Raw genomic sequence first — 576,716 nt, forward strand, 5'->3', positions numbered from 1 at the left:
GTATCGACTGCTGAGAGGGCAGCCCCCACCCCCTAATTCATGGAACAGTGCGAGTATGAGTCACGAGCCGCGCCGGCGCCAGAATATTGCCGCATTGTTGCCAGGCTACAAGGAGGCAGCTGGGCACGGCAGAGTGAGATTTAATACATTGTAGCGCTCTCAGCCACTCCAGGGCTGAGAGCAGATGGTTTAACTGTTTAGGAACTCAGCCCAGCAACTCAGCCCATCTCTCGGGAGCAGCAGAGAGCCGGTGCACAGGCGCCGCTGGTGGTGCGGCTGGCAGGTGACAAATGCGTGACAATGCATTTCAGTGGGTTGATGCGGAACACCGCACTGAAATGCATGAGCGTCACACTTGTTGCGTGACACTTGACAGGACTGCCTATGCATGCGTCATGACTTTTTTTTTGACGATGCAGAACAGCTTCGCCGAAATGCATTCTGCTTGTTATTAATGATTACTGGTAAGTAACGGGGGGATTTTAGCAGCAACACACAACTAAACATACCATGCATCCTTTCTTCCCTGTTGCCACTACCATGGTACCTCAGTGCCAGACAAGGGGGATATACGTTTAAACCTCGTAAAACGCAGATTTACTCGGAGAACGCTGCACTTATACTAGGTAGGTAAGTTAAATTCCGAGAGGTACGTTCCGTTTATATTTCGTAAACCAATCCCTTGTTAATCTTAATCTCCCCGTGGCGTGCCTGCATGTGTAATGTAAATACGGTGCTCATGTAAAGCACTCCAATACCTTCGGGTCGCGTTCGCGCTATATAAAATATGCACAAAAAAAACTGTTTGTCCAGACGACGACCTTAGGCCAGTCAAATGATTAATAATACCCAATAGTCAAAATGTGGGTGGGGCCTAATGCCCGTCCGCCAATCCCTCTTACTTTACTTTGCTACAGGAAACGCCTGGTCCTGGAGGGACATTAATGTAACATAGCAGCGAAGGGACAACAAAATGGAACAGAAAATAGTGGCCATGATAGGATGGGTGTTCCGGTAATGAACGAGTGACACAACTAACGACCAAACAAGGAAGGTAAACGTCTTTTTTTAAGCTTCATGATACACTATTTCCTTTGCAATCAATCTGGGACAGTACCCTGTGATATTCCATTTATTTTATGTAAATAACGCGTGTCACTCTCCAGGCATATTTTTGTAATTTCAGTATGCTCCTCTAAATTTACGAGCGAATTTTTGACATTTGATTTTTTTGTTGATTATACCAAGAAGTACCACAATTGGCATATGTGATGTGACACGAATGCAACATGGCCGCAAGTTTCGTGCTTGCCACCCTAACTGCCTGTTCTTTCTTCTGTTTCTATTTCTGACAGTGCAGAAGGTAGGCGAGCCCATGGTTGAACCGTGCACGTGTAAGTTGCGCATGTGCATTACAGCGAGCAAAGCAGCATGTCTTCTTTTTTCGTGAAGAAGAAACCGGTTCGAGCGCCCGGAACCGGGACCGGAGCTGCAGCCGGGGGAGGGGGTGGAAAGAGACGCAAGAAGGTAAGAAGTATAGTAGAGTCTCTCGCTGCCGCACTTCCACGCTTGCATTTCCTGGAGCTTTTTCACTTTTGTTCGCTCCCGGTGCCGCGCTGTCCTGGACACTGAACGGATGTGACCACTGTCTCCCCTTGGCTTTAGCAAGAAAGTAGTGCGGGGTTATTGCACTTTTAGTGTTTACCAATGATGAGTGTGTTGCATAATGTTGTCCAAGGTTCTATGAGTTTGGTGTTTTGAGAGGTGCCTCTGCAAGTCCTCGGGGCATACATAGGGTCTTCTAGTGAGCGAGCTGTCCTACCTCAATGCATTTCTTAAGAGGGCCCAGGAAACGTTCTTCTATGCTTTTTTTCTTATTTGCGGAGGTTAGTACCTGTCCCATGATGGAATTTCATGGTTGGGAATTACTGCGCATTGAAAAATGCCCCCATTTAACAACTCCAGCCAGTAAGTTCACGTGTGGATAACATCTTGTTGAATTCTGTAAACACAACTTCTACTAAGTGATTGGACATTGCCATGAATCCTTAGACACTGGAGTACAGGCTCGTGATTGCCAGTAGGTGTTCGTTTGACCATGGAACCCAAAACCGATTGTGGTCTCCTCCCATACGCCTTGCAAGTGTCGAGATATCAGTAGGGGTTCCGGTGAGATGTATTTGATCTGAGTTTGGCTGACAAGACGTGCTGAAAATTTCTCTCACTCTTTTGTCCACTAGTGATAACCAGAACATATGTTTCAACAAAAACTGTTTTGCTTGTGTGATTTATTTTGTGGTCTCCATGAGCCACATTGATGACTCGGTTCCTCAGTGTACGAACGCCTGCCTCTTTGTGGCATGTTAACTCTCTATGAACATGCTGATACCCTAACCCCCTCTATATGCTGTATTTGTGTCTCCTTGGTGCAGTCTCGTGTTCTCCGTCACTGAGAGTGACCGAGAGAGTCCCAGTGAACGTGTTTCTCAGCTATCAGTGGTCTCGATGCTGTGTATGGCAGGGGCAATCTCGAAGCAGCTGGCCTGCTGTCTTTCCCCCGGTCTGTGAATGAATGAAACCTGTAGTCTCTAATCACAAGACCAAGACATCTATTGGCTTTTAGGTTCCTAAAGATAGAAATTGGTACTTGTAGCAAAGTAGGTTTCTGTTGCAGTACCCCCCCACCTTCTCACTTTTTGCAAGATTTCTGATGCACTTTGACTGAGTGTGCACTGGGTCCCTGCCAATCAGGTTCCCAGTGCCTGTGTTCTTTCCCAAGACAGTACCTTTGTTTCCATCATTGACACACCTCTGGCCCACATATTGTACATGGTACCACTGGTACCAAGGGTCTCTAAGGGCTGCAGCATGTATTATGCCACCCTCAGCGACCCCTCACCACACACATGCACACTAACATAGCAGACTGTGTGTTTTAGTGCAGACAAAACATGAGTTGACATGGCACACATCCCTGTGTACCATGCCCATAAACCACTTCCTGTGACATAGGCAAGTCACCCCTCTAGCAGACCTCACAGCAGTAAGACAGGATGCACTATACCACAGGTGAGAATCTAGCTACATGAGCAATATGCCCCTACAGTGTCTGTGCCCATTCATAGACACTGTAAGTGCAGTGGAGCCATATTGAGTACATGGGCTGGGAGTTTGTCATTACGAACTCCACAGCTCCATGATGGCTTCACTAAGTGCTAAGGAGTTTTGGTATCAAACTGCTCTGCATAAGAAACCCACACTGATGCCAGTGTTAGGTTTATTGCAAAATGCACTCAGAGGGCATCTTAGAGATGCCACCTGAAAAACATCCAACTCTCTAGTGTGCAGCTGATTGTTCTGCACCAGCCTGCCACACACAGTCATGTTTCTGATCTTCTGAGGTGGGAGCCCCTATTCTCTCGTGAGTCAACACAGCCTGCTTGGAGTGTAAATAATTCTCACCTACCCCCAAGCAAGAACAGCATTCAGGATGGTGAGCCTCAAAGGCTTCCTGCCCTTTGTTATGCTGGCAAGGCCCTCTCCAGCTAGTGGAAATGCCCATCAGTGACTGATCTCTCCTGGACCCCTCAAAGTCGCTTGCAGCCTCAACACGAAGGATACCCCTGACCGCGACTGGCTCTGGTAGCAAAACTTCGACACCAAAAGGCACCCCTGCATCCTCAGCTCTTGACCTTGGGGAGCCCAGCCGACTGTGCCCAGGCCTTGCCCTGCATCCCAACTTACCTGTTAAGCCAGTGGTCACCTTCATCCAGCCTCCTGGTCCGAGCTTGTAGCCTCTTTGTGCGACCGAGATGCTCCATTGTAGAGCATTGGGCGCCCGCCGCTGATTTGCACTGGGCAACCCCTGTGCCGCTGGTGGTGTAGCTTTGGTGCTGCCTTGTGTCCCCCCCCCCTCTGTGCTCACCTTAACTCCTGGGGCCTGTGCCCTAAAACTGCGGGTACTTACCTGCAACCTGCTCCTCTTGTCTAAGTCACGCACTTACCTGTTAATGCATATACCTGTTTTCCACACATTGGATTGCATTTTCTCCAGTTACATTTACGTGTCCATCTTTTGCAATTGCCAAGTTCTACTGTTTCTGATTGACAATACAAACATATTTCTAGAACTGTAAAGCATTCTTACTGCCTTGCAAAACAATTCCTACTGCAGCTTGAACAGTATATTGCTATTCTTGAAACTGTTACCTACCTGTTACTGAGTTCCTCTTGGTTCTAAAATAAAACAACAAAGTTATATATTTTATACTAAACAATTGGTCTCGGATTCAGTCTTTGAGCGTGTGTAATCATTCCTTGCCTGAGTGTGTACAACAAATGCTTAACACAGCCCTTTGATAGGCCTAACATCTCGACTACACTTCCACAAATAGAGCTTTAAGTATTACCTACTTAATCCTCTCTGGATCCACTGGACTCTATGCACATTCATTACTTTGGTATAGTATATACAGAGCCAGCCTCCTACAGTACTTGATTAGCTCATATAACGATGAAGTTCTTATGTCCAAGAAGGTGAAAATGCTCACATGCCCAAACCTCTTCTTGGTGCTCATTTTTAGCTTCAGAGTAAGCTTCTCAGGTGCAGTCACATTCAAGTTACCATATGAAACAAATCACTCAGTAAGTTTGTGGCCTTGTTTGTGCTAGGCCAGCATAGCCCACGGACTGATATTCACATTAAGTTCAGTCTGAAATGTGGGGTTGTGGTGGGCCTTGTGATATGCTTCTGCAATGTAGTGTATGATGGCATCAAGCTGTTTATACTCCAGGCCTTATATATACGTCATTTTTCATGAAGTGTAATTAAAGGGTACTGTGATAGAAAAACTCCTGAATGCAGATAATTCCTATGAGTGAGTGAAAACATGTTGTGTACTGGCGCTTGCACTAGAGTAAAGGCTTCTGTGTTTGCTGGACCTAGTTGCATTTCATTTTCTGAAATTATGTCTCTAGAATTTTATCAATGGTTTGCAGAATGTACGCTTTACTTTGTAAAGAGTAAGATTCACTGTGACCAGTGTACCGCATACCGAAACGTCTTTTGTTCCTGCTGAGACTTCCCATACACCAAGATTATGTCAATGCAGTTAAAAAAGTTTGGATGGAACGTGACTGATTATCTTTTTGATGTCCCTGAGAACAGACCAAAATTCAGACACCCATATCTGTAGTACACTCTACATACATGGTGAAATTTGTGATTTGCTCAAAGAGGAAGCCTTTCGACCTTGCTGGTTACAACCTTTGTTCAGATCATGCATAGAAAATATCTGAGCCCCACTGAGTTGACAAATCATGTCCAGGATGTGGAAAGCAAAGTGGCTGTGCATTGGATTGCCTGGTTGGGCTGTTTCTGCGCGGGATCTAATCTGCCACCAGAAAATATTGTGTGCACAAAAACAATCTGGGACAACCATGGGACGAGTCCAGGCACTAGTGAAAAATATTCTGCTTCAGTTGCCTATTTCTTGCTCCATCACTTGTGAAACTGTGGCCACCCATAATTAAAAAAGAATTCTCAACTTTCATTCTGGTTGGCAAAGCAGTCAGTGAGATCAGGTGTTTACAACAGACAAACCGTATCTTGATGTTAGACTAGACTCTCAGTAAACATTTTGCATGAGTGCCCACTTCAGCAACATAGAGCCTTCCTTCATGCTTCTTGTATGACCGCATCATGTGAAAAGGGTCTATGGAGGGAAATTTGTTAACTCGCCTGTCATTATTTTTAGTGTGATTAGGCTGAGTTTAATGTTCCAAGCCCTTTAGAAAATTCATCTTTAGTCATGGTTGATGGTCGCCTAGTGCACACAAGGATTGGACCAACAACATCATTTGTTTTACTGGCCATAGCTACCTTTGTATTTTTGTTGTTTTTTTTCAGTACACGGTTTTTCCCTGGGAAGACTTGACCTCTTGTCAGCTTGTAGCATCTGGGAAATGGGAGACATTCAACAACACATTGTTATTGGCCAAGCCAGTGCTTTGCTTAATAAAAGGAAAATTAGTTATACACCTGTAGGAAGCTGGCTCTGTATATACTATACCAAAAATGAGGTATAGTGTGCACTGAGTCCAGTGGAACCCCAAAGGTAGGCAGAGGTAAAAGTAGATAGCCCCTTACTCTCTTTTTGTGGTAGTGTGGGCAAGCAGTAAGGTTTTATCAGCGGGTAGTGTTAAGCATACACACTCAATCAGCAAATTATGTCACACACTCCAAGAATGAACCAATTTTATTTGTATAAAAATATTTGGTTATGTTTATTTTCTAGTGTAAATGGTATGTTTGAAGGCAGGTTGAACAATACAAGCAAGCTGAATGAAAATGTCTTTGTTACAGGTTTGTAAATGCTTTCAATACAGTGGAAATTATTGTTAGATTACTTTTGATTACTTTATGGATTACATTTTCTACTCCATGTGATATGCTTACATATCACACTGGAACATTTCTTATAGAAGAGGTAAGTAAAACAGTTTTTAGTCATTTGCAATTTTTCAATGTTTCATACAAAACCAACTCTACACAACTATTTTTAGGAAAAAGCAGTCAATGCAATCCTATGGAAGGAAATTGAGTTATCGATTTACAGATAAGTATAAGTTTGTGGTAGTTGGTATTCTGGGGTTAGAACCAGGGTTAAGGATGCAGTCTCAAAACACCATCGGCGGCACTAGGGTGGCTGGGTGCAGAGTGCTAAGGCCCAGTGTTATCCAATGGGGGATAGGGGACCTCCAGTTGGTGGCTGCTCACAAGCTGGCCACAGGGTTGTGGGAGTAAAGCTCCTGGTGTTGGGCTCAGGGCAAAGAGGGGTCCAAGTTAGAACCCAAAGTACACCCGCACGGGTGGCTGTGTGCAGGGGGCTGTTTTGGCAACTGGTTCCCTGTTTTCAATGGGTATTCTCTGGTTGCAACAAAGACTGCAGGCTCGCGGACGAAGATCTTCTGGAGGTGACCACTGGTTGGAGAGATAAGTTGAGGTGCCTGGGGATGCTGCGTCACTGTCGGTTGGGCCACCCAAGGCTGTGGGGCGTCAGGTGTTGTGGTGTCTTTAGGCGACTGGTTTTCTTACCAGCTCCGGTCACGGTTGGGGGATCCTCCAGAAAGAGCATGCAGGCTTCACTTGGAAATTCGAGGCAGGTCAGTGATCTCTAGATCTCAGGTCAGGATCGTCAGGGAGACCTCCTTGTGGTGTTGGGCCACTCAAACTCGATCCATAGGCGATGGGAGCAGAGTGGTGCAGACTCCAGATTTGGCTGGAGCCAGAGTCTGTGGGTGAGCAAATCCAGTTCTCACGGGAGACAGCCTTTCTTGTGGAAGACAGGGCAGGTCCTCTGGGTTCTTGAGGTTGCTGGCTGCAGGACACACCATGGAGTTTCTCTGGAACAGGTTCGAGGTGAGGACAGGTGGGTAGGGCTGGTGCCAAGTCAGTGGACGTCCTCCATCTTATTTGCAGCACAGCTCTTCGGTCCTTCTTCTTCTCTTCTTCTTGGTCGGCACTTGTCTGAAGAGGCAAGATTCGGGGTTGCCCCTAAATACTAGATTTAAGGGAGTTACATGTAGGTAAAGATTGGGACCAATGGGTCCCTTCCTTGGGGTGGGTACACCCCCTATTATGCCACCCTCCAGTGGGAAGGGGCATATGCCTCACTCTGGTTGGCTGGGTCCCCCCATCTGCAAGATGGCGGGGTCTGAGAGTTTTGCTTCACCTTGCCTCCCCCACCTGAGGGGTGGCTTTGGCAGAGGTGGGCACACCTCCCTTCCTCACTTGATTTTCCCGCCGATTCTCCCTCCCAAAGTGGGGGTCAGAACCGGTGGGGGCCAGTTTCTGGAAGCCGCTGCTGGGGAAGCTCCGAAAGGCAGCAAGCCTTTGAAGCTTAGCCTTCGTGGACCCTGCCCATCCTGGGGAAGGAGGCTTAGCACCTCGTCCCAGGATGTGCATTGTTTCAGTCACCCCACCCCACAGCCGCAGGCTATCGACCCAGGGGTCCATAAAAATGTCTGGTGGTGGCAGTTGGCGAGCAGCCACTCAGGCTTGACACTAGTGTTAGGTCATTTTTTAAGCGCCATCTCTTAAGATGCCCTCTGTGTGCATTTTTCATTAAACCCACCCTGGCAACAGTGTGGGTTTAATGTGCTGATAAGTTTGATACCAAACTTCCCAGTTTTCAGTAAAGCCATTATGGTACTGTGGAGTTCTTAATGACAAACACCCAGCACCATATACTCTTAATGGCATTACTGCACTTACAATGTGTAAGAATTGACTTGGACACTGTAGGGGTACAGGGCTCATGCACCTGTACCCTCACCACTGATATCGTGCTCCCAGCTAGAGGGGTGACTGGCCAGCTAGAGGGGTGGCTGGCCTATGTCAGGGCAGTGGATTGTAGGTATGGCACACAGAGCTGTGTGCCATGTCCACTCTTCACTTGGTTCTGCACCAAAACATGCAGCCTTCAAAGACAGCGTATGTGTGTTAAGGTACAGGACCTCTAATGGTGGCACAATAAGTGCTGCAGCCCTTAGAGGTCTTCCCTGACCACAGTGCCCTTTGGTACCTGTGGTACCATTTACAAGGGACTGACCTGGAGCCAAAGAGTGCCAACTTGGTTTTGTTTTAAATGCAGTTTTAGGGAAAGAACATAGACCCTGGGTACCTGTTTGGCAGGAACCCCGGGCACACTCTAACTCATCAGCAGTTTAGTAAAAAGTTGGGGCAACCATGCAAAAAGAGGGCACTTTCTTACAAAACCACAAACACTCAATACTGCAAACTAACACAAAAAAGTCTCAAATATCTGTTGTGTGTGAGGCTATTGCTCTCAGGTAAGCCTGTCCCTTTCTCACTCTATCCCCTTACACCTTCCTCGCTTTACTGTAGGGTTGCTCTGGTGGGGAAGTAATGCAAATGCAGCATTTTTCCCTCTTTGTCAGTCTTTGGAACTAATAGCTCTCATTCTTCCTCCCTGATTCTTGGGTTGCCGCAGTCCTGACATCGACCTCCCGCTCTTCAGTCCATGCTCCTTCTTCAATGGGGAGTAGGTTTGCTGGCCGCGATCAATCCATGCGGCTGCTTGTTAGCAGGCAGGTGTGGATTGCACGTGGGCTCAACCTTCGAAGTCAGGCTTCCTTCTTCCGGATGGGTGATCTGGGTGCAAGTCATTTGGGCCTCCTTAGAATAAAGTGCTGATTCAGTCCTCTTTTAGGCTCAAGTTTAGGGTTGACAATTGGGTTGCTTTCAGGTGATCTTGAGCAGCCGTGGCTGGATCAATCAATCAATCAATCATGGACATTTATATAGTGCACTACTTACCCGGAGGGTCTCAAGGCGCTTGGGGGGGGTGCTGCTACTGCTCGAAAAGCCAGGTCTTGAGCTTCTTCCTGAAGGAAAGGTGGTCTTGGGTCAGGCGCGGTCGGGAGGGAGTTCCAGGTCTTGGCGGTCAGGTGGGAGAAGGACCTTCCTCCTGTTGTCGATCTTCGGATGCGGGGGACGGCGGCGAGGGCGTGACTGGCTGATCGGAGGTGGCGTTTGGGAGCGTAGAAGTTGATGCGGTTGTTGAGGTAGCTCGGGCCTTGGTCGTGTAGGGCTTTGTGTGCGTGGGTGAGGAGACGGAAGGTGATTCTCTTGTTGACGGGGAGCCAGTGCAGGTCTCTCAGATGTCCGGAGATGTGGCTGCGTCGGGGGATGTCGAGGATGAGTCTGGCTGAGGCGTTCTGGATCCGCTGGAGTCTCTTCTGGAGCTTGGCGGTGGTTCTGGCGTAGAGGGCGTTGCCGTAGTCCAGTCGGCTGGTGACGAGGGCCTGGGTGACCGTCTTCCTGGTCTCGGTGGGGATCCACCGGAAGATCTTTCGTAGCATGCGCAGGATGTTGAAGCATGACGAGGAGACGGCGTTGACTTGTCTGGTCATGGAGAGGGAGGAGTCCAGGATGAAGCCCAGGTTGCGTGCGTGGTCTGTCGGTGTGGGTGCGGAGCCCAGGGCGGGGGGCCACCAGGAGTCGTCCCAGGCGGAGGGCGAGGAGCCCAGGATGAGGACTTCCGTCTTGTCTGAGTTGAGTTTCAAGCGGCTGGTCGTCATCCATTCGGCTACGGCTTTCATCCCTTCGTGAAGGTTGGCTCTGGAAGCGGCGGGGTCGTTGGTCAGTGAGCGGATCAGCTGGGTGTCATCGGCGTAGGAGATGATGTTCAGGTTGTGTTGGCGCGCGATGGGCGCGAGGGGGCTCATGTAGACGTTGAAGAGGGTGGGGCTCAGCGAGGATCCTTGAGGGACGCCGCAGATGACTTCGGTGGCCTCTGACTTGTACGGTGGTAGACGGACTCTCTGTGTTCTTCCGTCGAGGAAGGAGACGATCCATTCCAGTGCCTTCTCTTGAATTCCGACGTTGCTGAGGCGTTGCACTAGGGTGCGGTGGCAGACAGTGTCGAATGCGGCGGAGAGGTCTAGGAGGATGAGGGCCGCTGTTTCTCCGTTGTCCATCAGGGCTCGGATGTCATCGGTGGCAGCGATGAGGGCGGTCTCGGTGCTGTGGTTGGCTCGGAAGCCAGACTGTGACGGGTCGAGGGATCCATTCGTCTCGAGGAAGGCGGCCAGCTGTTTGTTGACGGTCTTCTCGATGACTTTGGCTGGAAACGGGAGGAGCGAGATGGGGCGGTAGTTCTTGAGTTCGGTGGGGTCCGCTGTTGGTTTCTTTAGTAGAGCGCTGAGTTCGGCGTGCTTCCAGCTCTCCGGGAAGGTGGCGGTGTCGAAGTAGGTGTTGATGATGTCCCGCAGGTGGGGTGCGATGACAGTGTCGGCCTTGTTGAAGACGTGGTGAGGGCAGGGGTCGGTCGGCGATCCGGAGTGGATAAAGTTCATCATGCGGACGGTGTCATCGGTGCTGATCGGAGTCCAGGCGCGGAGGGTGGTGGTGGGTGGCGTTGCTGCGGTCGTTGTGTGCGATGGTTGACTGCTGAAGCTGTTGTGTATGTCCGCGGTCTTGTTGTGGAAGTAGGAGGCGAGGGAGTTGCAGAGGTCTTGCGATGGGGTGATGTCGTTGTTTCCTGCGTTGGGGTTGGAGAGCTCTTTCACGATGTTGAAGAGTTCCTTGCAGTTGTGTGCGTTGTTGTCCAGTCTGTCCTTGAATGCAGTGTTCTTGGTGGCGCGGATCAGTTGGTGGTGCTTCCGGGTGGCAAGCTTGAGGGTGGTCATGTTGTCCGGTGTTGGTTCCCTTCTCCAGACTTTCTCGAGGGCTCGGCAGTTCTTCTTGGAGCTCTTGAGTTCGTCGGTGAACCATGGGGCTTTCTTGCTGCCGGGTCTGCTGGGCGGGGTCCTCAGAGGGGCGAGATCGTCCGCGCAGTTGCTGATCCACTTCGTGAGGTTGTCGGCGGCCTGGCTGGGGTTCGCTGAGCTGGCGGGAGGGTGCTGCCTCAGGGAGGCGGCGAGCTGGTCGGCTGTGATCTTGTTCCAGCTTCTTCGGGCAACCTGTTGCAGGTGGTGGTGGGTCGTCGTTCTTCTGAAGGTGAAGTGGACGCAGCTGTGGTCCGTCCAGTGGAGTCCTGTGGCGTGGCTGAAGGCGATGTCTTTGCTTGATGAGAAGACGGCGTCGAGTGTGTGTCCGGCGAGGTGGGTGGGGGTGGTCACCAGTTGCTTGAGTCCCAGGTTTGCCTTGCTATCTCCTTTTGAGATGTTGAGAGGGCGTAAACCCAGTACTAATTTGGTTCCTTGGTGGTTAAAGAACAAGGATAGTAATCGTATTGATTTTGCGGAAATTGATTTTGAAGAAATTCGCAGGAAGGTTCATGTTTATAAGGAAAAAATGAAGAAGGATATGTCAAAAGTGGAAACAAGGAGTTGTGTGCCTATTCGTGTAGGTGATTTTGTGAGATTAAAAAAAGGCAGTTATGTACATAAAGGACTAGTGAAGTGGTCTGATCCTGTTAAAGTTGTTGAAGTATTTAAGAATGCGGTAAGGGTGTTTGATGGAAGTGTTTGGCATTTTAGCCGAGTTTCAAAATATAATATCAGCAAGGAATCCCCTGAAGATGATTCATCCAAAGTGATTTCGGATGATGATGACTCATTCAATGTATTTTTGGATGTTGATGCTAATGATTCAAAGTCATCTGTACCATCTACTGTTTCCATTGGTTGTGATTCCAATTCGCAAGAGTTACTAAGAAGTTCAAGGTATCGCAGAATTCCATCAAGGTTCAATGACTTTGTTCTTGTAAAAAAAAAAAAAAAAAGAGGGAGGTGTGTAGTGTATGGTTATTGTTTGAAATGACGCGCGTGAACGCACGCGCGTCATTCACAAACAATATATAATGTGTATGGTTTGAATGTGTGTGTGTGCCGCGTGTCTGTATGTTGTGGTTTGAATGTTGCGGTTTGCATGCAAGTTTGGATCGCGTGTCCGTGTTGTGGTTTGAAGGTAACGCTGGGGTTAAATAACGTTGCGGGACAGAGAAACGGCATTTAACTGCTGCGCTGAAGTTCACTGGCTGCACAATAAAGGATCTCTTTACCGATACAATTTGGATTCCGTTTTACTTACTTTTATTACAAATCGTGTGGCGGGGGGGCGGGGCCGCAGGCAGGAGGCGCGGGAACGGGACCGGCAGACGGGCGGCCCAGCGGCGGCTGGGGCGCTGCTGGCGGCGTCGGCGAAGAACTCTCAGAAGGTAAGCAGGGCTGCAGTGGCAGGCGCGGAGAGGAGCAGGGGGGCGACCAGGTCAGAGGCGCAGTGGATCAGATCTGGACTTTTGGGGATAGTGACACTGGCTGCCACTCAGTTGCTTTAGCACACTTGCAAGTGTTTCAGAGTAGCAACTTTAATTTCCTGCGCAGTAGTGTGTAAGTACACAATTGTCAAGTACCAAGAGCTAGCCATAGTCTAGGTCACTATAATACAATTGGGTGAGTGCCAAAACGTTTGACATTTATTCTTAGGAGCAACCCCTATGATGCAAGTGGAAAAATCCGCAGCTATGTGAAGAGCCACTCTGGCACAAAAACAAGTGATGTAGGTCCGTTTTTTACTACAACAGCAGCGCAGACCATTCAGGCATACATAGACCAACACCATGGATGCAGTGGGAGGGCCCATGGGTGACTCTTCTTGGGCACTCTTACACTTCAGCAGTGCTGTGAACCCTCCGCTTCAGTGTCCATGTCTAATTCAAGTCGGGAGCTGGCCAGTTAGGCTGTTCACAATCCCCCGGTGTACCTGCAGCACCCATGGCCAACTGCTCTTGTCCACACTAGTATTCAGCTACCCCCTCACCCATCCCCCACCCCCACTTCTTCCTGCAGTACTCTCAATGCTTTCCAGGACAGGGAAGACAGTTTATCTCAAGACCAGTTCCAAGTGATGTATTGGTACCCTCCCTCCAGCCGCTGGAATGTCAGCAATACATTTTCACTGTCTGGGAAGGTGGCCTCACCTCGGCCTTTTGTACATAATCAGGCCAGAGGGTTTCAAAATGGAAACCACAAGCCTGTGCCACTCGGGTTCACTCAGTCGTTCTGTGTCTACCATGCTTACCACACACAACATACACCTTTAAAAGCACTCTAGATCTAGGATTCAGGTTTATTGGTAACCTTGAGGAACAGTACATGAGTTGACCAGAAGGCCTCGACTCTTGTGACAAATAGGTCTGCTCATGCTAATATTGCTCAAAAACACGTTGAGGTGCCACCAACATGCACAAACCCATGATGAGGACTGTAGTCCTCTGCCAAGGTGGAGGGCACGCTTGGTGTTCAGCTCCTGATCCAGAACTGGACTATATCAAATGTAGGCTTAGCCATTCACGCATATACTAGATTGGCTCAAGGCTGGGGCCAAAATTCAAAAACATGGATACCAGGCACTCACAGTTTGGGCACGCACAACAGGGAACTTGAAGTTTCTTGAGAGGAGATGGTGAGGAAGCTCACATCTTGTTTTGATCTGCTATTTAAGTACATTCTCACTGTTTAATTTTTCCCATGTAAAGTTCTTGGCAGCATTCAGATAAATGCTGAAAGCCTCAATGTTTTCACCAGAGGTTTGGTGCATAGAATGGGAAATACTGTATTCACAGTTCAGTTTTCTTAGGCATGAAGTAGAGGTACAGCCCACTCGTTGAGTTTGTCACACAGTTCATCCTCACCCTATGCACATCCAAAGATGGTGTCTCTGGTATCACTGTGAATCATCTGCCCCTGAGATTCCTTAATTCCCACATATTGATCGAAGTGTAGGAGAAAGCCAGGGTATTCTAATCCAATGTGCCAAACCACAAAGAAAATGCAGTTTCCACCAATGAGTGTGCTGTGTATCTGCTGATTGTTAAATGATAACCATTCCATCTTTTAGGGCTAACTTTCACCTTATTATCTAATTCTAACTTAATATGCCATGTAGAGCTGTAGTTGACTGGGTAGACTAATGATGATAATCACACTAGGTAAGAGGCCTAGATTTCGTTTCCATCATCTGTACCCGTTTTTCATAGAGGGCATGTTATTTTGGATACTGTAGTATTCTGTATAGATTATGCTAGTAGCTTGTATTTGGGTACCACGAAAATCTGTTAAATAAATGACGGCACTTTCAAACCATGACTGTGAAAACATTGGTTAAACTGAATAAGCATAACCCTATTGCACTTACAAGCAAAGCAATTCGCTGGCTTTCAATTATAGATGGTTGTATATGTCGAGTCTCTACGACTTGTGCTGTCTAGATTGTTTATTGTCTCTTGCCATGTTTCTGGTATCAATTAGGTATTCCTTTCTGGCACTAAGACCTTTTTGTGGGGTATGTTCCTCTATAAAAAACCATTAACAATAATAAATGGTACAGTTTTCATTAATTCAAAGCACCATAGAAGAGCTGCTAGACATCTGTTAAATTCTTACATTCTTAGTCCAGGAGTCGGCATGCCTTTCTGGCAAATGGTCATCTTAACAGTGGGGTATGCAGCACCAAATCAGAACTATCGCTTAACTGTGCAATTAAAAAAAAAAATTAAGTTATCAAATGTCTGTGCATTAGTAGGAGTGCTATTCTATTATTGCGGTGCTACTTTTTCTTGTTCATATTAAAATTGCTGTCCATCATTTAAAGAACTTAGGGCCAGATGTAGGTAGCTTAATACCGTTTGGTAATGGCCGAAAATCGGTAATTTTCCCGTTACCGACCGGTATTTAGCCCTTTCCAATGTAGGCAGCCCAAAATAAGGATTCGGTCATTTAACAATTCGTTATTATAAGGAATTGGTACATTACCAAATCCTTAAAACCTATGTAGGAAGCACTCGAGTGAGTGCATTTCTGCTTTAAGGATTCGTTATTTACCACCAACTACAAGTTGGTGGTAAATACCGAATACCTTTTAAAAAAGCAATTATTTGCTTTTTTAAAAGTGCCATGTGGCAGACATACATGCCCTTAGGGCATGTATGTGCGTCACATGTGCACACATGCACGATTCAGGGGTGCAACAGGGTGTCAATGTGACACCCTGCCACCCTTGAATATTCTCCCGCTATTACCGATTCGGTATTTACCGAATCGTTAATAGTGAATGGCTTCCAATTCATTCATATGGGCCTCCAGGCCCATAGGAATGAATAGGAAGGTATTCCTCATTACCGAATCGGTATTACCGATTTGGTAATCAGGAATATCACCGAATTGGGAAATTTAACCGATTTATTACCTACATCCCATTTACCAATTCTTAAATACCGAATCGGTAAAATTCGGTATTTAAGAATCGGTAAATTGTGATTACCTACATCTAGCCCTTTATGGTGTAGAAATGCCCACATAATTACCACTAGCTTTCAGAAACATCTCCAGGCCATCACCTGAATCCACCACTGATGCACACATACCCCACAAACCCCACAAACTATCTTCTAAACCTTTTGAACAAGGATAACCACGCCTACAAACACTTTTTTTGTCATGCTACAAATAGCACCATTACAAATAACACACTTCAAAGGACAATACTCTCCCTCCTGTGGAGCAAAATCACATCATATCACATCCAAAACAAATTCTTTAAGCAGCCTACAAATCAATGTCTGATCTATTTCTAAAAACAAGTACGACATCTTTGACATATTGAAAGATACAAAACCCGGCTCTTCATCACCGAATCATGTCTGGGGAAAGATATGGCAGCAGTATTGCACAATCCTGTCTTACCAAACTTTGATTCACATTCGCTTAGGCAAAAGAAGAGGCAGGTTAACCATCACGTTTTTAGGAAAATCAAATCTCTCTAAAGCTGAATAGGTTTCCTTACAAGGTTGTGAGGCCCTCTGTGACATGAAACCCTACTCCAACCTTTTTCCTGTAACTTTCTCCTTCATTACAATCCGCCACCCAGCAATAGAATGTTCCCATGTACCTTTTCTAGACCCTTTCAAACCTTTTTACACTAAATGCAAACCAATGTTTCTTTGGTGATCTGAACATGTGGTTTAACTAACCTTATCTGCCATACCCAGAACGATCATCACTAGCCTAGACACACACCACCTATATCAGGTCATTCTCAAACCTACCCACATTGCAGGACATTTCTTAGAAGCCATTTTCTCCAACCCAGACTTAGTCATGTTCCACAATATTACTTACGTCATGTGGTCAGACCACCACCACCTGGTACCTTCCAACACAAGATACCACAACTCACCCCAGCTAAACCCACCTTACCTCTAACTAAACATCGACCTTAAAACAAACTGAATATTGAGAACCTACAAACCCAACTTACCTAAAGCACAGATCTGGACACAATAAATTCAGTTAACAAAAACTTCAAGGAGCCATATAGTTTATCTTAATACCACTTAAAACATCTAAACATGACAAAAAAAGCAAGCTCGTTGGATGAATGCAAAATTAACCAAAGATAAAACAAAGTGCTAACATTTCAACGCACCTGCCTCAAAACAAACAACCCTATAGATAAAATACACCTACACAGACCTAACCAAATGTACAAATCTGCAATTAAAAAAACTATTCAAGCAAAATCCTCATTGCAAGATGTGCCAATAAAGAATTTAATAATATACCCTTAGAGTTTATTGAGCTAAAATGCATGGAAGGAATCCATCCCATTTCTCAATTTTCAGACAAACTGGCAAACCATTACACAACCAAAGCAGACTCGTCGAAGTCCGAGTGAATCTGGCGTCTCGTCGACAAGACGAGACGCCAGATTCACTCTGACTTCGACGGTGCTTATTAAAATAATAATCGCAGCACCTGTAACTACGAAGGGACGCCAACTGCATTTACCACTTTTCGGATTCGTCTCTGGATCTCCATTGCCCAGCGTCCCCGGGCCTTTAATTTGATTCCTGCCCAAACGCGGATCGTTAAATTTAAATGATCCCCTGTACCCACTAATGAGGTAATCCGTCCACTCCACTATTACAGTGATGATGAGCAACGCCTAATTAGGTTGCCTGCCCCCGCCCTGTCCTGATGAAGACCCCCAGCAAGGGCACAATTAATCCCTGCACAACCTGAGGGTCGAAACGTCGACAACTGTTTTTTCTTCTATCAGCTTCACGCCAAAACTGTAAAATTGATGTATTAGGTGGAGCATGTTTTTGATCAAGTAATGTATTGAATTAATGTTCTTTTGTCTGTTCCAATTGACCTACAAATGCGTCTACATCATTGTCTGATTTTATTGTCACAATTCCCTACCTACACTATCCTCACCGTATCACCTTCCCTTGTTCCTTGGGGCACTGTACAACCTTTGGAATGTTTATTGCTGGATACTATATCCAATTTACATCTACATTGTGAATAATAAACAGTGTAGATTCAGTCATTGTATTATTATTTTTTAATTATACTTTGCTGTAATTGCTAATTTCACACTGGGACCCCTCTTCTCTCAGTTCAACACAGTTGATCATTACACACTTATGAAAAGACTTGACAAAGCAGATATACAGGGTAGCTTAATCACAACCTACTTATAGACTAGACAATTGTCATCCATGTTCCTTCTCTCTCATCTATATGCTACAGCATGAAAGCAGGGGTCCCTCAATGCGCTCTCATCTCATCCATTCTCTTTAAAATGTACATGAAATAATAACCAAATATTATCAATGATTTTCTGTTCACCTGCTAAAAACGGTTGACACACAGCTATGTCTTAAATTGGAAAGCCCCTAAGACATTGGAAACTCCATAATCTTCAGTTGCCTCCAGGCTGTTTGTCAGTGGATGACCTGAAGTCACCTCAAATTGAATGTGCCCAGACCAGAAATGATCACCTGATGGAACTGGAAAACCTATGTCCCACTCTGTGCGTTGTTTAGTGACCTGAGACCACCACTGTAAATATCCAGTGAGTTAAGAAACCTCAGAATTACCATGGGCTCCAGGCTGCCTAAGAATGCCAAAATGGATAAAGTAGCCATATCAGACTTTCTCATAATGAAAAACCTTCTCATCTTCCTACACACAGGATTCCCTCAGAAGGTCGTAGCAACTATCCCTCTTGTCCCATCAAATGTTGATAGGGCAAGAGATAATTGCTTCGGCCTATATCCCGGATATCTTCAGACAACTATGGGGAAATTACAGAGAATTCAGAATTCTGCTGCCTTACTACTTCTACATGTAAAGCTTTAAGCACATATCTCCTCTGCCTTGAGGGCCCCACATTGGCTACCAGTTGCTAGAAGATCCACCTTTAAGCTTCTTTGTATCAGCCACAAAGCAATGCATGGGAAAGAACCACGTTTCATGAGGAAAAAAAATCACATCACGTACGGCATACAACAAAGTACCTTCACCCTTAACCGGGTGAAACATCTTTCTCTAAGTAGCCAAATTATGGAATTCGCTACTCCAAAACATAATATCAAGTGACAGACATCTCATCTTCATAAGGTAAGTCAAGACTTGGGTCTTCTACGTGAACACGAAACTCTGAACAAATGAAACCTATAGCGATAATATGCACAGGATGGAACAACTATAATTTAATACATTATCTAAAAAAATATTAAAGTATTACTCACACAAAATTCAGTATATATGTAACTATATATATATATATATATATATATATATATATATATATATATATATATATATATTTACTACTTTACATGCACATGTATGTGTATGCATAGACCCATCGTTATGAATATGTACTTGGGTGGAGATATTTTGATTTGTACTTTGTATAGTGATTGTGCTGGTCAAGTTACGGGAAGACATGCATAATGTTTATTTCTGAAGAACACACATGAATGTCTAGGCATATAAATATTTCCACATGTATATACATGTGGGTATTTATATAGAAGATTTTGTGCCTTGCACATAATATAGCATAATGTGTTTGTGTCGTATGTATACATATTTCTAAATATTTAGAAGAGTGGGTATGTCGCTATATATCTGTACTTATGGGGAGGGGGAAATAAAAGAAAACATAATAATTTCCTTTTCAACCTCTACCCATACATCTACTTTGACTCATCCTGAACCTCTCAGACTACCATGGACTCCCAAACACCCTTTCCAAACGCTTCCTCCCCTTTCTCCATCGACTCCTTCCAACAGGCGCACATGTCCACAACTCCCAATAACACATTAATTTCTTCACTTTTATTGATCCACTTCAAAAAATCCATCCGTTTCAAAACTATTACAGTAAATGCTTGGGATATCAATGAGCACTTAATCTTAACTCAACTAATCCACAAGGAAGAGGAAAACATCTTTTTTTACTAACTGCTTACCTCTAACCTTGGGTTCCTGGAGTAGCATGCCGCACAGCGCGTCAATGTCTCTTCAATGGTTTTAAGCACTAATAACTAAAATCTACAATTAAAAAAATTAAAGCCTTATAGGGCTTTCAGGAGCACTCCAGAGAGGGACTTTGGCTCTGTCCACATGTTGGTGGACAGAAGTGCACTTTTTGATTGGGCAGAAGGTCTGTGCTTCCACAGAAAACGTGATTAACCTCCAAGAGCAGCAACTATTTATCAAGTTGCAGGAACCAGGGTTCTTTATTAAGTAGAACTATGGTGTTGCAGCAGCGCTTGATCAGTAGGCCAAACACATGCCCCTGCAATACTTTGTGTCTCCTAGATAATTAGAAAATGATGGTGTTTGTCCTTCTCTGGCAGCGGGACCGATGGGAGGAAGGCAGTTGAAAAGAATGGGTTGGTGTATTGCAGTCTAGCCAACACCCCTTCACAATATCAACTTTAGTGATAACCTTATCATGGCGGTCCTTGAGAGAATGGTGTTTTTTTTCTTCTAATTTCTAGTTTTAAGATTTATGGGCTCTAGAGAAACTGTTTTTTGATAGCTCCTAGGCTCTTTTAAAATATTAAATTACTAATATATTTAATTTGCTTCATATTTTTTTTACATTAAAATAATTTAATACACTGCAATTTTAAATGATCATTTCCTGTGTCTTTAAACACCCCTTAATGCTCTTCCAACGCTACCATTCCCTGCACCCTGCAAACTCCATGATGCCTCTTAAAGTTACAGTTCCTCTGAACCCTAAAAACCCCTTACTACCCTATAACCTTACCCATTCCTAAAACTCTCACTATCCCTTAATGCTACTATTTTCTAAACCCTAAACACCCCTTGTGGCATTTGTATCGCTCAACTTTCGGGACATATTAATTGGTGCCAGGGACAAGCAATTTTAATATTTATTTTGTCCAAAGGATAAGAACATTCCCTTTGCCCTCCTGCATCCTATCATCACCGCATAAGAAGTTTATCCACAAACTATTATTGTTCATCCACAAATGCAATAATTTCGGTAGACAGGAGGATGTCTTCACCCTTGTGTCTCACAGCCATCACAGAAGTGAGAACAGATCCTGTGAACACTGGGAAATGTTTGAGCACCTGTATTTAGTGGGACACTTGGAACTGAACCTTAGAATGTTAGTGCCTGCAATAAACCCTCTGCCCTGTTTCTAGAAATGTTTTCACAGGCGTAAATGATGGTGTCTGTTGAATGAAGCTGGGGTTGGCAGGCTGAGGGATATCAGGACGTAGCCTGTCTTCATGATGCTGCGAGACCGCAAACCTTACAGAGGTAAAACTTTCCTTTCTGTGGCATGGATTGGCTGAAGAAGGCTTGGGCGGGGCGGGCTCTGTGATTGGTGCAGTTTCATGCTCACAGAGAAGGGCGATGACAAAAAAAACCCTATTCCTGTCTGCAAGATGGAAAACAACAAAAGTACTGAAGAGCTGCCCTGTGACAGTTCTCGAGATCCACATCACTCTGTTTGACAATCACTGCACTATAGCAATCTAACATCAAGTCATCGCCCTTGTATATTCTTACTTGGTTCAATATGACTACTTGGTGTCTGTAGTCCTTTCTTAGTGTTTCTACCTTCTCTATCTCCCATAGTACCGAAGTGTGTTCTATCTGTGATGTGAAGATTCCAGCCTTGGCAGTTGATGGTCTGGTCAGCTGTGAGGTTTACTGCGCTGCTGTCTTACCTTATCTTGTAACTTAATAAATCCATCTTATTAACTGAAGACGTGTCTTGCTGCCTACCTAATCTATTTACAACATTTTGGCGACATCTGAAGCTGACCAGACCAGAGGAGTAGACCAGAAGGAAGACCAAGAACAGCAGAGCAGCACGAGCGAGGCCTCACAACTAAGAACCCACCTAAAGGCGGCCACAAACGAGAGGAAAAACAACTAAAACCTTTGAAACGCAAGAAAGTAAGAAGAAACTAGCCACAAGAAAAAAACTAGAAAAGAAACGGTTAATCGTAAGAACAGAGGAAAAGAAACGGTCAATGATGCCAGAAACTAATGTAAGGAGAGAAACTTGAGGAAAACGAAACCTATTGACAAGAAACTTGTCACAACTTTCCCAATGTCTATCATCTGTCACTCCAGATGATCTGCCTAATGTGAAACACAGCTGCGGTTGAAAGCACATCCTAAGGTGACAGGTCAGAGAAGTGGTTAGCATGAGTGATATGTGCATGTATATTTAATTGACTCAATTTAAAACAAGCGCATGTTTTATGTGTCATACGTACACGGACGAAGAGTGAAACTGAGCGCTTGCATCATTTGAAAGTCTCATTACTAGACACTGTTTTGTACAATACCATATTGCCAAGTGAGAGCAAAGGGACAAGTGTAGTGCGTGGCACGAACGTATGAGGCATTGGTTATTTTGTCAAATACTTATTTCCCTTGAAGTTATTCACACAGCCTCCTTTACCGTTAGTCAGCCGAGTAATCTTTCTCCGGTGCTGAGTGATCCTTCTCCGGTGCTGACATTTGTGCACTGATGACGTAGTGGAATTTAATTTCCTCCTAGCGAAGAATCAGCCTGTGCCCTGTGAATTGTCCTACGTCCACCATTGGAGTACTTTCAGTGAGTCATTCCGCAACGTTGAGTCGTCATGTTGGCCGTTGCTCTGCACACTCTATCGCTACGGTATTACGCCTTGAAAGAAAAAAAACGAACCTTTTAACGCTGGAGAGCCTGAATGTGCACGATCTGACAGAACAAGCATTTCACAGCTTTGAACACGAATTTCCGGTGCTGTTCAGCTGTAAATTTTTCAGGGAGTTAAGGTGAACGAGTGCATTTATTTATTTGATTGGTACTTTATTCTGAGAGAACTTGTTCCCGTATGCTTCGTGGAATTAAAAAAAAAAAGTCCTTTGAGCACAGAGATCGGGAAAAAAAGTCAAAGCATTCGTAATTGGAAGTACAAACGAGTTGAAATTAAAGCTTTACTTTCTCTTACAAGTCTGCCATCTAGTGGATTTTTGAGGTATTTCATGAATTTTCATTGTCAATGGCTGGCAGTACGAGTGGAGTAGAAGATATATTATAATAAGCTTCTGAAATTAAACACGCTGCTGTTTTACTTGGAATCCATGCTTCAAGAGGCTGAAGTACTTAAAGTTATGAGGCACCAATGGGGAGTACATGATACAGTTATCGGTATCCATACAACCTATGTTTAAGACAGTGACTATGAGCATTGTGTGTTCTATTTTGTTCATGCGTTAAGCTTTTGACACCAAATCATTAATGTTACTGTGCACATATTCAATGTCAGGATCACCATCTTCATAGTGTAAAAAGATTGTGAGTGGCACAACAAAGCAGTAATGAAAGCAGCAATAGGATGGTTACAATTTCACCTGCATTTGGAAACCGGGACAAATTTAAAGCATTTTGTGTAAAAGTGAGAAGGTCCCGGAACAAGGACAGAGAGCCCAGAACCAGGAAAGTCAAAAAACCGGAAGCAGTCCAGAACGGGGGAAAGCCAAGAACCGGGCAAGAGGGCTCAGGACTGTGACAAAGAGCCTAAAACTAGAACAAAGAGCCCTGACTGTCACAGACCCAGAAGTTGGTCAGAGGATCCTGAACAGGGACACACGTCGGGCAAAGAGTCCATTTGGTTGACAGTGAGCCCAGAAGCAGGCCACAGGACTCTTGACAGGGGCAAACATCCCGCATCTAGGAGCGGGCCCTTAACCATGTCAGAGAAGCAAGAAGGTGCAGAAGTAAAAAAAAAAAGTCACAGGACCGAAAGGGGACAAAAGAAGTCCCAAGACTGACATTATCAGGAACAGGGAGAGGACTATACAAGTCCAAGGACCGTCAGAACCAGCAGGGGATAAAGTAAGGTCCCAGAATCGTTACCGGGAGAGGACGAAGAATGTCCCAGGACCGGAAGGGGACAAAGGTCCCAGAATCTAACCGGGAGAGGACAAAGGACGTCCCAGGACCGGAAGGGGACAAAGGTTCCAGATTTAGAACCGGGAGAGGACAAAGGACGTCCCAGGGCCGGAGGAGGACAAAAGTCCCACAATCAGTACTGGGAGTGGACAAAGGGAGTCCCAGAACCGGCGGAGTTCACGACCAAAGTTCGTGAAGGACAAGAGCTCCAGTACCACGACAAAGTTGTGACGAGTTGGTTCTTTGAACCGGGATAAATGTTCCGCGATTTGAACCAGGCTGTATAACCCACAGTACTGAGACAGTTTGTCCACAAAGGAAATACAATTTTTAAGGGAACTTAGTGGCCCGAATTACAACCAGAGGCTCACAACCCGAGGAAAAGATCCAGAACCTAGATTTTGGACTGTAAGGAAACTGGCTCCAAGTTTTTTTCTTCAGGAGCATTCTTCCAGAACTGTTCTATCTTCAACAATTAGCGATAAGCCGCTACGGACAAGCACTGATTGGAGAAAGTGAACTCTCTATTTCCGTTTTTGATGGCCACAATGACTGATTGTAGAGAGTGGACTGGCTCTTCATGTTTTGTCAATCGAAGGGGAGAAGGTGGTCATCATGATCTTCATCATCATTCTCATCTTGATCCTGATTCTCTTCCTTAGTGTTCTGGAAGTTCACGAGGTCGCTGACCTCCTACCTGCTATGTTTTCTTCTTTGTGTTTCTCCATGCTTTAACTCTTACTATGTGTTTGAGTCTTTCATTTGTGTTTTGTCTGTAAGGGGAGAAGATGTGTTGTATATTCTTACTTGGTTCAATATGACTACTTGGTGTCTGTAGTCCTTTCTTAGTGTTTCTACCTTCTCTATCTCCCATAGTACCGAAGTGTGTTCTATCTGTGATGTGAAGATTCCAGCCTTGGCAGTTGGTCTGGTCAGCTGTGAGGTTTACTGCTCTGCTGTCTTATTTTTCTTGTAACATAATAAATCCATCTTAATAACTGAAGACGTGTCCTGCTGCCTACGTAACCTATTTACAACGCACACCTTCTGCACTGGTTAGAATTTGCTATTGGCGGGAATTTTCAGGGCTGCTCGAGGGTGAGGGCGAAAGAGAGAGTGACAAGATCTAAGAATGAATAAATACTTATTTTAAATGTTACATTGCAGTAAGAAAAAAATTAAGAGCAGCAAATGCACTAGAGGTACCGGGTTTGTAAAAAGGTAGGGCCGAATTAGACCAAGAACCCTTCAGTATTTGCCCGGCGTTAGCCGCCTCTCATACCATTCGAGATTACCAAACAAAGAGGCAGGCGCCGGAGACAGGAAGGCCGGAAACAGGAGTTTATTCCGACGGAGCAGAACACGTCAGATCAGACAACAGGGTATCTTCTCGAGGTGCTCTAACAACATCTCTGAGGCCTGGCCTCTTATACACAGGTTTATGACTTTATTGCATACAACACGTTCTTGGCAATGCTTTGATGTACGGAAAGACATCCCCGGAATCCCCACTTCAGGCCCGTTCCCACACATATCTACAGTAGAGGTTCCCACCCCAATCTCAGCGTGATGGCTATCGCACAGCAGGACAATCCGCTGGGAGCGGGAATATGGGCGATCAATCGGATCTTGTGGTGTGAAGGCGTTGATTAATCCCCGCTCCTTTGATGGGGGGACTTCCTGCTGTAGGGGGCAATAAACTGCATCTGCTGGGCTAGGTGATGGCCTGGGATCAGGCCGGACAATCGGGCAGGGAGGAAGAGGTTATCAAAAGGAGTGAGATGAAAGGAGTGTGGGGGTTCAGCGCGGGATGTGGCTCTGAGGAAGGGTCGCGCTGGAGGTGCATTTATGGCCCAGGCAGGAGAGATCGGGGGCCGGCAGGGCGCGGGGGATGCTTGCGAGGCCAGGGAGTGAGGGGGAGAGACGTGCAGGCTATTGGCAGTGGGCAGAGAGGCCAAGGCACACAAAATGGCTTCCACTTACGTGCACGATGGGGCCTAAAAGGGACAAGATGGTGTGGTCACTGGTTCACGATCTTCATTTTACTTTCAATAGCGGCTGAGGTGAACACAAATGAACGCCGCTTATATATACATAATTTTAGTCATTTTCCACAGGTTCATGTAAGGGAGCGCAAAACAGAATTGTTCTACATGCTGAAAAGAATGTCTGTGCGCCAGTAGAAATACCCTCAACGCTCTTAATACTCATTAACACTACCTTTCTCGGAACCTTAACACTTTGTACTACTCTTTAACCCTGCCTTCCCTGAACTGTAAACATTCCTTACTACCCCTTCAAGCTGCCATTTCCTGAACCTTAAATGCCCCTTACTACCCCTTAATAGTACAGTTTCCTGAATCCTCTAAACTTCTTACTACCCCTTAACCCTCATCCAAGGACTCCATCTGCTGAAAACAGGGGGAGTTTAAAGGTGAAATATAGGGAAGAATTGGGAATCAAATTAGTGATTCCCCTTCCAAGTAATTCTTAATTTCTAAGGCGACCCCCAGGGTTGCACTAGAAATCCCTGTTAATTCTATCGCCAACTCCCTCCCAGCAGTTATTAATACCGATTGTATGGGGTAGGAAGGAGTTACAGCTTTTTGCTTGTCCTCTACTAACAGACTGCGCTGAAAACCACTTTCACAGATTTCACCCGATATTTAATTACCCCTAAAGTAGTATGCCCATGAATGAAGATTTAGCGTTGTAATGGCTTATCTAGATAAGTTAAGTTTCTCTTTTTTTTTTTTAAATTTTTTTTTTTTTTTAGATCTGGCTTTACAGCGTCTGTCTGGGTGGCTTATTCTTAGCAATTCTTTAAAACATGCGTAGAATGGGAATTTGCTAGACCCAGAGGAGACTTACTTGCTCACCTCATGCTATCCAGCTGGCAGTGTATCATTCTGCTTTCTAGGAAGTGTTTCTATTAGAATACACAAGGCATTAGTATACATCTAAAAAATAAAGTCCACTATATTTTAGTCACATTTAGCTCTCTTTCTCCTATATGGATTTTACACAGAAAGCAATCTGTTTGCTCCTTTTTTTCCAGCTTTGGGAAAGTCAGTAGCGCAGGCTTTAATGTAATAAATATTTGTGCATTCAATGCTTGCACCCAGCATTTGTGAATGCCTGTTTACATGTGTTCGTACATTATAGCCAGACCTATTGACTTTGCCAATGCTTGTTCCACACTTGAAGGAAGTAAGGCTGAATTCGATCATCAGGATTCAAGTCTGTGATTTGCTGATTGTGCTTACTTTTCTGTATCTGGCACATTAATTGACCGTCTTTAGATTCTAACTTGTGGGGATAAGATTGCTTTCAGAGTTCTGCATAAGGGCCTCAACCACCTGTGAAAACTTGAAGCTAGAAAAGCAATATTCTTTCATTCTCTAGTAGTATTGAACTATAGAAAACCGATTGATTTCAAGACAAATCAATGCCTACGACAAATACAGTGTATCTGTCATGTAACTGCCCCATCTTGACTCATAAATGACTGGCTTGTTGGCAAACCATCTGTTTTCTCTAAGGAGCACTGCTTATATAAAAAGACATGTCCATATGTGTCTCATTGACCGCTTCTAAAACGGATTGCTCTACAGGGAAACCAGTAGACATTAAAATCAACTGGTTTCTAAGAACTACCTGGACTGGCCATGTGTCTGCCACAAAACATTTATTGGACAATAATGTCTTTGACTATTGATTTCTGAAATTCTCCTTAGCAGTTCAAACTTCTAGGTATTGTTGCGTGGCTTTTTAAAACCAGCATTGGCAAAGCCAGTAGGTCTTGCTTTTATGCCCTATTTCCTTTGACAGTTGCTTTTGGCAGTGCTGTACTACGTTGGGATGCTGTGCAGCATCTTAAAAAATAAAAATAAACCGTGATGACGTAAATACGTCATACCACTGACAGGCACGTGTTATGTATATGACTCCATGCGTCAGAACTAATACGCACACCAGCTGAATGACTCCAGTGCCTTTTGTTTATGATTAACTGATCTGAGATAGATAGGTAAACAAAGAAAAAATGACATTGTTGCAAAACTCAATAATTGCCACCTGGTAACTCTGAGCAAGGATACGTACCAACAAATACAAACCGTATAGACTAATTTAACAACGTTTTCCTCCTCCCGATTTTGAGCGATTTCTACATGGTAATACCACTTCTAGAAATTCATGTTTCAGGATTTCCGATGCTTCAGAAAAAATATAGATTAAGACCCAAGGTTCAATCTAACGATTTGGATGGGCCTATGGTGTGTGTATTACTCGGGTATTTAGGGCATGTTATCTCTTTTACTTCTGTTGCCAGTACGGAAAAACAGGCTTTCCACATTTTTCTAAGTGATCATGCTGGCCCTCTATTCCTAGTAGTGTTTTTAAAGTCAAGCATATCCCTTACCCATACATTGAGGTAGGATGTGTTGATGTTTCTTCCCTACACCAAAGGTGTAAGATTGCCTGTTTAGCCGCACACAGTATCAATGAGATTTTCATGCCTCTGTGATCTCTTCAAGGGGTATGGAAGGCGATCTGCCTCTCCAACCATAATATAAGCTGGGAACCTGATCAATTTCACTCCGTACATTTAGTTAGTGTCTTTGAGGATCTGCTTTAAAATCATTTAAGTTTGGGGCATTGACAGAACAAATGAAGAAGAGACCCAGCGTTGCCACACCCTTTCCAGCAGGGGTTTCTCCTGCTAGGGCTCCATTTGTATATTCTGCTCTGGCTATTATGCCAGTATAGAAAAAATTTTGAGCATCTTCCTCATTGCCACACTACCTGTGTTCAGACAGGGTCTTGCCAATCCCCTCTACCCCTGCCCTGAGTGCCCTACTTGCTTGTTGTCTTGATCTCAATATTGACTCTGAAACTACATGCCAAATTTGGCATATATCTATATATAATATAATCTCGCTCCCAGTATTAGACAGCTCTACCATAAAACAAGCGTTGGTAGTGCTAATAAGTGTCTGGTTGTTTATCTAGTCTTTTGGCTTTGTCATTTCTGGTTTTGTTCGGCCACTGTTTTTGCAGAACTTTATTTGGGAAGGTGCTGGGACCTTGTCTATTGTAAAACAAAAAAAATAATATATATATATTTTGTCCAAACGCAAATTTTTTTGGGATTTTGAAGCCTTTACGCCACAGACGTTGCACTGCTTGACCTGCACATTGCAGTCTTTACCGGGCAGGTAAGTACCACCAGTTTTTTTTTTCTTTCTCTTTCATGGACTGCACTGTTCGGGTACTTTAGACCTTTAGAGTTAAACTTAAAAGGACTGGTTCAAAGGGAAGATGCAAGGTTCTCTTTCCCTGCCTGTGTCGGCTACTTTTTTTTATTTTTTTTATTTGGGTACAGCGCTTAGACTGGTGAGTGCTGAACTTGTGAGAAACTGGAGTCAACCGAGTCTACTCTAGTTCAGCTGGGTCTCCCTTGAGGAGCTGGTGTAGTTGCCATTCATGTCATTGTGGTTGCAAAAGGTGTGTTTTTACTTCTCCCATCCACAAAACCTGGAAGTGCTTAGATGCAGGTACGTTACCATTCTCAAGTTCTAGCTGTTTGCAACTTTCAACCGATATATACCTATGCAATTACAGACCTTTTTTCCCAATATTCCTTCATTCTGACTTCTTTGTAGGTTGGAAAAAGAAAACCATCTCTACTGTTCTTGAAGAAGAAATAGTTTATTTCCATTGACTAGCCGCAAATTTTTTGACACAACCCACCCCAAAGCAAATGTTCTGTATAGAGGTTTGATGCATATGACTAGTGAAACTCTTAAATGGGGGGGATCCTCAGTGTACTGGTCCTTTGACTCCAAAACCCACGGTGATGGATTTAGAAACGTAATATAGACCTTAAGGCTGTGCTGTCTCTGTGGAATTTTGGAACCATCTTGAACTTGTGTTAGATACCTAAGAAACAATTTGTTGTTTTTGCTGGACCAACATTCTTAGATCTGTAGCTAAGGAGAAGCATTTTGAAGAGATACCACACAGCACAGTAGCCAAGAATCGGAGTTCAGGGCATGAGTGTGAGGGGGAGCAATTACGACAAATGATTCCCGCATTGTACCAGATTGTAGAAGGAAGCGCATAGTATTGGCCCTTTATTCTCTCTCCCACTAGGCCTATGTCCCCAACTCACTATTTCCAGTTGTATTGTCTTTATTTCAGGTTGAAGGAGGAGCACTTTTTGTGTTCTCTATTTAGTTTAGTTGGTATTATGATTATTGAGCTCCAGACATAGTAGGTATGGGTGTTGTATGTAAGGACATAATTACAGGGCATACAGCCAATACCTTATCCATTACAATTAAAATCAATTTTTCGTTCAATTCAGCTTCTACCCGAACGGTACCTTCAAGATGATAATTTAATGTTTGTCAGTAGCTGATCAGCTTGCTCTCTGTTGTGTAATTATTATTATTTTTTATGAAGCTGTTCCCTAGTTTGCATGAAGCTATACATAAGAGAGGTTACCGGGATATTTTGTTGCATGATGCTTGCATATGATGCTGGAGTGCTACATAGGACTTAAATGATTACATTCAGCTTTTCAGTGTGAGATTGTGATGTTCGAGTCCACCGAATTGCTGAACATGTTAAAAAAAAACCTTGGTGAATTAAGGAAAAGAAAATCCCTCTCCAGACTTTGATGTACGTATTTTGAGCCAGAGTGAGAGGCCTCCAAATGTTCTTACTTGCTGACACATCTAAGAACAGGCAGTCCCTACCGACAACTCGTGCATCCCAGTTAGTCACTGGTCTATTTGGAACCTGATTCTGCAGTAACCCTGCTTTTTGGGACATCTAACTCGACTATTACTGCACAGAAAGAGCCAAGTTCAAATTGCTCCACTTTCACAAGAGTGTTTGAACACATCCGTAGCCAGTGTAACCTAAAACTGAAATATTCTGTAGGGAAATCGTAGCCAATAGCTTCAGCGATCCTGTATCCTTTGGTTAAATGCAATCTAATAATTCCAAATCTGGTTCACAAATTGAAATCCAGTGCGCACCACTCCAGCAGGCCATGTTTCTGACCCATCGTGAACCTCAATGCACTCTATTCATTGAATAGACAATTTTCAACATTTACCGTTTATATTTCTGATCTTCCTTTCTCAATTTAGTTATGATGATGGGTGATTCTGCGAGTTAGACAGCGAAAAATCACTGTTTAAAAAATCTCACTTGATTTTGTTTGTAACGGAGCATGTCAAAATCTCAACATTAAATAGATTAAAATTAAGTACATCTTTTTTGTGTAATGCCTAATTCATTAAGAACCTCTAATTATGAAACCTGCGACTCTGGGCGGTTTTCATTTTATGCTAGACCTGTGCCTAGAACTGTGTGCTTCAAACCTAACAAGCATTTGCAATGCAGTAGGTTTTGCATTTACGAGAGTTTGAGCTATTGATATTGTAAATGACAATGCCTTTTATTTGTGTTGTTTTTAAAACTGATAAATTAAAGACGTCGTCATTTACAATGCCAATAGCTTAAACTCTTGCAAATGCAAGACATATTGCATTGCAAATGTGTTAATGCTATAATTTGTTTTAAAAAGTGTTAGAGGGTGTGTCTGCCTGCAACAGCAGTTGGCAGGTCAAAGCTATTTGAGAAAATAGTGCTTGCAGTCTGTAATTAAAGCCTACTGAGTAACAACACACGTAACGGGTGTCATCATGGGAGGTTACAAAATGAGACCACGCGGTACTAAGGAGGGACTACTAAGCCTATTGACTTATGAACAGGCTCAGTTTACAGCGGACAATGACACGAGCCAATGAAAATATGGGGGAGGCTTCACGTCCCTACCTGAATACAGCATGCCTCGCAGAGCAGCGCATGCGCTGCCCAGGCTAGGCCTCAAAAGTAGGTGTGCACTTGATTAGTATTCCTTGCCACTGGAACTTGTACTCTCAGTATCACTCCTTACTATTTTGTGCATTAGTTCGTTTTTTTTTTATGTTTTTGTAACATTTCCAATTGCTGTAAACGTGTAGTTTCAGACTTGAAAGCTACTTGTTTAAATGTAGCCATATTTATCCAGGCCTGGAAAACCAAAACCAAAGTTCATCCGTGCCATGAAATTAAGTTTAGGTTGCTTCTTGGTTGTATTCCAGAATGCCGTTTTCTTATTGTCACTCATAACTGCTTTACAACTCTCTTAGCCATTTCAGTAGACCTTTCGAATTGTTGTGCAGATAGAACGGGGTTTGAGGCGATACAAAATTGCACCTATCCGTAGTGAATTTTTATCTAAGCAGGCAAGGTGCTAAGGACCGGAGATCCGAAACCCCTAAATCTCCTAAGACACGCCGGGGCAGATTTATGTTGGTAATGCGCCATGTTTGCATCACGCAACTGCGGCGTGAACGTGGCGCATCCCTACGACCCATTTACAACATGACGCATCTAGGCAGATGCGTCACGTTGTAAAGCCCTGCGCCACTTGTGGGCGTTCTGGCGCAGGGTGGGCGTTCTGGGGCAGGTCCGCATCGCAAAAGTGGCTGAGTGAAATCTATAAGATTTCACTCAGTCACTTTCAGGCCAATGCTGCGTCAAAACCCTGCGCCTGCTTGAAGCAGGCGTAGGTCTTGACGCAGCATTGGTCAGATAGGGCACCCCCGAGCCTTGCTGGAGCTGCGTCGCGTTTGCGACGCAACTCCAGCAATGCGCCACCTTTACGGCACAGATGCGTCACGCATCTGTGCCGTTTTTGCCCCATGGTGCGCCGCATTGTAAATGCGGCGCACCATGGGTGGCGGAGCAGCGGCGCAAAATAACTGGCGCATCCCTGGGGATGCACCAGTTATCATAAATCTGCCCCAGAGTGCCTCACTTTACCATAAACAACACACAATGATCCAGTACTCTGATTTCAGTTAAGGTTCACAAGAAATGATTAGTTTTAAATAAACATTTATAAATCATATTTCAGCGAAAGAATGGCAGTTCAGCAGAGTTGTTTCATCTCTTTATTTATGACTTCTTTTTCGGCAAGATAAAAAGACCGTAGCAAACGCGTTACATCCTCTCGGACTTCTTCAGGGCAATAAACACATTTTCCTGCGGTCTGTGCTGAATTCGTTCATAAATCTAGTTTATCCTTCAAAAAATCTGGTATAATCTGATATTTCAAATGCAGTATGTGGTGCTATTCTAAATTTGATTGCCAGATTTGTGCTGTTGGAAGTCCGTCAGTATCAACCGTCCTCTGTTTTATTTCATGACTGGTTTTGATGATCGGTCAGCCGGCAAGGTAGCGCGGCGCAGCACTGCCCAGGCTGGCCTAAAAAGTAGCTGTGCACTTGATTAGTATTTCTTGCCACTGGAGCTTGTACTCTCTGTATCACTCATTACTATTTTGTGCATCAGTTAGTTGTTTTTTTTTAATATGTTTTTGTAACATTTGCAATTGCTGTAAACGTGTAGTCTCAGACTTGAAAGCTACTTGTTTAAGATTAGCCATATTAAGCCAGGCCTGGAAAACCAAAACCAAAGTTCATCCCTGCCATTAAATTAAGCATAGGTTGCTTCTTGGTTATATTCCAGAATGCCGTTTTCTTATTGTCACTCATAATGCACTGGAAAACTGCTTTACAACTCTCTTAGCCATTTCAGTTTAACTTTCGAATTGTTGATGTTTTAATAGCATCTGAATTTGTGAACATGACGGTGTTTTTCCACTTTAGAAGCCTCCTGGTTGCATTAGAAATTTAATTTCACAATGCTGCCATAGGGGCAGCAAGTTCTTTTTGGCATCCTTTAATATACGAAAATAGGACATTGTGATGTAATGGTCCGTAAAATTAAACAATTAACGGTTCAGTGTTCTTTGTTTGTTTTCTTGCTTAATTGGAGATTTACCAAATTAAGACGGGTAAAATCATTTGCTGCCCCTGCGAGTTTTTGATTTTGGCTGGTGTGATCCTTTATTTGGTATGTAGATTTGTTTTAATGAAGCTTTAGTTTTCCAGGCCCATATTGAACTTATTTCTACATTTGGCATATTGTTTTCTGCTTATTTAATTTATTTATTTTCCCTACTGCCCCTGTTTTTCTGCAGTGCTCTTTATATTGAAAACTAATGTTCAACTGAACCCACATACCCATTTGTCTTATGCCTTGTCTCCTCCATTTTTCAGCAGACTGAAGCAGATGGAAAGCCACGAAAGAAGATTGTTTCCCGACATAACGAGGAGATCTCGAGTGATTCAGAAACAGAAGGGTAAAGGAAGCGTTTGTGAGCATGTGTTAGTGCTAAAGGGAGCAGGTCACTTCTCTTATTTTTCAGTACTGCATCTGCTTTGTCTGATATACAGATTTCGAAATAACCAATTTCTACTAGTTAGAGAAATCAGAATTCTTCAGTTATAAGGGGACTTGATAACTTAGTATCCCAACGAGCACATCTGTCCTCGGCTTGTCATTCTAATGTAAAGCTTTTTCCTGAGTCCACATTGTCCTGTCTCTGGTTTTAATAGCCATGGTTATCAAAGCTTGGGAGAAAGCCGTAGGATGTGCCTTCCTCTTGCAGAGTGATTTATTTGCCAGCCCAGTGGGGGTCAATGCAGACGTCTCCCTGGACACACCAACCTTGCTTTCATTTTGGAAGCTAGGGTCCATTTCCTTAAACATTTGTGGGAGATGTGATCAAGTTGTTGTGGTGTTGAGTTTTCCCTGATTGGATAACTACATGGGAATTTGTCAGCAGATCAGTGTGAAAGAAATATGTCATGTGAATTGGTATTATAGCTAGATGATCTGATTGTTTTTGCACTCTAATCTAGGCACTTTTTAGGGTGTGGAATTTTACCCATATTGTCTTAGTTAGTTTTGTGATTTTCAAGCATTGGTCATTGTTAGACCTGACTTCCGTGGCGTAGTATTCCTCCAAACTTTTTTTCTTCACTCCCTTACTTTGCTGAACTCATTTTTGGTGGCATTAGTACTCTATGCACTTTACCCTATTGAACAGTGCCAAAGTGCTTATTCTCGCTCACTAAACTTTTGTCACCTAATTGGCACTTTTACTTGTTAGTCTCTAGTACATGGTAGTACATGTACCCATGGCCTGTAAAGTAAATGCTAATAGTGGGCTGCAGCACTCATTGTGCCACTTATTAAAGTAGCTTTTTAAAACCTGTCTCATGCCTGCTACTGCAAATTGTATTGCAGCTTTAAGCTGCCATTTCGACCAGGAAAATTAAACCTTTTGCCTGAACCTTCCTTTTTAATAGTTATAAGTTAAGCTCCAAAAGCTCATAGGGCAGGGCGCATGGTATTTAGAAAGTTGGTTGTGTTTCTTAGGGCCAGGTCCATTGCATTTAAAAAGGATGGTGTGTGTTTGAACTTTTCACTGCCAGCATATGTAAAACATAGTCTGTGGAAGAGAGAGCCTTTCATCAGTGAAAAATGACTAACACTGGGTTACCTTATTTCAATGAATTTTTTTTTTTTTTTAAATATGTTTATTGCGGAAAGCATAGAAGACATGATCAAACAGATCTATTTACCCACACTGATAAACGTGAGGAACCAAAGCCATCACACAGGGGAGGACACAGCCACGTAGCCTACATCCCGGCTTATTTCAATGAATAGGTATTAATTGTATTTTGGGAGCAGTTAGTGATATGCTGTTCACACTCAAATGAATTGTAATTTAAAATCCTTTTTAATGCGGAAGTTGGATTTTAAGTTACAATTTAGAAAATGCCACTTTTAGAAAGTTGGTATTTTCTTGCCTAAACCTACTGTTTCTTTCTGCCAGTGTCCTGCATCCCATGGCTGTCAATGGCTCTTCTGTTTGGGTTTGGGTTTTGCTTCCAGACAGTGAGATAAAGGGAATCTGGGTGTGAGGATCTTTCCTGCCAGGTTGGCTAGGGAGGAGCTATATTATCCAGTATTATGGGTATCTTTTATAGATTCACATGCCTGAATCATTCCCCGTCGTCGGGGTGGGAGTCCCCGGTAAATAATTATAGTAATGTCATATGGACATATACCTAGTACTAGGCCAGAGGCCTCACATTAGTAGCCTATCTAGGTCCTTATGTAAAAAGGACCAAACTTTGGCCAGTAGCCAATCCGCCACTATCACCCTCCTCACCTTCCTGGAAGGAGCCCTAGTCCCTCAGATTTTCTACCGCACGTCGTGCTACGGGAGTCTCCTCTGAGCTCTGCTCAGGTTTTTTCTTATCTCTTTGGATTTTCCTATCAACTCTTCAAGTTTCAGATAAAAAAGGGAGTTTTGGTAGTTATGTCTACTACTCCTAAAAAAGGGCTGTTTAGACCCTGTGCCTCTTGTAGTAAAATGAGGTTACATATAGAGGACAAACTTGAAGATTGCTTGTATTGCCTCTATCCTCAGCATTCTGCCAAGGAATGTAAGATTTGTCGCACTCTCCCAGTCAAGACATTGAAGGACGGGGAAGGGCGCCTGCTTCTGTGGCTCCAGAGACTGAAGGACAAAGAGCATCTAGTCTCCTCAGGTGAGAGCGAGTGTTCCTTCAGGAGCTTTCACTCCTCTTCTAAAAGGCCTCGACAGACATCTCCAGAACAGTCTGTTGCGCCTCTTCACAAAAAGCCGAAGTCCATGGAGAGTCATCCTAAGGTCAAGCCTCAGAAACCTTCTCTTCAGATGACAGACTTCAAGAAGCCTACTATAGTGTTTTCTGGCATGCCTGTGACGATGTCAACAGTCTCCATCTCGACATCCACGGCGTCTACTTTCTCTATGGCATCGACTTCTACAACATCGTCGACGATGGGTAGGTCAATACCTTCTGTCATTCCTGTCAAAAAACTGTCGACGTCGATGCTGACGGCGCCCCGTCGACGTCTGCTTCATCGTCGACGAAGGCGAAGCTTCCAGCGTCGACGAAAATCCCATCGTCGGCGAGGGATTCCTCGTCGAAGATCCCGTCGTCGACTAAGATACCGCCGTCGACGAAGACTACCTCGTCGGTGAGGACACCGTCGACACCACCGTCGGCGGGCCCGTCGACGACGAAACCGTCGACGCCGTCGTCGTCGACTACTACAGTGTCGACGCCGTCGTCGACGAAGAAGTCGTCGTCGTCGACATCGACGACGACGGTGCAGTCGATGATGAAGATGCCTGATAAATCATCGAAGCTCGTAGATGCTCCACCGTCGACGGACACCACGTCAACGGATCTACACTCTAAGGGCTCTCCCTCATTGAAGTATGCGTATACACAATTTAGAATGTCATCATGTTTGGTGACACCAGAGATGACCTCACCCAGCAAGGTCCAGCAGCTGCTGCCAACGCAGTTTTTAGACACAGAGGATCCTGAGGAACAGACCATGTTTCCTATAGCCTCCAGTCCCTCTCATCTTAACATCAAAATTCATGAGAGTTCGGACTATGAAGATTTGGAAGAGGTTACAGTTCAAGAGACAATCCAACAACATACCACTGTTCAACCTATGGTGTGCCTTCCAGCTTCAATTGTTTCTGACCTCCAATTTCTAATTTCAGATTATAAACAAAGATTTCCATCATCTGCCTCTGCAGTACAGGTGCAACAGGCAACACCAACTCCTCAAAATTTACAACGGCCAACCCCGCTGGTTGTGCATCAGGTGCAAGAGACATTACCTCCTCAAATTTCTTCAGATGAGGATGAATATGAGGAAGAAGTGAGAAATGATGAGGCCCAAGAGGAAGAAGGTGAAATACATGATGATGATGAGTATGAGGATAACGTTTCCCCAGACCAAGTACAGGACGATTCACCTCCTGAAGACTTAGGAGGATTCCATAATATCGTGGGAAGAGTGGCTGCAAGGTTCAACATCCAAATAGCATCGGAAACGCAGGACTGTTTCCTTCATGATTTTAAGGAACCCTTTAAGAGATCAGCTCGCTCCATTCCAGTAATCGATTATATATGGGAGCAAGGACTAAAAATAATGAAAACTCCTTTCTCTCTCATTCCAGTGCCGGCTAGGCCTGAAAAGAAGTACAAAGCCCCGGACACTGCGCCCGCATGTTTAACTGGCCAAACTAAACCGGATTCAGTTATATCTCAGGCCGCTCAGCGTAAATCCAGCAATCCGTCAGCGGCAATGACAGCCCCTCCTGACAAAGAAGGAAGAAAACTTGATGCCATTGGTAAAAGATTTTCCTTCATGTCCGCCCTATCGGTCAGGGCGGCAAATTCTCTGGCATTAATAGGTCGCTACAATCGACAGATATGGGCAGATATAGCCCCATATCTAGGGGCGATCCCAGAAGACCAGAAAGAAGAGGTTAAGAAGATTTTACTTGAGGGTGAACGCTCTGCTTCAGAGATGATCGAAGTGGCCTTGGATATCGCTTCTACAGGTTTTCGACAATTGGCGGGAGCAGCAGTTTTAAGGCGCCAGGGCTGGCTTAAAGCTACCGCATTCCGGCCTGAAGTGCAAGCCAAAGTTCTCGACATGCCATTTGATGGGGAGCTTCTCTTCGGTGAGCATATCGATGACATGCTGCAAGGTATTAAGAAGGATACCGAAACGGCGAAAGCCCTAGGCACCCTACAATACAAACAGAATTCCTTTCGAGGCTCCAGAGGTCGAGGACAACAGACTCGTGGCAACTATCAAGGTTACAAGTCCTCTTATAACTCTTCCCAGCAGTACAAACCTCAATATCAACAGAGGCAACAACAAGGACAATCTTCATACAATAAGTCGTCCTTTCGAGGAAGAGGAGGAAAGAAAGACAATAACAGACGCCAATGACTGCTTTCTCCAGCAAGCCTCCATCTCTTCTCCTCAATTCGAAGTTGGAGGGAAAATTACCAACTTTCTTCACAATTGGAAGCAAATTACGACAGATCGTTGGGTGTTGCAGTTAGTCCGCTTCGGACACACCTTGGAGTTTGTGGAACATCCTCCTTCGAATCCACCATGTCCGGTGCAACACAAGAATCTATCCATACTTCAACAGGAACTCTCACTAATGCTCCAAAAAAGAGCGGTGGAAAGAGTTCCTCGGGATCAGAAGGGGAGAGGATTCTATTCCCGACTTCCTGATCAGAAAAAAGGAGAAGAAGCAGTGGAGACCGATACTGGATCTGAGAAACTTAAACAAATACCTCAAAAAGCAGTCTTTCCGTATGGTTACCCTCCAGGAGGTATTGCACCTACTCAATTCAAAAGACTATATGGTATCCTTAGACCTCCAGGATGCCTATTTTCATATCCTCATTCACAAGAGTCATCGACAATTCTTGAGGTTTGCAGTGGCAGGCAGGCACTACCAGTTCAGAGTATTACCATTCGGCCTTAAGTCAGCTCCACGCATCTTCACAAAGTGTCTGTCTCCAGTAGCGGCTTACCTTCGCCAGCATCATCACCAAGTCTTTCCCTACCTGGACGACTGGCTAGTCAAAGCTCCTACTCGGACAGGCGTGGCCAGGTCCTCTACAGCCTGCCTTCATCTCTTCGAGAACTTAGGCCTAACGCTCAACCGGGAAAAGTCAAATCTACGACCGTCACAACGTCTCAATTTCCTGGAGGCAACGTTGGATACACAACAGGAGAAAGCCTTCCCTTCCAGGGAACGTCAGGTCAAGCTGCAGACCCTGGCTATCCAAATTCAGACAAAAAAGAGAATCAAGGTCCGACTCTTCAAGTCATTGCTAGGAATGATGTCTTCCAACATTTTTCTCATTCCTCACTGTCGCCTCCACATGCGACCTCTACAGGAAGCGTTAACAAATCAGTGGATCCAAAGTGCAGGATCTTTCGACGACTGGATCAAGATCACTCCGATCATGAAGAAGGCTCTGAGATGGTGGCTTCTGGGCGACAACTTGAACAAAGGCCTACCTTTTCTACTCCCAGTCTCTCCTTATGTGATAACCACAGACGCGTCACTGGAAGGATGGGGGGCGTTCCTTCAAGAACTGCAAGTACACGGTCAGTGGTCAGTGGCAGAAAGGCAACTCCACATCAATTTGCTAGAGTTACGAGCAGTGCGCTTAGCACTTCGAGTATTTCTACCCCGCATCAGGAACTTCCCAGTGCTTGTGAGGACGGACAACACCACCACAATGCACTACCTGAACAAGCAGGGAGGTACTCGATCCAGAACGTTGTCTCGCGAATCTCAGCAAATTTGGATTTGGCTGCTCCAACACAACATTTCTCTGCGGGCAGAGTATGTCCCAGGAGTCGACAACACCCTGGCAGACTCGCTAAGCAGGCAGCGCTCAGTTTGCCACGAGTGGGAGCTCGACCAGAAGACGATCGATTCAGTGTTCTCCCGTTGGGGCAAGCCTCCCCTGGATCTCTTTGCGACAGAAACCAACGCGAAATGCCAACATTATGCAAGCTGGTTTCCCCAGAAAAGGTCTCTAGGGAATGCCTTTTCGATGACATGGTGCAAAGTCTTTGCTTACGCTTTTCCACCGTTTCCCCTGATCCCCAGGGTTCTCCGGAAATTGAAAGCAGAGAGTTGTACCCTGATCCTGATAGCCCCAGCGTGGCCGCGCCAGCACTGGTATACAGAACTCCACCTTCTCTCGCTGGAACCTCCAATCCTATTCAGGACATGTCCACATCTCCTCACAATGAACCAGGGACAAGTCCAACATCTCTCAAATTATCGGCTTGGCTCCTGAGTTCAGAGAGTTCCGGAATTTAGATATTCCGCAGGAATGCAGGGTAGTCCTAGCCCGGGCCCGGGCTGAAAGTACTAATAAGACATATTCCCTTAAGTGGAAAAGGTTCTGTTTGTGGTGTAGGGTTCAGAAATTACATCCTTTCACTTCTACTCCAGCACAAATCCTGCCCTACTTGCTCCACCTTGCCAATTCAGGGCTGGCACACGCTTCAATAAAAGTCCACCTGGCGGCCATATCCAGGTTCAGACGTTCTTCGTGTGGAGCTTCACTATGGACTGACAGACTGGTCAAGCAGTTTCTGAAGGGGTTATTCAGAACTTTCCCTCCAGTACGAGCGTCACCACCTACTTGGCAACTAAATGTGGTTCTAGCTCAACTAATGAAACACCCGTTTGAGCCAATCCACAAAACAGATCTTAAATATTTGTCATGGAAAACGGCACTATTACTGGCGCTCACGTCAGCAAGGAGAGTGAGTGAACTGCAGGCCTTTTCTGTGCAAGACCCTTTCATCCAGTTCAAGAACGATAGGGTCATTCTACGGACTAATCCTAAGTTTATACCTAAGGTTCTGTCCTCTTTCCATCTCAATGAACCTATTGTACTGAGATCTTTCTTCCCGAATCCATCATCTGCGGCTGAAAGATCTCTACACTCATTGGACCTCAAGCGATGTCTCCAATTCTACATACACAGGACGGCGCAATTTCGGAAGTCCACCCAATTGTTTGTTGCATTTAGCAGGCCCAGGAAAGGCCTAGCATTGACAAAACAGAGCATTTCCAGATGGATTTCAGCGGCCATCGCATTCTGTCACCAACAGGCGGGCCATCCTCTGCCTTCAAAGGTTCGAGCACACTCCACTAGAGCGGTAGCCACCTCCATGGCGCTCTTTGCTGGGGTACCCATTGTCGACATCTGCAGAGCGGCGACATGGAAGACGCCACATACGTTCACCAAGCACTACTGCTTGGATTCTGAACTTATGAAGGATGCAGCAGTAGGACAGGCGGTCCTACGTCATCTATTTCATTAGAGGTGAGCCTTCTTCCTTTCATCCCACCTTCCAGGTAATTTATCGCACATTTCTTATCAGGTTGTAAGTATCATGTAAACTGTGTAACGACTTATGATAAGATTATTATGTCTTTCAAGATGTATTTGCGAAATGTGCTCATTATTGCTTGCTATTCTGATTCAGGCATGTGAATCTATGAAAGATACCCATAATACTGGATAAGAAATGCGTTACTTACCTGTAACAGCAGTTATCCAGTATTGGTATCTTTCATAGATTCACATGCAACCCACCCGCCTCCCCTGGAAGGGCTCACCTTTGTCTTCTCAGTAGGTACTACTTGGCCCGGTGCTTACGAAAATCTGAGGGACTAGGGCTCCTTCCAGGAAGGTGAGGAGGGTGATAGTGGCTGATTGGCTACTGGCCAAAGTTTGGTCCTTTTTACATAAGGACCTAGATAGGCTACTAATGTGAGGCCTCTGGCCTAGTACTAAGTATATGTCCATATGACATTACTATAATTATTTACCGGGGACTCCCACCCCGACGACGGGGAATGATTCAGGCATGTGAATCTATAAAAGATACCAATACTGGATAACTGCTGTTACAGGTAAGTAACGCATTTCTTCTGCTCTGATTAAATTTCAAAGGAATATGCCTTCAGCACACACAAAGGAATCTGAAACCTGGCCTACCGTGCCTTTTGGCCTAGATCGGTTGGAGCCAGGAACAGATGAAGGGGAACCATTGGCTAGAACCAGTTTGGGGGGTGATCAAGAAATCCTCAAAAGCAAAGTCTGCCACCAGGTATAAAAATGGTACCCTGAGAACCACTCGTCCGAACACTCCTAGACCTGTGGAGGATGCAGAAGGAGTACTGCCCTGCTGCTGGAATGCCTTCCTTGCTGTCTGAAGAAGGAAGATTGGACCCACGTGCATTTGCTACCCAGAGTGACTCCATAGGTCAGTTGGCTAACCTCCAGTGTCTACTGGAGTGAGTCCTGATCCCCAATTGGTGTACCCTAGTATGTCACCCCAGGTCCTGAACTCTTGACTGGCATCAGTAAGAACTCCTTCTGGAGAACATTTTGAAAATCCTAAAGTTTGGACTTTTCATGACTGAACGGGCCAGTACGTACAAAACCTCTGTCGCTTGCTACGACCGCCAACAAAAAGATCCAGCGTGCCTGCTCTTCACGCCGATAGCAGCCGTTTGCTTTGATGGGCAACACCAGACCTGAATTTTAAGTCAACAGCAACTGTCTGCGATGACCAACCAGTGCAATGCCCCAGAGACAACCAGCTTTTTACGCTACAGCAATGACCATCCACGATGCTAGTCTTGCTCTGCACACCAAAAGCCTCATCCTCGTGGCATCCTCCAATCCGAACCAAACTCTTCATTACAGACTTATGAAGGTAGCTCTTCTATGAGACCAACCTGGTCCTTGTGTTCGACCCGTGCTCCTTTATGGTTGACCTGAAAATGCCACTTTCCCCCGTCTATCGTGACCAGAATACCAGGAGAGGCGCCTTCTGCTTCTTGGTGCTATTTTTACCTACAACCTAAAAATTCAATAACCCCGGTTCTAATGATTGGATTTTTGTTGTTCTGGTATTGGTATATTTATTGAAATGTACTCTGTTTCTAAATTGCATTGGGATTATTATATTGTGTTTTTGTGTGCTTCATAAATACTTCACACATTGTCTCAACCTTAAGCTTGAAAGCTTTGTGCCAAGCTACCAGTTTGTTAAGCACTGGTTAATTTAGTGATTCACCCTGACAGGAATTGGGGTTGTTGCCTGAGTCGGGCTTCTGCCCCCCTCAACCTGTAATCCCATGTTTAGTCACTATAGTAACTGGTATCTCAAATTAATATTTTCCCCCTATTTTGCTGCTGCCCCTTTTAGAATTCAATTTGATAACCGACCTACCCACTAGACATTATAGTGGAGTGCACCTATTATATTCTACATTTAAATATTTATTAGTTAATAGTTTGAGTTAGAAGTTGCAACTTCTATTCTCTACCATATACATTAAAGGTGGAGTACAAGTATTCAAGTAAATACTTTTCTCAAATAACAGAAGGTATTTCAGACATTAATGCTTATAGTTTGTACAATTAGTGGTATTTGTTACTTATACCTAGATGTCAGTTAGCAATATACATATAGTAGTGGATCCTTGCACCTGTAGAAAGAGCAGATTCTTGCAAGTGTGAAGATATTTGTGTATGGGTTTATTGTTCTGGTATTTGTTTGAAACCATGTTTTGGCTTTAACTCAATTTCTTAAGTGAGCAGAAGGAATGGATTTGCCCAAGTTGTGCAAACATGTCGTTACCGATAACCAAAAAGAAAGTGAACAAGCTTCTTTTAATTAAAATTTTCAGGTTGGCACATGTTGCATATATTTTGAATATTCTTTCTGTATTTAATCATGAGCACTGAGCTTTTATTCTCATTATCCTGGACTGAACGTGTTTTCTGTTTGCTGTGTTTGTAGAATGTTCTTACATCAATTTGTTAACGTGAAGATGGAATTGAGAGTATGTGAGAGGAGAGGAAAGATTAGAACACTATAGTAACATTTTCTTTTTGCTATCATAGCTTCCCTGAACACGAGAAAAGAAAGAAAGGACGCAATGAGGAAGAAGAAATTGAGGAAACCCCTCAGGAAAAGAAACTCCGACTGGCTAAACAATACCTGGAGCAGCTGCGGGAGCAGGGTAAGATTGAAACTATGCACTTTTTGGAATAAAACAAAATGTAATATATTTCATACATAAAAGTATTTGTCATTTTGGTCCCTAAATGAAGCATTCTTTTCCAACGGCTTAGTTTTACAACCCATACTGTTGTCTCTGAAAAATCCTTTCACAAGACCTCACTTATGTTTTTGTCATCTTATTATCGAGTGTGTTGAGATGACTCCTGCAGCCTCAGCCTGAAGAGATGGTAATAAAACCTGATGCCAGAAGACCCCCCTGCACCTGACCCCCCCCCCCCACGGTTTTGAATGGACCCATCCAACGGAGTCCAGGCATTCCCCAAGAACCCAACTTACTCTTCAGCCTGTGGTCTCCTTCAGGAACTCTCCCTGCCCAAGCCTGCAGCAACTTCGCACAATCGAAGGTCTCCATTGAAATGCAAAGTGTTACCTTTTTGCACCCTGCACCAGGCTGTCGCAGTGCCGCTGGTGGTGCAGCTCCTTTGTTGTCCGTTGGCCCCTGCAGTGCTTACCTTAACCCTTGGAGCTTTGCTCCCACAACCGAGTGGCATGCTCGTCAGCAGTCCCTAATCGAAGACCCCATTGGCTAATATTGGGCCCCTGCACCTGGCCAACCCAGTACCGCTGGTGGTGCAATTCGAGTGCCCATCTAGACCCTAGGAAACCTTTGTCCTAACCTCCAAAACTCCCTCTTGTAAGATGTGTTCTTACCTGAGAAACCGCCAACACTTTTCTCCCATAGGAACCAATGTTAAGAGATTTTTGGTCTAAAATGTTGTTGAACTGATGTTTGTATGGAGAAAATAGAACTAAACAATGAATGTATGAAAAGTATTACTTACCTTGTATTGTGAAATCCTAAGGTGTGGTATCTAGGCATACCACCCCAATACTCCTAGTAATTCAAAAGTAATTACTGTGTTACTTAAACTGTTTCCAAAGCATATACAAACCTGTAACGATTGCAGCTTCAATCACAACTGCATTTCTTTGAACAGTTTTGCATGTGAGAATATATATTTTACTTGCCTGTGCCAAGTCCTCCTTGGTTCTGAAATAAAACCTAAGTATACCTTTTTTATACTTACCTAATTGGTTCGGATTCGTTCTCTGAGTGTGTGTAATCAGTCCTTGATTGAGTGAATACAATAAATGCTTAACTCACCCTCTGGATACAGGGCTCGAAAAATCCACTTGACCGCTTGCATATGCGAGCTAAATTTAACGAGGGTGAGCTGTTTTTAGGTCCTACTCGCCCTTTCTGGCAAGTAGGAAGACAAACTAACTTTTGTCCTCTCTGTGAAAACGGAGCAAATGTGGCAAGATAACCAGATTTAAAGGTATTTTTATTGCCCACAAAGTTAATGAGCAATAAAGATGCCTTTAAATCTTGTTATCTTGTCACATTTGCTCCTCTTTCAGAGATGGAGGTCAAGTAGGTTGCAGTTGGGTTGAGTAGATTTTTCAAGGTGCTAGTCCTGCAGGACTAGTACCATTTTTTTGGATTTTTCGAGCCCTGGGATAGGCCTAACTGCTCGTCCACACTACCACACAGAGCTGTTAATACTTACCTAATTTAGCCTCTGCTATACCTCTAGGGACTCCCTGGACTCACTATCACTCATTTTGTAATAGTAAATACAGAGCCGGCTTCCTACTGTGTGCATGCACATGTGTGAGTGAAATGACATGTTTATTATTGTGATCCCCCATGTTTATTCCTTTTATTGTCATGTGTATGTGCATACCTGTGCATGACTTTCTGCGGAAGCTGGGCACTTGTGTGTGCATGTTTGTCCTCTTATTTGTATTTGAATGCCTGTGCTCTTCTTCCCTATTTTGTGGCTGTGTTCCTGAGCCACCATATTTGCCTGTGCCATTTATTCCTGTATTCTTAACTTTTACACAGAGGAAGAAAAGGCTGAGAATGAGGCGTTTGGCCAAGACCTGGTCGCTGGTCGGCTAGAGGAGGAAGTGGTGAGTGATACCTTCAAGCAGTGTAGGATGGGTATAAGCTGAATGCAAACCTTGACTCGTGTGCATTTGTTATAGGAGAATACATGTAAACCACAATCAGCCAAAGTGATTGCTTTGAGAGTAGGTTCCGGAATTCATATGTCGTACCTCTCGTGTTTGCATGCTAGTGCCATTGCAGACTACAGCTCCTGAGTCCTTTTTTTCTGGGCTTCTGAACTTTAGACTAGTAGTGAACAGTGCAGTCTCAAAACGGTGCAAGGAGCTATGAAACACCATATTAGCTGCTAAAATGAGTCTCACATAAGTTTGGACATTGTGCCTTTCAAACAAGATGTTAAAGCTCTGGAAAGGGTTGAAATATAGGAGCCATCTCTCTTATGTCCCACCTGCCCAGACACCACCCTTCATTCCTGGATCGCTTGAACTCTAACATTCTGCTAGCTGCTTTAAACCTCCAGAGTTTCGAGGTTCTATGACAGACTACACCCTTGTTTTCCACTTTGCGGTTTCCTCCAAGTCCAGCACACGTACCAGATTCTGAACTCCCTGTTTTCAATTTAGCAGTTTCTTTACCTTTCATTTTATTCTACAAGCCTCCTTTTGTACTTAAATTAGGGATACGCATCTTTAAATGTTGAAATTGCAGTTAACTTTTTTGAGTTTGATGCACATATTTTACAATGTACTGGTGATCTTTCAACCAGTATGACAGTTTCTTCTCCAGGTGCATCATATCACAACTACAATGGCTCCAGGTTGCTCTTTTAGGAAAGAGCAAATGATTTTAGGTGCCAGTTAAGCAAACTATACTTGTGCTGGTACCCCAAAAGCATTGTGTGTGGTTGGTGAACCTCTCTCTGCTTTTTACTTGATTGTATTTTCATCTTTTACAGATGGAGCAGAAGGGGAAACTGCAGAGACTTCTCGCCAAAGATGTAAGCACAATGAGTTTGTTAGCTTGATTTGAAGTATTGCACAGGAGAATTCCTTTTTTTTGTATATGTGTAATATGTTTGTATGTGTTGTACAGATGCAGTTGTATTGTTTATATATGTTTTTTTCAAAATAAACACAAGACATATAAAACATATGTTTGGTACAAATTCACAGTTTTATAATGCAAACCAAAATGGCAGAAAAGGATCAAAAAATGTTAATGAGGGGCAAGACTGCGAGGGATTAGGAAGTAGCCTTGTCTTTCTAGTGGTCTTCCCCAAAACTATTATTTCACCAGGTAGCACAGTAGTGCCTTGTTTATAGTGAGCCTTGGTCTTTTGGCTTTATGTGAGGGGAGAAAGTAATGTAAGTAACACGGGCTTGACCTATTTAAAAATCATGCTGTGAACGAAAGTTGTAGAGCCCACCTTTTCAGTGAGACACAATAGAATACAAAATATTTAATTTGCATTAGAAGTCCAACATGTTTGCCAAAGTGAGCAGGCCAAATTCGCACCAAATAAAGGACATATTCATACAAGCAAAATGTGAGCTGATCAAGGTTACCTAAAGTCATACACACAAGATCAGTCAATTTTCAAATTCATATTGACCAACACAAAACCTAAGTTAAACCCAGATAGCTTTTGATCTGCATGCACTTCTAGTTCCTGGAGCCAGGCACATTATAAGTTGCTCTGCTGTATATCATTGGTATTAAACTTTTTTTTTTTTGGTAGCAGGAGCTCCCACACTTGGGTTTTTATGATGAATGACACATACGTAAAGTTTAACTTAGTGAATACTCCTGGCCATCCCGAATTCCTGTCCATGCTAGGCCAGTGCAACTTGGTTTTCACTTCACAGAACCTTTCTTGCCTCTAAAGGGTTGTGGGAACTGGGCATGTTCATCAGAGCTACTGTGAGCCTCTGGTGTGAGACAAATGTACCAGATGTCTCGGCAAGCAGAACTTTTCAAGGCAACCAAAAAGGATTCAGATCGAAGAAATTCTGTGGTCCATTTTACAATACTGAGTCTACCCTGAAATGGACTTATTTGCAAATGCAAGCCACAAAATCTACCCGTTCTACATGCTCAAGCGATGTCAACTGTATCCAAGAGCTAAAGCTGTTTGAGCTATCCTAGAAATTTCCTTGGGTCATTCCACCCATAGTTTTGATAACAAAAGTTCTCAACCAATCTAAGGCATCTATGGTCAACATGATTTTGAATGACCATAGCAGTTGTATTTTTATTTTTCGGATCTCAGAAGTCTGAGATGCCAGACAAGAAACTGCCCATCATGCTGGATCTTTTCCCCACAGAACAAGGAAAGATGTTCCATCTCAGTTTACAGGCAATGAGCTTGAAAGACGGACTTCTGCTGCCTAAAAAAATGGGCATCTTAATTTTTCCCGGATTAGTATCGAGCTACTTCGTGACCGAGGACCCACCTACCAGGGTATCTTATGCTTCCACATTAAAAAGGCTCTGCATCAGGTGTTTCAAGAGATCTATTAACCCCAATGCCTGCCCGGATAAGCAGTATTGCCATATCTCTCATACCTAGTAAAATATGACCTGCAGTTAACATTAGGGTACACCTTACTGTGATTATCAGAAAGAGTGCTCAGATTTCATACCAATCATTAGGAATTTTCAGGAACGTTTATTAAAAGAAAAACAAAAACAACTTCCCTCCTTGTACAGATCTCTGCCTTGTGGGAGCTTTACTGTAGTTATTTCCAAGATATCAAATGGAACCTGTTGGACAGGCCCCACGAAGGGCTCGCTCCCTCCCCGCATGACAGGGCCCAGACATCGGCTCTCCGGGGGCTACCCGCAAAAGCAACCCGCAACCCGTCCCCCTCCGGGACGCCTGCCCCCGGACATCTCTGTGCCACGGGCCCAGGCCCTCGTCAACCCCATTGCCCGGCCCAGCCGCCATCTTGGACACTGCACCACGCGGCCGCGTGGCCTCGGCTCGACCCCAACCCTGGGCCTGGCCGGGCCCCGACATCCCGGCACCACCATCCACCCAGGAGGTGAACGGACCACTTGGCAGGTTAATGGGAGAAAGAAGTGTCGATGGCTCTCCCCCCGCCAGGGGCCGATCGCCCCCAGCCTCCCCGGGTGCTGGCTCCACCCCCCTGCTGGGTGTCTGGACTCCCTCATCCCAGACCTCCCGACCTCCCAGTGCGAGGGTCCGGACATCAAAGGGCGCCAGACCTATAACTGAGGCAGCCCCAGAGCAGGAAGGCAGTTGTATCCTGGAGTCGAGAGACACCGAGAAGAACTCATCCTTGACGGACTGCTGGCGCTGCCGCAGCCCTGCCTTGTGAACTATTGTCCTGCCTGCTGGCGCTGCCGCGGCCTTCTGCAACCTTCATCCTCGTGGGGCCTGCTGGCGCTGCCGCGGCCCGTTGTAACCGTCATCCTCGTTGGGACCTGCTGGCGCTGCCGCGGCCCGTTGCCACCTACGACCTCTTCGGGACCTGCTGGCGCTGCCGCGGTCTGACCCGTCCGAACGCCGAGCTCGAGGATTGTGAGCTACCACCGTTTCACCTCAGTACCTGTAGGTACCAAGACTGTCCCGCTACCCCCTTTCCCTAATAGAGACTAGAATTGAGAGGATCATCGTGTCCTAATCTCCTTGTATCGTACCACCTTACTCAAAGAATTGCCTATAAAAGGTGTTAAGCTGATCTTCGTGTGGCGTCCATCTGTGGGGGGGGAAGTTACTCGTCTGTACGATCGCTGGAGACGGCCCTCCCCGTCTAACATTGGTGGCCAGCGGCGCGATCCGAACCAACGCGTAACCGTACAGAGAGTAACTCACCCTACGACTAATCCACAATGACGACCAGAGAGAGCGGATCTGCAGAGAAATTCCAGATGGAAAAACTGGAAGAGTACAACCACCGAGAGCTAAAACAATTTTGCATAGAACTAGGCATTGCTACCACCGGTCTGAGCACGAAAGAGGACTTCAAACACGCCCTAGAATCCTGGGCAGAGACGAATACCGCCGAAGCCCCGGAACCAAACACCACTCTGACAGAAGAAAGGAGAACGGATCTCTCCCGAGAAGAGATCCGAGAACGAGAGAAAAATAGACTTCACGAGTTAGAGCTGGCACGGCTCAAATTAGACGGAGAATTGAAACTGGCAGAACAAAAAATGAACTTAGAACACTTACGGCTCCAAGAAGAGCGAGAGGAGAAGCAGAGACAGAGAGAACTCGAAGAAAAAAGACTGGCATACGAACACGAGTGCAAGCTAGCGGAGATAGAGATGCGCAAACAGAACAAAGACCTAGGGGTGCCCGAACAACCGCGCCCCCCAGGTACTACCGAACAGAAGGTCCACATCCCCAAAGATGTGGTCCGGGAATATTTTCGGAACGACGACATACAGCAGTGGTTCAAGGCCTACGAGATCGCCATGACTGCCCACCGGATCGCTCGAAGTGACTGGGGAGCCGGTCTATGGGGGAGATTTGTCAATGAAGGCCGTGATGCCCTGCTGCAGCTTCCGGACCATCAAATGACGTCCTATGACCACATGAAGGCCGCCCTCCTCAGTCGATATGGGCTGACGTCCGAGATGTACCGCCAGAGGTTCCGCAACTGCACCCGCATCCCGGGTACAACCTGGATAGAATATGTGAACTATTTCAGCCGAGCCTTCGAGGGATGGATCAAGGGTAGCAACGTAACAACCTACGAACAGCTCTTCAACCTCATTGTGTGGGAGCACCTCTCCAACAACTGCTTCGTCGAGCTCAGGCAGCACCTCCTCGACAGTAAATTGACTGACCCACGGCAGCTCGCCGCCGAGGCTGACCGATGGGAGAGCACCCGAGTGACCCGGAGTGGGCCAAACGAGCATTACAGAACCAACCAAGGTCATCATCGTCCCCGAGGAGGAGGAGGAGGAGGCCCGGGCCGGGGGAGAGACTCCGTCCCAGCCGCTCCCGCAAACTACACCCCGCCCCCGGCCGGCCGGGGCAACCCCCCGATGCGCCCGGGGTTCCGAGCCAACGTTACGTGTCATCGATGCCAGCGAGTCGGCCACTATGCCAGTGACCCGACCTGCCCAAAGAACCAGACCCCCGGGCCCCGCCAGGTGGCTGCCGCCGCCCTAGGAGAAGAGCAAGTCTCCGAAGGACCTGAAGAGTACGAGCAGGAGCAGCCCGAGTGGGAACCTGCCGCCATGACCCTGGCCTGCCTAGGGGGGAGAGACCTGATCCCGCGGGCTCCCCTACCAGCCAACACCAGGAAGTACAGCCAGTGGGTGAACATAAATGGGCGTAAGGCCGAAGCCCTGCGTGACACAGGGGCCAGTGTGACGGCCGTCCGTTGTCACCTGGTGACCCCAGAACAAATCCTGCCAAATGTTCTTTGCCCCGTCCGATCGGCCGACAATTCGGAGAGCCTGTGTCGGATGGCCTGCGTCCCCTTCGAATGGGGAGGAGTGTCCGGGATGCTAAAAGTGACTGTCCGCGACGATGCCCCCGTGGACTGCCTCCTGGGGAACGATCTCGAGAGTTCCCCGTGGGCAGCCGTTGAAAGAAGAGAGCACCTGGGGATGTTAGGCCTCCCGGGCTGGGCGTGCGTAACAACCCGGTCCATGGCCGCCGACACGATCCCTAGATCTGAAGAACCCGCATGGCCAGCACCTCCTCCCCCGATCGCTCCGGAGGGAGACTCCATCCCTACCGACAACCCGGAACAATCCCAAGAAGAGCCCGCTCAGCCCCAAGACCTTCCGGACCTGGCTCAGTGGCGTCAGGAAGGGGGGCCCACCCAAGAACAATTCCGGCAAGAGCAAAAGACATGTCCCTCCCTCGAGGGACTGCGACAGCAAGCGCTCGCCCAGAGCGCAGGAGACACCGCAGGGGCCCACTGGATCTATTGGGACAATGACCTACTGTACAGCGAACAAAGAGTAGCGGAGCTGGGGACCAGTCGAGTGCTGGTGGTGCCCCTCCGCTTCAGAGACTTCCTTTTGAACCTGGCCCATGATGTCCCCCTGGCTGGACACTTGGGGCAAGACAAAACATACAACCGCCTGGTGACTCACTTTTACTGGCCGAGAATGAGAAATGACGTCTCCAACCACTGCCGGTCCTGCCCGACCTGCCAGGCCAGCTGGAAGAGCGGCCGCAAACTCAAGGCACCCCTGCAACCATTCCCCGTTGTGACCACCCCGTTCGAGAGGGTGGGAATAGACATTGTGGGGCCCCTGGACCCCCGAACAGCACAAGGGCATCGCTTCATCCTGGTCCTGGTGGACCACGCCACCCGCTATCCTGAGGCGGTTCCCCTTCGAACTGTAACAGCCCCCGTGGTAGGGCGAGCCTTAATGGGGATCTTCTCTCGAGTGGGCTTCCCCAGGGAGGTCGTCAGTGACAGGGGCACGAACTTTATTTCAAAATATATGAAATCCCTATGGCAACAGTGCGGAGTCACCTACCGATTCACAACCCCCTATCACCCGCAAGGAAACGGACTGGTCGAGCGATTCAACCGCACTCTAAAGGGGATGATCATGGGGCTGGAAGAACCCCTACGCCGCCAGTGGGACGTGCTACTACCGTGCCTCCTCTTCGCCTACCGAGAAGTCCCCCAGAAGTCCCTCGGCTTCAGCCCCTTCTAACTCCTGTACGGACACCCTGTTCGCGGGCCTCTCAGCCTAGTTAAGGAGGAGTGGGAAATGGCCCCCCTGAACACCCCTCCAGACGTCTACAAATACCTCCTGACCCTCCGCAATCAGACCCGGCGATTCAGAGAGCTCGCCAAAGCCAATCTTGAGGCCAGTCAGGAGGACATGAAGAAGTGGTACGATCAACATGCCTCCTCCATCGAATTCGAGCCTGGCCAGCAGGTGTGGGTGATGTCCCCCATCAAACCCTGTGCCTTACAGGACAGGTGGACGGGGCCCTTCAAGGTGATCGAGCGTAAGAGCCCCGTCACCTACCTCATCGACATGGAATCCCCCCGGAACCCCCTCCGGGTCCTCCACGCCAACAGACTCAAACCCCACTTCGTGCGCTCGGAGCTCAGCCTGCTGATGGCCAGACAGTGGAGCTGAAGAGGACTCCGAGCCCCTCCCTGACCTGCTGGGGACCGGGGAAAAAGATGGTTCAGTGGACGGGGTCCAACTCTCCGAGGCCCTGACCCCGGAGCAGCGCCAAGACTGTCGGGCCCTCCTGCTGCAATTTGCACGCCTATTCTCCCACACACCCGGGTCACCCCCTGGTGCCTGCACGACGTGGACACTGGCGACAGTCCTCCTATCCGACACCGGCCGTACCGAGTACCAGATCGGGTACGCACCTGCATCCAAGAAGAAGTCTCCAAGATGCTCGCCCTCGGAGTCATCGAACCCTCGGACAGCCCCTGGGCCAGCCCGGTTGTACTGGTCCCCAAAGCTGCGGCCCGGGCACCACACCCGAGCTCCGGTTCTGCGTCGACTATCGGGGTCTGAATGCTGTCACCCGAACCGACGCTCACCCCATCCCCCGAGCCGACGAACTAGTTGACCGCATTGGGGGCGGCCCGCTACCTCAGCATCTTCGACCTGACGGCGGGCTACTGGCAGATCGGCCTCACCCCCAGGGCACAAGAACGATCCGCTTTCTCCACCCCGGATGGACACTACCATTTCAGAGTGATGCCCTTCGGCATGAAAAACGCTCCAGCCACGTTTCAACGACTTGTGAACCAGGTATTGGCGGGCCTCGAAGAGTTCAGCGCCGCATACCTGGACGACATCGCGGTGTATAGCCGCCACTGGTCTGACCACCTCCGCCACCTCCGAGGGGTCCTGCAGGCCCTCCAACAGGCCGGCCTCACAATCCAGGCCAGCAAGTGCCAAATAGGCCAGGGGTCCGTGACCTACCTCGGACACCAAGTGGGGAGCGGTCTGGTGGCCCCCCTCCAGCTCAAGATCGCTGCCATCCAGTCCTGGCGGCCCCCCGTAACTCAAACCGAGGTCCGAGCCTTCCTGGGGCTCACCGGATACTATCGGCGGTTCGTGAAGGACTATGGCAGCCTTGTTCGGCCCCTCACGGAACTCACATCCAAGACCAACCCAAAAACCGTCAACTGGACCCCCGACTGTCAAGCGGCCTTCGAGAGGCTGAAAGCCGCCATGTGCACCGCCCCTGTGCTCCAGGCCCCCGACTACAACCGTGAGTTCATCGTCCAGACTGATGCCTCAGACCATGGCATCGGGGCCGTCCTCTCCCAACTGAACCCAGAGGGAGTCGACCAACCAGTGGCCTTCCTCAGCAGACGCCTCCTGCCCAGAGAACAGCGCTGAAGTACCATTGAGCGAGAGGCCTTCGCAGTAGTATGGGCCCTCAAGAAGCTCCGGCCTTACCTTTTCGGAACCCACTACCGGGTACAAACAGATCATCGGCCCCTGCAATGGCTAATGCAAATGCGGGGAGAGAACCCCAAACTATTGCGATGGTCCATCTCCCTGCAGGGGATGGACTTCACTGTGGAGCATCGCCCTGGCCAAGACCACGCCAACGCGGATGGCCTGTCCCGCTTTTTCCGCCTCGACGAGGAGAGTCCCCAAGAGGATGGGTGACTCTCCCCGCCTTCAGCTGGGGGGGACGCATGTTGGACAGGCCCCACGAAGGGCTCGCTCCCTCCCCGCATGACAGGGCCCAGACATCGGCTCTCCGGGGGCTACCCGCAAAAGCAACCCGCAACCCGTCCCCCTCCGGGACGCCTGCCCCCGGACATCTCTGTGCCACGGGCCCAGGCCCCCGTCAACCCCATTGCCCGGCCCAGCCGCCATCTTGGACACTGCACCACGCGGCCGCGTGGCCTCGGCTCGACCCCAACCCTGGGCCTGGCCGGGCCCCGACATCCCGGCACCACCATCCACCCAGGAGGTGAACGGACCACTTGGCAGGTTAATGGGAGAAAGAAGTGTCGATGGCTCTCCCCCCGCCAGGGGCCGATCTCCCCCAGCCTCCCCGGGTGCTGGCTCCACCCCCCTGCTGGGTGTCTGGACTCCCTCATCCCGGACCTCCCGACCTCCCAGTGCGAGGGTCCGGACATCAAAGGGCGCCAGACCTATAACTGAGGCAGCCCCAGAGCAGGAAGGCAGTTGTATCCTGGAGTCGAGAGACACCGAGAAGAACTCATCCTTGACGGACTGCTGGCGCTGCCGCAGCCCTGCCTTGTGAACTATTGTCCTGCCTGCTGGCGCTGCCGCGGCCTTCTGCAACCTTCATCCTCGTGGGACCTGCTGGCGCTGCCGCGGCCCGTTGTAACCGTCATCCTCGTTGGGACCTGCTGGCGCTGCCGCGGCCCATTGCCACCTACGACCTCTTCGGGACCTGCTGGCGCTGCCGCGGTCTGACCCGTCCGAACGCCGAGCTCGAGGATTGTGAGCTACCACCGTTTCACCTCAGTACCTGTAGGTACCAAGACTGTCCCGCTACCCCCTTTCCCTAATAGAGACTAGAATTGAGAGGATCATCGTGTCCTAATCTCCTTGTATCGTACCACCTTACTCAAAGAATTGCCTATAAAAGGTGTTAAGCTGATCTTCGTGTGGCGTCCATCTGTGGGGGGGAAGTTACTCGTCTGTACGATCGCTGGAGACGGCCCTCACCGGAGGCCTCTCCCCTTGTGCTCGGCCGACCCTCCAGGTCCCCATCTAACAGAACCCATAGAGAAGCTGCCTTTAGTGGCTGTTACCTTTGCTGATGGAGTAAGCAAGATTCTGGTTTTCAGGTCACAACTCCCCTACACATTCTTTGCACGAAAATGGTGATCAAGGGAGCCCATCTCTTTCTTCCTAAAAGAGGTTCCTTATCTCCAAGAAAAACTCTGCACTTATTTTCCTGCTTTCACCCCTCGCCCAACCCACCAGGTGATAAAGATAGCGTTTTTCCATTACATCTCTCTAGCATACCTGTAGCTTCTAAATAATTCAAAGTTAAATGTGTTGTATGGTGTACCATACTATGCTATCAAAAGAGCTAAGCATTAAACTTTCACTACAGGCTTACTAAGAAATGCTCCCATTTCCCCCAATGCAACACAGCCACCTTTTACTAGCTACTGTTGTCTAGAATCAGACTCGAGAGGATATCCAGGCCTTTTCCGTTATCTGTTTGGCTTAATGAATGTGATCCTACATCAAATGGTCCCTCTAATTTGCAACTGATTCCTTTGAGGGAGATGCAATTCGAATTGTGGTTATCTGGATCAGTAAATATCAAGTCATGGAGATAGGAAAACTTTAAAGTATTTTTAGTTATCCGTCATGGGAATGTTTATTGAAGTCCTAACGCTTCATCATGCCGGGCAACGACAATGGGATTCATGTTGAAATGGGTCCTTTTAAATAAAGAATAAAGTACTATTTGATTCTCAGCACGGATTCCAACCAGAATGTTTATTATTGAGCTTAACTTCTGTAAATTAAATTTTAACGCATCATGTCGGCGAGAGAGATTTAGAGAGTGATAATCAACTAACAGTGGAATAAGCATCATTTTGATTCCTATTCAGTCAGTAAAAAGCTCTGCAATATACCTCTACTCCATGCAGAATGTAACACTAGATTGTGGACTCTGAACAGCTTCCTGGAGCATGTAGTATTATTGCTGGCTATTTTGTACAGTGGGAGTTGCAAAAATCTTTGAACAGTTTCTGACTAAAGATGACTAACGAAAAATAACTTGGAACGGATCTTGATTCAGAGGGCTCCTATGGTCTTCTGTCAATTACTAGTCTTGCCTTTCACACCGTCGCAAGAGGACGTGCTCGGACTAACTTCGAACCGTAGATTCAAATTTGTATTCATTTTTCAGTTTAACTTGAATGGAAGTGATTTTTTTATTTGTTTTTTAAAAGAAGATTGACAATGGTATGTTAGTTACATTGGCACTATTGATCAACAGAGTTATTCTGAATTGTTATGGGGAACCTCTAATTTGGAAATCCTCAAAGGTCACTAGGTGCACACCAAAGGAAAAGAGAATGTGTTGTGAGCATTTCTTGAGGACTCATTTCCCCTACCAACTTTATTTTCCACGAGAACCAACACCCAATCTCAGCCAAGCAAGGCACACCGTATATAAAAACAAGTAATGAAATACTTATGGGGGTGGTATTGAAATGTTATGTACAGATCCCTGCAGAATTAGTTGAATTCCTGTACACTGTTCTATAGACCTCATAGTAATTTATTATGTTATAATAAATGGCTAATTTGGGTTGTTTTGCAGTTGCAGCCTCCGGACCCAGCAGAGATCCGACTGTTACGAGGTCACCAGTTACCTATCACCTGTTTGGTCATATCCCCTGATGATCAGCACATTTTTTCTTCTGCAAAAGATTGTTCTATAATTAAGTGTAAGTATTTTTTTTTAGAATTTAAGAATTTTCTGTAGAGTAGCTGCTCTTAAGGGTATGTATTCTTTAGAATAAACAGTGAGAATTCAATTAACCATCAAGAACTTTGGGTACAAGTTATTATATCGGAAGTTCCTTTTTTCAACATGTTTTAGACAATTCAGAAGGAGGTAGGAGAGATGAGGGATAGTTTTATTGGCTAGTTGCACCGCCCATGGAGGACTGGAGAAGTGCTTACTAGATTTTGGATTTCGAGGATTCAAGTAGGACCGGCTGCTTGTTGCTTGGTCCACATTGTCCACACTATCTGGTGCATAGATTGACTAGATACTGAGGTTATTTAGGTGAATGACTTTCTATTCGTACCTCCTTGGTATTTCTCTTTCCATTCTTGCCCATGAATCTAGGCGGGTCCTGCCTAACCTCACCTATTAGCTTCTTGTCGAGGCTGGCCACCACTTTCATTTATTTATTTTTATTTATTTTTTGGCATTTATAAAGCGCAACATTTACCCGGAGGTGTCTTGGCGCTAATTAGTTTGCCAGCTTGATGTTAGTTAAGCTGCTGTGCTCTGACCTCTATCCCGACCGTGACTTATTTATTGAACAACCAGGTTTTCAATTTTTTGCGAAATTGGAGCAGTGTGGAACATGCTCTGATGTCCTGGGGTAGAGTATTCCAGAGTTTGGAAGCTGCTACCACAAAACGTCGATCTCCCCACATCACTGTCCTGGTGCGAGGTACCGATAGTTGGTTGCTGTTGGTGGAACGCAGCAGACGTGTAGGTTGGTAAGGACGTAGATGGTCTGTAAGGAACTGTGGGCCCTGTTTATTTAGTGCTTTGTAGACAATGCACTGTGATTTAAATCTGACTCTGTTCTGGATCGTCAGCCAGTGTAGTTTTATTATTGCGTTAGATAGAGGAGCAAACTTAGGGATTCCAAGAATAAGGCGAGCTGACGCATTTTGTATGGTTTGGAGTTTTTTTATAACTCTAACTTGTGAGTTAATAAAAAGCCCGTTACAGTAGTCTAGTGATGTCAGGACTAATGAGCTCACCAGTGTTTTAATAGCAGTTGTGGGGAGATAAGGGCTTATTTTCCGAATCATGCGTAATTTATAATGGGCTGTGGAGGCCACTTTGCTGGCATGGTCCATGAAGTTTAAATGGTCATCGAAAATTACTCCTAAATTTTTTACTTTGGTCACCGGTTTGGGAGGGGCACCAAACGTTTGGGGCCACCACGAGGCGGGCCATTCTGGTGAGAGTTGTCCAAAAATCATCACCTCGGTTTTTTCCGAGTTAAGTTTTAGGCAATTAGCTGCCATCCACTCACCTATCTCCATCAATCCTCTCTGAAATCGTTCGGCTACCTCTTCTCCATCACCTCTTATTGCCATGACCAATTGAGTGTCGTCCGCGTATGAGGTTAGGCTCATCCCATATGCCTTGATGACATTGGCCAGGTCCGACACATAGATATTAAAGAGTGTCGGACTAAGGGATGAGCCTTGAGGTACACCACACGGTTGTGACAACTTGACAGATTGGTAGCAGCCAAGAGTGACGGCCTGCGTTCTCTCTGCGTTTCATGCCCTCCAAGGAATATTTAAAGACGTATTCTCAATGCAGAGTCCAGTGCACATCAGTAGAGCCATCGCAGCCGAGGTCAGACCTCATTAACCTACCAAAAACATCCACACACCATTGGATTCCACCACCATGAAGAACCATGTATACTGTTTACCCATATGTGTGGAGTAACCCTTCCCTTAACTGTTTTGATGCCTGCTATAGAAATAGGACCAGATTATGTTAAGAACGTCAATTTTACAAGTGCAGGCCGCTTTTCGGGTAGCTGAAAAGCATTATAAAGTGTGAACTAAAGCCCTTCATGTTTGAGTCTTTTTTCATGGTTTCTAGATTAGGGGTTTTAGTGTGAAAGTTGTGCTTATTTTATGTGGGAAAGAGTGATCCATAATCCGATAATTAGAGGAGGTGGGGGAAATAATTTGGGGATCAGATTGTGTAAAGTATATAAAGTAAACTTCAATGATCAGAGGCCAATCCCAACTGTTGTCTTTTTCGTGTCAGTTGGAAGCTGTAATTAGACCACAATTGTCCTCTGGGCATCTGTCATTTTCCGGGTTCAAGCATCTTGTCAGCTTAAGTTTGTGTGATTAATAATAAAATATCTATAAAATAACAATCTGCCCCATTAAACTTGCATTCAGCCCTTCGTTTTTACTTGACATTTGATTATCATGTATTGAGCATGTGTGACTTATGCTGTGTTTTCACAGGGGATGTCGCAAGTGGAAAAAAGCTACATACTATCCACGGCGGAAAGAAAGGAACAGAGGATCATCATGTTGGTCACACAGCCCATGTCCTGTGCATGTCCATCTCCTCAGATGGAAAATATCTGGTAAGATTAATTACGGATGTGTAAGCACAGTACTACCATAGATTGCCTTACAGAATCCATCTGGCCTAGCTGGAGAGCTGTTGGGGAGAGGTGTATTTCAGACATTTGTCTGAAGTCAAAATATTGATGCATAAAGTCAGTAACTTTTTTTTGTTACGATAAAGGCAATATGCTTGACACAGTTGTGATGGCATATTTTAACGTCCATATACAATTAAGGCTGGATTTTTATTACTCTGTATTAATGCTCTAGTTTTTCCAACACATTTTCTACATATTTGCAAGTTCCCAGTTTATGCATACTTTGGTAGGCCTGTTTTTGCTATAGTTAAAGCAAAATATAAGGGCTGGAGGCTTTATTGGTTCATTGTGAAAAGTTATGTTAAAAAGTTATAAATCCTTCCTGATGTAGAAGTTCTATAATATGTTGGTTTCTACAGTTTTGATCTGTTAATTGCGGAAAGTGATGACCAGTCTGGTACGCTTGACTCACAGTAAAACCTTGGTGTTATAGGTAGTAAGTAGGCTTTTAAGGGAGGGTTGTTATTACATTGGGCTAAAGCCTGTCAACAGGTCATTTTTATATGGAATCACACAGATTACAGAGTAGGCAAAGAATTTGGTTACTCACCTGAGCAAACCATGGAGATATAATGTTGGTACAATGGCAGTTGGTATGATGGCAGTCGCTATTTTCCCTTTTTAGGAGGGATTTTATAGTGTTTTTTTCCCAATGTAATGTTGTACTGATTGTAATTTAGTACTTTACCTTATGGTTGCCTTGCTTCATGCAGCGGGTCTGAGTGGGTTATGGTGAACAGCCATTGATAAAGTCTATACACCTGACTGCTTCAATGGCAAAAGGGTTGTCGGATACCATGGGTCGGATCTGTTATGAAAAGTTCCAACAAAGGTAGAAGGGCTGATTTTTTGTATTTATTATGAAGCACCTGTGTTAGTCAATACGCCTTTGTGGATTGTTATTGCACTCTTTTAAAGCCTGCAGACCTGCATTTTGATGCATGAGACTTCACATATTACCTTTTTAGGCAAGGACTTTGGTGTTGATTAACCCCTTTGACAGACCCTAGGTCAGTGTTTCCCAAACACTGGACCGCTACCCACTAGTAGGTGGCCAGCTAGTTTTTGGTAGGCTGCGAAAGTCCAAGCAATAAATAAAGATGCTTTTACTTTTCTGTGTTTATCTTGTTACATTGGCTTGCTTCAAGATAGAGGTCAAATGTCAGGCTATGTCTTAGACAAATTGCTGCTTTATAACATGGTGATATGTGTTTACAAGCTTCTCTCACTTTGCGTTGAGAGGAACAAAAATAAAGTGAATAATATGATAGTCTTGCACTGGTACATAGAGTTAACGCAAAGGCTGTAGGATGGGTTTTTTTCCAACACCCAACAAATATAAATAACTGTAAATGAACTGTACACATTCAGCAGTTAGGAAAGCAAAAATGAAGTCTTTTTTTTGTACTTCTTAAGTGTAATAGAAACAGATTTATTCGGATCAACACAAATCAAGACTCCTTACTTGGTGGTGCACACATGATAAATATTCACTGAAATCAGATTTCCAAACATTACCATTTGTATGCAGTAAAGTTTTATCAGTAAAACTGTACGTCCGTGCAAATTTAGTGGCCATTTCAATGGAAAATGTTCAGTATGTAAATGACTGTGTGCTACCATATGAAGCTTTAGTTGCATAAAAAAATCGCCTGCAACATGTACATTAAAGCTAGGAGTGTCTCGAATGTTTGTCGTTCTAAAAAGTGGATTGTTCTAAAAAGTTTGGGAACCACCGCCCTAGGTATAGAAGGTTTGCGTCGTAATAATTCTAGCTAGATTCACCTTAGATTGCCAGGCAGGCTTGGTTGTCAACCAACATATTGTAATCAAAAATAAGGAGAAAAAAAATCATGCAGGTGTCTGGCAAAGATGTTCGCCCAAGGGAGACACCTGTTGCATAAGTTCATTGCGAGTTAGGAACCCACGTGCACTCCATCCCTCCAGACATATTGAATGACATATAAGTTACAGGAAAGCTGGTGCAGACTCTTGGCGAGCACAGAGAAACACACCTGCAAGCACCAAATTATGGTAGTTTACTAAACCAAGCAAGGTGCATTCAAAATGGGGGCTGTGCACCTGGAAACCCGATCAGGAAGTATCAACAGAGGGGCGTGTTTGATCTTTATTCAGTGCATGTCCAGATAATGGTGACCGCTTTGCTTCATCTACTGAGAATTCCGAAAGGGCTGATAAGCACTGGTCCTGGGACTACCTCGTCTGTAGTGCAAGTCCGTAGGCTGAAGAGCTCTAGCTGCATCCACTTGTGACCTGTAAGGCACCAAAGTGTAGCTGAAGAGTATAGTTGCAGCTAGCAGTCACAGAAGAAATGGCATTTAAAAACATCTGCTACAGTTGATTTCACCCATTTGAATTCAGTCTTCACCACAAAGAAAGTGCAATCGCCTCATAGGAAGAAGGCTGAGCAATCTTGCATTTGGAAGATGAAGGATGCTAGTCAGATGACTCGAGTATGGTCAAGGTACCTGGTTTTGAAGAGACTGGCAGAGGTAACCAGACACTGACACAACAGGAAACCCTTTTCAAAGAGAGGGAACCTAAGACAAACGTATGACCCACAAACTGTAGCCCCCTGCGGGAACTGCTGATGTAATCATGTTTTCAGCCCAGGGAGTTCAGTGGGAAAAGAGATGGACCTTGGGTGCCCAGCATAAGGTGCCACTGACCATGGTGGGAGGGGGAGAAGAATCACACTATGAAAGAGCCATCACCTAGTTAGTAATTGAAGAAAGGAAGTCAATAGGTGCCTGATTACAAGTTTGGCGTCGCAGCGCTAGGTCTGCCACACTGCCAAACCTGTGGTCAGGCTGCCCGCCAGATTACGTGTATTTCTCATGTCTGGCGGGCTTTTTTTTACGTTCCCACGGCGGTGCCCTGAAAATGGGCACCGCAATCGGAACGGCAAAAACAATTCCTACACAACATAAACCATTGAGTCCATGCTGTGCAGGAACTGGGGTGCATGCATCCACATGGCGTGAGGCAGCAGGGGGGGCCTGTAGGGCCCCCTTTGTTTTCTCTCCGCCACGGTTTTTATGGTGGTGGGCCCACTATGAAAACTTTGGCGGAGAGAAATCTTGTTGTATGCTTGGCGTGACAGCGACTGTCCCTCCAAGGGTATTGCGGCCTCCTGACCGCCACAACACTGCCAGGGAATCACGGTTTCCCCGCGGCTGCGGTGTGGCAATGGCGGTCCAACCTCCCTAGTTGTAACGGGGCAGTCTGGAGACCTCCGCACCCCCACGAGTCTGGTGGTCCATGGACCGCCAGTCTCCTAATTAGACCCTAGGTCTTTACCCATCATAATACTAGTGGTGGGGTGGGTGTTTGAGGCATGCACTAATCACCCAATAGGCAATGAAATGTATTTTGTACCAAAGGGTATGCTGTGGACAGTTGACCTGGTTTCAATAAAAGGTGAGGAAGGAGCGAATAATGGGATAATAGGACAGCAGCACAATTTCTGGGCAGCTTGTCGGAGGATTAGGATACGGCAAACCTTTCTCAGCGTAAATACAAAGTGATATCACTTGACATTAGTGGTTTTAACTCTACCAATCAAAGGAAGACTATGAGGGTGTATTTTGAACCATGATCTAGTTATAGTTTCAATGCAAGAAATGCATTTGTTGAGAAAGGACCAAAGTTGTATAAAACACAAGAAATATTGTCTTTCGATCTAGGCATCAACCCCCTTGTAAACGGCAGGGAAAGCTATTCTATGTAAAGAGGAGGTGGTGGTGGGTAAGGCAAAAGTAAAAAGGTCCTAAATGCCGGTACTTAAGGGGTCAAATGCATTGTGGTGCTAAAATAGAACATTCATTAATGCAGACTAAAATGTTTTTCTTAGAGCTATCCTGGGGAAAGTAATGGCCCGTGAATAAGTAATTGCTCTGGCTTTTGTTAAGACAGTGGGAGGGATGACTGAGGGGCTGTAAAAAAAGTTTACGTACTTAGGCCTGGAGGATACTTGGTGTGCACTCTACCCTGATGAGAAAGATTGTACTTTCTATTCCAATGTCCATGCAAATAGATTATCTTTTGACACTGGTGCAGATAAGGCAAAGATTTCTGAAATATCTATAACCATTTATGCCCACATCGAAATTATTTGAAGGAAGAGGAGAAAACACTATACATTGGTGCAGCGAAATGGGTTCTGCCCATTTATTCTACCTAGATTTTTCGCTTTTTAATCACTTGGTTGGTGGACCTTTTATGTGGGTGAGTCTCACTACCCGAGTCCCTTTCACTGTAATCCCATGATAATTGGACTGCTCATGTGTCTGCCTTTTAAGATACCTTAGCTGCATTGCAGCAGCTTTAAGAGGCACACGTCTGGTTACACTTGACCATATGTCACGCATGTATAAAACACAATACATGGTAGATCTGAAAACTTAACATCCCGTTTAGGCACCCATAAGAAAAGACTATAATAGTGTCAGAAATCACCAACTTCTTTCTGAAAAAAGAAGCAGAACACCTCCGTGTCAGTAGGATTAGATTCATTTAAGGCAACAGTGAGGACTTTCACATTGAGCACAGCTGCCAAAATAAAAAGTACTGATCAGCAAGTTCATCACGGGTTCTGTGTAGACCTTCGGCGTTTTTAAGGGAGCAACTATCTCTAATTACAACAAATTTGCAAATAATCCATCACAGAGATGATAAAATGCATCATATGCCAGCTAGGAGATTCCTTTTCCAGAGGATGAAGGTGCATGTAGGACACTGAGTTCATGTAAATGTTTATTTTTGTAAAGGGCACAAATGCCATGAAGGATCTTGGCGCTGAGGATTCATGGGGCTTATAGTGTTATGAGAATGGAAGGAGAAACTTAACAGGACAGTGTTATAATTGAGTGTTAAAAGCCACGTTTATAGGTCTTTCCTGAACCTAAACAGGGTGGCCTGTGAATTTAGATAGTGGGAGGCGGTGCCGCCAATGAAACTCCTGCTTCCTCAGTTGGCCAGTATAATACAGGAAATCCTCACATTTTTAATGGTAACAGAATACAGCACTTTGGCAAGTGTATACCATTGAAGGTTCTTTCTCAAATTTTCAGGGCCTGAGCCATGTAGGGCCTTGCGGGCGATACAGAGGGCTTTGAAAGTGATACGTTTTTTGGTGGCCATTTATGTAGGGCTTGGAGGCTGACTGGAACTTAGAAGCACCCGAGCGTCTGCATTCTGCAGAGTCTGCAGCTTTCTTAGCAAGCTTTGTTGCATTGTAAGGTAAAGAGCGTTACAGTAATAGTTTTGACTGGACAAGGGTAACAATCACTGTTTTCTGAAGTTCTTGGGGAATTAATGAATTTTTATTTTTACTATTCTTAAAGTGTTTAAAGAGGATGAAGTGAGCGCTTTCGTCTGTGCTCTAAATGTCAGTTTGTCATCTAAAGACACCCAAGTTTCTGACCTTGACAGGGGTCTGAAGTATCCCCATATTCTTTGGTTACCAGGCGGGGGACCAGAATGCAAGGTTGTTGCCAAAAAGAACCTCTGGCTTGTCCAAGTTTAATTTCAGACAGTTTTTTATTTCATCCGTCTCTCCACATCCTCCATGCAGTTGTGAAATCTAACTGCTGTTTCATTCAAATGACTGGAAATTGAAACCATGATTTACGTGTCATCGGCATATGACACCAAGGAATAGCCAAAAGAGCTGATCAAGCTTGCAAGGGGTGTAACGCATATGTTAAAAAATGTTGGGCTTAGTGATGATCCCTGCGGGACAACACAAGGCAAGGAGAAAGCGGTAGAGATCAACCATTTAAAAATACAGATTGTTCTTTGTCTGAGAGGAATGATCGAAGTGTGGCCAATTCGATGGCTTTTATCCCTATTCTGTTTAGGCTATTCAGTAGGACCTTGTAGTTAACTGTATCGAAAGCCGCCAATAGTTCAAAAAGGATCAGTGCTGATTTCCCTCCCTGATCCTTGGAGGCTCAAATTTCTTTTGTGTCAACAATTGGGGCTGTGCCCATGCTATGCCTGCTTCTGAAACCAAACTAGTCCAGGAGAAAGTTGTTCTAAGAAAAAAAGGGAAATTCCATGTTCATTGCCCTTTCCACCACTTCGGCTGGAAATTGAAGGCGATAGCTATTTGTGTGTGTGTGTGTGTGTGTTTCAAGAGTTAAGGTTGATGCTGTTTTCCAGGCTTTAGGGAAATATCTCACATTGAATATCTCATTAAAGATCTTCATAAGGTGGGGAAAACCAGTCTTTGAAGTCATCCGTTTGTTGCTGGGAGCATGGATCAGATGATGATCCAGATTTAGCCTGCTGACTTGTTCTGACATGAGGGGGTAAAAATTGGTTAATGTATTGCTTATTTGAGGTGCCGAAAACACTTCATTAGAATTTCGACTAACATCCTCATATGATACAAACTCATTGTAAAGTTCCACTAATTTGTTGTGAAAAAATTCTGACCGTTCGTTACAGAAGGATTGATTGCCAGTCGACATATTGGTATTGTTGAGATTGGTTAAGGAGATAATTGTTTGGAAAAGAGTTCTAGCTGAATTTTCGTCGTATGTAATTTTACGAGTAAAATAGGAGTATGTTTCTTCTTGAATCTTTTCTTTGTACACATGGACACGTTGTTTGTATTTTTATCTCTTGTTACGATCATACTTTTTGCACCATATCCGTTCTTGTTTGTGACCGTTTTTTTTAGCTGCCTGCCAAGGTGCTGATGGTTTTTCTGTAGCAGGTAAATGATTTTTGGGGCACCAGTTGGTTGACAGAGCACATCCAATTAGTGTGATTAGTGGTAGAGAAAATAGATAAAACATTGATCACAAAACCATGAAAGAATCCCAGTATGTACAACATTTCATACTATACTCCTACCAAAACACCGAATCAGTTATTTCCTAAAGTATCAGCTGTACAGGTGAACATTCTAATGTCCTATATATTGGAGGCAAATGAGGTTGGCTTCTTTAAAAACAGGCAAGGAAGGAATAACCTCAGGAAAGTAAGCCACCTAGTAGAGATGGTGGAACAAAATCCCAGTGATGCTAATATTAATAAATGCTGAAAAACATTTGATCATGTGAGCTGGAACTTTATTTGAAATCCTACCAAAAATAGGTCTTAAGATGATGGGATAGATTACAATGTTCTATAAAGCTCCGCAAGCGAGGGTATAGGTAATTGGTAGTATGTTGGGCAGCTTTGTGCTTGAACCGGGAATGAGAGGATTGTCCGCAGTTCATCCTTGCACTTGTAGTGGTAGCCTTGGCTATCGTAGTATGCACCCATCCTAGCATAGCGGGTAATATACTGCTAACTGTGACTGAGCCTGAAACATCAATTCCAGCACAATTGTCTTTGCTGGAGGACATAGATGAGATTTCAGACCACAAAATCGGAGATAATCAATATCCTCTTCAACTATAGGGAGTACAAAGTCTTAAAGACAGATTGCAATGGTTGCTACCCAAAATTAAATGCCTTCACATCACAGAATAGGAAAATGATATAGGGTAAAGACCTGCGACACTGGCATCGTTAAGTTGTCAATCCAACTCTAGACCACCTCCCAGCGAGATTTCTCAACGCTGGTGGTCGCGAATGGTCACGACAGTGTTTAGGAAGCTGCTGCTAGAGTAGAACATCTACTAGAGTGGCAGAAAGAAGCAGTACCCTCTTGCGCTGCGCATGGTGCAGTTCGCACTGATTTTCCAGTGAGGGACAAACACCCAGCTCTTAAAATCTTGGCGAACAGGACAACCTAATGCACTCCGCTGCTTGCGTAACTCCGTGTAGCGAGGCAGAATTCTTTGGTCACTTCCGCCCAGGCCTACTAATGGCTGTAGCATGCACTTGTCAGGAATATGGTCAGAGGACCCCAGGGCAGGCATGTAGTATAGGGCCATAATTGTAACAACTTGGGGTCTTTTGCCACTGGTGTCTTCGTTCCCTATACTGTGGAATCCTTAACCAGGAACCAAGTACCTTTTTTTGGCACTTGATTCTGAGCATAGTGAGACAAAGAAGTCTAAGAATTACTCGGAGGAGGTGCTGCAGGCTCAGCAGCAAAAAATACTTAATAAATCACTGTGTAATCAGTACATCTATATCTGTACTACTATTATAAAGAGAGAGCTGAAACCTTTGAGGCGGGTAAACTCAAGAAGTACAGCACCAATCACAACACCCAATACAGCATTGTAAAGGGGAGATGCAGCAGATGGACATAGGCCAGTGGTTCCCAAACTTTTTTGACCCACGGCTCCCTTGACCCATTGGCTGTTGGCCGCTGCTCCCCATTATCACTTTTTTATTCGGGTGGGGGAATGTTAGCCCAGCCTCGGCTCAGTACCTAGAAGCAGTTAGCAACAATGCTGGCTTCAAGCAGGAGTATAAAACACTGGCACAAAGAAGTGAGTTATGTGTACCTGGCAGTTTTTCGAAATGGGTGAAGTGTCCAGGGCATCTGAGTGCACTCACCTAGTCGGTAGGTCGCTGGCTCGAGGGGGGTTCACACTTCAGTGGTGCCTCTTCTGTGCTCGGTCCTGCGTTGCAGCCTTCTTTTCTCCTGCACATGCCCTTTGCGCACAGCCTACACAGAGGCACTCCGGGGCATGAGCCGTTCTCTGCAGACAGTTCTAAGTCCTGCAAAGATGAGGCTGATGAACCTCCGTCGATCAGTTTTTAAGTCCCAATTCAAGCCCATTCTCGCCGCAGCACCAGTGGTCCCGCCTAAGTGTGAGTGTATTCAGCCAGTGGGAGAAGGGAGCAGGGTTCCGCACATATGTTGCACTGGTTCTCAGGGCTGCAGATAATTACATAGCTGCCAAGGTTTGATTACTTATGTGTGACATTTTCCTAATTTATGAGTAACATTCAACGACATTGAGTAACACTGTCTCCCCAGCAAAATCAAGCAATAAAGATGTGAAAATGGCCTTGGTCCTTGCCCCTCTCAACCATACACTCCTCTGTATCAGACCTTTAAAGGCTCTAATTTTTACCTGCGCCAGATTTGCAATGTACATATTTTAGTGCTTGCAGTCTCGTAAGGAACATTGGAACAGTGGAATACAAAAGTTGCTATCCACCCTGTGCTAGAAAGGACAAAATGTAGAGATTGTATTGACCAATCGAAAATGTAATGAGATTAATGCAAAGATGCTTTTCTAATTTAGTTTGCCTAATTTGCCAGGTCAGCTATTCAACACTTGAGCTATGTGTTGTTTGGCCTGGCTGGGAAGGAGGGTTACGGGCTGCAGAAGCATGCAGGAATTGAAGTGCGTCTGAGAGCATGCAGGAATTGAAGTGTCTGAGCCATGGTTTTCACTGTTGATTTGCCTGTCATTGAAACAAACATAGCAATGCTCATATGGGCGGGATACCCGTCACCCCCTCCCAACACAAATCCCAAGAATGGGAAGACGGAAACGGTTCTTGAGCTTTTGGAAGGCGGTGAGGGAGTTACCCTCACCGGCCGTATTTATTAAAATATGAAACAAAAATTAAAACATTAAATTAACAGTTTCATATCATGTACAATTTCATTTACACATTACGATGCATTTTCTCAAAATCAAATTGTACATCCTAGCATTACGGGCCAACGGCAAGGTCGTAACCGGTGTCAGATCCCTAATACCATAACTCCCCCCTCACTTGTGAGGGGCGGGTGCACAGAGGACTGTACCTCTGTGCCAACTTCCAATTTCCCTTGTCTTAACGGGGGCCCCATATTTACTCGGCGCCATCTTGGTGGTCGTCCGAGGACTCGTGTGAGGTGTCTAGAAGGTAGCGTAGACCCCCCTCCCACCCCACACTGCTTACCACATCCGCCGTCGCGGATGTCCTGGCCCCGGGAAATTCCCAGGAGGGGCCCGTAGCCCCTCCTCCCCAGGGAGGGGCCGATGACCGCCTTCCCTTTCGGCGTCCCCATCCTTAGAGGGTACCGCCTCCCCGTGTGAGGGGCCAATGGCCGCCTCACCCCGGGCGCTCCCATCCATAATGGGTGGCGCCCCACCTCTAGGGATCTTCCAATTACTGCTCACCGATCATGACCTTACCGCCCGACCAGAAAATAAATACGACAGTTTTTAAACTAAAGAGAATAACAGTTATACTGGGCATTTTAAAACATAAACCTCCAACTATGCCATAACAGTTTTTACACTTAGCTGTGATACCTCGCCAGAAAAGAACAACCATTTTATTGTCATATCACGACCATCCCAACTTTTTCGAAACAACCTGAGAAGAGATAATATCCATGTCAATTGACTTTATTGCAATACAAATCGCTGTCATCAGGGGCTGGTGGGTGGGTCAAAATTGGCTCCTTGTTCCGTCTCGGGCTCACGAGCAACGAGGAGGTGCAGCTTCCAAGCACAGGAACAAGAGGATGCTTCCTTGGCAAGATGCTCCTTTTATCCTTCTTCGGGAGGGCGTGGGCCTTCCCCAACACGCCTACGGGGCGGTTCGAACGGTGTAGGTGTCTAGGACAACCCTTCTTGGGCGGGAAAAGGCGCGCCCCGGCTACGCCACTACGGGCATACCAGCCAAGCCACGCTTCCCGCCCAAAACGGTTTCCCGGGGGGATCGGGGTACTCCACCATACGTTCGGGGGGACCGAGTGGTCGCCCCTTTCCATATGGGCGGGATACCCGTCACCCCCTCCCAACACAAATCCCAAGAATGGGAAGACGGAAACGGTTCTTGAGCTTTTGGAAGGCGGTGAGGGAGTTACCCTCACCGGCCGTATTTATTAAAATATGAAACAAAAATTAAAACATTAAATTAACAGTTTCATATCATGTACGATTTCATTTACACATTACGATGCATTTTCTCAAAATCAAATTGTACATCCTAGCATTACGGGCCAACGGCAAGGTCGTAACCGGTGTCAGATCCCTAATACCATAACTCCCCCCTCACTTGTGAGGGGCGGGTGGACAGAGGACTGTACCTCTGTGCCAACTTCCAATTTCCCTTGTCTTAACGGGGGCCCCATATTTACTCGGCGCCATCTTGGTGGTCATCCGAGGACTCGTGTGAGGTGTCTAGAAGGTAGCGTAGACCCCCCTCCCACCCCACACTGCTTACCACATCCGCCGTCGCGGATGTCCTGGCCCCGGGAAATTCCCAGGAGGGGCCCGTAGCCCCTCCTCCCCAGGGAGGGGCCGATGACCGCCTTTCCTTTCGGCGTCCCCATCCTTAGAGGGTACCGCCTCCCCGTGTGAGGGGCCAATGGCCGCCTCACCCCGGGCGCTCCCATCCATAATGGGTGGCGCCCCACCTCTAGGGATCTTCCAATTACTGCTCACCGATCATGACCTTACTGCCACAGGCCGGATAGTTGACCGGCTATCCGGACCCCCCAAAAAACTCCTACTATAGGTCATGGCTACTCAAACTTTTCAACCAAGCTAGGAAGTCCCCTATGAGTAAGACATTTCCTTCCCGGGACAAATGGACCCCTTCCTCCAGATACATATGTTCCCCCCGGATACATCCATGTGGTACACAATGCAACTTTCCTGTGCGAAACAATCTACCTAATTTGCTATTAACCTTCTTTACCGAGTGATTCAAAGCTGACACAGAGAGGGCCCCCCGCCACACCCTCCGAGGAATCATGTGTGACCATGCGATCGTGCACCCCGGAACCCTCCTTGCCAACCAGCTTACCGAGGCAAAGATTAACTCAAGAAGTACTCGTCGACCAATGGTCACCAAATCATTGCCCCCAAGATGTACTATGATTATAGACGGCGGTGACCTTGTCCGCCCTAACAAACCCTCCATAAAACCTTGAAAATGGTCAATACAGAGCCCGCCCCTTCCGTGGAAGGTCACCCTGTACCCGTATTCCCCCGCAACGTGAATCATGTCACCTGCTTTGAATACATCCGCGGCGCGCCTCACGTATGAGTGGCCAACGACCCACACCACTCTTTCTTCAGCCGGTGAACTTTGACCGCTGGTCCCCAGGTGTCGGGTCAACAGCACTGACCGCCCCGCAAGGCCTGCTCGTGCAACTGAAAATCAAACAGAAAACAAGAAGCGTGAGTGCATGACATAGGCTTCACAACATGTGCAACCGCACATACCTCTTATAGCAATTCGAGGACCAACGCCCCAATTGTTTCACTTTTTCAACACTCAGACCCCTGGCTGTAGCCTCCGTAGCAGCCCCTATCTGGAAGGAATGGGTCCCAAAATCGCTCGGGTCCAAGCCCGCTGACGCGATTGCCATTGTTAACACCTGCTGAAACTGAAACCTCGTCAGTGGGGTGGCATCGGTGTGTCTCAACAAACTCCCCCCCCATGATGCCGCCCTCTGCGCTAAATACTCCTCCACGCATTTTACCGGGCACATGGGAGACTCCGGGATCCGCTGGACTACCACACTGTCCCCGATGGCTTCCTGATCGGTCTTGGAACTGGCTATTGTGACCACCATTGTGTCACCCTTGATCTGAATGTGGTCTCGACACAGACCTCCCCCCGTATCCCACTTATTCCTTGCTACCAGCTCGCTCACCCGCATAGCCCCATGGAATGCTAATGCAAAAGCGGCCCGGAACAGCACCGTCTCTGATTGAGATGAACAAGTCGCAGGGAGTACGGACATTAACAGGGACAACCTAGCCAGATCTATCGGGTGCCTTCCATCCACTCTCCGACCCTCAAGGCGTTGCCACCCACGCAACGCTCTTTTCACGAGAAAGGACGATGTGGGGTCCTGGATGCCATGCGCCTGTGCCATGAAGGCAATGGCGGCCCTGTGCCTGTTGGCTGTTGCCAGTGATCGGCCTGCCTGATGTAGTGCTACCAGAAATTGCAGAACAGACTCCTCCTGTCCCCAATGCTCCCCCCCCGTTGAACCCAAAAATGACCAATATGAACGGAACGCTCCTTCATATGCCTTCCTTGTCCTGGGTGCTAAACTCTCTCCTACGAGGTTTTGTAATCCGGGGCACCGAGAGACCAGAGAGCTTCGGGAAATGGTGCCGCCACCAAGTCCGCTGAGGGCAGAAAACCCCTGACGGCCTGCATATGGGAACGAGAGAGTGCATCAGCTGCCTGGTTCAGTACCCCCGGCACGTGTCTTGCCCTAAAGTGGACATTTAATCTCATACATAGCAGGACAATTTCTTTCAGCAATCTCAAAATCCATTTGCAACGTGCTGCCTGATTATTGATACATTCAACAACAGTCATATTATCAGACCAGAACACCACAGCACGATCATGCAACCCCTCTGGCCATGTTTTCAAGGCCACCAGAATGGGGAACAGCTCGAGGAACCCGATGTTACCTGTGAGCCCACTATCGTGCCACCACGCCGGCCATGTTTGTGCCGACCATTTCTCACCAAATATGGCGCCAAAACCCACACTCCCTGCCGAGTCAGTCCACAACCCCAGCTCCTCGGAGGAAACTGCTGGCTTGTTCCACACGACACGACCGTTGAAATCCACCAGAAATGCCAACCATATGCGCATGTCCTGGCGAACCTCGGCTGACAGTCTTGTGCGGTGGTGTCCTTCCTTGAGACCCACCATGGCTTGTGCGATAGAGCGGGAAAAGGGGCGGGCCATCGGTATTACTCTGAGGGCAAAGTTGAGCTGACCCACAACCTGTTGCAGCTGATGGAGAGTTACTTTTCTCTCGCCGATGCATACTTCCAGTGCGGCCTTAAACTTCATTACCTTCTCCCTGGGCAGACGGAAGCACCCCTCTACTGAATCCAGCTCAATTCCAAGAAACTCGAGAGACGTAGATGGCCCCACTGTCTTGCCCGGTGCCAGTGGCACACCAAAACTTTTCATGAGATTACAGAATTCTATCAAAGCCTGTTCACATTCCGTGCCCCCGGCTGCCCCCAGAAACAGAAAATCATCAAGGTAGTGCATTACCTGTGTGAGGCCCGTGGCTCTAGTGAACGCCCATTGCAAAAAGGTACTGAACTTCTCAAAATATGCACAAGAAATGGAGCAACCCATCGGCATACATTTATCCATGTAATAACGTCCTTGGAACACAAAACCTAAGAGGCGCTGATCCTGTGGGTGTACCGGGAGCAACCGGAACGCTGACTCAATATCTGATTTAGCCATCAGCGCTCCGGGCCCTAGGCGATTCAACATGGCGACGGCCTCATCAAAGGATGCGTACCGCACCGAACACAGTCCCGGGTCAATCGCATCGTTCACCGAAAGACCCCTAGGAGCAGACAAATTATGGATCAACCGAAACTCACCTGGGTCCTTCTTGGGGACTACTCCCAACGGTGAACATACAAAATTAACAACAGGCGGGTGCACATACGGCCCCGCAACCCGACCTCGGGTCACCTCTTTTGCAATTTTTGCCTGCACCACCGTCGTGTTTCGTTGCACAGATAGTTGATTCTTACACTGTGCTTCCCCCCCGTAAACCCCCCGCCGGGATGCGGAAACCATATGAGAAACCGTCTCGCAACACCCCAGCGGAGACATGGTCTGGGTATCGGTTCAGCTAAGGGATCAATGCCATGATGTCAACAGGAGTAGGTAACTGTGCCCCTCGGGCGATGTTAGACCTGTTTGGCCCCCCCTCTACCTCCCGTCTCACCATTCTTTGCTCTGCACGAACTCTCGTGGTGTGAGGACTGTCCACACCCTGCACACTCATGCCTGAACTTGCATGTTCCTTGTGGCCTAGTGCACTTGCCTCTGTTAAAGCTCCAACACACCCCTTTTTTACCTGAGTTCCCATTATTCTTGTTGTGCTGATCCCCATTGGCGCCTGCCCGAAAGGGCGCCGCCAAGTAATGGCGGGGAGGCTCTGCGCCATTCCCGCCAAAAGAAGACGACCTCGCCGTGTTCGGCATAACTTGCTTCTGCCAGGAAATGGAGCCGAAACAATCCCACGTCAGGGATGAGTCGTGCTCCTTGGCCTTACGAAATTTGTTATCATAACCCATCCATTGATTACCTTCATATGCTTCAAAAAATTCCATAATACGTGTCTGATAACAGGCCAATTCTGATAATACTTCAGGCCTACGTTCCCCCATGATTGCAGTAAACATACCGAACGCCCTGGCCCAATTAGCGATTGTTTCCTCCACCCTGAAACCCGCCATTTTTGCACGCCATACACTCGGATGCAACAACTCCTTCTGATTTTTAACGTGTTCTATCTCATAGTGATCGGTCAACAACGAAAACATGTTCACATATTTATCGGCCCAAATCCTCTCTTTCACATCCATCGGGATATGCTGAACAATTTTTTCCCTCCTAGAGGGCAACGATCCCTCCCCTGCTATCGGCAACGGCTGCTTACCAGAACCATGAGCCGTATCTGTTGCAGCTGTTGTTCCAACGACCGGTGCCGGTTTATCCGAGGGAACCTGCGGGGAAACAAGAGGACAAGGTGCCTTCGCAGCATCTCTCGATTGCCGCAACTGCTTCATTATCAACCTGGCCTCTGCCGCCGTGTCTCTTGGTGCCGGAGCACTCTCGTTGTTTTTGCCCAACCATGCCGCCAACTGAGCGGCCAGTTCGGGAGGCATATCCCCCTCACTCACGGGCGTAACTACCACAGGGATTGGCTGTCCCGCGTTCGGGATCGGAACTGGGGCCCCCACTGGACCGACCGGGCTCGCCGGTGGTGACTCAAGAACCGGGGCCTCCCCACCTGCTGCCCTACTCCTGACCCTTTTACCTCTCCCGGCAGGGACTATTCCCGGCAATGCTGGCCCGATGGTCTTCTTCGGTCTACCATTCATTGCCACCATCTGCTTCTTCATGTCCGCCATATCTTTCACCAGCGTGCGAAGCAGTTGTTCAGTCCCAACTTTCTTTCCGACCCTCTTGCCAGGCATCGTATCGCGGGTATTCAAACGAGGTCCTGGATCCAAAGCTTCGGACTCACTGAAAGAGAAACACAAAAAATTACAAGTTCTCAAAATTGGCTCCTTGTTCCGTCTCGGGCTCACGAGCAACGAGGAGGTGCAGCTTCCAAGCACAGGAACAAGAGGATGCATCCTTGGCAAGATGCTCCTTTTATCCTTCTTCGGGAGGGCGTGGGCCTTCCCCAACACGCCTACGGGGCGGTTCGAACGGTGTAGGTGTCTAGGACAACCCTTCTTGGGCGGGAAAAGGCGCGCCCCGGCTACGCCACTACGGGCATACCAGCCAAGCCACGCCTCCCGCCCAAAACGGTTTCCCGGGGGGATCGGGGTACTCCACCATACGTTCGGGGGGACCGAGTGGTCGCCCCTTTCCATTCGTTACGTTTTCTATTTCTTGCAAAACATGTGTACGACGTGTCTGAGTGAAACCTTGTACAATTTGCAAGCATGTCACTTAGTGACTCACTTTTATTTTCGGGCCTGGGCCTAATGTCTTTCTGCCCTTAGCTGACTCTGGTCAAAGTTCATGGAGAGTCCCAGGAAGTGTGATCTCTCCTCGCTGGGAAATGCGGGCCAAGAGACAGACCGTAATTAAGTAGTAACATTCACAGGACCATGCATGCCCCCTCAAAAACACTCATCCACGGCAGCACGACCTCTTTACATAGCAGAATAAACAAGCCACTGTTAAACCCCGACCCTAATAGAAGACACTCAGTTAATTTACACACTTTGCACATTACCTTTTCCACGTTCCCAAGACGTGCGTGGCGCCCCTGGCAAGTTGTAACGGCACACTGGGGCGTCGCAGCGCACAGTTTGGGAACCGCTGACATATGCTATACAGCTGGCCACCATATACATTACAAAGGTCAAACAACCTTAGGGGTAAAGTAGTCCCTTGTGGGCGTTGGTGTGGGCGTGTCAAAGTACACTTGGGAGTTTGCGTGTCAAACTACACTACATTATTCCTTTGTGGCCGTGCAGCATTGACAGAGTGGCGTGGCACCACAGCATTGTCAGAGGGGCGTGCCACAAATTAAACAAAAAATGGCTGCGTACTTCAGTAGCGCGCCTTTCACAAACAATGTGCGTGCCCATTCACGATCCACCTTCGCGTCTCACACGTCGGTCTACAAACACCAAGCTGCACCGCATTCACACACATTGCCATTCCGGCGCCATTAATCAGATATAGTGCGGCGCAACCTTTTTGGGCGTCAGCGTTGTCAGAGGGGGCTGCACCAAAATTAAAATAAAAAGGGCGCGCCTTTCGCCAGCAATGTGCGCACACATTCATGCTCCACCATGGCGTTCTGATGACGCGACATTAATGATATATAGTGCGGCGCAAACTTTGTGGGCGTCAGCGTTGTCAGAGGGGTCTGCACTAAAATGAACAAAAGAAAGGGGGCGCGGCTTTCACCACCAATGTGTGCGCACATTCACGCTCCGCCTTGGCGTTCTGATCACTTCTCACACGGCCGTATCAAAACACCAACGGGCGCCGCATTGACGGACCTTGCCATACTGCCTACAAAATTAAACTAACAAAACAAAACTTTACTCCTTTAGGAACGTAATATTTCTCAGAAGTGGCTGCAGGAAAAAAAAAAAGGAGGGGGGCGCACAAGCGCGCCATTTACTCACCGCCACATTCACGCTCCAACGGCTCCAGCGGACACTGAAGGCAGGCAGCGTACCACACGATCTAAGCCACTTCACAATTAAAATTTCGTCCAGGGCTCAGGCGGGGCCTCAAACCAGCCCTCGCAAACATGGGATCACGCCGGGCACTGTCAGCGTACACACATTAACGTTTACTATTACAAACATTACACACATAACATTTAAGGGCTTGCAATGGCAGATTGGATCCAGATAAGCCATCCAACTATACTTATAGTAAAGGGAACTCGAAATCACTCATTGACTTTATATTAATCTCTATTAATTTGTGGCATTTGTTGCTGACCTTTTCTGTAGTGAACAGACCAGAAAGCGATCACTTTCCTCTTCAGGTAGGGCTGCTTTCTAAACCATTCCGCCCATTAGATAGTGGACGGGAAATAAATAATGATGTGGGAGAGGTCGAGGTTACAAATAATAGGAAAGCCATAAAATGGCCATACATCTTGGCAAAGGAGGACATGCTTATAGGCATTTATAATACTTTCTATAACATCGTTTCCTCACATAAAGATCTGCTCATGGGTTCCCACGAAGTCCTCAATATGCACTATTGCCTAGTAGAGGATTTAATCCCCCTTTTGAGTAAAACTTGCAACACTAGCAAAGGCAACATAAAAAGGCAACTGGAACTGGAGACACCGTGGTACAACAAACAGTGTCGTCTAGCCAAAGGTAACTTAATCCAAGCAGTCAAATTGAAAAACCAGAAGAGGGTGAGAGAGTGTAGAATTGAATATAAAAATCTCCTTTCAAAAGCGAAAAAAGAGTGGGATGACTCAATCTGGGAAGATCTTTTGAATGCTGCTAGGAAACATGATCAATGTACCTTTTGGAGCCTGATATCTAAAAGCAATAAATCGGGGAGCTCCAATAGAGACTTCTTTTTAGATGAAAAAATTTGGTACGATCATTTTTCTAAATTATATGAGGCATCTGAGGTGTTCCCAGATGACACCCTCACTGGTTTTCATCCATCCTATTTCAACTTGGAAAAATTCTCTACTGAAGAGACACTGTGTGCAATAAAGGCAATCAAGGCGGGTAAGGCGCCAGGCCCCGACAAATTACCAGGTGACCTGTTTACCCATGATATTGAAATATGGTGCCCTTACATTAACTTTTTATGCAATTCTATTTTGCTTGGTACTCCAATCCCGGAATCATGGAAGGGGGCGGAAATTGTCACTATTTACAAAAAAGGAGACCGTTATAATCCCGGTAATTACAGACCGATAAGTTTAATAGATATTTTACAAAAAAATTTTGCCAGACATATTTTAAATCGTCTTTTAGATTGGGTAGAGGAAACCAAGATCCTCTCAAAATATCAAGCAGGCTTTAGAATTAAGACAAGTACTGTAGATCAGGTACACAGGTTTATGTGTATCTGTTGGAAATATGTCCAAATAAAGAAGTGCAGTATATATGTAGCATTTATGGATCTACGCTCGGCGTTTGATCTTGTCCCTCGTTCTTTGTTATGGAATACTTTAAGGAACATGGGTGTCCCGGATGAACTGCTGTATAACCTTATAAAACTCCATACTGATAATTTTGCAAAAATAAGATGGGGAAGAAATGGTGAACTTACTCAAGCAATTCCAGTAAGACGGGGGGTAAGGCAAGGGTGTGTGTTGGCCCCGACCCTTTTTTCCTTATTCGTAAATGACACCCCCCCCTATCTGGCACAATGTAACCATGATTCCCCTAAATTATGCAATGAAGTAATTACAGCGCTGCTATTCGCAGACGACACCATTCTAATATCCCAAACACCTAAAGGGCTACAAAATCTAGTAAATCAATTTGACAGTTATTGTAAAAATAAGGGGCTAGAAATAAACTCAACCAAAACTAAATATATGGCTGTTAATCCCCCAAAATCCTTTAGGAAAAATCTGGTTCTAAATAATACTAAACTGGAGTATGTAGAACACTTTGATTATTTAGGTATTAGGTTTGATAATAAATTGTCTTGGCTAAACCAGCTTGAAAAAAGTAGATTGATACTTAAGCACAATTCCCTTCCTATATTAAAAATTCATGGAGGGTGTACCTCAAAAGCAATAACACCTGCGCTTGAAGTGTATAAAGCTAAAGCTCAATCTGCGGCTCTATATGGTGCCGAGATTTGGGGGCCTTACTCAAACCAAACATTTCAATTAGAGGAAAATGTGTTCTGTAGGCGTCTGTTAAGGTTGCCAAAAAGAACACCCCTAATTCCAGTTTTTTTGGACATTAACCTAAAACGCACAGACTATCTGTGTTGGCTGAGACCACTGATTTATTGGGTAAGATTATGGTCTACTCCGGAACTTGCAGACTACAGAATGGGTCTGATGGAAGTTATGGAATTAGATACATATAACGCCATTAAGTGGCTGAGACACATATCTGTATGGCTTACCAAAATAGGCCTTACACACTTCTGGAAAAACCCAACTTCTATACAACCAAACTGTAAAAATCAATTGAAACTTGCGTTCTGGTACTATATGAATACTAATATTTACGAACGTGCCACTGGTTCACTTACAAACAGGTTTTTGGAATTCAAGGATACCCCTATATTTGAGGAATTCATGGATGAGGTAGAACCACCACTGGCTAAAACATTGTTTCTCCAATATAGGTATGGGGTACTACAAATAAATGCTAATACCTGTAGGTGGGGAAATCCTAATTCTAATAGGCACGATTCATATTGTAAGCTATGTGATCTAAATCAAAAGGAGGATGAAGCCCATATCCTTTTTTTTTTTTTTGCCCATTGTACAGATTTCAGCGTACAAAATGGATCAAACCCCTTTGTAAAAACCTGGGCATACGCTCATACAAAGAGGCAGAAAGACTACTCAGATCCTTGTCTACTCGCCTGATAATTTTTGGAGTCAGTAGATTCCTCTATAGTATCTGCTTGTTAAGAAAAAAGTATGGTCTTAAAACATAGATATAAAGTTTATTTTTAAATACTGGCTTTTTAATTATTTATAGATTGTATATAGCTGTTTTTATATTAGGTCTGTATAACTCCTTAAGGTGATAATACTATGCAAAGGTGAAAATGCATTTCGTTGCACTTGAATGTACCTAATTAGTATGAACTATGAACGTCCTGTTTGGTCTGGGGATTGTATATTTGTCCAACCTGTATTTTTAAAATATTTGTAACCTTGGTTTTGTTTTATGAATCATGTTAATATGTATTTTATATGTGTTGGCTTTATGGCAAAAATGTCGAATAAAAGCTTTACAACAACATAACATTTCATACCCGGACAACGTCGGGACGGGCTGCTCGTTTTTTTGTGAAAAGGAAAGCTGTAATGCTCCCCGTATGAGTAACACAATGTAGTGGATACAGGTAAGAAAAGTTGGGCCTACTAATCTTTGTAGGATGTTGCCACAATCGTTAAAGGCAGAATTAGAAGGCCAAAACACAGTGCAATCAATATTAAAACATTTCACAGTTGCACCACCTTCTGTGACATTCAACAATATGTGCAGTGATTCAGTGTTAATACTACAACAGTCAATAAATATTTCAGTGTTCAATACTCTTCAGTCTTAGCAGCTCAACATAGTGGGTACAGTTTGATTCAGCGTTGTCTCTGCCTGTAATCAGCAACCATTATAATACAATCCACCTCAAAATTCTTAGCGAAGGGGGCTACCCTGTTACCTGGGTGTTCCTAGGGAGACATCCCTACTATCGGAAAATCTCTAAAGAGGGGGGGGGAGGGGGAGACTGCGGCTGAGGAAAAAAAAGAAATCCTTCCTTAGTCCGGGACAGAACTGGGCTGAAACCGGTGGTGTAGGGCAGATGTTTCAGCCCTTGGTGCTGTTATCTCTGGCCTCAAGGTACACTGTACACAACTTACCCTGAAAGCTGCATTGGCACCCGCCACCCCTCCCTTCAGGCGGCAGGCGTGCTCCAGACACTCAGAGGGGGGAAGGGAATGATACCTCATTTGGAACGGCCCCTCTGCCTTCGTTTCGGGGAAGCGGGCTTGGCCTTTGTTTCACCCCTCTCCCTGCCTCCCCCTCCCATCAACCCCTCCCAATGCCCCGAACCAGGTAGGATAACCATAATTTAACAAATGAAGTCCCCACGTTCCTCCAACCCCCGTTTTTAGGGCTCGCCTGGCGTTGCAGCGCGAAGGGCTGCAGCTAGCGAGCCTTATTGTCGCTGTGAAGGCCTCCCAAGTGATACAGACCGGTGCACGAACAGACACCGGTCTGTGAATGCGCGAGCCACAGGGAATGCCAACGCAAGCGTGCACGCTCACGGCATCGCGCTCCTGCCCTCCCGCGTCTCTTCCAAGGCGCGCTCCAGGCCGACATGTTGTTCTCCCCACCAGCAGGTCACAGTGAGGCTCTCAAGCAGCGGTGGCATACTGAGCAAATTCAGCAACACCCTCTTTTCCAGCACAGGCAGCGGAAGTATTTTTCTGCTCGTTGCGGTTTTACGTCTGGTCCATCAGCCGGAGCGCAGTTGCGTCGCCATGGTTCATTAGAATAGCTTCGGTCTGTTTCAGGGGAGCCTCGACTTCCATGCCGACGCCCCGTGCACTCAGCCACATGGTGGGGGGGGAACTGTGGGGGGGGGGGGACTGTGTTCCTTTATTTGCTCTGCCGATGCACCTGCACATCTCTGGGCGTTTTTCTATAGGTTTGTGCCGGGTATAGATACTTTGCTTGTCTTGAAACCGGGGCGTCCGGCGGCGCAGCGGGGGCCTGCTGTTTTGTGATGACGATGTTGCTCTCCCGGTACACTCAAATCTCGAGTAGTGGCTGCATATGGGTGTGCCAGTGATATATACTTTGGTGGTTATTAGGCTGCTTGTGCAAAGTATGTAACCGGATGGCCTTCAGCGGCGCAGCGGGGTGCTGCTCTTCGTCAAAGACTGTGTTGTCCTGAGTTGCTCCCCGATACACAAATCTATCTCTGGGCGTTTTGTGTATGATTGTGCTTGGGGGTATGATATGCTGTTTTTTCCGGTTTCATAGGCACAGTATTTAACCGGATGGCTGATGGGGCCTTCGGAGGCGCAGCGGGGGCTGGGGTTTCTTACACGGTAAGACCATCAGATTGGCCAGCCGCCTAAGCGCCTAACGGGGCAACAAGGTTGATTACTGAGCTTTCGTCTTAAGCAGGTAGTAATGCACGTTCCCAAATGATGCCGGATATGGAACAGATGTTAAGGTTCCCTTTTCATGGCGATGTTCGTGTACTTTGGGGTACTACATCAGCATGGTTGAAACTCTGATCCCCAGACAGTCATGCTATTGAGAATTTGTTTACATAGTCTGTGTCGCCATGGCAATGCTTTCCGGCCCTGGCGTGACCCAAAATGGCCAGGCGGCAAAAATTGCTGCTGCCTCCCACGGGATGTGCAATTGTGGGTGGTTGTTTGTAGCGCTTTGTGGTAATGGTCGAAGCATGCAAAAAGATTATTATGGCCAGATAATTCTAAACAGAGGGGAAGAAAGTGGTTACACAGATTTGCATTTCGTTGTATTGCCCTGGTGTGTCCTTTTCAGATGCGGTTGAATTCAAAACTTGGTCTCAAGCATTCAATTACACACCGGATTCTGCTTTCTGATTGGTTGAGTGGGATCTGTTGTGATTAATATGTTGATGTGTTTAAGTTTTGTCTGGGGATGTTGATCGTTGTTTGGTGTGTATAGCCGTAGATTTACCAATGCGAGTAACTGCCTTTTACAGCGTTGGTGTGAGCTAGAAAGCTATGGCAAAAACATGAATACCCACTTGGAAATCTTTTTGGCTGGGGACAGAACTTTTTCAATTGTAGTAGCAACGGCATAGAATTATCTGCAATGTTTGCTTTCTGCTCTGATTCTAGTACACTCTCGTTAAAGAAAGGTCTGGAAACTTGTATACAGGGCTTTAAGTGAGATGAAGAAACTGGGGGGGGAGGTCTCTCGAAGGGGTGTGGCCAATCTAATAAAGGGTGTGGCTTAAACACGTAAGGTAAAAATCTGTGCTTAGCATTGTGCCACACTACTGGTATTTTGCTGCTTCTGTCATAGCATCCACATATGATACAACAAGTAACATCACACCTACAACAAGCCAGGACTATTGGCTTTGTCAATGGCTGTTAGTTGCATATTACTAAGGACAATTGAAAGATGTTCTGTTTCTATTTGCTTGTTTTAATAGCCTCATGGTGTTTGAGGACGCGTAATATCGAAGACTAGATTTTCATAATCGCCCTGAACCAGTTATGGCATTCATTGCCATTCTAAAATATAGAATTTATACTCCTTGTTTTCTTTGTCTGCATAGCTAAAAACTTATTAGGTCCCAAAGGCGAGACCGATTGCATTGCAAATGCTTTATCCTGCTGGGCAAGGACCAAGCACAGGGAGCTACACTGCAGGAAAATATCAACAAATTTGCTATACTGGCACGCCTTAAGGAGAAAGGTATGTAGGCACCTTGATGAGCTTGAATGTCCCACTGGATCAGGCGGTACTACCAGCTATCATTCTGCAAGCCATCAAAGACTTTCACAAGGACTTAGAAGAGCAAATTGGGGGAGAGAGAGTGGACATCGGTGTAAGGCAAGACTTCAGAAACCTATCTGAGCGCACCGGAGCGGTTCAGAACTGCATCTCCTCTGAGGATAAGATGCGCGTCATGGCCAGGGAACTTAAATGTCTGTAGGTTCGAACTGCTCAGTTGGAGATGTACGCGGAGGGGCGATTGAGACTGAACAACATGAAATAGGTGGGCCTTCCTCAAAGTGCATCGAGTCCCTGCACCACGCAATTTGTGCCTGATTTATTCCACTCCTGGACCTGCTTTTTAGGTCTCGGGACCTATAAGCTGCGAAGCAGCTTCCGGTCCGGAGATTTAATGTTAGTTAGTAGGGCAGTTTAGACCCGCCTCTCAGCTCCGTTCGCTTCTATTGGCTGGCTTCCTAAACAGAGGCCAGCCATTGGAAGAGAAGTGAGTCACTCCAAACAAGCCCCGTCTTTTTCGGATTCGGGAGCGTAAGTTTTGCTGTTTTTTAGCTCGTGACGTCGTCCGTCACTCAGAACAGCAAAACACGCCCCCGAATTCGAAAAATTCCGGAAGCTTGAGGCCGCCATTATCCTGCTGGTAAGGTTGAGGTAGGCTGCTCTGCTGCAGCCCAGCCGGTGGCCCCACCACGTGCAGTGGTCCCTAGCCCCCAATAATGCCCGACCGCGGAAAGGTGTCCCCTGCACAGACCGAGCCCCGGTGCGGCAGCCGCAGTGTTTTTTTGGACGCTGCACCGGATCAATCCCAGCTCCGGTAAATGTATATTATAAAAGCGGGGTGCGGGGGGGAGTGCAAACTAGGAAAGAAAACTTGCAGTGGGCTGCCTTTGAGCCGAGCGAGCCTGCCTGCTGTGACAGGGCAGTTGCTAATCGGGAACATTTTCAGCATATGATAATTGCAGCTAAATATACTTATTTCACGAGTGTGGCAAACACTCCTGTGTAATGTTAATCGTTGTCTTGCATTGTCTGAGTTTGGCAACCATTTTGGGCGGCACAGAAATCGAACGAAAAGTCAAGAGAATGTCTCTAATAATCTATCCAACAACCACTCCAGATGGAAGAAGCTTCCAGGAAAGTGAATGCGTGCAGTTTCATTTTTTTTTTGCATACGTCCTCGTGCCACATCACTGACGGGGGCATGATATGTAAATGGGGCATGATATGCCGCCAGGAAAGGCACTGTAGGCTGTTGGCATTTGTCAAGCTCTGTTGTTGTTCTCATCTATGCCCCCCTCATGCCAACTGTGCGACTGGCTACCCCAGTGCATTCTGGTAATTGCAGTCTCGGTGAAGGAGAGCAGGCAATCATTCCTCCCACTGTTCCCAGTTGGTGATTGTATTTAGGGTATAACATGCCTGCGCTGACTAATGTAGGACTGAATTGCTGAGTCATTCATTCTCACGCGTCTTTGGCAGTGACTAATCCGCACGTTGTCTAAAGATCAGGGGGCGAAGCTAGTGCAAAACTGTTTGAAGTCAGGTGAAAATATAAAATTACTTTGAGCAGACAGTAACGGTCATTATCATGATGGAACACGGTACAATGTTCTTCTGTGCGCACACACAGCTGGAAGCGAACTCTCCACTCTGGCCAACTGCAATAAACAATCTCTAGAGATTCATTTTGACTATTTCTTCAAAAGGGGAGACCATTACATTTAGGAAGCATTTTAACTCACAAGCAGGGCAGAAACGTTTTAAATCACTGCAATGGTGAAAAAGTTGCTAATGGGGAACATTTTCAGCATATGGTAATTGCAGCTAAATATACTTATTTCACGAGTGCTGCAAACACTCCTGTGTAATGTTAATCGCTGTCTTGCATTGTCTGAGTTTGACAACCATTTTGGGCGGCACAGAAATCGAAGGAAAAGTCAAAAGAATGTCTCTAACAATCTATCCAACAACCATTCCAAATGGAAGAAGCTTCCACGAAAGTGAATGCGTGCCGTTTCATTTTTTTAAAAATACATACTTTATTGATTTTACAGAGTGCCGCATAAAGTGTGGGCGTGAAAATGATGGATGCATAGGCGGAGCTAGAACTATTGAATACATAGAAAATTCTACGTTCAAATTAGATTAATTAAAGATTTAGGCATTTAGCTATGCAAGACATCAATATTATAACTACATGCAATTGAGGATTTATCGGAGGTTAATTGTCATTCAATGACCGTATGTAAACATTAAAATTCGAAAGAACATTCCTAAGGAACCCACCCCATGCCTTTTATTTGGCTCACCTCGTTATCCTTTAGCTTTTTCCGAGCTCGGGGGGTGGCCGGTCATGGCTGTTTGTCAGGGAAAGGGGGACTTGTGTTTTATTTGCATTGTGGAAAAGGGGGCTCAATTGCCTTAAGGGCTTCAAGCATTCGATCCCATTCTATTGAGATCTGTGTTTTCCATAGGCCCCTATATTCTTCTCTCCTAATGGTTGCACTTTCTGCATTGCACCATCAGACTGCCTCCATGTGCCATGAGTGTTATGTTGGGGGGAGGGCTGACTTCCACCTCACAGTGATGGAGCGCTTCCGTATAATTAGGGCCAAATCAGCAAACCGGAGCTGTACTTTTTGTGACTTGGGGCATCGGTAAAGGCCTGCGTTTTGTTTCATAACAAATAAATTGATGGCAGGAGTTCCCAATATTTTGATAATCTTGAAAATAACTTCATCATTTAGCACCCACAGATGTTCTTCCACATGATGATAGCTGAACTAGGTTTCCTTTGCGTTCTACAGATCTGTGAGATGGACTGCCCTGAGGCTGCTATGCCAAAATGTCATATGGCCTCATTGGAAGGGCTTGAGATCAGTTTATCTCTTGAAGAATGTTGAGGTAATGCATTGAAGTTTGCATTGTGTATGGTGTGCAGAAAAGTGGATTTGGAAGTAAATGTTCGCACATAAGACATTAGGGTCAGGCCGAGCGTCCTAAGTTACATCACAATGGTATGACACCTCAGCTCAAGGTTTAGTTTTCCACTGTAGGCTCCCCATCCCCACTTTGACACATCTGTTACAATGGCCTAAGAGCGTTCTGAAAGGGGACGTCTTGGAGCAACATGTTCGTCTTGGAGCAACATGTTCTTCTTGCATCATCACACTACAAAGTGAACATATGGTTTGTTCATCAAGATTTGTTTGTCCCAATTCCTCGACTTCCAGAAGCTTTCCAAAAGGTTACATATGAAGTTTGACCTTCAGGAAGATGCACAAAACCATTGATCCTTGAACAGAAAAGATGTGTCCTACTGTTCACAGTTTCCCCAGGAACTGACTCTTGCTCTGAATTTATGACCGTCTCTCCTCTAAAGGAAACACTTTTGAGATCTGTGTTTCTCGCATTACCATCTGAGCACTGAACGACAAACTGGTTTGGATTACAGATTTGTTTTCACTGATCTACAAATCTGCATCTTGAAGCAGGCCGACAGCCATCCATAGACCCTGTAGTATGCTATGATCTGCGATGGTCTTGAGAAACAAGTCTACCATTAGCATGCACCCGGACATTGTTTAGGGGTTAATATGCAAGTCAAAAGGGGCGCTTTGTGCAGGTGAAGATTTCCGATGTGCAAGAATTCTTCTGAGCAAACTGGAAACGTTTGACAAATAAAAAATAATCTTTCCCAAGAAACATTAAGTACATTGAACGGAGGCCAGACATTGGAGGAGAGGGGCGTCACTCCCTTTAAGCCCCGTCTTTTCCAGATTTGGGGGCGTGTTTATTAGGTTCTTTCTATCGGTGACGTCATTCGTCACTCAAACTTAAAAAACGCCCCCCAGTCTGAAAAAGGCGGGGCTTATGTGACTCTCTCGAAGGCGCCTATCGGCAGCTGGCCCTGTGAAAGCGCGTCCGTCCTCTGAACTCTGGAGTTCGCCCTGTGACAGATGTCCCGTAAAGCTCCACGGAGGTATTTCCCTTTTGTGATACGCGAAACCCGATACCGTTCAGCATGTCAATTCAATTCAATTATCTTTAGTCGATTCACACAAAGTGTATCATAAAAGAATACATAAGGTTAACATTTCTTTAAAAACATGGGCAAACTTGTAAAATTGGTTCGCATCAAAAGGGACAAAAATGTGTGTGGCTCTGTGTGTGTGTGTGTGGCTCTGTGTGTGGCTCTGTGTGTGTCCCTGTCTGTGTGTGGCTCTGTCTGTGTGTGTGGCTCTGTCTGTGTGTGTGGCTCTGTCTGTGTGTGTGGCTCTGTCTGTGTGTGTGGCTCTGTCTGTGTGTGTGGCTCTGTCTGTGTGTGTGGCTCTGTCTGTGTGTGTGGCTCTGTCTGTGTGTGTGGCTCTGTCTGTGTGTGTGGCTCTGTCTGTGTGTGTGGCTCTGTCTGTGTGTGTGGCTCTGTGTGTGTGTGGCTCTGTGTGTGTGTGGCTCTGTGTGTGTGTGGCTCTGTGTGTGTGTAGCTGTGTGTGTGCCTCCGTGTGTGTGGCTCCGTGTGTGTGTGGCTCTCTGTGTGTGTGTGTGTGTGTGTGTGTGGCTCTGTGTGTATGTGGCTCTGTGTGGATAGCTTTTTTTGTAGGTGGCTCTGTGTGGGTGGCTCTGTGTGGATAGCTTTTTTGTAGGTGGCTCTATGTGTGGGTGGCTCTATGTGTGGGTGGCTCTGTGTGTGGGTGGCTCTGTGTGTGGGTGGTTCTGTGTGAGGGTGACTCTGTGTGAGGGTGACTCTGTGTGAGGGTGACTCTGTGTAGGTGGGTGGCTCTATGTGAATGACTCTGTGTGGGTGGCTCTGTATGTGTGTGTGTGTCACTCTGTGTGGGTGTAAATGTAATAGGGCATGCATATGCGAGCGATTAAGCTATTGGCAATGTAAATGACAATGCTATTTATTTATGATTTTTAAAAAAAAATTCATGAGCAATGCCAATAGCTCTACCTTTAATTATTCCGAGACCATTGCATTGTAAATGCTTGTTGTTAGAGGGGGCTCAGAGGGCGTTAACCACTGAGCTCCTTCCGGGCACCACAGCATGACCTATGCTCCTCAGACTTCTTAACAGTGTAGACTGGGATACCATCCTTCGAACAGCTCGCTAAACCCCCTGACCTCTGCTGTGCCTCCCATAAAGTTATGATTTCCCCTGATTATGCTGCCAAAGTACAACTGCAACGGATGTTGTTCCTTGAAGTAAAACAAACTCTGGGCGATGCAGCTCCAGTACCTGCTGTTCTATCACGCCTGTTTGAAGGTGAGGTTTCAAGGCGAATCCTTCTTTTTTGACCGCTTAGAGATGGCATGCAATTTGGTTAGGGAGAGGAGACCGCAACTCAGTGATGCAGGATTTTCTCTGTCTCCATCGGGAGACCGGCAGAGAAAAGGACCCCAAGCCAAATAAATGCAGCAGCAACAACAAGAGAAACAAAGATACCAGGCTCACATAGGAGATACTGACCGGGCTGGGGGCTCGTCTGTAGTGGGGACAAATGATGAGTAGGTACATAGCATATAAATACCATGTTTTTGTGAAATGTGGGGATAGAATATTTTTGCTCTATTATGCTAATGAATGGAGCTGGACATACCTCGAACACTATCTGCATTTCTATTATCTCACTGTTTTCGTGGGATTTAGGGTTTCAAATTTCAAGCAGTTTTTTTCAGTAATGAGGGTGACTGATGCTTTGTGTTATCAAAGTGTAGTGTGGCAGTTTGGGACAGGGAATTCTTTGGTTAACAGCAGAACGCACCTAGGCTAAACATGGTCGCTGTACTGTGAATACACTGGACATACCCAACATGACACATCGACTATAAAGTTCGAATGAGGGTCGGTGCTGCGATATGTAAAGAGATTATTCCCTAAAATACTCCTCCTTTAGCATACCCACTTACTAGGGACCAATAGTACCTTCCTTGGCCGTTACAACTACACTAGCATCTATCACACAGGTTTGCGCGCGCCTCATGAGGTGTGGCCATATTGCTGAACCTTTCCTTTCCCTTGGTTATTTTAGAAATGGAGGCAGACAGGCTGGGAATATAGTACATATCTAACCCCCGAAACCTTGGGGAGGAGGGTGGTCCTGAGCCTGGACTTTAACTCGGTCATGTACCCTGCCCAAGACTACAGTGCTGCGTCTGACTGGTGATTCATGTCTCGTTCTGGTTGGACTAGTTCCCTTAGACTTAGTGATGGGTGGAGAATGTGGATCCCAGAAGCCCTCAACTTAACTTTCTGCTTGTATGCCTTGCACACAACAAAATTATATAGTATGGCGTGTCAGTGTAGACACTCGTACATTAGAAACAAAGCATATGAATGGACAATAATTCATTAAGTAGTTCTTGAGAATAGAGTATTTTAATGATCTTGAGACATATCCAGCCCACACATGTTACGTCGCATGTGGGATTATCCTCCCGGGACTCCTCAGGGCTATAATGGATGAAGATGTCACTGGGGAGGTCGCTCTGCCGGTGATAATTCCGACCCAGCAGGGCCCAGGACTCTAAAAGACAATGTAGAAATAGCGTGTGGGGAAAATGCATTGTACTGTAAACCGTGGAGTGTGGTCTACGCAGTAGGAGGATCTATGCCAGCACGTGGATAAGGACTTATTTTTTTTTTTAAAGATATTCCTCAAAAAAACATCGAGATGAGTCTGAATGGTTTAGTCAGACCAACTGTAAGCCGGACGTGGTGCAAAGAAGAGAGAGCAGGTAACTCTAGGTGCAGAGGGCGTTTGCTAATTAGGCAGAGATGGGTGCGTCTAACATTTGAGAGATGGGTACTGGTGCGCCGAAAGTTCTGCCATAGAACATGCCCTTTGTTCGAGAGAGACGAGTGCGTCCTCATCAGATCGTGGTTCTGTGTCCCAAATGCGGTCACCATCAGGACTAACCCATCCTTCATAAACTTCAAAAGACCGCTAAAGGATCTCCGCAAACGCCCAGCGCGATGAGGATTCCATACTACCATCATCTCGTCACGATGAAGAACAATTGCCCTGCGCATGTTGGCTTCTACACCCGTTGTGTTTGTTCCTCTCTCTGTTTCCCTCTAGGTCCTCTCCAGTTCTGATTACCAACTTTGATGTTTTATGAACGTATTTTTGTCTGACTTTCGCCGTGACAATGTTGTAAAGCGCTCTGATAACTTTGGGTCTTGCCAGCGCTATATTAAACTCTTAAATAAAAAATAAAATCCATTTTTGACGGGGCTAGACTTGGTGGATGTGAAATTATACTTCTGGGCTGCGCAATTCACTCACAGTAATGATTGGATCTTCCGAAACTGATCCAATCAAGTGATTTGGCTTTAAATAGATACTCTAGGCAGTGGTGGGTTGTGGTCTTTACTGAATGTACCCATGTGTTTTTGCGCATTGGCTCCAGTAACTGCTATCCCCCTGGAATGCTGGTACCTGGCTCGGAGATGGATGGCTGGGAAGGGAAACTGACAAAACTCCTTGATGGTATGGAATGTGGCTTTCGGAGGTCTCTCGGTTTCAGGGATTCCGGGCTTGGGATACCACTGAGACCTCCAAGATTGGGGATGTTTGAGCATCTGATCACATGCCAGCCTATGTGCCTCTGACAGAGGAATTTGGTCTAGGTACATCACAATTTCTTCTTTTTCTACATAAGGTAGGTGTGCATAAAAAAGGCTTGCACCTCTTCGAGATTACAACCCCGCTAGAGTACCATAGAACCCATATTAGGAAAAGGGGTTTCACAGTTCTACCAAGCACCGGTAATAAATATACCTGATCCCTACAGGGTTTTAAGGGAAAAGTTGGAGCGTGACATGCGGGGGTGGTAAAAAGGAACATACAGAGACACTAGTGCTTTGCCAAGTTGGCTGAGGAGTATGGCCTATGGACTAGTGCACTCTTGCGGAAGACTGTTTACAGAGCTGAGTGGTGACCCCACAACATGCAAGGATATGGCAAACTTGATAGTACTATTAGACCAGTGCTGGCCCTATCCAGATAAGAGTGAGCCTTGACTGCCGGTGGATTCCATATAGGTTATTCTCAGACAACAGAAATGTGTGTATGTAATGCTTCCCATGTACTGCTGTTGTGCAGTTATGTTTGGGGCAATATTGGGGATATATATATATATATATATATATATATATATATATATATATATATATATATATATATATATATATATATATATTTATCATCCCCAAACATAACTGCAGTACATGGAAATCATTACATTACATACACACATTTGTTGTCTGAAAATTACCTGTATGGAATCCGCCGGCAGGCAAGGCTCACTCTTGTCTGGGTATATATTATTGAAATACTTTGCATTGTTTAGTCTACTGAGAAACTTGCTGCACAGCAGCCTCAGGGTCTTTAAACAAATTTACCTGTACCCCACAGCCATAAGGCTAAAAGTCCCAGTTTGGGGACCGTTCTCGAAAATGGTTCCCCAGGTCCTAGCTTTGCATAAGGCTCCTGTGCCACCCGCTGCATTCCTGGTCGCCCCTTAGAGCCAACAACTAATTTGCAGGCAGTACTACAGTTTTCTTTTGGCACCATGTAAACTAGACTATGCAAATTACTTACTGGGTGATCGTGGCCACAACTGATTCTGGTTTTTAATGAGCCCTCTTTGTGGTTTTTTTCTTTTTTCCAAGATATACACTCTCAAGGTCTGTTTTACTTTTTAATATTTTTAGGTATCCTGTGCCCTAGCCCCTCCAATGGGCACCTGGATCCTTTGAGTGGTGGCCTTATGTGGTGTGTTGCTCCACTGTACCCCTGTAGAGTAGGGAGCGAGGAATGGTGCATCAAAGTGCCTCTGAGGCGAACGCCGTCCAGAGGAGCCATTGATTATGCTGTGCTGCAGTACATGTGGGGCATTGATTCTCCCTGGGGTCATGAAGGGGTTTCGGGTAGGGAGTTTAAGGTGATCAGTGTCTTCAACACCTGGCCCTTCTCTCCTTGGGTTGGATATTTTGATGCAGGTAGTTGGGGGCTGCTTCTGTAGTTGGTCCACTGAAACAGTGGGCTATTTACTAGATGCATTCGTTGAATTCTTGGTCCGGTGGGCTTGGGGACCCACCAGGCAGCGCAAACGAAGTTTCGGGCTCTGTATGCGGTGTCCCCCTTATCCCACATTTGATTAGGTTAAACTGGTTTTGCTCTTGGTGCCATGCAACAAGAGTGTTCATATTTAGGTGCCTGTGCCTCTAAATTTTTGTCCTATCCAGGAGAGGATTTTTGCACACCGGCCGCTTAGCTTTTCACAGCATGCCGCTTTATGGCACCTCAGTAGCACCCACAACCTGCTCCTTTTTCTGGGCTCCTGGTGCTTATTCTTGGCCTTTGTCTGCCTCAGCACCCCGTCCCGCTGCACTGCTGTCCTCTTGCATAGTGCCTGGATGTTCAACAGGAGTCAGGTGAGTCCTCTTTTGGTTGGTCAACGTACGCTCCAGGGGAATGCATTCCTCCAGGTTCCGAAAAAGACTCCTCTTTAGTGTCCCGCTGAGGGAATAGGGAAGCCAGCACCACTGGTGCTGTATAGACCGGTCCACAGAGTTAGTCAGTACAAGTCCACAAGTCCAGAGTGACCCATCACTTCAGACTGGGTTTATTCATTTAGTGTCTGCCTGTCCTTCGCTCATGCAGATTCCATTCCATCTTTCTCTTTTGTCCTCGAGGTTCTAAATGCCAGAGCTCTTTCCCAAAACTGTACAATTAGTCCCCCAATTGGTAAAACCTTTAGCTCCCCTCTGTTAGTCCCTACGATATCCCTGGTACCTAGGGCATAAGGTACTAAAGAGTGTCCCTAAGGGAAGAAGCACGCATTGTACCACCCTAAGGTACCCCTCACCAAGCACATGCAAGGCTGCCATTGCAGGCTGTGTGTTTTGGTGCAGACAAACATGAAGACACGACATGTCACACCTCCCTATGTGCCATGCCCCCTAAAATTGCATGTGATATTTGTAAGTCACCCCTACAGCAGGGGCGACTGCCCTAAGGCAGGGTGCTAAATATTACATGTGAGGGCATACCTGCATGAGCAGATATGCCCCTGTGCTGGTCAGTCCTATTGCTGTCAGTGCAAGTGTACAGGGAAACCATTTTAAAATGTTCTGGGCACTGGTGAAAATGAGTTCTCCAGCTACATGATGGCTTCACTGAAAATAGTTTTACAGTATTGGGGTGTCTTTAATAGATTCACATGCTTGAATATTCCCCGTCGTCGAAGTGGGAGCCCCACGGTAAATAAATTAGCAATAAAACCCAACAATATATGTATATAGAAACATAATTACATACATTCTAAAACCATAAATACTTATAAGTACCAAGGATAGCAGTAATACATAGGAATACATTAGAAGAAAAAAGCTCTTGCCTAACATATCCAAGTCATTATGTTAGTCCAAACTACAGCCAATCAGGCGCAAGCACCCCTCTAGGACCTTCTCCTCAGAGGCTCAGGCCCTCAGATTTTCTACCGCACGTGGGGTGAAGGGATGTCTCCCTGAGCTCTGCTCAGTTTTCAACTTCCTTGTGGATTTCTTCTGTTTTCTGAGATGTCTTCAAGTAAGAAGTCTTTGTTTCGTCCTTGTGCTTCTTGTGGGAAGATGCGGCTCTTCTCTGAGGACCCTCACAAAAAGTGTATTTATTGCCTCTATCCAGAGCATGAGGTAAACAAATGTAAAATTTGCAGGACTTTCTCCACCAAGACCCTTAAGGACAGGGAGGGGCGTCTCTTCCTTTGGTTGCAGAGGTTGAAGGAGAAGGATTCACCTCTTTCTGATGCAGAAAGCCTTGCGTCAGTTGGGTCTAGAGCCTCCTCAAAGCATAGCAGTGTGCAGAATATGCCATCTCCATTCCTGAAGAAGAAACTTGATTTCCAGAAGGCTCCTGCTGTGTCTTCTCCTCTTCCTGCTACGCCTGCGCCCTCAAGATCTGACTCTCAGGCGTCCACGGCTCCTTCTACGCATGTTTCCCTTAAAAAACGTGCAAAATTGTCGACGGTCGTTTCGATGACGAAATCTGCCGTCTCTACCTCTCTGACGACGACAGTGACGACGACTTGTGTCAACGGGTCATCGATGGCGGCTGCGTCAACGTCATCAGTGTCGACGATGGTGTGTGTAAGCTTCAAGTCTGCCTCGTCGATGATTCCAATCTCCTTGTTGACGTCGAAGAAGCGAGTCTCGTCGACATCAAAATCTTCGACGCCTTCTGTGAAGAGAGCCTTATACGTCGGCGGTTGCTTCATCGACGTCATCGACTAATGGTTTGTCGATGACGGCTCCGTCGACGGCGGTTCCTTCAATGCCGGCTTCGTCGACGGCTGTCGTTTTGCCGTAGTCTGCTTCATCAGCATCTTCAGCAACGGTGGTTGTTCCGTCGACTGTTATCGTCGTAGACATTTTCTTTCACATCACTACCTCTGGTGCCATTTTCATTATCAAGTTCAGGGGCTCCTGCTGTTGACCCTCTGCACCACCGTCGGCATGTACTTTTGGATCAGCTTCCCATTCCGCGTCACTCTCAACCTCCATCACCACTTTTTGCCACTGCTTCGGAGCATGACTGATTCTGAAGAGGCGGTAGATGATAGATTCCGGGTAGCTCGAAGCCCTTCGGAACTGGTTATAAAATGTCAGGACTATGAGGACAATCGGGAAGATGATTACTACCATGAGGAGGGACCTTCTGCTCAGGTTCCCACAGCGCAAATACCACTCTCCCTCATTTCTAATCTCCAATATATGCTGGAGGATTACAATAGGCGATTTCCACCTTCTCACCAGGGGTCTCCACATCCTACAGTTCCTGCAACAGTCTGCGTCTTCTGCACCACCTACTACCTCTGTTTACGTTCATGCAACTGTTTACGAGGATGACGTTCGGCCAGATCGGGAAGACGGTGAAGTTGATGATGATGATGATGATGGGCACATGGCTGATTGGGATGATTATCAAATCCAGACGCCATTGCCGCCACCTTCGGGCCCAGGGGATTCCCCGCCTGTGGATATATAGGGTTTTCATCAACTTATGGAATGAGCGGCACTGCGCTTCAAGCTCCCTATGGTTCTGAAAGATGAGGACTGTTTTCTCTATGACTTCAAGAGTCGACCTTTTAAACAGGTCCGGGCAATGCCTATAATTGACTTCATCTGGAATGAGGGCGTCAAACTTATGCAGATGCCGAATTCTATCCCGGCGCTGCTTCCTCGTTTGGAGAAGAAATATAGGGCACCCCAGGGTTCCCCACCTGCCTGGTAGCGGAACATAAACCTGATTCCGTCATTACCCAGGCCGCGCAACGTCGTTCCAGGAATCCGTCTTCTCCTATTACCGCTCCTCCTGACCGTGAGGGACGTCGTCTTGATGCCATTGGACGAAAATTCTCCACTATGGCTTCTACCACTGTGAAGGCTGCAAATTCTCTAGCCATTCTGGGGCACTATGACCGCCAAATGTGGTTGGATATGTCTTCTTTTATCGACCTCATTCCTGAGCCCTCCAGAGCAGAGGCACTCAAGATTCTTCAGGAGGGGGAGAGAGCGTCATCTAAAATCATCGACTGCTCTGTGGACATTGCGTGCACTGGTTTTCGTCAGCTTGCGGGGGCGGCTGTTTTGCGTCGTCAGGGCTTGCTTCGTTCCACCTCTTTTCGCCAGGAGGTTCAGGCGAAGATCCTCGACATGCCCTATGACGGCGAATCGCTCTTTGGCCAGCATGTGGACGACGCACTTCAGACCATAAAAAAGGACACCTAGGCACTTTGCAGTTCCGCAAACAACCTTTTCGTGGTGGACGCGGCACCTCCTCTACTTTTCGCGGCGGATCCAACCAGTACCGCTCCTACGGCCAAGGAAATCGGAGGTATTCCTCCCAGTCTCAGCAGTCCTATCGACAGCAGTCTTCAAAAACCTACAGAGGAAAATCTTCCTACAGAGGCTCCGCTTCTAAGAAGCAATGACTTGCCTTCCCCGCTCAAAGTTGGAGGTCGAATCTCTCTCATCTTTTCCAATTGGTCTTCAATCGCCTCAGACCGTTGGGTGCTGGGCATTGTATCGAAGGGCCATGCTTTGGAGTTTGTCAAATTCCCTCCAAACACTCCTCCATCTGGTCCACCTCCGGCACACCTCAAGGAGCTTTTCCAACAGATTCGACCCCTGATTCAGAAGGGTGCCATTGAAGTGGTTCCCAAGTCTCAGAAGGGGATGGGATTCTATTCCCGCTTTTTCCTTGTTCTCAAGAAGTCCGGCGAATGGCGTCCGATCCTCGACTTACGAGCCTTAAACAAGTACCTGAAGTGCCAATCCTTCCGCATGCTCACGCTCGTGGAAATTCTCCGCCTTCTCTCGAAGGACAAGTTCATGACCACCATCGATCTCCAGGACGCTTATTTCCACGTGCCGATACTTCCAAGACACTGGAAGTACTTGCGCTTTGGGGTGGGGCGCAGAGACTTTCAATTCAAGGTTCTGCCTTTGGGCCTTCGCTCCGCCCCTCGCGTCTTCACGAAAGTCCTGGCTCCGGTGGTGGCATATCTACGTTTGAAGGGCTTTCAAATCTTTCCCTACCTGGACGACTGTCTCATCAAGTTGCAATCTCGTCACCAGGCGTCTCTGGACACTCCATTCTGCCTGACTCTATTCCACTCTCTCGGTCTATCCATCAACACCGAGAAGTCTCAGGTTGATCCAGCTCCCTGCAGGACTTTTCTAGGCGCCACTCTGAATACTTCGCTGGCGAAGGCATTTGTTTCTCACGAGAATCAGCTGCGGGTTTTACGCCTAGTGGCTCTCATCCGTTCAAAAGAGTCAGTTTCAGTTTGTGTATTGAAATCCTTTCTCGGGATGGCGTCCTCCTGCATCTCCCTGATCCCAAATTGCAGGCTCAAGAGCCGCCCAATTCAGGAGGAATTGGACAAGCAGTGGAATCAGGTCACCGGTTCTTTCAACGATCTGGTTCTGGTGACCGCTCGGATGAGGTCCGCTCTCTTATGGTGGGCCCAACCGTCAAACATCCCTGCCGGTACTTCTTTCCTTACCGTCGCTCCGGAGCTCATCCTTACCACGGATGCATCCCTGGAAGGCTGGGGCGCACATCTTCAGGGGCTATCCATAAAGGGCAAGTGGACCCTGTCTCAACGTTCCTGGCACATCAACAGACTGGAACTCATGGCCATTTTCCTGGCGCTCAAGTCTTTCCATCTTCTGCTCCAGGGACAATCTGTGCTCCTTAAAACAGACAATACCACCAGTATGCACTATGTGAACAAACAGGATGGCACCAGGTCACCGCTCCTTTTTCAGCTGACACAGAGCATCTGGGACTGGGCGCTCAATCACCACATTACCCTGACATCGGTTCACCTCCAACATCCTAGCGGACTCCCTCAGCAGGTCCGCAACCTCGACCCACGAGTGGGAATTGCATCAGCCAACTCTGGACTTCATCTTTCGGTTGTGGGGTCACCCGACCCTGGATCTGTTTTCGAGCCTTATGAACCGGAAATGCCCATCTTATGCAAGTTGGCTTCCCCATCAAGGGTCATGCGGGAATGCCCTTTTGATGGACTGGTGCAATTTATTCGCCTACGCTTTTCCGTTGACTCCGCTGGTTCCTCGTGTGTTGTGGAAAATGCGGAGACAGTCGTGCCACATTCTCCAGATCGCTCCAAGAGGGCCTCGACAAGCGTGGTTCTCGGAACTGCTGCTTCTCTCACAGTGCGAACCCATCCTCCTTCGTCCTCGAGCGGATCTCCTCATAAAGGACAAGGGTCCGATCTGTCATCCGGACCCCTCCTCTCTCAAATTATCGACCTGGAACCTGAGCACCTTGAGTTTGCCCACTTGAATATTTCGCCAGTATGTAGAGACGTTCTTGCCAATGTGAGAACTCCGTCCACAGTAAAGACTTACAAGCTAAAGTGGAAAAAGGTTCTGTCACTGGTGTGCATCTGCCAACATCCATCCCGTGCACTCCTCTCCTGCTCAGCTTCTGCAATTCTTTCTGCAGTTGGCTCAATCAGGACTTTCCCACTCCACTTTGAAGGTCTTCCTAGCGGCAATCTCTAGTTTCCGGCAGGATGGGTCTTCTTCTCTCTACTCTTCCAGAGTCATTTGACAGTTCTTCAAAGGACTATTCAGGATGTTCCCACCCATTCGGCGTCCTCCTCCTACCTGGCATCTTAATGTTGTTTTGGCGCAATTGATGAAGGCACCTTTTGAGCCCATTCACAAAGCGGATTTGATATTTTTGACCAGGAAGGTGGCCCTTCTTCTTGCCTTGACCTCTTCACGTGGCGTGAGAGATATCTATGCCTTTACCTTTCAGCCTCCTTTTCTTCAATTCTAATCGGACTGTCGTACTTCGCAACAACCCGGCATTCATGCCTAAGGTGCCGACTGATTTTCACCTCAATGAACCAATGTTCTTAAAGACTTTCTTCGCTAATCCTCAATCTCCAGCGGAGCAATGTTTGCATTCATTGGACATTAAAAGATGCCTTAAATTCTACAGGACAGCACCTTTTCGTAAGTCTGATCAACTGTTCGTTGCTTACGGACGCATGCGCAAGGGGCGTTTTGTTACCAAGCCAACTATTGCACGTTGGATTTCCTCAGCAATTTCATTTTGTCATCCGAAGGCCGGCAAGCCTCTTCAATCTACAGTTCGGGCTCATTCCACCAGGGTGATGTCTTCCTCTACTGCCCTGTTTGCCGGTGTGCTGATTCACCAAATATGCCGAGCAGCCACGTGGTCCAGCACGTACACTTTCACGAAGCACTACTGCCTTGAGGCGATCAACGAAGCTGATGCTGCAGTGGGCCAAGCGGTGCTTCGCAATCTTTTTAAATAAGGTGAGCCACTTTCCTTCCCTCCGCCTGTATGAGTAATTTATCTGTCTGGCAGCATTATGTGATTTCATTGCATTGTATGCTTATGCACTGCTCTTTTGCCTTGCGGCCAGCTGTTACTGCTCACTATTCTATTCAATTTCAAAAGGGGGGTGGTGATGGACAGAGTATCTGAGTTAATCAGAACACTCCTACCCAGTCAACAGATCAGGGCTTGATCCATCACCGTTTTTTAGCTCACTGCACCATCCCAGTTCAGAACCTGGCTATATGCAAATTAGTCTGTCCCTGGCCCAGTGCATCATGGGAACAGGGCAGACCAAACTTCCAAGCCAATTCTTCACTGGAAAGGAAACAAGCTTCCGGGGACCGGTTTCTGGCATTACAGCCGTCTTCGGCCCGGCTTGCTTGAATCCTGATGGTGCAGTGAGCAAGGTGAGCAAGGACACTCAAGCATCGGCGCGTGGCGCGCCTCGAGGCCTTGCACGCAGCACCGGCACCCGACGACATATTCGACGACCCCGCAGAAGACGGCCAAAGCAGTCATCTTCAGATTTCACCACCATCAACGGAGGTCGAGGCCGATCCTGAAGAATACATCGAAGGACAGAGCCAAGACCTTGAATACGTCGATGAGGTAGGGGACGACGAAGAAGTCTATGGGGCCGCGGAAGATAGCTCAGAGGAAGAGCTATGCCCCGAAAGTTACTCGACTCCGGCTCAGGTCACGGGATCGCCACTCGGCCTTACCCACGACCCTGCACCGATATCCCCAGCCCCGCCTTCGGGCCCGGCCACGGATACACCGGAGGAGCCGTTGTTGTGCGTATCGAAACTGAAACCGCAACCAGTACAGTCGACAACATCTAAGATGGCCGACGTCACGCCTAAACCGAAACCGAAACCTACGGCCTCGACAACATCTAAGATGGCCGAAGACACGTCGAAAACGAAAACGAAACAAACGGCTTCGTCGACATCTAAGACGGCCGACGTCCCGTCCAAACTTACGAAGCCGGCGAAGAAGGCCGTCGAGTCACCGGCGCCACACGCGGTGGCCAAGGACACGTCCACAAAGCAGGTGGTCCATCACGTCTCGACGTATGGGGCGTCAACCTCCAAAAAGACGGTCGAAGCAAAGGCCACTAAGAGCCCAGATCCAAAAGCCGGAGCCGCTACTCCTCGGCACAAAGACACCGGATCTGCGGTGACGCCGTCGGCGTCTAAGACAGCTGCAGGGCAGCGAACCGTTGGAGTCGAGGATTCGTCGGTGCCTTCTTCTGCCACGCCGAAAGCCTCCAAAGCGGACAAACATGAAGCATCGGTCGTCAAACCCTCGGCTTCATTTACAAAACAGGTCACCGAGTCGCTCAAGAGGATTCGGGAGAAAGCCCTGCCGTCGACCAAGTCTGCGCCATCAGATCCGAAACCGATGGAGCCACCTGCCAAGAAGTCGACAAAACTTATCTATACACTACCACCAAAGGTGCCACCAAAGGCGTTTGCACCCCAAACGGTGCCGAAGACCTCGGGGACTTCGGATTCCACGTCCAGTGCTGTTTTGCCTCGACACACAGCATCTGAGGACGACTGTGAGCATTACATCGATGCCCACACAGGGAAGATGACGCTTTATAAGAGAAGGATCAGTTCCCAGCCACTGGAGACTTTTGTAATTCCACTGAAAAAGAAAAGGCAAACACAGGACTTACCTGCCCTTGTTGAACCTCTGAAACCTCCCCCAAGGAGGAGTCCAACCCCTTCCCCCACCCAATCAGGGGGTGAGGATGAAGACCAAGATGAACAATACAACTTCCCTACTGGCAATGACCCTGATGTGCATCAGGACTCATTTGACGACGCTGGGGACCTGGGAAGTCATCAGGTGGTGCAGGACCCACAAGGTTTTGGGGCACGTACTTCACCAACTGAGGATTCAGCAGCTTTCAATACTTTAATTGAGAGGGCAGCTGCAAATCATGATGTGGATATGCATGCTGACCCAGTGGAAGGGAATTCCTGTTTGACACTTTCTCTGTCTCAGAAAGAACAGTCAAAACACTTCCTATGTTGAAAGGTGTCCTTAAACATGCGCCAGAGATCTTTAAAGAACCTACAAGGGCGAGAGTGGTAAACCCACGAATAGAGAAAAAATACAGACCAGCACCTGGGGACCCTGCCTATATTCGAGGACAGTTGCCTCTGGATTCGTTGGTGGTCGCGAATGCCCGCAAGAGGGCAAACTCCCAAACAACTGGTGAAGCTCCTCCCCCAGACAAGGAGTCGAAAGTGCTTGAGGCATCTGGCAAGAGGGTCGCTGCGCAGGCTGCTAATGTATGGCGTATCGCAAACACACAGGCATTGTTAGCGCGTTACGATAGGGCGCATTACGACACCCTAGAACAGCTCCTTCAACATCTGCCTGATGAGTATAAAGAAGCTGGCGAAATGCTCATACAAGAGGGAAAGCTTATATCAAACGCTGCCATAAAATGCGCACTTGATGTAGCGGACACAGCGGCTAGAGGGATTAACACTAGCGTCATGCTAAGGCGCCAAGCCTGGCTTCGTATATCTGGATTTAAGCCTGACATCCAAACTACAATCCTCAAACAGCCCGTCAATCCTGACAGACTGTTTGGCCCAGATGTAGACACCACACTTGAAAAAATTAAGAAGGACAACGAAACTGCTAAGTCCATGGGGGCACTTCAATCACAACAGTTCAGGGGCAACACTTTTCGTCGCTCAGGAGCGCGTAGTGTTACCAGAGGACACATGGGACAACAGTCACAATTCACAAAAGGTGGTGCGCAGTCCTCGTATCCCAAGCAAGGTAGAGGGGGTTACCGAGGTAACAGTGCCAAAGGCAGAGGCAGAGGGAACACCAACTCCCGTTCCTCTGCCGCAAACAAACAGTGACTCCCTGTCACTGCCCCCCGACCATCCAACACCTGTCGGGGGAAGACTCCAGCAGTTCCTGCCAGTCTGGTCGTCCATCACCACGGACAGGTGGGTGAGAAAACTAATCCAGTACGGTTATTGTTTGGAGTTAACATCCACTCCTCCAAACATTCCCCCAAGACACCGTCCTATGTCGGCAGAGCACTTGCACTTATTGCAGCAGGAAGTGCTAGTAATGCTGCAAAAAGGAGCAATCGAACTCGTGCCAGTGGAGGAGGAAGGAACAGGGGTCTATTCCCTGTACTTCCTCATCCCAAAAAAGGACGGATCCCTCAGACCCATTCTGGATCTCCGCCCTCTCAACATGTATATACTGTCGGAACATTTCCACATGCTGACACTGCAACAGATACTTCCCCTTCTAAACCAAGGGGACTTCCTGGCAACCTTAGACCTCAAGGATGCTTACTTCCACATCCCACTCCACCCGTCCCACAGAAAATACCTCAGGTTCACCATTCACAACAAGCACTATCAGTTCAAAGTGCTACCCTTCGGTGTGACTACTGCCCCCCGAGTGTTTACAAAGTGTCTGGCGGCAGTGGCGGCGCACCTCAGGAGACAAAACATACATGTCTACCCGTACCTCGACGACTGGCTCGTTCAAGCAAAGTCGGAAAGACAGTGCGCCTCACACATGTCCCACACTATTCAACTCCTTCACAGCCTGGGGTTCTCGCTAAACTACCCAAAGTCGCACCTTCAACCAGCCCATGTACGGCAGTATCTGGGCGCGACCATAAACACCCTGACTGCTATGGCTCAGCCAAACACAGTCAGAATCAACAGCATTCAGTCGCTGATCCAACGATTCAGACCGCAACTCTCCCTGCCAGCGAGAGTGTTTATGCAGTTGATAGGCATGATGGCCTCCTGCATCTTCATAGTCCCGCACGCAAGGTTGCACATGCGCCCCCTCCAGGAATGCTTGGCAAATCAATGGACACAGGCTCGAGGACAACTGACAGACCTAGTGTTGGTGACCGGTCGGGCATACAACTCTCTGCATTGGTGGAATCCACACAACCTTTGCAAGGGACGACCGTTCCAAGAGCCTGTGCCACAGATTGTCCTAACGACGGACGCATCTCTCCAAGGGTGGGGAGCGCATGTGCTCCACTACACGGTGCAGGGACTGTGGTCAACCCAGCAACAACGATTGCATATCAACTACCTGGAATTGATGGCAATCTTCATGGCGCTCAAGTCCTTCAAAGTACATCTGTGCAACAAGGTCGTGTTGATCCGGACGGACAACATGACAGCCATGTACTACATCCAGAAGCAGGGAGGTACTCACTCGCCACAGCTGTCTCATCTGGCTCAGAGCATGTGAAAGTGGGCCATTCAGAGGAACATCTTCCTCATGGCAGAACACCTCCCGGGCAAGGACAATCAGATGGCGGATCTGCTCAGCAGGTACAGCCATCAAATGCACGAGTGGGAGATACATCCATCAGTACTCCACCCGTACTTCCGGCAGTGGGGTCATCCACAAATAGACCTGTTTGCCACAAAGGAAAACGCAAAATGCCAAAGCTTTGCCGCCAGGTTCCCTCACCCGGAATCGCAGGGGAATGCGATATGGATGAACTGGTCCGGCAAATTTGCGTACGCTTTTCCCCCAGTGCCTCTCATTCCGCTGGTGGCAAGAAAGCTAAAGCAACACTCGATGACTCTCATCCTGGTTGCTCCAACATGGGCACGCCAACCATGGTACACCATGTTTCTAGAACTTTCCGTGGTACCGCATCAAAGGCTGCATCTCACACCCAGCCTCTTGACGCAGAACCATGGCGACATTCAGCATCCAGATCCGCAACAACTCAATCTGGCGATCTGGCTCCTGAGGTCCTAGAGTTTGGCTACCTCAACCTGCCTCTTGAATGCATGGACATTATCAGAGAGGCAAGGAAGCCCACTACCAGAGCTTGCTATGCAGCAAAGTGGAAGCGGTTTGCCATTTACTGTACTAACAACAATATCAACCCGCTAGATGCATCCATTCCTAACATCATCTGCTATTTGTTACATCTTTACAAATGCAATCTAGCGTACGCTTCCATTCGGATACATTTATCCGCCATAGCGGCTTATCTCCAGAATAGACAGCACCTCTCTGTTTTCAGGGTGCCTGCCATTAAAGCCTTCCTAGAGGGGCTGAAACGAGTCATTCCTCCTAGAACTCCACCAGCTCCTGTGTGGAACCTCAATGTGGTCCTCACTAGGCTGATGGGCCCACCTTTCGAGCCACTGCACTCATGCGAACTTCAGTTTCTAACGTGGAAAGTGGCTTTTCTCGTTGCTATCACGTCGCTCAGACGTGTTAGTGAGCTGCAAGCGCTCACTATCCAAGAGCCGTTCATCCAAATACATTCTAACAGGGTGGTGCTCCGCACTAACCCCAAATTCCTTCCAAAGGTGGTGCCACAGTTTCATATCAACCAAACTCTTGACCTGCCTGCATTTTTCCAAAACCCACAAACGGTAGCAGAAAGAATGCTTCATACATTAGACGTTAGGAGGGCGCTAATGTACTACATTGACAGAACACAACCCTTTAGGAAGACACAACAACTTTTTGTTGCCTTCTCCGCACAACACAAAGGCAACCCCATTTCCAAAGCAGGAATAGCCAGATGGATTGTTAAATGCATTCAAATCTGTTATCAAAAGGCTAAACGCACTTTAACAATACCCCCAAGAGCGCACTCCACGCGGAAATTGGGGGCCTCCATGGCTTTCCTGGGGAACATTCCGTTAGAAGACATTTGTAGAGCAGCCACATGGTCTACACCACACACATTTACCAAGCATTACTGCGTAGATGTGCATTCCAAACAGCAAGCAGCTGTGGGACAGGCTGTTCTCAAGACACTTTTTCAAGCTTCTGCAGCTGGCACGGCCAACCGCCCTTAATGGAGGGACTGCTGTGTATTCTATGCACTAGATATGAATTTAGCAGCCCACATGCCTCGAACTGAATATGCTACTTACCAGTATGCATCTGTTCTTGGCATGTAGGGCTGCTAACATTCATATCGCCCGCCCTCCTCCCCGGTGCCCGTAGCGGCTGCAGACACTCTCTTGCATTCATCATTAGCATGGACATCCTTTACACTATTTCACTCCATCTCTGCCACAATGGCTAAAAACAATCTGGGGATGGAGCCGATGCCCATGCGCACTGTAGTCCAGGGGAGGAGCCACCTATCTCGTGATACTTCGAAGACTCTTCCAGGACAGCAATGTGCAATCATCCGGACCCAACACTAGGCGGCGATCTATGCACTAGATATGAATGTTAGCAGCCCTACATGCCAAGAACAGATGCATACTGGTAAGTAGCATATTCATTCTCCCTGCTGGAGGGGGTGTGTGTTGGGGGGGGGGGGGGGGCGTTGGGAGGGGGCAAAGAGGTGTTGCGGGAGAGGGAGGGGGGAGGTTTAGGCACTGGGAACATTGTGAAGGACCTATTTACCAAGGGAAGATAAAATGTGATTAATGTTAAATGGACTTTCAGTTTGCGTAGAAAGACAGGTCGCAGTACTTACAACTGAGACATTGGGGTCTGTGTCTCCGAAACAGAGGCCAAAGCAAGGAAGTTAATCAAATCTGAAACGTGCATCGAGCATTATGAAGGGCTTTAAGGTTAGTGTTCATTATTTGCAAGATACTACATGCTGTTAGACTAGGGAGTAGGTTGCCAGATAGGAGTATATACAAAAGTCAGTTTGAATCACCCCCTATTTACAATCTAGCTCCATAATAATTACCAGTGATGCCTCCCTTCTTGGCGCCAACATAATCTACCCGGATGTCCAAAACATGCCAGAGATACTCTGACGGATTGGGAACGTTAGCATACCTCTGGTGGGAATGCACACACATTCAAACGTTCTGAAAGGAGATCGTAGGCCACCTTAAAGAGGTGGTGATCTTCTGTATTTCACACGACATGTCAGTGACCTGACTGGGAATGAGAAATCAACAATTGGAAGGTTTGAGCTGGGCTACGTTGTCCATGATTTTGAATCTGCTGCAAAATGGTACCTGTGCTTTGAAATCTAGACCGACCCTGAGGTTGTACGATGATTCTAGAAGGTTTAGCAATTTGGTGAGGAGAGACACTGAAATGGAACAGGCTGGGAGGCAAGTAGGAATTAATCCTCCTAATATAGTAGAAATGGGGTAGGGTGATGAGAACTGCCCCAAAGTGTTGAATTGGGACATGTTCATTGATTCCTGTGGTGCTGCAAGGAGAGGGATGTTGGGGAAAGAGGAGTTCATTAATGGTACAATTCATGTGATTGGAATGGTGGGTAGACACTAGAATGACCTATAGAGATGCCCAATTTTTTTTACTTCTTTCTCTACGTTTAACCTTAATAGAATGCTGCTTTCCGTAAGGTGTGTTATGTGACTTCTGTGCTCCATCTAAGCCACAGGTTTTTCTATTTCTCCGCACACTGATATTTTTTACATTTGCGATGTCTAGATGTCCACATCTGAACTCAAGTATGTTGAAATCATGACTTTTAATCTGATCTGCATTGTATTCAGCAGTATATGATCATATCGGTCTACTTTTTGAGTGTCTGCATGCATTTATGCAATTGTGTCGTTCGCATAAGACTGTTCATCCACAAGTTCCTATTTCTGTTCGGTGTTCGTACTGGTGCCTTTCCTTTAACACAAACTGTCTCAATATGTTTGAGTGCAGTTACTGGATTCTGAGTGTTAGTCTGGTTGTCATATTCCAAGCCTAATTGTTGGAACTGTGGTTTGCTGAAGTATTGCACCATTTCTGTTCTGACTAGTATTTCTATTAACATATAGCTGGTCTATGTTACCACTCATTTTGTTGTAATAATTGTTTTCTCCAGGCGACCGGAGATCAAAATAAATTGATCATGATTTGGGATCCTGCATCATGCCAACATCTGCACAAGTTCACAGGTCACCGTGGTCCAGTCTCGGTTAGTAATTGTTCTTTATTAGTGTTTTTTTTCCTTTGTAGTAATTGAGACAGAGATAAATGGTGGGACTTTTGGGCATTACTTGGTACATCCATTACAGCCCTAATAACTTGAACTGTTGTCTTTTTCGGATATACAGGGATTGTCCTTCCGGAAAGGCACACACCAACTGTACAGTGCATCACATGATCGCTCCATAAAAGTCTGGAACGTGGCTGAGAATGCCTATGTTGAAACATTGTAAGTAAATGTCTGATTTCTAATGATTCAGGTGGAATATCTGGGTGATGCTTGGCGGTAAACACAGCTTGGGAAAATGGTGGCTCTAGGTGAAGCATGGCTGTTTTTACCCTTGCCATTCAGATTTTTTTTTCTACTGTTGGCTTTCAAATACTACAGCACTTGCTACATCTCCTGCTTTGCTGCCTTGTGCTGTCGGGGTAACATGCCACACTTTAGTCCTCAGCCCAGTGCTTAATTAGTAAAAGGATAAGTGCCAGGACCCAAAGTTTTCCTCTGAACCCCCCCCCCCCAACTTGAATGAATGTGTTCAGCACAGTATTTAGAGGTTGTTGTGATGTCATTCAATTGCTCTTAACGTCTTTGGTTGTTCACCCTTCATTTTTTTCTTTTCCTGTCTTTTTCACTCCTTTATTTCTTGTTCTGTCTGCAACCCCTCTGCCTCTCCCCCTGTTTTTCTCCAGCCCACCCATATCACTCTGTTCTGTGGAAAAATTGCTGCTGTAATTTTACCTGTCACTAGTAATTTTGTAAATATCCAGTGCTTTTACCATAAGTACTGTAAAATGTTTTTGTTGCAGTTTAGATGCTGTATATAATGTCTTTGTGAGAGTAATGCATTTGCTGTTAGCCGAAAAATAACAAAGTATGTTTCTCAATGGTATATTATTTTTACTGTCTTCCTCTTGCAGATTTGGGCACCAGGATGCGATTACTGGATTGGATAGCCTGAGCCGGGAGCGTTGTGTTACAGCGGGTGGAAGAGATGGCACAGTTCGGGTTTGGAAGATCGCAGAAGAGTCCCAGCTGGTGTTCCATGGCCATGAGTAGGTTTTCGGTGTCCTTTTGATAGTGCAATATTGTAGTATAGATACCAGAGACTTCCACAATATTTAGTGTGGATTGGAGTCAATGGTTTGAGTTGCAGTTTTGTGCAAATATTAAAACAAGTTCTTTTTCCTGGCATATCACATCTTGAGTCTAAATCACATCAAAGAGACTCGCCTTGTTGTTTATCTTCGGATTTATTCATATACCTCCAACAAAAGTAAGGGGCACAGCAGAGGGCATAGGCACAGCGTCAGCAGGCACTCTTGATAGTTGTTTCTGCCTTACTGTAACCAAAGCAGCTAAATATTCCATCTATATGGCATACAAGGATTCTAAGGTGATAAAGGACTGACCGCAACACATCTTCCACCACCATCAAATACACAAAATACATCTTGCAATGTCAAGGCAAGGAAAGACCTGCATCTAGCCATTTACATTGCATAAGGAAAAACAGAACATATTCATCAAAAATAAACATCTAGAAATAGTACACAGTTACCAGAACTTGTAGGGCTGATGGTAATATTTGAATCTGGCAAATAGGTAGGATAATCTATTTTCTAGACAAGTACATAATCATTTCTCCCGATCTGTGAACATTGACTGTTAATTGGTTGGAATTTGGATGCTTGACCATAATCCTGGCCATTGCAGTGTCTGAGGACTTGTGGTGTGTTTTGATTACCATCTGTGCTCAGACTCATTGCCTCCCCATGTCCTATTTGGCCAGCCATGACATACTCCACAACTCACCACTGTCCAGAACCACTATGTTCCTTTTGACCTTAGCTATTTGCACTCCTTTATAGCTAGATCTTCCCCTGGTCACCCATCTGGTTTCCGTACAAAAACCATGCTTCACATCATGGTACAGTTTCTAGCTCTGTTAATAGTCGACCAGACTTTTTAACTCCAGCCTGCCGATCTTTCATTTTTGAGTCCTAAGAGGTCAAGCTTGGCTCCTGCATTCCTTCCCTTCAAGTACTGAAATGGAGAGACATTGACATCATTTGGGGTATAGCGATGGACCAACAAGTTCCATGTAGCACCCCTCTGAGCGGTACTACTGCCATTTGCACCCACGATTTTACCAATCAGTTCATTCGTTTCACAAAACCATTCTCTGGAGGTGCATAAAAAGCAGTCCGACAATGAACAATCGAAAAGCTGTTGGAAAATTCCTTTGTCTTCTGACACAAATTAGACCCATGATGATGGTCCAGGAGATGCCCTCCCACACAAACACATCAGTAGGGAACTCCATCACACTTCTGATTGTGACAGAACCTATGCAATATTCTATCAATTTTGATGAGGTCAACTAGCACTAGGGCGCATCTCTGCCAGTTGTAAGAAATCAGACTGTCCTATTATGCCCAAAACCAGCTTACTCAATGGTTCTTCTGGTACCTCTACAGGAGAAAGTGGAACTACTGTACAGACTTTGGATTTGGAAATAGAATTCTGGGAGTAGAATTTAACTTGTTATGGGACCCTTCTCTAGATTTCACTGCAGCCTCCTTCCAGGTAACCAGTGCCTTGTCCGCTGCTAAGCGTGAAATAACTGACCTGGGATTGGTTTGCCGCTTGGAGCTACCGCCACTCTGACACTAGGGACTTTTCATTATTCTTCCAAGTCGAACAGATCTATTCACGTATTGACTACTACTTCCTCATTCACTCCTTCATATGAGACCTTGACTCCGCCCTCATCTCTGAGATCTCAATCTCTTACCACGCACATGTAGAACTGACTTGGATTAGAATGGGGGATGTACCCCACCCCGCAACTTCTACGGGACCCTGTGAACGTTGTGGCAATCTGGACTGATAACCAGCTATTTCTAGACTACCACTCACCAGGACATTTGAGCACATACACTCTTGGATGGATTAAAACCCACTATTAGGGGTGAGATTACTTCTATCTCCATCGCCAGGGTGAGACAGGCCAGTTTGTTTGAGACTGGTCTCACTGTGTATTTCAAAGACCTGCAACGCCAGGACCATACTGCCCCATCCCAGTGCACTAAATGCCAGCTGGCCCTCCTACAGGGTCAGCTGCTGACGCACCGCAGTAATAAGGCGCAGTGTATGCTCCTTGCACTTAAAAAAAAAAAGGACTATGGGGGGGGGGCAATAAAGTAGGGATCCTCTTGATGAGAAAGCTCTGGCAACAGGTCGCACCCACAGCCTAGATATTATTTTAAATTATAAATACCTGTGGCTTTTTTCTGATAACACTGAGCAGATTCACCTGTCCGACAGAGAATGTGAAAGGAGTTTTTGGTCATTATTTGTGTGTAGTGTCACATCTTTTATGTAGTTGGAGCCTTGCAATTGAGATATTTGTCAACGTTAATGTAAACACGTTGAAAATCAGCATTTTGGTCTAATGCAAAATGCGCCTGGTATTCTATTTCTTTTTCAGATATTCAGAATTTTTGCTAGGCAACATATTTCAGGATTACAGTAGAAGCTTTATTTCTTGGGAGACAAGTGGCAGTTTCACTGACCTGTTTGCTACTATATTTTAGTGACATGTTAAGTTTGACACAATATAATTTGGTTATGGAAACTATAAACACTTGGAGAAAGATTTCTGAAGTTATGTAGTTACTTAGCTTTCTGAAGAGCGAGCAGGGCTCTGGAACTGCTTTCTACCACACCTCCGGAGGAGATTCGAGGTGTGATGACCTCTGGAAGGTGTGCTGTTCAGTGTACTGTCACCTTATTGGCTGGACTTAAGGTATTTTTTTTAGTAAGGAGTGTTCTACTAATGTGCCTCTGGTTAAAACCTTTCAGGCCTATTTTTGTTTCTTATTGCTACTGCTAAGTTAGTCGAACTCCCACCTCGATGACTGGGAATGAGTCACGCTTGTGACTATAATTTAAGCATTTAAATCTATGGAGGATCCAATGCTAGAGAATTGTAATTCAGATTAGTAACTCATTTAATCCTCACAATCCCTTTATTCTACTACATGTGCTCCTGTGGCTCCAAAAACGTCATTGATCATATATGTATTACATGTTTTAAACTGCCACTGCACCCAACTGAGTCTAAACTACATGATATTGATACTCCAATAACACCTCTGACAACTTTTAGCTTTATACATTCAGGTTGACTCAATCTTTGTTTACTCCCAGGGCCATATCAAGCATCAGTATTGTTTCCTTTTTCACCAAGGACTCCATTGCCAAAGTGTTCATAAACACGATTGTTATGTTGATTTTGTTTAATATACGGTGTGTGCCACCTTTAACCCAAAATTATCCTTTTTTTTTTTATTACTTCACCCTCAGCCAAGTGTTGGTTTGAGAATTTTGTGAAAAAGCCAAGAACCTCTTCCTCACGTAACTTTTTATTAGGTGGTTGGCTCTCGTAGAACAAAACCGAAATCAGCTGGCATTGGAGGGCACCTAAAATAGGAACTGTGTCCCCTATGCTGGTATTCCCAACCATGCAGTGACTCATTACCACTTTGTTCCCTGCCCAGCTTTGTCCCTGATTTTTTTTTTCACTCTGTCCAGACTCGCTCCTGAAATGGCCCTTTTTGATCTTTGGTTTTCTTACCTTTTTTTAGTGGCTCCATTGACTGCATCCAGCTGATCAACGAAGAGCACATGGTGTCCGGAGGGGATGATGGGTATGTAGCTACTGCATTTGTCTTATCTCAAAGAGTTTCTGCATTGTCATGACACCCACGATAAAGGTACAGCCACAACACTGTCATTCAGTTGCATCCTGGCATGGCATACGTCAGTAATTCCTAAAACTTATTTACTTCTGAAACCGTGCCACTCCCATGCAATGCCAATACATTCTCGACCAGTGAGTGACGCTCCACATAGGGAAAAGGCACAATTTGCTAATTTATGTCCCCCATGAGTTAACCAGGGGAGTCTATGGTGAAAGTCTTTTGACAGAGCTTCGCAGAAAGGTCTCCATATATTGTTGATTCTGTAAACTCAGGACAGGATTGAGTTATCATTCAGTCCATACCTATTTGCCTACAGATTTAGCAGTTAGTCATTCATCCTCGTGTGTGAGAACCTTTCATAAAAGCTGGGCATCTCTTCGAACCGTGAAATCTGCAATGCCCCCTTCAGCTCGCAAAGGTAGGGGGACAGATCCTCCCTGATTTTCCCACACCCACTCACTCCCCAGTTTAGGAGATTAGATGCACATTACTCTGTTTTCGTTGAACATTTCATTATCTCCCATGGTGAAATCTTTTGCCAGGTGAAGTGATACACTGCTCTAAAAGGGATTTAGGCCTGGACAGGGAGTGCTGGGGTGCATACTCCCTCATTTCTTTACAAGTTTTCAAGGTCCTGTTTAGCAGCAACTGTTTATCCTCCCAGATGTGCAAGAGCTTTTGTTTTGTGGGTGAGAGGATGTACTATCTTCTACAGAATGCACTGCTTGTAGTGAGCTGGTTAGTGGCGCTAGTGAGGTGGGAGTGAGTATGTGGAAATAGGTGTGGAAGGTGAACAGCGTTTACTTCCCATGCGATACTTCGCATGCCGTTGTTAGTTTGCATACCTTTACTACAGAAGTCGGAACAACAACTTCCGTTATGCGGGGGAGAAGGTGTTGGATTTAAAATCCAACACCTTCCCTATTGTCCGCACAGACTGGAGTTGGAATAGTAAATTATACTATTTTAACATCCAGTGCCCCCTAATGCAATTCGTTGTTCCGAATTGCGTAGTAAAGGTATGCAAACTATCAACCCGGTCGTACTAACTACCGCGTTGTAATGGCATGCGTACTAAATGCATGCTAAGTAACGAGTGCTATTCGGTGTGGAATAATTTTTTGTTATCTTCTTCATGGAGAGGACAAACAAGCAGGGAAAGGAGGGCCATCTGTGCTGCTAGTGGAGAGCAATGCTCCTCTATTTATCCCCCCAAGGGAGCAATATGCTCTTGCACACTTTTCTCCACTTAGTGCAAAAATCGTGAGCAGCAGTGAGTCACTGTCCGCTATTGTGGTGACTGCTTCAACATCTGAGCGGTGTTGGTAGCAGAAGGAGATTGATGTCTTAGGATGGTGTGGAGACGTAGCCAAGACGAATATTCTTAACCACTTGGATGCTAATGACAAGGGTAACTCGTCATGGAGTGCCCATTCATTTCAATGGAAATTACATTGAAAATGGTGTTCATGCGTAGCATCCAAGTGGTAACTGCAGCAATAATAACACTAGTTTGACCCCTGCTGCTTCTAACTCGGATTCAGTTTTTTGTTTTGGATTTTCATCATGGGCAAATTGACTTCAGCTTAGAGGCTTACTCATACTGTCTCCAGCTCAATTATATTGAGCTATACTAAACGTTGTATATAAAAGGTTAATTCTGATCGCATGTGAAGGGTACACTTTACCCCACTTAACATTACTGCTTTAAACTGTGCGTGCATTCAAAGCAGACATTGAAATCTATGTAACAGAATGCTGTAAATATATGCTAAATTCTGGACCGCCACCCTCTGCACGGCGAACAATTGCTTTACCAAGTTGCTCTTTTATATACTTTGCTTCCCTAGTGTAGTGACTGTGATCAGACTAGGTTAACTCCAGAGTTGGTGAAAGGGAGACTAGAGAAGCAGTGCCAAAGGTATTGTGTGATATGCTCAAAGCTACTCATTTAATCTGTTTAGAGATGCTAATGAAGAGGAGTGCAATCACCTGTATAAACACTCCACTAAACCAGCAGGGGGCAGGCCAATAAAGCTTTTAAAGCAGCTGGACCTGCAGTTTTAGTTATTGGCTAGCCATGTCCTGCACAGTGAAAGGTACCTTTTACATTTTTTTTTGCTCGCCCTCTTGCTCTTTGTACACAACATAAATGAAGAATCGGTGTGGGCGCCTGAGCACGCACCTTGGTGGGAACAAAGGTGAAGACATGACACCGGCAGACTGGAAGGTCCTGTTAGAGTACAAACATCGAAATTGTCCTGGGGTTTACTAAAAACATCAGGGTTTATTAAAAACTGGTATTTTAATTCCGATCAAATGTTTATTTTTATATAAAACAAAAAAAGGCAAGTGTAAGGTGGATAATAGGAAAGCACAGAAATGTGGTATCCAAAATATAACATTGTTCATCTGTCTCTATATAACCAACAAATGCTGCAAAGGTAGCCAAAAGAATACTTCTACCTAAAAAATAAATAAGTAGATCGCTTCAAGAGCATCAATATATGGTGCATCAGTTATTTATGTTGGAACAGGCTTTGCTTTCCGTAAGTGCTGTAAATCCACACACAGCTGACATTCTTTCCAGATCATAGTTTATGGAAGGTCCTGAATCTTCCCTAGTTCAATTCAGAGCAGAACTCTTCCTATCCGTGGGTGTTCAGAATGCTCCCCAATATTTCTTACCCTTGATAAAGTGAGTCAAGACATACTTGTCATTGTTATAAGGTCATATACACATTTGGGATCTTTCAGGGGATCTATAGGAGCCAGAGTACTGATCTCGAAAGAGAGTACTATTCACATAGAAGTACATCTGGCTATGTTTCAGGAGAAGCGAAGAGAGGAGAGAAACAAAGTCCGAGTGCTATGTAGAAAAAAGGGGGGAGAATTCCCTCAGGACAAGAACCCTCACTCAGTTAGGTGACATTCTTCATCATATGGATATCAGGACATCTCTTCTGAGGAGTCACCAGAGAGCATAGCTGGGCACCACGAGATGGTACCAGAGCTTGGAGAGTGCAAGTGACTATATCGCACATTAGTTTCACGAATCCCTCTGAAAGGAAGAGGTACGTTGAATAACTGTCCACACAGCTCCAGTGGTGGCTTGTATGTTTTAAGTTTCTCGTTTTCACTTTTATCACTTCTTGCAAAGTGACTGGATAATATAGGTCCTGACGAATGCCTTTAGATCCCTCTAGGGGACCCTCGGATGGCAGAAACATGTTGACCTTATGAAATAGGGTATATCTGTTGAATCCCTAATCCTCTTGCTTTTTAACTATGTCACTGTGACCCGCCTAATAAACACTCATTGGACTCCGCTGGACATTTTTAAACCACTCATTCCCTCTTTTCTGCACTCTACCCCTCATTCATCTGTATTTCTTACGCTCATCTTCCCATCTTCCTCCCCTTGTGGAGTCGTATACCCACACTACGGTGTGAGGGGGGAACGCATATGATGAGTGAGGGTTCGTGTCCTGAGAATTCTCCCCCCTCTTTTTCTACATTGCACTCTAACTTAGTTTCTCTCCTCTCTTCACCCGACACATAGCCAGACGTACTTATATGTGAATAGTATTGTTAATAAGGTGCCATGGCTGTATGGAGCTGCCATATTCTCAGCTAAAGTTAACCTCGAGACACTGGGTCATATTAAACATCATGAAGAGTGCTCTTGCCACAGTGATCCTCTACATGATCGCTCTCATGCTTTCTGTTCAGTTTGTGTACCTTATGGCACAGGTATTTGAACTATTAAAGTGGCAGACTAACCAGATTGAAATTCGTCCCTTATTAGAACTGCAACCAGTGAACCATGCTAACATCAGAACTATGCTAACATCCCCATGTACATAGATCATATGTTTTATGGGATTAAGGTTTACCTTGCATGATTGGAACCATGGCGTTGATCCTAGTTCTAGGAAGAGCAGAGTTCAAATTGCTTTCAGCCCAGAAAGCACTGTGCTTGCTCCTCTCTAGTTCCAAGTTCTCTGTGCCGTACAAGAGGTGCGTAGGAGCAAAGGCCTAGGGTGCTTGCAGAAACTAGAGCCCAACTATTTACCATTTTCGAAATTGTGCTTGGCAAATGCATATTAAATTAAACAGTGAGTTTACAGGGCTCAGATTTTGGAATGCACCTTACTTTAAGCCTGTGGGTAAATCTTGGCTTCATGATATTTCAGAAAAAAAGATCTGTTCAAGGTGGCTTCGAAAAGAACATCAGAAGTGTAGCCATGGCGACTGAGTGATATAGCACTGGTGGATAGTAACTTTTTTTTTTTTTTTTAACAGTACTCTGAATTGGCCAAAGAGGTTTTGTAAAACTTTAAAATTAATATATCCTAAACCTTCGTTCGGCTGTATAGACTTAGAAGATTTGTCTGAAGCAGCCTAGTAGGTGGCCATTTCTAGTGGGAAACAACCAGCAGTAGAGCACTAAAATGACAACCCTATGTTGGTGTTTTTACTACTTGCTTTCAAGTGAAGAACAATAAGGGCTACGCTCAGGTCCTATATTCAACAAAGTTTTCTAAACACATTTGATTGGCTCTTTTCATTAGAGGCAGCACCATGTTAGTCGGAAAATGCAAACGCACTGCCGCAGTGGAGAGTAAGACCTAGGGGATACTGATAATTCTCCGAGGAACCCAGTACACTGTGGTGCTGCAACCTTCTGCATAGGTTTCCCATCGTGACCCATCATGTGGCCAGTGTCTCTGCACTGCTTTCTGGAAATGGAGGAAACAAGGCAAATACTAACCTGTGAGTTTCCTCAGTCCTTCCTATTTGTATTCAAGAACTTGAGTCCTTGAAGCGAGTGGAAAAGAGGCAAAGGGATAATTTTTCCTCAGTTACATCATTGCATCTTTACTTGCACTTGACCAGGCTTGGAGGATACAGAAACTGGAAAGTACCTTGAAAATGCATTATGGTCTTTTGCCTCCCACCAACATGTCACATTTAGCAAGCACCAAGGCCCAAGACCTAGAAAATTTCGGCAGTATGCATAATATTAAACATATATGGTGAGTCGTTTTATTTACACTCCTTTATGCTATTACAGTACAAACCCTTCAATAGTTTCTTTTCTCCGTGTTCCCTGAGTGTGGGTAAAAAAAAATTTCAGTGCAAATTTAGGTAGTATCACTTTTTGTTTTCCAATTGCAATCTATGTTTTAGTCCCAGGATTGATGAAAACTGTTGTTGTATTAGTCCTTCCATTCTCCAAGTAGAAACGGATTTAAAAGATGAAGCAAGAAGAGCTTAATTCTTCACCTTTTTTGCACAGATGTTGCCATTTGAGAGAGACGCAGTATTCCACCTTCTGTTGGTGCTAGTCATACTAAGGATATGCAACCTTTCATCGTGGCACCACTTATTTCATCGATCACATTTCACTCCCAGGGGTGGGGTGCTGAAGATTTTAAAGACTGAACAGTGCTGCAGTGCCCAGTTCATGGGGCAGCTTGCTGACTTTGCAGTGCTTTCTTTCATTTCAGATTGACTGGTGATCTAAATGACCTTTATGCATAACTTTGTGCTCAGCATTTTGTAATGTCTTGTTTCAAGATTAGCCTGTGTTTTTGCACAAAATTAATCTGTCCGCCTCCTGAGTGACCTAACATTATGAGAACACTCCTATTTAGAGTGCCTCCTATTTGCACCTTTCCTCCTCTGGCCAGGATAATATCTTTCTTTTGTTGATGCTTCCTTTGCTGTGAGCCAAGTACAGACATAATATAAATTTGAAACTAATATTAGGAATGGTGTTGAGGAGGGCAGTAGCTGGATTGCAGTTTTTTTTCACATGAAAGGTTAGAAATGATGTTCATATTTTCTTGCTTTCAGGTCTGTTGCACTCTGGAGTGTTTCAAAAAAGAAGCCGCTGGCCTTGGCACGAAAGGCCCATGGTGTTCGTGGCGAGGAGGGCCTAGAGCAGCCGTATTGGATTTCTGCAGTGGCAGCCATGCTGAACAGTGATGTTGTTGCAACAGGTGCTTCCACCTGTGAGACTCTTTCTCTCCCATAACATTTGCTGCTTCTCATACTACAACAGTTCTACTGGATTGCTATGAATTCGGAGTTTTGCTATCTCCGAAAGATTTCGCTTTAGGCTCACAGATTGGCTATGACTAGATTCTGTAGTTGGGTTTTCATGTTAATTTGGTCTTATCCTAGCCCTCAATTGCTTGTATATGGTCATGTGTATTAATTTTGAGGGTGAATGAAATTCTAGTCTATTGTAGTTTGGATGTAAATCTTCTTTTCAATTAGAGCAAGAGTGAACAAAATGCCACCCTCTTTTGTGGTATTAAGTATTTTTTTTCTTTTGTATTAAAAGCTTCATTTTGTAGCTGAGGAATGTCTCAAGGTTCAACTTCAGAGACTTAAAACCTATTGAATAAATGAGGTGGGGATGGGCGAAATGTTTTCAGTTTACATTCTCTCACCCTTCTCAAGATTGTGAAGTGTATGTACGGGTTTGTTCTGTTTCCTGTTGATTTTCCATAGCGCGTGTGAAGGGAATGGTTTTCCATATGGTGACCTTTTGTGATTTTTGAATTTTTTTATTTTTATTGGGAGACATTTCTGTGGGCTTATAACTTTTACCTCTTTGTCCCCCCGATAACATCCCCCAAGACTCATCACACTCCCATACGAAAACTTGATTTTATTTCTCCCCTTTTCATAGTGTCCTTTTTTTCCAGGAAAGGGAGAAGTTCTCTCTTTTGGGCTTGTGGTAGATCCCTTCCTTTTTCTAGCACTTTCAGGGTACACTCTTGAATGGCTATAAGCGTCCAAACTCTTCCAACCTATAGCAGTGTTCATGGAACTTCTCACTTTTGGGACAGGGAAGCCTGTCTTCTTTTTTTGGTTTTCTCCTATGGGTGTGGATGAAGGCTTGGTCCCATAGCTCCCCTTCAAATGTCTCTTTTGTTTGATTGAGCAAAGAAATGTCATTGTGTTTCTCTTGTTTCCTAGGTTCACACAGTTCTAGCTTGAGGCTCTGGCGCTGCGGCCTTGGCTTTCGGAGCATACAGACTCTATTTGATATCCCATTGGTAAGAGGCAAATACACAAAGTTGAATTTTTTTTATGTTGTAATGTGGATGAGTGAAGAGGTTTGTGCCATCTGAAGTCTAGGTCTGCAGAGAAGATTCATCCAAAGGGTGTGCACAAATGTATGGTCTTATTATAGCGTAATGTAACGGAGGTTGTTTTACACATTGTGAATGTATTTACTAGTGGACGTTTGGTGGTGTGGTTCCCCACTGTGCTAACTGCACCAGGAATGCATTAGCACACTTCACAGAGAACATGAGGAATAAAGAAATGTGAACGAAAAGCTGTTGGGTGGAAGGCTTGAATTCATCTCAGCCACTGGTAGTTAACGCTTGACCATATTCCAGTTCCTTTTTCTTGCCGACTGGGCCAATCCAGACAAGAACCACCATCATACAAACCAGATTTGGCCATTTATACCTATGAACAATCCAGCCCAAACGGCCAGGCCACTTCCGAGCAACCCCCGACTGGTTTCTGCCTACTGGGCCTCATCCTTAAGTTGCTGCTGGATTTCTAGAGCACAGAAGAGCCCAAACCCCAACTCTGGCCATGTATTGCACTTAAGCTAGTGCACTGACAATTAACCTTGGCTACGAGTAATTACTCTGGGTCACCTTCCGGTCCATTGTGGTTTTTTATTTGTAGGTTATTTTTTTTCTAATACTATTTATTTTGTTTCAAAGAAAAGTTAATAACTAAAATCACATGTCAACGTGATGGAAACCATCTATAAAGATATATTAATTATATTTTTAACCAATGAAGATTGTTTTGAGAACTCAGATTGACAGGTAATGAGGTTTTTTTGTTTTTATGTTGCTGTTCATGTGAATGGTATTTTGCGCCTCTGTCGTTTTAAATCTCATTGTTCTTAGACGAAGAGAGTTCTAATTTCTTATGGCCAGATAGTCCATCTGAGATGGTTAACAATTTGGCAGAGTTTGTTGGTTTATGTAGGTAGATAGTTTTGTGAGGAAGGTAGTACGTTTCGTTCATTTTTTTGCCTCAATTAGAAAGTGATGTGGTTTAGCTGTTTGAGTGGTACGACAATTTTTATCACCAAAGAAATTAATCTTCCCATTCATGGAGGACAACTTTAGGAGAAGAAAAATGTGTGTAGTATCATTTGGGTCTCCATACTCTGTCATAACTGGTGTCTAGAATTTCGAGAGTGAATTATATAATAGAATGTTGATGTGTGGTGGTATGTGGAAATTAGGAAAAGGACAGTGTTAGGGATTCCCTTGCATTGCAGAATGGTTTTTACTATCTGCTTTGTGCATTTGAAAACCTAGTACCATTACTACCTGTGTTTTATTCTGCTATTGATGTGCCTCGTGAAAGGTAGGTGTGTGAGAGATGGAAGGTGGCACAGGTACTGCTTATGCTGTTTATGCAACTCAATCGTATGGTAACTAATGCAGGATACAGTAATTTTGTTCTGTAATTGGGTGCAGACTAAAGTAATTAAAAACTTCTGTAATCCAAAATAGCAATGTAGTCCGCATAGATCTAATTCTGCAATATAATGTGCAAAGTAATCTTTTTATAATTCGGTGACGCTCGATGTATAAGGCAGTGCAAATTAGAATATGCAATTACATTCTGTAGTTTGAAGCGGGGCAAAGCAGTAAAAGTGACTCCTATAATCTATTAATCCTACTGCATCTTCTAACGCAAGGTAAAATAAACAGATAAATATATTGTAATCTCATTCAGAGTACGTAATGGGAATGTTCAGCTTCTGTAATATAACATGTAGTAAAATCATCTAAGTGATATTATGTAATCTTCCAAAAGGAAAGTTAAGCAGAGAAATCTAATACATACTTAAATGTCCACTACTTCTTCCTTTAGTTTATTTAACGTAAAATACCCAGAGGAATATACTTTTAATCTAAAGGATGGTAAAGAAATAACAGTAGTCTTATAATAGAAAAGCCTACACCAAGTGACTGTTAAAAATAGTGGATGTTGCACTGTATAAAAACCTTGTTCTATGTTGAAACAAAATATTTAAGAGCCCACTGGAGAGCAATTTGATCAGCGAATCCTGTCCTCTGTACCTGAGTGCCACTGGTCACACACACTCCTCTCTTATGCTTCTTTAGCTCTTGAAAAGAAAATCAGACCAACAGGTTCTAAAGTTTGAGACTGTGGATCCACAATCCCCATCTGGAAAATATGGTTAGATGTGGGAGCCAAACCACTGCACTTGGTTTCAGTCCCAAGTTCTTCTGGACAAATGAGGGGAGTACTCTGCAGAGTACTGTAATGCTGCTGAACAGCCAGGGCTGGTGTCTGCCTGCCAGCCAGTCTCCTGGCTGAAGGCTGCAGTTTCTGCTGGAGAAGCAGAGGGTCTTCCTTGTGCCCAGAAGCATATGTGCCTTCCTGCTGAGATAGGAAAGGAGAGCGCAGGAAAAGGAACTATCAAAATAAAAGCCCTGGATCTCCCCATCGTAAGGAGCACCCAGAGAAGGCAGGTGATATTTTAGAGTAAGCCTGAGACGCCGTATCTCCAACCTTCCTCTGAGAGCTTGGATCAGCTTTGGAGACTGCAACTGCTGGAGAGGCCTGCCATGCTGCATTCACCCAGGGACATCTTCTCCAAAGAGGAGCGAAGACCAAAAGCGCAGGTTGCTCCCATCTCCTGACCTGCAAGAATTGGTGTGCAGGGATCAAGAGTCAGTGGCAGTATAGCACAGGAGAATAGCCAGCCAGTCTTGTAGTCACTTGATGAATTGACCTCTAGAAGCCACCTTGCCTACAACCCTTGTTCTCCCTGCAGCTTTGTTACCTGTAGGTTAAAGATGTCTTCTACTTGAGACCTCAGGCATATTGTCGACCGGCTCTGTGGAGGTTGGGCACTTCGAAAGAGTTACTTTTTTGGCTTTTGGATTTCCCTTAAAATAGTTTTCAGATATAAAATGTTATTGACCACAGATTTACACTTTATTTTTTTATTTCTTGTGGTTACATCCCTATAATCGTTTGGGGCACCCGGTGGCATGAAGACTTGGAGATGCATTCTTTTAATTTCATCCTCTAGTGCTTTCGATAGCTGTTAACAATTGTCCATCTCTTAGACAGATCTTGAAGTTAAAGTTTGTTGTGTTCTTCAAAGAAGTAACAATCAGGTTTAAACTAGAAATATGGAACAAGTTCAAGATGCCGTTGTGTACTGACTGTTTAAAGATGCTGCTTTGATTCTTCCCTCAAGTGGAGCCTCAAGTCTGGTCTGAGCCAAGTATGGTTTCAGCAAGCTTCTATTCCTGTCCAACTAGTCCGTATTTTGCGAGTGGGTGTTGATTTAAAGGTAGCCTAGTATAATAATCAACAAGATTGACACCATAATTGTTTATCCGCTGAAGAGAGATACAATTTGTTGTAGGTAAAAATATCCATCCTTTCTTAGATGCTTTTACTTTGCATCCGTTCTCGAATTAAATTTTTTTGCAAGATAATGAAGTCTTCCTTCCTCCTGTTCCGGGCCCCATTTTTCTTTCTCCTTGCACTTAAGTTACATAATGCATAAATATGTATATGCATTAATATGAGATGCTACCACCGGTTGACCCTGACATTGACTGGTGCAAGTTTTTGGTTTGGGGTAGTAGGAACCAGGACCAGGCAGGCCACCAAAGAACTGTTGGGCACCACTCACAAAATAAACTGCTGTTGCTGATTTTATATCAATTACACCAATTATAGGAAAACTCTTTTATTGGGTGGGTGGCGCTGTTTGTACTATGCTTGTGGGTGTCTGTGAGTAGCTCTTTTGCATTATATAAATTACTATTAGCAAACTTGTCTTTTTTGGTTGCTTCAATACAAGGCAAATTATGTATTGTGGTGCACTCCTATTCTACTCTAATGCTACTTATGTGCCTTTCTGGAAGATGTAATTTTCATATGTGCTTGATATCTCTGGCAGGTTGGCTTTGTGAATTGCTTGAAGTTTTCCAATGCTGGCGATTTCCTGGTTGCAGGTGTTGGACAAGAGCACAGGTAATTGTTTTGGCCATGCGGTCTTGTGACTCCTTTTGAATGAAGACAGCAGATGCGTCAGTTAAAAAGCCCCCGTTACAAATACGAATGGTAATCGTAATGGATGTTGACTTATAGGGGAACACTGAAAGCACTTGTTTTGAGTGTGTGAGGTATTTTTAAAAGCAGACTAATGCATCACCTAGCTTGCGTAAAGTGCCCCTTTTGTTGTTTCCAAATCAGGTTGGTCTCCTTTAGTTAAAATGCTTTTGACAACTGGTTTGGTCAGTTCTTATATAATCAAAATTCTTAGTTGTGTAACCATTTGTATGGATTTGAGTGCACTGTCTCCATTTGCGTGCGTGGGCTGAATTTAATTTGTATTTTGCAACCCGATGAAGAAGTTAGTACGCTTGGGTTGATGGAGCTAAACAAATAAATTAAGCTAATTAGGGTAAATGCCATTTAGAGTTCACACAAATTGGAAGAAAGTAAACTCGATTTAGTTTTTTTAGTTAGTACAAGAGTCTCAGGAAGACATTTATAATCCATAACAAACTTATTTTTGATCCTGAGAAGAATTTTTAGTTGCTACTTATGTTTTTAACACTCTGCTTTGCTCACAGTTGTCGTGAACCCTGCGTTTAATATATTCCACTTTCGTTGGGTCTGAAAAGGCTCCATTGACCTACATTTAAAATTACATTTCTAACTCTGTTTTTGCACTCTATCGTCTTTGCTCCCAATTATCATGCTGCTCCTCTGACCTCCTTTCAATCTTTTTTAAAAAAATATTGTATAACTTTATTTAGCAGTTGCCACAGAGAATAAAGCCATGTAACGATGGATTCAGAGGTATTTTACAGCAAGACAGCACTGAATATGCAGTCTAGATGAAAAAAATCAATACAATCCTAATCCCATCCGACCCCATCGCTACTACAGTGCAGATTACCTCCTAATATTCTGGTTTATTCGTGTGTTCGTGGTCTGGTCTTCCCTGTTTAGTCCAGCAGATAGTGTGTCTTTGTTTAACAGGAGGTCTAAGTATATACATCTTGCACGTCTCATTCCACCCCCATTGGGGGTATACTCGGGTCACGTGGAGAGGCCGAGTCGTCCTGCTGTGTAGCTAACTATGCTCTAAAGGGACCCCATATATTTCTAGGTCTGGGGGCGGGGGGTCGTGCTCGCGTATAGTTCAATCTTCATAGAACATGATGCTAAACTGTACCTCCTTTCAATCTTTGAGCGACATGTTGACAGTATGCAAAAAATAGAAAGAAAGGAATGTAGAATTTGCTGCACGTGTCCCAGCCAGAAATTCCAGAAGCCTCGCCAATCTCATACTGGCATGAACTCTTCTGTTCATTCTGGGGCCAATTAAATTAAGTCTGGTTGCTTTGCAATTCTTGAGAGCCCCATCCAGTCGCCCATTGTTGCTGGCTATCAAGTTTCTTGATTGGCTTTCACTCTCAATGTGATCCTGTTTGTTGTTTTAATAAAACGATGTTAAGCCTTTCTAAAGAATTTACAAATTTTTGCAAAATAAAGTAATCGAAACCCTCCGATATTGGAGTGTGCCACCTGACCACATTGTGCTTACCTCCTCCTAGCCTTCCTTTTCCATGTCGCACACCTTGGTTAGAAGAGTAAAGCCTTCCATCTGGGTTTCATTCTGTACCATTGGAAGTGATCTTGGTTTATGTTTTGGTATTAAAAATGCTCTAACCACAAGAAGATGCAATTTCAAGGTCCCACTGGACTGATCCTCGTCTAGTTATTCTAGGTTTATCTTGTTGGAAGCTGGCTGTTTATATGATATGTCAAAATTAGATACATTGCGCAAATTCCAGTGGTTCCCTTATGAGTGGGCAGGGGGTTGCTCTAGCAATCTCAAGGTGCTTTTCTAGAGGATAGTGTGGTCGTTCAGCCTTAGGCGTATCAGCGGAGACTGCAAGACTCCTGCAAATACACACAACAGTCAATAAATGATGCACACAACTCAATAAGGAGATCGCACCAATTTATAAAAATAACACAATCATTTATATTTAGGCACCAGAACCAATTTGATCAGGTAAGTAAGTTTTGGAATAGAAATACGTTTGGATAAAAAGTCAACACATTTTTAGAAGCTGCAATGCTATCCTGTGAAAGGAAGAACATGTTCGAGGCATGTGGGCTGCTGAATTCATATCTTGTGCATAGATCGCCGCCTAGTGTTGGGTCCGGATGAATGCACATTGTTGTCCTGGAAGAGTCTTCGAAGTATCACGAGATAGGTGGCTCCTCCCCTGGACTACAGTGCGCATGGGCATAGACTCCATCCTCAGATTGTTTTTTTCCGCCATCGGGTTCGGATGCATATTTGTTAACTCAAGTTCGGAATCGATAGAAAACGTTCTTTTTGGCCAAAAGGCTTTTAGTTATAGTCGGTATTGTCTTGCGATCGGTGCCCTGTTCTTGTTCCAGCTCGGTTTCCGAGCCGAACCTCCAGAGGAGCCGCGTGGCTTTTCGGCACTGAAGGCCCGGTCAACGCCAGAGGCCTTATCACCGAACCATCATAGAACGGAGCCCGTTCAAGAGATGTCCCGTTTGCAACTCAAAATATCCTCATATCGACGTCCACCCGGTGTGCAACAAGTGCCTGTCTCCGGATCACGATGAAGCCAGCTGTATGGCTTGTTCTCGTTTCCGCTCCAAGAAGACGATTCGACTTCGACGCGCAGCGCGCAAGGAGGCCCGGCAGACGGCACCTGACCCGGTGAACATTTTCGATACCGAAGAGGATGTGGGAGTCGAGCAGGAAGTTCGAGAGTCTGATCCTGCATCGGAGATCGACTCCAACTACGACGTAGATGTCGAGATGGTCGATATTGAAGACGTCGTCGACGAGGTAGGAGACGACGATGTGGCCTTTGGGGCCGTAGAAGATAGCTCGGGCGAAGAGCAAGACCCGATCGTTGGTACGGGGCACGAAACCAAAGCACTCAATAAGGCTCAGGTCGAGGGATCGCCACATGGCCTTACCCGAGATCGTACACTTAGTTCTACAGCCTCGCCTCAGGTCCCGGCTACGGACATTTCTAGCGAGCCACTGGTTGACCGATCGAAACCGAAAGAGAAAGCATCGGTGTCTACACAACCAAAAGCACTAGAGGCAAAATCGAAACCAAAAGTGCATATTGCTTTGGTCGGCTCGAAGTCCTCCGAACTATCGGCACCGACGAAGCATAAAAGTGTTATCGACCCGGTGAGGTCGCTGAAGGGTGTCGAGCCGAAGACTGCGACACAGAAAACACTGGTCAAGGACGTCGACCGAAAACAGTCTGCGCCGAAGGCCGTCGACACAGAAAAAGGACTTGGAGCTCAGAAGGTCCTAGATCCTACGAGTCGACCAGATAAGGCTAAAAGCGGTACGAACCTCAAGCACACACCTGGCGGTGCCTCGAAGGAACCCGTCGAGTCGACACAGCCGTCCGCCTCCTTCTCCAAGCAGGTGTCGGAATCGCTGAAACGCATTAAAGAGAAGGCTTCTACTGTCGGACCGAAGGACACTCCAACACCGAAGCCTACCACTACACCTCAAAAATCGTCGGCGCCCATCCAGTTCACACTGCTGCCAAAAGTGGTACCTAAGGCCTTCGCCCCTAAAACGGCCGTCGAGGCGTCCAAGAAGGTGTCCACAGGGCGGAAGCCTACAACTGCGGAACTTGTCACAAAGCATCGACAGCCCCCGCTTGAAGAGCAGTCGAGGCAATTCATCGACGCAGACACGGGTAGACTTTTTATTTATAAACGAAAGATCGCCCATGAACAGCCTATGGAGTCATATAAAATTCCATTGAAAAAGAAGGATTCTACTAAATCACCTCCTTCTTGTTGAGCCTATTTCACCACATGGCCAAGACACTGCTCCTATCTCGCCAACTTACTCAGATGTGGAGACAGGGGAAGGTGACAATGAGGAGTACAGTTATCCTATAGACACTGATCCTGAAGATCACAATGAACCCTGGGCTGACGCTGCTGACCCAGGAGATCCACACACTGCCCCAGAAAGTCAGGTGTATGCTGTAAAAACCTCGACTACTGAAGACTCAGCGGCGTTTAATGCGCTTATTGAAAGGGCAGCCAAAAATCATGATGTCCAGCTCCATGCTGACCCTATTGAAGTGGATTTTTTGTTTGACACCTTCTCCACCTCGGAGAGAACTGTCAAGACTCTACCAATGCTAAAGGGTGTCTTAAAACATGCTGCATACATTTTTAAAGAAAACACGAGAGCAAGGGTAATAAACCCCAGGATTAAGAAAAAGTACAAACCAGCACCTGGGGACCCTACCTATATCAAGGGACAGTTGCCGTTGGACTCTCTGGTTGTTTCAAATGCCCGGAAGAGGGCAAACTCGCAAACAACGGGTGATGCTCCTCCCCCTGACAAAGAATCTAAAGTGCTAGAAACATCAGGGAAAAGGGTGGCAGCTCAAGCGGCCAATATCTGGCGCATTTCCTACCCTCAGGCACTCTTAGCCAGATATGACAGGGCTCATTACGATACACTTGAAACCCTGTTACAACACTTGCCAGATAAATATAAGGAGGCAGCAGAGATGCTCATACAGGAAGGGAAGCTTATATCAAATGCATCTATCAAGTGTGCGCTGGACGCAGCAGACACCGCGGCCAGGGCAATTAACACACGTGTAATGTTGCGCCGACATGCCTGGCTGAGAATCTCCGGTTTCAAGCCCGAGATACAAACCACCATACTAAATCCGCCTGTAAACCCTGATCACTTATTTGGACCAGAGGTGGACACCACCTTTGAAAAGATCAAAAAGGACACTGAGACTGCAAAGTCTATGGGGGCTCTACAGTCCCAGCAGTTCAGGGGTGGTTCTTTTCGTCGCTCAAACAATAGAGGAGTTTCCAGAGGCCAGCTGTCACAGCAGACACAATACAATAAAGGAGGCACGCAAACCGCCTCCACCAAACAAAGTAGAGGTGGCTATCGTGGAAACAGCACCAAGGGCAGAGGTCGTGGAAACAACAGCTCCCGATCCTCCGCCACTAACAAACAGTGACTCCTTGTCACTGCCCCCCAACCATGCCACACCAGTCGGGGGGAGACTGCAACAGTTCCTACCAGTCTGGACATCCATCACTACAGACAGGTGGGTGAGAAAGCTTATCCAGTACGGTTATTGTCTGGAGTTAACATCCACTCCACCCAACATACTCCCAAGACACCGTCCTATGTCCACAGAGCATTTGCACTTATTGCAGCAGGAGGTAGTCGTCATGCTGCAAAAAGGAGCAATAGAGCTCGTGCCTGTGGAGGAAAGAGGTACAGGGGTGTACTCGCTGTACTTCTTAATCCCAAAAAAGGACGGGTCCCTCAGACCCATATTGGACCTCAGGCCCGTAAACCAGTACATCCTATCAGAACACTTTCACATGCTCACATTGCAGCAGGTTCTACCGTTACTCAGTCAGGGAGATTTCCTAGCAACATTAGATCTGAAGGATGCATATTTCCATATTCCGCTACACCCGTCACACAGAAAATACCTCAGATTCACCATTCAACATCAACATTATCAATTCAAGGTCCTCCCTTTCGGAGTGACGACAGCACCCAGGGTGTTTACAAAGTGCCTAGCGACAGTGGCTGCACACCTACGGAGACAGAACGTTCACGTCTACCCTTATCTGGACGACTGGCTTATCCAGGCGAAGTCGGCCAAGCAGTGTGCAGCCCACATGTCCCACACCATTCACCTTCTTCACGATCTGGGGTTTTCACTGAATTATCCAAAGTCCCACATTCAGCTCGCCCACGTACAGCAGTATCTAGGCGCGACAATAGATACTCTGGCAGCCAAAGCACAGCCAAATTCAGTGAGAATCAACAGCATTCAATTGCTGATACAAAAATTCAGACCACAACACTCGCTTCCGGCACGAGTGTTCATGCAGTTGATAGGCATGATGGCCTCCTGCATCTTCATAGTTCCGCACGCGAGACTACATATGCGTCCGCTTCAGGAGTGCTTGGCACGTCAGTGGAACCAGGCTCACGGACAGTTGAAAGACCTAGTGTTGGTGACCGGTCGTGCATGCAACTCTCTGCATTGGTGGAATCCACAAAACCTTTGCAAGGGCCGACCGTTCCAGGAGCCTGTGCCACAGATTATTCTGACAACGGACGCATCTCTCCAGGGATGGGGAGCTCATGTACTCCACTACACAGTGCAGGGACTATGGACAGCGCAGCAAAAGAAGATGCACATCAACCTTCTAGAACTGATGTCTATCTTCTTGGCAATTAAAGCATTCAAAGTACATCTGTGCAACAAGGTTGTGTTGATCCGGACGGACAACATGACGGCCATGTACTACATACAGAAGCAGGGAGGTACACACTCTCCACAATTGTCTCATCTAGCTCCGAGCATGTGGAAGTGGGCCATTCAGAGAAATATCTTCCTCATGGCGGAATACCTCCCGGGCAAGGACAATCAGATGGCGGACCTGCTCAGCAGGCACAGCCACCAAATGCACGAGTGGGAGATACATCCATCTGTACTCCACTAATACCGCTGGTGACTCGCAAGCTAAAGCAACACTCGATGACACTCATCCTGGTTGCTCCAACGTGGGCACGCCAACCATGGTACACCACTTTTCTAGAACGATCCGTGGTACCGCATCAAAGGCTGCACCTCACATCCAGGCTTTTGATGCAGAACCATGGCGACATTCAGCATCCACATCCGCAACAGCTCAACCTGGCGATCTGGCTCCTGAGGTCTTAGAGTTTGGCTACCTCAACTTGCTCCCCGATTGTTTGAGTATCATAAGAGAGGCAAGAAAGCCCACCACCAGAGCATGTTATGCGGCAAAATGGAAGCGGTTTGTCATTTATTGTGCAGACCACAACATCAACCCGCTAGATGCGTCTACTCACAACATCATTTGTTATCTGTTACATCTATACAAATGCAATCTGGCCTATGCTTCCATTCGTATACATTTGTCCGCAATAGGAGCTTATCTCCAAAACAGGCAGCATCTCTCGCTTTTCAGAGTACCTGCCATTAAAGCTTTTCTGGAGGGACTCAAACGAGTTATTCCTCCCCGGAACCCACCAGCTCCTGAATGGAACCTAAATGTGGTCCTCACCAGACTGATGGGTCCACCTTTTGAGCCTCTACACTCATGCGAGATTCAGTTCTTGACGTGGAAAGTGGCTTTCCTGATAGCAATCACATCGCTGCGACGCGTTAGTGAACTCCAGGCACTAACTATCCAGGAGCCATTCATACAGATTCACTCCAACAGGGTGGTACTCCGTACTAACCCTAAGTTTCTTCCTAAGGTGGTTTCACAGTTCCATATCAATCAGACTATAGAACTGCCAGTGTTCTTCCAAAATCTGGAGTCAGTGACGGAGAGAAAGCTCCACACACTAGACTTCAAGAGAGCTCTAATGTACTACATAGATAGTCCCAAAGATTTTCGGAAAACAAAACAACTGTTTGTTGCCTTTTCGCCACAACACAAAGGCAACCCCATTTCCAAAGCAGGTATAGCCAGGTGGATTGTTAAGTGCATTCAAATTTGCTATCAAAAAGCCAAGCGCACATTAACGGTTCCCCCCCACGGGCCCACTCCACGCGAAAGTTGGGGGCCACTAAGGCTTTCCTTGGAAATATTCCTTTAGAAGACATATGTAGAGCAGCCACATGGTCTACCACACACACATTTACAAAACACTACTGTGTAGATGTGCACTCCAAACAGCAGGCAGCTGTAGGGCAGGCTGTTCTAAAAACACTTTTTCAAACTGCTGCAACTGGCACAGGCGGCCGCCGCTAATGGAGGGACAGCTATGTATTCTATGCACAAGATATGAATTCAGCAGCACACATGCCTCGAACCGAATATGCTACTTACCAGTATGCATCTGTTCTTGGCATGTTGGGCTGCTGACATTCATATCGCCCGCCCTCCTCCCCGGCGCCTGTAGCGGCTGCAGCACTTGCAATTACTCTTAGCATGGTCATCACTCACGGTGTTACACTCCATCTTTGCCACAATGTCGAAAAACAATCTGAGGATGGAGTCGATGCCCATGCGCACTGTAGTCCAGGGGAGGAGCCACCTATCTCGTGATACTTCGAAGACTCTTCCAGGACAACAATGTGCAATCATCTGGACCCAACACTAGGAGGTGATCTATGCACAAGATATGAATGTCAGCAGCCCTACATGCCAAGAACAGATGCATACTGGTAAGTAGCATATTCGGTACGGCATTCAGGTACGATACAGCGACTTGTGGTGCCAATTTCCAGAAGGTGAGTGGTGGGCAAGGTCCAAGGCAGCACCAGCAGAACACCACCATTGGCACACTACGGCGGCTGGGCGCAGGTGTGCAAACCGTGTCGGGTGCTCAGTGTTACTCTATGGGGAATGGTCTTTGCGTAAAGAGGCTGCAGGCTTTGACTGGAAGGCCAGTCGGGCTGAACTGGGAGTGGGGGGAATCCGGCCTCATGATGCTCGGGGTCGTAGGGACACCTTTGGTCCTCTACTCCACAGCCCAGGAGCGATGGGTGCAGAGGTGTCTTAAGGCGTTTGGTTTCTTTACCGGGAGTAGTCGCGGTAGAAGGGCCCTGCATGCAGAGGCTGCAGGTGATGTCTGAGTCCCCCCGAGAGCTGAAACCACAGTGGACATGGTCTTTAGAGGGCTGGAGTACCATGCTGGCACCGTTGGCCCTCTTCAACTCTAGCTTGGAGCAACAGGTGCAGTGGTGTCCTTGGGCATCTGGTTTTCACTGTCTTGAAGTCCTCTCTTGTTTGGTTTGAGTTGCCTACAGGGTAGCAGGTCCGCTTTTCCACTGGAGTTCTTGGTTCTTGGGTGAAGCCCTGGCAGGTCTCTCAGGCTTTGGGGACTCAGCAGCTGCAGGACAAGTCGTCATTTGGTGCAATTGTTGAAGTCGGCAGGCCAGTAGGGTTAGTGCCAAGTCATTTGCTGGATCTCCTTTTCTTGCCCTTTGTGACTCTTCACGTCTATCTTCTTTAAAGTCTGCAATATCTGTTTTTCTGGTCCCAGGGACTCCCCTAAACACTGAATTTAGGGGAGTGTAGGGTAATAGCCAATGGGCTACTGAACCTTGTGGTCACTACGGTCCCTACATGATCACTTTCTATGGGAAGTGGGCATAACCCTGTCCCAGAATTCCTAAGTTTGCCAGCACAAAGATGGCTAACCCTGAAAAGTCATGTCCACTTCAGATTGGGCCAAGTTTTAGGGGTGGTACTAGCTTGAGGGTGGACACGCCTACCTGGTTAGCTAATTATCCTGCCCGTCAGGTGCCAAAAGCCTCTGCACAAATGCTTCCTCTCCTGTGAGGGAAACCAGAATCACATTTTAAAGGCAGTATCTTCTTTGAAGCTCCACTGCCTTGGAATGCTAATCCATTTAAATGTAATGGGGTTGCCCAGTGTCCCTCAGAAACTGGGTATATAGTTTTAAAGACTACATAGGGTTCTGTCGGGGCCCACAATTCTCAGCCTAGAATTGTGGAAAAACATTTTGAACAATCAACATCTATCCCAAAGGATCGCTAAATGATACCTTATTAAGAGTAGGCAGTGTCTTAATAATTAAGACTAGTAATTAACATCCCCTGGCCCTGAATGTAGTCACTAAGGTGTTGAATTATTTTGCAAAAATTAGTTAACAGCATAATTAAAGAAAACCCACACGAGACAATTTCTAGTTTGGTGTATTCATTGTTGATTAAACAACATTACTTTCAATCAAGCTATTTCCTTTTACTTATTTGCTTTTCAATATGCTGTCCAGAACACACATATTACATATACAAAACCTACATTTACATAGTGAGAATATACACATCCCAGTGTCCATAAACAAAATACATTAAACAATGAAAACGTATAATATCAAATTTCTGGATTCAAAAGTTCAGAATATCCTTTTATCCTAGTTATCTATTTTAGGATAACTGACACAGGACATTAGACCTTGCCGTTGGTGTTTTGACCCTGTACTTTTGTGTTATTAACTGCACATTAAAGCTGCTCTTCCTCAGTACTACAATAAACAAAACCAGGACAGCCTTCCAATGTTGTTACTAAGACAAAAAAACACTATCCGTTTCCTGAAGAATTGTCATTGACCTCAAACGGGGTTCACTCGATTGTTATTGCAACTTCTTCAGCTGCATGGATTAAACTTCAATAGTTTTCCAGGTACAACTAGAAGCTTGCCCTCACTCTTCCTTTGACAGAACCCTTTGTAGTCTTTAAACTTGGAATGCTAATCAGCAGGTCATCCTGTGGGTGGGTGAGGGTGTCATCATCCTCTTCCTGAACAGTCTTTGTTTCTGACCTCCTGGGAGCAAAGGCTCACACTCTTGGGGGTCAGACACTCCTCTCTGGTGGCAGGCTGGCAGAAACCAGTCTGCCAATGCACCAGGTTTTCAGGGGGCACCTCTCCAGTGCCCTCTGAGTGCATGTATTACTAAACCCACTACTGGAATCAGTGTAAGTTTATTAATATGAGATGTTTGATACCAAACATCCCTATTTTCAGTGAAGCCATTATGTAGCTGGGGGACTCGTTTTCACCAGTGTCCAGCAAGTTTTAAAATGGCTTCCCTGTTCATTTGCACTGGCAGTAATTGAACTAACCCGCGACAGGCATATCTGCTCAAGCAGGTATGCCCTCACATGTGATATAAAGCACCCTGTCTTAGGTTCTGTAAGGCCTGCTGTAGGGGTGACTAACAAATATTCCATGCAGTGTAAAGGGATATGGCACACAGGGTTGTGTCATGTCGTGTTCTCACATTGGTTTGCACCAAGACACGCAACCTGCAATGACAGCCTTGCATGTGTTTGGTGAGGGGTCTCTTAGGGTGGCACAATTCGTGCTGCAGCCCCGAGAGACCCTTCTTTAGTACCTCTTGCCCTAAATATCAAGGATACAAATTACTAGGGACTTACAGAGAGTGATAAAGGTATTGCAAATTGGGGGAAACAATTGTACAGTTTTGGGAAAGAGATCTGCCAATGGGTACCTGGTTAGTAGGATCCCAGTGCACTTCCAGTCGAAAGTGAATCAAGTACCAGGCAAAAAGTGGGGGTGACCATGTCAAAAGGGGACCCTTTACTACATCTGTATTTCCTGCAACATTTTAGTGTTGTCTGGAAGAAACCCAGTGATATCAAAGTATGCAGCTCTAGCTTTTTGATGCGTCATTCGTTGTTGTGTTCTTTTTAGTTTGTTGTTTTGCAGGTTTGTGCTTGTTACATTGCAGAGTATCCTTTTTGTACCCAACAGTATGGATATTCTAATTATAAAGTCCCAGGAGAGTTCTGTGCAAACAGTGTACGTCTGCATATGACCAGTACCTCTGCTTAACATTCTATTTCTATTTCAATAAAAAAAAAAAAACATCCATTAATATTTGATGTCAGCCTTTTGACGTGTTGCTTGAGAACCCCCCCCCCCCCCCCCAACGCCTGAGGTTTATTATGTCAACATCCAACTACACTTTGCCACTGGATTCAAGCAAGCCGCTCTGAACTGGGGTGGCAGAGTGGGCTAAAGAACGGTGATGGATCAAACCCAGATCTTTTGACTGGGTGTGAGTGTTTGATTGGTTCTGATGCTCCGCCCATCACCACCCCCTTTTGTACAACATCCAACTACAGGCCTGAATGGTGATCTACTGCGCTAAGAAGTGAAGTTCCAGTCACTAATCCTACACCGAATTGGGCCCTTTCAAAAGGTCTTCACGTGACTTAGCAGTGTATGCAAGAGCCGTACTATTACACTGCCCGCTGCGTCAGTGATGAAAACTGGCTTTTTTGAGATATTGCTTCCTGAGTGAGCAATCCCGAAAAGCACTTTGACGCCTCATCAGGGCTAGTAAGCGCTATATGCATACAATTTCATCAAATAAAGGCCGAAGATAGGAAAGAAAAGAATTTGGATGTGATCCATCCTCCCCTGGCTAGGAAACTCTATGCTCAATTTAGAATGGGGACACTTCCACTCATGTCGTTCACCAGTAAATGGGACAAAGAGAAGAAGGAAGAATGTCCGGCGTGCAACTATAAGGTAGTCAGAAATACACATGTTCTTCATCTGTCCTGCATATTCTCCTCCTCGCCAACGATGGTTAGCCCAATATGCAGAAACCTAGGGTTTAGGCACTGTCTCCAGGCCTTTAGGATATTAAAACACGATACACATCCTCCCATTGTTTTTTCTGTTTCACGCTTCCTGAATGGAATGTGGTGTAAGCGCAGGGGCTTTCTGAAGTGATCGTGTGATCATGTGGAGAACTATAATCGTGCCCTCTTCTGATAAATCTATGGATGCTTACACAATGAGGACATTTGCTCCATCCATTAGTTTTTTCCTTCTTAACCAGCAATTTTAAATGAATTGTATATTTGTATTTTATCATATTTTAGGATAATCGCCAGCCAATATTTTTATAGTGTATCAAATGTAGAAATAGGATTGTATTGTCTGTCGTTAAATTTTTATTTTTTCGCTGGTGGTTTTATGATTGTAATAATGCACTTTTATGGCCCGAATGGCCGAAATAAAGTTATCTACTGACTGACTGGCATACAATTGCAATCGTCAGCTGTTACCTATGAAACTTGCCATTGCTGTATGTAATTCTTGCCTGTCAGCCCGGTTTGCGTGCCTTTTCTGTCGGCCAGTGAATTAATGGGTCTGTAATAGCTGTTACCGCAGTGTCCTCTTCCGGGTAATTTTGTTTAGCTCTTCTATTTCTCTTATTTTTCATCACTTTGATCCTTGTACTCTCTTCTCTACATATTTTGCATTCCTTTGTTTTTTTTTTTTATTGGGATTTGTATTGTTTTTCCCGCCCTTTTCCCTTATATGTGTGCTACTTACTCCTCTGGCCGTCTAGCTGGCTCCTGATCTTTTCTTCTCAGTCTCTCCTCTCATAAAAGTGCACCCCTATGTGCTCTCTTGTTTCTCCAACACCGCTTTGACAGCTAAATCCCGCCCTACCCTGGCGCTCGTTAAAAAATGTCTCAGTCAAACGAGGCGACCGCGACACTTTTAATTCTCTTGTCCAGACAAATACACCGAGAAGTATGTAAGTCTTCTAACGAAACAGTCCAGTAGAGGTCGCTGTTGGCTGTAGAGTAAAGCAGAGAATGGAGGAGATTCGGCAGATTCCTGGAATACCAGACTAGTGGCCAGACCGCATTTTCTTTGGTTTTTCTCTAACCTAGCTGCAATGTAACGACGACCAGAAACAAACAAGCATTTGCAATGCAATAGGTCTCGTATTAGGAAAGTTTGAGCTATTGGTATTGTAAATGACAAATTTTTAATTTAGGTTTTGTTTTTGAAAATAGCGAAATTAATAGCTTTGTCATTTACCATGCCAATAGTTATAACTTTCGCAAATGTGACACCTATAGCATTTGTAATGCAATATGTGTTGTATTTACGTGACTTACATGTATTGATATTACAAATAACAATGGTTTTTTAATTTTTTAAAATAATTAATACTTAAATAAAAGTCTGATGCCTGACGCTTGTGGATGCCTGACGCTTGTGGATGCCTGACGCTTGTGGATGCCTGACGCTTGTGGATGCCTGACGCTTGTGGATGTCTGACGCCTGATGCTTGCGGATGTCTGACGCTTGCAGATGTCCTGCGGATGCCGGACGCCTGCGGATGTCTGACGCCTGCGGATGTCTGACGCCTGCGGATGTCTGACGCCTGGTGATGTCTGACGCCTGGTGATGTCTGACGCCTGGTGATGTCTGACGCCTGGTGATGTCTGACGCCTGGTGATGTCTGACGCCTGGTGATGTCTGACGCTTGTGGACGTCTGACGCTTGTGGACGTCTGACGCTTGTGGACGTCTGACGCTTGTGGACGTCTGACGCTTGTGGACGTCTGACGCTTGTGGACGTCTGACGCTTGTGGACGTCTGACGCTTGTGGACGTCTGACGCTTGTGGACGTCTGACGCTTGTGGACGTCTGACGCTTGTGGATGCTTGTGGACCTCTGATGCTTCTAGATGCTTGTGCATGCCTGACGCTTGTGCATGCCTGACGCTTGTGGATGTCTGACGCTTGTGGATGTCTGACGCTTGGTGATGTCTGGCGCTTGGTGATGTCTGGCGCTTGGTGATGTCTGACGCTTGGTGATGTCTGACGCTTGGTGATGTCTGGCGCTTGGTGATGTCTGGCGCTTGGTGATGTCTGGCGCTTGGTGATGTCTGGCGCTTGGTGATGTCTGGCGCTTGGTGATGTCTGACGCTTGGTGATGCCTGACGCTTGTGGATGCCTGACGCTTGGTGATGCCTGACGCTTGTGGATGTCTGATGCCTGACGCTTGTGGATGTCTGATGCCTGACGCTTGTGGATGCCTGACGCTTGGTGATGCCTGACGTTTGTGGATGTCTGATGCCTGATGTTTGTGGATGTCTGACGCCTGATGTTTGTGGATGTCTGACGCCTGATGTTTGTGGATGTCTGACGCCTGATGTTTGTGGATGCCTGACGCCTGCGGATGCCTGACGCCTGCGGATGCCTGACGCCTGCGGATGCCTGACGCCTGCGGATGCCTGACGCCTGCGGATGCCTGACGCCTGCGGATGCCTGACGCCTGCGGATGCCTGACGCCTGCGGATGCCTGACGCCTGCGGATGCCTGACGCCTGCGGATGCCTGACGCCTGTGGATGCCTGACGCCTGTGGATGCCTGACGCCTGTGGATGCCTGACGCGTGCGGATGCCTGACGCGTGCGGATGCCTGACGCTTGCGGATGTCTGACGCCTGGTGATGTCTGACGCTTGCGGATGGGCAGGACACTTGTTGAAAGAAATACAGTGAAAAGCGTGCCATAGAAACACGCCAGTATAATATGAGCTCTCCCTCCACCAATCAGCATAGTTGACAATCCGTTGACTTTCCGATGAGGGGGGGAGGAGGGGGGTTAGTCATGAGTATAAGAGAGAGAGATCCCTTTAAGCTGAAAGCAAATGGACAGTTTTAAGAGGGAGATAAAAGGTTCGATAAGAGGGTGACCCATTAATGTCTGTGCCTGTGGATGCATTTTGTCAGGATGGTGAATATGTGATGAAAGAAGATGGCAAAGGCACAAAAAAACTAGCCTAACAGGGGTAGAAAAAACGCGGCCGCGAAATGAAATCCCTTTGAAGTCAAGCTGCTGAATGATAGGGAATCTGAAAGGCCTCTAGGAACCTGTAAAACAAGCTCCTGGCATTGCTGTGGGGAGGGGGGAGGAGAAATGCGAGTCACGGCCGCCAGGCCCTGAAGTGTGAAGCAGTGGGCGGTAAAGAAGATCCCTTTGAAACTGCTGGGCAGAAATGCGAGCTCACGGCCTGGCGGCCGTGAAGTGTGAAGCAGTGGGCGGGGAGGCAGGAGCAAATGGTATGGGGAGCCTTTGAAGAGCAAGCCAGAAACACCAGGGGGGCGGAGAAGCAGATTGCCTAGGAGGCAGGCAGAAGGCTCGAGCTCGTGCATGTGCACATGCACTCGTGGAAAACCTCTTTTTGGTAGACCTTAGTTTAAGTCTTGGTTTCACTGCTATAGACTCGTCCTATTCCATTCCTGCGGAATGGGAATAGGCCGAGACCTAAAAAAGCACATGTACTGGCTCTAGTTACTCTCTTCGGTTCGAACATAGTGGCTGCCAAGCATGTCCCGCATCACATGCATGTACTGTTGCACTGCTTCATATCCACACCGGCTGAAGTTTCTGTAGGGAATGGCGCCAAGTAGGGGTTTCATTACCCAATATTTTCAAAAACCACTCCCACGAGACCACTTCTGATCAACAATGTATCCTGTAGCATTTGATTCCAGCAATGAACTCGTCTTCTGAAAGGCTTTGCATGGGTCACAAGGGGTGGAGAATGCCGGAATCTGCCGAATTTTTCTGGCATAATAGGCCATTGTTCACCACTTCTGCTTTGTTCCAGTTTGACCAGGTGAGAGTTTGCGTCCAGGAGCCCATGCCAAGGTATTAGTAGGAGTCGGGCATTAAGCTATGGGAAATTCACTCAGGGCACACGCATATGGCGTAGCATAGCATCCTCCTGAGCGAGAAAATGGTGGCAGAGTGCGGACCCCTGCATTGTGGCAAAGGCTCTTCCACTAACTGATGTCTCTTAGCTCCACCCATGACCGCACCTGCTGTCTTGGCCAGCTCGTCACTTTTTCCCCTCTTCACCTTTATTTTCATTCCCATCAAGCCCAGAAGCAGGCCAGGCTGAGTTAAATTTGTGTGTGTCATCTTCTCGCAACATGCGTACTGATCTTCCTGCCCACGAAACCTGAAGGATTATTCAACCAGTGTTTGACTGTGGAATTCAAGGGTTTGTGTCCTCATCTCCGGTGGTTATTGGGGCACGTATCCCACTTGCAATATCCACCTTGTCGCCTTCGACCATTGAATTGTTGGGAGCTAGTCTAGCTGTTGCAGCTGGCTCTATACAGCCTCCTGGGCACACAAGTTAGATTGGATCCAGGTTTCACTTGGAAGAAAACAGTTACAACTTCTGATGATGTGTCGACTCAAGCCCATTGTTTCTGTTGGACTGAATGTCTTGCGCATGAAAGCTCTCCAGAGCGAATACCATTTTCAATGCACGTTGTTATTAGACAATGTTTCTCAATTATAGATCTCTCTCTAAGTAAGATGCTGAGTGGTTTCTGCAATCTTGTTTATACTTGATAGTTTTGATGAAAGTGGTAAGATACTGCCCCTTTAAAAACAAGTACGTCAGTGACGTTTGTTTCACAGCACTTGGGAGTGAAGGCTCTCAAAAGCATCTGAAAAAAACGGATGCTATTGAAAATATGGCAAACAGTTTTTTATGTAGCGTGTTTTTATTTATCACAAGCTTTTAACAGTATTTTCGACCCAGTGCTGTCGGGCTGCTCACTGACTGATTTCAGATGTTAAATGGTTTTTCATGCATTCCAGTGAAGGTGGAAGGACAAACGTAAGCAGCCAGTAGAAAAACAATAAGACTAAAATGCTCCCTTTTAGGCAGAACCAAGATGTAATTGACCATTTCTCCACCAAGTGGCTGAATGGTACGGGGAAAAAGAAGCCAATGTCTAAAGGCTGACCCAAAGCCCCTTGTAGTGAGTAACCAATACAGTATGTTCACCATGAATGGCGCAAGCTTGATACCAGTCAAACCTAATTAGACCAATTGAGCTCATACGGTCTAAGCAGCTTACACCCTATTTCAACCTTAGCAATTCCCTCCATTCTGTCAGAAAGATATAGGTACACTGTCGCATCGATTTTTTTTTTTTTGTTGTTTTTTTTTTTGTGATTTTTTTTTTTTTGTACAGCAACATCCATGAGTCCTGCCAGACTGTATCGCCCATTGAAGGGTACCTGGTGTTTGCTCAGTACTGTGATTGATAAACTCTGCTTGATGGTGGATGAAGATGGCGTTCTTCTGGACTTGCTGATTCAGGGAACTGCTCTGCAATCAGTACAACTCTACATTACAGTTTCTCTCCTTTTGACCTACGCCATATATATGAGCCGATGAGCCTTTCGGGGCTCCAGTTGCCTGCTATGTTTTTCACTGCATAGTTTCTGCCAGTGACCAAAGTTTTTGTTCATCCTGGTTGAAGAATTTTAATTAAGCAGCGAATACCTAGATTTGTATGAGTTAACCCAATAGAAGTGCAAAAAACAATTGCCTGACAGCTGGTCTACTGGCCATAAACATATGAAAGCTAATGGTGGTTAAATAGTTTGAAAACTGTGGTGGTGGGATGAGATTCCTCGTCCACTCTACAAATAAAATATTCAGTCTCTTTGTACGGTGCCCGAAAGCTACACTGACTGAAGAGCGCAGGCGTTTTTATAGATCAGTACTTCTCCTTGATCCCTCACTTCCCTCCAATGGAAGAAGCCCATCTTCACCACCTGAAACCAAATATAATCTTGAGTGCGGATAGTCATAGCACTAATACACGTTTAAGTATTAATTATATTAATTTAGATCTGTTATAGTAATTTATTAGGGCTTTTGGGTGGTGTCAAAAGAAAATCCATCTAATCAGAAAACGTGTCCACATTTGGGACTTCTCCTGCATAGCAATAGCTGTGATGTTTGATTATTTTGGAAAGGGCCTTCTTTGTCACCATAATGCCTATAGTAAGTATTATTCAAGTTTGTTCTGATGGTTTGTCGCCAATGTTTTAGCTGAGAGAATAAAATCCCCAAGCATTGGTCTGTTAAATATTGATGTGATTTGCCTACTTGTACCTTCCTGGCTCATGCAAGGTGTCCTGTCTCGGAATTAAATCTACCTTTCCATCTGACCAGTTTTATTTGTTTGTGAGGTCTAACAGTTATTTTTTAGATTACAGCGAATCAGACTACGACAGAGAGTAGTGTTTGTCCAAATGTTTTGTGTACCTCCATTGATACCAGATTAGTATTTTACAAGCCCTGTGAATCTCTGGAAGATCTAAACATTCATGAGACATTAATGACGTAATGTGCCTTTTTTGCTAGTCGCTCTTGCACACTGAACTCCTTTCTAGTTTAGCTAAAATAAACCCCTTTGTGAATTTAAAAACGTGTATCTAGACTTCTATTTAGTATATATGGGTGCACTTAGTTCTGAGAAATGCTAATCGCAAACCAAAGTGGGAATTCTACCGCTTATAGTGGTTTTCCACTGGTGGGGATGGAGCAGATAGCTTTCATTTCAAGAGGCTGTCACCTGGTGTTTGTAGAAGATTATTCTTCAGTGAAATGACCATGCCGCTTGGATATCTACAAAGAAAATGCACTTTTCTTTAGTGTGCGATACATTGATTTCAATGCGGTTGATACTGTTCCTTTTAACATAACGTGCAAGCTGTTGCTTACAAGTTTGCAAGGAAAGTAACACTGGGAATAACTTTACTGATTTCGATATGGATTCACTGCTTGAGAGAGAATCATTACGCTGCCTACCTGCCTACCTGCAACACGCATCACGCTCTGGGACAACGAAGGCTCCTGGGTCACCAACGCTGCAGTCTCGCCGCGCCGCTTTGCTCCATCACGCGGCCAGCGGCTTGAGACTACAGCTCCCAGGGGGCCTAGCGGTGACTTCCGCTTTGGCCGGTACATCTGAGGGAGGCTTCCTCGGTGGAGCGGGGGAGAGAATCATTACGCTGCCTACCTGCCTACCTGCAACACGCATCACGCTCTGGGACAACGAAGGCTCCTGGGTCACCAACGCTGCAGTCTCGCCGCGCCGCTTTGCTCCATCACGCGGCCAGCGGCTTGAGACTACAGCTCCCAGGGGGCCTAGCGGTGACTTCCGCTTTGGCCGGTACATCTGAGGGAGGCTTCCTCCGCGTCGCGCGCGGGCGACGCCGGGCGGAGCCCGGGCAGAGGGCGGGCCGTCTGTGGCCGTCAGGGGACGACACAGGACAGGCCAACCCTCTAACATCCACGGACGAAAAATGGGTAAGAGAAAACTCCAGACTTCACTTACAGGGGGGGCCAGCAATGTTAAAATTGCACGTAAATCGAGTGCTCCAGGAAATATTCTGAATTACCTTACTACAGCTGTAGGGAAGCTCAATAAGGAAATTGCTGCGAAAGAACGGGAACTAGGGCTGGAGGGAGCCTCGACGGATCACAACGAGTCAAGGGTACCCTTAGAACCCAACATTGTTATCAATGGGGCTTGTGACAATCTACCTATTGCCCAGCAGTCGGTGCACTCGGAGCACTCTATAGTGGTTCCTGACCCCCCTGCGTGTACCAAAGTTCAAGGGGGGGGTGCTAAGATACGTACTACCCGGAAAAGAGCTAGATTTTATAAAACCTTACTCCCTCAATACAGAGCCAACACCAAAATATGTAAATCGCTAGCTAAACTTGAAGGCTCTATTAACGAGAGGTTAGAAAGGGTTTTAACAGACACCATAGAAACCATGCTCATTAAGATCTCAAGCGATATAGTCGAAACCCTTAAAGACTGCGTAGCGGGTATTATGACCCGTTGCGAAAGGATGAATTCCTTGTTGCTCCATAAGGTGGCGGAGCATTTAGCTAAAGATTCCCTACATGCCACAGGGCAAAACGGCCAACCCATGGAAGTGACTAACTCTGGCACTACAATGCCCAACACAACACATCTGCCTCTTTCTCCGATAGTGATGGCTGCAAATAACCCTAAACCTGTCGGCAACAATTTGAATCCTAGCAGACAGAATAACTCGGACCCAATCAGAAATAATAGCGAGGCAAATAATGGGGCCACAGAGAACACACTTCAAAGGAGAACGGGGGATGGCCCGCATCGCAAGCCTATGGTTAATTTACCCCCGGAGGCAACCCCTTTTGTGGCAGTTCTGGTTAATGTACCAAGACTTACTACGGGAGAATCAGAATCCCAAAGAACCCTTATGGAAAACGTAAAGAGCTGGTGTGATAAGAACTGCACAGGTGCTAGTGACGTTTCTGATCATGTTAGTCTGGCAAGAAGAGTTACCTGGCTGGGCCCGACAACCAAATGTTTCCCTGAGGATTGTGTTATTATTAATTTTAGGATACCACATGTTTGTTCAAGACTTTTCTGGGATGCAACTGATATTAGCCAAGGGCAAATACGTGCAGTTCCACTGGGTTTTTTCTATCCTCGCCCAACACAACTAACTACCCGGGACTTTGTTCACAGGCAAAATACTCAAAACATTCCAAGACAACAAGTGCCTTTAGCTAACTGGGCTACTCTACCCCTTAGCTCACATTTGTCCTTAGATTGTAACCACCATGTGGCTTCACCTCCTGGCCTGGAGCTAAGTAATCGTTTTGATGCTCTTGGAAACCTGGATACTAACATCTGACTGGGCACCAAGAGGGGGTTGCAGGAACCTTCCGGGTCAAAAGGGGCTTGCAGAAATATGAAGCTAATGACTTGGAACATCTCTGGTCTACAATCCAAAAGAGATGATAAAGAATGGCTGGGAATTATTAAGCAACATGAAGTGATCGCACTCCAAGAAACATGGGACACAGAATGTAACTTTTGGGTAGATGGTTATGTATCCCATTTTAAAGCAGCTCAAAAGTCTAACAGAGGTAGAAGTAAGGGTGGTCTTGCATTGCTAATTTCAGTAAGTCACCTTGGGGCGATGAAAGTCATAGATATTAACTCCCCTAACTGTCTCATCTTAGAGGCCTCGCTGAACACGGGGGAAAAACTCCTATACGTAAATTTTTATAACTCAACAGAAGGGTTACAAGGAGGCGAAAATATCCTAATGTTGACCGAATTTTTAAACAATTATAAGAAGAGTCAAACTACTTTGGTCTATTATATTGTGTTTGGTGATTTTAACACACACCTCTGTCAACATAACTGTTATAATGGTAGTTCCTATGATGATGACTATCTGACACATCCGCATTTTGAACACACTGTAAAGGGGGGTGCTCTAGAAGAGATGCTGATAGATATGGATATGTCTGAACCCGTTTTTGCGAATCCGATAGACAGAGTGGTGACCTATAGCGCGAGAGGTAGTAACACCATCATTGATTATATCTTTGTGTCTCCCAGAATTCTCACAAATGTCATCTCATATAATGCCATCATTACTGCATTTAGTGACCATAACCCGGTCGTTATGGAGCTGATTAACATAAACCCTACCATAATTAATTGCGACCAACAGTTAACCTACCCTACTGTAGTCAAGACCCACGACCAAGGTAGACGGGTCAAATGGTCTAAAATCGATGTTGAGGAATTTTTTACTAAACTTTGCTATGAATTAAGTGATGAATTTAACATATGCAGGAACCCTCTGTCTACAGGAGGAAATGTTATAAAAGCTTTTGGAACCATATGCAAAAATGTTGCAGAGACCCTTACTATTAAATCATCTGTTAAGCCACGGATGGCACAGGGATGGTTCAATGCTGATTGTTCAAAGGCGCATAATAAACTTCTAGAAGCCCTTAAATGTAAGCCTCGTAATTTAACTGTAGTGTCCCAATTGAGGAAAGTATATAGGCGTGCGACCGAGGCTCGCAAAAGAGAATTAAAAAATAAGGCCTGGGAAGCACTTTATGATAACCTTACTTTAAGGGACAGTGCCCATTTCTGGAAAATAGTGAACTCTCCTTTTTTAAGTGGTACTGGGAATGAGATATTAGAGGCCAATATCACTGAGAATCAATGGTTAGATCACTTCGAAAACATCTATGGAAGCAAGACTCCTACTACCCCTTTTATTCCTATAGATTCTTCTCCCACAGACACACCACTAAGGGTTTCGGTAAAAGAAGTACTAAATGCAATTGAAAACACTGCCGGCGGGAAAGCCCCAGGCCCGGATGGGGTCCCCGCCGATATGTATAAAGCACATCCACTTATATGGTCTATAGTACTTGCGAATGTTTTTAATTTAGCATGCATGAACTTGTCTGATCCCCCTACCACTTGGTCACATTCGGTGATCATACCTATTTTTAAGAAGGGGCAAAGGGGCGACCCCAGGTGTTATAGACCTATATCGTTACTTGATTCCTCATTTAAAATACTGGGCAAAGTTATATTAAATAAAATTAACCTGTGGGAAAAGGATAACGCAATTTTATGTGATACACAATATGGATTTAGAACAGGGAGGGGTACCGAGGAGCAGTGTCTGAATTTGTACATGACCGTTTCCAAATATACTGCTGCCTCTAGTGGGTCAATCCACCTAGCTTTTATGGATCTGTCCACAGCGTTCGACCTAGTTAATAGGTCGAAGCTGTGGACAATTCTTTATGAGTTGGGTCTGGACCCTGCTTTGATTAACTTCTTAGCTTTCCTGCATACCGACCTGACGGCTTCGGTCCGTATGACCACAGGAGGCAAGTGCACTACTGGGTTTAGATCAGCAAGAGGGGTGAGACAGGGGTGCATTTTGGCCCCCATGTTATTTTCCCTGTATATTAATTCCCTGTACTCTGTTTTAAAAACTGCTACCCCAGATATACCGAATATGGGTGGGTTACCGCTGCCTGTACTGATGTACGCCGATGACACGGTCCTCATTGCCAGAACCCCTAATGGTCTACAACTGCTCCTTGATTCATTTGGAGCTTTTATGAACAAACTAGACCTGGTTGTAAATATGGGTAAATCGCACGTTATGTCCTTAGGGAAAGGAAAGAACACTACTAAAACCCTGCGATGCAATGGAGCGATTTTAACCAAAGTTAAAACATTTACATACCTCGGAGTCATTTTTGACGACATGGGTACATGGACCCCACAGGTTGTGAACAAAGCAATGGCTATTCGGCGGTCATTCGGAGCAATACAGAGCTTTGCTAAAAGACTGGGGGGCAAACCAACGGAAGCTATTCTCAAGTTGTATAGAGCCAAAACTTTGGCGCTGGCTAGATATGGGGCTGGAATCTGGGGATTCAGGGATCTGGCACTGATACAGAAGGAGGAGAATAGATCCATGCGTTCATTATTGGGCTTACCACAGTCTACACCCATTTTTTCGGTGTTGACAGAACTAGGGCAGGGATTTATTGAAGATACTCTTAACCTGGCCCCCCTACTTCTATGGGTGAAATTGTGGTTGAACCCGAATTTGACGTTAAATCGACAGATTATCATTGATTGCATGGGGAGAGACAGAGCCTACGATATTAAATGGCTGAGCTACATTAAGTTGGTTGCTACTCGTCTGGGCCGTGTTGACTTGTATAGTAGCCCAGAGAGACTGTGCAAAGAAGATGTCGCATGGATTAAGACACAATTTTTAGAGACTAGAAACATGCTGCGTGAAGCCCAGGAATTAGAGAAAACCACTGTTAGGGCTCACTATATTGTAGTATCGACCATGAACATCCAGCCATACTTAAGGGTAGTGAATAGGCCTTATCATCGATGGCTTCTTACCAAATTTCGTTTCAACCAGATGCACCTCCTTCTGGGAGAATACTTGAAATGGAACAAGCCAAGGGACCATGTCCCATGTAAATGCGACTCCTTTTCCGACCAAGACCAGTCCCATTTTATATTTTTCTGTCCCTTTTTTGCGGAGGGGAGGAAAAAATATATCTTACCACTATTGAGAAACAGGGGATTCGTGCAAGTAAAACCGGCATTGTTGTTTTTACAAACTATGGAGACTCCTATTGTGATGTATGGAGTCGCAAGTTTTTTGGTTGCAGCAATGAGAGCAAAACGATCTAGATCATTGTGCCACACAATACCCGATTGAACCATGTAAATATAAGTGTCACATATTACATAATCTATCCCTGTAGACCTGTATAATAATTCTGTCCAATATAGTTTTTAAATAGGATGTATTTTAAACATTTTAACATCATTTTAAACGTATACGACTTCCTTGCACTGCATTTGCTGAAATTTGTATGAAATGTAACCTCAATTTTACCATTCATTTATACACATTTATGTGCTTTTATATGTTTTTTCATGTGTTTGTAGTATACTTTTATGATTTTAACTAATCGAATAAAGTATTTTTGACTCTGCTTGAAATTTAGTATAAAATATTTTTATTGAGCATTTGCAATAAGACAAAATCACATTGAAGCTGAAAGAGGGTCGTGGGTCAGCCCGAGGACCGACCGGAAAGCAGTGGGAGGGGAAGGTACCAAGCAGAGGCCATATCCTGTGGAACCAAGATTATACACAGCAAGCCGCCTACAACCCAGCACGGGCCGGCCGCGTCATAAACAGAGTGAAGCTTGAAAATGACTCCTTTAGTCAACACTAGAGCGTACAGGTATTGAGGCCTAGGTCCTATAGTAGAACGCAGCTGCTAGATTCCAACCCACTGCTTGAAATTTAAATGGTTGTTAGCATTGTCTCTTTGGGTCTTCGGAGGCCATGTCTGACGATTGTTTTCTATTTCAACCTTATTTAAGGAAAGTTAGTTTTGTCTGTGCAGGCAAATTGTAGATTTGAATTAATTATGTTGGTTCATCTGTTGGTATTTAAGGTCAGCCACATGTTTTTTTCTCACCTTTAATTTTGGGATGTGGGTGGGACATATGCTCTTGGCAAGCTAAAAGATAAGATGGCGTGTGACTAGCTGCGGTCCAGTTATGGCATCCTAGTTCTTCTGAGAATTGCCATTCCTTTCTGGATAAATTTACCTCCATAATTTTTCTGCAGGCCCGACTGTCAACTACTTTTCCAGGGTCTTTGATTTTGGAGTGTTTCAAAACTCTCTTGTCTTGTTTTTTTCCTCCTAGAAGGTAGTACCATTTGCATTCAGTAGTAACGTGTGCATCCCTTTGCTTACCATCCAAGCCCATTTCCGATGAAAGCAGTGTACTTTTAGAATATTTTGTGATTCCCTGATAAAAAGCTGGTTAGAAAATTGTCTGACCCAATCCAATGTGCCTGGTTTAGCCCTAATGTAGGGATTTTTGAAGCCTGGTAAAATGGAAATTAGCTATTTGGAGCAAGACTTCAGGTTGAAAAATACCTACTTTGGGCTTACAGTGGGCTTTTTAGTTTATACGTTGCTTTCCGCTTGTTGGCTTTGCCACTCCAATTTGCTTACTTCCCATTTGATGGCTTTCCTTGTTCCTCTGTTTTTGTCTCCCTTGCAGCAAAGGCTCTTTACACCTCTCTTCATTTGTCTGACTTGTGTTCTTCTACTGCTCACTTTTAGGGAGCGACTTTTTTTTTTTATTTAGCCCCTTTAAGCCCACCCCCAGCTGGTTCTGTCTTGTGTACTTCTCACTTCTCCTCATGCTCCTCATGTTGTTGTCACCCTCCTATTTTGCTCGCTCTCGTTCTCCGTCTGCGCTTCATATTTTTCAATCCATCCTTTGCTTCTCTCCCAACCCCCATGCTGCTCTCTTCCTCGTGTGCTGCCTTGCCCTCACCCGCTCCTCCTTTGCCACCGTTCTGCAATACTTTTTAGGTCAAGCCTAAGCAGCGGGCATGGGATGCTCTGTGAGGCATGGTATATTCCATCTGTGCTGTTTGGCCACGTCTAACACTTCTAATTGGTTCTTTGTAGTGCCCCTCGTAAAATCTTGCTTTTGAATGGTCCCTTTGTTGTCTTTGTCCCACCGTTTGGTTGCTTGTTACATGATTCAGTTCACTTTTAACCACTTAGGCACTTTTGGTGCACTACTTTCTGTTTTGCCCTAGCTAGTGCGTTGCCCCTTCACCACCACCGTCCCGTTGCTGCCGTTCATGCTTGTTTTTTAGGTCTCGCCTAGCGACACAGAGTATGCGTTGCTCGCCTTGGTGAGATCTATTGTTAAGGGTTTTGCCTCCGAAGGGGGACAGGGATGTGCACTTGCCCGGACAGCCGATGTGCACGCTCATGGCATGTCTTCTCTGGCAATCTAAGCTTGCGCCCGGACAGCAGATGTGCACGCTCACGCATCTCGCACACTCCCACAGCGCTTTCACTTTCACCCGCTCAAACAATGCCCCTCTGCACTCGTGACAGAGTGCTGCGTGTGTAACCAAGGACGCTTTCAGGCTTGTTTAATCATCCAGGTGATAAGAAGGGTCGGAGAAAGGCAGCTGGTGAGGGGGGGGGGGGGGTAACACGCCCCACTGGCGCGGCCTCCCCAGCAGCCACCCTCATTGTCTCCCTTTCGCGAAGCTTTTCAGGAGCCGCTATCCCTCCTCTGACTGGTCAAGAATTTACAATTCTCCTGCCTCCTCCCATCAGCACCAGCGTGATGTCAGAGGAAGCTCTCTTAAAGAGACGGTCCCATGGAGCTCCCCTCAGCCCGCCTCCTCCGCCTCCTCTCTGCAAATATGCTCTGACTCCCCGCCTCCTCTGGTACAATAAGCGCAGCTGCATGACACAGAGGCGGCACTCGCTGCTTGGGCGGCTGAGGATCGGTAGCCGCTGCACCTACCTCCAGTCCAGAGCACGTTTACTCGGCGCGGGAGACACAATATGCACACCCTGCCTCCTTACTCGCTGGACTATAGTTTCCACGGTGCGGTAGCCTCGTTCATATTTTTGTTTATTTATCTGTCAACTGAGCTACCAGTGACCAGGTATTCCAAAACAACACAAGGGCATTCTAACATACAGTGCTAAATGAATAGATTATCAATAGCCCTGTGTAATGCGTGACACCTGCAGCCTGTCTTGGCTTCCATCCAGCAGCACTTTACATTTTAAGACTTGTAGTTCCAGTCCACCCTTTCCACCATGGCCTACGTGGTCCAGCTTGCACCTGCTATAGGTGATATCCATGAAGTCAGTCAGCTTAGCAGATGTGACGCTGACCCACACGTACCCTTGCTCTGCTTTGAAAGCCAAGTTGTTTGTGGTTTAATATTAGTTTGTGGTTTCAATTCCACATAAGATTCAATTTCTTATGAAAAACTTGCCAGAAAAAAAGTAAGATCATACATGACTTTTGGGGGATTTTTTTTTAATTTTAACGTGACCCTCTACCCCACATTCTTACTTAAAATGTTGGCTCACTTGCTCAGTTTTACCTTAGTGATAAGCTGATAAGCACTACTGCGAATTAGTTTTGTATATACTTGTTAGTGGTTGTGACATCTAATTGTCCAACGCCCCCTTCCCAAAACAATTTTGACCTTCTTTGCAGTATTCTGTATAGTAATTGTGGGAAAACAGGTTTGTCAATTTGGGAGGGACCCAGTTAAATAATTTTACACAAGGTTGGCCTGGCTTCAAAAGTTTTGAAGACCATTGGCCTAAACCAGTATGTGTATATATATGCTCCATAGAGGAAACCAAGAGAGAATTCCACTGCAAACCTGTGCTTAAACTAAACGTTATTGTATATGTATATTATATAACCTACATCTGTTCGAAATGTAACGAAGCACTGCAAAGGATCAAAGGCAAGGAATGCAGTTAATGAGTGATTAGAAGGGAAGGTGGGTTCAGAGAGGGTAGTTAAGTAGTAGTTATAATGTTGTGTTCTTTATAGAGGTGTATCATCAGCTTATTGGTTTGAATTCTAACTGGGCCTTCTCAGCATTTCATACATTTTCACTTTTCTAAATTTAGTACAGTCAATTTAAGATCACATTTTTCAGGTGCCGAAATGATAGGCTTTGTACCATGTAAGTAAAAACAAAATACTGTTCCCACATTCTGGAGATTTGAAAACCATTGTAAATCCTAATTCAAGCAGTTAATTTTTAGGTCGAGCTGGCGTTGGAGCGCGAAGCGCTCCCGCCAGCGAGACTATAGTCACCTTCCTCCCTGTCAAGGGAGTAACAGCTGTGAACGAGCCCGATACAGACCTGGGCACGAGCCGACCCAGGTCTGTGAACGTGCTTCAAGGTTGAGCAGCTTGTGCACGTTTGTTGGACGTCAGGCGCTGCAAGCCCGCCAGACCAATTATCCCAGCATGAAACTCTACTTCCTGAGGCCCACAAGACCAATTATCCCAGCAGGAGTCTCCACTTCCTCAGGCGCCGCAACAATTATCACAGCATGAGACCCACTTATCACAGCATGTCAACAGGCGCCCCAGGCTGCTGGAGCACTCAACTATAATTAATGTGCAGTTGAGTGCTCCAGCAGCGTGGGGCGGCTCTCTGCATGCTGTGATAATTATATCTTTGGGGCCTCATGCTGTGATAATTAGGGCGGCATGCTCTATTTGCAGCACTGAACATTTTCAAAGAAGGCCAAGCAGTGACATTCATTGGAGACACTCACCCTCACGCCCTCACCCCCTCACACACCTCCTCACCCTCACACACCTCCTCACCCTCACACACCACCTCACCCTCACCTTCACACCCCCTCACACACACCCTCACATACCCTTACCAGCACAGCAAAACACAACACAGCACAGCACAGCAAAACACAGCACAGCACAGCAAAACACAGCACAGCACAGCACAGCAAAACACAGCACAGCACAGCAAAACACAGCACAGCACAGCACAGCAAAACACAGCACAGCACAGCACAGCAAAACACAGCAAAACACAGCACAGCACAACACAGCACAGCACAGCAAAACACAGCACAACACAACACAACACAACATAGCACAGCAAAGCACAGGACAGCACAACACAGCAAAGCACAGCACAGCAAAACACAGCACAGCAAAGCACAGCACAGCACAGCAAAACACAGCACAGCAAAACACAGCACAGCACAGCACAACACAGCACAGCACAGCAAAGCACAGCACAGCAAAGCACAGCACAACACTGCAAAACACAGCAAAGCACAGCACAGCAAAACACAGCACAGCACAACACAGCACAGCACAGCAAAACACAGCACAGCACAGCAAAACACAGCACAGCACAGCAAAACACAGCACAGCAAAGCACAGCACAGCGAAGCACAGCAAAACACAGCACAGCAAAACACAGCACAGCACAGCAAAACACAGCACAGCAAAACACAGCACAGCAAAACACAGCACAGCACAGCAAAACACAGCACAGCACAGCAAAACACAGCACAGCACAGCAAAACACAGCACAGCACAGCAAAACACAGCACAGCAAAACACAGCACAGCAAAACACAGCACAGCAAAACACAGCACAGCAAAACACAGCACAGCAAAACACAGCACAGCAAAACACAGCACAGCAAAACACAGCACAGCAAAACACAGCACAGCAAAACACCACAGCACAGCCAAGCACAGCACAGCCAAGCACAGCACAGCCAAGCACAGCACAGCCAAGCACAGCACAACCAAGCACAGCACCTTCACACCCCCTCACACACACCCTCACATACCCTTACCAGCACAGCAAAACACAACACAGCACAGCACAGCAAAACACAGCACAGCACAGCAAAACACAGCACAGCACAGCACAGCAAAACACAGCACAGCACAGCAAAACACAGCACAGCAAAACACAGCACAGCACAGCAAAACACAGCACAGCAAAACACAGCACAGCACAGCACAGCAAAACACAGCAAAACACAGCACAGCACAACACAGCACAGCACAGCAAAACACAGCACAACACAACACAACACAACATAGCACAGCAAAGCACAGGACAGCACAACACAGCAAAGCACAGCACAGCAAAACACAGCACAGCACAGCAAAACACAGCACAGCAAAACACAGCACAGCACAGCACAACACAGCACAGCAAAGCACAGCACAGCAAAGCACAGCACAACACTGCAAAACACAGCAAAGCACAGCACAGCAAAACACAGCACAGCACAACACAGCACAGCACAGCAAAACACAGCACAGCACAGCAAAACACAGCACAGCACAGCAAAACACAGCACAGCAAAACACAGCACAGCACAGCGAAGCACAGCAAAACACAGCACAGCAAAACACAGCACAGCACAGCAAAACACAGCACAGCAAAACACAGCACAGCAAAACACAGCACAGCAAAACACAGCACAGCACAGCAAAACACAGCACAGCACAGCAAAACACAGCACAGCACAGCAAAACACAGCACAGCAAAACACAGCACAGCAAAACACAGCACAGCAAAACACAGCACAGCAAAACACAGCACAGCAAAACACAGCACAGCAAAACACAACACAGCACAGCACAGCAAAACACAGCACAGCAAAACACCACAGCACAGCCAAGCACAGCCAAGCACAGCACAGCCAAGCACAGCACAACCAAGCACAGCACAACCAAGCACAGCACAACCAAGCACAGCACAACCAAGCACAGCACAACCAAGCACAGCACAACCAAGCACAGCACAACCAAGCACAGCATAACCAAGCACAGCGTAATAAAGCACAACAAAACACAACAAAACATAGCATAGCATAACAAAACATAGCATAGCATAACAAAACACAGCATAGCATAACAAAACACAGCATAGCATAACAAAACACAGCATAGCATAGCATAACAAAACATAGCATAGCATAACAAAACACAGCATAACAAAACACAGCATAGCATAACAAAACACAACATAGCATAGCATAGCATAACAAAACACAATATAGCATAGCATAACAAAACACAACATAGCATAGGATAGCAAAACTAAACAGAGCACAGCATAACAAAACAAAGCATAGGATAGCAAAACAAAACATAGCAAAACAAAACATAGCAAAACAAAACATAGCCTAACAAAACATAGCCTAACAAAACATGGCATAACAAAACATGGCATAACAAAACATGGCATAACAAAACATGGCATAACAAAACATGGCATAGCAAAACATATAATAGCATAGCAAAACATAGCATATCAAACACAACAAAACATAGCATAGCAAAACAAAGCATAGCATAGCAAAACATAGCATAGCATAAAGCATAACAAAACATAGTATAGCATAACAAAACATAGCATAACATAGCATAGCATAACATAGCATAGCATAACAAAACATAGCATAGCAAAACACAACATAGCATAGGATAGCAAAACTAAACCGAGCATAGCATAACAAAACAAAGCATAGGATAGCAAAACAAAACATGGCATAACAAAACATGGCATAACAAAACATGGCCTAACAAAACATGGCCTAACAAAACATGGCCTAACAAAACATGGCATAGCAAAACATGGCATAGCAAAACATATAATAGCATAGCAAAATATATAATAGCATAGCAAACACAACAAAACATAGCATAGCAAAACAAAGCATAGCAAAGCATAGCATAGCATAACAAAGCATAGCATAGCATAACAAAACATAACATAGCATAGCAAAGCATAGCATAGCAAAACACAACACAACACAACACAACATAGCATAGCATAACAAAGCATAGCATAACAAACACAACAAAGCATAGCATAGCATAACAAAACAAAGCATAGGATAGCAAAAAAACATAGCATAGCATAACAAAACAAAGCATAGAAAAGCAAAACAATACATTGCATAGCATAACAAAACATAGCATAACATAACAAAACAAAACATATCATAGCCTAGCAAAACATAACATACCAAACACAACAAAACATAGCATAACATAACATAGAAAAACAAAGCATAACACACACAACCACACACACACAACCACACACACACAACCACGCACACATAACCACAACCACACCCACAACCACAACCACACACACAACCACAACCACACACAACCACACACACAACTATCTATCTATCTATCTATCGCCCTCACTCTATCTGTCTATCTATCGCCCTCACTCTATCTATCTATGGGCCTCACTCTATCTAATCGCCCTCACTCTATCTATCTATCGCCTTCACTCTATCTTATCGCCCTCACTCTATCTATCGCCCTCACTCTATCTATCGCCCTCACTCTATCTCTGTCTAGCTATCTATCGCCCTCACTCCTATCTATCTATCTATCCATCTATCTATCTCGCTCACTCAATCTCTCTATCGCCCTCTATCTATCGCCCTCTATCTATCCCACTCACTCTATCTATCGCATCACCACAGCATCACTCAGCACCACCACAGCATCACTAAGGGGCACAACAACATCACTATGCGCTACCACAGGATCATTGAATGCCACAGCATCACTAGTCGCCACCACAACATCTCTCAGCCCCACCACAGCATCAATCTGTGCAACCATTTACCAAGAACTGGGTCAAATATGATCTCTCAATGTTTCAAGCTTTATTACAAATGTCACAAAAAGAGGTTAGTATTTCACTTCTGTTCTTGGATTTTCGTCACAATAAAATACACTGAACATATTCTTCACAAAAGTTATTTACAAAAGTTTAAGCTATTGCCATTATAAATTACAATAACTTTTATTTAAGTATTAATTATTTAAAAAATTCAAAGCCATTGTTATTTGTAATATCAATACATCTAAGTCACGTGAATACAACACATATTGCATTACAAATGCTATAGGTGTCACAAGTTATAACTATTGGCATTGTAAATGACAAAGCTATTATTTTTGCTATTTTCAAAACCAACACATATATAAAAAATGTGTCATTTACAATACCAATAGCTCAAACTTTCCTAATGCGAGACCTTATGCATTGCAAATGCTTGTTATTAGATTGCTACCTTGAGCTGCCCTTGAGCCATCGGGCACATAGGTAAGCTGGATGAATACATCATGCGGTCCAAAGTGCACTCAATCCGACCTTAAATAAATGTAAATAAACACATCTGGGCATAGTTCACTTGTGATCTAGAGAACTCCGCCCTACTGCAAAGCATGTGGACACTTAAACACATTTGTAGTTCTTTAATGTATACACAAGTTTTTTTTATTTTTTATTGAGCTGGTCTTTCCAAAAAGCACATTCAGTTCAGATTATTGCATGATAATAGCTCTGTATTTCGTGTGTAACCTACCTTTGGGGCAGAAATTATTTGCGAGCAAGCATAATTGATGATCTTAAAAAATGAATCACCTATTCACATCCTATCATCGTTCTAAAACAACAAAAATAAGTTTTCGGTGCCCTGCTTGAAAGCTCTATTAAGAGGTCAGATGTATTATTCATTAGTCATCTGCCTACTAGTAATTGTGTTTAGAACAGAACTTATGCCTATATAGCGCAATTTCCTCCTCAGGAAATTTGTTTATCACAAAAAAACAGCATAATCTTACATTTAAACTTTTTTTAAGAGAAATCATGTAGTTTTTTCCATCAAATAAGCTTCTTACACAACACCACATTATTTACATCAACTCCTGTTACTTTGTTATCCGTGTTACATTTATTCCTACAGTAAAGTTTCACAACACTTAATTTCGGGCTAGCGGTGAAGCAAGCTTGTCTCAATGTAACTCTTATGTGCTCGCCCCTTTTACATTTTCTTTGCACAAAGCCATCCCAAGGTGATTAGCCGACACAGACATTCAACCAAATCTATCCTGTGGGTTGTGTCGAGTTGAAAATAATTTGATTTTAAATTGTCTGAATGAATACAGTTGAAAAAATTGCACTTGATGTATTGACACTGTTGCGATCGATTCCATGCATGGTAATGTGCTATGCTTCCTTGCCATCACTAATTACTGCTGGTGTCCTTATGGGAAATATTCAGAGAAGTGATCATTATTTTGACACTTAGAAGTCTTGAATGTGCAAATTAGGTATTCTCAAATATGGGGGTAGTGCCCAATTCTTTTGTACCGAAGCCCAGTTTTTGAAAACGATCACCTACTTCTGATGACTATAAGTAGGGCTTTAAGTGGTCCAGGTCTCAGACCCGGTAGTAATTAAAAGCAGACATTGAAACCGGTTCTTATCATGTCCTTAACTTCACCGGCAAAAACACTGAACAGTGAACGTAACAAACATTAAAGAAATTCATGTCCTTAATTTAGTTCCTTCTTATATTTCACATTTTACTTCATCTCACATTTCCTAAAACTGTTAGTTATTTCCAGATGTTTCTGTATTAACTTTTTTCTGTTGCATATTGCTCATGTATAGTGTATATTTTAAACTGAGCTGCCTCCAGGTGTTTATAAAGGGCCACGATTGGGAGCTGTGGTGTTGAGGCTGAAGGCAGTGAGTTTCTCACAATACTGTCAGTGAATCAGAAAGGTGTTCAGAATACATGGCCATCCAATACTTTGCCTCTGTCGAGCACAAAGAGGAATGGGCACGTATTCCAGTAGCAATTGTGATTCTGTGCAAATGTGTGTGAAGGAGGGACACAGTTATCAATATGTTGATATGGCAATAGAATATTCAGTGTGCACGTGTGAGTTGGTGCCATGTGTTTGGGGGTTGCGACAAATTGCATTCGTAATGTGCAAGGTATGCAGATGCATGAGAGGTGGAGAGTGAAAGGGCGTACAGGTCTAACATAGTGTGAATATAGCTCGAGTGATTGAGACGGTCTGTAGACCACTACTCCTTCCACAGGATTCAGTAAGGTTTTAATTCACTCTTCTCATTTTAGAATTCAGACATTTTTAAATATTAGTTACAACAAAATTAAAGTTCCTTATTTATCTTAAATAGCTAGCTACCATAGATAAAGCGAATACACCTGGCTGGTTTAGGTGTATGTCAGTTATTTGTAGTCTACCTGGATGCAACAACAGAAAGCTTGTAGAGGAACAAAAATACTTGTTGGTGGCACATTAGGGAAATCACATCAATTAAGTTTACACGCCTTTAAATACACAAGTCCATGTCCTTTTTAGGTCTCGCTGGCGTTGCAGGGCGAAGCCCTGCCGCCAACGAGACTTATAGCCGCCTTGCTCCCTGCCAAGGGAGTCAGAGCAGTGAGCGAGCAGCTCCAGGCCTGTGCACGAGCCGACTCAGGTCCGTGAACGCGCGGGAACGTCAACGTGCACGTTCACGCGCGTCACGCTCCTGTCCTCCCGCGTCTCTTCCGAGGCGCGCTCCAGGCCGACTTGTGGTGTGCGTGTTCCAGCGTTAGGTAAGTGAGGGCCGGGGGGATTTGTTTGGTTGTTAATAAGGTATGAAGTATGCTTCCTAATAAATTGGCGTACTGCCCAGTGACACCAGCTCTTCGTTGAGCGTCTCCCCTGCGCAGTGACGTCTCATTTTATTTTAGAGGGTTCCACTGCGCAGTGACGTATCACATAAGGTTCCACTGCTGCTGATGTACCCTTCGCGGTTATGGTGTTCGCAGGCGCTGGTCACGTTGCTCTGCGACGTCTTCCAGCATCCGTAATGCCCCTCGTGGTTGTGTGATAAGGCTGAGCTGCAGCGAGAACTTGTTATAGAGAGAGAAATTGTCCAGAAGTTATCGGAGCGCTGTGCATGAGCACCAGTTGTATTACAACCAACACGGCGCCCTGGAACCAGCTAGTTTGATGTTGAAATAATGATTTATTATAGCCTAGAGACAACAACAAACAAAATAAAATCCTCTCCCCGCTGGTTCCAGTTAAACGTGTCAGGTGTAATACAGCTGATGCTTATGCAAAGCGCTCCGATACCGTCTGGTTGAGTTCACTCCGTATGAAACTACAAACATAAAGCAAGCTTTGTAAGCACACGGCACGCACATAGTGACCTCTAATTCTAGTCTGCTTGCACCCCAGGCAGTGTGAGCCTTGATTTTTCAGTCCACGTCAGATGGGACTAATGTGTGAGCAGCAAACGGGGATGTGTTGAGATGGTTGATGTTTGTCATTGAAGTGTTAACTTTTTATTGCACTTTGCAGTAGATGGATTTTCCAAGTTTTTGTTACTTGTTACAGAAACATAATTTATTTTCAATTTATTGCTCCCCTTGTTTTTCCGCTGTTTATAGTTCATTATAAGTACAACATTCTGGCACTTGAGACATAGTTGAAGGTTTTTACAGTCAGATGTCCTGGTTGCATTTGCATTTTGTAACCGCATAATTCCTGAACAACACGAGTGAGCCTTTCGGTAGCAGGCATTTGATGTTCCACCAGCATTATTCCTGCATGCTTTTAGGCGCTCGTAACCTCGCCCCCTGCTGTGCCCCTGACGTTTCTGTTTGACTGTGTTTGTGCTGGTAGTAATCACACTATAATGTGCTCCCCTCCGTTGCTTTTCACAGGAAGTTCGATGCAAGCGCCGGTATCCGTTGTGCCGCGTTTGCTTTAGAAGAAGTTATCCTAACTCTGAACAAACCTCGGCCCTCTTCACGTCGTCTTATGTGCGGTGTTTGACTGGACTCTGAGATTTGCTGGTGTGTTGGAGTGTAGACAGGGGTGTGGCTTCAATTGGTGCTGCAGGTTCAGTGGCACCGGGGCACAATGCCTGAGGGGCCACTGAACCCTCATTTCCAAGGAACAGTATCCCCCCCACACAACATGAACACACATATTATTTATTACCTGCCTCTCTGAACATGTTGAAATGAAAAATTGCTCACTTGTGTTATTTACTTTTGCACATGCACTGACAGTGCACGTGACTGTATTCTCGCGCTTTTAACCCTACACTCCTCCCATTTCATGTTACTTCACTCCCCCACACCCTCCCCTCAGTCTAGTGTTAGGCACAACCACCCTCCCCCCCGTAGCCCTCCCACAGTAATTTAGCAACTTTAACAAGCATTTGCAATGCAATAGGTCTTGCATTTACACGAGTTTAAGCTATTGGCATTATAAATGACAATGCCTTTTATTTATGTTTTATAAACGAAAACATCAATAAAATGCATTGTCATTTACAAATCCAATAGCTCAAACTCGCTTAAATGCAAGACCTATTGCATTGCAAATGCTTGTTGTAATTGTGTGAGCATGGTTGTGTATAGCGGCGACAAGAACTGCATACCTTGATACTTGCTCATAAAGCACTCATGCCACACAAATGGAATGGTATTGTGCTGGGCAAATTGAAGAGGTTTTTGCAGTTGCAATGGGCTAAGCGTGGTTTATGTGGCTTCATGATGTATTGGAATTATGTTCTAAAGCTTCCCTTATTAACCATGCGGAATACATGCTAAATGTGTGGTAAAGCAATAAAATGTCCACAGTTGATTTACATTTTAACTACATTTGTCTTTCATTAGATTGGCACAGCACCTAAGATAATGTGCTGCATGGCTAAAAACTCATAAGGTCCCAAAGCGAGACCTATTGGCTATGCCATTGCTTGTTAGATACTCTTTCCTGTCCACCTTCCCCCCCCCCCCCCAATACACAAGAGGACATATTTGTGTTACTGTTTTGACATTTAACAGCATAGTTGATTAAATGGTAGTAGAGCAGTACTAACGCCATCAGAACGAGTGGCTCAGTTGCGCAGGATGGAGGTACACCTGCTCATGTGAACAGGGTGGTCTTATGAATGAAAGGAATGTGTACTTGGATATGGAGTGATTCTCCAAGGTTTCTGTTCCATAGGTCTTCATCCTGGTAATGGTGGTACATAAAGCTGTTTGGCATTGTAGTCAATGTACAAGTCTTCCCCCTAAGACACCCTGCTGCACTCCTTTTTAACCGGCTGCATTTTCTTAAACTCATGCTTCATAACCTGTGATCATATGGCCTAATATATTTTCTCTTTCTTCAAAGGTTGGGACGCTGGTGGCGCATTAAGGAGGCCAAAAATGGGTTGTACATAATCCCTCTGAAGAAAGCTTCTGCGAGTGACGCAGAGGAGGAGCCCAGTAAAGATCCATAGAAATCCATCACACCCTTCTATTCCCCTTCCATCAGAGATCCAAAGGCATCAGAGTTTATTTATTGCTGGTTGCATATTTTGTAAAAAGAATGTTTATTAAAGGTTTTTTTTTTTTTACTAAATGATAAAATGAGTGTTCCTTTGCTTGATGGATGGCCATTCCATCGGCCTTAGTTACCTTTGCATAGATAATTTATAAACCTCTGGATTCACATAAGGGGGTACATTTTTTGGTGTTGGAGTTGCTAGCTGCTTCACGCTGATCTGTTAATTCTATCAGTCCTGTTTTGAGTCCTTTCCTGAAATGCTGGAGCGATGAGGCGGTCCTGAGGTGCAGGGGAATGTTGCCCAAGCTTTTGGCACTTTTTTTTTGTCTGTTTATTATTTTTTCAGTCATAGACAAACAGTTACATTAGCATCAACAGTAGGCATGGAACAATATTTGGTACATTGGTGGGATTTTTTAAACCTTCAAGTTACATGGTAGTAGTTTCTTTCTCATGTTGTGTAAGTCCAGCCCCCGAATACTTGCCATTCTAGTGAGCTCCTGTGCACCACAACACATTCTGAAATGAACAGTCAATCAGTTTACAGTTCCATCCTCCCTCTCCCGTGTGACCTATCCCACCATTTCATCTGCAATAGCATTGATTTCAAGTCTCACAGGTACCAAGACTGCAGATCACTCACACTCCATCTCCCCGCGATATACAAAGGCATCTCCCATCCCACCAGAGCAATCTCCCGTGTCTCATATGCAATAATGTAGTCACACCAGTTTATGGGGGGTTGCACGGATGTGCAATCAGGTAGCATGTTAGCGGAGCCCATATATCCCTGGGCCTAGAGGCAACAATTCAGCATATGTTGCAAGCTTCTCCTGGCAGATCATCAAATCATCGATCCAGCTCTTAAATTTGGGTGCCCGCCCCCTCCCCTAACGACAGGCCACTCTTCTCTTAGCCATGAGTAGCGCCAGGGCTACAAATTTGCGGTGCTCAGCTCATAAAGTCTTAACATAACCTAACAGGGCCATCAGTGGGGTAGGGTCAACATGCATATTTATCATCAATGACCGAGCCTAGAAAACCTGTTTACAGTACTCGTATATCCCAGGACATTCCCACGCCAGATGGAGAAAGTTCGCACCTTCGGCCCAACACCCATCACATCTATCCGAGTCCCTTAGACCAAATCTATGCATCTTAGCAGGGGTGTAATACAGTCTGTGTAGGAATTTATAATGAATTATACGGAGCCAACTGCTGGCCGAGACCTGTTCAGTTTGCGAACAACAGAATTCCCAATGATTATCAGTCAGGGAAATGCCCAGCTCCTCCCCCCACCATGTGCGGGACAAAGTGGCTATGTGTGTACTGTACGATATATCAAGGATACCAGACGTCTTGCTGTCGTGCACTGCAGTATCAGCTGTAATGGTGTTAGTGCTTATGGTTCAGCTGGAAAATCCGGGTTCAGCAAGCAGATCCCGTCTAAGCCGGATATACAAAAGTGTCCATCAGGGTCTGCTGTGTATTCTGGAACATCTGTTCCAGAGTTCGGAATAGGCCATTTTGGAATAAGTCCCCCAGGTGTGAATTTTTGTATGTTTTTTAAAGTTGTGGAATATGGTTTCCTGCAAGAGATTCATGTTCGGGTGACAAGTGAGAGGCAGCAACGGAGAGTAGAGCATGGATGTGCCCAGCATACGTCCTATGCATTGCCATGCTGAAATCGTACATGTAAGTGTCGTCTGCATCCGGTCCCCAGCACTCACATTTTCATATATGACGCCATCTACAGGTGTGGGGTGCGCTAGCCAGTGTTCCGCCGCAACTTGTGGCATGTATCTCGGTTGTGTTACCCAAAACCAAGCATAGTGGGCTTGCGCACTCATGTAGTATAATTCAAAGTTTGGTACCCCAAACCCACCCTGTGAGTAGGGCCTAGTCCGCACGCTCCACTGCTGCCTCGGCTGTTTACCTCCCCCACACTAGGCGTATCAGTTCCGTTCTCAGCGTTTTGAAGAAAAAAACATGGGATAGTATGGTATATTGAGAAAGAGATAAAGCAGCTAGGGGAGTATCACCATCTTAATCAAGGATGCTCGGCCCGCCATGGAGAGTGGTAAAGCTATCCATCGGGTAACATATTCCGTTATGCGGGTCGCGGTCGTACCATAGTTCAGTCTTATGAGTTCCCCCCTATCCCTAGTAACTCGTATCCCCAGATATTTCAGTTCCTCGTCACACCATTCTAAAGGGTAGTCTAACGGGAAGCGGGTTGTCGCAATCCTTAGTGGAAAAATATTTGACTTCACCCAATTGATTTGTATTCCCGATAATTTCCCAAATACTATAAATTCCCTAAGCACCGGGTTCAGATTCTGCGGTGGGTCACGAATGTAAAGGGTGATGTCATCCGCATAGAGAGAGACAGGTATTTGACGCAAATTGCATCTAAGGGCCTTATCATTGTGGTGTTGCTGCAGTTTTGCCGCCAGCGGTTCCACTGCGATAGCAAAGAGTAACGGGGTAAGTGGGCATTCTTGGCGGGTGCCTCTAGTGATTTGGAATGTTTGCGAGACATGCCCATTAATCAAAACCTTAGCTCTCGGCAAATGGTATAACAGCTTAATCCACGAGAGGAAGAGGGGTGGGAAGCCCATTCTGAGCATCACACCAAAAATATAGTCCCACTCGATGGAGTCAAAGGCCTTTGTGGCATCTAAAAAAAACTGCAGCCATAGGTAGGTCTTGGGAAACCTTGTTCAAGATGGCGAATAGTGTCCTCAGATTTGGGAGATGGCTCGTCCGGGCACAAACCCCGATTGGTCAGGGAGGATCAAGGTCTCCATCAACAGGTTGCAATAATTTTCGCTAGTATTTTCCCATCACAGTTAAGGAGGGACAACGGCCTATAGGAGTCACATTGTTGTGGCGGTTTACCTTGCTTCAACAATGAAATGAGGGCTTCCCTCATAGAGGCCGGGAGGCTACCCATTTCTAATGATTCCTCATATACCTCACGAAGAATGAAGGCCATTAGGTCAATATATGTTTTGTAGAATTCTACTGGGATGCCATCAGTCCCATTGGCCTTCCCGGATTGCATACTCATGATGGCTTCCTTAACCTCATCTAATTCAAAAGAGGCGCATAGGAATTTCTACTGCTCATCGCTTAGCCAGCCCAGCGCCACGTCCCCCAGAAAATTGCCAGATCCAGAGCATCCACTCTATTCGTGGTGTAAAGCCGATGATAATGGCGCGTAAAGGCGTTAAGAATAGTGGTCGTGTCTCTATAGACTGTCCCGTCTAAATCCTCAATTTGCAGAACATAATTAGCACAGTGAGGTTTTCTAACTAGTTGTGCCAGGACCTTACCTGGTCGTTCACCTTCTCCATAACTCCTGGCTACCCAATATTTGCCCCAAAACTGCACCTCTCTTTGTGCCATGTCCATGTACTCTGAGTGTGTTTCTAAATTTAGCCTGGGCTTCTCCATTTGGGCCCACTGCCAGTTCCTTTTCCAGTGCCTTGAGCTCTAGCTCCAATTTTCGAATGGAGTGGAGTATATCTTTCAGGACCCCAGAACCTTTCGATATGCAGTACCCACGAATCGTGACTTTAAATGCCTCCCCAGAGTGGAGTGGAGTGGAGTGGAGTGGAGTGGTGTGGCTCAATGGTTAGCGGCGGCAGACCTGTAAGCAGAGCACGGCCTGGGACCAGGGTTCAAATCCCGACGCGGCAGGGTCTTGGACCAGGGTCAACGGACTCGATAATTCTCGCCTCAGTGCCTACTCTAACCAGGGAACACACTCGGCAACTCTGGGCATTAAGCTTGCCTCATCTCTACAACGGCCCCCCACAGACGCCGGGGATGCCTGGGTTCGAGGCATGTGGGCTGCTAAATTCATATCTGTTGCATAGATCGCCGCCTAGTGTTGGGTCCGGATGATTGCACATTGTTGTCCTGGAAGAGTCTTCGAAGTATCACGAGATAGGTGGCTCCTCCCCTGGACTACAGTGCGCATGGGCATCGACTCCATCCCCAGATTGTTTTTTTCCGCCATTGGGTTCGGATGTGATTTCGACGTCTCCTTGTCGGAATCGAAAAAACGTACTTCTTAAGGCCAAAAGGCCTTCGTTACCTGCGTCGGTATTGTTAGCGTGCGGTCTCGAGCATCATCCCACTCTTCGAGTCGGAATTCTGCGGAGTCGAGTAACTCTTCGAAAATCGAGGCCCTCTCGTCGCAGCAAGCCCCGACGATCTTACCATGGAACGAAGTCCGTTCAAGTTCTGCCCCGTCTGTGGATCCAAATACCCACATATCGACGTGCATCCAGTCTGTAACAAATGCCTCTCGCCGGACCACAACTAGGACAACTGCATGGCCTGCTCAAAGTTCAGGTCAAAGAAAACGCTCAAGCTTCGGCGAGGGCGCGCCTCGAAGCTCGGCGAGCGGCTCCGGCACCCGACGACATATTCGACGACCCCGCAGAAGAAGGCCGAAGCCATCATCTTCATATTTCACCACCGTCGACGGAGGTCGAGGCCGATCCCGAAGAACACGTCGATGGACAGGGCCAAGACCTTGAATACGTCGAGGAGGTAGGGGACGACGAAGAAGTTTATGGGGCCGCGGAAGATAGCTCGGAGGAAGAGCTATGCCCCGAAAGTTACATGATTCAGGCTCAGGTCACGGGATCGCCACTCGGCCTTACCCACGACCCTGCACCGCTATCCCCGGCCCCGCCTTCTGGCCCGGCCACGGACACAACAGCGGAGACGCCATTGCGCGTATCGAAACCGAAACCTTCGGAATCGACGACACCTAAGATGGCCGACGTTCCATCGAAAACGAAACCGAAACCTACGGCTTCGACAACACCTAAAATGGCCGACGTCCCATCAAAAGTGACGAAGCCTGCTCCCTCATCGACTCCGTCGCCCTCCGGCCCTCCGAAGTCGAAGAAGGCTGTCGAGTCGACAGCGCCGCAGAAGGTGCCCAAGGACCCGTCCTCGAAGACGGTCGTCCATCATGGGTCGGGCACGGTTACGCCGGCAAAATCCACTAAAGCCGTCGACACAAAGTCTGCACAGGCCCACGACCCGGAGTCCGGAGGCACTACGCATCGGCACAAAGACACCAAATCTGAAGCAACGGCATCGGCGCCTAAGCCTATAACGGAGGCACGGACCGTTGCAGCCGAAGAATCGTCGGCGGCCACCGCTTCAACGCAGAAGGCCTCCGATAGTACCGGACATGAGGCATCGGTTACCAAACCCTCCGCTTCCTTCACAAAGCAGGTCGCTGACTCCCTCAAATGTATTCGGGAGAAGACTTCGATGTCGACGACTCACACGCCGTCGGGTCCAAAACCGGTGGACGCACCTGCGAAGACTTCGAGCAAGCTTCTCTACACACTGCCGCCGAAGGTGGCACCGAAGGCATTTGCACCCAAATCGGTGCCGAAGATCACTAAAACGTCAGAACCTTCGACGCAAAGTGGCCGATTGGATCGACATCAAGCCTCAGAAGAACAATCTGAGCATTACATCGATGCCGAAACAGGGAAATTGACCCTCTATAAAAGAAAGATCACTTCCCAACCATTGCAATCCTATGTCATTCCACTGAAAAAGAAAAGGCCAGCACAGGACATTTCTGCCCTTGTGGAACCTATTCAGCCTACACCAAGGAGGAGTCCATCACCTTCACCCAACCAGTCAGGGGGAGAGGATGATGACCAGGATGACCAGTACAATTTCCCGGACAACAATGACCCTGATGTACAACAGGACTCATATGACGACACTGGTGACCAGGGAGGCCATCAGGTGGTACAGGACCCACAGGGTTTTGGTGCACGTACATCCCCAACTGAGGATTCAGCGGCATTCAATGCCTTAATAGAGCGGGCAGCTGCAAATCATGATGTGGACATGCATGCTGACCCAGTGGAAGAAGATTTCTTGTTTGACACTTTCTCTGTCTCAGAAAGAACAGTTAAGACACTTCCTATGCTAAAAGGTGTCCTTAAGCATGCCCCAGAGATCTTTAAAGAACCTACCAGGGCGAGAGTGGTGAACCCACGTATCGAAACAAAATACAGACCAGCACCTGGGGACCCTGCATATATTCGGGGACAGTTGCCTCTGGACTCGTTGGTCGTCGCCAATGCCCGCAAAAGGGAGAACTCCCAAACAACGGGTGAAGCTCCTCCCCCAGACAAGGAGTCGAAAGTGCTTGAGGCATCGGGCAAAAGGGTGGCTGCGCAGGCTGCCAATATCTGGCGTATATCAAACACACAGGCACTATTGGCACGATATGATAGGGCGCATTACGACACCCTAAAACAGCTCCTTCAACACCTACCTGATAAGTTTAAGGAGGGAGCCGAAATGCTCATACAAGAGGGAAAGCTCATCTCAAACGCTGCAATAAAGTGTGCACTTGATGTGGCTGATACAGCGGCTAGGGCGATTAACACTAGCGTCATGTTAAGGCGACAAGCATGGCTTCGCATATCCGGGTTTAAACCTGACATTCAAACAACAATACTCAACCAGCCCGTTAATCCTGACAGACTGTTTGGCCCAGATGTTGACACCACCCTCGAGAAAATTAAAAAGGACAATGAGACAGCTAAGTCCATGGGGGCGCTTCAGTCTCAACAATTCAGGGGGAGCACTTTTCGTCGCTCAGGTGCACGTGGTGTTACCAGAGGACACTTGGGTCAACAGACACAATTCACGAAAGGTGGCGCACAATCCTCGTACCCCAAGCAGGGTAGAGGGGGTTACAGAGGTAATAGTGCCAAGGGCAGAGGCAGAGGAAACCACAACTCCCGTTCCTCTGCCGCCAACAAACAGTGACTCTCTGTCACTGCCCCCCGACCATACAACACCTGTCGGGGGGGAGACTCCAGCAGTTCCTTCCAGTCTGGACATCCATCACCACAGACAGGTGGGTAAGACAGCTTATCCAGTACGGTTATTGTTTGGAGTTGACATCCACTCCACCCAACATTCCCCCAAGACAACGTCCTATGTCGGCAGAGCACTTGCACTTATTGCAGCAGGAAGTAGTGGTGATGCTGCAAAAAGGCGCAATCAAGCTCGTACCAGTGGAGGAGGAAGGCACAGGGGTCTATTCCCTGTACTTCCTTATCCCAAAGAAGGACGGATCCCTCAGACCCACTCTGGATCTACGCCCCCTCAACCTGTATATACTGTCAGAACACTTTCACATGCTTACACTGCAGCAGATTCTTCCCCTGCTGAACCAAGGGCACTTCCTAGCAACCTTGGACCTCAAGGATGCTTATTTTCACATACCACTCCACCCATCCCACAGAAAATACCTCAGGTTCACCATCCAAAACAGGCATTATCAGTTCAAAGTCCTATCCTTCGGAGTGACCACTGCCCCCAGAGTGTTTACAAAGTGTCTGGCGACAGTTGCGGCGCACCTCAGGAGGCAGAACATACATGTCTACCCTTACCTAGACGACTGGCTCGTTCAAGCAAAGTCAGAACAACAGTGCGCCGCAGACATGTCCCACACCATTCGCCTCCTTCACAGTCTGGGGTTCTCGCTAAACTACCCAAAGTCGCACCTTCAACCAGCCCATGTGCGGCAGTATCTGGGCGCGACAATAAATACCCTGACTGCTATGGCTCAGCCAAACCCGGTCAGGATCGACAACATTCAGTCGCTGATCCAGAGGTTCAGACCGCAACACTCACTACCAGCGAGAGTGTTCATGCAGTTGATAGGCATGATGGCCTCCTGCATCTTCATAAACCCGCACGCAAGGTTGCACATGCGCCCGCTCCAAGAATGCTTGGCAAATCAGTGGACACAGGCTCAGGGACAACTGACAGACCTAGTGTTAGTGACCGGTCGGGCATACAACTCTCTGCATTGGTGGACTCCACACAACCTTTGCAAGGGACGACCGTTCCAAGAGCCTGTGCCACAGATTACCCTAACAACGGACGCATCTCTCCAAGGGTGGGGAGCTCATGTGCTCCACTACACGGTGCAGGGACTGTGGTCAACGCAGCAACAGAAGTTGCACATCAACTACCTGGAATTGATGGCAATCTTCATGGCGCTCAAGTCCTTCAAAGTACATCTGTGCAACAAGGTCGTGTTGATCCGGACAGACAACATGACAGCCATGTACTACATCCAGAAGCAGGGAGGTACTCACTCGCCACAGCTGTCTCATCTGGCTCAGAGCATGTGGAAGTGGGCCATTCAGAGGAACATTTTCCTCATGGCAGAACACCTCCCGGGCAAGGACAATCAGATGGCAGATCTGCTCAGCAGATACAGCCATCAAATGCACGAGTGGGAGATACATCCATCAGTACTCCACCCGTACTTCCAACGGTGGGGTCATCCAGAGATAGACCTCTTTGCACAAGGGAAAACGCAAAATGCCAAAGCTTTGCCGCCAGGTTCCCTCACCCGGAATCGCAAGGGAATGCGATATGGATGACCTGGTCAGGCAGATTTGCGTACGCTTTTCCCCCAGCGCCTCTCATTCCGCTGGTGGCAAGAAAGCTAAAGCAACACTCGATGACACTCCTCCTGGTTGCTCCAACGTGGGCACGCCAACCATGGTACACCACGTTTCCAGAACTTTCCGTGGTACCGCATCAAAGGCTGCATCTCTCTCCAAGCCTCTTGATGCAGAACCATGGCGACATTCAGCATCCAGATCCGCAACAGCTCAACCTGGCGATCTGGCTCCTGAGGTCCTAGAGTTTGGCTACCTCAACCTGCCTCCTGAATGCATGGAGATCATACGAGAGGCAAGAAAGCCCACTACCAGAGCTTGCTATGCAGCAAAATGGAAGCGGTTTGTCATTTACTGTACAGAACACAATATCAACCCGCTAGATGCATCCATTCCTAACATCATCTGCTATTTGTTACATCTTTACAAATGCAATCTAGCGTACGCTTCCATTCGGATACACTTATCCGCCATAGCGGCTTATCTCCAGAACAGGCAACATCTCTCTGTTTTCAGAGTGCCTGCCATTAAAGCCTTCCTGGAGGGACTGAAACGAGTCATTCCTCCGAGAACACCACCAGCTCCAGTGTGGAACCTCAATGTGGTCCTCACTAGGCTGATGGGCCCACCTTTTGAGCCACTGCACTCCTGCGAAATTCAGTTCCTGACATGGAAAGTGGCTTTTCTCATTGCTATTACATCGCTCAGGCGTGTTAGTGAGCTGCAAGCGCTCACAATCCAGGAGCCATTCATACAAATTCATTCAAACACCGTAGTACTACGCACTAACCCAAAATTCCTTCCGAAGGTGGTGTCACAGTTTCATATCAACCAAACTATTGACCTGCCGCATTCTTTCAAAACCCACAAACGGTAGCGGAAAGAATGCTCCATACATTGGACGTTAGGAGGGCGTTGATGTACTACATTGACAGAACACAACACTTTAGGAAAACACAACAACTTTTTGTTGCCTTCTCAGCACAGCACAAAGGCAACCCTATTTCCAAAGCAGGACTAGCCAGATGGATTGTTAAGTGCATTCAAATCTGTTATCAAAAAGCTAAACGTACCTTAACAATACCCCCAAGGGCGCACTCCACACGCAAGTTGGGGGCCTCCATGGCTTTCCTGGGGAACATTCCTTTGGAAGACATTTGTAGAGCAGCCACGTGGTCTACACCGCACACATTTACCAAACATTACTGTGTCGATGTGCATTCCAAGCAGCTGTAGGACAGGCTGTTCTCAAGACAATCTTTCAGACTTCTGCAGCTGGCACGGGCAACCGCCGTTAATGGAGGGACTACTATGTATTCTATGCAATAGATATGAATTTAGCAGCCCACATGTCTCGAACTGAATATGCTACTTACCAGTATGCATCTGTTCTTGGCATGTAGGGCTGCTAACATTCATACCCAGAAAAGGGACCATCTCACAGGGAAAACCAGGACGGGTTCCCCAGCGGTCTACAGCGCCAGGACACTCGGGTAGAGTAACAGTGCGCTTTACAAGTATCCCACATTTACATTTACATGATTTCAACACTGTCTACCAAGCCTTTTTTACGTTCAAATAATTCCTGTATTTCTTCTTGCAATTCCTCCTGAAAGGGTCAAGTAGGATCGGTGCATGCACCCAATTCGCGACGTTGCAAGATCCCGGGAAGAAAGCGTGAGCAGAACCGGGGCATGATCTGAGTTCGTTCTAACCCCCCCCCCCCCCCCAGTTATGTGAGTAGAGCCAACTTCTAAAATTTTGGCCCACAGTGATGTAAAATAGCTCGGGTCATCAGTATTTGGCCCGTAACAGCAGGCCAGCATGATGGATTCAGAACCTAGTCTCCCCCACGGTATGCAATAGCGGCCCTGTGGATCACATGCAGTACCCGCTAGGTGGAATGGTACCCGCTTCTTTATGAGGATTGCTGTTCCCCGTGCGTATGTGGAGTAAGAGGAGAATACTCTGTTCCGCCCATCTACTTGCAAAGTTGTTAGATCTCTGTGGTGCGAAATTAGTTTTTTGTATCATAGCTATGTGCACTCGGTGCCTATCTAGATTAGCCAATATGTGCCTCTTTTTTCGTGGGTCCCCCAGGCCTCTAACGTTCCATGTCATAACATTCAGGGCCTGAGAACTTACACTAGGCTCACTCCCAGAGATCTCGCCCTATTTGGTAAAATATAAATTGATTGCTCCCCAAACCACTTGTACCAACATATAACATTCCTGTAAAACGCTTGTAACTCCTACTGAATACTTCAACTGACCACCCCTCCAGCAAGTGACATTCTGATGCCTACATACAATACAACAATCCCACCATTCAACCTCCCCTCCCAACCCCCCCCTCTCTTGTTGCAGTCTGAAACATATCCCCCCAGTACCACCCACTGAAGCAACCCCAACTTGCCAGCATCATTCTCCCTCCCACCCCCCTTATCCCCAACACAAACTGCAACAAGAACACTGCAGAGCCCCTATGTGCCCTGTGGTGGACAAGTCTTGGGGTACACCCATTGGGGGTCATGTCATGGTGGCAACACAATAGCCCCTCTCCCATCGAACCCAATCCAGATGGAATAATCGGGCCCCATGGAAGTCCGGGGTGCCCAGTGTGCAGTAATTGTAGCCTATTGGACCAACATCACATGTATCTTACCGTCTGTTAGTACGAACCCCATTCCGAATCATTTATACCACCAACTCAAAATTGCAGTCTTATCTTGACAATGGTGACGTGCTTCACTGCGAGTCCTCCTCAGCTCCCGTCGATACAGATTGCTGCGATGCAGCTTCAGCACCATCCGCCCGGCTTGTGCGTTTCACAGACTTGAGGAAGTCCTCCACTTGTTGCAGTTTTGTAAAGAATCTTTGTTTGCCTTGATGAGTGACACAGAGTCTCGCCGGATACAGCTGGGCGTAATCTATCTGTGCTTTCCTCAGCTTGTTTTTAACATCCAGAAACTTTCGCCGTTCTTTCTGTACCATGGGCGTAAAATCCGGATAGATGGAGAATGTATTCCCGTCGTACAACAGTCTGCTTACTCCGTGCCACGTCGCGGTCTCAATATAATTCAGAAGTCTCGCTATTATGGGCCGCGGAGCAGCCCCCGGTGGCGGGCACGGTCCAAGTGATCTGTGGGCACGTTCTACAATGAACTGGCTCGAGAAGGATTCAGCTCCTATCGCAGTCAGTAGCATTTTTTCAACGTGTTTGTGGATTCCGGGATTCCAAACACACAAATGTTATTGCACCTGCTGGGCACTTCTAAATCTTCGTTCTTGCCAGCAATCACTCGTAGCAGTTGATCCATGCGAGACAGTTGTGTGGTGTGCCCAGACGCTATATCTTCTGAGTCCGAAATGCGCCTCTCTGTTTCTCTTATCCGTTCTTCGTGCCCTTCCAGCTTGTGTGCTACGGCGTCCATTCGCGACGACATACGGTCCACTTTGTCCACAATGGTGGCAAAGCCTTGCCTGACCTCTTGTAAAATGCTCTGTACATCAGCTGTTTGCGTCGTAGCGCTGCCCTGTGCCTCGTCGCATCCATCTTGAACTTTATCATTTTGCGAGGCGCGGCCAGATCGCTTCGCAGCTTAAAAATTCAGCTTTGGTTGCCGTGTGTCTGGTTTCCCCAATCGCCAACTTGCCTCCTGCACTCACTCCTCCCAGTGTAGAGGTGGCCAAAGGCGGTCCACCCCCTCAGCTTACACAAATATCCGATAGCGCTCAGATGCAGAGACTGCTAGGCACCCCACAGTTCGCGTAGCTCCCCCGAATGTCACAGTGGGCAGAAGAGGGCCCCACAACCAACAGGGACCTCTCACATGCAGCTGAGTCCTGTTGCCGCATTCCCCCAGAATCTCCAGATTTTTTACATTCAGCAGATGCTTAACTCAGTACCCTTGTCAACGGGGCTCCTGCGCTGCCCACCGCGGTCAGGGAGTGGGGCCCCCCCCCATGCCGGTCAACCTCTCTCCAGCAGGGCCTCTCTCAAATACTCAAATGCACTGGTGCCGGCAGGAGACCACGCCACTGGTCATCAAAAAAACTCTCCAGGCTGCCGGGCTTCCTTCCCGCCATTCCTGCTTTGAAAATGGCACCTCCAGCAGCCCCCAGCCTCAGTGGGCTAGTTGTCCACTTCTAACCACTCAGCAATATGAGGGGGTACACCCCACCCAACTTCCGCGCCCCTTCCTCACTGCGGTCTGATTGTGATCCGTACCGTCTCTCTCCACTACAAGTGACTAGTCTTCACGCAGGTCGCGGAGGGGGGAGTGGGTGGGGGGGATTAATGCTGCTGCGCTCGCCGCCTCGCTGGTTCGCGCGGCCACCTCACCTTCAATCCGGCTGTAACCCCAGACTCCCCTTGGGTCAAGTCAGGGCAGCTAAGTGCTAATAATTGCCCTGCACGGGAGTGGAGAAGGCACCCTCACTCACTGCAGCGCGGGCTGCAGACTCCTACAGCGCAACCCCTGCGGCACTTTTAGTATCGCCGACGCATCTCCACCTCACCAGCAGCACAGTTCAGCGAGTGCCGCACGGTCCCCGCGTCAAGCAGTACCCGTCTTCAGGCACATTCCGTTCAGGCACAGGGTAAGAGCGCACCGTTTCCGCTCCCTCGGCGCTTTCTTTTCAGGTAGGTCCTCGGCGCATCTACGGCCTCAGTTAGCCTTTGCGATCCTGCCTGCCCTCCCGGTCCACACGTGTTGTCTCTCGGCCCAGGCTTTAGCATGTCATAGTTCACGCGGGGTGAGGTCTATTTCTTCCAAACTTGTAGCGAGTCTGCGTGGGGTACAGGTCTTTCAGTAGGCAGCAGTTTTAGATGTTTTGGAGGCCAGCAAGCAGGATGAATAAAGGATTAGAATACTGGGCTGCAGGATCCTCACCTCATTGTGGCCATCTTGCTAGTGCGCCACCTAACGCCCCCCAAGCTTTTGGCTCCTTGTGTGTAAAGAAGCACCCTCTGCTGTTGCCACAACAGATCTGGGGGGTGTCTGCGAGGAAGAGTGAGGCGGATCATAGGTGGCTGGTCAGTTGGTGGAAGGTCATTTGTTTGTTGATGTAATCTGGGACTTCATTGTGCAGGGCTTTGTGTGTGTGTGGGTCAGCATCTTGAACTGGCATCTCTTCTGGATCGGGAGCCAGTGTAGCTTCTTGATGTGGGTCCCTCTGGGGAAGTGTAGTATGAGTCTTGCAGTGAGTTTTGTCTTGTAGCTGAGTTTTGTCTTGTCTTTAGTAACTTAAGGAGACTTACAGTGATTCCTACGTAGTGTGTTCCCATAGTCCAGCCTGCTGGTGATGAGGGCCTGCCTGACATTTCCTTCTGGTGTTGTTCTGGAAGCCACCTGAAGATCTTGCAGAGCATGCATAGGGTGTGGAAGCAGGTGGATGAGACTGCACTTACTGGTTTCTTCATAGATAGTTTGCTGTCCTACATGATGACAAGGTTGTGGGAGTGGTTTGTGGGGACGGGGGATGGTCTGAGTTCAGCAGCCCAACATGCATAGTTCATGGCGAGGTGTATTCCCCAAAGATGAGGACTTTAGTCTTGCCCGTGTTGAGCTTGACACAGTCGTCCTTCATCAAGTCGGTGACATTCATCATACATCTGTGGAAGTTGGCTCTGGTGATGCAGGGTTCTTCTGACAGCGGGAGGATGCGCTGTATGTCATCGGTATAGGAGATTATGTTTAGTGTGCGATTTGACTATGTTGGCCGGGGCGTCTTGTACGTGTTGAAAGATGGTGGGGCTGAGGGACAATCTTGGGGAGGGGGGGAGATTATCTTCTTGGGTTATGAGGTGAACTATGGTTTTGCCTGTGATGTCTAGAGAATGTGGTATTACTCAGTGTTATGTAATTTTTTAATGTAGTTTTTTGAGGTTGCCATTGACCAGCTCTGAGACGGTTTACATGAGTTACCCAACTGTGGGTCTTCATGATCCCATTTCGAAAATAATTTACAGAGGAACTTTTTTTCTATTATGGTCATTTATCGGCAAAGCATGAAAGATTCCCAAAAGTTAGCCACTTCCAGTGCAGTGACACCTAGAAACATTTCTGTAAATGGCCATGAAATTATATCCCCATATACTATACCAGGGGCCAAAATGGAGTTTATCTGGTACTATCCGGAATAATGAGATCTGCTGAACCGATGCATAAATTAGATTTTAAGCAATTAACTTTAAAAACCATTTTCCCACAGCAGTAACTACAGTGATGTTTACCTTGAGAATAAGACTCTACAGGTGAGTGATATTGCAGGTCTCTGAACTGGAGAGTCCAGAGTCCTTAATCCAATGATCCCTTGAGTGTGCCACTAACCGTACAGAGGAGTCGGTGGTCAGTTTGGCAGTACAAAAACCAAGAGTAGATTAAATGCCCTTTCTCAAGCTTGGAATTGAAGGTCTGCCAATAAAGACCCTTCGAAACCTGATTGAAAATAGTAAGCTTGGGTTTCTTTTGTCCCCAAATGGTGTTGCACCATATACACCCAAAGTGGAGCCAATGGAGCAGAAAGTCCCCCTGGAAAACTGTCCACCCATCTTCAATGATCCATTCTCCTCCAGAGATGGAATTTTCAGACGTACAGCACATTCTGTTAACTGGATTCCGTCACATGAGACTTTTCCTGGTTTATGATCAATCAGATTCCAGAGTTTCAACATGCAGGACTGGGTCTTGACCATCCAGTCATGTAAATTGGAGTACGGATTAATGGCCTGTGGATAAAGATGGGCAGCCACTGCTGGAAGAAACTTTGTGATCATGCTACGGATAAAATTCAGGCAGTCTTTATTTGAGTTTGTTAATATATGAAATTGATGCTCTATCTTGATAGCGATGTAGACTTTTTTATGAATGGCCACCATCCCCTCCTCTGCATGGCCTCCAAGTACTGAGCTAGCATTACCGTATGAAAATCTGTACTAAAATAAACTGTTCAGGTCCTAAAAATCTGATATTGGCCTAATGCTTACATTCTTCATTGTTGCAAAGGACCTGGACTAACAAGCAAAGCTTTGCTCCTAAAAACGTTTTGAATCTCTTCCAGATGCTCTGGAGATGTGCTCTGCAGTTTTGGAGAACATGAAGATTGAGCGATTGAAGAAAGGGTTAGGGAATAAGTCTTGGATAACGCAGAACAGGTTGGCAGGAAATATCAATCAGTAACAAAAAGACAGTCTTCCACTTCACTGAGATGCATGCTTCTGGAGTTTTAATTTAGCCCTTTGCACCTCAGAGAAGAAAGGAATTGATAGTGGTCTGTGGCAGATTGCTATGTCTTTTATCCTGCTATCAAGCCTTAAAAGCTTCAGTGGGCGGAGAACTTAGCAGTCACATATGTTTCTGTTATGCTGGTACTAAATCAGTCTTTTAGACAACCAGCAAAAGAATTCCTCTTCACACGAGTATTAAAATACTCTGCACATTTCTCTTAATTCTACTAGTTCTGTAGATTTCTAGCTGCTATCCCAGATGTTTGGTAAAAACAGAGCCTGATCTTTGGTATGCATTTTTCCCATGGATTTTCCTATGACCTAGCCTCTTAATCCAGTACTAATCTAGCCTTTTCTTTTCTTATGTTGGACTTGCCATCTCTGCAGAGCCATTGCCATACCGTTTGGCTTCACCCCTCCTATTTTTGTAAAATAAAATGTTTTGCCTTGGGATTCTGAGCACTTAAGCGCTCGTAACTTGTGCTAAAGTGCTTTTGCACATTCCCTAAAACATGGTAAACTAGATTTACACCTGATTGGCATATTTAATTTTCTTTTAAGTCCCTAGTAAAGTGCAATACCACATATCCAGGGCTAGTTAATTAAATGCTACTTGTAGGCCTACTCTACTTATAGTGCCACCCACTAAAGTATCCCCTTAAAACCTGTGCTAGGTCTGCCATTGCAGCATGTTGGCAGTATCTGAAAGAAACAGTTACTTATAGATTCCTTACCTTAGAATATCCTCCAGGCGTCCGACTAGATCCAGAAAGTTTTTCATCAACAGTACCCCTGCGCGTCGGGTGGTATCGGTCGACTCCATCGTCATGGTCGCCGGGATGATATCACAGAAGTTAGACGCCGCCCTCGCGCGTGCTGACTTCCGTTCTTTCTTTTTCCACGCCAGCGAGCGCAGATGTGGAGAGAGCCGTACCCCCAGTCATTTTTTGACTGACTTTTTGTGACTTTTTGTCGACTTCTTTTCGAGTCTTACATTGACTCCTGGTGCACGAGGGATGGCAGGTTTCAAGGCCTGCGGTTCCTGTTCTTAACTGATGTCAGAACGGATCCGCACCACGTGTGCCTCTACTGCCTGGAACGCGACCACGACCCTTAGTCATGCTCCGACTGCCATACCATGGCCCAGAAGTCTTTGCGAGAGTGGTCCCGAAAGCTCCTCGAGGCCCGGCAGTCAGCTCTGCGTTTTTCAAGGTCTCGGTTGCGTGGGAGGTCACAGAACAAACTGCGGAGCCATCGTCCCTCCTCGTCAAAGTCTTTGCACTCAGTCAGGTAAGTTGAAGCATAAGAAGTCGAAGAAGCATAGTCATTCTTTGACCTCCCCTTGTCCGTCGGCCGACGCAACACAGGGTGTGGGTGGTGCCACTCCAGCGGCTCCGCGTGCGGAGCCTTCAGGGTTGACAGTGGCCTTCCGTCCCGGGACGACCCCTGCCCATGTTTGTCAATTTTACGAAGCAATGCATGCCATCTTTGGGCAGCTCGACTCCCGGCAGTGCGCCTTCGGGCCCTACAGACTCTGCTGGGGGCCTTAGGCCTTCGACACCGGCGGCTCCACAGGGCCCCATTGGATCCTGGCCTGGATCCAGATCGATGCCGGTCGACCTCGTAACACCTCCACTGGCACCACGTCCGCAGCCTGGCGCAGTTTGGCAGCCAGAGGAGAGTGAGGAAGACTGGGAGGGGCCGAGGACCCTCTCACAGCCCAGCTAGAATAAATACGGACTGGAGAGAAGAACTGGGGTATGCCAGTGGTCTGGACACCTCACCAGACCATGGCATGTTGTCTCCTCCTACCGTGGCTACGGAGGAGGGAGCTTTTTACGCAGTGGTGTTGCATAGGGCGGCCTAGACCCTAAACCTTGAACTACCTACTGTGGCAGTCAGGACTAACCTCTTGACAGAGGTGCTTCAGCCGGCAGAGAGCTCTTCTGAGCCCCTGCTTCCGTTTAATGAAGCCCTCACGGACATTCTTTTGGGCACCTGGTCCAGGCCCATCGCAGGGGTTCCTGTGGATAGGATGGTTGCCTGATGTCACCGCCCGGCCCCGGGTGACCCCACTTAACTCTCCTAACACCCCTCCCCCGAGAGCCTGGTAGCCCAAGCCTTAGCGTCCAAAAGCGCATTCCGCCTAGACTGCTTGCTACCCTTCCGTAAGGCAATCAAAACCTATCTGTTCCCCACGGTCTAGCCTCTAGCTCTCTACTGACACTGCTACCAGCGCCGGAACACCTCTTCGCTGAGGCAGCTGAGCGCTATACAAGACTACCTAACATAACATTCCATACCGCACCACCGGACAGGGAATCCAAGAAGCTGGAACAGTTTGGGAAGAAGTTGTTTTCTTCCTCCAGCTTAGGGCTGTGGTCTATGAACATTGCATGCCTCTTGGCCGTTATTCCCACTCTGTCTGGGATATGGTGGTGCAAGTGCTGCCTCAGTGACCGTAGGAGGCGTGGGACGTGCTCTCCCATGCTGTTGCCGAGGGGAGGGATGCAGCAAAGTTCGACTCACTGGGTAGGACCATTTCAACATCAGTGGCGCTTCGCAGTCATGCCTGGTTGTGGACAACTGGCTTTTCTGGGGATGTCCAGAACACCTTGATGGACATGCCCTTTGATGGCCGTCGCCTCTTCAGCAACAAAGCAGACAATGTGCTAGAGCACTTCAAGGACTCTTGGGCTATGGCCAAGTCCTTGAACCTCTCCACCATGTTTCTTGTTCGGTCTGCTTTTCACCCCTTTCGTGGCCACGGAATGGGTGCCCCAACACGTTCCTTTCAGAGCCACAGGCCAGCGCAAGCTGTTCAACCTCAGCGCGGTTGGGGACGTGGGAACCACCCACGTGGTTCTGGGGGCCAGCGGGTGGGCCAGTCCACCCCCCTCCTTTGTAGCAGCCTCCAAACCCTCCTAGTCTGACCTTTCAGGCCCATCAAACGACAGTGGGTGGCAGGATTTGCCATCATCTGACCCACTGGCGCACCATCACGTCCCAGGTGGGTTTTGCAGATAGTCCGAAGGGGCTACTCCCTCCACTTCGCGACTATGACTCCAGCCATGCCACCCCAGTACCATCGCATGTCGGGTGATTATCTGGTCCTTCTCCAACAGGAAGTTGCGGCTCTCTTGGCTTATTTTGGTATCCCGCCCTGCCGGCCCACCGGTATTTTCTGCGGTTCACAGTAGGTCAGAGCATTTTGGTTACCGTGCTCCCCTTTGGCCTTAGTTGCGCCCCACAGGTGTTAACGAAAGCGATGGCGGTGGTGGCAGCTCATCTGCGCAGCTCCGGGGTTTTCCAGTCTTTCCCTATCTCGATGACTGGTAGTTGAAGGTGGGATCAACCCAGGCAGTTGTCTCTCACCTCCAGACTGTTGCTGACCTCCTGCATTTGCTGGGGTTCTCCATCAACATGCTGAAGTCCCACCTGATCCTCTGTCAGAAGATCCTCTTCATCGGAGCGGTTCTAGACACGACGCAGCTTCGGGTTTATTCTCCCGAACAGCAAGTTCGGGATATTCGGGCAATGATTCCGATCTTTCAGCCTCTATCCTGGGTTTCGGTCAGGATGACTCTGAGGCTGCTGGGCCTCATGGCCTCCTGCTGATCGATCATGCCAGGTGGCATATGCGGGCTCTGCACTGGGACCTCAAGTTCCAGTGGGCGCAGCATCAGGGGAATCTGTCTGATTGCGCCCAGATCTCGGAGGGCACTGCACGACAAATGCAGTGGTGGCTCACGAACCAGGGTTGGGTCAATTGCAGATCCCTCTCCCTTCTTCATCCAGAACACAGTGGTGACAGGCGCATCCCTTCTGGGATGGGGTGGCCACATGGGAGAGGCAGAGATCAGAGGCATCTGGTCTCCGGCGGAGTCCGAGCTTCACATCAACCTTCTGGAGCTCCGGGCGAACTGTCTTGCACTAAAGGCATTCCTTCCCTCTGTCCGGGGAAGAGAAGTGCAGGTGTTCACGGGCAACACCACCACAATGTGGTACTGCAACAAAGAAGGCAGGGTGGGGTCGTGGACCCTGTCAAGAGGCCCGCCATCTCTGGAGATGGCTGGAACATCAGGGCATATCCCTGGTGGTTCAACACCTGGCAGGCACTGAACGCCAGGCCGGACGAACTCAGCCGCAGGTGCATGATTGATTATGAATGGCGTCTTCACTCAGAGGTGGTGCAATGTCTCTTTCAACAATGGGGAGAGCCTTGGTTAGATCTATTCGCCACCAAAGAGAACGCGCAATGTCAGTAATTCTGCATGTTGGAAATTCCAAGGCTGCACTTGCTAGGCGACGCTTTTCGTCGCAAGTGAAGTTGCGGTCTTCTGTATGCTTTTCCGCCTATACCACTTTTACCGAGAGTGCTGAAGATCAAGCGTGACCGGGTCGAAGTAATTCTTGTGGCTCCGGACTGGGCACGAAGAGTCTAGTATCCTGCGCTACTCAACATGGCCATCGAACCCCGATCCGACTACTTCTTTGGGAGGATCTTGTTTTGCAGCAGCAAGGGACAGTCCTCCACCCAAACCTGTCCAGCCTCCACCTCCTTGCGTGGAGATTGAGCGGTGGCAGTTGACGTCATTTGACTTGCCTCCCAAAATCTGTGATGTAATCTTGGGAGCCAGGCGTCCCTCCACTAAGACGGTATATGCCTTCAGATGCATTACGTTTGTGGCATGGTGCACAGCAAAGGCTGTGGATCCCCTTTCTGCCCCTCTTTGAGGTTCTCTTGTTCCTCCTTTCTTTGGCCCAGCAGAGCTCTGCTCTGGGCACTCTTAAGGGCTACCTCTCTGCCATTTCAGCCTTTCTTAGGCTTCCTGATCAGCCTTCTCTTTTAAAGTCCCCTGTTGTAAATAGATTTCTTAAGGGCATTACTCATCTGTTTCCTCCTGTTCCCTTCGGAATGCCTCAGTGGGACTTCAATTTGGTGCTCACCTATCTTATGTGCGATCCCTTTGAGCCGCTACATAACTGTCCTCTCAGAATCTTAATTCTCAAAACTGCTTTTCTGGTGGCCATCATCTCTGCGCGCAGGGTGAGTGATCTACAAGCTCTGTCTTCCAAGCCTCTCTTTCGGGCTGTTCATCCGGACAAGGAGGTCCTCAGAACTCGACCTTCCTTTCTTCCTAAGGTGGTCACTTCTTTTCATTTTGGCCAAACCATCACTTTGCCCACCTTTCTGCCTCCACATCCTTCAAAAGAGGAAGAGAGGCTCCACCGTCTGGATCCAAAACGTGCGCTCTCCTATTTGGATTGCACCACACATTTCCGGGTGGATGACCAGCTCTTTGTTGGTTATGTGGGCGCTAGGAAAGGTCGGGCAGTGCACAAACAGACCATCTCCAGGTGGATCGTTCTGTGCCTCAAAGTATGTTACTTTTTGGCTAAGAAGGATCTTCAAGTTGGGCTGCATGCCCATTCTACCAGGGCAACGGCAGCTACTACTGCTTTGGGACGGGGAGTCCCCCTGAATGACATCTGCCAGGCAGCTACGTGGGCATCGCTGCACACGTTTACGAGACACTACTGTCTGGACAGCCAAGTCCGTAGAGACTGCTACTTCGGCCGTTCTGTTCTCAAGGACTTTCTGGTGTGATCTTGGTTCGCAGACTCACCTCTGGGGTTGGTATTGCTGGGGTTGGTATTGCTGGGGTATCCATTCTAAGGTAAGGAATCTATAACTGTTTCTTTCAGATGAGCAAGTTACTTTCCTTTGATAACAATATATCTGTAAGAAACAGAAGTTAGTTATAGATTCCTTACCGACCCACCCATCCTCCCCGTTCTGCAAACTGATTTCTAGGGTTTTGAGCAACAGTGGTCAGTGCCTTGCATGGCTCTGCGTTCCTGGCATGGAAGGTCGTGTACAGAACTGACGTCAGCTTGCGAGGGCAGCGTCTAATTAACTTCTGCAATGTCATCCCGGCAACCACAACGGACGTGGAGTCAACCCAAGCACATGGGTGCTACTGACTAAAAACTTTCCGGATCCAGTCTGACTCCTGGGGGATATTCTAAGGTAAGGAATCTATAACTAACCTATGTTTCTTACAGATATATTGTTACCGAAGGTAAGTAACTTGTTCTTTAAACTGCCAATTTGACTTGGCAAAATGAACCACTGCCAGGCCTAAAGCTCCCTTTTTATTACAGATGTCACCCATAAGGCCCTAGACTGTCCATAGAGCAGGATGCATTGTAATTAAAAAGTTGGACATGTACTTTTAAGTTGGACATTTCCTGGTAATGAAAAAAAACTCACAAATGGATGTCACTGCTGTGAGGCCTACCGCTCCCATATTGGATAACACTGGGTTACCTTATATCTTTTAATTGATAACTTGATTGGGAGCAGGTACGAAAGTTTGGTTTGGTGTCTGAAGAATTGTAATTTAAAATGTGCTTTAATGGTAAAGTTGGATATCTGAAAGAGACACGTTGGTGATCGATTCCTTACCATAGAATATCCCCAGGTGTCCGACTTAATCTGGAAAGTTTTGCTTAGCAGTACCCCTGCTCGTCAGTAGGTGGCGTCCTGCGGCTCCGCGTCCGCCACAGGCATCGTCAGCGCCGAGATGACGTCACAGGGAGTACTTAGGCGCCACCCATGCGTGCTGACGTCCGTTCTTTCTTTTTCCGCGCCAGCAAGCGCAGATCTGGTTTGAGCACATACCTTAGTAATTTTTTGACTACTCTTTTGAGACTTTTGTCTCCCTTTTTTCTCTTGGTGCACGTAGGGATGCCCGGCTTCAAGTCTTGCAGGTCGTGCTGCCGTAACATGTTGCTGGCAGACCCCCACGATGTGTGCCTCTACTGCCTGGAGACCAAACACGAGTGCCGAGACTGTCGTGCCCTGGCCCGAAGACCTTGCGGGAGTGGCGTCGTAAATTGCTGGAGGTCCGGCATTCCTCTCACCGCCACTCCAGTTCTAGGGGCCATTCCCGAGACCACTCACGGGACCGGAGCAGTCGCTCCTCGGGCTCCAAGTCTTCGGATTCCAGTAAGCGATGCCATAAAAAGAAGTCGAGGAAGCGTGTTCACTTTCCGATGTTTCCTTGTCGCTCGCCGGAGGCGGACGAGGGGGACAGGGGCTCCTCTGGAACCGGGGAATCCTGCGGCCTACCCACTATACCCGGGTACATCGGCGATTCTCGAACAGTTGTAAGTGTTTCTTGCTGCCATGGACCGCCTTTTTAGGCCCCGGGCTTCCGCTGGCGTGCCTTCCGGCCCCGCGGACCTGTGTCCAGATCCAGCTGGCCCGGCGGCTCTGCCACCGGCCCTGGTGCCACAGGATCCTGCGCCGCTGGCACCGGCCCCGGCATTACCAGGTGCAACGCCGCAGGCTCCGGCCCGGCTCTGCCCTTGGCTCCACCACAGGCGCCGCACTAGGTCCCGTTTATCCCACCCCTGCCCCGGTTCCCAGACCCTTTTGTCCGGCCTGGGACCCGAATTGGGAGGCGGCTCCGACCCCGGCCAGCACCGTTCCCTCCGCAGTTTGTCCCTGCTCCGGCTCTGCCACAGCTACCGGTCCCCTCGACGCCGGAGGCAGACGACGACTGGGACAGGTCGGAGAACTCCCTTGCCCGGCAATGTGACTCCGAGCAAGATTGGGTGGACGACCTGGAAGACACGGGCGAACTTGCTGTTTCTTCTGACCCGGGGTTTGCCTTTCCTCCGCCTACTATGGAGGAGGATGCTTCCTACACCGTGGTGCTGCGTCGGGCTGCGGAGGCTCTTAATCTCGACCTCCCTACGGTGGCCCTCAAGACCAACCTCCTTATGGAGGTGCTCCAGACGGCGTCTGCTCCCTTTCAATGAGGCCCTTACTGGAATCCTCTTGGGCACTTGGTTGCGGCAGGCCACGGGGGCGCTAGTGGATAAAACGTCGCCAAGCCTCATCGCCTGGAGCCTGGTGATCCTGCCTTCCTGAAGACTCACCCTACGCCCGAGAGCCTGGTCATTCATGCCTCGACGTTGCAGAGTGTCTTTCCCGCGGCTCTGCCGGATAAGGACTCTAAACGGCTGTAGCAGTTTGGCAAGAGGTTGTCCCTTCGGCCAGCTTAGGCCTGCGGTCGGTTAACACATTTAACACTGCGGTGGATGGTAGAGTTGGACTTGCAGGACGCTTATTTTCATATTCCCGTCCTGCCGGCCCACCGGCGTTACTTGCGGTTCACAGTAGGCCAAGAACATTTTCAGTTTGCTGTGCTCTCCTTCGGCCTTACCAGTGCCCCTTGGGTGTTCACGAAGGTGAATGGGGGTGGTCGCAACTCATCTGCGCAGGTCAGGGGTGTCAGTCATCCCCTACCTCGAGGACTGGCTGTTGAAGGCGTGCTCGACCCAGGCATTCGTCAATAACCTCCAAACTACGGCCGACGACCTGCATTTGCTGGGGTTCTCCATCAACGTAGTCGTACCTGAGTCCCTCTCAGAAGCTCCCCTTCATTGGAGCGGTTCTGGATTCAACGCTGTTTCGGTTTTATCCTCCCGAGCAGCGAGTCCGGGATATTCAGGCTATGATTCTGATCTTTCAGCCTCTATCCCGGGTTTTGGTCAGGATGACCCTCCGGCTTCTGGGCCTGATGGCCTCCTGCTGGTGACACATGCCAGGTGGGCTCTGCAGTGGGACCTGAAGTTCCAGTGGGCGCAACATCCGGGCAACCTGTCCAACCATGTTCAGATCTAGAAGGGCACTGCACGTCAGTTGCAGTGGTGGCTCACAAATCGCTATTGGGTCAGTGGCAGATTCCTCTCCCTTCCTCAACTGGAGCACACAGTGGTGAAGGATGCGTCCCTCCTGGGATGGGGCGGCCACTTGGGAGAGGCAGAGATCAGAGGCCTTTGGTCTCCGGCGGAGTCCCGGCTCCATATCAACCTTCTGGAGCTGCGGGCGATCCAACTTGCACTGAAGGCATTCCTTCCCTCTGTCCGGGGAAGTGTAGTGCAGGTGTTCACGGACAACACCACCGCCATGTGGTATTGCAACAAACCGGGTGGGGTGGGGTCTTGGACCCTGTGCCAGGAGGCTCTGCACCTCTGGACATGGCTGGAATGTCAAGGCATTACCTTGGTGGTTCAACACCTGGCAGGTTCTCTAAACACCAGGGCGGACAAACTCAGCCATCGGTGCTTCATGGTTTACGAATGGCGTATGAACTCTGAGGTGGCGCACGGTCTCTTTCAGCGATGGTAGGAGCCTTGGTTAGATCTATTCGCCACCAAAGTGAACGCGCAATGTCATCAGTTCTGCACGTTGGAATTTCCAAGGCGGCACTCGCTCAGTGATGCTTTTGTCGCAAGTGGAGTTGTGGTCTGTTGTATGTCTTTCCGCCTATACCACTTCTGCCCAGAGTGCTGAAGATCAGGTGCGACCGGGCCCAAGTCATTCTTGTGGCTCCGGACTGGGCTTGAAGAGTATGGTATCCCGGGCTACTCAGTAAGGGCATCGATCCCCCGATCCGTCTGCCTCTTCGGGAGGATCTTCTGTCGCTGCAGCAGGGGATGGTCCTCCACCCAAACCTGTCCAGCCTCCACCTCCATGCATGGAGATTGAGCAGCGACAGTTGACACCTTTCGATCTTCCTCCCGAAGGCTGTGATGTCATTCTGGCAGCCAGGCGTCCCTCCACCAAAATGGTATACGCCTGCAGGTGGAACAGGTTTGTGGCATGGTGCACAGCGAAGGCTGTGGATCGCCTTTCTGCCCCCTCTTTCTGATGTTCTTCTGTTCCTTCTCTCTTTGGCCCAGCAGGGCTCTGCTCTGGGCATTATTAAAGGTTATCTTTCGGCCATCTGCAGCTTCCAGATCAGCCTTCTCTTTTTAAGTCCCCTGTTGCTTACCGTTTCCTTAAAGGCATTACGCATAAGTTTCTACCCGTGCCCTTCATAATGCCTCAGTAGGACTTGAATCTTGACTTGACTTTTCTGATGTGCGCTCCCTTCGAGCTCCTTCATAACTGTCCTTTACGTCTTCTCACCTTAAAGACTGCTTTGCTGGTTGCTATCACCTCTGCCAGAAGAGTGAGTGAGCGAGCTCCAGGCTCTTTCTTCTAAACCTCCTTTCTTTTCTATTCATCTGGACAAGGTGGTTCTGAGGACCCGTCCTTCTTTGTTGCCAAAGGTTGTCACGACCTTCCACATCGGTCAGACCATCACTTTACCCACCTTCTTTCTGCCTCCGCATCCTTCCAGAGAAAAAGAGGGGCTCCACCGTCTGGACCCAAAACGTGTGCTTGCATTCTATCTGCAGCGTACACAGCAGTTCCGGGTGGATGATCAGCTCTTTGTCGGCAACGTGGGGGCCAAAAAAGGTCGGGCAGTGCACAAACAGACCATCTCCTGGTGGGTCGTTTTGTGCATCAAAGCATGTTCCTCCTAGCCAAGAAGGAGCATCCTGTGGGACTGCGTGCCCATTCGACAAGGACTACTGCGGCTACCACTGCCTTGGGGTGTGGCATCCCCTTGCAGGACATTTGTCAGGCAGCTACGTGGGCCTTGCTGCACACGTTTACCAAGCACTGCTGCCTTGACAGTCAGGTCCGGAGAGACCGCTTCTTTGGCCTGTTCTGTGCTCCGTGACTTTCTAGTGTAATCTTGTTTGCAGACCCACCACCGGGGTTGGTATTGCTGGGGTATCTATTCTAAGGTAAGGAATCTATCACTAACGTGTTTCTTTCAGATGCACAAGTTACTACTTGTGTAATGATATATCTGTAAGAGACATTAGTTAGTGATAGATTCCTTACCGCCCCACCCATCCTCCCCGTTCTGCGAACTGATTACTAGGGTTAAGCTCATCCCCTTTTAGAGCCCTAGTTTTATGCACAAATGGTCAGTATCTTGCATGGCTCTGCGTTCCTGGCGCGTAAAGTCGTGTACAGAACTGACGTCCGCGTGTATGGGTGGCGCCTAAGTACCCTCCGTGACGTCATCTCGGTGCTGACGACACCATTGACTGAAGCGGAGCTGCAGGACGCCGCCTACTGACTCGCAGGGGTACTGTTAAGCAAAACTTTCCAGATCCAGTCTGATGCCTGGGGATATTCTAAGGTAAGGAATCGATCACTAACTAATGTCTCTTATAGATATATTGTTACACAAGTAGTAACTTGTGCTTTAAGTCACAATGCTGAAAATGCTTCTTTAGGAAGTTGACATTATCTTGTCCTGACCATCTGGTACCTGCAGCCTGTTTCTGGGTCACATGACTTGGTGTAGTGGTCCTTTCTGTATTCCGCCCAGACAACCACACAATAGAGGGACTAGATGACCTGGATGGGCTACCTCTGGAGCAGTGGAGCTGTGCAAAAGACTGCCCAGTGTCACACAAAGTACTTTACTCCAGCCTATTGTGCCTGCAGCAGGCTGGGACCAGGGCAAGGAGGCAGGAAATTACAGACACTTCCGTGAGAAGTCTCCAGTAGTTGCTCCCACTTCAAAGGAGTCACCAGTTATAACAACAAAAAAAGGATCTTCAGACCAGGGCCGGACTGGGAACCGAAACCGGCCCTGGCGAACTGACCGGTGGCAGACCGGGGGGTGGCAGCCGAGCTGTTTGCTAGGGCCAGTTTTGGACGATTTTGTTACAGGGGGCCGATATCGCCGGCCCCCGGTAACAAAAACCGCCTCCCATGGGCCTAAAACAGGGGAAATGCCCGTTGCCTGCTACAACCAGTTCGGCCCTTCCTCAGACCCACTCTTCTGTTCACTCCCGGACCTGCGGAAGGACTCTGAGGACTGATGCTGCCTGTGGCCTGCTGTGTACTTCAGAAGACTGTTTTGCTGCGTCAAAGAAGGACTGCTCTGCTACCTCAAGCCAGCACTGAGCCCCCAGAGGTCTGCCCTGCTCTTCTATTTGAACCCAGGACTTCCAGAGTGACTCCAAGAGCCAGTTGGCTGGCCGGATCAGTCTCTCCGGCACGAAAAAGTCTCCAACCATCTTCATCCCATACCTGGACATTGCCCGTGTGAAGCCTGACCCTCTTATTTGTGCCCCTCCAGTCCTGGACCCTTGGAGGTGGTGGTAAAGGTGCCCAAATATATCAAATCTAAAACTTGGAGCTTAAAATGTTTTTGCTCAAAAAGTGCCCTGAAAACCGAGAGGAGACCGGAACTTACCTGCTCGTTTATTCACCCAAGATGCATTGCAGGTCACTCTGACTTTGCAGCAGCTCCGGCTACGATCTTCTCTGCAGCAGTACATCGGTTCATCGGTTCAGCAGCTCATCGAAGAAGGGATATCCAGCCTCGTGGAGCCCTCATTAGCTGCAGTTTTGTACCCTGGAGATTTTTGACTTACAAAAAAGAGACTAAGTCCAAACTAAGGAATCTTCGTCCAGTGACTCTGTGATGATTACTCGGACGACGACTCCGACTCTGCCAGCTGCTGTGTCCCGCTGAACTTTCTTCTCAGACATTTTCTTCACAAAGTTCTCTCAAGTCTGAAGATAAGTGGATACAAGGCCTAATAAACTTCGTGTATTGGACCCGCTCTGCATCGTGATTGGCCAAAAGTTTCGACTTTGCCTCAGTCTTGCTTGACTAGATGTCCATAGATGGTGCTTTGATCTTTTAGGCCATATTTTTTTACTTTAAACTTCAAAAATTCATAACTCAGGTTCTACTGATTGGATTTTTGTCGTTTTGCTGTCAAATAACGTATTAACATTTATTTTATTCGTCTACATTGGTGTGCATTATTTTCTTGTGTTGTGTTTTCACTTTATTGCTGTTTGTGTGCTGCATGTATGCTTTACACATTGCCTCGAAGTTAAGCCTGAGTGCTTTTGTGCCAAGCTACCTGAGGGTTAAGCACAGGTTAGTTTATTGACTGTGGTTCACCGTGACAAGATTGTGACTGTTGTATGAGTAGGGTTTTAACCGCCTCAAGCAGCAACCCAATTTCTCACATCTTCAGCAACCACTGCCTACTAAGATGAAAGGTTAACCTTTGATATTAAAGTCTTGTGCTTTTGAGACTTGCTTTTAGAATCCAGTAATTAAAGTTGACGGTTTTGTTCATGACTTAGAATAATTTACCATAATCATTGTGAGGTGTAATTGCTGATTCAAGCGACTTCCCGTCTGCTGCTTGTACATAGTAGGTACAGGGAAGATCCTGTTAAGGCCTCTGAAAGTGAAACTCTAGCAAAGAATGTATACAGGGCAAGCTCCTATGTGGGCCATCAGTTAATATTCACTTATCAAAACTCAGATTTGTATTCCTGTGTTGATCATCAGTTCTTTTACATTATTAAATGCTCAGTATGCCAGCACTCTCACAGAAATGCATTGTCTAGACTGTTTCAAGCAGTGCAATACCATCTCAAGCAATTCATTAATTCAAAACATCCCAACTGCATATAACTGCCATGTAGTTCACAGGCGTTTAAAATGAAATAAAAATCACCAAGTCTAGCTTTAGTTATTAATTGATGTCACGGGTAGGTATTCCATCTAACACAATTGTCGGAGGTTACATGTGAAGGCTGCCAGTGTTGTCCCTCTGAGGGCAATGGTTATCAGTCCGTGAACTATCATTGAATTAAATAATGTAATGCAAAAGAAATGATCACCCCAAGAATAAAGCCTGAGCGTTTACGCACATTTAAAGGGGTTATTAACTACTGGCCCACTGAGGACCATATATATATATATATATATATATCCTAATATATCCTACTGGCGGTCGCCAGTAGGTAGTTATAGTTGGGACCTAGTTTCCATAGGAAATTCTCAACATTCTATTTGGATTAACTTTGGCCCTGGTGGATGAATCTTTGCGAATTTCTCAAAGAAGATGGCTCGGTCCCCTGCGCTCCTTCCCTGAAAGTTTGGGGGGGATTGGTGAAGTGGGGGCTGAGATAAAAGGGGGGTCCCAAAACGTGTTTTCTCCATGTTATTTTCCATAGGACGTTTAGACACGGCTACAGGTCGAACGGCTGACTGGATTTATAAGAAATTTGGCAAAACTGTAGAGTCCGGCTCGCAGATTACGCTTTTTTTGGAATGGTGTAATTCCGTTCAGTAGTTGCTGAGAAAATTAAAGTTAAAGTCAATTATATATCTATACGCGCGCACGGGTGCGCGCACTCCAGCGGCTGCGCGCGAGCGGAATTATTTTTTGCTGCGTGACGTCTGTTAACGTTCGATTAGAAGGAAATCAGGAAGTGTTGACCGCCATTTTGTCACTGCGAGTAAATATATTGTCATTTCAAAGCGTTGGAACATGGAAAGGGGAGAAGGTAGAGATTGTTTTGCTGCGTTGGTTTTCTCAGGGTGTGCGGTCCTTAAAGGCGAAAATATATATATATATATTTTTGAAAAAAGTTGCGGGGTGCGCGCACACCTATTTACAAGAGTGTGAAAATGGAGATAAATCAGAAGTTTGAGTGCTTTGATATAAGGTGGCTCTGAAAAGAGCCCTTGTGTTAATTGAGTTGTTTCTGCATTTATAAGTAAGTACCGATGCAGAGTCTGATGTTGCAGAGGAAGATTTTGTTTCCCTCATCCGTGAAATGAACACCATCTGTCCTATAGATGTCTTGCATGTGGTAACGCAAGTTGTTGTGGTAAATAGAACCCATGCTATAATCTCTGAGGAAAGCAGAAACAGATTTATTAACATGTCTCCTTGCTTTCTCAATTTGTGCACAATGTTGATTGGACCAATTCCATTTCTGTCTTTGGCATATATTGAAATATACCAAGGCAGTTCGAGGAAAAAGTGTCATCAATTGTCTAAAGGTGTCTTTTAGAAGCATTTCCAGACCTACCCCAGTCAATGTGCCTAGATCGTTCCCACCACAGTGCACAATTATAAGGTCTGGTTCTGGGAGATGCATAAAAGTTTTCACCAATGGTATTAATTGGTGACATCTTAATCCTCTTTGCCCAATCCACGTTATCTGCACATTTGGTAAATCAAGGTTGGAAATTCGTCTGCTTGCTGCATATTTTCCACTCCAGTGAATATAGCTGTGTCCTAAAAGCCAAACCTTCATTTTCAAGGCAGATGCACTCGTGCTCCGATGGGTTCTGGAAGTGGAATGGCAGTTAGAAGCTGAAATTCAGGATAAAAAAATGGATGAGGCTTGGTGTGGTTGAAAAACAAAAGATGATTGGTTGATTCTAATACGTGAAGATTGAAGACTACGTTGCATGTTAATGTTATGTAAAAGAAAAAGTAGTATTGGGTGTGAAAAAAATGACATGTAACAGAGCTGTGGATAGGCAGGTGTTTCTGGAGGGAAAACAGTGTTGTTAGTTTGCTGTAGAACGTTGAGATATGAACTTTTGACCTGTGCCTTCAGCCAGGTGCAGAATGAGGTGTTTCCATGGAAACAGCCAGAGATGGCAGTGGGTGATGGGTGACTTTTATGTGACATTGAAAATATTGTGTGGGACAACCAACTGAAATGTAAATTTGAATACAAAATTTTGCGGGAGGAAATATGATTGGCTGAAGAGACATATATGAGTCTGTATTGACTGGATATCTGTGCCATTGAATTTTGGTTGCAGTGATAGCAGCATAATTGAGACTTCCGTCAATCGAATATCTATTTTGTGACTGTCACTGTTGTACATCGTACAAAGCATTGGTAAAGGTAAGTCTGTAACTGTTTGTTTTTTCATGTACCGTAAAAGAAAGGGTTCACGGGCTGTTATAGGCCTGTGGGTTCTAGTATGAGTAAATCAGGTCGACAAAAGAAAATATTAAGTTAGTACAGCTGAAGTTACGTGGAACACATGAATACTGTTTCAATATACAATCATTTTAGTTGAGATTATGGATTAAAAGAGAGAACGTGTATATTTGAAATGTTTATTCAGAAATGCACTGTTTTCAAGGCAAGTTTCTTATCTAATACGAGTGCAGACATTGCAAAAAACAAAGTAATCGGTATAGCCACTAGTACATAAAATACAAACGGTATAGTTGATGAAAAATGAATATGGTTTAGCAAAATTAATTATACACTCTTATGAGGAAGTATATTGGGGCAGATTTATGAAGGCCTTGCACCGCCGGTGCGTTACTTTTAACATAAATAAGGCTCATTATATGTTAATAAATGGATGAAGGTCTCTGGCCTTTCAGTTTAGGAACGATGCATGAAAATGCTAGTGGTTAGACCAGTGTTTCCCAAACTGTGGTCCGCGGACCCCCAGGGGTCCTTGACCCATTCCCAGGGGGTCCTCAGGCAGCAGTTTTAAAAGCACTTCAAAGTTCCTTGCAGAATTATCAGTTTTGGAGCAACAATAAAAGTGTCAAGATAACACCATTGATTAATGTACCTGCTGGAGAGAGAGAGAGAGAGGAGAGTTTTGTCCAGTGGCAACTTCAACTTATCTAATGTAGCACAGAGGGTTACTGCAAAGAACATGTTCCATGTATTTAATTTTAAAAAATGTTATATGCATAGGTCAGCGGGTTACTTACTGCTTTTGTAAGTAACTTATTTTTCTTCCGAGATTGTCGTATCCTTGTGCATAATAAGGTCTTCATTTACTATTCTTTGAAAGCTAATAAAATTCAATCTGTAATGATAACTGTGTTGTAGACTGCACCATTGTTTCCCAAAAACCTTTGGGGGAGAGCATTCCAAAGCCCCCTCTGTAGTGGTCAGGCTCACTCATTGCACTTGGTATGCACCGTATGGGGACTGGTCTGAAAACATTTTCTAGGGCTGCTTTTGGTTTCCAGACTGGCCTTGCAGGAGCAGGAGCCTCGAACAGCAAAATAAAACCAGCCATGTAAAGGTTTGTCACTGGGATGCAGCACCAATCTTCCCATTAAATTATTTAGTTTTTTGTAAATTCACAGAAGTGGAGGAGCGTGTCGTTCTCCTCCTTGGCTTAATGACACGGTCCACCACTTCGGAAACGAGGGGCTGCGCCATATTTAGAAGAATATGGTGCAGCCCTGTGTTTCCCCCTGAGCTTGCGCTACACTTAGCAGGGTAGCGCCAATGCAGGCACCCTTGCACCATAGTGCAAGTGTGACTGCGTGCAGGGGAAGATTGTTTATGTACAGGAAGATCCTCCTTCCTGAACATAAAAAATCCAAGGCGTTTTGCTTTTTCCATGTGTACTACATAAGGCAGCAAACATGAAAAAAGCAAAATCGAGGAGAAATAAAGCATTTATCCTCGTTTCGTCAAGTTAAGTCCAGGTGTTTCCTGGTTTTAATTATGGCGCAGTCTCCTATTTACGCTGCCCTAGTAAATAGGAGGCAGCGTTAAAAAATCAATGGCTGTTGCAGTGGAACGCCCATCGCAACACCGACTGCCCACCTCTTTCACGGTAAGTATTGCATGAAAGTGGGTCTTATTTGCAAAGCAGCGTTAAGCCACAGTAAGTGGCTCAACGGTGCCTTGTACATAGGGCGAAGCCCATATCGCCACGGGAATATCGCAAAAAGTGACGTTCCCATGGAGATTGGGGCTTGGAAATCTGCCCCAAAAATTGTTAGTAATTCGAGTTTTTCTTTTGTGTACACCTGTGTTTATTTTGTTCGAATTACTTTTTTAATGTTTAAAATTTAAATCCTACAAATTGCTTGCGGGTCCCCGGATTCCGGTGGTGACTCAATGGGGGTCCACAGGAGTGAAAAGTTTGGGAACCACTGGGTTAGACAATATGTCTTTATCAATGAGCTCTCTGCATGCGAAGCACTATCACGTTTCTGTTATGGTATTGTGTAAGGGAAAATAAACGCGCCAAAACCGACAAAATGGCGAGAGGTGCATGTATGTAATGTGTTGGATCGTTCGCAAATCAGTGTTGGGTTCAGAGAGTGAGTCGTTTCTAAGTAAGGGAGTGTTATATCTATGCTTGTTCGTCGTAAACAAAGAGGCACCATGTTCAGACCCCCTCTTTCCCCATTCCATCGGTCGTTCGATCATCACTCAAGTCGTACAAAAACATCTCTTATCGAGTCAACGTGCACAAAAGAAAAAAATACACTTAACAGACTTGGATCATTTACATTTTCACTATTTCTGGGCACTTTGCTTTTTGACCTTTCAGTAACCGACTTGCTTTATTTCGCCTGTATTTTACGTAGATCGGAAACAATGGCTATGTATTCGAACTTACCAATCCAAGAGCTACTATTATATTTGGTTTTCACAAAATCTTTATTCAAAAATGATGACGTACAAATGCAGGCATACAACCACGTAAGTGATGACGCACAAATGCAGGCCTAAAACCACGTGGGCCAGCCACGGAGCAGACTGGGGCTGTACATGAGGGCATATTTATCTGAGGAAAACATAACTGAGTCGGTGGTCATTTTATTTCATCAAGGTACGATAAGTGCAATAGAATCATATCGAAAATTCATTGTGGGCAAGTACCATCAGTGTTGAAAAATCGACCTTTCAATAATACTGTAATTAATGATGCGTCAGAACTTAATATCAATTCATTGTCCGAATGTTCAAGCAATACTCATCCCCTCCCGCCATGTGCTTCAAGAACTGCATCCATATTTCATGATCTCAAGTCTGAGCATCCGGAACACAACGGGGAATTGCGAGTTTCGTTTATACCGGCACCATTTTGGGTGGGGTCAGGCGGGCCCAAGTATAGTCAAAATGTCTCCACCAACTCGGGGTTGGACCAGAATCTCTTTCGGCAGTCCAGAAGTTCCGTTAAGGGGCAACAGAAGGGACCGGTGACATGAACCATCAATCAAAGAAAAGGGAGGGGCAACAATCTTTCCTACCGGGTCATACTGATGTTCCACCGGAACCGATCGAATCCGGATGCTGCAGGATTTTTGGTCATTCAAACTGAGGCTGGCGTCAGCATGAGAGCCCCAACGTCTCGTGGCTACGCTTTGGTCGTTCTGCGGGCAATCATGGCAGTCCTTTCCCATCGGGGGCGGTCGGAGGCCAGCGGAGGCCGAGGGCCCTCCGCAGCTCTCGTAGAATCTTCAAAGTTGAGGAGAACGCCTCTGGACAGGGGCCCATTTTCTGGTTAACAGGCGACCAGGCCAACTTTTCACGCCAGGCCCATTCCTGCAAAGTCGACCGCCATTTTTAGGAGATCTGCAACCACCGGCAGTCACTGGGTTGCAAGAGCAGATGGACTCCAGCCTGTCGGGCGAAGCATCGTTGCACCGCCACAGTGGACGAGACTCTGCTGGGTGAGTGGAGCGTCGCTGCACCGCAAGAGTGGACGAGTCCTTTGCCGGGTGCGTGGAGCGTCCCTATACAGCCACAGTGGACGAGTCCTTTGCCGGGCGCGTGGAGCGTCCCTATACCGCCACAGTGGACGAACCCTTTGCCGGGCGCGTGGAGCGTCCCTATACCGCCACAGTGGACGAACCCTTTGCCGGGTGCGTGGAGCATTGGGGGTGCAGCTGAGGGGCCTCCACCTGGGGAGGCAGGAGAGGCTTGTCCGCGCCGCCTCTCCCTCCCAGTGCACCCCACGGCGTCTTGCTGACATTTGTTATGGCCGGACCAGGCGATGAAGAGAGGGGGGGGGGGTCGGAGGCATATGCAAGACATCCCCCCCTCGTGGCCTGCAAGGCGCCGAAAGAGGAAGGGAATTGAGGTTCTGAAAAACTGGATTTCGTATAATTACTCAAGAATTATAACTTCGTCGAAATATGACGAATTTGGTATCAAAAGACCGAGAATGACGAGTACATCATGTGCATATATTTTCAGCATATTCGAGTGGCGATTTCACCTCGAAATCGCCATTTGCGTTCTGAACCTTGGCTTCATTTATATGTTGCCCTTTACATAGGCCTTAATCCAGTTGATTTCATTTCCACAAGGACACGTACTCCTTAATCGACTTTTCCATGACCTCAGTACAAGTTGGAACCATTGCCCCAGGCCGAACTCGTTAGGTCAGTTCCCTCCCAGTGGCCGAAGCAAGATAGCATCTAGGCTCAACAAACCATAAAACCATTTCAGTGCGCACACCTGCCATATCTCGCTCACATCTATCTTCACTCTTTTCCCTGCACTTACTTTATGATGGGGAGGTGCCCGGTTTTATTAGGGGTCCAGTGATATCTGATGAAATGTTGGGCCTTGCCAAATGATTTGTTGTAGGCAGCACGAAGTGAAATATAGACATGTCATCATGACTCTGCTTTCTCTTTGTACTAAAAATATGTTAACGATTTACTTTACAACCAAGAATGTTTTGCCTGGAGCCCAAAACCGTGTATAAGAAGAGAAGCCTGACTTTGCAAAAGTGTGCAGTCTCCTGAGAATATACCCGTGTTGTACTTCTAGGACACTTGTTACCTTGGTTGCAGCCAATAAACTAATCTTTGACTTCACCTAGAAGACTCCGAGTTTCTGTAGGTCTGGATCAGGAAGAACCCGAGGTCTCTGGGTGTTGATTCCCTGGCACCGCTGGGTTACCGGTTCTTAAAAACCCAGTACCTCAGTTGGCGCCCAACGTTGGGCGATTCCAGTGGTACCAGTCAGCCAGAAGATCGTGAGGAGCTTCGTGTGGAAATTCCGGAGGACGACCAGCCACCTTATCGACCCCTGCATGTCGACGTGGTCCGAAGGTCTTTGCTGCGAGGTTCCCCGCTTCCCGACGGCTACAAGGACTGCTGCCCTGGCTATCGCCCTGATTTGGACCCTTGAAGTTTTTGGTATAGCGAAACACTGAGACGAGTCTTCTGGTGACGTCATCGATATTTCAGTTAAGTATAAGTGGAGCGTCTCCCAATCCTTAGGTGGACTTACTTTGTGGTATCTTTTGGATACAAGGTTTTGTATTGGTACTTGCAAGCACCATAACCGAAGGACTCATGTATTCACGAGAAATATCGTAATCGATAATCCTTTGAAGTTTGGAACTAGACTAGAGAGCGAAGATGCCTAGTCTTAGACTTGGTAATTTGTTTTGTCTTGGTAGTAATAATAGGGACTCCCGATTGGAGGACTCGTGTCCGGTTCCTCCAGTTGGAACTCCGACTTACGAGCTATACGTGAAACATGGGGTAGGCCCCATCACCTACAATGAAGTATGGATTAAATACACCAGGAAAGATGGTGTTCTAAAATGGCCCCAATATGGTAGCTTTGATTCCGAAATCTTAGACAACCTTGAAGTAAAGCTCTTTAAAAGGAAAGCCCGGCCGGCGATGTTTGACTCTTTCCGCCTATGGCGCAAAGAAGCCAAACAAAAAGAAATTAAATTAGCAAAGAAAAATAAAAGAGAAGGGGGACTTTCAGTAATGCAAGCTGCTGTGCAGTTTAAAGACAATGAAGAAGAGCAGATGAATGAGCAGTTGCACAGGCAACGTAAAATGGCAATAGATAAGTGTTATCCAGTTTTGCCGTCTCTTCAGCAAGAGGCAGCAAAAGAGCGTGAAAAAGACCCATTAATGTCGCAGTTACTAAATTCACCACCCCCCTATGCGCAGAATGCCACAGCACCCCAGCAACCTTTAGTTGCACAAACTGCGCCCCCTGCTCCTCCACAGCACCCACCAGCTGTTCTTCAGCTGGCTCCTACTTCTTCGGTGCAGCCTCCTCCAGGCCCACCGACCACCTCTGTTTCACCTGTGTTTTCTACGGTTTTACCTACTGTATTCTTTTCGGCTCATAATGCTCCCTCCACGATTTTGCCTAGTGCCCCCTCTATTTTCCCTGATACCCATTCTACTATTTCTACCCCTGTCTTATCTCACCCCGTTTTTCCATCTGTTTGTCCTTCAGTTTCACCTTCCATTCGGCAGAAAATGGCCAACACTATTACTAACCTTCTTTTACCTCTTTTCGGGTCGCCTACTACGACCCCTAACACTGGAAGAAGACAGTTGCGAAGTCAACTGCCTGATTATCAAGAGAGAGATTCACTGAATAGTTTAGCACGGAAATGGGTCATGGACACTGTAAAATATGATGTACAGTCTGTCATGGAAGTCTTCCACCAATGGGAAACAGCTACACAGAGATATGTTGTCGAACAGATGTGTGTTTTACTTTGCGAGGATTTAGAAGACAATGATCAGGACTGCCTCCCACAAGAGATGTCGTGTACTGTTTAAGTTTGGACAGGGTATGATTGTAGGTCCAGATGTGGAGAAAGCAGTTGAAATGTTGTTATATCGAAGTAAGGGAAGCAGTTCTGGGTCACCGTCTGAATCTAATACATCCAGTAGGAAAAAGGCGCGACAATACCCTATGAGAGAAGTTCCCCCACAATGGAGAGAGGGTGACACGACTGCTGTCCCACCTATTCTGCCACACTTCCAGCGTGTATGAGTTTTAGCACTCAAGCAAACACTACCAGATCCGCGTAAAAATCCTGCAGGGTACTATAAAGAGTTGTCACAAACTGCTGGGTCATGTATAATGAATTTAGCCGATATCGATATGTTATTTGGGAACGTTGTTCCACAGCCTTTATGGGGAAAAATTCGTCATACAGATCATGACCAGGAATTAGGTGACACATGGGCTAATATTACTGCTGTAGATGCCCGACAAGTTGGTGGTGCCAAGCCTGAGCCTTTGATAGCAGAACTCCCTGGTAAAATAATAGATTACATGAAAATGATAATGCCTGCAATACGCGTAAATTGGGATAAGTTGTCTGCATGCAAGCAGAAGAAAGAAGAAACAGTCTCAGATTTCTTCACCAGATTTGAAGAAACATTCGTTGACCACAGCGGTCAAGATATGACCACAGAAGGTGGTCAGAGATTGTTTGTCGATAAATTCGTGCACAACCTGCTTCCAGAATTGTGTAAAAAGTTAAAAGATTCGGCAAGTTCTTGGGCAGTCTCATCTTCAGCCCAGATATTGGCTACCGCACAATATTACGAGAATAGAGACAAAGATGAGAAAGATAAGGTAGAAAAGAAAACTAGAGAATTAAAAACGAAGGTTTTGCTACAGCAAGCCTATCCGCCACGTGGTGGTGGTAATAAAAATAATGGTCAGAATCACTACCAAAATGCTTTTCAGCAGCCTCAACAGTATCAGAGAGACTCGCAAAGATTCGAGTATAATCAACCCCGTGTATTTGTAGGCCCCAACCAGTGTTTATATTGCAAACAAGAGGGTCATTACAAGTATAATTGTCCTGCCTTATCACAACGTGCAAATGGAGTTTCTGGTGTTAGAGGTCGTGCCAGTCAGCAAGCACCTAGAGGTAGAGGGCGTGGAAACGCCCCACAGGACACACGCCCCCTTCCACCACAAAACTCTATGAACAGGTTTGATCAGCAAAATAACGTATCTGACAGGACAGCTCAATACTACGTTGATGATTATTACACAGAAGGTGAGCAGTGGGAGAATAATGATTGCTAGGACAGCCATAGACAAAGAGAGGGAGTTGTTTCAGTTCCAGTAGATCAGAGTGGACCTTACGTTGAGGTGATTGCATCAGGTGTGTCAGAACCTTTTCTGTGGATACTGGTGCTACAAAGAGTTCTATTATGCACTCCAAACTCCCTGGCGCACCTTTGTCTGGCGAAATGAACGTTTCTGTAGGCTTTTCTGGCGCCCCAGTTAGGAATCCAATTTTGTGACCCTTTATCTCTTTCTATTGGTCCTTGTGAATTTGAAGCACCCCTTATTCTGACAACAGGTTGTGGTGAAAATTTGCTAGGATTGGATTTGCTAAAAAGATTGTATGCGACGTTGTACTGTTCTCCTTCAGGAGTACAACTCACTTTAGGTAAAAAAGTGGTTTCTCCAATGTATTTGTCGAGAGATGCACTTCCAGCTGAATTGTCACTCCTCCCAGATATTCTTTGGGCCACTGGACCTAATGATGTAGGTCTTTTAGAAATTCCACCATATGTTGTAACATTGAAGTCCAATGTCAAAATGCCACGAATACCCCAATACAAAATATCTAATGAGGGTGAAAAAGCTTTGCTAGCGATTGTTTACGAATTGATTGCAAAAGATGTGATTGAGGAGACACGAGGTAACGTGTGCAATAGTCCTGTTCTGCCTGTTTTAAAAAGAACTGACCCTTCTCAGCCACCTGTGTACAGATTCGTAATGGATCTTCGAGAAGTGAATAAGATAGTTGTGCCACAATTCCCAGTTGTCCCCGACATTACCACATTATTAACCATGATTCCAGCTTCTGCTTCGTGGTTTTCGGTAATTGACCTGAAGAATGCTTTCTTCAGCATTCCAATTGCTGAGGAGAGCAGGGATATTTTTTCCTTCAGTTTAGGAGGTCGAAGCTTCCGCTTTAAGCGCGCTCCTCAAGGCTACTGTGAAAGCCCCTCAATATACAGTCAAGCTCTGAAAACACAGCTTGACACGATTGTTTTGCCAAAAGGTGCCACTCTTGTACAGTATGTGGACGATTTGCTCATTGCTGCAGATACCAAGGAAATTTGTAAAGAGGCCACATTGACATTACTGCGTCATCTGTGTGATCTGCATCACAAGGTGTCACTTTCCAAGCTCCAATATTGCCGACAAGAAGTGACCTACTTAGGTCACCTCTTATCGAAGGAGGGAAGGAAACTGACCCCAGAAAGAATCCAGGCAATAGCAAAATTGAGTGTGCCAAGAACACAGAGAGAAGTGCGTGCTTTCTTGGGCATTACATCGTACTGTAGACAGTGGATTCCAAATTTTTCGTTATTGGCCAAACCCTTGGTGGCATTAACGTGTAAAAATACACCCAATCCCATTCCTTGGTCTGAAGAGTGTCAGAAGAGTTTTCTCGAATTACGCACAGCATTATGTTCAGCTCCAGTGTTAGGTACCCCCAACTACAGTAAACCTTTCACATTGTATGTCCACGAGAGGGAGGGCTTTGCATTGTCTGAGCTGACTCAATTATTTGGAGGTAGACAGCGGCCATGCGCCTATTTTTCTTCGACTTTGGATCCGGTAGCTAAGGCATTGCCAAGTTGTTTGAGGGCCACAGCAGCAGCAGCTGTTTCTATTCGACAGTCTGCTGGTCTAGTAATGAATAATACACTAATCGTGATGGTTCCCCATGCAGTAGACACATTGTTAACTAGGACCAAGACACAGCACTTAACTAGTGCTCGACTGTCAAGCTACGAATTGACACTGCTAGCGAGCCATGTGCACATAAAAAGGTGCAGTACCTTAAATCTAGCCACATTGTTACCAATTGCAGAGGAATCAGATGCTTTAGAACAGCAGGATTGTTTCATCACAACAGAGGAAGAGACAAAAGGGAGAATAGATTTACTTGACACTCCTCTTACTGAATGTGATGGTACATTATGGGTGGATGGTTCATGCTTCAAGCTCCCAAATGGCAACGTGACCGCAGCATATGCTGTCACGACTTTGCACACAGTTGTTGAAACTGCACGAATACCACATGGTTCAGCTCAAGCTGCAGAACTGATTGCGCTCACGAGAGCATGTGTGTTGTCTAAAGGAATGAAAGTAACTGTCTATACCGACAGCCAGTATGCATTTGGAGTGGCTCATAGTTTTGGGCGATTGTGGAGAGAACGTGGATTCCTGACTTCGCATGGAGCTAAGATTCAGCATGGTCAGTTGGTGAATGAGCTTCTTGAATCACTGACCTTACCCCTGCAAATGGCGATTGTGAAATGTAGTGCTCACAAGAAGGTGACTGATGATGTTGGTCGTGGGAATGCATTTGCTGATGAGACCGCTAAAGAAACGGCAAAGAATGTGATGAGCCGAATGTATGTTGCAGGCCCTGAAAGATGGACTGGTGATGTTGGAATATGTGAGGACACGATAGAAAGTGTGAAGTCCATCCAAGCTGAGGCCACAGAGAAAGAGTTGAACACGTGGAGAGAGAGTACAGGAAGAATGGATGCAAATGGTTGTTGGATTGAATTGGCAGAGCATCAGAGATGGTTGTTACCCGATGCATATGTGCTTGCAGTGGTTACAATGGCTCATGGAATGGCTCATATCAGCGTGAAAGGGATTTGCGAGTTGTTGGCCCCAGTGTGGAAGAATTCAGGGATTCCCAAGTGTGCAGAGAATGTTGTCAAGAATTGCATGGTATGTCTGAAACACAATCCTGGTAGGGGAACCCCAACTCCAGCTGGTCATTTTGCACCTCCTACGTATCCGTTCGAGGTTTTGCAGCTAGATTTCATACACATGGAGAGGTGCAACAACTTAAAATACGTGCTCGTGGTTGTTTGTGCTTTCTCAAGATGGGTTGAAGCCTATCCCCTAAAAGACAATACTGCCTTGTCCACAGCAAAAGCCCATGTGAAAGAGTACTTACCCAGGTTCGGAATGCCAAGAATGGTCTGGTCTGACAACGGAAGTGAATTTGTGGGTCGTGTGATGAAAAGAGTGTGTGAAGGGCTAGGCATTAGGCAGAAGTTCCACGCTGCAAATCACCCCCAATCAGCTGGATTAGTAGAATGTTACAATGGCACACTTAAACTTAAATTGGCCAAAATCCAAGCGAGCACAGGTCTTAAATGGCCTGACGCTCTACCCTTAGCACTCCTATCCACCAGAATGACTGTGCATTCGCGAGTGACACTCAGCCCTTATGAAATTGTCTTTGGCCGGCCAGCCAACATATGGGGAGTGCCTAGGCCCACAAAGTTCAGCGAGCTGCAACACCCTATTTTGCTTGATTACCTGTATGAATTGACGGCTAAATTGCGTGTTTTGCATCAACAGGTTCACAACACCCTGCCTCCGGTCTCTGAGACTCCCGGTCACTCCATTGATCCTGGATCCTGGGTTCTCGTTAAAAACTTCCAAAGAACGACCAGCCCAGGTGGACCGGGCCTCACCTCGTCCTTCTTTCTACAAGATCTGCAGTTCGGGTGGAAGGGAAGGCCAACTGGGTCCACGGGATCCATTGTAAAAAAATAACATTTCCTCAGCCCCATGACCAATGGGTCCAGAAAAGTGTCACTGATCCAGAACCTGACACATTGCCACATGCCACCCCTGTTAAAAATTTGCGCACAAAAAGAACTGACTCTGAACCAGAAAGTGAGAACATTTCGCACAAGGCTGTGCCACCGTCCAAACTATTGAACACTGCAGAACCTGACTTATTGTTTCCGGACCAGACAATACCTGGGAAACAACGGTACGACCTGAGACCGAGAAAAACAAACTAATGAAAGTTTTCTTGCAATTTGAGACCAAAACCTATGGACCAATAAAATATTCCTTTTTTCCTCCCAAGTACTATTTTGGAAAGTGCAGATCTCCCATCTAGGTAACTTGCTTATTTTTGTTTTTCGAACCGCCATCCGGGTTCCGCTGCTAGGGCCGCGGTTGATTAAAGTCTTTTGGGTGCAGCTGACGACGTTAGGTCGGTAGTTCTGGTCAGTCCAAGGGAGTTACCCTAGACTGACGGAAGCATCCCTTAGCAGAGGCAACCTACCACCGTGGGCAGCACCTTAGAGAGGATGGAGTTCCCTGATGTGGAGAGACCTGCCAAACAAACAAACTTTAAGCAGAGACTGTGTAACACGATGACAAAGAAAAGTTTTATAATATTGTGTATTTTCATGCTATCTAGCGTAATGATTTTTTTGATAAGTTATGTTTTATTGTCCTTCCATATAACATTTGTGCCCACTGTATCACCCATACCTCCTCCCACTGTTTCCTCTCATTCTTTCCACCCTCTGCCTGACCACGAATTGAATAGGAGACTAGAGTTCATTAATAACTCCTTTGTTCAGCTATTACACCAACACCAGCTTGTAGTGAACACAATTAACTGTTGGGTGTGCGGTCTCATGCCTCACACAACGGATAAAGGTATCCCCTATTTGGTCCTGCCATTTAGCCACAATGGTTCAGTATGGGCATATAGGATAATGTTCATATATGCACGAGAAATCCAACCCCTACGTTCTGTAAAAGACAACCTCAAAACTAGCGCCCTAGTCAAAGGTATAGTTGACATGATCAAGGAAGTAACTTCTTATGAAGATACTCCAGATGATGAGATACTTGCATATGTAGGTTGGAACGTGACCGGGTATAGCACTACCTTAAGTGAGAAACAGCAAGCCAAAAGATCATCCCCTATCTGGATCGTACCCCATCAGGGTCACCTGTGTCTGCAAGGTATTGGTAAAAATCCCAGGGCTCAGCTAGGGAAGAGTATCTGTACAGAAACGTATGTTTTTGGATCTCAGACTTCCCCTGCGTTTTTAGCCGCTGAGGGTACTTATTTCATCTGCCATGATAGAGCCTAGACATGGTTGCCCCCTGATTTCTCGGGCTCATGTTTTGTTTCATTCCTGTTACCTCCCACCTACACAGCAGCGGCGGATTACCACCGGACAAGGGTAGTTAGAGGTGTCTTGAGTAAAGAAGACACTGCAGGTCAAGAATTTGGGGACTTTGCAAAGGGTTTTCTGCCGTTCTGGGGATCCATGGCTAACAGTAGAAACATAAGGCAATTAACAAGGGTAGTTGAGTCCACCGTGACTGAAACTGCGGGTGCCCTTAGCAACTTGACTGCTGAGCTCCAGTCGGGTCGACTTCTGACCCTTCAGAACCGGGTCGCTTTGGATGTAATACTTGCAGACCGAGGTGGAGTATGCAAATTGATCCAATCTAGTTGTTGCATTTTTATCCCAGATAATGCTCCAACCGTGTACAAGGCCATCTCCAAACTACATAAGATTTCCGAATCTATTCATGTGGATAAAGGAGATTGGTCGTTAATGGGATGGTTCTGGGAACTGATATCTGCCTGGGGATGGAAAATTCTAATGGTCATTGGGATGGTCTTAGCCATTCTTTTCCTGTTCTGTCTGTGCATACAGTGCGCTCCTGCAATATGTGGCCTCTGTGCTACATCATGTGTGAGGAAGCCTGTGTCAAGAGATGAACTTCGCACTAGAATGATGTTACAGCAACATCTCAATGACTTCACGAATAACGATCTGGACTCAGACTAACATGAGGATAGATTAATTGCCTATGTAAGGGCAAAAGGAGGGTTTGAGGTTCTGAAAAACTGGATTTCGTATAATTACGCGAGAATTATAACTTCGTCGAAACATGACGAATTTGGTATCAAAAGACCGAGAATGACGAGTACATCATGTGCATATATTTTCAGCATATTCGAGTGGCGATTTCACCTCGAAATCGCCATTTGCGTTCTGAACCTTGGCTTCATTTATATGTTGCCCTTTACATAGGCCTTAATCCAGTTGATTTCAATTCCACAAGGACACGTACTCCTTAATCGACTTTTCCATGACCTCAGTACAAGTTGGAACCATTGCCCCAGGCCGAACTCGTTAGGTCAGTTCCCTCCCAGTGGCCGAAGCAAGATAGCATCTAGGCTCAACAAACCATAAAAACATTTCAGTGCGCACACCTGCCATATCTCGCTCACATCTATCTTCACTCTTTTCCCTGCACTTACTTTATGATGGGGAGGTGCCCGGTTTTATTAGGGGTCCAGTGATATCTGATGAAATGTTGGGCCTTGCCAAATGATTTGTTGTAGGCAGCACGAAGTGAAATATAGACATGTCATCATGACTCTGCTTTCTCTTTGTACTAAAAATATGTTAACGGTTTACTTTACAACCAAGAATGTTTTGCCTGGAGCCCAAAACCGTGTATAAGAAGAGAAGCCTGACTTTGCAAAAGTGTGTAGTCTCCTGAGAGTATACCCGTGTTGTACTTATAGGACACTTGTTACCTTGGTTGCAGCCAATAAACTAATCTTTGACTTCACCTAGAAGACTCAGAGTTTCTGTAGGTCTGGATCAGGAAGAACCCGAGGTCTCTGGGTGTTGATTCCCTGGCACCGCTGGGTTACCGGTTCTGTGCCGGTTCTTAAAAACCCAGTACCTCAGAATGGGAAGACACTACATCTCGGGTCGGGCCCATGCCTTCTCCGGCCGATGGCGGCCGGCCGCTCTTTGCCACGGCCCCAGGAACGGATCCCTTGGTTCATCCTGGGGAAAGGCCTTGGCACGTGGTGTCGCCTCCGGACTATTCGCGTAATGGTTCTCCACCCCAGGCCGTTGCCGACGGCTTTTGTAGACTTTCTGACGCTCAAAAACCCTACTAGAAAGCAGCCCAAAAGCAGCCCAACATTGCTACTTTGGGGAAGGAGGGACAGGGACGGCGTCAAGTAGACGGCGAAATGCATTGTGGGTTTGTTGCTGCGGCCGTTTGTCATGTAAATAGTTGTTTTAATATATTTTTGTTCAAGAATAAAAACGTTTTAACCTGTTATTTTGCTGTCGTGTGGTATATTTCTAATATTTGTCGCTCTGATGTTGTTTCCCCTCCCAAATGTAACATGTGATTGTAATCTACAGCCGGACATTCCGACAGGACATGAGAGCAAAAGGGGGGGGTCAGATCTGAAGTTGGGCAGGCGATAAGATCACGTTTTGCTATGTGGGGCCGGGGGGGGGGGGGTACATCCACGAGACCTAGGTTTATGACATGGGACTGGGTCGAGAGGCTAGGTGTAGCCGGGGGGGGGGGGGTGTCATCAGAAGAGAGGAAGGATGTTCCTGGGAGGAAAGCAGGGGTGTCGGTCGGATCTAGGGGTGTGAAGGTCTTAATTAATCACCGCTACTCTAGTGTGAGGCGAGGTCCAACTGTAGGGAGCAATAAACTGCATCTGTTGAACTAGGTGATGACCTGGGATCAGGCCGGGCAATCGGGCAGGGAGGAAGAGGTTACCAAAAGGGCCTGCTCTATGAATGAGATGAAAAGGGTGTGGGGGGTTCCGCACGGGATGTGGCTCGGAAGCAGGGCCGCGCTGGAGGTGCGTTTTAGGGCCCAAGTAGGAGAGGCCGGGGGCTGTCGGGGCGCGGGGGGGGGGAGAGAAAAAGAGAGATGTAGGCTATTGGCAGTGATCAGAGAGGAAATGGCACACAGAATGGCTGCTATCTATGTTCGTGATGGGGCCTAAAAGGGGGCAAGATGGCGTGGCCACTGTGCCGTGACTTTCGCTTTAACTCCAACAGTGGTGAGGGTGAACACAAATGAACGCCGCTTATGTACATATACATTTTCATTTTCCACACCACATGAAACCTGCGTCAGGTTTCATATAGGCGTTTTGTTGCAGGGTGGGCATTCATTTGCATGAAAGCCCTGTAAAACTAACACAGTGAAATTTAGAAGATTTCACTGAGTCAGCTTTATAGCATTGCTGAATCAAATCCTTACGCCTGTTTGAAACAGGCATAAGGAGTGATGCACCATGCAATGTGTGGCTTGCTCCTGTGCATTGCAGTAGACATGTCGCGCTTACGACGTGATTCCTGCAATGTGCTGCTTTTGCGGCACGGATGCGTGACGCATCTGTGTTGTTTTTGCTCAATGGTGCTCCACATTGTAAATGCGGCACACCATGGGTGGCAGAGCAGCGGTGCACATTAACTGGTGCATCTCTGGGGATGCGCCAGTTAACATAAATCTGCCCCTTTACATTTAAGTATGAGCAGGGGACACAGAGTTGGTGAGGCTTATCCAAGGTTAAAAAGAGATGAGTCCTGTTCACTGAAAACTTAGACATAGGCCTCACCTCGTCAGCATCGCTGGACATGGCTAAATAATAGCTGCAAAATGTTACTCTTGTTAAACAATTTTACTATTATAGTCTCTGAGATTTGTCTCTTACTCTGCAACATTTCATTGTTGTTCTCTTTCTGTAAAGATAACGACAACATCAACCATGAGTGATAATGAGCAATCCGTTGATCTCGATCTTATCGTTGAACTTGTCATTGAAACGTCAGTGGAAGTAGATCCCTTAGATGATTTAAATCCTGAGGATGATGAAGAACATGATGAGGATGCCGATTTGTCAGAATTGTATGACATAGGGTGGGAAGCTGACGTGCTTCAGCCTATGGAACTATAAACATTTATTTTTAAAATTTACTGGAAATAAAAAGTAAAAATGTAAACCGTTTCATTTAAAATTAAACATAACTTGAAAAACAGGTTATGTGTAGTGTCTTTAATAAAATAGTCAAATATGCTCATAAAAATATTTCTAAACCAATGAAAAGTTTTATTAACAAGTCACATGACCTGTTATGCTTACGTTACGCGCTCCGCGCCCCGCACCGGATTGCTTCCTGGAAGCTGCGCTTCGCGCCTCGGAGCACTTCCGGGTGCGCTAACGCGGCACGTCATATGACGCATTATGCAACAACGCGATACGTCGTTGGGGCTCCACCGGAACTGATTGAATTGGTAGTCTACAGTGTTTCTGGAAGTTTCAGACTGAAGCTGGCGTCAGCATGAGAGCACCCCATGGCTACGTCGTGGCCATTCTGCGAGCAATCATGGCAGAAGCTCCCCACCGGAACTCTGCGGGAGTCGGGGGCCCCGGTGACTCTTGTAGAATCTTCAAGGCTGATGGGACGCTTTTGGGAATGGGTCCCATGCCGTAGCAGTGAAGCGTCCGAGTTCCAGGGTTGTCCAGAGCCATCCTTGCAGGCCAGGCCCAAGTCTGTGGAGCCGACCGCCATTTCCTGAGCTCCGTGGCAGCCTCCTGTCACTGTACCGCAAGAGTGGGTGCAATTCAGCCGGATGGCGGGTGAGACGCTGTAATAGCAAGAGCAGGCGTAAATGAGCTGGCCGAGTAAGGCAATGTGCCGCAGGAGCGGGCGCAACTCATCTTGTCGAGTGAGACGCTGGGGTGCAGCTGAGAAACCTCCACCTGGGGAGGTGGGGGAGGCTCGTTCGCGCCGCCTCTCCCTTCCAGTGCACCCCAAGCCGTCTCCTGGCGCAGGTATATGTGATGGTTGGACCAGGACACCGAAGGACGTGTCTTCAGGTCAAACGGATTGTGGGACAAGGTCCAGAATGGAAGAGTCACCAAAAGGCTAAATGTTCCGCCGGAGCCCGGGAGCCGGCCGCCTATGTCGAGTGAAGCGCTGGGGTGCAGCTGAGAAACCTCCACCTGGGGAGGTAGGGGAGGTTCGTTCGCGCCGCCTCTCCCTTCCAGTGCACCCCACGCCGTCTCCTGGCGCAGGTATATGTGATGGTTGGACCAGGGCACCGCAGGACGTGTCTTTAGGGGTGTAGCTGAGAAACCTCCACCTGGGGAGGTGGGGGAGGCTCGTTCGCGCCGCCTCTCCCTTCCAGTGTACCCCACGCCGTCTCCTGGCGGAGGTATATGTGATGGTTGGACTAGGGCACCGCAGGACGTGTCTTTAGGTCAAACCCTCAAGTATGGCACCGAACATCCAGGACTTATGCCATTTGTGGAAGGCAGTGACATCGAAGAATCTCAGGCACCAAGCATATCCAGAGTCCTCCCCGGGGTATTTGCACAACGGTCCTCCACCCCTAGGCCGCCAGCTATGCTACCCTGACAGGAACAGTGTCATGCATTTGGATCGATGTTGCAGCAGGCTGCCATGTAAATAGTTATTTAATGAAACGTTTTACCCTGTTACTTTGTTGGTGTGTTGTATATATTTATAATATTTGCATAGGGTTTGTCGTTGTTTTGGGTGGGGTGGGCGGCGGAGCAAATTCACTGAAAAAACCATAGGTTATAGACCATATATAGTTAGGAATTAGCATTTAGAAAACCTTGAAAATTCACTGAAAAAACCATAGGTTATAGACCATATATAGTTAAATATCTCAAGTCCATCTGTGCACTCGATGGAGATACAGGTCGTCGATCAGAAAATGTGCTGGCCACCTCTAATGGTAATAGCGTGGCCAGGGCTTTTGTCGATGCCTCTGCAAATTGCACAGGGTGCATTTGTTTGACATGCCACACCATGGTATGTATGGAAAAGGAATATTTTTTTGTTGGATTTCCTCTTGAGAGAAACGAGTCACATATCGTGCAGGTTACTTTTGGTGCATTTACTTTCTTTTGATCTTCAGGATAAGTGAAAAATTGCCAGATGAAAGATTATTTTTTTCTTCTTAAAGGTAGTCGATCATTTTGTTCAGATTCGGAAGATGAATGAGATACGGTAGCCATTTCACCAAAGTCTTCCGAAAAATGTAGGACGTTGTTCTCCCTTGAGAGTAGAAAAGATAATGGGAGAAGTGGGTGGAGTGCTGCGTGTAAATTCCAGAATAGAAACTAGTAAGAACCAATTGGAAGTGTTGTTTTCATGTTGCAGCAGGCTGCCATGTAAGTAGTTATTTAATAAAACGTTTTACCCTGTTACTTTGCTGGTGTGTTGTATTTATTTATAATATTTGCATAGGGTTTGTCGTTATTTTGGGCGGGGTGAGCGGCGGCGCCGAGCTATGTTGCAGCCATCATGGCGTCGAGCTCGGTTTCTCTCACTAGTTTCATATTTCTCATGAGGGGTTGTTCCTAATGTTTCTATTTTAGCGAGGTCAAAAAGAGATCCTATCAGTGGCCTACTGATTTTGCTCGATTCCTTTTGTTTTCTCTAACGATTTTTAAGTTAAAGTTTGCTAGTACGATACAGCGGCTAGTCCGAATTTTATATATATGTCTTTTTTATTAGGGGTGTCCTCCGGTGGAGTCGGACGATCTACCTCTAATAAACGGTAAGTGTTCCTCTGAAGGAATGCGTCTTGAAAGTGGCTGACTGTAATGTATGATATTTCACTCAGTGACTTTCAGGCCCGTGCTGTTTCAAAACTGTGCATGTGTTTGAAGCAGGCGTAGGTATTGACGCAGCATAGAAACTACTAAGAACCAATTGGAAGTGTTGATTTCAAGTCACATGACTTCACATACGCGTCTCAGGACGTGTACGCGGTGAAGTATCTGGTCACATACGCCATTTGGAAGTAGCGGTCTAATTCAGCGAAGTTTCAAAACGTGAAAAGGAGTAAATCCAAACACATCCGGATTTAATATATCTTCTGAGCTCGATTCAAGCATACAATTGTTAAAGTATAAAACCTTTTATAATTTTTTTTAAAAATAACAAGGTGTGTACATTCGGTCACGCACGAAAGTTTATAAAGACATTCGGCTCCATTTAATGAAAATGTTCATAATATTAAAAAAGAAGCCTAGGTTTAGTCTCTTTGACGTATTATAAGTTCTTTGATGGGTCTATGAAGAAGTTCAGATTGCAAAGTTTTCACGAAATATATAGGCGGGTGCGCGCAGTCGGTCGCGCACGAAAGCCTGGAAATGCGCTATCCATTTTATTGAGAACTGTTGCCGAGAGTGCGCACACCGGGTCGTGCACGAAAGTTTAGAAAGGCTATTTTTATTTACAGACAAATTTTAATGCGTTGAAAAAAAGGCAAGGTACAGACTTTCTAATTCTGTATCGATTTACAAGGAGTCTCTATGCAACTTGAACAGTGAAGAAAACGGCTTGTTTCCGAAAAAAATATTGCCAGAACTTTATTGACAAAAGTATAGGTTGCATACACGAGATATTTCTGAATTAGCATTTTAAAAACCAATGAAATTCTCTGAAAAAACCATAGGTTTTACACACGTTATAGTTAGGAAGTAGCATTTACAAAACCTATGAAATTCACTGAAAAAACCATAGGTTTGACACCAGTTATAGTTAGCTGGAAATTTTACTGATATAAAACCAATGAAATTCCACGTTATAGTTAGTTGGACTCACTATAACTTGCGCGTGTAATGCACTGCTGATGATGTCACATATTACATCACTCATGACATCACTGATGACAGCATCCTTGTGACACAGTGACAGACCTCCTTTCACTGTAATCTAACCCTTGAAACGCATATTCAAAAATAGAAACTAAAATGTTCAAAAAAATGGAGATACCCATACCAGTTACAACAACCAATTCAATAATTCCACCATCTATATACACATGCACTAATTCACCAACAGTTCTATATAGTCACTCATACATATATTCACTAATCATATGTAGTGATACACCTACACATCCTGTTACACACTGACAGTCATCCAAAAGTTATTCACACACATACTCACACATGCAAATAAACTATTGAACATCCATTTATTTGCATAAACAGCTATACACACACTACCACTTTACTTCTAAGGAAACTTACACATACTTACTCTCTTAAAAAATCACTTATAGAAACACATACTAATTTAAACAGGAACTCTTACAATCCCTCACTCTCACATATAGTCACTTATATACATCAATATTCACATATACTAGATAAAAACATATGTAGTTACTGATAAAGACACTAATAAGACAGTCATTCACTCACTAACACAGACATATGCACACTAATCCACCCATACAGTCCTGCACATATGCTGTCTTCAAAACACATACAAACAGAGACTCCGTCATTCTTGCATCTATGTACTAAGTAATACTCCCACCAAAGCATGCAAACACTCATACTGATACTAAGAAAAACATCTAATATCCTATATACATACACATGTACCTACTCATCAACCCATGCAGCCACTTATACACAAAGTGAAACACTAATACATATATTTAAATATTTAAGCATTACTCAGTAATATATGTATTCACTAAGATATTCAATAATATATACATATATAACACATTTATTTTTCAGAAAGACACACATTCACTGGATGGTGTCATCAGTGATGTCATGAGTGATGTAATATGTGACGTCATCAGCAGTGCATTACACGCGCAAGTTATAGTGAGTCCAACTAACTATAACGTGGAATTTCATTGGTTTTATATCAGTAAAATTTCCAGCTAACTATAACTGGTGTCAAACCTATGGTTTTTTCAGTGAATTTCATAGGTTTTGTAAATGCTACTTCCTAACTATAACGTGTGTAAAACCTATGGTTTTTTCAGTGAATATATATATATATTGTTATATATATTGATATATTGATAGAACGAATGTTTATATGGTGTTCCTCATTGGGTTTGTACTCTTAAACCGTGCAGGAATTGTAAAAGATCCTTACTGCTTGGAAGCACACTTTTAAATCTAGTATGTTGTTTAGGGAAGCAGGGTGCTGGAGCATGTGAAGCTAAGGACCCAGGGTGATACCCCTGCTGTATAACGACTAACGGGATCACGTGTTTCTGAAAGCATTAGCGACCCAAAAGAGTCTCCTTTTAGATTTTGCAATGCTAAACAATCCTTTGTAGGAAAACAAAACGCGTCACTGTGATAATGTATGCGTGCCTGTCATGATGTGCCGGACGTTTATTTTTTTTCGCTATTTCAAGATTTAGAACTCCTATCTTGCTATGGTAAATTTAATAAGGTAACTAAAAGTTATGTGAAACTACTTTTAGTGAAAAGAGCTGCTCTGTACCAAATTGGATCTACACCCTCTATAAAAAGTAAGAGGAGAAAAAAGCAACGGGAGCACAGGGTTTGGGGGAGCAAGTCCTGATGCTCACAAGCGACTGGGACGAGGGAGGGCCAAAGGCACTGGGGAAGGAAGGGGGGGTGCTATAATTTAAAATATTAAAAGCTGAGAGGGACCGAGATAGGAGGGGTCCTGGTGAGGAGGAAATGCAACACTGATATCGCAGGAGGTGGTGATGTGAAGGGGGGGAAGCAGCACTTAGAAGAGAGAAAAAATGCGAGTGCTGAAGTCTCCCCCCCCCCCCCCCCCCCAAGTTACGTGAATGTAAGCAGAGGAAGGATGCAAGTCATCCAATCAAAAATATAGTAAATAACCAGTGTTTGTGTTCCTTAGAAGGCCGGTGGTGGTGGTGGTACAGGTGGTGGTGGTGGTGGTACAGGTGGTGGTGGTGATACAGGTGGTGGTGGTGGTGGTGGTACAGGTGGTGGTGGTACAGGTGGTGGTGGTGGTAGTGGTACAGGTGGTGGTGGTACAGGTGGTGATGGTAGTGGTACAGGTGGTGGTGGTGGTACAGGTGGTGATGGTGGTACAGGTGGTGGTGGTGGTACAGGTGGTGGTGGTGGTACAGGTGGTGGTGGTGGTACAGGTGGTGGTGGTACAGGTGGTGGTGGTACAGGTGGTACAGGTGGTGGTGGTACAGGTGGTGGTGGTGGTACAGGTGGTGGTAGTACAGGTGGTGGTGATGGTACAGGTGGTGCTACATATACAAGAAGGGGAAGAAAAGTAATTGAATAGGAAGCAAGCAAATGAGATTGACAAGAAAGCCAATCAATAATAAATAATGGGCTGACCTAAAACCCATGGTAAATCTTTTTTTGACTACAGCCTTTAGGCAAGACATAAAATGTAGTGATGTTACGGTAACGTGAGAAATACATGACCTAAAATGTTGGAAATTAGCCCTAAAGAATTCAAAAAGAAAAATCTGCGCGCACTTGTGAAAAAGAAATGGGAACTTTGTATGATGAGCACAGATGTATAGCTACAACTCTTGGATGATGATAAATGAAGTGTTTCAGAGTAATAGAGAGCCACAAATGGTGTTGAAATAGTACTTCTACCATACCTTGACAAGACAATTGCCTCCACTTGAAAGACCACGACCAGATATTGTCATCTCAAACACTGTCATAAATAATGGAGGGCCCCTGAAGAACTGGATACAGAGTGGCCGAACCAGGGAAAAAAAGACTTCCAGTACACAAATCTGCCAACTCTACTTTATATCCGTATAACTCTTCAAATATTGACATCCAAAATATAATCTTGTGGTAAGAATAAAGTATTTAATACAAATATTTGTTTCTCTTTGATATTTCTAATTTTCACATATGCATACACTATTTTCTGCAAAACCATAGATATCCAAAACACACTTTAACTTAACAGAACACAAAATACATCACATATTGGGCATAGACATCATCTCCAAGCTGCACCACCCGCCACCCCACTCATACTAAAACAATATGTACACATATCACTCTTACTTAATTCAGTCTCTCACTCAAACCAGACACCATTAAAACTATTTAATACAAAACACCAGACAAGACCAAAATACTCAGAATGTACATACAAATCTTACTGTGAAAAAATATTTTTTGTTCTGATGCCAGCAACAATATATGGACCTAATTCAGTCCTATTCTCTTTAAATTGCACACTTTCATAGAGACATAGCTGTATCTTTACATTTTGTTTGGAGTAAGGGTTGTGGAAAAAGATCCCTTCAGTTTAACATGTAGATAATTTCATCTTCTGGTTGGCATTCAGTTTCCAATGGTGCTGACGTGCGTTTCGGTGCAAGACCAAGTGCAAACCACCTTTTTCAGGGCGCTAAGTAACAGAGTCTGTATATGAAAACAGAGAGTAATTGAGGGCTGTGGGACAATTAGTAGAAGACTAAAACATCCAAAATAGAGAAATGGATCAAGTTACCAAAAAATAATAGCACTAATATTTAGTAGAGCGTGTAGCCAACAACAATCACATGACGAAGACAGAAAAATTACACTACACAAATGTGAAGAGGGTTACTTACCAGAAAAGTTATTCAGTCTAATGTTGAACCGTGTACCAGTAATGTGCAAACAGGACAAAAAGTATGTATCTATAACGAGAAAATAGATTACTCAAAGTAGATTACAGAGTTTGCACATGAGAAACAAAGACAAAAACAATCTAATGTGAAGAATTGTTTTTGTTTCCACCCACTACCCAGACCAAACACTACACTAAGGTGTCAGTAAATATAGCGACTTCCCGGTCCTACCAAAGGTTGTGCACTTTTGCATGGCCAATGGGGAGTAGGATGAGGTCTCTGGTAATGCAGCCAGATGATCAGAAAGAGCTGGTGAGGGACTGGAAAGGTCCACACCCAAGGGAGCACCCACTAGGATGAAAATGAAAGTCCATTTACAAGAATAAGGGTAATATATAACCAGTGTATAGCTACATCGAGGAACAGTGGCAACTTACCTCCAGGGGGAACTAAAGGGAAAAGATAGGCCCTCCTGTAGAAGTAAGGCTCAATGCCAATCTTGAGATAAATATGAACCATCAAAGTGAATTTCTTGCAGGTAGTGTCACAGCTCTTTAGAGCAGGTGCTTCACAATCTATCGCTTCCCAGTCTTCATCCATCTTTTCAAGGATGCTGCGTAAAAGAAGAGAAGGATGTAAATATCTCTAGTCCAAAGCTGTGATGAAAAAGAACACAAGTACCGGGTGAGCTACCAGATACGGGTTCAGTAGTATCTAGAAGAATAACGATATGTGTAAGGCAGGCACCAGATGTCACTTAACTTCGAGAAGCGGTCCCCAAGTTTAAATGAATACATCCAACTAATCTTAGTCAAAAGCAACTAACACAAGGCAGGGCTCAAGCTACGTTGGAGGACAAGCCACAAACTCAACAGAAAAATAAATAAATAACTACTAAGTAAAAGAAAACCCAATTTCTAAACCTACTGTAGATAAGTCCCACTTCAGTAGCTTTCTAAGGTTCACACATGATGCCCTACATGGGGTCAATTACTAACCAAATCGAAATCAAGCTACAGCAATAAAGAGCCTTCTGACTACATGGTGGCATATCAGGATTATACGGTCTGAATAGGGGGTAAATGCTGGCCTTGCGAAGAACCCTGTGATTGCCCCCACAGCAGGACCAAGCATGGAAAGTAACCTGTAAAATAAGCGGTACTGGACACCATTGTTTAAAAAAGTAACTTCAGGAGCCTCATGCCAAAATATAAAGAGGGCTTTAGGTTGTGTCCAATACCACGAGCCATGAATGTGGTGACAGCGGGATCTCTCCTTACCTGCAATGGACGGTCGGCTGTTGTGCGAGTTCGGACCCAAAGTAGCTTGTACCAGCTGGGTTAACCGGCATAAGTTTAAATATGTGCTGATATTGCAAAACTGGAAGCAATGGAGACGTTGCAGGAATGTGTCCTACCTAGCCGTCTAGACCAAAAAAGAATACTCATTATGGGCGCCATTTTGGGTGAAAATAGGCAACCGTAGAGAAAGTGACTACAGGGCGAAGTAAAATGAGGAAGAAATATGGTTACCACTAACACAAATAAACGTTTGTCTCTAATGTTACTAATGCAGCCTATAAAAATAGGAAGACTCATAAACTACCAGAGTGTATTAGTTCTCGCCTCTATACTTACAGCACTGAAGGCATGTTGCCCTAATTCACCATACAAAAAGAAAAAACAAACTCAGCAGACATTTTGGAAATTGTAGCTTACTGTCAAAACACATTAGTTGGTAATAAGTTGTAATTGACACAAGCCTATGTCTGGGGGTAGTAAAGAAGAGGGGAGTAAGAGAGGCTCTTTTCTCAGAGTGAGCATTCAGGATGAGCTATGATTTGGAGCCATTCAGAAGTATTAGTAACACCATAGTGTTAGTCATACATTTACATGTCAAATAGGATATAGCAGTCGCTGACATGACGGTTTTTCATTTAAAGATCCAAGGTACATGTAATGTTATGTTAATAGGAACTTTTATAGCGCTCGTTCACCAGCAGGTTTCTTGGCGCTGGAGGAGTTACTTTCCAAAAGGAGTTACCGGTACGCATGGTCCAGGTCTAGCTGTAAGCTTGGGTGAAGAGCCATGTCTTCAACATCTTCCTAACTCGAGTCTCAATGGGGGCGGAAGAGCGTTCCAGAATTTGGGTTCTAATTTCGAGAAGCGTGAGCCTTCTGTTCTTTTGCATCTAAAATCTGGAACCTCTAAGTAGTTCCTGTGCATAGATCTTAAAGTACGGCGGGGATGTACTTATGGATTTTTGATGAGATGTACTTAGGGCCAGTCCCGTGCAAGGCTTTAAAAAGAATACAGCCAACTTTAAACTTGGAGTGTTGCTCCAATGGAAGCCAGTACAACTCTTATAGCAGCGGCTTGATGTGACATTGTCTGCCTTGTTGATATGTTATTCTGGCTGCCTGATTTTGTATTAGCTGCAGACAATGTATCTGATTGCGCTGAAGACCTAGGTATATAGAGTTAACATAATCAATTCTTGACAGAATCTAGTAGATGACAATTTGGATACATGCCTCTCTGCTGAAAAATCTCCTGATTCTCCTCAGTTTCCGCAGTTGGAAGAAGCAAGCGGAGGTGACTGCTCCAATCTGCATGTTCATGTTTAGATCTGAGTCAATGTGTATGCCTAGGCTTTTTATCGAGTTTTTTTTAGTGCAGGAACTCGGTGAGCCAGTGGGCGGGTGACCAAACGCTGAAGTTTATTGTTGGGGATAATGATTTGTTTTTTCGGCATTGAGTTTTAGTTGTTTTTTCGTTCGTTCATTTCATGATGAACGACATGGATTTTTTGAGAAATTCCTGAGAATCCGTAGATTCATTTATGAGAAAGACTAGCTGCATATCGTCAGCATAGTTGTAGATTTGCACTCCCATCTGCCATACCGCTACAATAAGAAGGAGGATATATATATATATATTGAAAAGATGTGTGGATAGGGATGAGCCCTGTGGTACTCCACATTTCAAGTTTACTGTGCCCGGTTTGTACGGGGAGAGCCAAACTGTCCACAAGAAATGATTGAAACCATTTCCGGGCCGTGCCACTGAGTCCTGCTGCAGCCAGCCTGTCCACCAAGATGTCGTGGTTGACAGTATCAAAGGCTGCAGACAGGTCCAGGAGGATCAATGCTTGAGTGCTGCCTACATCTGCCCCCCCTTTAGATCATCCATTACAGATAGAATAATGGACTCTGTGGAGTGGGCTGTGCGGAAACCTGCCTGATGTGGTTCCAAGAAGTTTATTTTTTCAATATAGGAGCTGAGAGTCTTTGCTACATGTTTCTCCAACATAGCCGAGGAGGGATATTGGCCTATATTTATCCAGCCTCTGAGGATCAACACCTTGTTTTTTCTGAAGTGGAACAATCACTTCTTCTTTTAAAGCTTCTGGAACTGTCCCTTAAGTTAAGGATACGTTCAGAAGAGAGAGAGTGATCTTTGGAAATGCTTTGAAGATGGATTGTTGTACTTCAGGTGGACAGACATCGTTTGGGGAGCCCGATTTTATTATGTTTAGGTACTCCAAGAGTTGGTCTTGGCCTATGCACGGGAAGGTGGTCAGGATGTCAATGTTATTTACAGACCAATTGTCCACCTCCTGATGTTTGGTATCTATGGATTCCTGAATTTTCTCTATTTTTTTCAATGAAAAAATTGCTTAGGTCATTGTAGAGTTTCTGAGTTGCGGGGATTGGTGGGGTGATGCGATCAGGGTTAGATAATTCCCTTACTGTGTTGAAGATATCTTTGGTTTTATTAATTGAGTTCATCTGCAAGAATCCAGCAGAAGGTGTAGGAAGATGGAATCTCCAGTGACCGATGGCTATAGAAAAGAACATATTGCCATACAGTAAGCATGCAGGAAAAAGAACCCAGTGAAATATCCTACATATCATCACTACCCTGGGTGAACCCAGTGGACTGTTCATAGAGGAATTCCAAATCGGTAGAGGGGAAAACAACTTAATAAATATTGAATACCTGGTCCCAAAAGTCTGGAAAGCAATGAGAAAACATAGTCCTAGGTGTGGTTACTGTACACCAGAGAAGCAGAAGCAGAAAAAAATGAAAGTAAAACTTAGTTAATAAAAAGAAACGTGGCACTGTGACATAGGGAACACATATCTCGGGGACACTCCAGGTTGCAGCTTCAACGTGTACCAGGCAAAAGAAGAGAAAAGAATTGCCTCCAAGGAATACCTTTAGAAATCAGTAAGAGAGTTGAGGCCTGGTTGTGAAAGTTAGCTCATAGCATTTTCCCACGGGATCATTTCATTGAGCTCTCCCTCTTGAGATCTCATGATGAAGATCCAAAATACTCTTTTTCTGCGTTGTTGGTTACCATCCCCCCTTTCACTGATCTTTTTTTCTCCAGAACGATCCAGGTGAGTTCGCTCTCTTTATGGCCCATTTTTGTCTAATGTTCCACTAGCGTTGCTCTACTATTCATGTTACGGATTGCAGACTTGCGTTCAGCATATCTTACTCTGAATTCGCCCCTGGTTTGTTCTGCATAACCCATCTGACAAGGGCATTGAATAAGGTATAATACATTAGATGATCTGCAGTTTGTCATGTTGGACAAGGCAATCTTTTATCAGCTACCATAGCTCCTTTGCATGCGTGGTGTGATAATAATCCAGAACCACGTGTTTAGAGATGGCCAGCATTGATCTGACCCAACCTGGTGAAACATTTGAAAGAACTTTTGTGCAAGTAAACACGCTTGATGAACTGCATCCACCATAATGCTTAGGGGCAAACCCGCTTGGAGGTGAAGCAGTGTGATCCCACATTTGTTTCCTGTTTAAAAGGCTCCCTCAAGCCGCTTTGAGCTGACGAGCTCGTGGAGAGGTACCTGCGTGCCTGGAGAGATACTGTGACCCGAGAAGACTTTGGCAGCCTGCTCAGCAACCCCAAATATTTTTATGCCTAATCTCTACTGATGACGGATAATAATCCAGAAACACGTGTTTAGAGATGGCCAGCATTGATCTGCACCAACCTGGTGAAACACTCGAAAGAACTTTTGTGCAAGTACACACGCTTGATGAACTGCATCCACCATAATGCATAGGGGCGAACCCACTGGGAGGTGAAGCAGTGTGATCCCAAATTTGTTTCTTGATCTACATTTGTGGTTGCCGGCGATTGGATTTTGTCCTGTTATCAACTTTTGACAGAAGTTGTTAGTACTGTCCAAGTTGGCTTAACTAAAATGTTCCTCAGGTTGTGATTCCATTTGAATGCAAAGTTAGGTCTCAGTAGCTGGATCAGTGTTGAGTCTATGCCACTGAGAATTCACTATCTGTCTTATCTTGTGATCAATGTTCGAGTGTCGTCCAAAACATACCAGCTTGTCTCCATTGTCTTTTGTTCTATTTTGGAACATTCTTTCCCTATTATAGTACCTTAGTCATTTAAAAGAATCACGCACAAGGTGTTTTACTCTATCCTCTGGATAGTAACTTCCTTTTTAGTATCCCTGAATTTCTAAGAAAATCCAGAATATCCTTACAGTTTCTGCGCAACCACAGGAGCTGACTAAATGGAATCCCTTACTTCTGGCACCGGTGGTGAAAACTATCAAAGTGAAGAAGAGTATTTCTCGGCGTGGGTTTAGTGTAGAGTGAAACCTGAATTTGTTGATTTTGATGCTGAATCCATATATCCAGGAACTTGACATTTTCCCTACTCATATTGGGAGTAAATTTGAGGTTAGAGTCACAGAGATTGATCCATAGACAGAATTCTTGAAGTTGTTCTTCTCCTCTTCAAATAAAGAAAATGTCATCTATGTATCTAGACCACTGTTGGATGTTCTTGTAAAAAGGGGCTCTTGCGTTCTGTATGTATTTTTCCTGAAATCTCTGCATGTATATTTTTGCCACACTTGGGGCACAGGCCGCCCCAATACTTACTCCTTTGGTCTGCTGGTATAGGGTTGCATCAGACTCAAAAACGTTGTCACTCAAAACTATTTTGGAACATTGCAAGATGAACTTATGTTGGTCATTATCCCCTGATTTGTTCAGTATCTCCCTCACAGCATTGAGAGCCTGTTGCTAGGGGATTTTATTATATAGGAGATCGATCTCCATCGTGACCAATATTTCTGTCTGAACTTCAAGCCCTCCAGTTTGGACATATGTCCTGTATTCTTAATGTACACTGGTAGCGCACTGACCAGCGGTTTAAGGAATACATCCACAGAGTTTGATAGTGCTTTCTGTGGCTGCCCATATGGTGGATACAATGAGGCGTAAAGGTGGGTCTCGGAATCTTCTTATGGGTTTTCGGAACTCCATAGATAAATGGTAATCGGGTGCAGATAATTCCCTTGCTGGCAGCCTCTGCACTAATAGTGATGATCAGGTTGATGCCTTTTTTCTCAGGTTTCCCTTTCAATATCTGGTAGTGTTCAGGCAATGAACCAGTATCCTGGTAATTCACCCAGTATGTGTGTTCTTTTCATCACCGCTTAGGACTAGAGATATTTACTTCCTTCTCTTTTGTGAATTATCCTTGAAAACACCGATTTAGACTGGAAAAATATAGATTGTGTAGCACCTGTTATAAAGACCTTTGAACTACCTGTAAGGAATTCACTTTGAAGGATCATATTTGCCTCAAGATTGGCTTTCAGCCTGACCTCTGTAGGAGGGACCATACTGTCCTTTAGTTCCCCCTTAGAGGTAAGTATCCACTGATCCTCGATCGCCCTCTGCACTGGTTACATATTACCCTTATTCTTGTAACTGAACTTTTTTTTCATCCTGATGGGTGCCTCTTTGGGAGCAAACCTTTCCGGTACCTACGCATCTCTTTCTGATTGTCCGGCTGCATTGCCAGAGACCTTTATCCTCCCCCCCCCATTGGCTACGCTACCAGTGCGCAACTTTTGGTAGGACTGTAAAGTCACTTTATGTATCAACATGTTGGTGTCCTGTTTGGTCTGGGTTGTGATGGAAAAAAATATTATTTAGATTGGTTTTGTCTTTGCTTGTCATGTGCACACTCTGTAATCCATGTTGGGTCATCTATTTTCTCTTTATAGGTTTGTATGTTTTGTCCTGGTTGCACATTGCTGGTATATGGCTCTATATTCGACTGATTAACTTTGCTGGTTAGGAGCCCTCTTCACATTGGTGTAGTGTGCCCTTTTTCTGTCTCTGTTGTGTGTTTCCTGCTTGAGTACACGTTTTCTGCTAAATAGGAGTGTTATTATTTCTTTAGTACCTTGAGCCATTTCTCTATTTCTCTATTAGTCTTCTCCTAGCTGTCTCCTACTCCCTGTTTTCGTATACAAATTCTGTTACTTAGCTCCCTGAACAAGATAGTATTCTTTTTTTAAAATTATTTTTATTTACATTTTAGAACCATTTAAACATATCAAGCATGTCACATAAGATCGTCCACCATACCCTGCCCCACCCCCACCTACCGCCCACCCTCCCCAGAGTTTCACAGAACATAACACTTCTTGTGGATACAGTGATGTACCTCCCAATGCTGTGTCACACATAGTCATCCATATCCCCCTCTCATGTGTCGGAATAGCAGGGCGGGCATTCCCCCTCCCTATCAGAGCCCCCGTCTAGACCATAGTATTGTCTCCATTTCCCCCACACTCTACTAAACTTCTTGGGGCAACCTCTAGCTTTATATGTGACCCTCTCCGCTGCCATGTAGATATCCATACCCCTCTTCCATTTATCTAGGCTCGGGGGGATAGGAGCGCCCCAGGCCCGAGCCACATCCCTCTTGGCCACCACTAACGCCTGCATTAGGAAAATCACATGTGGGCGAGTCAGATCCACATAATTTGTTATGCCCAATAGAAACAGTTTAGGCTCCACCGGGAGGACAGTTTCCAGTATGTCGCTGAGCTCCCCCAGTACCGCGGCCCAGTATTCCTGTATAGCCCGGCATTCCCAGATAGTATGATAAAAGTTTCCCTCCACACAGCCACAGCGCAAACAATTAGGGTCGCTGGCTCTCCCCATCTGGTGTAAGCGATATCTGTCATACTAGACCCTATGGAGAATTTTAAATTGTATGAGTCGAAGTCGGGACTTTATCGCAACATCCCTAGGGTGCATCAGGGCCGTCTCCCAATGGAGTGTGTCCATCTCTCCCAGGTTTGATTCCCACGTATCTTTCAGCTTCTGATCATGCAATTGATCAGAGTTTTATATGTCAAGGAGACTATTTTAGTTGGGACGTGCTCCTGCAACAAATGCCCCTCAAGCGGAGCGTACTCCGGCAACGGCCCTGAGAGCGTCGCCTCCGCCCTCCAGGCATGACGTACCTGCGCATATTTCAGGTACTGAGTGTGGTGTAATCCATATTCCACCCTCAGCGCCTGGAAGGACTTGAGAGCTCCCTGTTTCATCAGGTCACCCAAAACTGAAATACCAATGTCATCCCATCTTTTAAACCCTTTCAGTTTATGTAGCTCCTTTAGCCATGCACAATGCCATAGCGGGGTTTGTCTTGATGGTTTGTGGGCCCAGCCAATCCTCCTTGTCGCCCTTTCCCACAACTCCACAGTCACACGCGTCGCAGAGCGTAGTCTTTCTTTTCCCCTACCGCCATATATGTAGTGCTAACACGTCCGATGCGCCATTGTCACACTCTCCAGTTTGTACGTGGGATGGTCCGCTGGGGCATGAAGCCAGTCGTTTATTGGCGATAAATGTTCCCCCCAATAATATGCCTCAGTGTTAGGTAAGGAGATCCCCCCATTGTATTGGTTCCTCTGTAGAGTCTCTAGGGCTATCCTGGGTTGTTTCCCCAGCCAGGGCAGCACCCGTAGCCCCTCATTTATCTCTTTAAACACCTGTCGGGGGAGGGGGAAATACTCATTCTGCAATGCGTATAAAAACCGCGGCAATGTTACCATCTTATACATTGCCGCACAACCTAGAATCGTGAGGGGGAGGGTCTTCCTTCTAGCCGCGTCGTCAGCGAAGTTTGCAAGGACCTGCTGGATATTTCTCCGATACGAGATTGAGCGGTCCTTCGACATGTAGATCCCCAGGTATGTAAACTCCTCATCCGTTACCCAAAGCACAGCAGGCAGGGCAGGCGCTCCGCTTTCCCCCTTGGGGCTGTATAGTACTGACTTATGCCAATTAACTGTGTAGCCTGAACGAGAGCCATATCGGCTCAACAGGGTGAAGAAGCGCGGGATCGAGACCTCTGGCTGGGTGACGTATAGGAGGATGTCATCCGCGTATAGCGAGATTTTTTCCTCTACTTCATCACTCCGGTCAGTTTTAAACCCTGTTATCCCTCTGTCCTGTCGTATTTCACATGCCGCTATTTCTATGGTAAGGGCAAACAATAGCTGTGACAAAGGGCACCCCTGTCGGGTCCCTCTCCTTATGGGAAAGTCCCTTGATATCACCCCATTGACCTTAACCCTCGCTTGTGGGTCAGTATAGAGAAGGTTCAACCATTTCCTAAACTTCGGGCTGAAGCCAAACTTAATCAGCACTCCGTCCAGGAAGGGCCAGTGTACTGCGTCAAACGCTTTTTCTGCGTCGAGAGATAAAAACACATGGGGCTCCCTACGCTCACACACTTCCATCAATCAGTTGTGGGTACTCCTCAAGTTGTGCCTAGTCGCCCTGTCCGGCAGGAAACCAGTCTGATCCAAATGTACCAGATCTGGAATCACCCTTCTCAGTCACAACGCCAGAATCGTCGCCAGGAGTTTAACCTCTACGTTCAACAGGGAGATGGGGCGATAAGACGCACACTCCCCTGGCGGTTTACCCTGTTTATAGATTGGTACAATTGTATCCATACGAAGATCCGGCGATAATGAGCCCTCCCGCACCGCAACAGTGAACAGGGCCATCAGGTGATTAGTGAGTAGATCCGCCGTTTAAAAAAAATAAATCTGCGGGACCTGAAGAAGGTAGTATTGCATTTGGTCTAACACCTAAGTAAGTGTCGGCGCCCTTGGAAGCTGAATGTGAACCAGTGAAGAACCGGGTTATTTAAGACCCGGCGGCGCCAGGGGCACGCCCAAAGTCTTCGGGTATCACCTGTCTTAGAATACAGAGACACGGAAACTTCTTGGTGGCGTCAAAGATCGAATTTATTGGCTGCAGCCAGTAACAGAAGTCCTAGAAGTCAACACGGTATGAGTTCTCAGGAGACTGCTCAATTTTACACAGCAAGTCATCCCTTTTTATGCCAAAAATCACATTCCAGACAAATAACTTACATTTACAAACTGTCCAATCACATGTATCCACACCAGAGGTATCGCATGATGGTAAAACCCACTTTTCAGTTGCCCAGCCCATAATCAATCATCGGTCAAACTCAACATTCTTCTTCAGACAGGTCCAACGAACCCATAATAAAAAAGGGCACATCCCCATCGTAAATAGACCATAAAGCAGAAACAGGTGAGAGTAGGATAAGGCATATTTGTGTGCAATAAAGTTTTACGATGTCCTGTGCTTTGATCCTCAATCTTGATCAGCTACTGGGAACTGGCCTAACAAGGTTGACTTCAGGCAAGAGGGTCAGTTCGCTCAGGTCATTCAGAAGTCAGCTAAAGTGTACGTGTGCTAAAGACTCATTCTGCCGTAGTCATCGGCCTATGTGAGGGCAACCACAAAATGGCTGCCATACACAAAATGTAACCCAAGGGTTCAGAACGAAATCCCTAAATACGTAGTGAATCCATCGGTCTAATGTGACGAAAACACTCATACTTGTCGTACTAACTAGTTACGGTTCGTTAATATCAAATTCGTAACGAAACCATGACCTTTATGAAACGGGTTCAGAATTCACGGAACCTCACCAGAAGACCACATTACCTACATGTTAAACTGAAGAAGTCTTTTTCCACAACCCTTTCTCCCCAAAAAATGAAAAGATACAGCCATGTCTCTATGAAAGTGTGTAATTTAAAGAGAATAGGATCGAATTATGTCCATAGATATTACGTTTTTTTTGTTATAACAAAAATAACAATATTTTTACAGCAAGATTCATATTTATATGTACATTCTGAGCATTTTGGCCTTGTCTGGTGTTTTGTATTAAATTCTTTTAATGGTGTCTCGATTGAGTGAGACTGAGCGAATGAAGTATGAATGACATGTACGAGTCTGTACATATTGTTTTAGTATGAGTAGGGTGTCTAGTGGTGCAACTTAGAGATGATATATCTATGTTCTGTATTTGATGTATTTTGTGTTCTGTTAAGTTAAAGTGTGTTTTGATATCTATGTTTTTGCAGAAAATAGTGAAGCATATGTGAAAAGTGCAGATATCAAAGAGAAACAAATATATGGAATAAATACTTTTTCTTGTCACTTAGGGCTCAAGCTTATGTTTTGGATGTCAATATTTGAAGAGTTATACGGATGTAAAATAGTTGTTGGCTGAATTGTTTACTCTTGCAGCCGCCTCAAATAAGCACAACATGCTGGTGGCTGGAAATGTCCACAAGTGCCTCAATAAATGCCAAAAGGCAATGTGACTTTGCAGATATATATATATTTTTAGTGGGGCTCCATTTGCTTCTTTAGCATTAGTCCGGTACTGTGTTTAATAAACAGGCAAGTCAACTTCCCACTTGAGTTAATATGGGATTGCTCACCATATGGTTGAATGCTAAAATCTATCTCAGAATGCAGCAAAATTCTCTGAAAAAGAATTGCATGTTACTAACTTTCATAGATAAAAGATCTTGCCATGGTCCTCTTATCTACCATCTGGATCGTAATCTGCTTATCCTCAGTTTGGCAAGAACATGCTGAAACTGGCCTCCTGGACACCCACATGCTAAAGATGGGCACTATATTCTTTGCCAACTTGTGAGAATAGGTGGGTCAAGGTGGCTTGCCTTGAGAGTTCAGGACATCTGCAAACTTGTCAGCTTGGTAGCATTTGCATACTCCTCTTGAAAAGACCTAGAGTAACTCCCCTTTGAGGATGAGAAGGGCAACTAAACCTCTCCAAACTTTCTGTCGGACTGGGTTTTCTCTGCAGGGGGAAATGTTTTCTCTGTGGAAGAAAAAATTAACATTTGCCCAATTGGCTACATTTCCTCAATGTGGAGGAGTACATTCACTTTGGTAAAATATCAGTAGTCACTTGACAGTTCCACTAGTGCATCTTTTGCGATGTACTGCTAGGAATTTTAGTAATTTCCCAAACCCCCTGCATCGATAACTGTTAGCACGTATGTACCAACCGTACTTGTATGGGTGTGATTTTTTTTAATGTTAGTGTGAATCAGATCTTCATTCAACTCAATACATTGTAGTCAGCAAAATTAAATTAGCAGTTGATAACTTACTTTCTGTGGCCTACTTTGAATGCTAACAGGTGTATGCCTTTTTCAGAAAGAAGTTTTGTGCTTCCATTAATCGACTTCCCTACACTATGGCTTATTATACATTACTTGGAAAGATGCTCTGATTGGTCGGTGTACAATTTCTTGTCTGTTTGCTTACCATTTATATTCTTCAGAGAGCCAAGTTGAACACTAGAAACAGATGCACAGGAACTGAGAATATCCGATCTCATTGGTTGCTGTAAAATTCCTTCGGAGCCATAAGTGCAATGACTGCCTATTAGTAGGGGCTTTATCCTGTTTGCAAGACTGCTATATCTATGGATCATTATGAATAATCCATGGCAGGATAGGGTTTAGTGCATGTCCCCTGACATTTAATGATCTCTTGGTATCGTCCCATTAATGTATTCATGCAGTTTTCCTAGCTCTGCCATTTCCCCTGTATTTCAAAGTAAGAGAATTATTGTTCAGATGGACAACATGATTTCTAGGTATTATGTAATCGAGCATTCTTGCTTCATGCTCCAGTTCCCAGATTCCCAAGTCTGATTAAGCCAGTTCTAAGCGTCCAGGTTTCTAAGCATCAGAAATCCTTCTGTTCGTACAGCCACGCCCAGTGTACATAGAGGTCAAGGGTCTCCAACCTTTTCTGTAGTAAGAGCAACTTCTATCAGTAAAAATCCCCACCTGCCCATAAAAGTGACCACATCAGATGAGATTACATTAGTACCCATCACATGCAAAAATACCAGCAGTTGTCACCTAAGTGTATCATGAGTAATACATACCCAGAGCTGCAAAGCCTCTGGCAGCAGGACCTAATATTAGCAATAAGCATCTCCAATGCTGCATGATTTATCGGTCAAATATCCGCTTTAACTATATTTTGCAAATTCAATCATTTTCCTCCGAGCTTCAGCTCAGGAGTTCTGAAAATACACAATTTTTGTCTATTAGCTTCTCAATTTTGGTATATGAATTCAACCAAAACCAAACAAAAGCTTCTGTGTGCAGCCCAGCCTACTAAATTGGAGAGTTACTTACTATAGCTAGCAGATGGACTACCAGTAGCTCACGAGCTACTCGTTGGAGAAGCCTTGTGTAACTCCTCTGACTATACTCAAACTCACCGTTGTTTATGTAAGTAGTACAGTATGATGCTGTGCTTTGAAGCTGACCTGAGGCCTACTGTTGCTGGACGGCCAACTCCACGGTGCTGCAAAGGCTGGGTTCAAGGAGAAATCTCCAAATGCCAGATTTTTTAAAACTTCAGCAGGTACGACAAGGGCTTCTGCATTATGCAGACTGCTAACTGCTAGAGGAGATCTCGAGTCTTCGTGTTGAGTAGCAGTTTTTCTTATGTACTTATGTTTATATGTGGAATTGTATATTGTGAACCTGGCTAAAAATAACAGAGCAGTGTGCAAGGGAGGGAGGGCCGGTACATAGAAGAGTGATGTGCAGCCATTCTGGGGAATGGCTCAGTAGGTGGTCGCTGAGACATTGGGTGGAGTGGAGATGCGCTGAAGGGTGACCAGACGAAAAATAGAGAAGGCACAGCATATTGGATGGCAGGAGCAGCAGGGGTGGGCGTAGTGGATGGTGAATGGAGTAGTGTTTTATGGAGACATGTTGGTAGTGGGATTGAGTGGTGCAGGCTGGTTTGGGGAGAGGGGGGTGACTTCTGTGTTATTCTCCGAGTGTAGTAAGTGGCTTAATTGCTTGCTTATTTTGAATGCATTCTAAGCCGCTTTGTCGCCTGTTCACTCCTCAACAACATAATGGAATTTGACAACAGCACAACACTGTCGAAGAACGGCAGGTGGAACAGGCCGAAGTAAACATTATTACCAGTGGCGGCTCCTCTGAAATGGCGGAGGATCATCGCATCACCTGCCAGCAGTCAAAAGAAATGAAAGATAAAACTATAAAAAAACTCTTGTTTATTATCGTTTTATTTTTTTGCTCTCAGAGCTGAGATTTAAGGGTGGGGCCTTGTCATCACAGGCTGGTGGAGGAGTGGTTGCACGGCCTTCAGTGCGCATGTGGGTTTGGCCAGCCATCTCAGGCCAGCCGTCATGCACACTGAAGCGTTCTCTAACCCAAGCTCGTTGTCGGGTTGGAGAGAGCAGGCACAGGCTCCCAGTCTAACTGCGAGCGCAAATCATCGGTGCTCAAGCCAATCCTGATGCTTTCAGCAGCATCAGGATTGGCTGCATGCACTCTAGGAGCCTGTGCCTGCAGAAGCGAGGGGCACAATGCAGGTAAGTGTTATTTATTTTATTTGTCTTAGCCATCTGTCCCCCTCTGCCCCCCGTCACTCTATCAACACCCCAGCTACTACCGACTATTACAGTATCAGGTCATAGTATGCAATAGAAAATAGAACATTCCTGCTGGAAGGAATGTGTTTTTCCCTCTATAATATGCACCATTCTGTACGTTATCAAGAAAAGTCACCATGATAGAAATAAAAAAATAAAAAAAAAAATCATACCAACACTATTTTTGTTCCTGCATCAGTCTTCAACTTTGCTTGCCCTGGCCACATCCTAAACCATCATTGTCAAAGCCAATAGGCCTGGTGTTGGCTACCAACTATAGCCTTTGCCAATTTGCAAAAAGTTTAGGGCTAAAGACACCAACATTTCAGTGAAAAGGGTTTGTATCACTTGAGTGCCCCAGGTCTATAGCAATTTGTTGTAGTTGTGATGGAGGCGAGGGGAGCATTTTCACACCCGGCAAGAGTTTTTCCATGGAATTTCAGGGGGAAATGGCCTCTGAGTGACTTTGTTGGATGTGCCCCCAACTTGGACTATACTATGGTCAACTTCCTGAATCTGGAAGCTGGGTCAGGAAATGTTTAATGTGACATATAAGTGTTTGCTTGTGTTCGCCCACAATATTTTGAATGAAAATAAATAGAAGGGAGAGAAGCTCATTTCCAAATTACCAGAGCTTTGCACACTTACCTGTAAGGAAAGCACTGACGACAACAGAAGTGGTCCTTTTGTGTCAAGCTTCATAGTGCTCTTGCATCACCTCTGCTGAGCCATAAACAAGATTATGTAAAAAATATCACTTTATTTACAAGAATTGTAAAGATCACAAACTCGTTCACAAATTGAACTACTCTGAAAAACTGTTTTTTTTGTTTGTTTTTACACTCATGACATGAAATAATTTCCAGAAAGAACCTCACGCTGGAACAACGTCATTTTTCTGGTCCAACTGATACAAGTTATACAAAAATGCAATAAGAACACCGATCTCTGCCTCTAGTCGGACTGAGGGCCCTATAATGGGGAGCCACACGTGGGAGGAGAATGAGGTGCCACTGGTTATGGGATGGAGGAAAGGAGGGAGGAAGGAAAGCAGAAAGGTGCAGTAAGATGATGAGGGATTTGTAATGTAGGTGTCTTGTTTGGCCCATCCCCAGGAGCTGTGTATGCTTGGCCTCGGTCTTTCTCTCAATTGAACAGGACATTTTGTGGTTTGACACTTTAATCTGCATTTCTCAGACTCACAATAGAATATCTTACCGGGCTTGGGTTTGGATGCGTGTTTTTTTCCTTCAGTGTTGTGGGACCAAAGATGACCACATTCTGTAAGCACGCCTTGTATCATTTATGTGCTCCAGCTTATAACGATTTGTTGCGGTGGAAACGAGGGGAGCATTTTCACACTCGACAAGAGGCGGTAACTCTTTTATTCGATGGAATTTTGGGGGAAATAGTATCCGAGTGAATGTGTTAGGGTTGGCTGGAACATCCACCTTGTGTTTTCTTACCTTGACTACTTTGCAAATCCTCCTTTGGGGACACTGGGCTTTTACAATATCATGTAAATCTTCATTATTATGGATCCACGGAGAACCTGTTTCTCAGAGCTCTTCCACTTGTCTCGGTCAATCTCAGTTTCTCCCTTTTTGGATTTTGCTTTTGAACAGTAAGGACAACGGTTTGCACCTTGTCCTGGGCAGTCTTTCTGCACACTGGTTTACACTTGGATGGATGTTCTCAGAGTGATCGCGAAGAAGCAGGATCTCACATCTTTTTGGATAATCTCTTACAAGCAAATGTATGAAACTAGTGTACTTTCACAGACATCATCCCACTGCCTTCTCCAATGAGCCTTTTTTTTAATTTGTAACCTTTCTTTCATTGAAGCACTCAAACATTTAAATGTATACCTGCCTTCATTTTCTGACTTCATGCATCAGTTTATTAGCTGTACTGCTGCCAGACATTCTATAGTATTTTAATGACTCAAGAGAATGCCCTTTTCTTTCCCTCTGTGGGATTGTAAACTTTTGCATTCATCTGCAGAGAGTGTTTTGAGACCATGCATTCCTGTCATTTTCCAATACTACAGTTTCCTTATGCATGTCCTCCTATTATTGATCGATCAGACTCCGAAATCCCATTCCAGTTGATTTTTTAGAGACCCAACTTGTTTCTAACATGCCTGGTTTCCTGAAGAAGAACCCAGTCAGCTGTTGCAGAAGCACTGACGATTCTCAATCCCTAGTTTTTGAGCATCGAGGAACAACACAGAATTTTGGTTACTCTCATCCCATATGTACGCTTCAGTGTAAAAATACACCTCGCCTTTAACCTACGGCCATTATTGATGGTGTCCACATTCAGCACATGTTAAGTCTGTTGTGTAAGAGATTTAAGGGGACAGAGCCATCGCCATGTTGGAAGGATGCGTTGGATGTCCTTTTCTCTTGCTTTTCAGAATTAAAGCACAGCTACTGATTACTTCAAATTAGGATAGTGGGCTTGGTTCACATATTTTAGTAACAGAGATGTACCTACGAATCGGGCTATGAGAGTAACTACATATTTAACCGTTTCAGAATTAACCAGACTTCTGAAGGTGATGCTAACCCCTCACTGGAGGATTCTGGACTTAAAGGCCAATACCAAGGAGGAATTCTCTTCCTGTTAGCTAATGTGGGGGGGGGGTGGTGTGTGTGTGTGTGTGTGTGTGTGTGTGTGTGTGTGTGTGTGTGTGTGTGTGTGTGTGTGTGTGTGTGTGTGTGTGTGTGTGTGTGTGTGTGTGTGTGTGTGTGTGTGTGTGTGTGTGTGTGTGTGTGTGTGTGTGTGTGTGTGTGTGTGTGTGTGTGTGTGTGTGTGTGTGTGTGTGTGTGTGTGTGTGTGTGTGTGTGTGTGTGTGTGTGTGTGTGTGTGTGTGTGTGTGTGTGTGTGTGTGTGTGTGTGTGTGTGTGTGTGTGTGTGTGTGTGTGTGTGTGTGTGTGTGTGTGTGTGTGTGTGTGTGTGTGTGTGTGTGTGTGTGTGTGTGTGTGTGTGTGTGTGTGTGTGTGTGTGTGTGTGTGTGTGTGTGTGTGTGTGTGTGTGTGTGTGTGTGTGTGTGTGTGTGTGTGTGTGTGTGTGTGTGTGTGTGTGTGTGTGTGTGTGTGTGTGTGTGTGTGTGTGTGTGTGTGTGTGTGTGTGTGTGTGTGTGTGTGTGTGTGTGTGTGTGTGTGTGTGTGTGTGTGTGTGTGTGTGTGTGTGTGTGTGTGTGTGTGTGTGTGTGTGTATATATATATATATATATATATATATATATATATATATAGATAGATATATAGATAGATATATAGATATATGCCAATTGCATTAGGGGGAGGAGTACCAGGTGCTGGGATGAACATTTAAGCAGGAAGGAACATTGGGTAACATGACATGCTGCAGTGTTGGGCGCTGAGGAAGGCCGCTGTTGCCGAAATGCATCGCCGCCATTGCTGTGATGAGGGAATAAACGAGCTGCTTGTCCTGCACTCCCCTTGGCCTCCGCGTTCTTCTTTTTGGAGGGATGGTTGCTTCATATATATATATCTAGATAGATATAAAACCACACAGTTGAAAATTCTTTAGTCAACCCAAAAACGAGTGCACTCACGGGTATTCAATCAAAGTAAAACTACTCTGCAAGCCTCCAGAAACTGATGGTCAGTTTGGTTTCATGTGTTGCGTCTCACCACCACATGAGTTTTACACCCTGGATGTGAGGTGCGGCGGATCTGAAAGTGTGGAATATATATATATATATATATTCAAGACGTGCCATCCAGGGTCTAAAAGGAAAGCACTCGCGAGCTATCTGATATACAGAATGCTTTACATATCGCTAGATGTGTGAATAAAGCTGTTACAGTCATTGTTTAGTGGTAGTCAGGCAATATGCAAGAACACTCAGCAGCTTGCAAAGTTAAAGGTGAGCTGTCTTATCCATTCCCAAATGTCTAAATTCACAGTTCTGTCCAGTGGTGCCATTTGAGCTGATTTTTCAGCGCAGACCAACACTCAACACTCGGTGGTAAAAATCAGCATGAACAGCACGACTTAACGCACTCTGCAGCTTGCGGAACTCTACGTAGCGTTGCAGAGTTTTTTTTAATCACTAAGCGTCACTCCGCCTAGGCCTAATCGCATCAAGGTGGTGTCTGCTAAGAGGAAGCTGCAGGCAGTACTTTTAATCCACTTTATTTAGACGGGAATACTTCCTAGGTTTGGAAAAAGTACATGTGAACATCAAGCTTTCTGCATGAGGCATTAGTCTGGCCTATATTAATGATATCAATTAGATCATTGTTCTTCTCCACATTTTCTAAGGCGATGTAGGAAGATTATGTTGGCACGCATTGTTTTGTTATGCCATTTTTCGCAAAGATTGTTGGACTTTCCCTAAATCAGGTGGTAATTCCTAATGCAACTTCCCTAGGTCACATAGAATAGAATCCATGGAGACAGAAAAGGTATTTAGTGTCGATCACTCTGTTTCAATTGATCCACATGCTCTTCCGTCTACATTCTCTTATCTAATCTAGCCTCATTTTGAAAGAAAAGCCTAAAGACAGAGTATGGCTCTTATCTTGGGCACAATGTGGAGGCCTTTGATCATCCAAGGAGCAGAGGCGAGCACTACAGCCTTCAACTTAATATTTTGGAAAAATGGACATGAATTCCTCTTGCTGGGAGGCATAATGTTGAGTATCATTTAAGTATCAAAAAATGAAACATTGCATAATTTGATCATGTTTTATCCTGATCTTTACTCTGAAACCATCAGCGCTTGGTTAAGGATGTTTAGGTGAAGCTCCCATCTGACGAATAGGAATCGGCCATTTTTCTGATGGGGCCAATGGAAAGAAAGGAAGAAGAGTGAAGAAGAGGAAGAAAGGAGAGTGATGAAATATTGGGGATGAAGTTTGGTGAAAGAAAGGGGAAACATGCATGGACCAGGACACCAGAACTCTGGACTATATAACTAAGCTTGTCGAAATATAACTCATTCCAAGTCACAGCCTCTAAATGCCACATGACCAGGACTAATTATTTTCTGCAGGCTACGCCCAGTGGAGTAACGGAAGTCCAGTTGGCTCAGTGCTGAGGTTTTAGTTGAAGTGAATCTCCATGTTTTCAGCTGCTGTTAATTGAGGGATAAGATGCAGAGCTTTGCCTGGCCCTCGCCGCTTTATGTACACCTTGGCAACAGCAGGGCTGCTGCCCGAGCGAGGCCCAACTGGTCTTGGAAGGGCATCTTGAGGTGTGATGAGGTGTGAGGGTCAACTGCTGTTTCTGTTTTGATGGGCGTGGAAGAAGGGTAAAATGGGAAGTGCTAAAAGCATTACATGGGGTCTTCAGAGAAAGATTGTGCTAACAGACAATTTTTTTTAAAGAGTAAAGGAGGAGAGCAAACAAACTTTCACCTGCAAGAGATCACCTGTGTAATGTGAGCAGGTTTGACCACAGAAGACCAAATCATTACGGACAGTAGGGATTGCCAGTTCAAAAGCAAGTCCAGTGCCTAATTAGGTTCAGAATGCATATGTCATTTCCTTGTTGAGACTCCAAAGTTGGTGGACAGACATGCCCGGATGGCATTTCTTCATAAGTGCCGGGGCGAACAGACCCTGCTGGTGATTGGATAGGTTCCGTCGTTGAGCAACTCTGCAAGTTGGGTTGATGCACCTGGGAACCAACAGCAAATGTGAACGGTTGACCCAGCTCAGGTTCTCATTACAAACCCTGACTTGCAGTTCGAACTTTTCACCAGTAGAGGCCGCTACTGCATTCTCAATCTGCACCAATGAGATCTCTGCTTTGAACATCTCACAGAAGCGGATATCCTTTGTTGCTTGAGAGTGTGATCAAGCGAAACTTCCCGTTCTTGTGTTGTCTCAGCGATGCTATACATCCATATGCTGTTTGGTGGTCCTTGCTGTATGGGCTACTCTTCCACTCTAGGTGCACATTATTTGTCTCTCTATCCCTCCTTATTTTTGTCTCTTCGCCATCTGTATGCTTGAGTACATACAGGGATCTGTGTTACTGGTTATGTCTTAGTCTTTCTTCAGTGCTATTTGATAATTTTCTCCAATTGCCTCAAACCTTCTCCTGTTTTCCCTCTTTACTAGTCCCGTCCTCTTCTGACCTTTCTTTTCCAATTGCGGGCTTAGCCTCTCCCCTTTCAAGTATTTCCTTGCTTTTTTCTTTCGCCTTCCCTTCAGTTTTTTATCCTCACCGCCCTGCCTCTTTCTTATTTATCTATTCTGAACTCTCTCCTAATCTACCTCCAGTCCTTTTTCTAACCCTATATTCTTTCGTCTCGCAACCCCTTCTATCTGCTCCCCTTTGCCTTCTTTCATACGCTTTCCCATACATTTTTCTCCTGTTCAACCTCTTTGCTCCCTCTTGGCCATTTTTTGCCATATTGTTTGTCAGGAGCTCTCAAGTCTCAGCACGTTCTTTCGATTACCTATCCCCTGCCTCACTCAACTTCTTATAAGTCATGCCTACAAGCCCCCCCTCCCCCATAGCTTTTCTACCCTCACCTTCTCCTCAGTTTTGCTCTGTCCTGTGCACTCTATTCTGACCATAAACTCTCCTGACCTCCCCTTGTGGATCTGTATTTCTTCTAGTTGACTCATTTGAGTTAGCCTTCCTGTTTTCAGGAGAAAGAGAGAATGGAAAAGATGCTGGTTTAAAAAGTAATCTGTGCTGTTAATGCCAGTGATATGTCTGCACACCTGGGTCAGTGACCAAGGACTTGTGCTCTTTGAGGTGATGTGCAGTCCCCCTCATCCCAGTAAACACGGGGTATCACCCAGTAATATGATCTGTCCTTGACCCTGTGGCATAGTAACAGGTCTTGTGCTATGGATGATGACGTGCCCTTAACCACGTGCCATCAGAAATGTCCTTGTTTCCTGTGGGGGGGTTACCTGTCCTCGGACCTAAATCTACACATAAGGTCTGAATGCCTGGTCGAGCTAAGCACACCTGACTCCAGCTAAAGGCCAGCACATGGTCCTTTGTGCTGTAGGTTGGTCCGAAGTCAATGTCAGCACCCACGTCTTTTTGTCATAAGGGTTTATCTGCTCTCTCTTATGTTGCAGCATAAACTTGTGCGTCCTGTGGCTTGATGTGCCATCTTTTCTGTGCCAGTTCACAGACCATTGTGCCCTGGGGCTATATATGCCAATCTCCTGACAGGCTCATGTATTCTACAGTAGTGTCCTGCCATCCCTCATGTTTCAGTTATAAGGTACTTGGTCTGTTTGTGAGTGATCTGTTGTTCCTCTTTGACCAGCCCACAGGTCATTGTGCTGTGTGTGGGGAGGTGTTCGCTGGCTCCAATGTCCTTGTATAAAAAATTGTGTCCCTTCCTTGTTGGGCTCTATTGGGTCATCTGACCCCTCCCTTCCACCTGCACCAGCAAGGGTGCTTTTGCTCTTCGGTATGATCTGTTTTACCACCAGTGCCAGCACATAGGTCGCTGCGGTTGATAGGGTGATCGGGCACCACATGTTATGCAACCAAAAAGCCGCTTGTGCTCTAGGGAGTGATCTTCTCTCCCACCTTTGACGACAGTTTATTGCATGCTGGTTGAGCTGCCATCCCCTTAATGCCAGAACATTGGTCCTTTTGTTTTGTTGCAAGTGCTCAGGCTTCAGTTCATGTTTGCGGTGCTGAAACAATTGTGCAATGGAAGATCTTTGAGAACAAAATGGATTTTGGCAATTTTCTGTCGAGGAATCTAGGACCATGAAGGACATCAGTATCAGCACCAAAAAGTGCAACTTGCTGGAGAGAAGAAACTTAGAATGAAAGGAGCTGAATGGGAACTGAGCAGTCCTCACAGCATAGGGCTGGTGCTGGGTGCCTTCACACGAAGAAATTCATAAAGAGGATGTGGTCGAGTCCACGACTTCACGTCCATTGCACACAGTTGGCACATACTGGGAAGCAGAACCTGTGAGAAGAGCAAGGGGAACTTTGTAAGTAACCTGAAGAACATTCAAACATTCCACAAGCTTGGCATGCATGGGTCACACAATCATTGAAGGTATACCTACGAACAATGACCAGATTGTGTCTTCTAAGTGGCCTTGTATTAGAACTAAAGGAGACCCTGCCTACCCTATAGATGCTAGGATGATTAACACACTTTACGAACATATAATTGAAAACAAAGTCCCAGAGACACATTACAGGCCACAGAGAGAATAATAAATAGTTTTGAAATACACACAAAAAAATAGAAGAAATGTTACAGAAGTACTGTTAAGTGAAACCAGACAAATCCTGGTAAGCAGTTCTAACTTGTCGCCAGTACAGACAGCTGCTTTGTTTCCTGTGCGGACTAATCATATGTCTGTTTTGTTCACAGGATGACGCTTAGAGAGCAGCTAGGGAGTCTGCACACCTGAATAAGTTAGTCTTAAATTGGGTTGGACGAAGTTCAAGTAATTTGTTTTTTGAGCAATTATGATATTTATGAGAAATTATGCAGAATTATCTGTGATTATGCGAAATACAAAACTGGCTTTTTTTCCTCCATATTTTAGCTCAAAATTCATCCTTTCTGAATGCGAGGACGCATTTCACTCTTAAAAAAAGGGCAAAAAACACAAGTGGGTGAAGCAGCAGCCACTTGCTTTATAGACATTTTTGTTCCTGTGCACTGATTACATATTTTTGCCATGAGCGGTGCATGACATGGCGCAATAGCTTAATCTGGGGAATTTTGTGTAGCACAAAAAAAATTTAAAATTGCATGAGATTATGTCTGCATAAACGAATAATCCCTCCGGCCTAATCCCAAAGACATGTCAAAAAGAAAAAATATCTAGGTGGTGCCAATCCAAGAAAGGTTGGAGTGCCATTACCTTGGTGTGCTAGGTGAGAGTCCTTGGTTTCAAAACGTTCATCTCCTGAAATGTGGGTGTGTATATGTAGCACAACCATACTATTAAATTTGTGTTATGTTAAGCACAATTTCTTTAGCTCTGAATTGACATTAGGATCGATTTGCACCACTGTCGGGATCCAACATTTGCACTTCCTAATATTGAGGGTTCTGTTAAAGATCGGAGTTTGTTTTCTGCTTGCATATAACCAATAGTAGTGTGGGTGGGGTGATGAGAAAACCACCAGGAATGTGCAGTTTCTCTACAAGATACTGAGGATATTTCACATTATGGGCTGCAAACCAATCCAAAAGCAGAAAGTCTACTCCCATGAGGGTGGACAGCAGACAATAGTACCCTTTACTGGATCCAGTCACAAGCTACCATGAAATCTTTGAAGGTGGGTAGATCGATTGCACCCTGTTTCACCACCCACATGGACTTGTATACCAATGAATGAGGTGCTGCACCATTCGTGTGGAACCCTGATTAGTAACTGTGGTGCTTTGAAATTAGTATTACAACTTTAAAGAAAATTCCAAAATAACTAAAAGGCATAATGGGTCCCTGGATGGCCTGTCCAAGAATTTGGTTTTTGATAGTGGTAGCACTTCACTACCTTTAAATATAGCTGTGAAGAATGTGCAGGTGTGGAAGAAAGAGACTGACCGAGAGAAAGATGGGAAGAGTTATTTTCAGTGCATGGTATCTCTTCATAGTGGTGTGGCTCACTGGTTAGAGGCGGCAGACCTGTAAGCAGAGAACGGCCCGGGACCAGGGTTCAATTCCCGACGCGGCAGGGTCTTGGACCAGGGTCAACGGACTCGATAATTCTCGCCTCAGTGCCTACTCTAACAAGGGAACACACTCGGCAACTCTGGGCATTAAGCTTGCCTCATCTCTACAACGGCCCCCCACAGACGCCGGGGATGCCTGGTTTCACCCTGGAGATACCCAGAAAGGGACCATCTCACAGGGAAAACCAGGACGGGTTCCCCAGCGGTCTACAGCGCCAGGACACTCGGGTAGAGTAACAGTGCGCTTTACAAGAATCCCACATCCCACATCACATGTATGAGAGGTCTATGAGTTTAAAAGTGTCTTTTGTACTACCAATCTGTAGGCACCAATGTGTAATAAATGCTCTCAAATCTCTTTAAACTGGATGAAGTTCAATTTAGTGATATGCAGAAGGTAAGCCAAGAGTAAAACCCAACTTGGCTCATAGCATCGTTGAAATAATCTCTTGAATTGTAAGATGTCGACATTTGTCTACTGCGAAACATCTGTTGAGTTCCTTTTAGTCTATGCAGAGAAGAATGTCCCTATTGTGTTTTTCACGACCACTACAGGAGCTAGCCACTTCATTGCTCTGACGTACTGAATAACATTAAACTCACACAATTTTCTCAATACCTTATTCACAAAACTCTTCATTCCTTTAGTTAATCTTGCCACATTGATTGTGACCATTATTGAGCCATCTTTCAATTTGATCTTATGAACATAGCCCAACCCCTGCTTAAACACACAGGTAGGTTCTTTTTCAAAACGTTCCTCAATCTTCTCTAACCTGTAAATTTGAATCTGAGGACCAGCATTGGGATTTAACATAAGTTGCAGTAGCTTCTGACAAGACAATTTGGAATGCCATGTGAAATATTTTATACATGCTTTCCTGTCTAGCGTGACTGTACCTACTTCAGCCATATTTTTCTTCTCATGTAACATTGCTCACATGATGTGTCCATTTCTGATGTCGAGGTTTGCTACATCTTAGCACTCGAGACAAGAATATGAGAAAAGCTTGCTTAGGCGAAAACTTTTTTGTTTTTGTAACTCTTGAATGCTGTTTCCCTATTTTTGTAAGGTCAGCTACACACCTTCTTGTATTATTTTTGAGAATCTTATCCTGTGAGCAATACTAAAAACCTGTGTGTTGAAGAGTATAAATTTGAGTCTTGCCTGTACTTGTTCAGTTGATTCTGTGATGTACAAACCGTTGGTTTTGTTTTTTGTCCATAAAAGCTTTCTCACTCAACCTAAACCTGAGGTGAAGATTTCTTTGATAGCTTTTTCCCTTGTACATCTTATATTCTTTTCCACCTATAAATATGTTGTTGTAGTTTATAGGATTAAAATATGCCTCAACAAAGCCCTAAATCATGATCGAGTCTCCCACATATCCTCCAGGCTTAACATCCATGCTTCTCAGCCTCCCACTTACTACATTTATTCTCAAAACCCTCAATAGGAAAAGTATTGAGCCTACAAAATAAATGAAACATCATGTCAAATTCTATATCTTACGTTTTTACTTTCTCAGTGGCAAATACCTTATCCTGCAACACTATTTCATCACAATCCTCTTGAACCTAACGCGCATCTCTGATTCTACCAATACTCCTGCAGCACTTATCATAGTGTCTCCTTTTTCAACACACTCTTGCATAGCTATTAAAATACTGTCCTACGCCTACTCCTTTGAAAGGTATGTCTCCAGGATGAGCCAATAGGAATTTTGAAATAACATTCTGCATTTTGATGAAAATAAAATCTAATTGTGACTCAACTACACATTGTGAGAAAATGACAGTTGTATATTTACGAATGTTGGTGCTTAAGAATCTACTGGAAGTAAGACGTCTGTAACTACAGACTCAACATTTTCCTTAAATACAAATCCAGCTCAGGAACACTTAGCACAACCCATACAGTAAAATAATATTGTATAGTGACATCTATGATACATTGTTCTTTATATGAATTCTTGCTGCACAACATGTATGTATCACTTTCATTATGCCACATGACGCACTGCTCACAAAATTATCAATCTAAATATGCTGAGTTGAACTTCCTTGACGAAGCTCCAAGCTGGTCACATGTATGCATTAAAGCTTGTGGTGTGCGCATCCGATAGAAGCACAAAAATAAGTTTGCATGTTGAGCGTGCAACAATAAAGGAGCAAAAAGCACGTTTACATTTATCCTTTCCCTTCCATTTTAAACCATGTTCATTTACGCGTTCTTCAAACCTGTTTCGCCCTTTATCTTGATAACTCGTCGTGTGAAAAGGTGCTCCTGTATGAAGATTTAACACTGCTGCCTCACCTTTCATATCAAATGGTGGCCTCCCAAAATGGCTATTACGTTCCTTATTTAGTCGCGCTACGCGTTTCGGCTACCATTGTTTGTTTTCGTCTTCTTCAAAATGGTGCTGCTGTTGGTGAACCGCAGTGTGTTCCACAGCTGTCACATTCCTGATGTACTCACGCTATATGTATCTTGAACTTCCAAGTTCCTAATACATCATTCAAAATGGTACTGTACATTTTGGAAAACAATGCGACCAACCACCAGGTTGGTCTCTTTTCTCTCACTCCAGCTTTCCCCTGTTCATCTGCGGAACAGTTCCTACTCCTGATGCGTTTTTTAACTTGTTCACCTCTGCTTCTTTCTTCTGGTATCCTTCGCCTACTTCTGGTCGTGTTGGGCCACTGAATAAGATCCGGAGCTCGTCGCCAGTGTAAAATAATAAACTGCACAAAAAGTAGTTTAGGTGCTGCTTTAATACATTGTGCCCTAGAAGCAAAACAAAGGGGCATATTACCAACAAATAGCGATATTTATCGCTAAGTAGGGTTAGCGGCAATATTTTTATCGCCGCGCATCACCGGTTTTTATCGCTGAGATAACTTGCTATTAGCAAGGTTTATCTCAAAAGCGATAAAAATCAGGCGAAATGCGTGAATATCGCTGAGAATACAGCGATATTCACGCATTGGCGACGAAATGCTCTTAGCCATGTTATCCACCTCCCATTGGATAACATGGCTAAGAACTGGTCTGAGCGGGTGTTGGTTTTTGGCGATAGCGGGAATATTTCCATCGCTACGCCTGCCTTGCTAATAGGCGATAGCGATGTTAGCGACTGCTTTCAGTCGCTAACAGGTTGGGTACGCCCACTTTGAATGTCATTAGCGATAAATATCGCTGACATGCAAAGCGGGCCCAAAACCGCTTGCTATCGCCTAAAAGCTGTCGCTAAGATTAGTTAGCGACAGCTTGCTAATAGAGCGATAGAATTATCGCTGCTTAGCGGCCGAAAACGGCGGCTAAACAGGCGATAATTGCCTATCGCCACCCTTTGTAATATACCCCACAGTTCGGCTGCCATCACCAGAAACCAACACTCTTGAATTCTGACCACATTCCATTTCACATCTTTCAGCTTTCACAAACCATGCCACAGCCATGTTGATACTCCCCAGTTAAGCCCTCTCCTTCGCTCCATCCTTTCCAAGCCATGAATCTTGATTCTAGATGTTTAATTATATCGTGCAGTCCGATGTCTTTGGGATCGGGAATTCAGCTCGATCTCAGATTGGGATCAATTTTTAGCACAGGTCGAAGTGTAAGGGAAGAAATTAGAGGAAATACAATGGCAGTTTGGAGGAAGTAGGTAGTGATGAGGGATAGGAGGGTGGGTGAAGGCAATTTCACTTTCAGATGCCTCCCATCCTGTTAGGTGCACAAGTAAAGCAATTGCCTTTAAAGAGTCTCACGTTTGATGGCTTGATAAAGAGACATGCTTTAGGTGCGAAAAACAAAAGCCCTCAAAGCTTGAAGATGGTTGTCAACAGTAATGGAAATCAATAAACCTACTGGAACTCGGTTCCTTACGACCTGGGCCCATTGGATTTCTGTTGCCATCTTCCTGACAGTAAGGCTATAGGTGCTAACATCCCCACTTTTCTGCTACCAGTCTCTCTGTTTCCCAGTGACTTCATTCTTGTTGTTCTCCCCTTGATCAGACTAATTCTGTGACCCCTCCGGTTTGAAACCATGGGTCTAGGGAGACAGCTTTGGTCTCTTCTCCTTACCCATAGGGGAAACATGAAGTTTAATTTACTAAGTAATTATTTGATATGGATTTGTTTTCTGATTCACTGTACCTCGTTATCGCCCTTCCCACATTCCTTGTGATTTGATGTGTATACCATTCCTAGTGATTTTTGCATGGTTGTTCAATCTTCCCGGGTTCTGACCCTTGCATCCTTCAGTATTCTTCTGTGACTGCTGTGCGCCTATACAAAGTGGCTGCAGAAGAGAGGAGATTGTTGGGCGGCTATAGGTGGGTCAAAGGGACAGCCATGTGAAGATATCGGTTATCTTTTTGATTTCTACTTTTTATAGCAAATTAATAGGTCGATCCAAGCCAATTTCCAGACAGGGAAGTGTCTGCTCAGGCCTCAGAACTACTTGTGTAGCAGAACTGTCACTGGATGACTGCACTACATCATGTTTGACAAAGTTGGGAGGGGGAGTAATTGCTGAATGGGACACAATCCTGTTTGGACATATACCAAATCTGCCTTTTCTGTCCCTATATGGTGTAGAAGTACACCTAGGGAATGTTAGTTAAATACCACCTAGGAACTGCAGCTGCTATGTTGCCATCCACAGAATTGACCTTTAAAACGTTGCTTCAGGCCTACCTTGTGTAGCCTGACATCAGCAACTTAAAAACCTGCACTCAAACCTGTCAAAATTAAGTCTGGGTTGAGTTCGCGCAATTTCGCTATGCGGAATACCACGACGTGACAAAAAACTCAGCCGCGCTGGGCGGAGGTCCGCAATCGGGGGAGTGCATTAGGGGCATGCCTTTCGCTGTGATTTTGAGTGCCGGGTGTTTGTCCTGTGCTGTAAAATAATTGCAAACTGCACCATGTGCAGCGCAAAAGGGCGCAGCTTCCTTTCTGCTGCTCGAGTAGATTTTCTACGTGAGCAGCAGATTCTCAACGCGAACGGAAGTTTTCTCAATGCGAGTGGTCGCAACCTGCCACAACCACTTGCATTGAGAAATCCAAACACCCGCATTGAGAAATCTCGCCAGGAGGTTGATTTTCCTCGCTCACCAGGTAAACCTTGGTGAGAGCTACAAGGCAAAATCACGCCCGGGAGGTGGAATTTCCTTGGGCGCCTACTTGATGTTGACGAGCGCGAGCGAGGAAAAAAAACTCTGCTCGGCTTCCAGAGCAGAGTTTTGGGGAACGCGGCGTGCTCCGCAGAGCGCGGATTGTGGAAAACTCCGTGAATGGAGCAGAGTTCACCGCCCAAGGTTAGTCAAAATGACTTTTATTTAAAGATGAGAAACCCTGAATTTGAAATACAAATAACCCACCCGTAAGTAAACTGAAGTGAGGAGTCGTGGTCCAGGAGCTGGTTTAAGGTGAGTTTATTCAAGAAGCACAGCAGTACAAGTACCAACCATCCTGCCTCAGCAACCGCCAGGATCAGAATGGAGAACATGGAACTATACAGGTAAGAGAACACGGAATACATGCTGGCATAACACTCTAAGCTTAAGGAAACAGTAATAATATTAAGATGAGAGGCACAACATATCTCCTCCCCTTAAAGGGAAAAAAAAACACTAAAAAACAATTGAAAAGAAGAGAGAAAGAACAACAGAAGATGAGAAGAAAGATAACAGAGGCGAGAGCAGAGAAGAAGAAAAATCAATATCTGACAAAATCATTAAATTTCTTAGGAACTCGAGGGGTCCTTCCATAAGAAGTGCGACTCATAGTGGAGGCCACTCCTTGTGAAGACCCAGGAGTGGATGGAAACTCCTTAGAACAGGTGGGTGTAACTGGAAAAGAGTCTGGCAACTGACAAGTTCCCTGAGAAGAACCTGAAGCGACATGAGAATCCCCGAGAAGAGAGTCACTGGAGGATTGCTCAACCACTTTCTCATTAGGAACCTGCTTCTTGGCGTACAAGGCAATCCTGCGGAAATTCCAATTTTGTCCATTCTCTAGCACAACATGCCATTTGTGTACTTCCTTGACTCTCATAGGATCGGAAAACTTATTCATGCCAAACTCCCTACGTCCTAACTTGATTTTGACCAAGTCGCCCACTTCAACTCTACCTACCTTTCCAGGAACTACCTTGGTAGCAACAATACCTTCCCATAGCCACTGTGGGACTAGCTTAGTTCTGGGAGTTCTTCCACGCATGCATTCAAACGGGACCAAATCAGTCACTCCATGGGCTGTGGTATTGTAAGACCACACCATGTCTTCTACTGCTCTACGCACATCTTTCTGTCCTTGCACTGACAACTGTATGGTACCCTTAATCAAACGATTCATTCGTTCCACCAAACCGTTACCCTGGGGGTTATAAAGGGAAGTGCAGATGTGTTGAATTCCATGATTGGCTAAAAAAGAATGCATAGAGGACGAGGTGAGTTGGGTGCCATTGTCCGTAACGAGGATTTTCGGAAAGCTTTCCTTAAGAAAAAGGGACCTTAATTGCTTTATAACAGCGTCAGTGGTAATATTCCTCATAAATTCTACGCATAACCACCTAGAGGCTACATCGACAAGAACTAACGCAAACCTACATTCAGCAGGTAAGGAATCCATGGGACCAATAAAATCTAAACATAACTTATCCCAAGGCAAAACACAAGAGCTGACAATGGAGCCCTGTGGAGGAGAGGATATCTTCAACCTCTTTTCACTCTCTTTACACAGAAGACAAGTCTCAACCCACCTACGCACATCATCGTCAACTCCAGGCCACCAAAAGTTCTTTTTAATCCTCTTGAGAGTCATGTTTTGCCCAAGATGTCCCTCATGAGCTAAACAAAAAACTTTTCTCCTGAGAGAAGATGGTGGTACAAACCTCTCACCGCGCAACACCAAATCATCGGACATACCCAAACTCAATTCTTCTTGTAATTTGACAAAAGGACGCAGAGAAGGTTTAACATTCCCTTCCCTTCTCCATCCTAAACGAATAGCATCAACCAACTCTCCAAAATCAGCATCCTCCAAGACGGCTTGATGTCATTCATCTCTAGAAATAGAGTGAAATTCAGAAGAACAAACATCCTCAAAGGCAGCAATTAAACAGACACTCTCATCCTCCAAATCTTTACCACCATCCTCTGAAACAATATGAAGACGTGACAAGCAGTCTGCTTGTGTATTTCTCCAACCGGAAATGTGCTCTAATTTATAGGTGTAGTCCTGTAACTTGGCAGCAAACTTCATTAGGCGGGGAGAACCATTATTGGCCCCGCCCGGTGACAGAATTTTGAGAAGGGGCTTATGGTCAGTTCTTAGACAAAATACCATACCCCACAGGTAGGTACGAAAGTGCGAAATGCCCCAAACAGCAGCTAGAGCCTCACGCTCGATGACAGCGTAGTTGCGCTCAGAGGAATTGAGGCAGCGAGAAGCAAACGCCACAGTTTTTTCACTTCCTCCCGACCTCTGAGATAACACAGCGCCAATACCGTATGCACTTGCATCAACTGTAACGTAAGTATCCCTACTTGGTTCAAAGGTTGTCAAAATGCCAGCATTAATGATATTACTTTTAATCAGTTCAAAAGCTTGCGACTGTAAAGTTCCCCACTCGAAGTGCACACCTTTCCTAAGTAACATTCGTAACGGTTCAGTCTTATGTGAGAAATTAGGAACAAATTTGGAGTAGTACTCCACTAGACCAAGAAAAGACTTGAGTTGGTCTTTGTCAGTAGGAATGGGAGCATTCTTGATAGCTTTTAAGAGATCTTCCTTTGGCTTAATACCATTCTGAGAAATAGTGTACCCCAGATAGTCGATTTCAGTTAACAAAAACTGACATTTGTCTTTTCTCAAAGTAAGACCAGCAGTAGAAAGAATTTGTAAAACTTTTGACAGATTAGAATTGTGCTCAAGTTCATCTATACCTGTAATCAAGATGTCATCTTGGAAGAAGTGGACATGCTTTAAGTCTTTGAAAAGGGTATGCATCATGCGTTGAAAAACGCTTGCCGCAGAGGCAAGGCCAAAAGGCAACCTTTTAAATTGAAACACCCCTTCAATGGTAACAAAGGCAGTAAACTTTTTGGAGTCAGGGTGTAATACAACTTGATGGTAGGCGGACCTTAGGTCCAGTTTACTAAAGAATTTAACTTTGTCCATAAGTAAGACCATTTCAGAAATGTTAGGCAAAGGAAATTTGTCGACTATAATGTTCTGGTTAAGAGAACGAAGGTCAACACAAAAACGGAGTTTACCGTCCTTTTTCTGTGTGACAACAACTGGCGAAAGTCACTCAGAAGCTTCCACCGGTTCAATTATGTCCTGCTTTTGCATGTCAAGCATTTCCTTTACCTCTTTCCTAACAGCAATGGGAATTCTTCTTAAAGCATGTCTAACTGGGGAAGCATTTTCCTTAACTTTAATTTCATGTAAGTAACCTCTCAATTTGCCCAATGTAGGACGGAAAACATCAGAAAATTTAGAAAGAACATTTTCAACATTGTAAAAATCATCAACTGCAAGTACCACATCGTCAGACCTTGGGTCAAGAATAATATGTAAGTCGTACTGTTGTAACCACCCAAGAATTGCTGGGCCTTCTTCGGAAATGAAAACTTTGCCCGAAGCAGATCTACCTTTAAATTGAAAAGAAGTATCCATGACCCCTTTCAATTTAATTACTTTCCCTGTGTAACCTTTCGGCATGAAATCACTGTGTAGAAGTGGTACAGATGGCCAATGTTCTTTATACATGCTATAAGGTATGATGGAAAACATCGAGCCTGGATCAACCATGAGGGAAACAGAAACATCGTTGAGAATAAAAGAAGCTCTTGGCTTCTGTAATACAAAGTGAGCATTGTCATCATCAGTATCACCATCCACACATAAGAACATTTCTTGAGAAGAAGCATCATCTTCAACAAAACTAACTCTATTATATGCAGGAGATTTGCACACCTTGCTAATGTGACCCCGCTTACCACATTTACGGCAGTTTTTGTCTCTGGCAAAACAACCTTGAAAATCAGCAGCATGAGACATATCTCCACAACGATAACATCCCACAAATTTCACCTTCCCGCCAGGATTATTATAAACAGACCTAGACTTGGGATGAAAAGTTTTAGGTTTAGTGTTAAATTTATCAACATTAGAAGGTGGTTCTTTATCAGCTTTGGAGACAACGTTGACAGTCTCTTCCTTCTTTAACTCAAGAAGACGCATCTCGTCCATGCATTTGTCAGATTCCTCGACGACTTTAGCTATTGTGATGGCTTCCAGTAATGTAGGGTTTTTAGCTGCCCATAGTTTTTGCTGCATGCGCTTATTTTTACATTGCACTATCAGTTGATCCCGAATCATCTGGTCCGCCATAGCTCCAAAGTCACATTTCAAGGATAATTCTCTTAAGCGAGCAACCATTTGATCAACTGTTTCTTTGCCTTTTTGCGGAACAGTATAGAATTTGTGCCTTTGCATGACGATATTAATTTGTTTTCCAAAGTATTTTTCTAATCTCAATTTTGCCTCATTGTAGGGGTTATCTATAGGTTCACCGTCATCATTTAAGAGTTCTGGTAGAAATTTGAAGACATGTTGTCCTGCTTTGCCTAAGGAATTCAATAATATGGCTTTCTTCCTGGTCGCAGGAAATCTAAGACCATCTATGGCCTCGAGGTAATTTTCGAAAAATCCTAGCCATTCTTCCCATTCCGTGGTGGGAATCTCCCCTTCAATAAGAAAAGCTGGTGGTGGAGAAATTGTATGGTTGGCAGTGGTAGCCATGTAATTTGTATTTGTGCAAATTTATTATTTTAAAATTTCGCGGATTAAAGCTGAGGCAGGTGAACAGGAACGTAATGTAAAGTACTTTGCTTGTATTTGCTGTGGCAAACTGTTGTAAAGCAGTATTTATTATAATAAAGTTGTTTTGCCGGTTGAAATTGAACGTGGTTGGCAAAACGGCAATGTTAACGAAGGAGTTCTGAGCGTGGTTGGCAAAAGCTCTTAAAATGGCCGCCAGACGCAGTGCGTGATGACGTCAGCGCGCAAATAGCGTCAGGCGCATGCAGCGTCTCCTAGCAACGAAGAGACGCGTTGAAGAGTTCTCGCGCTATCACAGAAGAATGGCGCTTGAGGACGTTCGAATCGCTTGCGCTGTCTTGCGCTGTGTGCTCGAGCGCACAGCGACGCCAAATCCGCCAAACAACCCAAAATTTGAACAAAACAACAGTACCTTGGGTTGTCGCTGTCCAGAAACAGGAGCGGTAAGCGCCGTAAGAGAACAGTGCCTAGGGAGAGTCCACAGGAAGCGCCAACTAGCGGAGGAGAACGAAGTGTAGGGAAACAGCTCACCAGGATCACATGGAACTCCTCGAAGACGTGGAAGGCCGAAGCGTCGCCAAAATGAAGTGAGGAGTCGTGGTCCAGGAGCTGGTTTAAGGTGAGTTTATTCAAGAAGCACAGCAGTACAAGTACCAACCATCCTGCCTCAGCAACCGCCAGGATCAGAATGGAGAACATGGAACTATACAGGTAAGAGAACACGGAATACATGCTGGCATAACACTCTAAGCTTAAGGAAACAGTAATAATATTAAGATGAGAGGCACAACATAAACCTTATTGCCCACATGGTAGGGTGCCTGATATTAACAAGTGGAACATGCGTAAAATTAAAGTTGGCATGTTCCTCTATTGATTAGACCACAAAAGCTAGTTTCATTGGCGGGGCTGTAGATGGATCCTAGAAAATGTACAGATTAAAATGTAATCTGTCACTTTTGATAGGAAACTGCTTAAATAGTCATTCAAAGACTATTTTTCATATTTATTTAAAGTTCAATTAATTGGTGAAGTTCATTTTTTAATAAGTATTTAGGGAAAGTAACATTTCAAACGTTATCTTTGTCCTGCCTGAAGCCCCTGGGGGTTAATTTGCATTAGCCTGCCATCAGGTGCCTAGCAAGTGATTGACCTTAATGAGGTGTGAAAACTGCACTTAGAGTGGAGGAATGGCTTAGGTCTGGTGACAGGATGGACTAGGCGTGGGGCATTTGATCCCTACCGGCCCAGGAAGAACAGTTGGGGTGGGCCCTGGACCTTCAATAACTTTAAAGGGACAGAAGTGAGGTCAGCCCATTCATAGTTTAGTATAAGGAGATACCTGAAGAAGGGAAAGTCCTTGTACTCAAGATTTACACTAGCCAGGCACATTCCTAACCTAGTGGGATTGAAGCAACACCCCAGAATTGGTTTGGAGGGGACACACGGGAGGGACTGCTCATTTCCCTGGCTGCACCTCTGGGTGGACACACATGCTCTGCACAAGGACGGAAGGGTTCCCCCGTATTCATTTGTAGGAGTGAGGTGCACAGTGGGATTTTTAGCAGTAAGGCAAATAGGATATGCTGCAAAAGTGGGAAGGGCTGCCCCTGGGAACCTTTTCTGCATTGGTGATGGAGTATCCCGTAATCACCCCCACCAACTGCCTAGTTCAACCTATAAAAGTGCATCCCAAAGAACTCTCCTTAGAATCCATTTTGGACCTTCAGAATATCAGAAGGGGCTGGACCTGCCGTCTTTGACCCGAGAGGAGCCCAGTAGGCTAGACTTGTTCCCTCTTGTACCCAGGAAAAATAAGTGGACTCTAAGGGTCAGTTGCCTAACCTCCTGTGTGGCTACAGGGACACAACAAACTGCAAGAAGTCATTTTCTTGAAGTGACCAGATGAATGGAAGTAACTGAACCTGGACTGGACCTTGATAATGGCCTCTGCTGGAGCAAGTCCTAGTCCCTAAGTAGTGTCCCGGAGGTCCTGGGAGCCTTAGAAGTGACCCATAGATGCTAAGGCCTGGAAAGTGGAAGTTGAAAAATGCTTACATTTCTAAGACCTTGTGAGTGGCCACGGAGACCTTGCAGCAATGGTGTCTTATTTCTATGCACCTTCCTCGGATATCGCAATTGTGTCTGATATCTATGCAACTTCCTCAGATACAGCTTGGTATTTTGGCTTTATTACTGTTTTGGAACTGCATAAATACTGTAAACATTGCCCTAAATTAAGCCTGTCTGCTCTGTCTCATAACTACCAGGGGGCTGAGCTCAAGTTAATTTTGTGACTCTGGTGTTCCCCCTGACATGTTAGTGTTATTATTCCTTGGGCGACTGCCCATTCCAATTGTCTCATAATCAACCTACAGCAACAAATATGAGTAGTTTGATATATTGTACTTGCTGACGAGTAGAGTGTTTCCTTCATACTGCACGGAAATTTTGATCATGCACTGATTACATGGCTATAAAATTGCAATATTAAGTTCGTTTTCTTTTCTTTCATTAGCCTGCTTGTTATTAATGAATAATTCTGAACACAAGTGAGTACACGTGATAGAGAAAAATAAGGCAATTGAAAAGATGTTCAAGAAACTATATTATACTAAATCAAATGTAAATGAATACGTATTTGAGTTTTTTTGTTATCATGCTTTACTTCATTTTGGATCTAGTTCATTCTTGATCTTTTTCCAATTAACATGATGCAACTGCCAGTATCCCGATTTACTGCTTATGCAAATACGCCATAGGTTTATGACAACATCCCTTTTTTTAATAATAATCACAATTTTGGTGAGTATTGTGGCACTGGAAGTTAGAATGGTGAACTGTGTTGCTCTTTTCCATAATGCTCAGATTTCCTTTACTTGACTCGAAATGTGTACTAAATGCTATCTTTCTTCCTGATAATTAAATCTGACCAAAAATCAGTGGCTGACGGTGACCCTCAACCCTTGAGGGGCATTGAGGGGACCAAGAGCCAAACTCAGTGGGGGCCAAAAAGATTTGCCAAAAAATGTTTAAATGTACTTAACCGTATTCTGCTCTCCTCTGTCTTCTTCTTTCTCAGTGAGACAGCATCTTGTGGAGCCTCAGGCAACCCATTCTTCAAATCCAAAACTGCTCTCATGCTGTAGATGAGCAGCATGAGAGTAGGGCCAGGATTGGCTGGAGCGGGCTGCCTCGAAGCTTCAGCAGGCACAGGAGGCTTGTGCCTGTTCTCCACCCAGCTGTCTTAGACAGCTAGGTGGCGAGGTGTACGCTCCGCATGTCAGGCAGGCCATCGCAAGACAGCTGGCCAAAGTGACTTGCGCAGTGCAAACTGGTGGAGTGAGCACCACTCTCCTGCTGCCAGTCAGCAGCAGCCCACCCTCAAACACTGCTCGGGCTGGAAGCAGTGAAAAATAAAACGGTTATTCATTTTATTAGCGTTTTATTTTTAGGTCGAGCCTGGCATTGCAGCGCATGCGCTGCAAGCTCTGCGAGGCATATTGTAGTTGGGACAGATGTGGAAGTGCAGTGGAAGCTCCACCCATATTTTTCATTGGCTGGTGTCATCGTCCATGGTAAATGCTTGCTTCCGATTGAGAATGAGGCTTCTTAGTCCCTCCTTGTTACCGCCCTGTCTCCTTTTGGGACAGCCCATCAGGACTAGATCTTTTACTTGCAGCGTCACACTGTCTACTTCATTAGTCGGTAAGCACTATATTTATTTCACAGTGGCGACACTCTGTTCTCTCTTGCATTTGATAAAAGTTGTTCTTGTCTCTGTGAGAGAATTCTGGCACACACTGTGCAACTTTCGTGAGTATTTCAACTTCAAGTGGACTTTAGATGAAAGTGCTCTGCAATTCTACTTTCAGTTTTTCCAATTACCGCTGACACAGACTCACTGAAGCTTGCAGATTAACAGTTGTCTTTCATTCATTTACTCAATGCACTGCAAAACCTTTGTTTTGTCCTGAATTATCATGAACACTCTTGGCTCTGCGGGCCATTATGTAGTGCAGCCAATTGGGACTATGAAACAGTTTCTTCTAAATGGATTTAGCATTAAGTATGAGCTTACTTCATTCTCCCATTTTTGCGTGCAGCGTGTCCCACAAACGCTACCAATAACCATTCCACAACACTACCTGTTTGCACGGATAGTTGCAACGTTGTTCACCAGGGAGCTGCATTCTGATGGCGCAATAACAAGCTTCTAGCACACGCTATAGTGACAACACAAATGATTTTTAAATTGCTAGTGTGCATTGCGAATGCTCAGTCGAATATTAGCTAGCATAAAGAGTGTTTAAGAGTTTGAAATTATGAATGATGGTCTAATTGGAATGAATGTGAGTATTTTTGCATTCACTCAAATTGAAAAATACATTTCTAGGTCTTTGAATTATTCTGGGGTTTCCTGATACTTCTCGTAGTATCTACACAGCTGCACTGACTCCATATAAGCTGCACTTTTGCATATTCAATTGGGTAACTTACTGTATTGATAGTTCTGGGAGTTTAGTGATGGATCATAAAAAGAGAATGGACTACTTACGTACACATTTATTAAGTTAACTACTTTAAAAATGGCAGCAATATTTACTTATTTTTGAGTATTTGGTAAGGCAAACTGAAAGCACAAGGAACAAGCATTGGCAAAGCCAACAGGTCTTGCCTATGCGAGATCTAATGGATGTTTTCTTAACCGGGTTGCAAAGCAGCAAGGCTGAAAGTAAAGAACAGCAGTGGCACAGTCAATAGGTCTCGCCTATGTAAGATACATTGGCTTTGCCATTGTTTCTTGGCCGTGTTGCAGCATGGCTGAAAGTATAGAAAAAAAGCTGTATGGCACAGCAAGCCTTAACCGCATCATTGCGCTTACGTTTCTTGTATTGTTTTTAAAACTTTAAGCCATGCTGCACTGAAGCCAGATTGGTATATAATATAGCTAAAAAACATTGACAAAGCCAATAGATCTTGCATAAGTGCCAATGCTTGTTTACTTTTGTTGCACTGGCAGCAGGGGCGACTCTACTCTGCCCTAATGGGGAGAGGGGGGGGATGTGGCACTCCCAAAAATGGTTCATTGTTGATTTCTAGATGCGGGGGGGGGGTTCTGCTACTAGTTAGGTTTGATTGATGTGTTTTGGTATTCCCATTATAAGCCCTCCTTCCCTGGCAAATACAATCTCTCCATATTGTCAGAGAAGTCATTTTAGGACTCAGGACAAGCTATTGCACACAATCCCCGCTTATAAGCTCTCAGCAGAGGGGTGGAGAGAAAGGGGAAGAGCTTTTTTCCATTATAGTGCCACGGATCGGGAATTCTCTTTTTTCAGCTCTGTGCTCTCCTTATCTTCCTGAGGCGGCCAGAGAAGCCTTAAATAAGTCCCTGACAGCAGGTCAGTGGGAGCCATTTTCTTCAACGCGATTGTAATAGAGCTGTCTTTTTTTTCTGAACACTTTCTGAGCAGTCTTGTGCATACTTTTTGTTAGATTGTCTCTTGCAATAATGGTGCACGATTTCCTGGGCGGCACGTGCTTCTAGTCGCTGTGCACTGCGAAAAAGACATTAAAGATGGAGCTCTCCAGAGAGTGTTCTGGTCCATGGCCCTTTGACAGCATCTCTTGGGGGTCCTTAAAATGGCATTCGACCGTCTGCCTCAGCTGCAGAAGGTGCACACTGGGTCCAGGTTGAACAATGGTGGGCTTGGCACCTGTCACTTGATTAGAAGAGCTGTCGAGAGGAAGAACATGTACGTCGACGTTATATTGGAAACGTCTGGGCCTCTAGGCAAAGCTTGACAGCCGCAGTCCGGTGGGGATTCATCGAGTGGTTTAATCTTCTCTTAGGTGAATTTATTCTTGACTAAAAGGTGACAAGGCACGCTCGATGTCTGCATGGGTAATTACAGAGCAGGGTTTACAAAACCTTACATCCGCCAAGAAAAATACCGGCGGGGCAAATTTACAAGCCCCTTGCGCTGCCAGTACGTCACTTTTTGTGATGCACCGGCAACGCATTTCTCTGCCCCATGTTTACAAGTTTCCTGTCCTTGTACATACGGCCCCTTTACATGCCGCACTTTGCGTGAAAGGGGCGTTCCATGGATGTTGCTGTGGGTGTTCCCACCCATGGAACCAGACTCATTTCCAGATTTACGAGGATTTGTAAACTTGGAAATGCGTCAGTATGCTACGCCACCCTAGGGGTGGCGTAGCGAGGGGCAAGGAGGAGAAATGTTTTCATTTCACCTAGTTTTTTTACCTCTTTCAATGCGTGCTGCACTCTACAGCACGCATTGAAAGAGGAAAATGCATGTGATTGTTTTTGGGCAAGAAGGTGCCCCTTCCTGCACAAAAACAATCTCCCCATGACGCAGGCATACTTGCACCATGGTGCAAGGGTGCCGGCGCATGGCAGCTGTTTGTGCGCCAGTGCAGGGGAGAGCACAGGAATGTGACATATCATTGTAAATATGTTGCATTTCTGTGCTCTGAAAGTGCCGCAGCGTGGCACAGCCGAAGGGCTTGTGGTGCCACGCTATGGCACCTTCTTGTAAATCTGCCCCTCGCTTTTTTGCTTGTATTCTGGAGCAAGGTTAAATTAAAGGTTCGGAGAGAAGTATCCGCCATCTTGTCGCCTTGCAAAAACCCCGTCATCCCGCGCTTCCTGCTAAAAATTTAAAAAATATAATTGAATTGTTTCATAGCCTGATTTTATTTGCCCCACCTGGGCCCTGACTGTTATCTCTTGCCAAGAGAGGCGGCCATTTGCAGAAGAAATGACTTAGCCGCTCAGTTATAACTTATTACAGTTGAGTTGTCTCATAAAGCCTGCTACCGACAGCTAAACGAAAGGTAGGCCACAGAAAATACTCACAGCAGCAGTTTAAACAACAAAAACGAGAACAGGCTTTTCATTCTTCTCATCGTTTTTGTCTACAACGAACAGTGATAAGCAGAAAGTAGACGTTTTTGGTAACCTTTATTTTCCACATCAATACAGGAAAGACAACAATCTCTGCAGGTTTGTACACATTGTTAGCTACAGCATTTTTCACCTAGCTTACACAAGATTCTAATACTTTTTTGTAAGAAATTAAAATTGCTTTTTGGTGTGTTGAATTTCACACTTCAGATTTTACTTTCATTCTTCTTGTCTGCAAACATACTACCTCTTTTGTATGAAAGACCAGGACACCAAGAGGCATGAATGCGCCGTACTTGACAATATATGGCACATTTCTGTCATTTCCCAGCGCTGGTGCACAATGTGCTGCCTAGCGCCAACGAAGGCACCCTTCCATCATGGTGCAAGATTGCCTACGTTGTAAGCAGGATTGTATTTGCACAGGAAGGGACTCCTTCCTGCACAAAAACAATCCTGAGAGGCCTTTTCCTCTTTCTATGTGTGCTGCAGAGCAGCACACATAGAAAGAGGAAATAAAGTGGAGAAATAAAGATATTTCTCCTAATTACACCTCACCTTGGGAGGCGTGGCATTTTGACGCATTCCTAGTCTATCACAGATGGTAAATCTGTGAATTTGCCAAAATACATGGGTGGATGTGTGGGAACACCGATGCTCTACCCATTGAATGCATCCCTGGGGCTGAGTAATGCAACACAGTTATTTGCGTTGCGTTGCTGTACTCTAGATTTATGAAGCCATGCAAGGCCACACAATCGTGGGCTGATAAATCAAACTTAAAAGTTGCGTCGCTTTTGAGCCCCATTGTGTGGCGCAAGGGCGTCACAACTCTTCCATAAATATGCCCTTAAAGATTTTGGCTATTTGTGGGCAGGGTCAGGGCCGGACTGGGAACCAAAACCAGCCCTGGAAAAGTGTTCGCCCCCCCTCCCCCCTCGGTTTGGCCGGGGGGTGCGGCTGAGCTCGTTGCCAGGGCCGGTTTTCAGCCGATTTTGTTCGGCCCTGTAACAAAAACGGCCCCCACGGGCCCCAAACCGGCACCCCACCCATGCGGCGCCCCGGGGATTGCCCGGTGCCCGCAACAGCCAGTCCGGGCCTGGGTAGAGAGATGGCGTGACCATGTGCCACATTGAATAAAATATGCCCTGAGATATGTTAAAAGGATATTGCAAGTGATCTTGGAGTTTCATGACCTTATAAAGGAATGGCCTTTGGCCTCATTCCTCTGCATGGTCATGGAACTCCTTGGTGACTTGCCAAATCCGTATACTGTGTGGCAGGGGGGTGCTTTGTCCTATATCTTATGTGCCTATCTGTTTAATTAATCTGAAATGTAATACAGTTGCTTCTTTCACAGCTATCTGTTTATCAAGCAAATGTTCTATTCTGTCTGCATTTTTCAGTGTTTGCTACAGCTTACTGTTATATAGACCTATAGTTATAATTTTTCTTAACACTGGAAACAGAAATTCTATTCAACGTTAAAATCAAATTATACATGGAACCCGGTGATGGATTGTTACAGAAAACCGGTGTGTGTGAGAAAGTGAAGGAAGAGCTATACCAGGATGATTAAAACAGCTAATATTAACATTATTGAAGGTTGAAAGACATTAGAATCCAGGGTGCAATGTATTCAGTGAATGTGATGTTATTGTGGGGAGTGGTAGAGATAGCACAATGTTAATTGAAGTTGAGTTTGATGAATTTTTTTAAGATACTTAGGGGCATATTACCAACAAGTAGCGATATTTATCGCTAAATAGGCTTAGCGACGATTTTTTTTATCGCTGCCTATCGCTGGATATGTTAGCGGAGAAAACATGCTATTAGCAACGTTTTTCTCCATTGTGCTAAAATATCCAGCGATAGCGGCGAAATGCGTGAATATCGCTGAGAATAAAGCGATATTCAAGCATTAGCGACGAAATGCTCTTAGCCATGTTATCCACCTCCCAATGGATAACATGGCTAAGAACTGGTCTGGGCAGGTGTTAGCATTTGTAGATATTATTTCCATCGCTACTCCTGTCTTGCTAATAGGCGATAGCGACGTTAGCGACTGCTTTCAGTCGCTAACTGGTTGGGTACGCCCACTTTGCATGTCATTAGCGATAAACATCGCTGACATGCAAAGCGGGCCCCAAACCGCTCGCTATCGCCTAAAAGCTGTCGCTAACATCAGTTAGCAACAGCTTGCTAATAGGGCAATAGAATTATCGCTGCTTAGCGGCCGAAAACGGCCGCTAAAGCAGCGATAATTGCCTATCGCCCTGCTTGATAATATGCCCCTTACTGAGGTGGAAGATCTTAGAATAAGGAAGAGTGGTTCCTTTTTGCTAAGGGTGAAATGATTTTAATGTTGAGGAGGTGCATGGGAGTGAGCAGTGATGAGGTGCTGATGCATTTGTGTTGCATGACTGCAGCTAGGTGACTTGATGGAGATGATCTACAAACAGAGTGAGAGGGGGGCATGAGGTCAAGGATTCCTTCGCACACCACGAATTGGAACTTATACTTAGTTTTATGAGATACAGAGAACCAGATTGCTTGGTGCCTTTCGAGTTCAGGTCAGAGAGGGAGAAAGACATGTGAATGTATTTTCAAGACATTGAAAGGAGTAGTGGTTAAAATAAGGAAGAAGATTTCACAGTACACCTGATGCTGAAAACTAGTGCCTTTTAATTTTGAATATAGGTTGTATTGTTGGTGTATCCTGCTAATTAAAAGTAACACACATTTTGGATGTGCGTGTTTGGCATGTTGATTCAGTGTAAATACATGGATGAAGACATTGCTTGATACCATTGGCTTACTTTATCCCTTATTTTTCTCTTTCAGTGTTTCAGAAATGTATATCGTATACCTTTTGCAAAACGTTAAAGCAGCTGAGTCATATCATATTAAAGGTTCGTGTTTCGGCTCTACCACCTTCTCATTCTAGCTTCTTCCACAAATCCTTTTGTGTTGGTTTGATTGCACGTAACCAATACATTGTTTTCCTCTTTTCTTGGTATGATCTTTGAATCAGACTGTCTTTGCCAGCTTCAGTCCATTTATTGGTTTGCTATTCATCCAAATTTCGTTCACCTTCATATTTTTCTTAATATTTTTCTTTATGGTCTCTATAACTTCCTATGGCCTACTAATTCTTATTTAGGGAAACCTGATGTTCAGAATATGCAGTTCTGGTCCTATTGCTTGTGACGCCACCCATCTGGGTACTTTTACTCCCAATGGGTTTATTTAACTTGCCTTCATTATAGTTCAGCCCTCAATTCTGCTTTGTGCCCGTGCAAAAATGTCCTTTTTTCCTCTTCATTTTTGAGCTATACCTATTCGGTCTCATGTTAATTGTTGGTGTTCCAATGAGCTCTGTTTGTTTAGTCCGGTAGATGGTGAAGTCCACCCACCCATCAGCCTCCTTTCTTCTTTTTTCTCTACCTCTCCCTATGTCTGGTTGTGGTTGATTTCCCTCTTTGACAGTGTTTTTCCAAGAGCAATAAAGATGTGTCATTATACTACATGTTGGACCTGGCCCTTTTTGCAGGGTTAGCCCTAAACTTTTTGCCTTCCTCTGCCTGTTTTTCTGATCGTCTTTTTGTTGCCTTTAGGACTCTGGGCACTTTATCACTGCTAATCAGTGCTCAACTGTATATGCTCTCTCCTCTAAAATATAGTATAGTTGGTTTGTCCATGATAGGCAATGAGCCTGTGTGGGCAGTTTTAAACTGACATGTCGACCTGACAAGTTCACCTAATAGCCAGGCCCAAACATTCCCTTTTACTACATGTAAGGCTCACCTAAGGTAAGCCCAAGGTAGCCCCATGGGCAGGGTGCAGTGTATTTAAAAAGTAAGACATGTGCTTTGTTTTATATGTCCTGGTAGTGAAAAACTGCTACATTTGTTTTTCACTACAGTAAGGCCAATCTCTCCCATAGGTTAGAATTGGAGCTGCCATGTAACATTTTACAGGTGTCCCTTCCAATTGTGAGCGGATAGAACACTAGAGTTTCTTGTCTTTGGACTCACAATTTAAAAACACATCTTTTAGTGAAGTTCTTTTTTAAATTGCGGGTCTGAAAATGCCACTTTTATAAAGTTTACATTTTCTTACTTTAACCGTTCTGTGCCTCTTCCTTTCCCTAGAATACACGTCTGGGTCAGTGTGACAGCTGGGATTTGTGAATTCAATCTAGACAGTCACACACAAAGGAAGCTGAGGTATGCCCTGCATATCCTGACAGCCCATCATCAGGCCGATTGGTCCTCTTGAGCTAGAGTGGTGGGAGAAGTTGACACTTGAACCTGAATAGGGCTGTGCCGTGCCCACACAAAGAGCTCCATACCCCCATGTAGTGTATCTGGAGCCAGGGCCACAAAGGACAGAGACTTGTGCACTACAAAGACCTTTTTTTGAAGTCTCTCTACTTCAAAGGCCAATGTGGGTAGAAGTATTGAACCTCTGACATCATATACGCAGGACACCTCTGTACTGAGGGCATTCTGCCAGGAAGAAGAGAGCTATTGTACTGCCTAGAGGGACTACCACTTTGCTGTCTTCTGCTTCTTGCTGGGGAGTTCGAGGACTGGAATTTGTTCTTTGCATTCTGCTGTCTAAAGCTTCGCCAAGGTCTTGAGTTAAGCTTGCCTCCTGTTGGAAGTCCCAGGGCCATCAAAGTTCCTCTGCTGAGAGCCCTTCTCTGCCAAAGGGTGCCAAATTCAGTTCCTGGGCCTTTGGAAGTGAGATTGTGTGCTAAAAAGAAGAAATCAACACATGGACTGCGAGCATGATTTTAGAACCAATGCCACTGCCTGTACCGAAGCCGTGGTCTCAGCTCAGCACAATGACGTGACTTACAACACAAGCTCCACTGCAGCGCCTCTGAAGAACCACCAGCGCGTGAGTCTCAAGTACTGCGTCACCAAAGTTCATGGCACCTGCTCCGCCACAGCATCTATGACCCCACGGTGTGACATCAATGCCGTGCAGTCGATTTTTCACGGCTTGACCCCAGACTCTTCATTGACACCACACCGCAAGTGGAACCGACGCCACAACTGCTGCATCCCCTCCCCTGCGCCTCACATCGCTCCTGGGCACCAGCGGTTTAACGACTGCACCACCTCCAGGAACTGATGCCTCACCTGCTTCAGTGGCGACTCACCTCTGTTGTGCAACGCACCTTCCCAGACCATCGACGTGCCAAACAACCTGCATAGCAGTAAGGAACTGATGCCGCAACTGCCTTTGTTATGCCTCACCTCCATAGCGCCTCAAATCATCTTTGATTCTCAACGTCTCCAAGGTACTGTAACCGGGGTCTGTGCGACTCAGTACCCGACCTGAGCTCCATCGCCATCGGCCTGAACTTGTGGATTCGACTCCTTCAAGCATGTCGAGATAGCTCCAGCTGGAGCTTTGTGTTTTTAAGCGTTATAGCTTTATTTAATCTTGAAAAAATCATATATTGACTTGTATATGTTGGATCTTTGTCGTTTTGGTATTGTTTTACTCAGATACATATTGGCTATTTTTCGAAACTGGTGTGGAGTACTTTTGTGGTGTTTTCACTGTGTTACTGCATGTGTGTGTGTACAAATACTTTAAACATTGCCTCTTTAGTTTAGCCTGATTGCTCTTAGTCAAGCTACCAGAGGGTGAGCACAGATAAACCTGGTGTGTACTACACTTACCCTACTACAGTGTGGCTCCCTACTTGGACAGGGTGCAAATCACTGCCAAATAGAGACCCCATTTCTTACAAAACATTATATAATTGTTGCACAAGTATTGGCTGACAGTGCAGAATATGGCCCAAAGTCCCTGCTGTAGCTTTGTCAAGCATAACATATTCATGAAAACACAAGCAGAGAGACAGAAGGCAATTCTGATAAAGACACAGTAAGAAGCATAGTATAAAAAATTGTACTATATAAAAAAATCATTAATACAGTGGAACTCATAGTGTCTCCTACATGAAATTTGAAACTGCACAGTCACACAATGTATTAGATCTTAGTTATTCTAAACTGGAAGACATTTAGGGCCAGATGTAGGTAGGCATTTACCGGTCGGTAACGGCCGAATTCGGCCGTTACCGACCGGTAAATGCAATTTGAGATGTAGGGCCCTGTATTTTACAGACTCGGTAAATTTACCGATAGGTAAATTTACCGATTATGTAAAATACCGAGTCGGTATTTTTACGGAATAGGGAAAATTGATATGTAGGTGGGACTCTTCTGAGTCCCACAAGCATTAAAAAATCGGTATTTTACCATCAAATACTATTTGATGGTAAAATACCGATTCTGGTGTGCTTGCACATGTGTGCATGCACACCTATGCCATATGACAGGCAGACCTGCCCTTAGGGCAGGTATGTATGTAAATGTAAATGTAGTTGAGCTTATATAGCGCACAGCTACCCGCAGTGGGTTTCCCGGCGCTTGCTTAGGGAACCCTTCCTGATATTCCCCTGTGAGATAGCAGGGTATCCACAAGGTGAAAGTCAGGCATCCCGCCGCGAGGGGCCGTTGTGGAGATTAAGCAAGCTGTTGCCCAGAGTCGCAGAGTGTGAACCCGTGAGTCGAGGAGGCACCAGGGCGAGAATTGTCGAGTCCGTGGAATTTTTAGCCCAAGACCCGCCGGGGCGGGGAATTGAACCCTGGTCCAGGACCGATCTCAGATTCCGGGTCTGCCACCTCTAACCCCTGAGCCACACTTCTCCACGGTATTTTACAGACTCTGTAAATTTACCGATAGGTAAATTTACCGATTATGTAAAATACCGAGTCGGTATTTTTACGGAATAGGGAAAATTGATATGTAGGTGGGACTCTTCTGAGTCCCACAAGCATTAAAAAATCGGTATTTTACCATCAAATACTATTTGATGGTAAAATACCGATTCTGGTGTGCTTGCACATGTGTGCATGCACACCTATGCCATATGACAGGCAGACCTGCCCTTAGGGCAGGTATGCCTGCCACATGGCACCTGAGCCTCTTTTGGGGGTGCCAGAGGGTGTCAAAGTGACACCCCCTGCACCCTTGTGTCAATCGGTATTTACCGATGCGGTAAATACCGACCGGTAAATGCCCAATCATTCCTATGGGCTTCAAAGCCCATAGGAATGCATGGGCATTTACCGGTCGGTATTTACCGCATCGGTAAATACCGATTGTTTCCGAATCGGTAAATGCACATCTGTATTTACCTACATCTCGGTACTTTTATTTTACCACTTCTTAAATACCGAGTCGGTATGATGCGGTATTTAAGAGGTGGTAAAATAAAATTTACCTACATCTGGCCCTTAGTTAGGTATTGGCTCTGGAAGATAAATATCATTTGAACATTAGTGAACGTACATTTCTGAACATTGATCTTGGTCTTGATGCATTGCATTTTTTTGGTATGGTCTGTGCATGTGTTAATGCTCTTGAGTGGCTTCGGCATGTGCTAACTCTACATCAAAACATGTTTGTTTAGAATGGTCATGCTGTGCTCCTGTCTAGAACAGCCAATTACCCTTTTTGTCTAAGCTGTGGAACATGTGCGCTGTAGTGATGTCTCCAGTGGCGGCTCCTCAATTTGAGAGGAGGAGTGTCGCCCCACAAGCCCCAGAGCTGAAAAATAAAATGGAAATAAAGTATATTTACTACCATTTTATTTTACAGCAACCCGCCCGAAATAAATGTCAGGACTGGGTGGGGCCAGTGCTGCCACGTGGCAGCGGCAGGGAGCTGTGTGCTTTAAAATGTGCATGTCTCTTTGGCCCGCTGTCTTGCGCTGGCCAGTTAGACATGCGCATTTTAAACTTCTCTGACCTAGCTGTCTCAGACAGCTGGGTTAGAGAAAGCACAGGCCTCCAGTGCTCCTGAGAGTTCTGAGTGAGGCTGCTCCCTCCAATCCTGGTGCTGCTCTAATGCTATGAGAACAGCACCAGGATTGGGTAGTGCAGTTTCCTGGTTCCGGAGGATACACCCGAGGGAGGAGGATGTACATGCCAGCCACCACTAGATGTCTCCCTTCCAGTATCCTGTAGGAGAATCATAGTCTGAAGTTACAGCTGGTGAATGGTAGAATATTCTGTACTATCCTGTCTGTTTCTATGTTGCTCTCTTTTTAGGGTTAACCAGTTCATCATTATCCTCCTGGTGTCCCCTATGATATCAGGGGCTTTTTCCACACTCTATCAAACAATAATAATACATAAGTAATAATTAGGCTATCCTGTTGTCGGCTTAAACCTATAATAACTGATAAAACCCCAGTGAACAGGAAACAGCCCTCATCAGTGTAAACATATAAACACTGGTAAACATCTGCACAACCACAAACTAAAATCCCATTCAAGAAAAGGAAAGTGAGAGAGAGGAGTAAATGTTATGTCTTTCTGAAGGGGCCAAGACAACAAAACTATGTTACTCGAGGTAGCAGCAAGAAAGACTACGATTATTTTGCCAGAGTTTTGTTGTTTAGGGATGTAACTACAATATTGTTTCCTCTTCCATTTGTTTCCTCCAGTTTTGGGTGCTTGATTTAAAGGTGTAGGGTTTAAAAGCATGTTTTATGTCTGATCTAACTATTTTATACACTGCAGAGAATCTGAGAATATTAAAACCATACTTGATTTTTGGCAATGTTTAATTCTTTCAAGAAATGGCTGGCTCATAAGAATCTTGGCCAGTATGTACAATCCCATTTACCCACAGACACAGAATGGGGAAACCTCCTTTGATACATCAGTACCCTTTGTTAACAAGTCAGTATTGATAGCAAGTCACCTGCCAAACACCCCATGCTTTAAAAGACTCAATGCAAGATAAAGTGACCGGTTCTTGTGAAAGAGTGCTGTCACCATACACATGGGATAGTGGTGAAAATATGATGACTTTCCACATATAACAACATTCATTGCCCCAGGTGTCCCATTGTTATGTGTGATACTTTCAGCTAAGCTTGAATTTTTACCTAAATGCACTGTACAGCTCGGGTTTTTTAACCCATATTTACAATGTTAAAATCAATCCTTCAAACCCCAGAATACAATGTGATGTTGGTTACAAGGCCAGGCCTGACGTAAAGTGAGACATTTTCCATGGGGACACTTAGCAGCTATGAAAGTCCACACAACAGGAGCATCTCCTTAATGTAGTAAGGAAACTGCAGAAAAACAGTAGGAACCATGTTTAAAGCATCAAGTTCCAGGTGCATTAGAATGCAGGGCTAACAAATTAATCAGGTGTCTTTCGAAAGTTTATAGGTTTCACAAGGTACTATGCTGTGGGTAGGGTTGACTACATCTACAATGTCATCATAGTCAGTAAGGGGTAAGTGAATGACCCCCTCACGTCCCCCCCCAGTCATGCCCAGGAATTGGTTTATTAAAACATTTGACTATAGCACTCTTGCTTTTCTAATCCATTAATAGTTCTGTAAACCAAACCAGACAGTGCTGACAGAGTAAGTGTGAGAGGTAACATGACATGAGAGAGGTTCATGAGATGTGAGTGAGAGTACAATGCACAGACTTTCTATGCTGAAAACTGTATAACATCAATCAATTGGATGTGCTGCCAATGAGAAGATGCTTCATACCTTGCATTACTTGCCATTTAAATTAAATATATGCTTTAAACAACCACTTCATAAAAGCAACTTATTTTGGAAACACTGGAAAAACACAGCTGTCTATTTGTCTGTCTTTGGGGTTAGGCAGGTGAATAAACAAGGGTAAGCAATGATTTCAAAAAGTTTGGAAAGCAGTGAGAAAACACCACTGAAATCCACAAACAATAACCACTGAAAACAGAATAGCCTAGTAATAATCTACATTAAACATAGAGTATTATTTTAGTAGGGGTGTAGTAAACATTCAGGGGCATATTATCAAGCTCCAGCAATAATTATCGCTTAGCGCGCTTATTATTATCGCTGGCTATCGCGGGAATATATCGCCAAGCTAGCTCTGTATTATCAACGCTTCGCGCTATGGCGATAAATATTCTAGCGATAGTGGGAAAATGGCCAAACATTACTGAAAAAACAGCGATGTCCCTTTTAAAACGGCGATAAGATTGGTGATAAGGCCCCGTGGCCTTCACTCCACAATTCACCTCCCATGTTAGGTATGCCTTAGTCAGGAATTTAGCAGACGTTAAGTTTCTGTGTTAAGGCAGAGTTAGCGCAATTATGAGTATCGCTACGCCTCGTTAATATCGCAAAGCTGCCCTCGCGATATTTTCCTGTATTGTTTTGACAGCCACGCATACTTTGCATCTCATTATCGATGCAATGCGAGTCGTGACAAAAACGGGAGCTAAATCAAGGAAACATGCGCTAGCGTGTCCTTGTTAATAATGTGATAACATTATCGCTGCTTTTTTACCCAAACGGGCGCTAAAGCAGCGATAATTCTATCGCCAGCCCTTGATGATACACCCCTCAGGATTTAACAGAAGGAACAAGTCAGCACCGCTGTCGGCACATATTGGGTTACAAAGGCAGAAGCTGTGAGCTGATGATAGTAACATGGCCCTTGGGGCTGCAGCAGAACCAATTTTAGTTTAACGTGTTCAGTAAAGAGGAAAACATGCTCAGGGGCCAAAAGAGGAAGGAGGACCAGGACTCTAGCATACTGTAACTGCTCCAGCATTACATCCTGCAACAGAATGTGTCAGGTAGGGACAGAGAGGAAGAATGTTTCAGCAGGACAGTATTAGTTTGAAAACTAGTTGAGGATTCGCAGACTCTGTCCCGGTCAAATGTATGATCAAAAACATGGCTGAACTGCTGTCATTGATGGTTGAATATATGTAAGCTGTGGCCAAACATGGGTTATTCATGGACATAAAACACAGGCTAGGGCCATGGGCTCTCTCTCTCTCATATACTGCAGGACTCACCTTGGGAGCAGGCAGATCCTGCGGCAGTGACGCTGAAGCGACTTGTGGTGCTGCGGTGGCTGGCAGTGTTCTTCTGGGGCTGGAAAAGGATGATGTGCAGTTTGGGGGTAAAAAGACAGCCAAGCACAACAGAGCCGCTCAGACTGATGGAGATGCACATGGTGGTCATCTGGACCTGTGAAGCGAAGAAAAAGAATTTGGTTATGATGCACCACTCTTTTCACTTTACCAGAGAACCACAATACACCCAACCCAAAGAGATAGCTCCAAACAGGATGGAAATAGGTCCAAAATTCAGTAGCAAAACAGGTAAATAATATTGATGGTAATTGATGGTTCTTAGACAAATTCTACAATCAATGAGAAAAGTACATTAAACTGTGCTCTTTGTATTTATTTTCAAAACTCCTGAATGTTTGGAAAACAAACTTGCTAAAACGGGTAGATTCTCATTCCCGTACATGCATCTCTCTTGAGCTACAATTTGTGAGTCCTACTAACTTTGGGGCATATTATCAAGAATGGCATTAAAATTATCGCCGCCTTGGCGGCAGGAAACTGCTGCTAAAGCTTCGATAATGGGCATGATAATATGACCTTGAGAATTCCAATAGAAGCCCATGTTCACACCAGAACATGGGCTTCTAGGTGAATTCACAAGGGCATATTATCAAGCCCATTATCGCTGCTTTAGCGGCGATAATTTTAACGCGACTTCTTGATAATATGCCCCTTTGTGTCTCAGTCACACATCCCTCCACATATCTCCCAACAGCCTTTGTGTGTCTTAAAGTCATGGTATGTTTACACTCTCCCACATGCCCTCTAGCCCTACTTTGGTGTTTGTGCACCCAGCAGCCTTAGTTACAGTGGATAGGAGTCACTGGGTGAGTTGACTGCCCTACAGAGACTGATCTTATGTCTATTGCTTTATACTAACATCTGATGTCACACGTCAGATGTTTACATACATCCACATCAACAGCTGGACTGGGCTTTGCTTGTCCCCAGTGATTTTGTTCTTGGGCGCATTTTGAATCGTACGGCGACTTGGAGACCTGAGGGAACTCTGCCCGGATTACTGGTGACTTCTAACCAACGAAGGTGGGCTGCTTCCAGCGTGAACTGAGGGAGCGGGACTGCGAGTCCCAGGCGGCAGTGCGCGAAGGTGATCCAGCGCACCTGGGACTCTTCCAGCCCCCCTGGCAGCATATCACGGCTCGCGGCCCCCGCTCCGCGGGCGCCGCTCGCAGCCGTTCTTGGGCGCATTTTGAATCGTACGGCGACTTGGAGACCTGAGGGAACTCTGCCCGGATTACTGGTGACTTCTAACCAACGAAGGTGGGCTGCTTCCAGCGTGAACTGAGGGAGCGGAACTGCGAGTCCCAGGCGGCAGTGCGCGAAGGTGATCCAGCGCACCTGGGACTCTTCCCGCCCCCCTCCCCCCTGGCAGCATATCACGGCTTGCGGCCCCCGCTCCGCGGGGGTCGCTCGCAGCCGTTCTTGGGCGCATTTTGAATCGTACGGCAACTTGGAGACCTGAGGAAACTCTGCCCGGATTACTGGTGACTTCTAACCAACGAAGGTGGGCTGCTTCCAGCGTGAACTGAGGGAGCGGGACTGCGAGTCCCAGGCGGCAGTGCGCGAAGGTGATCCAGCGCACCTGGGAATCTTCCCGCTTCCCCTCTACTCCTCCTACTATTTAATTAATCTACCTACGCGCCTCGCGCGATGCGCCCGTGCGAAGCCCGGGCAAAGGGCGGGCCGTTTGAGGCCGTTCGAGAACGGCAGAGACCGGGACCGGGCCACCTCCTTTGCACTTCTTCAAATCATCTTTGCCACTCACCTAACTTTGAAACTATGGCCATGAGAGAGACAAGGAGTAAGAGCACGCTAGCTGCTGGAACCTCAAAAGGTACTTTGGACACCTATTTTGCAAAGGCGGGGTCTCTCCTCATAGATGAAATCACGATTCTGGAAAGGCGAATATCGCAAGAAATATATTGGGTGAGGCGATCATCCATGGGCACAATAGCGCAGGCCAGGACCCCGGAAAAGAGACTGGATCGTATAGAGTCTGACACCGGGGAGATTGGAGCTAGTGGCGTGTTAGATACACCTGACGCAACCATTTCCACCCTATTAACCAACGATATTGACTCTAGTGCCCCTGTATAGTTAAACTTATTACCCCTACCCCAGCCCCCTCCTCCCCCTATTAATGTTATTGTCAGTTTGGCTAACACGGATGACACTACTGACAAAGTTAGCTGCCCTACGCAGGGGGAAAGAGAAGGAGCCAATCCAAAAAGGAAAAGAGGGCCGCAAAACCCAGGGGGACGTAAGGCTAAGGTAGCAAAGCAAAACCCATCAACGGAGGGAAACAAGCCGGGAATTGGTAGCAAGGGACATACACCACTGAGAAGAAAGACGCCTTTACCCCCACCAAATCCCCTCCCTCAAACACCACTTCAGACACCTAGCTGTAATGTAACCTCATGTGACGAAGACATCACCCTCTCTGACATCGGCGCTCTTCTGAAGTCATTATTAAGCCCCTTGGAATCGCGTCTAACTAAGATTGAAGCCAGATTAGTGTCAATTGAAAAAGTTACGATCCTAATAGCAGACACCGCCAAAAAAGATAGTATTGTTGCCAAAGGCGGGGGGCCTAGGAATAAGAAGCCTGTATCCACACCACTAGCAAAGGAGGTGGTGAAGGAGGTGGCTCCGGCCTCCAAGCCCTCACAATCTCAACAGCCCACGCCACATATAGTGTCATCCCAGTTGTCCGACTGTGTCACATCTTCATGTCCCTCTGAAAGGCCAGCTGTAGTTGCACAGGGAGACCAGGGCATTAATATAAAATTCAGGGTAGTAAATTTACCGCCGGAGGCGAGTCCATACACAGTTATCTTAGCGGGGGTTCCAGAGTTAAAACCATCCTCAAAAGAACATGTTATGGCTCTCAAAAATAAGGTGGTCAGTTGGCTTTCCATCAATAGGACCCTCCCCCAGGGAATAACGAGTGATGTCCTTATGGTGAGGAGAGTCCCATGGTTAGGCAACACACGAAAATCGATCAATGGGGATTGTGTCCTAATTAATTTCAGGGACCCCTCGACCGTTGCACATATCTGCAGATGGTCCTACCCTGACTTTGGGACATCTATTCAGTCCCTACCTCTATCTTTCTTCTACTCACCAGCGACCCATGTGAGAGATGAGGAGCGATGGGAGACTATGCATAGGAGGCAGGGAAGCTGAGGTGACAGAGGGAGAGGAGCCACATTTTGTCCTGTTTCCCACTATCCGGTCCACAACCCAACCTTTAATAGGTATAGTACTTTGGATTTAGTCGACTGACAGAGTGGGACCATGAGGGGGGAGGCAGCAGAGCGACCCAGGGGCATTAAGGAAAGGGGAGCCACTACCTCTAAATTTTGCTCTAATATTTCCCGTGGGTCAGCTCATAGCGAGGTGCAACATTCCACCAGTGAGGTTCACACAGATATAGCCGGGACCATCCCCAGTTTGAGTGAAACTATACACGAACAAGGGGAAAGTCTCTCTAGTAACACGCCTGTAACGAACCCCTCAGACATGGTCACTCCTCCCCTTCTGACCCCGAACCCCAGACCGCCCATCCTAAACATACTATCTTGGAATGTGGCTGGCCTGGGGAATAAAATTAATTCTCCGGAGTGGAGCTCATTTATTGAGGGTAGGGACATATGCATGTTCCAAGAAACCTGGGCGAGAGAGGAAGTCTCCCGCACAGGTTTTGCATCATTCAGTCCCCGCAAAGTGGGGGGGGTAGGGGCGCCCTTCAGGCGGCCTTGTGATCTGGGTGGCGGCTGATCTGGGATGCACGGTTGCCGTGCTTTCACTAGGCACAGAGGACATTCTTGGTCTCTTGCTAGAGTGGCCGAATTCGAGTAGACTTGTGGTGTTAAATGTCTATTCTAGGCCGGTTGGCATCACACAGGAGTCACGTACCATCGATGACCTCTCGGTCGCCCTTAGTGATATTTCCCAGGGCACTCCCTTCTTGATTGGAGGGGATCTAAACTGCCACTTTGAACCCCTCCTGGGCTTAGTGGATGGACTTTCCCAAGAGGAGGATGCACTATGGTCCGTACCTCCAACGGCAGCACCTGCTCCCAGAGCCTGGACTCCGTTGGTCTTCCAAATCACTGGTCTGACTCTCAAACACGGTGTGCGGGCCTGTAACAGACGCACCAATTCTGACATCCCTCCCAAATGTACTTACAATAGAATAGGCAGGGAGTCGAGATTAGACTATATTCTAGTTCCAATTTCGTTGTGGTCCCATATCAAAGACTTCCGGGTGATACCTAGGGAGGATAGTGACCACAACGCATTGGAACTGGAATATGCCCATCCAGGCATTGATGATAGAGGGCAGGCGATGGACGTCCCTGGAAATGGGTTAGCACTGACGAATAACAGACGGAGAATTAGGTGGGAGAAGCTTGCCTCCAATCCAGAGAAGGTATCAGGGCTTTATGCCCGGGTTATTCCCACACTTGAAAAGGTTTGTACACTAATGGAGCAACCTAGCATATCGGGTATCAACGAGCAGCTGTGGCTGATGCACGAGGACATGGTTAAGTCTGTGGCTGATGTCTTCTTTTCGACAGGGAAGAGTGGTGGTGGTCACCATACCCGCTCCGCTTGGTATAATGCTGCATGCCATAAGGCTAAATCTGACCTGCTGACCTCGATCAAGGAAGGCAGAGACAGATCCGTGATCAGGGACAGGAGAAGGGCTTATAAGTCCCTGATTTCACATGCTAAAAGTGAATGGGAGCAGGAGAAATGGGAAAATCTCACAATTTCATTATCTTGTAGGGACTCACGTAAATTCTGGCGCATTGTAAATACGGGGTCTGAGGAGCTAGCCTCGGCAATCGAACCCAACATTTCGCCTAAGGTTTGGCAAGATCACTTTCAGTCTCTCTACGGGGTTGACGATGGTGCCCTTACCAAACCCTCACTGATCATTAGCACGGAACTAGAGGGGGACCTCTTTACCGAAAAGGAGGTGCGAATAGCCATCGCAGGGCTGATACCTGGCAAAGTGCCTGGTTTGGATGGCTTACCGGGTGACCTATTCAAACAGGAGCCCGACGTATGGGCACCATACTTAATGACGGTATTTAACGCTGTTTTAAGGGGTATGGATATACCGGGTACTTGGCTGGGCGCAGAGATTGTCCCTATTTACAAGAAGGGGTCACCTCTGCTCCCAGCCAACTACCGGCCTATCAGCCTTATTGATGTAACTCAGAAAATCTTTGGTAGGCTGATACTTGATCGCCTCCAAAACTGGATAGAGGAACTTGCCATTCTAAGTCCCTACCAGGCCGGGTTCAGAAGAGGGGTTTCTACAACGGACCAGATCTTTCGTTTGAACCTTTTGTTCTGGAAGACTGTGACAATCGAGGGCGGCAGCTTGTACACGGTTTTCGTGGACTTGCGAGCAGCCTTCGATTTAGTGCCGAGAGATAGACTGTGGATTGTTCTGGCGGAGTTAGGGATCCCAGCGGATATTTTGCCAATTTTGATGAGACTACATCAGGGGAATTTCGCCCGGGTTAGGTGTGGCAGAAGTGGGGCACTCTCGGGTAGCTTCCCCGTTGGCAGGGGGGTAAGACAGGGCTGTGTGCTAGCTCTGACCCTGTTCTGCCTCTTTGTCAACGGGGTGATCGACCACTTGAATAGGTTGGCTGATATCGACGCTCCCAAGCTTAATGGCAGCAGGGTGCCCGCTATCATGTTTGCGGACGACACCCTGCTGCTATCTAAGTCTCCCATGGGTATACAACGGGTTTTGGACGGGTTTTCGACCTTTAGTGTGGAGCGAGGGTTGGAGATCAATGCCATGAAAACAAAATTTATGATCTTCAACCCTCCCTCCTCAACTCGCCCAAACCCTACCATAGGGCCGTTGAGATTAGAGAGGGTTCTCACCTTTGAATACCTGGGGCTAACCATCAACCAGAATATGACTTGGGACTCACACTGCACCAAGGCCATCGTGAAACTGGTCCAGCTATCGGGTGGCATGTGTAGGATGGCAAGTAGGTCGACTTTTAAGCCATTTGGTCCCCTTATTCACATCTATAAAATGCAGGCAAGAGGGGCCGTTACCTATGGCGGAGAACTGTGGGGCCATGCAATCGCCAAGAAACTACCGATTAGCGAGAACAACTTCATAAGGCAGCTGGCAGCCCTACCACCTGGCACTCCCCTCCTCCCGCTGAGATTAGATTTGGGTCTTAGACCCATTACTGAAGAACTGGGACTGAAACCTTTAACTTTTTGGCGCAGAATTTGGAGCTCCCCTGAACTATCGAGCTACAGGGTTGAGCTCATGGAGATCCTACGCCTACCAAATGCTACCTTGATACCTTGGCTGAGATATATCAGGCAAACATGTGAGTCACTGGGAAGGCCGGAACTATGGCTTGACCCGGGTAATGCTTGTGGCAGGACCCCACGCAAACTTCTCTCGAGAGAATTCTACGATCAAAAGTTGCTTGTCTCGATCGAGAGTACACACGAGGGGTCTTTAACTAATTTGTTCACCATGTCCAAGGACTCATACCTCCTAGAGCCTGTTTTTGATGGAATTAGTCCCGTCCTGACAAGGAAATTATTCATGCAGTGGCGTTACGGCACGCTCCCCCTTGGGGCCTTTACGGATCGTTGGGGCAAGTCCCAGCCCTCCACACAGTGCACAGCTTGCCGACATCCTTATGAAAATGATCTGCACATTTTATTTTTTTGCAAAGCTTATCAAAGACCCAGGAAATACTGGCTTGTTCCCCTCTTAAAAAACCTCGGCTTCAGGCTCTACCTCCCAGCCTACAGAATATTAAAGACAGATCTATCCCCTTCTATTGTGTTTGGAGTGGCGAAATTTTTAACAGCTATGTGGTACACTCGTAACCGTTGTATTAAGCTAAATAATGACAAAAGCATTGTTTGATGATTTTTAAAAAAAAATTTAATGCACTGCAATTGTTCCTTTTTGCCTTTGTAATGTTTTAATCTCTGTTTACCTGTACCGTTTTCACTTATTCCCCAAATTTTTCTTAACTCGACACCTTTTAATCATGCAAAATTGTTGTAATCTTTTATGATCTATATTGATCGAAATAAAGACTCTATGAATGAATAATTGTTTGACCGTGAATGTGTTGGTATGCAGACACAGAGAACGGTCCCCTGGTTGGGAGGGACAGTGGCTCTCACAATAGAGCACTGGTGAACAGGGGAGGATACCTGAGGGCTGCTGTGTTGCTCATCACAAAGACTCAAATCAGGGGGTAAGCAAGGCAGGTTAGATGCCACAGGACTGGTGAGTCCTGGGACATCTGTCGCTGCCGTCTCCTGTTTTTCAGTGACCTGGCAGCATCAATGACTGCTGAAAATTTCTGAAATTATAGAATGAAACCCTGAACAATTTCTTCAAGATGTTATGTGAAGGCTAGGTAATGGTGTCAGATGATCATTGATCCTCTATTATGCAGAAAGGAAATATACAAACTATAAGGCACAAGGGTGAAAATGACTATGAAAAATCTGTGGCAGCCTTGGAAACACTTTAACCCTCAATTTGACCTGGACTAGCTGCAGTTCATCCTACGGCAAGCACAGTAGAAGGAGAGTCTATAACTAAACAACTTTCATGCATGACTGAGAGAGCTGGCCAGCACGTGCACAGATGATGATCAGAATACGGGGGTATGCATGCAAATTACTCAGAGGTGTAAGTGTTCAGTTTGTGACCGACACATAAACGTAGAAGCCATGCCGACACTGAGCCTCTACCATGAACTGTCTGATGAAAATAGAATCATATAGACCCTATTACTCTGAAGTAAAAGAGTGGAAAGGATTGGCAACAGACCATGAGAGTGTGGTGAAATTCAGTATTTAATGAAAGAGTTTGGAAAGTTGTTTTCAGGACTGGCAAAATCATTGCTTCACCAGTCAATCTGGTGAAAATGCTTTGCCACCTGGGAGCAGGTCACAAATGTATTTATATGAAGAATTTTGAACAAAGCCGTGAAAAGAGAAAGACACTTAATACCAACCATTGATGATCTGATGATGGACTTTAATGGGGTAAGATGGTAGTTGAAACAGACCTCATTGGATAAACCTTAATTGGTTCAACAGAGTTTATATATTACCATGTTTTAGATGCATCTAGACTCCAGAAGATACAAACATTTGAATTTCAGAATATTCTTGGCTACCGAAGTTTATCAAAACGTTGTTCGAGACGAACTGGCTGGTCTGCATGACATGATATAATGTACAGATTATATACAGCTCACTAAAGGGGGGTCTTCTCAAGGGGTGAGAGCGGAACGAAGGATGGTACAGGACAGCAAAATGGCAAATACACCACCAGAAAGTGTGACTGACCGGTTTCTGCAGCCTTTTGGGAATAGAACCATTTTTTGAAATTTGAAAATAAAGTGATCAGGTCCCTGTGGACTAAAAGAGTAAAACTGTGAGGAATATACACCAATCACATTTGAGAGGGGGCACCCAAGGGCATAGACAGGAAGTAAACTCAGCTAGCAAAAGAGCCAATGACTAGCGAATCGGGGACATTGTTTCCATGTAGTAACTGATCATAAGCCACTGATCCCGCTGTTTCCAGGCACTGTGCCACCCCAATACCAGGAATTGATAAATGGGCATTACAACTGCAAGTGTATAACATTGAGTTGCAATATTGGGCAAAGTTGAGTCACCTGACTGTCTACTCGTGGCACCAGGATGCCATTAAAACAAAGTCCCAGTTGATGGAAAAGGTATGTTTTCCTGACCTTGATGCAAAGAATCAAACAAGCATTTGCAATGCAGTAGGTTGCGCATTTGCTAGAGTGTGAGCTTTTGTCATTGTACATGACAATGCCTTTTATTTATATGGTTTGAAAACCTGCAAGCAGTGCGTAAACACATACGTTGTACTTATTGTCGTTGCATATGAGAAGCAAGGCTGGCAGTAACTTCGCCTCTTTTCCTACCAGCCATGCGTCTCGTAAGCAAGGACTATAAGAACAAAGTGCATGTTTACTCACTGCTTTCAAGTTTTTAAAACACATACATAAAAGGCATTGCCATTTACAGTGCCAATAGCTCAAACTCTCGCAAATGCAAGACCTATTGCATTGCAAATGCTTGTTCTCTGTTCTCACTTTCGCTTTAAAAACTTAATTGTAACCAAATAGCAGACACTGTGAATAAGGCTCTGAGTGGGGGCTGGTTCTGCTATGACAATTTGTAGCACCAAATAATCAGACTACACAAATGTGTAGTTTGTGCTTTATGGATCTGTATCGATATCAGTGGCCCCGGACTAGCATGCACCACTCCTATCGTGGCAGGGAACATCAGCTAAGCGAGCAGCACAACGCAAATTATGACCGGACAGGTAGTGCTTTTGAGCTTTACTCTCTTGTTCTTCCAATGCCATTCATGTATACATATTTAATGTAAATAGCTCGCTGCTGACTCTCTCTCTTGTGTAGGTGTTGTCCCTATATTTTGCATGCTATTATGCATTCTCCACATGCTTACATCTGTACCCATGTAAACATATGCCCCTCTCTTTCTGAAGATTTTATAATATACCTCTGTTGTAAAGTGCTCTGCCACTTTATCAGTTTCTATCAGTGCCCCTTGCTTTACAACTTAGATCCCTCATATGGGGAAACATCCTTTACAACGCAACTTTTACCACGCAGTGCCTTTACGACGCAACTTTTACAACGCAAACCATTACAACGCATTGCGCTGGGGGGGCGCTCTAGGATAGGGAATACGTTTAATTTACTGTCCAACACCTTCCCTAGTGTCCACGGGGACTGGAGTTGGAATAGTAAATTAAACTATTCACTATCCAGCGCCCCAAAGCACTATGCGTTGTAACGGTATTCGTTGTAAATACCGCTTTGTAAAGGCATGCGATGTAAAAGTATGCGTTGTAACGTCATACATCCCTCATATGTCACCTTTCAAGCTCTCTCCCATATCTAAGACCACTTCCGGTTCTCCTCTTCTTCAGGAAGCTGCAAGCTCTCCTGTAAACAGTGACCCTGATGACGTTGCATATTAAAGAGGTCACAATCCAGGATGTCTACTGTCTCTAGGCCTCAATGTTCATCCCTCACAGTGCCCTGAAGTCACCCACCTGCACTACATGACCAGTATCGTGTCACCTTGCCACTCCAACATCTGTCATACTAAAGAAAAATATTTTTCCTGGTGGTGGAGGCAATGGTGGACATTTATGTCACTGACACGACTGTTGAAGTACTACCAAAGTCTCTAGGAATCTCAAAGGGACTAGGAAGAGAAGAAGCCATCTGCCCTACGCCTGCAGCCTCCCTTGATCTTGTGAAGAATCAGTGAATTTACCCTCCAGAGAATGAGTGAAAGTTGTTCGAAGTTCATCACTGCAGAACCTTTTGTCAGAAATAACAACATCATGTGCAGCACTTTGGGAACATTTGTTGGAAATGCTAGCACTGGAAAGTTTGACTTGCTATTGTGGCAGTTTTGTTTTATCACTGGCTTTCTGGAATCCATGCACTGTTACCAAGCATGGGCATCCTGGCTGTGTTTGTTTCCTTCTTTCTAGGAACAGGGGGCCTCATTTATGAAAAGTGGCAATTAACACCAGTTGCATTCCTGTTGAGAGTGACAGAGGGCAGCAGTGAAGCCCTGGTTGATAATAACCATTATCTAAGCTGTTCTATTTTCGAAGTGCCTGGCCTGCACTTAGCCCTTTACAAAAGACAATCACAAGGCAGTTGCTTTCCACAGTGTAGTGTTTTTTTTTTTTTATATAAACGACAGCCGTGGCCCGTGGCTATTGGTTTGCGTGAAAGAATGTTATTTATCACGTTTATATAAAGTGGAATACGGAAATCTACATCCTCGTACTGCTATCCTATCAGACACCAACCATTAGGTCATTTATGTCTTCCTTCTACAGCATTTTAAAAATATATTAGAACAGGCAGCATACTAAAACCGTGGCTCTTTAAACTTTGGTAACACTTTTCCATGCGCTGCATTCAGTGTTAACATTTTGGGCCATATGTATCAAGATACCCATTTGCGATTCTCAAATAGCGATTTTTAAGAAATCGCTATTTGAGAATCGCAAATGGGTATGTATGTACAAAATCGCATTTTTTTAGCGATTTCTTAAAATTGCTTAATTGCGATTAGCAAATTGCGAATCGCAATTAAGGAATACTTTCCCATTCATTTCTATGGGCCAGGAGGCCCATAGGAATGAATGGGAAATTATTCTCAATTTGCGATTCGCAATTTGCTAATCGCAAATTGAGAATAATTTCAAGGGTGCAGGGGTGTCCAAAGGACACCTTGTTGCACCCCTGAAATATACATGGGTGCACATGTGGCGCACATACATGCCCCAAGGGCATGTATGTGCGTCACATGGCACTTTGAAAAATGCAAAAATGTGCATTTTTCAAGGAATTCGCAACTTACCAGCAACTAGAAGTTGGTGGTAATTTGCGATTCCTTAAGGACATTTTGCTAATTTTTTTTGCTTCATACATTGCATTTAAGGAATCGCAAAATTTGCGATTTCTTAAATGCAATTGCAAAATAAGGAATCGCAAATTTTGCGATTCCTTATTTTTCACCAGATTTTGCTTAATACATACCATGTAGCAAATTCGCATTCGCAAAGGCCGAATTTCGGCCTTTGCGAATGCGAATTTGCTTGATACATATGGCCCTTTCTGAATTAATTTGCTGTATATGTGCCTACTTGGGGGAGTGCGAAGCAGCCTCGCCTTTTATTATGCATTCTTGTTTCCGCAGAAGGTTAAAAAAAAAAATTTTTTCGTTCTTCCGAAGTGGGTAAACAGGTTATTTTGCATTGGGAATGTACTGCGGATAGCACGCTGAAGTTCAATAGGTGTTTGCAAAAATAATGTCCACGAAACTGAGATACATTTTTGAGAGGAAGAAAATTACGCCCCCGCCTTTACAGTGAATCTAAGCGTTTAACAACAGACCTCCCATGACACCCCAAGCAACACAGATGAGCGCAGATGGACAGCAGGGGAACAGATCCTAACAGATGATGATTTATGGTGTTTTCCTCTGCAAGCAGCAGTCCAATATTTGCCAAAGCACAGAAGTGAATAGGGACAACAGGGAACCACAAGCATTTGCAATGCAATCGGTCTCACATTTACTAAACTCTTGAAAATGCGAGACCTATTGCATTGCAAATGGTTGTTTGCTAACGCGCACCATGCCGTGCTTTAACTTTAAGGCAAACAAAGTGGTACAAAAAGGGGGTGGTGATGGACGGAGCATCTGAACCAATCAAACACTCACACCCAGTCAAAAGATCTGGGTTTAATCCTTCACCGTTCTTTAGCCCACTCTGCCACCCCAGTTCAGACATGGCTATATGCAAATCAGTTTGACCCTGTGCCTCATGGGAACAGTCCAGCCCGAACTGCCAAGCCATGCCTTCCCTGGACCGGATTCAAGCTTCCTAGGACCGGTTTCTGGCATTACAGCCGTCTTCAGCCAGGCTTGCTTGAATCCAGTGGCTGAAGACGGCTGGAATGCCAGAAACCGGTCCTCGGAAGCTTCTTTCCGGTCCAGGGAAGGCATGGCTTGGCAGTTCGGGCTGGACTGTTCCCATGAGGCACAGGGTCAGACTGATTTGCATATAGCCATGTCTGAACTGGGGTGGCAGAGTGGGCTACAGAACGGTGATGGATCAAACCCAGATCTTTTGACTGGGTGTGAGTGTTTGATTGGTTCTGATGCTCCGTCCATCACCACCCCCTTTTGTACCGCATCCAGTGGCAAAGTGAGCAAGGGACTCACGTCTGAGCATATCCTGCCAACTTATGGGCTAAAGAACGGTGATGGATTAAACCCAGTTCTGTTGACTGGGTGTGAGTGTTTGATTGGTTCAGATGCTCCGTCCATCACCACCCCTTATTGTACCACTTAACTTTAATGACGGCTGTGCCCCTTTCCTTAAATGCATCTCATCTAAATATTAACGTGGAAGTGTGGCATGGGGCGCTTTTACAAAGAAAAGTAAAAAAATAGAAAACTGTGCCATGCCACGCTATGGAAAAAATAAATGAAGCCTTACAAGAGAGCTTGTCCTGCTCGCTTTGTAGGCAGGCGAAAAGCATTTAGCAAAATCGTGCTCTGAGGCTGTAATTAAAGCCTACCGAGCAACAACACACGTAACGGGGATGTCGCCATGGGAGGTTACAAATGAAGACAAGGCGTTACTAAGAAGGGACTACCAAGCCTATTAATGAATCAGAAGCTAACATTTACCAAGGACAATGACAAAAGCCAATGAAAAATATGGGAGGAGAGTGGGCGGAGCTTCACGTCCTTACTCCGAATACAGCATGCCTTGCAGAGCAGCGCATGAACTGCCCAGCTCAACCTAAAAACTGATCAACAGCTGAAGCTCCAACATCAATAATAATGGTAAAATCATAGACTGAACTATTGTGCTGATGCAGAAAAACCTGTGTATAAGTCCCATGGCTCTCTGGAGAAGCATCAAAAGATTGGGGCGGGTGGGTTGGAAGGTTTATACAGCTGGGTTTACTTTGTGTACATAACATACGCCCTGCCAACCTATGCTCTGTATACGTTAGAAAAGATGTGCATGATATCTGTGCAGCAGGATTTATTCCTATCTTTACGAAAGGTGTTGTGTTTGGCTTTAAATTTTAATAAAAAGTGTTATTAAAAAACAATAATGGTGAAAGGATGTTATATACCATAGATCAAGCACTGAATTGATTTTTGAAAAATTCCAGAGGATCAATATCTGTGATACAATGATAATGAATACTTGCTGTCCCACGGTGGAGAGAATAATGTCAAGAATATAACATACTCATTGATTGCAAAATAATGTGAAAACAGAAAATGATCTACACTTTTAAGGCGCTGAAGTCTATAAGTACTTGAGCAATATGAATATTTGATATAGCAAAATCACTCCCCATGTGCCCTAGGCCAAGGGGAAGCAGAGAAATTGCAGCACACAGATACAAGAACTGTACACATTGGTCTGAAGCTGCAAAATAATTTGAAATAGTCCTTTTATCATTCTCATCACTTACTCGGCATCTTATAAACCTTAAGCGAAAGCGCAAGTTGTGAGCAAAGGATAAAGTAGATCAGAGAAGATGGTTGACCACAAACTTAACTGACATTTTACATTGTTAATACCTATTTCCATATTTGGTTTATTTTACAGTTTTTGACATGTGTTTAATGTAGGTGGAAAGATTAGCTCTGTTTAACACTGGACATTCATGTACGACGTCAAGCATCAGACGTTGACACGCACACACTCCACCCCCAGGGCGGGTCTTGGGAAGGTGGAGAAATGAATGGGGAGTTTTGTTGTGCTGGGCGCTAGTCAACACCAATGATTCGGCTTGACCCTCTGGTAAATTGAACACAGGCACAGAGAAGGTGTTCTCACTGACGCAAGTAGGTCTTGCAACAGAAAACCTCATTAACCCCTTCCACACTGATGACGAGCTGGGCTCGTCATGGCGTAGCCTCCTCGCACGCTGATGACGAGCCCAGCTTGTCACGTAAAGTGCGCTTTAAAAAATCTCAGCGTACGAGCGGAATTCCGCCCGCACGCATGCGGTTAAGCGGGTGCCATTGCTCAGTACTGTCTGCTGCTCAGCTGCGCTGCTACTTGACAAACACAACAAGACGATGGACGGAGTGCTGACACTTTCAACAACTCACCGCCGGTCAAGAGATCTGGGTTTAATCCATCATTATTTTGCTCACTATGCTACCCCATAGCTCGCTGTGCCACTGGATTCAAGCTAGCCTGGCTGATGAGGGATGTTAACCCGAAACCTGTCCCAGGATGCTTGTTTCTGGTCCAAGGAGTACTCAGCTTGGCAGTTCGGGCTGGACTGTTCCCATGAGGACCAGGAACAAGACTGATTTGTATATGGCTGGGTCCAAACTGGGGTGGGGTAGCGAGCAAAAGAACAATGGGTTTAACCCAGATCTCTTGACTGGGGTGAATGTTTGATTCATTCAGCATTCCATCAATCATTTGTTGCCACAGAGCTGCTACTTGAAGCATAGAGTAACACAGCCTGTGCCTGAAATCTAGAAATGCTGGGGCATATTTAGAGGGAGTTGGCACAGGGCAGCACTGCGAAGCACCTTGCTGTTCTGCCCTCCTTCAAAGTGAACGGGTGGGAAAGCACAGTATACATGGCATATGGTGCATTCCTGACCTTTCCTCCTGTGCTGACACCGTTTAGGCAGCCTAGCGCCAATGCAGGCACCCTTACACCATGCAAGGGTGTCTGTATTGCATGCAGGATTGTTTTTTGTGCAGGAAGGGGCACCTTCTTACAAAAAAGCAATCCTTGGGGGCTTTTTCCTCTTTCTGTGTGTGCTGCACACACAGAAAGAGGAAAAAAACAAGGAGAATTAAACATATTTCTCCTTGTTGCTCCTCCTCTGGGGAGGCGTAAGGTTTCGACGTCTCTCCAGGTTTACAAGGTCTTATAAATCTGGAAATGCGTGAAAATCCAGGAGTGCTGCAAGGGAACATCCACCACAATGCCCATAGAGCACCTCCCTTGCGCAAAGTAAGGGAGTGATTTGTGCGGCCTTGCCTTACTCCATTTCTGTGAGGCCATTCAAAGCCATGCAAAGTGGCTTTACGTGGCCTCATAAATATGACTTGGTGGTTTGCGCCACTGTTGCATCACAAAAAGTGATGCAACTACGGCACAAGGGGCTCGTAAATATGCCCCGAATTTTGGATTTCAAGTGGAGAAAGCAAGGGATGAGGAAAAAAAAGAACCTGTGAAAATACCTGAATGTGACATAACATTAGAAAGGAAAATATATTAAGGTATATGTGTGGATGGAAGATAACCCTGCCACATTTATTTTTGTCTGCACATAGCTTAGATTTTCAAAGATGTGTGACTCCCTTTTGGTCACAGAGTATCCAGGGTGGTGGAAGGTTTTTATTGTATATCAAAGTTACTTTGTTCTCTTAGCAGTGGCAAAACGTTGCTGAAGATCATATGGCCGAGTTTTCCTGAAAAATAGAGAGGGCAGACCCTACTAGTTCTGTCTTTTCCTCAGTCAATTGTCTGTTATACACTTACAGCCACATGCATCAAGCTAAAAACCGGTCGCAAAAGGGCAGATTCTGAGAATCTGCCCTTTTGCGACCGGTATTTTTGCATTTGGGATGCATCATCCCAAATGCAAAAATCGCAATTTAAGGAATCTTTAAATTGAGATTCCTTAAATTGCGATTGCATTTAAGGAATCCCAAATTGAGATTCCTTAAATGCAATGCATCAAAGTAAAAAAATTAGCGATTTCGCTAATAGGAGTAGCAAATTACCATGAAGTTCAACTTCATGGTAATTTGCAAAAACTTAGAAAAATGCACTTTTGTGCATTTTTCAAAGTTTCATGTTGCGCACACACATGCCCTGAGGGCATGTGTGTGCGCAACACATGTGCACAGATCAATTTTAGGAGTGCAACAGGGTGTCCTTTGGACACCCCTGCACCCTTGAAATTGCATTCTCAATTTGCGATTCGCTAATTGCGATTCGCATATTGAGAATGTATAATGTAGAATGTTTAACCCCCCCCCCCTAAGCGCCTTGAGACCCTTACGGGTGAGTAGCGCGCTATACAAATTTTTATGATTGAATGTCTTCCCATTCATTCCAATGGGCCTCTAGGCCCATAGGAATGAATGGGGAGGTATTCCTTAATTGCGACTCGTAATTTGTGAGTCGCAATTAAGGAATATTAAGAAATCGCAATTTTTTTTGTGATTTCTTCATGCATAGCCTTTGCTATTCCTTATTAGCGAATTAGCGGAGGGGAAGGGGAGGATTTCGAAGACGACGGCGAGGGAAAATTAATTATTTATTTTGTTTTCCTTCATCATCATCATCAGTCAAAATCCCCCCCACCTCGCCCCACCGCTCTCATACCTGCACGGGCCGCGGCTGTGTGAGTCCAGACCTTTCACATGGCAGCTGCCATGTCTATGTAGCTCTGTCTCTTTCCCTCATTATGCTTTGACTCTCGCCCTGTGATCCTCCAATGACACCTATGTAGCCCTTACCTGCACAACCTGTTCATAATATATAAGAACTTGTTCATTTCCATAGTCCTGACTCTATGCTTGTTTATCTCCTTCGACACAGCCCACTCCCGCCCATTAATTTGACCCTTACAATGTGAACAGCAGTACTGAGTTTAAATTCTCTACGTTTTCGTCCTTTCCAAAGTCTCTGGAAAGGTGTGGTGTGAGGGTGGGGGAGTATTTATGCCACACATTAATGACAGCCTTTATTTAACACTTTGGTGCTAAAAATATTTCCTCTTCTTAAAGGAAAAAGAGGACCATGCACTACATAACTGCTGATTTAAAATGTAGTTGGATGAATCCACATGACTCCACAACATTCCCAAGGTAATGTACCATTCTTGTTGGAGCAGTTGGATTGTAGAGTTGTTTTGCTTTTTGTATTAAGGGAATGTTACCAGGCGCACAACGCCCATTGGACTCAAATGGCATCAGCAACCCCCCCCCCCCCCGTCGTGTGTGGCAGCCCGGGATGAGACAGGTTCCCGGGCACACAGACAGCCGCACCCGAGTACTTCACAGGTCTTTAAAAGACCTTTGGCTTGTTAATGAGGCTTTGATGTTTTTCACCCCTTCTTAGAGGCCTTGTAGCTCCACTCTGTCTTTGCTTGAAAAATCAGCCCCCCCCCAAAAAAATCTTAGCCCCCCCCCCCGAAATTTGACTCTAGTTGCACCTCTGAATGTTACCTTCTTATATTTGTAAAATGCGCACTGTCTATCTATCCCATTGGTTTCTTCAATCAGGGCTGATGAATGTGAACTAATGGAGAAACGAAAACTAAGAAACCACACTGGAGGAACCAAATCATGGGAAACCAATTTTAAGGAAAGACAATTTAAAAGTAATACAAATAATTCAAAAAGTAAATAAAACATTTAAAATGAAAGGTAATATTAAGGAAACATACAAAATCACAAAGTTGAGTAAAGGAAAGGGGTAGTGAAGATTTTTGGGTTCGGTGTGGGCAAGCTTTAGGGACGATGAGGGTTTTTTAGGGTTCAGGGATGGGTGGGGTTTCAGGGTATTGAGGGTTTTTTAGGGTTCACATATGAGCGGAGTTTGGGGGTGGTGAAGGGTGTTTAGGGTTCAGGGATGGGTGGCATGTAGGGTAAGGTGTTGAGGTTTTTAGACTTTACTAATAGGTAGAGTTAAGTGCTGGTGCATGCTTTTAAGGTTCAGTTTTGGGACAGTGAAGGTTTTTAGTGTTCAGAAATGGGTGGGGTGGGGTTTAAAGTGTTCAGGTATATGGAGAGTTTATATGTAGATAGGGTTTTTCAGGTTCTGGGATGGTGTTGTTTAGGGCTGGTGAGGGGTTTTAGGGGTCATGAATGGGTGCTTTTCAGGGGTGGTGAGGTTTTTTTTAGGGTTCGGGGGTGAGTGGAGTTTAGGGTATTAGCTTAAGAGATGGGTAGAGTTTAGAAGTAGAAAGGGTATTAAGGGTTCAGAGTTGGGCGGAGTTTAGGAGCCAGGTATGGGTGGAGTTTAGGGTTGGTGAGGTGTTTTAGGGTTCAGAGAAGGGTGTGGGTGGAGTTTAGCATGAGAAAGGGCTTTAGGATTAAGGGATCAGTGGAGTTTATGGGTTAGGGATGGGTGTTGTTTTTGCATGAGGAGGCATTTTTGGGGAAAATTGACGGATGATCTTTGGAGCTGGTGACGGTTCAGTGAATTAAAAGCATCCAAAGTAATTGTTTGACAATGCAAATTATATAAATCCAAAATACTGTCCTCTCACCTAAAGGATTGAAATAATTTATTTTCACCTTAAAAAATAAGTTTGCAGAATCTAAATTTAGAAAAAAAGACATTCTATTAATTGGTTTCTATGAAATGGTAAATTCCATTCATCCTACAAATTTCCATTAAATAGTTTAGGATGAAAGCGTTTCTCAGTAGTGGTATTCCATTAAATCGTTTTTCTATGAAATCACATACAACCCTTAGGGCAGGAGTCTGGCAGACGCCAGAGCAGAAGATGGCCCACACAAATACAAAGGTGGACCAATACAATGAACTCCTTTATAATTAGTATTTTCAATATTTTATTTATAGAATAGGAAGCCTACAATGCATCGATGAGGTTAAACAAGCAACTTTGGATTGGTTATTAAAAATGTTGTCCATTTGTGTAAACTTTTTCTCCATAAAGAAATTATGGTAAAAGAAAATGCCAGCATTTTTCACAGCTGGTGCCATCAAATCGGATTGTCCATGGGCTCAAGCCTGAGAAATAAATAAAGAGGCTCAAGATCTTTGACTTTGACCCTTTAGCCATTTTAGCAAATTACTCCTCCTCATCTAGCAAGCAGCCGCGGCCGCTGCAGGTAAGAGCGGTGAGGCGGGCTGGGGGGGTAGAGGGGGGGGGGTGGGGGGGGGGATTTCGAAAGATGACCACAGGGGAGAATGAAATGATTAATTCATTTTCCCTTGTAATTGTCTCTCGAAATCCTCCCCCTCCCCAGCCGGCCCACCGCTCTTTCCTGCAGCGGCCCGCGGCTGTCAGCAAGGTATGCTATGTCAAGGAAAAAGTGATGATCTTGGGCAAGACCATCACCTCAGCTCCCCAGCTGAACCACCTATTGGGTGTCACTGTGCACATCAGGAAATGCAGCTGTTCGTCCAACCAGCTTAGGTAGCGGGAAGTGATATACATTTAAGGAGCTGTGAGGATAGTAATGAGTCCCCGTGCATCTTACAATTTAGGGCTCTAGGCTGAGAATAAGAGTCCTTATTTATCCTACTTGGGTCAACCCACTAGGAACATCCTCATTGTGCCTTTAATCCCAAATCCTATACCTGACCTCTCCTGGAGGACTGTATATTCAACCACATAGAAGGCAGCTGATAAGTCCAATGAAATTAGGACTGCCGGACAGTTTCAGAGCCAAAATGTGGATTAATTACTATCCAAAGGAGTATTTCTACAGTCATGTCTGCCTCACTGCTTCTGTAATATTAGCCACAATAGATAAGTACGAGTTAGACCTAGACGTAGCTGCGTGATATGATGACAGGGTAGGTGCGCGACCACAAGATGCTTTATTGTGGCATTTATTCAGTCCTGGCGTGACTGATTTACAAACTTCCACAGATCACGGGCACGTTTTTAAAAGATTTGTGCCGGTCGAGAGCCAATAGATGAGCTATAGTAACCTTGCTTAGCCCGTTCGCTGCGGGTGTCGGCCAACGGCCGTCACAAGCACTACCTCGGTAGTGCTGCTCACGTCCGTTGGCCGATGCGGCCCGCCCGTTTATTAGAACGTTCCGCACTGGTGCGGAATGTTTGAAGCAGTTAAGGCGTTAAATAACCATGCTTCAATTTTCTGTGGCTGGCTGGAGAGTCCTCGCTGCATCCTAATTTCTGGTGATGGATGAAACTTGCATAGGTCAAGATCAAAACATCCCAGCCTAGGATTCTTTAATATTAAGATTTTGATCTTATTAAGAAAGAATTCCCTCATGACCTCTGCAAGTTCTTCAGAGGTGCTCAGCTTTGCCTGTTTCTGAACATGTCACCTTGGTGTTAGTCTCTGCATGAATAATCATCCCTGAAAAATGTGATTCATTTGCTTTCGAACTCAACCTGTACGGTTTCAGCTAATACTTGCTGCAAGCTACTTTATGTGGGTTGCACAACTCTTTGCATCCCCTTTCCAGATGTCTGCAGCTCATTCTAAGGCTTTTACTAGAAGACCAGTTTAGGCTTTTTTTTTTTACTCCGGTCGCTAAGGTTTCCACTCATCATCAAGAGGCCAAGGCAATTTAACATGGATTCCAATAATTGATAAAAGGACTCTAGATTTTCTGCTATTGACACATACGTGTCCCTCAAAACTCCGTTTTAGTCCATTGTTTATGGAAGCTCGCTCCCTCTGCCTTTGCTTGTTTCCTTACTAGCTTAGATTCTCTTGCCCTGCTATTGCCTAGAGAGATTCTCTAATGTAAAATTTTAAATCACATGGTCTGACCAAGTTAGACAGACCATCTCTGCTTCACAGGAGGACACAAATGAGTCACTACTAAATCTAATTGCTCTCAATTATTGTGAAAGGAGCCTTCGGTGTGCTGGGCATACTAAGTAGCTTAACACTGATATGGATGGTTGAGTGAGGGATTGTGAAGAGTTTTCCCCAGATATCAAACTTGCCCTATTGCTACAACTTTAGTTACAAGGCAGTATAGATTCATCAAATAACCAAAAAGCCACCTGCAAAGACCTCGGATGGAGAAGGTGATTTAAAAATCATATCTATTACTACTGAAGCAGAGGTGCTTACGCACACTTAACTGTAATGCGTTGAAGACTGGACAACACCTCCACCATCATCTTTAATGCTTTTAGGTCCCTGGGGTAATCAGATGCAATCTACTGCACCACTTAACTACTCTATTCTTCACTGTGATTACAGTGGGCTGGCACAAGTTGGTGTAGCAGGCCTAATTGGGTCTCATTAAACCACATCTCGCTTGCGAGAAGATGGCGCAAAGCGTGCTCTGTCAGTAGGTTAATGATCTCGGACGCCTCACTAATTGCTGGCCTTGCATTAATTAACCTGCCACTTAAGGTGCTTCAACGAGCAGTCAATTGGTGTAAAACACTGCACAAAGGTTTCTGTTTAGGAAAGAATGGATTTTGCTGGATTTTTATTCCAGATTTTTTATCCTATTCTCTTCTATGAAATATTATACCTGTACTTTATTTCAAAAGCCTGGGTATGCTTTGTTACTTTAAAATTTTTTTTTTTTATTAAGATGCTTACATTTTTATCCAAACGTTTGCTGTAATGATTGCCATAGTTCCCCTAATCAATATAAATTCTTAGGATCTCATTTATGAAAAGTGTCGTATCGCTGGACAAAAACAGTGATGCAACACTTTTCAGTGTGCCCTCCTTGAGACCGCATGGATGCGGCGTATTTAAACTACAGCACACCACGTCACAAGGATTGAACAGATAGATCAGGAATCTGACGTATCTGTTGGCGCAGTAATGCCACATTGAGGAAGTGTGTCACAAATCAGACGCAACTCCAGCAATGTATCTACACATGGACATGTCCCATGTGAAAGGGCCTGCATCACTCCTTTCGCCTGCTGTGCAGCAGGCTTCAGGATTTGATGCAGTGAAGTTGTGCAAATGGCGCAGCAAAATCTCATAGATTTCACTGCGCCACTTCTACAAGCCTTTTTTGCATGGGAACTCCCACCCTACATACATTATATCTGACGCAAGTATAATGTAGTGCAGGGCTTTACAAAGTGATGCATCTGCCTAGATATTCACTTTGTAAATAGGGCGCAGAGTGGCGCATTTGTTACGCTACCGCAGCATCAGGATAAAGTGACGAAACAGCGGCATAAGGCCTCATAAATAAAGCCCTCAGTTTGCTGCTGTGTGCAACCAAGTCATATAACCAAACAAGTAGCAAAACAAAGAACCAACTTGGAGCTATTATGTAAATGTAAATGTAAATGTGTTGTATTTGTAAAGCCACGGCTGCCCACGCGACGGGGCGTCCCGGCGCTGCACTCATACCGCTGTGGAACCCTTCCTGGCTTTTCCATGTGAAATGTCCACTCCTGGGCACCCCCAAGGTGAAGCCAGGCATCCAAGTGCTGCTGGGGCCGTTGTGGAGATTAAGCAAGCTATTGCCCAGAGTCACAGAGTGGGACCCATGATTAGACTAGGCACCGAGGCGAGAATTATCAGGTCCGGGGATTATGTGCAAGGTAGCAATTCACTTTGTTTGCATTAGTGAGGAGTACTGATCCCAAATCATTACTTGAGAGAAGGTATGAAGAAATGTCCACCAAAGTCTAACAGATGAACATATATGCGCCTAGAGGTGGACTTTAGGCACGAGGCGGGCGTCAGTGGGAAGGGGAATTAGCCATAGGGAGGCGTAGAGTGATGTTTGCGAGGGAAGGAGAGGAGAGGGGTAACGGTGGGTGGCAACAATCTGGGTTTGACTTGTGGAGTGTGTAACATGAGCGTCTTATGTTTGGAGTTGGGTTGTTCTGGGAGTGATTCAGAGTGGCCTTTCCTCATGTTTATTGAATAAGTTCAGGATTATTACGTCCCAACTACTAATTGGACCTCGTTTAACTTTCTGCGTTTGCTTATTAGCAATTCCTGGCTTTCTACTTCCACCTATTGGTGCAGCTCCTAGCTCTCTGTTTTCCAGCTCTGCACTATTAAGCTCTTCTCTAGCTTAAACGCCCTGTCTGTCAACTTAGTCTAACATTTTTGTTTCTTTGGTAAGGGCAGGATACCCAATAGGTAGGTTTTTGTTTATTCTTCTAAGCTTATGCTATTTGCTTTGTGTATCGTTTGCATGATTATATTCCAGAAGGTGTGCAGTTTGGTACATACATGACCAGATTATATGGGTGAGATTAATCTTTACTTCTATGGTATATTACTTTATTTTGTGGACTATTGGGTTCTGCTATGTTATTTTTTAAATACATTCACATGACTACTTTGAAACATATTCCCTCCTCTTCAGATTATCATGGGTCTAGACAAAAATGCACACTGCACGGGCAAAAGCGTGTCTACATTTTAGCACAAATTCTAGGCGCACATTCAGACAAAAGTTCTCTCTCTCTCTCTCTCTCTCTCTCTCTCTCACAGGTAAGTGGGGCTGGGAATGGGGTCTGGGGGTTGCTTTCAGAGGTAGGGGGATCAGGGTACTTTTGGGAAGGGGCCAAGTTTTTAGGGCTCAGGCAGGGCGAGGGGGTCAGGATTCTTTTAAGATTAAGAAGGGGGCAGTCTTTAGAGCTCAGGGCGGGGAGAAGGGGTTGGGATAGTTTTAAGGGCTGGGTTTGGAGGGAGTTTTTGTAGGAATGGGGCGGTTTTAGGGCTCAGGGTGAGGGGTAACAGGGTAGTTATTTTAAGTGAGGGCAGGGTTTTAGGCCTCAGGGCAGTGGAAGGGGGTTGGGGTCATTTTATGAACAGCGGGGGGTCAGGGTAGTGTATGTTAAGGGGCAGGGTTTTAGGCCTCAGGGCAGGGGGAGGTAAAGGGGTAGTTTTCAGGGCAGGTTTTGGGCCTCAGGGAGGGGGCAGGTAGGGGGTTCGTAATTAAGGGCTTAGAGCAGGGGGAGTGGGGGTCAGAGTAGTGGTAAAGTTAACCACTCATACCCCCTTACCATTCATGCCTTACCGCAAAATTGTGTGGTAAAGGAATGCATGGTTAAGATGCATTTGCGGCTTGGACTACATGGTAGAGGCACGCATGGTTTAGCCATGCATGCCTCTATCATACAACCAGTACCTACTTTTTATAAGTGGGATATGTAAAAATATAATGTTAGGACAGTCCTATAGAGTCAAGTCCCAAAAGCAATTTTCACTGTGAAATGATCTGGCTTCCCTAAGAGGAAAACTAAAGTGCAGAATGATATAGTCATTTTGCTAAATTGGGTTTGAGAGAAGATAGAGAACTGGTTCAACCACAAATTTTAATATTAAAAATCCAATTCAATGGTGAAATTACATTTTTGATAAATATTTATAAATGGCAGCTTTCAGAAAGTAACTTATTCCCTGCCTAAAACTAGTGAAGGCTAATTTTCCTGTCAGCAGCTACACCTGCCATGTGCTTTCCCTAAATGAGGTGTAAAAACTGCTCCCAGAGCAGAGACAATGGCTTAGGCCTGGTGAAAGGATGGGCTGAGGGTGAGGTATGTGATACCTGTCAGAACAGGAAGAGCAGCTGTGAGAGTTCAACCCAGGAACATTTCCTCATTGGTAAGGGAGTGTATAGGTGTCACCGCCAACCACTGGCTAGTGATACCTTCAAAGTTGGCACCTCACACACAGCTCATGAGAACACATCAAGACCTGAGAAAGAACAAACGAGGACTGGACCTGTTATTTGAGACCTATGTGAAGACCTGAAGGGCTGGGCCTACTCCCACCTAAGTAGTGTACTCCAAGGGTCAGTTGGATGACTCCTGTGGGGATACAGGGACACACAAAACTGCAGGAGGCCAATTTCCTGCAATGCCAGCTGCCCAGTGGAAATGAGACCTGGACTGGACCCTGCTGGTAGCTGCCGCTGCCCTAAAGGCTGTCCCGGATGTCATGGGCACCTTAAAAGTGACCAAGAGGACCTACTCCAGAAACTCTGAAAAGCTGGGATGTAGAAATTTTGGGAATTTTCAAGACCTCCAGAGCGTAAGCAAGACCTTGCGGCAAAGGTGTCTGATTTCAATGCAATTTCATTGGGTACAGCTTCAGGTTTGCCTTGTTGGAGGACTTGGAACTCCAGAAAAAGACTAACTGCCACATGCATCAACAATGCCATTTGCGATTCCCTATTAGCGAAAAATAAGGATTCACTAATAAGGAATAGCAAAAGCCTATGCTTGTAGAAATCGCTTAAAAATAGCGATTCCTAAACATTCCTTAATTGCGACTCGCAAATTGCGAGTCTCAATTAAGGAATATCTCCCCATTCATTCCTTTGGGCCTAGAGGCCCATAGGAATGAATGGGAAGACATTCTCAATTTGCAATTCTCAATTAGAGAATCGCAAATTAAGAATGCAATTTCAAGGGTGCCAGGGTGTCAAAAGGACACCCTGTTGCACCCCTGAAATCTGCATAGGAGTACATCTTGCACACACACATGCCCCAAGGGCATGTGTGTGTGTAAAATGGAACTTTGAAAATGCACTTTAGTTCATTTTTTAAAAGTTTTTGCAAATTACCATGAAGTTGAACTTCATGGTAATTTGCACCCCCTATTAGTGAAATCGCTAGTCTTTTTACTTTAATGCATTGCATTTAAGGAATCTCAATTTGCGATTCCTTAAATGCAATGCCAATTTCAGTAATCGCAATTTAGAGATTACTTAAATTGCGATTTTTGCATTTGGTATGATGCATCCCAAATGCAAAAATACTGGTCGCAAAGGGGCAGATTCTGAGAATCTGCCCGTTTGCGACCGGTTTTTGCTTTGATGCATGTGGGCCTAAGTCTGAAGGTAGATCTTTACAATCAAAGAAGTGAAAAATATTTGCTTGACGTGCTGGCTTCTGCAGCTGCTACATTTTTATTCCTTCCATTCTGAGCTTGTTCTGTCAAAACTAGTGGCTTCAGCAGGACAACTAGTGGCTATCCTGCTTCTAAGGGTTTGGTAGATACAGCCTGGCAGTGCTTAATGTGTGCCAGTGGTTTACGGTGCTTAGCACCTGCACTTATTTAACAGGACTGGGGCTATTTCATTTTTCTCCCCAGTGTGATAGGCCCAGTAATTAATAAAGATAAATGTACCTGCCTGTCCTGTGTCCACCTGCTTCGGTTCAGATGCATGTCTACCTGGTATGTCTTCAGAGGATGGCCCACCCAGGTCCAGGCATGATGACTGCATCACGTTAGTGATGTCAGTAGTGCACACCGGCCTTTCAAGGAGCAAGAAATTTGCACTGGTTAATACTGTTGAGCCAGGCAGGCTGATGAGTGAGCTAGGGGTGAGGCATGCTGGGTCCAGGAAAGATCAGGTATCGACAACAAACAATGCAACGTCCTCAGAGTAATTAAAAAGAAAAGTGCGTAGCTACTTATTGTTAACAGCTTGCAGCCTCACACGCACTGAGCTGAAAATCCAGCTGAAGCAGAAGCAGGCCATAAATGATTCATTTTGACTTAGGGCCCACCAAACCACATTGCAGTCCATGTCAGACCTCGCCTCGGTCATGGTGTGCACAGCCAACTGTCTGGCATGCACCCATCGCTCTGGCACCAGAAACTGCACCCCATTTAACTCGTTTCGTCCCGACAAGGGACTTCCTCAGGTTTAGAGATATCTTCGTGTTTCCTTGTGGGCAAGTGTAAGCCACACAGAAGAAGAGGGGGCTGGATTGTCGTATCACCCAAGGTTAATTAAAAATTCCTTACTGATTCTTCCTCGATAAGTGTAAACCAGAAAATGGAGAAGGCTGAATATCTGTATCCCCAGTGGGGACTGCCAGGTTAAGCAGAAAGATGCAGCATTCCATCCATGCAAAAGGATGGCTCGGCTGCAGTCTGATCTTGTGAGGAATAAAGAAAATCTATTTTGGAATATCATATCATATTATGGCTCCTGCGGTATATTGGATCTATGAGAAAAATTCATATGTTTGAATAATCTGGATTAATATGTGATTTAGTGAACGCTCAGTAACAACATTGGACTTCCTGAGCACTCCCTTTTGCATATTGTTTTTCTTCTTAATCATGTATGGTTCTGATGTTTGAAAAAGGTATCAATGGTTACCCTAAGCGTTACTACAACATTTCTTTGATAGACTCTGTTTTGAAGGATTCTTCCAAAAATGACTCAATCCTAGAGACAATATAGAGCAATCTTGGCAGAGATTCGCTATGATTTTAGACCTGGTTTGGGAACAATTCTACAATACCTCAATCTGCTTTTATTGTTGTACAAGTAAGACGGTCCTTGGGGGAGTCTGCTCTTAGCCTTTTTGGACCGGAGTTCTGCATTCAACCCTGTTACTATAAACGTTGGTCCATTTTGGATAAGATGGGTGTAAGCCATTGTTGATTCTTTAAATCGTTAACATTTATTGTAAGTGGTCAAACTAACTAAAGGTCAGGAGACTATGATTTTATTCAGACCTTGGGGTCAGTTTTTAATTTTGTTGTCTCTCTAGGGAATACACATTTGAAGGACATGTTGGACATATTCTACCATCAAGTGTAAACCTGCAATCACCTTTAGAACAGGAGTTTGTGGATATGCCTTTATCATGTCCTTTCATGTTAAGGAAAATAAATTATCTAGGCATTTGTTAGGCTTATCAACAAAGCAGTGCCAAGTTATGCCACAAATAACTTGTTCTAGACTGTATGGATAATGAAGTTAAGTTGGCCCCTCCCTTGATCTGGTTATCAGTTTCGGGTTAATCCCCCAGCACATCTACATCTACAATAATTCTTGATTTTATAGATTTGGATGTTTTCTATGAATTCATTTTGCTGAAATATATTGAAGATCTATATCATGGGCTGTTCGACCATAGTTGTATAAGACCCAATGGAAGATTGAGAGCTCGGAGAAGTTCGGGGTCAAGGATACTTTTAAAATAAAGGTATTCACAACGGGAGACTACTCAAATTGCTAAGTCTTTGGTGCGGTCATTAATGATTATTAAAATGAACTTAGTCATAGAACCCTTTTTAGATTTGGTTCACTATGTTTGCAAGTGTTATCTATTGACAAGATTTAGAGCATTTAGTTTAGTTTAGTTTTATTATTATGCGTGATTAATTAAAACCATTGCATACAGTACTTTTAGCAATAAAATCAAATCACATTGCGAGATTTAGAGGAAGTATTCCACATCACTGGCTGTTTTTCCCCAAGGTGTTCACAAACTTGAAATCTCCCCTACCCCACTCCAGTGTATATCCCCCACCCCCTGCTCTCTAGATACCAATACCAACATTTATTTTGTGAAAAAATTGACAGATTGAACTCTTTCTGCCACGCAAACGTTATTCTGTTGGAGAATGGAAGAGCCAAACCCGATCTGAGCAGCTGCAGCTGTACAGAGATGAGAATGGGAGGTACATAAACTTATTCTGCAAAATACACTGCTACAAACCGAGGGGCATATTACCAACAACTAGCGATAATTATCGCTATGTTGGCTTAGCGGCAATATTTTTATCGCCGAGCTGCAACGATTTTTATCGCAGATAAACCTTGTAGCAAGGTTTATCTCTGAAACGATAAAAATCGTCCGAAATGCATGAATATCGCTGTAAAGTCAGCGATATTCATGCATTACCGAGCGAATGCTCTTAGCCATGTTATCCACCTCCCATTGGATAACATGGCTAAGAACAGCTCTGGGCAGGCGTTAGCTTTTGGAGATAATCGCGCTTAGCGCGAATATCTCCAAAAGTTGGTAATAGGAGATAGCGATGTTAGCGACTGTTTCCAGTCGCTAACATCTTGGCACGCCCACTTTGCATGTCATTAGTGATAAATTTCACTGACATGCAAAGCGGGGCCCAAGATGGTAGCCATCTCCTACTAGCTGTCGCTAACTGGTGTTAGCAACAGCTAGGTAATAGGGAGATAATTTTATCTCCGCTTTCTTGGCTTTTAAAGCCAAAAAAGCGGAGATAAACCCCCTTGATAATATGCCCCTGAGTTCCCAGACTGCAACTGATACTAGATGAGCCTGTAAAGAGTGGCTACCAGCAGGTGGCAGGAAAGGTGTCTTCTCCCTAGGCTCTCTGATAGGCTGAGCTATGTCTGCAGATACAATCCTGCTCCCCAGTCCTCTATCCATTGAGTCGCCTGAGATTGATGTAAAAAGCACTCTTATGAAATACTTCTAAGGTACAGAGGGGCATATTTACAAGGGAAGTGGCGGAGTGAGGCGTTAGCCTTCCTGGCTTAACGCTCCACTCCGCCACTTCAGAAACGCAGGGATGCAATATATTTACAAGAATATGGTGCAGTCCTGCGTTTCTCCTTGTGGTGGCGCTACACTTAGCAGCCTAGCGCCAACACAGGCATCCTTCCACCATAGTGCTAAAGTGTCTGTGTGCAGGGGAAGATTGTTTATGTGTAGAAAGGTCCCCCTTCCTGCACATAAACAATCTTTAAATGCCTTTTGTAACGTCTATGTGTGCTGCTTTATTCATCACACATAGAAGTTGCAAAACGGCATTTAAAAAAAATTATTCCTGCATATAAACAATCATTGGCCTTTTACTGTTTTCATGTGTGCTGCACAACGCAGCACGCATGAAAACAGCAAAAACTAGGAGAAAAGAAGCATTGCTTCTCGTTGCGCCAGGGTGAGACCAGATTTTCCCTGGTCTTAATTCTGGGACGCTGCCTCCTATTTATTTGTAGATGTGGGCAGCGTCAGAATCAATTGGTGTTGCAGTTGGACGCCCACAGCAACACCCATTGCCCTCCCCTTTCCCACTAAGCATAGCGTGAAAGGGGGCCTTATTTACAAGGCAGCGTTAAGCCACGTTAAGTGGCATACCGCTGCCTTGTAAATAAGGCGAAGCCCCTATCGCCACAGGATTGTCATAAAAAGTAATGTTTCAGTGGTGGTAGGGGCTTGTAAATATGCCCCCGAGATTTCTATTTAGGAATCTCCCTCTGCTCAGGTGGTGTTGGTGTTCTGGACAAATCTGCCAATGCTACAGGTCTCCTGCCATTTTTCATAGTTCTTTCCTTTGAAGCCTACAGAGAATCGTGGCCACTTTCAGGCCAGAACCCCACATAGATGTTCCTCTCAGACTGGGAGCAGTTGACAGGGTTCCATCCCCTGATGACGCTGACCAGAGCTGGAACCGTGCACATGCCTTCCTTCTTTGGATTCTCAAACTAGCACTTAATCCCTTCTCAAAATTGCCATTTTTGAGAAAGAATAGATAACTAGGGTCCATCATTCTGTGGTCCCCCACCTTCCCAGGAAACAAGCTGGACTGTGCTTGCTGGGCGTCTGCCAGACCTCCCGGTTCCACATGAGCACCACTAGAGCTTTACATGGTATTTTACTTTGTGTTCTTAGGTATTATGTGTAATGGTATGTGCACTATTATTGGTGCACATATTATATTCCATACAGACTCTAAGGGGCGTAAGTTCCGCATTTCAGCATCCTCAGTCACCGAGTTCAGAAATTGTCAATAACTACCTGGATCAGCCTGCAGGATTATTTTAGTCTCACATAACTTCTATTGGCTGTTTGTGTGTATCCTTCCGCCTCCATTTGGGATGGATGAGGACCTATTTAAATTGGAAAGGACACTGTTGTCGCACATTGAAATCTATATCTTGGCCATGCATTCATTCGTTTATTTATTTAATACTTTTCTAAATTGTTTTGGGCTGCAGCAGGTCAATGCTCGAATGCGGGTTTCAATTCTAACAGCTATACCAATGTTTGTTTCTAACAAGATATTGTTGAATCCAATTCAGCGAACCAGCTACATTTTGCATGTTTTTTTTGCGTAGAGCTGGCTTTAAAAGACTGATATCCCTATGAATGTAATTCCTGTTGTTGTGATTTTGGGAAACATCCTTTACAACGCAACTTTTACCACGCAGTGCCTTTACGACGCAACTTTTACAATGCAAACCATTACAACGCATTGCGCTGGGGGGCGCTCTAGGATAGGAAATACGTTTAATTTACTGTCCAACACCTTCCCTAGTGTCCACGGGGACTGGAGTTGGAATAGTAAATTAAACTATTCACTATCCAGCGCCCCAAAGCACTATGCGTTGTAAAGGTATTCGTTGTAAATACCGCGTTGTAAAGGCATGCAATGTAAAAGTATGCGTTGTAACGTCATACATCCGTGATTTTACGAGTGCTGGTCTACGTTTTGACACAAATATGGATTTGTCAGTGGTGTGATGTGAACAGGGACGCCCTCCACAGCCAAATGAAGCTAAGCAAAGCAAGAGGCAATCTTTTAACTTACCAGTGAGATTGCCGACTTAGGAGGAAAGGGGTCACAGGAGGGAGGGTAGAGTATGTGGGTTTCTGGTGTGTCTTGCCCTTGTTACTGCAATTCAAGGCACAACTGTTGTTCCTGCCTGCTTTTGAGTGCAGATAATAGACTCAGATCAAGATTCATAGAGCTTATTTATGGGCCCTTGCGACACTTTTACGCTGCCAGTGGGACGCGTTTTGTGACACATCGGCGGCGTAAAAAATGAGCCCCATTGCTCCCTATTTACAAAGTGATGCATATTCCTAGATGCATCACTTTTTAAACCCCTGCACCACGTCATACCTGCGCCAGGGATAATGTATGCAGGGTGGGCGTTCCCCCACATGAAAGCCTTGTAGAAGTGGCACATTGAAATCTATAAGATTTCAGTGCGCCACTTCTAGGACGCCATTGCTTCAAATCCCTATGCCTGCCTCATGGGAGGTGAAAGGGTGACACAGTTCAATAAGGATAGGCCTTGCTTGAGTTGCATCATGCTAGCGACACAACTCCAGCAATATGTGACTTTTACGCCGACAGATACGTCAGGATTCCTGACGTATCTGTCTTTCCTTGTGACAGGGAGCGCTGTACATTAAATACGGCACATCAATCATGTCGCTAGGAGGGCGCCGTGAAAAGTGTTGCATCTCTGTTTTGTCGCAGCAATACAATAGTTTTCATAAATGAGGCCCATAGTTTCCCCCCAGGAATTTTCCTTACCTTCAGATGGTCCAGTGTGGATACTTACAACTGCTTGTTGCTTATCTTTCAATGTTTTAATTTCTCCAGACAGCTCTCATATCAGCACTTAAACTTCACCCACTCGCTAGCACAACTGCTGACCTTTACCAGCCAAGAGTTGAAGTGCCAAGGCCAAAAAGGTTCTTCTTTCCTTTGGGCCTTCAGAAGCACAACATTAGAGAAGTAGTGTAGTAGTGACGTGGCCCTTACCTTTCTGCTAAATGACCATAATTGTAGTGCATCCGATGAGTCACGCGATTGACCTACAACTCTATCACGTCTTTCAGTAACAGACAATGCCATGCCCTCCATGCAGGATGGACATCACCCCTGCTCCTGAGCTGTGAAGTCTTTGCACGCAGCTCATGTCTGACAGCTTTGGACAAATTTGGGGAAACAGCAATAACAACGCGGATTTTACCACGCAATACCATTACATCGCATGTGTTACAACGCATGCGATGTAACAACGCGTAGCCATTAGTACGCATACCATTACATCACATGGTCTTTTACAACGCATGTGATGTAATGGCTATCCACGTCGTGGTGAGGAAACTGAGGCTGTTTCCTCACAACGACGTGCACTGCCCCTCAGACGATGCTGGAAGCAGGAGAGAGGAACCACAAGGCGAGTGAGGTAAGGGGGATTGAGCTTGGGGTGAGGATTACTTTTGTTGTAGTGTTGTAATGTTTGTGTAGTGTTGTGTAGTGTAGTGTTTTAGAGTTTAGGGTAGTATTGGGGGGGTTGTGCACGGTAGTGTTTCAGTGTAGGGTCCGGACTGGGGGTAGGGACAGGGTCGTGCTGGGGGTAGTGTTTTAGGGTAGTGTTGTAGTGTTTGTGTAGTGTAGTGTTTTAGGGTTTAGGGTAGTGTTGTAGTGTTTGTGTAGTGTAGTGTTTTGGGGTAGTGTCGGGGGGGTTGCGCAGGGTAGTGTAGTGTTATTGTAGGGAGAGGACTGGGGGTCGGGGGAGGGTTGTGCAGGGGTACTATATTAGTGTTTAGTGTAGGGTAGGGTAGAGTCTCTTACCTAGCAAACTTTTACCACGAGTATAGCTTTACCACACACGCCTTTGCGTTGTAATGGCATGCATGGTAAAAGCATAGTCGTGGTAGAATTTTGCGATGTAATGGCATGTCGTTGTCATTGACATCGCTTAGTAATACCTGCGTTGTAATGGCACGTGTGGTATTGGTGTGCGATGTAATGACATACATCCCAAATTTGAGGAGATCCTGTCTGATGAAAAGCTTTCTTATGCTAGTTGCTAATATTTCATACCTTGAGGGACAATAGCCACAGTTAGATGCAAATGTTCTCTTTGACGACCACCAAGATCACATTTTGCGTGTATGCAAACTGGACTCGGGTGAAGTTGGATAAAGAGAAACTCAGATGGTGGCTGACATGTATAGTTGAGGCGTTGCAGTACCCCACTCACTACTGTTGCAGGTTGCTGACAAAGATGTATCTAAACATCAGTTGGGACGGTGCAGGTAAGCGCGGGGGCGGGGCGCAGGGGTCGTCAAAAGACGACAGTTTTATATATTTATTTATTTTATTTTCCCTATTCCGCCGTCTGTCGAATCCCCATCCCCACCACCGCCCCACCTCACCACGCTTACCTGCACCGGCCGCAACTGCTAAACATGCCTGCTGAAGTATTCGGCAACTACTATCAGATGCTTTAAATATATGAGTATATAGCAGTTCTTTAGATGATTTCACCTTGATGATGCTCTATAATACTAGTTTTATGAAGGAATGATCCTCAGAGTCTGAGGGTTCAGTGCTATGTGATGATGCATAGATGGTCCAAGGCATCAAAGCCCCGGTCCACTTGTATTTCTTTCCTAGTTAATTAAGTGATGCCCAAAGCCGTGCTGATAAACAGAAGCTGCCTCATCACATATTCAGTGATTTGCACTGGTATGAATCTGAAGATGTCAGAGACATCTTCAAGATACCCTTGATTAGCTATTCATAACCTTCATTTGCATTGAAGCATCTCAATGATGCTACAAGTGTCTGCATGCGAAATATTGTCGATAAACAGTGTTCTGTGTTGGATTGAGTATCTCCTTATTTGCTTCTGAGGAAATCAATGCGAATCAGACCTCGACTTAGACATCCGTGGGAGAAGGTAGTAACCTCTCTCCATCAATGTACTGCCACCTACCCGCCAATTTATAGGACATGTGGGAATTTTACCCATCAGAGAGTGGTCCCCATCACCTCCAACAGTCTGCTAAAACCCTTCCAAGTAAGAATTAGGTGCCAATATTCACCACCAACCTGCATTGCCTGGTAAGGACAGGGTATGGTGGGGGAGGCATGGGGACCCTCCAATCCAGAGCTGGCACTGTTTCTCCCTCCCTATGTCTCATGGAACTCCCAAGGATTCCCTCCATCTGTGATACATGCAGGGTACACCAGAGTAATCACTGGAAATAGCCTAAGGCGGGGAGGAAGAAACAGCTCCCATCACCTACACACAATGAAGCACCTTGGTAATTCCAACACGGCCAGCGTGGAGTGTTGTTCTTGCACTAAGAGATGCTGATATCTGCCATTCTTCTGTCTGTATAATCAGGGGCATTAACCACTGGCTGCTGTGTGTGTGTGTGGTGGTGGTGGTGGGGGGGGGATAGTAGGTTGGTGGTGGGGCTTTGTCTAGGTTTATTTATTTATTTATAACGTTTTAGGCTTAGGTCTAAATGAACACTTCAGACACTAAGGGCCTCATCATAGCTTAGAAGGCCCATTCCATCAAATGATGAGTATGTCACCTGTGTGGTGGGACTTCCCACTTAGTCCCCTGCCTCCTTTTACCCCTCCCCAACAATCCATCCTACAAATCTGCCCCTTGTGTCTCTCCTTTGTTGCAGACCTTTAGATTCTGCCTCCTTTCTGCCGCTATCGCCTGATGTGGGTAATGTAAATAAACCCTCAAAGTAGGGCATCCTTTTCAGGGACCCTTATTCAAAATGTACCTAGTGCGGAAGGAGTATCCCACACCAATGAAGTTTGTGGTTTACACAGAAGGTAAGCCTGCAGCAGTGTCATCTTAAGTTTTTTGGGTGCCCCTGTTTGGAATAACTTAAATGTTTACTACCCTATGTTGCCTAACATTATTGAATTATACTTTAAAAGTTAAGAAACAAAAATACACATAAGTGAACTAGAGAGAAAGTTCACTTTCCCAAGGGGCCCCTTGGACGGTGGGGTCACTGGGCAATTACCCATTTTGCCTATGCTCTGGTCTGCAGAAATGGCTATTTCAACTTTGCCACCAGCATAGTGTTTCCAATGGCAGAGCTGAATGTGGCTCCACCACTTGGAAGGTCAGCAGATACACCACCATCGACCACTGTTAAATTGGGTGGGAATATTCAGAAAAAGGTGAATTAAATTTTCACTTTTAGCAGAAATGATCTTGCCACCTCCTTCTAAATCAAGTCTTAACAGTATAAAGGACTGTATTCTAGCAGGTGCACCCATCCTGAACACAACCCTATTGATATAACTGGGATACAATTGCTAGCAAGAGCAGTGCATTAGGCATCAAAGAGCAGCTTAAACTCATGCTGAATATGGGAACATTTCTAATTTACAGGGAAGAGAGTGGCCATCTATGCTTGGTCAGAAACAAAAAATTGCTTACCCGGTAGTCACTGGAAGTGACGTAGAAGATTGGTAGGAATGCAAGCCAGATTATGCATGTGGTATACATGGTGAAGCCAATAAATTTAGCCTCATTGAAGTTTTCTGGGCATTTTCTTGTCTTGAAGGCATAGACCGTGCATAGCACGATCAGCAGCACATTGTATGTGAGGGAAACCAGCATGCTGGAGTCTTTGTTATTGCACTTGAGCGTCACCACGTAGCGCTTGTCGGGCACCGTCTCCTTCCTTGTTCCAGGGGTCTCCACGAGCAGCCAGATGATGACAATTACCAGCTGGCAGGAGATGAGGGCCATGCAGATGACCACTTGTGAGGCTGGGCTGATGAACCGTGGTCGTTGCACCCCATCTTTCACCCCGCTAAAGATACGAGCGATCCGGTTGGTCTTGGTGAGCAGAGCAGAGTAGCAGACGGCAAATGAGGTGCCCATCCCAAGGCGGCGCAGGGTACAAACTTCAGTAGAGGGCTTGGCGATGAAGATAAAGGTCATACTGTAGCACATCAGAACCCCCGTGAGAAGGGTGTAACTGAGCTCGCGTCCAGACGCCTTCACAATGGGTGTGTCGTTATTCTGGATGAAGACACCAAAGGCAAACAGGGTGGAGATGAAGCCAAGGCAGGAGATAGCGACTGGCCCAATGGCCCAGGCGTCTTTCCAGCGGATGTACTCTTGCGGAAGCTCATAGCATCCGTTGAGTGTCTCGTTGGGCCAGTAGCCCAGGTCGCAGTCCTTGCAGGTGTACTCATCCAGGAGATACTGGAAAGGCTGGCAGGGGATGCAGATCCAGCAGCACATGTCCCCGGGTTGGGTGCTCTTCATCTCGTTCTTCTTGCAGGGGTCACTACACTGTGAGACGGGCACTGAGCTCTTGGCCCAGGGGATGAGACTCGTGTTCAGGGTCAGCTCCTCTGCCCAGTAGCCCACCTTCTCATACTTGTACCGACCGTCCGTCTTTTGATAGTTGAAGATATTGTAACGCCCAATGCCATCTCCATAGCGATCAAAGCGAACCATGTTCTTTGTGTCCGCTGGCCTGAAGGGAGCTGGGGAAGAAACAGAAGAAAGTCAATGTTTTACATTTTTTTTTTAGATTTGTTAAGTTGTAGACCTAATACAATTGGTACGTGAAGTTGGTTAAAGTAAATACACATGATCAATTCTCTGGAACCCAATATAAAAGGAAAATAACTACTGTCTCCTAAATAATGTGTTGTATCCTGCATATTATACTGTAAGGTGTTTTACCAGCCCTGCTCAGCCAGTGCCTGTGCTCTGACTCATTGGAATGTTGGAGTCTGATGATGCCTCGGAATGTTGGGACTGAGAGAGGCAGAGTGAGTTGGTCATGGGCTGAGCAGCTGACAGGCAGCTCCTGGTGGGGCTCTGATCTAACACATAAATACATGATGTCCTGTACCTTACTACATGTTATCTTCATGGAATAAAGCATCTTGAAATACTACCTTCCTGAGTGGACCTTCATCACTATATAATGGTTTTAGTGATGGTCTATTTTAGAATCTCTGTACTGAGCCTGATTTTATGCTGTAATCCTGCCTAATCCATTTAAATTAAGTTCATCAATGTGCCTTGAAAAGAAAAAATACACTTTAGAATTCACAAAACCAAAATTGAGTATCTCCTATTGTCCCATTTGATTGTGTTAGGGTTGAAAGCATTTCTGGGACTGCATCAACAGCTGTGAATGGCCTTCCACAATTCCACCTCTTCCATCTTCCTAGTGAAATTCTTTACTCCAACACTGGGGCCACCACACGCTAACTGAGAAAAATATGTTTCTTTGTGAATCGTTTAGTGATATGATTCTCACTTCTTCCCATTTACGTTTTCTTTAATTAACTCTGCCTGTGGTAATTATAAAAAGAGCCTCGGCCCTCCCTTTCTGAGTTTTTCTAGTTTTTGTAAATGGATGATTGTTGTCAGTGTTCGCTGTGGCATCAGCACTTGTGTTTTTACAGTGAGCTTGGGCAGCATGAGTGGGATCTCCTGGTCTGTCTACTTTCCTGGGCCTGAACTGGGAAAGGGCAGGTTCGCCTCTCCAAAGTTGCAAGCCATAAGCTGATTTGCTTACACAGGTATCCGCTCCACACCTGGAAGGGCTAACAAGTTTGGAAAACTGACTTTGCGTGGGCCCATGTGGTGAGTAGGGCTAAACACACTATTGACCATAGTTAACATGGGGGGGGCTACAACATGAGGATTTACCATGCAATGAGAGATTCAGGGAAATGGTAACATTAGCAGCCTCAGACTTCCAGGATTGGATCCGAAGTGCCGCCGATTTAGTGGCCCCGGAGAAACTCATAAGACCTAATAGAGCATCTCCGTCGGCCGCGTGGTACACTGAAGATCTTAGACTTCACCACCAACATTGCAGGAATTTAGAAAGGCGCTGGAGGAAGTTCTACTGCCCCATAGCTAAACAAATATATAAAGATGCCCTCAGAATATACAAAAATGCGATTATTGCCCGAAAAATTGTTCTCTTTTTGGCACAAATAGAGAATTCCGCCAATTCTGCTAGAGAGCTGTTCTCTGTTGTTACGACTCTATCTGCTCCCTCCACTGGACCTGGGGTCGAACCCTCACAGATTTTTTGCAATCAACTGTCCACTTTCTTTACCACAAAGGTGGCGGACATATATGCATCCTTTGAAGGGGATATCAGAACTAATCATAGAATCTGTACTGAGGATGAAGTAATTCGTGATCACAATCTTGATTGTTTTCCCTGTTTTACACCCACTTCACAGGACAACATTATCAGACTGATTTCCACCATCAAGTCGGGCTCTCCTCTGGACCCCTGCCCCCCGTCTGTGATGGAAAAACTCACAGAAGTGATCTCATGTCCTCCCATGGAAATTAGCAATACTGCTTTCCACACAGGTCAATACCCCAGCCTGTGGAAGAAGGCTGTCATAAAACCCCTTTTAAAAAAACCTTCTTTAGACCTTACAGCTGTGGTCAGTTATAGACCCATTGCGTGTCTACCTTTTCCTGCCAAAGTATGCGAATTCCTGATGAATAGACAACTCTCAGAGTTCGTCGAGGTTCACCAACTCCTCGACGAAACGCAGTTTGGGTTCAGGAAAGGGCATGGAACTGAGACCGCCTTGATAAAGGCCTCTGATGAGATCATGGACCAGGGAGGGGCAGCTGTCCTGATCCTTCTGGATCTATCAGCAGCCTTTGACACGGTCGACCATTCCATCTTGGTCGACCGTGTCACAGCTCTGGGGATAACCGGTTTGGCCAGGGATCTTATTTCATCCTTCCTGGAAAACCGTACCCAGATAGTGAGGCTGGGAGATTTCTATTCCCCTATCACTGCACTCCCTTGTGGAGTCCCACAGGGCTCCTCGCTAAGTCCTTTGCTGTTTAACATTTACATAGCAGACTTGGCGAGGGTAATAAAGGCCCATGGGGTACGGCTCACATCCTACGCAGATGATACTCGGCTGGTTCTGGCTATCCATAGAGACGGCCCTACTGTGGCAGCCAACTTCCAAAGAGCCATGCTCGAGGTCAGCACCTGGATGGCCTCGAATTGTCTAAGGTTTAACTCGGACAAGACCAAGATCATGACCTTCGGCAGGCTCTCCCCTGAATGGTCTTCCATTTGGTGGCCGGAAAAGCTGGGCCCTCCACCTGTCCCAGTGGAAAAGGCTAGAAACCTGGGAGTGACGTTCGACAGTAAGCTGTCCTTTGACCTCCACACTAATAAGGTTGTCTCCTCAGCTTTCTTTATTTTGAAAAAAATTAAGAAAATATTGCCTTACCTCCCTACCTCGGCTGGGAAAACTCTGGTCTCTACCTTAGTCTTCTCAAAAATAGATTACGGGAACGCTCTCCTGTTACATACGCAGAAGCGTGTCCTAATGAAGTTGCAGTCTATCCAGAATGCGGCTGCAAGGATTCTCTTAAATATCCCTCGCCGTAAGCCCACTACTCCTGCCATCCGCCACCTTCACTGGCTGAGAATCGAAAGCCGCATCAAATTTAAAGCCCTCTGTATCGCCTATAAGGCAATACATGGCATAGGACCAAGGTTCCTTACTGAAGCTTTTCAGCTTTATACTCCCAAGAGGCAATTAAGATCGGCCAATACATGCCTCCTCTCTGTACCGCGTACAAGAACCGCCACTTGGGGAGACAGACGTTTTTTGGTGGCCACCCCAAAACTTTGGAATCTTCTGCCACTGGCCATTAAGACCGCCCCGAACCTGATGAGTTTTCGCAGGCTCTTAAAAACATGGCTGTTCAACCAGTAAGATGATCGTTGATGCTAGTAGCTCCACAGCGCCGAGACACCCCAGGGTATTTGTTGCGCTATAAAAATTTCAAAAATAAAATAAATAAATAAATAAATTTTGTAACTGTTCTCTAACTATTGAGGTGTATACAAGGGGCCTCCTTTATGAGGTTTTTACCATAGGACATCGCCGCAGGCCTTCCTGCGGCGCTGCCCTAGGGTAAAAGAAAAGGGCAGTAATGCGCCGTATCTATAAGATATGGTGCATTCCTGTACTTTTTCCCTGCACCGGTGCACAATGAGCTGCCATGCACCATGGTGTAAGGGTGCCTGCGTTGTGGGAATGATTATTTTTGTGCAGGAAGGGAAAACTTCCTTCACAAAAACAATCAGCCGGTTTTCATTCAGACGGCTTGGTTTTCATTCAGACGGGAGTACTCTCCAAGCAGCGATACATGCTTATACATTTTACTGTTCTGCCTGGAATACAAGTTACATTGAGATATATGCTTATACTTCTTATCGTACCGCCTGGGATACAAGTTACACTAAGACCCATGCATTAAGGGATTATTTACAGGCTTAGCCTGGATTCTAGCGGACATGTTCCGAAATTAACAACTGCCCATAGAAAGTCGATGGGCGATATACCCAATGACGAAACACGTGCTGGCTACATCTGGCTACATCAGCTACGCCCATTTGTTGATATGAACCCTCTGTAAAATACCTATGGCCTTTGAACAAGATGAGAAAATAAAGAACAATACTAAATTACAGGATTTGGACTGATACTATATTGACGGATTTTCTGATGTGATAATATTGGGGCATATTACCAACTATTAGCGATATTTATCGCTAGCGATGCTTAGCAACAAATATTTTAACGCTAAGCATCGCCGGAAATTATCTCAGAGATAACTTGCTATTAGCAAGGTTTATCTCAGAAGTGATAAAAATCCTCGCGCTAACTGCCAAATGAGAGATTATTGCTGGAAAACCAACGATAATCTCTCGAAGTTTGGCGTTAGCTTGATGATAGGGGCTCACAAACTTAGCCATGATATCCACCTTCTACAGGATATCATGACTAAGTCAGGAAAATACCAGGTGTAAAAAAAGCAGTGCTAACCGCGGTTAGCGCTGCTTTTTTTTATCACTAACAGGGTTAGCGAAATCCTTGATAATAGGAGAAATGTCGCTTAACAACATTTCTCCTATTATTTTTCTCTGGAACGCCCCCTCTGCATCTCATTAGAGATGCAAGGGAAAGCGTAGAGAAAAAGGGTGCTAACATGCGAATTTGCGTGTTAGCACCCTGTTGCTGATAGGGAGATCATTTTATCTCCACTTTCTTGGCTTTTAAAGCCAAAAAAGCGGAGATAAATCCCTTGATAATATGCCCCATTGTTCTTTGCTTGGGAACAGTATCTAGTTTTGCAATTTGCTCTCTGTGAACCCTTGTCCACAGAGAACATTTGGATACGTTGGTGTCCGTTTTCCATTTGTTCCCTTGAGCATCCTTTAGACGACATTGGTATCTTGGTTATAGCAATGGCATTGCGCAAAGTCTGACATAGCCACATTTCGAAGCTACAACATACTTTGGTATCCAGCTTTCTATTCTTCTAAATATTGGGAATGGGTAAACAATCAATTCTGAACAGTGGCATCGTGAACTCCCCCGCTTTTGCAACTTAAGCGGGGGTGGTGTGACACTCACAGTTATTTATGAGCCTTACAGGGCCGGACTGGCTGTAGCGGGCACCGGGCAATCCCCCGGTGCGCCGCACAGGTGGAGGCCGTTTTTTGTTACAGGGCCGTTTTTGCAGCTATGCACTTTGCCAGGGCCGGTTTTGGTTCCCAGTCCGGCCCTGGAGCCTTACCTGTCTGCAGCTCTGTAGACAAAAGCTCTAAAAAACATATGAGACACCGGTAACAGAGGTCAAGTAAGGAACGTTAATTACAACAAAGAAATGAAGAGGAAAAGAGAGGGAAAGAAAGAGAGAGAGAGAGGGAGAGAGAGATGGCTGGAAGGAAGGATGAAATGAAGGGCATATGAAAAAAAGGAAGAAACTTTGATGAGAAGGAAGTGTAAATAGGATGAAAGTATGAATGCAAGGGCAAATGGGCTGATGGATGTAAGGATTAAACATATGTGCATGAGTGAAAGGTGGCTGAAATGATAAAAGTCGGGATGAATGGATGAATGTTTGCAAGAATGGACGTGTGGCAGGCTGGACTGATAAAATGAGGGTGATTTGGTGGATGGATGAAAAAGAATGGATGGATGAATGGATGGGTAATAGGATTCATGAATGTTTGGAAGTGTGAGCGAAAGGATGGATAGATGGAAAACTAATAATGAAAGGGTGGATGGATGAAATGGTGAAAGGATGGATGAATGTATGAAAATATGGATAGATGGATGTATACATGAAAGTCTTAAAGATGAACGGAAGGGGTTAATAAGGGACCTCATCTGGATTCGGTAGGGCTTACTCGCTTCGCTCACCCAAGATAAATGGTGGGGTATTTTAATTTGCTGGCTACTCCCTTGCTTCTGAACTCTCGTGCATCAGAATTCTGCACGACGCCAACTAATGATATTAGTTGTCACGTGGTACCTAAATGCTGCAGAAGCAGATTGTAACTTATTTAAGGTGATCAATATACTACAGCATGACCTAACTTCGCATCTCTTCGATAATTATACTTGTTTACCACTAGATGTCAGCATACCGCCAAAAACTAGGCTGAAATAAAACGTTTCCAAAAATTACTGAAGTTGTTTTGCTATTTCAATCAGTCTCACAGAGCTCCTCTCGCCCTACTTACTGTCCGGCGTGTAAACACCAACCTCTCGAATCCCTTTGAGTGTGACTCTGCCTTGGGGATTTATAGGCCATTCAATTAGGAGTTCACCTCAATTTACTTTATGCCAATGTTGAATTTGTGCAGGTGGTCGCATTTGGCACTAGCGCTTATTTTTTACAATAGGGCCTTATTTGTCCTCTTCAGACTTAGACTCGGAGCAAAGGCAAGAAAGATACAAAACGGGCAAAGACGTAGAAGAGAAAGATTGGAAAACTTGCGCAAAGGAAGCGGGCAGGGATGAAATTAACCTGCAATCAGTGAGGGTAAGTGCAGGGAGCTGGAAGAACGGGACATGCATACATGCCAACATTTAAGAAGAGGAAAGTGGGAGATTTTTTAACATATATTCGGGAAAATGTATTTCTCCCATTGACTTCTATCGAAGCAGAGGCAATTTCAAGCGGGAGAACAGCCAAATAAAGCCATTTTTGGCTTTAAAAATTCACGAGACACATTTACTAAATCTATTATTAAATGTTCATAACTCATCAATGTCATAATTGTCTGCACATCAATATACAGAAAACGAAAAAATTGGTCCAGGTTTTTAACTAGATACGTCGACGTTTCGACTCGTCTTTACGGCCTGTCGGTCATTTAAATCTGAGCCATGCGAGTCTTCTTCCGGACGGACAAGTGGGGGTAACCAGGGATCATAGATGACCCCTTGCAGGTGATTCTTCACGGAGTAATTCTTCGCTTCTGATGAATTGGAAGAAAGAATAAGTCCTGGGAACGTGGGAATAAACACCACCCCCCATCACCTGCAAGGGGTCATATATGATCCCTGATTACCCCCACTTGTCCGTCCTGAAGAAGACTCGCATGGCTCAGGTTTAAATGACCGACAGGCCGTAAAGACGAGTCGAAACGTCGACGTATCTAGTTAAAAACCTGGACCAATTTTTTCGTTTTCTGTATATTGATGTGCAGACAATTATGACATTGATGAGTTATGAACATTTAATAATAGATTTAGTAAATGTGTCTTATCTTGGCCAGGTTGAACAGTACGGTCAATTGATTTATCGTCTGTTGTTTAATTAACTATTGCGAATATTTTATGTCACAATATTTTTCTGTAAATTCCTTTCCTCTTTGAATTGCACACACTTTTTTACCTATACCTTTTCTATCTGCACGCTCCAATTGGGGTAACTTTTGTAATATAATTCAAATCTAATTTTGCAATGATGAACATGTTGACCGTGAGACATTAAATAATTCTCCAGGTTGGATATGAGGTTTGCTGTTGCCTTTTTTGCATTTTCTGTTATGAAGAACGGGAATACATTTATTTGAATAGAGCTGATCTTGAGTGACTTGCTCCTGAAATTTGTTGATTCAAAAAAATTTACTGATCAATTCAGCTACTATAAATATAGAGGTCCTGGACCATTTTTCTATATCGCAAGAAACCCAGGTCCAGTACCTTTTTGGGTCACCCCATTACTTTAATGGATTACCAATAGATTGGGAAGCATGGAAACAGGTGCACCAAGTTATAGGTTCCAGCCCTGACGAACCACAAGGCAGCAGAACATATTCTCACCTGCTTCTCTTATCACCCCCATACCACCCATTCCAGCTTATTCTAATTTCGTAGTTCAAAATGCACCCTCGCAACCAAAAATGGACGTGAGGATACATTTTGCACTCAGAAAATAGTGCGAAATGCAACAGAACATAAATAGCAGCTCAAGCAGCCGCTCATGCTCGCCGCGTGTAATCCCACGGTAGGATTTGGCCCCCAAATGATATAACGCAGAATTACCAAAATTACTGTGATTACCCCAGCGTAATTAAAATTATTCCCAGAACTAATAAAAACCATGGCTGCAATCTGAGCCTGGTTCTCAAATCTAATCCAAACACGTCTGCGCCTGCAGAGAAACTGAATGGGTGAACCACTCACTCATTATATCAGTCACTGCTCCCAAGCCCAGTGCTTCGCTTGCTGTGTGAGATCTCCCCAAATCCTAACTGTCCGCATGTGCCATCTTCCCTTGATATATGCCAGGGTACTCTTTACCACTCTTCAGGTTTACTCGGGGTTCCATATAAAAACAGATAGGAAAAAATAGTCAGGGGCATAGATTATCAACATATTAATTTCACATAAATATTTCTCTACAAAAACATCTACCTATTTTGCATTACTTATGTTAGCTGAACTCATTTGCCACCTACTCCAGAACCATGTTATTTTTCTATTCTAACTCCAGCCATTGCCTGTTTTGGAAAATACAACAGGTTATGGACAGAATGCAGAACAATGTCTTACATTCACCCCAGTACAGAGATCTGGGCCTAAATCCATCGTTTTTTTGCTCACCATGCCATTCCAGTTTGAACCCAGCCATATGCAAATCAGTCTTGACCCTGTGCCCCATGGGAACAGTCCAGCCCGAACTGCCAAGCCAGGTCTTCCCTGGACTGGAAACAAGCATTCAAGGACCGGTTTTGGGCTTTCAGCCCTCATCAGCCTGGATAGCATACCCGTCTCACTCGGGGTGACAAATGCAAAAAATAACAGGTGATGGACAGAATGCAGAACAATGTCATGCATTCACCCCAGTACAGAGATCTGGGCCTAAATCAGTTTTGGGACATGTGCTTTTATGCTATTGTCAGAATTTCGGTATGGGGGTATTTCTATATGGTCATTTTACCTGGACCGCGAACACCATGGCTCCTAAACTAAAATTCTAGGTTTACACCCAACCACATTACAGATTGTAGAAAGAAGAGCAACGCTGTGATGGAAGGAGTGTGACTGCACTCTGGGGGTTTTCTTGTATCCCTCATGTAGCTTACACTGCTCTTCATCCTTACCATAGTAAGGCCATATGTTGGGCTCTGTATGATATAGAGGAAGCCTTTACGTCACCCTCAACAATGCGACAAGGATGGTTGCCCTTCCGGAACCTGAGCCAGGCCTCTCTTATTGACCATATTCACTGGTGGAACAAAAAGATGGAAGCAACCATGCTCAAAACACTTGTTATGGTCCTTAAATCCATTCACTACTGGGTTCACCCTACCCCATAGAATGACAGATGAGGCAAGTCTTTTCTTCTGCAAAATAAAATAGTGTTCAGAATCATGGGCAGGGCAGTCATATAGGGAGAGAGTGTGCACGTGAGGCAATATCTTCACTGCAGAAGGGTCATGCCAATTAAAAACACCTCCAGGGGGCTCTGCTTCTGTTCTTTCAAGTATTACCAGACCGATTTCCACCTTCCTCTGCTATGGTGCCTACAGAGGTCTCTGCCTTTCGCCAGTTATGTTTGTATGTAGCCTCTGTATAACCATGGGGTCTATTCACAAAGGTATTCTGGAGTATGTAAAGTGCTCTTGAGGTGCTCTTTTCCGTACTCTTACATGCTTTTGCAAATTGGCTCTAAAATACCTCAAATGGGGACTAAATGGGAATATTAAGTGACCATTCATATAAAATTAGTATATATAGAAAGACTGTGCCATCTTTGGACTTTTACTACTAATAGGGAGTAGGCCTTTTTGGGGCTCTTTCACATAGGCATGTAAGAGTAATACAAGAGTACTCCTGTGGTAATACTTCCTGTACTCAATAATGCTCTTATGATTTCACCCCAGTATATTTAAAACTGCAGTGGCTGTCTTACAATGATTTATGTTGCTGTCAAACTTAACTCTGAAACAGGGTATCCAGGCCGGATGTACGTTGTTACAACGCATGCTTTTACCACGCACGCTGTAACAACGCAAGTTTTAAAGCGCATTCCATTACAAAGCATTACACTGGGGGGTGTTGGATAGTGAATAGTTTAATTTACTATTCCAACACCAGTCCCCGTGGACACTAGGGAAGGTGTTGGATAGTAAATTAAAACTATTCCCTATCCTAGAGCGCCCCCCAGTGTAATGCGTTGTAATGGTTTTCGTTTTAAAGTCTGCGTTGTAATAGCGCTGCGTGCTAAAAGTTGCGTAGTAAAGGTTGTTCCCCATCCAGGCTTTGCCTGTTTGTGCAATGAAGTGTAAATAGATATAGAGTAAGTACCATACATAAAAAGATATTGGATGAATAGATTGGTGGATAGATGGATGGGCAGGGTAAAAAGCGGGGTACAATATATAGATGGATGGATAAATGCATGGACGAGATTATTGGAGTGGACTGGTGTATATAATGGGTGAGAGAATGAAAAGCAGACTGTTGGATGGGTAAATTGATATTAAATAGGCCAATGGAGTGTTCATTGATGAAAGCTTTGGCTAGAAAATGAGTGGATGTGCATAGAATTTGTGGATAGACACAGAATGAGTTCAAGGTTGGATCGATGAATAAATGGCAGATGGGTGGTTGAGTGGAGAATCCGTTGATGGATCATGGGTGGATATAGAATGTGGCCTAGATGGGATGGGTGGAAACTTGATAGAGTGAAAGCCGATGGAGACTGGGTGGATGAACGAAGACAAGATGCATTGATGAGGGTTCGGGGCCTGAAGGAGTTCGTGAGCTGATAAAGGGAGGATTATCTAGGTGTAGAACAATAATTAGAAAGCGAGATAGAAGAATGCATCAATAATCAAGATATCATTAAGAGGTTAGCTGCTTCAGGGATTTCCAATCATTTCTGTAAAAAGAGCTGCTTCTGTTCAATGGAAATCATGCAGAGCTACTCATTTTATTAGTGTTGTAATAGTGACCACATCAGACAAGATTACATTAGTGGCTACCAAGTGTAAGATTACCAGCAGTAATCACCTCAGAGCATCAGGCATAGTTGACAACAGTAATTTAGAAAATAATTTGCCAATTTAGAATGCATTTCCGTGGGTAATACATAACAGCCATAGCTGCAATGCCAGTGGCACCAAGATATTAACATTAGTAATAAGTCTCCTACAGCGCCACATGATTTATCACTCAAATATAGGCTTTAAATATATTTTTCAAAAGCAATCTTTTTTGCTCCAAATATTAGCTTAGAAATTCGGGGGGAAAACACATTTCCATCTTAACTACACACTTTTCAATTCTTGTAGCTATATATTTATTTAGTCAAGCAAAAGTATCTAATTTAGTAGACTTGTTTGCACACAGGAGAGCAACTTGTGACTACCAGTACTCAAATCTGGAAAGGAGAAAATTGTTGAGGGATGACCTCGTAAATCTAATGGAAAGATACATGTTCCCTTATTCATTCAAAACAGGAATTATAGTCTTAGGTAGGCAAATACCGGTCGGTAACGGCCGAAATTCAGTAATTTCGGCCGTTACCGGCTGGTATTTGGAAAATGCGATGTAGGTGGGCATTTTACTGATTCGGTAATTTACCGAATCGGTATTTTAAGGAATCGGTAAATTACCAATTCCTTAAAATGCCAAATCAGTAAATTACCGATTTTGCTATGTAGGGAGCACTCACATGAGTGCTTTTCCCCTTTTAGGATTCGTTATTTACCACCAACTACAAGTTGGGGGTAAATAATGAAAACATTGGAAAAAGCATTTTTTTTGCTTTTCCAACAGTGCCATGTTCAAGGTCAAAAATTTGTATAGCGCGCTACTCACCCAGAGGGTCTCAAGGCGCTTGAGGGAGGGGGGGTACTTTACTTATCGAATATCCAAGTTTTTAGTTGCTTTCTGAAGGAGAGGTGGTTCTGTGTAAGGCGGAGGTGGGGGGGGGGAGGGAATTCCAGGTTTTGGCCGCTAAGTAGGAGAAGGATCTTCCCCCATAGTGGATCTATGGATGCGCGGAATTGCGGCGAGGGCTTGATTGGACGATCGTAGTTGGCGGGTGGGGGTGTAAAAGGACAGGCGCGTGTTGAGGCATTCGGGTCCTAGGTCGTAAAGGGCTATGTGTGCGTGGGTGAGGAGACGGAACGTTATTCTCTTGTTGACGGGGAGCCATTCGAGGTCTTTCAGGATCCAGAAATGTGAGCTTGGCGGGGGATGTCCAGTATGAGTCTGGCTGAAGCGTTTTGGATGCGTTGGAGTTTTTTCAGTAGTTTGGCTGTGGTTCCGGCGTAAAGGGTGTTTCCGTAATCCAGTCTGCTTGTGACCAGTGCGTGGGTGACCATTTTTCTTGTTTCGGTGGGGATCCAGCGGAAGATTTTTTTGAGCATGCGTAGGATGTTGAAGCATGATGAAGATACGGCGTTGACTTGTCTGGTCATCGAGAGGGAGGAGTCCAGGATGAAGCCTAGATTACGTGCGTGGTCCGTTGGTATGGGTGCGGTTCCCAGGGCCGGTGGCCACCATGAGTCGTCCCAAGCAGAGGGGGATGAGCCTAAGATGAGGACTTACGTTTTGTCCGAGTTCAGTTTTAAACGGCTGGTTTTCATCCACTCGGCTACATCTTTCATTCCTTCGTGTAAGTTGGTTTTGGCGGTGTTTGGGTCTTTAGTGAGGGAGAGGATCAGCTGGGTGTCGTCGGCGTAGGAGATGATGTTGAGGTTGTGTTGGCGCGCGATGGATGCGAGGGGACTCATGTAAACGTTGAAGAGGGTGGGACTGAGTGATGATCCTTGTGGTACGCCGCAGATGACTTCGGTGGCCTCTGATCTAAAAGGGGGAGGCGGACTCTCTGGGTTCTTCCGGCGAGGAATGAGGTGATCCAGTCCAATGCTTTTCCTTGTATTCTGACGTTGCTGAGGCGTTGCATGAGGGTGCTATGGCAGACTGTGTCGAAGGCTGCAGAGAGGTCAAGTAGGATAAGGGCAACTGTTTCTCCGTTGTCCAGTAATGTTCGAATGTCGTCTGTTGCTGCGATGAGGGCGGTCTCGGTGCTGTGTTTGGCTCGGAAGCCGGACTGTGATGGGTCGAGGGATTTGTTGGATTCGATGAAGGCGGCGAGCTGACTGTTGAAGGCTTTCTCAATGACTTTGGCAGGAAATGGGAGGAGCGAGATGGGGCGGTAGTTCTTAAGTTCAGTGGGGTCTGCTGTGGGTTTCTTCAGAAGGGCGCTGAGTTCGGCATGTTTCCAGCTTTCTGGGAAGGTAGCGGAGTTGAGGGAGCAGTTGATGACGTCTCGGAGATGGGGTGCGATAATGGAGTCTGCTTTGTTGAAAATGTGGTGGGGCATGGGTCGGTTGGCGATCCTGACTGGATGGAGTTCATCAGGCGGATGGTGTCTTCAGTGGTGATTGTGTTCCAGGCGCAGAGGTTGTTGGAGGGGGGTTTTGGTTCGGAGGTGGGTGGAGTGGACTGGTCTCCGGGATGGTTTTCAAAGCTGTTATGTATGTCGGCGATTTTGTTGTGGAAGAATGAGGCTAGGGATTCGCAGAGGTCTTGGGAGGGAGTGATGTCGTTGGTGCCGGCGGTGGGGTTGGTAAATTCCTTGACGATGTTGAATAGTTCCTTGCTGTTGTGGGCGTTGTTGTCGAGTCGATCCTTGAATGCTGATTTCTTGGTGGATCGGATCAGTTGGTGGTGTTTGCGGGTGGCGTTCTTGAAGGTGGACAGGTTGTCAGTGGTAGGGTTTTTTCTCCAGGTTTTCTCTTTTTGGATTTCTTAAGGTCATCATTGAACCAGGGGGCTTTTTTGCTATTTTGCTTGATTTGATGTTTTTTCAAGGGTGCTAATTCGTCAGTGCTGTGGGTGATCCATTGTGTGAGGTTAGTGGCTGCTTGGTTTGGGTCAGATGATTTGGCAGGAGGGTTTTGGTGAAGTGATGTGAAGAGCTGGTCGGTGGTAATTTTGTTCCAGTTTCTGCGGGGGATTGGTTGTGGGTGGTTGTGGGTCGTAGTCTTTTTGTAGTTGAAGTGAACGCAGCTGTGGTCTGTCCAATGGAGAGCTGTGGTGTGATTGAAGGAGATGTGCTTGCTGGAGGTGAAGATTGGGTCGAGCGTGTGCCCGGCATAGTGTGTGGGGGTGTCCACAAGTTGTTTGAGTCCGAGATTGGCGAGGTTGTCCAGAAGGGTGATGGTGTTGCTGTCGTTGTTCTTTTCCAGGTGGAAGTTGAGGTCTCCCAGTAGAATGTAGTCCTCGGAGGGGAGGGCGTGTGGGCTGATGAAGTCAGTGATGTCTTCACTGAATTGTGTGCGGGGTCCTGGTGGTCTGTAGATGAGGGTACCTCTGAGTGTGGTCTTGGGGTCGGTGTGGATCTGGAAGTGAAGGTGTTCGGCGGCTGCAAGGTTGTCGTCGGAACTCGTCGTGATGCGGATGGTGTTCTTATGAATGATGGCGATGCCTCCTCCTGTTTGGTTGGTGCGGTCCTTTCGGATGATCTTGTAGCCGTCCGGAATGGCAATAGTGATGTCCGGAGCTGATGAGGTGTTCATCCAGGTTTCCGTAAGGAAGGCGACGTCCGGCGATGTAGTGTCGAGTAGGTTCCAAAGGTCAATGGCGTGTCTGTGGACCGAACGGGTGTTGAGCAGGATGCATTTCAGGTGGTTAGTGTCGGAGCTCTGATTGGAGTTAGTGGATTTGGTGTGGGTCCTGATGCAGTCGAACTTGCAGGAGCGGCAGGTGAAGGGTCCATGGGTGTGACCTGGGTCGGCTTGGTAGTAGGTTGGGGGTAGGCCGGGGTTAAGTGCTGAGAGGGTACCTGCGTCGTATGTTAGGTGGGCGGAGTGGGTCTTGCGGCGGCCAGGGTGTCTGGCACTGGGCGCGGTCCAGGCGCGGACGGGCATAGACGGGCTTACCTTTGGCGCACCTTCGGCGCGCATAGGGCGTGTACGCTGCGCGCAAAAGCATCTGTCATAAGTGGATAGTGGAAGGGGCGAGGGAGGAGCAGCTGGGAGGCGGGAGCGGGGTGGAGAGCTGGGCTGGGAGGCACAACAACAAACAACAAAATGGCAGCAAGCCAAAAGCCTAACACGACGAGATTGGGGCACAACCTGAATAATGGCTAGGAAATGGGCAATGGCACCAGCACAGTCAGGCACAAATCGATTAAGCAGGCAAAGGCAGCAAAGCGCTATTGATTAATAATTAATGCGCACTTTGGCAGTATAGCGCTATGATAAATTTAATCAGCAATATAGCGCTACGATAAATTTAAACAGCATTCAGGCACAAATAAAAGCAGAAGTAATGCGAGCTATGCGCTATTGATTTCACAAGCAAAGAGCAATCTGGCAGTATAGCACTCCGATACCAGATTCCAGGTCAGAGCAGGGAGCAGCGTGAGGAGCGACCGCTTCTGAGGAGCTCAGGACGGTCACAGCGCTTGAACAGGGCGGTAGAGCCTAACTTTCAGTGGGAGGGAGGAGCAGCTGGGAGGCGGGAGCGGGGTGGAGAGCTGGGCTGGGAGGCACAACAACAAACAACAAAATGGCAGCAAGCCAAAAGCCTAACACAACGAGATTGGGGCACAACCTGAATAATGGCTAGGAAATGGGCAATGGCACCAGCACAATCAGGCACAAATTGATTAAGTAGGCAAAGGCAGCAACGCGCTATTGATTAATAATTAATGCGCACTTTGGCAGTATAGCGCTATGATAAATGTAATCAGCAATATAGCGCTACGATAAATTTAAACAGCAATCAGGCACAAAAAAAGCAGAAGTAATGCGAGCTATGCGCTATTGATTTCACAAGCAAAGAGCAATCTGGCAGTATAACGCTACGATACCAGATTCCAGGTCAGAGCAGGGAGCAGTGTGAGGAGCGACCGCTTCTGAGGAGCTCAGGACGGTCACGTTACGTACACGATCCCCTTAGGGCATGTATGTCTGCAACATGTGCACCCATACACAATTGAGGGGTGCAACAGGGTGTCAAAGTGACACCCTGCCACCCTTCAATGTTTCCCCCTTTTACCGAATCGGTAAATACCGATTCGGTAATTGGCATTCATTCCTATGGGCCTCCAGGCCCATAGGAATGAATGGCAATTACTGAATCGGTATTTACCAATTCGGTAATTACCGAAACTTACCGATTCGGTAATTTTTTCAGTAAAATTACCTACATCCCATTTGCCTGTTCGGTAATCTGGGATTACCTACATCGGGCCCTTAAAGAGGTGTAAGATGGAACAAGGGAAGTGATTACTCTGTAATTCTATGGTGTTAGTGAATTTACTAGCCCACATCAAAAGATGAATCTTTTGATTATTAAGAATTGTAGAGTGGGTGGGCATGGAAATGTCATGTTTACAGCAGGTGAGAATCTACAGCAATCATATAAATTCAGAGTCACCTCAGTAGACTCTACAGATATGACAATTTGAAATGGATCAGAGGGCATCATTTGCAGCTCATGAAGCTACGGAAGTGACAGGTGTTTTGGCATTATGGAGATCAGGTATTCAAAGACAGGACCTTGAAGTCCACAGAAGGAGATCCTGGCACACCTGAATGAGATGCAGCACTGGATTGATGGTTTCATTTAATGATATCGCATACACACTTGGGGCGTTCTCTATCCTTGCTTTGTTTTACTTTTCATCTGCCTTATCCTACCCCTTGGCCTACTGGAAAGGCCCTGTGACTCACCATCAAACTTGACATTCAGCATGAACTCCTTGTAAAATTTCTTGCCATTGACAGGCTTCATGGCATCACAAAGTCGCGTTGAATTGGGGCACAGGGCCTGGTGCATGTTGTGCAGCGCATTTGCCATGGCATAAACAGCATTTACAACGAACATGATCTTAGACTCTTGCTCAAACTTCACTGCCTTGAGGGAGTTCATGCCGCACTCCTGATTCTGAAGACTACAGTGGAACTTGTATCCCCAGAACTCACGGAACCAGGGGTTACGGCTGTTGTTGTACGGGTCCAGGTTTCTAAAGTACACAGAAAACTCTTGGATTGGGTAGGCAGCTAGCTCAATTGTAATAGCGCCATCAGCCACTTCCTCTGATCCAGTGACCACACTCTCAAGGGCACCCCAACCATCACTTGCCACCCAAGTGAAGGATGTGTTGATGCGCTGGGCAGCAGCCAGGAGCTCCCTGGCATCTTCAATCTTGGTGAAAAGGACCACCACTCGGGCGCTGGGTTTCTGCATAAGGGCCCTGATCACACCTTCAAAGGTCTTCTTGTTCATGGATCGCCCCACCTTCTCGGAGGTGGCAATGCAGATGTTGCGGGCACGTGCCTCATGTTCAAAGGCTTCAATGCCAGTCTCACCATAGTCACCCTCAGAGGCAACAGTAGAAACATAGGTCCAGTTAAAGAAGCGAAGAATCTCAGCCATTGCCTTGGCCTGGTAAAAGTCTGGTGGGACAGTGCGGGCAAAGTAGTCATAGCGTGTCTTGTCGCTGAGCTTGGCACTGGTGGAGGCATAGCTGATCTGCGGGATCTGGAAAAGACGGAGCAGGTTGGCCACCTGAGTATGAGAAGAGAGAAAATATGGGTCAGGCAGCTACTCATGTAAACATATGCAACAAATATTCACTGTTCTTTACACAGGCACCATGTTTACTGGGTCCTCTTACACAACTGTACAAGAATCCTCCTTGTTTCTAATTAAACAGGCGCAAGATGATTTCTCATTAATTCTAATTGCATATTTAAGCTGTACCCTTAGTGCTCCTAACCCACACATGAGAGGCCACCTAGATACCCCAATAGGAAAAGCATTGTTTGACTTGGCTATAACTTTGGTGTTGTTTGACCAATCTTCATGAAATTCTCTCAAAAAAGTGTCAAGGCTGTATTGTTATGGAAAGTTTGTAGGTGATCCGTGCAGAGGGAACCGAGAATTTGGGGCGCCAAATCAGGTTGCATTTGTAATGTTCATTCCCATGGGAAACTTTAGCCACGCCTACAGCCCGAACTGCTGAACAGACTTACACTAAATGTGGCAGGGAGGTAGATGTTGGTTCAAGGAAATGCCTTTTACTCATTTGGTGTAAATCTATTGAGTAGTTTTTGAGAAATTTATGTTTACAATTATAGTGATATCTCTGGTGGTGAAGTCTTGGCGAACAAAGAGAGCTCGTCCAGGGAAATGCACTGCTTTGATTGGCTGCTTACACTTCAACCAGGAAGTGTTGGCAGCCATCTTGGGACTCGGCTTCAAGCCGAGTCCCCCCAAAAAAGTGAAAATAAAGAAAAGGGGGCAGAGTAGGAACACCCTTACCCCAAGCCATGGTCTTGGGATCGCTCTGGGACCCTGCCATGGCATAAAACCATTTTTTTAAATTGTCGCTCTTGCTTGTTAATAACCCCTGGGTGGGCCAGGTTCTGGGGGCATATAATGTATGTAGGAGGGGGCACCTGGGGCCCCCCTTCAAGGGCTTATTAAAGCCCCGGCGACTGCCACCCCTCCAGGGCAATTATTTATGCGGGTGGGCCCACTGGAACCGCCCATTGTCCTGGGGACTGCCACCTCCCCGGGGCTAATTTAAAGATTATGGGGGGCCTTGTGTAACCCCCCTGCCCCAGGAACCACCACCTCCGGGGGCTAATTTCAATATTATGGGGGGCCTTGCTGGCCCACCTGCCCCAGGGACTGCCACTTCCCTGGGGCTAACTTAACTAATCTAGGAGGGCCTCGCAGATCCCCCCCCGAGCCAGGGCGCCTCACCTTCCTGGGGCACAGGCATTACAAAATAAATTGGTGGAGGCCCTATGACCTCACCGCAGCCCCGGGGACTGCCACCTTCCCGGGCTAACTGCAGTAATAATGTGTTGGGGGCTCCGCCCACCCCAACCAGGCCCCCGGGACCGCCACCCCCCTGGGGCATACATACACTAATTCAGGGGGTCTGTTGCTGACCCTACCGCCACCTCCCCGAGACGATATACAAGATGGGAGGAGGGACCGTGCAACCCCCCTCCACGAGCCCTGCGTCCCTGGGGAAAGCCACCCCCCTGGTACGACTCCAGCAATGTGCTGGGGTGCCCACCCCGGGACATTGCAGTCTGCTATGGCATGGCTCCCGCCATGCCATAGCAAACACTGCTCTGCTGCTCTCGCTTCCATGAAGTGGAACAGAATTGCTTTTGGACCGCATGTTTGCAGCTCCCTTTGACCAAAAGCTATGCCTACTCCCGCAGGAGCCAGGTAACCAGCAGGGACTGGGTGGGCCTTGAGGCTCCTCTAGTGGTCCCCAACAAGCTGCCCCTGCCCCGTGGGATGGGGTCCCGAGGGAAATATCGGCCCTGGGAGGAAGGGCGCACTGGCCCGCCCCCCCACCCTATTTAAAAAAAAAAACATTGAAGGCCTTTGCCAGGGAAAGGGGTTCCCGGGGGCAAAATCGGCCTTTGGATGTGAGCCCCACAGGGTCCAAAATGGCCCTGGAGTGTGGCCCCTTGGACAGCTCCCTTTGAAATGAAAAATAAATAACAATAAAGGCCGGCACCTGGGAGATGGGGCACTCAGGCCAAAATAAGCCCTGGAAGGGGGCTGTGCTGCCCACTCCCATTTTTAAAATAAAAACATTTTAAAAAGGATCAGGCCCTGGGGGATGGGGTCCTCAGTCCCAAAATGGTCCGGGGAAGGGTGGCCACATGGCACCACCTTCTTAAAAAAAAGCCACAACTCGTGTAGAGTCTCCACTAGTCTGCAAATGCGCCTCCTGGTGTGCTCCTGGTTGGGGGATGAAGTTTCCTTGGCTGCTGAGGGTCCTTAGGGGCCAAGAAGACCTCCTGTTACCTCCAGTAAGCCGCACACAACAGGATTGTTGAGAGGTGGTCAGAGGCCACACCCTTTTCTCCACCACTCTGCAAATGTGCCTCTTGGGGCATTGCTGGTGGGGGGGTTGACGTCCCCTTGCCACCTGAGGGCCTCAGGACTAAAGTGGACTTCTTTTACAAGCAGTAGTGCACCCGGAGGCATGTTTGCAGAGTGGTGGAGAAAGGGTGCATGGCCTCTGCCCACCTCTCAGCAATCCAGCTGTGTGGGCCTTACTGTTGGTAACAGGAGGGCTAGTTGGCTCCCAAGGACCCCCAAGAGCCAAGGGGATTTCATCCACCAAATAGTAGTGCACCAGGATGCGCGTTTGCAGAGTGGTGGAGAAATGGAGCATGGCCTGCTATCAGATCTCAGCAATCCTGCTGTATGGGATTTACTAAAGGAAATAGATGGGGTAGGTGGTCTCCAAGGGTCCTAGGTAGCCAAGGGGACTTCATCCCCCTACTAGCAGTGCGCCAGGAAGCTTGTTTGCAGGGTGGTTAGAAAGGTGGGGCTTGCTATCAGATCTCAGCAATCCTGCTGTATGGGACTTACTGGAGGTAATAGGAGGGGTAGTTGGGCCCCAAGGACCCTCAATAGCCAAGGGGACTTCATCTCCCTACTAGTAATGTGCCAGGAGGTGCGTTTGCAGAGTGGTGGGAAAAGGGGTGTGACCTGCTATCAGATTTCAGCTATCCTGTTGTATGGGACTTATTGGAGGTAATAGGAGGGGTAGTTGGCCCCCAAGGATGTCCTTGGGGGCCAACTACCCCTCCTGTTACCTCCAGTAAGTTCCACACAGTAGGATTGCTGAGAAGCTCTCAGAGGCATGCACCCTTTCTCTACCACTCTGCAAACATGCCACCTGGCACAGTACTAATTGGGGAAAGAAGTCCCCTTGGCTCCAGAGGGACCGTGGAGCCAAGTAGCCCTCATGGTACCTCCTGCAAGTCCTACACAGCAGAATTCCTGTGAACTGGTCATAGGCCCCACCCCCTTTCTCCACTATTCTGCAAACATGACTACTACTTTAAAAAACATAGAAATTCACTGAAAAAAACTAAGGTTACAGGAACGTTATAGTTAGGAATTAGCATTTAAAAAACCATAGAAATTCACACAAAAAAAACAAAGGTTACAGGGGTGTCATAGTTAGGAAATGTAATTTTAAAAAACCTTGGAAATTCACTGCAAAAACTAAAGGTTACAGGGACGTTATAGTTAGTCTGACATTTCACTCTCACAAAACCAGAGAAATTCAGGAGTAATTATTAGCTGAGTGATGTTACTGACCATGTCATGAGTGATGTAATATGTGAGGTCATAAGCAGTGCATTGAGGGGGCGCAAGTTATAGTTAGCTCAGCTAACTATAACTGCTGAATTACTCTGGTGTTGTACGAGTGAAATGACAGCCTAACTGTAACGTCCCTGTAACCTTTGTTTTTTTTTAGTGCGTATATATATATATATATATATATATATATATATATATATATATATATATATATATATATATAGTCACTCCAAGGTTGTCCACCTTTGAATAGCACACGAGCAGCAGCTTGATTTATGTGTAGGTGAGGACGGGGATCCGCTTGTAGATGCCGCTCCGTAATGGATCTGCCCGACGCGTTTCAAAGCTCCATATGCTTCTCTTCAGGGGCTTTAACGGAAGCGGTGTGCGCAACCGCTAACCCACTTCTCCATTTTCCATATGACACACCCACCAATGGGAGGCTCAAATGAGACTGTGCATTATGGGAAGTGTGGTGCGGAAAGCACATAATCAAGTCCTGTATGGACCCCGCAAGTGGGCCCGTCCTCGATCCCGTGTACGGCTGCTGTTTCACTTCCGTGACCCCCAAGGATTTAGTAAAAGACAGAGCAGCTGTTTGAAGCAGTGGCTACGTTACTACAGAGCAGGCAGCATCCAGCATGACTGCACCTGCCTGCAGTGGTTATCTGGGTGGGTCCAAGGAATCCTTTTTCGTCCCTTTCAGAGGGTACCCATGAGGGACGCACAGATTGTGTGCCACCTCTTTGTGGGTCACAGTCTGTGAGCCTCCTGATTGCTTTTTTGCTTCTGTGTCCACTTTAATTACATGGCACATGTGTAGGAGGAATGTATTTCCTTAATTTGCATGGGACTACATCCCCGTGCAAATGCAAATGAGGGTACGCCCTATTAAGATACCACTGGCGCGATCTGTTTTACAGAAGGGGCTGCATAAGCATCTGCAGTCCTTTTCATAAGGTTAAAGTGCCCCACGGGCCCAGAAATTGGGCACACATGCTCGATGCATTGGGTACTTCATGCAATAGGGCCACTTGGTTGATCTAAAGCACATAGCACAGCTGGCAGCATTATGCCATTAATGTGGGCTGCTCCTCTGAAGGTTTTCCCACAGTATATATACAATGTCTGGCTGTTTAATATAGCCTTATAGCCCGCCGTAGCGGGCTATACCGGCTATTAAAGGCCCGCTGAATCGTTAAAGGCCCGAGCCGAAGGCGAGGGACTTTAACAAAACAGCGGGACTTTAATAGCCGTATAGCCCGCTACAAAGGGCTATGAGGCTATTAGAACATTCTGCCACTAGAGGGCAGAATGTTCTAACAAATTAAACAAAGGGTTCTCGAAGATCGAGGGGATATAAATCCCCTCGAACTTCGAGAAGCCTTAGTAGAACATTGGAATGTTGCTCTGCGGGCCTTTACCTGCCCGTAGAAGCAGGGAGCACTCCATTGTCTGCAATGGAGCTCCCAACATTCCAATGTTCTAATTTAAATTCATGCAGGATGCCCTTCTGTCACTCATGTGTGAGCTTTGGGGTTATACAATTGTCAATGAAAGAATATCTCTCCAGGGCACTTCAGACCCAGCTGTCTCTACATGATAGTAAACGAAACTGTACGATAATAAGTAACTGTCATCTCTCGCGTTTGTAGCTGTTTCACACGTCTGTTACAACACTTGCATATGCTCAGCTTCAAGTTTGCAAAACATGAAAACACTTCCCACGTGGGCCACAGTGCATTCACACTCTTTATCTACTTGCTTAATGCTTGAGCGTCCTATCCTCGCTTCTTTTCTCATGTGTCTCATTCCTAAGCACATCAACAAATCATGACAAAACCCAGTGCTGGAAAGTAAAGGGATCTTTCTGGGTCCTGGTTCAAGCAACTATTTCTGGGATGGATCTGTGATCCGGCCACCCCAGGGAAACATGCTAAGTTTATTCTGGTGTCATTTTCCGACATCGGGACACAATTCAGCAGCACCTGCATGTTGTCTACATTCCGTTCTATGCAGAAACCTGCAGGCGTCTAGGGGGTTTCTCATTTTTACCTCTACACTGATTCAAAGGGCAATCGGTCCTTCTTTTCTTCCAGTATCATCCTGGCTGGTAGCCATCTGGAGCCTAACACATAGGGCCTCATTTATGAGAAATGACGCATCGCTGCGTGAAAGCAGCGATGCGTCACTTCTCAGTGCGCACTCCTTGCGACATTCCTGATGCGTCATATTTAATGTATGACGCATCATGTCGCAAGGAGTTACAGATACGTCAGTATTTCTGACGTATCTGTAAGCGCAAAAGTGACGCATTGCTGGAGTGTGTCACAAAAGTGACGCAACTCCAGCAATGCGTCCTTTCACATGGGGCAAGCCCCATTTGAAAGGGCCTGCGTCAGTCTTACGCCTGCTGTGAGGCAGGCGCAAGATTTTGACGCAACGGCGTCCTAAAAGTGACGCAGTAAAATCTCATAGATTTCACTGCGTCACTTTTACAACCCTTCCTTGCGTCAATACGCCCCCCTTGCATACATTATACCTGGCGCAGGTATAATGTAGCGCAGGGGTTTACAAAGTGACGCATCTACCTAAATGCGTCACTTTGTAAATATGGCACAACAAGGAGCATTTTTTACGCCACTGGTGCGTCACAAAAAGTGACGCACCAGCGGCGTAAAAGTGACGCACAGCCTCATTAATGCAATGGAAGGAAACAATAGCACAAAGCGTATGACTTCACAAGTATTTTAGATAAATTATGACTATGACTTGGAGGCAAGTGTTTGACTCTGTTCAACCCCCCCAAGTAAGGGATGTGCATGCACTTGAAGAATGCAAGATATATCTGCGTGTATGAGTCATTACACTAATAATGATTTACATAGCATCTACTGATTTCTTTTTCAGTTCTTTTATAGCACTACCCATACCAGTGCAGGGTGTCAGAGCACTTTACATCACAAACAGAAAGACACAATAAATCATACAAGTGTATAAATCAGTGTACAGAAAATGTTACTTAAAATAATGAGAGGTATAAAGTGTAGGAATATCATCATCATCATCATCATTGATAACTTTATTTTGGTCAGAGACCATACAAGTGCAGATAAAATACATACAAAGCACAGTTGATTAAAACAATAAACAGTTAGCAGCTAATATTGGTCGTAAAAATGGATTAAACTAAGAAGTTATCATGAGCATAGGATTTAAAAAAAATGATCAAAGGTATTAACATTGGTATTAAACAAAGCCTTTCCTTCTACGCCACATACCATGTAAAAAGACGATGGGAGGCGAGGTATCATACATTAGAACTCTACACGCCTGCATGCAATGTCTGAAGCCCAAGTTCCTACATAATGGAATCAACCAGCATTTTCTTATTGTTGCGTACGCTGGGCAAAAGAACATAACATGGGAAACATCTTCTCGCATATGATTACATGCTGGGCAGGTTCCATTTTCTGTTTTAGCCCATTTCAAAGTAAATGCCCTGATTGGCAGGCAGCCATGCCTCAGTTGGGTACATAATTTCCTCGCAAGATGGGGTTGGATTACGTCTAGGAATTCCTCTAATCGTGATTCATATTTTACTAACAGGAACTCTACAGACAGCCTGCCCTGGGTTGTTGATCGCTGTAGGGCAAGTAGATTATGTCGCCTCACCAGGGTTAGCTGCTCCGACCTGGGCATCCTCGGACAGCTCAAATCGGGGGTCTCCCATAGCTGGGGCAAGCCTACCTGGGTGGTAAGGGCCTTGATGTGGAATAACCAAGGGATATTTTTCTTTTTTATTTGTTCCCAAACCTCTAAAAATTCTGCTCTTTAGGGGGCCAGTTCCGGTACTGACCAGAACCTCTTCCAATAGAGATGGGGTCGAGCTGCTACCAATTCCTCTATGGACTCCAGCCCCAGATCCAGTCGCAAGGGGATGAGTGGTGTGCTCTGAGGTAAGCCCACCAGATTCCTCATAAAGGACTGTTCGACCCTCAGGAGGGTGGATGTGTTCTTATGTCCCCAGAGTTCAGCGCCATACATTGCGGCTGTCCTTGCCTGAAGTCCATAGATTTGAAGAACCGGGGCAGCCGGTTTAAAATCTGATGTTCTGTGAAGCTTGCTAATACCCCCTACTATTTGCGATAGTCTAAGAGCAGATTTAGTGATTTGGTGGCCCCAATCAAAATCTTCTGTCAAGGTGATACCAAGATAGACAAACGTTTTGACCCGTTCCAGGGGAATGCTGTTCAGGACGGAATTTGGGCGGGTCTGCCTCGGGGGATTGAAGATCATATACTTGGTTTTATCCAAGTTAACCTCCAATCCACGCGAGGCACAGAATGTTGCAAACCTGTCCAAAGTGCGCTGGATGCCCGATGATGTTTTGGATAACAACAGAGTGTCATCCGCAAACATCCGAGTGGGCACCCGCCCAGTGGCCAGCCAAGGAGCATCATTGTCTTTTACACCATTTAAGACGTCCACAAGGCCATTGATGTAAAGGCAGAATAACGTGGGGGCCAGGACGCACCCCTGTCGCACACCCTTAGAGACAGGGAAACGAGCTGAGAGATCCCCATGTCTCCCACACCTAACTTGAGCATAATTGCCAACATGCAATCTAGTCAAGATGTTCAATAGATAGGGCGGGAGACCGAGATCTGCCAATACTTTCCACAATTTTTCCCTGGGGACAAGATCAAAGGTGGCCCGCAGGTCCACAAAGACAAGGTAGAGGCTGTCACCCTCCACTTTTGCCGTTTTCCAGAATAGCACCTGGAGCCGAAATATTTGATCCAGGGTAGAGACACCTGACCTAAACCCTGCCTGAAGTGTAGTCAATATTTCGTATTCCTCCATCCACCCTTGGATCCTGTCCAGTATGATCCTACCCATTAGTTTTGGTGTTGTATCTATAAGGCTAATGGGCCTATAGTTTGATGGGGTTAGGGGACAACCCTTCTTGTAAATGGGGATGATCTCAGCTCCCAACCAGGTGTCTGGTGGATCAGACCCCATAAGGGCCGCATTAAACAGGATAACCAGGTATGGTGCCCATATTTTAGGTTGGGAACGAAATACGTCCCCAGGAAATTTATCAAGGCCGGGGCTTTATTGGGGAGCAGCCTTGCTATGGCAGACTCTACCTCCTTTAGGATGATGGTCTCTGGCGTTACAGAATGATATGCGTCCCGAACGTCCTGGTGGTCCAACCGCCGCCCCGCGCCCGAGGCCCCCAACAATCGATACTCATGGTGGGGTCTTGGGCGGTGGGCGGACGAGGCACCCTTGCTTTCCCCGGGGACAGATCCAGCACCCCTGCTGTGGCAGACTTTACCTCCCTCAGAGACATAGTCTCTGGGATTGCAGAGTGGCTCTCGTCCAGAACACCCCGGTGATCTAAGCGCTGTCCAATGCCCGAGACCCCCATCAATCGATACTCATGGCGGGGGTTTGGGGCGGTGGACGGAGGAGGCACCATTGCTTCTCCCGGGGACAAATCCATCACCCCTACTGTGGCTGACTCTATCTCCCTCAGGGCGATAGTCACTGGTGTTGCAGAATGGCACTCGTGCGGAACATCCCGGTGAACCAACCACCGTCCCACGGCCGAGGCCCCCACCAGTCGATACTCATGGCGGGGGTCTGGGTCGGTGGACAAAGTGGGCACCACAGCTCCCTCCAGGGGCAAGTCCATCATCCCTGGCGTACTATGCTCGACGGAGGGTTTGGAACCTAAGCAAGGCACATCACCTCGCTCCAAGTTTGCATATAGCGCTCCAAAGTGTGCCTCCCACACTGAAGGCGCAATATTCGGGGAAATGGCCTCACCTCCCCCATTCACACCTGAGCTTACAATGGCCCAGAACAACTTAGCATCCTTACAAAGGAGCGCATATCTCAACTCCTCCCACCTCGTTTCCTCCCAGTCCCTCTTTCCCCTGACAAGTGCCTTTTTATAGAGCAATCGAGATAGCCTAATTCCTACATTATCTTTAGTTTTAATTGCCAAGAGGAGGTTTTTTTTGCTTTCCTGCAGGTGTCATCATACCAGGGGTGTGTCTTAGCCCGATGTGGTTTATTCCCTCCTTCCGGACAAAACACATCCCCTAGTGCAGTGGTTCCCAAACTTTTTTCACTCGTGGCTCCCTTAACCTAATTGGCAGTTGGCCGTGGCTCCCCACCATTTTTTTTTTTTTTTTTTAATCGGTGGACGGGTAGGGGGATGTAAGCACGACATCGGGAATACTTCCTGTTGGCTTCCTAAATTAATTGGGATGGCAGAGCCCACTGGTATTATCATTTTCAAACTATTACTCATGAAAGGCTAGTCTGGCTGCTAGTTGTGACAAATAAATACAATAGCCGAGGGGCATCGGTGGATGCTACAGATGTGGGGTATGAAGGGCGGAACAAAAGAAATACAGTAGTTGTGCAGCAGGAGAGGTCACAAGCAAGATGAACAGACAGTAGAGCCAGGAATTGCCAGAAGAGGGCTGGAGCAAACAAACCAACGGTACAGCTTTAAATCAAATAAAAGGCAAGTTATTAACTGCAGCTGGAGAAGCGGAGTCAAGAATTACAGAACTGCTAGCAGACAAGCTGAAGCAAGAGATGCAAGCAGGAATGCAGCAATAGACCATGCAGCTGGAGGAACTCAACAAAAACAAACTATAGTAGGGTTTCTGCAATGAGTGTAACAGGAACTGAAGCAGAAGAGGAGTGGGAGCTGCAGCACAAATAGCAAAAATAAGAAATATTGCAGGTGTACAGGGAGAGATACTCTCTATGAATTAATGAAAGGGCATTTGTAAGCGATCATCATGGTCATAAAACTGTCAGAGAAGAGAACTGGAACTTCCACCTATAGGTCCAGCATTTATCTCTATTGGGCAAGGCAGACAAAGACTGCAGTATCCATGGTAGATCACAAAATGAAGCTACCTGCACCCCTTGCTCCATTTTTTATGACAAGAAACGAATGAACTTGAAAAAGATTTCCTTATTTTGAATACTGCCGTGAATGCTACCAATGCATTGTGTGCTATTTCTGGATGCACTGCTTGTGCATTGCAGTGCTGGGAAGGAAAGGTTTGATGATGGCAAGGGTTCTGCAGCTAGCAGTAGTGACACAAGGCCCAGTGGGGACAGAGTTTTGAACCTCAACCCAGGAAGCCCGTTCAAAGTTCTACTCAATTCGCGCAAATAGCTGTACCTCTCTGCTGAAAACGGAATTAATTTACTTTTGAACTTATTGTAATTTGGAGCCGTAGCCTTTGTGCATGGGATGAGAGCTGCCTGGCACCCTGAAGTTCATATTAAAAGTCACGGATGAATATCAAAGCAGACTGCAAGCCCGCGTCCTGCTGCTCGTCCCGTCTCCCTCCTCCCCCCACCCGGCAGGCGGCACTTGGAAGAGACCTGTAGCCCGCCGCCCCCTGTTCGCAGGACACCAGGCCTGAGATCACATCTCTGAGAGAATTTATATCCACTTTCCACATCTATAAAAAAATTAGGTTACGTGCCATGTTTTGCCTCCGAAAACATTGTGTACATTATGTTTCTAGCAACAAAAGTTACAGTTCCATAACATCATGGGACCTTTGGGATATAAAGACTACTGTGAAAATATAATATCTGGCCTTCGAGAATTAGTCTTTCGCAACTGCCTTTCAAACTGATGTCCAATGAACCCAAGCGCATAGTCAGTGTGAGTACAGTAGGTAGAATTTCCAATGTATGAAGCTTAGATAGACTGCAGTTCAAAGGAGGTGTTCTGCTGTATATCGTTTTTTTTTATCTAGAATCTTTCTTGCATATCTCTTTTTATTTTGTCAAGTATCCCAAAAACACGCAGTGCACTTTTTTCATTCGCACGCCTGACAATGTGACTTTTGTCTACATTGAAGGACCTTCAAATAAAACCGAATTATACATAATCCTCCTTCTGCTCAGATGAGATGTATTGACTTCAATGATAGCAGCGAGGCGATTCATAATGTTTGTGACACCTGACTGATACCGGTCTCCCCATGTAGGAAAAGAAAGAAAATGGGGCTTGGCTTGATAGAAATGAAAGCCTGTGCGTGACGTTTGTGTGTTTATTCATGCATGAGTGTGCGTGTAATCATGTGTTTTGTTTTTATAGCACACTATCACTCTGGAGTTCTGGCACTCTGCACTTCTGACGTCGCTGCACATTTTTAGTCTAAAAGTCAAAAGCACTTGGCAAGGGCTCTCGGAAAAGAGACATGTCGGAGAAGAAACATGTAGATCGTGAAGGGGGAGGCCGCACGTGCAGCATGTTAGCAGTGGACGATGGCAGAGGTGCCCGGACGGTAAAACCTGATCTCTTTGGCCAGACAGAGGAAGGCTAGCGTAGAGGAATGAACACACATATTAAACTATTTTTTTTCTCTGTCTTGACCGCACATAACTGTTTGTAACTTCTGAAGAGGGTCCCACGAGGCAAGGCAATACCACGGCGGGCGAGCTGCGTCTGCCAGTAATGGCGCAGAGGCTACATCTGCGAAAACACGTACTAAGCTGCAGTATGTTCATCCTGCATTCAGGCCCTGGTAGGGCCTCAAAAAGACGTATGATATTTACTGCCTACACACGGCCAGACGCTTTTATTTCCACGTCGTGCGCGGCGCCCCTGGCAACTGATAACGGCGCACCAGGGCGCCGCGGCGCACAGTTTGGGAACCACTGCCCTAGTGCGAGAGCCAACTGTTTATGGATTTCCACGGCTTGACCGTGGGAGCCCAAATCTCCCATCTCAGTAATCAGAGGTACAGCAATCTGGTATATTTCAGCGAGCCTGCTGGGGAGTCCTGGAAATGAGGCCATTTAACCCTACGCCTATTATTGGCTACCATAAGGGGCAAGATATCTGTGTTAAATTCAGCATCAGGGTTTGTCAACCCGAAGGTCCCTGGATTAAGTGTTAAAACGAGAGCATTATGGTCGCTATCTTGCCTTGGTAAGACCCTAAATTCGATCAATCTATCCCAGTGTTTTGCTTCCATCATTATATAATCAATGATGGAAGTTTTCTCTGCCCTGTTAAACGTGGCTGACCCCGGTCGGTCAGGGTCCAACCTCCCATTGCACGCCTGCAGAGACGTTGCAAGGGAGAATGATTTAATTTGCAGCACCAGCGGGCTCCATGCCCTGACAGAGGGGATCTTAGGGTCGGGGGTGCGCCAAAACAAGTCCTCATCATCCTGTTCGCCCAACTCTAGGCTGACAAGGGGCTCGAACTGACAATTAAAGTCACCACCAAGGACTATAACGATCGAAGGGTCAAGTGCCTGGATGAAGTGTTCTAATACATTGATTGTGTCCGATTCCTGCCCATTCCTAGCTGGCCTAGAGTAAATATTTATTATGGCTACTTGGGGCATGCTTTGAGGGGTCAAGAGCATGCATTGGACATCTGGGGAGTTAGTTGATATTTGGGCTGCCAGGACTCCCAGGTGCATACCCACCCAGCTCGATAACCCACCCAATGGTCTTCCTCTACCCCTAGTTGTTGCCAAGATGTCAAAGGTTGCATAGCCTGGACTTGCACTCTCCTCCAGTGCCCAAGTTTCCTGCATCAGGCAGATGTCATGTAATGCCATAAAGAAACCCCATTCAGGCGTAGGCTATTTATTTTTTAACCCGGCTATGTTCCAAGAGAGGATTTTTATACTACCGTCGACTACCCCAGCTTTGGCTGGTGATTTCCCTTTTCCTAAGGTGGGGCCGCTATCACTAGTGGTGGTCCCTGACTGAATTTTCCCTTCCCATGTCTCCACGCTAGATACGGCCACAGTGGGGGTACGAGCTCCCAACTGATGCACCATTTCCCCCTTTTCTCTCCTACTCTCCCCAATCAAGAGTTGGGGTACTATTGCATATCCGGGGGCAGTGGTTATATCATTTCTCTCCGATGCTATTACAAATGTGGCTAGTCCACTGGCAGTATTTGGTAGGGAGTTCTCATTCTCAGGGCGTCAATCCACCTGTTCCAGCACACTGAACCTGTTTCTTTGGGGAAACAATGAAAGTGGAGGAATATGAGTGTCGGTCCTCCCAAGTTGTTATCCCCTGCTGCATTCTGCATGGATGGCTACTATGGCCCTCACCGTAGTGGACAGTTTTGCTTAGACCAGTCCTCAAGTGAGGGGTAGGATAGAAGTATGGCAAATGGAGGGGAAGGATTTGGGTGTTGGACCAGGTCGAACATATACTACAGATGTGTTCTACGGTGCTGGTGTGCCTAAAGTTTATTACTACACAGTTTCCTGCAATGGTTTTGGGTCCCCTCCCGATCCATTCTATTCTTCTAACAGAAAATTTAATTTTCTTGCTTCTGGGGCGCGGTTTGGTAGCTACATTGATTACGGGGCGAGGGGGGATCTGGGAGCATGGAAACTAACATTTACATCTATAGGAACCTGAGCACAAGGCAACTCAGCAAAGGATGATATAAGGAAGGAACTGGAGTCAGGGGGGTTAATTGTAACTGTTGAGTAGTCCCCCACTTGCTGTAGCGGAGGGACAGCAGGAGTAATTGATAATCTCCTCTCTGTGTTTTCTATAGCAGTTGCCACAACCCCAATAGTTTTCTGAAGTATCTTGTCAATAGCCGTTAGGCTAGGAAGGGGTTGTGTTGTCGCAGCCTGGTGCCTAGTCATGGGGCGAGTAGCAGCCGGCTTTTGGTTTTTACCCGTATTGCTCATTATTTTCACAATGGCGGGTGGGGCTAATCCTTGTATACCCAACGCTCCCTCCCGATGTTAGTAAGAGGAATTAAGTGAAAAGGTGTCCACTAAGTGGTGGTTCCAGATAACAATACCTTTGCGTAATTGTCCACTCTTCGCAGTTGTCCTTGCAAATATTAGGGGGTGGCCCGGCCCGACCTCCTCTGGCCCCTGACGGTCACAGACGGCCCGCCCTTTGCCCGGGCTTAGCCCGGCGCACATCCGCGCGCGTCCAGAGACGCGGGAACTAGAATGCTCTTTTGAGCGCCGCCTAGCGCCAAACCAACGTGTGCTTCTTCCGGCCATTGGGGCACCTGGGAGATATAGTCCCCCCCCTCGGCGGCTGCGCTCTGGAGTGACGGTAGGCAGCGGCAGCGGGGGGGACCGATGTCAGTCAATCCCGTGGCCCAGGAACGTTACAGGTAAGATAGCCCCAAACAGTGCCTCGTATAAAATAATGCTCTGCCCAGAGTTCAACGTGGCTCCCGCTCTGCCGCAACTAGAATGCTCTTTTGAGCGCCGCCAAGCGCCAAACCAACGTGTGCTTCTTCCGGCCGCTGGGGCACCTGGGGGATGCAGTCCCCCCCTCGGCGGCCGCGCTCTGGATTGACGGTAGGCAGCGGCGGCGGGGGGAACGATGTCAGTCAATCCGGTGGCCCAGGAACGTTACAGGTAAGATGGCCCCAAACAGTGCCTCGTATAAAATAATGCTCTGCCCATATCGTCCATACTTGTAGACATTATGGACCTGATTATGGTGGCGCCGAGAGATCCCCTCGGGATGATTCGTTTTGCGCCTAATAAATAATAATATTAATAATTAGGATGTGACTCGGAAAGCCTATGACTGCAGGTAGGAGGCTTTCCGAGTCATATCGTAGGTTCCACTTCTGACCTCCGCATTACAATGCAGGGGGTCGATAGTGAAACCGACCGGCCATTGCGTCTGGATTCCGACTGGCTCAAGGTTCCCGTTGGCTAGTTGGAGGCCTCACTGCAATCCCTAAGGATGGGGTTTCTGCCCGTCGGATTACAATATCAGTTTGCGGCAGGCTTTCCATGTCAGGCTTTCCAAAATGGAAAGTCTGTTGGAAAGTGACTTTGGGGGACCCTAGCAGGGCTCCCTTCTCCCTGCGGCCTCCCGTTGGGGTCCAAGGGGGCACCTGCGGTGCCCCCTTGTTAATCCCTGCACTGTGTGCAAGGATTAACAGAAACTCCCATTTCGTTATGGGAGCTTGTGCTGCGGCCGTAACACCACAAGCTCTCATACAGAAATGGGAGTATGCTACCGCACCATGGGGCATATTCTCAAGGATGTATCGCCGAGTTATCGGCACTTTATCGCGATAAATGTATCGCCCCATTCACAAGCTGGTGCTACCAGCCCATATCACCAGTTTACCCGCGATAGCAGCTGCAAAAAACATCGCCACAGAGGACCCCAGCAACTAACGCTAATGATATGCAGAGTAGGCGTTTCCGTGCAAAAAGCAGCGGCAATGCCACATCACAACATTCTCAGCGACCAGCCAGATCGGCGATAAGACCACAAAACAGTTGATAAGGCACGTTAGCAGCAGGAAATTAAAACCTGCTCTGACCTGGTGTAACGTCGGACTACAACCTGCACCAGAAAAGGGAGCCCAGCCCAGAGCCACACCTGAAAAACAACAGATGCCATGGAGCCAACGATCATGCAGCTCGGATACCCAAGAGGGCCACAACACCCACCGTCACCTCCCGCAGGATCCCCCCACCCCCGTGCCCTACCCTGGGCACCCCCCACCTCCGCCGAACCAAGATATTGCACATCATCGTCAGGACATCATGAGCAAAATCATTCACCTGATGTCGCACTTTTACAATTAACATTCATGTGAGTACAGAAAAGCAGAATTATTCATTCACCATTGAAAGTCCAAACAAAATATCACAATCAGATTTGTCTCCAAACAACTATTTGGAAGAGACATGGCCGGTCATCCCTGGACAATATGTAAGTCACAGTGGAGTAGTGTGGCTCACTGGTTAGAGGCAGCAGACCCGAGAGCAGAAGTCGGCCCGGGACCAGGGTTCAATTCCCGACACGGCAGGGTCGTGGACCTGGGTCAGCGGACTCGATAATTCTCGCTTCGGTGCTTACTCTAATCAGGGGTTCCACTCGGCAACTCTGGGCATTAGCTTGCCTAATCTCCACAACGGCCCCATCAATTCCGGGGATGCCTTGCTCCACCTTGGGGACTCCCAGCAGGGACCATCCCACAGGGAAAGCCAGGACGGGTTCCCCAGAGTTATACAGCGCCAGGAGACCAATGGACAGGTAGCAGTGCGCTTTACAAGCTCAAATACATTTACATTTACAGCCTGCAAGACAATATCCAAGATAAGAAGGTGTGTCAGACACTCATCAAAGGACAGAGAGTGAGAGAAAGAGAGAGAGAGAAAGAAAGAGACTGAACAAGGAGAGCAAGGCCAATCGGGTCCTTGGCTCATACATGTCAACTGCTGCGTGTGTTTCGCAATTGGTGCACCCTAAATCTAAGGCCTGGCATCAATGTCAGCATGAAGGCCACATCACATTTCAGAAATGCAAGCAGTAGTCAAACTAAAATTAGGTATGAAAGCTCCTTTGTCTCAATACACAAGGCGGAAGGACAACTGAACCTCCGGCCTTGGTCTTGAATGCGGCTGGCACCCCCTGAGTGAGATACTATACCAGACTCCGATGACTCCCACACCACGAACTACGCTAATGAAAGACCAACGTGTCCACAACCCACACACACTTGTCCCTGCTCGAGGTACACCTGCATGGGATGCCCTTGACACATTGGTAAAAAAAACACCCATATGTCCAAACGTTGCCCACACATACGACTCATTGCCCAGAGCTGTGGCATATCGTCCACAGAACTGTCGCGGGTCTGAGGATTGCCGGTGCTACAAGACCAACAAATGCAATGGCAGGCAATCCCGGGCACATGCACAACCCCTGTCACGTGGAACTGTACCATGCACGAATGCTGCATCTGTTGGGATCTCTGCCAATGGCAGTGTTGTGAATCAGTTACCGTCTGAGTTTCTGTCTTGCATACGTTACATGCGTCCAGCCCTGGTTCCACTGTCGATCATGCACACTCGAGTGGCCCATGGAGGTCTGCATATCCAACACAACGGTAGCTGAACTGCATTATGACTTGTCTGTGCACCCCCTGTTCTGGAGTTCAACTGGGATGCCTGTGCATGGGATGCCTTGATATGTTGCGTCTGTGCTGGCAGTAGTGGATGGGAGATTCCACAAGTCTTCGTGTGCAGTGACCACATCGAGGCGCTCCCCTATTGGGCTGTGTTGCAGATTGGTGAAACTGCATGGACGGAGCACATCTGACTGGACCAGTTAATGGATTGGCTCTCCCTTGTGTTTGTTGAACTCGAGAACGACTTACTACTGGAACTGATAGCCCATGAAGCTGCGCTCGCATTCATGGACGAGTAACTACGTTCCTGCAGCCACAACTGAATGTCACCCAGAGCACAGGTCCCAACACCTTGTTGCATCTTGGAGGAATGGTCACATATGCCAGAACAACAGTGGACATGTCTGCATTCGCCATGACTCAGAATGCATGTGCGTGCACCTACTCGTGTTGGTACACACCTGTGCAAGGTTATGCAGTCCCATGGGCAGAGCTACACAGCGTCGTTTGGAAACATTCCCAAATCTGACATACTGCTGGAGGGAGAATACACACATGGCAATGTAGCACGACATGTGATCTTGTTGGACCCTTTCACCTGCTTGCTGTCAGCAGAGCACACAGTCAGCGCAGTCGGGTGGTACAGCACTATGCAGATCCCATGGGCTGTGAGTCGTGTCCCCTGACATGGGGCAATGAGCAGACGCCAAACTTCACATGACTCGTCCAGCAAGGCAAGGTGTGCTGAGACCGTTGCCATCCGTAATGATTTGTGTTCATTTTTTAATCCCCATTTCTTGCACCTTGACATGTTCCCATGCTGCGTGTAAGTGTCTTAGGCATTTCTCTACATGTTGTGGCCCTTGCCTTGCCCGTACTGTCACGCACATGCTAATAAAGTCTACGCAACTTCACCAGTGTACAACTGTGATGAGTGTTGATTAGTATGACACATTGTAAATGTAAATGTAAATGTAATTTGCACTTGTATAGCGCCTATCACCCAGGGGTCTCTAAGCGCTGTACGAATACCGCTGTGGAACCCTTCCTGGCCTGTTCCTGTGAGGTGTCCACTCCTGGGCACCCCAATGTGAAGCCAGGCATCCTAGCGTTGTTAGGGCCGGTGTGGAGATTAAGCAAGCTATTGCCCAGAGTTGCAGAGTGGAACCCATGATTAGAGTAGGCACCGAGGCGAGAATTATCAGGTCTGAGGACATTGAGTCCAAGACCCTGCCGCGACGGGGATTGAGCCCTGGTCCCGGGCCAGACCTCTGCCGCTCTAATTGGTGAGCCACACTTCTCCACATTCTCATTGTGTGCCTCAATGAGCATTGTCCGTACACAGGGAGGGACAGACTGCCGCAGGTACATTGGGGGTGAGTCCCTATTGGCAGCTCCACCTCTGTGAGCCAGACATTGTGGTTGGGATAGTTGCAGGTAGACCTGTGCTCTTACGTGTCTTTAGCAATGTGAGTATGGTGTCCAACTTCTTACCATGTGGATTCATGTGATCCATCAAAACAGGCTGTGTCCACACAGATGTGTGTGAGTAGGTCAAGCGAAGAGATGGTCTGTTGCCACATGTGATGGGGATACTACTTCAGGTCTGCTACCGATTTTTTTACATTTCTACACACAGCACTAATAAATACATGGACGTGGGGCAACCTTGAGGGGTTGCGAGATTGTTGTTCATGTGCAAGTTCACACCTTCACAGTCATCTAATTGGCCATGTAGGTCTGGGTCAAACATGGACCTTGATGTCATTTACCAGGGTGTACCTTTTAGTGCAATCAATGTCCCTCCATACAGCCATACTTTTATACTTGATTGAACATAGACATGACACATCTGTGTGATTTCAAATGTTTTATTCATATTCTGTAGGGTGTCGGAGCTGGAGCAGTACATGGCCATGCAAACCCCACATTACATGGTTGCCCCGTATAGGACCAACCAGAGTCCTTGGGGGAATGAAAAGTGAATTGGAAGAGTAAGAGTTCAGTCCGCAACCGGATTGCTGTGTCATTGGTAACCACAGCAGATACGGCAGTCCATGTCAGGGTCCAGGTGAATGTCGCAGAGTGTTTCGGGGGACAGTGGGAGGTGTTTCTCTAGGGCATGATACAGAGGGCTGAACCAGGCAGGGACAGGCCATATGGGAGGGATGGATGCTACAACCTCCTTCCTCACACAGTCATTACCATCTACAGCTTACTCCTCTGATACGTCTTCTGTGTCCAGTGTGTCAGGTGTCTGTGGAGGTGTAATGGCTGCATCACTGTGCCACTGACACATCAGGGGGCGAAGGTGGTAGGGCTGCATCACTGTGTGCCACTGACACATCAGGCTGCGAAGGTGGTAGGGCTGCATCACTGTGTGCCACTGACACATCAGTGGTGAAGGTGGTAGGGCTGTATCACTGTGTGCCACTGACACATCAGGGGGTGAAGGTTGTAGGGCTGCATCACTGTGTGCCAATGACACATCAGGGGGCGGAGATGTGTGTGCCAAAGTTCCTGCAGCAGTTATCTGGTACTGGCTCTGTGGCGCAATTGCAAGATGAGGAACTGCAGGGCATGGAAGATCCCAGCTACATCTCGCTGGTGTTCAGTCGTGGCAGCCATACTTCCAGCCTGCATCGGCTCCATGGTCTCCATTGTCCTTCGCATCTGTGCCACCTCTGTCCAGTCATCACTGGAGCCTGTCTGACTAGACAGTTCTTGTTTTCGAGTAATGGCCCCAGCGATGTCAGCCAAGGATTGTTGGAGAGCATGGAGCGGACAGTGGGTGTCCGTTAGGGAATGTAAGTGGTCCCTGATAGGACTTAGACACCCACGTATGACATCTAGTTTGGCTGCCATGAGGTCGAACCCCACCCGCAGCTGATCAGCCATCCTCTCCTGGCACCCTAACACACTGCGTTGGAAAGCCATGCGTTGGTTGTGGGGGTCCTGTGAGCCAGCCGTGGTGGTGTGTGCTTCCTGCTATGTGGTGTGTGCAGGAGGTGGGGTCACCTCGATGCAGCTGGGCTGCCCTGCTCTTGGTGGTGGGGTGCTGAGGCTGTCTACAATACATTGGAGGGTGTCGGTACAGATGACCAGGGGGTCCTCTTCATCGTCACTGAAAATATGTCTGGTCTCCTGTGCAGGAGGTGTTGATTGTCCCTCTGCAATGTTAATGGGAGATGCAGGTAAACAGTGTATCACATGTATGTTGACGCATTGTACATGTTCCCAGACAGCATGACAATGTACATTGTGACTGTTTTGGAGCAGCTGGCTATTTGATGGGAGACAATGGATATTTCGACTACATGACGGATATGCGGTTGTACTCGTACATTATCATCTCACAGTTTAATGCAATGCCAGATGTGATTGGGAAGTTTCTACGCACAAGTGGCACCAATTGTGTCCAATGTCCTGTGGTGTAAGTGTTGCACTTTGTACCACAATGTCGACAATGTTGATGTGCTGTGATTGCTATGTGTGTGTGCTGTATTGTGGGTGAGTCATCACTGCAGCTCTGATTTAGCGACCCCTTATCCCTTTGAGGCGGGGTGCCTTTGACTTGTGTGCTTTTCGGGTGCTGAGGTGTGGACGACTTGGGTAGGATGACCTGGCGTCCTGGATTTGCCTGGACGGTCCCGGTTTTTCACCTGCTGTCCCGACAGATTTGAGGAAATGTGGCTTCTGTCCCAGTTTTTAGAGAGCGCCGACTAAAAACTGTGGGAGGTGCTTTTTTATATTTTACAAAGCAGGGATAGTTAGCAGTTATTTCAAGTAAGCAATTTAATTAACAGGCAAGCTACTGGGTTTAAAAATGGCATGTTATGTATGTTCTAGCCTGTTCTGTAATTCTCTGCTGAGGAGCACTGTCATTCTGTGCGCTCGCTTGAAGTAAAACTGTAGTCCTTCTTCTATTTTCATGAAATGTCCCAGTTTTTGGCTTTAAAATTCTGGTCACCCTAGACTAGGGTAATTTGTGCTCTTGGACGGTTTTTGTACTCTTGTGCATTGTTTGTCTGCAGATGTGTTGTTGATGTCAGGGGTTGTATGTGCACGTGGATGTGTCAGGGCGTGACCTGCTACTTTGAGGATGTGGTCCACACTGGGCCACCTCAGTGTCATGTTGTGCACCATGTCCTGTATTTTGGCTGCAGCCATGCTATTGGTCATGCAGTGTCACTTGCATCGTCAGTGTGGCTCACAGAGACGCGGCTTTGCTGGATTCAGTAAATGTGCATGGGTAGGTTGTGGGATTGGTGATAGGGAGGGGGCCCCTTTGTGCACATTGTGGACGGGGCCTACTTAGTGCTTCTATGTGTGCTGTAGTGTGCCAAGGGTATCAGGGACATGTTCCACAATCATTGTGGGTGTGCAGTGTGCTACACTTGATTGTGCATGTGTGCCAATGTGCCCATCTCCCTCCGTCCCCCCAGTCACTGGTCGTTACTCACCCTGTTGCTGTTGGGTCAGGTCATGTCGAGCTGTGTCTGGGCTCCCGACTCCTTGCACCGTCTCCACATTGATGACTGTGGCCACGATTTCCTCCAGCTCATCCAGCTCCTCCTGTGGCGCAGGACTCCCACATTCAGTCACCCTTGCTGCCTTCCAGTTGGCAGAGAGTTTCGGTTTGGTTTGGCTTTGCACATCATGCCAGCGCCTCTTGACCTCCTCCATTGACCTCCTCGACACTCCGACTGCATTCACGTTGTTGACGATGGACTGCCATATTTCCGTTTGTGTTGCCAATGTCACAGGGGAGGTGACGAACAGTTGTTGGTAGTGCCCTATCACCTCCGCGACGATGAGCCGGTCTTCCTGCGGACTGAACCCTGTCTTCCTCTTCCTCTGCTCCTTGCCCTTCCCCGAACATGGGGTTCCTTGATGGTACTCCGTGGGGCTTGCGGGGTTCAAGTTGTCTTCTGCACTCGGTCCGGGTGTATCCATGGTGCTACGCAGTTAGATTTGGTTTTGGTGTGTTTTTTTTTTGTTGCTTTTATAGTGCATTTTCCCGCATGATGCATGGGAATTGCAGACCTGTCACTGGTTGCCGCAGATTTTTGTATCGCGATTTCGACTGTTGCAATTTTTTTTGAGTTTGTGTTTCGCATTTTTTTCGGCGTCGCATTGATTTTTACGCTGTCATTTGGCGCATTATCCTGCTACTATCGCATGGTGCCGCTGGGTTGGGAATACAACGTTAAAACTGTGTTTTTTTGTCGTGATAGACTGCAATGTGCAAAGTTGTGTTAAGCTAATTTTGCAATGTTTATCACACGTTCTTGAGAATATCCCCCCATGTGCATTGCATCACAATTTATGCGGTCGGGACCGCCGACCCGGGGTCGGTCGATCCCGAATCCTCAATGATGTCGGTCAGAGGCAACTCCGACTGACATTATAATCAGGCCCTATGTGTTAAGAACGGTCAAGAGAAACCCAAAGTCAGGATATGCATAATTATCAGTCATTAGTCTGTACTAACAAGACTTTATTAATCCCCATAGGAGCCCTTCTTTGCAATGTTAGAATAACAACAGATTGAGAAAAAACACAAAAGGTTCTAAAGTCTAAACCCATGACTTACAGCTTGCATGCAGCTCCCTGATGTTGGGAAATGTATCTGTGTGCTATATGCTTGCGACTTATGAACTGGAAGTAAAAAAATGATACCAGTGTCAAAAAATGGCTGTATTTTTCTATTATAAATATGGCACTGTGTCCACAGGCCACCTGGTGCAAGATGCCTGCTGTTTGTAAATATGACACTTTGCAATGGAAGAAAATGTAAATAGTGAGTTTTATGCAGTCCATATAAACATAAAGTTAATTCTTCATTTTAATGTTCTCCCCTTTAAAAGTGTCGCGTTTACACACGGCTGACATCTTGCTCCCAGAGGCTGGTAGAAATCTAAAGTGCAGAAAATGTTCCAGATTGTGACCATTTGCGCAGAACATATTTCAGCACTTTAAATTTCTCCCATTTAAAAAATGGCTGTCTGCTTGTGTTATACATGTAATGTCTACCAGCCACTGGCATCTTGCACTTGGTGGCCTGGGGAAACAGTGCATATTTATAACAGAAAAATACAGCCATTTGTTTAAATGGGAGGAATTTAAAGTGAAGAAACATGCTTCATAAAATATTAAGATGTAGTTGGCTTAATTGAAAGTGGAGAAAAACATCGACTCAATGTTTAATAGAAATAGTTTTCTTCACTTTAAATTTTGCCCATTAAAAAAAAATATGTATTTTCAGTTATAAATACAGCACAGAGTCTAGTGGCCAATGGGAGCAAGAGGCCTGCTGTTTGTGAATGTGATACTTTGAAATGGGAGAACATTTAAATGTAGAGTTAACTTTAAGTTAACTCTTCATTTTAATGTCCTCCAATTTAAAAGCATTTAGAAACATAATTTGGTTCTATTACTCCGATATTGAGTTAACAAGGACTTTTACTTAAGTTTAAAAACCTCAGTTTTTCACCTCTGTGCATTGGGTCATACATCTGACTCCAGCACTTGTTATATTCAGGCCCTGCTATCTGCAGCCTGAAGATCATGATGTAAAATAAACATAACCTTCCCTTAACTTTAAAAGGAACATGTGACCTCTACTTATTTAAAAATGTACTCAAGGCTGTGAGTCACTTTGAAGGTGCGTGAGAGCTACTGGTAGCTTGTGATTGACTGGTTGGAGACACCTGATCCAGAATAATGCAACGCAGCACAAATCACTGCGTTGCTCTACTTTGCCCCATGGAGGCATTCTACAGGTAGAACATAGGCGCTCCCCTGCATCCAACCATGGATATTGGTGCATTCTCAGATTTACCATTACTCGTAGACCTGGGAATGAGTCAATATACTACGCCTCCCCACATGAGGTGTAACGAGGTGAAATATCTTTATTTGTCCTCGTTTTTCCTCCTTCTAGGTGTGCCGCATTCTGTAGCACACTTAGATAGTAGAAAATGCCTCAGATTTGTTTTTGTGCAGGAAGGTCCCCCTTCCTGCACAAAAATATTCCTGCTAACAATGCAGGCATCCTTGCACCATGGCGCAAGGTTGCCTGCGTTCCCGCTAGGCAGCCTAAAGGGCACCAGCACAAAGAAAGGACAAGAATGCGCTGTATAATGTTAAATATGGTGCATTCCTACCCTTTCCTTTTCATGCAGCACAGCGCAATAAGGTGACTTGCTGCGCTGCGTGAAAGTTTGATAAATCTGCCCCTTGGTTTCTATGAAAGCATGGCAGGAGCCCAACTTCAGTAAACAGTGGTGTTTGTTTAAAAATCCCTGGCTGGGACCTGGGGCAAAAAATGTGCAGACAGGCATCCTGGAAAACTGGTTTCTCCTGAAACCGGAAAGGGTACCTCAGTTAGGTAAAGCAGCTGTGAAACAAATGCAGGAAGATGGATGTAGGAGATGTTGACAAAAACATCAAGGAGCTATTCTTGAGCCCGACATTTAAATTGTATTGATCTCTCAAAGGTGTAAACTAAGACACTCCATCACAGACACACACAGGCAAACACAAACACTGTCTAGTAGTGAAGTGACTTCATGGATTTAGATGGGGTGATGGGGTGGTAGACCTTTGAAAAGAGGATACCCACTTTATCCAATCAGCACTGCTACCAATCGGAGTCACCTATTGGTTGCCAGGGAGGTGACTTATGTTGATGATGAAAGGAATAGCACTTTGGGTTCTCTTCGACCAGACAGAATGTTACCTTAACCCCTTTGGTGCTTATGACGGCCCCCAGCCGTCATGCATCACAGTGCTCGCCCGCCCACTTATTAAAATTGCCGCAAAGGCGCAGAATCGCGGCCGCGCCCAAGGGGTTAAAATATGCAGGCTTTGATTCATAGACACGTATGTGGTCAGTGGACCAGAGCACAACAGGTGAAGATGTAATTGACAGAGGAATATATATTTTCCATACTAAACCATGCTTGCATAATAATTAATACAAAGCACAATAAAATATATGGATCCCGCATCCAACAAGTACCCTTCTATTAATGATGGTGACGGTGGAGGTTTTTGTGACACAAATTTGATGTTTTTTTACACATAATTGTCAAAAACGATTTAAAAAAGGCAATGTGTATTTAACTTTGTGTTGTCTATTTTTTCCCTTCAATTATAGTGATTTTAAAACAGCCTTGAGAAAGCCTCATAGCTCTACTCGGAAAGGTGAAAAATGTGTTAAGTGTAACAATTTCACTAATCGCATTTTCAGAAAGGGGCACTTTCTATTTCATTACCATGGATGAATGAATACATTTTTCTCGAAAGCAGTGAAGACTCTAATTTTCATATGAAAGAGTGCTTCAAGCTTCTTCCACAACAATCTGTCCAAGTGGAGAACCGAGGAGCCCAAAGAAATTTCTTTAATGACAGTTTCTGACTCAAATGGCAGTTCTATCCCATTAGCCCACTGTAAACCCTACAAAGGTCATGTGAAAGACGATGTCACATTTGTATTTTCAAAAAAAATTAAATTGATATATATGAATGTGCTGAACGCATTGAAGATCATTCACAGTTATGTGGCCTATTAAGTTAACTTTCCTAACTACTCTAAGCGTAACATTCTGTGAACAATATTTTTTAATAAATAGTGAATTATGGATCGATTTACAAATCTATTTTGCAAAATCACAGGGTTTAAAATCACAAATAAAGTGTTTTGAAACCTACAAAACCCATTTTATGAGTCAAAAAACTGTTTCCAACTTGTAAAAAGGTTTTTGCTACACACTGCAAATTGTAACTAGGAAGGATGTGAAGGGGGCATTCCCTACTATTTAGAAGTCACAATGGAATATATCAATGTTTTGAGGCTGTAAATCCAGTTTTAACCATTATACTGACATCTAAAGGGGAGGGGGGTTGTATATGATCTGCAAATGGAAAAAGACTCCCATTAAAAATCTTTTCAAGCAGCCTCGGGGTAGCAGGCAGTGATCTAAAGCATGCTTCTTAACCAATGTCCCAGTGATCCCTAGGGGTCCAAAACGCCTACTCAGGAGTCCACAATCGCTTAGAAAATTAAATATTAACAGATTAACAAAGCGTTTAAAAATAAAGAGGCAAAATGTAAAAGTCCACATTTTAAAACGTTGTGTATTTATGAATGAATTTGAAATTGGAGGCTAAAAATGAAGTTGGTTTCCTCAGATGGGTTTGTGGGAGCAGTGCAAATGTATGAAATAGATTATGTGTATGGGTGCCCTCAGTGGAATATAGAAAACGTCCACCCTTTTTGTTAACATTTTAAATTTTCAAAATTTGTTTGATAATTAAATTAATTATTTCACCATTTGTGCGTTTATTTGATGAGCGCTTCTGTCTATGTTTTTGTGTACTACAGTTCAAATCATTGAAAAGGCTAATGCTGGTGTTCCTAACTTCTTGAAATTACTCTGTGGGGGGGTCCCTAGATTCCAATAATGATTCACTTAGGGTCCCCGAGTTCCAGTAATGATTAGGTGGGGTTGCACAGAAGTCAAAAGGTTAAGAGCCACCGAGCTAGAGGATGCTTGTGATTTCCATACTTTATATGATAAGATTGCAAAGTGTTTGGATTTGAACTATACTAGGTGCCCCTTGTATACAAATTTGTTTCTCTGAAGAAATCAAATAAGAGCGGAACACGTGTCAGGAGCTGCTTTTACTCATTTCAGGTTGGCTTGGTCAGTATTAAACAAATTCAGAGATGCATTAATGTGCTTGTCATTGTAAAACTCCTTGTGGCATTTCACAAATCCAAAGATGGAAAAACATTCACAAATCCAATGATGGAAAAAGACACATTAGAGTTGGGCCGATTTGCAATGCTGTTTGGATTGTAGATATGTGAAAATAAATCATTCCCTTGGAATATTATCAAAACCTCTCACTCAAATGCACTCATGCACACTCAACCGCACTATTGTGCTCACAATCAATGCAACGAAAATCCAATGGTTATGAATGCAAGTACATCTTAATGGTAAAATCATACAACAGTGTAATTAGCTCAAATACAAATTTATTTATCATCAATTCATAAAAACAATAAATTCGTTAATTCAATTTCTTCATAAAATCATGTCCTACCCCATAAAAACATGTACAAATTTATACACAAAAAACATTAAAAGAGACAAAAAAACCTGTGTTGTTAACCTGACTCATCAGGATGATAATTCTTAGGAATCTTTACAACTAAGAACGCTACTGAGACAAACAAGGGGTATACATATTAACATGTATGTAGACACCTTCGTGTTCCTACCAGCATGTATATGAGTTCTCCGCCATGCTTCTCTTAACAAAGTCTTAATCCTCGTCCATGATCCTATTAACATGTATGAGGTCTCCTTCATGCTCCTGATAACAAACATATGAGGTTTTCTCCTTTCTCCAATAACTTCTATGAGGCCCCATCCATGTTCCTATCAGCATTTACATTAGGTCTATTGAGTGCCCCCAATATGGGTAGACGAGAGGTTCCCCCGGTGCTTTTTCATATATACAGAAGGTTTCTCTCCAATCCATTCGTTTAGAAGGCGTAAGACCCAGAGATACATGCACATACATTAAAGGCCCCAGTATTGTTCCTATGTGAATATATGATAACACTCATCAACATGCCTATGCGCTTGAACATGGGGTCTTCTCTGTGCATGTCTGTGAATAAATGGATAATGAACAGCCGTTCAACCTCACTGCACATTCACCCATGCACATACAAAGCCATCACTACCCCGGGGTGATTCATTTCGAGTACCGCTTTTTCCATAATTTATTCTAAAATCTGATATTGTTTTGTTCAGGAATTCCTGATCTAATTCACTAACTTTATCCGAAGGAAGAACGCCTCCATACATTTTTCTTTTACTCAAGCTCACTCCCTTCCTTTTTTACCCCTTCCCTTACCCCATCACACCTTAACCCGTACCATTATTCTTACCATTACTACTTATCTGTCTGCTGCCCGGATTTTTTAGGCCTATGTTTTTATCATCCTGATTTTGTCAGCGAGATTGTTACATATTGAGGTCTTTTTAAGCTATTAGCACGTCCCCAACCATAGGGTCAAATGTTTTAGCACAACTTAATATGGCACAGCATGGCATAACAAAACGTATGGCGAGCCACCCTCGATGCTCACAGATGCCACTTTGAGCTCTCCTCAGGCCTTCTAAAAATCTCTTTCATGCGTGTCCTCGGCGCTTCTTCTGGATGTCGTGTACTAAGCGCTCTAAACACGTCACTGGCCCACGCTGCAGCCTGGCAGTGATTCCACGCATACCTTAGGAGTGCCCACTCCAAACCCCCATCAGACACTTACGAGATCATTCCACAATTCATATCCAGTCAGTAAAAGCCCCCCACGGTGTGACAGACACGTGTTGAGGTTAATTTCAAAGGCCAGCCAATGATGGCTTTGTGATGCGCACAATGACGTCAGAACCTGCAGCAGGAGTGTGGAGACCTCGGGGCTAGCTGTGTGATCAACAGCCCCCGGCCGGATAACACCTGAGGAGGCCCGGATGAAGGTTCTGTTTACTTGAGACATGGGAAGCTGCCTTTCCAGACAGCGGGTAAGAACCCTCCCTGTCCATATGCCGCGGCCTACACCACTGCATTCACCCACCGCGGGCTTAGACCCCGTTCTCTAAATATTAGTGTTGGACTGGCCTGTCGGGCATACTGGCACTGCCAGGTGGGCTGGTTTGAAAGGATCCGCCTTCTCTAATTCCCACTGCTAGACTGGTCTGTCTGGCACTTTAGCACTGCCCTATTGGCTGTCCAGAAAGGCCAAGGGCCTCATTTATGAAAAGTGACGCATCGCTGCGTGAAAACAGCGATGCGTCACTTTTCACTTCGCCCTCCTTGCGACACCAATGATGCGTCATATTTACAGTATGACGCATCATGGCGCAAGGAGTTACAGATACATCACTATTTCTGACATATCTGTATGGCGCAAAAGTGACGCATTGCTGGAGTGTGTCACAAAAGTGGCGCAACTCCAGCAATGTGTCCACTCCTTTCACATGGGGCACGCCCCATGTGAAAGGGCCTGCGTCAGTCTTACGCCTGCTGTGAGGCAGGTGTAAGAAATTGACGCATTTGTGTCATAGAAGTGGCGCAGTGAAATCTTATAGATTTCACTGCGTCATTTCTATGACCCTATCTTGCGTCAGAACGCCCCCCCCGCATACATTATACCTGGCGTAGATATAATGTAGCGCAGGGGTTTACAAAGTGACGCATCTACCTAGATGCGTCACTTTGTAAATATGGTGCAACAAGGCACATCTTTTACGCTGCTGGTGCGTCACAAAAAGTGACGCACCTGCGGCGTAAAAGTGACTCACGGCCTCATAAATGAGGCCCCAAGTGTGTGGCAGTCCAGTGGACTTGTTACACGACCAAACACCAGCCCACATACGGGCCCTTTCAAACCGGCCAGTCTTGGAGTGCCACAGTGCCTGATAGGTCAGTCCAATACAGCAATTTCCTACCTCTCTCCTGAAATTAATTACATATAGTAAAAATAATTAATTTGAAAAACAATTGTCAGAGTGAAAACCATAGAATTTAAAATTCTAATAATGACTTCTAAATCTCATTTTCATGTTATGGGATTCCAAAAATACTCACCAAGAATGAATGTAGTGTCACAGTTCACTCACACATGCACTTGTTCTAGAAAACTTTGCAACATCAATATGTGCTAAAAATAATAAGTGGGACATCTGCTAGTGAAAAAGTGACACAGTCAAACTTCCAAAAGATTGTCCCAATCAGCCCGATGAATTGAGGTGTGAGTATTTGGAAGATCTCACGTTTCTGTCTCGGCTATTTCAGAGCTCTTCCTCAAAAGCAAGACTTGCCTTTGGCTCTGAAAAGAGCTGTCTCTTCCCTTCAATGTCTAGAGAGCTAATGGTGTATCAGAAGCTTCTGAGCAGGGGTGTCAGATGAGGGCTCCATTCAGCTTTAGGCAGTAAGAAAAAGCCTCAGTTTGAAGGTGGTGTTCATATGTTAGTAAAAAAGAAAAAAATACAAAAATGACCCATTGCAAAAATAAGTAAAAAACGAAAAGTGGAAGCAGAATTTAAAGGAAAAATTCCCACCCTAAGTCTTGGTGCTGACAGGGCTGGCTTTAGGGTGGTGCGACCGGTGCAGCCGCACTGGGCGCCAACCTGGGTGGGGGCACTGATCCTCACAAGGGGGTGGGGGCGCTGTGTTTAGCAATAATTTACCATTTAAAAGCAGTTGCTGCAGAGTCTCTTGTGCATCCAGCTTTCAGGCTGCAATAAAAATGTCACAATAACTCTTGTAAATAATGTGCTGTCAGAGACATTAGAGTTTTGTCTTGCCATAAACTAGCAGGAAACGGCCTTTAGAACGCGGCCTTAGGCACGCGTTCCATTTCCCCGCAAGCTGAACGCCTCTTGCCTTAACCACACATATGCCATAACCACGCATATGCGTGATGAAGGCAGTTGGCGTTCTAGCTGTCTGAGTGGATGGGCAGGGAGAGGTACCAGAAGGATCATTGCAGGAAGGACCAGGTCGTGGCATGGTAAGTTGGGCTCTGGCCATGGGGAGATGGGGGTAGGTTTTAGTGCTGGGGATGGTTTAGGGTCAGGGTGGGAGGCTGGGGTCAGGGTAGGTTTTAGGGCAGAAAGCCGAGTTTTAGGGCTCATCCTGCCATGAGTAGTTTTTAGGGATCAGGGCAGGGGTGCTGGGGACGGGGTAGTTTTTTTGGGCCGGGGATAGGATTTAGGGCTCAGAGTTAAGGGTTGTGGTAGTTAATAGGGCTGGCACGGGTTGATTACAAAGCTGGAGGGCAGAGTTTTAGGGCTGAGGAGGGGGGGGGGCTGCGGTGGAATCTCTACCACACATTTACCTTCACCAATCATACCTTTACAATGAAATTCATTGTAAAGGCATGCGTGGTAAAGGCATGGCTGGTAAAGATGCGGCCATTGTAAAGACTGCGTGGTTAAGGCATGCGTGGTTGTGTCATACAAGCTAAAGTAGTGCAGAGGGTTATTATGCCTGCTGCAAAGAACATATCTGTATTCTATGTGGATTAGTAAAGCCAGGCTTTACCATTACTTTGAAAAAATTAAATATGAAAGAGTAGTTATGGAGAGATGAGGGGCACTACTTTAGACGGCTGGTAGTGAGGAAATCATGAGAAGGAGGTCATTGGGGCGGGGGAGGGAAAAAAATTGTTGGACCGGGTGCCACCAGAGCTAAAGCCAGCCCTGGGTGCTGAAGTGGACTACTTTAATAATGGAATAATGTGAGAGAGAAAGTTGTGTTCTGATGAGCAGGACACGTTATTGCAGGAATATGCACAAACTGTTTGTGTGTGGTGACGGTGTGATAATGCAAGATGACAGACTGTACCTCTAAAACAGTACGCAAAAAGGTATTTAGATTGGCCCATCAGACACCTAGGTTTGAACATGACAAGCGTGTTAAAAATGTTGGATCTGTTTATTGCTCTTGCATTCAAAGTTATTTTATCTTGTTGGAAAGATAATTCTAAGCTTTCTGTTCATACTTGGTGGAATTTTATTTGTGATGAACACAGGATTGCTATTGCTTCATCCTCTTCTGTTCCCCTTAAAATCAAATCCGATCTACTCTGGACCCCCTTTTCCACTTATCTTTCTTCCAAATCTCCTACTTGATTACCTTTTACTATTCCCACATGTTAAATCTTGTCCTCTTTTTCTTTTTCTTCTTTTCTTTCTTTCCTTCCTTCCTCTTTCTTTTCTTTTCCCCCTATATCTTCCTATTCCCTCCCTCTTTCCCCCTCCCAATATTCACTTCTTTCTTATTACATACGTTTTGTAATCCTTATTAATATGTACTTTCTTCCAATATTTATGACATGTATATTGTTTTCTATTTTAAAAATGATTAATAAAAATCTCTTAAACAAAAAAAAAAAATGTTTCTGATGGTCAGGTCTTTTTGAGCAGGTATCAGCATGGGTAGTGAATTGCATGGTGAGTAAGGAAGGGGAGAAAAGATTGAAGGTGGTTATGATTTACCTCCATTTCATTGGGCCATTTATGAGTCTTCCTGAATCTCAGTGCTTCACTGCTGTTGTCGAGGATGTGAATGCCAAATGGATTGAAATGGTGTTCTTTAGGGAGATAACCTCTAGCAACAAAATCCAAGTTCTGTGAAGGCCCCAGGAATGCATCATCCCGGCATTCACTATAATTCCAAATTCAGTCAATAACTCGGATACCAACCAAATTTAGAATTGCACGGCCCTCACCATTAGTGCTGTTATTGGCATCTGTTATGCAGTTAAACTGTTGCCAGTGAATCAACCTTAAAGGCTGAAATGCTGCGTTAGCCATGCTTGCTATGAAACTTGTACTCTACAGATCACACGACATGCCGTATCACATAAAGTGAGCACTGAGAGTGCATAGTTAAGACACAGGGCCGTATCACGTAAAGTGAGCACTGAGAGTGCATAGTTAAGACACAGGGCCGTATCACGTAAAGTGAGCACCGAGAGTGCTTAATTAAGGCACAGGGCAGTATCACATAAAGTGAGCACTGAGAGTGCTTAGTTAAGTCAGAGGGCAGTATCACATAAAGTGAGCATCGAGAGTGCTTAGTTAAGACAGAGGGCAGTATCACATAAAGTGAGCCCTAAGAGTGCTTAGTTAAGACAAAGGGCCGTATCACATAAAGTGAACACCGAGAGTGCTTAGTTAAGACACAGGGCTGTATCACATAAAGTGAGCACTGAGAATGCTTTTTAAGAGACAAGGCCATATCACATAAATTGAACTCTGAGAGTGCATAGTTAAGTCACAGGGCCGTATCACATAAAGTGAGCACTGAGAGTTCTTAGTTAAGGCATAGGTATTTATCACATAAAGTGAGCACTGAGAATGCATAGTTAAGGCACAGGGTCGCATCACATAAAGTGTGTACAGAGAGTGCATAGTTAAGGCACAGGCTTGTATCACATAAAGTGAGCACTGAGAGTGCTTAGTTAAGACACAGGGCTGTCACATAAAGTGAGCACCGAGAGTGCTTAGTTAAGACACAGGGCCGTACCACATAAAGTGAGCACCGAGAGTGCTTAGTTAAGACACAGGGCTGTATCAGATAAAGTGAGCACCGAGAGGGCTTAGCTAAGAGAAAGGGCAATATCACATAAATTGAGCACCGAGAGTGCTTAGTTAAGACACAGGGCCGTATCACGTAAAGTGAGCACCGAGAGTGCTTAGTTAAGACACAGGGCTGTATCAGATAAAGTGAGCACCGAGAGGGCTTAGCTAAGAGAAAGGGCAATATCACATAAATTGAGCACCAAGAGTGCTTAGTTAAGACACAGGGCCGTATCACGTAAAGTGAGCACCGAGCTTGCTTAGTTAAGACACATGGCTGTCACATAAAGTGAGCACCGAGAGTGCTTAGTTAAGACACAGGGCCGTATCAAATAAAATGAGCACAGAGAGCGCTTAGCTAAGAGACCGGGCCATATCACATAAATTGAGCTCTGAGAGTGCATAGTTAAGACACAGGGTTGTATCACATAGAGTGAGCACTGCGAGTGCTTAGTTAAGGCATAGGTATTCGACACCTAAAGTGAGCAAAAAGAGTGCTTAGTTAAGAGACAGGGCCATATCATATAAAGTGAGCACTGAGAGTCCACAGTTAAGGAACAGGGTCGCATCACATAAAGTGAGCACCGGAGGTGCTTAGTTAGGATACAGGGCTGTGTCACATAAGGTGAGCTCTGAGAGTGCATAGTTAAGACACAGGGCCATATCACATAAAGTGAGCACTGAGAGTCCATAGTTAAGGCACAGGGTCGCATCACATAAAGGGAGCACCTAAGGTGCTTAGTGAAGATACAGGGCCGTGTCACATAAGGTGAGCTCTGAGAGTGCATAGTTAAGACACAGGCCCGTATCACATAACGTGAACATTGAGAGTGCAAAGTCAAAACACATGGCCCTATCACATAACGTAAGCCTGTGAGCCCTAAATTTAGAGACAGTTTCTGCCACAGTTTTTGGGTGACTGATGCCCTAAATAGTATAAGAGCTGGAGCGAACTATTTTGCCACTTTAACCAGTGGTAAATGGTTGATTGAGAAATGCCTCTATTGTTTTTGTCTGGTAATATAGCAGCATTTGTTGATATACCAAAAGTAGCAACATAGCACAATAATATACAAAAAGCAAAATGGCACAAATTATATCAGGGCACGGCACAACAAAACAGTAAAAATAGATTGCAACAAAGCAAATGCAGGAAACACAACAAAATCCCATTGCACCAAAAGAGCACAAAATCACAGCTGCACAAAAAGCAACACTACATATCACTGCCACTACAACATTTCACACAAGTATCCACAAACGTTTTCTTGTGACACATTACCACCTCCAGATTCCTGTTTTCATAATACAGCGGTAAGAGGTGTTTGGAACAAGTACTGCCTTATTTTACCATAAGGACATGAAATAGCACAAGTCAAAAATATTTTGTGATCAGACCCAGATGTCACACTTGAGGGTGACTTCATTGTGCTACATTTATTTTATTTTAACAATGTTTTATCACATACCCTCCAAGTGCCTGAAACATCACCTTATAGTGTGATCTACTTTGCTTTTATACACCCCTCCAACCGCGGACGTTCAGTGGAGGTGTTTGTTTGATAGATGCAGAGGCCACAAGCCCCTTCACCTAATACTTAACCAGTCCCACAAGATGGGGTATTGGAACAGGATGAAGGCCACTTAAATTCTCTCAGAGGAGACTTCACAAGGACATTTAAGAAGGAAATTACAGATTAATCTGGTTTTGGACCCGACTTGCGACAGTCAATATCTTATCCCACATAGGCACCTTAACACCTCCGCTGCGGCGACTATTCCGCCGCAGTGCTAAAGGGGCGGCGTGACCATGCTGGTGACGGAACCGCTCAGTCACCAGCCTCGGTTGAGGTGTGCTCATGACGGAGCAGTTTCGTCATGGCCCCGTCCGCTCAATAGAACGCGCCACGCAGGCGCATCGAGCGGGCCATGACGGAACTGCTCCGTCATCAGCACAGCTCTACCGCGGCTGATGACGGAGCGGTTCCGTCATCAGCGCGGAAGGGGTAAAGATGGCCCTGGTAGACACCTTACATCTATTTGTGGCAGTTTTATATAGAGCGAGCTCGCCCTACTGCATTGGAATGCTTTACATGAGCACCAGAAGCATTACATGAGGTCACATTCTATTTTTTAGGCACAGGGAGATTCTGAGGGTCTGATTCACAAGGGTAAACTTACACGTTTATCTAAGTTTACTTTTTTCAGTATTTACAAGCAAACAATCTAATGGTTACTCTATTGCTGAAGTCCAGGAAGATAACTTTGCACATAAAACGATAGGCCTGTCCTTTTCAGGTGTGGCGTTCTCTGCCCCAACTGTGGCGTTTCTGCAGTCATAAAGTTACTATTAAGTCATTGTTTGTGAATACTGAAAAAGAGTACCTTTGTGAATCAGGCCATAAGTAATTTGTCCAGAATCATATGATGTTCAGCCGACGCCAACATTCAAGCCAGTTCCCCAGTTCCAAAGTCACCAGTTCTGGCCGTAACACCAGATTTCCTCCCCCTACCCAGCCCTTCAGTCATTTTACAGACACAATTGTAAAAATTACTCCATGCCGAGAGAGGTGTTAAGAGTGCATTATAATCACATGTAGTCCACACTCACATATATTCTGTGGGACTAATGTTGAAAATGACTGCAGGGATAATTGCATATTTTAATATCCTCACAAACTAATTAAATACATAAGTGTTTAGATATGTAACTGATAGAATTGTGATGCTTAGATATTAATATTTCATGAGGAATGTTTGCTAATGTGTTCACGGATAATTGGTACAATGAGAAGTTTACTAAATAATAATCATGTTATTACTGTATGAATTACTAAAGTATTTGTTGAAAATTTGAATTATTTATTTGCAGGGACGTGCACATGATGTAACCCGTGCACAAGTTAACTTAGCCTAACCTATGGGCCTAAGATGTATTTGGATTCAAGCTCATGTTTTAGTTTAACATTTGAATTTCTATTTTATTCTTGCAGTAAAAATGTTGCATGTATTTCGTATTCCCACTGCAGGGGGACAAGACTTCATTAGTAAGAGAAAAAGGTCTTTGTTCTTGGTAGGTAGTGATGTAAGAAAATGCGATAACAAGATAAGAGGAGAGTTCTCATGGGAGAAGGAGACGAGACCAAGGACGGCTGAAGTAAAGATTTATGGTATTTGAAAGGTGGTGAAAAGAAGCCAATGTGTGCTGGTAGAATGGAAATTTGCTAAGTACAGTTTGTGGGTCGTTTTTTGGATGCAACTGATGTTATGATGCTACGTAGTGAGGGATAGTTAGCATTCTGACAAAGAAGACCTTGAGGTACAGACCTCCACTTTGGTAGTGTGGCTTTATGCTACTAGACTCATGTTAGAGTTTATTCTATGAAGGGCTCTGACAGCGGAAACCTTTCTATTTTCACCTTTTCTTCGATTTCTGCTTTAGTTTGGGTTGTCACTGTCACTTAAGTATAGTGTAGTGACAGAAGGAGCATCTATGTTAATTTTCAATGACAAATTAATGCAATCTAACACAAAGTTTTGTTTTCTCTTACTTGCCTAGCCATAATCAAATTAGTTGTTTTTCTTTTTGGTAAATAAGGTAAATTGCTTCAGAAGATTTGGTTTCCTGTTGTTTGTATTGTATTTCTATATGATAATGCTTGGACTAGTTTATATTAATCTGTTTTTGAGTCTAGTTTATATTAATCTGTTTTTGAGTCTGAATTTGGAGTAAACTTACTAAATTGAGACTTGGGGGTCGATTCCGATCCGGTAAATTTCCGTCCGTACGATTCGCATCCGGAGCCGTTTCCGTACGACTTGTACACACACCGTACAACTCGCCGAGTACGGTCCGGGCCAGGGTATCAGGACGCGATTCGTACGGTCCACGTCAGGTAAGGGCGATTCATACGGAAAAGCGCACATTCACATACACACCGAACGGTGCGTACCCCTCCATGATCGCAGAGGTACGCACCGTACCCCTGCGATCATTGGGGGATACGCACCGTACACCCAGCGGACATGGGGTACGGTGCGTACAACCCGAGATTGCGGGGTACGGTGCGTACACCCCAAGATCGCGGGATACGGTGCGTAAACCCATTGATCGCAGGGGTACGCACTGTACCCCTGCGATCATGGGGGGTACGCACCGTACCCGGGAGGGGCCGTTCCGTACCTGTTTCGGGGCGAACTCTGCTTTTACGGCTGTTTTCAGCTCCCATAGAAAAAGGGACGTACGGCGCGTACCCAACACGAATCGTACTTGCCGGTTCGGAAAAAGCAGCCGCGAACCGTACAGATGTCGCATACAGCGGGTTCCGAGGGAGAATCGTACGGGGATTTCATTCGTACGGTCCCTGTACGATTCGTACGGAGTCCAGCTCCCGGTACGGATCGTACTTCGTCGTACGTACGGGGGACGTTGCAGGGTACGATTCGTACGGGAAAACTCTACGAACGGCAATTCGGAGCGCTTTTTACCGGATCGGAATCGACCCCTATGTGTTGAATTGAGTTATTGTGCAACTAAATTGCCTACACTGTATTTTGAGATTAAAAAGAAAGTTTTTCCCTTTACCACTCATGTGGCACAAAAAGATAGTCGGCTAAGTGTTACTATGTAATAGGGCCCAGGCTCCATCAGCATCACAGTTGGCTAGGGACGGACTGGCCTACAGGGCAATCAGGCAATACCTGATGGCTGGCCTGACAATTCAGTGTGTGGGCTGGTTTTTAGCAGTTGTCGGACGGTTTTACCGGCAGGTGGGCTGTTTTTTACTGTTGATTTCGCTAATATTACCACTTTATTTTCAGCTATCTGCTTCGCTAATGGGAGCCACTTTTATTTTGGTTCCAGAGCCTATTTTATGTGGCAGTCTGCCCTTGCATGTAGCTGACTTCTCCCCACCCAAACAAACATTTATAGAGGCTTATGCCTCGCATCAATTACAGCACTCCTTGCCTTCCAGTCGTGCATGCCTGGCATGTGATTGAGACTATATGAGTCTGACAAAGTATTTAAAGGCAGAAGCTGTTCAAGGGCTGCTTATTTATGCACACCCCTTTCAGTTAGGTGCACAAAGCGTGTTCTGCTCCCCTTCCTATTGTCGCTATCCTCCAAATAAAGTAAGCAAGCATGCAGGAGATGGTCAAATGAAAAGATGACAATGGCCTCTACTGCTTTACATTTTTGGCAACTATAGCGACTCGTAATCTTCTCATTTACGGATATTAGGATTTGTAGGTCACTTTACCCTGTGTGTTAGAGGTTTCTCGGCCTAGTAGTGTGGATGGAACTGTCTGTATGTGGTGCATTTAAGGTACATTACACCAGTATCATTGGACAAAACTTTGCAAGCTTTGCAGGATTTTAGACTATTAGTCATGTGACTTTAGCTGTACTCACCCACGTTTTTTTAGGGAATGCTGTGGTAAATTGTAAACATATTAGACCATTAGTGCCTTAGCCCAGTAATCTATCTCATTGCCATTGTATGTGACCTGTAGAAATCACATACATCTCCAAGGGTGAGAAACAAAGTTTTCATTCAGTCGCATTGAACCAGCTTGTTATTTTGAGACGAGCAAAGTAGACTGAAGGCTATGCGTTGCATTACATATAGAATTATGTATGGGTAACAGTGAATTACAGTGACGTTTTACTTACAGAATTGGTTATGATTGACATGAAATAGACAACAAGAGTGATGCTCCAGTTGTCTATGATGTCACTCAGAGCCCATGTGTGAAAAAGAATTTGGTTTTTACCCATTTATAATTTTATGTTATGTATCCCCCCACCCAAAACATTTACTCAGTCAAAGAAGCTGTTCTTTTAACATTATAAATAAGGGCTTAACCCCTTCGGGGCGGATGACGAGCTCAGCTCGTCATGGGCGTAACCTGCGCTACGCGGATGACGAGCTGAGCTCGTCACGTAACGCGGGTTTTTTTAAATTGCAGCGCGCAGCGGGAAAACCGCTAGCGCGCATGCAGTTAAAGAAATCTCACTATGCAAACTGCTGTTGATTAAATAAATAGGACTGCTTAAATGTGTCGCACATTACACACACACACAAGCACACACACACACACACACCTACCCACCAAACCCACCCCCACACATATAATTATGTGCTTTTATATCGAAATGATCGAAATTGATGTTTGTCGAGCTCTATGAGTAGTGTAAGTAGTTTATAGCTGCCAGCAAAAAAGATCATTAAACATCTGTTAGAAGTTAAAATGTACTGCTCCAGAATGGAAATCAGCTTTGTCACATTGTCGGTGCCAATACTTCTTGCTTTAAAAGAATATTGGATGGTAATTTGAATCATTACAAATAGCATGGTAATCGATATGTTTTTGTGTGGAAGCAAAGAACTGTAGAATAATATTAATGTAGGTAAAAAGGTCCAGTGACAGTTGAACTGCCAAGCCCGACCTAAAAAACCCTGTTAATGACAGCCGCCCTCCCATCTTTGCAGCTGCCAGAGAAAAACACCATCCATTATTTAGTTATCTAAGAAAAGAAACTTTAATAGCATTACAATGTCATGTGTGTGCCCCTGCAGAGTCAGGCAGCTGGATAGATAAACAAAATGATCATAGCTGTGTGATGAGCAAGCACTTTTTTGTGGAAGCACATGTCTGCCCAATCAAAACATGTACTGCAGGCTCCCAACATGTGGGCGGAGCAAAAGACCCTCTCCTGGTGATTCTCACATAATTGTATGGCGACAGCTGCGCTGTCAAGCCAAACCATAACAACAAATATTTCAGCCTCCCCTAGGTCCGTGTGTGGCAGTGACAGTGATTCTCAGCATGCAGCGTGCGTAAGTGACCTATGCCTCGAAAAAGGCCTGCTGACGTAACTGGCTCTACCCAGCCCTACTTGCTTATCGAGAGCACAAACATGTTGCACGCCAGACACTGTTCCTTCTCAATTGACCTTTCAAAAGACGCAGGTCTCAATTGGCTTGCTCCCTACCACCTCCCAACCTCCCCGGAGACACAAGCCTTGCATGTGGCTGTTTCCGGGCCTAACTGACCTTTAACCCCTTCCATGCTGATGACGGCCACCTGCCGTCATGCATCACGGTGGGCGTGTGCTGATGACGGCTGGGGGCCGTCATGAACCCGCCCACTCTTCAAAACGGGAGCACAGGTGCAGAATCGCGGCCACGCCCAAGGGGTTAAACGCAGGGTTCATAATTGCTAAAGGCTCATTAATTTTTTTTTTATTCTTCTGCTTGAAAACAAAGACATATGCTTTGCACCTCGTATGATGACAAGAGGGTTAATTTGCAATATGTACATAGTGAGCCTTGATAGTTCAGAAGGCAAATCTCTAGTACCCAATCTTGCATGAACTGCTCTTTTATGGCCAATCAAGAACAGTCTACATGTGCCACCCTCACTAGCCCTCCCATCCTGGAGTTCCTCCCCAACATCTAGTCGCCCTCGTCCTCTATACTCACTCCAGACCCCCAACCTTTCTCCCATTTCTTGGGCCAGCCTCGCGCCTTATACACCACTTGTTCCGCCCCCTGGCACCAGTCTAGGTCAGCCTTCCACGCAATCTCTCCCAGCAGGGCCATGGTCCCCCATGCTCTTGCTATATTCGCTTTAGAGACACCTGCAGCCAATCTCAGCCGACCTTTGTGCACCTGGGCCAGTCCTGCTCCACCCTCACCCCCAGGAGTAGCCATTTTGCATCTACAGGCTCATTCATGAATAACACCTCCGGTCCAAAATAGTTTGTATTTTGATACGTTGGTCCTGAATTTATAAAGGCATAAAAAGGACTACTGTGCCAAATAGCAAACAAAAAGCATGGACTGGATAAGCTTCTCGCACATGGACCTGGGAAAGATGAGAGCTCTGTGATTGACCGTCAGTCAAAGGTGGCCTTTCCAAACCACAGGTCTGACATGTGACTGACTCTGCTCCACTTCTACCAGCCTTTGAAAACGCACAGGCATGATTGTGTGAGTCTACTTTAGATACATTCAACGCTCAGACGCAAGAGTTTCCAGACAATCTTACCAGCCTCTAAAATGGACGAATAATTGTTATCCATCTGTACAAGTCTTTGACCCATTAACAGATGTTTTCCCAGAATTACTAGACTTTCAGGGGCACTGGCTTATTCACAAATCCTTCCACACCTTAGGTCACTCCACCTCTACTTTTGGATAGTACTTTGAGTGATTACAAAGTCTCAGAAGATCCTACTGACTAGAAGGGGGATTGGTCCAATTGGTTCAGTCCATAAGAACTAACTCTCATAAAGCATGACGTTACTAAGGAAAGCCCAGGTCTAGACATTTGCAGAGAAATATGTCCATTAAAACAGCATGTCCACCCGAACTCTCAAGTGCCAGGCCCACTCATGATTAGCTTATCCAGTACAGGTTTTTGTCTTTGTTTTTTGGGAGCTGTAGGCCTGTTTATGAAATTATGAAATCAAGACTGCTGGTGTCAGAATACAAACAGTAAACCTGGACTGGATGAGCTGGTCACACATGGACCTGGGGAACCTGAGAGCTGCATTACACATGCTGTTAAAATTCATACATTGAAACAGGTGACGTCATATGTCTGTTTTGAGTATGAGAACTCACTAAACAGGCCTTGATATTTTTGCCCAATGATAGAGTTGTGCCCCCGTTGTTTAATGAATTTTGATAATATGTCCTAAGAAGAAGTACCTTCAGCTCTAAAGTAGCTCTTCCAGCCCAATTCTAAACTTTGCATTCTGGGAACTGTAGTCTTGGTTTTACAATAGCATCTACAGGTACAGTAACAGAAGTCAAAGAAAAAGCTTAGACCGGATGAGCTGCTCAAGAATGGAATCGGGAAGAGGGAGCTCTCTGAGTAACATGAAAATGCACTATTGCACACCATATTTCCAGAGGATTTTTCAGGGGGATCCATCCTACTCTTTTCTATCCTTAACCAGGCAACTGTTCAAAACAAAGTCAACCACTCACAGATTATGGGCAGTTTTACTTCTGCTCTTTAGCTTCATGCCTGAATTTAGTATGGTAAGACAGACAGTCCTGTTCTCTTGGGTTGGAGTAAATATAGGCAAGACCTGCCAAGGCTGAACAAATTCCAGAATGTGATATGTTATTCCTGTAAAACTGACTGTAATTGTGTGAGACCAGGTGAAAGGAAAAGTGCTTTCCTGTATTCTTTTAAAAGTATTATACCATGCATTTTAAATTGATATACGTTCTTGTTTGTAGCTGACTCCTGCCTATAAAACGTTGCTCCAGAACAGCCCTGAAGGTAATGCGGAAAAAAAGAGCAAGAAAATTCAAATAAAACAACAAGAAACGGTAAATGCAAAGCCAATGTCTTCTGAAATAGAGCTACAAAGTAGTTTAAATAATTCATAGCTTCCAAGTTAGCCCATGTCATGTCTTGCACCATTAGCCAGCCCTGATTTTCTAGACAGCAGCTCTTGGCGTGCTTGGGTTTTTGAGTCCTTATTTGAAATTATAAAAGCAAAAAAAGAGGGTCTGATCACAAATGAGCCATAAATTGCAATTCCTGTACAAACAGCGTTTGGTCAACCATGCCGGAATTTAGCAAGGGGAAAATGACGGGTATTTACTGGAACATACATATTTTGGTCCGGTACCCACCAAATCCGTATGTTATTCCACAAAAGGATGGAACAGATGATCATTATGGCACCTGATAAATTCCCAAAACTCATGTCGAATCAGATCCAATAACTATTGGTCTACGCATGGTTGGTTATTATTGGTCTACGCATGGTTGGTTATTTACTAAAGTTTTTCATGGGCGCTTTCAAGGCGCAAAGCATTGCATCAATTTAGCTGACCAGTAGCGGCTTCTACCGGACAGTAGTGGCAGACAATGCTGATGTGGTGGGGCAGAGAAGGATGGGAAGGGGTTAAAATAAAAAATAAAAAATAATCACGTATTTTCCTGGTGACTGCCTTTCCTCAGTCCTTGTCCTCTTCAGTTGATAAAACAGGAATCACGCAGGCTTCCGACTCCCCTGACCAATCACAACGCTGTCTTACAGCAGCATTGTGATTGGTCTGATCACCGTGGTTCTGCTCTCAGAGAGGGACTAGGAGACTGGACATGTTCTCCACCAGGCTGTACAACACAGCCCGGTGGAGAACATGCCAAGTGCCAAGCTGGCTGGCCAAACCCTCATGCATATTTAGGAGAGTGCCACCACTCCTCCCCCTGATCTACGGGTAGCGCAGCCCCGCTCCGTCCGCACCTTTTCATAGGCAGTAATGAAAAATACAATTATAATAACAAGGTTATTATCATTTTATTTTTCATGTGGGGCGCCACTCCTCCACCTTAGAGGAGGAGCAGCCCCTGTATTCAATGGTATAAAATCCCACTAGTGCCGGGCAAAATTGTGTAGTGCCACACGATTGCCTAAGCAAAAATGTAGTAAATAGCCCTCTTAGTCTCACAATGCAACCTGAAAATAAGGGTGTTCTGAAAGGGTCAATAGGTGTACCTATTACACCATACAATACAGTGCATTTACTCATCTATAATTCACAGCAGTATTCTAGTTTTTTTGCTTTTAGTTGCTAAACTATAATTGCCCTACACCAATGATTAGTTTGTGCAAAAAAACACAACGGAAATGCAGCTGCTCAATGCTTTTCTTAGTAACCCACCACATGCACTGTCGATTTCTTGAGCTTGCGACTACCAGGGTTGCTTAGCTCTGATCCCCCCCATGCCTCTTTATTCCACCACTCTACATTTCTGGTCGATATATTCCATTCTTGAGGGTTATTTTTCATCCCTTTGTTCTCCCTTTCTCACAGTTTACCTGTATTTTCTTCCACATTATTTCTCCATTAATACTGCATTGCAGAACTTTTCACATCATTAGTACCACTTTAACACCTGAATACATCAATCAGTAACAGAAAGGTAACCAGTTAACCTTTAGAAAGGGTCTGTCACTGCCAGCACTATATTTGGTGATTTTCGTTTAGTAAATTTTTATCTGTTTGAACTAAAAACTTTGTTGTTGAAATGTAAATTTATGCTGCAAATGGTAGAATATGCTGCATTTGCAGTAAATCCAAAATGTTGCAAAAACACAGTGGCCACAGATTTGCATAAATCCATTGGCCCCTGTATATGACACAGTAATCTGACACCCTGCACCCATTGTCCAATCAGAGCAACATCTTGTAAATAGAATGGATGCTTATTTGGATGAACCGTTTAAAGTGTCCAGGGAATCCAACGCGGTTCCGATTGGCTCAAGGAGCCCGTCGGCCAATCGGAAAGCCCTCCTAATCTCTTAAGGATAGCGTTTCCGCCGTCGGGATTATAATGTCAGTTTCCGACAGCCAATCCATGTCGGCCTTTCGGACATGGATTGGCTGTTAGAAACTGACTTTGGGGACTCCTAGCAGGGCCCCCTTTGGCCCTTGGGGCATCTATGATGCCCCCCTAAACATCTGACGGTGCCTGCCACACCATTCAGAGATGTTTAAAAACGTACATTTTTCAATAGGAGCTTGTGCTGCAGGCGGTTTCAGCCTGCCGCACAAGCTCCCCTTGAATAATGGAAGTTTGCGACCGTACCATGTGCGGTCGCATCCTAATTGCGCTGTTGAAACCTATGGTCGAGCGGTTTCTTCGAGGAAACAGTGTTGGTTGGAGGCAACTCTGACCGATATCGTAATTAGGCCCAAAGTCCCTGAGGTGCAGGAGCCAGGGCTTCTTCCAAGGATGAGGGTAGTCAGAATAGGAATTAACCCCATGAAAGGAACCCCCATCTTGTGCTATGTGCCATCGCAGATCATACCTTTCAAACAGCTCATGCCTTCTGATGTTCCACATGTAAGTTAGAAATAGGTCACACAGGGGAGAAGTAAGGGACCCAGGTTAACACAATGGATTTTACTCAAGGTGGTCAGTAAACTCTTGCCTGGAGGCATTGAATACATTTGTAATCCCTTTATAGATGGGCAGCTGCCACCACATAACAATAGTTTGGTTGCTCTCCAAACCTTGCGTAGCTTTGTGTTTAGCAGCCAAAACAACATGGAAGACCTCCAGTTGACTTGATGATGTTGGGCCTGTTGGGGTGAAAACAGGTCAGCTAGAAACGTTCAGACATGATGACACAGATGTCTGCACAATACAAGAAAAGTTGTCCACACAGCATGCCCTTCACAAAAAAGACACGAGAACTGCTACTCCTTGTCCTTGGATAGGAAAACCCTTTGAATTTCCATCAACATTCCTTTTGCTCCATAGTAAAATCCATCCCTTACAGAGCTGGATGGTTCAGGGGACCAAAATGTTTGCCAATACCTTCCCAAAGAGAACTCCAGTTACTAGCAGTGATGTACGAAATGCCCATGTCTCCTGATTTACTAATCATTTGCGAAGTCAGGTTAGTTTGACCTTTCTGTAGCTAGGGCCATTCCAGAACAATAGAATGCCAGCATTATTTTGTTTTCTTGACTTCCAAGGTGCCCTGCCAGGACAGGCAATCTGGTAGGCCAACTGCAGGGCATACTTTTCTGTGGTACATGGTACTAAGGGCTCCCTATACAGACATCCCACCTTGCCTTAATGCTTGAAGCATTCAAGGGAAGCCAGAATTACTGCTAGCCCTATAAGGGAATCGGACCGACCAGGCCAAAGCAGAGAGAAAGAGAAGATGGCCGACAAAACATAAGCAAAATCCATACGCAGCACCTGCAAGGAACCAGGTTATGAGTCCCAAGAGTTCCGGTTTGCCATGGCTTCTTTAGATAAGTGTTGGCCTCAGGCAATGGCTAACTTATCAATTAAGCTGAGCTGGATTGATGGTAAATCACTGGAGTCAGTTAAGAGGATCTCACATTAGGTACAGGAAGAAGGGTAAATGGACACTAAGTGTCACCGCTAGGGAAAAAGAAAGAGCAATGGGGTGGTGGGTGGAATTGGAGTGGCAGTTGTGAGCTCCAGACCCCTGCCTGAGATTTCACTAATAAACTAATACACTAGTGAGATGTAGAAGGTGACAAGCAGCACCATATAAACCTAAATATTTCCCATAACTGATGCTTGCCTGGAACTTCTCTTCAATGGGTGAATGCTCTGTGAGGTTCCTGAGGCTCCTGGGACAACTGGGAGACATCTTTCATGGAACAGAATACCGTATGGGTGTGCATCATTTAAAAAAGACGTACTTCTCAAAATAAACAGTCTACCCAACCATATTTTCCTTGCGGCAACACTTCTTTCACAACTACAAGTCCACTATATTGTGCTATGTACAACGGGTGTTTTTATCGAAGTTTTCCTGTCCTCTCCTAGCGCTGGTGCACTTTTGGCTGCCAATGCAGGTACGCTTGTGTAATGTTGCAAAGGTGCCTGTGTTGTAGGCAGAATTGTTTTGTGCATAAAGGGCCACCTTCCTACACAAAGACAATCCTGAGAGGCATTTTTCTTTTTCTGTGCGTACTGCACAATACAGGACGTGTAGAAAGGAAAGAAACGAGGTGAAATAAAGATATTTCTCTTAGGTACAACTCACCTGCGAAGGCGTAATCTTTTGATGCATTTCCAGGTCTACTACTAATGTTAAATCTGGCAATGCGCCAAAATCCATGGGGGATGTGTGGGAACACCCACTCTCCACCCATGGAACACTTCCCTGGGGCAAAGTAACGCAACATAGTGATTTGCTCTGCCTTGCGTTACTCCGGATTTATTAAGCTATGCGGGTCCACGCAAGGTGGCCTTGCGTGGCTTGATAAATCTCACTTAGGTTTTGCGTCACCCTTGTTCCCCCTTGCTTGGCGCAACGGCTACACAAAACCTTGGTTAATCTTGCCTTGCATTCATGCCTATGTCCTCAAAACTCCCCAACATAGTTTTCTAATTCATTACCGTCCTCCCCAAAGCTGCCTGCTTACAAACACTCTCAGGAGGAAATAAACGCTTATCAGTTACGGACTTGAAAGGCTCAAAGAGCGCAGTAGCCAACATAAACTGTGCACTGATGCCCAGTGAGCGAAAAGACGTACAGGTATGACGCCATCTTACACCATGGCGGCTCCTCCGCTAAGCCAGAGGAGCATCGCCCCACTGCTTTGCTGCAGTGTAAATAAAGGAAAAATAAAATCATAATAACTTGTTGCTATTATCATTTTATTATTTCATGCTGCGGGGCAGGGCAGGCTTGGCTGTCATCACAGCCAGCAAGGGGAGGAGTGGTATTGTGGAAAATGACAAAATGTATATGTACATAAGCGGCGTTCATTTGTGTTCACCCTCGCCACTGTTGAAGGTAAAGAAAGTCACGAAACAGTGGCCCCGCCATCTTGTTCCCTTTTAGGCTCCATCACGAACCTAGATAGCAGCCATCTTTGTGTCATGACCTCTCTGCCCATTGCCGATAGCCATCATCTCTCTCTCTCTCTCTCTCTCGCTCTCTCTCTCTCTCTCCAGCCTCGCAAACACCCCGCGCCCCGACAGCCCCCGGTCTCTCCTGTTCGGGCCATAAACGCACCGCTAAACACGACCTTGTCACCACTCTGGACCCCTGCCCCCTCGCTCTTTCATCCTACTCATAGAACGGGCCCTTTTGGTAACCTCTTCCTCCCTGCCCGGTTGCCCGGCCTGATCCCGGGCCATCACCTAGCCCAACAGATGCAGTTTATTGCTTCCTACAGTAGGACCTCGCCTCACATCAGAGGAACGGTGATTAATCAAGGCCTTCACACCCCTAGATCTGACCGACACCCCCGCATCCCTCCCAGGAACACCCTTCCTCTCTTCTGATGGACCCCCCCCCCCGGCTACACCTGGCCTCTCGACCCAGTCCCACATCATAAAACTAGGTCTCGTGGATGTACCCCTCCGGCCCCGCATAGCGAAACATGATCTTATCGCCTGCCCAACCTTAGATCTGACCACCCCCTCCTGCCCTCGTGCCCTGTTGGAATGTCCGGCTGCAGATTACAATCACAAGTCACATTTGGGAGGGGAAAACAACATCAGAGCGGTCAGTATGGGAATGGGCCTGGAGCTGGGGTCCCAAACATGCCCTTTTTTGTACTTCAAAGTGTCTTTATTGCAATAAGGAATGTTTGTACATCGTAAACCTGTGTATAAAAGACGGAGCCGTAGAGAAACTTGTTAGAGAAGATACCCTGTTGTCTGATCTGACGTGTTCCGTTCCGTCGGAAATAAACTCCTGTTTCCTGCCTTCCAATCTCCAGCGCCTGCCTCTTTATTTGGTAAATCGTGAGTTGGGTGAGAAGCGGCTAACGCCGGGCAAACCTAGAAAAGGGGTAAAACGACCTGATCTGCCTGAACCCTTTTTCATCAATTGGCGTCCCAAACGTGGGGCCCATCAGCGACACGTGGATCCAGTGAGAGAGGTCCCAACGACAGAGTGAACGACTGCAACGATTGGGAAGAGCTCCTGCCTGATAGACCCTTGTCTGGCAGCCGATCATCCGAACTTCACTGGTTCCGAATAGACCTCTCTCGCGTGATCTACGGTCCTGACTGGGAACCATCAGGAGTGCCACAGCAATTACGGAGAATAGAGGACGATCGGGCGCTGGAAACGGAAGACGAGAAACTGTCCATACGGTCCGGGTAAGGTCGTGTAAACACGACAAATTGCGAATTGATTGTTTGATTGTCATTGGAAAATACTAGTATTACGCATTTTGATTGTTTTGTCCTGAGAGATTCTCTGTCTACAAACGGGGAAGGATAGGAGTATTCTCCCTTTGCAGATAGTGAAGGGTGGGTAGCGCAGGCTTTTGCCCCCGTTGTAACCCGTCGCGCCTACTTCCCTCTCCATTTGATTGATTGTTATCCAAGCATTTATTGTTTTGGAATTGGTTCTCTTTGGATCATTCTCTATTTGCAAACAAGCACAGAGCCGCCATACTCTGTTTAGTCTTTGCAGATAGTGAAGGATAGGTAACGCAGGCTTTTGCCCCCGTTGTAATCCGTCGTGCCTATTTTTATCCCCCACTGATTGATTGTTTGACCGGACCTTGATCGTTCGGAATTGGTTCTTGGAAAGGATCTTCTCTGCCTACAAACAGAGAGGAACAGGAAGATCTCTCTCTTTGCAGATAGTGAAGGGTAGGTAGCGCAGGCTTTTGCCCCCGTTGTAACCCGTCGCGCCTATTTTATTCCTCATTTGATTGATTGATTGTTTGTCCGAACTTGACTGTTTGGAATTGGTTCTCTCTTTGGGTATTCCCTATTTGCGAATACTGTAGAATAGAAATATTCTACCTAGTCTCCGCAAAGTAGTGAAGGATAGGTAGTGCTGACTTTTGTCCCCGTTGTAACCCGTCATGCCTATCTTCTCCCCATTGTTCAGTAGTTGGTTCAGCCCGGACCATTTATTAGAGGTAGACCATCTGGCTCCACCGGAGGACACCCCTAATAAAAAGGACATATATAAAGAAAATGCGGATTAGCCGCTGTATCGTGCTAGCAAATAAAAAGAACATGAAAATCATTAGGAAAAACAAAAAGAATCGAGTAAAATCAGTAGGCCACTGATGAGATCTCTTTTCAACCTCACTGAAATGGAAGCATTAGGAAGAACCCCTCAGGAAGTATGAAACTAGTGAGGAAAGCCGAACTCAACGCCAGGATGACTGCGAGACAGCTCGGCTCCACCGACCACCACCGCCCAATTAACGACAAACCCTAGGCAAATATTAGAAATATACAACACTATAGCAAAGTAACAGGTTAAAACGTTTTTATTTGAACAAAAATATATTAAACAACTATTTACACGGCAAACGGCTGCAACAACAAACCCACAATGCATTTCGCCGTCTGCTTGACGCCGTTCCTGTCCCTCCTTCCCCAAAGTAGCAATGTTGGGCTACTTTGGGCTACTTTCTAGTAGATTTTTTTGGGCATCAGAAAGTCTACAAAAGCCGTCGGCGGCGGCCTGGGGTGGAGAACCATTACGCGAATAGTCCGGAGGCGACACCACGCGCCAAGGCCTGTCCCCAGGATGAACCAAGGGACCCGTTCCTGGGGCCGTGGCAAAGAGCGGCCGGCCGCCATCGGCCGGAGAAGGCATGGGCCCGACCCGGAATGTACTGGTCCTCCCATTCCCTTCTTCTCCCGGCGCCTTGCAGGCCCACGGGGGGGGGATGTCTTGCATATGCCTCCGACCCCCCCCCCTCTTCTTCGTCGCCTGGTCCGGCCATAACAAATGTCAGCGAGACGCCGTGGGGTGCACTGGGAGGGAGAGACGGCGCGGACGAGCCTCTCCCGCCTCCCCAGGTGGAGGCCCCTCAGCTGCACCCCCAACGCTTCACACACCCGGCAAAGGGTTCGTCCACTCTTGCGGTGCAGGGACGCTCCACACACCCGGCAAAGGGTTCGTCCACTCTTGCAGTATAGGGACGCTCCACACACCCAGCAGGGTCTCGTCCACTGTGGCGGTGCTACGACGCCTCACCCAACAGGCTGGAGTCCGTCTGCTCATTTGACCCAGTGACTGCCGGTAGCTGCAGAACTCCTAAAAATGGCGGTCGACCTTGCAGGAACGAACCTGGCGTGCAAGGATGGCCTGGTCGCTGGCCAGCTAGAAAAACGAGTCCTCCGTTCAGAAACGTTCTCCTCAGCTTTGAAGATTCTACGAGAGTTGCGGAGGGCCCTCGACCTCCGCGGGCCCCCGACCGCCCCCCCGATGGAAATTGACTGCCATGATTGCCCGCAGAACGACCCAGACGTAGCCACGAGACGTCGGCGCCAGCCTCAGTTTTGAATGACCCAAGATACTGCAGACTACCGGTTTGATCAGTTCCGGTGGAACATCCGTACGACCCGGTAGGAAAGATTGTTGCCCCTCCCTTTTCTTTGATTGATGGTTCATGTCACCGGTCCCTTCTGTTGCCCCTTAACGAAACTTCTGGACTGCCGAAAAGAGGTTCTGGTCCAACCACGAGTTAATAGAGACATTTTGACTATACTTGGACCCGCCTGACCCCACCCAAAATGGCGCCGGCACAAACGAAACTCGCAATTCCCCGTTGTGTTCCGGATGCTCAGACTTGATATCGTGAGATATGTATGCAGTTTTGAAGCACATGGCGGGAGGGGATGAGTATTGCTTGAACATTCGAACAATGAATTTGATATTAAGTTCTGACGCATCATTGATTACAGTATTATTGAAAGTTCGAATCTTTTTGACACTGATGGTACTCACCCACAATGAATTTTCGATATGATTTTATTGCACTTATCATACCTTGACGAAATAAAACAACCACCGACTCAGTTATGTTTTCCGCAGATAAATATGCCCTCATGTACAGTTCCAGTCTGCTCCGTGGCTGGCCCACGTGGTTGTAGTAAGTTAATCAATAGAGAAACGGACACTAGTTACACCTTATGACCATTGGTACAAGGAATGAATCAGAGTAACCTCAATAAACTCTATGTCTTGGTAGGAAAAAGGTGCGGTATATCTGATTCGTCCGCCCCGCAATAGAGTTGTGGCAGTTATCATTGGTTACTCCGAAGTAGTGATTTTGCCAGCCTCAACCCGAGGCGCCTCTGGTCTAGGGTGCAGCGTCCAGAGAAGATGAGTGAAAAAGTGTGAAAATAAATTGTACAAAAAAAGAAAAAAATAGTTGCCTTAATTATACTGCTAGATCCAGTTACTTGGTCTAAAAAGGAGTATTATCCATTTTTAATAATCTGTGGTTAAGCTACCTATATTAAAAATCCATCGGGTTGTTTACCATTTTAAACTATTTTTTTGTACAATTTATTTTCACACTTTTTCACTCATCTTCTCTGGACGCTGCACCCTAGACCAGAGGCGCCTCGGGTTGAGGCTGGCAAAATCACTACTTCGGAGTAACCAATGATAACTGCCACAACTCTATTGCGGGGCGGACGAATCAGATATACCGCACCTTTTTCCTACCAAGACATAGAGTTTATTGAGGTTACTCTGATTCATTCCTTGTACCAATGGTCATAAGGTGTAACTAGTGTCCGTTTCTCTATTGATTAACTTACTACTTCCTGTGGGGAATGAAACGGAGATTCAGATCCCTTATCCCTCCTTTTGATTAACTACCACGTGGTTGTAGGTCTGCATTTGTACGTCAACATTTTTTTTTTAAATAAAGATTTTGTGACAACAAATACAGTCGTAGCTTTTGGATTGGTAAGTTTTGAATACATAGCCCTTGTTTCCGATCTACGTAAAATATAGGCAAAATAAAGCAAGTCGATTACTGAAAGGTTAAAAAGCAAAGTACCTAGAAATATTGAAAATGTGAACGATCCAAGTTGTTGCGTGTGTTTTTTTAACTTTTGTGCAACCTAAGGCAATTGATAAAGGTCCCGGTGTTCTGTTTTACTTTGTATGCCACATATCTCCGGGAAATTGTTTCAGATGCCCCTAAACCAGACCCGGTACCACTGTAGACCACCCCGACTCCTCGAAGAAGAACACGAGTTCACCCACTTTACCCTGATTGCCCTTTTGTTTCGACCCCCCCCCCACACAAGATCCGCAATACCACACGTGGGCGATCTATGCAATGTGCAGTCCGTAAATGATTATGCCCCCCGCACCACCAGTCCCTCTGGGCTTAAAACGCCGAGATGGAAGGGACTGCATCCCGCGGAGATAGGTCGAAATACGTAGTAAGTAAAAAGCCTTTTGGGTTTATGCGCGCGAATGTGTCTTAAAACGCTGCCCCCACCCCTTCTTTTTCCCCTTCTTTTTGCAGGTCACATCGGAACGTCGACTAAAGTATGGAAAAGACCTAAGCAACACGCCATGGTTCCGCGAGGACAAATGATACATTATCCATGGGGACTGCCCCTGAGGACATGACGATTTTGGGTGATATGAATGCGCGCGTGTATAACCGGTTGTGTATGACTCGACTGGATATACGTTGCACGCGTTGGTCTGATAAGAGAGATGTTTTTGTACGACTTGAGGGATGATCGAACGACCGATGGAATGGGGGAAAAGGGGGGTATGAACCTGGTGCCTATACACGACGAGCAAACATAGATATAACACTCCCTTACTTAGAAACAACCGTCTCTCTCTCTCTCTGAACCCAGCGACTGGAGGGGTGGCCTGAAGCAGAAACTTGGCGGGTTATTGCGGTATGACAAAAATATGACTCCAACTGGCCCCCCGAATAATGCAACCAAGAATGACGTGCACCTACGAGTAGATTCTTACGCCATGAAACTCGAAGTTGCCCATTGTTCCCCAACTAACACCCTCCGTTGCCTCAGCCTGGATACCCGTTCGCTAAAAATGATTCAAAGATCCCACCGTAAGTACTAGCCCGACCAGGATAGTTCCCGAACAATTGACGAAAGTATAAGTATTTGCAACAGAGACGAACAACAAAAGACAGCCAGGCGAATTAAATAGGAAACTAAGGATGCGCAGCATGCAGGAGGAAATGTCTTTGGCCAAGTACTGTTCTATGTTTTGTCTTGAGTTCTGTATGTAAATGCATGTACCCCCCCCCCCTCGCCTGAATTCATGTGTACGTAGTATCTGGATTTGCGTTGTCCCTCAGTCTGTGTTTCTATATAATATGACCCCTACTGTTTTGTGTTTTGTGCGCACCAAAATGGCCTATTATTGTACACGTTTCTCTCTCTCTCGTCCTTTCCCTTCATGTTGTACGTGTGCCGAATAGTTCATTTAAAATGCGAACGACCCCTGCTCCCTCTTCCTCTGTGTGGTAATGTTGTGCCCCGCCAGCACGAGCCTAATTGGTTTTTCGAACACAAAGGTGATCGACAAATTGCCAGAAACTAAAACAATTGTAATTTGCCATGTTACTACCTCTCCTTTTCTGTAAAAATGATAGAACTCGAATTGGCTATAAAGGAAAGGACAGGTAAGACGACTGATGTCCCCCTAATCTGGCCCTTTTTATAGGAGGACTATACGTCAGTGGCCTTCTGCTCTCAGCTCATTAGAAACACAATCTCCTAGGCCCAGATTGCCCCACCCCTCCGCACCCAAGTACGGATGTCCAAAACGTCCCCGTTCCTCCCGCTTGACCCCAGCTCCGTAAACTCGAGGTATAACTGATGACCCTGCTTAACTGTTGCTCCCCGAGAAAAGAGTGTTTAGCCTCTACCCCTCTCTCATGATGATAAAAGACTGCCAGGGCTAGGGTCAGAAAGCCACATGCGACATGAATGAACGCCAAATAGACTTAGTTCAAACTCAGTAGACATGCCTGTATACATACTCCACAGTGATAACTTCTGACCGTGACCGATGAAACGTACCCCCAGCTACCTAGATCTGGGACGGAATTGAAATGTATAAATGCCTTCTCTTGCCAGTTCGCTAAAACCTGTTTTGTACCCATTCAAGGATACACAGTCACCGGAGGAGAGGGGCTGGACGTGACGCATAACCTGGCCACAGATCGTGAGGCGCGTGTGACCTCGACCTAAGATGGAGCCGCAGAGCAACGGGACGCGGGAAGATGCACCACTCTCAAACGCAGAAAACGAAGGAATGGAGGGCTGCCTTGAAGCCCTCTGCTTGTTGACCCACGCGTGCCAGAAGTCCCCGCCCTTTGAGCCTGATTGATGGACCTGCCTGCGCATCACCCTTTTGCTCCCTTGGTCCGTCTCAAAGATCCGGTCCCACTCCGCCCTCTCCTCCCTCGATTATCCGACAAAACCTCTTCTATCCTTTCCACGTGGATTCTGACTCCGAGAAAGAAATACAGGTGCCCAGCATAAGGCACCCTTAAGAGAGATTAGCTAGGAAACAAGACTGTGGCCTAACGGCAAAGGACAGATCACACCCTGCGACGTGTAAAGAAGGACCCGAGCTGGACCTATAGCTCCACCGCCGGTGCTCAACAGCGCCAACGGAAGAAAACGAACTACCAGAACCTACCAGTGATGACTCGCTACTAAAAGGACACTGAGGCGAAGACCCCCCTTTTTCGGAACTTTCTACACCCCTTGACTAATTGCTTGTATTGGACTAAATTCCTCCCTCAACCACTTTTGCCTGTAAAATGTTTCATCGGTCACTTTTAAGTACGACAAATGTAAATTTATATGTATTCCACCTCGTATGTCGCATCAACTACACACGGTTATATGTAAGTCTACCAATATTGACAAACGCTATTTCATTGACTACACACGACTATATGTATGATAAACACGGAAATGATCTATCTTATGTAAAAAGCGGCGACTGTGGAAAATGACAAAATGTATATGTACATAAGCGGCGTTCATTTGTGTTCACCCTCGCCACTGTTGAAGGTAAAGAAAGTCACGAAACAGTGGCCCCGCCATCTTGTTCCCTTTTAGGCTCCATCACAAACCTAGATAGCAGCCATCTTTGTGTCATGACCTCTCTGCCCATTGCCGATAGCCATCATCTCTCTCTCTCTCTCTCGCTCTCTCTCTCTCTCTCCAGCCCCGCAAACACCCCGCGCCCCGACAGCCCCCGGTCTCTCCTGTTCGGGCCATAAACGCACCGCTAAACACGACCTTGTCACCACTCTGGACCCCTGCCCCCTCGCTCTTTCATCCTACTCATAGAACGGGCCCTTTTGGTAACCTCTTCCTCCCTGCCCGGTTGCCCGGCCTGATCCCGGGCCATCACCTAGCCCAACAGATGCAGTTTATTGCTTCCTACAGTAGGACCTCGCCTCACATCAGAGGAACGGTGATTAATCAAGGCCTTCCCACCCCTAGATCTGACCGACACCCCCGCATCCCTCCCAGGAACACCCTTCCTCTCTTCTGATGGACCCCCCCCCCCGGCTACACCTGGCCTCTCGACCCAGTCCCACATCATAAAACTAGGTCTCGTGGATGTACCCCTCCGGCCCCGCATAGCGAAACATGATCTTATCGCCTGCCCAACCTTAGATCTGACCACCCCCTCCTGCCCTCGTGCCCTTTTGGAATGTCCGGCTGCAGATTACAATCACATGTCACATTTGGGAGGGAAAAACAACATCAGAGCGGTCAGTATGGGAATGGGCCTGGAGCTGGGGTCCCAAACATGCCCTTTTTTGTACTTCAAAGTGTCTTTATTGCAATAAGGAATGTTTGTACATCGTAAACCTGTGTATAAAAGACGGAGCCGTAGAGAAACTTGTTAGAGCACCTCGAGAAGATACCCTGTTGTCTGATCTGACGTGTTCCGTTCCGTCGGAAATAAACTCCTGTTTCCTGCCTTCCAATCTCCAGCGCCTGCCTCTTTATTTGGTAAATCGTGAGTTGGGTGAGAAGCGGCTAACGCCGGGCAAACCTAGAAAAGGGGTAAAACGACCTGATCTGCCTGAACCCTTTTTCATCAGTATGTGCACTTAAGTGCGCGTGAATGTTTGGCCGGCAGTCTTGGGCCAAGCAGTCATGCACACTTTGCATGTTCTCCACCCAGGAGCCAGTCTCCGTCTGAGCACTGAACCACGGTGCTCAGACCAATCACAACACTGCATTGCAGTATTGTGTTTGGCTTAGGGTTAGCCTGGGTGTTTCCTGTTCCAGCCAGGAAGAACGACGGAGGTGAGACACAGCGAGGAGGTATGTTTAAAAAAATATATATTTAGCCCCTCTTTTCCTTCCCCCTCCCACCCCCGTTCCGTGTCAGTCGCCACTGATCTTACAGACGCTAGTAAAGTGGTATCTCATGTCAGAATAATAGTTTATTGAATTGGACCTGAACAACTGATAACACCTGGGCCAGGCAGCTAGCACACTAAATAAACCAGCTTAAACTTCTAATGAAGCCAAGTTCTGCCCCTGGTGCAGATATATGCACCATTAAACATGTTAATAAATGCAATAAATAAAATAAGTATCTGTTCTTGGCTGCTTTACTCTTCTAATTTGAAACCATATTTATTTATGTAGTTTTATATAGTGCAAACTAGGCCTCTGGGGGCATAACAGTGTTGTAAATGAGGTGAAAGAGGCAGAATATATATATGGCTGAATTGGTTAACACAATCCAGAGACCTTACAGAAACAAGCATGATAATAATAGAGTGCACCATTTGCCAATACTCCAAAGGTGACTTCAGACCAGGATTCTGGAGGGCATTATCCCATGGAAACTACTTCAAATGAATGCTATGAAAAAAATACAAATTACAGGAAAGGCACCACAACATCACCTGACTAGAGACTCGCTGAGCAGGCATATGACCCTGAACGTCTAGAACCTATATTATGCTGAATCCGACCAATACAGAATGTGTCCTCATCGGTGATGCAAGAAAATGTCACCTAGTCCAGAAATGGGTAGTCTGAATTAACTTAGAAGATGTCACCCCTGGACTTGCAAGCAGCACAAAGCCCATTGACTTCCATAATAACATTGCCCTTTTTTTCAAGATACACATTACAGTCCCTGCTTGGTAGAGTAAAGCAAATCCTTCCAGAAGATGGCTTCTCTATCTCAAAAATTCATCTAACAACATTTCCAGAGCACTACAAACCTGAGGGCAACTAAGCGACTTAGCAAGTAAGCAATATCTGGACAGGCAATATTCATGTCTCAGCTGGAAAAAGGTAATGTCCTGCTCTGACATCCCTGAGACAACCTATCTGCTCTGAAGGACATCCTTCATGTCAGAGAACTCCACGTCACAGGTCTTTCAAAATTTGACATAATAACAACTGCACTATGAAAGCTTATCCGGCTTCCGCTGTTCGCCTGCATCCCCTTCAGGGCCTGCTGCATCATCTGAAAGGCAGCCATTGATAGGGTACCATCTACCTGTCATTCAAAATCAAGACATCAAGAGGCTTCCACGTGTTCTGCAGCAACAGCATCACCAAGCTACAGACCAAGAAATGCAGGAAGGATATAAACAGAAACCAGGCGCTCTAATGTGTCCACCTGTTTGAAGTCCATCTCGGTCATAGAACACAAAGCATCGCCTTTCTTCCACTTTAGAAAACCCTTGAAACCTTGCTGTTCAAGAGGCACCTCCTCAGAGTGTCTTGCTAATCACCAACCTTCTGAATGGCTCCCACCTCTTCTCCCCTTGTCCCCTTTCAATATGAATTCCCCGGCTCTCACCTGTGCCCAGCCCTCTTCCTTCTGACTACCAGAATTAAGTCTCACTTCCAGCGAATTGCACAGGCTTTGCTGCTTTTTAGCTGGTTGCAACCTATTAAAAAGAGATAATACATATATACTATACCTGATAGAAGAATTCACGCTTTCCAGGGCATTTGTCTCTAGTCGTGAATGATATTGCGTGTCACCTACAATGTTTTCATTGCAAAAGGCAACTGCCAAGTGTTCTCAGGTCATGGGAGGCTCCCTCCGCCAGACCTGGATTTTTAAGCAATACCACTTTGCATTCTGGTACTTGTAGTCTTTGCTTTATAAGTGAATGCATGCAAAGCACTGTGTGCTGCAGCGCCAGGTCTGGCTGAAGGCCTAGCCGAAGGAGTCAGACATGGCATGGAACCACTTGGCAGCTGTGCTGAAACGCTGAACTAAGGAAATGCATGTTTTATTGCTCCCCTGAGTGATGGCGCGGGGACTGTGCAAATGTGTTCTTGGAACTAAAGAGGGTGTGATGGAACTGGCAGGAAATCGAACTGCTCTGACAAGCTCCTTGTAAATGCTTGAGGTGTTTGCTTAAGTAGGGAAAGGATTAAGGGTCGGTCATCCACGCTGCACGTGCTAAGTAGCGAAGATGCAATGGGTCAGGCAGCAGCAAGATGTGGAAGCAAGCAGTACTCCTGTGATGTGAGATCCAGGAAAACTGTCCCTTCCTTGAGGACCTGTTTATTTCCAGACAAGTGCCCAGTCAGTCAATTACGTTTATTTTGGGACAAAGCCTAGAAAATATAAAACAATAAAATGCCATGGACTTACTAAAAGCTCAAATATTTAAAAATAACAATTATATTCTTGGGCGAGAATCGCTATGCCATGACGCTTCATTTTTTCCTCATATTTCTTTTATTGGTTTTTGCAAATAAACATACACACGAATTAAAAACAATAAGAGCTCCCCACCCTCCACAGATCCAGAGAGAGAAGGCATCACTTTGCAAACGTATTCGTCTGAGAGCTAGGATGTGATACTCAAAACAGCATTATTAAAACTGTATGCAGTGCACATGGTGGCACTGACGCCCCGCAAACACACCTCCCCGTGATCTTTTCATTGTATTCACTTGCCACTCGTCTCCAGAGTCCGCTCTGCTCTCCACAACCGGTTCCTCTATTTCTTGCTGTAAACGGATCTCCACCATATCCCACTCCATTCTGCCCCCTGATCAGTCCCGTTGTATACCAATCTGTACCTTACTCCACACTACGCTCGCACCAATCGCGCCAGGTCCCACAGCCATTGTTTGTCTGTGGGTGATCTGGTAGACATCCATCTTAGCATTCTACATTTCTTTGCTACGGATAAACCCAGTGTGACTACCTTCTCTGCATATTTATGGGCATATTTACAAGAAACTGACGCTTTTGTAGATATGCATCAGTTTCCCTGCGCCTCCATGCGAAACCCTTGCGCCACCATTGATGCACCGTATTTACAATACGCGCACCATGGCGAAAGGAGTGACAGATGCCTCAGAAATTCTGACACATCCGTTGGCGCAAAAGTCACGCATTGCTCAAGTCACGTCGCAAGCACTATGCAACTCCAGCAATGCATGGGGAGACCTATACTTATTGTGCTGCATCACCGAGCAGGCGTACATTATATTAAAAAAAAAAACTCAAACCCCGCAACTATCAATGAATGTTTTCCATCAGATTTCGAGAAAAGACTCCCCCATTTCTGCAGCAAAGGGAGAAAAAGTTAAATATGATTCACTCCTTAAAACAACTCCCTAGGGGGCATATCACCAACAACCGGCGATAGTTATCGCTAAGCGCACTTAGCGCAAGGATAATTATCGCCGGGTATTGCTTGTTTTTATCGCAGAGATAGCGCGCTATCAGCAACGCTTATCTCCAGAGCGATAAAAACAACAGAGTTAGCTGCCAAATGTGCAATTATCGCTGGGATTCCAGCGATAATCGCACAATGTTTGGCACTACGTTGGTGATAGGACAAGGCATACTTAGCCATGATATCCACCTTCCATTGGATATCATGGCTAAGTCAGATGAAAAGCAGGCGTAAGGAAAGTAGCGATAACCGAGGTTAGCGCTACTTTTCTTATCGCTCTGCAGGTTAGCGTGAGGCATGATAATAGGAGAAATGTCGCTTAGTGACATTTCTCCCGTTATTCTGGGGAGGAACACCCACTTTGCATCTCATATAGCGTGACCTTGCTAATAGGGCGTTACAATTATTGCCGTTTTATGGACAAAAAATGCCGCTAAAACAGCGATAATTGTCTTGCTGATACGCCCCCAGATTCTTAGCTGACAGCAGAAAGCTTGAGAGCGGTAACACAACTAGTCTTGTGTACTCAGTTTTGAATAACATGTAAGCCATGGTAATTGTAAAGATGCCAACTTGCCCTAGGTTAGGTGCGTCACTTTCAGTAGGTTTGACCTGGGACAACAGGTAGAATTCTGGGACTTGTAATTTATTTTTCCCCATTTTACATATAATATTACCAGTCTATACATGAAAGGTGCCAAAGACTAAGAACGTAGAACTATTGTACACGACATGGAAAGCACATGTCGGCTGTGGACCCTGTTACATTCTAGTGTTTCAATAGACTTCAACTTGTCAGGGGCAGCAGCCAATCAGGAAGCAGGTTTATGGTAAGGGAGTCGAGAGGAGCTGGAAGCTGGGTTTCAACATCCAAGTGGAGAAGGCATGTGTATGTAGGGACCAGTCATGACAAAAATAAGCGTTATGAATATTTCTCAGGGTAATAAGCACAAAGAGGGAAATTCACTAATTTATAGCGCACTATAGCACAGCAACCAAAGTTCCTGTATTGCGTGGCGCTAGGAGGAGAGAGCAAAGTAGCGCTGTATCTAGTAAGATATGCACCTGCTACTCTCTTCTCCAGCGCTGGCATAAATTGCGGCATGCTTAGCTCCTCAGACATCTTTGCACCATAATGCAAAGGTATAAGTGTGATGTACAGCATAGGTTTTGTACTGGAAGGGTGCCCTTCCAATATTAACCCCTTCGCAGCGGGGGTATTTCCCCGCTGTGCTGGGGGGGCGGGGGGCGCGCACAGCGCCCCGGTGCTCGTGACAAGCTCAGCTCGTCACGTTTTTGTGTAAGGCTCAGCACAGCGGGGAATAAGCCCCGCGTGCGAGCGATGCGGCCGTTATCACGAGCTCAGGTCATCATGAGCACACAGCCACCGTGCCTCATGACAAGCTGAGCTTGTCATGAGCACCCATGTGGCTAGATCTTAAGAGTAGGCATAGTTTAAAATGGTTCCCACGTTGTGTGTGTGCTGTACAGTGCAACACACATGCATTGAATTGAGTGAAAAGTTTAGAGAAATTAAACATTTTCCCCAAAGCCCTGTCTACCATTGTTAGTAGATAGGGCCTTGCATAAAAAATAATGGTTGGGTAGCATAGGAAAGCCCATGTACCACCCACATAATGCCCCCAAAAGTGCATAAAGCATTATTTGCATTACCTTTAGGCCTACATTCCAGGGCAAAATATGTTTTGTACTACTAAGTAAATACTTTATCAACACTTTTTGCGGGTTTGCATCACTAGAGAGAACTTTTCCTCCTCACCGCCAAACACTCAGGGCCATATGTATCAAGGCCAAATGGGTTCGCAAACGCCGAAATTCGCAGAATTTCGGCATTTGCGAACCCATTTTCGCAAAATGGTATGTTTCAAACAAATTGGGTGCAAAATAAGAAATCGCAAAATTTGCCATTCCTTATTTTGCGATTGCATTTAAGGAATTGCAAATTTTGCGATTCCTTAAATGCAATGTATCGAGGAAAAAATGAAATTCCAAAATGCCCTTAAGGAATCGCAAATTACCACCAACTTATAGTTGGTGGTAAATTGCGAATTCTTTTAAAAAAGCATTTTTTTAAAAATCCAATGGTGCCATGTGACGCTTATACATGCCCTTAGGGCATGTATGTGCGCCATATGCGCACACATGTCATTTTCAGGGGTGCAGCAGGGTGTTCTTGAGACACCCCTGCACCCTTGAAATTATTCTCAATTTGTGATTAGCAAATTGCGAATCGCAAATTGAGAATAATTTCCCATTCATTCCTATGGGCCTCCTGGCCCATAGAAATGAATGGAAAATTATTCCTCAATTGCAATTAGCAATTAGCTAATCGCAAATAAGGAATTTTACGGAATCGCTAAAAAATAGCGATTTTCTTCATACATACCATTTTGCGATTTCTAAATAGCGATTTCTTAGAAATCGCTATTTAGGAATCGCTAAAGGGTATGTTGATACATATGGCCCTCAGTGCTTTAGGGGGCTTTGGTTAGTAGAAAGAACTAGGCAACATTATCATGAAGTTCTGTCCCAGTTTCAAATCACTGAGATTAGAAGTACAAAACGAAATGATGATCTTTCAATCTATCTCAAACATTGATTAGTGAAAAAATAAAAGGGAAGGACAGTCATTCTGGAATGGGTAATTTTTTCACTAGTCATACTTTGCTAGAACATCCAATGATATTGGACTTTAAGCCTTGATCCGTAAACGTAGATAAAGTATAACACACAATCCAAATGTTGTTCTCCATATTCCTCATTCCTGATTTACTGCTTGAAACTTGGTGGTGTACCAAGGGTTGCCATAGTGCTAGCAAAGATAATTGTACCAAAGACTCATTACAGCTCTATTCAGGGTTCAGTGGACCTCTTAAACCCGGTGCTGAGGCAACGAGTGCACCATGGACAGCTGCCCCCTCTTTTAACTCACCTTTGTGCAGTGTTTTTTTAAACTTTTAAGAAGACTGTAATTCTGTACATAATTAAACCTGAGGATTAAGCAGGCACACAAGGGACACCTGGTGTTGCGGTCTCTCTGGGCACTTAGGTATACATTGAGTGCTGTAAGGGAGAAAGATCAAAGGGAGCAAAGAGAGCACCGGGTGGCCACATACATAACATTCTCAGCCTTTTTGGACCTTTACAGTGGACTTAATTCTCACACATTTATAGATTCAAAAAGATTTTGTGGGTTTCAGTAAGCCAGCCCATAGCTCTGGTTACCCCCAAGAGAATATATCAGATTTTCTCAAACTTTTGAAGATCCCGACCACCAATACTCCATTGGACCAAAATTGCCAGTGAACATCACCACCTATGATGGTCGGCTGTGTTCTCCTGTGTCAGTTGTAAGGATGAACCCAGGACAACACTACTGAAGAAGACGTGCCTCCACCGTAAAGCAGCTATGTGTCCTGGATTTATAGGGATAGTCCTAGTTTTTCACCATCTGTCCTGGCAAACTTCAGTAAATTTATCATATGTCCCGGTTTTCAGAGAAAATCAACTGACACAGAGAGAGGTAAGTTTTCATATACTTCAGTGCAGAACGAGTTAGCAGCCCCTTTCGAGAACCAATATAATTCACACTGATGATTATTTTTTTATGTATAAGTTTTTATTGGCGTTTCGTGATTAACATAACAATTGTTGCATATTGAAATAGTACAATGAAGATCACCAAATGGTCCCAACGATAACTCCTCCCTCCCGCCCCTTTAGGCTCTAACATAATCACATTTTGGTGTTAAAAACTCTGTGTAATGAACTGGACGCATCGTGGGAGGATCGCCAGTGGCAAATTTACATACCACTGGATAGTACAATAGTGCTCTCCACTGTTCATTTCTCAAATAGACAACATAATTGTTCCAACCTTTATCATCATTCATACTCAAGGGGGCAGTGCGTCTGGGGATCTAAAAGCTCAGTGAGCATTGTTGCACAGGCCTGTAGGTCGTCTGCAAGTTTATTATCCCTATGTGTTTTATGCATATGGCTCTCCTTGGCATTGGCCCATTCAGCCATATCTCGCAGCCAATCCGCTATCCTCAGCGACACTGATGATTATTTGTGTAAAACTTTCATTTAATTTCCCTCAGTGCCTCATTGTCTGTTTTCTATTCTATGTTGCCCTGTTAAGTAAGTCATTCTGTGCCCCTCAGTATTTGCAAAATTGCAGTCCTACATTTGTGCTTATTAAACCTGCGTTTTTTTGGTTTTTAATATCTGGTAAACCACCTCTATTCTCTCCCTTCACGGGTGGCGTAACGCAAGCCCCGGCAGACCCGCAGTGCGGGGGTACCCAGCTCCAGGGGGGCCCCTAATACAGTACTTTGGCCAGAGAGCTCCTAGATGAGTCCGATGGAGGCACCTTCACGTACCTTGCAGGGTGTCTCCTCAGGTTTTGTTACCCCAGTTGGGTTAGGCACCAGCTCAGACCCACCAGGGTTGCTAATCCACACTCCCAGACTCCAGACAGGACCTGAGGGATGACCTTCCAAGCTCCACGGCCACTATCTGCAGTTAATGGGCAGGTTGATTTCATATCCTACCCTGCACTATAAGCTGTGAGAAAGGAGGAACCAAATAGGGTGAAAAGGCCAGCTTTCCACCAGAAAGAGTTTGGTGGGAGGTGATCCCCAAACACATTGGCCACCGATGTGACATCTCTCCTTATGACCTTCTCGTCTCAAGGCAAATTTTAATATAGGCTATAATGTAGTTCACAGCCAGAGGTCACAAACATTTCAACTCCACCCAGTTTAAGTCAATGGTTTAGTGAAAGTTACGTGCAAAGATATTTTACCCACTTTCATTTATCAAAGAGGGGAGAACATCCCCTCTGCTCTCTTAAGGGGGATTGTTTGATCCTAACACAATCCCACCAGACGTAAGTGAAATATCGGGCTTGCCTTCTAAGTAGCCTGGGCGGTACATTCCATTCCGTTCGCGGCATTTGGGTAATTTTGCGTTCCGCGGAGAACGCGGAATTGCCAAAAATTCTGCGATCCGTGGCTTCGCATGATTTTTTGCTTGTTCGCACTTTCAAAATTCGTGTTCACGAGATCTTTCTCCCCGGGCATGCAAACAGCGTTCGCGAACAGGAAAAAAAACATCCTGAACGGGCAGAACAAGCAATTCTGCGTGTTTGCAGAACTTTTGCGTGCTCGTGGAGATGTTTTACCATTTCGTGGAGCTTTGCATAGCACGAATACGCAAATTACACCCACCATTCCCCTTACAGCAGCAAGTGATGTATTTAGAATAAAACAGGTTTAATACACACCTTGTTAAATATTATCTGTCCCAATTTGGAACCCTGTTTTTCACAATTCGTCTAAATTAAGAGAAGGTGGAGAAACAAGGGTTGTTCTTGCTATAAAGGCAAAATGTAAATATTTTATCGCCATACCTCTAGGTGAAGCAAGCTGGTGCAGCATTGTTTGACTACCATCATGATAGTATTCAAGAAAAATATATGTAGATGGCTTTCATATTGCAACCTAAAGGCATCAACCTAACTAAAAGCAGCATCATGGATTAGACAAAGTTTTTTAACTCAGCAATTACATATAGTGAGTATAAAGCATCCGTAGCTAGAAAAACACCAGGTGAACGTAAAATAGTAGCACATTTTGCTTTCCTCTTAGCATCTTCAAGACCTTTCTAAGATTCATACACTCCATCAAATTGCCAGGTAGAGTTCTTGAGGGGACCCAAGAAATTACTTTGAAGCTGTATTTCACAATTGCATATATTTATCTGTCTTAGGTACAATTGGATGTAAATACCACAAACGCCTTAGCCAATAGGGAGCATGCACTGTTCGATAACTTTTTATGATGTTTAGTTACAACAATAACATTGCTCTTATCTTCTTCAGTATTTCCAAAACTAATAATGGGCAGTCCACGCCAGGTACTGGCAAACCTTTGTGAGTGATGGCATGTGTCTCTTTCAGAAGGACTCATGCGCAAAAAGAAGTGGTTCACTTGTTAGGGAATACTATGGCAAAGTGTGCTTTTTGAGACTCTCAAAAATATTTTCCTTTTTTCCACATTTTTTTTTTGGAAGGTACGCCAACAATGTTTTAAAAAAAGAATGCCAAAATAAAACAATCATTGACAAAGCCAAAAGGCTCACAGCCAACGCGAGACCAATTGGATGTGCCATTGCATAGCGTATTTGATAACAGATTGACAGAAGGTTACTTGGCCTGTAGCTGGTCTGCGTGTTATTTTTGCTTTGGGCAGAGCATGTAGTGAAGCAGAGCTCTTACCGTTTTGCTCACTGGCACCTGTCAGCGTTCATCCTCAGTGTGCTTGCACTCAGGAAACATAGGATCTACCAAAGCTGCAAAAAGTCTATGAGGATTTTATCAATTTTGGGTGCTTTTGCTGACTGTAAAATGTTTGGGCTTTTGTCCACAGTTACAATGCAGTTGATGACAGGAAGGAGCTGTTCACCAGGCCAATGAGAAAGATTTTATTCAGAGTTGGCCTATGGTAACCTTCTGCTTGGAAAAAAAACCTACTAGGGACCCCACACATTTTATTTCATGGGAGGATGTTGAAAAATGTACCCAAATTCAGTAGAGTGAAACCCTTTTGTTGAAGTACCAACTGTGAGGTGAGAGGTAGGCCCTGAGATCACAAATGAACCGCCAGGGTCCTAATTTAAGTGACGGATGAGCCAGGAGACAGAATTCAATGACCGGAGCAAGCTTGTGATGTGAATGTATATTCCCTTATAAAAATATCACGACTGAGTACCGCACAGCATGAATAGTAATATTCTTTAAAAGTTTTAATATACCACTGTCCTAGGGCAAAGATGTGGTCTGCCTCAGTGGGAAGATGGCCACGCAGTTGAAAGCCTCTCCGATGTCCTTTGGAGAGAATAAAGGAACAATGTCAGCCTTGAAAGTATGATGGAGTATATAGGGCCAACAGTTGGAATTAGTTTCACTTGATTCAGGAATATTTTTTAAAGTTTATTAAGCCACCAGGATTAACCCACACTAGGCTGACCACTCTGTGAAGAAGAGTTAACATAGACAAATCATATATCTTTTTTAAGCCAACAAAGACCCTATTAGAAAGTTATAACTAGTTGGCCTAATTTAGACTCATAACTTGGAAAATATGTTTGCTTTACTAAAGTAATTATTGGTATGTCTGCCATTATAGAACCAGAGGATTGTGTTTCGGCGGTGATACAATTTGTAGCACTGAAGAGATTCCCAACTGGCGTCAACTCTGCATATATTGATTGCTTACTGCATGTCATATCAAATGTGTTATTTCCCAAGGGATGAACATTAAAGTAATGCTGTCAGAAATCTCTGAGATGTTTTTTAAACATATCTTATTGAAATTTCGCTTTACAGAAACCTTTCAGATGATATACTGCCCCCCCCCCCATTCAACCTGAGTAAAGTTATACATTCATACAAACAAAATAGGCGTTCATATCCCAGAAAACTCTGAGATAGCGATAGTTAGTCTGACAGAAGAGGTTTGATGAGTAAGACACTTTTAGACTTGATGTGTATACGATAAAGGATAATAAAATCTAGGAGGGTTTGTGTTGACAAATTAAAGCATCTATTCTCTAGCACGTGACAAACAGTATTGTAAGTATGCAGGCTCAGTTATCAAATGAATAGATTGCATGCACCCAATCATATGGAGTGGACAGTATTTTCCAATAGATAAACATATATGTTGTTGCTGAGCTGGGGAATCATCTCTATTGTACCTATGTGGTCTATATGTAATCTAACAGCATGAAGACAGTATGCTTATTATTAGTAGAGGCTCGCTCGGAAAGGGGATGGTGAGGCGGGGGAACTGTTATTCATGCTAATATGAAAAATAATATTGTGTATTTATGGGCACATTGGAACATCACATATCCACTGAGGTCAACTTATCCTTGAGCAATCCAATAGTCTTGAACCTCTCTCCCGTTTCAACAATTAACAGCGTCATACATTTCTACGACATTGGGGAGCTTATTCCATTGAACGTATTATAGGGTGCGAGTTGCAATTAGATTTCACAATTCAAATCAAATGTGAAGGAAAGAGCCACCTGACGTAACAAGAGAGACAGCTGATCCTTACTACTAGTGCAACCCAAATGATAGCTCTGTTGTCTGAGTTTTGAAGGTATAAGATATGGATCCTGAGGAAGTCTGTGAATGTTTGAGACCTGAGTCTGTAAGATTTAGTTATCCCGGGGATAGCTCTGCTGCCTGAATCTGTAAAACGTGTGGAATCATACAGATAAGTCTGCTGTCTGAGGTACATGGTTGCAAGATTGATGTAAGTTAGCCAGACCCACAATATAGTCTTATACCGGGTGAGGATATTTGAAAACGGGTATAGCCAGAGGCAAAAGGCTACTGGAACATTTCACCCACTGAGGGTAGAATGTTCTTAATTAAAAAGAGAGAAACAGAAAGACAAACATTTTGAATGTTTGAGGAGACTTATACCAGCCTTTACAAGCCCGGAGCCACTCCATTCTCTTCAATTGGGCTCTCAACATTCCAATGTTTCAATCAAGGTTTAGATACAGTTAATGTCCCATAAATCTGAAGAACTCCTGACCTATGTATGACATTTCAATAATAATAATTTCAATATAGATTTTGATCTAAATGTATCCATTTAGTGTGCTTTCTGTCATATAGATCCAAAATCAGATTCTTTAGGAATATGTGCATCTTTTTAGTGAAATTCTGAAGCTATTATTTTTAATCAGATTTGCCATTTATATGTTTATTCCGATGTCACTTACTGTTCCGTTAATTTCACTGAAGTTACAACTCGTAACGCCACTATATGTAGAATGGAGGGGAGTCGTGAAAAGTTGTTTTGTAATTGTAATTGAATGTATTAATAAGCTGATTTGCCTAATTTATTTCAAACTTTACTCATAATTTACAGCAATGAAGTTATTCCACAAAGAGAAATAAAAGAATCAAATGTTTAAGTCTGAAGTTATGAGGAAAAAAGAGAGAAATCTAGAGGAATAATGTTGTTCTCTCTCTCTCTCTCTGTTTCTCTTTCGACCTGTCGCCCTTCCCTTTCCACCTGCTTCTCCTGTTCTCCCTATGTGATCCATCCATCTTTGCTAATTACCTTCTTTGAATGACTGCCTCTCTTGCACTGTTTATCCATCTCTCTCTCCTATTTTACCCTTTATATCGCATTGACTCACCTATTTCTGTCACTTCTATCTCTCTCTCTCTCGGTCCTCCCTTCGTCTGTCCATCTTTGTCCCTCTCCTGCACACCGTTGCCTCTCGCTTGGTCTGTCATCTGCCTTTTCCCTTGTATACCTCACTTTTTTCGCTATTATGGTTACTTCTTGCCTGTATCACACCACCTGATTATATATTTTTCCTTTCTTTTTCCTGCCACTGTAACTTCTTCCTTTCATTCCTCCATCTTTGCCCTTCCATGTTTTCCATACTTCCCTTTCAACCAACACTTTTCCCTCTAACTTGGGAATCTCGTCTGCCTTTCGCATTTGTTTCTCGCTATTTATCTCCCCTTTGCTCCTCTTACCTGTGTTTTTGGTTTGGTTCATTTTATTGCTAACTCGCTCTTTTTTCCTTCTCGTTCTTTTTGTTCGCTTTGTCTCCCCCTTTCTCTTCTCTCTGTTCCACGCGGTCTCCCCCTCTCTTGCCTTCCTCCCCCTTCACCCTCACCCCCAGTGCCCTCTCCACGCCTCTCCCAGCTCGCCTCAGCCGCACTGCCAGTCCCGCAAGAAGAACGAGGCGGCGCTGGTGATCCAGAGCTGGTGGCGCCGCGCCCAGTTCCACCGGCGTGAGTGGCGCCGAGTGTGGGTGCTCTCGCACTACATACTGTATGAGAAGGCTGCCGTGCTCCTCCAGAGCTTCTGCCGGATGTGGCTCGCGCGCAGCCGTTTCCGGCGGTGTCAGCACGCCGCCCGCACCATCCAAACCCGCTGGCGAGCCTACACGTGCCAGAGGCAGACCATGCCGGAAGCGGCCACAGACGTGTTGAACCTCAACATTGAGATTGTGGTGGGATGAAAGCAGCGAGGCACGGGAAGAGAGGGGCAAGAGCATGGCCACTGGATTACAAACAAATAGTGTATTAAACCCTGTGAGAACTGTACCATCCGATGCCCCGTACATTAACTCTACAACCTGCATCTATCTTTATTTTTTTTTATTTTTTTATTTAATGCGATTTTATATAGCGCGAACATTACCCGAAGGTGTCAGAGCGCTTTACATAAGAACCAGTTGCGATACATAAGGACTTGGGAGTACATGAGTTACATAAAAGATACAAACAGGAAAAAATTGCAAATGTACAAGTTGTAGAGTCACACAAGGAACAGATACACACAGAAAAAACTGCAAAGGTACAAGTTGCAAGTCACTCAAGGAAGAGATACAAATGGCTATACTCTAAGAGTCACATAGGAATGGTAGAGAGTACAGGTCTACTACATATACTAGTGGTTAGAGTCAGGGCACGAGTCCTAAAAAGAGAAGTGGGGGGACGCTGTCACCGGAAGTGACGTCACGACAGGAAGTGACGTCACGGAAGGTGCGCTCCGATCTCGTCCCAGTGGCCTGAGAGTGAAGTCCAGCGTCCCCCTGGTAAAATAAGTGGGGGGACGCAGTCCACCATGCTTGGAGCCATTTGGTCACCCAGCTCATTTGCACACTGCCCTCTCTGCACTTCAGCTGAGACACTGCTGCTGCTAGGGGGGGGGGGGGGGGCAATGCCTGGGGGTCGGTGGTTCCCTCAGCTGAAACATCATGGGCGCTCGGGACCGAGGACCCAGAGCCGTATATAAGTTGGTACCTATGTCTAAAGAGCTGCTTCGGTGCGCTTTGTCCGGCTGCCTCGGAGTGACAGCAAGTGCCGTGAGGAATCGAAACAAGTAGGTCTTGTGACGCATAAGGGTAAACTCGCGGGCAGAAACGCCTTGCTTCCGAGGAAACGAAACCGGGAGATGGCCCAGGGGAGTGTATTGAGGAAAAGGAGGAGGAGGAGGCGGTATTAAGGATGTGAGGAACGACTGACTTTAACCTTCCTCCTTTGCTGCTGTGTAAAGTGTCTTAAGGAAGGGCGATATTTGGGTTGTAAACTGAGAGGACTTTAGGCTGGAAAGGCATGTTGCAGGTGGGCGGGACTGCCGTTTGTAATGATGGACGCCGTTTTGATTTAGCAGGGTGGACGGCGTCCACCCTGAAAAACCCTCGGAAATAAGTGGGGGGATGCCGTCCACCCGCGTGGTACCCCGACTCGTGCCCTGGTTAGAGTTATCTCTCTCTCTCTCTCTCTCTCTATATATATATATATATATATATATATATATATATATATATATATATATATATATATATATATATATATATATAATATATATATATATATATATATATATATATATATATATATATATATATACATACATACATACACACACGCACACACACACACACACACACACACAAATAGTAGATTTTCTCAGGTCAAGACCCAAAAAACCAGGAGAGCAGAGTTCCATTAAGTGGGGTCGGAGGGGGCACGTAGTCACAGCACCAAGGGAGGGTGGGAGGGATACAAGGGAATGGAGAAAAGGTCAATCAGAGGATCATCAAGGGGGAAACGAGGGAAAAGGGTTAAAGGACGAGGGAATGGACAAGATGGTGGGTCAGGGTCCACAGACTAGCGGCCGAGAACATCAGCAAAATGGCGGGCAGGACAAAAGTAAAGAAGTCCATGGGAGTGACCCAGTGAGTATGAATCAAAGTGTTAGAAGTAGTACGGGGGGTACAAAGTCCAAAAATCAAAGACAGGAAGGGAGAGGAGGCGTGCAGGTTCGGGTCCCCTTGAGCAACGCCGAGGACAGTCAGCCGGTCGTGGCTCCCGCGCCCCCACACCTGGGAAAAGTTCACTGGGGTCTCCAAGGTCGATGAAGAGGCGAGGCAAAATCCAGGAAGATAGCCGGCATGGGGGGGCAACGGTGAAACTGGCAGGCAGCCAGCAGGCATGTAGCACTCTGCAGCTTGTTTTTCCTTTTGACTCAAATTGCCAATTGTCTTATTTCACAGTTACGGCTGAATTAGCAGTCTGGCGAACAGGGTACTCCATTACAAATGCGATGACATACCCTCTGCATGCCTCATTTAGAGTTGGGCCGGCAGGCAGTTTTCCACTGGCGAAGCCAGATGTTACCTCTTGATGGAATGCTTCCTCTGACGCCCGACGAAGTAGGGTCAGTTGGAAGAAGGCCATTACACCGCCCACACTGTTGAAGTTTATGGTGTGATATCTTTTTTTTCTGTCCCTCACAGCCATCCCAGGTGATGATAACGGCCCCACACCACTCCTCCTCACACCCAGGTAAAAACTACCCGAGTGTGGGGGGGTCGCTAGTTATTTATTTTTCAACAACAACCCCCCACTTTGAGAATTTGCTTATGAAAAATAAAAACTTTGTTATAGTTTGGTGAAAGGCTGTCATTCGCGGCTCCTCCACTAAGGGGGAGGAGCGCCGCCTCATTTCTCAACTGGAAAAAGAAAATAATAATAACGCATCGTTATTATCATTAGATTTTTCCTATTGAAGTCAGAGATTATCGGGACGGGGCGGGGTGGGGCGGGCGGGGCTGGCCAGAGCAGGGAGAGGAATGATTTGTACTCCTTAAGTATGCATGACTGCTTGGCCGGCCCTCTCGGCACGGCCACACAGTCCTGCGCACTTTACATCTTCCCCTCCAGGCTTGCTTTACACAGCCTAGTGAGGAACATGCAAAGCCTCCCAGTCCCGGTCTGAGTACCGTTGTTCCACGCTTAGACAAATTACAACGCTGCAATGCAACTTTGTGATTGGCAATGGGGACCTTTCAACAATCATTACAAATTGAGGGTAACCAGGTACAGAATCAGGCGCAAAGCTTAAGTATAGGCAAAAATAAGATAAGATGGATCACAAGGTACACAGGTGCTTCCAAGTGAGAGGGATAGGTTACCAAACTATCCCACAGATCCTAAAGAAACTTCAGGAACATAAGAAAAATGAAATTCTCACGGAGCACTCAATAATAAGTCACAAACAATACTACGTAATGCAATTGTATCAATAAGTCCAAGTAATAGACACTGTTCATAAGTAAGTCCTGATCGGGTTAGAGATCCACTCGATCGGTCTCCAGAAGTAACGTGACACTGGGATACAAAGTTCTGTCCAAATCAAAGTTCCAATTCTGAATTTATTGCAAATCCTCCACTTCAAAAACGATAATAATTCAGCAGCCAACACGTGTTTCGTCAAGCATTGTAAAATGCACAATTGACTTCATCAGGGCTAAAAAGCGATTTCACAGACCGTGAGCCATGGTCTCAGTATAAATAAAAGGGTCAGATTAAAAAGGGAAGGCCATCCTTAATGGAAGAGGATGTCTCACACACATAGTAGTGTCATGCTTCATCATCAGCTTCCTCCCCCCACCCCGATATGATGCTCCTACCAGGGCGGACTCAACCTACGCGAAGACTTGGCGGTAGGAGGGAGTTCTTAAATAAAACTTACTGGTCAAGGCGGGATCCAGACAATCTAAAAATACCTCAGAGTTCCTTGGTTATTTCCTTAATTCGTGAGGACTCTGGGTATGTCTAAAAACACGGGTATAGAGAGCGCAACGGCTCAAACCTGTCTACTAATCACCAACATGTTTTTGCCCTCAATAATTAGCCCATCTGGTCTGGGGCCTTCGTCACGGCTAAAGGATCCCTACAAAAATAGCCAATCTGCTTCATTTATCCTAACTGGTAATGCATGTGATCGCCAAACAACATAATCACCCCGGTGAGTCCTACCTGGGTGTCTTTCCAAAAGATTATTGTAGAAGATCTATTAGAGAAAAATAAAAATGTGTATAAATGGGACGCAGTAGCATTCCTCTTATAGAATCACATTACAGGGAGAGGAAATATCTCAGATGACTTCCCAATGCTCACGGATGGTGAGTGACAACCACCCCACACATGCAGAAGGGCACAATCGTGTCATTATACATTGACTTAGGTCAATAAATGTGAAGGGTGAGAGGAGACAGTGTCTCCACATGCGAAGAATAAGTGTCAGGATCCCTGATCAATTTATTTCTTTAATCAACTCACTCAGTTGTGTCCATTTTCCTTTAACAGTTAACAGTATTAAGTATCAAAATTTGCATTTCAATTTAAAATCCTACACCTTACCCTAGACATTAGGGTATACTGGTAGGCTGGTCAGGGAGGGGGTGGTGTCCTTTGTAGTCACACTCTGATATTCGGTCAAAGACAAAGGAAGAAAAGAAGTTTTTGTGAATGTAGGTAGGGGCTTACACAGTGTTGCTACCAGCTCCTAGATATTTGTACAGATATGGATAAAACCCTTTAGATTCGGTTTTTAGAGATACATCTCCGGCTTGAACAATCAATACTAGGTCACAGTATCACATGTTATCCTAGACATATTCAATCAATTGCTATAGAGATGTCTCATAAGTAAAACATGTCACAGTCATTCCAGTGTAAAAGCCCATCGCCAGCAGGTGTGACAGGTCTCAGCATATTGCATCTATTGCATCAGGTAAGTCACTTATTCAAGGGCAAAAACGGAAAACCTCAAGACAGTGTGAGTAAGAGGTATATGTTCTACTGGCATGATGTGCTATACCATTATAATAGTATCACAAAATACATGGTGTTATGGAAACACACAGGCACCGCCCTAGTAAGTGTGGTTGTCCATAACGTATTGCATCCCTTGCCTAAAGGCACATTGGGCCTGAATACGATGTCGGTCGGAAATTAAACTTCCCGACTCCTTGTCGGAATGGATTACGACCGACTTGCGGTTGGAGGTTCCGGCTGACCGATTATGATGCTTCTGAACACCATTCGGAAAGTCTCCCATTGACTTCAATGGGAGTCTGTGTTCCGACCGACAACACAGGCTCCCATTGAAAAAAGGGGTGGTTGCGGAAAACCTTGCACTCTGTGGCAAGCACCCCATGGGGCCTGTCACACTGTGCATGGTTCTACAGGGGGGTCCCTTGAGTACCCCTACGACCCCCAACCGGAGGCCTCAAGATGAAGGGGGGCCTGACCGAGTCGGAAAGTCTGTCGGAATCCGATCAGTTGGAGACGATGTCCATTGAGCTGTACGAATCGGCTCCGACCTACTCAGAGTTTCCGAGTGCATGTTGGAACCGAGTCGGAATGACCAAACAGTTACTTACCATCATCATCGGTCGGTCAGAATGTTTCTTAGTCGGTCAGAAACATGGGTTCCGACAAGGGTTAGGAAAATCCGAATGCCATCAGGAGCCTATCCGACCGACACCGTAATGATGCCCGTTGTGTTTCTGCAAGGGAACAGGGTTTTTTTTTCTTTCTTCAGACACGAGGTATGTGCTCAACTTATATCATGTGCCTTAATTTTCTAATAGTTTCCATACATACATAGTGTTCAGGGAAGCATTTGAGCAGCTACTTGAGCACACCAAAATACGTACGAGCCCTGTCACTACAGGAATCCACACACACACACATGTCCTTTGTGGGCAGAAAGAAAAGTGCTTTCCCCACGCCACAACCAAGCCTCCTAACTGCATCAAAAGATTCACCACTCCAGTGAACCTAATCGTTCCTGCTCCATCCTCAGGGTATGGCGAGCTAGGAATGAGAGGTGGTTTTTAAGTTGTTCTGGTTGAGAGGAAGTTTTTGTAGGTCCGCTAGACGTCAGACGCGGTCCGGACGTAAGAGCTCTCCGGACATGAGGATTCAGCAGGCTCATATGTGGTGATGGGAAATGTAGTCCCAGTCTACATATCTGTGTGCTTGAAGGGATTCTCCTGATTATTCAATGACACGTTCCCCTCTCCCTGTGTTGATCATAGTGATGAGATCTTTAAACTCATTATTGGAGCCAAAAGGGAAAAAGAAACACACATACCCTGTGCCACAAATATTTTAAATACATAAGTGAGGTCAGGGGCATAGTAAGAACATCTCTTATTGCATCTTTGTCCAAATTTCTGAATATGGTATGGTACTTATGTGGGCAGACATGATAGAGAGTCTGAGATTTCTTATTAAATCTCTTAAATCCTCAGCTGCCTTTTCAAGTTGACAGACTACCCCACGGTATATTGTTGTTAATCCCCAAGCAGTCTGTACTTAATCTATGTACACATCTTTGTTCAAAAATGAGTAAGGCTTTTGTCATATCTCGATGGTGTGGTTTTAGTTTATCCAGGATGAACCACTCCATTTCATCTGCATTGTGGCTTTTCTCAATATAGTGGGCAGTGAGCGTAGTAGCATCCCTTTTGCATCTGATGGTACTGCTGTGCTTGGAGATCCGAACGCACACATTTCTAATCATCATGCCAATGTAAAATAAACCACATGGTTTATTAACTACACAATGTTTGTAGTGTTGCAGGTAGTCAGTTCTTGTAATCTTCAGGGTGTCTGCAAAAAACGGATCTAGGGGCCAGATGTAGGTCGATCGGTAACGGCCGAAAATCTGTATTTTCGGCCGTTACCGACCGGTATTCAAGAATTGACATGTAGGGGCACAATTTTACAGAATCGGTAAATTTACCGATTCGGTAAATTTACCGATTCTGTAAAATACCGAATCGGTATTTTTACAGATTCGGTAAATCCCAGATGTAGGTGGGACTCTTCAGAGTCCCAAAGGCCCTACAAATTCGGTATTTTAACACACAATGCAATTGGGTGTTAAAATACCGAATTCAGGTGTGCATGCACATGTGTGCATGCACACCTAGCCATGTGACAGACAGACATGCCCTTAGGGCATGTCTGTGTGCCACATGGCGCACATGCCTATTTTTGGGGTGCCAGAGGGTGTCAAAGTGACACCCCCTGCACCCTTGCCAAATTCGGTATTTACCGATTCTGTAATTACAGAATCGGTATTGCCCATTGATTCCTATGGGCTTCAAAGCCCATAGGAATCAATGGGCAATACCGATTCGGTATTTACAGAATCGGTAAATACCGAATCTTAAAGATTCGGTATTTACAGAATCTGTAATACCTACATCTCCCCCCTTCATATTTACCGACTCTTAAATACCGAATTGGTAAAATTCGGTATTTAAGAGTCGGTAAATATGAATTACCTACATCTGGCCCTAGTTCCTTTGCTCTTCTGATGTAAGTGCATATGCTGCAACTACTGCAGGGAGAGTGTTCCACTGGGGGTGGGAGGTTCGACAACGTGGGTTGATCATTTACAATTCCCCTCTATCTTGGTCTGGTGTGAACTGCCAGATTTTTGATGTTCCTTGACCTCCTAAATGAGTGCCTGGGCTTGGACAAGTGTAGACCCCGGAAAGGAGAATCCCCTCAGGTCTTGTTGACCATTTTAAAAAATGTGTTAGACAGGGTACCATATTTAGAAACGCGGATCAGTTTTTTGCAGGTCTTTTTTTCTTTGGGCATTAGAAGTTGATCTCTGTTATTTTTCAGTGCTCATTTATTAGCTTTTTTGATGAGCTCTCTTAGATAGTGCTTCGCAGTTAGTTTGTGTGTAAGCTTCTTCACATGTGTACGGTAATCTTTGGTGTCTGAGCAAAGGCGTCTCAGTCACAAAAACGGACCCGCTGGTAGGTTTTCTTGAAGGCTACGTGTGGTAGCTTGCAAATGCAGTAGGGTATTGCAAACAGTAGATTTGTAAAACACTTCACTGGTCAATTCACCATTTATCTACTTGATTAAAAGGTCTAAGCATGACAGTTCATTGCCTCCAATCACGAGGGTGAATTGTGGGAAGGGATTTTGTGCATTCAACCACTCTGCAAACTCTTGGGCATTGTTACAAGTCCCTGTCCAAATAAGTAGGATGTCATTGATATGCCGTTTCCGCAATTTTATTTTCTCACGGTAGGGGTTCTCATCATTCTGAATGACCTCCAACATAAAGGCATGCACATGCAAACAGACTAGGCTGGAGCAAAATTGCTCCTCATAGAAGTGACGAGCACTTGAAGGTAGTATTCCCCTTCAAACTCAAAGAAGTTACGAGGTACTGCTAGATGGACCAGGTTCAGCACAAACTCCTGTACCCTCTAAGACCTTGCTCACTACACACACACATGTCCTTTGTGGGCAGAAAGAAAAGTGCTTTCCCCACGCCACAACCAAGCCTCCTAACTGCATCAAAAGATTCACCACTCCAGTGAACCTAATCGTTCCTGCTCCATCCTCAGGGTATGGCGAGCTAGGAATGAGAGGTGGTTTTTAAGTTGTTCTGGTTGAGAGGAAGTTTTTGTAGGTCCGCTAGACGTCAGACGCGGTCCGGACGTAAGAGCTCTCCGGACATGAGGATTCAGCAGGCTCATATGTGGTGATGGGAAATGTAGTCCCAGTCTACATATCTGTGTGCTTGAAGGGATTCTCCTGATTATTCAATGACACGTTCCCCTCTCCCTGTGTTGATCATAGTGATGAGATCTTTAAACTCATTATTGGAGCCAAAAGGGAAAAAGAAACACACATACCCTGTGCCACAAATATTTTAAATACATAAGTGAGGTCAGGGGCATAGTAAGAACATCTCTTATTGCATCTTTGTCCAAATTTCTGAATATGGTATGGTACTTATGTGGGCAGACATGATAGAGAGTCTGAGATTTCTTATTAAATCTCTTAAATCCTCAGCTGCCTTTTCAAGTTGACAGACTACCCCACGGTATATTGTTGTTAATCCCCAAGCAGTCTGTACTTAATCTATGTACACATCTTTGTTCAAAAATGAGTAAGGCTTTTGTCATATCTCGATGGTGTGGTTTTAGTTTATCCAGGATGAACCACTCCATTTCATCTGCATTGTGGCTTTTCTCAATATAGTGGGCAGTGAGCGTAGTAGCATCCCTTTTGCATCTGATGGTACTGCTGTGCTTGGAGATCCGAACGCACACATTTCTAATCATCATGCCAATGTAAAATAAACCACATGGTTTATTAACTACACAATGTTTGTAGTGTTGCAGGTAGTCAGTTCTTGTAATCTTCAGGGTGTCTGCAAAAAACGGATCTAGGGGCCAGATGTAGGTCGATCGGTAACGGCCGAAAATCTGTATTTTCGGCCGTTACCGACCGGTATTCAAGAATTGACATGTAGGGGCACAATTTTACAGAATCGGTAAATTTACCGATTCGGTAAATTTACCGATTCTGTAAAATACCGAATCGGTATTTTTACAGATTCGGTAAATCCCAGATGTAGGTGGGACTCTTCAGAGTCCCAAAGGCCCTACAAATTCGGTATTTTAACACACAATGCAATTGGGTGTTAAAATACCGAATTCAGGTGTGCATGCACATGTGTGCATGCACACCTAGCCATGTGACAGACAGACATGCCCTTAGGGCATGTCTGTGTGCCACATGGCGCACATGCCTATTTTTGGGGTGCCAGAGGGTGTCAAAGTGACACCCCCTGCACCCTTGCCAAATTCGGTATTTACCGATTCTGTAATTACAGAATCGGTATTGCCCATTGATTCCTATGGGCTTCAAAGCCCATAGGAATCAATGGGCAATACCGATTCGGTATTTACAGAATCGGTAAATACCGAATCTTAAAGATTCGGTATTTACAGAATCTGTAATACCTACATCTCCCCCCTTCATATTTACCGACTCTTAAATACCGAATCGGTAAAATTCGGTATTTAAGAGTCGGTAAATATGAATTACCTACATCTGGCCCTAGTTCCTTTGCTCTTCTGATGTAAGTGCATATGCTGCAACTACTGCAGGGAGAGTGTTCCACTGGGGGTGGGAGGTTCGACAACGTGGGTTGATCATTTACAATTCCCCTCTATCTTGGTCTGGTGTGAACTGCCAGATTTTTGATGTTCCTTGACCTCCTAAATGAGTGCCTGGGCTTGGACAAGTGTAGACCCCGGAAAGGAGAATCCCCTCAGGTCTTGTTGACCATTTTAAAAAATGTGTTAGACAGGGTACCATATTTAGAAACGCGGATCAGTTTTTTGCAGGTCTTTTTTTCTTTGGGCATTAGAAGTTGATCTCTGTTATTTTTCAGTGCTCATTTATTAGCTTTTTTGATGAGCTCTCTTAGATAGTGCTTCGCAGTTAGTTTGTGTGTAAGCTTCTTCACATGTGTACGGTAATCTTTGGTGTCTGAGCAAAGGCGTCTCAGTCACAAAAACGGACCCGCTGGTAGGTTTTCTTGAAGGCTACGTGTGGTAGCTTGCAAATGCAGTAGGGTATTGCAAACAGTAGATTTGTAAAACACTTCACTGGTCAATTCACCATTTATCTACTTGATTAAAAGGTCTAAGCATGACAGTTCATTGCCTCCAATCACGAGGGTGAATTGTGGGAAGGGATTTTGTGCATTCAACCACTCTGCAAACTCTTGGGCATTGTTACAAGTCCCTGTCCAAATAAGTAGGATGTCATTGATATGCCGTTTCCGCAATTTTATTTTCTCACGGTAGGGGTTCTCATCATTCTGAATGACCTCCAACATAAAGGCATGCACATGCAAACAGACTAGGCTGGAGCAAAATTGCTCCTCATAGAAGTGACGAGCACTTGAAGGTAGTATTCCCCTTCAAACTCAAAGAAGTTACGAGGTACTGCTAGATGGACCAGGTTCAGCACAAACTCCTGTACCCTCTAAGACCTTGCTCACTACTTCTAGAGTAGCTTCTTGTGGGATTTTAGTGTAGAGCGATTCAACATTAAGTGACATCAGTAGCTCATTCGTTTTTATTAAAAGGAAGGTCTTTTATCAAGTTGAGTACATTTTGTATCCTGAAGGAAGGTGGGCATATTCTTAACAAGGGGCTGAAAGAATTCATCGCAGAATTGCAACAAAGGTTCAAGGCAAGAACCGATACCTGAAACAATTGGTCGCCCAGGTTGAGGGATTTTGTTCTTGTGTATTTTTGGTAGCTTTTCCATTGTGGACTGTGCGGAATGGGGTTGCCCGCATGGCCATATAGCAAGGCCAGGCAATGAATCTGATGGATATGTGGCTACCCAGTTTTGCAATGAAGTATGAGAGGCACCTCACATTCACCAATAACGACATTCTGACCTTAAAGGAGACATGATATTCTGCTTGGCCAACATGCTGGGTATCACCAAGCGAACTGCATGAAGCCTCACGTGAACTCCCTGCTTTCTTGACTCACATTGCTTTGAGATTGTATAAGCAGTGGCGGCTGCCACCGAACAGCTCGGGTACAGAGGGGGAGGGGGGATATAAAAATAAATAAAGAAGTTATTTACCTTGCTCATGGACTGCCCCCTCACCTTGCCTCGTGTCCATCTTCTTCTGTTCCTGCTTGAAGCAGGAAGCACACACAAGTTCCCCAAAGCCAATCACAATGCTGCAATGCAGAGTCGTGATTAGACTGAGCACTGTGGTTCAGCGCTCAGATGGGGACTATGAGCCTGTGGATGTTCCTCACTAGGCCTGGTGGGGAACATCCAAAGTGCGCATGACTGTTTGGCTGGCCCAAGATGGCTGGCCAAACCGGATCTCCGCTGGATATTATGCCTGCTCATAAATTTGCCTGCTCAATTTGCTCTCCTTGCCCCTCTCTTGGCCGTCCCCATTTGCTGAGATCCTGAACACATCTTTAAGTGAAGGGAACTTACCCTTGGATTGGAAGGTTGCCCAAGTGCTTCCTATCAAAAAGAAAGATCAGCTGCCGGCCGATGTACTTTCCAATTATCGACCCATCTCGCTCCTTCCACTCTTGAGCAAGATGGTGGAGAGGTATGTTAACATTCAATTAATTATCTTGATGGCAACGGCATCCTTGATCCCTCACAGTCTGGGTTCGGACCAAGCCACTCCACAGAGGTAACTCTCATCGGGGTGTCTGATTTTATCAAATTGGCCTTGGATGATAATAAAGCAGTGTTGTTGGATCTGAAAGCAGCTTTTGAAATGGTCTTTCATCAGAAACTGACATTGCGTCTGAGAGAGGCCGGTCTGCAGGGACAAGTCCTTGACTGGTTTGTGAGCTTTTGAGATCAGCGCTCTCAGACCATCAATTTAGGCCCTTTCCGTTCCCAAACTCTGAAGCTCACCAAGGGGGTGCCGAGTACTCTTGTTTGAGCCCCACCCTGTTTAACATCTATGTAGCCCCCTTGCCAAAATCATCCGAGAGCATGGCTTCAATCCTTTTTCCTATGCGGACGATACACAGCTACTCCTGTCCTTTGATAAGGACATCGAGTAAGCTGATCAGCACTTCACTAGGGGTATGCTAGCCATATCAGAGTGGATGACGGGTCATTGTTTACAGTTAAATGCAACAAAAACTTACATTTTGCTGTTTGGCACTGCACAAACCGCCTGGACCCCGGAGTGGTGGCCAACAGAAATGGGCTCTGCCCCTTCTCCAACCTTAGTGGCAAAAAACGTAGGGGTCCGGCTGGATGCACAACATTCTATGAAGGACCAAATTCTTACTACCGTAGGAACCTGTTATCATACGCTGAACCTGCTACGTAGAGTGTTGCAATGGCTGCCCCTTTTGGTACGCAGAACTTTAATTCAGGGGAGGTAGAACTGTGGCTCATCTGGCTCCGAAATATTGGAATACTCTACCAGAGGACCTACGTAAATGTCCCAGCCACATCCACTTCAGAAAACTTCTGAAGACAAAATTATTTAAAATCTAGCCGTGGTTAGTTTTTGCCTGTTTGCGCGGTAGCGCGGAGATACCCCTTCGGGACTGATTCCTGCGCTTTATAAATCAGCTACATACATACATGCACACTTAAGTGCCCCAACCACCCCGCCCTTGCTGGCTGTGACGCTAGGCGAGCTCCGCCCCGCCCATTAAACCTGCCTGACAATGGAAAAACAAAATGATAATAACATCGTGTTATTATCATTTTCTTTTTCCACTGCTCAAAATGCAGTGGGGCGGCGCTCCTCCACCTTAGTGGAAGAGCCGTCGCTGGATATAAGAAGAATTAGGAGTATCTAAGGTGGCTCAGGTCTTCCAGATGCCAGTCATTAACGTGGTGTTGGTTGACCTCTAATGATGTTCATTGTCAGCATTGACACCCTGATATATCCATCTATAGCTCAGAAACACCTTTAGACTAATGTGTCACTCTTGAGTGCTTTAATGTATACGGAATTACTCTCCACAGGAAGTGTGAATCCCTCAATAGTGCTGGATTCACATGCCCCATGCGGCAGAGCTCTGAGATGCCAGATTGGGCACCCCAGGCCTTGGAAATGGGTTCATCCCTCAAGGGGCAGAAGTCTACATCCAGTAGTGCGTTTGAGCACTTCTCTAGTTGCTGCTCTTATTTGTCCAGTATGCACTGCCTGTCAGACCCCACACTACTCATCAGTTTCTATAACTTCTCTCTTTCTCCTTCTCCCTATGACCCATTACCACTTGCTGCCCTGTACACTTCCAGTTTGTCTTATTCCCTGTGACTTTTCTTTCCGTAGTACCATTTTTACGCCTGTATATTAGTTTGTGGTGACTAGTTGTTGTCTCTCGACTGTTGAATGTCTCCAGGTGAGATACTGGTGTACCGAGAGCCTTCAAGGAGACAGTTTGGCCTCTAAAGGCTGCACCTTGCGGAGGCCAAACTGGATTGAATAGTAGCAACATTGCTGTGCTGCACTGCATCACTGGGAAAGGGCAGGAATGTACTGTATTTAAGGCATACGGCAAATTCCTGACTTTTCCACCTGCACTGATGCACGATGCGCTGCCTAGCACCAACGCAGGCACCCTTGTATCATGGAGCAGGTCGACTGCGTTGCAGGCAGGATTGTTTTTGAGCAGGAAGGGGCACAAAAACAATCCTGGGAGTACACAAAAAAAGAGTAAGTACCAAGGAGAAATAAAGATATTTCTCCACTTCACGCCTCCACTGGGGAGCTGTATCTTTTTGGTGCATTCCCAGGTCTATTTTACATGGTCTTGTAAATATGGGAATGCATCAAAAACCATGGGAGTTGCATGGGAAAACCCACGCAACTCCCATGGAACGTCCTCCCAGGGCAGTGTAACGCAACGCAGCAATTAGCGCTGCACTGCACTACTCCAGATTTTTGGAGCCATTTAAAGCCATGCAAAGTGGCTTCAAAAATCTGAATTTGAGGTTTGAGTCACGTATGTACCTGCGTTGCGTGGTGCAAGTGTGATACAATCCTCTCGTAAATATGCCCCATAAAGTTAATAAAAGTTTATATCTTATTATGTACAATTCCGAGAGAATGCTAGACCAATGCAAAGGACAAGCGCCAGAGACTATAGACTGTTTTATGTTATTAGATTACCCTCTAGCTAACATAGGCTAACACCACCGAGAACCTGAGCCCGATAATATTCTGGGACTCTTAAAATTGCTAGTTTAACTCCAAATCTAGAATATTTAGCAAAACATGCATGACCATAGCTCCAGAGGGGAGAAAGGCAGAGACACCCAGGGCCGTAGCTTCAAGGGGAGTGTTAGGGGTGTTACACCCCCCTAATAAATGTATTATTTAATAATTAGTTGGGGATCAGAGCTTTCTGTCAGGTATGGTAAGGCATCTGGCAGATTTCACCTGGAATTTGTATATACTCAGACAAAAACAAATATGCACACTCTTGTCTCTATTTTGAAAGTCTTAAAACATGGTTATTTTACAAAATACTGCCTTTCCACTGGTCATTAAGCCCTCTCCCCATTCACTGTTTCACAAATAATGATTAACATGATAAGTCAGCGTGATTGTCGGAAAAGCTGAAGCTCACACCCCCCCAGTCTTACTGACCAAGCTACGCCCCTGGAGACACCAATGCATGTATGAATTCGATTTATATGCACAAATCCACCTGCAAGTGTCAGAAGAGGGCTGGGCAAGAGCAATACTGTAAATAGATAACCAGGGTGCAACAAGAAGCTTGGACGGGGGTGATGGGGAATACAGTGTGGGGGGGGGGGGGGGGGGAATGAAGAATGGGGCCACAGAAAAAAAGAATGGATAGGGCTGTATGGTTGGGGAGTGATGATTTTCTACTGAGGGCAGATGTGTGGGGTAACTGAGCAGTCACTGTGTGATGATGTATTGCTGGTGGAACTGGCGCTTACACTCTTTGGAAGTGGAAGTGGATGGTGCCTGCTGGATCTAGATAGGGATGGAGTTCAAGCTCCTCAGTGCATAGCAGGAGCAATGACATCCTGTTCTCTCCTTCTGAGCTTTCTGTTTCTAGCCTGCTAAAAGGGTGTGGCCTCAGAAACATAACTAAGTGGCATATTATCAAGGACGGCGTTAAAATTATCGCAGGGTTAGCGGCAAAATACTGCTGATAAAATGGGTTTGATAATATGCCCTGGAGAATTCCAATAGAAGCCATGTTCACACTAGAACATTCACTTCTATTGGAATTCTCAAGGGCATATTATCAAGCCCATTATCGCCGTTTTAGCTGAAGTTTTCTGCCGCTAAACCGGCGATAATTTTTAACGCCGTTCTTGATAATATGCCCCTAAGTTACCTGTATAAGAGGCGTGTCATATGTAGCTATGGGCATTGCATAACACACGTGGAATTTAGTTTTTCGTGGAGATTGTATCTTTTCATACCATTAATAGAAAATGGCATAAGGGCAGAAGCAAGGGACCAGCAGATGCTATCTTATGACCATTTTATTTATCTTTGTCTCTGCTGGGCACCAGCATGACTCATCACACTTACTGCCCTCATGTATGCTGTTGTATAAGGAAAATAAAAATAGATAAAATATTCCTTCATAGAGTGGTTTCAGAGGAAACTATGTTGACAAAGCAACTACGACAGGCTTGCATTTGAGCCCTGACTAAAACATTAAATGAAACCTGCTCCTGTGAAAAAACAAAACATAAAAAATAGAGAATGAGGGGACAGGGGAGAGGGGGTCTGGGGCAGTAACAGAGGGCAGTGGCAGCACAGGGGCAGTGGATGCACAATGCACCAAGTAGGCGGGTGCAGGGGCAGGGGCATGCCCACAGAGAATAGGGTGGAGGGTGGAGGAGACAAGGGCGGTGGCACCACAATGAACAATGGGGGGGAGAAAGGCTGGGGCAGAAAACGGAGAACAGTGGCAGCACAACCTACCAGTGAGCAAGGGGGCAATGTCATGCACACAGAGAATGCGAGGGTGCAGGGGCAGCAATAGTGGGCAGTGACAGCACAGGGACAGTGGCAGCACAATAGATGATGGAGGAAGGAGGCAGGGGCATGCACATGGAAAACAATTGAGGAGGGGGCATGGACAGTAACGGAGAGTAGTGGGAGCAAAATGGACTAGGGAGAGAGGGGCAGGGACACGCACATGGAGAACTGATGTGGACGGGTGGTGTGGAGAGTTGCAAGGGCCTAAACAGGGGACAGTGGCAGCACAAGGACAGTTGTAGCACAACAAACAAGGGAGGGATGTTGCAGTGGCACAGAGAACAGGTGGACAGAGAGGAGGGGTGGGGTGGCAGCAACAGAGGGCAGTGGCGGCACAGGGGCAGTGGCAGTATAACAGACCAATGAGGGAAGGTGAGGTGGTTTACACACCAAGAATGGGGAGAAGGAGCAGTGGCTGCAACAGAGGGTAGCGGCAGCACAGGGGCAGTGGCTGCACAAGGGAACAGACATGGAGTGGGCAGCAGTATGTACCTTGGACAACCGGGGCAGGGGCAGCAACAGTGGGCAGTGGCAGTAAAATGAACCAGTGAGTGCAAGGGCAGGGACACACACACAGGGACTGGGGCTAGAGGGAGAGGACTGGGGCAGAGGCAGCAACGGTGGGCAGCGGCAGTACAATGGACCAGGGAGAAATGGGCAGAGGCGGGAACGCACACGCGCATACACACACACACACACACACACACAGGGGGCAGGAGGAGTGGGGCAAGGGAAGAAATAGAGGTCAGTGGCAGCACAATGACCAAGGGAAGGAGGCGGCCGGGACACACAGAAAACAAGCATTTGCAATGCATAAGGTCTCGCATTAGGAAGGTTTGAGCTATTGGTATTGTAAATGACAAATTTTTTATATATGTGTTGGTTTTGAAAATAGCAAAAATAATAGCTTTGTCATTTACAATGCCAATAGTTATAACTTGTGACACCTATAGCATTTGTAATGCAATATGTGTTGTATTCACGTGACTTAGATGTATTGATATTACAAATAACAATGGCTTTGAGTTTTTTTATAATTAATACTTAAATAAAAGTTATTGTAATTTATAATGGCAATAGCTTAAACTTTTGTAAATAACTTTTGTGAAGAATATGTTCAGTGTATTTTATTGTGACGAAAATCCAAGAACAGAAGTGAAATACTAACCTCTTTTTGTGACATTTGTAATAAAGCTTGAAACATTGAGAGATCATATTTGACCCAGTTGTTGTTGAATGGTTGCACAGATTGATGCTGTGGTGGCGCTGAGTGATGTTGTGGTGGCGACTAGTGATGCTGTTTTTTTATAGAGATTGAGGATGCACACCTTCTCTTATAATAATTGATTAAGCATTTGTCGTCCTGTAGTGCGTGCGATCAGAACCTGTGGTCCGTCCCAGTCCACAGCATACTTGAAAGTGAAAATCAGAGCACTCATCGCGCGCCCTTCTGTCGCACTGCGAGATAGGGATCTTTTCCCTCATTAATCCATGAATTACTCGTAGACTTTGTTTTATCATTAGAAACCCAAATGTATCCATACTTCTTTGCAAGCTTAATGAATCACTGCAGAGACAACATCATGCCACTTCTTGAATTTTATTTTCAAAACTCCAAATGAATACTGCGTGCCCGTCCAGGCTTTTCACAGCAACACGTTATCCAAACAGTGGAATGTACATCAAAATAGGCTCATAACTTCATTTCCCAATGCATTTCGAGTTCAATATAGCTCTTCGTCAGGGGTCACTGCAATAATTTGGAGTTTTGAAAATAAAATTCAAGAAGTGGCATGATGTTGTCTCTGCAGTGATTCATTAAGCTTGCAAAGAAGTATGGATACATTTGGGTTTCTAATGATAAAACAAAGTCTACGAGTAATTCATGGATTAATGAGGGAAAAGATCCCTATCTCGCAGTGCGACAGAAGGGCGCGCGACTAGTGATGCTGTGGCATTCCATGATCCTGTGGTAGCGCATAGTGATGTTGTGGTGCCCCTTAGTGATGCTGTGGTGGTGCCGAGTGATGCTGTGGTGATGCGATAGATAGAGTGAGTGGGATAGATAGATAGAGTGAGGGCGATAGATAGACAGAGTGAGGGCGATAGATAGCTAGACAGATAGATAGATAGAGTGATGGCGATCAGTATCTAAATAAATAGATAGAATGAGGGCGATAGATAGGTAGATAGAGTGAGGGCGATAGGTAGATAGAGTGAGAGCGGTAGATAGAGTGAGGGCGATAGATAGAGTGAGGGCGATAGATAGAGTGAGGATGTTAGATAGATCGATAGATATATAGATAGAGGGCGATAGATAGAGTGAGGGCGATAGATAGAGTGAGGGCGATAGATAGAGTGAGGGCGATAGATAGATAGAGTTAGGGCGATAGATAGATAGAGTTAGGGCGATAGATAGATAGAGTTAGGGCGATAGATAGATAGAGTTAGGGCGATAGATAGATAGATAGAGTTAGGGCGATAGATAGATAGAGTTAGGGCGATAGATAGAGTTAGGGCGATAGATAGATAGAGTGAGGGCGATAGATAGAGTGAGGGCGATAGGTAGATAGAGTGAGAGCGGTAGATAGAGTGAGGGCGATAGATAGAGTGAGGGCGATAGATAGAGTGAGGATGTTAGATAGATCGATAGATATATAGATAGAGGGCGATAGATAGAGTGAGGGCGATAGATAGAGTGAGGGCGATAGATAGAGTGAGGGCGATAGATAGATAGAGTTAGGGCGATAGATAGATAGAGTTAGGGCGATAGATAGATAGAGTTAGGGCGATAGATAGATAGAGTTAGGGCGATAGATAGATAGATAGAGTTAGGGCGATAGATAGATAGAGTTAGGGCGATAGATAGAGTTAGGGCGATAGATAGATAGAGTGAGGGCGATAGATAGAGTGAGGGCGATAGATAGAGTGAGGGCGATAGATAGAGTGAGGGCGATAGATAGAGTGAGGGCGATAGATAGAGTGAGGGCGATAGATAGAGTGAGGGCGATAGATAGAGTGAGGGCGATAGATAGATAGAGTTAGGGCGATAGATAGAGTTAGGGCGATAGATAGAGTGAGGGCGATAGATAGATAGAGTTAGGGCGATAGATAGATAGAGTGAGGGCGATAGATAGATAGAGTGAGGGCGATAGATAGATAGAATGAGGGCGATAGATAGATAGAGTTAGGCCGATAGAGTGAGGGCGATAGATAGAGTGAGGGCGCTGGATAGATAGAGTTAGGGCGATAGAGTTAGGGCGATAGATAGAGTGAGGGCGATAGATAGATAGAGTGAGGGCGATAGATAGATAGAGTGAGGGCGATAGATAGATAGAGTGAGGGCGATAGATAGATAGAGTGAGGGCGATAGATAGATAGAATGAGGGCGATAGATAGATAGAGTTAGGGCGATAGATAGAGTGAGGGCGATAGATAGAGTGAGGGCGATAGATAGATAGAGTGAGGGCGATAGATAGAGTGAGGGCGATAGATAGATAGAGTGAGGGCGATAGATAGATAGAGTGAGGGCGATAGATAGATAGAGTGAGGGCGATAGATAGATAGAGTGAGGGCGATAGATAGATAGAGTGAGGGCGATAGATCGATAGAGTGAGGGCGATAGATAGATAGAGTGAGGGCGATAGATAGATAGAGTGAGGGCGATAGATAGATAGAGTGAGGGCGACAGATAGATAGAGTGAGGGCGATAGATAGATAGAGTTAGGGCGATAGATAGATAGAGTTAGGGCGATAGATAGATAGAGTGAGGGCGATAGATAGATAGAATGAGGGCGATAGATAGATAGAGTTAGGGCGATAGATAGAGTGAGGGCGATAGATAGAGTGAGGGCGATAGAGTGAGGGCGCTGGATAGATAGAGTTAGGGCGATAGAGTTAGGGCAATAGATAGAGTGAGGGCGATAGATAGATAGAGTGAGGGCGATAGATAGAGTGAGGGCGATAGATAGAGTGAGGGCGATAGATAGATAGAGTGAGGGCGATAGATAGAGTGAGGGCGATAGATAGAGTGAGGGCAATAGATAGAGTGAGGGCGATAGATAGATAGAGTGAGGGCGATAGATAGAGTGAGGGCGATAGATAGAGTGAGGGCGATAGATAGAGTGAGGCCGATAGATAGAGTGAGGCCGATAGATTGATAGATTGATAGATAGAGTGAGGGCGATAGATAGAGTGAGGGCGATAGATAGAGTGAGGCCGATAGATTGATAGATTGATAGATAGAGTGAGGGCGATTAGATAGATAGAGTGAGGGCGATAGACAGATAGAGTTAGGGCGATAGATAGATAGAGTTAGGGCGATAGATAGATAGAGTTAGGGCGATAGATAGATAGAGTGAGGGCGATAGATAGATAGAGTGAGGGCGATAGATAGATAGAGTGAGGGTGATAGATAGATAGAGTGAGGGCGATAGATAGATAGAGTGAGGGCGATAGATAGATAGAGTGAGGGCGATAGATAGAGTGAGGGCGATAGATAGAGTGAGGGCGATAGATAGAGTGAGGGCGATAGATAGAGTGAGGGCGATAGATAGAGTGAGGGCGATAGATAGAGTGAGGGCGATAGATAGAGTGAGGGCGATAGATAGAGTGAAGGCGATAGATAGAGTGAAGGCGATTAGATAGATAGAGTGAGGCCGATAGATAGAGTGAGGGCGATAGATAGACAGATAGAGTGAGGGCGATAGATAGACAGACAGATAGAGTGAGGGCGATAGATAGATAGATAGTTGTGTGTGGTTGTGTGTGGTTGTGTGTGCGTGGTTGTGTGTGTGTGGTGTGTGTTATGCTTTGTTTTGCTATGTTTTGTTATGCTATGCTATGTTTTGTTGTGTTTGGTATGCTATGCTATGTTTTGCTAGGCTATGATATGTTTTGTTTTGTTATGCTATGTTTTGTTTTGTTTTGTTATGCTATGTTTTGTTGTGTTTTGTTAAGCTATGCTATGTTTTGTTGTGTTTTGTTAAGCTATGCTATGCTTGGTTAGGCTATGCTATGCTTGGTTAGGCTATGCTATGCTTGGTTAGGCTATGCTATGCTTGGTTAGGCTATGCTCTATGCTTGGTTAGGCTATGCTCTATGCTTGGTTAGGCTATGCTCTATGCTTGGTTAGGCTATGCTCTATGCTTGGTTAGGCTATGCTCTATGCTTGGTTAGGTTATGCTTGGTTAGGTTATGCGCTATGCTTGGTTAGGTTAGGTTATGCGCTATGCTTGGTTAGGTTAGGTTATGCGCTATGCTTGGTTAGGTTAGGTTGTGCGCTATGCTTGGTTAGGTTAGGTTATGCGCTATGCTTGGTTAGGTTAGGTTATGCGCTATGCTTGGTTAGGTTGTGCGCTATGCTTGGTTAGGGTAGGTTGTGCGCTATGCTTGGTTAGGTTAGGTTATGCGCTATGCTTGGTTAGGTTAGGTTATGCGCTATGTTATGCGCTATGCGCTATGTTATGCGCTATGTTATGCGCTTTGTTATGCGCTATGTTATACGCTATGTTATGCGCTATGTTATGCGCTATGTTATGTGCTATGCTGCGCTATGTTATGCGCTATGTTATGCGCTATGTTGCGCTATGTTATGCGCTATGCGCTATGTTATGCGCTATGCGCTATGTTATGCGCTATGCTATGCGCTATGCTATGCGCTATGTTGTGCGCTATGCGTTATGTTATGCGCTATGTTATGCGCTATGCGTTATGTTATGCGTTATGTTATGTGCTATGTTATGCGCTATGTTGTGCGCTATGCTATGCGCTATGTTATGCGCTATGCTATGCGCTATGTTATGCGCTATGTTATGCGCTATGCTCTATGCACTATGTTATGCGCTATGCTATGCGCTATGTTATGCGCTATGTTATGCGCTATGTTATGCGCTATGTTATGCGCTATGTTATGCGCTATGTTATGCGCTATGTTGCGCTATGTTATGCGCTATGCGCTATGTTATGCGCTATGCGCTATGTTATGCGCTATGCTATGCGCTATGTTATGCGCTATGCGTTATGTTATGAGCTATGTTATGCGCTATGCGTTATGTTATGCGTTATGTTATGTGCTATGTTATGCGCTATGTTGTGCGCTATGTTATGCGCTATGTTATGCGCTATGCTCTATGCGCTATGTTATGCGCTATGCGCTATGTTATGCGCTATGCTATGCGCTATGTTATGTGATATGCGCTATGTTATGCGCTATGCTCTATGCACTATGTTATGCGCTATGTTATGCGCTATGCTCTATGCACTATGTTATGCGCTATGCTATGCGCTATGTTATGCGCTATGCTATGCGCTATGTTATGCGCTATGTTATGCGCTATGTTATGCGCTATGTTATGCGCTATGCTATGCGCTATGCTATGCGCTATGCGCTATGTTATGTGTTATGCGCTATGTTATGCGCTATGTTATGCGCTATGTTATGCGCTATGTTATGCGTTATGCGCTATGTTATGCGCTATGTGCTATGTTATGCGCTATACGCTATGTTATGCGCTATGTTATGCGCTATGCGCTATGCTATGCGCTATGCTATGCGCTATGTTATGCGCTATGTTATGCGCTATGTTATGCGCTATGCTATGCGCTATGCTATGCGCTATGCTATGCTATGCGCTATGTTATGCGCTAAGTTATGCGCTATGCTATGCGCTATGTTATGCGATATGCGCTATGTTATGCGCTATACGCTATGTTATGCGATATGCGCTATGTTATGCGCTATGTTATGCGCTATGCTATGCGCTATGTTATGCGCTATGCTATGCGCTATGTTATGCGCTATGCTATGCGCTATGCGCTATGCTATGCGCTATGTTATGCGCTATGCGCTATGTTATGCGCTATGCGCTATGTTATGCGCTATGCGCTATGTTATGCGCTATGTTATGCGCTATGTTATGCGCTATGCTATGCGCTATGCGCTATGTTATGCGCTATACGCTATGTTATGCGATATGCGCTATGTTATGCGCTATGCTATGCGCTATGTTATGCGCTATGCTATGCGCTATGTTATGCGCTATGCTATGCGCTATGTTATGCGCTATGCGCTATGTTATGCGCTATGCGCTATGTTATGCGCTTTGCTATGCGCTATGCGCTATGTTATGCGCTATGCTATGTGCTATGCACTATGCTATGTGCTATACGCTATGTTATGCGATATGCGCTATGTTATGCGCTATGCTATGCGCTATGTTATGCGCTATGCTATGCGCTATGTTATGCGCTATGCTACGCGCTATGTAATGCGCTATGCGCTATGTTATGCGCTATGCGCTATGTTATGCGCTATGCTATGCGCTATGCGCTATGTTATGCGCTATGCTATGTGCTATGCACTATGCTATGTGCTATGCGCTATGTTATGCGCTATGTTATGCGCTATGCGCTATGTTATGCGCTATGCGCTATGTTATGCGCTATGTTATGCGCTATGCGCTATGTGTTGCACTATGTTATGCGCTATGCTATGCGCTATGTTATGCGCTATGTTATGCGCTATGTTATGCGCTATGTTATGCGCTATGTTATGCGCTATGTTATGCGCTATGTTATGCGCTATGCGCTATGTTATGCGCTATGTTATGCGCTATGCTATGCGCTATGTTATGCGCTATGCTATGTGCTATGTTATGCGCTATGCGCTATGTTATGCGCTATGTTATGCGCTATGTTATGCGCTATGTTATGCGCTATGTGTTGCGCTATGTTATGCGCTATGTTATGCGCTATGCGCTATGTTATGCGCTATGCGCTATGTTGCGCTATGTTATGCGCTATGTTATGCGCTATGCGCTATGCTATGCACTATGTTATGCGCTATGTTGCACGCTATGTTATGCTATGTTGCGCTATGTTATGCGCTAATTATACGTGCTATGTTATGCGCTATGTTATGCGCTATGTTATGCGCTATGTTGCGCTATGTTATGCTGTGTTTTGCTATCCTACGCTTTGCTGTGTTTTGCTATCCTACGCTTTGCTGTGTTTTGCTATCCTACGCTTTGCTGTGTTTTGCTATCCTATGCTTTGCTGTGTTTTGCTATCCTATGCTTTGCTGTGTTTTGCTATCCTATGCTTTGCTGTGTTTTGCTATCCTATGCTTTGCTGTGTTTTGCTATCCTATGCATTGCTGTGTTATGCTTTGCTGTGTTTTGTTATGCTATGTTTTGTTGTTTTACTATGATATGCTATGTTTTGCTATGCTATGTTTTGTTTTGCTATCCTATGCTTTGTTTTGCTATGTTTTGTTATGTTCTGCTGTTTTGTTGTGTTATGTTATGCTATTCTATGTTTTGCTATGCTATGCTATTCTATGTTTTGCTATGCTATGTTTTGTTTTAAGTTACGTTATGCTATGTTTTGCTAAGCTATCCTATGCTTTGTTTTGCTATGTTTTGTTATGTTCTGCTGTTTTGTTCTGCTGTTTTGTTGTGTTATGTTATGCTATGGTTTGTTTTGTTTTACTATGCTATGTTTTGTTTTGCTATTCTTTGTTATGTTATGTTTTGTTATGCTATTCTATGTTATGCTATGGTTTTTTTTGTTATGCTATTCTATGTTTTGCTGTGTTATGCTATGTTTTGTTATGTTCTGCTGTTTTGTTATGCTATGTTTTGTTATGCTATGATTTGTTATGCTATGATTTGTTATGCTATGTTTTGTTATGCTATGTTTTGTTATGCTATGTTTTGTTATGCTATGTTTTGTTATGCTATGTTTTGTTCTGCTATGTTTTGTTGTGTTATGCTATGTTTTGTTGTTTTACTATGGTATGCTATGTTTTGCTATGCTATGTTTTGTTTTGCTATCCTATGCTTTGTTTTGTTATGTTCTGCTGTTTTGTTCTGCTGTTTTGTTGTGTTATGTTATGCTATGCTATGTTTTGTTTTGTTTCACTATGCTATGTTTTGTTTTGCTATTCTTTGTTATGTTATGCTATGGTTTGTTTTGTTATGCTATTCTATGTTTTGCTGTGTTATGCTATGTTTTGTTATGTTCTGCTGTTTTGTTATGCTATGTTTTGTTATGCTATGATTTGTTATGCTATGTTTTGTTATGCTATGTTTTGTTATGCTATGTTTTGTTATGCTGTTTTGTTATGCTATGATTTGTTATGCTATGTTTTGTTATGCTATGTTTTGTTATGCTATGTTTTGTTATGCTATGTTTTGTTCTGCTATGTTTTGTTCTGCTATGTTTTGTTCTGCTATGTTTTGTTGTGTTATGCTATGTTTTGTTGTTTTACTATGATATGCTATGTTTTGCTATGCTATGTTTTGTTTTGCTATCCTATGCTTTGTTTTGTTATGTTCTGCTGTTTTCTTCTGCTGTTTTGTTGTGTTATGTTATGCTATGCTATGTTTTGTTTTGTTTCACTATGCTATGTTTTGTTTTGCTATTCTTTGTTATGTTATGCTATGGTTTGTTTTGTTATGCTATTCTATGTTTTGCTGTGTTATGCTATGTTTTGTTATGCTATGTTTTGTTATGCTATGTTTTGTTATGCTATGTTTTGTTATGCTATGATTTGTTATGCTATGTTTTGTTCTGCTATGTTTTGTTCTGCTATGTTTTGTTGTGTTATGCTACGTTTTGTTGTTTTACTATGATATGCTTTGTTTTGCTATGCTTTGTTTTGTTATGCTATGGTGTTTTGTTGTGTTTTGTTATGCTATGCTTTGTTGTGTTTTGCTATGCTATGTTTTGTTGTGTTTTGCTATCCTACGCTTTGTTTTGTTATGCTGTGCTTTTGCTATCCTATGCTTTTGTTTGTGATGCTATGCCATGCTGTGTTTCGTTATGCTATGCTATGTTTTGTTATGGGATGCTGGTAAGGGTATGTGAGGGTGTGTGTGTGTGAGTGTGTGTGAGTGTGTGTGAGGGTGAGTGAGGGGGTGAGGGTGAGGGTGAGGGTGTGTGAGGGTGAGGGTGTGTGAGGGTGAGGGGGTGTGAGGGTGAGAGGGTGAGGGGGGGTGAGGGGTGTGAGGGTGAGGGGGTGTGAGGGTGAGAGGTTGAGGGTGTGAGAGTGTGTGAGGGTGTGTGAGGGTGAGTGAGGGTGTGTGAGGGTGAGTGAGGGTGTGTGAGGGTGAGTGAGGGTATGTGAGGGGTGTGAGGGTGAGAGTGTGTGAGGGTGAGTGTGTGAGGTTGAGAGTGTGTGAGGGTGAGGGGGTGTGAGGGTGAGGGGGTGTGAGGGTGAGGGGTGTGAGGGTGAGGGGTGTGAGGGTGAGGGGTGTGAGGGTGAGGGGTGTGAGGGGGTGTGAGGGTGAGGCAGTGTGAGGGTGAGGGGGGGTGAGGGGGTGAGTGAGGGTGAGGGGGTGTGAAGGTGAGGGGGTGTGAGGGGGTGTGAGGGTGAGAGGGTGTGTGAGGGTGAGTGAGGGTGTGTGAGGGTGTGTGAGGGTATGTGAGGGTGTGTGAGAGTGAGGGGGTGTGAGGGTGAGGAGGTGTGTGAGGGGTTAGGGGATGTGAGGACGAGTGAGGGGGTGAGGGCGTGAGGGTTAGTGAGGGTGAGTGTCTCCAATGCCTTCTTTGAAAATGTTCAGTGCTGCAAATAGAGCATGCCGCCCTAATTATCACAGCATGAGGCCCCAAAGTGATAATTATCACAGCATGCAGAGAGCCGCCCCACGCTGCTGGAGCACTCAACTGCACATTAATTATAGTTGAGTGCTCCAGCAGCCTGGGGCGCCTGTTGACATGCTGTGATAAGTGGGTCTCATGCTGTGATAATTGTTGCGGCGCCTGAGGAAGTGGAGACTCCTGCTGGGATAATTGGTCTTGTGGCTCAGGAAGTAGAGTTTCATGCTGGGATAATTGGTCTGGCAGCGCTTGCGGCGCCTGACGTCCAACAAACGTGCACAAGCTGCTCAACCTTGAAGCGCGTTCACAGACCTGGGTCGGCTCGTGCCCAGGTCTGTATCGGGCTCGTTCACAGCTGTTACTCCCTTGACAGGGAGGAAGGTGACTATAGTCTCGCTGGCGGGAGCGCTTCGCGCTCCAACGCCAGCTCGACCTAATGAAGGGGGGGTGGCAGATGCAGCAACAAAGGGCCGTGCTAGCACAGTGGCGGCATTGGATTTACCACCTACGTATGGGTGGTGATCCAGGGCCAATCTATCTCTGCACATGGCTGAAGGGCATGCTCAGTGGGGTGTTGGCTGAATATGATTAAAAAAACAAGAGATTCACTGAAAAAAACAAATGCTAAAGACATGTTATAGGTAGATATGGTAATGTGATCTGCCCTTACATTAAAAAACACCGACATTAACTGAAAAACCAAAAGTTAAGGTGCCATTATCTCAATGGACAAAGGGGCAACAGTGAAACCTTAGTTGCACATCCCGCTCATTTGGAGCACTGTAATGAGTATCCCACAGTGGTGCTCTGACACTATAACACACCTGTTGCCACAGTGTGTGAATCTGAACCTTAGAAGAAAAAAAATTCCAGCCTTGATATTTGACAGAAAATACATATAGTCCAAGTCAGTTAATATATCCTTTAATGCATCATAGTATACACAACATTTATATTACTTGAGTATTATACAAATACTGACTCATAAATCAACTTCAGACATTTAGGGATGTGATATTTCCTTTTTACTTGAAATCAGTATTACAAAAGTGTTACACATCCTATCATCCATCTACATTCAGTGGCTTGTTAGTCACTTAATTATGCATACAATGATTTAATAACAAATGATTTATGCATTGCTGTTGGATCCTTTATTTCACAGGTACAGATGTTGTAGTGACCCTTTTTGGATGTATTACAGTTGCTTCCTCATGGATGATCTTAGCCGACACATGTTTAGTTCTTTGTAGGACTTTTTCAAGGCTATGTCCTGGTAAATTATTTCCAGCTCATAAGTATTGGTCACTCTCACTTTTGCCAAATGAACTCTCTCACCCTATGGGAGAAAACATCCATGGTGTGGGGTCCTTAGTTTTTGTTTTCTCAAAAGGCTAAATCCTGCTTTGTGATTTTGTTTTTGAAAAACAAAAATATGTTAAATGTTTGCTGGACAGTACTGTCTTTTTGACAGTATCGCCTGTCAAACTTTTAATAGTAACTGCTGTGACAGCAGTACTTGACAATGTTTACAATTGTCTTCAGGGCTGGAGGACAGCTCTAAATTTGGCAAGCAGAGGAACCTTTCTATGCTGGGAGTAAAATACTCCTCAATACCAATTGATTTATCTCAGCCCACCTAATCCTAAATCAGCTCCATAGACTGCAATCTTGTGTCCTTGGTTGCTAACCTTATTGAAAGACTTCAGAACGGATTCTTTGATCTTTTCCTGTAGTTGGATTCTGAGGCAATGTGTATGGTATATATGGGGCAAGGTCATGAGCAATGATGGAACTGTAATGGGGATTTATGAAGAACACACAGGTCTGCCTGAGGACCTGACAAAATGAAAAATATGTGTTAAAATGAAGAATTGTTCTTAATTTCTTGAACGAGCAAGCAAAGAGTAATGGTGTTCCATTAGGAAGCAAGTTCAGGAGGACTAGGAACTGTAATTTGTACATAAGCGGTGAAGTGAGAATGACTTGGCCCTGGAGTTTCTTTTGTGAGTAATATCATGCCAGAGAGACGTTGGCTGTGATCTACTAACTCTCAGCAGTTCCTGTGCAGTAAAGTCAACTGCTACTTGCATTATTCTGAGAGACTTAAGAATACCTTGTAGTTAGGTCTGTTCCACAGGATAAGGTCCAGTTTGGAGGTATGTCAGGTGCAAGGTTGTGTCCTGACCGACAGGTATTTTTTCCTGGAGATAATCGCTTTAGACGTGTGTTGTATGTAAACCTTATAGTGAAGAAGAGCAATAGAAAACTTGTGTCATTATATGAAGGAACCACCTCAGATATCCGGGACACCACACCAAGATGTAAGCATCAGAATTTGTTTGGTGTACTGTGAACCAAGCTTGGGAGCAGTGGAGTTGACTCACCCGCCTTACTAGCAAGAGCAACTAACAGGGTCAGAGTGCTCTCTGCTGCGACCTGCTAGAGCTTGACTCTAATATGTACGCCCAGACCACACAATTCTACACTATATACCACATCAATGTTAAAACTGACTTCACCTCATACTACAACTTTCAGTTGTGTAAACACAATGGGGACTATTACAATCTTGTTTGGAAAGCCTCTGACTTTAGGTCGGAGGCTCTCCGACCAAGATCGTCTGTTTCAATTCCGACCGGCTGATTACAATACAGCTTTTTAGAATTGAAACCGATCGGTCCTTCTGGCTGGATTCCGACAGACTCAAGGACCCCGTCGGCCAGTCGGAAGCTGGCCCGTAATCCATATGGACGGCGTTTTACGCCATCTGGATTACGATGCACGTTTTCCAACAGGCTTTCCATGCCGGGCTTTCTAATATGGAAAGCCTGTCGGAAAGCATGTTTGGGGGCAGCTTCCTTCTGTTTTTGACCTCCAGTTGGTGCCCCCTTTGTTGATCCTTGCATCTTGTGAGGTGCAGGGACTTACAATCTCCCATTTCTCTATGGGAGCTTGTGTTACGGCCAGCTTACGGCCGTAACACAAGCTCCCATACAGAAATAGGAGTATTTGACTGCACCATGTGTGGTTGCATCGAAATAGCAGTGTTGGGACCACCGACCACGGGCCGGTCGGTCCTGGGACCGCGACGGTGTTGGGTGGACTCAAGTCCGCCCGACATTGTAATCGAGCCCTAGGTGGTGGCATCCATCTGTGTTAATTTAGAGACAGTTTTAATTTTTGCTAACACGTATAGTTCACATACAACTTTCCGGGCAGAATGTGCACAACTATTCATATGCCATACAAATACACTCCAGATAATTGGATCTCTGAGACCAATCATCAAGAGTAGCCAATGGAACATTAAACAAAAAGCCTCTCTCGGACCATCTTGTGTTACTGTATGTGTGCCATGTGACTTGGAAGTTATTAAGGCATTGTACACGAGATGTTATGAAGGTGGACACTACAGCTAAAGAAATTTTCCATATGTTAATTATGGGCTTTAAAATCTCACCAAGCACATTTTATGATTCCCGTATATAATGCCAAGCTATGGACTACCACTTTGAACTATCTTGAGTTCTCCAAGCTGACTGGCCGAGAGAGCTTGTCAAGAGTCTTACAAAGCATCCTCCGCTGCTGAGGACAGGAGTTCATGTATGTGTATACTTAGATGACTAGCTAGTGAAGGCTGAGTCCCCGGCGCTGGTCCATGAATATCTGCAGCAGATAATGATTCTTCTCCATGAACTGGGCTTTGCCATTAATGTTCAGACGTTTTACCCACGTCCACTCAGAGACTGACTTATATTCGTGAGGCACTTGACATAAAACTTATGAATCAATCAACAAAGGGAGAGATAGGGTTATAGGGCACTCTTAGACCCCAGTCAGTTATCAGATAAACAAAAGAAGAGTGTCCCTCAGAGAAGCGTTGTAGCACGTAAGATTCGAGGCCAGTTGTAAGTGGTCAGATACACAGACCAATTTCACGAAAAAATACAAGATTTTTTCAAGAAACCCTCACTCACCCTAGTGGTGACATGCTTCATCATCGGGTCCACCGGGAGAGATCGAATACCTCCCCGGTGTGCTGCGACGCCAGGAGACTGCGGAGCAGGTTCTTGTGAGGGTAAAGTGTGAAAAAAATTCCGTGAATTTAAAAATGTCCAGGGTTGTACCAAAAAATCATTTATTGGCTGGTCAACCTGACATATTAAAAATTAACTATGTGTAGGGAAAACTCACCAAGTAGAATATACTTGTGTTTCCCTATTAAAGAGAGGTCAACATGTTTCTGCCCGTGGTATGTGTGACTTTACAGGGCTTTCTTCAGGACCAGTTTGTGAGTGTCACCTTAACAGGTGTGGGCGCGCTAAGGCCCACCCTGCCAAAGGCGGTGAAAGTTAAAAATAGCACTATGTATAAAAAAGGTGCATTAAAAGAAACAAACTAATAAGTCTGGGGAATTACCTCTGTTACGAGGAACCTAGAAGTCTGTGGACAGATGGTGAGACAAACAGACAAATAAACAAACAAATAACATAGAATCAATCAATATTGATCATTTTGCATGGCAATTGATGCAACTTGGTGGAGTGATACGTGCTGGCATACCTATCAAAGGCCGTGGCCGAGATGCATGGGAAGTAAAGAAAAAGTTGTGCCACAAGCCGGGGTGGTGGGCCTCAACTAGCGCTGAGAAGTGTAGTCCAGCGCGATATGTTGCACGTATAATAGGGCAACAGAATAGTAAGTGGAGACTTACAGTGTTAAGTCCATCCGTGCGGGAAACCGGAAGTGGCTTGTACAAGAAGTGAACCACGCCCCATAGAACTCAGGAGGGGGGTGGGAGCGACAATGGCACACCCAAGGGAAGGTTCTTACGCCCGCAACGCTCTGCACCCTCTCGGTGCAGAGCGTTGCGGGCGTAAGAACCTTCCCTTGGACACTTCTAATCAGATAAGTCCTGTACTCGAGATTCTGCCAGATCTCTAAATTCTCTGTTTGTGTTTGTTGTTCTCTCCCCGAATAGGGTGTGCCATTGTCGCTCCCACCCCCGTCCTGAGTTCTATGGGGCGTGGTTCACTACTTGTACAAGTGAGAAGTGTTTATCTATTACACTCATTTATGTGTGTGCCTGGTCAATACTACTAGTCACGGCCAGCAGAGCAAAACGCTATTCACAATGCTGCTCTGCTTTACCGCGCAACACTTCAGGGATTATTTCCCCGCCGCCCTATTTTAGGTAGCGAAGTAATAACGGGCAGCCACTTCCGGTTTCCCGCACGGATGGACTTAACACTGTAAGTCTCCACTTACTATTCTGTTGCCCTATTATACGTGCAACATATCGCGCTGGACTACACTTCTCAGCGATAGTTGAGGCCCACCACCCCGGCTTGTGGCACAACTTTTTCTTTACTTCCCATGCATCTCGGCCACGGCCTTTGATAGGTATGCCAGCACGTATCACGCCACCAAGTTGCATCAATTGCCATGCAAAATGATCAATATTGATTGATTCTATGTTATTTGTTTGTTTATTTGTCTGTTTGTCTCACCATCTGTCCACAGACTTCTAGGTTCCTCGTAACAGAGGTATTCCCCAGACTTATTAGTTTGTTTCTTTTAATGCACCTTTTTTATACATAGTGCTATTTTTAACTTTCACCGCCTTTGGCAGGGTGGGCCTTAGCGCGCCCACACCTGTTTAGGTGACACTCACAAACTGGTCCTGAAGAAAGCCCTGTAAAGTCACACATACCACGGGCAGAAACATGTTGACCTCTCTTTAATAGGGAAACACAAGTATATTCTACTTGGTGAGTTCTCCCTACACATAGTTAATTTTTAATATGTCAGGTTGACCAGCCAATAAATGATTTTTTGGTACAACCCTGGACATTTTTAAATTCACGTAACTTTTTTCACACTTTACCCTCACAAGAACCTGCTCCGCAGTCTCCTGGCGTCGCAGCACACCGGGGAGGTATTCGATCTCTCCCGGTGGACCCGATGATGAAGCATGTCACCACTAGGGTGAGTGAGGGTTTCTTGAAAAAATCTTATATTTTTTCGTGAAATTGGTCTGTGTATCTGACCACTTACAACTGGCCTCGAATCTTACGTGCTACAACGCTTCTCTGAGGGACACTCTTCTTTTATAAAACTTATGAAGACATTACCTCCTCCTATGAGTATTGTGGATATTCAGGCAGTGGTTCCCATGTGTCTGAGTGAAGCTTGGATCCCAGTCTTGCTCGGGTTGCTCTTGTTAGGCTTCATGGCTTCTTGCATCCTGCTTGGGACACACGCCAAATAGCATAGGGGAACTCTCCAGTGATGCCTGAGGAGACAGTGGTGGAGGCACCAAGGGAGTCTCTTGGTTCGATTCAGTTATTGAGGATGTGCACGGATGGATGGAACTCTCCAATCTTCTCAGGGATTGCCCATTCAGGCAACTGCAGGCTCAGACTATTGTGGTCAAGAATGCCTCCAGCGTGAGTTAGAGTGCTCATCACTGGGCGGCACTGGGCCTTTGTTCCGTGTCAATGCAGCACCTATACATTAATGTGCTTCAGCTTTGGCAGTCAGTCTTCCCATCAAGGCCTTTCTCTCTTCCATCTTATGGACAGTGACCATATTCTGTCAGACAATACCACTACCACTCATTATGTCAACAAACAAGGTGGTGTGGAGTCATGGATTCTATTTTGGGAGGCTATTCAGCTCTGAAGAGAGTGCTGCAACTGGGAAATGTCCTGTCAGTAGTCTATTTTGCAGGCCCCCTTAAAGTGAGAGCAGAGGCCCTTAGTTTTCTTTCTTTGGAGAACAAGAGTAGGAGCTACATCCCAGAGTAACCAATGTAATATTCTCCAGACTGGGGCTCCAATTTGTTTTTTTTACATGGCTTGAAACACAAATTGCCTTCAGTGTTGTGCCATATAGTTCCTGACGGAGGATTCTCTAGGGATGCCTTCAGGTTCAATTGGCCTTGGGCCTCTGATATGCCTTCCTGCCTATCTCACTCCGATCCAGAGTACAGCAGGAGAATCTAGTACAGCTTATTCTAATCACACTAGATTGGGCTAGAAGAAAGTTGTACTCTTATCTGTTGGTACTCAGCGCTTGCCCACCTCTTTCCTAGTCTCGCAGAGCAGACCTGCTGTCACAGTGTGATGGCCAGGTTCCCACCCCTATGCCAAGATGTTACAGCTTCATATGTGGCAATTGATGGTGCTGGCTTGCATCGTTTTGCTTTTCTGATGACATTGCTGACATCCTCATTACAGCCAGGAAGCATGGAGCAAGTCCATCTTTGCATGTTACTGGCAATAACCTTTGTTCGTAGAGTCAGAGAAATTCAGGGCCACTGGGTGTGGGCACCCTCCACACCACAGCTTCCCATCCAGATATGTTGGTTCTTTACACCTGCCCATCCTTCTTTTCCTAGGTGCTATCTGAATTCCAAATGGGCCAGTCTATCACCCTTTCATCTGTCTTCCACCTCCACCATCCAAGCAAAGAGGAGTAACATCTGCATAGGCTGGATCCCAGACATGCAGAGTTGTACTAAATGGATTGCAAGGTACAGGAGAGAGTTGATGATCAACTCTTTGGGCTTTGCTGTAGCTAAAAAGGCCAAGGCAGATACCAAGCACCATTTTGCTTTGAGTCATTCTCTGTAGGAGAATCTTCTATGACCTCACAAAGAAAGACCTACTGAAGAGTATTTCTGCCCATTCCACCAGAGCCATGTCCTCTTATATAGCTCTTTTCAGAGGCATCCTGGTTGCCAACATCTGCCAAGCAGAAATCTGGTCATCCTTGCATACTTTTTTTGCCACGCAATAGTAGCTCATGTCATAGTGATGGTAGTTTAGCCAAGCTGTGTTTCATGACTTTCTTGGTTAACAGACAATACTCAGTCTCACCTCCCAGAAGCGCATTGCTTTGAGACTTAGTAATAAAGTGAGGAATCTGTGAGAAGATTTATCCATCAGAACAAAAAGTAACTTGCCTTCAGTAATGATATTTCTGGTGGATACAAAATTGTTCCTCAGGTTCCTCATAACCCTTCCTCCCCCTATCAGTCAGTGCCTTAATTAATAAGATCCCATGGTATGCAAACAAGTTATGTGCTGTATTTGTTGTTTTCATGACTCTCTTGTTTCCTGCCTACATGCCTTAATGAGGTGTGGATAAGTTTCAGGAACTGATGAGTAGTTTGTCATTAGGTACAGTATACACAGGTGACGTCATATCCTGAGGGGCCATCACGGCTGGTGCCACCTTGAAGCACTGGAGAGTCAAGTATGGAGTATGGAAGGGGCATTCATAAGGTGAGGAATCTGTACAAACATTATGTATCAACCAGAAATGTTGTTACCAAAGGTAATTAGTGTGTCTTACAGTGTCCTTTGGGTAGTAAAAACACTACCAACATCATCCTGTTCTTCTGAATAGAAGTTTTTTTTGTTCATCCTGTCAATTTCTTCTTAACTCAAGGTGGCCTCTGTGCTCACCGTCCATTCAAGAGCTAATAAGGTTGCAGAGCTGCCATTTTCTTACAGAGATCTTACAGAATGACCTTAGGACCATCTCAATGGGTGGTGCAGAATAGTCTAGGTATGAAGCTGTTGACTCCCTGGGGGAACTGATACAGTTTGTATCCCATGTAGTTTCAGACCTAGTCCTGAGTAGACATCCATCTGTGGGTGATTGATTAGGCCATTGAGGTCACTCTCTACAGTTGGGTGATATTCAGCTGGTTGCAGTGCCTCCTTCCACATCTTCCAGGTACTAGAAGGGAGTTCAAAGTTTTTATTACATGAGTGAAAGTGAGGAAGGTTATTTATTATATGCTGTGGTTGTGCTGCCGCACTGTGTAATGAAAGCACAATTTCCTATCAGATCCAGTCAGATTCATTTGTAAAACCTTAGCTCAGTGCTGGGTAGCTATGGTTCAGAGCAGTCAGGTTTTATTAAATGAAGAAGTGTAAAGCTTCAAGAAGTACCACTACAGTTGAATAAGAAGAAAATGCAATGCAATAAAACACTAATTTATAAAAATAGGTTGTATCTTTATCTTTAAATAGACACCTCATTGACAAAAATCTTCCGGAGGGTTCCAAGATATGAATTTTTAAAGAAATAATAAACCACAGCTTTTCACATGGTGCAATAAATCATTATAATCTACTGCAGATTGTGGCTTAGGTTTATCCACGACAAGTAACTTGAAAATGCTGTACGGGCACCCTTGTGGTGACCACCTCCAGCAGGAAGTGAGTCACAGGGACCAATAAAGTCTAGTTGAACAGTTACCACATAGTTAAAGCGGTCTCCAGTCCAGTTCCGGAGTCTATGGGTCCACTTGTCTCCAGTTACAGCGAAATCAGCAGTTACCTTCAACCCCTAGTGTTAGCAGGACAGCTCGAAGCTGTCTGCCCACACTGTGGGCATCTGCAGAGGATGGCTTGAAGCCGTCCTCACACACGTGGCAGGAAATCCCTCTGGTGCAGGCACCAGAGGGTTTTCCTTTTACTGAAATAGCCTCGGGAGCTGGGGAAGAGCTTCCCCAGCTCCCGGGGCTATTTTATTTTTTTCACTGAAATGACGATCGGCACGCATGGCGCGCAGACCTCATTACAATGAAAATTGAAGTGAATTGAGCTGATCGGCTAATTTCACTTTCACTGCAATGGTTCTCGGGGAGCACCGATTCAGGCGGGATATCTATGTTTGGAAAGGGGAGAATCTCCCCTTTCCAATGGTACCATTCTCCAGTGGATCCCTGTTTGGGGATCGCTGCAGGAGGGTGATCCCCAAGCAGGGATCCACTCCACTAGCCACCGGGGAGATATTTTTCATTGCAGGGAGAGGCACCTTTGGCAAGGCTCGCTCTCCTTTATTGGGAACATATTCCATATTTTTAGGCCAATCCACCCAAAGGGGGGCAGAAAAGCACTAGCCACCAGGGATGTTTGATTTCAGATGTTGGGGAGTGGCGCCTTGGGAAAAGGGTTGCTCCTCATTACTGGGAGCAGTATTTTGGCCATTTTCGGTTCCCCTGGGGCAGATCAGTCCTATTTTTATGCCGATCTGCCCCAAAGGGAGGCAGAAAAACAATAGACACCAGGGATTTTCTAGGAATGCATTTCAGGGAGCGGCCCCTTGGGCAAGGGTCCCTCCCCATTATGGGGGCATTATTTTGACAGTTTTCGGCCCCCCTGTGGGCAGATCAGCCATATTTATAGACTGATCTGCCCCAAGGGGGGCAGAAAGTCACTAGACACCAGAGGTTTTCAAAGAATATATGTCAGGGAGCATCCCTTTTGGGCAAAGGTCACTCCCCATTATGGGGGCATTATTTTTTTGGTTTTCTGCTCCCATCCCCTCCTCCAGGCAGATCAGTCATATCTGTAGGCCTATCTGCCATCAAGGGGGCAGTAAATCACTGGACACTAGGGATAGTTATTTTTGATATTGGGAGCAGCTCCTTGGGCAATAGTCACTCCCCATTATTGGGGAAGTGTTTTTGCCATTTTAAGCCCCCCCACCCTAGGAGCAGATCAGCTATTTTTTAGTTGGGTCTGCCCCAAAGGTGGGTGAAAAATTGTTAGACACCAGCGAATACGTTTCTCTGTGTATGTGAACTGGAGTTTGGCTGATTGTCTGTGTGTACTGGTGCTTGGCTGGGGGTGTGTGTAGACTGGCGTTTGGCTGCACACTTTGCTGGTAGTGTGTGTGGCTGGCAGTGTGTGTGGACTGGGGTATGGCTCCCAGTGTGTGTGTGTGTGTTGTGACCAGCAGCAAGTCACTACACACACAAATCCACAACTGAAATGCCTGTCCACCAATTTCACCAACGTCCAAGGCGGTGTGATTTTTTGTGTCTGAACTGGCATCTGGCATCTGGCTGTTGGCGTGTGTGGGCAGGCAGTGTGTTGGTGGCTGGTAGCCAGTTTGTGTATTGACTTGCTTGAGGTGTGTTTGTTAGTTGTCTGAGGTTTGAGTGTATGGTGATGTTAGTCCTGTTGACATATGAGAGTGATGGGCCCTTGAATGCTGCTGTATGTTAAAGGTTATAGAATGGTAAAACAAGCTGCTTTACATTCCTTCAAGACTTAGCCTGAAGGCTGCTCTCCATAGCTACTAAGAGGATAGCTTTCATGTAAGGTTGTCTTTTAATCTAATCATCAATAAGGCCAACTTATCACACCCATGTGCCAAATCCAGCCAGAAGGCCTGTGATTGACTAGTGGATAGGTGTGAAAAAATGATTTAGGGCCAGATGTAGGTAATTTTATTTTACCACCTCTTAAATACCGAATCATACCGATTCGGTATTTAAGAAGTGGTAAAATATAAGTACCGAGATGTAGGTAAATACAGATGTGCATTTACCGAATCGGAAATATTCGGTATTTACCGATTCGGTAAATACCGACCGGTAAATGCCCATTCATTCCTATGGGCTTTGAAGCCCATAGGAATGATTGGGCATTTACCGGTCGGTATTTACCGAATCGGTAAATACCGAATGTCACAAGGGTGCAGGGGGTGTCACTTTGACACCCTCTGGCACCCCCAAAAGAGGCTCGGGTGCCATGTGGCAGGCATACCTGCCCTAAGGGCAGGTCTGCCTGTCATATGGCATAGGTGTGCATGCACACATGTGCATGCACACCAGAATCGGTATTTTACCATCAAATAGTATTTGATGGTAAAATACCGATTTTTTAATGCTTGTGGGACTCAGAAGAGTCCCACCTACATATCAATTTTCCCGAATTGGTAGAAATACCGACTCGGTATTTTACAGAATCAGTAAATTTACCGATCGGTAAATTTACCGATTCTGTAAAATACAGGGCCCTACATCTCAAATTGCATTTACCGGTCGGTAACGGCCGAATTCGGCCGTTAATGACCAGTAAATGCCTACCTACATCTGGCCCTTAGAGTTTTTTTTGCTTTTCACTATCAGTGCATACTCTCTCTGTAGTGAACACCTACTGCCCTTGCATCTTTTTGGAAACTGGTCTCTAAAGGAGTAATATGTGGCATGTTTTGTGTGGATCCCACAAAATTCATTTACCCAGAAGGTCTTGTAAATTTGATTAATTGACAAAAACATGTTTATTCCTCACATTTCTGTGTAGGACGGGTTTGGGCTGACTGGCCCAGCACACATTCCCCCAAGTCTCCATAGAAAAGCGGTGCCTCACTTTTGTGGGTGGGCCAAGTGCCTGCAACAGGGAAGGGCCCAAATCATATTGTGGACACATCAAAATTATCGATCACAAAACAACCTGGTTTTACAAGGGGTCATCTTCAATTTTGATCCTGGGTTCGGCAGCCATCTAGGGAAACCTCCCAAACCTAAGCATTTCTGAAAACTAGACACCCGGGGGAGTCCAAAGGAGTGTGGCTTGCATGGATCACCCACCGTTTTCTTACCCAGAATCTCCTGCAAACCTCGAATTTAGCTAAAGAAAATCCTATTTTCCTAACAATTCTGTGTGGAATAGTTGTGGGATCACTGGCTCAGCACAAATGTCCTACTACTCAGCATTCCCCCATGTCTCCAGGTAAAAATGCTATGTCACTTGTGTGGGTGGGGTAAGTGCCTGTGACAGAGAAGGGCCCAAAACGTATTGTGGCGGCATCAAAATTATCTATAAAAAAAAACAACCTGGTTTTGCAAGGTAGCACCTGCCTTTTTGTTCCCGGGCTCAGCGGTCGTCTAGGGAAACCTACCAAACCCAGACATTTCTGAAAACTAGACGACTGGGGGAGTCCAGTGAGGTGTGGCTTGCATGGATACCCCAACGTTTTCTCACCCAGAACCGTTATAAACCTCAAATTCAGCTAAAATGTCATATTTTCCTCACATTTCTGTGTGGGAAAGTTGTGGAATCATTGGGCCAGCACAAATTTCCTACCACCTAGCGTTCCCTAGGTCGCCTGGTAAAAATGATACTTCACTTGTGTGGGTGGGCAAAGTGCCCACAATTGAGAAGGGTCCAAAACGTATTGTAGAGATATAAATATTATCTATCACAAAATGACTTGGTTTTGCAAGGGGGGGTCACCTGCGTTTTTTTTTGGTCACAGTCACTTGGCCCACCCCCACATGTGAGGTATGAGGGGGTAGGAAATGTGTACAGCCTGGTGATTCCACAACTTTTCCACACAGAAATGTGCGGAAAATGCTGCTTTTTGGCTAAATTTGAGGTTTGCAGCAGATTCTGGGAGAGCAAATGTGTGAGAGCCACGCAAGTTGGCCCAACATTGATACCCCTAGGTATCTAATTTTCAGAAATGTACACTTTGACTATGTTTCCCTAGGTCCCGGCTGAGCTAGGGTCAACAATCTAGAGCTACCCACATTGGAAAAAAAGGGTCTGTTTTTGGTGGAAAATTGTGATGCATCTATGTTGCATTTTGGGCCATTTCCTGTTGCGGGCGCTAGGCCTACCCACAAAAGAGAGGAATCATTTTATTGGGAGACCTGTAAAAATGCTGGGTGGATGGAAGTTTGTGGCCCCAGAACTTTCCATTACAGAAATGTGAGGAAATGTGTTTCTTTGGTCAAAGTTTGAGGTTTGCCAGGGATTCCGATTAAAAAATGTGGTGAGAGCCAGGCAAATCAGCCCACCTTGGATACCCCTAGGTGTCTAGTTAAAATAAATGTACAGGTTGACTAGGTTTCCCTAGGTGCCAGCTGAGCTGGGGTCCAAAATCTAGAGCTCCCCACACAAAAAAGGGTCAGTTTTCGTTGGGAAAATGTGCTGTGTCCATGTTGCATTTTGTGATGTTTCCTGTTGCTAAGCCTACCCATACAAGTGAGGTACCATTTGTATTGGGAGACTTGGGGGAACACAGAATAGTAGAACAAGTGTTGTTGGCAATTGTCTTTCTCCACATTTGCACCTTCCAAATGTAAGACAGTGTATAAGAAAGAAGGGGCATATAACAAGGGCATTATTTGTTTGCCCTATTTACAAGTGGGTGCTAACATGCATTAGAGCATGTTAGTACCCTTTTACGCGACGCCTCCCTTTGCATCTCTAATGAGATGCAAAGTGGGCGTTACTGGGCAGTACAACCTTGCAAATTTCTCTGATGTGCACATCGCGTTATTTACAAAGCTGCCCCAGCATTTAAGCAGACGTTAGTTTTTGGAGAAAACCGCTGTTTTCAACAAAAACTAACATCTGCTAAAATGCAGACTTATCTATCCCTAACATTGGGGGTGGATTATGCTGATAAGACCACAGGGTTGTATCAGCAAGGTTATTGCTGTTTTGCAGGGAACATCGCTGAAACCAGCGATGTTCGCTGCAAAACGGCGATTTCCCCGCTATTGCTGGAATTTTTATCGCCCTGGAGTAAACACGTTGTTAATAACGCGCTGCCAGGGCGATAAATTCCAGAGTTAGACGCCGATAAATAAAAAAGCGCTAAGCACCCTTTTCGTTATTTATCCCTTGATGATATGCCCCGAAGTCATTTTGAGAAACGCCCTCTAATTCACATGCTAGTATGGGTACCTACAAATTCAGAGATGTGCAAATAACCACTGCTTCTAAACTCCATATCTTGTGCACATTTTGGAAATACAGAGGCTTCCTTGATACCTATCTTTAACACTTTATATTTTACCAAACAAATTGCTATTGGTACACAATGAAAAACAATTGCAATGTGCAGTTCAGTTATTGGCTCTGGGTACCTTGGGTTCTTGGAGAACATACAACCCCTATATATTACCGCAACCAGAAGGGTCCAGCAAATGTAACAGTTTATTGCTTCTGAAAATCTGCCATAGTTTAAGGAAGTTACAGATGAAAATGTAGACAAAATGGCAGTTTGTTTTCAACGCGATTTCAGTATTTTGTTTATTTCAACTGTTACTTTTTAAAGGAAAACCTTGAAGGATCTACAAAAATGATCCCTTGCTGAATTCAGAATGTTGTTTACTTCTCAAAAATGTATAGCTTTCTGGGATCCATTTGGGGTTGTGTTCCCGTTTCCACCTCTAACTGGAAGGAAGTTGAAAGCACAAAAAATAAGAAAAATGGTCAATCTCCCAGTAAGATTCCAAAACGGTGTGGAAAAAATTGAGTTTCTGATTCAAGTCTTCCTGTTCCTGAAAGCTGGGAAGGTGGGGATGTTAGAACCACAAATCCTTTATTTATGCCATTTGTAGGGAAAAAAAGCAGATGCTTTCTTCTACAGCACTTTTTTCTCATTTTCCCCAAAAAACTCAACATTTTGCTGTATTTTGGCTAATTGTTTGGTCCCTTCCAGGGGAATCCACAAACCCTAGGTAGCTTTAGAATCGCCAGGATGCTGAAAGAAAGGACGTAAATTTGGTGTGGATACCTTATATGCCAAAAAGTTATGGAGGCCTAAGTGTGAACTACCACAAATATAAAAAAAAAGCTTAGCACAGGGTGGGAAAAGGGATAACAGCAATGGGGTCAATTGGCAGTAATTTCCTTGCTGGGTGACCAACTGCACTCTGATGACTCTCCTGGGTCCAGCAGACTTTGGTCTCCCAGACTGACAGTGGTCAGTGGCGATCAGATGTTCCTGCTTACCAAATTTTCAAGGCAGCCTTTTTCAGCTATTATGACCCTGTGGCTGTAAAAGGGAGTCAGCCAACTGACCCCTGGAATCACCTTCTGGGTCTGGTGCTTGGGTGACTTTTCCTGAAGCAGGACACCACAGGCACAATGCTTTCTTTGCCAGCCCAGGCTGCATCAGGTCGAATCCAGTCTTTGGTGCAGCCTTTCTTTGCTGGTTCCAAGGAACAGCAGGGCAGTCCTTCGTTGGTTCTCTCTGCAGCACAGATGTGATCTGACATCTGGGTGCCAGGTGTGCCACCTTTATGCCTGTTTTTGCCCTCTAGGAATGCAGGAATGACTAGCCAATTGTCTTTCCTAGTGAAGACTTTCAGCAAAGTGTGGCATCTGGCTAGCACCAAATGCACATTCTGCCCACTCCCAACATGGCAGAACCCTTCTTATGGTGTGTTTAGCCTACCCCTTCAAGGTTGTTTCCAGGGGTTTTGTGGCCACAACAAAAAGGGTTTTGGCAACTACTTCTTCATCTCTGTCTGAAAGGCCAGCTGTCTGCTAGACCAAAGGAGCAGCCCCTCTTGTGTGTGACCACCATTTGCTTCAAAGGCGGCTTCCCCTTTGAAGCCCACCTTTTTGGTTCACAACTGTTTGGATTTACTTCCAGGAATGTTGTCATACATCCTGCCTTGGCAAATCCTTTGTGTTCCTTCCTGAGAGTCATTCACATCACTCTCCAGGAGGGTAGAAGGCTGTCTTGAGGACAGCAGTTTGTGTACAACCGTAAACGTCCACTGAAAACTTTTCGGCAACAAAGTAGCAACTTTCTAAAGTTGCCATTTGTGCAAAGGTTACATTAAATTTGACTTGAGCAACAAGTCAAGATTAATGCAATGATTCTTTTGATACCTTGATGTAACATATTTAGTAGTCCCATTAAGAAGTTAGCACTGCTGAGTTGCCAGCGGTTAACTCTGCACTCAATAACATGACAATGTGGGGTTTTTACATTCAGGACATGTAAGGTTACTAAAACACATTTCCATCTTTTTAATATCATGAACCCTCACTGTAGATGCCAGTAGGCCTGCCTTAGGGGTGACATAAATTACAAGCATTGAAAATGCAACATGTTTCACTTTTGGTTAAGTTAAGGCCATTTGGTGTGCTAATGGTATCGTATAGCAAAGCAAATGGCTTTAACTTAATAAAAGGCAAGGTCTATTGCCTTTTTAATGTTTGTTTACAATATGTGTGGGGTTACAATATTTTTCTTAAAACAGATCATAAGCCTTTGACAAAAGTTATTACCACCAATTGATTGCAATGAGCTTCACCTTGTTTGGCAAGTATGTCCATTAAATTATTGGATTTCAATTATGATGTACGGTATATTGCGGGTATCAACAAATTGATAGCTGACATCCTGCATCACATACCTTTACTGGTAGAGGACAGTTGCAGACGTTTTTTATTTGATGGATGTGTTGCTGGTGAATTTGATGACGGTGTGATGAGTATTAGCAGGGACAAGTGGAAACAGCAAATGAACATGGATAAGAATGCACAATTAGTGTTAAAATATGTTAATAAAGGTTTGCTGGAAAATAATTTTCTGAGTCTTTGAAGATAAATAAATAATTTAGTAACTCTGCACTGCTGCGTGACGGGAAAGTGTGGCATATTAGCAGACTGGCTAAATGCAAGTATGCAGGCATTAAAGGTGGGAATATCAAAGAATGTAGGTTTAATAAATGTAATTATTATTGAATGGAAGAGAATGTTTAGGAAAGGATGTAGGGTTTGGATTCTAATGAAAAGAGGGGTGAAACTCAAGAGGAAAATTAGATGGAAGAAATGTCAATTCTAATGGCAACAGGAAAAATGAAGTTGGCAGGTTAAATACTCAACAGGAGAAAGTTGCAACAAATGTTTTCTCAGGAAAGTTGTAGAAGAACAATTTGTAAACCAAGAAAATATGAGGATTTCATTTATACATGAATATATTTATGGTTTTATTATATGTAAAAATGTATACTTAATTTGTTTAAAAATATTGTTTTGATATTTGGGTTAATATGATTAATTTTGGGTGTTTCTTTAAAGGGGAAGATATGTGGTGAGGTAAGCATTAGAATGCATGTTCGTAATTTAGATTGAGTTACGTGAATGGAATAGGGAATGTAGGGGAGAGAGAGGAGAAATAAACTGCGCATGGTGTCGGATGTGTCCTTTCCGATGCGTATATCGCAAGGCTTCATGGCGGGCTGAATAAACGAACTTGACTTTATTGAAGTTGTCTGTGCATAACTGATCAGTCACTACAAACGAAATGAGGCCTCTTGGGGACAAGATGGCCACCGCAGCGCTGTAGAGGGAAGTCGCATCATACCCTATCTCCGACCCAAGGCCAAAACCTAGGAGACAGATGAACTAAAAATAGTAGCATGCAGCCCATTCTTCGCCTAACAAAGGACCAACAAGGCAGAAGCAGCAGGACGCTCTGGCAGAGGAGGAACGGCGTGTTTTTCAGAGCTTCATGCCTATGGAGGAGGGCTAAGGCATTGTCTATCTCCCTGGCTGAAGCATTGCGAGTTACCATATTGGAGAAGGCGATGGCACAACGTGGAAAGGAGAAACAGCAGCCGATGCCTGGCAGCCTGAGTAAGGAGGCGAGTCAGAGAGATGCAGGGAAATCTGGCACTATCCCAAAGATTAAAATGCCGCCGCCGCCGGTCAAGCGTTCTACACCGGCTGTCTCAGCGGCGACCAAAGCCCAGCAGCGTAAACTGGACAAAGCAAACGAGCAGGAGAAGGAAAGCAAGCTGACCAGGAGTGCGGCTGCCCGAAGCGACGGGACTCAGGAAGGGCCGGTGCGGGACTTGTCGGAGAAGAAGAAGATTGAGAGAGACCCTACCTATAGGCAGCCATCGGTGTCAGAAGCATTCGGGCTGATAGCGGCTGCGGGGGCATCAGGAACAGCTACGGCAAGTCAGCCGCCCGGTGTAGCAAGCGGTAACGTTCTCGAGGACGCAAGCGGCAGTGTTGCTAGGCAACAGGAGCGCGCAGACCTCACGCTTCCCGCGGCAATCTCGGCAGCGCTGGCGGACGGCTCTGAGAAGGAGCTGGGGAGCCAAGGAGAGCTGGAAAACGCCGAACTGAGGGTAAGAGCGGACGCTGGTGGGACAGAGTGCCATAATACATCCCAAATGCTAAATGCATTAAAAGGGGTGGAGGCGGAGATGCTGGGGGAACAGGCTCAGATGCGGGGGGCCAAGGGAACAAAGTGGGGGAGTCTGGTGAGCCTTGGCTTACAGAAGGAGCAGACAGAGGCAGAAATCACCGAGGGGGCCGAGGGAGATAGGTTCTTTTCGGTCCCAGAAGAGTCTGAATCCACTATTGCCAGCAGCGACGAGGAGAAAGATACTTCAGACTTAAGCCTGGGTTCTGGGGATAGCGGAAGCTCCAGAGGCTCTAGAGGCTCCAGGGGGAGACGCACCCAGAAAAGGCGCAAGGTGGCAACAAGACGGACAGGTTCTCCCGTGAGTACCTACAAGAAACTATTATGGGACTACTCAGCCACGTCCAGCATGTATAGAGAGGATGGCCAAGACGGGCAAGGTGAAGGGAGAAAACTGGACATGATGTTTGCCACTTTAAAACAGATACAAGCAGAGGCTAGAGCGGAAAGCCGGAGAGCTAGGCACGACACAAAAAAAATCCAAGCCTCAATCAGGAAAGTAAATAAAAAATATGAAGAGGTCGAGGAGAGGGTGGTAGGAGTTGAAGAGAGAACTGGCAGGCCACAAGACGAAGTCACGGACTGGCAGGCATTTAAAGTGGAGCAGACAAAGGCTGTGGAGGACCTACAATGGAAGGTCGAGGATTTGGAAAACCGCCAGAGGCGAAATAACGTTAGACTCCTTGGGCTTGAGGAAGGCATGGAGGGGCAAGACCCAAGAGGGTTTGTCATTAAGTTGCTAAAGGGGGTCTTTCCAGATGCGCCATGGCAATGGGAGCTCGAAGTTCAGAGGGCCCATAGGTTTCCACTGTCAATGAAGAAAAGGCGGGACGGGGGCGCAGATACACTCCCAAGGGCCATGCTGGTGTTTTTTGGGAACTTCCTAGCAAGACAAGAGCTGATGGAGAAAGCCAGGCCAGATTCCAAGAAATCTTTTGAAGGAGTAACATTTTTTGCTAGACCTGACTTCTGCCATGTGACAGTGGAGAGGCGAAGGCGACTCAGACAATTAATTGCAGCATTCCAGAGACAAGGGGCAGAGGCTTATTTAATGTTCCCGGCAAAGTTAAAAGTTATCTCTGCAGGACGCACAAGAATGTTTTTTTCTGAAATAAAGGCGGGCGAATTTTTGGCAGAATTAACAGAACAAGGGAGAAATAGGAATAAGGAATAGGTAAAAGGGAATGTGCAGGGGAAATGAGGAAGGTTGCTAGGGGGGGGTGTGGCTGTCCTCTCTAGCCTGGGTCTGGGAAGAAAATGGTGGGGTTCAGTGTTGAGGGAAGGAGAGGGGGGCGACACTACAACGCACAGTGGTCACGCATAGGTCTTTTGTGACCTATTTGCCTGTGGCAGGGGGGGTGGGTCAGTGGGGGGGGGGACGGAGGTGGGGATAAAGGGGGAGGGTGGTGATGGTGTTGGTGTAGGGGGTGTGAGACATACAGTACAGATTTGCAAAGCACATAAACGAGGGAGGCGGCGGCTGGACAATTTCATAGTAGTAATGGGAAAGTTGGCAAAACTAAGCATGAATAAATGGCAGTTAGGATAATAACGCTCAATATCTGTGGGTTAAATAATGGAGAGAAAAGGCAAAAGCTAGCTGCGATGCTTCGATTCTGGAGAATTGATATAGTCTGTCTACAGGAAACGCACGTGGCTAGCAAAGATAAGTTCATGCTGGATCAAATGGGGTTTGAGGTGCTCGCCTATACAGGACAGGAAGTTAGAAATAAGGGGTGGCGATATTAGCTAGGAAAGGTGCTGCAAAAGTTAAAAGGAAAAAAGAGGATCAAGATGGGAGATGGGTTTTGTTGGATGTGGAAACTTTGGCTGGGAGATTTACACTTACCTCACTCTATGGGTCAACTGAAGATGAACCTGAGCTGCTTGAATTTTTGGATGGGGAATTAGCACTGTGGCCAGAGCCCGTAGTATGTTGTGGGGATTTTAATATTAATGGTCTGGATGGCCTAATCGATAGGGATGGGGGTAGATATCGGGGTAGGAAGAGAAAGACACACAAAGCAGTACAGAATCTGGTCCGACATAACGCTTTGGTGGATATGTGGGCGGAGAAAAACCCAATAGGCACAGGCAGCACATACTATTCAGCTCCACATAAAACGGTCACTAGATTGGATTATTTTCTCATCTCTAGCTCACTGATGTGTGGGGCCGTAATAGAACGGCTCCCTAGGATAGTGTCGGTTCATAACCCGTTGGTTTTAAGTATGACACTGGCTAGAAAGAGGGTCAGGACGACTAATGCATGGACATTTGAACGAGGGCTGCTGAAGGAGAAGGAGTATGTTATAAGGATGCAGGAATGGATAACACAATTTTGGGACATGAACAGGTACTCGGCTTCAGCGGATATGGTGTGGGATGCTTTTAAAGCTGGAGTGAGGGGAGAGACACTAAGCTACACTATGTTAAGAAACAAGAAGGAAAAGGAGAGGATGGAAGAGAGGATTAGAAGGTTGGTGTGCCTAGAGAAGGGTCTAGTGGCAGCAATAAGTAGGCAAGAACCTATTGAACAGATTCTATTGGACCTGGAGGTATAGAAGGCAGAGGCAGGAGTAAGTCTGGCGCAAAAGGCAGCAGGGAACTTCTTAGCAAAAAAAGAAAAATGCTATGAATTTAATGAGAAGGTGGGCCATTTGCTGGCAATTAGGACTAGGCAAACATTAGCAGTAGGGGAAATAAAAGAAATCAAGGACAGCACAGGGACTATAGTCAATAAGGTGGAGGAGGTACAGGAAGTCTTCAGGAGGTTTTACGAAACACTATTCGAGCAGGACCGAAATAACGCAGAGATAGGCATTACAGAATACTTGTCACAGATACCGCATGTAGGGCTAAGTATGGAAGAGAGGGAAAAGCTAGACCTCCAGTTAACGATCCAGGAGGTAAGAGAGGCGACGTTTAGTCTCCCCTCCGGTAAGGCAACAAGTCAGGATCAAATCCCAGTAGAATTCTATAGGACTTTTTGGGATGTGTTAGGGACAGACATGTGGGCAATCTGCTGCATGGCACAGGGGGGAGGGTTGTTCCACAGTCCTGGGCCGGGGCGGACATAATTGTGATATTAAAAAAGGACAAACCTCCAACAGAGCCAGGCTCATATAGGCCAATAACGTTGCTAAATGCAGATGCAAAAATATTTTCTAAAGCACTGGCAAAAAGGCTGAGTAGGGTTATCGAGGGGTTGGTGTCCCCGGCACAGCATGGCTATATCCCAGGCAAAGGGACTACCCAACATACAAGACAGATGATTACCATCTTAGTTGCAGCCGAGGTTGCAGGAGACCCTGTCGCGGCTATTTTTTTGGATGCCGAGAAGGCCTTTGACAGGGTCTCCTGGGACTATCTGTGGAAAGCCTTGGAATGGGCTGGTATAGGCAATGGATACATAAATGCAATTTAGGCATTATATAAACACCCATCGGCTAGGATAAGAATTAATAAATCCTATACGAAGGCAGTACAGATCAGGCGGGGGACCAGGCAGGGATGCCCAGCTTCGCCTTTACTGTTTGCCATATATCTGGATCCGTTGTTAAGAAGACTTGCTTGCAACCATAGGATCCCCCCAGTCAGCCTGCATGAGCAGGAATATAAATTATTCGCTTATGCGGACGACGTAGCAATTACAACACCAGCACCAGGGGGGGCATTGATCGAAATAGAGCAAGAGGCAAGGAATTTCGGGGTGATCTCAGGGTATCTTATAAACAGAGGAAAGACACAGGTAGTACAGAATAGGTTCACAACATTCCAGGATACGAGGGTAGTCCCAGAAGCAATGTATTTGGGGATTAGGGTGTCAGCGGATCTGGATAGATTAATAGAGATTAGTATGGAGCCACTCCTAGGGAAGGTTAAAAGAAATTTAGAGAGAATTAACAATTAACATTTGACGTTAATGGGGCGCATCAATATGATTAAAATGGTTACGTTTCCAAAATGTTTATATATTTTCAGAGCGATTCCCTTATACTTTGATGGCACATGGTTTAATAGAATAGAAGCAATATTGAACAGGCTAATATGGGCACAGGGGAAGACACGTAGAGCGTATCCATTTTTGACACTTCCGAGGGAGAAGGGGGGATGGGGGCACCTGATTTTAGGTTTTACTATTGGGCAGTAGCTCTCCAATACTCTCAAGGGTTATTAGGAGGTAGTAGCCAGAATGGCGAGGGATTGGGATGCATGAATGTTTATAAAGCGGTTCTGGGTAAGGAGACAGAGAATGCCTTAGTAAATACAGTGGATTATGCCTATTTTAAACACACTAGATTCAAGACACTAAGTGCTATATATAAAATCTGGAAGGCCGTTGGGAAAAAGCTAGGAATTGGGAGGTATAATAGATATCTTAGGTTGTATACAAACAACGCTTTTCCTGCAGAGATCTTCAGGGATACAGTTATGAAGGAGTGGGATGGCAAGGGGATTAAGAAATTAGGGGACTTGCTGGATGCAAAAGGGGTGTTTCTACTATTTCAGGATATCCAAACCAAATTTAAGATACCAGGAAGTAATTTTTTTAAATACCTACAAGTGAGGAGCTACTTTTATAAGAAACAGGGCGGGCCAGTAGGGCTGTCTCACTGTAGGATAATGGACTATTTGGAGCGTAGCATACGGGCTACGATTAGGCAACTGTATGCAGAACTCTATGCATTAAAAACAGATGATAGAGAGAAATATGCCAAGAAATGGGTGGAACAAGTAGGGGCGCACCCCGAGGGATTACAAGCCTCATTAGATCTAGGCCGGTCTGTTTTGTGTTCGGCAACGTTACAAACTCAGCACTATAAGACGGTTTATTCTCTTTACCATACACCTGCTAGAATTGCCCAGTGGGGGGGTAGCACTGGAATAACTTGTCCACGGTGTAACTCAAGTAGTGCCAATATCACACATATGTTTGCACAATGCCCACAACTCTATACACTAAAACTGGCAATTGAAGAATTTCTGGAGGGATCTCTGGGGATGAAGATTAAATTGTCGGATGAGTTGATAATGCTAGGGGTGAATATAGGAGATAATAGCGAACATCCAGAATTCTTGTTTATGGTTACGGCAGTCTTTAGGATTATTATTGCAAGGGCCTGGCTTGATAAGACGGCACCTACATTCCAGTCATGGATAGCAAGGCTTCTTTCCACATACAACTTGGAGAAGGCCATCTATGATAGGAAAGGCAGAAGGGCAAGGGCATTGGGGGGTAGGATATGGTCACCCATTGAGCAATGGAAGAATAGGGGTAAATAGGTGTAAAATTTTGCCTCTTGGTTGTCTATGAATTTTGTGAATGTCGGTTTTTTTTTAATATATTTTTTTTATATGTAATATCTGTACTGTAAAAATGCATTGGATTTATTGGAAAAATGCGGGGGGGGGGGAAACTCAATAAAAATATTTTAAAAAAAAAAACGAAATGAGGCCAGTGCTATCCTGGGATAGGACACGACCCCACCTAGTGACGATATGGCTTTCATATTTGTTCTACAGCCTACTGCAAATCACCTGATGGGCTGGAAGCGTTTACATCACGCATTAAAGGTCGCTCTGCTCAGTGCATACATATTGTAATTGCTGTCCAAGCTCTTCTTACTAACCTGTGTGCTTTACTCATCACTGTTAACTTCTTGTTTGTAGTCTTGTGCGCCGCTGGGTAGGCGAACCCTTCGCCAGGGCACGGTCTGTTTAGATGTTAGAGGCTGCACTGTTCCATAGTCCCCAATGGGCCGGGCCCGGGGAGCGCGAAGCATCACTCACAGCAGTCCGCGCACGTGCCCTTTTGTTTGTTTTGAGCCATTGATGCAGATAAAGGAGATGGTCGTGCCTGTGCTACCTGTAAAGGTACACTTATAAAGTGCAGCACAGGGTGGAGCAAGTGCAATGCACTGGTGCAATGCTTTCCTGGAAACGTTCTTTGAGCAGCTGGTCTAGTCATATCAACATTTGAGGATAAGCTATAGAGATTAGAATAGTAAAATGTGTTAATTCACCACTACTTTGTTTCATTTTCAAGAGTTTTACATTGCCTGGGCTGACAAGTGCAACCACACTATAGGTTAAGGTAATTTTCTGTTAGTTTGCGCACGTTATAAAGTTAACATTAAGGATGTTTAGACTATAGCCGGTGCTGTAGCAACGGCGTCTTGTTTTCTTACAGTTTGATATAGCTTCTGTATAAAGTAAACTATTATACAATTACTGCCATGGTGTAACAAGCAATGCTCGTAGGAAGCCTCACGACAGCTCCTGGGGTCGAGCGGTGGCTGCGTGCGCCGCGACGGATTCCTCAGCACTGCCGCCGGGCCCTTCAGCCTGTGTGGGAAAACGAAAGCACGCCGCCATGCACGTGTCGGGACAAAAAAATGTGCACGCGTGAGCACAAAGATGGTGTAAGACTGTCCACATGCGTGTGCATTTTTTATCCCTACACGTGCATGTTTAGCTTTGCGGATGGCGAGAGCAGCCATCTTTGTCCATTAGGACACATGTGCATTCAGCTTTGGCTGAATCGATTCTAAAAGGTTTTCTCCATGACGAGGGTAGCGCATGCGCTGCTTTCGCCAGGCGAGATCTAAAAAGGAAGGTTTGTGCTTTGCCATTAGTTTAAATGGCAAAGTTGAGTTAGCAGTTAAAACAAATTACTCTGCCAGCTGCAACGGCAGGCTGGGTGTCATACTCCGCTTTGTCACACGCATGATGGCACAATAAGTGCTGCAGTCCACAAGAGCCACTTTAAATTACAGGCTCTGGGTACCGCTGGCACCATATACTAGGGACTTATAATTAAGTTACCTTATGTCAATTGTGGGTGAACTAATCAGACATATACCTTTTACGGGGTCAGAGCTCTGGCACAGAGGCCTGTTTAGCAGAACTTGGTGCACTTGAGTGTCAAAATATGAGCAGAATAAGTCCAAAAACTTGAGGGTGATCATGCAAAAAGAGGTTTTTCCTCACAGTGAAGAGGTAAGTACTCAATTATTATTCTTAAATCCACATTTCCTTACCTACACTTACCTTGTTATGTAATTATAATGATGCAATATTAATGACGTGATTTAACGCATGGGATATTGTGGTGGTATAACACTAGAACACAGCTTGAATGAGGGTGGGGCTTAAGTGTGAAAAGTCAGTTGGTATATGCCATCTCCTCCCAACTCAATCAAATATCTTACCCCAATTCATTTATGGAGGACATTGTGAGACAACTTTTGGATGGATGCCAGATTAATGTAATACTAGGCCATCTAGGGAACCTTCAAGCAATCGGGTGCTAAACTGCCCCTAGATTTCAGCAAATCTCAAAACATGGGATATTGAAAGAGGTGAAAAAATGTAAAAATGTAATTTTACCGCGGACGTGAAAAATTCTTGCATCAGTAGATGGAAAATGAAAGATGGGGAGTGATGAAGAGGAACTGGACTGCAGGCAGTGCTTGAATAATAATGTACAAGTGCAGGCACTCACTATCCAAGAGTATCTGCCTCTGAGAAGTGCCAGGACTCGCCATTATTATTGCAGCCCTTCTGAGAAGTGCTGGTACTCACCATCTCAAAATAAAGTAAAGATGTGCTGGTATTCAGCATCTAGCAGTCAGTACCTGGCCATTTAAAACTGTTTACTAATAATACATATGAGAATATCCGTTAGATCAGTTTCTGTGGCAAAGAAGTACGATACTAAAGGAGACTACAGGGAGTGATAAGGAAGAGAGTGCGGGAGATATGTTTGTAAGATAGCTCAGTGAGTTTTGAGGCTGCTGTAGAGAGATCAGTGTGTAAATTAGAGTTACAGGTTCAAATCTGGCTGGGCCTGTCCATCTGCGGTCGATAGATGATACAAAGAAGCATCCATTATCAGTGCCAAGAAAACACCGGGCACTGCATTGGCGCTATATACAAGCACATTTTGTACTAGAAATACAGGACGGGTGTTCAAATAATGGCATGAAAATAATGACGAGCATGTGAGCGGTGTGCAGAGAGCTCATTTCTTCCCCCCGCCCGGGCAAGCCATGGAGCGACTCGTCTGACAGACGGAGAGTGGCCGGCCTGGTCCCCTGTGCCTCGAGTATCTCTCCCCTGTGCAGGGACAGCCTGGCCTGATCTGAGGCTCATCCAGAGAGGCAGCTAATAGGCCGCGGGAGGCGAGGGCGCCGCGCCAGGAGGAGGGACTCGGGGCTCCCAGGCACCCCGCCTCCCTCCAAGAGCCCTTGGCATTGGCATATATGAGCTCAGCCTCCAATACGTTTTCCGAAAGGGTCAGTGCAAGCCTCTGAGCTCGGCCGGCTCGTGCAGCCTCAGCACCACAGGCGCAGGGTGAGCCATCAGCCCCAGAGCAGCGCGCGCGCACATCCCTCATGCTGCCTGTTACCATTAAAGACGTGCCGGTGACGTGCAGACAGTGCCACGCGGGGACGGAAGGACGTCACCAAGAGGGTCTTGGGGACAGAGCAGCAGGTGCAGTGTCACCGTGGCCCAGTCCTGTAAAGGCTGCAATCAAATTATTTTTTATTTCAAAAGTTTTTTTATTGGTTGTTTCCAAATAAAACAGTCCATACAATACTTCGAATGAGGGACATAGGGAGTAGACATACAAAAATAAACAATAAGAATAAAGCAGTAATTAAATGCCAAGCAGATGTTACTGCCAAACAGAATGATATGGCGGTACATCAGATATTAAACAAATGTAGGATCAGTGTATTACCCTACAGGCGACTAGGGGCCAGATGTAGGTGTCCAAATACGGTTGGAAACGGCCGAAAATACCGATTTTCGGCCGTTTCCGACCGGTTTTTGGACATTGGTATGTAGGGGTTTGAAAAACCTACAGATTCGGTAATTTTACCGAACCGGTAATTTTACCGAATCGGTAAAATTACCGATCGGTAAAAATACAGAATCTGTAATTTGCTATGTAGGTAGCACTGTTAACAGTGCTACAGGCCATTCAGGATTCGGTATTTACCATGTAACACTATTACATGGTAAATAACGAATTCCTGTGTACATGCACATCTGTGCATTAGGGCATGTCTGTGTCTCACATGGCACACAAGCCTGAAACAGGGGTGCAACAGGGTGTCAAAGTGACCCCCTGTCCCCCTTGTAAAATCGGTAAATTTACCGATTCGGTAATTACCGATTCGGTATTTGCTATGGAATCCTATGGGCTTCAAGGCCCATAGGATTCCATAGCAAATACCGATTCGGTAATTACCGAATCGGTAATTACCAAATCTTACCGATTCGGTATTTTTACCGAATTTTTTACCTACATAGCAATTACCGAATAGTAAATACCGAATCGGTAAAATTCGGTATTTACCATTCGGTAATTTGCTATTACCTACATCTGGGCCCAAATACCGGTCGGAAACGGCCGAAAATACAGATTTTTGGCCGTTTCCGACCGGTATTTGGACATTGGTATGTAGGGGTTTGAAAAACCTACAGATTCGGTAATTTTACAGAATCGGTAATTTTACAGAATCAGTAAAATTACAGAATCGTTAAATTTACAGATTCTGTAAATTTTACCGATTCGGTAAAATTACCCATTGGTAAAAATACAGAATCTGTAATTTGCTATGTAGGTAGCACTTTTAACAGTGCTACAGGCCATTCAGGATTCAGTATTTACCATATAATACTATTACATGGTAAATAACGAATTCCTGTGTACATGCACATCTGTGCATGTACACCTGTGCCATGTGGCACACAGACATGCCCTAAGGGCATGTATGTGTGTCACATGGCACACAAGCCTGAAACAGGGGTGCAACAGGGTGTCAAAGTGACACCCTGTCCCCCTTGTAAAATCGGTAAATTTACCGATTCGGTAATTACCGATTCGGTATTTGCTATGGAACCCTATGGGCTTCAAGGCCCATAGGATTCCATAGCAAATACCGATTTGGTAATTACCGAATCGGTAATTACCGAATCTTATCGATTCGGTATTTTTACCGAATTTTTTACCTACATAGCAATTACCGAATAGTAAATACCGAATCGGTAAAATTCGGTATTTACCATTCGGTAATTTGCTATTACCTACATCTGGGCCCTACTACCCAGTCCTTTGTTTACTACTTCATCCTTTCTTTTCCATCCCTTCTTCTCCCAAACCAAACCACTTCTTAATTTCCACTTCGTGTCTCTCTCCTAGGGCTTTAAGTGGGCCGAGTCCTGCCGGTGCTGATATCCGATCGAGCTCTCCATGTTAGACCCCATCCTTTGTGATTTTTTTTTTGTAACTCTGCAGCAGTGCCACCCTTCACTGCCTTTGATGTAACTTCACAGTGACTCACTATAGTTCTTTACATTCTCCTCATTTCAGAACTGAAGCTTTTTCCATATTCTATACAACAAAGCCATAGGTGTTGCTTTTTTTTAGCTTATACAACTAACAACCATTGACAAACCCAATAGTCGTGGCTTGTTCTACGTGTAATGTTACTTGTAATATATATCTGGATGCAATGACAGAAGCAGCAAAATATCAGTTGGGTGGCACACTATGCTAAGGACAGATTTTTAGCTTAAGTGTTTTAAGCCACGCCCTATTTACAATGGACACGCCCCTTTGAAAAAAAAACAATATTTTCAGCCCACTTAAAGACCTGCTCTCGTCCCTATCTTCCTGTCATTGTCTGCTTCTCTTATAGCCAGTCACCTCTTCTCCCTCACTCCCTGCTCATCATATTGCTCATATCTTTCTCTTCTTCTCCATCCCCTGTTTTCCACGTACTTTCCAGTTCCTGCTAGTCACGTCTCCTACACTTCCTGTTCCTCTGTGGGTTCTCCGATACCCTACCCCTCTCTCCTCATAATGTTCTTTCTCCTCCTTGATGCTCCCTTTCTCACATTCTCCCCTTATGATTCTCCATTTCCTCTGGAATATTTTTCTCCCATCCCATGTTTCTCTTCTCGTCGTCTGAATATCCTCATGTCAGAGTCTGCCTCTTTCTCGAGAGCTGCTTTCTTTTTTGCAGCTTTTTAGATCTGTGATCTCTGATCTGTGATCTCTTCCTTCTAAGCAGCCGCACTCTGGGCCAGATGTAGGTAATCCCAATTTTATTTAACCTATTCTTAAGTACCGAATTTTACAGATTCGGTATTTAAGAATAAGTAAATGGGATGAAGATATATTTTCGGTAAAAATTACAGAATCTGTAAGATTCAGTATTTACCGAATCTGTATTTACCGATTCGGTAATTGCCATTCATTCGTACGGGCCTGGAGGCCCATAGGAATGAATGGCAATTACCGAATCGGTAAATACCGTTTCGGTAAAATGGGGAAAACATTGAAGGGTGGCAGGGTGTCACTTTGACACCCTGTTGCACCCCTCAATTGTGTATGAGTGCACATGTTGCAGACATACATGCCCTAAGGGCATGTATGTCTGCAACATGGCACTGAAGCAATTTGCATAAAATAGCTTTTCGTTTTTTTCCGTTATTTACCACCAACTTGTAGTTGGTGGTAAATAACGAATCCTAACATGGGATAAGCACTCATTTAAGTGCTCCTTAAATTAGGAATTCGGTAATTTACCAAATCGGTATTTAAGAAATCGGTAATTTACCGATTCCTTAAATTACCGATTCCGTAAATTACCGAATCCCTGATTTCGGCTCCTACATCAGAAAAGCCTATTACCGGTCGGTAACGGCTGAAATTAGTTAATTTCGGCCATTACCAACCGGTAAGAGCCTTCCTACATCTGGCCCTAGGTGTTTTGTAGAAACAAGAGTGGGATAAGAAATGAATGGCCGTGGAATATGGGAATGGGACGGGTCTAGAAGAGAAGGACAGAAGAGTAGGATAAGAAGGGAGAGACGGGAGTAGGAGAAAAAAAAAGCTATGTGTAGTGGTGATAGAGAAGGGTGGGGTGGTAGAATTAGAGCTCAAGAATAGGGGAGCTGGTGGAAAGGAAAAGGTAGGAAATTAGTGTATGAAAAGAAGAGAATTATATCAATGTGGATGCCAATAGCCTGATTTAGAGTTTGGTGGTAAAGGAAACTTCTATAATTTCTGAAGTAAATTGTACATCCAGACGAGATTCCGTTATATTTCTTCCAATCTATAGGTAATGTGGAGGTTTGCATTCAGCTGGTGGATAATTCTTCAGATTTAGCACTGCCAACTGAAATTGCAGGATTATTTCCAACTCCTTTACATAAGACCCCAAGAGAAGGGTGGGGTTGGAGAAGTATAGGGTGGGAGGGAATGGGGGGACGAGAAAGGTATGGGTGGCAGTTTATGCAAATGGGAGTAGAACAAAAGGATAGGGTGCAGTAGTAGACGAGAAATACAGGGTTGTAGGAATAGAAGAGAAGGATAGTGTAGCAGGAGTATCAGGGAAGGTTTTGAGGGTAACAGGAGAAAAGGATATGAGGGAACGAATGGAAGACATGGTATATTTAGAAGAGAAGGCTAGTACAGTAGGGGTGGAAAATAAGGACAGCAGGGTAGGCGTAATAGAGGATCGGGGATCAGAAGTAGAAGAGATGGATCGGAAGTTACGAGTAGAAGAGAAGCCTTAGAGGACAGAGGTAGAGGACAGTGGAAAGAGGGGAGGAGAGGAGATGGTTAGGAAGGTGGAGAAAGAGAATGATAGGAGAGTAGAAGTAGGATAAGTGGGTAGGATTAGAAGCGAATGATAGAAGGGTGGAAGCTGTAGGTAAGGATAGGGTTAACTTCAGGGCTCGAGTCGGGGTACCACGCGGGTGGACGTCGTCACCCACTTATTTTACCGGGAGCTCGATAACTGGTGCAAATGGAGCCACACATTCACTCTTTGGCCTCTCTGGGGAGAGATCGGAGCTCATTTAGAACTCTGCTCATGCGCTGGCTTCTCTGATGCACTCGCATCTAAGGTGTGAGCGAGGGGAGGCAATGAGTCTGATGGTGTAAGCCACCTTTTGTGGCGTCACTTCCTGTTGTGACGTCAGCGACCCCCCTACTTCTTTTTTTAGGATCTGTGCCCAGGTAACTTCATAGAAGAGACTGGAATGTAGGAGTTGCAGCGAAGGATAGGAGGGTGGGAATTGTAGAGGGGAGTAGTAAAGTAGGTGTTGGAGAGAAGGTTAGAAATGTAGCAGTTGCAGAAGGATAGGAGAGTAAGAGTGGGAGTTAAGGATAGAAGGGTGGGAATTGCATAGATGGATTAGTGGGTACATGCTGGATAGAAGGATAAATGGGTGGGAGTTGTATAGATAGATAGGAGGATGGGGGTTATAGAGGAGGGTGGATGGTGGAAGTTGGAGCGGAGGATTACAGGGTAGGTGCTGGAGAGAAGGTTAGGGTGGAGAAAATGGTGGTGGAAGTTGTAGAGAAGGATAGAAGGGTGGGAGTTGTAGAAGAGGATAGGAGAGTAGGAGTTGCAGAGGAGGGTGTGAGGTTAGTAGTTGGAGAGAAGGACAGGAGGATGGGAGTAGTAGAGAAGGATGTGAAGGTGGGAGTTGTAGGAGGGGATAAGAGAGTAGGAGTTGCAGTGGAGGGTAGGCATTGGAGAGAAGGATAGCAGGGTAAGAGTTGCAGAGACGGAGTAGTGGGTAGGCGCTGGAGAGAAGGATAGGTGGGCAGGAGTTATAGAAAATCATAGGAGGGTGGAAGGTACAGAGAAAGGATTAGTGGATCGGAGTTGGAGAGAAGGATAGAAGAGTGGGAGGTGTAGAGAAAAATGGGAGGTTAGTAGTTGGAGCGAAGGATAGGAGGGCGGGAGTTGGAGAGGTGGGAGGGATGGTAGGCGCTGGAGATAAGGATAGAAGGGTAGCAGTTGCATAAAAGGGTTAGTGGGTAGCAGTTGCATAGAAGGATTAGTGGGTGGCAGTTGCATAGAAGGATTAGTGGGTGGCAGTTGCATAGAAGGATTATTGGGTGGCAGTTGCATAAAAGGGTTAGTGGGTAGCAGTTGCATAGAAGGATTAGTGGGTGGCAGTTGCATAGAAGGGTTAGTGGGTAGCAGTTGCATAGAAGGATTAGTGGGTGGCAGTTGCATGGAAGGATTAGTGGGTGGCAGTTGCATAGAAGGATTAGTGGGTGGCAGTTGCATAGAAGGATTAGTGGGTGGCAGTTGCATGGAAGGATTAGTGGGTGGCAGTTGCATAGAAGGATTAGTGGGTGGCAGTTGCATGGAAGGATTAGTGGGTGGCAGTTGCATAGAAGGATTAGTGGGTGGCATTTGCATAGAAGGATTAGTGGGTGGCAGTTGCATGGAAGGATTAGTGGGTGGCAGTTGCATAGAAGGGTTAGTGGGTAGCAGTTGCATAGAAGGATTAGTGGGTGGCAGTTGCATAGAAGGGTTAGTGGGTAGCAGTTGCATAGAAGGATTAGTGGGTGGCAGTTGCATGGAAGGATTAGTGGGTGGCAGTTGCATAGAAGGATTAGTGGGTGGCAGTTGCATAGAAGGATTAGTGGGTGGCAGTTGCATGGAAGGATTAGTGGGTGGCAGTTGCATAGAAGGATTAGTGGGTGGCAGTTGCATAGAAGGATTAGTGGGTGGCAGTTGCATGGAAGGATTAGTGGGTGGCAGTTGCATAGAAGGATTAGTGGGTGGCAGTTGCATGGAAGGATTAGTGGGTGGCAGTTGCATAGAAGGATTAGTGGGTGGCATTTGCATAGAAGGATTAGTGGGTGGCAGTTGCATGGAAGGATTAGTGGGTGGCAGTTGCATAGAAGGGTTAGTGGGTAGCAGTTGCATAGAAGGATTAGTGGGTGGCAGTTGCATGGAAGGATTAGTGGGTGGCAGTTGCATAGAAGGATTAGTGGGTAGCAGTAACATGGAAGAATAGGCGGGCAGGGGTTGGAGAATAGGATTAGTGGGTAAGAGTGGCAGTGAAGATCAGAGGAAGGAATTGAAGAGAGGGTTAGGAGGGTAGAAGTCGGTCAGAATGGCAGAACGGCAGAATAGGAGAAGGAGAAAAAAAAGACAAGGATTGAGGGGTAGCAGAGGGAGAGGACCATAGAGGGCAGCTAGATGAATAGAAGTGTGGAAGAAGAAGGGGTGTAAAAATAGTCTTGGAGGGACTAAACAAAGACACATGGAACGAGAAAGGCAGAGAGCCTGGGGCTGGCTGCTGTCTAATCACCTCTGCTCCAGAGCACAGTAACTGTAGGTTTTACACAGTGTGCAGGGACTCATTAGCGAGGGGAGTCATTCATCTTAGACGTCAAATCCAGCCTAGTGAGCAGGGGCAGGGGCTCCGGCTGAAGGTTCCTCCATAGTAACCATCACTGCGGGCTGGGGTGAGCTCTGCAGCGTGCACTGACCGCTGAGTGATGAGCCCTGCCCTCTGAGGCGCTGCTCTCCAGGGACCCCTAAATGAAAAATAAAAATGTAAATCCAGTACTTGTATAGCGCACGAATCACCCCCAAAGGGGTCTCTCGGCACTGGGGGCCGTTGGGAAGATTAAGTGAGCTATTGTCCAGAGTCGCATGGTGCTGGGCAGACCCCTGCCGCCAGAGCCGGGGATCGAACCGTGATCCATAGCATCCAGCGTCAGTTGCCCTGGCCGCGGCGCCACACCCCTTCCCTGGAGACACCCAATGGTTGGGACAAAGGGGGGCGTGCTGCTACAGATTCAGAGATGGGGTATTACCCCACCCCCTTCTTCCTTCATTACTAGTGGAGCATGACAATAATCACACTGACGAGCATAGGATGAAAAGTGTTTGACTGACAAAATCTCATAATAGTGCATCTTTTACCTCATGTTTAGCCTATTTTTTGCTTGCGATATAAATGCGGTTAAATGCCCCGGCAGAGCCATTTTATTTGGCTAAGTGAATTGAGGGACGCCTCTTTCGTGCCACTTTCCTATTTACCCTGGAATCCATTGCTTTAAATGGGCTGGTACTCACAGGTACTGAGTACTGGCACTTTTTCATCTTCTCGCCCTCAGTTGCGGAACTACTTCTTGGACAAGGAGAGTACTGGTACTCATAGGGGCTTCCTTTGACGCAGGTGGTGCTGCACTTACCATCTCGTACCTCGGTAGCTCTTTCAATACGTCCTGCACCAATTCGAGCATGCCTGTAGTTTCAATCACGATGGACGCCTGGGCGAAGGTAATACAAGGACGCATGAACTACAGCTCTTGTCTCCAGGATATAGCAAACCTCTGACAACCTGTGGCTTAAAGGCCAGAACTGTCCATTTTACTTCACAAGTACCTTAAAGAGGCATGTTTTTTACTTTGTTCAGTCCCTGTGGATGAGATATGCGTGCACTGCAAGAACGTCAGGTGTGTTAGTCTGTCCCAGTATTTACACAAATAACAATTTAAATACCACTATCTTGTTTACTTTCTTTTATAGCGCTACTCACCCTAATGCAGGGAGTGGCAGAGCACTCTACATCACATATACACAATAAATCATATAAGTGTGTAAATTAATGTACATGATATATTACCTAAGACAGTGAGGGTTACAAGGTGTAGGAGTTACATGTCCTTCATAGCTCACTGTGCTATATTAGATGGATTACAATTTAAAACTGCAAGAAACAAAAGGATTGCTGTGTTAAAAGCTGTAGCCCACTTGCCCATCAATATATGTCATCTGCGGCGGCTTCTCCGCTAAGGTGGAGGAGCGTTGCCCCACTGCTCTCCGAGCAGTTCAAGAAGGAAAAATAAAATGATAATAACACAGCATTATTATCATTTTATTTTTCCTACTGCATTGGCTCCTTTGGTTATGTGCGGGCTGAGCTGGGCTCGTTGACGCAAAAGCACTGCAGGTGGAGGAGTGGTGGGCACACTCTGTAAGTGTGCAGGACGCTTTGGCTGGCCATCTCAGGCCAGCCAGAGTGTCATGCACTCTTTTCATGTTCTCCATACAGGCTGCCATTCAGCCTTGGTGAAGAACATGCCCAGGCTCCCACTGCCTGTTTGAGCACTGAAACACGACGTTCAGACCATCACAATGCTGCATTGCAGTGTTGTCATTGGCTGTGGGGAGCCTGGGTGCTTCCTGCTGCAGGACTTGAGAGGAAGAGTACAGAGGAGAGGTGGTGGCAGACTGTATATGAAGAGGACGGAGGAGAGGCGGTGGCTGGCTGGCCAGCTGTAGCCATGTAAGTGTGTTTTAAAAAAAATCTTTTTCATTCCCCCCTTCCCGCCCTACCACTTATGTCCGGTAGCAGCCGCCACTGTCCACATGTTACATGATGTGCTTAGCAGGAGACATTAACCCTCTATGCTACTCTGATTTAAAATTTGGACAAGGCAAAACACAGATCTCTCCAGCAAATGTGTTAACCTAAAGAGTTATCTCACCACTATTATTGTTCCCTGAGATTTGCTGGTCACACAAAGATCTCTGCTTCAGGCGCCTTAACCCCATAAGATATTCTAATTTGCAGGCTCTGCAACTAATTCAGCAGAACAGATTTACTGCTACGTTTCTTCCTGTTGCCAATTTCTTTGTGGCAGATTAAAAAAAAATGTGTAAATTGAGGCCCAGATTTTGTATTGGGTTTGCGACACTTTTTTGGTACAAACCCAACGTAAAATCAAATTTGTTAAATCTCATAATGTGCTTAAATGTAGTCATGATAGACCTGCTAAACATATGTGTGAGATCTTAAGATATGATGTCACTTCTTCTGATGTAGCTTCCTGTGGGGTCATGGGTTGTGATGCCACTTCCAGTGATGCAAACACAAAGTGATGATTGAAATGCTTCAATTCATTTCAGCCACTGGTAATCGCACAAGCCGCATCCCAATCCATCAAATTTCGGCCATTAAGCCACCTCAGTTTGGACCAAGCCATGTTTAAATCAATCTTGACTCTGTTCCTCTTGGGAACAGTCCAGCTGAACTACCATGCAAGTACCTGCCTGAACAAGAACACAAGCAACCCAGGACTGGTTTTGCCCTTGTTATGGCCTCTTCACCCGGATATAGCTTGGTTCGAAATGCACAGTGAGTCAGGGACCCACGTCTGGGCATACCCAGTGCACTTAGGTCTTCAAATGCAAAAAACAAGGTGATGGGTGCGTGTCCTACTATTTAGATATCAGGCACTATCCCTATGAGCCCTTAGAGCCTACTTTAGGGATGACTTATAAGTAGGGCTCCCAGTTTTATGGTTTTTATTTTTGTAACATTTCCATCTGTATTTATCCATATTAAGTTTTTGGCCATTTTATCTGTATTCCTCCATATTTAATTTGTGTTTTACGTAAACATTCATGAAAGACAGTATGGAGGTTCACCTAAAGATGCACAATTTTCTGTATTCATCCATCTTTAAAAATAAATGCTGACAGGAATGACATTGTTTTCTGTCTGTATTTATCTGTGAAAATCCGTAAAAACTGAAAAAGGGAGCCTTATTTATAAGTATTACAAAGAAAGATATAGGCCCTTCAAAAGGTTTACTTGGCTAGGTCGAAACTGCACTACATGATGCAGTGGCAGGCCTGACACATGTTTTAAAAGGCTACTTTAGTGGGTGGCACAAGGAGTGCTGTAGCCCACTTGTTTTTTTTTTTAACTGAGAAAAGCTTTGAGCGTTTATTGCAATCAAAGGTGAGACTTGGATGTGGGGAGGAAGGCATTTAGGATTAGTGGTGTCTCCATCAAACCTTTAATTCACATGCCCTGGACACACATAGTACCATTTACTAGGGACTTATAAGTAGGTTAAATATTCTAATTAGGTGAGGGCCAATTTTACCATGCTTTAGGGATAGATCAAAAGCATTAACTCCTTCGGTGCTCATGACGAGCCCAGCTGGAGCTGTGCTCATGAAGAGCTGGGCATAACGGCTGCGCTTCGCCCACGCGCGATTGATTCCCCGCCTGTGCAGGCGATTTAATCAGTGGGCGGAGTCGTGATGAGCCCAGCTCGTCATGAGCACAGCTCCACTGTGACTCATGACGAGCTGGGTGCGTCACGAGCACCGCTGCGCCGGTCTCACCTCCCCACCCCCCGCACTGTGGGGGAATTACCCCAGCAGCGAAGGGGTTAAGAACTAGTTAGTAGGGTAAAGTGCACAGATTCCTAATGGCAACAAAAGCCAGTTCAGCAAAGTAAGGTGGTTAAGGCAAACATTTTGTGGGAATACCACACCTAGGATGTCTGGTCCTACATATATACAGCTCTATGTATGTTTCATGTCATCTCGTGTTAGGACTAAGAAAAAAAAAATGTGAGGTCAATTTCAAAAACATATGTGCCTTAATGTCATTTCGGAGAGATTGCTATTTATTGACCGGGTGAAGCGCAATCGGCAATCCATTCTAAAAATGTGGGATCGGACCCGAATAGGCCCTATCTCTGAACAGGACTGACCTGAATCATCGTGCTACGAAAAGATATGTGCTCTAGAACTCAACGAGTGATAGGCGAATAATGGTGGCGCCTTTTGTGAATATAATTTGGCCTGGATTAAAAAAAGGGCGAAGCTGAAGACCTGTTTGCTACCACAAAACTAACATGGGGTTAAAATCCACGCTTTACATTAACAGCAATTGTTAGGAAGAATTTTAGTTGATATCCTATTTTTGGTGATTGTTTTGGGAAATAGTTAATGCATTGGTGAGTGTTATGGGAAATAGTTAATGCATGATGTTTTCAACATATAGATAATTTAACAAAATAAAGAACACTTTGGCTTTTCGTCACCAATATTACCCAAATGACTTTAGTGATGTTATCACATAACTTTCCTAAAAGTGTAACCAGTTGTAATTCATGGCTTTATCATTTTCCTCTGGTTTTGCTTCTAGTGTGAGGGTTGAAGGTATTTACTATTTGTCACAGACTATTATCTCTATGGTAGATAACTGACAAACATCATGCATGTCAACGGATTGCCTGGCACTTCTTTCATTTCAGGTGAACAGGCTGTGTAGACTTTGGGAAGCCTTTTCTCCTTGGTTTGGAAAGCAGATGTACCTGTGTTAGTGTTAGGTATTTATGTGATACACTATGAGCTAAAAGGAGTTGGATGTGGATTGAGTTTTAGAGAAAATTAAGCAAGGCTTAGACCTGCTATTGTGAAAAACTATAGCAAAGGCAATGTATAAATGACTCTGAAGTAAGAAACGTTGGTAGAACAGAAACTTGGCCACACTGTGGGGAAACTTAGGAGGGGTATGTATGATGGGAAATTTAGCTTAATTCGCTCAGGGACGGTGGTCATTCACAGTGACGTCACCTGTTTAAACTGCTGCAAAAGCTGAACAGAATTAAGAAGTGAAGACCGGCTGCTGCCTGGAACTATTCCCATCTGCACTACCAAGGACTGTAGTCAGACCTCCCAGGATATAGCGGCTTTTGTAAAAATGCCGCGCGATTTCTACAAAAGTGCCGATTTTGTGGGCACTTTTGTAAAAATCGCGGCATTTTTACAAAAGTGCCGATTTCGCGGCAAACCGCGAAATCGTGAAATCCTGGAGGGTCTGTGTAGTAGGGGATCTCTAGCTTTCCACTACATCTCTGAACCTGGAAGCTTCTCCAAGGGCTAGGAAACCTAGGACCAGATTTATCAAGGTTTTGTGTCGCCCTTGCACCATGCAACAGTGTGCAAGGGCGACACAAAACCTAAGTGAGATTTATCAAGCCACGTACGGCCGCCTTGCGTGGCCATGCATGGCTTGATGAATTTGGAGTAACGCAAATCAGCGCAAATCTCTGACTTACATTACTCTGCCCGAGGGAGGCGTTCCATGGGTGGCTCATGCGTGTTCCCACACGTGGATTTTGGCGCAGTTCCAGATTTACTATTAGTGGCAGACCTGGGAATGTTTCAAAATGCAAAGCTTCCGCAGGTGAGGCATAACAAGTAGAAATATCTTTATTACTTCTCAGTTTTCCTTTTTTCTATGAAAGAGGAAAATGTCTCTGAGGATTGTTTATTGTGCAAGAAGATGTCCCTTATTGCACAAAAACAATTCTGCCTACAACTCAGGCACCTTTGCACCTTGATGCAAAGGTGCCTGCATTGGCACTCGGCAACCAAAAGTGCGCCAGCACTAGGAAAGGACAAGAATGCATCATATAATTTTAAATACAGCAAATTCTTGCCCTTTCACACAGAAAAGCACAGCAAGGTGGCTTGTCGCGCTGCATTAAAAAATGCTAAATATGGGGCTTAGGGCCAGATGTAGGTGGCCCATTACCGGTCGGTAACGGCCGAAATTAACGAATTTCTGCCGTTACCGACCGATAATAGGCTTTTCTTATGTAGGGGGCCAAAATTAAGGATTCGGTAATTTACAGAATCGGTAATTTAAGGAATCGGTAAATTACCGATTTCTTAAATAACGATTCGGTAAATTACCGAATTCCTAATGTAGGGAGCACTTAAATGAGTGCTTATTCCATGTTAGGATTCATTATTTACCACCAACTACAAGTTGGTGGTAAATAACGAAAAAAAAACAAAAAGCAATTTAATGCAAATTGCTTCAGTGCCATGTTGCAGACATACATGTGCACCCATAAACAATTGAGGGGTGCAACAGGGTGTCAAAGTGACACCCTGCCACCCTTCAATGTTTTCCCCTTTTTACCGAATCGGTATTTACCGATTCGGTAATTGACATTAATTCCTATGGGCCTCCAGGCCCATAGGAATGAATGGCAATTACCGGTAAATACCGAATCTTAACGATTCGGTAATTTCTACAGAATTTTTAGCTACATAGCATTTACCGATTCATAAATACCGAATCGGTAAAAATCGGTATTTACAAATCTGTAAATACTATTTACCTACATCTAGTCCCAAGTCTCTTGTTGACCCACAATGACAAAGGTGTCCAAGCTGTAATTAGTGGTACCTACCTGCTGTTGGATCATCTCTCCCGGGACTGAGAAATCATGAAAGAGCCTAAAGACAGAGACAGCAGACAGCTTCTTTCGCTCGGACAAAAACAAGAGAACAAAATGCGGCAAAGTGGCATACTCACTTTTAAAAACGATTCTCTATTAAACCAATTGCCATTTCTATCCGTGCCTACATTTAGTGGCCTTGGTGAAGAACTACGAGAAGCACATCCCTTTTCTTCATTATTTTTCCACTAAAATAGTTTACATCTAAAAGCTTCCTTGACGTCTCTCTGGGATAAAAATGAGAGACGTATCTTCACGATTTTGAATTGTTGATGTGGAACCAGTTGAGACTATGCATTTTTAGAGTTAGAATGCTGGCAGCCACATACATGTTTACTTATAGGGAAGCAATCATAAGTAAACAATTCTAATGGAAACAGTTACACGGGGGAACCTTGAATGGCTTGTCAGTTACCAGAGCCCATCTCTTGATAGGAACTCTTGCTATCATAAAATATGTAGAGAAATGGGCCGCACATATTAATATTGAAAGAACCTAAATCAATGTATGGGTTATTAAGGTGTAAAGGATTTGCAGATTATGAGTAGTAGTATGTAGAATGGTGAGCACATCAAGGTTGCTTGCTATGTGTGTTGGTCGAGCTCAAAATTACTATTTTCAAAGAGGCTCAGCTCACAGTGACATTTTTGGCCGCATTACACATGTCTGGTGTGTGAAAGTATTCTGTGGTGAAATTGGATATTCAGTCTCGGGATTATGAGAGATCAACCATTAACAGTTTAGCCTATTTTTACTCCAAGTCGACATGCAGTGATAGGTGTGCTAAAGTACAATGTATATGTGTGTATTTAAACTAAGAACAACATACAGGGATTCAAAGTCAGTTAGAAACCTTTGCAGAACATGTGTATTATTAGCAAACGATGATATTTTTGTTGAATGTGCTCCAAGATCACAAAGACATATGCACGAGAGACCCTGCAGACTAGATGGGATTATGTTGTATATTCAAGATTAAGCAGGAAAAAGTGCCATTTAAGGGTACATTGCAGAATATATATGTAACATTCAGTAAGTCAATGGTTAACGTCTGTAAAAAATGTTGTAACGAGGAAATAGTTGAACTAATTACATTTTGGGTGTGGCTCTCACCTATTGTCATAGCCTGCGACATGTCTGTCAAGATTTGAATTTGCACAGACCAATTTACCCATTTGCAATATGCGCTGTGACAGATAGCCTGTTAGGGTATGGATGAGCTAGCGGAGCTTCAGCAACGACTTCAACAAGCATTGGAAATGCAATAGGTCTCGCACCATTAGAGTTAGTGCTTTTAGAATTGTTTATGGGGTTTTTTTGTCAATGTTTAGCATTTTTGTTTCCTGTAGCCAATGCTAAAGTATTACAAATAAAAAAAGCCATAAACATTTCTAAAAGCTCTAACTGAAATGGTCTGAGAACTATTGCACTGTGTGAGGGTGAGTGAGGGTGAGGGTGAGTGAGGGTGAGTGAGGGTGAGGGGTTGAGGGTGAGTGAGAGTGAGGGTGAGTGAGGGTGAGTGAGGGTGAGTGAGGGGGAGTGAGGGTGAGTGAGGGTGAGTGAGGGTGAGTGAGGGTGAGGGGTTGAGGTTGAGGGTGAGGTGTTGAGGGTGAGTGAGGGTGAGGGTGGGTGAGGGTGAGGGTGAGTGAGGTGTTGAGGGTGAGGGTGAGTGAGGGTGAGGGGTTTTGGGTGAGTGAGGGGGAGTAGTTGAGGCTGAGTGAGGGTGAGTGAGAGTGAGGGTGAGTGAGGGGGTGAGGGGTTGAGGGTGAGTGAGTGAGGGTGAGGGGTTGAGGGTGAGTGAGGGTGAGGGGTTGAGGGTGAGTGAGGGTTTGAGGGTGAGGGGTTGAGGGTGAGTGAGGGTGAGGGGTTTTCAACATTCTACTCCATGGCACGAGAAACATCTCAAGAAAAATGTGGGTGGTTTTGGACAAGAGAGGCGGCATATGCCGCCCAAGACTTGCTTCAGCCTTCTAACATTCCACCTACGAAAACAGGATCGCAGAGCTGAATCTAAAATCTGTTTTCTAACCAGAACATTCTGCTGCGTTCATACTCGCTGCTTTGAAGAAAAAAAAGGCCTTTTAGGAGTTCAAATTTTCATGGCTCCAGCCTTCCTGAAGCCGGTGGCGTCCTTCTTTCATTTGACTGACAGGCGTTATGAAAATGAAATTCGGAAGTCACTGGAGTAAGTAAGTGGGCTGAAACGTAAGAAGCAGTGTTCGCCTAAGAGGCGCTCTGTTACTGTGGCGCGGGCAACTGCTGAAACGTAAGCTTGCAAGAGCGGGGTACGGAAAGTAAAATAAACTGTTGACACTTGACTGGCAGCAGGGTTTACAGTCTACTGGCAGTTGTATAAAACTGGATGAGCAGTGAGTGACCATCAACAACCAACTATTCGGATAACTCCAGACATCACAATGCACCAAATTCCCTTATAGAGACTGTCAACGAATTGTGCTCACAAAGTACAAGGCTAATGACCCCATGACTGAATGCCAAGGGTCACAACCAAAAAATGTATATTCTACTCACTCTGTAATTAGTCTTCACATAATAGGATGTTCTCAGATGGAGACAGTCTGCAAAACCTAAGAATTAGACACAGTAGCAATCAATTCGAGAGCGGTGACCGTGCACTTCTGAATGGAGCGGCCTATCTCTTCCTCAAAAAAGCAGCACTATAACAATAATAAACCATGACAGGGTAATCACATTAAACACTTCACAAGAAATGACACAGATACTTTAACTTATGTTTCTAACGGCCGGAACCCGAAAGCGAATTAAATAAATTACAAATGGAGGAAGGCCACGTGCTCCGGCTGATTCAATTACAGGCCGAGCAGTAATTAAAACAATACTAATCGTAAATGCGCACTCTCTATGCGAATATCCTTGTCCTGCTCTTCCTAAGAAAAGCAACGCTGTCTGGGGTTCGGACAAAAAGATATCCGCGACACACAAGAGTTTGGAGTTGAAAATTGCGCGCGCAAGTGTTGAGGAGTGATAAATAAAAATGGTGCCGCATTCAATGTGATTAATGCTGGAAGAGGGGAATCAGAGCTCTGGGATCTCGGCTGTAGTTTTTCCAGCTGGGTTTCTCCTCATGACGGGCTGAAACAATATTTCATTTAGTGAAAACTTCCTGGTGCATATTCCGTCATTTAAGGGGCTCTATTAATCATTACCGCATTCCCTCGAGAAGGCTAAAGCTGATCCGAGGGCTTAATTTCGAAAAAAGTGATTTTTTAGTACTTCATCTTGGACAGTGTTATCACTGGCCGCACATGAAAGCAGGCGGCCGATTGGGAAACTCTACAGCTAATTCCTTGGGTTGGTATCGGGAGGTTATGTAAAGTTCATCGTGGCAAACTGCCTGAAGTTGTAGTCGATGTTAAACTCAACAAATCTATATTTTATAGGACGCTAACACTTTAAATCCTTTGGATAAATGAATCTCGTGTCCAATCATGAAATTCATACTGCTCAAAAGATGTTAGAGAAACATAAGGTGACGTAATAGCATTCAGATGGTGTCTGTAACATCCTGCAACGCATTACAGAAACCCACTAGGTTTGCCGCCAATGAGAGCGGTTTGCTTAAATGTTTACAATGCATGCATCGCAACCGAACTGCGAAACTGACTTTAAAGCCAAATTTACAGACATACAATAAAATGACGATTTTATTGAATCGTGGAAAATGATAAACACAGGAACATTACAATAGCCATTACAAAAGCAGAATGTAGTAAAGTTAACAAGACGGACGGACGGAAGAGAGGGGAGGGGGGAGGAGAAATGCGACACGGAGGAAAGGGGAGGGGGCGGAGCGGGTTAAATTATACAAACCAAAAACAAGCCTTTCACCGTAACACGGCGGGCAGGGGAGGGGGCGGGCAGGGGAGGGGGCGGAGAGGGGAGAGGTGCGACACGGCAGGATGTGACCGTTGCGGCGGTGTTACGCGGAAGGAAGTTAGACGGCGTTAGACGGAAGGAAGAGAGGGGAGGGGGAGGAGAAATGCGACACGGCGGGAGGGGGCGGAGCGGGTAAACAAAGACGGACGTGCACGCGCACGCGCTTTTAAGGTCAATGCGCATGCGCATAAGCTCAATGCGCATGCGCATTGACCTTAAAAGTCACGGGCACTGCAAGGAATCGCCACGATTCCTTGCAGTGTAGATAAAGAGTAGATGAGCCCCTATAGTCTCGCTTGCTCGATGCGCATGCGCATCGACAGGCGAGACCTAAAAACGCAAGCTGATGGTCTGATCTGAATTCAAGCTATCGGCTAAATGACTAGAATTTGCATGCACAATTGTGCACATTTGGACAGAGAGTGTGCTGATCTGTTGCCCTCCATCCATATGTAAAATGTGCATGTAAGAATGGGGGATATTTACTACTACTGACAGTGCTGAATGACTCCACTTTCCATTGCCTACGAGGCAGGGATACTGAGGAGTGGAGGGCAGGATCTGGCATGACAGCGCAAAAGCTGACATTCAGCCACTGCCTGTTCCTGCTGCCCTTCCTGCTCTCTCTTCTGCAACCACACCCCCACAGCCTACCAATGTGGCTCCTGGTTCTAGACCTACCTGGAGCTTACTAGACAGAAAGAGGCAGCTCACTGTCTGCCGGGCACCCAACCAGGCCCAACACCAGTGCCGCCTAGTCCTGTGCTCGGACTACCACCAGGACTGTGCCGATGGAGTACAAATAATTAAAAATACCAGGAATACGGCACCATTCACTGACGTCTGGAGGATATCTTGGCATAAGTTACATTGACCGGCATATGAGTGCTCCAAGACACCTCAGGGCATTGAATGGGTATACAATGGCACATGGTGACTTCGCCAGCATATGACCAGGGAATACATTTTGTACAAAATTGCACAGATTGCCAAAATTGCAGAGGATGCCTGGTTATGTGCTGGTTTTCACTGATATATGACAGGCTGCTTGGGCTTAGAGGATTATATGAGATACTTGGGCATATCATGGTACCGACTGGCATATGAAAGAGGATTCTTGTGTGCATGCTGGCATTTACTGCCATGATATAGTTTGTCTCACGGAAGAAGGTGGTATCTACATGAATATCGCCACAATGTGGCATTGGCTGCCAACCAGCTATTCCTGGGCACATGATGACTTTGAGTGACATAAAATGGGAGATATATTATGCAAAAATGCCACCCCACCTTACTTTTGAACTCTTACTGATAAGCAACACATAAATCTTAGTTAGACATGTGCGGTATATTTATTTACCTCTTTTTTAAATATTTTTGGAAGACAATCTTTAGTCATATGTCAGAGTAAAAAACACAACATATATAATATATATACACAACAATTCGACAATTACACAAAAGAAATAAATCACTAGTACATAAACAGTGCAAATTACTATATGCAATCACTATACACAACAACACATATAATTCTGTTACCACTCATTCCAAAAAGGCAAGTGACAATCCATTGCCTAAATAGCCATAAATGAATAGAATTGAATGGAAAAATAGTGGAAAAACACAGTTAGAAGGAGATATCAAGCCTTATTATTTCTAGGATTCACTAATTATTAGTAAAGGATTTTTAGACTCCTTCTTTGCCGACGCGTTTCGAACTCCATACAGCTGTTATGGGTTCTCTTCAGGGCCTTGTCACTTCTATCTGTATGTGTGTAAGACAAAAGAACACTCTTTTAGTGTCTATTTCTATAGCCTCGTATTAGCATTCCGCTTTAGCCTTTTTAAAGGTCCATATTACCTTTACTGTAGCCAGTTTGGATGTTCTATCTCTGGGGTTTAGTTTGGCGCGCTGCAATCTAGGGGACATGTAAAGATCACATTTAGTCTCAAGCCCCACTAGTCAGCCCACAGTTACTTTCAACAATAAAACTGCAAGACATACCTTCAATATCGTTTAGGGGTCCGAACCCGGGCGTCTCCCTATGGTGCGGGGTTGTTTAGACCTGCGGAGGACGCAAGATCCAGTTAACACTAGGGGCATGGGTAGGGTGGTCACTCATAATCGTTATCCCTTGTTCCTTTCTCAAGTTAGTACCTTAAGGCGCACCCCGCTTGCTTCGGGGACGGTTTCAATCTCCGCCTCGCTGGAGATGTCTGTCACCGTGCGTTCAACGCACTTAAGTCTGTGTGGTGACTCCGAAAGTAATTCTGTCCCCCTCGCTCGTGGTCTTAATCACGCGCTCTGATTGAAGCCCTTTGTCAGCGGTGTCCAATCATATTTGAAAGACACCACCGACTTTCTCCTACAAATTGAGGGAACACAATTTGATCAAAGCAGGGATCTGATGGTGACAATGGACGTTACGTCATTGTACACCCAAATTCCTCAAGATGAGGCATTGGAGGTTCTCGAACTCTATCTTGAGAAAAGAGTCAGGCCGCATCAAGTCCCAACCTCGTTCATTTTACAATTAGCCGAAATAACACTAAAAAAGAACTATTTCAGGTTTAATGATAAGTTTTATATGCAGATTAAGGGTACGGCCATGGGCTGTCCCTATGCGCCGGAGATGGCCATACTGTATATGGCGGAGTACGAAAAAAGATTTATTTACTCCAATAACCCGTACAGTGGACATATCAAGCAATGGGTAAGGTACATCGACGACGTGTGGCTCCTGTGGCAGGGGAGCCACTCCGAGTTGATGGACTTTCACCTATGGATCAATGAGAGGCACCAAGATATTAAGTTCTCATTGGAGTCCAGTAATGACAGAATGACATTCTTAGACATCGAAATAAAATGCGTTGATGGGCATTTGGTGTCTTCTTTATTTCGGAAAAAAACGGACAAGAACACGATCTTGCACCATCGTAGCGCGCATCCCAGAAGTTTGAAGGATAATTTGCCCTATGGGCAGCTTCTGCGGATACGAAGAAACTGTTCTGAAATGTCCGAGTACGAGAAACATGCAACTAGATTTTGTGAGGAAATGAAGAGTCGTGGGTACCCCAAGAAACTATTAAGTCACTCCAAGAAAAGGGCACACTATACACCGAGGGAGTGCTTACTTGAAAGAAAAATGAAACAAGACATGGACAGGTTGGTCTGTGTCACGACCTTTGGACCAGACACCCATAAAATACGGCAAATGGTCCTCAAAAATTGGCACCTGTTAGAGGAACTGGACTGCTCATTTCCGCGACCTTTGTTCGCTTATAAGAAAAACAGGAGCATTGGCCAATGTGTAATAAGAGCTGATGTTTTAATACCCAAACCAAAGAGCGATTTACTCTCGAAATGGGGGCTCAAACCGATAGAGGGGCACCACAAGTGTGGAAACTGTATATCGTGTGACTCCACAATTGAAGGATCAGGGTTTGAGCACAGGGGAGTGAAATGCAAAAGCACTGGGTTCTCGAACTGCAGGACACGTAATGTGGTTTATGCAGTAGTCTGCGCTTGCCAAAAAATATACATTGGGAAAACGACGCAGCAGGTGAACAGTCGAATCACCCAACACAGGTCCAGGATTAAGAAAAAGGTCACAAGCGCTCCGATGGTCCAACATTTCATTGATTCAAACCATAGTGAAACAGATTTCAAATGGACCGTGTTATGTACTGTGGTGCAACCAAGCAATAAGTGTCCTATTGACATTGAGGATACACTCCTCAGGAAAGAGGCGTACCTCATCTTGAAATTTAATAGTACTCAAAACGGGCTGAATGCCCTGTCAGAGGTGACAAGACTGTAAGAAGAAGAGGCTTTATCAAAGCATTTCTTCATGTCCTGTACTCAAAAACTACAAATCCCAGAAGGCAAAGTATCATGTGACCATCTGACACACCAGCCGTCATCCTCCACAGTTACTGGAGGACTGACGAGCGGAGGTTGCTGCCAAACAGGGTAAGTTGGGGCGGGGGCGCAGAGGCGCGTTTACTGCCTGACTCGCATGCAAAACGACTAAAGCCGGCTTGTGTCTAACTCTTCCCCGAACAGCGCCTGGAGCCAGAGCGCGAGATTAGGACCACGAGCGGGGACAGAACTGCTACCAGAGATATTAGACAGACTGACGAGCGAAAGTTGCTGCCAAAGAGGGTAAGCTGGGATGGGGGCGCAGAGACGCTTTCACCGCCGGACTTATATGCAGGATAACTAAAATCCGCTTTTGTTTAATTCTTCCCCGGACAGCACCTGGAATCAGAGCGCGTGATTAAGACCACGAGCGAGGGGGACAGAATTACTTTCAGAGTCACCACACAGACTTAAGTGCGTTGAACGCACGGTGACAGACATCTCCAGCGAGGCGGAGATTGAAACCGTCCCCGAAGCAAGCGGGGTGCGCCTTTAGGTACTAACTTGAGAAAGGAACAAGGGATAACGATTATGAGTGACCACCCTACCCATGCCCCTAGTGTTAACTGGATCTTGCGTCCTCCGCAGGTCTAAACAACCCCGCACCATAGGGAGACGCCCGGGTTCGGACCCCTAAACGATATTGAAGGTATGTCTTGCAGTGTTATTGTTGAAAGTAACTGTGGGCTGACTAGTGGGGCTTGAGACTAAATGTGATCTTTACATGTCCCCTAGATTGCAGCGCGCCAAACTAAACCCCAGAGATAGAACATCCAAACTGGCTACAGTAAAGGTAATATGGACCTTTAAAAAGGCTAAAGCGGAATGCTAATACGAGGCTATAGAAATAGACACTAAAAGAGTGTTCTTTTGTCTTACACACATACAGATAGAAGTGACAAGGCCCTGAAGAGAACCCATAACAGCTGTATGGAGTTCGAAACGCGTCGGCAAAGAAGGAGTCTAAAAATCCTTTACTAATAATTAGTGAATCCTAGAAATAATAAGGCTTGATATCTCCTTCTAACTGTGTTTTTCCACTATTTTTCCATTCAATTCTATTCATTTATGGCTATTTAGGCAATGGATTGTCACTTGCCTTTTTGGAACGAGTGGTAACAGAATTATATGTGTTGTTGTGTATAGTGATTGCATATAGTGATTTGCACTGTTTATGTACTAGTGATTTATTTCTTTTGTGTAATTGTCGAATTGTTGTGTATATATATTATATATGTTGTGTTTTTTACTCTGACATATGACTAAAGATTGTCTTCCAAAAATATTTAAAAAAGAGGTAAATAAATATACCGCACATGTCTAACTAAGATTTATGTGTTGCTTATCAGTAAGAGTTCAAAAGTAAGGTGGGGTGGCATTTTTGCATAATATATGAATATATGGTCCAGCCAGCCCCACAGTTTTATGGGCCTAACTCCTTTACATTCAAAAATAAAATGGGAGATGGCATGGCACATGGTGACAATAATTGGCATATTATGGGGAATAAGTAGGTACATTGCACCAATGAATGATATGTGACGGGTTACCTCTATACATTATCAAAGATGGAATACCTGGGCACAGGATGGCATAAAGGGGGAGTTACCTGGGCACATAATAACAAAGACTGACATTTGTGGGTTGCAACTAGGCACATCATGCCAATGGATGTCTTATAATTGGGGTATCTGGGCACACAGTGGCATTTACCATGATATACTGGGGTGCACCAGAGCACATGATGTCATTGACTAGCATATGGTGTGGGATTCCAGTATACAAGAAGTGATTGATCAACTTAATATGGTGGATAATTAGGCATAAAGGCGCTTGACTGGTGAATTGCAGGGTTATCTGGGCCCATTATGATGTTCACTGGCATAAAAAGGGGCATAACTGGGTACCTCATGGCAATGCTGGACATATGATTAAATACAGGAAAATATGACAGCAGTGATTGGAATATGACAGGGTTAATTGGGGGCGTGATGGCAACGATTGACATTTACGTATACTCTAAAAATAGGTATAGACATATGTCAGTAAGTGTATTGACTGAAAATGACAAGCTGATGGTTGGGGACAAAGTTCGTTTTTCAAAAAATGACAGGCTGATATTTGGCAATAAAAGTTTTTATCTACTCAAAAGGAAAGTCTTGTATTGCAGATTAAAATATGTGTATTTGAAACATGACATGCAGCGGTTGGGGAATAAAATGTGTTTATTTACTAACAACAATAGTTCATATTTAGACCAGTGAGCGGATTTTCAAAAAATGACTAGCTGACACTTTGACCTGGGGCAAAATTAAGTTATTTTCTGAAAATGAACAGTTGACACTTAGGGACTCAGAGATAATTTACAAAATATTCCAAACTTATGTTTGAATGATAATACATGCTGATGTTGGAACAGTACCAGCTGACGTTATGGCATTGTTTTCTTACGTGCAGGGGACACTTTCCTGCTGTTGGAAAGTTATACACTAAAACACACAGGGCATAATTTACAAAAAAATGCCGCAGCACGACGCCGCAAGCCATTTTGCTGCGCCGAGCTCTGTCATTTTACAAGCACAGGGATGCGTCATATTAACAACAATACAACGCATCCGTGTGCTTTCCTCGGCGCTGGCGCACAATTGGCTGCCATGCACCAGCGCAGACACCCGTGTGTTATATTGCAAGGGTGCCTGTGTTGCGGGGACGATTGCTTTTGTGCAGAAAGGGACACCGTCCTGCACAAAAACCATATTTGATGGCATTTTCCTCTTTCTATGCCTGCTGCAGAATGCAACATGCATAAAAAGAGGTAAAAACTAAAAAAGTATTTCACCTCGTTGCGCCAATCTTATGCCTCCCTTGGGGAGGTGTAGTATTCTGACCCATTCCGAGCTTTACAAAACTTTGTACACCTGAGAATGTGTCCGGTTCCATGGATGTTGCGTGGGTATACCCTGAGCAACACCCATGGAATGCCACTTTCACGCAGAGTAATACGTGAAAGGGGCCCATATTTACAAGGCCATGAAACATCACGCAGGACGACTTTACGCGGCCTTGTAAATATGGGCAGGCACACTGCGCTGTCTGTGCGTCATAAAAAGTGACGCACCAGCTGAGCAATGGCCTTGTAATTGAGGCTCTCTTAAAGAAAAGGGGTGCAGGGAGGTTAGACTTCTTTGTACTCCTGGTTCTCTTTTTGCAATTTGGCCATATTTTTATGCCCATTTGTTAAAAAGGTCAACAGCTGTCATCAAATATGTGTGTAGTTGTCAACCTCACCAATTATTGAAGAGATTGTAGCTTTTCTGAGTGGATGAATGCATTCCTGCACCCTTGACCATGCCCTTTCACTGCCATCAGTTAATGCTCCATGGTGGCTTCGGTGCACCAATAGCAATTTTAACTCAGAATGGGGTATTTCAATTTAAGAGAATGTTATTTGGATTATATTCAGTTATCCCAATCCTCCTTATTCGAATAGGCTTTGCATGATGTCATCGTCATTCATAGCATATCTCTAACACACCAACATTTTGCGAAACATTTTAGATATAATATGATTTGGCGATCGCGAACAAAGTGCTGGCAGTTCCTGAAGCAAGATGACATGTAATTGAAGTAGGGTTTAGCAGATGACAGTGTAAGACCAGGCGAAGTCTTGTGATGACTAGAACCATTGTCCAATGGCCCCTGGATAAGAATCATATCATGTCCTTCAAAATATATTGAGAATATTGCAGCAAAGATGGAGCCTTCACAGTTCTTTTAAAACATAGGATTTTATTTGAATGACACATGTATGAGAAATGTTGTAAGGAAAATTTAGCATCCGTCTCTGGTCACAGTAGATACCGGTAGACATGGCTTGGGTGAAGTTGGTCACAGGTTGATCAAGAGTGAATTAACCACAGGTGTTGTGCTACACACATTATGGGATACTGAAAAGAAACATTGACTGTTGGAACATGAGGGGTTAGACAGTGCAATTGTTCAAAATATTTTGTGGCATAAAAAGTTTGTTCTGAAAATGGGCCACAAACATTTGGTTACGATTTTGAGAGGTGGTGATTCAGGATGCACATTAGCCAGGCTAACCAGGTATGCACCTAAACCAATCAATTATATTTTGATGGGGGATATATTTGTGGCAGATGCAACATTTGTGTTAATTCCTTATACTGTGAACTAACTGTTGATGATAGGAGTGTTAAAAAGAAGAGAAAGTGGAATATATTGTGGCATTTGGGAATTTGAATATTGTAGATCATGGTGTCATTTCAAACACAGAATTAAGGATTGCCTGTAGTTGACATACTTTATATGGATGTATAAAGAAGACGTGGTTAAAGACTAGCCCAGAGTACATGCTTTAATTGGATGTCTATTTACACCCGAATTGTAAACATCAAAAATAATTAATAATTGAGTATCATTTTAAGAGGGGGGAATTCAGTCCAGCAGCGTGGGCCAAATTGATGACTTTGGTACGAGATGGATATGTAACAATGCCTGACTTTCATTTTGGGACCCCATTATGGATCAGAATGTGAGTGTGTATTGTGTTTTGCAGAACATGCAGTAGACTAATGAGCCCTTCTGAATGTCCTCAGGGCTCACGGAAAAAGCTCGAGTGGATTTAATTTGTCCTATTAATGGTGTGGTGGATGACATCAATGTGCAGTTGTCATTGTTGATTATTTTACTAACTGGATAGAGAAGCATTTTATAACAGTTCTCACAACAGAGATGGTGATTATTTTTTCAGATAACTATTCAGAAGAAAACGTTTCCCATTACAAATTGGAATAAAACATGGTTTCCAGTTTGCTTCTGGGCAAAATTCAGCATTATAAAAGAGCTGTATACACATATTAAATCACTCTTGTACCATCCTCAGAGAAATAGGCTGGCAGAGCATGCTAATCATATTGTGAAGGAGACAACTGATTGCCAAAGTTTGAAGCAATTCAGAACAACAGGCAGTTCATGAAAGACTATCCATACATCCCACCACCCCACACAACTTCTCTGTTAGAATGTTATTCGAATTGCTAACAAAACGTCTCTGCTACACCAGCAGCTAATGGTCAGCCCAATTTTGAGATCTCTGATTTAAAGCTTCTTCCCTAAAAGCAAAATCAAGGCAGCATGGTGGAACTGCCCTTGCAAATGTGAGCCGTGGAAATGTACCGCCTCATAATACAGTGCATTTTCAGTATGCACAGTTTCTCCCTACAGGTCATTGATATTTGTGTGCAAGAACACCATGGCTTGCATGGCAGTCCTTTAAAGAAGTAACACCAGGGTACACAACTGGATATGGGGTAGCTGGTCGCCATAAGTTGTGCTATTTCTGGCAGCAACATTTGATGATTGTGTACTGGTAAACAGTGCAAAAAAGTGACGGGGAGGTTGAAAAGTGGTTTTGGGTTTGATTATGGTGTTGTCGGTCTATGTAAGGACATGCAAGGCTTTTGAATCGGGAAATAAGCTGATACAAAGGTCTATATTTTCATTATTTTAAGTGGAAGGGGAACTTTAAGTGCAACATTATTATGTGTTATTAAATGGTAAGGATAGACCGCTGACACTGTGAGTATTCTAGATCTAGTGGAGAAGTGTGGCTCAGGGGTTAGAGGCAGCAGACCCGGAAGCTGAGATCGGTCCTGGACCAGGGTTCAATTCCCTGCCTCGGCGGGGTCTTGGGCTAAAAATTCCACGGACTCGATAATTCTCGCCCCGGTGCCTCCTCGACTCACGGGTTCACACTCTGCGACTCTGGGCAATAGCTTGCTTAATCTCCACAACGGCCCCTCGCGGTGGGATGCCTGACTTTCACCTTGTGGATACCCTGCTATCTCACAGGGGAATACCAGGAAGGGTTCCCTAAGCAAGCGCCGGGACACCCACTGCGGGTAGCTGTGCGCTATATAAGCTCAACTACATTTACATTTACATTACATTTACATTTACAGTCCTTGAGTGTAAGAAGTAGGGTGGGTATTACTATTATACTAAGAGCAGATCTGTGTACCACAATTTGAATTTATTTACTTGGAAGCATTTGACCCATGTTGTTCACCAAAGTCTGACAGTGAAAAAACAGCATTAATCAGGTGTAGTTTTCCATATGCAACTGTTGCTAGAATGATGGGTGTGCTGTGCTGATAATGAGAGGAGAACTCTGAAAAGCTGTATTCTTAATAAACAGTTTCTAAAAACTTGTGAAACACAGAGGGCCGATGTGTTTCACCAGAGTCATAGAAGAAGCGTGGAACGATAACGTTAAAAAGATAGATGGGCAAAACCACGAATAGTAAGTTATTTGTCTCTTACTTATAGTGTATGGGGAGCGCAATATTAGTTCTCTCATTTTGAAGACACATACATATCTTTATTAATAGCAAGAGAATGCTATATATCAATAGCCAGTGAATGGTAAGAGTAGGGTTTTCTCTTGATAGTATCATTACTGTTCGGTTCCACATTAACGAGTAGATCCTTGTTTGCATCACTTAATATTGTACCACTAGAGGTTTACAATTCCTTTAATGTTGCTAGCTAAGTGCATGTGCTGCATACATTATCATTGTGAATGGAGTAAGATACATGTGCTCCTACTCACCATAGGAGGTTAGCTTTGGCTTACTATTCAAGGCCTTAAGAGACTATCTTTTACTACTGAGAGTAACTGAGGAGCATTGGATCCTTTATCATAGTTAATGGAGAACATTATCATTCTCGAAAGTGGGAGATTGTCTCTGTATTGCGATTGATTTTTAAATACGAGAACTGTATCACTATCAGTAGTTGGAGAAAACTATAGGCCTGATTTAGAGTTTGGCAGATGTGTTACTCTATCAAAAATGTAACAGAAATACCATACACTTTGTTACAAGATCATTATATCCTATGGCAATTGTAATGAGGTGGACGGGATATCTATCAGTGCGAGATGGGGTACCCGTCCGCAAAACTCTAAATCAGGTCCTTCGTTTTTCAAGCGCATGCTCACGCCTCTTCATTTGCTGCTCATTAAGCATGAGCGCAAAATCCGCTCCGATCGCGGATTTTGCGGATTTTCGGCAAATCCGCGATCCGCGAACTCTCGCGGATTTGCCGAAAATCCGCAATCCGCGATCGGAGCGGATTTTGCGGTCAAAAGTTCAAGCGCGCCTAATTAACGATGGCGCCGGCAAGCTGCCAGCGCCCATCCTGCAATTGTTACTTAATTAGCTTCAACAGGAAGCTCTAACAGATAAGATACAGCAGGGGCTCGAGCGCCTGCTTTATTTTAGCAGTTGGAGCTTCCTGTTGAAGCTAATTAAGTAACTTTTGCAGGATGGCGCTGGCAGCTTGCCGGCGCCATCGTAAATTACTTCAACAGTGGTGTCTTCTTGAATAAATATGAAGGGCAGGGTTCATTCGGGCACGACGGTCCTGGCACAATTAAATAATAAATCTGCTGCTCTGATCGGTCTCTGACCTTTTATACACACAAGAGGCATGCTCGCATGGACGCCCTGTCCGTTTGGCCCCGCCCACACACTCGAGGTGTGCACCGTCTTCCCGCCATTTACCCACTATGATGGACATTTCACTCAAGGGACCCCTGCGCACTTCGGCGCGATTGCATAGTGACACACACTTGGTCGCTGGAACTAGTTGAAGCGCAAATGCAGTGACTCATTCAGCAGCCCAAAAAAAAACGGGAGGCTGGGCATCTTTGACTTTCACGAGCGCAACCCCCGTGCTGTTCCTGTGACCAGGGGCTTCTGTCTCTTAATCTGCTGCTCTGATCGGTCTGTCACCTTTTAGACACACAAGAGGCATGTGCGCTCGCGTGGAAGCCCCGTCCGTTTGGCCCCGCCCACACGCTCGAGGAAGCCCCGCCCCCAAATCCGCAAATCCGCCGAATCCGCGGATTTTGCGGATCCACGATCCGTGAATCCGCTGGATCCGCGAATCGTGGATCCGCAAAATCCGCCCATGCTTACTGCTCATCCTTCATCTCCTCTATTCCCATATAACTCCCTTTGCTCACGTATTTTTACTTCATCTGCTGCCTGCCACCCTCCCCTTCCATGTCTGAGCAACAGCATCCTTCCTTACCTGGATGGAGACGTCGCTGTAGGAGCCCCCAATGACACCCGTTATGGCCATGGGTACATCATCGTGGATGGCATATGATCCGTCAGGGCAGATGTGTTCAGAACCATCCACCTTTGTCAGGGAGGCCCGAACAAAGTCCAGTGACTGCTCCAGGGCATAGGTGTCCTTTGAGCATGTGTCCAGTATGTGGACACCAAGTTTGATGCCAGGCAGGATGCGGGGGTCCCTGTTAATCTCATCTAGGGCAAACAGCATGGCCTCTAACCGTTGGATTCCACGATGCTCATTGATCTTTCCACACTCCTCCGTGGGGGTCCCCTTCTCATGCACTGGAAAGAGACCCCCAATGACCAAATCCCCCTCGATGCTGATCTCCTTCTTCACCACTATGCTGTAACTAGGGCTCTGACTGGGGTGGACCAGCTGCAGACTTTGGACCAAAAGTAGTGTCATCCATATGAAATTGGAAAGTTCCAAGTATGCTGCACGATGAGCCATGGGCCTTACAAGCAGAGCCATCACCCTTGACCATTCACAGCTAAAGCCTGGGTGGGAAATCTGTTGGCTGTATGAAGATGGTGGGATGGACGTCCGAGAAGAGTTCCTCGCCACAAATTGTTCACACTCATTTGCTGGCGCTTCTGTTTGCCTTCGGAAGGTTAAACGTCAATCAGAGATGTTGAGGTTCTTCAAGGTTAGCTAGCCTGATTTAGCAAGAAGAGGATCACTTTAGAAATCTGCAAAAAAGCGAGAACCAACAAATGGTTATATTAACATATAGGATTTTTTAAAAACATCCTCATTTCCAACTAATCATTTCCCCACATCTACTGCGCTTCAACATTTTAAATGTATTTGAGTTTTGTTACAGGATTGTTGGCCTGAAGAGTTTGACAAAATCATAAACAATGAGATATAGACGTGTTCGCTTTTAGGATTCTGCTTATGCTCTGTAAATTGATATGCAAATATACAGATTTACACGGCAGAGATGGACCGGATTGAGGAGGGTCACACAGTACTACTGATCATCTCCCAACTAGGGTGAATTCTGAGATATCCCAGATATACAAAGCCTCCCCTTCTGGGGTGCAATGACTTTGTGGTCTGGCATCGGCATTCGAAGCCTTCCACATGGATCACTCCCTTCTTCTGGGTGCATTAGGTGCTTGTACATAAATATGAAGAAAAGTACATGGGCGCTATATCAGAATACTCCTGAAGAAGCAATGCAGGTATGTGCTGGTAGGAGATGGAGACGTCAATGGAATAAGATACTTAACAATCCACAAATATAGAAAAAGTGTATTACTAGTCAAACAGTTGTGATTATTTTTCTGAATTATTTGGATGGTCTGTGCTGTAGCTCCTCATTTAAAAAAGGTTTAATTTCAGGTTACTGGCTGCAGAGCTCATTCGTTGTGTGGGTGTGCAGCAGGAGAAACCAAGGGTGAGGTATTTTGGAACAATGTGTGGTCTTGCATATTAGTGTGAGCAATTTGTTTACTTCTCTGATTTTGGAACAAATCCATCCAGTCTGATTTTAGAAATGGGAGGTGGGTGTTGGTCTAGGAAGTTTAAAAAATGTTCACATGTTAAGGTTGATAACACTGTCCAGGCATGCGAATGCATACTCAAGGAATCTTTTGTGTAGAAGAACGGCCACAAACCAACACGTTCCTCAATAGGTTAATGTATTCTTCAATAGTCAATATGCCGACAAGACATACACAAGCAATTGCAATAAACCACACAGTTATAATCCCCCAACATTCTGCCACTCTCCTATTAATATTCTATGAACATTCCATACTCCTATGTCATTACACATTATAATATTCTACTGTTCTACTAATGCTGATCAATGTTCCATGACCTACCCATGCAACAGAAGTTGACCAGGAGGCTATTGCATGAATCAGTTTCACTCATTACAGGATAATTGATGAAACTCATCTTGTTCATTCATAAAAACAGCCCCTTAAGTAGAGACCATGAAAAGGCCAAGAAGAGATCAATAAACGCGGGATGTGATTAGTGACAGAAAACAAAAGGACTTTGACTCTAGTAGTATTACAGCTGAACCAAAACTCCCTAGGGACTCTAGCCCCTTCCTTTACCCAAGAGTAGATCATTGAGTCCATGTCAAAGAGAAGCATTGGCGAGAAAGAGATGCCCTATGATCCTTCACACAGAAGGCCCATGGATCAAATAAGTAGACCCGTGGCTTAAAAGGTTGCCAACTTAACAAAGTTGTCACATTTAAAAAACAAATAGTGAAGAATCCTAGAAAAAGTAGGATTTAGTGGAAAAAAATAGTTCCCACTCTGTATCCTGCTCTGAGATAAAAAAAATTAAATCACGAAGAGGGCAATTTGTTGGGTAAAGTGGTGCTCCCTTCGGAGGACAGTGTTAATGAATATTATGTTACACTTTCCACTGATGCATGTATTTCACGAATAACCCTCTTTTGCATCTGCCTGTCTTTCTTTTGAAGAAATTGCTGTTACTCTGTGCACAGTTGTATCTCACAGTATTTGTCACTTGATATCTCTTTCTATGTTTCCAATTCTTCCTCTCTCTCTGTCCTCTCTTATGCCTTTCTCCTCCCTCTCTGTTCTCCTTCTGTCGCCCGTTTCCATATCTTCTTCTCCTAATAGTTGTATTTCCTGGTTTTGTCTCTTCTATCCCCTCTTCCTTAATTGCCTTCCTGACTGTTGCTCTTCTTCTACTCAGTATTTCTGCTTTCTTCTTCACTGAATACCTAATGTTTACCTGAACACTGCTTTCTCTTGTAGTTATATCCACACTTTTCCCTTACAGTAGTCTCACTTCATCTCTGCCATTCCACATATCTGACTCAATCTTTTCACTCTCTCGAGCTGTTCTCCCCTTATTACTACAACACTATATCTGATCCCTCTCCAACTTATACTTTTAGTTGATCATTCAGTTTCACCCTCACTTCGTCTAACTTCCCCTCTTAACTCTCCCTCCATCCTTCTTGCTCCTTCTCTCTTCTTTCTCTATGATTTCATCTACTCTCTCCATTCCTTTAATCTCTCCTGCTCTTCCATCTTCTTAATTCAACCTCTCTTCCTCGTTGACAGATGTTGCCAGTACTGATCACAACTGTGCCAGGCTCTCGCCTCCCACCTGATGCAGGGCTGTCTTTGTTGGGTGTTTACACAGAATATTGGAATCAAAAATGTTATGGGACAAAATATTGTATCAACCAATGGCGTAGCTAGACAGTTTGCTGCCTCTGGTGGTCCCTGCAGCCGCCCCGCGATTGCCGCAGGTAAAAGCGGGGGGACGCTGCCACACAAAAACTCGTGCTGCCCAGGACGGACCCCCCCCCCCCTTGCTACACCACTGGTGTCAAGAATATTGAGGACAAAAATATTGGGAAGGTAAGTTTCATAGGTAAGTAAAGGTTCACTACATATAACTCCACATATATACATATATGTATCTTGATTATATATATATATTTTTTTTCACGGTACGTAGATATGGAGTTAAGAATAATAAACCTATACGTACCTATTTGCACTTACCATCTTGATATTTTGGTCCTCGACATTTCTGACACTATATCCTCTTCATCCTATTGTCAAGGGGGCTACCCGTTAAACCATACAGGCATCCGGGAACATAAACCAAACTTTTACAAAATGATGCCTATGGTAACAATTCTAAGATCCTTTATCAAGACAGGTACCGCAAATTAACTGTCTTCAGTTTACTACACCTACTTCATGAATTAATCAAACTATCACTCTATCTTGCTTCATCCACTCTCTATCTAAACAATAATTCAAATAAAGCAAATCTTTGGTTTCATAACTTGTTTTAGTAAACCAATTTTTTGTAGAAAAGTAATTTTTTTAATATAATTTTCATTTCTTTTTTACATTTGCATTTTGACACAGCATGTATACATTCTAATCATTCTTTGAACATATATACATTTCTATACAATATACACAATATCTACAAACGTGAATGTGAATATAAAAAAAATATAAACTATGGCAATTTATCTCATGAACCCTGTTTCTGGTTCTAGTGCCCAATTATTTTTAAACAAGGAAAGATATGGTACATAATTATAAAGCATTATTCCTTAGTCTTGGTCATCACAGTGTTTTAGACAAAAAAGCCTTGGAAGAAACACCCTTTATACTTCCTTTTCAAATTTAGGCTCTCGAAAGAAAACTTTTAATCAGTTCAATATTTCAGTGATGCCAATATGAACTACAGTCGACGCGTTTCCGCCTCTATTTCTTAAGGCCTCCTCAGGACTTGGGCAGCAAAATAAAAATTTCTCCAATGATATCTCAGTGGCTCCAAATGATGCACCGGACAAGCAGCGCAGCCTGCCCAGCCGGGCTAGGCTGCCGGTCAAAGATTACAACCCCAACTCGAGTCTCTTAGTATTAGAACCAGCGTCCCGTAAGTAAACTATTCAGGTCTCGTATGTGGACTCTTCACAGGTGCTCTGGCAAATGCTCGGCGACCTTCTCTCCTGCTCTGTTATTCGACCATAACTATATCCTCTTCACACTACATTTTTGGTTACCATGTTCTGTCAGTGATCCCCTTTGCTGCAAGCTACTAGCCCAATCAATGTCATGGCGAGGGATGAGGTGACGTGATCACCAAATACAAAAAAAACTGTGCATGCATCTAATTTATGAGTCCGTGCAGGAGCAACTCAATGAGAAAGGAGCTATGGAGTACTGACACACCCTTTATTCATAGGTCATAGGTTTATTCATAGGTCTCAAATGACCTTTCACACACATTTATGCTTAACAGAAAAGACACTTTGCTATGAATATAATATTTCCTGAAGCTATTTGTGTATGTGTCAGATTTATATGAGCGAATAACCTATCCAGAAAAGAAGGTTTCGTGCTTGTACCTTGATTTGCTCACACAGACATAGCACTGTGAGTAAATTTACCAGTCTGTGGGCATTCAAGGTGGGAATGAGCTGAAATTTGAGCACCCACAACTTTATACGTTTCTCGGCTTCCTGAAACCATTTTATGACCCTTTCCCACCTCGGAAACGCTTGAAGATTTACTATCAATGTCATTAGTAAACAACTCTCCAGGACAGGATGGTTTCCCAACCCTAAAATTCTTCTTGATGCAAGGGATAAACTGGAAAAACCCTTCTGCATTTACACCTATTGGTATTTGTTTTTGCCTGCAAGGAATTCCTCAGGTCTATTCTGAGATGTTAAAACCCGAATTCACAGAAGGAACAATTCCAGCATTACTGCTGGAAAGCTGTAACTGGTGTACCTAGGAATTCTGGGGGGAATTCCAAACATTAGTAAATATACCCCCAAGCGAGGCTATAAATCTCTAGGTGTCAATTTAATCATCCCTTTGAGAATGAGGCCAACCTTGGTAATCTGACCAGATTAATGGTTTTGAAGTAAAACCCTATTAAAAGCAGTATTTATCAGGAGTCCACTAAAGTTTGCCAGGTTGAAAGGGAATGCCTGCATTGAAACTGGCAATGTCTGCAAAGGACTCAAACTAAAGCAGCTGCTGTACAGTACTACGGGCCAGATGTACGATCAGGGCTGGACTGGCTACCGGGTGTTTTGAAATGCTGCTGAGCTGGGGGCTGATTTTGTTGATGGGGACCTGTGTGTGCTGAATGAAATTAGTTTTGCTTTGTTTATTTCAAAGCACACGCAGGTCTCCATCAACGAAATCAGCCCCCACCGCAGAGAAGTCAACCCTCAGCTCTGCAGCATTCCAAAACGCCCGGTAGTCAGTCAGGCCCTGTGTACGATGCATTTTACTGGGCTGTTTCCGACCGGTAAAATGTATTTTCCTATGAACCAACCCTATTTTGCAAGTTGGTAACCTATTACCGACCCTCAAAATAGGGTTTGTGAGTCGCTCTTCGGAAGGGGCGCACTGGTATGTATGAATGTTTTGCGACTGGGAATGTGGTTGCAAAACATTTGCAGATTACCACTAATTTCAAATTATTGGTAAGCCATTCGCAAACAGGAAGGTTTCTTTTGATAATGGAGGCCCCAACATTTTTTGAGAGCAAGCCATAGCCCCATGGACCACTGTTCACTGTAAAAAATGAAAAGAAAACTTTTTATTTCTATTTTTTAAATCCATCCCGTCTTTCTTTAAGGAAAATGGGCTTCATTTACAAAATAAATAAATAAACTGTTTTATTTAAAGAGCAGTCACAGACATAGTGATCTGCTGACCCCAGCAGCACACCATCCCAGCGAGTGCCCGACATACCCAATGGGTCGCAAATTGCAGTCTGCCTCATAAATATTAACAAGACGGGTCCTTTGCAACCGATTTGGGAATCACAAACAGTGTCTGGGACACTGTTGTACATTGGGTTTTGTGACTCGCAAATTGCGAGTCACTAAAAATCGCGATGTGTGAGTCGCAAAACCTGATGGTCGTATGTGTGGTCCCTAAATACTTTCCATTATACAAAAGTCAAAAGTAAATCTTTGTCAATGTGTTTTTTTCAAGTATGTGGAGGGCAGCTTGAGAGCAGTGTTCTGCACACTTGAATTTATAGGACAACAAAGGGGACATGAGGGGGATATGAGTCTCCAGTCTCTATAGGAACATAAATCACACTCACTCTAAACATCTGTCAGCTGCTGAGCTGTGCATGCTGCGAATCTGGCATGTACACTTTTAACTGCCAATCACTCCCATCTTAATGCAATAGCTAGCAGCCTCGGCTAAGCAGCCAGGGGAAGATTGGTTAAATCCTACATGGGAATTAACACTTGCTCATTTTCAGGAACATGCCTTTTCTTCTTATGAAAAGCTAAGTGTTAATTTTCCTCTGGGAATAGAGGGAGGAGAGGGGAATAGACATTAGAAAATGTGCACTGCATGACAAACTGTCGGCATACACTCCAGTCGAGGATCTGCTGTGAACTCAAAACACTGGAAATATGAGCAGAAATCAAGGTGATTTAAAGGGGCCATCTTGCTTAGAGAAAAATAGTCCTGTATCTCTAACAATGAGCTTCCAATGCCAGCTTTAGGGCAGTGCGACCGGTGTGGCTGCACTGGGCACTGACCTGGGGAGGGGGGCATGAACCTCAGGGGGTGTGCTGTGTTTAATAATAATTTATTATTGGAGCGATGAGAGGGACTTTTGCCCAGTGGTAGTGAGAGAATCCGAGGATGCGGTCGTGTGTAGGGGCACCAAAAATGATTGTCGCATCGAGTGCCACCAGTGCTAAAGCTGGCCCTCTGGGCATCAATAGACAAGCCAAAATATTCCTTTGGTTGATGATGTCAGCTTGGGTTTTGAGACCAATTGTGACATTAGTAACTGGATTAGCCCAGGCAGCACATTCACACATACTATCTATAAACTGTATGTAGATTACTGTCTAGGCAGACTGGGTCACAACATTACTCCTTCATTTTGTAACAAGCACCACAGAGTTGTTGTTTAAGCCTTAGGTATGTTGTTTTATGTTGTTAGTTCTACACTAGGAGAGTTCTGGGTAGTGTGCTGAACTACATTAGGTGTTGTTGGTGTGCAGCCTTAAAGTGAAAGTTTAGCTATTTGCTGGACAGTAATTTGGTGTCTGGTAACAGTTCAGTAGGTGTTAATTTGTTAAACAGTCAATGGTGTGCAATGGTGCCTTACCATGTGGTAGGGATGCAGTGCACTTGATAAAATACAATGAACAAACCTGTGGTTAGTGTGGGAGGTGTGTTGACAGACATTGGACATTGTGTTAGCATGTTCTGGGTGAATATGTATTTACTGGGCTGGGCAATGTATCTATGCTTAAAAGCTGGTAGGTTTTTTACACGTAGTGCGTGTTGATCAACATGGTATTCTGTGTTAGGTGGTGGACTGAACTTGAACTGACTGAGTGTGAACATGCAAAAACAACAGTGGTGTAAGGCTGATAGCCAGAAACCGGTCCTTGGATGCTTGATTCCTGTCCAGGAAAGACATGGCTTGGCAGTTCGGGCTGGACTGTTCCCATTAGGCACAGGGTCAAGGCTGATTTGCATATGGCCATGTCTGACCTGGGGTGGTGTGGAGTGCAAAAAAACGATGGATTTAGGCCCAGATCTCTGTACTGAGGTGAATGTATGACATTGTTCTGCATTCTGCCATCTATTGTTGTTTTTGAGTGTGAACATGTCCTGGAAAATGGATAACCTGCTTACATGTGTTGGAAAGTGTGATGATTGTTCATCGTTCTGTAATATGTTGACCTGCAGGAGACATTGGGTGTGTGATTGATGTTGGACAGGTTATTAATATGTGATGGATTTGGACACTCTCGGCCTGATTCACCAAGGGACTTACGACTTGTAAAGTTCTGAGTGTGGAGTCTCCGCACTCGGGGCGGAAACCCCACACTGAGCACTGCAGTGCAGAGATTCCGCCACGAGTGCAGATTTCCGAACTTGTAACTTTACGAATCGTAAGTCCCTTTGTGAAACAAGCCCTCTTGAGAACATGCCTTTGGAGATGTGCAGTAGCTGACCTGTGATTATTGCTAAGAGGTGTGCTGCCTAGCAGATGGAGTTAAGTATTTGATAATATGAGGTGATGGTGGACACCGTATGAACCTGTCCAGGGTGTCAGTATGCTGGCCCGTGCTTATTTTTGACACGTATGCTGTTGAGGATGTTGGACAGTCAGCTAACATCATAAAACTGGATAGCATATTGGCATATTCTGGGTAATGAACACTGTGCCAACCTTAATGGTGGATGTGCCAACCTCAATAGTGGCTGTAGGACAGTGTGTTAATGGATCTTGGACAGCTTATCAATATATCCTGGGTGACGGATTGTGTGGTTAGTGTTCATTTTTACTGGACGTTGGTGTTGACATGCCCCAGGAGATAGACAGTGTGCTGACCTTTGCTTAGTGCTAGGAGGTATCAGGGCTTATGATGAAAGATAGATTGTAATTCAGGATGTTGTGGCTGATAGTGGCAGTTATGTGGCTAGAGCTGGAAAGGACAATGACTTATAGTAGATTTTGTACAGCATGCTCATAGGTTGTGTGAAATGACTTGAGGATAGCTCTAGGAGTTGTACCGATTTGCACCAGATGTTGGAAGACTGCATATTAATTTGCCATGGGTGATGGACAGGATGAGCTGTGGTTAATGCCTTTTGATGTGATGAGTATTAACATCTGAATAATGTTGGACTAAGTGTTAACAATCCTTGATTTATGAAAAGTGTCTGGCACACGTTTAGTGCTGTGTGGTGAACTCATTTTAGAGGATATTGGGCAACATGTTATTAGGCAATAGATGTTGGACAGCAGGGCAAAATGTCATAATCGATTAACCTTTGCTGACCTGTGGTCGGTGTTGGTTGGCTTGTTGACATGCAATAGAGGTTGCAGTCAGTCTCTACATGTTCTGGACAATGGTCCTGGTGCTGTACTGCGGCTAGTAGTTAATCATATGCGGAAATGTATCGGATATTGGAATTACAGCGTGCTAGTCTGTAATTCGGGTTGAGTGATGTGCTTGATTTTATCATATGTTGCACAGAATATTAAAATGCTAAATTACAGTGGGTTATAGTGTGTGTGTGTGTGTGTCTGTGTGTGAATGTGTGTGTGTGTATGTCTGTGTTTGCATGTGTGCCTGTGTGTGTGTGTGTAACATTATAGATAGGTGAAATGTTCAGTGAAAAGTTAACGTTTCATTCTCTAAAAAACACAGAAATTCACCAGTTATAGTTATCTCAACTGACTATAACCTATGCCTTAAGGTAACAATAACTTGCGCCCCGCCATGCTCAATTTTCTCAACAATAATTTTGCTGCAAATGTTGCAGTGATATTACCAATGACGTGAGAGAAGATACCATGAGTGATGTAATATGTGAGATAATTAGCTGTGCATGGTGAGGGCGTGAGTTATACTTACCGTATGGCAAGACCGAAGGCAATGCGCAGTGTGGGGCTGCCTGTCGTTACGGGGTTGGCCACAGAGCCTTTGCAGTGAAAGTATTGAGAAAACTGTCCATAGATGTGGCAAGAGTTATAGTTACCTTAGGGCACAAGTGTGTGTGTGTGCTGGTGTAGGTCTTCGGGAAATATTCCCATAGTTTAGGGATTGTTGATGATGCTTCTTACTGGTGTGGCAGCAGAGGTATTTAGAAGAATTTTCTTGACGGTTTGTGGTGGACATGGGTCAGAAGGGCTGCCGCCAGGCCTGCTTGCCTTGTGTGCTTTGTGTGTGTGTGTATCAAAGGTAGAGTGGAGGATTTGGAGATAAGGAAATGACGCAAGCAGGACAAAGAGGATTACCAGCTGGGCTTATAACTAGAAGGATTGGGCATGAATGAGATGTTGCTTGAAGAAGAGGATCTTCAGTCTCTTCCTGGAGAGAAGAGACAAGAGAACTTGGCAGATGTGGAAGATGGGATTTCCTCATCTTAGGAGCGTAGGAAGAGAGGGTTTGGCATCTTTTTTGCCTCAAGCCTGATGAAGTTGCTATTAAAAGTGTTACATAGCCAATTGGGAATTTTATTCTTGATTGCCAGATATAGAGGAGTGCTTCAGCTTTCTGTTTTGAATATGATGCAATAGACACGTGAGCTGATAGAGCTAGTCAAATTATTTGATGGTTTGTGAGATCCTGCAAAATTTACTTAAACCTTTCATCAGTCAGGCAGCTACATGAACGACACAGTCAAAAGTAGTAGATGTGGTTTCCTGAAATGCTGGTGAGCTGGGAGTTGCATTAGTGTAGGTCAAATATAACCAGGGCTGTAGTTTGTTTTAAGGAGAAAAGCTTTTTCGCAATGCAGGGAATTGTGCCAAAAGGTTTGAGTCTTTTTTGAGATGTGCGTTCTGATGCTATGGGTGATGTTGATGCAGAACAATAGACATTTGGAGCTGTTTGCAAGTAACCATCAAGGCTCATTGATAAGACTCATCACTTCACACCATCCCTTGATGATTAGCACACACTCTAATACGTTTCAAGTATGACATCATGCAGGCCTAGATAACGTTGACTCAATCTTTAACCTAGTTAACATAATTTACTGATGTGTTTTTGATTGTATGCCAGAATATTCAGTGCAAAAATATTCTGGTACCAAGATATAGTAACTCATGAATCATAAAGTGGGGAGAAGGAAAAGACAAATGTGATCCAACCAGTTTCCTTGGAATGAAATCTCATGAATCAGTTAGGGGGGGGTGGATCACTTGTCCTGCTAACCTGGGTTCTCAGGTCGCTGGGATGTCCCTCGGTAAAAAACCCTCATATACGTGAGTGATTGTTTTTGCTGGTAGCGGTATATCTTGGTTCTCTGCTTTAACACTCTCGCGTCTGCATAATCACCGGGTTAGTTGGTATGCAGCCTCCACCAGGAGGTGATATCCCAAGGTTAAAAGCAGTAGTGTCCAGTGACAAAAAGTGGATGCGAAGTTAAAATAACTCGGACAGCCAGAGTGAAAAAAAATTATTAGTCTGGATTCGAGTTAGGGGTGAAAATCTATAAGATATGCGTCATGAGAATTATTATGGTTCTCACGCTATCAATTTTCATGCAGTAAAAAGGTTTTTTACCGAGGGACATCCCAGCGACCTGAGAACCCAGGTTAGCAGGACAAGTGATCCACCCCCCCCTAACTGATTCATGAGACCAAGATATAGTAGCCTAAATATTGTGAATCAAAATGTCATGAAGCTAGTTTCATGTATCTTCTGAACTCCGCACCCATGTACCTGTATGATGTATATAGTATCAAGCTACATGGATGTGGCGTTAAACATAGTAAATCTATCCTTACGTATATGTACTATCATTCATGATATTTTGATTGTCAGTGACTGCCATGATATTTTGGCGCCACAATACTTAAAACTCTAACTTGCGATGGCTGTTCTCTGTTTTTAGGGAGGGTTGTGTGTTGTTAACATATCAATGGATGTTGATGTTCTGGTCATCCAGGAGGATTCCCAGGGGTTACATGTGGGTGTTAAAGATTACCTTAAATGGGATGAATTCTTGGGGACTCTGCATGTTGCAAGGATGGGGTCGGTTCTGAAGGTGGTCATATGGATGTGCTTAAATCTGTTGTTGAAGAGGGACATGAATACATTTAGGATGATGCTGTTAAAGGTCATTCTTAAAGGGAAGGTGTTGAAATGTGTTTGATGAAAACAAAGATGAAGGCTACAGAGACGTACAGTATTATAAGTTGACATAGTTTGTTGTCTGTGACTTCGAGTGCGTTGTTGACTTGCTGGATGGTAGCTGAAGATTGGTATTCTTGTAGGAGAGTGTCATTCTTGAAATCTCAATGGAATTGAGAGGCAACTGTTTTTGATTATGTTACCCATGACTGGTATTTATCTATTTATTTATTATCCATGCATTTTTTTATAGCGTGGACTTTCCCCAACAGTGCTCAGCTCTTTACAACAACCAAAGAACATCACATGAGGTCCAAAGTAACAAAATAGCAAATCATTACATAAAGAATAGAATTACAAAAGTATATGGTCGGTAGTCTGCTGATCTGTGGGTAACACTGGTAGGGAGCTGGTGTGTAGCAGATGTTGAGCATGTTAACATGTAAATGGATGTGACGGACAGTGTGCTGATCTGTCTCTAGTTAGTGCCTGTGATTAGTGCTGGAAGATGTGCTGGCTTGCAGTGGGTGTTCAGCAGCAGAGTCGGATTGGTAAGGCGGGCAATCGGGCATTGGCTGAGGGGCTGCTATCCGAGTTCCAGTTATGGGCCGTTTTAGCCTGGGGGATGTCTGTGCTGTTTGGATGCCGCCAGCGGCCCAGTGGGTGCCTGAGTGGCCTTTCTGGAGGCAGATTGGTGGAGGTGTCACTCCCTTTCTCTCGCTGGACCGGCCCTTTAATGTATGCAGACAGAGTGGGGGGGGGGCGGGGGAAGGCCTAGGCAGATATGGTCTCACTTGCATTCATGTGTGGTTCAAGAAGTGTGAACTAATCCACGCATTTTGTTCATCTAAGTGAAATTAAGAAAACATCCGCAAATGTGAACCACTTTTTAGGTCTCGCTGTAGCCAATGCGCTTGCGCATTGCTTCTGCGAGAAATTATGTATGGGCTCCAGGAAAGCCTAACAGGAGGGCTTTGGAATGCGGATTATAGCCAGTGCATGTGAAGCATTCAAGCGCGAAGCTGGCATCTGGACTGCTTTCGCCAGCGCGCGCTCGGCCTCACTTCCTGCTCCCCCTCTTACTTTCGTTATAGCTCACACCCCATATGCTCGTTCCCTCCCACCCTTCCTTTGATGCCAGAGGGCTTTGGAATGCGGATTATGGCCAGTGCATGTGCCTCACCATTTGCTCCCCCGCCCCCCCATTAGACTTCAAAGGCAGCCGCTCCCCCCGCATTAGACTTCAAAGGAATGCACTCCCCGCTATCTTGTTCTTTTAGCCCTACACACGCCATGCATTAGCTAAAGCTCACCAGTGGGCCTTTTGCCCCTCACTAAAAGCTTCTCTCCTCACGTTTCTTTCTCGCTCTTGCACCCATGCTCTTTCTGTTACTCCTTGCTCTCTTTATCTCCATTCCTCCCCTGTAGTTCTCTCTCATTCTCGCACTCTCCCTCACTCTCCCCATAACATCCCTCTCGCTAAGCTACTTTCCCTTTCAATGCTGAATATTGAAAAATATAAGCAGTCGCCAGGTGCTTTTAACTCGATTGTTCTCCCTTTCTACGTGCGCACCACTCGTGTGTTATTTTTTTTCTCCTACTACCCCTCTCTCTACGTCTCTTTCTCCCACCCACGCTCTTTCTGTTACTCCTTGCTCCCCCTCCAACTCCACCCTCCAACTCCACCCTCCAGCTCCAACGCCACCCTCCAACTCCAACTCCACCCTCCAACTTCACCCTCCAAATTCACCCTCCACCCTCCAACTCCACCTTCCAAACCCAACTCCACCCTCCACCCTCCAACTCCACCTTCCAACTCCACCCTCCAATTCCACCCTCCAACTCCAACTCCACCCTCCAACTCCACCCTCCAACTCTACCCTCCACCTCCATCCTCCAACTCCAACACCCTCCAACTCCAACCTCCAAGTCCACTCTCCAAGTCCACCCTCCAAGTCCACCCTCCAACTCCACCCTCCAACTCCACCCTCCAACTCCACCCTCCAACTCCACCCTCCACATCCACCCTCCAACTCCACCCTCCAACTCCACCCTCCAACTCCACCCTCCAACTCCAACTCCACGCTCCAATTCCACCCTCCACCTCCACCCTCCAACTCCAACTCCACTCCAACTCAACCCTCCAACTCCACCCTTCAACTCCACCCTCCACCCTCCAACCCCACCCTCCAACTCCACACTACAACTCCACACTACAACTCCACCCTCCAACTCCAACTCCACCCTCCAGCTCCACCCTCCAACTCCAACTCCACCCTCCAACTCCTCCCTCCAACTCCACCCTCCACATCCACCCTCCAACTCCACCCTCCGACTCCACCCTCCAACTCCACCCTCCAACTCCAACTCCACCCTCCAATTCCACCCTCCACCTCCACCCTCCAATTCCACTCCAACTCCACCCTCCAACTCCACCATCCAACTTCGCCCTCCAAATCCACCCTCCAACTCCACTCTCCAACTTCACCCTTCAAATCCACCCTCCAAATCCACACTTTAACTCCACCCTCCAACTCCAACTCCACCCTCCAACTCCAACCTCTAACTCCACCCTCTAACTCCACCCTCCAACTCCACCCTCCAACTCCACCCTCCAACTCCACCCTCCAACTCCACCCTCCAACTTCCAACTCCACCCTCCAACTCCACCCTCCAACTCTACCCTCCAACTCCACCCTCCAACTCCACCCTTCAACTCCACCCTCCAACTCCACCCTCCAACTCCACCCTCCAACTCCAACTCCACCCTCCAACTCCACCCTCCAACTCCACCCTCCAACTCCCCCCTCCAACTCCACCCTCCAACTCCACCCTCCACCCTCCAACTCTAACTCCACCCTCCAACTCCACCCTCCAACTCCATCCTCCAACTTCAACTCCACCCTCCAACTCCACCGCCAACTCCAACTCCACCCTCCAACTCCACCCTCCAACTCCATCCTCCACCCTCCAATTCCACCCTCCAACTCCAACTCCACCCTCCAACTCCACCCTCCAACATCCAACTCCACCTCCACCATCCAACTCCACCCTCCAACTCCAACTCCACCCTCCACCCTCCCCAACTCCAACTCCACCCTCCAACTCCAACTCCACCCTCTAAATCCACCCCCAAGTCCAACTCCACCCTCCACCTCCACCCTCCACCTCCACCCTCCAACTCCAACTCTACCCTCCAAGTCGACCCTCCAGGTCCACCCTCCAACTCCACCCTCCAACTCCAACTCCACCCTCCAACTCCAACTCCACCCTCCAACTCCAACTCCACCCCTCAACTCCACCCTCCAACTCCACTCTCCAACTCCACCCTCCAAATCTACCCTCCAACTCCACCCTCCAACTCCAACTCCACCCTCCAACTCCAACTCCACCCTCCAACTCTAACCCCACCCTCCAACTCCACTCTCCAACTCCACCCTCCAAATCCACCCTCCAATTCCACCCTCCAACTCCTTCCTCCAACTCCACCCTCTACTCTCCAACATCACCCTCCAACTCCACCATCCAACTCCACCCTCCAACTCCACCCTCCAACTCCACCCTCCAACTCCACCTTCCAACTCCATCCTCCACCTCCAACTACACCCTCCAACTCCACCCTCCAACTCCAACTCCACCCTCCAACTCTAACTTCACTCCCAACTCCAACTCCACCCTCCAACTCCACCCTCCAACTCCACCCTCCACCTCAACTCCACCCTCCAACTCCAACTCCACCCTCCAACTCCAACTCCACCCTCCAACTCCACCCTCCAACTCCAACTCCAATTCCACCCTCCAACTCCACCCTCCAACTCCACCCTCCAACTCCAACTCCACCCTCCAATTCCACCCTCCACCTCCACCCTCCAACTCCAACTCCACTCCAACTCAACCCTCCAACTCCACCCTCGAACTCCACCCTCCACCCTCCAACCCCACCCTCCAACTCCACACTCCAACTCCACACTACAACTCCACCCTCCAACTCCAACTCCACCCTCCAGCTCCACCCTCCAACTCCAACTCCACCCTCCAACTCCTCCCTCCAACTCCACCCTCCACATCCACCCTCCAACTCCACCCTCCGACTCCACCCTCCAACTCCACCCTCAAACTCCAACTCCACCCTCCAATTCCACCCTCCACCTCCACCCTCCAACTCCACTCCAACTCCACCCTCCAACTCCACCCTCCAACTCCACCCTCCAACTCCACCCTCCAACTCCACCATCCAACTTCGCCCTCCAAATCCACCCTCCAACTCCACTCTCCAACTTCACCCTTCAAATCCACCCTCCAAATCCACACTTTAACTCCACCCTCCAACTCCAACTCCACCCTCCAACTCCAACCTCTAACTCCACCCTCTAACTCCACCCTCCAACTCCACCCTCCAACTCCAACTCCACCCTCCAACTCCACCCTCCAACTTCCAACTCCACCCTCCAACTCCACCCTCCAACTCCACCCTCCAACTCCACCCTCCAACTCCACCCTCCAACTCCAACTCCACCCTCCAACTCCACCCTTAAACTCCCCCCTCCAACTCCACCCTCCAACTCCACCCTCTACCCTCCAACTCTAACTCCACCCTCCAACTCCACCCTCCAACTCCATCCTCCAACTTCAACTCCACCCTCCAACTCCACCCTCCAACTCCACCCTCCAACTCCACCCTCCAACTCCAACTCCACCCTCCAATTCCACCCTCCACCTCCACCCTCCAACTCCAACTCCACTCCAACTCAACCCTCCAACTCCACCCTTCAACTCCACCCTCCACCCTCCAACCCCACCCTCCAACTCCACACTCCAACTCCACACTACAACTCCACCCTCCAACTCCAACTCCACCCTCCAGCTCCACCCTCCAACTCCAACTCCACCCTCCAGCTCCACCCTCCAACTCCAACTCCACCCTCCAACTCCTCCCTCCAACTCCACCCTCCACATCCACCCTCCAACTCCACCCTCCGACTCCACCCTCCAACTCCACCCTCCAACTCCAACTCCACCCTCCAATTCCACCCTCCACCTCCACCCTCCAACTCCACTCCAACTCCACCCTCCAACTCCACCCTCCAACTCCACCCTCCAACTCCACCCTCCAACTCCACCCTCCAACTCCACCATCCAACTTCGCCCTCCAAATCCACCCTCCAACTCCACTCTCCAACTTCACCCTTCAAATCCACCCTCCAAATCCACACTTTAACTCCACCCTCCAACTCCACCCTCCAACTCCAACCTCTAACTCCACCCTCTAACTCCACCCTCCAACTCCACCCTCCAACTCCACCTCCACCCTCCAACTCCACCCTCCAACTCCACCCTCCAACTCCAACTCCACCCTCCAACTCCACCCTCCAACTCCACCCTCCAACTCCCCCCTCCAACTCCACCCTCCAACTCCACCCTCCAACTCCACCGCCAACTCCAACTCCACCCTCCAACTCCACCCTCCAACTCCACCCTCCAACTTCACCCTCCACCCTCCAATTCCACCCTCCAACTCCAACTCCACCCTCCAACTCCACCCTCCAACATCCAACTCCACCTCCACCATCCAACTCCACCCTCCAACTCCACCCTCCACCCTCCCCAACTCCAACTCCACCCTCCAACTCCAACTCCACCCTCTAAATCCACCCCCAAGTCCAACTCCACCCTCCACCTCCACCCTCCACCTCCACCCTCCAACTCCAACTCTACCCTCCAAGTCGACCTTCCAGGTCCACCCTCCAACTCCACCCTCCAACTCCAACTCCAACTCCACCCTCCAACTCCAACTCCACCCCTCAACTCCACCCTCCAACTCCACTCTCCAACTCCACCCTCCAAATCTACCCTCCAACTCCACCCTCCAACTCCAACTCCACCCTCCAACTCCAACTCCACCCTCCAACTCTAACCCCACCCTCCAACTCCACTCTCCAACTCCACCCTCCAAATCCACCCTCCAATTCCACCCTCCAACTCCTTCCTCCAACTCCACCCTCTACTCTCCAACTCCACCCTCCAACTCCACCATCCAACTCCACCCTCCAACTCCACCCTCCAACTCCACCCTTCAACTCCACCTTCCAACTCCATCCTCCACCTCCAACTACACCCTCCAACTCCACCCTCCAACTCCAACTCCACCCTCCAACTCTAACTTCACCCCCAACTCCAACTCCACCCTCCAACTCCACCCCTCCAACTCCACCCTCCACCTCAACTCCACCCTCCAACTCCAACTCCACCCTCCAACTCCAACTCCACCCTCCAACTCCACCCTCCAACTCCAACTCCAACTCCACCCTCCAACTCCACCCTCCAACTCCACCCTCCAACTCCACCCTCCAACTCCAACTCCACCCTCCAACTCCACCCTCCAACTCAACCCTCCAACTCTACCCTCCAACTCCACCCTCCAACTCCAACTCCACCCTCCAACTCCACCCCCAACTCCAACTCCACCCTCCAACTCCAACTCCACCCTCCACCTCCAACTCCAACCTCCTACTCCACCCTTCAAGTCCACCCTCCAACTCCAACTCCACCCTCCACCTCCAACTCCACCCTCCAACTCCACTCTCCAAGTCCACCCTCCAACTCCACACTCCAACTTCACACTCCAACTCCACCCACCAACTCCAACTCCACCCTCCAACTCCAACTCCACCCTCCAACTCCTCCCTCCAACTCCACCCTCCAACTCCACCCTCCAACTCCAACTCCACCCTCCAACTCCAACTCCACCCTCCAACTCCACCCCCCAACTCCAACTCCACCCTCCAACTCCAACTCCACCCCTCAACTCCACCCTCCAACTCCACTCTCCAACTCCACCCTCCAAATCTACCCTCCAACTCCACCCTCCAACTCCACCCTCCAACTCCAACTCCACCCTCGAACTCCAACCCCACCCTCCAACTCCACTCTCCAACTCCACCTTCCAAATCCACCCTCCAATTTCACCCTCCAACTCCTTCCTCCAACTCCACCTTCCACTCTCCAACTCCACCCTCCAACTCCACCCTCCAACTCCACCCTCCAACTCCAACTCCACCCTCCAACTCCACCCTCCAATGCCACCTTCCAACTCCACCCTCCACCTCCAACTCCACCCTCCAACTCCAACTCCACCCTCCAACTCCAACTCCACCCCCAACTCTAACTCCACCCCCAACTCCAACTCCACCCTCAAACTCCACCCTCCAACTCCACCCTCCACCTCAACTCCACCCTCCAACTCCAACTCCACCCTCCAACTCCAACTCCACCCTCCAACTCCACCCTCCAACTCCAACTCCAATTCCACCCTCCAACTCCACCCTCCAACTCCAACTCCACCCTCCAACTCTACCCTCCAACTCCAACTCCACCCTCCAACTCCAACTCCACCCTCCAACTCCACCCCCAACTCCAACTCCAACTCCACCCTCCAACTCCAACTCCACCCTCCACCTCCAACTCCAACCTCCTACTCCACCCTCCAAGTCCACCCTCCAACTCCAACTCCACCCTCCACCTCCAACTCCACCCTCCAACTCCACTCTCCAAGTCCACCCCCCAACTCCACACTCCAACTCCACCCTCCAACTCCAACTCCACCCTCCACCTCCAACTCCAACCTCCTACTCAACTCCACCCTCCAACTCCAACTCCACCCTCCAACTCCTCCCTCCAACTCCACCCTCCAAGTCCACTCTCCAACTCCACCCTCCAACTCCAACTCCACCCTCCAACTCCACCCTCCAACTCCACCCTCCAACTCCAACTCCACCCTCCAACTCCAACTCTACCCACCAACTCCACCCTCCAACTCCAACCTCCAAGTCCACTCTCCAAGTCCACCCTCCAACTCCACCCTCCAACTCCAACTCCACCCTCCAACTCCACCCTCCAACTCCAACCCCACCCTCCACCCTCCAACTCCACCCTCTAACTCCACCCTCCAACTCCACCCTCCACCCTCCAACTTCAACTCCACCCTCCATCACTCAGGAACACCACCACATCACTCGGGGACACCACCACATAGCTCGGGGACACCACCACATCACTTAGGGACACCACCACATCAATCAGGAACACCCCCACATCACTCAGGGACACAACCACATCACTCAGGAGCACCACCACATCACTCGGGGACACCACCACATAACTCGGGGACACCACCACATCACTCTGGGACACCACCACATCACTCTAATACACCACCATATCACTCTAATACACCACCACATCACTCAGCTCAACCACATCATCACTCAGCACCAACAGCACTGTCCTTGCTTGCTACCAACAAGCATTGCCATAGCTAATAGGACTCGCATTAGGAAACTGGAAGCTATTGGCATTGTGAATAACAATGCTATTAATTTATATATTTTCTAAGCCAACACATATTTAAAAAAAATGTCATTTACAATACCAATAGCTCACACTTTCCTAATGCGAGACCTAATGCATTGCAAATGCTTGTTTTAGTGTGCCCTGGCCTATTTTTCATCCCAATCCAACCCTGTTCAGCAGTTAATATGTCGTAGGTGATTGAATGTGCTGTGCTTTTGGTTAGTGCTAAATGGTGTGCTGACAGTAGCAAATGATGTGTTCCTCTATCACGTGCGATGGACAGAGTGCTACCTTGGTTTGTGCTGGAAGATGTGCAACATATTTCAATGCCCTGGAAGATGACCAGTGTGCTAACCCAGAGGTCTAGGTGGTGTACTGATTTACAGCGGGTATTGTAACCCCTAGTTTACATGCTTTGGATGATGGACAGTGTGCTGACCCTTGGTTAGACTTGGGTGGCACGCTGACGTGCAGCGAATGCGTGTTTACGCGCGGTGGACGCTGGACGGCGTGTTAGCGCGTGATGGACGCCGGGTAGCGTGTTAGCACGTTCTGGGTGATTGACAGGGTGGCGACCCGCTGTGAGCGTGACCGATAGCGTTGGTAAGTAGGTATCAGGAGCATGAGCCGGGGCTGAAGCTCTGAATGAGAAAGGCGCGCACGGCTCTCTCGCAGCGGGAGGAAGGGGATGGCTGCGCGTATTGATCCGTCAGTTTAATTGCTTCCTCTCTTGGGACAGATTCATGCTTCACATGCGCTGGTGGTAAACACTGTCTGGGCAGGATCCAAAGAAAGCGCACAGCGGATCTGACACATCCACCGCCCCGCCGCGCCAATATGTCAGCCGGGGTGTAATTTGGGTGCTCTCCGAAGGGTTCCTGTCAGAGAGTTTTGTTCTCTTAGTCCAAGGCATCTGCGATGGGTGTAACTCTCTTCATCTTTCCCCTTCCTCCCCTTTCCTGTTCTCCCCTTCCCCCCTCCTCGTTTCCCCGATTCTTTAACCGTCTCGATATTTCATTCTGCAATTTCTCTCTTCTTTTCGCCCCCGCCGACCTACATCAAATAAACACAGCCAGGCGCCTCAAGGAGAAACCGAGGCTCCGACGGGCAGTAGGGAATAAACGGACGAAACGCAGACACGGAAGGCAAGATGACTGACAGGCGCGATCTATCATAGACTGGGGTGATAATGAAGAACGAAGGAGGGAAAAAAGGAAAGAAGAAAGAAATGAAAAAAGGAAGGGATGGAGGCGAGATGATGGAGAAAAGAAGGAGGAATGGAGCGAGAGAGCTGGGGGGCAGGCAGGATGGGGAAGGGAAAGTCAAGAAAATGATGGAAGAAAAGAAGGGATGAAGACGCAAGGACGGAATGTATGAAGGAATGATGTGAGAATAAACTGAGAACAAAGGCAGGTAGACAGGAAAGAAGCGGGTGTAAGGAAAGCAGGAAGAAATGAAGGATTAGTGAAGAAGACATACAGGTAGGAAACAAGGAGACAGAAGAGAGGGGGTGATGAAGGAAGGAAGAAAGTGAGGTGGGAGGGAGTAAATACATGACTAGGGTAAGTGAATAGCAGGCAGTCAGAGCTGGGGGCGTCTTCATACTAAAGCGAGAATGAATGGGTTGATGTACGAATGAGCGAGAAGTAGCACGAGCTCCGTGTCTGTGATAAGCGGAGCGATATTGACGTTGAGGTAAGGAGACAGACGGGCACTCTGATGAATGGAGAAAGTGCGCGAGCTGCAGGCCTGCGCGGGTCTGAGGCCGTCCTCTCCGGCCCTTTGCGCGGGCTCCGGAAGCATCCAGCGCGTGCGATGTTAGTGCTTTATTGTCAGATGTATCTCCCGTTCACTGCTTCCCCGGGAGATGAAAGGCACGTTATTGCCTTTCCTGCCCGGGAGCAGCATTGATCTGGGGTAGGAGAGAGGGAGGGAGGTGCGTGGGAGAGAGTTGGAAAGAAATGCATTGCTCGTTTCATCCTGGGGGCTGTGTCGTGTGCGTGTCTGTACAAATATATCTGTGTGTGTGTTTGCACTTATGAATGTCGCTGCCTGGGCTCTCTGATCTGTATAAGAAGAGTCGTTTGAGCCTCTGCGCACGTATGAGTGCACTTTAGTCTGTATGTGTGTTGTGTTTCTATCTAGGACCCTAATTCGATATTCCCGATTTATGCCCTTATATGGTTATAACAAATAATATCTTTATAAAGGCATAAGAATCATATCCATATTTAGTAATAGCCCATGCAGTCCAAATATGGCAAGGCTACTCCCATAGACTCCTAGAAAGTACAACGCGTTCTTTAAACAAACCAAGCCTCCAGCAGCCTGGGAATTCCCCCTGCTTTTGTTTTGATTTGCACAAGAACTCCTGGAGTCCAGAAAGAACTGTTAGTTCTTAGTGACGTCTTATGTCCAACCTTACGTCAAACCCGGCACCCTTCAGGTATAAATATACCAATGTTGCCATAAGCAAACACACGGTGGTTTGGAGCAGAGCGGTTATCTACTTGCCCGGAAGCCCAGCTGATGCGAGAGCCGAAGGAAGCCGACCCTCCCTTGACGCACTGAGAGAGACGCTGTCTTTTTCTCCAGCCGAGAAAATCCAGCTCCGGTGTTTCCAGTCACCCTTGCGGGTTGCTGGGAGATCGAGTCCTGAGAGAGAGATACAAGACCTCCTACATTCTAGAACCAAGGTACGGAGCTGACTAAACCTTCAAGAGAATTCTTGATTCAGATTCTTGGCAAAAAAACAACTTAACTTAAACTGCAAATTACTTACTCCTTCCCACGTATTAGGCTTAGGTCAGGTACACCGGGGTAGGCGTATATTAGAAGCACCAGTTGAGGACGTTAGTCAATGTTTTTATGTATGTATATATTTTATCCATTTTAAAGTATCATATGGCTAAGAAACCATATCAATGCTTTTACAGTATTATTTCATAATACTCCTTTTACTGTACGTACTTTACTTCATGATAAGAATTGCAATTGTGGCAACTCATTTCTCTTGCATGAAAAAGAGGACTGCTCAATAAATAACACCTTTTATTGAAAACGCCCGTCTCTCTATTTCTCTGCACTCTGGTGAAACTAAGTATGCACGATTGACTGAGTGAAATAACCGTCTATTGTTTTCACACGACTCTAGAGATACACTCTTTATTCTGAGGGAGCAAAGTTGTCATGTTTATGCAGTTGTCAGAAACTAATCCCTTCTTGTCTAAATCAGGAGAGGTAACTCTTTCCTGAACATTCGAGAAAGTTTCTAGTGACCTCTGAGCTAGCTGGCAAAACTAATTAAGTCTAATATAGTCAGTAGCGACCTAGATGACCTCAGTCCTACGTCTACACTGCTGTTTATATTATTCCAATGCGCAGAGCCTATTGGGAATATAGGAACTACACTACATGGCGCCCAACGTTTGGTAAGGCGATAATCTAACGCAAGGCATTAGAGTAACTCAGTCGTGCTTTTTCACACAGACCCTTTTTCCCGTAAAAACTCCAAAAGACGTCTGGAGTGGGTAAAAGGTTAATATCCGCCGGAACTTAGTAGGAAGAGATTCCTATGCATTAGTTTTTGGTTTAGTCAACGTTGAACGATACAGTGTTCCAAAATATTGTGCACCTAATCTCTGCTTCCCTTGAAACTTGCTCTGCAAAACAAAAGCTTTCTGTCAGTAAAATTCCGGAAGGTGACGAAGAAAGAGATGCTTTAGCAGCTCAACTCCTAGCGGATGACACAAGTCTCCAAGATGAAGACCCGAATGCTATAATCATTCCGGTAAATGTAAGAAAAACTATAACTCTTAAACTTATAGAAAATGGACTATCATCGAGAGGTGGTACAGTCATATTTGTGGTAGAGGCCCATGAATATTGGCAGACAGCGGTATTCTATTCATGGATAAATTTTCCAGCAGCACACGCTGTGACACAAGATTTCCACTATTACAAAATAGGGGAACCTCCGGATGAATACGCTCCTTTCGAGGACGTTGAAATCCCACTAACTTACCAAGAGCACCTGCTCTGGTTTAATGGCGCCCTAAAACATCAAAATCACATCACCAGGCTCGGTCCACTAGGTAGACCAGGAGCAACGTGGCCGGTTCAAGCCAGCTACACACCACATCCCGACATTGAAGAAATGTCTAGTGAAGAACTCCTAGTTAAACTAAAAGAATTAACAAAGGCATATAGAGAATTAGTTCAATTGGCAATTGATGATATAAAATACATCCAGAAATTGAAAGAAACAGATATAGCAGAACAACCTTTTGAACTTGCCAGAATCATAGAAAAATCCTATGAAGAACTAGGTAGAGATAGTTTGGGTGGGAAACCAGTAAAACCCCAACTAACTGAAAATCCCGAAAAAACATTTATTAAAAATAATCTAAACGAGGAGGAGCTTAGCGCGTAACCAAGATGGCCACGTGAACACAGGGCTCCCGAGACCCTCGCAACCTCCCGCATCTATCCTGTCTATTATCCTGATCACATTGACGGGTTATTGAAGACGAGCCATAGCTGAGGCGGACACTGTTGTCGGAATTGGAATCGGACTTCAGGAACCGGAATAATGTCAACTTCAATATTGCGGCCTGCCCCTCGGAGTTGCCCGGAGCTCGAGTTGGTGAGATGTCCCGGCAGTAGTGGAACAACAGCGGCCTGAGAAGACACTGATCTGGCTTTCGGTTTCGTTTTCGGGACATCTGTCTGATCCCACTTGAGAGTCAACTTACTACTAGCGGAAGCTACTTGACTGCTAAGCGATTGTAGGCGCTACTTCGGTTGTGTATTTTGAGCCCAGACGAACCGTGCCTCCTGGCCGCGGCTGCCGGTTGGATTGCAGTGCCCGGTGCGGCCATTTCACTCATCGCCCACTACTCTGAAGAGTCTCTTTGTCCAAGATGGCGACTAAGCCTGACGGCGACAAACAAAAGCTCAAGACCACTTGGCGCAATGGCTACACCCAGATAAACAATATGGATCGCTATGCTCAAACTAAAGGATCCCCTGGTGGCCCGAGTAGATCCCGGGATGGCACTAAGGAGGGTCTGGCCCTGTCAACAGAATTGACCCTACAAGACGTCATGGGTGCCATAGACGGGATGAAGGCCTCCATCGGCCAACAATTTGAGAATCTCGCCCACAAGCTGGACACTGTAGCTATTGATGTTAACTGATCCATACAGATCTGTCGAAAACCAACGAAAAGGTCAAATCTTTGGATTTGAAAACTTCCGGCCTCACGGGTGATGTGTCTGATTTGCAGACAGAGATTCGCAACCTGCGGACCTCTAATGACTCTTTTGCCCGCCGGTTGGAGGACTTTGAAAGCAGGGCCCGTCGTAACAACGTACGCATCATAGGGGTCCCGGAAAAATCAGAGGATCCGGCAGCTGATCTGTTCGTGGAAGATCTTATCACCAAGCACCTGGCTCCCAAGGGATTATGCAAGTTCTTTGCGGTAGAACGAGCCCACAGAGTACCGGGTGGTAAACCAAAGGTGGGCGCACCGCCGCGACCTCTCATCGCCAGAATCTTTAATTTCAGGGACAGAGACGCTATCCTGCAGGCATCGCGGATGAATGGGCCCACGAAATATGAAAATACCACTATAAGTTTCTACCCGGACTGTACGCAGGCTGTCCAAAAGCAGAGACTTGCGTTTTTGGGCGTCAAACGCCGACTGAGAGACATGGACCTGAAGTACGCAATGCTTTTTCCAGCCAGGCTGCGTGTTGAATTTGAGGATCGAACGTACTTTTTTGATCGTCCGGAGGTGGTGGGGGACTGGCTTCACAATTTGCACCACCAGCATAGCCAGGAGGATCATTCTGGAGGAGCGGAGGGTGGCCTGATGGAGCAGGAATAGGAATGTGCCTTCCAGTCTCTGAACTTTATTAAGCACCCTGACTATGGTTCGATAACTTTTATTGACTGATTTGATATTCATACCCGGGAGTAGCGGGGAACTGGATGGGGCTCTTTCCTCCTCTGGGTTTCTTTTTGTAGACTAGTTTGATGTTAGGGCGACAGGGACACTGCAAGTTGGGGTGGCTATTTAGTCTTACGCAGGGGTGCAGGGTGGGGGGGTTTGTACCGGGGTTCTTGTCGGTGGGTGGGGGATTGTTTATATTGGTGTGTTTTGGTTTATCGCAAGGCAACGTATGGTTCTGTCGATTGATTTGGATGTTGAGCTCCGAGGGGGGTTGGATCCGCTTTTGCTTCTGGGATGGGGGGTAGGGGATTGAGACTAATGAGTTGGAATGTGAATGGGTTGGGGGACAGGATAAAGCGAGGGGTGGTGTTGCAGTTGTTGAAGTGACTTTCTCCTGATGTGGTGTTGTTACAGGAAACGCATTTGATTGGTAACACGTGTCATGCCATGAACCGGAGAGGGTATCGTCTGGTCGCCCATGCGGGGTTCACCTCTGGATCAAGGGGGTGGGTATTCTAATTAGGAATTCTCTTCCCTTAGCTATCGATGCTACCCTTTTAGACGACAGGGGTCGCTATGTAGCCATTACTGGACGGTTGGAGGGAAGAATGACATCCTTACTCTCAGTTTATGTCCCCCCGGGTCTGCAGTCGAAAACCTTTGCAGACCTAGGACGGGTGTTGTTGGGGCTTCCTGAAGGGATTCTGATTGTGGGTGGAGATTTTAATTCAGTTGTTTCTGGTAGGGATGATCGTCACCCACTCAGAGACCTCGCTGGATCACAGAATTGGCTTAATGGTTTCCTGGATACTCTGGGGTTAGTGGACTGTTGGAGATTGCAACACCCGGCACAACACCAATACACTTTCCACTCAGGTGCACACGGTAGCCTGTCCAGAATTGATTACATTTTATTGCCAGCTGCTCATGCCCCCTCTGTTACTGAGGTTCGACATCTAGCTCGGGGAATATCCGACCACTCCCCTTTGTGGCTTCAGATGGAATTGCGAGTAGGTGCTGCGGGGCGGGTGGCCCCAATTAATCCATGGTATCTCCGTACTCCTAAGACCCGCGCGGTGTTGATTAAATCCCTCAATCACTATTTTGTCGAAAATCAGGGATCGGTGGCTTCTGCTGTGTCACTCTGGGAGGCTTTTAAGACGGTCATCCGAGGTCAGGCGCTGTCCTTGATAGCAGGCGCGAAGAAAAGTAGGAATGAGGAGGTGGTGAGGCTAGAGACAGAGATCACCGACTTGGAGCATGCTCTGGAACAGGGAGTCACCCGTGAGAAGTTGCACACCTTGCGTCTCAAACAACTTGACTACCGGGCGTTGGTCACAGATGCAGCTAAAGTTATGGGCAGGGAGCAGCAGGGTCGATTGTATGATGTTGGGGATAAAGCTGGCAAGTTGATAGCATGGTTAGATAAAAAAGGGAGGGCTAGTCGCGTGGTTCCTGTGATTGAGCGAGTGAATGGTATGCGTGTGACTGATCCTGATGTGATTGTCCAGAGTTTAGCGGAATATTTTCAGAAAGTGTACTCCCCTGTATCTGATAGACCAGAGGAAGACTCCCATTTCTTATTGCGGGATATAGCACTGCCCAGCTTATCCGACGCCGACAAGGAGTCGCTGGAGTCTGTGATGATAACTGCGGATGAAGTTGCTCTCGCTATTCGCTCCATTAGTTCCGGAAAGGCAATGGGACCTAATGGTCTCCCCATTGAACTTTATAAGTTGCGCCCCGATACAGTGGCGCCATATCTTCGTGATATGTTTTTGGAGTCGCGAGACACGGGCTCCCTTCCTCGTGATCAGCGTCTTGCGACCATAGAGGTGATTCCTAAGGAAGGGAAGCCAAGGGACCGTTGTGCCTCTTATAGGCCGATATCCCTCCTTAATGCAGAACCTAAGATTCTTGCTAAATTGTTAGCTAACCGTATAATAACGGTGATCGGTGACTTGGTTCATCCGGACCAATCCGGTTTCATCCCTCATCGGAATACGGCTTTGAACCTGCGACGGTTACACAGCGTTCTCGCGAGGGCTTCGTCGCTGCGTGAGCCGGCCATCTTGGCCTTCTTGGATGCCACGATGGCCTTTGATACTGTTGAGTGGCCATATTTGTGGGCCGTGTTGACCAAGTTTGGTTTCGGTCCTGGCTTTCTTAGCTGGGTCAAGCTCCTTTATGATGATCCCTTGGCGCAGGTTGTGGTAAATGGTCGGGTCTCTAAGCCTTTTGTCCTTGGAAGAGGCACAAGACAGGGCTGTCCACTGTCTCCACTTCTATTTGCCCTTGCCCTCGAGCCCCTAGCTGCATGGATTAGATGGGAACCGTCGAAGAGGGGTATTCGGTGGGCCCCAGGCTTTGAGGACCGCATCTCCTTATATGCGGACGATATACTGTTGTACCTGACGTTGCCCCGAAAGTCTTTAATAGTTTTGTTTGATGTCCTTACTTCTTTTGGTAACAATTCTGGCCTAGTTATCAACTGGACTAAATCTTACTTATAAGTCCTTTCGGGTGACGTCCCTCTGCTGCCGCGCGATTGCCCCATCCAGATTGCACACACGGGTTTTAAGTATCTTGGGATATACATGTCATTGGACCCGAGTGTCCGTTATGAACAGAATTTGCTCCCGCCGCTGAACCGGTTGAAGCTGGATGTGGTACCCTGGCGTAAGCTCCCGCTTTCGCCGGTTGGTCGTGCGGCGCTTTTTAAGATGATGACATTGCCATGCTCTCTATATGCTCTTCATAACACCTTTGACGTGGTCCCTGCGAGTTATTTTCGGGCTATTGAGGGTCTCCAGAGAAAGTTGATTTGGGACGGACGCTGGCGCATCGCCCTTGCTAAGCTGACGCTGCCTTGGTACGATGGCGGTATCGCTCTCCCTGACATCAAGCGGTATTACTGGACGGCTCAATTAGGGGCCATTAACCATAGTATATATGGCCCCGAACTTAACCCCGCTTTTGCGATGGATAAGTGGTTGTTGCCGGGAGGTGATTATTATAGAGCGCTTTATTCTAGACAGGACAGAGGGAGGCTCTCGGGCCCACACAGATTGCGGTACGAATATGGGACTGCGCAAACAGTGCGATGGGTTGGAAGGATCGACTGACCCGGGCGACCCCGCTTTTTGCTTCAGAGAAACTGGGTAGCTTGTGTAATACGAAAGGCTTTGAGAAATGGGATATGATGGGGATCAGTAAGGTGAGCGACCTCTGGGTTAAAGGCAAGTTTAAAACTTTTGAGGAATTGCAAGTCAAGTTCCAACTCAGTCAGAGGGAATAATTTCGATATGCCCAGGAACATCACGCTTTGCGGTCGGTCTTTCCCGAGAGTGCGAATATCCCTGAATCCTTGCCGCTCGAGGATAGAATATTGGACGGCCATGTGCCGGATAGCACTATCTCCTTAATATACAAAAAACTAATCAACGGTAGAACTGACCTGTTGGTGCTTCTCTGGGACACATGGACCCGAGACGGTCTCGAATTGGACGACGAGGACTTGCAGTCCGCGATCTCCTCTCCTAAGGAGGTAGCGATTCCAGCCCGTCTGCGGTTGGTACAACTTAAAATCCTACACAGAGTCTACGTGACTGGTCCCCACTTGGTTAGAATGGGTTATTCTGAGGATGGTCTTTGTAAGCGTGGTTGTGGGCAGCTCGGGACTTTTTTACATATAATTTGGGAGTGTCCTGTTGTTGTTGCCTTCTGGACTGGGGTGCACGATAAGATGAGGGAGGCTACTGGTGTTGCTCTACTACCTGAGGCTAGACGCTGTCTCTTGAATGTCTGGGGACCAACTGATTATAATGTCGCACAAACACAATGGGCAACCCTGGGGAATATGGTGGCTAAGAGAGACATAGCACAGTTGTGGGGTTCCCAGAAGCCACCCACGGTCGAGGCTTGGATGGAAAACATGGATTGGTGCATGTTTAGGGAGAAGACCGTTTATGTGGCAAGAGGGCGACCCAGAAAGTGGGGGAAGATCTGGGGTCACTGGAATACTTATTGTGGGGATATCTGCACTCCTCCTCTTCCGGATGTCCCTGAAACTCAACTTTCCCCCTGACCCACCATTCCCGTGATGTAGAACATATGATTGCTCTGGAACTTGTCTCTCCCCGGTGTCCGTCCCCTGATGTAACCTATATACCTTACTGTGTTATTTTTGCCTCCTTCCTCGCTCGGACTATATCCTAATGTACTGTGTCTCTTGCCTTGTATGTTCTTTATTTACAATAAAAAGAAATATATATATAAAAAAATCTAAACACTCCAAAAAAAAGTTGGGAGGGTAATAAACAATCCACTCCCAGAGAAAAACGATTCCAGTCCAGAGGAAGGTCTCCTCAACGGAGCAATAGATCTCCAGAACAAGGAGGCAAGTCTCCCCAGAGGGAGCCCTCTGAGAAAAGATACAACCTTAGAGATAGGGAAAAATTGAGAAAACCTGACAGATATCAAGATTTTGATACACGTCCCTCTCGATATTTTCAGACTTCCTCACAGAAATCGGAAAGAAGAGGACGGTCAGAACACAAGGAAGAGCACGTCAAGTCCAAAGACAAGGAACCTGCTCATCAAAGTAAAAAATTACAATTTCCAAGAAAGAAGGTAGCTAGTATTAGAATAAAACATGCCGAGGATACTGAGGACACAACTGAAAAACGGAGAGTGGGCCCAGACAATGCTAGACAGTGCAGCAGAAATAACCATAGCTCGCAAGATCCTGATGAATCTTCTGGAGACAGTGGACAACAATGAGTACATTCAAGTGGAAACTGCAGACACCAGAGTTAGCAAACCCCATAAATTATACGAAATAACATTGCGAATAGAGGGGGACAAAACTAGGAAAGTAAGGGGTCTCTTTTGGGATAACCTTTCGAAAGGCTATGACATCCTGTCAGCTGAGAAAGACTGGCCACCAGAGTTTGTCAGGGAGTACCCTCATGGCGAAGAAATGATTATGTCTGCCTCTCAAATCATATTCCAATTCATAAAAAATACACATTTGCAAGAAAATGGGCAGTAGCCCAAGCTCCTGCATTATATAAAAATCATGTAGGATGGGATGGTGATTCTCCTCCTCATAAAATCCAGTTAAAAAGTCAACCTACTGCACAAAGGCAGTATCCTGTTAAGCAAGAAGCTAAAAAGCAAGTCAGGGAGATCTTAGATCAACTTGAATATCAGGGGGTGATTGAAACATGCACCTCACAAATAAACAATCCTTTGTTTCCTGTCTCCAAGCCAGATGATTCATATCGTCTAGTTTTGGACTACAGACACCTAAACTCTTGCTGCAAAACATTTGCAGTACAAAACTCACACAGTGCAGCACTAATGAATAACATCATGCGTAAAAAGTATAAAACAACATTAGCTATCTCTAATGGATTCTTTTGTCAAAACATTGCACCTGAAAGCAGGTATTTGACCGCTTTCTCAATAATGGGGTCACAAAAACACTTCTGGCGACTCCCACAGGGATTCAAGAATAGCCCATGATTATTCTCAGCAAGGGTAACAGAGTTACTACAAATATATGATGATGAGGCATTATCTTATGTCGATGACATCTATCTTACAAATGATGACCTGGAGACACACTTGAAAAGAGTGAATACCATAATACTTGGGTTCGCAGCTGAAGGGTATAAATTCAACTTTAAAAAGTCACGAATTGCTCATCTAACTGTCCTGTTTTTAGGATATGAATTATCAAGTGAAGGCAAAAGCCTAGCAGACAACTTCTTAGAGAAGTGTGCAGTACTCCAAGCACCAAAAACGCTGAAGAACTTAAAATCAATACTAGGTTTCCTGAATTTCGGAAGAACATACATTCTAAATTATGCAGAGAGGGTTAAACCGCTTTATGAATTAATAAAACCTGATTTCAAACCAATCAATTGGACTCAGAAACACACAGAAATTTTAAGATAATTGCAAACAGACATGTTAGCTAAAACAAAATTACAAACACGCAAAAACATACGCAACCTTGTAATCCGAGTCATCCCAGGAAGATGCGGATACACGTACCTGACCTCTAATGAGAGGAAACGGTACCAATAGCTTACAAATCACACTTGTACACACAAGCTGAAATGAAATTCAGTTCTACTGAAAAAATTCGAACTGCGGTTCAAACTGCTGTAGCAAAAGAAAGAGCCCAAGCCAAAGGCAGACGGATATCTGTTTTAACAGCAGAATCAGCCCTTGAGGCTGTAACAAGACCATGCAATCTGAAAAGTGTGGCATTAGATCCAAAATGGATACAATGGGAAAATTCTTTTGCTGCAGAAGACGTGAAACACGCTTTTGACCCAAAAATGAAAAAACTAGAAGATCTAGAATGTGAAGAAGAATATCCTCTGCCAATCGAAATTCTGCCTCTCGAACAGTATACCTGTGTAATCTACATGGACAGATTTGCACAACACTATGATGTGGATAAAAAATCCTACAATGCAGCGTGCGCGATTGTTAAAGGTCGCTGGCGCTTTGGTAAATTCAGACCAATAATCACCAAAACTGAATCACTCAGAAACTGCTCAGCTCAGCGAGTTGAAATAAGATCTTTAAAGATGGCGCTTGAAAATGCCGATCACGAATTCCCCACACTAATAGTGTGCGATTCGCATTACTGCGTCAAGTCTTACAATAATGACATGCAGACATGGATCAAAAATGGTTACAAAGATCACACAGGTGCCACAATAAAGCATACAAAGCTTTGGGAACCAGTAGTTCTTTTGCAGAAAGAACTACGAAAGACTCACGTGATACATACACTGAGTCATCAACGTGATGGCGTTCACGTTGCAGGGAATTCATTGGCTAACAGAGCCACAGCGTAAGCGGTTCAACCGGCTTCCGTAGCCACAAGAAAGTGTTCTAAAAAATACATGGATGGAGAAACCATGCTGGCGGTAAAAGCCTCATTAAAAGGCGACTATGCAGCATTACCTCTCAGCTATCCACTCAATTATGCATACATAATAGATGCAAACTCCGTTCATTTTGCTCAAATCCCTGGAGTGGGGGATAGAGTAATTCCAAACACGAACCGGAGGGCTTACTTGATTCAAGAAGCACACATGGGATTGGGTCTAAGGCACCAAGAGATCGTGAAATCTCTAAAAGAATTACAATCAGAATACTGGTGGCCGGGGATGAGCTTGCAACATTACAAATTTGCAAAGGATTGTCCAGACTGCAACCGAGATCGCAGTCGTGAACCGGACCAGACTACTGCCAGGACACCTCTATTAGAAAGCATAAGGCTATCTATACGCAAAAATCCAGCAGGAGAAATGCGATCCCATAAATATTAAGACTAGATTCACTTAAAATGCAGACACCAGCGCTTGGCTGACGCCAGAACTGTTATAAAAGATTTGCGAGTCTTTATCGGCACATACGCAATTGGCATGCTACATTCTGACTAGGGTCCTGCGTTTAGCTCTCGAGCTTACAAGGAGGCCATAGCCAGCATGGGCATTGCATTGCGGTACTCTTCTCCCTTCCATCCTGAGGGTAATGAGGTAGTGGAAAGAAAAAAACGTGACATAAAGCAATCTATAACGGCGAGGGTATTAGGTTCGGGGGATGGGTGGGTCAAACATTTAACAAGTGTCCAACGTAGTCTTAACAATCTGCCAAGAAATTCTCTAAAAGGTATCACTCCATACTAACTGTTGTTCGGTACTAGAATGCATATCCAGGATCTAGATTGTCAGACTTCAGTGGTAGAAGAAAAAGCCTTTGATATCAAAGATCGTTTGGCTGTTTTACAGGACTTAAATGAAACAAGAAGAAGTCTGAGTAATATAAAGTTAAAGCCAACAGCCACTGAAGAGAAACCACCTGTCCCAGCAAGACCTGTCTGGATTCCAAAGATTGGGGATCTGGTCAGAGAAAAGATCGCAGTAAAGAAGGAATTTGGGCCTTCTTACAGAAAAGCAGTACCTGTCTTAGCTGTCAGCGGAACAAGATCAGTAGTACTACCGCCCCTTGCTGGTAAAAAGGAGAACAGAGTTGTATCCATCGATCTGGTAAAACCACAATCATGTGGGCAAAATTAAATAGTAGGACCAGTGGACTCCCAATAAATAGCAGAAGACCAAATCTTGCTACTATCCAAGAGGTTCAAACTGAGAGACTAATCACTTTTGATGAACCTGCAGTGAACAAAAAAGGACTATGCAACAAAGCCATGGAACTTGTGCCTCTTGAAACCCAAATTGCAACAGTTCGTCAAGAAACACCTGTCTACAACGATGTAGCCTCAGACTATGCTAATGAAACAAAAAAAGATCCAAAGACTAATGAAAATCCGGAAGCAATTCCAACAATTGACAGAACTGCATCTGGCTACTTCATCAATTTCGATGACTTTTCTGATGATCGAAGTGAACATGAAGAAACGCCAGCAACAAAAACTTTCAAAGACAAAGTAACTGAACTTTTACATCAACTCAAAGAAACCTATCTGATTTCTCCATGGATTGAATTCTGGATTGTGTTAGGTGTACTTTTCCTCCTGCTTTGGCTCATCATGGTTTTATGTTTGGGTAGATTTATTGATGGAAAATATAGTACAATGGACACAGCAAGTCAGAACATCAACTTGGTCCTAAAGCCTCACACGTCATCTCACATCAAGAAAAGAGAACTGTCATCAGTGAACATCACAGCCAATCCAATACCCGGTGGGGTAGCATGGGACGAAACGGATTATGAAATCTATGGCCCGATTGAGCTCTTGAAATATCCACACCAGTTCAAGGTTTCATTAAGTGACTTTGTAAAACCAAGTACTTTCTCTGATGATTGGACTTTGAAAATATTAATAATATGATTTCAGATTTAGTAAAGTCAGCTAAATTCACAGAACATGATTACTTGCAAGGTTCATCAAACTATGAAGAAATGTACTGTTATAATCATTTTGGTCATCACTATTTGCATAAAACTGCTCATCCTAGAAATGTTTTTAATTATAACCAATGGGAACATTGTGCAACACCGCCTAAAGGCAGCTCAAAAACATTTTATGAGAAATTCCCATACTTCTCAGGGTTTAACACAAGTGATGCAGAAACGTTTTATTTTAGAATGTTAAATAGGACAGGAATGAAAACAATGTTGACAAATACTAAATTGATTTATTCTGAAACATTTTATGAAAAAATGACTACATTTGGTTTTGAATTTTGGAAAAACAACATTGAAACAAAAGCCATCTGGGGTACTAAAGACTGGCAGGTCTAAGGTTTAGAAGCATTATTTAGAGCCTGCATGATCCCAGAACAGATAATATTCCTGAATGACACCATTTAACAAACAACCTGTCTTGGTTTAGCCAAGATAAAAGACTTAAATAAACCGTCTATTCCGAAGCCCATGCCTGATAGTAATAGCACTACAGATGTGGAGATAGACGTATCCCATATTTTACACCAAAACAGAACAAATCCTGATTGGAAATAATGGTTGATCTGGCCCACAGACACAAATAACTGTCAAGATAGATTCCTGAACAAAACGCAGGGGTTAAAACAGACCAGGCCAGACCCTAGATACTCCCAGAGACAACATCCAGGGATAGTTACAACATACAGTGTAGGGAAACTCTGCCTCGAATGGCTACAGAAATCCACACTGGCTAAAATTAAGCAACACTTGACTTTACTTAAAGACGGTGCTGACTTGCGTGATTTCATACTGGGACCACGCTAACAGCGTCAAAAACGTTTCATATACGCCGGTATATACGCTGCTTACAACGAGGCTTGGAAAGTAACACAAATTGAAACTGCTGAAAAAATACGAGAAATTGATCGTATTAATTTGGAAAAATCACTTTCTGTAGTGGACAATGGGTTAACGACTCACAGGACTTCCACAGAGCACCCCCTTAACCCCATTGTTTCTGGAACTGGGTAGGCGTTCTATTATAGACAGAGCCCGACTGCGCCCAGTCCTATACTGGAGACGCCTCTGGACGACTCCAGAAATAAGACAATACGCGGAGGGTTTTCTATGGATAATCCAGGAAGATACCTTCCACAAGATAAAATGGCTAAAACATCTGAAGTCTATGCTAGTTAACCTAGGGTTTTCAAATCTTTGGAACAATCCTGTGGGAGAGATCTTCCCTAGCAAGGAAGACCTAAAAAAACAGTATTGGGATTGGGTGGGTGTCAAATTGCTGAAGGACACCAGGGCCGACTCTATGTCTGGTCGTTTCCTGGAGACAAAAATCTTTCCTGCCCTGGAAAACTACTGGGATAATATCACGGTACCAATGGACAGGAAACTGGTCTTTCAGTTAAGATCTGGATCTATCCCCCTGAAGAAAATGACAGCTGGCTGGAATAGATCGACCAATAACTTATGTCCAGCATGTGAAAATGCCGAAGAGAGCATAGGCCATTTCCTATTTGTATGTCAAGCTTATACAAAACCAAGGACAAAATGGCTCACGCCGGTATGTAAAAACCTGGGGACACGCGATAGCACTGTGGCTTTAAGAATCTTATGTACAACAACTCAGGATTCAATAGTCATAGGGGTGGCCAAATATCTGGGCTGGGCCTGGGCAATTAGACGACGGGCACTGGGGGAAACTAGGTAATTAGGTATTTCTTTTAATAATGGTTAATGTAATATATTTGTTACACTAATGGTTTTTTGTATACTACATTGTATGAGCTGCACTTTATGTTTAATGATTTTTTATTGGTATCATGTATTATTGTGTAACTGTTTTAAATTTCATGCGCTTTTATGAGAATTGTCTCGAATAAAGCTTATACAACAACAACAACGACTCTGTCCTACAGAATATATTCACTGGACAGCATTGTATCATCTGCTATTGATATAATAGAGCAGGACTTACTAATGTTACAACATGGTCAGTCACAATTACGTTCTATTGTACAGCCTGGCTGGACGTTGCAAAACCTGCGTTCAGGCTACGTGCCATGGCGTTTAATCAACAACCTTACTGATAAACAAATCAGTTTGGCACAAAAAGGAGCAGACTATACGATTCTGAGCACCTGTCATTGAATGGGTAATACATGGAACGATTACAATCCCAATAACAACTTTCCAGTTTAAGTATTGCCAAAAATATATATCAGCAGGCCTGTATGAAAGGTTGGGTAAAGGATACATCAAGTCAACATGGAAATTACCTTATACACACACATGTTATAGTGAAGGGACAAAAGAGGTATTCCTTAGTGGCAACAATTGTAAAATATCACTAAGCGGTACACTTCTGTGTCAAGGTATTAACTTGCATGGAGCCTGCGAATGGTCTTCAAATAACCTTTCATGTCACCTGCATGGCACTCCTGCAACACAAATAGAGCCATTCTTTAGACAGCTTTCCAACGGCAGCTACGTTCTAATAAGTGACCACAGCTGTTGTGGCATGGTGCCAGGAAAAGCCTATCTCGTGAGCGTTAGTTCCATGGTCACTTGCTGTATGCAAGTATTGTATCCAAACAGCAATCCAGACATGGAGGTGGCAATATGGTCTTCTTTGAATATCTCTTCTATTCAAATTGATACTTTAAGCAGAATGAAGTCTATTATTTTACAGACAACTGTGCCTTTAACCTCGTCCAAAGAGACGTATGATCTGCAAGTTGCAAGGACAGCTGCTGAGATACATTCCCTATTATCAACAAATTGCCCAGTGCATTTTGTAGAAATGTTAGGTCAAATTTTAAACATGTCTGATACCAGTGGCATCGCACATGTACTTAAGACAATTTTTTCGGGACTGTTAGCACCCTTTGAAACAGTTCTGTGCATTTTCCCGAATTTTGTGCATTCCCTTTCCGGCGGTATGCCTCTTCTTTTGGGACTCGTAGCAGGGATTTTATTTTTGATCCTTCTGCTCCGATATGGCAAGCCAAGCCACAGACAAAACTCCAGCTACAATGGGAGAGACGATCCTAGCAATACGCTACCGGGACCGAATCACTAAAGTCCTCGGATTAGCCCGGCTAAGAGATCTAAGTGCAACCTGGATTCTTTCATTCAGACCAATCTGGCAAGATTGCATCTTACCTGTGCTTCGATTTCTGGCACATGGTACTCTGCTTAAAGTAGAACTATTCTTAGAGAACAGAGCTTCTATTTTAGGAACTCTAGAGACAATATTTTACCTCAGCCTCTAGCACATGTACAGTATTGTATAAATATGTGATGAAATGGTCTCGACCTTCTTTTCTGTATTCAGAGCCATTTCATATGTAATTTTCTCAATTCATTCAGCTGATATATATATGCATTTAACTGAATGATACCACTGCTTGAAAAAACGTACAGTACCAATACTCAATTTCGTGTATATGCCATACACCATTTCAAATGCAATTTATGTATTTTGGGGTGGGTTGGAAAACACACATGCATTGTTATATGTTTAATATTGCTTAGTTTTTAGCAATGATTGACATTAATACGTGGAGTGGGTGTTGTGTTTCTATCTAGGACCCTAATTCGATATTCCCGATTTATGCCCTTATATGGTTATAACAAATAATATCCTTATAAAGGCATAAGAATCATATCCATATTTAGTAATAGCCCATGCAGTCCAAATACGGCAAGGCTACTCCCATAGACTCCTAGAAAGTACAACGCGTTCTTTAAACAAACCAAGCCTCCAGCAGCCCGGGAATTCCCCCTGCTTTTGTTTTGATTTGCACAAGAACTCCTGGAGTCCAGAAAGAACTGTTAGTTCTTAGTGACGTCTTATGTCCAACCATACGTCACACCAGGCACCTTTCAGGTATAAATATACCAATGTTGCCTTAAGCAAACACACAGTGGTTTGGAGCAGAGCAGCTATCTACTTGCCCGGGAGCCCAGCTGACGCGAGAGCCGAAGGAAGCCAACCCTCCCTTGACGCACTGAGAGAGACGCTGTCTTTTTCTTGCGGGTTGCTGGGAGATTGAGTCCTGGGAGAGAGATACAAGACCTCCTACATTCTAGAACCAAGGTACGGAGCTGACTAAACCCTTAAGAGAATTCTTGATTCAGATTCTTGGCAAAAAACCAACTTAACTTAAACTGCAATGTACTTACTCCTTCCCACGTATTAGGCTTAGGTCAGGTACACCGGGGTAGGCGTATATTAGAAGCACCAGTTGAGTACGTTAGTCAATGTTTTTATGTATGTATATATTTTATCCATTTTAAAGTATCATATGGCTAAGAAACCATATCAATGCTTTTACAGTATTATTTCATAATACTCCCTTTACTGTACGTCCTTTACTTCATGATAAGTATTGCAATTGTGGCAACTCATTTCTCTTGCATGAGAAAGAGGACTGCTCAATAAATAACACCTTTTATTGAAAACGCCCGTCTCTCTATTTCTTTGCACTCTGGTGAAACTAAGTATGCACGATTGACTGAGTGAAATAACCGTCTATTGTTTTCACACTACTCTAGCGATACACTCTTTATTCTGAGGGAGCAAAGTTGTCATGTTTATGCGGTTGTCAGAAACTAATCCCTTCTTGTCTAAATCAGGAGAGGTAACTCTTTCCTGAACATTCGAGAAACTTTCTAGTGACCTCTGAGCTAGCTTGCAAAACTAATTGAGTCTAATATAGTCAGTAGAGAGCTAGATGACCTCAGTCCTACGTCTACACTGCTGTTTATATTATTCCAATGCGCAGAGCCTACTGGGAATATAGGAACTACACTACATGTGTGGCTGTGTACTTGCATGAATGTCTATGCACTTTTGTTTAGGTGTGTATGTATCAGTTGGTGCCTATGCGGTTATGTGTGGTGGAGTTGTGTCTTTGTGTTTCTATAGCTGTGGCCACGTTCATAGGGTATTCACGTGACTTGTTGTATACTTGTACCTAAGTGTGTACCAGTGTCGTAGCAAAGGTACAATGGACCCAGATGCAGGCAAGCAAACGCTCTTTGCTGCCTCCCTCAGGTAGGGAAAGAGAGCAACACATTGGGGAGCAGTGGATTCCCCACACTTCTGGGCCCGAATGTCACTGCACCTGTTATTTTTGGCTCTGTTGGTAGCCCAGACCCTTCTCTCTGCCTGTGTGTGTGAGATTGTGTGAGGTTCTTGTTCAGTTGTAAAAGGCCCACACTATTCAGGCCACTGTCCCTTCCTGCCATTCCCTAACTTTCCCTCGCTGTATTTACCCGATGGCCACAATATGATCAAGTACACCGAAGGAGCTTGATGTGATCCAGGAGCTGAGTTCCAGCTTCTCATGGGTTGGGTGTGCACCCAAGGTGCTCCCAACCCTAGTAGGCTGGGCTACTGCTCCTCACCAGGTTATGGGCCTCCTTTCATTGGCTGATAAAATCCATTCAGGCCCCCACAGACCTATGGTCTGTAACTTCCCCGACAATCTAGTCGTGCTCATGTGATACTTGTGCCAGATTCCTCGTCCTGAGTGAATGGTGTCTTCGCCCAGGATCATGACTGCAGCGTTAAATGAGGTTCAATTTCAAGGCTCCAACGTGCCAGTGGACCGGAGTATGTGTTTTTTGCTGCAGGTGGAATCTACACCTCAGAATCTCTGCAGCTTTTCAAGCAGAGTTGGGACAATTCAGAATATCTTACTAGTCCGATAGTTGTGCAGCTGCAGCAGCAGAATTAGTCTCTTTTTGAATACCTGTATAGGCGGGAGACAACCTTTACAACGCAACATTTACTACGCAGTGCCATTATGACGCAACTTTTACAACGCATACCATTACAACGCATTGCGCTGGGTGGCGCTCTAGGATAGGGAATAGGTTAATTTACTATCCAATAACCTTCCCTAGTGTCCACGGGGACTGGAGTTGGAATAGTAAATTAAACTATTCACTATCCAGCGCCCCAAAGCACTATGCGTTGTAATGGTATGCGTTGTAAAAGTTGCGTCGTAATGGCATGTGTTGTGAAAGTATGCGTTGTGATGTCATACATCCGTATAGGCAAAGCCCTGATATACCTTTCAGCAGCTTTACTACAGTTGGGATGTCTGGCTCCAGTCTCATTTCATCACTGCCCACAGAACATTTGCCACCCCCTCCATTTTAGCATTCTCACGACAATACCTGCAAAGAAGCTCTTGACTGGGCCATGGCTCTAAGCATTGACCCCTGACCCTTTTCCCATAAATACAGACTCTCTGGAACCAGTACCTTGTTTGAACTTTATAAGAAAATTCTGTAGCCGCAACTGAGAGGTGACATGGCTTAAACTGGACACTTTATTGATGTTCTCCTGATGTGGTGGTGTCACGAATAAGTTTAACACACGAAAACAAGGATGAAGCTGCTGTTCCATGTCTTGGAAGAGAAGGAGCTGTCCTGGCCTGAGAGCTGAGAAGTTGCCTGGCTGCGAGGAATAGAGCCAAGGTCCATCTGGCGCAGGCCTGTTGGAGGAGTGACTAGAGTCTAAGCCTAATCCTGGCATCATGGGAATCTGCAGCCCAGCTGGCTTGAACCAAAAAATGAAACAACCCCATCACAAGCGTGTGTAGGACGTGTCAGGAACACTGAAAGGTGGATTTACTGGTGGACCTGCACTGCCCGTGATCTGTCCGCCAATAAACCTGTCTTACAGCCCTGATCTATGCAACTGGGCCCATGATCCACCTGTGGGCACGGGATTGCCCAAAAGTCAGATGAATACATTTTAACTTCAATGCTTCTCAAGTCTGAGAAGAGCATCGGAGTTTACCCCTTGCACCAAGGCTATTGCGAAAATGTTAATTGTGGGGCCCTGGAGAATCTCAATTTAGAATCTATCGAACTACTGTGCTTGGAGGTGCTCTTACTGGGTATCCACAATTAGAAGATATAATGTCACCCTAACCTAGTGAGTGGCGCTAGGCACCATAAAATCTTGACTGAGATCCGTTTTGGTGATATAGATACTGTAAGTGTGTTAAAACATTTGGGTGACAAACACTGTTGGATAAATAATAGGTACAAATAAGGAAACCATGGGAAGAAATACCATAATACCTAATCCAAAAGGAAGAAATGTAAACATAAACAAGCATTTGCAATGCAATAGGTCTCGCATTAGGAAAGTGTGAGCTATTGGTATTGTAAATGACATTTTTTTTAATATGTGTTAGCTCTGAAAATACATAAATTAATAGCATTGTTATTCACTAAGCCAATAGCTTACACTTTCCTAATGCGAGACCTATTGGCTATGGCAATGCTTGTTGGTAGCAAGCAAGGACAGTGCTGTTGTGGTGCTGAGTGATGCTGTTGTGGTGCTGAGTGATGATGTGGTTGGGCTGAGTGATGTGGTGGTGTCCCAGACTGATGTGGTGGTGTCCCAGAGTGATGTGGTGGTGTCCCAGAGTGATGTGGTGGTGTCCCCGAGTGATGTGGTGGTGTCCCCGAGTGATGTAGTGGTGACCCTGAGTGATGTGGTGGTGTGCCTGAGTGATGTGGTGGTGTCCCAGAGTGACGTGGTGGTGTCCCAGAGTGATGTGGTGGTGTCCCAGAGTGATGTGGTGGTGTCCCCGAGTGATGTGGTGGTGTCCCCAAGTGATGTGGTGGTGTCCCTGAGTGGTGCCCCTGAGTGATGTGGTGGTGTCCCTGAGTGATGTGGTGGTATCCTAGAGTGATGTGGTGGTGTCCTAGAGTGATGTGGTGGTGTCCTAGAGTGATGTGGTGGTGTTGTGAGGCGTGCAGCAGTGTGAGGCGTGCAGCAGTGTGTGGCGTGCAGCAGTGTGAGGCGTGCAGCAGTTTGAGGCGTGCAGCAGTGTGAGGCGTGCAGCAGTGTGCGGCGTGCAGCAGTGCGAGGCGTGCAGCAGTGCGAGGCATGCAGCAGTGTGTGGTGTGCAGCAGTGTGTGGCGTGCAGCAGTGTGTGGCGTGCAGCAGTCTGGCATGCAGCAGTGTGTGGCGTGCAGCAGTGTGTGGCGTGCAGCAGTGTGAGGCGTGCAGAGAGAGAGGTAGAGAGAGAGAGAGGTAGAGAGAGGTAGAGAGAGAGAGAGGTAGAGAGAGAGAGGGGTAGAGAGAGAGGGGTAGAGAGAGAGGGGTAGAGAGAGAGAGGGGTAGAGAGAGAGGGGTAGAGAGAGGGGTAGAGAGAGAGGTAGAGAGAGAGGTAGAGAGAGAGGGGCAGAGAGAGAGAAGTAGAGAGAGAAGTAGAGAGACAGGTAGAGAGAGAGAGGTAGACAGAGAGAGGTAGAGAGAGAGAGGTAGAGAGAGGTAGAGAGAGAGAGGTAGAGAGAGAGGTAGAGAGAGAGGTAGAGAGAGAGAAGTAGATAGAGAGGTAGAGGTAGAGAGAGAGAGGTAGAGAGGTAGAGAGAGGTTGAAATGCAGATGTTCACCTTGGTACAAGTTATAAATCTTTGCAGTGTTTTGGGCATTTTTTTAAAGTGTTTTTTTTACATGATTCTGAACACATTCATGCCTCCCGCCCTGACGACTTTGCCACGAGTGCACAAAGAGTCGATGTGGGTAAGACAATGAATGCCAGCTCAGCTTTTCACGTCTTTCCAATGACAACAGACTGAGCACGGGTGAATTTTGACAAAGCAAATCAAGTTACTTACTGGTTAGCGCTGAGAAAAAGCAAACTGCGGCATTTGGTGCTATCTTAAAAGAAAGTTATAATCAACCACCAATGTAGCGAAGAACAACAAGCATCGGGGTTTATTAGTCAAACAAAGACGCAAGCACAGTGTGAGGGTGAGGGGGTAACGCAGGGGGCAGGATTACAAACACCACGGGAGAGGGGAGCAATTGGAGTGCGGTGGAAGCATCAAAGGGCTGGGAATGCGTGGGGGGAAGGGGCGCAACACGGTGACATGGAGCAAGCTGGCGCTGCGCGCGTTCACGCACACATGCACGCAAGCTTACAGCCAGGGAAAACAGGGGTAGCAATTTGAAAAGCCCCTCTACAAAATGTTGAGCAAGCTCGACCTAAAAAATGGGCTAGTGGCATTAATATCTAAGAGATCTGATCTGACAATCGTGATGGCAAAAAATGACAATGAAGGTACGTGGCTTCTCAGAAGACTGCACAAAATGGCACTGAGATCTATGCTTATATCACTCAAATAAAGACTCTCAAAACATCAGGGTAGTCTCAGTATAGCTGTTTTTTTCTAAATACCAAACAGTCTTTCCGGGAAGTTTCCATTAGACTGTAGAAAACAAACAAAGACCCCCCTCCTTGACTCTTAAATGAACAAGACCTGATACAAACTCTTCAACTATTATCAAAGATCACAATGAACTGTACCAGCATGCAAAGTGAACATAATAAACAGTAACGAGAACTATTGCATTGTAAATGCTTATTTTAAAAGTCGTTATCTCACTCCCATACATGAGTGCTAAAAGCGAGCCTTAGCGCCTTGACAGCCTGTAGGTGGAATGGGCGCTACACAAACCTCTGATAACATTCCTGTTAGATCGTAGCCTAAGGGTAAGCTAGAAACAGCAGAAAAGAGAGGAAGATGGAGAGATGAGGGAGAGCTAGAGGCGGCCCGAACAGAGAGTCTGCGGGGGGTTGGGAGGGGTGGTGGCTGGAGGAGAGAGGAAGAGCAAGAAATGAGGAAAGAAGAGTAAAGAATTGTTGAGAAAGCAAGGGGGGGTGAGACACGGAGAAAGATTTAGAGGAGGGCAGAGATTTAGGAATGACGGGACAATAGAATAGAGAGGCGGGGTGGGGGGGGAGGACAAAGTCGGGAGAGAACCGGCTGGGCGAGAAGCGGAAAGCTAGAGAGACAACAGCGAGATAAAGTGAGGATGGAAGAGAAACTGGGGCAGAGAGAGGGGGAGAGAGACGGGCCTCTGCAGAGGAATAGCAACGAGTGACTTGAGCAGAGAGTGACAGACAGACGCGGACAGAGCAAAGTAGGGAGGGACAGTGCAGAGATAACAATGGACTGCACGGATTTTAAATGAGGCCGGGGGAGGGAGAGGGCAAAAACCGAGACATCAAGAGAGAGGCAAAACGGGTTGAGAGATGGGTCTTAGCAGTGAGAACACAATGCAAGAGAGACAGCTAAAGAGGAAGACAGCGGTAGAGAAGGAGAGAAAAGAGCGGCAAAGAAGGGCAACAGCGAGAGAGAGGCGGTAAAAGAGACAGGACAAGGCGCAAATGATAGATCTTTACACTAACGCACCAAATGAATGGCAGGTATACACTTGCAGTGTGAATGTCGTAGGTTCGAGCCCAAGTGCGCCTCCTAGCCTCTCATCCTTGTGAGGTCGGTACACTTTGCACCATTCAGTTTAGTGATAGAACGCCAAACTCGTCTAGAATAGCAATAAATACTACTAAGTGAACAAGCTCTCGGCATTGTTGTGGGGGGGGGGCGGAAACCGCGTATTAAAAAAAACATTAGAGTAAGTGCGCACTGAAAAAATAACTAATACGGGCTCCCCAGCCTTTCCCCTGACTTTGGGGACCGGGAATAATCTGAACTGTTGCACTTACAGGCGAGGGAGATGGTTAGTAGTTGTTTTGGTACCATCACTGGGAGGGGCAATGCAATGTGTGGTGCAAGCTGCAGTAGCCTCCTGGTCAGGGGCCGGGCCCTGGCACTTAATAATTTACAAATTAAGCACTTTCCTTGTGTCTTATCAGCCCACTCAGGGCTGGGTGCCTTGTGTGTTGTTATCAGCACAGTATCTGGAGTGATGGAACGTTAAGCAAACAGGCAAACACAGAAATGACACAAAACCCAGAGACAGGGCGCTGGAGATCCAATCACTTCAGCCGATTGAAGCCCGGCACATGAGCACTCCGATAACAGGGTGCGAAATGTTTATTTCCAAACCAGGCGCAATTATCTTTGTCACTGCAAATACAGGGCCTGCTCTTACAGGCCGTGGGTGCAACTGCGTCACGTGTCTGGCTTGTTATACTGTAACCATCACAACAACAGTAGCGATAAGAATATTAATCATAAGAACCGCAATGAAAACAACACATTAAAAAGTATTTTTATGCGCGAACCTCGCAGATATTGTTTTTGACACTTTACACGAAACCAGCTCAGAACGTTAGCGCTGAAACGTATTTTGTTTTAAGGCTCTATACGGGGAGGGGGGGGGAGGGGGGGAGGAGAAAACACAATTTTGGTGTGGGGCGGGGGCTTCCGGCGTGTGTCCCCTGCACAAGCTATTATTTTCGAGTTCTGCTGGCAGAAGTTACTGAAACCTGAAATATAATGCACGGAATTACCACAAACACCAGATGCAGAAATTTAATTACTGATGCCCATCCTTTGCAAACAAGCTCTTGGCATTGCTGTGATTAGGGGGGGAGGAGAAATGCGGCTCGGGAGCAAATGGTAACGAGCGTGTGAATGGGAAGAGCGGCCTTGGGAGGTGGGAATGGAAGTCGGAGAGTGCGAAGTGCAGGCGGTGGGCGGGGAGCGAAGCCTTTGAAGTGTGTGTGGCTTTCATGTGGTGATGCGAGGCAGGCGGATAGAAGCGCGTTCACGAGACCACATGCACTTCTGGAAAGCCGCATTTTTCAGAGCTTAGTTTAGCTCTTAGTTTAGCCCCAATAGTCTCGTCCTATTCATTCCTTGCGGAATGGAATAGGACGAGACCTAAAAAGTGTATAGATAATAATGAAGAAGAAATAAAAAATATTGAAATAGTGTAAATGTACCTTATTTTAAAAAGGTTAACTGTAATACAAATGATATGGTAGCGATTAGAGTTAGGTCATGGGTTATAAATAGAGTTAAGTTTAGAGTTAAGGGTGATGTTTTGAATGGGTTAGCTGTAGGGTAAGTCTGAGAGTTAGGTTTATGTGTAAGGCAGAGGGTTAAGAGTTAGGATTTAGGATTAAGATATCGCATGGATCATGGTTAGGACTTGTTTTGATGGTACTGATTTGTAATCCATTGTGGGTCGTGCTTATTTTCCCTGCACCTTTTGCAGAGTGAGCAGAGACTGTGCCTTGTTAGAAGAGCCCCGGTCCCCTGATTTGTGACCGTTAAACATATGGGGTGGAATCATTTGGGTGTGAGTGTGGGCACAGTTCGGTTTTGGGCTCTGTGGTAGCTTTGTAAAGACCCACAACCCGTGCAGCCTAGGACAATAGGTGGACAGGGACTATAACACTCTTTAGATCTTTTGAATTTATAATCCTGGTTCACTAGCGTGTGGAAACTGAAACCTGTAGTAAATAAGAAGTGTTGCGAGGGGACCTTGAGATAGCTATGGTCTTCCAATCCCTCTCCATAGGATAACATTTCTCGTGCACTCTCTTTAATGGCTTTATAAAGATTTTTTGCATTTTATCTCAGTTCCAGCAGATACTAGGTTCATGGCTGTCATACATGTCCCACTGTAAGTAACAACCTCAGTTGCGGCCGCTGCAGGTAAGAGCGCTGGGGCCAGGTGAGGGGGATTTCGAGAGACAACCATGAGGGAAAATTAATTATTTATGTAATTTTCCCTCGTGGTCGTCTCTCGAAATCCCCCCTCACCTAGCTCCACCGCTCTTACCTGCAGCGGCCACGGCTGAACAACCTACTTCTTTTACTCAGTTAACTCAGACTTAGCATTGATCTTTATAGTGTGTAATACTATCGCTAAGTTCTAAATTTACCATCGCCTTCTGATGTTACTTTTGACTGTTAAACCAAGCTTCTGCTGGGGGGCAATTCATTAGTATTCTGTGCACCTGGGCACTCTGGGTAAATGGCCCTAATCCAACCTGTATACTGTCCTGCTGCTGTGATGACCAGGAAAGGCCTCGCAATAGCTCTAAATAAGTTTGCGTAATTGGTCTAGGCTTAGGAAGGCCCAAGTCCAATCTTGTGGACTCACAGCCCGACTGGTTCCCAGTGAATCTGACTATCCTTGTTTCATTCTGTTTATTCTTCTATTGCCATAGCAAATCCTCTGCTGCATGCCTTTAGGTCCTTCTCTTTCTTTCCCTTGAGCAACCACAATTCTTTGAGTTTATAGCCAGCAATCATTCAATGAAAAGTCTGTTTACTGTGTTCCACCCAAAAGTATTCCTACTTCCTTAAGTCATGACCACTCATGTTGACAACTTTTATTCCACTGAAATAGTTTTTCCCCTTGCATGTTATGCCTGCACTCAAATTCATGCATAACTTTTGAGATATCTCACCTTTGCTTACTTATTATTCATACATGGACCTGTATGCTCAACCACTTGGCAATCTAAACTGCTATTGGTGGCCTCATTTTCAAGGGTTTCACATATTTCTTGAAAAGCCACACTCATCAAGTCAAACTGGAAACTATCTTGTTGACAAATGCTTGGCATTACCTGCGACGTCCTCCGCGAATCAGCTCTCGAGTTGAGTCTTTTTATTATTGACTGATCACCTATGCTCAGCATCCTATTGATGCACAACAGAGGCACATGCGTAGCTGTTAAGCATATCTAATTCAAACTAGAGGAACGGTCTGGGGAATGTGACTTGGAAGCCAATTGGCTGAAGTAAACCTAGTTCTGGATGCAACAAAAACAACTCTTCTTGAACAGCAAAATACCAAAATAATGCTTATGGATCCCATGGACTTTTCATGTGCAGTGGAGCTGGCTCAATTCTGAGGGTCAACCACCAACACCAACCCTCACTGTGTGTAACCTAGGAGATGTGTTCAACTATGAACTCCCGTTCTCACAATTAAACACAATCACCAAAAATGATTCTATTATTTGCACTGATAACCAGGGGTGTGCACCTTCCTTCTTGCTCCACAAAAAGTCACTTTGGTTCCAGCTGTAGTGTCACCCCACTTGAAGTATTTCAACAGGTTATACATGGACCTCTTAGAACTACAGTGGGCATTACTTAGATGTGTAGCAGGTTAACATATATGGTTATTTCACTTATACTAAACTCCCATCCCCATTTGAGGTTAACCCAATTCGATTTTCTGGTCATTGGTCTACCCAGGCTAAAAAAAGATCATTAAAGCACTTCCTGTATAGGGATTCACACTCTGTAACACTCTTCCACAAGCCTTTAATCCTGCTTGAGGCAGGTGTTAGTTCACATTAGACCTGAAGACACATTTGTTGGTTGAGCGCCTGAATACATCTACGCAAATATAAGCAGTCTAATACAGTAGATTGAAAACCCATAAAAAAAAATTCTGACAGCCCAAATAATAGAAAAACCACTTAGGGCCAGATTAGGATGCGTTCGGAAACGGTCTGACCATCGGTCGGACCCGTTCAACTGCGTCCTAATCAGGCAGTTGGATTCGTTTCCAACCGACCCATTTGGATGGAGTCGGTTGCAACAGAATACAACCGGACATTCAGAGAGCCTGTCCACCAGTCGGAATGCACACAGTAATCCCAAAGGTGTCTTTTTCCGCCTCAGGGATTACAATGTCGGATTCCGACAGCCTTTCTGTGCGGGCAAGGCTGTCGGAAGTTGACTTTGGGGGCCAGGGCCCCAAGGGAGCAAAGCCTCCGGATAGCGGCCGAGGGGTCACCTATGGTGCCCCGCTGTTGATCCATGACCACTGTGGCAGACACCTTTAGGTGCCTGCCACGGGGTGCAGGGATGAACTGCACCTCACATTTTTACAATGAGAGCTTGCATTCCGGTCCGAATGCATGCTCTCATTGTTAAGAATAGGAGTGCGACCGAACAGTGTTCGGTCACATCTTAATTGGCGGTTTGGGATCGCCGACAGGAGATTGGTCGGTCCCAAAACCGAATCGATGTCGGATGGACTCAGGTCTGTCTGAAATCAAAATCGGCACCTTAGTGGGGAAAAAATCATATAATTACATTTTGACTGAAAATTATTGTAAAAATCAAATAACAGTTACAAATTTCAGTACCGATTCCCTAAAAAAATCAGCAACCTTTTCTAAAACAAAAATATAAATTGTTGAACACTATGAGAATCCTGGTTAAGCAATCTGGGTCAGAGAAAGGTTTGAGAGGAGAAAACAGAGACCGTATGTATGCCCCCCAGATCTTAGAAACTAAAATTAAGCAATTTAGGTGAAATGAGTTCCCAAATTATTATTCTATGGTTAGTTTTTCGATTACACCGCAACATAAACTACCTGATCAATGAGATACCCTCCGCCTAGCAAACATTTTGGCTGCGGTTATGTAATCAAGGGCTAAATTAACTATATAAGTAACTACTTGCCTATTTAAAACTTAAAGATATTTCCATATCAAAGAATCAGAATGTACTCTCTGACTCAGTTTGATTAAAAATCCAGTTACCACCTTGTATGCCTGCCCAAACACTCCAAAACATCTCTGAGGTGGAATACATTTTAAATCAAGCATGTTACAAACATGTAAAACACATTTACACTGTTGGATGGGCTATTAAACCACCAATATACTCATGGCCTTATTATTTAGGGCCTTATTACGAGTACAAACCGCCGTACTTTCAGTGGCGGTCCGACAACCACCACCCTGCGGCGGTCTTCAAAGGTCCTGAATATGCTGGCAGAGGTGATGCCGACACCGCCGAAAGTCTTAGGACCTGCAGTTTTACCGCTCATTTCATGGCAAGGACCCCACCCTGAAAAGGGCAGTGAAAAGGCAGGTAAGGGGCCCATAACAGGGCCCCTGGCCAAATATGGCCATGGGTGTGCATGCAAGGGAGGGCACATGTTGTGCCCCCTTGGAATCGTAAACTGCAAACACAACAATGATGGACAGAATGTGGATCAATGTCACACATTCACCCCAGTCCAAAGATCTGGGCCCAAATCCATCGTTTTTCCACTCCACACCACCCTGGGTTAGACAATGGCGATATGCAAATCAGCGCTGACCCTGTGCCCCTTGGAATTGCACCTTCATTCCTGCACGGTGTGGCATGCATGATATGGTGCATGTCACACAGTGCAGGAACGTGCTGCAGGCTCTCTCATGGCGGCGGTATGCTTGCTAGGCTCTCTTATTAGCCTTAATGTACTGTAGTCGTGAGACAGGTGCACCACCTGCCCTGGATGAAATTTATAATCCAGGGGGCAGGTGAACCACGGGCTTGGCGGTCTTCCTGGGACTGCTTGCAGAGGTGGCGGCCCCAGCCACAGACTGCTAAACTTGTAATGAAGCCCATAATATTCTGGGTATTTGAACATATTATCGGATCATTAATATCGAACTACAGAAATATAGAGTTTTTAATATCATGACATTAATATTGTGATGGAGAAATACCATGACCATGAATGTCGAATTTTAGGTAAGTGATATCGTTGACAAGAATATTGGTGTTTTTGATATCGTTTGCATGAACATCTGTGTTTTTTAAAAATGTTTTTAGTTCATATTTTAATTGTATACGTTATATATTTTTTGTATAATTGTTTTTAGTTTTTTAATGTAGTTTTTAATTTTAAGTTATTTATTATTTTTATTTTAATTGTTAATAAATTATTTTGGGGAAAGATCCCACTCTTTTGAATCCCTGCAGTATTGGCGCTCCATGAATTCTGTGAAATATTAGAACTCCCTCTCATTACTGTATTCTTGACCAATCAAAATACAAATGAATAAGTTTTCTAGCTTGTGGTGTTAACTAATTTCAAAATCATGCAACTATGAGAATAGTGTATCTCCCTGGGGTGCTTTACCTCATTTTCACTCCCTAGCATGCACCCTTTTTGTTTTTATGCTTTACCAATGTATGTTGAATAACAGGAGTTGCAAGTGAACATTTGGAACTTGCAATTGGGGCATTTATTTGGAAGACAGACCTCTTTCTGTGTATGTGGTGGCATTGACTGAAGAGCTGCCAAAATAAGTGGTGGTGCTGTATTGATGCACATTTCAAATTCTCTATCTTGTGGTCTCTTTGCACTTCTGGCCAGTCTGATGTTAGTGGCACATGGATTGCTAGGTGTGGTCCTCCAGCTTTGTTTGCGAGTCAACGCTATGAAGTGTGATGCAGAGGAAGAGGCTACAAAGCCCCCCCTTCCAGGATTTTCTTTGTCATTGTGGCAAAAGGGTCAAAATGTCTCCATATCAGTGTCTCCAGGTGCTGATCCAAGTGCAGAATCAAATCTGTATTCTCAAAGAAAAAAAAAGTTCTGCCACTCTAAGAATCTGGACAAGAGAAATAGCATTGTGGTCCAGTGCTTTATATCAAACTCACTATTCCATGCAAGATGTTACATAATTCATGCAGGAGATTCCTGATTGTGGATGTAGCATATAATGTGAGCTGGGTAGATGTAATTGAAATTCTTATTCATTATGGGTAGGTAAAGTAGCCTATAGGAAACAAGCTGCAAATGGAGAGGTACTTGGGCCTTTATGACCAAGGGCCTCATTTGGATGCCTGTTAGACTGACACCGACAGTTTGTCTGTGGCAGTTCGACCGGCTGACAGCCCTGCAGTCCGACCACCAGATTATGATACCGGTGATCGGACCAACTGCTGTCAAGGGAAGACAGCGGCCTCCGACAGGATCTAGGATCCTGTCGGGCAGCTATTGAACTCCTATCCCTACATTGGAGGCGGTGTACTGCCATAGGGATTAGGATGTCTGTTTCCGACTGCCTTTTCATGGCAGTCCAACTGCTATGAAAAGGTCACTGGAAAGGGACATTGGAGGCCACAAGCAGGGCCCCGTATCCTGTGGGCCACTGCTATTGTCCCCCCACACATCCATGCACAGTGTGCCATGCGCTGCATGGTACCTGCCACACGGTGCATGGATGTGCACAGTCTCTTTTCCTACTGCGGCTTGTGCTGCGGCACTTTTCCTGGGCCCCAGCGCAAGCCGCCAAAGGAAAAGGCACTTTTCGACCACCTGCCTGGCGGTCTGGTCATATTAGGGCAGATGGGACCGTCGGCTCATCGTCGGACAGACACCTGCCCGCGGCGATGGCAGTTGGACGCTTGTCTGACGCCCATCGCAATGAGGGCCTTAGTTTTGAATTTGAGATTTCATTATGTGTAGGTCGACAACTGAAGAATCCCTGCCCGACTTTAGTTCGCGAGACATCCAGATAACCAATATGGAATGGGGAATGGTTTCCAGGAGCAAGAGGTCTTTGGATGGTATGTTTTGCTTGCCTGTGTCTAAAGCCTTTCCTGATTACCATTGGGCGCATTGTTTTGACTCTATGCCTTGCTGAGGACTCGGTGAACAACTGATACTGTTTGGCTTTGGTCCACAGTAATGGCAATTTGGTGTAGATGTTCATTTGTCCTGCACAGTTTGCAGCAGAACAATATGTACCAAGAGATTGACCCTTTTAAGAGATTCATGATGTTCATAACTGGTTACACCTGAACTGGTGCACACCAGCTGGATGAGTTAATACTCAGATTTGATAAACCTACAGAATGTAATAGAGACAGTGATTATTAAGAGCTGAATCCGGTTTCAAGCGAAAATCACAATTTATGGTCTACGAAGGACACATACCCCGGTGATTTGTTACCTGCGAGGATTTCACTGTGGAGACATCTCACAGTTAGCATAATAAAGTAATATATGCACAGTTTGTTGCATGTAGCTCAAGATACCTGGCAAATAAAGCAGTATTAGATTTGGACTTCCACCACCAGATTAGATAGCACTTCCTAAAGGACTGAATTTACCCTAGCCGACATCCTTGTTTTTCAATTCATTCTTATTTTTGCTCCATACAGAAAAACTCATTGGCATAAGACTGTCCTTGAGCCTAAGAAGCATCACAAAATATTTAGTCATCCTTCCGGCTTAAGATAAATACCATGCATGGACCTGTACTGAGAGCCTGCAATTTGTTTGGGGCAACTTGGGCACAGCCATAACCCTTGATCTGCTAACAACATACGCTGAGCAATGTACCCACCCACTGTTGAATCTCTTGGCATAGTAAATACGACAGAAGTCATTGCAGCTTTCTCTCTTGTTAAATAACAGCACATGCGTATTCTGCATTGTCATGTGTAGCTTTACAGGTTCAACTGCCCGCTAAGTATGTGTCCCTTCTTCAACTTTCTTCAGTTGGGCGCAGGGAAAAAAGTGAAGGACAATGGTGCACGGAGACCAGTTTTGTGGAGAGTGGTATTTTGTGCTCCACAGCTGTGCTATGTTTTGTGATACTATATGGGTTCATAGGGTTCCATATGGTGCTTGTCCCTCTTATGACTGGGATATTTATTTATCAAAGGGCGCTGATGGACCTCGGACAAACAATGGTGGAAGTCCGGTCGTCCCGCCGCAGTCTTCTGCCGCCCTGTTAGGAGATCCACAGAAGGTAGCTTTCCTGATGAAACAGGCTCTGCTGACTCTGTGATCTGGAATATTATTTTGGCTTGTTAGTTGTCACCAACTGGACACCTGATTTAGGGTTGCCTTTCCACGCTCATTTTAGCTGGCACCTACTCTGTGAAAGACTGCCAGGCAAACTACCAGTGTCTTTCAAAGAACGCCATGAAGTATCCCTGCCATAATGTGAGACACCTCACAGCGGGTAAGAGACACTTGTATTGTGGGTTCTTGAAATATACACCTGTTTTGGGAGTGATAATCCCAACATGCTGCTCGCCATGACAGCACTACTATCCACAGAGATGTTCTCCTGAGGTAGGTTGACCAGGCGTCCCAGATTTGCAGGGACAGTCCTAGTTTTCCACCAGCTGTAGCAGCAGATTTCAGAAAATGTAGCCCTGTTTTCAGAGAGGGTCAACTGAAAACAGAGACTGGCACATTGTGATATGTTTCAAGCCAGGAGTACTTATCAGCTCTTATCAGAAAGCGATTTAATAGACACGCATGACACTCAATTTAAAAGTTGTTTTTAATGTATTCCCTAAGTGGCACCATCCCTGTGTTTCTTTGTTGAGGACTGCTGCCATTTACGTCATTCTGTGCCCCTCAGTTGATGTAAAATTGCAGTCCTTCTTCTATCTTTATGAAATGTCCTGGTTTTTGGTTTTCTAAATCTGGTCCCCCTAACCTGATGAGGTGGTTGCAACCTTTGGGGAAATATCACGCCACTCTGACTCGAAATCCATTGTGTCTAGGTGGGTGCGTTCTTACATGCGGCCACCGCAGGCGGCAATGCAGAGACCGCCAACACCCCCCATGGAAAACGCATTGACCGCCATGGGCGGCACAAGGTCTAGCTACGCCACTGCCATTGGTTCCATCCTCGGAGCCTGCATTACCACACCGATTGTGTCACAGATTCTAAAGTTTTAACCAAAGAGAGTTGTGTACAGGTCCTCTTTACATGCCTATTACATTACACATTTACTTGTCTGGTTGGCATTAGTATTAACAAAGCATATGTTAAAGAAATGCATCAAACGCTTTAGCGCTTTACATAAGGACAAGTAAAATGGGCTTGAATCCAGAGCGATTACAATAAAATTGGCTATATAAAATGTGTTTGTAATTGCTATAATTGTCAACGCTTAACATTGAACGTCCCATAAACACTGTGTTTTCAATCCTATAATTAACCAGACAGGGAGCACTTATGCCCAGCATATGTTTTCTCAATTGTACCTTACAATAACCGCTTCATGTTTTCTCTCTGACAATAAGAGAAGTTTTGGGTGTACTTAGTCAAGGCAAACAGCGCCTCGGAGGCTTTGCCATTTCGTTCGACATTTATAGCAAGTGCCTATTGACGTTGTCCCTCCTCACAAATGAGTGGTTTGGGACAGATAATCCTAAATTCAGATACAGCAGATGTACTAATAAAAGTAATGACGTTGTCTGGGTTCCAAATTTAGCAGGTGTTCTGCCAGGCTCATGGTTGCATACAGTGTCCTGATTTTTGCCTACTGACTATCACACTCACGGGGGCTCTTTGTCTGTGGAATGCCTTGAAGTTGACTTTGGGCGACCGAGATCTTTTCTATTTCTGTTGCTTATTTTGTTTCCAGATTGCCATACTATTATATCTCAAGGGGCGGCTCCTACGTTAAGGCGGAGGAGCGTCGCCCTGCTAAAAAATTGCCCCAAAGATAAAAAAGTAAAATGGTAATAAACTCTATTTATTACCATTTTATTTGTCAAAACCCTGTCCCGAGCCGAGCGTCAGGATTGGGTATGGGGGGTGGGGCTTTCTGAGTTCTGCTGCTGCCAGTTATATAGTAGCAGAAAGCGGTGATAGGCAGGGCACTTAGGTTTAAAGTGCGCATGTCTTTTTGGCCGACTGTCTTGCGATGGCCAGCCAGACATGCGCAGTTTAAGACTCTCTAACCTAGCAGTCTTAAGACAGCTGGGTTAGAGACAGCATAGGGCACCAGTGCCCTTGGGAGCAATGAGAGGCCACTCTCTCCAATCCTGTTGCTGCTCTCATGCTTAAGAGCAGCACCAGGATTGGTTACTGCAGTTTCCTGGAGCCTGCCTGCCTGGAGAAAAGACCCGAGCGAGGAGGAGGAATTTGTGCCAGGAAGAAGGTAAGTGGAATGATTTTTTAAAATTTTTATTTTTATTTTTGTCCCCCCCCCTGCTGCACCACCCTCCTTACAAGCCAGCCACCACTGTATATCTCATGGATAATGCAGCCCAGTTCTCCTAATTTGTAAGACGCTTTTCTCCAAATCAAGCGTGACCCCCCAACCCCTCGAAGCGATATTGATCATCACAATCTTCTACAGGTATACAGAAATAGTTTATGTTCATACTGCAGCTCCCAAACCTTTACCCTGCAAGCCTTAGGCAATGCTTTCCAATTAGCAAACAAGAGTGGCCACTGTCTCCCGGTCCTCATCGACATTTTAGTGGCCGTTGACACTGTCAGTCGCCAAACCCCTACGTCATATGCTCTCTCGCCCATGGGAATATCTGACACTGTCCTTAACTGGTTCTGCTATTTTATTGCAAACAGAATGCAATACGTTCAAATGGACAGATCAAAATCCTCAGCGTCCCCGTCAAGTACAGGGTCCAACGGTGCTCCTTCCTCGTCCCCATGCCGTTCAATTTGTATCGTGAACACCTCAGCATCTACCTGGCCAGACAAAGTGCTGCATCACTGCCTCTTAAACATCCTTTACATCTGACATGCAATATACGAGAAACGGCTTTGACACCATTTAGTCCCGGATGACGGCTAAACACTTAGACACTCAACTCCACAAAAGCCGAGTAGAGCCTCATTGATGGAGGCAGATTACAACTCCAGATGGGGAATTTACTGCACACCATTTAACTCAATTGATTTCGACCTCTTGTCGCTAACCCAGATCCTTATGTTCCAAATCAATACCAGCCCCGTTGCCAAGGAGCACATGCTAGAAATAAAAACTCAAATGGTGTGGCATCGGATCAGCAGTCTGCACCTTTCACTCAAGTGTGCAAGACCATGTATTCGCTCACATCCACGGAGGCAACACAACTCTCGCAGGACTTCCCGATACACCTCATTTTTCTCAAGCCACCCTTCATGGTGCTGTTGTCTGATTATTGGGCAACAAAAATAAGATCACAGTATCCCAACACCAATCTCTAAAATGGCTCCCTCTCGAAGCATGCATCAAATTCCAATCGTTTTGCATAATCTTTAAAGCATTGAACTCCAAATTAACTTGACTATCCAGCTAAAACATATAACATTGGGAGGGTGAGCTTGCACAGCGCTTACCATAAATCCATTGTTGAAATCCCTAAAACATGGAAGGGTTTCAGGGGCATATTATCAAGAACGGGCGTTACATTATCGGCGCTTTTATCGGCAGGAAACTGCCGATAAAGCGGTGATAATGTGCTTTATAATATGCTCTATGAATTCCAATCGAAGCCCATGTTAGATGTCTTCACATCTAACATGGGCTTCGATTGGAATTCATAGAGCACATTAACGCCGCTTTATCGGCAGTTTCCTGCCGATAAAAGCGGCGATAATGTAACGCCCGTTCTTGATAATATGCCCCTCAGTTTCCCCCACATTTGTTGACTCAAGTTGTTGCGTTCGGGGGTGGCACGTCTGATCTCCACCACGTAGGCCTATGGAAACCATATCTCAGATATTGGAAAACTCTCTGAATTCGCAGCACAGTTAGATCTGGTCATCTAACATGATAAGGAAAGCCATAACTCTATATTCGCCCTGCTAGTCAGTAAATTTCTTTCTCAGACATACCTTCAACAAATGTATTCGCAACCCCTGATTTACAGTTGATTAGTACTGGCAAATCCTCTTATTCTTGTTGAAAGAACTTAGGGCCTGGTTTTGAGTTTAACAAGGATCCATTTGCGTTCCATCACAAAGAACCATCTGATGCTCGTCTGGACATTATTAGGTACTATTAAGGTTCTGCCCTTGAAAATTACTCTCATCAGATACCATTCTGCCTCTGTCTCAGCTTTTACGCCATCCCTTTGAAGCATAATGTCCAGACACCCAATCAGCTTCAGCTTAGCAGCACCTCTTTCTGTGACCCATATTCTGCCTTGGTGTCTTAAAGATGAAATTCCCATTCTTTCAGAGTCGCTTATTCTTCTCACTGTGTGAGATTAAAACACTGGTCCGATTTACCAGGCGTAGCAGTATCTAATGACCACTGGGATCCCACATGGTTTTCACTATGCAGCGGCATATGTCTGTTGCTTGTGATCCACTCTTGATCCACAAATCTCTTTGCACAAAATAATACTTGCTCCTGGATAGGGCAGAAGCTGGCGCTGCAGGAATGGATTACATATGATTGTTTAAGCCTCCCCTTGAGTTTCATTGCAGGCTATGCGCATAATTTCTATAGAATGAGAATTTATTACCTGCATTTATAAAAATGTTCTTTGACTCTACCAGGGAAGTTGATGCCGTGTTCCAGAGCCACTGTGCCAGGCGCAAAAGTGGGTAGATATGGTTGCTCTGCACAAATACCAGACATCCAGGGAAAATGGCAAGAAGTAATAAAATAGTAAACTTATCCTGAGGGCACCTGATATATCTATCTACCTGTGTAATAATCAAGCTCCATGGTGGATATACGGGGAAAATGTCAAACTACATGGTAGAAGAGCGATCTTAAGTGAGGGGCCTCTCTGGATCAGGATGGCCACAGAAGCGGGTAGCAAAAACGAAGAAGAGATGTCCGGTCACAAAAGAAAAAATGTGTGTCCTGTACTAGATGCTAGAGAAAACTAGGAATCATACAGCAACCAAACGAGTAACACCTGGCTGAGAACCTCCCATCAGGACACACATTTTTTCTTTTGTGACCGGACATCTCTTCTTCGTTTTTGCTATAATCAGTTAGGGGTATTGAGATGTCAGGGTCGGTAAATATATTCCCTTAGACCCCCATTGTACTTTCTTTTTCGCCACAGAAGCGGGTAGCCAGGGTTGGAGTATGGGGATGATAAAGGGTTTGGGGCATCCAATTGTTTCCAGCATTATGTTCGAAGAGTGGAAGGGAGTTGCTGAGTCACGTACAGGTTGATAACTTTTTTTTTTGTTTTTCAGGTTCTGTTCCTGGGCCATTGGTGGTCGGTTTGAATATCTGGATTGTGAGACACTCCTTCGTAAAGTGGGCTGAGCAGTAGGCCATGTCCAGTGATCACTGGTCGAATTTGGGGTTCAGTGTTGGCACGTATACTATTTCTTGGCATGCGAAAGCAGGGATGAGGTGAAGTGAGTTATTGTTTTGGCACAAAATATTTGGTGGTGCTAAAAGCACTAGCATTGTTAAAAGACATGACAGAGGACTTGAAAGAGATCAGCAGATGTCTGGATAGAGTTCATTCTTAGGAGAATTTGGTGACGGACACGCCGCCCAGCAGCAATAGATAAGGCCAGGAAAAAGATCAATAAGGGGATGCAGGCTTTTTGTAGGGAAGCAGGTATAGGTAGTGTAGCACTTGCGCTTTGAAGATGTAGAATTTTTCAGAGTGGACGATGCACATTTGTCATTTTTGGGCATGAAGTTATATCTAGTACAGTTGAAGTTAGAGTTGGCTAAAGTCCTAAACATCACCTAGACAGCTCACTTCAACATATTAGACCCAGCAACGGTTGCATCAATAGGGGGAGACAGGTCAGACGGAGCGCGCCAGAGCTCTGACAATTTCGGCATAGTCAATCACAAAGAGAACCAAGCCCGCAGGTGGAGTCCAATGCAGGATCAAACTTCAATTGAGGCCAAAGGTCTACCACCAACACTCGACCCACCCACATTTGGAGAAGAAAATTAATTCCTGGACACACCAGACAGGTTAAGAAAACTAATCTTAAGGGGCAAACTTGAGGGGGCCCCTGGTCCCAACGGGATCCCGTCGATACTATACAAGCAAGACCCTGCCTTCTGGAGTAACATCTTGACACCAGTATTCCACGCAATAAGGGAAACAGCAAAAACACCAACATCCTGGAGTGGCTCGATAATAAGCCCGATCTACAAAAAGGGCGCCAGGAATGACCCAAGTAGCTATCGTCTTATAGCCTTAATTGACACAGAGGCAAAATATTACGTGGGCCTTATTTTGGAGGAATTAACATCCTGGGCAACAGCAAACAACATCATCCCAGCAACCCAAACCGGATTCCGCAGCGGCCAGGGTACCTGGACAAACATCATGGCGCTAACCCTTTTGTCTGATGCAGCAAAAGCTTCCAAGAGTTCCCTCTTTATGTGCTTCATTGACTACAGCGCTGCGTTCGACCATGTAGTTCGACACAAACTCTGGCGGAAGCTGGACAGATGGGGAATTCCAGGCCCACTCTTACAGCAGCTGATAATGCTACACACCGACACCTGGGTCAGGATCAAACTAGGACCAGGTACGCACCTTTCGAGACAAATCAAGACCAGCAAAGGTCTGAAACAGGGCTGCGTCCTAGCCCCCATGCTGTTCAATCTCTTTCTTGCAGACCTCCCTGGCGAATTGGAGACAGTAAAATCCCATGTCCCAAGACTAGGCAACATCATGCTCTCAAACCTCCTCTACGCAGACGACCTAGTCCTCATCAGCCGGTCCCCCATTGGTCTCCAACACCTCCTGGATGAAACCAATGCATTTTCAAAAACTAATTCACTAACAATCAACTTAAATAAAACAAAAGTTATGACAACGAACTACCACAAAAAAACGAAAACCCGCATGGTTCCTGGATGGACAGAAGCTAGACCAGGTAGCCTCTTACAAATATCTAGGCGTCATAGTAGACGGTAACGGCTCCTTCAAACATCAACTAGAGGCCATACGTCGGAAGGGCACGACATTCCACCTATCGATAAAGCCTTTGCAGAAAGCACTTCCCGACCGGTCACTGGGCCCTCTCCTTCAGGTAATAAGAGCTCGCTTACAGCCCATGCTCACCTACGGCAGCGAGTCCATGCGAGGCAAAGACTCAATAACACTAGACAAAACCATCAGTCGAGCATACAGGGCAATATTTCATCTCCCCATGAACTCATCACCCGCACAAATCCGCCTTGAATTCGGCCTGCAGAAACAAGCAGTGGAGAGAAGAGGCGCATATATAAAAACCTGGCGGAAAATCAGAGATGCCGACCATGGATCCCTAAACGCCCACCTCTGGACCGAATTGACCATCAGAGACAACTCACCTGCAAGGACCTATTTATCATTGAAGATCCTAGGACTAGTAGACCTATGGGAGTCGGCAACTGACCCTGGCACCTTCAAAAAAGTGGTGTCGAAAGTAACCAAGATGGTCTCATCAATTGAGGACAAAGCTACCTTAGCCAAGAGAGCGCACGGATGGGTCGTGTTGAAAGGTTACAGTGCTCTAAAACCACAAGAGTACCTAACAACAGGCCTCACACAGAAGACAAAAAAGAAGTTCCTTAACATGCGCCTGGGCAAAATCCCTATAGCTCCGCACCTGGCACCATGGACAAGGCAAAACCCTGCAAATCAATGCCGCCTCTGTCTTTCTGGGAAAGAGGACCTTATACACATTATCTGCATCTGCACAAATCTTCGGGACATAAGGCGCTCTCTGCTTCGGGCTCTATGGAACCAGAAGGGCATAACGAGTTGTAGGCAGGCGGTGATGCTCTGCTTTAATCCCAAAGAAACTCAGCTAAATTGCAGAACAACAAAATATTTCGACATAGTGGCCACAAGACTAAATGAAAAATCCAGAGGGTTTACTTAAAGCATTAGCCAAATAATAACAAAGTAAACACCCCATGCTATCTTTGTTCTTGATAATTAGAAGCATCAAGGCCACGTAAACGCCACTGGTTCTTACACAACTCAAGCTGAGACTTTTACATTCATAAATACTCGAGCCATGGCTCCTTTTTGTTTTAAAGAAATTACTGACTTTTAACATTTGTACGTTTTAAAATTGTGAGTTTTTATTAACTGTACAATAAACAAACCTTAAACCTTAAACCTAGACAGTAGGAGCACGGAGACAGAAAAAGGCACAGTCAACCTCCCTTTTTTGTGGCTGGAGGTTGGCAGAGAAGTTGCCATCATTTAACAAAGTTTATTCTTGTTGACAAAGCCAATTTAGGCTAAAAGTGAACAGGTAGATTAGTTCACACCAGGATGTCCCAGGAAGTTCAAGGTTATGTAGAAAGTCTCCTTGATTAGGGGATAACAGTTGTAGGAAAGGGGTAGTGGAGTTTAAAGGTCACAGTTGCAGTTTCACAGCTCTGGAGCAGATACACTATTACTGTATTAAGTTGTGGTCGGGGAGGGAGACTTTAGGGGAGGGGGTAGCTTAACATAGGTGATATAAGTTGTATGGTGAGGATTTTGTGATGTTCACCGGTTTCACTAAAGTGGCCTTTTCCCCATAATCCTGGTGTCAGTGGTCTGTGCCGACCCTTCCCCAAAGACTTGTACAAGAGTGATCTTAAGTGAGGGCCCGCTATTACTTAAAATTGATCAACTACTATGGTTGTTATATAGAAGGAAATATCAGAAACAAATATAAAATTGCCCACCAAGCTTTCGGTAACAGTCGGATTATGTGAGTGGCTAAGGGAGCCGCATTACAGTATTGCCATTTTCTAGCCTGACAGAGTCCTCCCTCGGCTGTCCGACAATTATTGGACTGCAGCAACTTCCAGTCAAGGCTTTAACTAGTATGTCGATCACTTCTTGACAGGGCTGCTGTATTTCAGTGGAACAAAACAGTCACTTCTCATCTGGAAGCTGTTTTTTGTGACAACTGAAATTGCATCTTCCCCTTAGAGGAAAACTTCTGAATGTAGAAAACGAGAACTTCCCCAGACACTGCCACCTCTGGGACTGCAGACTTTTCAGTCACTTCTATACTGTGCAAATGGCTTCAAAGTCAGGAGCTGAGGAATGAGAATAAGAATGAGTTTAGTTGGGGGTTTTGCCCACAGTTCAGAGAAGCTCAGAGTGTCATGGATCGGTTGCATAGCTCACTTTGAAGGAGTGACACTAAATAGTTCTCCAGACAAAGTCTATAGGTGCTTGACTCTGCCCTGCAATGGTCCCTATCTATTTAACCTCACAGAGCCACTCTTCCTTCTAATCTGCACAAGACAAAGCCTTATATGAGGAAAATTGGCATCTGTGCTAATCCTGAAGGAAAGCCTATTACTTGATAACCCTCATTTGATGATAGGTATATTTCACTCAGTTAGGGGCCACAACGTAGCTTGGGGGGGTAGGCTGTTGAAGTCTGTGTGTGAGCTGCTGATCAGAGATTTTAATACTGGCAAGGCTGATACAGCCTTTCACCTTTTATAGGTTATTAATTGATTTAGGATGGGACAATAGTTTGTGCATGTTATGTTCCTTCAGTGCTGTCCTGGATATTCATTGTCCACCACTGAAGTAGCTTCTTGTCACTGAAGGCTTTCCAGGATATGTTGGCAGAATTGATGCCACCCCCTGATTTGATGCTTGTGTCTCTATATTGTGATGTACATGTTTTTTTGTTCCACAACCCGTGTTCTTGTTCTTATGTCCTGTATCAACGTGCTGATTAGGATGGAGGTCAGACTTCGTCCGACCACCGTCTTTTTGTAAATGGGGCCATCCGACAGGTTGTTGGCGGTTCTGCCATAGTCATTAGGATGCGACTGCCACCATGGCGGTCACAATGCTTATATTTTGTATTGCGGCGGGTGCTGCTGGCTGCAGCACATGCCACAGTCCAAAAAGGGGGCACTACACGTATCCCTGCACTACGTGGCAGGCACCATGCTGTGCCTGCCACATGGTGCAGGGATATGTAGGGGGGCACCATAGGTGTCCCCCAAAACCCACAGCTGAGGGCCAGGGGGGAGGGGATCCCAATACTGGCCCCCAAAGTCCCTTTCCGCCTGCCTTTTCATGGTGGGTTGACCATTGTAGGGAATATAACTCCCACCAACGGACTGACGGGCTCCTTGAACCTGTCGAATCTTTGGCATACGGTCTCTCTGACCACCAGCCATCCGCCCGCCATTCTAATGTGGCGAGCGGAAATCCTTATTGTGATGGCGGTGGGACCGCCACTACGGGCTGTCGGTGGCGGTCCTACCGTCATCATAATCGTGGAAGAGGTGTGGCGCCGCGGCCAGGGCGACTGACGCTGGAATCTGGGGACCACGGTTCGATCCCCGGCTCCGGCGGCAGGTTAGCCCAGCCTCATGTGACTCTGGGCAATAGCTCGCTTAATCTTCCCGACGGCCCCCAGCGCCTAGAGACCCTTACGGGTGATTGTGCGCTTTACAAATGTGGACTTTACTTTACTTTATAATCAGGCCCTTTGTAACCCTGTCACGCTGTCTTCCTGTCCTTGTGTGTTTTCCTACCTGGCTTACATCTGCCCTGGTACTTGTCCCCATGTTGCTATCTCCACATGGCCCTTTCTCCATGCGCTCCTTTAGTCAGCGTCTCCCCGTGTTCTTCTGTGTCCATGTCTCTCTGTGTTCCAGTCTCAATATTTTACTGTGTTCCCGTATGCCTGTGTCTCTGCTACCTTGCCCATATTTCACTCTGACCTTGTATTTTGGCTCACTTGTCTTTCTTTTCCTATAAATCTCAGCATCTTTATCTTTCTATGACTTCCTGCGTCTGCCTATATGAAAAGATTTTATGCAAAAAACTTTGTAAAAAGTGTTATACAAGTGGTAGATTTTTATTATTATTGTTGTTGTTCTATTGTTGTTTTATTTTTGGTATTACAGCTATTGTTAGTAGTGGTATTATTATTATTTTGTTGTTTTGTTTTTATTATAGCTATTGCTAGCAGTGATAATATTATTATTACGTTGTTTTGTTGTTATATTTAATAATAGTAGTTGTGATATTATTATTATTATTATTATTATTATTATTATTATTATTATGTTGTTTTGTTATAGTTAACAATAGTAGTTGTGGTACTATTATTATTATTATTATTATTGTCATTATTATTATTCTATTGTTGTTTTGTTGTTATAGCTATTACTAGTATTATTATTATTGTTTTTGTTGATATTATTATTATTATTATTATTATTATTATTATTATGTTGTTGCTATAGTTATTATTATTACTATAGTAGTAGTTGTGATATTATTATTATTTTATTTTTTATTTTTATTATAGCTATTGCTATTATAGCTATTATAGCTATTGTTAGTAGTGATATTATTATTATTATTATGTTGTTTTGCTAACTCCACTGGCGCCGGGACACCCCCGGTGTGGGTAGCCACGCGCTTTATAAGCTTCAAAATAAATAAATAAAAATAGTTAATAATAGTAGTTGTGATATTATTATTAATATTATTATTGTTATTATAAATATGTTGTTTTGTTGTTATAGTTAACTGCTTAACCGCGGCGGCAATTCCGCTGCAGTGTGGCGGTTTAGTGGAGTGGGCGGGGCCGCGTCGGCCAATGGACGTGTGCAGCACTGCGGAGGTAGTGCTCGCGACGACTGTTGGCCGGCAAGTGCATGGAAGGGGCTAATAATAGTAGTTGTGATAATATTATCATTATAATTATTATTATATTGTTGTTTTGTTGTTATAATAGCTATTATTAGTATTATTGTTTTTGTTGATATTATTATTATTATGTTGTTGCTATAGTTATTATTAGTAGTATAGTAGTAGTTGTGATATTATTATTATATTGTTGTGTTGTTGTTATAATAGCTATTATTAGTATTATTGTTTTTGTTGATATTATTATTATTATGTTGTTGCTATAGTTATTATTAGTAGTATAGTAGTAGTTGTGATATTATTATTATGTTGTTGTTTTGTTGTTATTATATCTATTATACGTTGTAATATTATTATTGTTTTTTTTTGGTGCTATTATTATTATCAGTTCTGTTCCCGTCTGAAGAGAGTTCCCCTCGCCGTTCATTGAGTCATCTCTGCATCTCTCATCTCCTGAACCCCCCCTGGCAGGAGCAGGTGCTGTGGTACTCCTCCCTGCAGGTTCCCTACAGCAGCATGTGCCAAGCGCCCTCCAGGCCTGGCTCACTCTTCAAGCCTGTGTAAGCAGGTGCATCAGGGTTAGGTGGAGACTGAGGCATTATTCTCACAATTATAATTATGGATCCAGGTTTTCAGGCTTTATTGTTTTTTAACAGATAGATAGTGGCAGCAACCGTCGTTGTCACAGTCTGTATCTATTTCTAAATATTTTAAAATATTTAAATAACGGAAAATATGTATTTTTCAAGGTGGCGGTTTTCTATGCTGCCAATCATAAGGGCTACGCCAATGGGTGTGCAGATTGAAAGTTAGGGGCACTGAAAAAAGGGAGATGGTTTCCTAATGCACCTTAAACAGCTTCAGCTGTGTAAAGTATAGGTACTAGAATGCTCATTTCATTTTCATTTGAACGTATTATTGTTTCACTACTATATTCAAAGCTTAAAAACCCGCCAGACTTTCATGTGTTTGTCAGTTGAATGCAGAAGCATGCTAGGTACAGCTTCATTTCTTCAAGAAATCCATATTAACCTGTTGCGTGTGGCCGTTTTTCCCGCTGTGTGCGGCATTTTCATAAATACCATGTTACATGACGAGCTCACCTTGTCATCCGCACAGGGTAGGTAACGCTGATGACGAGCTGAGCTCGTCATCAGCATGGAAGGGGTTAAATGTTGATGAACACAGATAAAATGAGCATATGGTTAATACTGATATATATATGCATATCGAATTGTAAAAAATAAACACCATAAAACCGAGAGGAGTTATTATAATTGGCTTAGCATGTTCACGTTCCTTCCCATCCTCACCAAAGTGAGATAAAGAATTAGAGGTTTAAAGAAAGTGGATAAGGAGGGAGCTATAGTAAGAGAAAAAGAGAGGGGCGAAAAAGAAAGACGAATAGAGAGAGAAAGAGGGAGAACTTCTGTCTTACAACCCACTGTCACTGCAGTATGTCAGTCACGTGGTAACGGGTCTCTCCTTATCCACATCTACTCCCCTCAGGCTCTCCTGATTGGGCAGGCGAATCTATTCAAGCTTTTTTCAGTTTACATAACAAACTATAAAATAACTTCCATTAAAGGCACTTTCGTCGTTTGCAATCACAGCTTTTCCTCAGATGTCACATTAACGCTCTCAAGACACCACCGCCTGCTCTTAGGTAGATACAAAGCGACCATATTTATGTCTTAGCCTTCACCATTGAAGTGGCTCCAGGTGACTGGAGCGATGATGTGGAGTAAGGAGGGAGGATAGAGAGTGGGAGGCAGTGGCGTAACTAGGCAATTTGCCTCCTGTAGCGTTTCCTGCGTTTGCCGCCCCAAGGTGGGCGCATATAAGAGCGGGAGGGAGGGGTGCTGGCGATTGCTGTGTTTGCCACCCCGCGACAGCTGCTCGTATGTAAATCGAACTTTTTCCCGAAGATGATCCTTGTAGCTATGCTTTTGGACCAAAACATTGACTACTACAGTTGTCATTAGATTTACGTTTTACATATATAGTGGCTTATTTACAAGCCCCTTGTGCTGCCGGTATGCCACTTTTCCCATATTAAAAATGTCGCACCGGCGGCGCAAGGGTCTTGAAAATAAGCCCCATAGTATGTACTGTGTTGGATCACATTGTTAATGTAGAGTCTTACATAAATTGAATATTTATCCGTTTGGTTCAAATTGCAATTCAAGTGTTGTATTGTGTTTGAGTATATTAAATTACATGAACATTTACTTATTTCTGTTGTCTCGGATAGTTGGTGTTATAAAAAAAACCATTATATCTTTAATTGTGAAAAACATTGATTGTGTTTTGGAAAATTAATTTAGAGTTCCTTCAAGATATATGTGAAAGTTTGTACTCAGTTTCCCAAAGGAATAAATGGAATGCTCTATTTGATTCTATGTGTGTTGCAAATAGGCACTGTCTTCTGGTCATTTGTGACGAGGCTGCAAAGCTGTTGCCTGCTGTGACTTAAAAGTAGTACCAGCCGTGCCTGAACAATCTGTAGAAAGGGAGGAGCAGTGAGAACTTGCTTTCAGTAAAAGCCAGTATGAGCTGCAAGACAATTGATTTCGCTGAGGATTCCTCCCAGACATCAATGCCAATTGGTGTGAATGGGATGGGTGTGGATGGTAATGGGCACTTGGCCTCTCAGGTAATGAATTTCCACCTAACTGTTATTGGGAGTAAGGATAGCTTGTGCCAATGAGTAAACTATTGAGCTGCCTTTATACCAGAAGCTTTGTACACCACTGTAAGGTGGTTCACGCACCACCTCAGGTAATAATCACATGTCTTGTCACCACTAAAGTCACTAAATAAACCTAAGCTCACCACCTTGGTAGCTATGGCACAGAGCAGAAAGGCTTAACTTAGAGGCAATGTGTTAAGTATTTATGTAGTACTAAAACAGTATTAAAGTGCAAAATGAATAAAATCCCCAAATAAATTAGAAAAAGTAAAGTTGAATAAATACAATTATATCAAACTGGCAAAAAAACAAATAAGAGGAACCAGAGATATACATTTTTAGGGGTTTAGGTACCAATGATAGTTCAAAGGTTGCCGTAGAAAATCCCTAGGCACAATATGACCATCATCGCACAGTGAGCGGTCGGATTTCCTAACCAGGTTTGTCCTGGTTAAAGATTTTACCCATAGTCCTTGAAGTCCCATTACACAACAGGAATGTACTGCTAAAGCCCCCCGGGAGCTCAGGGGAGGCACTTAGAGACTTTCAGGGTGGCAGCCAGATGCCAAGAGGAGACTCCAGTCCAGGTGCTACTGGTCAGCTGGGCAATTGCAGGAAAATGCCTCTTGTAGCTTGTTGTGTCCCTGTAACTTTAACAGAAGGTCAGCTTTATGACCCTTGGAGTCCACTTCTTTGTCCTGGACTCAAGAGAGAGAGAGAAAGCAGGTGCAGTCCTCCAGGGTTCTTCACGGGTTGCATACAGCAGGTTTAGTCCTCTTTGGATCCGCCCCAGGTCCAGGAAAAGTTCTGAAGCGGGTACCTAGAGGTGCCACATTTATGGTTGGGCACAATCTAATGGGTGGGAATGATCCCTGTGGATGCACTAACCAATGTGGTAAGAGTTCCCAGGGCTAGCCCTGCCCACTTTGGGCATTTTCAAGATGGCCAAATGCTTTGGCCACACAAAAATTTGTCTCTGAGGGCTGGGGGTGCCCGTGGGAAGTGTACTATGGTAATCCCTGTGTGCTCCCACATCTAACACCAAAAACAACGTTGATTGCAGGCATCTTCCATAGCGAAACTGAGATTGCAGCAACCAAACAGTGGATACTAAATCATTGCTTTGGCATTCAGTTTGTCTCCTTTGAAGTGCTCCCCAAAAGTTATATGCAAACCTAGCAGACCTGACACACAGGCTGTGATACTGTAACGTCAAGAGAGGCCCACTGTCATCGTGCCTGACTGGATGGGAAGACAACAGAAGGCCCTGCCCAGGTGTTAACTAACATTTGCCCGTGACGGTGGAGGCCACTTTGATGTGTGCCCTAAGTGTCAAATGAAAAGTGCCAGCAGACCTGTGAAGTAGGATGTGACATTCAAGCATGACTTGACACTTTCATTTTGACATTCCAAATTTGCAGTTAAAATCTACATAGGCAGGCAGGTGGTGAAGTTTACATTGTCATTCTAGTGAATGGAACAATAGGTCCTACAGTTCAGAAGTGATATTTAACTTACAGACCCTGGGGACACCTTAGTACCATATACTAGGAACTTATATGTAAGTTAAATATGCCAATTGGGATCATACCAATGTTACCATGTTGAAAGAAGGAGCACAGGCACTTTACTACTCATTAGCAGATGGTAAAGGACACACAGTTCCATAGCCAGCATACATTTGGTTCAGCAAAATAATTCACAAATCAGCCTGACCTTGCAGAAGGGGCACATTTCTAACAAATTCTATCTACTTTGTTGGACGTGCCAAGAGACAACCAACTTTGTATTGAACTGTTAGCTTAGTTTTAAACTCCTTCCTTAGATATCAGTGTCTATTCCATCACCACGTAAATATTGCTTGGTGCTGTCTGCACCTATACTTTTTCAGAGTTTAGCATGACTCCTGCGGGATTCCTTTTCTGGCTTAAGAAGTCCTCTGATGAAGATTTCCAATACCAACATCTTGACCAGTTTACCATGCAAACCTTTCCTATTGTTGGAGTGGCTAACTAAGTGAACTGGCTGTTAATCCCTGCAAAGGCTGAGAAGGACATGACTGGCCATCTGAATGCTCATCCTGCTGGCTTGGTGTTTCCTCTGTTAGCTATGTTCAGGGGATTGCGGTTGGAGTCACCCCTCAATATTGTGCAATTTTGCCCATACTGCCTGGGCATTACACCTAGCCACCATGTTTGACAGTTAGTTCTAATATTATCTTATGCTGGAATCTTGCATCAAAATGGACTGCCCAAGAGTGTCTAACCAGCCCAGCTTGAGATGAGTGATTCTAACTGCTGATAACTAAACACTATAAAATGATGCCGTCTCTAGTTTGATCGACAGTATTTCCAGATCCGCACAAAAGAGCACCCAGACAGGGGTGGGTCTGGAGTGTGATGACACTGGTTATTAGCTCTATTCAGTTGTGAATTACACAACATAATACACCACGCTTTTTTCCCTGCCGATGCATAGTACTCAACCGTGTAACCATGAATCGACTGCAACTGAATTTAGACTAAAACTACAATATCTTCTCTAGTTGTATTTATATCGGTATCTCATATTTGTATTATATCCCGTACAATCTACTCACTTTTTCTTGGATGTTGTTGTTGCCTCTTTGCCCCTGCTACTCTTAGGAACAAATGAGCTCACTCTTCCAATCAAAGTTTAGTTACTTTTCCTAAAACTATTTTTCTACTTTCTGATGCATTTCGACTGCAGGATAAGGAACACCAGTGGACAATTAAAAACAAAATTGTTCAAATCCCTTGCACTATTCCACCCTTTTTGTCCCTGTGGCCATAGAGTGCCTGTCTACTGATTCCCACACACCTGCAGACACTGCCTGTCCATTGTTCTCTCTGTCTGTCTTCCATAGCTGTTCATACATTGCTTGATCTGCACATCCCACTTGGAGGCCTGGACTGGCCCTGTTGGCATTCTTGCATTTCTCGATGGGCTGAGAGCTATGGGACTACATTTAGAGCCTCATGTAGGTAAATAGAATTTACCGATTCGCAAATACCGAATTTTACCGATTCGGTATTTATGAATCGGTAAATGCTATGTAGCTAAAAAATCGGTAAAAATTACAGAATCGTTAAGATTCGGTATTTACCGAATCGGGAGGCCCATAGGAATGAATGTCAATTACCGAATCAGTAAATACCGATTCGGTAAAAGGGGGAAAACATTGATGGGTGGCAGGGTGTCACTTTGACACCCTGTTGCACCCCTCAATTGTTTATGGGTGCACATGTTGCAGACATACATGCCCTAAGTAGTTGGTGGTAAATAACGAATCCTAACATGGGATAAGCACTCATTTAAGTGCTCCCTACATTAGGAATTCGGTAATTTACCGAAACGGTATTTAAGAAATCGGTAATTTACCGATTCCTTAAATTACCGATTCGGTAAATTACTGAATCTTTAATTTCGGCCCCTTACATAAGAAAATCCCATTACTGGTCGGTAAGGGCCGAAATTTGTTAATTTCGGCTGTTACCGTCCGGTAATGAGCCACCTACATCTGGCCCTCAGTGCTATATGTGCTGCCAGACCCTGCCCTGAGAGTGGTTTCTGAATCAATATGAAAAATTGTGCTGTATTTTGCACCACTTGGACTACTTCTTTCTAACATTATAGTTCGAGGTGGAGTGTGAGGCTCGCTCACTAAACTCATACCTGCCAACCTGAACAAAAATCTTACAGTGTGATGAGGGTTTGGGGCCTTGGAGGGGCTGGTGCCTCGTGCCGAGAAGTGCCTAAGAGGCACTTTTGGACCCCACCCTGCCCCCAAAGCCCCTTCCTCCCCCCAAAAAAGCTTGCTGAGGCTGGTGCCAATGTCCTGTGGGGTTTTTACACCCATTATTGAACGTCGGCTGTTCAAAGACTCTAAAAAGGATCTGGAAACCCACTATTTACAATGGTTTTCAGCTCATTTTCACTGCCACCAGGTGATATCGGCTCTTCACTGGGTAACGGTGTGATAGGAGCCGATATTGTGTGTCACACAGTGGCACTGTGTGTTTTGGCAGGAATATAAGCCTTCTCTCACAGTGCAGTGTAGGGCTGATTTTAACATTTTTACCAAGGCTGGGATTGCTTCCCAGGCAGACCTCCCTACCCCTGTTCATGCCACATAGATCAGCACTTCTTCATTTTCCATTTGTTCTGCAGCATTGTGCTCAGACTCCCTTGATATTCTAAGTATTGATTATTAATGTCTGGCTGTCAGATTTCTCTGGAGCATTGTTCTCTGTCTGGAAGGCGTTGAATCGGTATCCCTGCATTTATGATCAATGACGTCCTCAGGCACACTCTTGGGCTGGTCTGTCTCTTTCTCAAATGTATTTTTATCTCTCTTTTTTAATATCAGCAACTACAAGGATGATAAATCAACCAGAATACTGTCATAAAGTGTCTTCACATTACTCCCTTCTTTAGGCTGGAGGATTAAGTGAACATGTGTTGAGAATATTGCAATCCAGGGAAGGAACAAAAAGGGGTAAAGCCAATAGCAGAGTAATCAATAAAGACAAATAAATGAGAGAACAAAATAATGACTGTGAGAGCTGTACTTCTGAAAACTAATACATATGGGAAGATGGAAGCAGTTATACACAAAGCTTTATGAATGACTTTTCAGATGAAATAGTGCACTGCTAGATCCCAGAGGCCGACACAGACATCCCCAAATGTGGCTAAAAATGCATTCAATATCAGGGTCCTTTAAAAATATCTGGCACCGGAGGACCAGGTTCCTGGACGATACATGTATCATGGGCATCTGTGAGAGAAGTTGCAGGAGGTGTGGACTGCTGCTGAGTGCACAGCGAGGCGTCCCAGATTGTTTGGATTTCAATTCTGTACCCAGTCTGTGCCACGGTAGTTTGTCCTCCTCCCTGTAAAGCCGCAAGGCTCTGTTCGGGAAACAACCATTACAACGCAGTCATTACAATGCACTACCTTTACAACGCAGCTGTTACAACGCACCTGCCTTTACATCGCATGCCATTACAACGCATGCCATTACAACGTATGTCACTACAGCGCATGCCATTACAACAAATTCCATTACAACAGATGTCATTACAACGCATTGTAAGGTAAGTAATGGGGATTTTTTAGACCTAGGGTGTGTATGGGTATTGGGGTACATGGGGATAGTATTTGTACCCCTACACTATCCAACATTTACCCTGCTGTTGCACTCATTGGAGTGGGAATAGCAATGTTTACCCCTACACTATCCAACAATTACCCCACTGTTGCCCCAAAAGTATTATGCGTTGTAATAGTATGCGTTATAATGGTAGTTTCCACAAATGCATTGTAATGGCATGCGTCGTAAAATCATTTGTTGTAATGGTAGTTGCGATGTAAAAACTGTGTTGTAAAGGCATGCATTGTAATTGTTTGCGTTGTAACGTCATATATTCCTCTGTTCAACCACTGCCTCTGACACGGAGTAGACACATCTTTCTCATTGGAGGACAGTGGCATCCTAGCAGCTTTTGAAAGGGCCATTTTCATTGGTGAGTCAGTCTCTATATTGGATTTGTCACCCATACCCTGATAAAAGAGTCTTTGGTCTAGAGGAGAGAGTCACATTATTGACTATTCTGTCCTGACTCAATACCTCCTTTCAGTATGATGGCGTTACTGAGCAGATTCAAAAGTTATGGGAGCAAGCACCCCACATTTTACAATTTCTTCAGCATTTGCCTGATGGTATTGTCCATCTCCTACCCGAGCTGTCCTTCACAAATTATCATGTACAATATGCAATATTTTGTACCATATTCTGCATATTGAAAGATACTTGATGATTGTATCACCCTTTGGTATATGTGGCCAAGCAGGTAGAATCAAAGAATTATGTCTTCAGAATATCTCCCCACCTGTTCCTAAATTTACGCACATCATCTTGCATGTGGGTAGGAAGGCTTGTTAAAGTTTTTCAGATTCTTTGGATAGGTCTCCATCTTTTTAAAGATAGTTTCCACTTCACCTCCAGATTCATGATGATTGAGATTAATGATATTAGCAAATATGACAATCCTCCATCAGCAGTTGGGAGACCATCTCTATGACCTACACACACCAGACTGTAAATGTTTTGGGTCTCCAATCAGGATAATGGAGACATCCAGAGTGTGGAGAATTCATAGGTCAAAGCAATACCTGAGAGACTCACTTCTTTTGGTGGGGCTTATAACATCGTGGACCAGTTGAATAGGGAACCATTTGCCAATGGAGAGTAAATACATTATGTGAGAAAGTGGCTCTATATATACTGGACCAGAATAAGGTACAGTGTGTATAGAGTCCACAAACTCCAGAGGTATAACAGAGGTTAAAGCCCGGTGTGGCCTTACTCTCCAAAGTGGTAGCTTGGTCGAGCAGTAAGGCAGTACCAGAGGACAGTGTAAAACATTTGTTGTACACACTCAGTCAGCAAAAGGTTTCACACACTCAAGAACTGAACTCTAGGCCAATTATTTTTATATCCAAAGATATAGTGGTTTTATTTTTAGAACCAACAGGTATCAAAATATACTTTTCTCGATATGAGTACTCTCATGTAATTACTTTGCAAAGAGGCAATCAACTTTGTGAACACAATAGATGCAATGGTTGCAGTAGGCAACACAATTCTAAACACAAGTTAACATTGAGCTCAATGGGGTTTTGCTACATAAATGCAGCTGATTACTTTATAGATTACTTTTGTAACTTCAGGACTCGATCCTAGATGCAGTCCTGGGGTCTAAGCTGAAAACAGTTTAGTAAAAACGTTTTAGTTATTGCAATGATTTTTAAAGAATATAAAGGTATTTTAAAAGTTGACACTGAAACTTTTCAGTGAAAAACCAGCAATGTTATCCAATGGAAGGCAATTCAAAGCATAGGTAAAGTAGGTTCTCGTTACTTTTGTAATTCAGTACCGGACTCCTAGGTTCAACACTGGGGTCTCTACCTAAGACAGGTAAGTAATTACGTTTTAGTAGTTGGTACGATTTTTAAGGAATATTTGTACTTTTCAAAAGTAGACAGAAGAAATGTCATAGAAAAACAGTCAATGGTTTCCTAAGGACGAAATGTAGATTACTAGTAACCACGGTTGTGATTACTTTTGTGGTTCAGTACTGGCTAAAAGATACAGCACTGGCTTCTCTCCTGATTACATGTGAGTACTTAGGATTTCGATATTCGGCTGATTTTAGATGAATATTTTAACATTTCAAAACTTCACACTTAGAAGAATTTTCGAGTCAACCCAGTCAATGTTATCCTATGGCCTATGGCAGGAAAGTGAGTCATCGGTTTTCAGGTGAGTACTCGACTGGTGAAGTTAAGGTTCCGGGCATAGACTCAGGGGTCCCCCAGGGTCAGGTAGGTACAGTTGGTACACCCTCAGCGGCACAGGGGCGGCCGGGTGCAGAGGTAGTTAGGCCCAATGTTATCCAATGAAAGGCAGGGGGCCTTCTGTTGGTGGATGCTGGCTAGCAGGCCACGCGGCTGTGGGAGCTGGGCTCCTGGTCACTTGCTCAGGGCAAATGGGGAAGTAGGATAGGACAGGATAGGATAGCTCATGCACCTGTGCCCACACCACTGGCATAGGGCACCCAGCTAGAGGGGTGACTGATGTATGCCAGGGCAGTGGGTTTGTGGGCATAGCACACTGGGATGTGTGCCATGTCGACTCTTTGTTTAGTTCTGTACTTAGGCACTCAGCCTGCAAAGGCAGTGTGTGGGTGCCAGGGTACAGGGCTCCAAAGGGTGGCACAATAAGTGCTGCAGCCCTTAGGGGTCTTCTCTGGTCACCATGCCCTGGGTACCTAGGGTACCATTTACTAGAGGCTGACAGGTGGCCAGAGAGGCCAATTGGGTTTTAGTTTTAACACAGTTATAGGGAAGGAACACAGGCCCTGGGTACCTGATTGGCAGGGACCCAGGGCACACCAAGGAGAAAGTGCATCAGGTATCAGGCAAAAATTGGGGGGGGGTACTGCAACAGAAACTCACTTTCTTACACATTATTTCATTTTAAGATTCCAAGACAAGTTGTTCTAACTGTCCTTTCATTCTTTCTCTGGATTGGCTACATTAATTAGAGATGGGCATGCCAGGAGACCCATATGGGTTTGTATGTCTGAATATCTATAACAAAACATTTGTTTGACATAAATATTGCCAACAAACAACATATTGTTTACAAAAAAAAATACTCCATTGGGTGTAAATTTTCTATTATTAACTCCATTCCGGCAATAATTTTGTAAACAATGTTTAGGACACTAGAATATTTACGCCAAAATATTCTGATATCAAACCCCAACAGAGAAGGCTGAGCCAGAGCCAAGCCTTGGATCTGGACTGGCTTACGGAGCCAAAACACGAACCAATCCATCAAAAGATTTGACATGTAAGATAGATAAAACGTCATGGGTAAATCTGATGAAGACTCTTTCAGAGTGAAAATAGGTTGTTTCTTGAAACTTGTTTCACTTTAGTACTTTAGCTTAGATCCAGGGCTTTAACTGTGGTGGGTCCCTTCATGTCTTGGACCTGGCAGTAATTAACAACGGACTATAAAACCGGTCCCTATAGGGCCCTAAATTCATGACTCAAACTTTAGAGGAAAAAAACACTGATTGATTTCCGAACAATGACTATAAAAACTGTTAAGGTACTTTATGTCAAGGATGTAGTTCCTTTTTACATTTGATGTTTACATAATCTTGCATTCTCTAAAAGTACCGCTTTATCCAGCTGTTTGTGTTTCTAACATTTTTTTCCTGCATCATATTACTCTTCAGTAGTGCATACTGTCAACTGAGTCGCATCTATTTGACTTAAAGTGCAGTTAGTGCGTGGGTGTTTATAATGTGCCATGATTTAGCACGCTCAGTTGAGTTTCTCACAGTGCCTGTCAGTGGGTCATAAAGGTTTTCAGAATACATAATGATCTATTCCCTGGCCTCTCTGAAGGGTGCAAAGAACATTGGTCACGTATGCCAACAGTAATTGTGATTCTATGTTGAAGTGTGTGATGGAGGTACATATCTGTTGAAAGATTGACAAAGTGAAAGTAAAATAACTTTTTACAGATCAGTAGGTGTGTTGTGTGTATGGGGGAGAAGATGGCAAAGTGAAAGAGATGCAAGAAAAAACATGCTGGAAAGAGATTTGGTGCCAGATAAGCAGATGGAGCATTTCAGAAAGATGTGGAGAGAAAAAGCAGGTAAGTGTTTTACAGAGTGGGAGTCTGCAGAGTAAATTTGTGTGAAAGGAGGAATAGGCATGATTGAGACACTCAGAAGACCACTACTATTTACACAGACCTTAGTAATGTTTAATTCACGCCTCATATTTTCAGGATTTAAAAATTTCAAATACAGTTTTTCACAATAGAAAACCCATTGGGACTGATTACGATGCGTTAGGAAACGGCTCCGACCTTTGGTCGGAACTGTTACTAACTCATCGTAATCAGCCGGTTGGATTCCTTTCCGACCAACCCATTATGATGGTGCTGGCTGGAAAGGAATCCGACAGGTCGTTCCGACTGGCTTCCGATGGGCTTGGAGAGCCCGTCCACCAGTCGGAATGATTTCAGTAATCCCAAAGGCGGCTTTTTCTGCCCGAGGGGTTACAATGTCGTATTCCAAAAGCCTTTCTGTGCCAGCCTTTCTGACACAGAAAGGCTGTCGGAAGTCGACTTGGGGGCACCTATGGAGCCCCCCTGTTGATCCCTGCATACTTTGGCAGGCACCTTGAGGTGACTGCCATGAGGTGCAGGGATGAACTGCACCTCATTGTTTTACAGTGAGAACATGCATTCTGGTAGGAATGCATCCTCACATTGTAAAGAATAGGAGTGCGACCGAACAGTGTTTGCTCACATCATAATTGGTGGGTTAGGACCGCCGACAGGAGGTCGGTCGGTCCTAGTACCGAAACAATGTCGAGCGGACATCGTAATTAGGCCCATTGTTGTTACTCATTTATCTGCTATACTGCTTAAACCCATTGGCCGGGCCAATAGATCTGGATTGTTTTACATGTGTGTCCATTATTGTGTGATGGCCTGGATGCAATAACAGAAAGCTCACAGAAAGCTCACAGAGAGGCATGAAAATCTCAGTCAGGTGGCACAGAATGGGAAGCACAAGATTTTAGTTTCATGTTTTAATATATTTATATGAGGCAAAAGGACGTCTTCAGGTAACGTGGCAAAAAGACAAGGCAAACCCACTGGATGGTGCGATTTTCTTTATTTCAATCCCGACACCAAAGCCACCATGATGCGTTTCAGCCCGGAAAGGGCCTTGATCACATGACTCCTTCCAGGTAGAGTAGAAAGGTGTGACACACTCCGGGGTCTTTATTTAAAAATTACAATAGCGCACTGCTTGTAGTCCATGAAACGCTAAGGCAGACGCGTTTCAGCCGCTCTTGGCTTTCATCAGTGCCTGTCTCACGGACTCCCTAGTCTCTCTGGGGGTCATGCTGAATGCTGTTAATGAGTTGACCGCTCCCAGTCAGGTGATATTCGACCCCTCTTCCAATTAAAGGTGTACCTGCATTGCGCGATCATCCTCCCAGGCAGATGCATGCTGGGTCATGAAGTTCAGTCGGAAGTCTGCGCAGTGGCAGGATCACTCCAAACACCTTGTGATGCCCCAAACTTTTTGGCCCTGAGCTTTAGTACAGCTTGAGTGCCCAGTTAGATGAAATAATGCCTCCTGCCGTCCCCTTTCTCAGGCATTGAATACTGCCTCCTCTCTCCCCATTGCGGCAAATGCGACCAATTGGTGTTATCAGCTGCTGGCGGGGCTCCGCGTTGTTGCATTCCAATGCAAGCGTCCAGGGTTGCTGGTCTCCCGCGGTGCTCCTAACCGAGAGGGTGTGCCAAAACGTCAGCGACCTGTTTGCTGACCAAACACAACGACCAATGCCTTCTTCCAGGTAGAGTAGAAAGGCTCGACATACTCCGGGGTCTTAAGAGGGCTTTATTTAAAAATTACAATAGCGCGCTGCTGGCAGTCCCTGAAACGCTAAGGCAGAGGCGTTTCAGCCGCTCTTGCCTTTCATCAGTGCCGGTCTCACGGACTCCATAGTCTCTCTGGGGGTCACGCAGAATGTTGTTAATGAGTTGACCGCTCCCAGTCAGGTGGTATTCGACCCCTCCTCCATTTAAAGGTGTACCTGTATTGCGCGATCATCCTCCCAGGCAGATGCATGCTGGGTCATGTAGTTCAGTCCGAAGTCTGCGCAGTGGCAGGATCACTCCAAACACCTTGTGATGCCCCAAACTTGTTGGCCCTGAGCTGCAGTCCAGCTTGAGTGCCCAGTTAGATGAAATAAAGCCTCCTGCTGTCCCCTTACTCAGGCATTGAATACTGCCTTCTCTCTCCCCATTGACAGGAGGGTCGGTCGGTCCTAGTACCGAAACAATGTCGAGCGGACATCGTAATTAGGCCCATTGTTGTTACTTATTTATCTGCTATACTGCTTAAACCCATTGGTAGGGCCAATAGTTCTGGATTGGTTTACGTATGTGTCCATTATTGTGTGATAGGCCTGGATGCAATAACAGAAAGCTCACAGAGAGGCACCAAAATCTCGGTCAGGTGGCACAGAATGGGAAGCACAAGATTTTAGTTTCATGTTTTGCCATTTGCATAGTGTATATCTATCTATCTATCTATCTATCTATCTATCTATCTATCTATCTATCTCTCTCTCTCTCTCTCTCTCTCTCTCTCTCTCTATATATATATATATATATATATATATATATATATATATATATATACATATATATATATATATATATATGGCACAGCCCTTATTTTTAAACACTGGTACAAGTTTAGAAAGAAGAGTACTACACAATGTGGCACTCACAGCCTATATTTAAGAATTGAATATATCAAAAAAGTATAACACTGAATTCCAGGCCATCCCTACAGCTTCTGGTGGCCTGCAGCAGTCTAAACTATCACACTTTCTAAAATTATGGCGGTTAGTAGGTAATGCTGGCACTGCTACTTGACAGCAGTGGCAGGAGCTGTGGATAATGTCTGCTGTAATGACATACCATAGGCCCTGGTACTTATATTTTTACAAGTTAAGCACTCTATAGGGCCAATATTAGCAAGCATAAGCAATTTTTTTATGCAGCACACACACTGAAATTATTTTCGCCCAAATTATCTCAGATTTATTGCTTGATTGAAATGCGGAGCATTGAAGTAAAATGATTTGTGTAGGTTTGAATGGGAAAATCAGAATCCAACCAAGGGCCCCATTAGGATGGCGGGCGGACTTTAGTCTGCCCTCCACCCGAGTAGTGCTGGGACCGGCCTCCAGGGGTGCAGCAATCCCGCCTCACCAATTAGGATGCGACTGCCACCCTGGCAGTCGCATCCCGCATCTTTGACATTGTGGCGGGTGGTGCTGTAAGCAGCACCCGCCGCAATGCCAAAGAGGCATGTTGTGCATTGCCATGCACAACGTGACAAGCACCGTGCGTTGCCTGTCACCTTGTGCATGGCAATGAAGGGGGAACCATTGGTACCCCCCAAGTGCAGCTCCCCCCACACCCCACCCCACCGGGGGCCCATAATGAGCCCCCATAGTCATTTCCTGCATGCCTTTCCATGGCGGAGTCTCCGCCATGGAAAGGCATACCCACCGCAACCATCATAATATGGATGGCGATGCCTGCAAGGCACCGCCACGATATTGTGTGATTTTTCCACCTGGCTGGCAATGGTGATGATTGCTGACCGGCAGAAAGTGGCGGATGGACTTTCCGTCCGCCGCGGTACCCCCCCATTGTAATATGGCGGGGGGGGGTAAATGGAGTTGTGATGGCGGGCGGATCAACACCGCCATCTGAGTGGTGATGATTCGCCCGCCATCATAATAGGCCCCCAAGTGTCCTGGTTACACCTTGTGCATTTCAACCACTGAGTGAATATTAACCACCTACGGTCAATGTCTTATGTTGAATTATTTCAACTACATTGTATTAATAAAACAGAAGTATGACAGGCGAATCTAATCTGATGCAATAGACGTTTAAAAAGAATTTCTTAAAAAAGGGACACAGTTTATTGCTAATATCACTATTTTCTTCTAATTTAACAGACAGTAACAAGAGAGCAGGCCAGAACCTCCGTTATGGCACTGATTATCAAAGGACTCTGACTAGAATGCGCCCGTTCGTGTGTTATTCATCTTGTGTTTTTTCTCTTTCAAGACTGCAATAGGGAGGGAATAATGTAGTGTCTAGGATCATTTGTTACTCTATTTTTGTGAGCTAGTCAGAGCCAGAGCCAGACATTCCGACCAAGATAGGGTCGAGCCTTGCTTGGCTTGACTGATTCTACATTGTGTTATGTGTAGGAGTCTGTGAGAATAAGCGTAATCTCCATACTTGTGGGAAATCCACAAAAGTGTGGCTTCCATCTACACACATCTTTCTTAATAATAACAAAAAAATAAACAAATAGGAAAAATGCAAGGATAATATTAAATTGCTTACGTAGAGCGTCATACTGTATTTCTGCTTTCCTTACGTGCAAAAACAAAAAAATTCTTAATGATACTCAATCAGACGACCTCAAAAGGATAGAGGTCTGAGGTTACTGTGGCAGGAATCCAACTTGTCACAGGCAGATCCATGTCACAGTACAGCTGTAAGTGTCTACTATACGGAGCCCCCTCAAAGGAGAACATTTTGTTTAGGGCCCGATTATGATGTCGTTAGGAAGGCCTCCGAATCGGATTTGTCTTTTCTGGATCCGTTTCGTAGCCCTTGTTTCTGACCGAATCGTTCACAGGTCCGAAATGACCAAGTACGATGCGAAGATTGCGTACGTGTCGACCGAATCATTTCCGGACCTGAACCTGTCCGCGCGACTCATGCGTAGCCAAATCGTGCCATGCAATGGAGCAGAATTCCGACCGAGTGAGTACGATGCATGATCCGGACAGCCGCTTCACCTCTGTCTCAGCTAGATTAAACAGCTGTCGGAATCATACTTCGGGGGGCCGCAGCTAGCCCCCCTTCACCTGGGGTCCTCCGAATCTGTCACAGGGTGCGCCCATGGGTCTCCCTGACCCAAGGGTGCCCACCACAGGGTGTACGCTTTTCCCCACCCACCCCTTTCCTGCTATGGGATCCGGTGTACACATCTGTACACAGGCTCCCATAGAGTTCAATGGGAGTCGGAGCGAACCGAGTCCGTAAGCATACGGCTGCATCATACTCGCTCGTTTGGACTCCTGGAGCACGATTCGGTCGGAAAGCCCTCCGGATCCGAGTCATACAAAGGGCTTTCCTAGCAAGATTGTAATCGGGCCCTTAGTTGGAGGACAAACACATATTTAAACTCTATTTTCTGGATTCAAACAGTAAAATGGGCAGGTACTCGATTTACATCTTCTGCAAGCCAGACCAAGGGGCATAGTCCAAGATATCTGCAAGACAGCCTTATGTCAGTCAAGTTACTGCTTTTGGAAAGATGTTTAATTACTTAAGGGAGAAAGGAGGCAGGATTCTAAAAAGTAAAGTCCGCTTAAAGTTTTATATTTTTATATCCTGTTTCTGAACCTGTGTCTGTCACTGATGCACGGTTACCGTATGGTGTTCCCTGAAATGATCCAGATCACTGGTTAGGTAAGACAACTAAAAGGTTGCAGCCAGGGCTTCCCCTAAATTGCATTGACAGGGTAGCCCCCTGAGCAGAAATAAAATTTGATGTTTATTGTGGGTCGGGGGTTATTGCAGTTTGATCGAGGTAAGAGGAAGTTGGGAGGAGGGCAGGGGGTTGATGGGGTGCTAACAATTACGCTGAGGTACATTAAGGGTGATTACAAAGTATTTAATGGCACCCGATTGAGACCAAGTGAGATGGACAGCTGCTGTTTGTATGTAATTAAGTCAGGCAGCTCCCTGCTACGCCCCTCTGAATATTGGCACGCGGGCAGTGGTGTAGCTAGACCTTTTGCCGCCATGGCGGTCGGGGCGTTGCCACCCCGTGATGGCCGTGGATGAGAGTAGGGGGGTGCCACCGGTCCCTGTATCTGCCGCCCCACGACGGCCACAGGTAAGAGCCAGGGGGGTATGCGCAACACCACCTCCAAAACTCGTGCTTCCCGGGATGGACCACACCGCCCCCCCCCCCCCCCCCCACCACCTCACCCCTGCTACGCCACTGGCAAATGGCATGGCCCAGCTCCCCAATGCCTAAGGCCAGCCCTGCTACAGTAAAATAGAAGGCTGAAGGTAGGATTTTAACTATTCCATTTTGTGTGTATCTCACCACCAACTAACTTTCTGTCTCTTTATCACTCTCTTGCAGGTTCATTTTCATTCTTGTTTTCTCCCGCCACTCTCCCTCTCTCCCTTCTGACCACTGTTTCCTTAACTTTCTCTTCCTCCCTCTTTCCTTTCCTGCCTCTCTCTCTTTTTCCTCTGATAATGAAAAATGAAAAATGTGTCCTGTGCCAAAAATGAGCGCTGGTGCCCTATACCTCCCGTCCCCCGCAACCACTAGCGCAAATTAAGCACTGTCAACAGAAATTAAGTCCAGCATGCCTCAGAGTAAACACACAAGTGATCCCTTAGTCTGCGAATGTGGGTTAATAATATTTGTGTGTGAAATATCTTATGTTTATTTATACGCGTGCAATGCAAAGCTCAATAGCTTCTGGGTGCTGGAGCGAGGAAATCAGTACACATAGCAGGAGTGATTACATTTGATTTGATTAGTGTCGGACTATTAGATTTTGGTTACATAGACTTTGTCCTGTCGGCATTTCTGAGAGAAGGCATCCTTTCAAATGGATAGGATTGTGTCTTTACACTGGCCCCAGCCTTGTTTTGATCATGGTTAAAATGACCAAGTGCAGGAGACATTTATGAAGGACATTACACAGCAAATATAGTCAGCATACATGGGGGATGTTTTCATGTGATTAAAATAGATGTGTCTTGAATTTTGTTCTGAAGAGAATTAACGACATAGAACCTCATTTATGAGGACCCTTGTGGCACTTTGGCGCCACCTGAAAGTCCCTTTTTTGACGTTCCAGTGGCACAATGTGCAGCGGCATATGTACATGGCCACATAAAGCCACTTTACGTGACTATTCATGGCCTTGTAAATATGTGACACTTTCACGCAGAACACTGCATGAAAGGGGCGTTCCATGGGTGTTGCTGTAGGTGTTCCCATGCACAACCTTCGGGGGTCTCATTTATGAGGTTGTGGCGCAGGGCAGCGTAGCAAGGAATCTTGCTGCACTGCCCTGTGTCAAAAGAAAAGGGCAGGAATGTACTGTATCTATAAGATATGGCACAATCCTGCCCTTTTCCCCTGCGCTGGCGTACAATAGCTAAAATGCGCCAACCCAGGCACCCTTGAACCACGGTGCAAGGGTACCTGCGTTGCTGGGCTGATTGACTTTGTGGAGGAAGATACACCTTGCTGCATAAAATCAATCAATTCAGATGATTCCCTCTTTCTATTTGTGCTGCACACATAGAAAAATGAAAAAAAACAAGGAGAAATGAAAACATTTGGTCCTCGCGCTCCTCTGACTCATTCCCAGGTTCACGATTTCTCGTAAATCGGGGAATGCTTCAGATTCCATGAAAATTTACGAGGCCATGAAAAGCCACATAAGTGGCTTTACGTGGCCTTGTAAATACGCCATGGCACAGTGCACCACCTGAACGTCTAAAAAGTGACGTTCCAGCGGCACAATAGTACAGCAAGGGACCTCATAAATGAGGCCCATGGAATCTGAAGCATTCCCAGATTTACGAGAAATCGTAAACCTGGGAATGAGTCAGAACCTAGCGCCAACGCGGGGGTGGCATTACGGAGGCGCAACAAGGTGAAATGTTTTTTCAAATTAGTTGGGACAGCCTGTAACCCTGAGGTATAGCTTGGGTGTTATCAATATAAGAGTGAAGGTGGTGGTGTGGAATAGGGTCATTAGGGGATTTATGTGCATATTGAAGAGGAATGCTGGAAAGAGCAGCCTTGAGACTTAAAATGAGTTCTCCCATCCTCAGGCTTTGTGTGTGAATTTCCAGGTCGAAGACTTAATTAAGACTTCTACCTGCTTGGGTTGTTTTGTTGACAGCTTGATCGAGTCTTTGAAGTAGGATACCGTAGAATCCAAAACAAATGCCAAGTAGGTTGGTGACAGATAAAGCCTTAATTACCAGCAAAGCTGGTGACAAGAATGTGATGTGTCCTTATGGTTAACATTTTCATTTCAGACTCATTAAGATTCCATAGTGTCAGGGGCGGCTCCTCCGCTAATGCAGAGAAGCGTCGCCCCACAAACCAAATAAAATAATATTAACAATGTAATTATCTTTTTTTTTCATTATTAGCTATGTAAAGGTGCAGGTGGGCGGGGCTTCACTTCACACAGAGCAGGGGGAGGAGTGGTGGCCTTCTCCTAAGTGCACGTGAGGGTTTGGCTGGCCGTCTCCCAGACTGGGAGGCTGGGCATGTTCTCCACCAGGCTGTACAACACAGCCTGGTGGAGAACATGCCAAGTGCGCATGACTGTTTGGCCGTCTCGGGCCGGCGAAACAGTCATGCCGACTAGGCATGTTCTCCACCGGGCTGTGTTGTACAACCCGGTAGAGAAAATGCCCAGCCTCCCAGTCCCTCTCTGATTGCCGAACCACGGTGCTCAGACCAATCACAAAGCTGCTGTAAGGCAGTGCTGTGATTGGTCAGGGGAGTCAGGAACCTGGGTGCTTCCTGTTTCGTCAACCCAAAAGGATGAGGACGGAGAAAAGGCGGCAGTCGGAAAGGTACGTTATTTTTTTTTCTTAACCCTTTTCTTTTTTTAACCCACCCCCCACTCCCCCCACTCCCTCCTCATCCCACCACTAGTGCCCGGTAGCAACCACTACTGCATAGCATAACTTTAATAACCATTTTCAAACGTTTTTGCTTTTTTCTTAGCAGGTCATATAAAATCATAATTACAAACCACAGTGGCAAGGGGGGGCACCCAACTGTAGCAAACTGTTATAAACTTTATTGTGAAAAACTGATAATGGCACCAAGGGGATTGCTTTTTTCACTCATTTTACATTGTTAATCTGACAGAATTTTGCATGATGATCTTTGTAAAAATGATAACAGTAGTTTAAATCTCTAGTCCTCTGGTTCCAAGAGAGGGTCTCATTTAGACCCCTTTATCAGCCTGCGCTAAGTTAGAATGGCTAACATTGACATTCTTGCACTCTACTTACTTGCACAGAAAACAGACAACCCATTACCAGCCAGGTGGTGGCTATACTTGGTGTGCATCTGGGGTTGGCTGATTGACTCATTCTCTGAAATAATTAAAAAACCTGACAAATAGTCCCAGCTTCAGGGCGCTACTGAATTTGAGGTGGTCCACTTTGTGGCCCATGATGGCTGAGAGAGATTTCCACATTTCGATACCAAGACTCTCAGTGCACTGGTGCCCCACTTAGATAGCCAAAACTTGGAAAGTGGAAGAATATGAGATTTAGAGACCTGAATGGTCACAAGAGCCCCTTTCCCTTTAACCCAATGGCTAATGCAAGCACCTGATGCAGACTACCTCAAAGCCAACGTGTTTCACCACTGGGCACCACAAGGGATACTCGTGTGGAGAAATAGAAAGTCATAGACCTGAAAATTCTCTTCCTGATCTTGATTTGTTCATCTCGAGGTGTAATTGGATAAGTCGTGGCAAGCTGAAAATGGTTATTTTTGTGCATTATCTACATTTCCAAAAAGTACTATGTAAGATTAGTGCAATATTTAATAAAATACTGGATGGATATGATGGATATTTGTTTAGCAGTTCATGGCATCATCAAGTCACCTAAAATGAATGCGGAGGGGGAAGTGAATGAATGATGAATGATTTGAGCTTTATATAGCACAACTTTGCCCGTGGGCGTCAAGGCGCTGCAGATGGATAGATATGTGTGGAGGGGGGAGGAGGTGCGCCGGCTATAGGTAGGCTTCCCTAAAAAGCCAGGTCTTCAAGGCCTTCCGAAAGAGGGGAAAGGAGGGTTGATCCTTGAGCTCTGCTGGAAGGGAGTTCCAAATCCTTGGGACAAGGGAGAAAAAGGCCCTCCCGCCCCACCTTGCCTTAGAGATTCTGGGTACAGCAAGAAGATTTTTATTTGTTGAGCGGAGTGCCCTGCCAGGGACATAGAGGGATACAAGGGATCTGATGTCTTCTGCCCCCGATCCATGTAGGGCACGATGGGTGAGGCAGAGGGCCTTAAACTCAATCCTGGCTTGCATGGGGAGCCATTGTAGTTTCTTCCTAATAGAGGAGCCCGATGAGCGCCTTGGCGCGTCAACAACGAACCTTGCGGCCGCGTTTTGCACTGTTTGGAGGCGCTGAGCGAGTTGCTTGTTGATTCCTAGATATAACACATTGCAATAATCTAGCCTAGAGGATATAAGGGCAACCGTGACCTGTTTACGGGCTTCGAAAGACAGATAGTGTGCTATTTTCCTCAAAATTCGCAGGACTCCACAACAAGTTGAGGCAGTCCTGCTGACCTGTCTGTCGAAGGAAAGCGAGGTGTCAAAGATTACACCTAGATTCCGGGCTGACTGAGAGGGCGTGGGGCAGGCGCGGAGAACAGGAGGCCACCAGTCCATAGACCAGATCTCCTGCTTACCTCCGAAGATGAGCATCTCCGTTTTTCCCCCGTTTAATTTGAGGTAATTTCTCACCATCCAGTTCGCAACTGCTTCCATACAGGCTCTAAAACTTAGGGCGGTGATGTTAATGGATTGGGAGAGGGAGACCATGAGCTGGGTGTCGTGAGCATATGATAAGACTTCCAGACCAAAAGATCTGACCAGCCTGGCCAACGGTGTCACGTAAATATTGAAGAGCGTGGGGCTCAGGGACGAGTCCTGAGGGACCCCACACTGCACAGGCTTGACAGGGGAAAGATGGTCACCTAGCTTGACCCTCTGTTCGCGCTGGACCAGGAAGGATGTTAAAAGGCTAAGCGCCGGTCCGTCCACTCCTATCTCCCTAAGGCGCATGGCCAAGATGGAAGGGGACAGGGAGTCAAAGGCGGCTGTTAGGTCGAGCAGGACCAGCAAAGTAGCCTGACCACTGTCGACCTTAGCTTGTATGTTATTAGTGACAACTGTCAGGGCAGACTCGGTGCTGTGTGTTTTCCGAAAGCCGTGTTGGGACGGGTCAAGTAGGCTGGAGTGCATTTAAAAGGCACTCAGATGGGTGTTTAGATGGGCTTCTAACATTTTGGCAGGGGCAGGGAGCAGGGAGATAGGGCGAAAGTTTTTTAGGGTCCCTGGGTCTAGTGTGGGCTTCTTAAGGAGGGGCTTAACAATAGCCAATTTCCATGGCTTCAGGTAGACACCCTCATGGATAGCCAGATTGATGACCTCCAGGAGGGGCGGGAGTAAGACGTCCCTGCACTCCTTAAGAATCCTAAGAGGGCAGGGGTCAAGAGGAGATCCCGATTTGAGGGCATCCAAGAGCAAATTCAATTGCTCTGAGGTTAACAGGGGGAAGTTGGTAAAATAGCCACCCTGAGATCTAGCAGGAATCATATTCAAGGGGGATGCTGCTGAGTCGGGGGGGGGGGCCCTAGGTCTCGGTTGAGAGCTTCAAGACCCGAGTAAATGTCCATGATTTTGACATGAAAAAAGGTGGAAATTTGGTCACAGAGATCCTGTGAGGCAACAATAGGGTCAGGAGATTGAAGGGCACACAGGGAATCCACAATTTTGAATAGTTCCCTAGGAGAGCTAAGGGAGGTAGTTACTTTGGTGAAGTGGGATTTCTTTTCCACCAGTACCGTGGCTTTATACTCCTTGAGAAGGCTCTTGTGTTTATCTTTTTCATGAGGGTTGAGGTGAAGTCTCCAAAGCCTCTCCTGCTTCCTGCAGCCCTGCCTAAGCAACCTCAGAGTATCAGAGTACCAGGGTGCTGTAGGGCGTTTCCTTGAGGAATAATGCTGCTTAAGCGGGGCCAGAGTGTCAACGGCCTTCAAGATGGCATTATGGAGGTCAAGAGCAGCAGAGTCAGGGCCCCTAGGTGAAATGGGCATAGAGCTGGACATTAGTGGAGCTAGGTAATCATTATTTATCCCCCGGTAATTTCTTTTTAATTCCCATCTGCTAGGGTCTACTGGCGCAGCAGAGGGATAAAGGGGTGTGAAGTCAAAAGGAACGGCCATATGGTCTGACCAGGACAGAGGAAGGGGGTCCCTATCCTTATTCTGGGGTCGTTGGAGAAGACACCATCCAACGTGTGCCCGGCAGAGTGGGTAGGCCCTGTCACTATTTGTGTAAGCCCACAGGAGGCCATGGAATCCAACAGATGGATAGAGTCTGCGGAAGTGTCATTCTCCAAATGAAAGTTAAAGTCTCCCAGAATAGTCAGGTTCGGTCTATCCATGTAGGGTTCCAGCACTTTTAGAAGGTCAAGGCTGAAGGCAGACCTGGGCCCTGGAGGCCTGTAGATCAGGATGCCCACAAAGGAAACCGTGGGAGCGGGGTTAAGGGCAAAATACATGGCCTGGAAGGAGTCAGAAGGCAGATGCTCGATGCGACATTTTATGGAGGTTCTGTGTAGAATTCCCAGCCCACCACTCCTCCGTCTCTCTCTATCCATTCTGGCCAGTGAGTAGCCCTCAGGGATAGCATTCAGGAGCTCCGGCTCTGAGAACTCGGATGCCCAGGTCTCAGTGATAAATGACCAAGCGGGGTTTCTGTCCGAGATAAAATCCCTGAAAGCGAAGTTGTTTGTAACTAGGGACCACGCATTTATAAGAAACCCGGTCTCATTTGTCGGCGGGGGAGGCTGGTGCTTCCCAAACCTGGTTCGTTTATGGTGAGGGGCAGAGAGGAGGGAACCAGTCCCTCTTCCAAAGCACTGACACTCGGGAGGATCCAGTAGCATATCTGGAGTGAGCGTGTAGTGACATAACTTTCCTGGGGGTTTCAGTGAGAGTAGCATCCGTAAGGAATATAGGGGGTTGTCATGGGCATAGCTGTCTATATGTCCAGCTGTCCCGTCCCCTGGCCCTTCCTTGGCGCTGACGGGCGCAGACAGGCTGGACTCAGGCGTGACTCCAGCGCTGAGACGGCGCGTCCGCTGAACGCGTCCGCTGCGCGGAGGCATACTCGTCTCTTTTATGCGCTGGAGACTAGAGCGCAGAGGTGTAGCCTTCCCCCAAGATGGCCGCTGTTCTGTTCCGAGGGCCGAGGTGAGGTCCGAGAGTGTCAGCGCCTAACTCGGCTGAACACCGGAATATCACCAGGAATTACGGGGAGTGGGCCAACGACTGTCTGGAGGTCAAGGTAGGAATAACAAATGAATTTCAAGTCACTTTTTTTAAAAGCAATAAAATCATGCCGATTTTAACAGAGGAGAAGGAGTATTGTAGTGCTGTAGGGAGGTCCACACACACTCAAGGCACACAGCACAACCTCCCGGCTTCCGCCTGAGGAGGACACAACACACAGCAAGGGCTCGCACTGGAGACTAGAGCGCAGAGGTGTAGCCTACCCCCAAGATGGCCGCTGTTCTGTTCCGAGGGCAGAGGTGAGGTCCGAGAGTGTCAGCGCCTAACTCGGCGCTGACACTCAAATCTAAGTAAAGATTGAAAAGGGGGACTAGGGGAGAGGAAAGAAGAAACAAGAAAAAAGGAGCTTTTGTTTCTACCACAATACAGTACTATCTCATTGGACAGGGTGATAGTGTGCGGTGGGTAGCTAGCCTTCTGAATTCAGTGGCAGGTAGGTGGACAGGTGCCAGTGCTTAATTTGTAAAAACAATTAATGCCAGGGCCTCTCACAGAATGCCACTGCAGTTTGCCCCACCCGTCGCTCCTGCCAGCACTGCTAATGACCAATATAACTACTAACCTTCACACTCGTACAAGTGTGATAAATTAGACTATTCCTTGCCACCCACAGCAGTAAGAATGGATTGGTTAGCAGGCATTTATAATTTTAATGTATATTTAATTGTTAAACAACTGTTGTTGAGCACATTTCAAAATTAGACAAACAGTGCCACTTTGTGGTGGGCTATTATACGTGCCAATATAAGTACTGGTGTTAACAATTAAGTGCCGGTGCCGAGCACAGGAAACCCTCAGCTCAAATTAAGCACTCTGACAGCCAGAAAGGTAAGGCGAGAACAAGACAGCGAAGTAAGCAGAAGTCGAGGTGACAGTGAGAGACATCTAGGTGTGGCAGAGAGTTAGAAATGAAGGCAAATGGCCAAAGAGATACCAGTGCCGATCAGAGAGGCACCTGAGTGTCGGGGAACAGCCTCTTAACCCTCCACAGTGTCTAAAATATGTCCTCTTGTGCAGCCTCTCTCTAACAGAAACATTTACTTGGCCGCCTGAAGCTCACAGGGGACTTGGAGGAAGATCAGCAGGGAGGCTTCTGGGAGGACAGTGACATCATGAACTGAATGCGTTTGCACTCTCATTACCTTCTTCCTCCTCCGCGCCTAACAATTTTCTCTTATGGTCAATTGCCCTTCACTCTAGAGGAGACCTTAGCCCTTAAATTCAATTTCCAAATGAACCCTTTGCTTGATTGTTTAATTAATTCAGTTTTCAAATGATCTACAAGTGAAATTAACCCAATTTTTCAAATTGCTCCTTAGATCATGTACCTGATTCTCATGCGATTTGCCGCATCGCCTGCATAATTTCGACATGACCCATGACTTGAATAAGGAAACAGTGTGGCATCAAATCTAATTTACTCCTAATTTGATCCAAATTAAATTTTCATTGACAACTGAGAACATCTCTAAGGTAAATTACCCAATTTACTGTGAAAACAAATTTAAGTCCCCTCCGTGAGTGGCATTAAAATGAATCATGCATGTCCGGAAATTGGAATTCGTATTTGTGTGCTTGGAAGATGTGCTCTGTTGCAGAATACTGTACGTATATGACATGCACCACATGGTTCATCTGTATTTTTTGCATCACAAAATGTTTGTGTATTCTATCAGTTAAACCTGAGACACTTTATGATGCTAGGAAAGGTGTACATAGTTGTACCTTCCAGTGCTGAATTATACAATGTGGGGTACACCTCTAATTAGCTTGCATGTGTGTATTTCACTTTTACAATGCATGTCTTTGGTTTCTGTAAGGAAAATTTAAACTAGGTATCAAACTTTATGAGTGAAGTAGATAGTGTTCTTTATAACTTTAAAGTTAAATATACAATCTAAGAAAAATATCAATTTATTCTGAAATAGCTGTTCATCCATAATTTACAAATTGTTGCATGTTTTTAACTGTTCCAGAGATAAGTGTGTAAATATTGATCTGATCGGAAAAGGCATACCCACTTCTGAAACATTACGTTTAGTCATTATTAACTCTGTGGACAGTTGCTACTATGAATTCACTATCATGCGTTGTAATGTCATGTCTTGGTGTGCCATCTCATGATGTGGTATTTTCTTAAAGCCATTATAATGAAGTAGAAATAACTGGATCCTTTCGTATGTTTGTAGCAAAATCAACTTCTACACAGAATGGGCCTGATTCTCAAAGGTTCCTTGCACTTTTGAGTAAGATTACACTTTTTATTAAGTTTCTACTTTTTAGTATTCACAAACTGCCATTCTGTAGTAATGTACGCTTTTGTGTCACACTACACATGGCCAACAACTGGTACTGCACCACCCTCCAATAGATACTAATGGAGGTAAGGATTTAAAGTAAAACCCCAGAGGAAATCATTAAAATAAAAGTTAAATATTTAAAAATGTACATAACTGTAAGTTAATGTTAAAAAAATAGCTCATATTTATTTTTTAATTATAAAAGTATACTGTGCAAGTGCAAACTTACTCAAAAGTGCAGTTTGTACATATCTTAGTTAAGCGAAGATTAAATTGATCCAATAAAAAAGCTAATAATTTTTCTCTACTGACCACCTTCTAAAATATAAACTGTCTAAGCACTGCTTGCTGACTCAAGCAGATAGATAACACTGCAGTCAGTGTAAAACAAACCATTGTAAAGAAACATATGTCAAGAAATGGGAACGTTAAGGATCATCACAACCTTTCCAAGCTAAAATGAGACATCATACCTGACATTGCTGAAGGCATCATGGGACATCATTTATAATCTAAGTGATGTCATTACATCAACTGTGACATTAGTAGGCTATCCGGTTTTAGGTTTAAATGTATAATCACTTATAAAATCCCACCTAATCACTGATAAAATCCCACCAAAAGGGAACAAGCCCTCACGAGTGTAAACATATACACAATGATAAACACCTGCAGAGCCACAAACTAAATGCCATTCAAAGAAAGGAAAAGGAGAGTGACAGACTCATGTTTATTTCTTCCTGAAGGGGCCAATACAATGTAACTTTGTTATACAAGGTAGCAGAAAAAAAGCCTGGGCTAACATCATTCTGCTTGAGTTTTGTTGTTTAGGGATGTCACTAAAATATTGTTTCTTCTTTTGCTTTTTCCGTTTTTAGGTCTTCAGTCTAAAGAAGCAGGGTTCGGAAACATGTTTTAGGTCTTACTTAATTATTTTATTAACTGTAGAGAATGCAGAAATATCAAAATCATATATGATATTTTGGCACGTTTGATTCTTTCACTGATAGGTAAAATGGCTGGCTTCATAAGAATCTTTCCCAAAGAGTGCTGTCACCAAGCATCTGGGATAGTGGTGAAAACATGACACCCGACATTTGGCAAACATGGAACGCAGTGTCACTTGGAATGCTGCTGCAAACAATTCTTACCAAGTTCAACAAAGATTAGAGCAATATTGTTTGTATTTGCAGTGATCAGCTACGTATATTAAAAGGTCTTGTGATGACCTGTCAAAATCCATACCTGAGCTGAAGTGCTTCCCTGTAAGAGATCTTTACCACTTGCTAGATGGTATGATGAAAACATCTTTACAATCTTCAGAGTTAGTGAAGAATACTGTTAACTTTTTTGTCCATTCTGGTGCATTGTTTTGTTATGCGCAGGAACAAAAATGCAAATTTTACTAATTTTGGGCTTTGTTTGGCATCAAAGAAAGAGTCATTTCAACTGTGTCATTTAGCCAGTGGTTCTTGGTTCTAGAGTCTGTGATTGCTATATTATCCATGTGGCAACCATTTACAGAATCTTTGCTTAGTGATAAATCCAAAGGCATGAAATGTGGGGATCTTGGGCTGCATATTGATAGTGATGTAAAAAAAGAAAACTCTACTGTATTTTCAGATTTTTACAGAAAGCATGACTGCTGTAGTGGACATAATCAAAAAGTAGAGTCTGAAAACACACTTGTCTACCAAGTGTTCAGCGTAATTGCTGTATATTTGAAACATCTCCTTGAGAGTAGGCTGGGCGACACTTTTAGTTATTTTGACTGGAACAAGTTCCATGTTAGAATGCTTGCCTCTTGGTAAGCAAAGCAATGTTGAGGAGCAATTCAGGAAATAATTTTAATTTGTAAAAATGTATTTGTGCCTGATATACACTTTATGTACACTGCCTATATACCGTGCACTATCAGTGCAGAAAGCAAGTAGTAATAAAAGTAAAATGTTCTACAAACACCGTTCCCTTAACCAATTAATCACAGCTTTTTATCACTCTTGTTTTTGGGTACTGGAGGGGAAGGGATATGTTGAGACACCCATTTCATAAAAGGAAAACATGCTGCCCTCCTTTGGTGGTAATTATATAAATGTGCATAGCCTTTTGATCAGATGAGATCCTCTTTACCTCTATGAGTCAAGGAGAGTTTGGCAGTCATGCAGTTCTGTTGAATAATCTTCCTTTTGTATTGGGGTTGGGTTTGCAACATTCAACTGTGATATGTATGGTATGGTTCTCACTGAGAGCTACTTGTGTAGATAATAGTTTCTAAACCTGGCTATTCACTATTATGACTTTGCAACAGTGAGGATCAAGAGACGTTTTGCACTGTTGTTACATCATAAAGGAATTACAGGGTGCTCCAACAGGTCTGTCTGAGGACCTAGCAATGCAGTGCTGACTCTCTACTCTAATGGTAAGCAGAGAGCACAGCTTTGGAAGGAGAGAGCAGAGGGCAACACAAAGGGTGCCATGGGTGTGTGGCAGAAGAACACATTTTCTTTACTTTTGAGATACATAAGGCTTCCCCCATTAGTCATTTCCCCTGTATAACAGTTGAAAGGAGAGGCCAATCATTTTCTGGGCCATACATAAAATAAAATTATAGATGGGTAAACTGGTGGATAATGGAGATGCCTTTTTCACCTTACATTTCTGAGTGAAATCAAACACAACTCGAGCTTCGCTTTGTTGTCTAGTTGATGTCACTCAGAACCCCTTGGTGAACTACAGTCCTGTTATTCACTGTTACCCATCTATAATTCTATATATTTTGTTACTATCAACTAGTAGTGTTATCATACAGCATGAGATGAAAGCATACATACACAGAGTGTTAGTAGACTCCTCATATACCTCATCTCACCAACCACCTCTGACGGATATACGTAGATATTGGTTAAAACGTTTTGCGTGAAATGTTAGTGTTAATGGTTTAGTTTAAGGATTCAAGAGTCCTTAATACGAATGTAGAAAACGCAATAACTTCTTTCAATTTACAATCTCCAGAATTATATCCAAGGTTATATGTTGGAATTTTAGTGCTGCTAATATTGTCCTGTAAGAACATTGTTGTCAAAATATCAACTGCCAAAATATTGTTCAGGAAAGTGTATATGTATAAATATAGATCTACTATTTTAATTCCACATCTACATAATATGAAGATACATATATTGTCAACGTGTATGTAAAATAGAGTTAAGTATAGTACCCCTCTACTTACCAATATATAAATATACAATAGTTTGGTAGTAAATATTTTGGTTACAGTATTTTTGCAGGATGATATATTTTTCAAGATGGCAATATGTTGGCAACATACCATATCCAATTTGGAAATGGGCCACAGAAGGGAAAGAACTCAGGCCCAAATTTACTAAGCTTTGCACGGTGGTCCATGAAAATCTGAAGCGCTATGCTAAGCAAATGATAAAACATTATTCAATGCCAAATCTACTTTGAGACGTGAGCCATAGATGCCATAGTTCATGCTCACAGAACATGCTAGCTTCTTAGTGAGCTGTTAAAAGTTGCACTAAGGTACAAAGGTGAGGCATCCGTTTTGTGTGAAACGTGTTCACACCCTTGAATAAAAGTTCCTACGTGAAGACCAGTTGAAGATCAGTGCTTAATTTGAGCCGGTGATTTCCGGGGCTCGGCCCTGGCACTTAATTGTCAACACCGGAGCTTGACAGTCTACCAAAGGGGGCGCCATTGGGCTAATTTAGAGGTTACCACAACAGTTAAATATTAATTCAATAGACATTCAACATGACTATTACATGCCGCCCAAGCCACTCATAGCTTTCAGGGCCTGAAATAGTCTGATCTGTTACACTTGTAAGACTATGATGGTTAGTAGTTGTGTTGTTATTATCATTGGCAGCATAGTAGGGGCAACGTGTGGTGCAAGCTGCATTCTCCTTCTTGGTGAGAGCCCTGGCCTTTTTATTTTATATAAATTAAGCACTAGTGATGACTAAGGGTAAACAGCATAAAATGTGCACATAAATTGCACAATATTTTTTTTAATATCAATAGATATTCTCCTCACCAATTATTTGAGCCTGGCGTTTTTTCTTGCTAGTAGATGCTATTTTAGTTGATTGACTTTCTGCCAAATCGTAGGGTTGACCTTAGGGCAAAGTGACCGGTGCGTTTTCATTGGGCGAAGGTCAAGGGGATGCCCTCTGCATGTAAGAGCAGTCTGCAGAGATCTTTGTGTGCACAGTATTTTTCAGGGTATAGTTACATCAGATTGATAACTGTGGAAGTTAATGCACTTTAGGGAGAAATCGGTGGTTTGTCTAATCACAACATCTCAGTAGATTTGGTGCTATTGTGCTCTTGCCTTTCCACGCATACAGCGCAGCAAATTTGGTTACTGCACATTGTAAATATTTCGTTAATCTGCTGCTTTTTTTCTCCAGACTAAGCACTCTTAACATATAATGCCTACTAGAATAGATGACATGCGTCTCCTATGCCTTGTAATCCACATTTCCTATCCATTTATTTACACACTTGTATGAAGTATAGCCTCTGTATAATATGTTTGTGAATTAATGCACTCTGACAGTCTACATTGGGAGTAGTGCTATAAAACAAATAAATGTGAGAGAATTGAAGTGTGGCAGTGAGGGAAATCAGTGAAGGAGGTTGTGGGGGAGGCATCTTGGCTATGTTAACAGTGCTCACATAAAAGTTCTAGGTGGCCTACTTCTCTCAAGCATCTGCATAATCCATTGTCCCTGCAGCTCAGCGCCTCCATTGTTCGCTGTGCATCCATTTGAGGTTGATTTGATAAATTGCTGTGCTAATCTCCTTGCTTGTGTTGACCTCCTGGCAAAGTTATGGGATACCGTGAATCTTGAGGCTGAGTCTCTCATGCCATGAATTAATGTCAGGCGTAAGACCGCCAAAGATTTATTGAATGGAATTCCTTCACGTGGAA

General features: G+C 45.3%; 2 protein-coding genes across 5 annotated transcripts; one reads left to right on the forward strand and one right to left on the reverse strand.

Annotated features, from left to right (window-relative positions):
• The first annotated feature begins 949 nt into the window (after window positions 1-949).
• Window positions 950-162,109, forward strand: RRP9 (ribosomal RNA processing 9, U3 small nucleolar RNA binding protein). 4 transcript variants are annotated; one of them, XM_078661144.1, is made up of 16 exons: window positions 950-1,054; window positions 1,361-1,527; window positions 33,956-34,038; window positions 44,093-44,211; window positions 46,123-46,190; window positions 47,084-47,125; window positions 57,395-57,521; window positions 59,827-59,951; window positions 107,874-107,966; window positions 108,106-108,206; window positions 108,899-109,033; window positions 112,631-112,693; window positions 118,610-118,767; window positions 119,744-119,823; window positions 123,762-123,835; window positions 161,885-162,109. In XM_078661144.1, exons 2-16 carry the CDS (start codon window positions 1,432-1,434, stop codon window positions 161,991-161,993), a joined length of 1,473 nt encoding a protein of 490 aa, XP_078517270.1. In that variant the 5' UTR covers window positions 950-1,054; window positions 1,361-1,431; the 3' UTR covers window positions 161,994-162,109. The 4 variants fall into 4 exon arrangements, with proteins under 4 accessions (XP_078517270.1, XP_078517271.1, XP_078517272.1 ...); XM_078661145.1 differs by having other exon boundaries at window positions 952-1,054; window positions 118,610-118,755; XM_078661146.1 differs by lacking the exons at window positions 950-1,054; window positions 1,361-1,527 and adding an exon at window positions 21,496-21,870.
• A 77,514-nt stretch (window positions 162,110-239,623) lies between these two features.
• GRM2 (glutamate metabotropic receptor 2) lies at window positions 239,624-478,526 on the reverse strand. The gene is made up of 5 exons (XM_078662234.1): window positions 478,008-478,526; window positions 322,937-323,774; window positions 305,326-306,389; window positions 269,150-269,324; window positions 239,624-239,697 (listed from the first exon to the last, which is right to left on the reverse strand). Exons 1-5 carry the CDS (start codon window positions 478,524-478,526, stop codon window positions 239,624-239,626), a joined length of 2,670 nt encoding a protein of 889 aa, XP_078518360.1.
• Between the last annotated feature and the right edge of the window lie 98,190 nt (window positions 478,527-576,716).

Source organism: Lissotriton helveticus, chromosome 9 (genome assembly GCF_964261635.1).
Source record: "Lissotriton helveticus chromosome 9, aLisHel1.1, whole genome shotgun sequence".
Classification (NCBI taxonomy): domain Eukaryota; kingdom Metazoa; phylum Chordata; class Amphibia; order Caudata; family Salamandridae; genus Lissotriton; species Lissotriton helveticus.

Coding starts and splice junctions, on each gene's coding strand:
- GRM2 (XM_078662234.1), bottom strand. CDS start 478,526: ATGGCTCTGCTTGTAAGGCCCATGGCTCATCGTGCAGCATACTTGGAA. Junction 306,390..322,936: donor GCTGAATGTCAAGTTTGATG/GTGAGTCACAGG, acceptor TTTCTTCCCCAG/CTCCCTTCAGGCCAGCGGAC. Junction 269,325..305,325: donor TCACTTCCAGTGACTACCGG/GTAAGCAATTTT, acceptor TTCGCTTCACAG/GTCCAGATGACCACCATGTG.
- RRP9 (XM_078661144.1), top strand. CDS start 1,432: ATGTCTTCTTTTTTCGTGAAGAAGAAACCGGTTCGAGCGCCCGGAACC. Junction 1,528..33,955: donor GTGGAAAGAGACGCAAGAAG/GTAAGAAGTATA, acceptor TCCATTTTTCAG/CAGACTGAAGCAGATGGAAA. Junction 57,522..59,826: donor AGATTGTTCTATAATTAAGT/GTAAGTATTTTT, acceptor GTGTTTTCACAG/GGGATGTCGCAAGTGGAAAA.